The sequence below is a fragment of the Cervus elaphus genome, chromosome 22 (genome assembly GCF_910594005.1).
Source record: "Cervus elaphus chromosome 22, mCerEla1.1, whole genome shotgun sequence".
In the NCBI taxonomy this organism is placed as follows: domain Eukaryota; kingdom Metazoa; phylum Chordata; class Mammalia; order Artiodactyla; family Cervidae; genus Cervus; species Cervus elaphus.
Window position 1 is genome coordinate 29930977 of NC_057836.1, and position 536369 is coordinate 30467345.

At 37.7% G+C, this 536369-nt stretch overlaps 2 protein-coding genes across 5 annotated transcripts; both read left to right on the forward strand.

Moving 5' to 3' along the window:
- The first annotated feature begins 27766 nt into the window (after positions 1–27766).
- On the forward strand, positions 27767–384319 carry PDE3A (phosphodiesterase 3A). Its single transcript, XM_043880675.1, has 16 exons — positions 27767–29617; positions 242383–242433; positions 317158–317415; positions 319963–320117; positions 327230–327354; positions 340551–340770; positions 345222–345307; positions 348480–348634; positions 350563–350700; positions 357620–357731; positions 364147–364260; positions 364397–364596; positions 366261–366464; positions 367151–367306; positions 369663–369915; positions 375964–384319. The coding sequence occupies exons 1-16, from the start codon at positions 28682–28684 to the stop codon at positions 376191–376193; spliced, it is 3393 nt and encodes a 1130-aa protein (XP_043736610.1). The 5' UTR covers positions 27767–28681; the 3' UTR covers positions 376194–384319.
- A 27711-nt stretch (positions 384320–412030) lies between these two features.
- SLCO1C1 (solute carrier organic anion transporter family member 1C1) lies at positions 412031–488058 on the forward strand. 4 transcript variants are annotated; one of them, XM_043882554.1, is made up of 17 exons: positions 412031–412366; positions 412484–412553; positions 414416–414486; positions 421116–421269; positions 422664–422805; positions 436573–436705; positions 444494–444615; positions 449141–449287; positions 451477–451575; positions 455296–455541; positions 457081–457245; positions 468224–468419; positions 472384–472549; positions 475478–475662; positions 477971–478035; positions 484824–484941; positions 486458–488058. In XM_043882554.1, exons 4-17 carry the CDS (start codon positions 421141–421143, stop codon positions 486678–486680), a joined length of 2136 nt encoding a protein of 711 aa, XP_043738489.1. In that variant the 5' UTR covers positions 412031–412366; positions 412484–412553; positions 414416–414486; positions 421116–421140; the 3' UTR covers positions 486681–488058. The 4 variants fall into 4 exon arrangements, with proteins under 4 accessions (XP_043738489.1, XP_043738488.1, XP_043738490.1 ...); XM_043882553.1 differs by having other exon boundaries at positions 412031–412553; XM_043882555.1 differs by lacking the exon at positions 414416–414486.
- Positions 488059–536369: the final 48311 nt, after the last annotated feature.

Below are 536369 nucleotides of genomic sequence, written 5' to 3' on the forward strand. Positions count from 1 at the left end.
AACAGACTGGTGGTTATCATAGATCAGGTGTGGCAGGATAGGCAGAATGGGTCAAAGCAGTCAGAACATCAGAACATATAAATTTCCAGTTATAAGGTAAATAAGTCCTGGGGATATAATGTAGAATATGGTGACTACAGTTGATAATACTTCATTATATATTTGAAAGCTGCTGACAGTAAATTTAAAAGTATTTATCATAAGAAAAAGAGACTATGTGTGGTGATGGATGTTAACTAGACTTATGTGATCATTACACAGTATACACAAACCTTAAATCATTAAGTTGTATACCTGAAGCTTATAAAATGTTGTATGTCAGTTACATCTCAATTAAATAAAAGAAATTTTACAAATTATGGGTCATCAATTAACTTGACTGGTTTAGCTTTCTGTACCCCTAAAATATCTCTCTGGAGGAGGAAATGGCAACCCACTCCAGTATTCTTGCCTGGAGAATGCCATGGACAGAGGAGCCTGGCGGGTTACAGTCCAAGGGGTTGAAAAGAGTCAGAAATGACTGAAGTGACTTAGCACGCAAGATATCTTTAAAAGGTCTATTGCACAATTGATTATACTTACCAAGAATGATAGGCCCAGCATTATAAACCTAATGTTTTACACAAATATTTTTCTCCATCTGTTTTCAAATGTCATATTATAATGACCTATGATGATAAAACATTGAAAGGTTTTTATGTTTGCATGCTAATTACACAAATATTTTGCTCCATCTGTTTTCAAATGTCATATTTTAATGACCTATGATGATAAAACATTGAAAAGTTTTTATGTTTGAATGCTAATCAGTACCCTAGAACACTACTTCAGTTTGCTAAAAATAATCTCTAATTATGCAGATAATATTCTTAGACATTCTCTTTGTACATAAGAGTGATGCTATAACCATGAAAGGACAAAAAAGAAAGTTAAATTTGCCTTACCTTGTTTCTAACTCTAGATTCCTGCCTGGAGAATCCCAGGGACGGGGGAGCCTGGTGGGCTGCCGTCTGTGGGGTCGCACAGAGTCGGACACGACTGAAGCGACTTAGCAGTAGCAGCAGCAGTATATACAGGCTGTAATATACCAGATGTTTTCTGGAAAATATGTTTTTAAAAAAAACAAGTGTCTTAAATTAGAGTCAATGAAAAGGAACTTAATCAGCAAGAGGATCTTAGTTAAAAGCCTTGTGAACTTTAGAAGAAAAGCATAAGGCTTTCCTTGGCTTTCCTTCTTACTGAGAAAAAAATAGTTCTCATAGGAAGCATCTTTTCCTGACTCATTTACATTACTGCATCCGTGAGAAAGAAGCAGGAGGCTGATGCTGAAATCAGCACTAAATCAGTAAAATAAACTTACACTATAGACTTGTGGGAGATTCCCTTCGGTACAGTGAATTAGTCATTTCTAGAATCAGTGAGTAGCAAGTTCACCTTTAACCCTTCTCGCCATGCTGTTTTTTTCAAGACATTAGACCAAGTAAAATCAGGCTGTTGTGTTAAAATCTTAAAGTACTGTTTTTAGACTTTACAAGTAGAATACTTCTTTTTAAGTAAATTGTTTAAATCATGCCTGTTTCACTGCACTTCTCTATAAAACAAACTCTTGAGATAGTCTTACTTTTAAAGGTGACCTAGGACGATGCAGAAAATATTTATAAATAAGTTCAAGGAACAAATAAAGTGCATGAACACATTCTGAAAAATCAACGGCAAATGGCTTGGATGTTTTATTTCTAATATGATCTAAAGTAATCAAATGGACTTGGCATAGGAATATTACACCTTTCCAGGATCATTTTCAAATGCCTTTGAATAGTGGAGTTTTCTCATGGACACATTGAGTTCAACTTTGAATTTCTTGCTTTGAAGCATTCCTGATTTTATTGGTGCTTAAAGCCAAAATTTGGATTTTATTTATTTAAAATGCATTAGAGAATTATTTGCAGAATGTCTGGGTTTATAATAAAGGCATCTTACCAACAGATAGATAAACCCCAAAAACTGCACCCGTATGGATTCACTTAGAAAACTGATAGAATTGCTTAAATGCTGATTTTGAAACTTTTAAAGAGCTTTAGTGATTTTTCACACTAGGACAATCAGGTTTAAAATCTGCTCTGTCAGATTTCAGCAAACATGACCTTAGAAACTTTTAAAAGTATTCACTGCCAAATGAAAGCCCGAAATATATAGGTTGGAATTTTACAGGGCCAAAATAAGCCATTTCAAGGGGAAGAATTTGGTGTTATACACATGTGGCCCACATCATGACAAGCCATTGTGGAGCCAGGTGTTTTAACTAGATTGTTTGTACTTCTCAACTTTTAGAGTCCAGCCTTTGGCCGGTCCAGGCTTCACATAACGATTTAAGCCCTCCTTGGCGCCCAAAGCACAGCTCAAGTTTGGCTTTATCCATGAAGTCTTTCCAACTGATTAAAATTACCTTGATTTCTTCTCACCGACTGGCGATCACCTCCATAATCTTGTATGCTGTGCTGTATTCATTTCAAGATGTGTGCATGTACATGTGCACTCATACACCTGTGTGTTTCTGTGTACATAACAAACCTTGCCTCCCAGGCTGGAGTTTGCACGTCTCCACGCCGGGAGCAAGGCCGGCTGCCTTTGTTTTTCCCACGGTTCTGCCTAGTGCAGAACCTGCTAGTAAGCATGAAATGGTCCCACGGTGAAACTCCAGGCTGCTGCAGCCAAAGGGGTTTTTAACGGGGTACACAGGAAGTATCCTAAAGCCTGTGTTTTTGCCGAGTGGGGGATTCATTTTCAGCTTGGACCTAAGCTGGAATTTATTCTCCCAGCCAAAAGCAGTAGCATATACACCCTGTGCCCGCGAAGGCTGCAGCGCTGGCAGAACACAGAGGTGGCAGAGAGCCCTCAGAGAAGACAGAAAGCTGCCGGGCTGCTCAAAGAGAGACAGAAGCCAGTCCCGGTATAATAAACACTTGCAGTAACCAGTTAGCTGACCGGGAGGAGCGAAACTGCTTTCACCAACAAGTATATAAGGTTTAAGAAGACTCTGCATTAAAATCTGAAAAGCAATCAAAGATAGGAACAAAGAGTTTTCTACTGCAAGCAATAAGGAATTTGATACAAAGAAGTGATTATCTCAGTACAGCAGTTGTTGTTTAGCCACTAAGTCTTGTCCACCTCTGTGACCCCATGGACTGTAGCCTGCCAGGCTCATCTGTCCGTGGGCTTTTCTGACAAGAATACTGGAGGGGGTTGCCATTTTCTTCTCCCGGAGATCTTCTCCACCCAAGGATCAAACTCGTGTCTCCTGTATTACAGGCAACTATTTTTTGTTTGTTTTTTAACCACTGAACCACCTGGGAAGCCCCTAGTATCACAGAGCCAGGTTGTAAAAAGGATGTGAATGGCAAATTGACAACAGATGAAAATTCCTCTCTGCTGGACCTCAATAGAGACACTTTACTAGTTTCACTGAGCTAATAATACAGGATTAGAAAAGAATTTCCAGACTCAATATTATTGCTATTTTGTTACATATACTTATCTTTAAATGTTAGTAAAATCTAAATGTCACCCTTATATTTTTCTTCATAGAACCTTAGGATAAAGAAACCTAGATATCGTTCATGATAGAATCTGAACCCAGTAGCTTGCAAGCATGATTCTGGCCCCAATGTTGGACATACCAGGGTAGCATCCTTTATTGGAGAATTCTATAAGAAAAGTTATTCTTATCAGGATACAATGAGCTAATACAAAACTGGGCAAATGTGGCTGTTCATAATGTACCTGTTAGTTTAACCCCAAATATCGTGAATATAAGGATTTCTTCTTTTGAGTTTATCTTTAAAATAAACCAGGATAAATCTCCCCAGTACTCTGTACACAGTGCAAAGACAAAAGCAAGATAAGATTGGATGCCTGATAACCTTGAATTAAAAGAGAAAAACAGTGGGCTGTTAGTAAGCCTCAGAGGTGACATTTACCTTGGTCAGTTTACCTAGGCTCAGAGTTTGACATCCCAGCCAAAATAAGCTTGTCAGTCACCCAGAGTCTCTGAATGTGAGAGAGGCTGACTTGCATTTTCCAAACTCATAAGAGGCTGAAAAATGCCAACTTTGTTAACATAGTGTGTTATAACTTCAAACTCTGGAGCTTGAGTGACAAAAATCCCAATGTCAAGCTGAGCACGAAAGGACTTTATCAGTTTAAATAACCACAAAATTTTGGAGATTTGAGGTTTGGGCGACTTGATGTTGAAGCTCAAGCAATCTCATAGTTAACCTGGTTCTCTGTCTTCGATTGATCTCCCTCCATGTGTTGGATTCATTTGCAGGCATATCACTATTCTTTTTTTTTTTAATTAGAGGATAATTGTTTTACAATATTGTATTGGTTTCTGCCATACAACAACATAAATCAGCCATAACTGTGTGTATGTGTGTGTATTTATGTATATGTATGGGCTTCCCTTGTAGCTCAGATGGTAAGGAGTCTGCCTGCAGTGGTCTGATTGACCTGGGTTTGATCCCTGGGTCAGGAAGATCCCCTGGAGAAGGAAATGGCAACCCACTCCAGTGTTCTTGCCTGGAGAATTTCATGGACAAGAGGAGCTTTGCGGGTTACAGTCCATGGGGTCGCAAAGAGTTGGACACGGCTGATGACTAACACACACACACACACATACATATATCCCCTCCCCCTTGAGCCTCCTTCCCAGCCCAACCCACCCCATCTAACCCATCTAGGTTGTCACAGTGCGCCAGGCTGGGCTCCCCGGGTTGCCCAGCAGCTTCCCACTAGCTGTCTGTTTTACATACAATAGTGTATGTAAGTCAGTCCTGTTTCCTCAATTTGTCCTACCCTCTCCTTCTCCTACTGTGTCCACAAGTCCCTTCTCTACGTCTACCAGACATGCTCACTATTCTTGATTAAAAACTGAGCAGTGTAGCTCCAGACTTCACATCCCGTGTGGAAGCGGGGAGCGTCTCTCTTCCCCAGCTACCCTGGATCTTGTTATCACGGCCCCCACAGAGCCACGTACCCGTCCATGAACCAGTCACCAGGCCAGGGAATCATCAGCTAACAAGTGCTGATTCATGTTAGCTGGTCCTGAGACAGAAGATGAGCCTAAGGGGACGGATTCATTATTTTTCAAAGGAAATGCTATGTATTATTATTATTAGAAAGTAAGAAAGAGTCTAGGCATAAAAAGGAGATTCCATTATGCAATGAAAAACATAACTGAGCTAAATATTCATTTCAAGGGGTGGGATGGGGTGGGAGGTGGGAGGGAGGTCAAAGAGGGAGGAGGCATAAGTTTATCTATGGCTGATTCATGTTGATGTATGGCCGAAACCAACACGACATTGTAAAGCAATGATCCTCCAATTAAAAATAAATTTAAATAAAAAATTTAAAAAATACTTAAATACTCACTTCAGCCTGACCAGCATAATTTTTCCCCCTGAGCAAGTTAAAAGTGGAGATCAATAGAAATATCAGACTTTTTTTTTTTTTTTTTTTTTTTGGTGGGCAAAGAATTAGAGCAAAGAAAGTTTGCTATATAATTCAAATATTTTCTGGCACAACCTGTTGTATTCAGCTTCACATTGATTGTACATCTATAAAGTGGTCTGGGCATTGGTTGCTGGGGACCTCACTGGAGACCTATGTGTTGTCTCCCACACTTGTCATATAATGAAAATTCCAGCTGGTTAAGCTAACTATATTTTAAATTTGAGGCAGCCAGTTTCTAAGAGAAATTGATTTTAGAACTCTATGTTAGAATATAGAACTCTGATATCTGTCTGTTGGACTTCACTGGACTGTACAAATGAGCCCTTTGCTTCAAAAATGGCCCTCACTTTTTGTTATTTCTCTTCCATTTTCTTGAAAGTAATAGTAGTCCATTTACTTATGCGTGTACCCTTAGGCAAATCATTTGACCTCTGTATATTTCAGGTTTATCAATTGTAAGTGAGACTATGTAAATTCCATCCACCCTTTCCATATTTTCCATGACCATTTTCTCAATAAAGGGGTCATTAAAGTTTCCCTCTTGTTTTACGTATTATATATATTCATGTTGCACTTTTGCTAAGTTACATGCTCTGTCAAAGTCCAAATCTCAGTCTTGGAAAAATAGAAGTTTATTTCTCACTTGTGATATATGTCGGCTGGGACTCTGCTCTACATCATCTTCATTTAAAAACAGGCTGGAAGAGCAGCAGATCTTCCCTGGGTCAGGAAGATCCCCTGCAGGAGAGCAAGGCAATCCACTCCAGTGTTCTTGCCTGGAGGAGCCCATGGACAGAGAAGTGTGGTGGGCTACAGTCCATAGGGTCAGCGAGTCAGATATGACTGAAGAGACTTAGTACACACACATGCAAGAGCAATCCCTGCTCAGTAAATGTCAGCTTAATGATAGAGGGGAGAATACTGATAGAACCCATGGCCTTGTGTAGATCCCTTCAACTTGTGTTCTGTTGGCCAAAGCAAGTCACATGACCAAGGCAAGTATCAGTCTGGTAGAAAGTGAGCTGGTCTCACCGAGGAGGGCAAACACAAGGCAAAGGGCTGGAATATGTAAGCCTCTCACAGGAAAGGGTAGGGAGGACTTCGGAAAAAACAATCCAACCTACCAGAGTACTCACTGCCCAAGTAAATCAAGAACTTATTTTTTCATATTTTATGTTGCCTTATTTCTTAGGTGAAATAATAAGACATTAAAAAAAAATACATTCTAGCATTTCTTAGTCCTACATTTATAGTAAATCCTGTGGACTAGCTAAGAAAATGGGATCACTCTGAGAAAAGAGAATGTCAGCTAGAACCAAATCTCATCAATGCAAGCTAGTGATTAGTTGTGGTTTCGTCCAATTCAGTAGATTTTGGGGTGGTAATAAAGCCCCATGGGGAGAGAAAACAGTAAGTATGAGTTTTGGGTCTGTGATTTACTCTTTTCTCTGACTTCTCCCAATTACCTTTTAAATTCTGAACTTGGGTGACACACATCATTACCCATGAACAAACTGAATATCAGCTATTCACCAAGGAAGGGACTGCTATAAGATTGGAGTAGATTTAGCACAAGTAACCAGGACGGAAAATTGCAGTATTGATGGGATTAAGGTTCCTTTTCCTTTAAAGGGTTCCTGTGGTATCCCAGTCAGTCTAATGCAAGATTTCTCAGAGAGTGTTCCAGGAGCTGGAAGAATCAGTACGACTAGGGAATTTGCTAGAAAAAGGAATTTGGGAACTCACCTTTTGACCTAATGAATCAGAATCTAGGACTAAGACCCAGCCAGGTCTTCCAGTTGATCCTGAAATGCACTAAAGTTTGGAAACCACTGGTTAAAGGCTGTTCTTAAACCTTTAGGACTTCAAGCCTGACAAGGTGGGAGCTGGGTTTCTGAGTGGCTCAGGGCATGTCAGCACCTTTTCCTTCTATCCAACAGAATCTAGTGCCATTTATAATCCCCACCTGAAACAACGTATCTTATACAGCCTAGCATTTGAAACTTTCAAGTGATCGTTGACATGGATTAGTGTGAGAACTATTTCTATATCACCGCATATTTGCTTTAAAAATATGTTTTAACTGTTTGCCTCACTATGCCACTTTGACCAATGTTATGTGATCTCGAAATAAAAAACCTTGTCTTATTTTAGGGTCTGCTTTGCCAAAAATATTTATGGCTTTCCTAGCTCTGCCAGGATAGGAGAGCTGCAAGGGTTTGGTTTATAGCAAACTGACTTGTGTAGGTCAAGAAGGCCTGTGGAAAAATCTGAACTGTGCCTCTTTCCCAAACCAAATTCAGGCCACAGTCCAGGAAGAGAGAAATAAACATTCAGGTGAAGAATTGTTCATTTCTTCTGGAATATTTAAAAGATCTTTCCTAAGAAGGCTTGATTTGGGATCAGAGAAATAAGATGCAAAAGAAAGCTGTAGTGGGAATTGGTGCTGAGGATTGAATCATCATAGAATGCTCCCTTTCCAACCGGTTTGCAATCTTCAGGTTATTTTGAGAGTAATCCCTCTTTTATAATCCACAGTTCTTTAGCACAGATATATAGGGTGGCTCAGATGGTAAAGAAATTGCCTGCAATGTGGGACACCTGGGCTGGATCCCTGGGTTGGGAAGATCCCCTGAAGGAGGGCATGGCAGCACACTCCAGTATTCTTGCCTAGAGAATCCATGGACACAGGAGCCTGGTGGGCTACAGGCCATGGGGTTTTAAAGAGTCAGACACGACTGAGCGACTAAGCACAGCACACAACAAACTGACTGAATCTACCATTGTTGTTCTTTTGCTGAATGTCTCTTAATATAACTGAGGTATTTTTGTTGATTCTTATGGGAAATATTTATCTATTTTAAACCATGTCATTTTTCCAAGTAAAAGGATGACTCCTAGAACTGAAATTTTATGCTAAATTTTAAGCTTTCTTCTTTGAAGTGTTTACAGTGTATGTGTTTAGATGTTTGCCTGTGGTTTTTGTTGAGCTACTGTAACATTTTATACAATTTCTTTCTTTAGAAGGAGGTACTAAGATGGGGGGCAGGATGTAAAGACATGATGATTCATTGATAGTTAACATGACAGTTAAAAATGGGCAAAGGATAACTTCTAAAATTTATATTTATAACCTGATTTTTCCAGGACATATCAGTCTGGGGGCATAGATAGGATGTTATAATTAAAGAATATGGGACAAAATTATGATAAAATTTTATTTTATAGAAACTATCATGTTAGAGTCACAACTCTTGGCACTTCTTCCCATCTTCCTCCTTTATCCCCTGTGCTTGTCATGTGTCTCTTGGTTCACATCTAATGATGAATTTCCCCTTCTGACATCACTCATGTTACAACGTAGTCTCAATTTTACTTCCTTTCCATGGTATTTGTGGTAAAGTAAAGAGAAATACCTTCCCACGATAAGATTAAGCCCTACAGACTTGGTCCTTTTCTTCCCACAGTAGCACATTTTTTTCTTTTCTATTTGATTTATGGATTTAGTCTCTGACAGCCTCCTTTTCCCAAAGAATCTGGTATATGTTTCCTAAAGACTTTTCCAGAAGACAATTTGTGTGATGTGTTATTTTGCTGCTTTCTTTATTCTGTAATTCCCAATGTGTCCCAACCCAAGTTCAAAAACAATTCTATCAAGTATGAACTTCTTTAAAATCTTCCACAGTGCCTGAGAGGTAAAGAGGTCACCATTTTTGCCTAAATGCTTAAAAAAAATTGATAACGCGATGTATTCTGCCATGGCCATTCTCATGAGCAAAATGATGAGTTTCAAAAGTATAATCCTAGCCAACTCTCTAAAATGTAGCTAGAAATGACCAAATCTATAGTAAATGGAAGCCCTTCCTATGTGACTCTGAGAACTTATAGAAATAAAATCTTTTATTTAGAAAATACATTTTCAATAGTTACCTGAATCAGTCTTTCTGGGATCGGAAAAGGTGAATTGGCTTTGAGAGTAAAAGAGTCCTAAGGCCGCACCATGGTGACCTCTTGGTTGATTTTTGGTGTGTATTATGGACTAAATATTTGTGTTCCCCCCAAAAATTCATAAAAGACCCTCATACTGGGAAAGATTGAGGGCAAGAGAGAAGGCGCAACAGAGGATGAGATGGTTGGATGGCATCACTGACTCAGTGGACACGATTTGAGCAAACTCGGGGAGATAGTGATGGAAAGGGAAGACTGGTGTGCAGCAGTCCATGGGGTAACAAAGAATAGACATGACCTAGCAATTGAACAACAACAAAAATTCATAGGTTCAAATCCTAACTCCAAGGTGATAGTATCAAGAGGTGAGACCTAATGATTTATGTCATGAGGGTCGAACGTTCATTAATAGGACCACAGAGAGAGTCTGGAGAGCTTTCTTCGGTCCTTTGTGAGGACACAGCAAAGAGTTGGCCATCTGCAACCAGAGAGTGGCCTCTCACCAGATACTGAATCAACTGGTACCTTGATCTTGGTCTTCCAGCCTCCAGAACTGTAAGAAATAAATGCTGTGTAAGTCATCCAGTCTATGATATTTTTGTAATAGCAGCTCAAAGTGACTAAGATGGTACCCAAAAATGCTGTGCCAGGGAGGAATAAAGCAAATAAAGTGCAGAAAATTAAATAAGAGGGTTAGTTAAAAAAAATTCTTTTTAATTTAAAAAGTTTTAAAAAAATAGAAAATTTTATAAAAGGGACTTCCATAGTGATCCAGTGGTTAAGATTCCATGCTTCTACTTGTAGGGTGCACAGGTTGGATCCCTGGTTGGGGAACTAAGATCCTGCATGCTGCAACCAAAAAAATAAAAAATAAAAAAATAATGAAGGTCACGATCTAAGATATTTTATTGAAGGGAGCACTGCAATGGGAAAGGAGACAAAACACATCATTTGGAGAATGGGCTCAGTAGACATTAAAGAGTCCAATGGGTCAGAGAGAGGTTTAGAAACATACAGAGGACCACAAGGTCACAGCCAGTCTGCAACATTGGTCTTCTTATGAACAAGATGAGAAGTGCACCTTTACAGTAAAAGAAATACCAGATCTGCGTAAGCAGTGTTTTGCTTTCCTTTCCATTATTATATGGAGATTAGGAGCTTCCTTAGACTTTATTTTGGATGATAGGGCTCTATGTCCATTTAATTCAGCTTTGATCAACATGAATGGTCCCTTCACTTTTATTTTAACCTTCTTTCTTTCATCTACTGGATGCTTCTCTCTTGGTTGCATTTGACTACAAACTTCACCCCTAGTCTCCACCTTTCCTGTGCTTGATGGTTGACTCTGGCAAATCTTACTAAATGATTGTCTGTCCTTGGCTAAAACTCCCTTGGTGAAGAAACATCACCAACGCTCAAAGTTGTCGATCTTTTCATTTTCAAATGACTTTCATTGTTAGCAAGTTCTTTCTTCTCTGGCCAAGTCACAAAAGCATGTACAAAATGATTGTGTAAGCAAGCTGCACCTCCTGTAGTAACTGCACTGATCTTCACACTCACCCATTCTACACACAGGACTGCTGGGAAGTGTGGATGCCAAAAATTTACCAATGGATAATATTTCTTTCTCTTTCAATTCAAAACAGAACATTTATTCGTTCCAAATTTCAACTCTCTTTGATGGCTGGTCTCAATAAGATGCTTTTGATGACTGCATTTCTTCAGGTAATTGGAGTGTTTGTATGCTTAGTCACTCAACCATGTCCAACTCTTTGTGACACCATGCAAGGTATATTGTTTGCAAAATGAAGCTGTAGCATTTTCAAGGAACAGGAGTGCTGGTGAGTAGGACACTAAAAATATCTGCTACAGTCCATCCCATGCACTACCCAGACCCACTTATGCCCTGCTTAAAATTAATCTGCTCTGTTACAGATTCTACAAAGGGCCAGACTCACTCTTTCTCTTTATTCACATACACACATAATACATACAATTTCTAAAATAAATCTCCCTCTTCTACCACCCATTTAAAGTGTCCTCACTCTCAGGCAGCATTTCCACTGGCCTAAGTTTCTTGCCTGATGTATCACAGACATGATACAAATCCTCCATGAGGATTCTCAGCCTTAAATTGACTTGGTCTTGTCAGATTATCCCCAGGGATGGAAAGTTCCAAGAGGTTCCTCAATGAATCCCTTGAGTTCCAGTCATATTTCTCTCTGTCCTCTATAGCATCAACCTCTCCTCCCATGATAAGCAGTAGAGTAACACCTTTCATTGCTTGCGGGTCTACTAGCATGAGACATTCAATGTGTCTAGACAGCAACCAAAGTTGTAGGTTAATGAATTCTCAGTTGTGTCCCAGGATGGAGGGCTGTGCCGCAGCCATCCTCCTCTCCCCATTTTCTCCACCTTATGAGTTCATTTTACCATTCTATCAGGCTTGCATCTTCTGGCTTGCATGACATCTGTGAGATAGGGCTTTCTGCAACCAGAATAATTCCCCAGTTAGAGATCAGAAGTAAGTCGCTGGTATGTACCACCATGGAGTATGTGATGGGAGCCGACAGTGTCTGCTGCATTGATACTAAAGGGGTCTGCGATATTGTGACTTATAATAAGGAATATATATTTGGACTTCACCCCAGTTTCTGGCACAGGGTTCCTGAAACTCTTGGAATTTCTTATGTGATGAGAGCTATAAAGGTATCTTTTGTTATGTTATTGGGTTGACTCTTGGGCCCCACCTAAGAATGGGGGCAGGTTGCCAAGAGAATCAACCACATGATTAGAAGACTGAAACTTTCCTTCCTGCTCTTGACCTCCAGGAAAGGGACTGGGTTCGGAGGTTGAATCATTTAATTGATCATGTGTATGTAATGCTGCCTCCAGAAAAACCCAGAAGGAGAGGGTTTGGAGAGCTTCCAAATGGGTGGACACATGGAGATTTGGGGAGAGTGCTGATTCTGTGAGAGGCTGGGAGCTTGGAGACTTTTATCCATGCCTTGCATTTTGCCTCTATCTAGCTGCTCCTTTCATAATGAAGTGGAAATCTAGTAAGTGGCTTGCCTGGTAGCTCAGTGGTAAAGAATCCACTTGCCAACGCAGGAGATACAGGAGACGTGCGTTTGATCCCTGGGTTAGAAAAATCCTCTGGAGAAGGAAATGGCAACCCACTCCAGTTTTTTTTGTTTGTTTGTTTTTTTGTTTGGGAAATCCTGTGGACAGAGGGACCTGATGGGCTGCAATACAGTCCATGGGGTTGCAAAAGAGTCAGACATGACTTAGTGACTAAACAACAAAAAATCTAGTAAGCAAATTGTTTCTCTGAGTTCTAGAGCTACTCAAGTAAATAAACTGAACCTGAGGAGGAGGGGATTGGAACCTCTGATCTATAGCCAGTTGGTCATAAGCACAGTAATACTTTTGCCTGGTTCTGAAGAGGTAGCGGAGTGGACTGTGGGGTGGAGGCTATGGGAGGGAGGGCAATCTTACACGACTGAGCCCTTAACTTTGGAATCTGATATTGTCTCTGTATGGATAGTGTCACAATTGAGTTGAACAATAGACCACCCAGTTGGGGTCCAAGAATTGCTTATTAGCTAGTGTGGGGGAAAACCCACCCACTGGAGGGACAATTGATATGATGCAAAGAACTGCTGTGCTAAACTATGAACTATCCATTATATCACATGATTTTATCTTGATAGCCAGACTGTATTGATTTATCACTCAAAGTATTCCATCTTTTATTTTGTCCTTTATTTTATACTGTCATTTAGACACAAAAAAAATTGTGTAAGGTAAATCTGACGACAGAGAAAAGGAAATAAAGCAAGTCAAATATAACCTGTGTCTTCCTAATTTTTCAGGATCTCTTCAGTGAGGAACGAGAAAGGCAGTTAGTTGTAAGTGTGAGCAGGACTTGAAGTCCTCAGTTACTGAGCATAACGTGTGAGTTTTCCGCAATCAAGTGGTAACAGAGAGTCATCTGTTCAGATCCCACTTAGTCCTACTGCTTGGGTGCAAGAGGAAACTTATTTTAGCCTTCAGCCCAGATATATTGGTTAAATTATTACCATTTTAATTTAGAGGCAGCTGAGAAAATATACGCCAATTACTCCTAGTGACCACTGGATTCAAGATGTCTTTTCATTCATTAATTATTGAGGATTGGGCTTGTGTGAGAGGAGGTAATGGTGACCTCTCTCTCTCTTTCTCATGTAACACCTCCTTCATAGAGGTGTTGTGAGGATTTCTGCCTGTGTGGTAATGAAGTTCAGTAGCCTGCTTTGAATGTCTCCATGGAAAAAGGTGTTATAAAATTTTAAAGCAAAAAGTATACTTCTAATAATAAGGATGTTGATCTTGAAATGCAATATGAAAACCAGGGAATGGAAATTTAAAATTTGTAATGAAATGCTCTAAAGCTGGGATCTCCTCTGACCTTGGGAGTTCGGCAGGGGTGGGCCCAGGGAAGACTTGGATGGGAGATGTTGCAGGATGTGGTGGCGGTGATTCAGTAGGTGGCCTTCGTCCATCCCAAGATGGTCCAGAGCCAGCTCCCGGCCATGAGTTACGGAGCCCTGTGCCGCAGGAGAACCATCTATTGGATGCAATGTAAGACTGAGGTTCTGACCACTTCTGCTCATTAAAAATTCCAGGACATTTTTATAAGTTTAAGGATGGATCCTTGTGTCCTGCAACCTGGTTCCAGTTGGGTAGCTATGTTGGCTTTGTAAATTCTAGAAATAAAATATGCGTGGAAATTTCAGGAGGATGATTAACATTTCTATGGGAAAATATTCAGATGGATTGATTCAGAATTGTATCCAGAACTCTTCTTTCAGGAAGCAGCAAAACAAAATACACCTATTTGAGTGACTTTCTTATTGGGGCATAAATGTATTTATAGATGAGAGATAATTCCCTTTTCTTAATAAGCTCATAGGATTTATATCTGGTGATGAAACAACTTGTATTTTGAGGATTTTTTCCCTGGGTTTTTCTTCAGTCTCCAGAATAACTGATATTTAGAAGAGGAAGTGGAATAAGTTGCATAGGAAATGATAATAATTGTTTAAAGTAATCTGAAAGTCTTTCCTGATCTCATTTAGCTATGTGTCACCCATAATTTCACATTATAATTACAAAAATCATAGCAAGACCATACGATTTATTCCTAATAGTAAGTAGACCAAGATCCTTAGAAAACAAAAAAAGAAAATCAGTAAAAGATTTGGTCAGAGAGAGGAGAGTGATTATCAGAGAAAAGTTACACATTCCTAGGTTTATCTAGAGTCAGCCTTTTCTGGGACGGAAGAAGAACCACATTACTTTTTTCTACAATCACTTACTATTCTTACGGAGCTCAAAATGCCCATTTCTAGATTTTGGTTAAAGGAAATTATTGAGCCTAAGCTCTGTAGGTAATTTGCCATTTCTGTGGAAAGTTACCATAGCTTTGTGGTTCCAGCAGGATTGGGAAAAAAAAAAAAAAAGGCTCTCAGTTTCAAGCAGAGAACAACTCAGATTAATTAACATGATACTTCCCTCTTGGTATGTGAATATGAGATATTGATTACATTGAGAAGCCCAGATGGTGCCTTCTTTTCTGAACTCCATATTAGTGGGAGAAATAATAGACTTTAGAATTTTCCTCTTAGTATTTGAGTTTAAGTTTTAAGAGTAAATAATAATTTGTAGACACTGATTACTCTTTTTCTACAGTTTCTACAGGTGATTATTGTTTAAATGCTGAATTTTGACTCTTTGGCTATATTCTTTCAACATAATTATTGTTTTCAAGGCAAATAGACATGCCAGAGTCATACATAAGATTGCCCTTTGCAGGGTGGGCGGGGGCAGGGTGCAAGAACTTAACAGGCAGTATAACAAATAGCCATAGATTTTATAAGATACAATACAGCTATGAGTTAGAAGAATACTATAAATGTAAGTGAAAGTGAAAGTCTCTCAGTCATGTCCGACTCTTTGCAAACCCATGGACTATACAGTCCATGGAATTCTCCAGGCCAGAATACTGGAGTGGGTAGTCTTTCCCTTCTCCAGGGGATCTTCCCAACCCAGGGATCAAACACAGGTCTCCCACATTGCAGGTGAATTCTTCACCAGCTACTCCACAAGGGAAGCCCAAGAATATCGGAAATGGGTAGCCTATCATTCCTCTAGCAGATTTTTCCGGCTCAGTAAGGAGTGTAGAATAACTAGTCAAGTTCTGGTATTATTCAACTACATTGACTTCAAGATGAAAAATACTAATTGCTGAATCATGGCATCACCAGACCTAGAATCCAGACTGCATTGTGGAGTATCTTAAGTGAGGCATCTGTGCTTATTTCTATATTTATCCAATTAGGATGCTATTATCTGCTCCATCCATTTTGTATATTTCATGACAAACAATGCTAATTATCCTTGGAAGCAAAGAATAAAAATACTAAATACTTGTAAGCATTTCTTTTTAGAACATACTGTTTTATAATTATCAAAATAGTAAATTATTATACTTTCTATTTTTTTAGTTTATAGTTTTATTTTACTTTATATTATATATAACCAGGGCTTCCTGGACGGCTCAGTGGTAAAGAATCCACCTGTAATGCTAGAGACACAGGAGACATGGCTTCCATCCCTGGGTTGGGAAGATCCCCTGGAGAGGGAAATGGCAACCCATTCCAATTTTCTTGCCTGGAAAATACCATAGACAGAGGGGGCTAGTGGGCTACAATCCATAGGGTCGCAAAGAGTAGGACACAACTGAGAATGCACACATTGGATATATTACAATTATTTCAAAATTTAACCAAATATCAAAAGAATTTTAATGCATGAACAGTAAAACAGAGAAAACCAGTAAGATTTTTTTAAATGACATACCTAAGCACACAAAAAATAATAGTGATTCTCCTTTAAGTAGTATCAGAGAAAATGCAACATATATATTTTTCTTATATTCATTTACAGTTGTGAGATATAATTTAGAGAGATTTATGTACCCATTACTCAATTCCCCCAATGGTAACATCTTGAAAGAGTATAAGACAAATTCACAAGCAGGATATTGGCCTTGACACAGTTAAGATATAGAGCAGATTCAGCTCAGGGACCCCTCTAATGCTCTTTTGTAGCCGCATACACTTTCCCACTCAGCCCACTCCCTGACCTCTGCCAACCACTCATCTGTTCTCCATTTTGATAGTTTTTTTCATTTCAAGAATGTTACATAAGAGAGATCATATTATGTAACTTTTGGGGATTGACTTCTTTCACTCAGCATAATTCCCTGGGGATTTATCCACATTTATTTTACCCAGGTGATCCTTATTTTCAACTAATATACACAATGAAAGAATCATTGTACAGAGTGGAAAGCCTGCATCTTGTTGTCATTTATTTATTTTTTTTAATACTGAGAGTTTAAGGGACTAGTATTCAAAATATTAAAGAACACTAATTTGGTATGTCCATTCAATGGAATATTATTTGGCCATAAAAAATAAGTACTGCCACTTGCTACAGAATGGATGAACCTTGAAAACATGCTAAGTGAAAGAAGTCAGACAAAAAAGATGCCATATTATATGATTTCATTTATATGAAACATTCAGAATAGATAGAAATCCATAGAGGTAGAAAGTAAATTAGCAGTTGCTGGGGCTGGGGAAGGAGGGAATAAAGAGTGGCAATAAATGGGAATAGAATTTCTTTGGGGGATTAGATAGCAGTGATGATTGTACAACTTTTTGAATCCACTAAAAACCACGGAACTGTATAGTTTAAATAGGTAAATTTTATGGTGTGTGAATTATATCCCAATTAAAAATCAAAAAGTAGTGGGATATTCCCTCTTTGGAAATTTTCAGTTTGTTCTAATTTTGATTAGGTGAGAGACAGATGGTGACCTCTAAATTCTTAGATTGCATTAGAGGATGAAAAAAAGTTAAAGTGTTAAGTCACTCAGTTGTGTCTGACACTTTATGACCCCATGGACTGTAGCCTGCCAGGCTCCTCTGTCTGTGGAATTCTCTAGGCAAGAATACTGGAATGGGGAGCCATTTCCCTCTTCAGGGGATCTTCCCATCCCAGGGATCGAACCCAGATTTCTTGCATTGCAGACAGATTCTTTACAATCTGAGCCACCAGGGAAGTCCTTATTGGTATTAATTCATAACAAGCCCTGAGATCAAGAATCTGGAGATCTGAGTTCTTTGTCTTTGATGTTTTATTAACTGGAGAAAATCTCAGTTTTTCTGGGTCTCAGTTCCCTCTTGTGTAAAATAGGGATGATATAATATAAGCTTTACTAACAACACATACATTGTGAAGATTGATTAAGATAATAAATATAAAATTACTTTAAAAACTGAAGAGCACAGTATAGATGTCATATTAGCATATTTCCAGAATTGCATAATTTAATCTTTTATGATGGAGTTTTAGATTTACTTTATAATTTTATTCTATTTTTAAATATGCTTTCTCCTTAAGTAGGTTGTAAAGGAAAAGAGAGTGGCTTGATGGATTATTCAGGTAAGATTTTCAATTAGTTAATTATCTCTATTCTTTCTCTTTATCTCTCATTCCATCAATCACCTAATTCTAGACATTTGGCTGATTATAGTTTTCCCTGATGGCTCAGTGGTAGAGAATCTGCCAGTGCAGGAGATGCCAGTTCAATCCCTGGGTCAGGAAGGTCCCTTGGAAAAGGAAATAGCAACCCACTCCAGTAATCCTGCCTGGAGAATGCCATGGATAGAGGAGTCCATGGAGGTGCAAAGAGTCAGGCACGACTTAATGAAGGACTGAGCATTTCAATTTCCCCCCTAAGTGATAAGGAAGCTCAAAACGCTTTGTTAACCTTTTAAAAACACTGGTATATTTCATATAAAAGAGGATTGAGTTTACAGGCCACAGATGTTTCTGAGCTATATGTAATTTTTGTCCTGGTATTTGACTATCACATGAACAAAAATGCGGGGGTTAGTATGTTGTCGTCGTTGTTTAGTCGCTAAGTCATATCCTACTCTTTTGAGACTCCATGGACTGTGTTATGCCAGGTTCCTCCGCCCATGGGATTTCCCAGGCAAGAACACTGGAGTGGGTTGCCATTTCCTTCTTCAGAGGATATAACTTCTGAGGGCAAATTAAAAACTAACTTTAAAATTCAGTGATATTGGAACATCAAAAGAAATAACATATACTTACATTTTCCTTTCTATCAAGCAACCCTCAAATTTTTCTCTATAAATATTCTCTACTGGAAAGCACAGATCATGCTTAAGTCCTCCATTTATAAAATGGTCTACATATCAGTACCAGCTATAGAACTGAGGTATTTGCTCATGAAGTCAGAGCTTAGTCTTGGACAATTTATTAGTCATTTACTTGGCAGGCACTGTATTTTCTTCCTTCTGCCTCTCCCCAAGAAGAAGTTTTTTTTTTTTTTTTTCATACTGTTACACATTCTTTTTACATTTTAAGCAAAATTCATTATTCTTCATAAAATAGTATTATTCTTAGGCTTTTGCCAACATATTGCTTTATTTTGAAATGAGGGTTATTTTTAAATAATTATTACTGAACAGAAAGCAGTTCACATTCACTCCTTTCCTTCTACCAACATTTACTTCCACAGATACAACTGAAAATTACTATTCATGATAATGGGCCTGAGACACCAAAAGATTTTGAATCTGCAAACAAAGGTTCAATTAAATTTGTTTTGCCTATGATGCTAAAGCAGAGAAGTGAAACAATCTATTTTAATAAATCTCTTTAATAATATAAGCAGTCTTAAAGCTCTAAAACTCATATTATCCATAATATTTGCTATCTGTAAAAAGAAAGATATACAATAAATGTATTCACACTCTTTTGCTTAACTCAGGTACTCTGTACACTGTGAGTTCCTTCTTCCTTAATAATCTTGTAATCTACTAAGATTGAGACATGGAGGGTACAAAGAATTCTGTAAATGAAAGCTCAAGTTTCCCCCTTTGAATAGAACATCACCTTTTGATATATATGTAAAAGATAAGACTCAATGAGTGAAAAGTATGCTGATTTCACACACACACAATTTATCATTATTTCTAAAGCTCTAACAGAATATATATTTTCATTTTTATATACTAATTCACTTTCCAAAGTGTGGTAGCACTTGCATGTCTAGAACAAAGAGTTACTGATGTTACTGATCAGTTACTAATGTGAGCACCCAGGGTAACAAATGTGGACCTGATGGATAATGGATACCCATCAGTGAATGGTAGGAAAGATTTGGATTCTAGGCCTAATCATGATTGCATCTATTTATAAATCAAACATAGTGTGTCTCATTGCCAAATTTTACAACTAGATCAAGATCATGGATTTGTGTTGCAGACCAACTGAGGGAATTTATGGGGAAGTGATATGAAAGATATCCTAAAACTTGTGACTCTCGTAGTTGACAAGCTACTGAGATATTTGGATTTACCCTGTGTTTAACAGCCTTCATAAAGAATACAACTGAATTACACATTTTATTAGTGCATGAATTACTAGATGTCTCATAAATTCCCAGCTAATGTGCCAAAGTTTAGAGGTATGCCTGAGATTTTAATCTCTCAGGATCCAGGCCTGAAGTCTTTGTCTGCAAAAAGCTTTGTTCCTTTAATCCAACGTGACAACAAAATGTTATCGTTTTCTGCATGTGCTCCCATGTGAACAAGGTTGGGAATCCCTGTACTGAAAGCACTCTGATTTCCTTAATGATTTGTTTAGAAAAGGTTGAGCCAGCCTTTAACACCCAAAATGTGATGTCAGAAAGGCCAACTCTCCGACATTGGGGAGGCAGAGGACACAGAAGCTGAAGTGAACTGTCCTGGTGGTTTGTGCTGTGGACAGTCTGACTCCCTGAATAAGTGTTGTGGAGGAAACCTGTTCTTACATCTTGCTTTCACTCTTTAGGGATTTTACACCAGTTCACTATTGTACATCCAAAGACGTTACTTAAAACCTTTGGGAATGAAAAAGAGGGGCAACATTCCACAGAGCAGGAGGGAAAATGTTGAGTAATTTACCAAGCAGTTTTTTAAAAAGTAACTTTCTGTGAAAAGCATTGCTTGCATGATTTTGCCTATGAGCCTCATCTGGACGTCTAATGGGGCTTCCCTGATAACCTCAGTTGGTAAAGAATCTGCCTGCAAAAAAAAAAAAAAAAAAGAATCCGCCTGCAATGCAAGAGACCCTGGTTTGATTCCTGGGTAGGGAAGAGCTGCTGAAGAGGAGACAGGCTACCCACTCCAGTATTCTTGGGTTTCCCTTAGTGGTGCAGCTGATAAAGAATCTACCTGCAATGCAGGAAACTTGGGTTCGATCCCTGGGTTGGGAAGATCCCCTGGAGAAGAGAAAGGCTACCCACTCCAGTGTTCTGGCCTGGAGAATTCCATGGATTGTATAGAGTCGGACATGACTGAGCGACTTTAACTTTCTAATTGGAACAACCAAATCTTCAATGTAGATTTTGAAGCATCTGCCCACTTGAGCATTTATATGTAATTGCATCCCCAAAACTCAATTTTCTACATTTTTCCCTAACTGGATGTGGAATAATGTGTTATTAAGGCCTATTTTTCCAAATTGTTTTAATTTTTAAACTTAAATTCAGCCACTCAAGAAGTGTTAACTGGAGTAGTTAGGTTACAATGTGAGCTATGACTCTTTAGGTAGTAATTGATATTCAGAAAACTCCTGGCTCTGGATTTCTCATCTGACTTGCAACCAAAAGCATGTATTTAAATGACTTTTCCCCATGCCTGTCAGAAACCTGCTGTAGATGATGGACATGTCATCTGAGAAGCAGTACAAAGTTTTCAGAACATTGGCTATTACATGTTGCTCATCTAAATGAGTGACTTACTGAGCAATTTTGAAAAAGCAACTTTCTGTTGAAAGCACTTGCTTGCAAGATTTTGCCTATGGGTCCAATCTGGGCAACCAAATCTTCAATGCAGATCTTGAAGCATCTATCCACTTGAGCATTTATATGTAAAAGTATATGGAGATTGTCTTTAACAATAACAATGAACAAGAAAAAAATAAATGAACAAGAACCTTTTGGGTAGCGATAAGTCCTACAAATAAAATGAGACAGGTCAGTGTGAGAGTGACTGAAAAATGTGCATGTGCAAATGGAGTCCCAAGATGTTTTAAGATGGTTGGGGAAAAGCCTTTCTAAGCAGGCAATATTTGCGGTGAGAACTGACGGAGCAGAAGGAGCCAGTTCTGTGAACATCTGTAGATACCAAGGTCCTGATTTGACATGACAAAGAACAGGTAGATAGCTTGAGGAGCAAGAGATGTACTCTCCTTCAGAAGCCACTAGCCACATGAGGCAATTAAAATTAAATACAAAAATTCAGTTCCTCAGTGGACAATTAAATACAAAAAAACCACAGCTCAGTCGAGAAAGAATCTGCCTGAAATGCAGGAGACCTGGGTTCCATCCCTGGGTCAGGAAGATCCCCTGGAGAAGGAAATGGCCACTCACTCCAATATTCTTGCCTGGAAAATCCTATGGACAGAGGAGTCTGGTGGGGTACAGTCCATGGGATTGCAAGAGTCGGACATGACTTAGTGACTAAACCACCACCACAGTGGCACTAACCATGTTTCAAGGGCTCAATGGCTAGCCATGGTTAGTGGTTACCATATTTGAAGTGCAGAGTATTTTTTCTCATAGAAGAAATTATTAATGGACAGTGTTGCAGAGTGACGTAAAGCTGGAATAGGACAAGAGGTCACAGAGAGTGTCTTAGAAAGATCATAAAGGTCCTTGCGGGCTATTGGGGAACTTTGGATTCTGCAAGTTCACTGGAAGCCTTTGGATGCTTTTAAGGAGGGAGTGACATCATTGAATTTAAAAGTGACATCATTGGATCACTCTGGCTATTGTGTAGAAAATGAATGGTAGAAGAGCATCACCAACTTATAGCAGTTGTCCAGACCAGGGATGATGGTGGGTCTTCAGTTGGTTATCAAAGAGGGATGGCGAAAAGTTAATGGATTCAGGTTGTGCTTTAGAAATAGAATCAAGTGCACTTGCTAATAGACAAGAACGAGGGCAAGATAAACAGAGGAAGGAATAGAGGGTAATACCCTCTTTAGAGGTGCGAGAACTAGGTAGGTGGTAATAATTTTTCCTTGGGGTAGGGGAGGATTGAGGAGAAAACAGGCTGGGTGTCTGGGGATTGGTAATAGAAGGATAGGGTAGGGAGGGAGCTGAAAGTTAAGAATTGTGTTTTAGATGGTGGTGGTTTAGTTGCTAAGTTGTGTTTGACTCTTGTGACCCCAGGGAGAGTAGCCTGCCAGGCTCCTCTGGCCATAGCATTTCATATTTTAGTTACCAATTGGATATATGTACACAGAGGTCAAGTGTGTCGTGGAGAATGAGTGAACCCATACTGTGGGGTGTAAACTGTTAAATTTAAAAGAAGTCCCTTAATGATAACTATATCTGGCAAAATGCAAGTGATATGCAGTGGGGTTAATTTCTAAATCTTCTTCACAAAGTACTCATGGAAACACCCCTGACACTGGCTAAGTGGAGAGTTTTAGTGAGTCTTTTGAATATTTCCTTCAATTTTCCATATTCTCTTTCTCTGTGTACCACATTTTCATGATCCTTTGGCTGTATTGTCACCTTCTTGCATGAGAACTCATCACTAAAGGAACATTTCATGCAAAGATGGCCGCAATAAAGGACAGAATTAGTATGGACCTAACAGAAGCAGAAGATATTAAGAAGAGGTGGCAAGAATACACAGAAAAACTATACAAAAAAGATCTTCATGAACCAGATAATCATGATGGTGTGATCACTCACCTAGAGCCAGACATCCTGGAATGTGAAGTCAGGTGGGCCTTAGAAAGCATCACTATGAACAAAGCTAGTGGAGGTGATAGAATTCCAGTTGAGCTATTTCAAGTCCTGAAAGATAATGCTGTGAAAGTGCTGCACTCAATATGCCAGCAAATTTGGAAAACTCAGCAGTGCCCCCAGGACTGGAAACGTCAGTTTTCATTCCAATCCCAAAGAAAGGAAATGCCAAAGAATGCTCAAACTACCGCACAATTGCACTCATCTCACATGTTAATAAAGTAGTGCTCAAAATTCTCCAAGTCAGGCTTCAACAGTACATGAACCATGAACTTCCAGATATTCAAGCTGGATTTAGAAAAGGCAGAGGAAAGAGAGATAAAATTTTCAACATCTGTTGAATCATTGAAAAAGCAAAAGAGTTCCAGAAAAACATCTACTTCTGCTTTATTGACTATGCCAAAGCCTTTGACTGTGTGGATCACAATAAACTGTGGAAAATTCTGAAAGAGATGGGAATACCAGACCACCTGACCTACCTCCTGAGAAACCTGTATGCAGGTCAGGAAACAACAGTTAGAACTGGACATGGAGCAACAGACTGGTTCCAAATAGGGAAAGGAGTACATCAAGGCTGTATATTGTCACCCTGCTTATTTACCTTATATGCAGAGTACATCATGAGAAACGCTAGGCTGGATGAAGTACAAGCTGGAATCAAGATTGCCAGGAGGAATATCAATAACCTCATAAAAGCAGATGACACCACCCTTATGGCAGAAATTGAAGAAGAACTAAAGAGCCTCTTGATGAAAGAGAAAGAGGAGAGTGAAAACGTTAGCTTAAAACTCAACATTCAAAAAACTAACATCATGGCATCCGGTCCCATCACTTCATGGAAAATAGATGGGGAAACAGTGGAAACAGTGGCTGACTTCATTTTGGGGGGCTCCAAAATCACTGCAGATGGTAACTTCAGCCATGAAATTAAAAGATGCTTGCTCCTTGGAAGAAAAGTTATGACCAACCTAGAAAGCATATTGAAAAGCAGAGACATTATTTTGCCAACGAAGGTCCGTCTAGTCAAAGCTATGGTTTTTCCAGTCGTCATGGGTGGATGTGAGAGTTGAACTATAAAGACAACTGAGAGATGAAGAATTGATGCTTTTGGACTGTGGTGTTGGAGAAGACTCTTGAGAGTCCCTTGGACTGCAAGGAGATCCAACCAGTCCATCCTAAAGAAAATCAGTCCTGAATATTCATTGGAAGGACTGATGCTGAAGCTGAAACTCCAATACTTTGGCCACCTGATATGAAGCGTTGACTCACTTGAAAAGACCCTTATGCTGTGAAAGATTGAAGGCGGTAGTAGAAGGGGACGACAGAGGATGAGATGGTTGGATGGCATCACCAACTCAATGGACATGAGTTTGAGTAAACTCTGAGAGTTGGCGATGGACAGGGAGGCCTGGCATGCTGCAGTCCATGGGGTCGCAAAGAGTTGGACAGGACTGAGCAACTGAACTGTCTAGAGAAAATGGGCAACTTTTATTTCTATGTGGTTGCTCAATGTCCACTTTACATGTTGGGTTTGGAGAGGGAGGCCTGGCATGCTGTGGCTCATGGGGTCTCAGAGTCCGACACGACTGAGCAACTGAACTGAACTGAACATGTTACGTTCAGTGCTAGACACTTCTTTCAGGTAGTACAGCTCTGCCACTTTCTGCATCTACCTAAGAAGAAGATTTTATTGTTCTCATTTCCCTGCCTCCAGATTCTGGATGGTAATGCCAGGAGAGGTGGAATCTAGCTTCTTTTCTTTTGATAGAAAAAATGACTTTCTGGTTGTGAGGCTTATTGAGAATTGGGAGAAACCAGGACACTGCCTCTATAATACAATAACATTTCAAGAATGCAATTAACATACAGACCCAGTGTTTCTGTTTTGCTGCCATTAACAGATGCCATTCTTATGTTCTTCTGGTCACAGTGTTGCTTTAATATCCACATTCCATCTCTTAAAACTTCAGTTTTTATGGTGATTTATTTATTTTTTTCCTAAAGAACTGAGACACTTGTGGCAGTAGGGTACAGGGAAAAATGGAAATACTCTAAAATTCTCACTATTCCTTTCTTGTTAATTTTGATATATGCCTGGATCTTGACAGTTTTTCATTTTAATATGCTCTTCTTGATGGCAGTGGATATCATCACAATATTCCAATCAAGGCTTTTCACTCAAATGTTTCAGGTAGGCTCTGGCACATGAATCATATGTCTAAAAAAGAAAACTCAAAAGGCAGGCTAGGGGCTCATTTGTCTTTGGCAAAGAGATCGCTACTCCTGTTTAATTATTAAACAGATGGTGCCCACTGCCATTGACTAGCTGCCCAGCTTGTTTTCCATGTGGTAACACAGTTCTGGACATCTGATGGGGAGAAGCTGTATTGTTACAGTTCCTCATATTCACTTACACCCTGATTTAAGTATTAACATCTGCCCCAAACTAAAGCAGGCTGTTTCCAACAAAGTCAAGCTTAAGTCTTAAGCTATCTTCTCCCCTGTCTCACGAATTTTCTTTTTCAGGTATCTCCTTTGCCTTTTCTTTAGATTGCTTCATCTCTACACATAAAATACATATTAAGTTACTTGGGCTTCCCTGGTGGCTCAGACGTTAAAGAATCTGCCCGCAATGCAAGAGATGCAGTTTCCATTCCTGGGTCAGGAAGATCCCCTGGAGAAGGGAATGGCTACCCACTCCAGTATTCTTGCCTGGAGAATTCCACAGACAGAGGAGCCTGGTGGGATACAGACCATGGGGTCACAAAGAGTCGGACATGACTGAGCAACTAACTTTCACTTTTTTTTCACTTTCATTGAGCCAATTATCCAGATACTCCAGGTTCTAAACACACTTTACCCTGGAATGTTCAGATAATTAAGACAAAATTGGATTATCTTTATTATTATTAGTGAGGGCAAATTACATTTAAGGTTCAGTTCAGTTGCTCAGTCGTGTCCGACTCTTTGCGACCCCATGAATCTCAGCATGCCAGGCCTCCCTGTCCATCACCAACTCCCAGAGTCTACCCAAACCCATGCCCATCGAGTTGGTGATGCCATCCAGCCATCTCATCCTCTGTCGTCCCCTTCTCCTCCTACCTTCAATCCCTCCCAGCATCAGGGTCTTTTCCACTGAGTCAACTCTTCGCATGAGGTGGCCAAAGTACTGGAGTTTTAGTCTCAGCATCAGTCCTTCCAATGAACACCCTAGGACTGATCTCCTTTAGGATGGACTGGCTGGATCTCCTTGCAGTCCAAAGGACTCTCAAGAGTCTTCTCCAACACCACAGTTCAAAAGCACCGATTCTTCTGTGCTCAGCTTTCTTCACAGTCCAACTCTCACATCCATACATGACCACTGGAAAATGCCATATTAAAAATGAACAAGAGTGAACTGGTCTTGTGTTCAATATTTAAAAAAAACCAACTTCCCACACTGATGGACTTTTTAAAAGATACTATTTTTTTTCATAATCTGCCAAAAGAGTTGGCTTAAAATATTTTAGTTTCTCAAATTCAACATTATACCGTGTAGGAAAGTGCAGCCCATAAACATGAATAACTAGGGTCCTGATTTTTTTTTCTCACAAGGTTTTTTCATGGTAGATACTTTCACCATAGGCAGTCTTTTAAGATCTTTCCTAGTGTTAATCTACCTGTTCTTATCACCCTCCCCACGCCCCCACCCCCACCGACTTTGAGATTTTTAAAATATTTCTGATTGGTTGAGCTTCCTAGCTTTGTACATTTCTCTGAGGCTAGGGCCACTTAATGTAATTTAACATCCGTCATCAACAACTGTTGACTAATACTCTCATACACTGTATTTTTTTAAGTAACAACAATAATAATGCTATTCGGGTCTAGGTAACTTGTTGAGGTTTTCCATTGTTTGGACCGACAGGAAAGCCTAGGTCCTCTGTCGAAACAGACCTTCCAGCAGGAGCAGTCAAGGCCTTACAATGCCACCTGACACTGGTTTGCAGTTGGACCTGACTTGAGTCTATAAGCATCTTTGAATCACTCAGACAGTAGATGTGGCTGTCATTTTTCAGGACAGTGGGAAGTCTGCGGACTCCCCTCTCGAGCTAAGTATCCAAGCACCATCCTTTTTTCACTCCAACGTCCTGGGCAGCTCTGTGTGAGGGCCAGCCTGAGACCCTGGAGCCCCGAGAGGCTGCGAGCCCTGCGGTGGACGGGTCTAAGCCACTCCTTCCCCAGGATGCTGGCAGCGCAGCCCGGCTCGGCTCCGGGGACAGAAGCTCGAGCTACGAAGAGCGCCTCCTCCGGGGAGGGGAGGGAGCAGGGCTGGGAACGCTTTCCTAGGGAGTTGCCTTAAAGAAAGCAAGCGGGATTGCAGATCACTCCAGCTGCCTGCTTTTTTATACAGTTTTAATCAGTCGTCTCCACTCTCCTCCCTTCTGCAAAATTGCAAATCACCACCAACCTCGCACCAAAAAGAAGGAAAAAAAATTGTAAATCTCCTTCTCCTTTCTCGCCCTCCTTTCCCTCCCACCCTCCCTCCCTCTCCAGCTCGCTCGCCCTGCCTCCCTTCCCTTGCGGCAGCCGCTCGTCTCTCCGACTGGGTGTCTCTCCGACGGGACTTAGCAACTTCTTGGTTATTTCTCAGCCCCCTTTCCGTTTTCACCACCTTTTGCCATGAACTGGACCGACAGACGCAGGGAAGGCTGTGCTTTCTGCCCCAGGGAATGGCGGTTCGCTTCCTGGGGCCGGGTCGGGGAGGATCGGCCGAGGAGAAAGAAAGAGTGATGGAGAGAGAGCCGCACTAAGGAGAGGAAGGGGCACCTCCGTCGGCTGCGGATCCCTAGCGTGCAGCAGCGCCCGGGATGGCTGCGAGCTTGCTCCGCGTCCCCGGCTCCAGCTGCGACCCCCGCACGCCGGACGCCTCGGGCGATCTTTAAAATCCTGAAGTCGGGAGAGACCCCGGAGGACCGAAGTCGGGGGTGGGGCTGGAGCGGAGAATGCAGCAAAGCTTTTCCAAGAGAGAAAAAGAGGAAGTCTGACCGCTTCTGCCTGTGCTAGCTTTTCACTGGAAGGCGTCTCTTTGCAGCATCGAGCCTTCTCCAGGAGTTATTCGAAAGCTGAAACTTTCAGTGCTCGCGGGCCTGGGAGCAGCAGGGATTCCGAGGGTGGGATTGCGAGAAGAGCGGGCGTGAGCGCGCGCCTGTGTGTGTGGGGGTGTGTGTGTGTGCGTGTGGCGGGGTGGGGGCGCCGGGGGGGCCCTCGGGGACTCCGCGAAGAGGGCGCACCATGGCCGTGCCGGGCGAGGCCGCCCGAGTCGGGGCCACGCCGGGCAACCGCGAGGCGAGGCCGGCCCCAGCGGCGGGCCCCGCATCGCCCCGGGACGTGGGCTGCCGAGGCTGCTGGGGCGCCCGGGTGCTGCGGCCGCTCCGGCGCTCGCGGAAACTTTCCTCGGCGCTGTGCGCGGGCTCCCTGTCCTTTCTGCTGGCTCTGCTGGTGAGGCTGGTCCGCGGGGAGATCGGCTGTGACCTGGAGCGGAGTAAGGAGGCGGCGGCGGCGGCGGAGGAGGAAGCAGCCCAGGCAGCAGAAGGGGGCGTCTTCCCGGGGCCTCGGGGAGGTGCTCCCGGGGGCGGCGCGCCGCTCGGCCCCTGGCTGCAGCCCTCCGCGCTGCTCTTCAGTCTCCTGTGTGCCTTCTTCTGGATGGGCTTGTACCTCCTGCGCGCCGGGGTGCGCCTGCCTCTGGCCGTCGCGCTGCTGGCAGTCTGCTGCGGGGGGGAAGCGCTCGTCCAGATTGGGCTGGGCGTCGGGGAGGATCACTTACTCTCGCTCCCCGCCGCGGGGGTGGTGCTCAGCTGCTTGGCCGCCGCGACATGGCTGGTGCTGAGGCTGAGGCTGGGCGTCCTCATGATCGCCTTGACTAGCGCGGTCAGGACCGTGGCCCTCATTTCCCTAGAGAGGTTCAAGGTTGCCTGGAGACCTTACCTGGCGTACTTGGCCGGCGTGCTGGGGATCCTCCTGGCCAGGTACGTGGAGCAGATCTTGCCGCAGTACTCCGGGGCGGCTCCGAGGGAGCATTTCGGGTCCCAGCTGATCGCTGGGACCAAGGAAGAGATCCCGGTGTTTAAGAGGAGGAGGCGGTCCAGCTCCGTGGTGTCCGCCGAGATGTCCGGCTGCAGCAGCAAGTCCCATCGGAGGACCTCCCTGCCCTGCATCCCCCGGGAACAGGTAAGGACCTGCAGCCCCCCTCTCACTAGCCTCTCGGGAAAACTTGAAAGCTTTCGGGATCCGCCACAAAGTGGAGGGAATTGGAGCGGTGGGAACAGAAGGAAAGACAGCCCAGCAAAGTGCCCTAACTTCAGACTTGGAAACCAGCGAGTTTTTCTCGCCCTCTCGCACAATATTTTATAATCTGAACAACAGGAACACGAATAAGTAATAAAACTAGATGGTCTTTGCAGGGTCTTCCACAGCTGAGCCAACTTTTTAGATGTGCTACACCTGGCGGATGACTTGTCTATATGTTTAAGTGCTCTCATGTTTTCATCTTTTAGCAGAAATGTTCGAATTAAGTTTTTTTAAAAAAGTGGGTGATTTTGAAAACGAGGATTTTGCTAGACTTCTTTCTGTTTCTTTTTATAGAATTTCTTTCTGTTTCTTTTCATAAAATTTCTTTCTTCTAAAGAGACAGGTAAACATTTATGAAAGTCAGTAAAAATATTCTAGAGTTGAAGCAAGGAGTGCTTGAAGGTGAGGCGCTGATATTCTGGTTTTGCAGTAAGTTTTACTTGAAGAGGCTGAGTTTGGTGGTGCCCAGTTTGCTTTTTAAAATGTAATTTGGGGACATACATTATTCCATGCTGATGTGTTTTGTATTATAACCATAAACTTCAATTTGGGGAACAATATGTCTGAACTTCAGAATTTGTGAGAATCGTGGACTGCGCTGTTAGTGTCAACTTGAAAAAAATTTCTCTTGAGTACCTACATACTTAGTGAATATTTAGCAGTTCAAGTGGATTTATACAGGAAATAATAATTCAGGAAAATATTTCTAAATTGCTGGTAATATAAATCTTTCAGAGAGGAGGAGGAGGAATCTAGAATTATGAGTGAGGTTATCTCAGATAATGTTTAGTGAATTTGGGGGACTTATTTCCTTATTATCATTGTTTTGAGATCATGGAATACAGTTGCTATAAAGGGTGTAAAAGAACAAACCCCTCTTTTAAAAGCAGATTGTATCTGAGGAGAACTTCAGTGTTCACCTCTCTGCTTCAAGCTGATTTGACACTTGGGGGTGGAGGTGGTAGAGAGCTGGTTAAGTATAGCAAGTGGAAATTTACACTTTTCTCATTTAAGTTTATGCCTACCTGTGGTACTAGGAGGACAACTTTAGGGAGTGAGAGAATACCCTAAGAAGTAGTAAGCTTTTTTCTCTTTAGGTTATGCTGTGGATAATCATTTGGGTATTTCTAAGAAATAGCAGTCACCATATGGTGTGATGACCAGTTTTTTCTCAAGTGGAGTTAATTACACAGAATGTGGTTGTTTGACATTATTTAGCAGAATGGATGACAACATTGTAGTCTCTGTGTTTATTTTAAAACAAATGTACTTATTTAGCTTTCCGTTTAGATAAAGCAAATATTTCTTGGGTTTAGCTTACTCTAAGGGTAAAGTTAAAAACAGGCCACTGACTGATACTTAGTTTTGGTAGAAATCTGGACATCACCAGAATAAAGTAAGCTCTCTATAAGCCAACTGGAGGGAAACACATTTTAATTTCTTTTTAAAGTCACTTATAGGACATCTTTTAAATGAAAACACTGCTAGTTTAAATGTATTTCAAATACACTTTTCTTTAACTTACAGGGAAATGTGACCTGATCACTGCAAAATTGAAACTTAATTTCTAAGGCAAATCTGTGAGTTAAGCATAACTAACTTGACTCCAAATTCATATCATTTAACCTCTGAAATTCTATTTCTGAAATTTCTTATTAACATTTAAGAGTTAAGGGTGGATTTAAGATGAGAAGGTGTTTAGGGGAATTAACCAGCAGTGTTAATTAACCCATAGATTTTTATTGGTTTTCTCTGGTTTGAATTGACAAATGGATGATTTGAATAGCCTGCAGACTTCTAAGAAAATTACTGAGCATTGAATTTTCACATGTTTTGCAGATGCATGAGGTCGATCATGTATATTCATAATATATTTTGATCAGTTTCTTTGGTAGCCTTTTTTTTTTTAAAGGCTGTGTTTATGAAGACTCTCCTAAAATGAGAGACTCTCTCTTATGGTTGATGGGAAAGCAAGGTGACATTTAGCAGAAATTTATTTACTTGAATTTTTAATGAGGGCATGGGTAAGTGTGTGTGTGTTACTTAAGGCTAGTTTTTATATATGACCCTTTAAAGCTGTTGCTGAGCATAATTGTGGGGGGTGGGTGGGAACTGACAATGCACTAGAATCTTATAAGACAGGGCAATATCTCATACGTTAGCCTAACTGTGTGAAAAGTTCAGGAGCTATATAGTAAATGGCTTATCTGTTTTATCACAAGGAAACAAACTTCTGATTAAGGGTGCAAAGTGTACCACTGTCATCCGCATGCTTTATGAAATCAAGAATCAAAATAATTATAAAACACATATATAATACGGCCCTGAATGCTACCTGATTAGGAGTTCTTTTCTGAAAGAATGTCTACTCTTTAAGACAATCCTCAGGCAACAAGTGAATTTCAAGTAGAGTTGTAAGAACATAAAACACAGAGAAGCTGGCAGAGTCCTCTGGAGAATTTCATTTGGACTTTGCTCATTGTGAGGTTTAAAGGTGAGAGAATTCCAACCTTTTCTTCTCTGTGTGAGTGATAGCGGCCACTAGCTTAGGAGCTATCTCTCGGCAATGACTCAGTTCTGAAAGGTCAAGGAGAATAGATGATAAAATTGTCATAAGGCAAACCAAATGACAGAATTCCCTCCCTCCCTGCCTTCCTTCTCCCCTTCCCCATCATGAAGACAATAGATCAGCTATTACATACAGAACTGAGTTTTGCAGCACTGATCATGAATACAGCTTCAGCCAAAGAAAGGAGATCGATCTAGTCTTCAGTCTCAGAATTAATGGGACACTGGGTGTATTTGTGAGATGTGAATGAAGGAGTAGGCTCTCAGGAAAGAACAGAGTTGGTAACATTTGCCTGGCTTTTAACTCACTTCTACTGACCCAGCAGGTTCAAGATTTTGTAGATCAGTGAGTCAAACTGTGCTTTTTTCGTTAAGAAGGCAGATGATTCCATTAAGGTGTATGTATCTTTCTTAAGTGGATGTTTATATTCCTGAGCAGGTATCATCCTGCCTTCCAAACACTAAGGTCCTTAGAATTTCTTGAATTATTAGAAATTATGCATGATTACTAAATATGTTATTTTTCAACATAAAATTTTAATTCAGCACTTGTATACTGGATATACAAGTGGATATTGTATTTGAAATACTTGGATATTGTATTTGAAAGGGTGTCTCTTTTCTTGATACTCAACACAATTGGCTGGCTCTTTCCCTCTAATTACTGGGACCACCTTACACATTGATTTTTGAAAGAATTCAAATCAATGCAATTTTATTTTAATTACATGTTAAGAAGGATTTAATATCTTTGCCTACGGTTTCACATAAAATGAACACAAGCTGTATGCCTCTCACCATTAATACTTTTGTACCACTTCATGACAAAATTCTTTGTGGTGGATACACTCTCAGTCAGAAATGTACAGCTGTATACTTCATTTTGTGAGATTAAAAATCAAAATATTTTCGCACTCATAGGGCCTTAAGGTTGTTAATTAAATATCTTTAGCAAAAAGATCTTTAGCAGGTTTTATAGGAATATAATAGTTTTTGTAAGAGTCTGGTGGTTATCAAGTAGAATCAAATTTTTCATTACTGATATAAGAAAGATATTTTCAAGCAAAAAAAGCCAAAAACAGAAACAGCAAAGCAAAAAGTAGGATACAGCAGTAGGTATAGTTTTCGATGGTAGGCCTTCTTACAACTTTGGTAAAAAGTACAACTTTCTTGCATTTACCGTGTATTTTTAAAATACAGAAGTATTTCTTCTGAAATATAGAATAAATTGTTGTTTAAACTCCTAAATATATTTCAGGATAACAGAACATATTTCTCAAATTTAATAAATTTCAGAAATAATCATAAGTTTTAAATCCAATTGTAGCTTCTATCACATTTCAGGAGTATAACTTGGCATATGGCAATATAAAGAACAATATTGATTATTTATGACCTGCTGACAGAATTAAAATTAATTAATGCCAACTTCTGAAAACCCTAAAAAGGAAAAACAAGATTTTCTCATCCCTTGGGAAAGGTGAGGGCAGAAAATTTTTTGGTGTGTAGGGACAAAATTGTGATTTTACTTTTTGAATATAGATATTTAAAGCATACTGGAAAAAGTGTTTTAACGGACAGAAATAGTCAGTGAATCTATATAAATTTACAGAGGTTGGAAGGAGGCAAACAGTAATTTCACTCTTTCTGTATTGAGTCTAAAGTGTAAAAAAGTTAAAACTGTAGAACTGAAAGAAATGCTGTGTATGCTGGGCTGTCATGTTAATTAAATAAACAACCAGAACAGTGACTCTGTGTATGAAATACATTTTGAAAAGTCTAGGGGGGAGGGGGCTCAGGCAGGCAAGGCTGAGTGACACTGGCATGAAAAACATTCATTATATCTGTAGTGACATTTGTGTGAATTTGCTGTTCTCTGTTGGGAAATACAGCTCTGAGAAGAATCTCTTCAGGACTCTAGGTGAATAAAAGTCTTCACCAAATTTAAGTTCACTTCCTTTTTCAATAAGTCCTCATTTATTATGTTGAAGTAGGATGTTTGTGAACCTCAAAATTAGAAATCTGCATATATATTATGTTTTAAGATTCTTGATTAATGTGATTTGTGCCAGTAACAGCCCAGTAGTCTATGTACACTTCATTGAAAACTTGGGTTATTTAATCTTAGTAAAAGAGGGAGTTTATTTAGGGTGTAGGGGGCGGAGTTGGATTTTTCAGAAACCCTTTTTTGCATAGGGCAAGTTTCTTGAGCTTTGTGAAATTAGACACACTGCTACATGTTTCTGGTGAATTGTTTTCATTGGCCATGTGTATGCGTGTGCGCTGAGTCGCTTCAGTCATGTCTGACTCTGCGACCTCGTGGACTGTAGCCTGCCAGGCTCCTCTGGACGTGGGATTCTCCCAACAAGAATATTGGAGTGGGTTGCCCTTACCTTCTCCAGGGAGTCTTCCCGTCCCAGGGATTGAACTTGTGTTTCTCAAGTCTCCTACATTGGTAGGCGGGTTCTTTACCACTAGCGCCATCTCATAAGCCTCTCATTGGCCATGTGTCTCCTATTCCATGGAGTCTCTACCTCCCTTTCCTCTTCTGCCTGTGATACTTATCTTTAAAAGAAGCTTCAAGTGTATTAGGTTGAAAACTCAATTCGTGTTTATTTTCTATTAATACATTCCTATTTTCAAGGAAGCTCTATCAAATAATTCAGAATAAACCAGGAGATTCAGAGACACCTCCATGTTCTTGCACTTAGATCTGTGCTCTTAATATTCAAATGAACATTAGTTCCTTTACATAGAAATTGAAATCCGTGTAGGAATTACCTCGCAGTATATACTTTCACTATTGGTAGTATTTTTTTAAAGAAGTTTTTTGTTTTTGTTTTCTGTAAGGCTATCCTAGGGTTATCTCAGCATTGCACTTGAGAATGTACACTCGCACGATTTGTCAACATAAAATACACAGGTTTGATTTCTGGGGGAAAAAATCTTCAAAAGATGTGCAGAAGTCATAGTTCAGAGAAAAATTTGTCAGATACTGATTGCTGAAGATGTTAGTTGGCCGTATGGGTTCTCCTAAAATGTCTACTGTTTTAGAAGAAGATGCTATCCTTAGCTAATGTTATTCATTAAAGTCTTTGGTCAGTGAACCTATACAATGTCAAGTCAACATATTTTGACTGTGCATTAGTAAGCCTTGTGCTAAAAAGCATACACATTCTATACAGGTACAGTGTAGCACCTTGGCTCTTCAGAGCTTAGAGCCTAGTTAGGATAATGAGATACCAACATAAGAAAGGGAGAAATCACAGTAAAGTATGGAAATGACCTCTTAGGTAATCACTGAAACAGTGCATATAATATGTTAGAGCAGATTTTAAATAGAGCCAGAACCGTTCATCTCATCTCAAATTTTACGCAAAAGTTTATCCTTTCATTTCTCTGGGGAAAAATTTTGTTTTCATAGGTTTTTCAGAAGGTCCTCAATGCATAATGGTGAAGCATAATTGTTTTAGGTTTTGAGCAGGTTTAGGTTTTGAAGGCAAGGGAGAATTGTTTCTTTGAAGTGGAAAGTAATTTAGTATACATTAATAGGACTTCTGAAATAAAGATAATACAGGACTGGGGACGCATTACATACACCTCAAGCTAATACAATGGTGGCTTTCCTATCCTGAGGTGTATCCTGAGGCTTAAGAAACTTGTTGCAGCAAGATCTTAAAATGCTTAATTCTGTGCAGGCTGTAGTTAGGAGACTAGAATTAGTCTGATTTCAGAGAAAAGGAAACTGAGGGAGAATCAGCTGAAAGTATGTAGCAACCTGAGGTTAAGTGTTGACTTTTATCCAGTTCTCTGTTGGACTTGAATTTGCTGCTGGGGAACAGTGAAAAAGGAGTTAGGCAGATCATTTTAAACCTACTAATCACTTGTGATTTTACACTGGAATCCAACTCTAAATTCTCATTCAGGATTAGAAGATTGATTAAAACCCATTGAATGTACACATAACACAAAACTCTGGAGCCCTTACAAAGGTGAGTTTTCTGTCATCTACTAGGCAACCTTTAGACTGTATTATTCAAGACTTTGTCCCAGAAATGAATATCAATTGCATTGCAAAGTCCTCTTTGTGGAATCTTTATCTCATCAAAGAAGAGTGAGTGGTGGTGGTTTAAATATTGATTTTTGTTTTCATTTTAGTTTTTAGTTAATTGATTTAAAAATGTTCAGGATTTCAAACTTCAAGGTGAAGAGGAATCTGCACATGGGTAAAGCATTTCTTTGTTAGCAAAAACAGCTGGTGGTTTTTGTTCATCTAAATTATTTTTCATGGTTTCTGTGGGAATCCATTAAAATGTAAGTAAATATGATGTAAGTTTTTAGAGGCAGTCATGAGAAGCATTACCATTCAGAAGATGGAAAGCTGTTTGGGAAAAGTCAGAAACTAAACAACTTCTGCTTATTTGATTTGATTAGAGCTGTCATTTGTTATTGAGGAATCTGAATAATTATTACAGATTTTAAGTATTTCAAGCCCTGCTAAGATGATAATAAAAGTACTTAGGTGTATTCATGTTTTTTCATCCTAAGAATATGGATAATTATAAGGAGCACATGATGTCTGTTGAGTGTGATTATGTGTGTGCATACAAGTGTGCATGCCTGGGTATGTGCAAGACTTTTTCCTCTGCCAGGAAATTGCTTTACTTGCATCAGTTTAATGGAGAAACAGTGTCACCCAGTGGCTTTGATGAAAACAGTCCTGTAAACAGTATAGATAAGCGCTGTCCAATAGAAATATAACAGGAGCAAATTACTGAATTTCATGTTTTCTAGAGTCGGATACGACTGAAGTGACTTAGCAGCAGCAGCAGCAGTAGCCTCATAAAAAAGTAAAAATAAAAAAGTAAAAGCCAACTAAGTGAAATCCATGATAATACTGTTTAATTTAATCCATTATATCATGCTAACATAAAATCAATGTATAAATCAAGATATTTTGCTTTCTGTTTTTTTGTGCTAAAGTCTGATTTTGTGGTGTATGTTTTCCACTTAACAGCCCATCTCAGTCTGGTGTAGCTATCTTTCAAGTACTTGGTAGACACATGTGGCTGATGGCTAATCTTTGGAATGTTTTTAAAGAGATGAAGTACTTGAATACTAATGTTACCTCTTCCATTATAATGGAAAATCCATGTGGATTTTATGATAGCAATTAATATACAACTGTTCACATTTGTATATAATCTTGATAGCTCATTTTTGTATCACTTGCTGCTCTAATAGTTGGCAAGTCAGTCTGATTTTCCTCCTTTGACATTATTGCACATATTTTAAAATATGTTGATTTTAATCAGAGGGAGAGTTTAACAGTCCTTAATGAGGAACCTTTTTGTTAACTTGATGTATAACACAGAATCAGTGTTACCATCTAATTATGAATTTGCCTTTCAAAGTGTGATTCGTTAAGAGGGATGGCTTATGGATACAGTGTGAACATGTGATCAGCCATGGTGATATAGTCTGTTATTAGGTTATCTAAAGTCTCTTTGGAAATGAAAGTGCTTACGTTTATGATGCATGTCGTTATCTTGGTAACTTAGGAAACTTAAGTGACAAACCTACTAGTAGCTTTAATGGATGAAAATTCTAACAGTGTCTGTAAAAGGCTGATGACTCCTTGCTATTGCTTATGTAAACACCACTCTCATAGATATACAAAAGGGAAATGCTTCTATTTTGTGTCTAGAGAGGACTGGAAATTTTGATAATGTGTAATTTCTAAACTAGGAATTGAGATTAGGTGGCTTTTGAAGCTCTGCGTGATTTCAAACTGCATGACCCTATAAAAATGTACAGATGAAAAAGGCAAACTTGAAAAGTTCAACCATCCTGAAACTTCCCTGGAAGTCCAGTGGTTAAGACTCTGAGCCTTCACTGAAGGAGTTAGGTCACTGGTCGGGGATCTAATACCCCACATGGCACCACCAAAGATTGAAAAAAAAAAAAGAGGCCTCTTGCCCCCCTTACACTCCAAAAAAGTCACCTTCTTCACCTTCTTTCCATCTCCTTTCCTCAAAGTCTATGAATTCATTAACTCTAGGCATAGCTCCAGTATTACATTGAGAATTGATGAGAAGACAACTTTTGATATATGGCATTATCCTTTATATACATAGATGTATAGAATTATTTTTAAAATAGGCATTTATTTTGTGTATATTGGTTTATAATCTGTATGTGTTATTTATTGTATGTTTTGCAATTTATGAATTTCTCCCTTTTAAAGTAAGACATTATTTATCTTTGCACTAGAGAATAAAAATGCAGAGGTAGGTAGGTTTTCATGTATCACTTAGGAGATAATCTAAAAAGAACAAAAGGTAACAGAATCATGATTTACAAAGAAGCACATTTATCTAAAACGAAATAATGTGGACTCAATCTCACTCCTGGTGAAGCTGGTTTAATTTAGCCTTCTTTGAAATGACTAGCTAAGCAATGAAAAGCTATAGTAATCGTAACTGTTACTTGAGTTTGTATTTAATATAACTAGTCATTCACCCTGGCTAATTTTGAAATTACTTTAAACTAATGTAGAGGTTGGGCTTGTAAATTTTTTTTTTTTTTTGGCCAGTCTTCTTTTCTTATAATGTCCTGTGTGTGTGTGTGTGTGTGTGTGTGTGTGTGTATGTATAAATATTTTTTCAAGCAATGCATTTTCTTTCTTTTTTTTTTTTTTAACAAAATAGGTTCTTCTCACTCAGAGTGTGTTTAAAAATTTAAGGAATGCTTTTCTATCCCCCACACCCCACTGTACCTTGTCAGAATATTGAAATAATTTTATGCAAGAAGCTTGTGGTTTAAATTTAATAGAATTTTAATAAGATTTTTCCACCTTCTGAAGTTAGGTGAAATAACTGAATATTTATGCTGTGTCTGTGGCAAGTGTTTCCTCCTCTTCAGATATAATCCACTTAAATAAACCTAATGGAAGCTTGAAGTCATAGAAATATTATTTGGCAGGGGAGTGGTTTATTTGGGGGTGACCCCTGTGGAGTCAGCCTCCTTTGGACATCTTTAAACTAGCTTGAGCACAGAGAAAGGAAATGGTTCTTATTTTTAAACTAAGTATTTCAGAGGATGAAGTTAACAGATCTGCTTAGGAAATGCTCTTCAGGAGGCAGTGCTAGTCCTTGTCATACATTTGGGTGTATTTGGGTGTTAGCAAACAGCTGTATTTGGGTGTTAGCAAACACCTGACTCCACAAGTCTCCCAGAGAGGTGGGAGAGACATCCTGAGCTGCCTGGGCTCCCCAAAAATCTGCTTTCTAGGCTCAAGAACTGAAGAAGTCACACTCATGTCACAGCATTTTCATTATAAAAGGAATCAACCCTTCTTCCCTTCCTTGAGTCAGCCATCAATATTTTTTTTTTAGAAAATTCCAGTGCAGTGTCTTCCTCATTGTAGGCACTAGCTAGTGGAATAAAGGAATGGAGAAGAAAGAAATGATTTTACTCTGAAATATTTATCCCGCAATCTCCTGAGACTGAACTAGTGATTAAACCTATTGAAGTAAACTTCTGTAGAAAAAAGTAGCCTATTCACTAGTCTGTGAATTTACATTTTAAAAATATTTGTACTTTTATTACTATAAAAAGTTTATCTGTACAGTTCTCCATAGTGGCTATATTAATTTACATTCCCACCAACAGTGCAAGAGGTTTCCCTTTTCTCCACATCCTCTCCAGTATTTATTGTTTTGTATTATTGTTACTATTATTATTGTAAATTTTTTTGATGATGTACACTCTGACTGGTGTGGTTTCCTCATTGTAGTTTTGATTTACATTTCTCTAATGATGAGTGATGCTGAGCATCTTTTCATGTGTTTATTGGCCATCTGTATGTCCTCTTAGGAAAAATGTCTGTTTAGGTCTTCTGCCCATTTTTTGATGGGGATGTTTGTTTTTCTGATATTAGATTGTATGAGCTGCTTATGTATTTTGGAGGTCTAATTCTTTTTCAGTTGTTTCGTTTGCAATTATTTTCTCCCAATCTGAAGGCTGTCTACATAGATACACTGCCATGTGTAAAATAGATAAGTGGTGAGAAGCTGTTATGTAACACAGGGAGCCCAGCCTGATGCTCTGTGATGGCCTAGAAGGGTGGATTGGAGGAAGGGAGGGAGGCTCTAGAGGGAGGTGATATATGTATAATTATGTCTGGTTTGCATTGTTGTGTGGCAGAAACCAATACAACATTGAAAAGACGTTTCCTCCAATTAAAAATAAATAAAAATTCAAAACATAGCTTAAAAAAATTCTCTGGCGTATGTCAGATAAGGAGCTGAACTTGCCTGTGCCTTTCGTGGTAGGAAACCCCACTCAGCATGAGTCCTAGATATTTATTTTTAGCTCGCTTCCAACTGAAAATAACCAAACCACCCTCAAGACCAATGTGGTATGAACTTCAGAACAGTATCTGAAATTAGGGTATGTTTTTCACAAAAATAAAAGTTCAAGTCTTTTTCATGTACAACTAATGCTTTAATTGAGAAAGAATCCACTTTGACATTTGTTCCCGTGGCTTTCTACAAAGTGTTGGTAGGTGTTCAGCTATACCTTTTTACAGTTAGTCTATATTCTTGTTAGAGGTTCTTACTGAATTCCTGCGTTTCCTGAAGAGCCTCATGTAAAGTAACTATTATCTCCTTTTTATCTTTTAATTGCGCTCAGTTACAAAATATAATTTGAGCCCATTGCTTCCAGGGATGACTTTGTGAAATTAGCTTTTTTCAAATGTCATCCAACTGTAATGTTAGTCCAATTGTGCTAAATAATCTAGAAGTTTGGTAGCATAATTTCAGTGTCCAGAGGAATTTAAAAATCAACAGTTCACATTAAAAATCAACAGTTCACAAGGTCTCATCAGAATTATGTTTTATCCAATCAATTTTATGGCCTATCTAGTTTTTGATAGAACTTGTTAAAACAGAAAGGAAGTTTTAAGTTAACTAAGAATATTTTGTTGCTGTATTTTAACTCTTAATAGAGATATTGTCATCTCCTCTCACTGAAAGCAAACATTTCTTTTCTGAATATGTTAAGCAGATTATCATCATATTATCATGCCTTTAAATGAACTAAGGAGTACAGTTTTAGAAAAAAAAAGTTATTTTCAACTTTCTTTTCCAGAAACAAGTTTCTTTTAGTTTGTAGATGTCAAATGGTTTCATAGATCTTTTAGAAAGGCTACCACTACTGAAAACTTTGAGAGTTTCAGGTATCTTTGAATATATTTAAAATCTGAATGTTGTTTCTCTTTGAAAACATAAATGACAAAGTGAGAATTTAGTTATAGATTAATTCATCTTTTGAAATATACAAGACATATTCTTTTGGTAAAGGAGCCATTTCTAAATTTATCTGACATTTTTGTCAAATGTAAAATAGAATAAGAAATTTAGGAGCAAAACCTTTTACTCTATTTTCATTTTGGTACAGGAAGCTAGCCATTTGAATAGTGTCTGTTTTTACTCTTAATGATTTGTTTGTGCTACAATTGAAATTGTTTTTGCTAGATAAGCAGGGCCTAAATTAAAGCAGCTATTAAGGTCTCATTTTGTCCACTTCTCATTCTTTTTACTTGAATAATAATGGGATTAGCTCTTCACTCCTTCAGAGAATGACAAGAGCTTTTAAATATATTCAGTGGAATTTCTGTAAGCCACTAACTAGTCCTTATTGAAAAGTGTGAGAATTCGATTGGGAATGTTGGATCAGGATATAACTGAATACTGATTAAGTAAATTATCTAAAAACCAAAGTAGTATTCAGAAATGGAAATTGCCCATAATAAATGAGTGAAAAAAATGGAAGCTACTATTTTGCTTGTGCAGAAGGAAGACTAGATTGAAATCAAAAGAAGAATCCCTCTGTTTAAAAAAAAATTATACACACACACACACACATTGATTGAATGTTCTTCTGGGAATGTAATGACGGTACACACACACACACACACACACACACACACACACACACACACATTGATTGAATGTTCTTCTGGGAATGTAATGACGGTGCCCCTAAAACACACACACACACACACACACACACACACACACACACACACACACACATTGATTGAATGTTCTTCTGGGAATGTAATGACGGTGCCCCTAAAACACACACACACACACACACACACACACACACACACACACACACACACACACATTGATTGAATGTTCTTCTGGGAATGTAATGACGGTGCCCCTAAAATCTAGAACTTCTTCTTATGGTTTGGAAAGAGGAGACCCTTGGGGTGTCACTTCCTGCCCAGTCATGCATTGTCGGGATCTGTTCTTAACTTTAGACCTAAAACTGTTTGATCATTTTTCAGAGGTCATAGTGCTATTCATGAACTTTCCAGACATTGATTACTATCAAAGATGTTGATTCTTTCTTTTTAGGTTTTTAGTCCATTTATCACTTTGACTTTTAAATGTAGTGTTATGGCAATCGTGTGTGAACTTTTACTTCTTCTGTGACAAGACTGATGAAAAAGGTCAGCAGATAAATATATCTTATTTAAGATTGACTCTCTATTTCCTACATGGTGATAGTGTAAAGAACCCAGCTGCCAATTCAGGATACTTAAGAGATGCAGGTTTGATCCCTGGATCAGGAAGATCCCCTGGAGGAGGGCATGGCAACCCACTCCAGTTTTCTTGCCTGGAGGATCCCATGGACAGAGGGGCCTAGTGGGCTATAGTCCATAAGGTCTCAAAGAATTGGACACAACTGAGTGACTTAGCACTTACACATGCACTCTTTATTTCACACTGACTCTTTGTTACCTTCTAAGTATTTTGGTATATCTTAATTCTTATCGTCTTTTTCCTTGGTGCTAATCTTATGTAATTATAATGCCATGTTAATCAAAGCTCCAATACTTTGGCCACCTGATGCAAAGAACTGACTCATTAGAAGAGACCCTGATGCTGGGAAAGATTGAAGGCAGGAGGAGAAGGGGATGACTGAGGATGAGATGATTGGATGGCATCACCAACTTGATGGACATGAGTTTGAGCAAGCTCCGGGAGTTGGTGATGGACAGGGAAGCCTGGTGTTCTGCAATCCATGGGGTAACACAGAGTCGGACATGACTAAGCAACTGAACTAAACTGATTAATGAAACTGTTGTTTATGAATTCTGATAGTAAAAAGCTCTGATTAATAGATAAATAGACTTCTTCCTTCAGATGCTTTCAAAAACCTTGTTGGAGATAGCCTGACCTCACCTACTTACCATTATACCTTATCTAGCACTTTCTAAGTCAAGCTGCTATATGTGTCTTCAAATGCTATAGTTCTTGAATTTTAATATGAATAATTATTTGGGAAGCTTATTAAAATGATAATTCCTAGGTCCTAAGGCCAGATACTCTGATTTAATTATGTGTAGAATGGGGTCCAGAAATCTAGAGTTTTAGAGCATTTAGGTTGCCTTAGTGAAGAAACACAGAACTATAAATTCTTATCTACTAAAACTAGACAAATTTGGGACTTTTGCAATCTGATTAAGCAGTTAAAAAGAGCTTGGTTGAGTATCATGAGGAAAACATTTAAACACACACATCTACATATATACACATAGACAGATTATTACAGTTTATTAACCTATGCGTATGTGCATGCTCAGTTGTGTCTGACTCTTTGCAACTCCATGGATTGTAGTCTGCCAGGCTCATCTGTCCATGGAATTTTCCAGGGAAGAATACTGGAGTGGGTTGCCACTTCCTTTTCCATGGATCTTCCCTACCCAGGGATCAAACCCAGGTCTCTTGCATCTCCTGGCAGGTGGATTCTTTTACCACTGCACCACCTGGGAAGCCCCATTAATCTATGACATTCATAAAATTTTCACTTTGATTTCCCCATTGAGGCTGTCTCAGAGATGTTATCTGATACTCTGCAGACCAGTTTCTTCTGTGAGGCAGAAGAAAGAATTTTTTCACCTATCTCATATATGTTGTTAGAAAGCTTAAATAAAAATATATCAGCCTACAAATGTTAAGTAGAAAGAGTATATGCTCTGGACAGAGACAGGCTGAAGCTTTGTAATGTATACAAGGTCCTTCAACTTTCTGAACATGAATAATCCTATCGAACATAGGAAGACTACAGCCGACTTCTTAAAGTGTGAAGATTAAGAAATAACAGATATTGGTTTTTGTCAAAATCCCCCCGTCGCCTTGTTCAATAAGAATGGTGTGTGTGTGCTAGGTCGATTCAGTCATATCAGACTCTTTGTGACCCTGTGGACTATAGCTCACGAGGCATCTCTGTCCATGGGATTCTCCAGACAAGAATACCTGACTGGGTTGCCAATTCCTTCTCTAGAGGATCCTCCCAACCCAGGGATTGAACCGGCATCTCTTGTGTCTCCTGCATTGGCAGAGGTGTTCTTGACCACTAGTACCAACTGGAAAGCCTGAACAGAACAGTATCTACTTATATGCATTAGGGCCATGTCATTGAAGGTTTGCATTTGATTAAAAAAACCAAAACCGAAACAAAAAAGCAACCTTGGAAGTCTAACATAAAAATCAGGTTTTCTGAAGTTAATCAGAATACTAGAGAGTTGCTTAAATTACAGTCAAAGCCACTGACCAATGAAGAGCCTGGAGAGTTAGAATAGTTAATAGTGGAAAAGAAAAACTTGTCAAAGATGGTGACAGGTGCTTCAGGAGTAAACATGTGAGTGAAAAAGGATGAAGGGAGGATATGAGGGAAAATTGATAGAGTCTTTGAACATGTTTGTAAAAATAACTGATGATTCTTTTGAGTCGGTTGTGCAATCATGTGTCATATATTGCCATCAGCAATTTGATTTGAGCTTTTGCCACAATTATAAACCATATTTTGTTTTGAAAAACAAACTAGTTGTCTTTTCTTTTTGTTTTAAGAGTTTTTAGTTTAATTTTTGTGGTATAATTCTAGTCATACCCTTCCTTTTTATTTGCCTATGAGACCATTATTCTCAAATAACAGGGACTTCCTGCTTGTAATCTATGAAAAACAGCTAGTTCAGTACGCATTTAGTAATGACCCTCAGTCGGTGTTTATTTCATCACAGACTATTCCTGTAGCTGCTCCCTCTTTTTACCAGCTTCCCCAGGGACTCAACACTCAGACCACTTTTATTCCAGATTTTCCTACCTGTTGAATGATTTTTCAGTCTTGAATGAGGTGGTGGTTTAGGTTTGACCTCTACAGGAATCGTGTATCATCTCATTCTACCACCATTGGTTTCAATTTAGGAATTCTGCTCTGGGCAATCCAATTTGGTCATAGAAGGTTCTTGTTTTTACTTTTGTGATAGGGAAGAAGATGTCAGAATGGTGATGGGGAGGGCCAGAAGATCAATAGGCCATGACTGGGGTTGGGGGGAGATGGTCATTGCAAGACTGGTGCTCCGAGCAGAAGAGGGAAGCCATTGAACTGCTTTAAGCAGAGGTAGGATATGATCAAACTTACGTTCAGTAGGCTTTCTCAGGCTCTTTGTGCCAAATGGAAATGGGTAGTAGGATGGAAGGTGGGTGCTCAGTTAGAAGAATGTGCTGTGTGTACTGTGCTTAGTTGCTCAGCTGTGTGTGGCTCTTTGCAACCCCATGGACTGTAGCCCGCCAGGCTGCTCTGTCCATGGGAATTCTCCAGGCAAGAATACCAGAGTGGGTTGCCATTTCCTCCTCCAGGGTATCTTCCCAACCCAGGGATCAAACTCAGGTCTCCTGCCTTGCAGGTGATTCTTTACTGTCTGCGCCACCAGGGAAGCCCTATTGCATTAATTCAGGAAGGATTGGGAATCATATCAGGAGGTAGTGTTAGATGGTGGGCTTCCCTGGTGGCTTAGCAGTAAAGAATTCACCTGCTAATGCAGGAGACAAGAGTTTGATCCCTGGGTTGGGAAGATTCCCTGGAGGAGGAAACGGCTACCCGCTCCAGTATTCTTGCCTGGGAAATCCCATGGATGGAGGAGCCTGGTGGGCAACAGTCCATGGGGGTCTCAAAAGAGTTGGATACAACTTAGTGACTAAAAAGCAAATAGTAAGGGAATGAATATATATATATACACACACACACACATACATATATATATATACATAAATCATTTCTTGCTTTTAAAATACTCTGAGTTGACTTTTTTTTCTCTTCTTTTCAATTTTATCTTCTATCTTTGCCTTCCAGAGGACATTCAAATTGTAAGCCTTTCTAGAAAACCATCAGATCTCCTAATGTTGAAATGCTAGTGAAGTATCTTAAACACTTCATAAAGCATTACTGGATTGGCTAAAAACTTTGGGTTTTCCTGTTAACATCTTACACAAAACCCCAAATGAACTTTTTGACCAACCTAGTAGTTTTTTGGGGTTTTATATTATTTGGCTGGATAAAAGTTAGTTTTGAAATTTTATTCTTTATACAAACATTTTTAAAATTTTGAAATAAATGTGAATGAAATAAAATGTTAATATATTTAAGTGTTATTCTTATGTTGTCTCTTTTAAACAGGTATCTTTGTAACACATGCTTTAATATCCTGAGGTTTCATATAGCAAAAAAAAAAAAAAGATGCAAGACTTTCTAATTTTATTAGTCTTTCAATAGTCTGACAAATCCCATTTTTATCTGAAGGCATCTTGCCAGTATTTTCTAGACCTTCCTATGGAGGAAATACTTCTATTTTGTTTTCATATTAACTCAGACCATTTGTCAACCTACAGAGCACTTCAGTGATAGGTGCTGTATAAATATTTAAATTACAATAGGTTGATTGCCTTGTAACTTTTCAGAGTTTGCTAACCCTACACTATGGTTAGTATCTGGTTATGAAATAGTTTCCATACTGCTTGGGAGACACAAAAGATAAGGAAATTTCAAGCCTGTGAAGTGAAGAGCTTTTCATCACATTGAAAAATATTCTGATGAATGCAGAGGGAAATTGGGAAATAAAATGGAGGATGCAGCATGCTATCAACTCCATCAAATGCGTAGCTGAAAAGAAAGTGGTTGAAATGTTTGTTCTCGTTTGGATGAGGGCATCGTGGGTGAGATGGATGAAACTGGAGCCTATGATACAGAGTGAAGTAAGCCAGAAAGATAAAGAACATTACAGCATACTAACACATATATATGGAATTTAGAAAGATGGTAATGATAACCCTATATGCAAAACAGGAAAAGAGACACAGATGTATAGAAGAGATTTTTGGACTCTGTGGGAGTTTGGTATATTTTTCTCTTCAATATTGTCTCAGTTTTTAACCCTGGGTTCTTATTTTATAGTCAGAGAAACAAAACTTTATATAAAGAAACATAGTCATTTGACCTTTTTCCGCAGATATGTTCACAGAATGCTTTGAGGGTCACTTACCCAGTATTGGTCCATGGACTTGCAGTCATGGAAATCGGAACTCCAGGTGCTTTGATGAATTGTAATGTGGTCTCCAGAACTGGGTAAAACATGTTCAGAAGTAAAATCCTGTTGCATTCCCAGTTCTTCACCCAAGTGGCTGGAAAGGCATCAGCTTCTTATAAGATTGGAAGTTTAACTGGTATTTTATCCTGTAATGTGGGTCCCTGAAATTATAGATTGGCATACACACAATTTGTGTAACTTGACCTGATAGTATGGTTTTTTGAAAAAAATATACATATAGGTATGCTGAAATATGCACACATGTATTGAAACATGCTTCAATTTTTACAACATATTTGGGACCTATTTTCATTTTAAAGGTGGCAACAAAACTAATCATGAATGTGATATGTTGAGATCAACACGAAAATGAGTTGGGTACTATAAGGAGGAAAAACTCTTTATAAAACATATATAAGGAGAGTATTGGGCCTACCTTGCTGATTATTAGACCAGCAAATAAAAATCAACTTTATAATAATTGTTTTTTAAAGTAACAAACAAAATTTTTTTCAACTTGAAAGATTTCAGTTTACCAAAGTGCTTATTAATACATAGTATGATTTTTGTAATAGTTTATGCATAACCCATAAATAAAATATAAGCACTTTAATTTTAGAGTAGTTTAAAATTTTATCCATAACTCACTCATATGCAGACATATAATAGGTTGTTTCTGTATTTTGCTTTTTCTGCATCTGAGTTACTCTGTGTGTAATGTTGATTAATATCAGTCTTGCTTGTCAGGATTTGTTGATTATTCTTCGCATTTCCTATCTAAGGCTGCGGAACTTTGTGTATTTCCATTTGCTTTTGCTTGTTTAAATAAATGAATAGGCAAAGAAAGCAGTGTGTAATATTTCACAAATTACTTCCACTTCTAGGATTATTAACTTGTTTTCTCATTTGAAGAACTATACATTTCTGTGGAAATAAGTTGGAGAATAGCAAATTAGTTTCTGTAACGACCTAAAAAAATAGGCAGTGGTGTCTCTTGACCCCCTCCAAAAAATGTTTCCAGAAATAAATGTGACAGAACCAGAGATAAATATGATAGAATCAGTTGAAAAAAGCAAAATAACCTTTACTCATGCATTGCACCTTCTTTTTATTGTTTTGTTAAAGAAAAATTAGCAGATTAGCCCTAACTGCTTCTGTTTGAGATGGTTGAGCTAAGGTGACAGAGACCGGTAGGCGTTTCTCTGCTGAGTGTCTGTGGGCTGGTGGACTCTGGCAGGGCAGAGGCGGGTGGGAGTGTGGAAGAGTGTTGGCACTGAAGTTTGTGTTTGGCTGGAGTCCATATCTCAGCCTTGCCGGTCAGAGATGCACTTTTTCCATAGAACCCGAGGTTATCCATTGCCGAGACACACTAATAATAAAACTGTAACTCATCAATCCGAATGTCAGGTGATTAATTTACACTGGGGAATTTAGCTGTAAGGAAGAGCAGAGAGCCAGTCATTACCAGTGAATGCTTCTTGTTCCTAGTGGGAAAGTCACCTTTAGCATGATTATTCCCTAGACTGGGACTGCAGATCTCTGGTTTATGAGAATTCCCCTTGGAAAACTTACACTGTTTGTGCTTTTTATTCTAGAATGTTTGAAGAATGCCTTAACACTCTGGTGGGTGGGGGTGGGGGGTGGTTGGGGAAGGATTCACAATGAATTACTCTTGCATCTCCTCCCTGAGCTTATAATAAAGATACTACATTAACAAATGGTTCCAGTGGCAAGTGATAGATGCTTTAAAATACAGAAAGTCCCGGGAACTTTGCCCTCCAGAAAGGTCATAGCTAAATTTATTGCTCAAATGCCATCACCCTCTTCACATGGATTTCTGGTAATATTCTATCTTCCTTTCCTTTCTGACTTCTCCTTTTGATTTACGTTTAACCTTTTTTTCACATGTTTATGTTAATCGGAAGCTTACTCTAATGGTGTTTGGTACAATATGAAATATATCTAAATAAGAAGAAAGTAAGAATGGATCTTTAAAAGAATGTTTTGCTATTTTTCTCCTGTGGGCGTGATGTCCAGAGGGAAGGAGGGAGGGATAGGATAAAGCTTGTTTCGGAGCTGAATGCCAGGTGTGGAGCAATGTTATGTTCTGGAAACAACACGTAGAACAGATAGCCCAGCTTTTGTGTGGGGAGGAGAGGTGAGTGTGGTGGGACCTTTTTAAGAGACAAGACAGATAAGGTTGGGGGTGGGGAAGGAAAAACGAATGTCTTCAGAATTAGGCTGGGAAAGATGAGCATTATTTTGTCTGCAGTGAAAGTTACTGAAAGGGTTTTAGCTGGAGACTAATGTGAACACATTAAACATAATTTTAAAAACAATGAATCAATTCAGTTCCTCAGTTGTGTCAGACTCTTTGCAGCCCCATGGAGTGCAGTACACCAGGCTTCCCTGTCCATCACCAACTCCCGCAGTTTGCTCAAACTCATGTCCATCGAGTCGGTGATGCCATCCAACCATCTCATCCTCTGTCGTCCCCTTCTCCTTCTGTCTTCAGTCTTTCCCAGCATCAGGGTCTTTTCTAATGGGTCAGCTCTTCACATCAGGTGGCCAAAGTATTAGAGCTTCAGCAGTGGATCAAATGGGTGCATATTGAACATAGGAGATATTTAAGAGGCTGTTAAAAAAAGTCCTGGTTACAGACATTGTTTTTTACTATTTATTTACTTATATATTTACTTGTATATTTTAATTTTTTAATTTTTGGAAGATTTCTTAGGACAGTGGTGGTAGAAAGGAAAGGTGGTTGAAGAGAAAATGAAGAGCTGTAATTGGCAGGATTCGACAATAACTGGTGGTGGCAGGTGTGAACAGTGGGCATGAAGAGTCTTTAACGTTATAAATCTGAGAAAGTGGGAAGATTGTGATGCTGTTCTTCTTTTTTTAAATTATTATTGCAGTATTGTTGATTTATAATGTGTTTGTTTCAGCTGTATAGCAAAGTGAATTAGTTATATATATATACACACATATATATCCATTCTTTTTCAATTTCTTTTCTCATTTAAGTTATTACATATTACTGAGTGGTGTTCCCTGTGTTCTACACTAGGTCCTTATTAGTTTTTTATTGTATCTGTAGTAATGTGTGTATGTCCATAACAGTCTCCTCATTTATCACTTCCCCCCACGCTGCCGCTTTGGTAACCATAAGTTTGATTTTGAGATCTGTGAGTCTGTTTCTGCTTTGTAAATAAATTCATTTGTATAATTTTTTAATTATATTCCACATAAACATGATATTATATGATATTTATCTTTGTCTGACTTAGTATGATAATCTCTAGATTAACGATGTTTCTGCAAATGGCTTATTTCATTCTTTTCAATGGCTGAGTAGTGTTCCATTGTATATATGTTCCATAGCTTCTTTATTCATTCTTTTGTCGATGGACGTTTAGATGTTTATATTGCACATAGGTCTTGACTATTGTAAACAGTGTTGCAATAAACATATGACAAAACCCACTGAAATTAGCCTCCAACTAATAAAAAAAAAAAAAAACATGGGGGTGCATGTATTCGTTCAGATTTTGGATTTCTTGGGATATATGCCCAGAAGTGGGATCATATGTTAGCTGTTTTTAAGTTTTTCAAGGAACCTCCATACTGTTCTTCATAGAGACAGGGTAGGAAGGTTCCCCTTTCTCCATACAATCCTCAGCTCTTAAGGTTTGTAGACTTTTTGATATTGGCCATTCTGACTGATATGAGGTGACACCTCATTATAGTTTTGGTTTGCATTTCTCTAATAATCAGTGATGCTGAGCATCTTTTCTTGTGCTTTTTATCCATCTGTATGTCTTCTCTGACGAAATGTTTATTTAGATATTCTGCCCATTTTATGACTTTATTTATTTATTTTTTTATATCGAGCTGCAGGAACTGTTTGTGTAGTTTGGAGATTAATCCCTTGTCAGTCCTTTGAGACAAAAAGCATCAGAAGAGCAGTTTTTGTTTTAGGTTCTGAGTGAGGAAGGGATGATGAAGTGTGGCTATGATTTGGACACAGTTATGTGTGTTAATTTTGCATCCTCATGTGGTTTTGTATGCTTGAAGACTCCCGGTTTCATTCACTCACAAAAATGTTAGTATCAGATTTGCTCAACATGTTCTCTTGCTCAGTATGTATGTGCTTCTTAGAAACAGAAGCCTCTTGTGTCCGGGCCACAACTGCAAACATAGAGAGGTTGTAACCTTAGTCATTTTAATCAGCACAAGACTGTCACCCTATTTCCAACTAGACTATAAACAGGGTCTTCAGTCTCTTAGGGCAGACAACTTTGTACTCTTGGTACTGATCTTACCAAGGAAAGAGACCAACTAAAATCAGTACAGACTGAAGCTTCAGAGTAACCCTCTGAGAATCTCTGCCATCGTAGTGTGTCGTAACCCCGATCAAATCTTAATACTACAAGACAAGATTCTTATCCTCAAAACAAGTGAATGCTGGATCTTATAACTAATTAAATATTATTTTATCAATAGAGACAGTCTAGATGGTCTAGAGCAGTTAATCTTGTAAAATTATCTGGTTGAGTTTCACTTTGATGTTTTTCTTGGGTTATTCTAGATGCTTATAATGGTTTGTCTTTATATAATACTTGGTTGGTGTTCAGTTGTTAAGTCACGCCTGACTCTTTGCAGCCCCATGGACCAAAGCACGCCAGACTAATATGTCCTCCACTACCCCATGGAGTTTGTCAAATTCATGTCCTCTGAGTTAGTGGTGCAGTCTAACCATTTCATCCTCTGCCACCCCCTTCTCTGTTTGCCTTCAATCTTTCCCAGCATCAGGGTCTTTTCCATTGAGTTGGCTCTTTGCATCAGGTGGCCAAAATATTGGAGCTTCAGCTTCAACATCAGTCCTTCCAATGAATATTCCGGGTTGATTTCCTTTAGGATTGACTGATTTGATCTCCTTGCTATCCAAGTGACTCTCAAGAGCTTCTCTAGCACCACAATTCAAAAGCATCAATTCTTCAGTGCTCAGCCTTCTTTGTGGTCCAACTTTCACATCCATATATAACTTCTGGAAAAACCATATCTTTGACTATATGGTCCTTTGTTGGCAAAGTGATGCCTTTGCTTTTTTTTTTTTTTTTGCCTTTTTTTTTGCTTTTTTTTTTTTTTTTCCTTTGCTTTTTAACACACTGTCTGGGTTTATCATAGCTTTCCTTCCAAGGACCAAGTGTCTTTAAATTCCATGGCTACAGTCGCTGTCTGCAGTGACTTATATATAGTATATATAAATCTATAAATGGTTTCTCTCTATATATAATATGTAGCATATATAATTTATATATATATGTGTGTGTGTGTATATATATATATATAAATAAAATTATGGGCTTTGTCAGTGGTTCAGTGGTAAAGAATCCACTGGCATGTAGGAGCCGCAGGAGACACAGGTTTGATCCCTGGGTTGGGAAGATCACCTAGAGAAGGGAATGGCCACCCACTCCTGTATCTTGCCTGGAGAACCCCATGGACAGTGGAGCCTGGCAGACTACAATCCATAGGGTCACAAAGAGTCAGACACAGCTGAAGCAACTTAGCACATATGCATATATAATTAATGTATATAATTTAATTATCTAACACACATATAACTACATATTTATATATAATATATATATAATTACATATATATAAATAAGGCTATACACTCTAGGTCAGGTTTCTATACAATGTGATTTATCTTTTTTTTTTTTTTTGATTGGCGGATAATTGCTTTGCAATGTTGTATTTTGCAGTGTGATTTCTATTCTTTGCCCATTTGGTGGAAGTTCCTACCTGATAAAATCTTCATCACTCTCAGTATTCTTCTAAACTTGTCCTTATATACCATAGTGGATTTTTGGAGGAATTCTTTTGTTTATGTATGTGATCCTTTTCTTAAAAAGCATTCCTGCTGTTGCAAGTATGGAGGGACATTGACGGCAGAGCCAAATTTATGGAATCCCTAACAAATGGTCCATTATGCTTTTGCTTAGTCAGTACCCTGATGGGGAGCTAAGTTCCCTTTCATACCATTTCCCCTCTCCTTCCCCCTCTGTTTTCCTGTCCTTTGGAGAACCTGGCACAGTAGTCTGGAGGTTGTGAAAGTGTTAGTCATTCACTTGTGTCCTACCCTCTACAACCCCATGGACTAATACCCTGCCAGGCTCCTGTGTCCATAGAATCCTCCAGGCAAGAATACTGGAGTGGGTAGCCATTCCCTTCTCCAGGGGATCTTCCCCACCCAGGACTGAAACCTGGATCTCCTGCATTGCAGGCAGATTCTTTACCATTAGATGTGGTCTAACTGGGACAAAGCAGAGTGTGACTGTCACCTTTTTTGTACCTAAATGATTTATGCACTTTTTTTTTTTTTGGCAACATATACTTGCCTAAGCACCAATTCTAAACCTTAACCTTATCAAAATGTGGGTGCAGGAGGAGGCAGTGTGATTCTTTAGACCTACCCTATACACCACTCCTCTCAATAAGAAGACCCCTTAACAAATACTAAGACCGCCCTTGCTTTTTTTGGTCAGTAAAGTAATCTGTATATTTAATTTTTGGTCAGCTAAAACTTTGGTGGCCATCACATGAGTTAACACAAAACTCTATCTGTATAGTATCATTTTTTCTTTAAGTCTCTCTCCTTTTTTTTTTTTTTTTTTGATGTGGACCATTTTTAAAGTCTTTATTTAATTTGTTACAATACTGTTTATGTTGTGGGGTTTTGTTTGTTTGTTTGTTTGTTTTAATTTATTTTTATTAGTTGGAAGCTAATTACAATATTGTAGTGGTTTTTGCCATACATTGACATGAATCAGCCATGGATTTACATGTGTTCCCCATTCTGATCCCCCCTCCCACCTCCCTCCCCATCCCATCCCTCTGGGTCTTCCCAGTGCACCAGCCCTGAGCACTTGTCTCATACATCCAACAGCCACGAAGCATGTGGGATCTTGGGTCCCCAGCCACGGATCAGACCTGTACCCCCTGCATTGGAAGGCAAAGTCTTAACCACTGGCCACCAGGGAAGTCCCTGCATTGTATGTTTGATACTTTGGACCCTCTGTTTCTTGCTGGATTTAGATGAAAACAAGAAAAAAGTCAAGATTTTTGCTGTATTAGGAATCTTCTGTTGATTTATGCACAGCTAGAACAGTGGAAAGTGGGAAAAGCAAACGCTGTATATAAAACTTGGCCAGATTTTAGAGAATTAAATAGTTTCATTTATCTAGTGGCTCTTTATTCAAAATAAATCTTTAATGCAATAGAAATCTACAGCAAATTTAATAATGTCTGAAGTTCTCCTTGGTACAAAACCATAGCTAGAATCATTTGGCTGTAAACCGGAGACTAACACAGCATTGTAAATCGACTATATTCCAATATAAAATAAAAAAATTTTAAGTTAGCTTTTCTAGCTAAAAAAAGCTACAAAAAGAACTAGTATGGCAATGTGATGTTTTGTCCATGATTTTGTACAGAATACTTAATAGAAATATAAAAACAATTTGACAAATTTGTAACTACCCTCCTATGTAAGTCTAAGATGTAGCTGGAAAAAGTTGGCTAAAGATAGGTTGCATCAAATTATGGTTACCTTTGGAAATATTATCCACATAAGATGGTACTATCAATGGTGAAATGACTTTTCATCCTAGGCAAGCCCTTTGAGATGGCGGGAACAATGGCCCTTTGTCTTCACAAAGGTGTCACGTGGTAGGCTTTTTCAAACTCTAACCTGCCCTTGATTCTGATATGTTCTCTCTAGGGAGACCTCCCCACATCCTGAATCAATGCTGTAGTGAGCCACAGTTACTGATGTGTGTGTTACATCCATCAGGTATGTTGAAGTGAGAAGAAAAAAAAAAAAGTCTGCAAATCACAGCTCTATAAACTTAATCCAAGAAGGGCATGAACCTCGTTTGTGGACCAAGTGAGCATTTACTTTCCTGTGCAAAGTTCCTGTTAGAAGAGATTTAAATAAATACAGCTTGGAGGAAGGGCCTCTTTCAGGAGTTTCTTTTGACATCAGTGAAATATTCTTGCGGGAGGCAATGTTTGCCTCGATTTTTACAGGTCATTTGGTTTTACTTTTGACTTTAATTACTGGTGTTCTAACCTTGAACGGCAGACTACTTCATAATTTTTTCTTCCCCCATAGAGTTATGCTTCATTATTTATTTTCTATAGTTTATGAGTGCATGCTTATAACTTAGAGGGAAATTATAAAAAATGTGGCAGAGAGTAGCTAGAACACTGAATGTTCTAAAAGGATGTCTCTGCCTTAGAGATGATCTGAATTACTTTTTCATGAGTTGAGATAAATAATAAACCTCTTTTTGCCTGTTTGGCAAAAGTGAAGGTTTACTTTACTTAACATTGGAATGAAATAGATTGCTAAATAGTTGCACCTGAAATATTTTTTATCTAATTTAGTTAAACATTGATTTGTGTAATATATGAGCTATCAGAAAAGCACTGCTATTAAGTAGAACCCTACGTATACCTCCAGAAATGCCAAATTCTATAATGGTAATCTCTGAGAAAGAAAATATTTTAAAATGTGAATAACATATACTGGGACTTGAGTCATTTATTTTGCTTACTCTGGGTTTCCAAAGTTTTAAATAGAGTATTGCATTGATTATCAATGGGGCTAATTTTGCCCCTCAGGGAACATATGGCCAAGTATGTCTGAAGGTATTTTTAGTTGTTGGGACTTTGCAAGTGGGGATGGGGAGTACATGTAGTAGGCAGAAGCCAGGAATATTAAACATCCTACAATACACAAGCTCAGACAAAGAATTATCTAAACTAAAATGTAAATAGTGCCCAAATTGGGGGAAAAAACAAACTTTAGAGTATTGAGCATTTATTTTTATTAATACTCCATATAAGCAAGTAGATGAAATAAGTGGAAATTGAATTATAATTTTTTATTCTATGTGAAAATAGCAAGATCTATTGATCTTGGAGGGATTCAAGTAGAGTACAGTGATTAAGATGCCATCTTTGTTATCATATTTAGATTCTAATATTTACTTCAGCCAGTTACTAGCTGTCTGACCTTAAATATGTATAATTAATCCTAAAATGGTTAATACCTCTGAGACTGAATATATTCATTTATAAAATATGGATGATGAAATCTACATTAAAGACTTGCTCTGGTAAATTTTGTTTGTAACCTGGAAGACTTTACACATCAGTGAATAGTAGCCACTGTTATGTTTAGAATGTAATTTGGGATTAGTAGGATAGTACTGGTATGGTTTTATGAGGAATGAGATAGAGTATCAATAGTGATGATGCTTTTGGAATGAATCATAAGGATTTCCCAATAATTTAATGAAGCTGTATAGTCTTTAAACATGTTAATCTCCGTCTATATATCTCTATGTGTGTCTGAAAAGCTAGAAAGGAATACTTGACCACCTGAAAGATCTATAATAGTGCAGTCTTCAAGACAGGAAATGGACATTTAAAAATGCCAAATTCTTAGCACACGTCACCAGTGGGATTTGTTGAAAAGAAGAAAGGATCTTTTCTCTCTTTTTTAAAATTATATTTTTCTATGTTTATTAATTTTTTTCAAAAAATATATTTTTTATAATTAAGAAAATAAGCATTGCAAACATTACAACAAAATTCTCTGACTTTCCCAATATAAACATTGAAAATATGATAGTTGTTAAAAAATGTTCCTCTTCTAGTTTGTAGAGTTTCCCTTTCTGCTGATTTATCTCCATTAGTTGATTTTCCTCTGTAGTCACCTTTCTAAAAGTGGTGAAGCTGTAGGACCCATTAAAATTTTACTGGCGTGATAAAGCTGGTCATATTGATGCCTTTATCTTCTGTTTTGGCATGTGGTGCTGTCCGTGAAGCCAGTGAAATTTGGTCTGGGTGGTGAGTTAAAAAGAGGACAGGGGAATTTATAACTTGCATCTCCAAAGCCAGAATGTTTTCCTTGCCTGGGTACTCTTTAGCAGTTTATTAAGGACTTGAGTAAAAACACAGGAAGCATATTTATTAAATTTCCAGTTGTCTGAAACTGGAAGGTATGGATCAAAGTTTAGATGATTGGATATAAATTTCACACTGTACTTGATTTAGACAGTGGGCAAAAAAATAAGAATATTAAATTTAACAGGAGAAAGTATAAGTGCCTATAAATTTGACTTTAGAAAAAAATTTAAAATTTTGTAATGAAGGCGTTTAGACCATTATCTAATTCCTGTTTGAAGAAAGAAGAAATACTAAGGGTTGGGTGGATCTCAGTTCAGAGAGTTGTCTGCCTCTTTTGAGCTCTCTTGTAAGATATGTTTTTTTAAGAAAATATATTTATTTTTAATTGGAGGATAATTACAGTGTTGTGTTGGTCTCTGCCATACATCAGCATGAATCAGCCATAGGTATACATATGTCCCCTCCCTCTTGAACCTTCCTTCTGTTCCAGAATTCTACTTCTGTATTTTTAGAATTTTGACCAATTCTGCTTGCTGTAGTTTAAGAGGAATATAGACCAGCTAGTGTTAAAGAACACACCTGCCAATGCAGGAGACATAAAAGATGTGGGTTCACCTTCTGGGTCGGGAAGATCCCCTGGAGGAGGGCATGGCAACCCATTCCTGTATTCTTGCCTGGAGAATCCCATGGACAGAGGAGCCCGGTGGGCTACAGTCCATGGTGTCTCAAAGAGTTGGATACTACTGAAATGACTTAGCATACACACACATAAAATGTTTAGGAAGCCTAGAATTAGTCAGATCCCTGCTCTGCCATATATCAACTGTCTGGCTTTGGGTAAATTATAATGTTTAATTTCTAAAGTTTAGGTGCTGTTAGATAAAAATTAAAAAAAAATAATAAAACTACCCCATAAAGGTATTTTAGGAATTGGCTGAGACAATAATTGCATCTTCATTATTTATTTTAAAGATGGCCTATCAGTTCTAATGAGATGGATGAAACTGGAGCCCATTATACAGAATGAAGTAAGCCAGAAAGATAAAGAACATTACAGCATACTAACACATATATATGGAATTTAGAAAGATGGTAATGATAACCCTATATGCAAAACAGAAAAAGAGACACAGATGTACAGAACAGACTTTTGGACTCTGTGGGAGAAGGCGAGGGTGGGATGTTTCGAGAGAACAGCATTGAAACATGTATATTATCTATGGTGAAACAGATCACCAGGCCAGGTCGGATGCATGAGACAAGTGCTCGGGCCTGGTGCACTGGGAAGACCCAGAGGAATCGGGTAGAGAGGGAGGTGGGAGGGGGGATCGGGATGGGGAATACATGTAAGTCCATGGCTGATTCATGTCAATGTATGACAAAAACCACTACAATATTGTCAAGTAATTAGCCTCCAACTAATAGAAATAAATGAAAAAAAGAATAAAGTAAAATAATATATCAAAAATAAATAAGTAAAGATGGCCTATAAGCTATATTGATTAATTCAAAATTATTAAAATAGGCAAATTCATCAGAAGGACAACAGTTAATTATCTTAAATACCAACAAAACTAATTTTAACAATTGTGAAAAGATGAGGTTGCAAATGAATGATAGTAAAGGAAAGTTGTTCACAAGAGTATTGATTGAATACAGGGAGGTTTAGGACAGGTAGAGGACTTGGTGAATACTGATTAAACTAAAATTGATTCTTTAATTCATTCTTTTGAAGCTTGCTGATATCCATTTGTCTGTGAAAAGGTCCATTTTTTCAAGAGTGCCACCCATCTCTATCTAATTCTAAGAATTTTTTTTTTTTTTTAACCAGAGCAGAAACTCTGACCTTTATTTTTACATGAGTAATTACTAAGGCTAACCCAACTTAAGAGGAAGTAGGAAAATACCTCATACCCTATGGTAAAGAAAGAAAAGGGGAGGCTGGGAGGAGAAACTTAGTATTATCCTGGAGGAGATACAAAAGAGGCCCACAGGCTCCTCTGTCCAGGGAATTTTCTAGGCAAGACTGCTGGAGTAGGTTGTCATTTCCTACTCTAGGGCATTCTCCTGACCCAGGGATCGAACCACATATCCTACATCTCCTGCACTGGTAGACAAATTCTTTACCGCTGTGTGACCTCACCCTGCCAATGCTGTTCTGAAAATCTGTACTGCACGTCAGAATTGTAAGAAGCCTCACGTTTTTTATAAAAAGAGAAAGGGGGTCATTGAAAGAACTGTATTTGCTTTTTACTCTAGGTTTCTCTGCATTCCTTAAAATGATGTAGATTCCTAATAAAAGCCTTTTCTTTTAGTCATTTTTATTCCAGTCTATGTGAGAACAGTGCTTCTTGAATGCATAAATTAAGGGAATGAATGTGGACATGGGGACAAGTTGGTTCAGCATAAATGATTGGACATATCATTCTGGAACCCAAACTTTTCCTTGTTCATTCCTGGAACTCCAATATCTCTAAGAAGTTTCAGTACTAGAGGAAGATTAAAAAAAATGCAGTGGCATAGACATAACACCAATATAACAATTCAGTATTTATAATTGTGCAGTTCAGTGGCATTAAGTATATTCACTTTGTTGAGCAAGGATCTCCAGACTTCTTCCATCTCCCCAAACTGAAACTCTGTACCCATTCAATAACTCTTCCCCCTTTCTCTCTCACCGTTCAGTTCATTTCAATCACTCAGTACCCTTGGCAACTACCGTTCTTCTTTCTGTGTCTATGAATTGTCTACTCAAGCTATGTCATATATGAGTGGAATCATAGAGTATAGGTGAGGCAGGGGGTTTTGGATTGGCTTATATCACTTATCATGTCATCCTCGGTATTCATCTAACATTGTAGCATGTGTCAGAATTTCGTTCTTTTTTAAGGCTGAATGATATTGTATGTGTAGATCACATTTTGTTTATCCATTTCTGGATAACTAGATTACTTCCACTTTGGGGCCATTATGAATAATACTGCTATGAACATGGATGTACAAATGTAAAGATTTTTATGTTACTTTAAAAATGGCAGTCACATAAACCTTTTATGTAAAACTATCAAGCTGGCAAAGGATTCATAGCAAATGTGGGTGACTTAACTGCATTTGTTTAACTGGGACACTTTTCCTAAGCTGATCCTAACCCATCACCTCCTCTTGGAAAGGTGAAAGATTATAGGAAGAAAATAAAATGCACACATGGGAATTTTAGCACATTAATTAGAAACTGTAAACTTGGGGTTAAAATTGAAATTTTATTGCTTGGCTGGTTGTTACATATAGGAGTCAGACATTTTAATAGTTGATTCAGAAAGCTTAAAAATACTATGATTTCAGTTGTTTTCTACTCGAGAAGCAAAGAAACCTATATGTTAACAAAAAAATTATGGGCAGAAATAACACATGCTTCAGGAGAATTCAGTGCTTCTATTTTCTTTGTTTTTTTCCTCAACAAGAAGGAGATAAATTAAAATTAAAATGTTTCATCTGTAAAACCCGTATGCTAGTATTCTGGGTTCATAAGTGTTGTAAAGATGGCTTCACCATATCTGGCAGACCTTTTACAAATATTCTTTGAAGACGACTTTAAACACTCAATGGTGTATCATCTTAATTTTTAGTCTTGTCATTCCAAATAAGGCAAATTAAAAAAAATAATTGAATTAGACAGAGGGAATTGCATGTTCATTTTTCTAGTTTAAAAGCTTTGACAGAATCCTCCACTTGCATTGTCTGCACAGTTCTCCCTGAGTCCCTTCATGTTCATGACTACTTTGAGACATCCATTAGTAGATGATTTAAAAAAATATATATTTATTTTGGTTTTGGCTGTGCTGGGTTGGGTCTTCACTGCTGAGCACCTACTTAATCTAGTGGCAGCAAGAGGGGGTTACTCTCTAGTTGCGGTGCATGGGCTTCCCCCTGCAGTGATGTCTGGTCTTGTTGCAGAGCACAGGCTCTAGAATGCATCTGCTTCAGTAGTTGCTGAGCGGGCTCAGTAGTGGTGGCTCAAGGGCTTAGTTGCTCCATGGCATCTGTGGCATGTGGGATCTTCCCAGACTAAGTATTGAACCGGTGTCCCCTGCATTATGTGGATTCTTAACAACTGGGCCACCAGGGAAGCCCTGGTATATACTTTGAATTCTGATCCTTTCTCTGTCCCAAACACAAATGGAACCAGGAGCAGGGCTGCAGGTATGATTTTACCTTCGGAAGGGCTGTTTTCTGTGTTCTGGCACGTGTCTGCCTGAACTCTCTGATTAAAATAAGGAGTTGGTACCTGGAGCCAGGGCGATACTGGAGAATGTTTCCAGCTATCTGGAGAGGGACAGCCAGGTAGATAATGAACATGGAGGAGGGTAGCTGAGCTCTGGTGTAAAAGTTCATTGACTCTTTAACATTGATAATATCTTAATCCACATTTTTGTTTCTTTTACTGGTTTGCTCTTTTCCCTATTGTTAATTCCCCAATATGCTAAACATTTTGCAGATATCACAACTCATTCTCATTACAGCATTAGAGATAACATATTGTTGTTCCTGTCTGAAGCTTGTGGAGGTTAAGTAACTTACCCAAGATTTTATTGTTTATCAGATGCAGAGCCTGGTCTTGCGTCCAGGTCTGTCTGGCTCAGAAGGCTTCCTGTTTCCATTGCACTAGCCAGCAAAGGCATCACCGGAATTTCCAGGATATAACTTTCTTCAAAGATAATTATTTTGTCCAGCCCTTCCTTTCCTTTAATACTCTGGCTATCCTAGTTTATAGGCACATCATACTTGAATGGACTATTGTGGGAGCTTCTGAACTGATCTTCCCATCCCTTGCTTTCTGAATATTAATTCACCCCTTGCACTATAGCACTGTCTTCCTGATGGTCAAGTCTAATAATGACAGTTGTTTTGTTGAATGCTACTATTAATATAAAATCATGTTAACCCTTTGATAACAAACAGTTTATAATTCTTAGTTGCCTTTCAAATAAAATGAACACCTCTTAACTTAGGTTTTATGATCTCCTCTCATCTGCCGTTTCTACTTTTCAGCCTTTTCAAGCTGCTTGCTTCCTTTGTCACATCAATTTTCTAACTAATTTGAATTGTTTATTTTGTTGTTTAGTCACTAAGTCATGTCTGACTCCTTGTGACCCCATGGAGTGCAGCACGCCAGGCTTCCCTGTCCTTTACTATCTCCTGCGGTGTGCTTAAACTCATGTCCTTTGAGTTGGTGATGCCATCCAACCATCTCATTCTCCGTTGCCCCCTGCTTCTTCTGCCCTCAGTCTTTCTCAACATCAGGGTCTTTTGCAGCGAATTGACTCTTTGCATCAGGTGGCCAAACTATTGGAGCTTCAGCATCAGTCCTTCCAATGAATATTTAGGGTTGATTTCCTTTAAAATTGATTGGGTTGATTTCCTTTAAAATTGATTGGTTTGATTTCCTTGCTGTCCAAGGAACTCTCAAGCATCTTCTCCAACACCACGAATTGCTTGTAATGTGATCTTACACTCCCCTCCCTCCCTTTCTCTCTCCCTCTCTCTTCCTGTAGGTAGGCAGATCTCTATTTTTTCTAAGCAAGCAATGATTTCATGGATGGAGGATCTTTACATTTTTATTTCCATTCCTGTTATCACAAAATACCTGTCTCTCTAACCTGATCTCCAAGGAGTGTAAATAAAATATTGCCCATCTTGTATCTGCTTCAGTGATGTATTTTCTGGTCATCCCAGTTGGAAGTTTTTTTCTCCTTGAATCTCCATAGCACTGTACCTCTTCCTTTCTAATGGCACTTACATTTTCCACCTTGGATTGTAAATATTCTTATAAGTGAGATTGGGGTCCTTGGCGTAGGGGGAGGGTCTGGGTATAATTGAGTCCACTTGTCCTGTGGGTCACATTCTTTATTGTAGATCCATGGAGATGGTCAACAGATGAATCAGCATCATAACTTATGTGGATATAGTGCTTGGAAATTTATGGAAGTGTACATTTTTCTTATTTGACAACAATGGTGGTTATCTGCATGTTATGGATAACATTTGGAAGTTTATAGAGATAGGCTTAGGAAATATCTATGGCACTTTGTGCCAGTTGTAGTCTTGGGGGTGGGGCAAGATGGGACCCCGAGTTAAGCAGTTTGGAGCTAAAAGAACCTCCAGAGCAACTGAATTTAGGGTTTCTGGATGCTGTTTGTGCCTTGGACTCACCTTCAGGAAATTTAAGATGAGTTATTTACTAAGCAAGCTCCACCCCCAGATACTCTCATCTGATGGCCTGAGATGGTACCCAGACATTGGTATTTTTATTTTTTAGTGTGGCAATTTTGAAAAAATTTATCATTCCAAACTTATGGAAGAAATTTATAATGGAGATTTATAAGTTCTACTATAAACACATTAAAATTTTTGGACCCAGTCATTCCAAATTAGGCTGTTTTTTTAAACTGTAATGGACATTCCATTTTTTCTTCATTTCTGCAGTTTTATAAAAATGAAGTAGTTTCTTTTTTATTGAAATATAATTGATTGTCAATATTGTGTTTCAGATGTATGGCAAAAAGTGATTCTGTTGCATGCATATATATTTCAGATTATATTCTATTATCAGTTATTATAAGATATTGAATGCAGTTCCCCATGCTATACAATAAACCCTTGTTGCTTATCTATTTTATGTACCGTGAGTGTGTACAGTAGTTTGTATCTTTTAATCCCATACTCCTAATCTGTTCCACCTTTATCTCCCCTATGGTAACCATAAATTTGTTTTCTATGTCTGCAAGTCTGTTTCTGTTTTGTGTGTAGACTCATTTGTACTACTTTTAGATCTCACATATTAGTGATATCTTATAGTATTTGTCTTTCTCTGAGTTCACTAGGTGTAATATTCTTTAGGTACATCCATGTTGCTGCAAGTGTTGATTCATTCTTCTTTATGACTGAGTAGTACTCCTGTGTGTATGTATTTGTATATTCCACACATTCTTAAATCAGTTGTCTGTGATGGACTTTGGGGTTGTTTTCATGTCTTGTCTGTTGTAAATAGTGCCAATACGAACATTGAGGTGTGTGAATCCTTTTCAATTAGAGATTTTGCTTTTTTATTTTAATTTTTTTAAAATAAAAGTTAGGTATTTTCAGATGCTACTTCGAAAAAATAGATCTATATCCTAGTCTTAAGGGTATAACTCAGAGGCACAGATTTATGTTGATATAATTCTAACTCTGAGCTACAGAGTTAAATGCTCTATCCTGTGATACTCTGGGTTAGCACACATTTTGGAGAAATGCAAGCTTGGATGCCCATATATATTATATCTAAAACTCCAAGAACAAACAAAATATGTTTTATAAATGAGCAATTAGTATTGAAAGAAGGTTATATAGAAATAAATAACGTCTAACGCCTACTCTTTGTACAGTAATGCCTTATTTTTCTCTCTTCTTAAAGAATGCCATCTCATACATTTTTATTGTTGCTGTAAATTGGGAACCAACTTTATTTCTTTCTTTTTCGTAGTGTGTGGGTGGGTACCTAGCGCACACTGACTTTAATTAAAATTTCTCTTGCAAACTCAAGGTCTTCATTATCCACTTGAATTATTTTAAAATGCAGCAGTACAGTAACATCCTCAGAGACCATTAAAATACTTATAAAGATATTTTCTCAGTACTGAATGGCTTAACCTTCCATGCTTCCATATTGTTATATGCGCCTCTTTAAACTTTTATTCCCTCCCTCTGAGGTATTTCTCCTAAGTGCTTAGCGGATATCTGATTCTGCTGCAAGGAAGATTGTAAGTTTGTAGAGAGAGCACTTAACCACTCTTGTTAACTTGATGGCCTTATTTATCCACTGTTGCATTCAGTGAGCTCTAGATGGTGGCCTGAGGGTGACCATATATTTTTCCCTTGTAGAACAGAGTTTAATATTTGTGCCCACAGTTGTATTTGTCATTCAGGAGCCTTGTCTCCATTATAGCTGGATTTACAACTGTGTTTTGAGTGAAAGAGTTTGTTGGTGTTGCTTCCTGAAAGAAATGAAGACACTTAACATCAGAATGCTCAAAATGATAATTCTGTAATCAAGAAGGAAATTAGAAGTATGACAACCTACATTTTGTCTGTTTTTTTAAATAACACCAAAAAATAATAACACTTGTTTTTATCTCAAGGCTATTTCAAATCTGAGCTTTACATAACAGAAAAAGGTGAGGATGATCAACTCTAATAAATTTTTATTTACATTTTTTGGAGAATCAGGAATTTAATTTCAATTATCTATACATGTACCTGTGGGCTGGTGGCTCAGATAGTAGTAAAGAATCTGCCTGAAATGCAGGAGACCTGGGTTCAATCCCTGGGTTGGGAAGATGCCCAAGAGAAGGTATGGCAATCTAATCCAGTATTCTTGCCTGGAGAATTCCATGGACAGAGGAGCCCAGTGGGCTACAGTTGATGGGGTCACAAAGAGTCACACATGACTGAGTGACTAACGTATATTTATATGTATGTAACTATTTATGGGTATCTATTAATATTTCACGAGGGACACTGTATATGTGGTAGGCACTCTAATTTCTTAATTTTTTAACTCTGAAACTTAATAATTTAGTCAAAGTTCAATATTTAGCTTTCTCCTTGAACTCCCTAATGAATCATTTCCTTTGAAAGACTTTTCCTGGAATTTCTCTTTTTGGCAGGTAGGTTTGCATATCTAACATGACATCATTTTCTGGATTCTTGAAAAAAAAAATAAGAGACAGAAAAATGTAGGGTAGCTTTTGAGCATTGATAATTGAGTAACATTTTTGTTTCTTTAATAAGTTCATTTGGTTTATTACTTTGTTTCAGAAGGGAAATATTTCCTGTACTCTTTTGCTGCTGCTGCTGCTGCTAAGTCGCTTCAGTCGTGTCCGACTCTGTGCGACCCCATAGACGGCAGCCCACCAGACTCCGCCATCCCTGGGATTCTCCAGGCAAGAACACTGGAGTGGGTTGCCATTTCCTTCTCCAATGCATGAAAGTGAAAAGTGAAAGTGAAGTCGCTCAGTTGTGTCCGACTCAGCGACCCCATGGACTGCAGCCTACCAGGCTCCTCCGTCCATGGGATTTTCCAGGCAAGAGTACTGGAGTGGGGTGCCATTGCCTTCTCCGCCTGCTCTCTTTTACTGAGTTACATTTTGGCAAAGGTGACTTAACTATAATTCTGAAGCTTCATCCTGCTTAAAACTAATTGAATTCTGGACTTAATAAAATCACATTTACGTAGGAAGCCATATAATTGTAGGTATAGAAAAGGAAGGAGACAACGTGGGTAATTTCCAAGTTAAAAATATAATGCTGTAGGTTCCTTGAGGTAGGAACCAAATCTCTTATTTTTTTTTTCTTTATCCAGAATTGAACCTAGTAAGTTACTATATACAGGATAGACACTCATTACATAATTTTATTGATTTATTGGTTACAAAATAAATGTATTGAAATGTACTCTTTCTCTTACAGAGAAATGGTAATTTGTCTCTACTAGTATTTCTTGGGTGGAAATCGTCAGGCACTAATCAGTAGACACATGCATATTCTTTGACCTGTCAGCTTCAGATCACCATGTTTGTGTGTATCTAAAGTATTTTCCTTAAGAGGCATGATTTATGTTCCTCGAACTGTTGGCTACTTGCCAAACAGCATTGCTCATCCATGTCTGTGTAGCTTATACATATTTGGGGCTTCATGGTGGGTGTTAGGAACTAGCACAAAATCCTTTCTGAAGAATATGTGGTTGTGTATTGATTAGTGCCTGACCACTAATTGCTAAGGTTTTCTGGAACTTTATCTCTTTCCCTAACTTTGTTATTCTGACAAGCTTTTATTCAGAGAATGAATGTACTATCGGGTTTTCTGTGTAAAGCTTTGAATTTGGGATGAGGCAAGAGAAGTACTAGAGAACATGGAAGAGAAGAAATAGGAAGTGTGATCCAGGCTACTTAAACCATGACTTCTTGTTAATCCTTCCCTGCTCAGGCAGGGATTTTCTCTCCATCTTTGTTACATTGTTTTGGATGATTCCATTACATGAAGGTCTACTTCTGGGGACTATTCAGGCCTCCTCAGCCTCTTTGTATGTACCGTTATTAATGTCCACCCCATTTCCTGGGGACCCGCCAGCTTCCTTCCCACCTTTATCCCCTGCCAGTCCTCCAGATGACTTAATTTCTCACCTGTACTTACTGAAAGCCCATTCATCCTTCATGCCCTATTTCTAGACCCACCTCTTTCACAAAACCTTCTGAACCTATGCAGCTCATTCTCATTGTCTTAAACTCCTCTTCCTAGTCCTTACAGTCGAGCATTTCCTTACTCTGCTGTGTGGTCTTATTCTCTGACCTCATCATAGACATCCTGTCTTAAGCATCTTCTCTGCCTTACTGGCATTAGGAGTTATGATGGTACAACTTTGGGGTCAAGGTAGTTGTTGATTAGCTTTATGATTTAGGGGAAATTAATTAGCAACTCAGAGCCTTTTCCTTCAGCATTTGGGAAGAACTCATAACTCATATCTGATAAGGTTATTCCTTAATTTTAAGATAATTTGCTTACTGTATCTACTAGAGTGCTAGGCATCTAGCAGGCACTTAATGTTCCCCCTCCTCTGGCCTTTTTTTTTAAAATTGGTCCATGGTGGCACCAGTGGTAAAGAACCTGTTTGCCAATCCTGGAGATGTAAGAGACATGGGTTCGATCCCTGGGTTGGGAAGATTCCCTGGGTTGGGAAGGTCCCAGGATATGGCAACCCATTCCAGTACTCCTGCCTGGAGAATCCCATGGACAGAGGAGCCTGGTGGGCTGTAGCCCATGGGGTCACAAAGAGTCAGACATGACTGAAGTGATTTAACATGCATGTGTGGGTTTAGAATAGGTATTCTCTGAACACTGTCTTTGGCAACTAAGTAATTAGATTCCAATTAAGATAGTTGAATTATTAGACAGGCAATGGAGACAGGAGATAGTTTGTATTCTTATTCTATAAAGAAAGTAGGTATTCTCAGTCTATAAATGTAGGGTCTCTAAATCTAGCAAGATGAGGTCTATTATTATGTCATGTACCTGGTTACCAAGATTACCAAATAAAGAAAGGGATTGGCAGTGTTACTGGGACAAAGTTATTAGATTGGATACACACAGGAAGATATTCCTGTGCTTCCTAATTCCTTACAACTCAAAGATTCTGTTGCTTGGAATTAAAATTTTAATTGCTTTTGGAGTACTTAAGTTTTGAGTTTTCATTTTTGTAAAATTACAGCTGTTATAAGATTGCTTCCACTTAACTTCCATGTGTCTAGCATTGTGTCTGTCTTCTTAGTACTACATGAAGAAAAACAATTAGTGAACACAAAAATATTTTCATTTTTTGGGGAATTTCATTATGTTTCTGATTCCTCTGGTACTGAAGTGTAGTCAGATGTATTTTCTTCTGGGTAAAACTTTATTGGAAAAATAGCATATATAGAAGTATCTTAGAAATCTATAAAAATAGGGATTAAATTTTAAAAATTAAATGTGTATCTGTCTACCTTTATAAAATACTAATATAGAACTTGTATACCTTAAATGAAAACTGAAATTATAGTTAGAAATTTATATTCATAATGATGACATATTACTCTGTTGTTTACACTGTTGTTTGGCTCTATAGATGTGAGAAAATATTCATTATTAAAGGCATCAGTTTTTTCCTTTGTGGAAAATTGGCTAAAGCTGATTTTAATTTGCAGATAGATTATATTAAAAAGTTTCTTTTCATATGGGTCAGTTTTCTTATTTCAAAGATTTAAATGGAATTACAAGTAATTATTTTAATGTAACATCTGTTTCTTTTTTTCCCTTATTTGGAGTTTTTCTGAAATATATTTTTAGTCTGTATAACTGAGATTTAAAGGAAAATATATAGTCCTGAATGAGTATATAATTTATTGCCATTATTTCTCTTTTCACAGTATTCATTTCATTAAATAATTTCTAATTCTACATTTAGAAAAGTCTCTTCTAAATGCCACAAAAAAGTTAAAATCTATGATAATATGTGTCCATATGTTATTTCTACTGCATAGTTTCTCAAAATGGAACGATGAATTCATTGAGAGTGAGATCTCTGTAAAGCTCTTAAAAAGTGACACTATTCTTATTCCTTCCCCTTTTCTTCCTTCTCTTTTTCCCTTCCCTCTCTCCCTTCTCTCTTGCCTCTTCTCCCTCCTCCTTTCCCCTCCTTTTTTCCTCTTGGAAATGGAACATTTGTTTCTTATGAAATCCTGTGCAAATTCAATGAATGATAGATTAAAACCAACCAACCAGATCCAACCACTGAAGTATGTGGGGGCCAGATTTTTCTCATCATCTCTACCTGAATTCCTCCTACACTATCCTAGATTCTTGGACTGATGCATCTGAAACTGAAGCTTTAAAGTACTATTTACTGGATCATTTGAAGTCTAGATGGTTGTTAAAAGTCAAAGACCCAGCTTGAAGCCACAAACAACATTCTGCCTTGAATAGTTTGTACCTTTGTTGTTGAAGTTTAGTTAATTTACAATGTTGTGTTAATTTCTGCTGGACAGCAAGATGATTCAGTGATATCTATCTATTTATATACACATTTTAAAAAAATATTCTTTTCCGTTATGGTTTATCTCATGATATTGAGTATAGTTCTTGGACTATACAATAGGACATTATTGTTTATCTATTCTATATGTAATAGCTTGCATGTGGTAACCCCAAACTCCCCCATGTTCATTCCTCCCCCATGCCCTTCCTGTTGGCAATCATAAATCTATTCTGTGTGTCTGTGAGTCTGTTTCTATTTGTAGACAGGTTTATTTGTGTCATATTTTAGATTACACACATAAGTGATATCATATAGTATTTGTCTTTCTCTTTCTGTCTTCACTTAGTATGATAATCTCTAGGTCCATCCATGTTGCTGCAAATGGCATTATTTCATTCTGTTTTATGGCTGTGTACATTCCCTTATATATGTATGTGTGTGTGTATAAATATAAACGTGTCACATCTTTATCCATTCATCTGTTGATATGCATTTAGGCTGTTTCCATGTCTTGACTATTGTGAATTGTGCTCCTATGAACATAGGAGTTCATGTGTCTCTAAATTGCTGTTTTGTCCAGATATATACCCAGGAGTGGGAATACTGTATCATACGGTAATTCTAGTTTTAGTTTTTTGAGGACTCCCCATACTGTTTTCCATAGTGGCTGCACCAGTTTACATTCTCATCAACAGTGTAGGAGGGTTCCTTTTTCTCCACACCCTCTCTAGCATTTGTTTTTGTAGAATTTTTAATGATGGCCATTCTGACTGGTGTGAGGTGGCACCTCATTGTGCCACCATTGCTTCGCATTTTTCTAATAATTAGTGATGTTGAGCATCTTTTCATATGTCTGTTGGTCATGTGTATGTCTTTTTTTTTTTTTTTTAAGAAATGTCTATTTGGATCTTCTGCCTTTTTTTTTGATTAGGTGGTTTTTGTTTTTGTTGAGTTTAATGAGATGTTTGTATATTTTGGAAATTGAGCTCTTGTCAGTTGCATTGTTTGCAAATATTTTCTCAAATTTTGTAGGTTGTCTTTTTGTTTTGTTTATGATTTCATTTGCCATGTAAAAGCTTGTAAGTTTCATTAGGTTCCATTTGTTTGTTTTTGGTTTCATTTCTAGTGCCTTGGGAGACTGACCTAAGAAAACATTGGTATACTTTATGTCAGAGAATGTTTTGCCTATAATCTCTTCTAGAAATTTTATGGTGTCATATCTTATATATAAGACTTTAAGTCATTTTGAGTTTATTTTTGTGTATGGTTTGAGGGTGTCTTCTAACTTCCTTTATTTACCTGTAGCTGTTCAACTTTCCCAGCACCACTTGCAAAAGAAACTGTCTTTTTCCCATTGTATTTTCTTGTCTTCTTTTTTTGCAGATTAATTGGCCATAGGTGTGTGGGTTTATTTCTGGGCTTTCTGTTCTGTTCCATTGATCTGTATGTCTGTTTTCATGCCAGTACCACGCTGTTTTGATTATTATAGCTTTGTAGCATTGTCTGAAGTCTGGGAGGGTTTGTCCCACTTTGTTCTTTTTCCTCAGGGTTATTTTCACAGTTCTGAGCCTTTTATGGTTCCACACAAAATTTAGCATTGTTCTAATTCTGTGAAAAATACTTATACTTTAAAAAGTTATGTGTTTCACCAACTGTGGTCACTTTTACAACTCTTCCTAGAAAACATTATTTGTCAGACTTATATATATTTACTATTACTAGTTTTCTTACTTAAAGATGAACCAGATCTCTTTTCCTTAAAAAAAATGCTTACCAGAAATTTTAATGTAAGAGATAAAATATGTCTTCTTTTGAGAAATTATTGATGTTGCAAAATCTTTAATAGGTGGAAAAAGTGTTCATATTTGCTTATAATGAATGCTTTCAAAATGAGGTCACTGAATCCAAAATAGTAAACTTATGAATTATTATAGTTGGAAATAATCAGAGAGGCCAGATAAGTTTCTCACCCAAAACAGTTATTATTCATGTAGTATTTTGTGACACATGTTTATTTGGCTACTGCTTGAATAACTTGAATGAAAGAAAGCACACCACGTTCAAATCAATACAAAGTGATGGGTATAATATGGAGAAAGGGAAAAATGGTAGGTGATAGATATTTAATTTGATAATGGAAATCATTTCAAAATGTACACATATATCAAAATATGATGTTGTATACCTTAAATATATACAATTTTTATTTCTCAGCATAATGCTTCTAAAGCTGGAGAAGAAAAGAAAAAGAGAGAAGGGCTTTGAATCTAAAGGAACATTGGTGCAAATTGTGGACAAGTTAGTGAATTTCTTAGCTTTGGCTTTCCATCCATTAAGTGAAAAATTAAATCCCAGCTCTGTATGTTTGCTAAGTGATAACACAGACTGTGTCTAACATTTAATGAAACATTACTATAGTATGGTTGGGCTTCCCCAGTAGCTCAGCAGTAGAGAATCCACCTACAATGCAGGAGACAACGGTACCCATGGTTCCATCCCTGGGTCGGGAAGATCTCCTGGAGGAAAAAATAGCAATCCACTCCAGTATTCTTGCTGGGAAAATCCCATGGACAGAAGAGCCTGGCAGCCTACAGTCCACTGGGTTTCAAAGAATTGGACACTATTGAGCACACACACACACATACATTGGATGGTTATGTTGAGTCAAAAACTGTTCAGTTGTAACTTTGACCCCCCTTTTCTATAGTATTTATTTACTATTTTGTGATAAAGTTAAATAGTGAAAGACTATTGTCATTGGCCTCTTAGGACTCTGAAGTCTTCTCACCTGACTAAAGGTGTCCATATAACTCAGCTGTCCTGTTAACATCTCTACTCTTCCCTGGGATGTAGTGGGACTTGATGCCTACTGGAGTATAAGGCTGCGCTAACAGTAGCCATCTTCTGGAAGCCATACCTGTTTGGCATGACCCGGTTATCTTGACCGTACTGATCGGGCTCAAGCCAGGCAATGAAGCTCTGATTCAATAATTTGGTCTTGGGGCCACATGTGAGTTAAGTCAGTCTTTTTCAAAATGCAAAAACTCCTTTCCAAAACCTGTTAAGGACCAAGGAGCTCAGAAAAGTCCATTTGCAGAAAGGATGAAACAGACACAGAGAGGGGGCGGGTTCGGGGGGTAAAGAGAGGAATCTGAAGCTCCTTGGGGCTTCCCTGACTCTAGTTCTCCTCCTTCCCTGAGGCTACACTGTGTTTTTACCCACCCCCGTCTATGAATAACCCTGCCCTAAGGGGATTCCATGGTGGCTCAGAGGTTGAAGTGTCTGCCCACAATGCGGGAGACCTGGGTTCGATCCCTGGGTCGGGAAGATCCCCTGGAGAAGGAACTGGCAACCCACTCCAGTATTCTTGCCTGGAGAATTCCATGGACAGAGGAGCCTGGTGGGCTACAGAGCACGGGGTCGCAAAGAGTCGGACACGACTGAGTGACTTCACTTTTACTTTCTTTCAAGCTATATTGAGTTTGTTTCTTTTATTGCAATTACTGTTTTTCATCAAAAGACAATGTTCATTGTAAGACCATCCTAATTCAGAGATAGAAGAATGTTAAAAGGTAGAACATAACAGCGCATTTTAAGAATAGCTCTGAAAATCTAGGGCTCAGAATTAAACCTGATGCTTGACTCCATGCCCCTCCCCCATCCTTGGGCAACATGGTGACACTAAAATAAAAACCAGCATATTTCCTGTTCTATCCGCAGAGGCTTATCTGTTGTCTCCAGCTGTCTGTGAAACATTTTTATTTAGATGTTCCTATCAAACATATTTGACAATTGATTTTCTTTCCTTCTGTCAGGATAGAGCCCCTTACTTTATTTGTTTTTCTCCCTCTTCTAAGCTAGTGATCTAAGAGTCATTCAGAATTCGCTCCCTTCCCTTAATCTGACCCCAAATTTTGGAATTTCCTTGTCTTTTAATTATTTCTTTAAATTGTATAATACACAGAACATAAAATTTTACCACCTTGACCATTTTTAAATGTATAGTTTAATGATATTAAATGTGTTCACATTGTTGGGCAACCATCACCAGTCCAATCTGCAGAACATTTTTTCATTTGAAAAGCTGAAACAGTACCCATTAAGAAATAAACCTTGCTTTCTCCTCCCCTAGCCCCTGTAACCATGATCTGTCATACCTGCTGGGTCTATGAATTTGATTACCCTGGATATCTCATATAAGTGGAATCATACAGTATTTGTATTTGTCTTTTTGTGACTGGCTTATTTCATTTAGCATGATGTCCTCATAGTTCATCCATGTTGCAGCATGTATCAGAAATTTGGCATTGCTTTTGCTGACATTATTATTCTGATTTAACCTGTTTTCTTTCTTTCCTCTTTGACAGTCTTTGAAGACAAAGATAAAAAGTCTTTATCACTTTGCAGTTGAGTTTTGACATGATGCCTTAGTGAATCTCTGGTGATCCTCTGCTTGCTTACAGCCATCATCTGTGATGTCGGAGTCATCTTTACAAACATAGTTTTCATCTGGTTTTGACCATAGGATTACCCTGCATGGAGTTGCATGGATGGTTGCTACACCCCAGAGGTCCTAAATAGCCCCTTCTTGCTAAAAGTCTTACACTTTTCCTCCTGATACTCCTCATCCAGTCCAGCCCCTTCTCCTTAATTTTTGAGTCCTTCCTGATCTGGTCAGATTCTGTGCTTTTAATGATTTCACTACCCTGTGCTTTAATTTATGTACCACCATTATTCACCAAGGACCTTCATTTCCATCAAGGAGTCGTTTAACTTTCTCTGTAGAATTCAGTGTTTATATTTGTCTCTTCTTTTTTGCCTTTAACTCCTATCAGATGGAAATTTCAGTTTACTTTCATGACCTGTCCAAATATCACATATTCTGTATAGCTCCCCTTCTTCATGAAGACTTCACAACCGCTCTAGCCCTGTTTACAATTCTTTTAGTTATAGGCTTGTGCTTACACACATTTACTGTAGATTATGCTGTACTGGTTAGTAGTTTGCTAACTAGATTTCAGTTTTTTGAAGCTTGATGCTTGTTTTTTTCTAGCTTCACATTAGCAACCAGAGTGCAAACATGCATTAAGTGAGCAATAAATATTTGTTGTGTTAGTGGCATTTTCATGTTAACAATGCAGTAACAGAATACATTATAGGCACTCTATAAAAGCTTTCATTTTCTACTTCACTGTTTTTTCTAAACCACCCACACTTAATTTACTTGCAAGTACTTTTAAGTGTGGAAACATCTAAGACAATAATTAGTGTACTTTTTTCTCCCCTGAGAAACCCACAAGGGAATCATTTGATTTAATCTATGTTTAGCCCACATTGTTCCAAAATGAGAAGTGTTTGATACATCTGCAGGTGATTTATCATTAGATACATATCCAAAAAAGGGAAAAAACAAAACCCTACCTGAACTCTGATGTTGGCACTAGGATATTGACTGTAAATGCTATTAGAGCTTAGACCTTCTTTGTAGATAAATGGGGTGTTGTGTAAAGAATCTTGTTTAGTTCTTGTTTGTTTTTTTATTTTGGACTGCTCTGTTGTCCTGAACTCTTCTCTTCTAGTCCTTTTCTGAAGCTTAAACTTAAGAGCATTGTTCAGTAAGGAGGACCCATTTTTTCCCTCCAACTCAGGAGAGTGAGACTTATCCCTTTGGCCTTCATTTCCCTTCTTTTTGTTAATATTAAACAACATCATACTAGCTGTAAAGATCAAATACTGTAATTAGAGTGAGGGAGTACATTTGTAAAGTCTGTAGGCATATAGCTCTTTCTGAGTATGTGGCATCAAGTAGATAAGGCATAATTCAATTCAGTAATAATGCATTGAGTCACCAGTTATGTCTTGTGCTAGGAATAAAAATGATCAAGTAACACCATGTTGCCCTTATGGATTTTATAGTCTGAAGTGAAGTGAAAGTTACTCAGTTGTGTCTGACTCTTTGAGACCTCATGCTCTGTAGCCCACCAGGCTCCTCTGTCCATGGGATTCTCCAGGCAAGAATACTGGAGTGGGCCGCCATTCCCTTCCCCAGGGGATCTTCCCAACCCAGGGATTGAACACAGGTCTCTGGCCTTGCAGGAGGATTCTCTACCATCTGAGCCACCAGGGAAGTAATTACAAGTATGTGAATGTGATTAAAGGTATGTTGAATACTGATTGCTGTGGGAGAGAACAGCAAGGGAATTATATCTTGCGTATGGGATTGGTGGAATCTTTGAGAAAGTGTCCTTTAGTATGTATACAGTAAGTTCCCTACATAGGAAACTTCAAGTTCAAACGTGCCCAACTGGTGTACTCGACTACTGTTCTTTTCAAGGTACTGTACTATGAGATTAAAAATGTTTTCTTTATTTTTTGTGTTTGTTTTTTTTATGTATTATTTGTGTGAAAAGCACTATAAACCTATTACAGGACAGTACTATATAGCTGATTGTGTTAGTTGGGTACCTTGGCTAACTTTGTTGGACTTACAAATTGCCCTTAAGAATGTATTCTTGGAATGGAACTCGTTCCAAGAGTTTCATTGGGGATTACTTTATGTAGGGTATTACTGTATTAAAAATATATTTTTATGAATATAGGGTTCCTTTATTTCATTTCAGCTTTGTTCACATTAAGCACTCGCTGTAAGGTTTTTTATGTCTTATACTTGGGAAATAATCAGAAGATAGTACCAGGTCATCTGGGATGCACGTCTGAATGTATCAGTGAGAGGAAGACCCTGTGACCTTGTAGAGGTATGGGTATGAAAGTCACAAAACAACCCAAGCTGAACCCTTGGGCAGTTTCTTAACTTCTCTTCATCTTGGTTTCCTGATCTGTTCTGATAGAGACATTGATTCCTGCCCTGCCTAACACAGTATGTAAGATAGTCTGCCGTGTGTAAAAATGTCAATGAAACCTGAATATTGAAAATCCAGTTTATTACAGATGAGCATGCATTTCCAGCATTTCTTGTCCAAAGGGAATATATTTCAGAATTTATAGCCCAAGGAATTGGTCTCCTTCCTGATGTGAAGAAACAAGGTATACAAAAAGGCCCAGAAGTATAGTCCAGGAGTATAGGGTAGGGTAGGTGCTGTAAACTCAGGATGCTGCTTCCGTTTGGAATTTGGTTTTGTTTTCACACCTGCCCTAGGCTTCCTCATTTGTAGATGCTTTATTAACAGGAACACAAGAGGAGTCACTGAGACCTAATTTGTTCATTTTGTAGCACAAACTACAGCCTAGATCCAACACCTTCATTATAGTAACTGTATCTTGTGCAAGTAGTGTTCTGGACTGAGACAGCTCCTGGTTTTATGGGGAAATCTGGACTGACAGCAGCAATCCCAAAGCCAGAATAACCACTGCTGCATGGATACCTGGTAACCCACCAAAATTACTGAAGGTGTATACAGTTGACCTTTGAACAACATAGGTTTGAATGGTGTAGCTCCACTTATACTTATATTTTTTTCAATAAATATCTGCATTTTCATTTTACAGAACATTTAAGTGTGGGGGAAAGTTTGTGTTTTATAAGATATCACAATATGTGGGATCAAAAGAGCCAGAGCATGATGCTCTCCAAATTGTTTGAGCTTCCTGCCTTTGATTCATTTATCAATTTCTTTGTTTTTTTGAAGTAGGGATCACTGATATTTGACCGCATGGGGACAATACCCCTAGCCCCCTATGCTGAATAGTCAACTATATGCACATAAAACTAAATTTCTATGATACTGAGTAAGAGTTCAGAAAATTACTGGGATGTGTGCTGTAGATGAGACACTCAAGTTGGACTAGGGAACAGATTTTGGAATCATCTTTCTAAAGATGGCCAGTAAGTCTGTGAAAGTGGACACAGTTTCTTGGAAGTCTGTAGAAAAGAAGTTCTCTGGAAAAGTAGAGATTTAAAACCACATAACCGGAAATGACTTGGACATCTTCCGATATAGTCAAAATAAAGATGAGTCAAGAGGTCCTCTTAACCTTAGTGATATAGTTGCTGTAAGTCATGGCCTAAAAGTCTCAAGTTAGCCTTTTAGTGTAGGTTTTTAAAATCCAGTTCAGCCTCGTGTTGGTGTTTTGTTCGCACTGACTTATACATTGCAAGAGTATAACAATTTCTTCCATATGTTTATACTTAACACCTTTTGTGGCAGAAATTTTAAGATCTTTCACAAGTAATCAAATTTGTTTAAGTATATATAGTGTCCCTGCTTACACACAAAAAAAATAATAATTGAATTATCCCCTAGATTTTGCTTCTAGATTATTCTCCCTGGTTCCCTGGTTGCTCAGTCTGATTCTTCTGTAAGTTTAGAAGTATATCAGGTACTTGCTTTCATAAGCCTTATTGGTTTGGACTGTAGGTGGAGCTTCTCTTTTATTCACCGAATCCAGAGAAATACAGTGCCTGGCAAAAAACAGGTAACATTTGCTGACTGAATAAACCATGCAGATTTCAGAAACTGTACATTTTTAAAGGATAGTGATTCACTTACTAATCATTTTTCTTTGCGATCAATTCAGTTCAGTGGCTCAGTCCTGTCCGACTCTTTGTGACCCCATGGACTGCAGCACACCAGGCCTCCCTGTCCATCACCAACTCCCAGAGTTCACTCAAGCTCATGTCCATTGAGTCGGTATCATCTAACCATCTCATCCTCTGTCATCCCCTTCTCCTCCCACCTTCAATCTTTCCCAGCATCAGGGTCTTTTCAAATGAGTCAGTACTTTGCATCAAGTGACCAAAATATTGGAGTTTCAGCTTCAGCATCAGTCCTTCCAATGAATATTCAGGACTGATTTCCTTTAGGATGGACTGGTTGGATCTCCTTGCAGTCCAAGGGACTCTCAAGAGTCTTCTCCAACACCAAAGTCCAAAAGCATCAATTCTTTGGTGCTCAGCTTTCTTTATAGTCCAACTCTCATATTCACGCATGGCTACTGAAAAAGCCATAGCTTTGACTAGACGGAACTTTGTTGGCAAAGTAAAGCCTCTGCTTTTCAATATGCTGTCTAGGTTGGTCATAACTTTTCTTCCAAGGAGTAAGCATCTTTTAATTTCATGGCTGCAGTCACCATCTGCAGTGATTTTGGAGTCCCAAAAAATGAAGTCTGCCACTGTTTCCACCTATTTGCCATGATGTAATGGGACCAGATGCCATGATCTTAGTTTTTTGAATGTTGAGTTTAAGCCAACTTTTTCACTCTCCTCTTTCACTTTCATCAAGAGGCTCTTTGGTTCTTTGCTTTCTGCCATAAGGGTGGTATCATCTGCATATCTGAGGTTACTGGTATTTCTCCCAGCAATCTTGATTCCAGCTTGTGCTTCATCCAGCCCAGGATTTCTCATGATATACTCTGCGTATAAGTTAAATAAGCAGGGTGATAATATATAGCCTTGATGTACTCCTTTCCCTATTTGGAACCAGTCTGTTGTTCCACGTCCAGTTCTAACTGTTGCATCCTGATTTGTATACAGATTTTCTCAAGAGGCAGATCAAGTGTTCTGGTAGTCCCATCTCTTTCAGAATTTTCCACAGTTTGTTGTGATCCATACAGTCAAAGGCTTTGGCACAGTCAATAAAGCAGAAGTAAATGTTTTTCTGGAACTATCTTGCTTTTCAATGATCCAACGGATGTTAGCAATTTGATCTCTTTTTCCTCTGCCTTTTCTAAATCCAGCTTGAACATCTGGAAGTTCATGGTTCATGTACTGTTGAAGCTCGGCTTGGAGAATTTTGAGCACTACTTTACTAATGTGTGAGATGAGTGCAATTGTGTGGTAGTTTGAACATTCTTTGGCATTTCCTTTCTTTGGGATTGGAATGAAAACTGACCTTTTCCAGTCCCGTGGCCACTGCTGAGTTTTCCAAGTTTGCTGGCATATTGAGTGAAGCCCTTTCACAGCATCATCTTTTAGGATTTGAAATAGATCAACTGGAATTCCATCACCTCCACTAGCTTTGTTTGTAATGATGCTTCCTAAGGCCCACTTGACTCCTCATTCCATGATGTCTGGCTCTAGGTGAATGGTCACAGCATCATGATTATCTGGGTCGTGAAGATCTTTTTTTATAGTTCTTCTGTGTATTCTTGCCACCTCTTCTTAATATCTTCTGCTTCTGTTAGGTCCATACCATTTCTATCCTTTATTGTGCCCATCTTTGCATGGAATGTTCCCTTGGTATCTCTAATTTTCTTGAAGAGATCTCTAGTCTTTCCCATTCTATTGTTTTCCTCTGTTTCTTTGCATTAGTCACAGAGGAAGGCTTGTCTTATCTCTCCTTGCTATTCTTTGGAACTCTGAAATCAAATGGATATATCTTTCCTTTTCTCCTTTGCCTTTTGCTTCTCTTCTCTTCACAGCTCTTTGTAGGCCTCCTTAGACAACCATTTTGCCTTTTGCATTTCTTTTTCTTGGGGATGGTCTTGATCCCAAGAATAGATAATTGGAGGCTGTAGAAACACAATTAAGCTACCCTTCTTTGTTTCCAGTAAGTATCTTTTCTCATGGTTTGAACTCAGGGCAGCAATTGTTCTTTTTAAGAGCAAAATGCTGGCTTAAAAAAGAATGTGTCTCATAAGCAAATATAAACCATGTATAAAAGTATGTCAAATGTAATGAACTTCTGACTATAAAAAAACCCATTACTTTTGAATCCTGAAGATCAAACCTTACAAGATTACTGATAAGGGTAATAGCATATTTTTTTAACCCTCCAAAATATCTTTTTTTTTTTTTAAAGTTCTTTTTAAACCACAGAACGTAAAGATAGTTATGTTCTATTTATTTCTAATTTCTCTCTTGCTATTTTCCCCTTTTTTTGTATCATGCCCACAGCAGTTGTTTCCCTAACCCTTACCCCAACCCACAGACTTTCTCACGCTCCTTTTTCGGCTCTCGTTTGGCTTTGATCCTTATTTTGACATTTGGAACACGTGTTTGAATTGTAGTTATGGCCAAGTTACAATCCATCAGGTTTCCCATAGGGGTGATTATGCTTATTTTACCCCCAAACAAGGTGATCTTTTTATGATGAAGTATTGACTTCACTCTAAATAAGCCTTCATCCTCCTCACTTAATTCCTCGTTCCTCAGAAACATGTTGACAAATGGATGACTCTGAGGTTCTGTAAAATGATTGTGAGTGAAGCTCATGAGGTGAGAAGAGAGATGGGGACACAAAGAGGTAGCAAGTGTTTCATTGTTAGATGGAGTAGGGTTTAGTCCAGACCCAGATACATGCTTGCTTGTGGATGTAATATTTATTATCTGTGGGTTTTAACCTCCTCTTGTATAAACAGAAGTGGTAATTACCTGCCTTGGAAACGCTGATCCAAAAGGGCTCATTTCAGCAGATTTCAAAGCAGTACACAATGGGCCCGATCAGTATTTCATTTAGAATATAGATGAATTCATTTGTATCCTTTCTTAGGATTCTGCATATAAATGATATCATATGATATTTGTCTTTCTGACTTATTCTGATAATCTCTGTTTCTATCCATGTTGCTACAAATGGCAATCTTTAATTTGTTTAATGGCTGAGTAATATTTTATCATATATATGTACCACATTTTCTTTATCCATACCTCTGTTGATGGACATTTAGGTAGCTTCCATGCCCTGGCTATTTAAATAGTGCTGCAATCTACAAAGCAGAAATAGAGTTACAGATATAGAAAACTGATATACAGTTATGGTGACCAGGTGTTAAGTGTGGCAAGGGATAAATTAGGTGATTGGGATTGACATATATATTCTACTATATGTAAAATAGATAAATAAGATAAAAAAGATAACTAATATAACTTAGAAACTGCTGTATACACAGGGAACTCTACTCAGTCATGGACTTTATGAGAAAAGAATCTAAAAAGGGTGCGTATCTGTATCTTTATAACTGATTTACTTTACTATAAACTTGAAACTAAAACAGCACTGTGCATCAAGTATAGTCCAATAAGAGAAAAAGAAATATAAAACCACAGTTGCTGATCTAACGTGTGCATCCATGGCTCAGTCTGATATCCAAAGCACAGTCTGAGTTTTAGTTGCATAAACATTTCCCAAGTTGACCTTCGAATGTATGTGAAATTGTGGGTGGACAGAGAAAAAATGAGGAACTTAAAACAGATTGATGGTCTTATTGTGAACATCAGCTCCTTTGAATTTCAGGATATGATAATAAGTGATCTAAATTATTTTTATATATATACACACATGTATATATATTTTTCATTTATAACATATGTTATGTATTTACAAACCCTGTCATTAGGTTCATATTCCTATGGAGAATATTGATAACTAATTTGAGTTCCTTTCTTAGAAGTTATATCTATTATCCTTATTTCCAAGAGGTACTTAATACATTTTTAAGTATTCAGAGAAGAATCAGTAATGGTTCAATCAATGCATAAAATAATAAATGAATTGAAGATAAACTCAGAAACTTAATAATCAATGCATGCAAGCCACATTTGTATTGAGTATGTATGTGTGTGTGTGTGTATGTGTGTGTGTGTGTGTGTGTATGGATGGCTGAATGGTCATGAAGCCCAGGATTAAACATTTGAAAAGCAAAGCAGTCACTATGTACCAGGAATAGCAGACTAAATACCATTTTCTAAAGTTCCAGGTTTTCCTCCAAATTTAGGGGGACACATGCACATGCTGTTTAAAACAAATTAATTCTCTGTTGGTGTGTGTTTCAGTTGCATCTGAAACTGAAGATTCATTCTAACATGTTCATTTCTTTTTGGTCCTAAAGATCAGGTCTAACAAGGGTTGCTGATAAAGTTAATAGCATATTTTTTTAACCCTTCAAAATATCTCCTGTACAATGGAGGTGATAATGATGTCAACCCTAGAGGGGCTGGGAGAGTTAAATGTTTTGTTTTGAGAACATTTAGCCTCATTTAACCATTTATATTATATGTGTAAATTGCTGAGCACAAAGCTTGGCACATAATAGGCACCCACTAAAGGTTAACTGTTCTTATAGTTGCTTTGAGGACTGTACATCAAGTGGCTGTTACATCTGCTGTCAGTGCCCAGCTATGGTTTTGCTGAGCCCTGTGCATTTTTTTTTAAACTTTTTATTTTATATTGGAGAATTGGCTGATTCCTGGTGGCTCAGTTCGTGAAGAATCCGCCTACAATGTAGGAGACCTGGGTTTGATCCCTGGGTCGTGAAGATCCCGTGGTGAAAGAAAGGACAATCCACTCCAGTATTCTTGCATAGAAAATTCCATGAACAGAGGAGCCTGGCAGCCTCCAGTCCATGGGATCACAAAGAGTCAGACATGACTTAGTGACTGAACCACCATAGCTGATTTACAGTGTTGTGATTGTTTCGGGTACAGCAGATGGACTCAGCCATACATATGCTGCTGCTGCTACTAAGTCGCTTCAGTCATGTGCGACTCTGTGCGACCCCATAGACGGCAGCCCACCAGGCTCCCCTGTCCACGGAATTCTCTAGGCAAGGATACTGGAGTGGGTTGCCATTTCCTTCTCCTCAGCCATACATATGCTTGTATCCTAAGCTCCCCTCCCATCCAGGCTGCCACAGTGAGCGGAATTCCATGTGTTGTAGAGTATGTCCTTGCTAGTTATCCATTCTAAATATAGAGGTGTGCACGTGTCGGTCTCAAACTCCCTATCTCTTCCCCCCCATTCTTCCCCCCATACAAAGGATGTCATATGATATTTCTCCTTGTCTCTCTGAGGTACTTCACTCAGCATGATAATTTCTAGGTCCATCCATGTTATTGCAAATAGCATTACTTCATTCTCTTTAATGTCCTGTAAACCAGTCTTGATGGTACTCTTGTGAACCAAACTCACCACCAGCAGCACCTTGGCATTCCTCTTCATCTTTTCTGGTGGTCCATTCTCCTGATTCATTTTGTTTATGTTTTATTATTATTCAACACAGTTACATTTTAAAAAGATTCATTAGCTTAAATCCTTTCTGAAATAGAGAACAAAAGAGAAAATATTATCGTTAATATTTTATCAATTCCTCCCATTTCTTTTTTCAGGGTTCTCATAGCTATATAATTAGGATTACACTGTTTTTATTGATTGGTTTTCTATATTTTTAAATTAATGGTATTTTCTTTTCTACAACATTAAAAGTATGACTACTTTATCACTTTTATAATTGTATCACTTTGCGTCATTCATATCACTTGTATACTTTTTAATAGTCAGTGAGTGTGTCATATTTTATTTAAGCATTTCTGTCTTGTTGGGCTGATTGATTATCTCTAGATGTTGTCCGTGTAAGTAATATTGAAGTAAATATTTGTGTAAATCCTAGTTTGATTTTCTGATCATTTCTTCCAGATACAGTTTTATGTATGGGATTCTGAATTAAACTAAGTAATATGCATTTTAAAGTAAGAGTTTATAGTATAACAGTTAAAATTGGAAGAATTTTTCTTTTAAAAATCCTGAGCAGTGGTATTTAAAATACTCTGTGACATCTCCTTTGGGCTTACTATTGAGAGGAAAGAGTTATCCACTGAAGGTAACTTTTTTCACTGCTTTTCTATTAATAGCAAGTAAAACTTTTTTATTTAGTTACAAGGATGCACTTTCAAAATGTTAGATTTAACAAAAGTTTAAGTCATATGTTCCGTTTCATTTTTATGATGAAATATGAAAAGTTTTTTTTATTTTGAATACTCATGATTATATCCTATCATATTTAATTAGTAATTTCTTTGAAATTAAATTTCAACCCTCTGGTTAATTTTAATATTAATGAAGAAAGATAGTGGCATGAAAGTAGTTTTAGGAACTTAATTAAAAATCAGGTGAAGAATATTCTGCCTACTTTACAACTGTCACCAACATTTCTCCTTGAAAAAAAGTATGAAAAAATATTTAGATATTGTCGCAGCTATAGAGAAAATAGCACTCTTTCCTCATTCTACCATTCCCAAGGGCTTGGGTGTCAGATGGAGCCAAGGCTTCAGAGAAGTGAGGAAATACTTGGTGATAGAGACAGAATATTTTAGAATCTTCTTGGCAACATACCAAAGAGTATGAGAAGAAGAAAGTAGAGGAACCAGGAGTTGGCAGTAAACCTCAGTGCATAAATCCTTCATGTCTCCATCCTGCAAACTCAGTCAAGTCTCATAAATTCATGCATGATTGCTTGCAAGTTTTACGTTATTTTTAACATGCGAGCATGATCTGAGCTTCATGCTGAAGTTGACATGATGTGGGGTAGAAGCAACTCTGGAAAAAACTAGCATCTAAGAAGATGGAAAATGACTGATAATTACAAGGAGCTGGAATTTTGGCCAAGAGTTAAGGTCAAGTCAGGAGCCCTCACTGACTGGGATTTGGGAGCATCCAAGACAATTTTTCTTGTATCCCAGTGGCCAGCAAGACCCCAGATGAAGGCTCCTTTACAGGAGACTCCACAAGCACCGCCAAGTTCATAGCACAAGTTCCACTTTTCACTGTTGTATGGAGCAGCGTGCCTGAGAATTCACTGCCCTGGTACTAAATCAAGTCCCCATGGTGGATGCACTTCAGGTTTATCTTTAGAAACATAAACTTCTGGATATTTCTGAGTTAAGGTTTAGTCATTCCACATTGCTATCAGATTCCAGATAAGTTATCAGGCAGTAAAAGCATGAATGTCTCATCCTTCATTCATATGTCCTCAATCTAACAAGCATTTGGACTCTAATAGGAATAGGGGAAGGGCATATATATGAGTGTATCATCCCAAATAGTAGAATCTAGGGACAAAAATAAATACTCTTTTGATCATGGGAGATGTTTAAGCAAGTGGAAATTGGATTTGGTTGGGATGAAATAGGGGATTTTGCAATGAAAAAACCATAATAGAAATGGTATGTTCAATAGAAAAGTTACATTAGATAAACTTATGGCTCCACTGGTTGAGATTAAATTACCCACCTTAGAATATTATAGCATTGATTTTAGGTATATATATTTGTATACTTGTCTGTTTTTTCCCCCCCAAATTGACCTTTCTGCCATTTATTTTTGCCTTTGTGTAAATATAATTTTCATATTTGGCTGCTCAGGAAACATTTCCTACTAGTAGTAGCTCTAATGTTGATGATCAAATTAATGTTTTTATACATGTCCCTATCAGATGTAAATCTGTGTTCACACTAGGTTAACAGCTCAAGACTGTGAGAATATTCTATTGACTATGAGATTTGTTGCTTTAATTGCAACCAAATTAATCTATAGAATTTAACAATTATACTGCCATCTGTCTTAAGGGTTTATAACTCAGGTAGAGAATAAGCAAGTAGCATAAAACACTTGTACCTGTGTGTGCTGCTCAGAGTTTTATTGGTAATAAAAAAAAAAAGACATGCTGACTTTTGTGCTTGGGAACAGAATCTGTTTCTAACCTTTGCTATTAACAGGAAGTGGGAAAGGTGAAATGAGGCTTGGTTTTGTGGCTAGGCAGGAAGGAGCACTCTGTGTTCCTAAGCGTGGCATCCAAGTTTCATGTCTGTCTAGCTTCTTGCTCGTTGGAATAGCTGGCCTTTGAAGTCCTAAAAACACAGATTGGTAATGAGCAACATAAAATCAAGAAGTGGGTAAATATTTGGGAAATCCAAGCTCTGAGAATAGCCAGTCTAGGATAATTTGGCTCAGACTGTGTCATAGCTGTGTTTTCCTATCCCAGCTAAATTATAAAGTTTTACTAATAAAATAGCATTGTGTGCATGCTCAGTCATGTCTAACTCTTTGTGATCCCATGGACTGTAGCCCGCCAGGCTCCTCTGTCCATGGGATTTTCCCAGCAAAAATACTGAAGTGAGTTGCCATTCCCTTCCCCAGGGCATTTTCCCAACCCAGGGATCGAACCTGTGTCTCCTGCTTGGCAGGCAGATTCTTTACCACTGAACCACCTGGCAAGCCCAATTATAATAGCATGCGTTTCTCAAATAATGATCATTGAAATGTGTCTACTTCACTTGTGTTTTTAGAGCTATTGCTGCATTTGCTCTTGAATTTTAGGGCAGCAGTAATTTGCTGGCCAGTATATTAATATGACAACTCAGCCCTCAAGTGCCTGTTTTTTGATAACTAGACATAGTATTAGAAGAGAGAATTCTAGTGTAAGTTTTAGGTTATATACTTAATTAATACTTTTGCATAAAAATGAATATTTTCTCCTACTGCATATTCATTGAAAAAGCACCTGATGCTGGGAAAATTAAAGGTGGCAGGAGAAGGAGCTGACAGAGGATGAGATGGTTGAATGGCAATTACCGACTCAGTGGACGTGAGTTTGAATGAACTCTGGGAGATGGTAAAGGACAGGGAAGCCTGGCATGCTGCAGTCCATGGGGTCACAAAGAGTCGAACACATTTAGCAACTGAACAACAACACAATAACAATATAGCTTCCATTATAATATGTACAATGTCTTGTTTTAGAAAATATTTTTGTCAGGAGAAGACCCACTTAATAAAGACTTATTTTCACCAAGGTCATCTTCTAAAATTATATTATACGTAGAGAAGGATGTGACAGTAGCTCCAGCTAGACTTATTTTAATATTTAGGAAATATCCCATTTACCAATACTGTTATCACCTCCTCCCTCTAAGAAAATAAAAGCAGGCCAGTTTTGCTAAGTTGTCCCAAAGGAAAGACTTATATGAATATTTTTATATATTTAGAAATATATGAATTTTAAAAGGCAGTCTTAGTTACTAGCATGTTTAACTCCTGTCTTGGAGATAATTCTTAAAACTGTAAAGGTGATTCAGTTTAAATTACTATAGACTTCTGAAATCTGATTTAATAGTCTAGTGTTTACCTTTTAAAAATTTCCTGACTTTTACAGTTATGACTGTCAAGATATAACACATGTTTTCTAGAGATCATAATTTTTCAATCCTGATAGTTTTTTCTAATTTGTTATGATAATTATATAACAATAATAGTTTGAAGAACTTGATGGTGGGAAAGACTGAAGGCAGCAAGAGAAGGGGGCAGCAGAGGATGAGACAGTTAGATAGCATCAGTGACTCAATGTACATGAATTTGAGCAAACTCTTGAGAGAGAGTGAAGGACAGGGAGCCTGGCATGCCGCAGTCCATGGGGTTGCAAAGAGTAGGACGTGACTGAGTGACTGAACAGCAACAAAAACAATTGTTTAAAATTTCCATTGCATGATAGTTAGACTTGGAATGCTAGAAATCATGGGAATATGTAGCCAATGAAAGGAGGGTTGATTTTCGTTAGGCACTGTTTCACACAGTACCAAATTAAAATGTCACTGTCTATATTCAGGTTTATAAGAAAACGTGGCCTTTCATTTATCAAAATGTATTTATGCATATTTATCAGATTTTTAGTGAAGAATACATATGTATGAAATATACTCATATTTTAAATGGAGCCCTGGGACTTTCCTGGTGGTCCACTAACTAGGGCTCCACGCTTCCACTGCAACGGGCACAGTTTCCATCCCTGGTTAGGGAACTAAGAGCCCACATGCCACTCGGTATGGCAAAAAATAAATAATAAATAAGTAGAGCCCTATAAAATTTTGTATTATCATAGATGTGAAAGTTACAAAAATTAGTGGTGATCAAACATTACATCTCTATCAGGAATTCCACCCCTCCCCCATCAATATCCCTCCTTTCCTCTCCCCATAGACCCAATGTACACACTCATAGACTCAAATCCTCCTCCATTGACTTCTTTTTTTTTTCATTTTTTTTCCATTTATTTTTATTAGTTGGAGGCTAATTACTTTACAGTATCGTAGTGGTTTTTGCCATACATTGACATGAATCAGCCATGGATTTACATTGACTTCTTTCTTGAGATGTGAATCCTGAAATGTTTCCTAGCACACAGACTGCTGAGATGAAAGTGTTCTTTTTAAGTGCACACTTTTCATAATGCCTTGAACTTGTTTTTCTGTGGTGGAGGGAAACAGCCTCATGCACCTGGACAAACAAAGGTGTTCCTTCCAAAACAGGCTTTCAGAATCATTAATTCTGGTTTAGAAATAATTATAAAGGTTAAGTGGACGCTCATGCGTAAGGCTGTAATGCAGGTGAGTGGCTGGTCTGTGTTTTGCTTCTCCCTTGCTTTCATCTTCCCTATGACACCTCCGTGACTGTGTCTCCTCTTAAGTCTGATGCCGTTTGTAGCGAGTGGGCCAAAGACAGCTTTCCAGCTTCTGTAACCTCCTGGACACAGGCTGGGTCCACAGACTGAGATGATAGGCACTTCTGCCCGATCACGTGCCAAGGTAAGACTAGTGCTGGTAAACGTGGAGGCAGCAGGTGGGTGTTTGTATTCCTTTGGGTGCTAAAGCTGTAGAAAGAGCAGATAGAACATATAATAACCTAGTAAGAAATAACTAGGGTGTGAGTGGAGGCATTGTGTTCATTGCAAGGATGAAGAAGTGGCACTTTCTTTCACTGAAGGGGAATCTGATGAGAGAGGAAACAAACTAGAAAATGGATTTTTTATCTTTTAGCATGATGGTAAATACAGAATTCAGAGACCATAGGTATGACCAAAGTAATGCTTTACCAGGATGAATCATTTTTTTGCTTGAAATTTTAAATAGTGTTAGAGTAACCATGTTATTTCTTGCTGTATTATAGAGTGACTATAAAATAAGTGGCCCATTCTTAATTGTTATGAAGGGCAAGGGTGGAGATGAAAAAGGAAAGGGTAGTGATCAATGGCAACATGAGTGAAACAAAGCATTTTGTCACTTTTGTATTTGAGGGGGGATTAACTTCTATAACTAGACCTTTTGCTTTTTCTCTTTTTTTTTCTCCCTTCTTTCCCCTTTTATTTTTCTGATCACAAGTTTCTATGTCCTTAGGAAAATAGTTTGATAGGTACAAATAGATGTGGAGAAATGTATATTAACTGCTGACTTTCTAAGCTAAGAATTTGAACATATACTTAGGAGTTTTTTTTTTAAGAAATCCATTTGTTGCAAACTATTAACTTAAACTCAGGGATGAATTAACAGTGATGTTCTCCTACCTGTGGCAAAATAAACATTTTAGAGGAGTGATGTGGAATAATGTTTACAGCTGCCTTATGGATGATTTACATTGAAACTGCTGTGTGTAGACTACTAATCAGAAGATCATAGAAAAAATAAGCAAGTTTTCATCATTCACACTGTAGAGTCAACCAAACAGCCAGCAACAAACTTTGATAAATTTTAATGATGATTATAATTTAAAGAAACCAGAATATCTACAATAGAACAGCCATATCAAGACAATGGATCACGAGGCGGTGACAGTAGAATTCCATCCCGAATTCTGTCCTTGGCCGCATTCAAGTTCTGTTCTGTCTCCTTAAGCAGGGTAGCAACCACACTCCAAAGCCAAATGATGACTAGTTTGCTTAGGAAATTCTAGTGAAGAGATATCAAGTTTTACTGATATATAGCCCTTAGTCTTAAGCAAAAACAAGAGTCTGTGTAAGGGCTCCTGGGTTATTCATTTGAAAGTACTATCAAAAGAATGTGTTTTAGATTACGGTGCAGTAGCAGGAAGATATATGAGTTCCCCCCAAAATACCAATTTAGAGTACTTAGAGAGGCAAGCTCCTAGATTGGTTTAGGTGACCCCTGTTTGGTGGTAATGCATGTTTTTAGGGTAGTTTTGTCTTTAAACCCCAAGCAAGTTGGTGACACACATGATGATGGTGGAATTATTTCCAGTAGAAGATGGGTGCTAAAGAAATTGAGTGATTTTTATCTTTCCATCATGAGGTGTCTCTGATAGTCCTTGCTAAAAATTGCGTGCTTCAATTTTTACCTTGCTTCTCTTCCATATTTAGGAGAATACTTCATTTTTTTAAATCAGAGGGTACGTGCTTCACATGTTGTGTTGGTTTCTGCCTTAAGTAAGTCAGTGAAGTCACTCAGTCGTGTCCGACCCTTTGCGGCCCCATGGACTGTGGCCTACCAGGCTCCTCCATCCGTGGGATTTTCCAGGCAAGAGTCCTGGAGTGGATTGCCATCTCCTTCTCCATTACAACAATGCAAACCAGTCATAATTATACTATTCCGTGTTGCTTATTGTAGTTCTATCTATGTGTCTGTGTATGTGTCTATCATCCTACATACAGAAATATCATGATATATTATTTTGTTTGCCTCCCAAGTGTATGACACAGTACCTTTTGTTCTAAACATTTATTTAGGGTCAAGAGAGCCAACGTAATATAATGATGTATGTGCCCCAATCTGTTTCTAGACTACCTTGTTTTGAATCTTGCCTCTGCTTCTTTCTTGCTGGCTATGTGATTTGTGGCAAATTACTTAAATTGTCTGCCCTTCAGTTTCTTCATTTGTTAAATGTGTATAATAACAGTATGAACTTGGGAGAGTTATTGTCCAGATAAGATGAGTTAATATTTTTAAGGCTCTGAGAACGGTGACTTCTGTTGAGTTGCTCAGTGGTGTCTGACTTTTTGACCTCCGTGAACTGCAGCACCCCAGGTTTCCCTGTCCTGCCCTATCTCCTGGAACTTGCTCAAACTCCTTTCCATTGAGTTGATGGTACCATCCAACCACCTCATCCTTGGTCATCCCCTTCTTCTTCTGCCCTCAATCTTTCCCAGCATCAGGGTCTTTTCCAATGAGTTGGATCTTGGCATCAGGTGACCGTTGATAAAACTTAAGCAGTGAGAATGGCCACGGGAAGAGGCTTTATAACAAAACATAATGGATTGTCCAGATATTTATCCTTCTCTCAGGCAGCTACACATATGAATTCTCTGCCTGTTACTGAGATAAGTGGTTGCTGGCCCAAAGTAAGAATTGAATATGAAAACTTTCAGTTTGTGAAAAATATCTAGAGATTTTACTTGACTAAAATTTTAATATGAGCCAACTATATGATACAGCTGCATAAAAGGGGAAAAAAAAAAGATAAAGGAAAAAAAGTACCCCTTAAAACTTCCTTAGGCAGTATAAATAGAAGTGTCCACATGATGGGAAGTCATATCTTTGATGTACTTAACACTGACTGGATCACAGTTGGAAGAATGTTTTCTGTCCAAGACACCATAATTTTAGGAAAGATACTGACAAGCTAGAGAGCCAGAAGTCTGGAAATCATGTTGAAAACGGAGGAAGTGGGACTGTGTAGCCTAGAGAAGACTAAAGGAAAGGAAAACACCTGTCTCCAATTATTTACAAGGTTGCCATAAAAAAAAAAAAAAGACAGATTTGTATATTGCTCTAGAAAGCAAAAGTAGAATCAATATAATGAAAGTCGCATGCATGTTTTAACTCTACCTTAAGGGGGAAAACTTTTTTAACAGCTGGAGAGTCCAATAATGGGAGTACAATTGACCCTTGAACAGCACAGGTTTGAACTGCGTGTGTCCAATTATATGCAAATTTTTCATAGTAAATATTACAGTATCACTTGATCTGCAGTTTCTTGAATCTACGGAGGGCTGGCTCTAAGTTGCACACAGACTTTCAGCTGCGTGGAGGGTTGGTGCCCCTAACCGATGTGTTCAAGGGTCTAGGATAGTTTGTGCCCCTTAATAATGGGTACTGTTGCTGGGTCTTGCAGGAGTGCTGAATGAAAAATTACTGTATGTTGTCACAGAGTAGATTCCATTACCAATAATAACTAAAATCAAATTGATGCATTCATATGCTCACAGGGCTTGGGTAGCAATGATTCCTGGAAAATTCGTTTAAGATTTTTAAGGCTGTAAGATGATTGCATGAATGGAGTAAAAAAAAAAAAAAAAAAATCTATGTAATTGGTTAATTTTTATTCAGGCTGGTTTTGAAATCTTATTTAACACTGATCAAGGAACACTGGTGATACGGTGTTTTCCCAAATTTCATAAGTTCTTTTAACTTAGGTTTAGTAAGTTATTCAGAATTGTTTATATGGATGCCAACAAAAGTAATTGATAAAGACTGGTTGAGTATTATATGGTTTGAGGATGTGATCAGAGGAAAATAGTTCTTTCTTATCAAAGAAAACCTATAGAGAAAATCTATAGAATTCCCTGATCTCCAGGTAGGTGCAAATATTAAGAAGAGTGGAAATGTTGGATACCTTTGAATTTCATGTATGAACACTATTTGAGGTTCATACCGGTACAGTGTAAGGGTTCTCTTTAAAGATTGAGTGAAATTAATATATTACTGGAAAATATAAGATAGTTATGATGTATCCTTGGGAACTGACTTTATATTTTATAGGTGTATTTCTCTTGTGATATTTCATTCTTATGTCTTCAAATATATGCTTTTCTTCTGGTTAGGTATGTCCTAGACATTAGCCTTTTTTTAAACTCATTTTGCCAAAATGTTTGCCTTTGTTGTATTTTTACTGCCAAGTTTCAGACATTACATAGTTCAGTTTCAGTGATTTTTATTATAATTTCTTTGGGAAAAGTAATAGACTTAATAATCTTGCATTTTTCTCATAGAGGTCAAGTATTTTAAAATTTAGTCGAATAAACTTAACCATGTAATGTGTATATTTCCGCAGAGGGTAGAATAAATAAAAAGTAAAGAAGGATTGTCTTTTTTTTTTTTTTTATCAGAAAAGATTCTCTAAATAGAAAAGTAACAGGGCATGTTCATATATTTTTATTTTGCAGTGTTAGATAACATGAGTTTTTTAAAAATAATCTAGAATATTCTGTAATCCTCACAAACTATTCAGAGAAAGAATTTCTTCATCTCCTTTGAAACAGAAATGGATATATCTGAGGAATTATTTCCACATCCTATCTGTGGTTTCTGTCTCATCTAATATTGATACTTTTATCCTAAATTCTGAATTACTATACTAAGGACCCAGTGATGGACTATGTCCTCCCATAGAATTTTGGCTTCTTGTTGTAATCTGTTAAATTGTGAAGAAACATCACCAATCAAACCATCTTCTTTGAATGTTTCAATTTTGATACATATTTTGTTTTTTTTAATGTGGACGAGAATAGAATTGATACATAGATTAATTGCAATTCATACATTTTGGAGGGTATTTTTTTTTTTTGATGTTCCAAAGCTGATGCTGGGAAAGACAGAAGAAAAAGGAAGAGAGGGAAGCAGATGAGATGGTTAGACAGCATCACTGACTCAATGAACGTGAATTTGAGCAAACTCCAGGAGATAGTGCACAACTAGTGAGGTTATTGTGCATTTAAGAGTTAAGATTGCAAATTGAAACCTCTCTTCCTCTGCTTCAAAATGTGTTAAATGAGTGCCATCTAAGGGGTTTAATTACTGAAATGTTTTCTTTAAAAATTATAATCTCATCTATAAGATTGTGACTGGGATTTGTAGAATTTCTTGACACTAAATAACATTGATTCTAGAAACCTTTTCTTTCTTATCCTCTGATTATAATTCTGCCATTTAAAAATCTCCATTAGGACCTTTGAGGAAAATGACTTTAGTTGATAGTAATGAATAAGCATTTCATTAAGTAATGGTTTTTGAGTATAGTTAAGTTGTATTTCTTAATATTGCCTTTGGTGAATATAGGTCAGAAAAATAGCATATAGGGGTCTGACTTCTAATTTCTTTATTTTTCCTTTAAATGATTTTTTTGGGCTATTTTATCTTATTTTCAATCATTGTTTCAAGTTATTCTTTGGCAGAGTGCTGCAACTTAGCCTTTTTAAAAAAAATGATTAAAATTTGAGAGAATAGCAGTGTGGGCCATCTGGGATGAAGAACATTCTGAATGTAAGACAATTGTACTGGTCACATCTGTGTTTGAAAAGCTATCTTCTAAGCTAGAGTCATTTTTAGCCAAATAACCCTGTGGAAAGGGGACTGTCCTGAGTATTGTAATAGGCTCACCTAAAATGAGTAAACCCTTTACTGAGTACCTACTACATGCAGGACATGTTGGAAGAGAAGGATTATAAATGAGGAAGTTGGTATATTTGGCCAGTAGAGTGTGAGAAGCCTGTGTGTAAGTTCTTTGTATGTTGGTCGGTTTCCCCAGTGAAGCCATCCAGTCCTGGACATTTGTTTGCAGGGAGTTTTTTTAATTTACAGATTCTATTTCACTTGTAGTGATCAGTCTGTTCAAATGATTGTTTCTCCTTGATTCAGTTTTGGCAGGTTATATGTTTCTAAAAACTTGTCCATTTCTTCTTTGTTGTTTTTTAGTCACTAAGTTGTGTCTGACTCTTTGCAACCCCGTGACCTGCAGCATACCAGGCTCCCTTATCGTTTACTATCTCCTCAGATTCATGTTCATTGAGTCCATGATGCCATCTAACCGTCTCATCCTCTGCTACCCTCTTCTGCTTTTTCTTCAGTCTTTCCCAGCATCAGGGTCTTTTCCAGTGAGTGGCATCAGGTGACATCAGGCTCTTCACATCACGTGTCCAAAGTATTGGGGCTTCAGCATCAGTCTTTCCAATGAATATTTAGCATTGATTTCCTTTAGAATTGACTGGTTTCCCATTTTGGTGGTATATAACTGTTCATAATATTTTCTTATGATACTCTGTATTTCTATAGCACAGGGTATTTCTCTTATGTTACTAGTTTTGTGTGTCATTGCGGATGTTTCTGTTTTTGATTTTTGTCTCTATCACTTCAATTTCTCATTTTGTTTCAAACACTGAAGCATCAAATCTGTGTTTCCTATATCCTAGACATAGATTCTCTTATGTTATTCCCTCATCTGTTCAGCAGCCAAATGCCAACACTGTTTCATCTTGGCTTATGGTTATAGGCTTGAACTCCAAAATGTCCCCAAATGTTTTAAAAATTTATTTGTGTACATTTTAAAAATAACCTTCCTTTGAGGTCTCAGTTTTATGTGAACTGTAGTTCAACATTTTTTTTCCATGACTTGTAGCATATGGTATTTAAGTGTTTGCTAGGGTCGCTTTGCTTAGGTAAACATATTTGTACAAAAGCAGTTCAAAAGAGCATTACACGTAAAAGAGAAACACTCTAAGGTGACTTGACTTCCTCAACATGGGTTTGAATATTTATGGCTTAGCACACTGTTTCATTATCTTTCAAAGTTCATTATAGTATCTGACCTTTGGGAAGGAATAAGTATTTACAATTTTTGCAGCCAAAAATCACCTTTATGACATTTCATCCTGAAGTATTTGCCCCTAACAGAAGAGAATCAAATCAGTTGACATTACTGCCAACCGGTTTTGACGCTGCCCCTGAAGAAAAAAAATCTATTGCATGTGCTTTGAAAACAAAATCAAACATAAATCTAGGATTGGAATTTTCTGACCTAATAGGCTGTGAATTGCTTTCCATAAATTGTGCCCGTGGTGTAATTTTCCGTTTTTTTCCTCTTTTTTTTAGTAACCATTGAATTCTAACATCGTTTACCTCTCCATATTATCACAAAGAAATGGCCTCTAGCATTTTTCAGTTCCGTTAGCCCTGCAACAACAAATCATACTGATATTGAAATGCATATTTGCTATTCTAGTTGTGGCTTCTGGGAGGACCTTTGTGTGAAGTGTTAGGCTTACTGTCTGAATCATAAACACAGCTGCAAACATCTCGAGGATGATTATGGATGTCATTTGTACATCAGAGACACAGAATAATTTGGAGACTTGCTGCAAAACTTACAGATAATCAATGGGCAGGTCATGATGGTGGCCCAGATTTTCTAATGCAGCAGTCTAGTGCTTTCCCCAGGAAATAAGGTGATTGTAGGGCTTCCCTAGTACTTCAGATGATGAGGTATCCACCTGCAACGCAGGAGACCCGGGTTCAATCCCTGGGTCGGGAAGATCCATTGGAGAAGGAAATGGCAACCCACTCCAGTATTCTTGCCTGGAGAAACCCATGTACAGAAGAGCTTGGTGGGCTACAGTCCATGGGGTCACAAAGAGTTGGACATGACTGAGTGACTGATACACAGTATAAGGTGATTGTACCCAGGTGGAGTAATCAAACAGGTGGGCAAACTCTTGTCAGCCATAAAAAAATTCTGTACAGCAAAATTTTAAATCTTGGAGAATGACATATCATTGTTAGTAGTATCTGTGACTCCAGTTTAGTGACTAAAATGATCAAGAGAGATGTGCATTTGTACTTATGTCTTGAACAGCAAAATAGAAGTTGGGCTAGAGTGGATTTTCATGTGGCCTTGGATTGAGATGAACTGAATGTTGGCTCTGCAAGTTGCTAAAATCTTGGCCTTGCCTCAAATCATTTAAACTTCCAAAGCCCTGATTTCTTCATCTATAAAATGCAACATGGTTATAATGTCTGTGTATCAATGTTTTGGAAAGAATTAGAGGTGCTGCATGTAAAGTGTCTAGTGCTGGGCTTGATGCAGGGTCAATATTTTTTTTTAAGTGAAGCTTCCCTGGTGGTCCAGTGGTTAAGAGTCCGCCTAGCAATGCAGGGGTCACCAGTTGGATGCCTGGTCTGGGAAGATCCCACTTGCCTTGGGGAAACTAAGCCCATGTGCCACAGCTACTAAAGCCTGCACTCTGGAGCCCATGCTCTGCAACAAGAAAGTCCAACACATTGCAAAGCTGCACACAGCAACTGGAGAACAGCCCCATTTGCCACAACTAGAGAAAGCCTGTTACAGCCAAAAATAAATACATACCCTTAAAAAAAAGTGATGTCAGCAATAACTTCTCCTAAAAGGGGAAAGGAAGTAATGATTTATGTCATTAAATATGTTAAGTCATTTGTTCAAATTTTGCTAAAATCATGAAATAATTTTAGCATATGCATATATGACCATGAGAACTCTATAGATAACTTATTAGCCCTCCAGCCATTTATCTTGAAGTGGGACCACTTTCACCCTCAAGACAATCAAATAGAAAACTAAAGAATACTAAAGCATTTGGATAGGTGACAGTGTGAATCATTTTGAAAATTCTTACAATTCTTTAGCTCTTATCAAAAATTGTTTTTTTTTCCCCTAAAGAAAAAGTTCATGGAATGTTTAGGATGATGTCATTTTGCTTTGACTATAAGTTAGCTGTGTTCAATAAAAAGCAGAATCTGATTGCTTTGAAAGAATGTGTGAGCATTTATTTAATCTTTAAGGTCTGATTTCAAGGCTTGGAAAGCAGAACATGATTAAATAGTTTCAAATATGGGAAACTTAAGAAAAAAGCTACTAGTTTAAGACATTTGTTTTCTCGATGTTTAAGCATTTCACACAGGACGAACTGCTTACAGATATAGGCGAACATTAAGCATAATTCTTGTGTATGAAGATTTTGATTATTGATGCTACCCATTTCCACATCACTCTGAATTTCTTCTCTGCACACTTGGTGCATAATCTTTACTGGCCAAAGCTGTCAGGAAACTGTCAGTGAACATCCAGTTGTTCTAAATCCTGGTAAATGAGTTATAGCGCTGCTTTCAGAAGAACTGATTCCCCAGTAATCTCCCTAAGTCTAAGCTCTACCACAGATGAACACAGATGGACTTGGCATGCAAGGGTATGGTGATCTACATGTATTTTGAAGCCAAGAATCTAGAGGTTTGAGGTATTCAATACCCTACAGTACTGTTCTTAGGTTGCTTGCTTGCATTTTCTGTCAGCAGCTCATCTGAGAACTTAAGTCCTGTAACTAAGATTCCTTGTAGCTCCCTCTAATGGACCTGGCTGATGTTACAGCCTTGGAAATTTCCATGTCTGACTTGGAGATAAACAGTAACAGGGCCTGTTAATTGAGAGTGTGGGTAATTGCCAAGCTACTCTTCATATTTGCTGTTATTCCTTCTTTATGAAAAGAGCATATTATCTGAAAAGGAATAAAAAACACATATGTATTTTCATTTAAGGGGTTATAAAAATACAGGGTAAAATTTTGGGCCCCTTATTGTCCTGATGCTGGAGAAAAATGGGCTGAAGTTAAACATTACACTGATTTAATTTAGTTACTCCCTTACCTTTGGAAAAGTTTGTGAAAAACTTCTTTAAAAGATACAAGTAGAAGAAGGTGATCTTGTTGAAAATTTAGGAGATGGTATTCATACCAGTGATGAGGGAATAAAGAGAACACAATTGAGAGCTTTTACTATCAATACTAACATTTAAATGTTCTACTGAAACGATCCTTTTAGGGTTTGTGTTTTTGCCACCTCTCCTATTGCAACTGAGTTCATGCCCACATATACTGAGACCCCTACAAAGATGCCTCTATTCAAGAACTCCTTGACTGTATCGAATGAATGTTTATCTTGTTTTCGTCTGTGTCACGGAGGTACCTTTTCTGGGAGGAAGTGCTCATGGTTCTTGGTGTAGCAAATTCACAAACTAGATTTTTTAGGCAGATATTTTTTGAGTCAAGTCAGTTTTTGTTAAAATCACTTGATATAATCTTCTAGTTTTTTTTTTTTTTTTTTTAACATTTTGGCTGCACTGCACGGCATGTAGAATCCTAGTTCCCCGACCAGGGATTGAACCTGCACCCCCTGCCCTGGAAGCACGGAGTCTTAACCACTGGACTGCCATGGAGGTCCCAATCCCCTGGTTCTTGGTACACACCATACACTGGATGAACTTCTGCCTTTTACAAGATTTTCTTTTGTCTGAAAGAAAATTGTCAATTTTGTTTTGGAGACAAATTACCTCAATTTTTCATCCTTTGTTTTGGGGTCCAGATGTATTACTTTACTGTTGTAGTCGAATTGCCAAGCTGTGTCTGACTCTTTGTGACCCCATGGACTGTAGCCTGCCAGGCTGCTCAGTCCATGGGATTCTTCAGGCAAGAAGACTGGAGTGGGTTGCCATGCTTTCCTCCCATGGATCTTCCCGACCCAGGGATCAAACCTGCGTCTCTTGCATCTCCTGCTTTAGGAGGCAGATTCCTTACCTCTAAGCCCCCAGGGAAGCCGTGTTATTTTACTACAAGAGAACAGAGGCAAAGCAGTACACTGCCAAACCCTGGAGGTTAACAAAGTTGTGATGGGCTACTGGTAGAAACTTAACGTTGTGTCCTGAAATAATGATATTTTGAAAAATAGGTCCCCGGTGTGTATATATAAGCATTGGTGGCAACTGAGTCCCTGGGTGCCTACGTTCCCTCTTTACACACACACACACACACACACACACACACACACACACACGTATATATATATATTTGTGTGTGTGTGCGTGTTAGTGGCTCAGTTGTGTCTGACTCTTTGTGACCCCATGGACCATAGCTACCAGGTTCCTTCGTGTGTGTGTGTGTATAAAAGCACAGTTATTGAAAGAATTGTGTTGTAGGAAAAGTCATCTTTATGGCCTTTTTCTATTCCTCTGCTGGCAGGGATCATTTAGTAGGAGAACTACCTTTGAACCATGTTCTCGTCCAGGACTGAAACAGATTTACTCCTTGACAGCAAGCAAGTCATGCTTTCTGTGCTGTTCTTGTTGCCACAGTGCTTAGATATTCTGGATTCATTGGAAGGTTTTTTTTTTTTTTTTTTGCATCTCTATTCTATCCTTCAAGTTCTCAGTAATACTGTCTCCCCCAGATTCTCTCATTTGTAGAAGGAAACTTCTATTCATCTACAACAACTTTACAAGCAACTTGACAACTCTACTGTGAAATTTTTTTATTCATTTGCTTACCATTCTGTAATTCTGTCTAAAACAGGTAATTTGATTTTATGTTTGAAGATCGAAGATACAGAATGAAATGAGCCCACAGGAAGATTCATTCTGTAGCTAGCTAGACTGGCTCTTCACACAGGATATGAGGTACTAGGCTCAGAAGCAAAATCAATGACCCCCTTCCCCACTGACCCCACCAAAGTCTTATTTGATTTCTGAAAATAGTTTTTCCATAAAAGTTTATAAGATGATATTTTTGTGGTGGTTGACTGAAATCTTGTTCTGGCATCTTGGTTCCTTTGGGGTTAAAAAAAGTCCTTAGCATTGGAGAGAATGAGGATGGTGTATGTAATGGTGGAGATGAAAGATTTATCTAGCTTCATGACCACAATTTATTTAATCTTTCTGAGACTATTTCTTTTTTGTTTAAGATGGGAACATGGGTTATTGTGAGGATTAATTTAGATCAGATAAGCTCAGTGTTAGGACGTTGGGCCTGTCAGATAGTGACTGGTCAGGGAAAAACAAAGCAAAACAGTGCCACTATTTGGATATACAAGTAGTTATGATAGATCTAAATTTTCCATATTAGATTATGTTTCAGGTCTTTGAAATTCACTTGAAGAGCATAAAGTAAACTAAGAGAGATCAAAGATAATCTATGTGCCTTATCTTTTCAGTTGTATATACACTTTTTGAAATAAAATGTTTCCATTTTATGCATTAGTTTAATAACATATTATGAAACTGCTATAAGGTTCATAAGTTGCTGTTTGCTGAAAATTAAACCAAAATTTTAAGACAAAAATTTTGTGACCTGGTGATCTGACTTTAAGTATTCATCTGTAAGCACTTTTAAAATACAGCCACTTATGAGCACAGTATCTTTTTTCTTGGCAGATTTTTGCAAAAAGCAGTGACAGTATGCCAGTGTTACTGAAACATTTGAACCTAGAAAAGATGTTTTTTCTTTACAGATGAACGAGCTAAGGCCTAAGATAGTTAAATGATTTGTCCAAAGTCACACAGAGGTGGATCTAGCCAGTTTACCAAGTCACCAAATATAGGTACTCTTTTCTATACCGTAATTTGAAGAATTTTCTCTCCAATCAACTGTTGAATCTCATTATGTTTTGAGGTTTATGTAATTTGCTGGAAAATTTCTTAAAGAAAAAAAAAAAGGGAATAGCTTCAATTATTTTTCTCTTCTTTCCCTTTTCCATATTATAAAAGTTCAGATGGCGAATTCCTTGGTTTATTTAACCTACTTTCTAAACCACATTTTTTAAAAAAAATATCCACATTATATTCCAAAAGCAATATTCAGTTTGGTGCAATGTCATTTGCTAGTTAAAATTGTTTTTGAAATTTAGGCAAACAGTTGTTAAATAATTAAAATGTATCATTTAGAATGCAGCTTCCCTGGTGGCTCACAGGATAAAGAATCTGCCTGTCATGTAGGAGACCTGGTTTTGATCCCTGGGTTAGGAAGATCCCTTGGAGAAGGGAATGAAGACCCACTCCAGGGTTACCTCCTGGAGAATGCCATGGACAGAGGAGCCTGGTGGGCTCCAATCTGTGGAGTTGCAGAGAGTCGGACACAACTAGCACTTCTCTTAGTATGCTTTTAGTGTGTTTTAATATCTTTTACTGTGCGTTTGTGTACGGGAAGTAGAAAACCCCCAAACGATAGATGTGATAGTAACAAAAGCATATTGTCTCACAATGGAAGTCTAGAAGGTGTCAGGATTGACTTTATCAATGAGTTCCGGTTCCATTTTCCATGGGATTTTTTGACTTTACCCTCCTCAAGTGGGTATAACAGAGCTACGTATTCGTGGGTCTTGTTTAAGCACACTGAAGTTGAGATATGAATGAGGTAGAATCTTCCCAGCAGCCCCCAGAAGTCATCCTATCTTTTTTGAACCAGGCGCTCAATGAGATGACTCCCTAACCAACCTGACCTTGGTGTGCGACACAGGAGACCTGCAATACTTGAGTTATGTGAGAAAGTTGTAGATGCCTCCACAAATCTGTAATCTATTAAGGAGGAGGAAAGAGATGGTGGTCATGATCAACAGACAAGAAACTTTGCCCTTAGAAAGGCTGGAGATTTTGTGTTCCTAGTATTAAAAGAGACACATGTGCAACTCTGAGGATCCATTATGAAGTAGATTAAAAAAATAGACTGAAATAGGGTGTGTGAGTGGTGTATAATTTTAGAAATTGTATTGGTTGTGGTGATATATGTTGTTACCTTCTGAGTCTGCTTGGTGAGTCTCTATATGCAGGATGACTTAAAAAAATAATATGAAACTTTAGACAAACAACACTACTTTCTAAGGACAGCTGTTTTTTAAAATAATTAATTAATTAATTAATTCTTTTGGCTGCACTGGGTCCTCATTGCTGCCTGCAGACTTTCTCTAGTTGCAATGAGCAGGGGCTGCTCTTCAGTTGTGGTGTGCATGCGTCTCATTGCAGGGGTTTCTCTTTTTGCAGAGCCTGGGCTCTAGGGGCCCAGGCTTCAGTAGTTGTGGTTCACAGGTTCCAGAACACAGGCTCAGCAGTTGGGGAGCACTGGCTTAGTTGCTCCGTGGCGTGTGGAATCTTCCCAAAGCAGTTTCATGCCGTGTGTCCCCTGCATTGATAGGTGGATTCTTAGCCACTGGACCACTAGAGAAGTCCATGGATAGCTGTTTGTTTATTTCCAATGTATTTAGCCTGGAACTTGGTTTTTAATATATCTAAAAGCCAATTAAGTAAAATTTTAATAAATATTGTACCATATTTCAGAGTCAGAATTCTAAGAATAGAGTAAAAATGTTTAAAAATTACACAAAATATAATGTTAGTAAGGTTGCAGAAAGTATGGGCTTCTGGAAAGATAGATTCAGGTGAGTGGCTACTGAAAAGAAAGATTTCTGTATCTACCTAGATAACATTTATGTTTTCTCTGTCACAAATTTGCCTTCAAATTCTTTGTTCATAGACTGTTTCCTATTTAATGACTTAACAGATAATGGGAGTTTTTCCTAGACCGGTTGTATGCATAGATGAAATTCCTCACACTCACAATGGTAGGGTTGTCTTCCTCCTCTCTGACCAATACTGAATAAGAATTACTTATAGAAAAGCTGAGTGATCAGCTATTTTTTTTCCAGTCTGAGCTCCATTTTCTGTTAACTTGAATTTGATTTGTTCTTCCTTAAACTCAGTATGTCTGATGGAGGAGGTTCACAGTTCCTCCATTGTTAAAAGAATGTAGACCATTGGTATTCTTGTATCAACAAAGTACCTAATATTGTTTGATATGTTAACTCATCAAATATTGAATATTGAGTGACCTTTTCCTTTTTTTGGCGTTTTCTGTCTCCTGTTCTAGCCTTTACTATCTTTCCCTCATTCTTGCTCATGACTAGGATATGGGCCCCAAATCATCCATGGACCAGAAGGGGAGACATGCATTTGTCATGTAGGTTTATAATGTGTTTCAGTCAAAACTCCCTAGAGGTTTGAATTTGTGTGGTCCTATCAAAATTCTTGAAGAAACTTCTATTCTCATCTTTATGTGAAGGAAGGGCCAGAGAGGCTGTTTAGAATTGTTTTTTAAAGGATATTTGCTAGTTTTTAGCAACTCCTAGACCTGGTGAGGATCATGAGCAGACAGGGGCAATGGGTACAGTTGTGAGCAAAACGAGATAAAATTCCTGTCCTCAGAATATGAAAACAGTGAAAGTGTTAGTCGCTCAATTATGTCTGACTCTTTGCAACCCCGTAGACTGTAGCCTGCCACCAGGCTTGTCTGTCCATGGAATTCTCCAGGCAAGAATTCTACAGTGGGTTGCCATTTCCTTCTCCAGGGGATCTTCCTAACCCAGAGATAGAACCCAGGTCTCTTGCCTTGCAGGCAAATTCTATACTGTGTGAGCCACCAGATAGAGTATAGCCCAGTGGCAAACAAAGGTAAAGCAAATACATGTGAAATGTGATGTTTAAGAAAGAGACAGGGAAGTCTGGTATGCTGCAGTTCATGGGGTCACAGAGTCAGACGTAACCGAGCAACTGAACAACAGCAAGAAAGGGAGACTCATCATGCTCTGAAGAGCCTGTGATAGGCTTCTTTCATAAAATACTGATTAATCCAAGATGTAAGGGAAATTCAGAAATTAAATTCCTATGATAACATAAAAGTAGGCTTGAAATAAATCTAAGTCATTTGCCTTCTCTTGCTTGGTTAGATACAGTATTTTGTGGTATGGGATATATTGCATTGAGATTATATCTTTAAGATACTAAAGAGTACTTTTTCATAAGTTGGTGAAGAGCTGAGTGTCTCTAGTTGTTCAAAGGATTAAAATATTTAAAATCAACTTTTGGTTCATATTAATATGAAAGAAATGAGTAGTACTTTGAAACCGGTTTTAACATTTAACACATTGTGTATAGTTATAGTAAGACTTTAGTTCTTCATTTGACGTAAAGAATGTTTGTGGAGCATCTTCTGTGTATCAGGCGCTGTTCTGGGTGCTGGGATTCAGCAGCCAGCAAAGCAGAAACAACCCAGGCTCTTGCAAGACAGCAATAGAGATGTAGACACAGAGAACAGACTTATGGACAAGAGTATGGAGCGGAAGGAAGGAGAGGGTGAGATGAATGGAGAGAGTAGCATGGAAGCATATCCACTAGCATATGTAAAATAGATTGCCAATGGAAATTGACTGTATGACTCGGGAAACTCAAACTGGGGCTCTGTAACCTGAGAAAGGGTGGGAGGTGGGAGGAGGTTCAAGAGGGAGGGGACATATGTACACCTATAGCTGATTCATGTCAATGCAAGGTAGAAATCAAACCAATATTGTAAGGCAGTTATCCTTCAATTAAAAATAAATAAATTTTTTTAAAAACTTAAAAAAAAAGGAATAACCCAGGTTCTTGAACTTAAACTGCAGAGAGAGGCAGGCGGTACTGCTCCTTTCTCGCTGTCAAAGCAAATCCTAGTTGCGTTCCTTATTACTGGGGAATCACTGTGAGATTCTTAATTGTGGAACATTTTCACTCATTACTAACACTGATGATCTGTGACTAGCATTTATATTCAGCTTGATCAAAGATAGCATTCTGATGTTGAATCAATGGAGGAGACCCTGGTTTGATTCCTGGGTCAGGAAGATCCCCTGGAGAAGGGATAAACTACCCACTTCAGTATTCTTGGGCTTCCCTTATGTCTCAGCTGGTAAAGAATCTGCCTGCAATGCAGGAGACCTGAGTTTGATCCCTGGGTTGGGAAGATCCCATGGAGAAGGAAAAGGCTACCCACTCCAGTATTCTGGCCTGGAGAATTCCATGGACTGTATAATGGGGTCACAAAGAGTCAGAGATCTTGAGAATACTAATTCTTCTATCCAGCTCTATCGTCCAGCAGAATACAGGCAGCTTTTCCAGATTGAAAAAAAAAAGTCATTGAGACTGCAGCTTGTTATAAAATAGTGAGTCCCCAAATTGTCCCATAGAACATGGATTGAACTTTGTTAGTTCTACAACTAGGGGAACAATAGTGTAATAAACATCAAAGAAAACTTGGCTTGGACATAGCAGGGATGGGCAATGTGAAAGGCACTGTTAGGTTGGAAAAGTTCTAGACTTGGACAGGTTTTAAGTCATGTCTGACTCTTTGTGACCCCATGGACTGCAACACACCAGGCTTCCCTGTCCTTCACCATCTCTGGGAGTTTATTCAGACTCATGTCCATTGAATCAGTAATGCCATCCAACCATCTCATCCTCTGTTGCCCCTTCTCTTCCTTCCCTCAATCTTTTCAGCATCAGAGTCTTTTCCAGTGAGTCAGCTCTTTGAATCAGGTGGCCAGAGTACTGGAGCTTCAGCTTCAGCATCAATCCTTCTAATGAATATTCAGGGTTGATTTCCTTTAGGATTGACTGGTTTGATCTCCTGGGGAAGAGACACAAAATCTGAGTATGATCACTGGATCTGACTCCTGCTAGTTATGAGATGTCATGAGTAAATTGCTTAACTTGACCAGTCTATTTTTTCCCTTTCAGCAATAGTAATTACAGGTATCTTCTCTGCTCAGCTCATTAAGTTCAATAATGGAAACTGAAATTTGTTTTCTCTCAGTGTATGTGCTTGCATACTTTTGTGTGTGTACATAAGTGTGTGTGTTTCTGGTATTGGGCAATATTGAGATTTTTGGTGTGGAGGAAATTTTTGTGGTGTCAATCAGATCATCAAATTCAACAGCATAGGTCAAGATGGGATAGATCCTGGCTCCTCAAAGGTGGGTTCATGGGTCTAACAGCATCACCATTAGCTGGGGGCTGCTAGAAATACAGACTCCTAGGCCCCACCTTCGATGGTCATTGAATCAAAGTCTGCATTTTAAACAAATCCCCAGGTGATTTTATGCAAATTTTCTCAAGTGCCCAGGTAGACAGATTTCTTTCTAAGTTGATTCTGATCATTCAGAAGACTCTTCAGGATGTTGCAGGGACACTGACTGTCAACAGCTGCTGGATGCTTTAGCACCACCTGGGAAAGTGGGGGGCACAGGAGGGTTATTACAGGAAAAAAAAATGATATGTTGCTTTCTGTTCCCAAGGAACCGTCTTTGGGGTGAAAGGTTCATATTCCATTGTCAGTCCCCTGAGCCTACCAGTGTTCAAAAATGTTTTTTTCCCAAGACTTTTATGGTGCTTAAGTTAGACTTTTCATATTGGAATAACAGACCCAAAATGACTGGCAGTTATAGTGTCCGGGATTAAGGAGGGAAATATTTAGTCAGAGGAACTGGGAATTTATCAGGAGAGCAATGATTTCATCTCTAGGATTTGGTTTCTAGTCACCTTTGCTCTTGGAAGATGGTGAGTCAGTGCTACTTTACTCTGCCTGGTCTCAGTTCCACGAGGCACACATTCTCAGAGACTCAGGGCGGGCATTTTGGAAAAAAAAAAACCTGATTATAAAAGAAAGAATGAAGTTGATTGAGACCATGAGTGGTTTAAATTCTTGATAAAGATCACATGCGTATTTGAAAATAGGAACTAGTTTTTCAGAGTCTGTTTGTAATACCCAGACTTTTTCTATATAATTGCAAGTTAATCTTCACTTCCAATGTTAGCAAGGTTTAAGATTAAATAAAACCGAATAAGCTCCTCCCTTAGAACAGCACACTTCTTTGCAGGATAGATGAAATACTTTTTTTTAATCTTTCCTCTTCTCTGATTTCAGTGTTAACAACTTTGCTCTTTTCTTTCCCTTTTCCTTTCTTTTCTGCCTGGGGTCCTAAGTGAAATTTATGACCTTTTTTTGAGTTATATGCTGTACAGTTCCTTTGTGTATTGACTCTAGGTCTGGACTTGGCAAACAAAAATTGAGAGTGTTGGTTGAGGCAAGGCAAATCAGCTTTAATTCTGGAGATGGATAGATGGCCAATGACATGATTTCAGGCCTTATTTATCCAATTTTGCTACTGATGAGTGAAATTTTGTCATGGCCAACATTTGGGAACCAGTGCTGTACCTCATTCAGCCTTAACTCATTTATTCAACAAATACTGATTGTGTCCTTACTGTATGCTAGTCATATTACAGGCGGTAGGCTTAATGTAGAAACTGGATATTTATACTCAGTCACACAGCTTGCATTTTATCATGATGGATACCCTTTTGAAAGAGCCCATAACTCAAAAGCCTGAAATGAACTAAATTGAGGGTTAGCACTATGTTGCTTATATTAAGCTTCTTTTTTTTCAATTTTACCTAATCCTCCTTTATATAAAGAAAAAGGATTATTTTCCCAATAAGACTACCCATCAAACAGGTAATTATTTTATTGTAGTTGTCTTCCATGCAAAACTATTGCTCCCATTAAAGACTTTTCTTACATTTTCATATAACTGATTCCATGTAGTAAAGAAGGATTTCTGTTATGGGATGTAGAGAAAATTGCTAGAAAGAATTAATTTCATTTTCTCCAGAATTCACCAAGTTACTCCTATTTCTCTTTAAAGGAAACTCCTAACTCTCCCCACGTGTTCAGCCTCCTAAAATTTCAATTTATCTTTAGCACATCCTGCTTTTGAGTGCTTACTATAAGATTTAACCATATAGTAATTCTCCCTTAAAGAAGTCTGCAGTATATAATGTTAAGGCGGAGTTGTCATGGCTCTTATGCTATGTCTGAGGCCAAATTCATTTGTCAGCATTCCAAGCTTATGTGAAGACACAGAAATAATTATTTTCAGATGTTGACATTGCACTTAGTGTATTAGTAGTGTAAGAAAATATGTTTCCAAAGTCATTCATCTCAAACGCAATGCAAAAATTCAGGACAGATAAACGTGTGCTTTCAGACAGGTACTATGATACAGAAATGGAAGAGTGATTTAGCTTTCTGTCATATCTTCATAACATAGGATATGAGCTGTGCTGTATTCTGAGTTAGCATGTCTCCTGTCAGTGCGGCTACAGTCCAGACAAGATGCGCTTTGCTTCCAGGTGGGTTACTGCTTTTAATCCCTGAGTCAGACCCCTGATTCTTGGCTTCTCTTGTCACTTAAAATGTTTTGCCTTTAGGTCAACTTCAAAAGTTAAAAAATAGAAATCTTCCCTGAGTTTCAAAATGTAATTTTGCTATAATCATTTCCATAAAATGATGATTGGACATTAAAAGCCTTATCCACCTCAGGTAGTTTTGGAAGGAAAGGGTGAAAAGCCATAAGATTTAATTGTTGGAGAGTTTGGGGCCAAATTGGAAAGATGCTCTTAAGTTTTTGCCATAACATTCATATATAACATCCAGGATGAATTTTACGTACTTGTCAACTTCTAGTCAATAGAAAGCAGAGAAACATAAATGAAGTTTTATTATACCCATAGTACTGAGACCCTACCTACATTAATAAAAAAAAGCAACTTCTTTTCATCACCTCTTAATAAGCATTAAAGTTTTACAGTAACATTTGAAGAAAATCAAAGAAAAACTCCATTAGATGTATAAAGTGTTACACATAAAAATAGTCAGATCAGAGTATTGTGGGTTACTTATCTTGCAAAGCAAAATATTTTGATATTACAGTGTTATAAATGCTCTGGGAAAAAGGAGGGTCTGCTGAGTTTTTACTTTCAAATGCCTATTACTGCCTTTACCTTGTAGTTTTTAAAAAAATTTTTAATTTTATATTGGAGTGTTAATTGATTAACAATGTTGTGTCAGTCTCAAGTATAGAGCAAAATGATTCAAAGTTATAGATATATTATTTTTCAAGTTCTTAGATTATTACAGAATATTGAACAGAGTTCCCTGTGCTATATGTAGTAAGACCTTGTTGGCTATCTATTTTAAATACAGCAGTGTGTATTGCAGTACATAATTCAAAGTGTTTGCAAAGTACAAGAAGTTTATTTTATCATTTATCTGTTTCAAATTATAACTTTAAAAAGAAAATGGGACTCTTTCCTGCCCCCACCCCTCGACCCTAGAGACAGATTTTCCATGCAGGATGGTTTTAAGCATCAGGATGTTGCATAAGTCGGCCTGGAAAAAATCGGGACAAACAGCTAGCACTATCTAATAGAACTTTGCTTTGTGACAACTTTTTTTTTTTTTGCTTAATGAATTATATGAAAGGTATAACTTTCCTAGTTATTTGGATATACTTTGAAAATCAATCTTTTGCTTGATTATTGGACACTCTGAAAAAAGAAAAAAGTCATAGGATAGTGTAGGATCAAAAGAAATCTAATTAAGCTTCGATTCATGAGTATAGAGTCACCTACACAAGGGACATTTGAAATAGTTGACATGTGTGGTGAGATATGAAAAGTTAAAGTGATGTATTGTGTCTATGATACTGCCCAGTTTTTATGTTTTCCAAGGAGTGTTTAGGATTTCATTTTTAAGCTTTGCTTTCCAAAAGACTTAAATTCCAAATTCATTTGTAATGGAAAAGAAATTGGTGAGATGGCTCTATAATCCCACAGGTTACTTGGCAGGCTCTAAAAAAGTTCACGGGATGGAGATTAAAGGTCAAAATCTATTTTAGAAAATTTGCAACAGGGTGGTAAGCAGGAACTGTTCCCTAAGTCCCTTTGGATTTTATTTGATCACTTAACCCAAGAGACCTGGACCAGGCTGTGTGTTTTTCAGGATACAGTGATCAAATTATTGGACTGGTTGCTTTTCAAGTGCAAATCTATTTCCCAATAAATCCCATCACTTACACAACACCTCTTGAATGCTTGTTTATCACAGCAGACACAAAAGGTATCAAGGAACACTGGGCTTATTTGTTGGTTCAATCTGGGGGAAAAACAAACTGTTTTTCCGTGGCTAGTTGTTTACAAGGTTCCCTCTCTGCTTGATGACATCTTGAGGACTGTGAGAGTGAAGAATGCTATTTGTCCAGTTGTGAAAGGTTATATTTATTCTTTTTCTGTTCCTGGAATATAGGAACCAGGGGTTTTCCATCAGAGATTGTGAATTTTCCTTTAGGATTTATCAACAACATTCCATGGGATTTTAAAATAATCAGCCTATCTAACATTTGATTTATAGATAAAAGAAAGGAGAAAATTACCAGTTTTGTGAAATAGTTATTTCTGAACTTTGTGAATGAAAATATTATATATCATACTAAAAAACTTAATCAGGTTATGCTAGAATTTGGTATAAAACCTTAAATTATTCCACAGTGAAGTTCAATACATTCAAGGCATCACAACTAAGTACCTTTGGAAATATACAGGGATAGAAAAGAAGTAATACTGGCTAAAGAAAAATCTAATATAGCTAAGAAAAGTAAGCTTTATATTATGAATCTTTTATCCAGCAGATAGGTTGTAATTAAGTGCCGTGAAGAAATTAGAAATCATGTTATAGTTCAGAATTGGAAATGATTATTTCTTAGTAGGTGGGGAGCATTCATTCAGGAAATCCTTTGTTGAGTAGATGGTATTTGAGTTGGATCCTGAAGGGTGAGTGGAATTTGATCAGGTAGAGACTGGGGAAAGACACATTCACAGGCAACATCATCAGGATGGGGAACACATGTACACCCGTGGTGGATTCATGTCAACGTATGGCAAAAACCACTACAATACTGTAAAGTAATTAGCCTCCAATTAAAATAAGTAAATTTATATTAAAGAAAAAACAAAGGCAACATCATTAGCAGAGGAAGAATGAAAAAAATACGGTATTAGGCAGTAATGGCTTACGTATGTTATGGTCATAAAATGCACTAGATTACTAGTACTAGCTAACCCTTACTAAGAACCAAGTACTTGACTAAAAAAGCATTTACATGTATTACTATTTTATTTAAATCTTCCTGAGAAGTCCAAGAAGTAGAGTTTTATGGGTAAAGAAACCAGGACATCATACAACTGGTATTTGGCAGAAGTTGAACTTGAAGCTAAAGACTGAGGCCTTGACTACTAGCTCTGTCCCCTGATGTTGGAGGACATCTGGTACTACAGGGAATGATTCTGTAAGCTATGGTCACTCATGGGATATTTTTAAGCATGTTGAGTAATGTTTTCTTCCCAATTATTCTTTTTGCCTCATCTGACCTTCCTGTCTCCACCCATTCCTCTCTTCAAACCCTGCCTTCAAACTATGGAGAGAAACCTTTGAAAATTATAGACCTGATCATCTGGTGCCTTTTCTTGCAAGCTTACAGGGTTTCTAGGCCTACAGCATTTGTTTCCTGATCCTTCCCATAGTGTACAAGCCCCTGCCGTTTCTATAGCTTCATTTGGAACTATTTTCCATTCTCCGAAATCTCCTTGTCTTCTAATTCCTTTATATTTCCTAGGATAGTGCCTCCATCTGGATGCATTTCTCACCTCTGGATTCCCCTACCCCCTTCCTCTGTTTGCATTGATTATTAAATATTGAACCACTTATTAGCTCTCTTGTTCATATTGTTGTTGCTCCAGTCACTAAGTCATTCATATAACGTTTGAGAATTTCCCAACATGCAATTCTACATCAAAATGGAATATAACTGTTGACACTCCATATCCATATTAAAATTGCTTTTACAATGATTTAATATAGGTTGTTTTTTATATTTTTTTAACTTCCAGTGTACACCATATCATCACAACCAGGTATGTGTAGCAGTCAGGATAGGCTAAGTTAGGTGGCAGTAACAACAATCACCAAAATGGTAATGGCTTACAACAAAAGAGACTTTCTTATTCTTATGTGGCTTGGCAGGAAGATTGTGCTTTTCACCGTTACTTCTGAAGGAAGCGCCCCCTGACATGTGCTTTCCCAATGACAGGGCAAGAGAACAGGGTTGGTAAATCACCTACTGGCTGTTAGACTTCAGCCTGGAAGTGATTCATGCCCAGGCTGAATACATTTTCCTGACCTCACGTGGCCTAACTGAACATCAAGGAGACAGGGAAGCATGATCCTCTCATATGGTGGAAAAGTTGGAGGGCAAATGGTAATATTTAGTCAACAGCACTGCAATGTGTTAACAATTAGAAATTGTAGGCCAGTTCTTTTGAAGTTTATGTCCATTAGCAGTTTGAAAACATGTAGTCAAACCTAGCACTTTGGAAGTTAAAACTAAAAAATCCTAAGACGTGTGATTATGTGCCTTTTGAAACCTTTATTTCAGTTGGAAGCATTGAATTTGACATATATGCTTACATGTAACTCAATAAATGTAAGTTCTTACCAGCTGTGGTACAAAAATACATGCTAAAACCATCTTGTCCACAGATAACATCAAAGAAAGAGGCAGTGTCATAACAAATAGGTTGAATTATCTTGAGACATGTTGTGCTTGAAGGATCCTTTTTTCTGGAAGGCCATGATCATCATTCAGAATTCATCAGTCAAAGGCAGCAGAATTTGAGTCAAAATTCCATATTGAAGTACTCCTGTAAAGATTTGTTGAATTTACGAAAACATAACATTTTTCATGTTTATTCTCCTTTGGTTTATTTTCAATTGTCAGCACTGATGGACAGCCAGTAATTGTCAACATTAATTGCTATTTATTTCCTTTTGCAAGAAGAAGTTATATAGAAATTGAAGTGAAGGACATTTAATGAGAGAAATCTTACTCTATCCTATATGTGGATATTCTTAAAGTATGTTATTGAAGTCTTCATCCCTGCCTTGAGTGTCTTTATAGGTATGTGAAAGGATATGGGTGAAAAGAAAAATTAAGTATATGTTTGTACCAGAATTACTTGTGAATATTAGCTTCTTAGGAAATACCTCATTATTTTCTGGAATGAATACTGACTGTCAGTGTAATCAAGGATACAAATATAGAATGAGGAAATCCAAAAGCAGTGTCTGTGTGATCCACAAGATTTGGCTAGTAATTGCTTTTTCCTGTGTTTTGTTTCTCTAGCACAACAAGAATATCTCCTTCCATTTCTTGTGTGTGAGTTAAATATGTCTGAGTAGAACCCTTAGCTTTCTTTTTCTCACAGTAATTGTGCTGTAATCAAGAGATACATCAGCATAAATTAAGGATTAATGTGGAAATCATAAAATACACTGTTCCATGAAAACAAACTTTCTTTTTTTAAATGAGAAATAGGCATGAATTTTGGGTCTGCTTTTTTCACTTAGAGAATTTTCTTATGGAACATCTTTCTTTTGCCTCAGAAAATTTGCCAAATTGTTCAGAACCGCCCCTAAGGTTTGTATTTCCATACCCTCCCAAAAATCCAACTGATTCTGGAGGTACCATGCTTCTCTTCATTTAAAGGCAGGATCTTTGTGGCAGTCTGAGGGAAGAAAGATATGGAGGGAGAACCTTGCCATATTAGTGTATGTGGTAGAAAGTTAAAGGACACGAAATGTTTAAAATTACTGAGTGCATGAAAATTAAGTTCTTGTTCTTGGTGGTGGGGTGCATGTAGGGGAGATTTTGAAGATGATACATCCCATAATTCATTTCCTCTCTATTGTATAATTGACCAGTGAGTATTTGTCAAGTACCTATTTATTTAAAGTATCCATGGCTGAGTTTTCATTTCTGCCTGGCTTTCCCTTCTCTCCAAGCAGCTCCCATTCTCTTCATCAGGAATATCAGTTTCTTTCCTTTTTTATTAAAGGTTTTTTTGGTGTGCACCATTTTTGAAAAGTCTTTATTGAATTTGTTACAGCACTGTTTCTGTTTGGTTTTTTGGCTGTGAGGCATGTGGGCTATTAGGTCCCTGACCGGGAATTGAACCTGAACCCTGTGCATTAGAAGGCGAAGTCCTAACCACTGGACTGCCAGGAAGTCCCTTAGTTTCCCGTCTGCATTAGAATTGTCTCCTCTCTAATAGACCTCATACCTCTCCCTTTACCTTCCTGACACCGAATACATGTGAACAATAAGGAGCAATACCTCTTAAACTTGCAAGCTCATGCAAACAGCAAAACAAATGCAAAAAAAGAAAGCAAGTTGGTTGCATTGGTTTTTATCAGCCAGTTTACATTCTGAGGAGTCCAGTCAATCAGGGAAGTTTATTATCCTATCTAAATTCATTGACTATCCATCAGTCACTATGTTTCCAATATGTAGCAGTGGTGTAAGAATACCAACTGGGCAACAAATGATTGACATTTATCAGTTCCAAAATTGCCTCCTGCATATTGAAATGATGAAATATGAATTCTCTTTGATCTGAACAATTACAGCCTCACTTCCTTTGTAGGTCAGGCTATGAAAGAAGTGATTGCGATGAAATGACAGTGTGTGCCTCGTGGATTAAAACCAAACGTGATTTCAGCAGATGAAAGGGAAGGGTGAAGCTGGCCTTAAATTGTCTGCCTCAGAGATGGTGAGAAGACTTGGATCATTAGAGAAACAGGAGGTGTTTTATTATGAACTGTTTTATAATGAACCTTAGGTATATTCATGGGGAAGGAAATGGCAACCCACTCCAGTCTTCTTGCCTGGAGAATCCCATGGACAGAGGAGCCTGGCAGGCTGCAGTCCATGGGGTCGCAAGAGTCGGACACGACTTAGCAACTCAACCACCACCAGGTATATTCAAAATAAATCAGTTCATGGTCTATGAAGGAATCCAGGTTCCATGTTTGAGTCCACACTGAACAATAAATTTCACACTCAGAAGTACCTAATCTCCAGCCTTAGAAAACAGCGCATACCTTCGCCAGTTGTCAGCAAACCCATCACCACAGCTGGTAAAATAACACTGAAAGCAAATTCAGCTGGTAGCAATTGCAAGAGTAAATGGGTGACAAAAGAGCAAAATGAGTAAATTTTACAACATTGGCTTCCCTTTGGGTCCTACACGGTACTACTTCTTCTAGAAACAACCTCTAGAGGTAAAGCCTGGCATTAAATTTTCCAGTCATGCAGGAGTAAGTGCTAACAGCTGTGCCTGGGTGCTTTTCCCCTACTTTGTCCTATAAATACTTCACCATTTCAGAGGAACTGATGACATACCTTGGGGGGGAAAAAAAAATATCTACCAGATTGTGCAAATCCGTGTAAATCTTCTCATTTTCCCACCGCTTTCAGAGTTAAGTCACACAAGTATCTGTAAGACTTTTCCAAACACTTTGTTAAGCCTGAAAAACATTCCCTGTAAACTGACAGCGCTTCCAAATGGCTGCCCATTATGGCCAAATGTGAGCATGTATGCACCTATGGAGTGAAGCCAGGTTTTAAAATGTGGGTGGCAGTGTCTTTCCCTAAGATTCAGGAGGCTTTCCACAGTAGTGGGAAACAGCAGGGAGCAACTTGACATTCTCTGGAAGCAAACAGCATTTTGGAAAACGCCAAGGAAGATGCGCATACGGCCTCATCTTTAATTTCTCACTGACAGCATCCGTGCCTTCCTTGCTGGGTTGTTTATTGTCTCTTCCAGATGATCTTTGCCTACTCCGTCCATGGAGTAGAGTCATTGGCCTGTACTCATTTTTTCCTTCCTGGAGGTATAAATAGACTGATGACGCCCAATGCTCTCGGCAGTCCGTGCATCATTCATACCATCCATCTCCTTTCTAGGTCACAAAGCTTTTTTTTTTTTTTTTTTAAAAAAAAAAAAAGCAGCAGCAGTAGCAGCATGTGAGAAGATGAGCATATGACCTCTTCCTCTCACTCAAAGCAGTGCCTTTGATATCATCCAGACAGCCGTGTGTGGAGACATGCCATTCGAGTGGCTCCAGAATATCAGAGGGAAAAACAGCCATTCTTACCAAATAGCTTAAAAATAGCATGTCCCGCTCCACCCTGTCTTCTCAACCTGCCTGAAGTGAAGCCCTTCCCATCCAAAGTGTATAAAGGGGTTTGTACTTGGTGAAAATTTGAAGAACCTGCTCCTCCCCCCAGGACAATCCAGTAATGCTTTCTCCTTTTGTCTGGTCACATAAATGCACATCATGAAGAAATGTCATATCCCTTAATCCTTCTCCTCTCCAGTAACATAAAAATGGTCATCCTTCCAGAGAGCCTTTATTATGGAGTGCCTTGCAAGTGGGGAACAGCATATTGACTGTTTTGAGATGGGGTGTGTGAGGAATATTATTGTGTTCTCCTTCAACTTCTTTGCTTGACTTACAAACTGTTATCTTGAATCTGATCCTTCCCTTGAGGGATAATTGCTAGAAATCACCTCACTTTGGGGTAAGGCTGGGAAAGAGGTTTGCAAGGAGCTGGGGCAGTACCCCCGAGTCTGTGTCCCAAACCCCAACTATTTATCCCTTAATTCTCCATCTGTCAAAACTTTTTAGTGACCTTTAATTCTTTCTTTATTGTTGTTGTTCAGTTGCTAAGTCACGTCTGACTCTTTGCGACCCCATGGACTGCAGCACACCAGGCATCCCTGTCCTTCATCATCTCCCAGAGTTTGCTCAGACTCTTGCCCATTGAGTCAGTGATGCCATCCAACCATTTCATCCTCTGTCGCCCCCTTCTCCTCCTGCCTTCAGTCTTTCCCAGCATCAGGGTCTTTTCCAATGAGTCAGCTCTTCACATCAGGTGGCCAAAGTGTTGGAGCTTCAGCTTCAGCATCAGTCCTTCCCATGAATAGTTGTGTTGATCTCCTTTAGGATGGACTGGTTGGATCTCCTTGCAGTCCAAGGGACTCTCAAGTGTCTTCCAGCACCACAGTTCGAAAGCATCAATTCTTCACACTCAGCCTTCTTTATGGAGTGCCTACTATGTGCCAGACTATTGTAAGCATTTCAGATATCAGTGAGCAAGTACATAAATCTTCTGTTCACTTTCACTTTCATTCTAGTAGATCACGTCTCAGGTGGAATCAGTCCTATGAGGTAAGAGTCACAGGCGACGGTGCAATCGCAGAGCAAAGCCAAGAGTGGTGCGGCAAGTGGTTGTAGACAAAGCAGTGGGATGTCATGGAGGCCCTTTGAGGTCATGTTGAGAAATTTATTCTGGTCCAGAGGTGACATCTCAGAGGAGGGCCATGATCTGACCTGCTCTTCAGAAGAGTAACATGAAACTTAGACTGTAGCTGGACAAGGGCAAGCGTGTGCTTGTAGTTTGAAAACATCCAGTGTATTTCTGTTTCACGGGGGTGGGGATACACACACACACACACACACACACACACACACTTATTGCTGAGTCAGGTTGCACAGCAGAAACTAACAGAAAATTGTAAAGCAGTTATCCTCCAAATAAACACATACATATGAAGATGTGTTTCTATTTCAATGGGAATTTCATGTCAAAAGTTTGAGGCAATCAGGTCTTGCTAGGGTGTAAGAAATACAACAAAACAGCAGGGTGGTGGCAAAGAAAGATTGTTTACTTGGGTACATGAGTATCTGCCTTGGACTTTGAGAACATGTTTAAGGCAGGATACAGTTTTTAACTCAGGTGGGGAATTCAGTAACCTGCAAAGAGATGTGTGTGTCATTTTACAAAACTTGCTGTTTCAATCTAGAATGTAAATATAACTTTTTATCCCTTCAAATATGTCATTAAAAAATTCTCATATTTGGAAGTATGCCTTGATCTCTTGAAAAAAGGCCATAGAGGGCAGAAATAATTGTAAAATACCAGGTATTTCAGAATATGGTTCAAACTCCCAGTTTAAGAAACTTGCAGACTGCAGTGTACTCACAGCTTTCCTAGGTACTCCTCAGGGGTCTCTCATTCACCAATGGCTTTTAATTTTTTTTTTTTCAAGAAGAAAAGACCTTTCTGAATGTCGTAGATCCCAAAGCAAAAGGGAATTAATTTCTCTCTCTTCAGTTTCACCACATTACATGGATCTGATGTTTAGAAGATTTTTCTCACATACAAAACTATAGTGTAGGGGAAATATATGTGTGTATATATGCATCACTGAATCACTTTGGTGTACACCTAAAACTAATACAACATTGTAAATCAGCTATACTTCAATGAAAAAAGAAAAAAAAAATAACAAAATAACTCCGAGAATGCTGGAGTTCATTTGGGAATATTCATATTTTATATTTACTTAAAGTATCTGTGCCTGTCCTGGAGAAGGAAATGGCAATCCCCTCCAGTATCCTTGCCTGGGAAATCCCAGGGACAGAGAAGCCTGGCAGGCTACATTTCATAGGGTCTCAAAGAGTTGGACCTGACTGAACAACTGAACAACAACAATGTGTGCTTATAATACATAGCAGGTGGATATAACACAGAGACTAACTCTGTTTCATTACTTCTTCTTGTGGGCTACACCCAAACACTTATTCAATTTGTTGTTGTTACCTTGTTCCAACCTGACCCACAGGGTGTTTTACCTTCTTTGTGAATCTGCCTTGTCCCTCCCTGTGTGTGAGCAGTATTCTCTCTTGTCACCTGTTAACAATACTCCTTCAAGGCTCAGCTGAGATAATTACTTCCTCTTGGAGTGTTTCCACATTCCCGAACTCAAGTTGAATGTTATTGCTACTGAATCATGGGCATCCTCTGTGCTTATCAGATGAGTTCTCATACGGACTGGAATGGCTCCCATGGACTCAGTTGTGCAAAGGCAAGAATGGTCCCTGTCTTGTCCATGATTCTTGCTCCTGATGCCTGGTTTCATGTATGGAACACGGCAAACCATAAATATCTGGGTATAATTGAGTCAAAATAACCTAAAAAAAAATTGGAGTCAGTTGTTTTAATATAGATGTTCCCCCCCACGCCACCCCTTACCTGGTCATCATGTTAGTGGTATTAATATCAAAGTCACCTTTGACATTTGCCTGTCATCCGTTCATTAAGTTATTCACCAAGTTTTGACAGTTTTCTTATGCAGTCTTTCTCTGAATCCTCTTCTCATGTCCTAATTAAGGTCCTTGTTTTCTTGGTCTGTGGGTAAAATAAGTTGGGAAAATGCTGGTTAAGGGGTTAGTGGTTTGATTATCATGGAACTTGACAAAACCTTTAATGAAGAAGCATTGTACATTTCTATGGGAAGAACATGGAGTAGAGCATTTCCTACATTTATTTGATCGCAGAATCATCTTTAGTCTCAGAGCATCTGATGTGGTTAATGATCAGCAGAACTTACCTGGGGAAATGCTGGAAGAGTCTGAAAAGGAGCAAACTACCCATCAAGGGCTCAGAGTCTTTTGGCTTTAACTTAATGACTGTCATTAGCCATAGACAGCACACACGTGGAAAGGAAGTATGCCTGACCCCTGCCACTGATGACCTCTGACTCCTACCATTGATGACCTCTGACCTTACATTCCCTCAGCAGCTTGTACCAGTTTACCTTGTTTAGGTAATGGGCTCTGAATATGGAATCATGCGCCTTATTCACCAGTGAAGGAAGAAAGCATGTGTACTTAGTCGTATCCGACTCTGTGACCCCATGGACTGTAGTCCGCCAGGCTCCTCTGTCCATGGGATTTCTCTGGCAAGAATACTGGAGTGGGTTGTCATTTTCTTCTCCAAGGGATCTTCCCTGACCCAGGGATCAAACCCGCATCTCCTCATCTCTTGCATCGGCAGGCAGATTATTTACCACTTGAGCCATCTGGGAAGCTGATTCTCCAGCTAAAGACCCTGCTTTTTCTTCTCATGGCACTGTGGACTGCCTGCTTTCCTTGGTGCTGTCTTGGTAAGATTTTAGAGTTTCCAGCCTCCATCTTCAGGTACTTTTAGAAAAAATACTATGGTGCTCTTAACCGTCGCCCGTCCACATCATTGGTTTGAATCAGCAGATGCAAGGGGTTAAAACCCAGCCTGAAGAAAGTTGGGTGAAAGGCTTATGGGCTTTTGTTTTCCAGATTAGTAACTATAGATAGATCTCTGTCTATCTCTGTCTGTCTATCCATCCATCCGTTCCTTTACTTATAGTCAAGGTATAGTGTTAGTTGCTCAGTTGTGTCCGACTTTTTGTGACTCCATGGACTATAGCCCACCAGCCTCCTCTGTCCATGGGATTCTCCAGGCAAGAATACTGGAGTGAGTTGCCATTTCCTCCTCCAGTGGATCTTCCTGACCTAGGGATTGAACCCAGGTCTCCTGCATTGCAGACAGATTCCTTACTGTCTGAGCCATCAGGAAAGACCATAGTAAAGGTATACAGGCAGCAAAAACTATGGAAAGAGAGAATCAATATTGGGCAGTGTATCTAAGAACTAAGTAAATTAGAAAATTCAACGTTTTGATTAAAGAAGCCAGAGAGGAAAGACTGTAAAATGTTAGATATTATTTGCTCTTGCTGAGAATTTAAATAGGGGTCATATTCAGGAAACCCTGTTGTGATACACTGTACTCATCCAGTGTACTCATCCAGTGGCTCAGGGTACCTATTTTGGCTTCATCCTTCTTAGCTCTTTTACTGTAACATCCCACATCTGATCTATCTGCAAATCCTATTCCACCCAACTTCAAAGCTAGCTAGACTCTCACCACTTTTACCTACATAGTTACCACCCTGGTCTCAGTCACCATCATCTGTTACCTGCGTTAGTGCAATAGACTTCTACAAGATTTCTGCTTCCACCCTCACTTCCTTATAGTTGATTTGTCACAGGGCACTAGAACTAATCCTTTGAAAGGTGAGTCAGATATGTCATTTCTCTGCAATCTTGTGATTGCCTCATCTCTCATTCAGAATAAAATGTCAGGTTCTTCGTGCAGCCAATGAGCTCAGCTGTGACCTGCCTATCTGCTGTGTCCTTGACCTTCTCTCCTTTGCTCATTTCTCCTCTTGTCATGTCAGCCCTTTGCCCTTGTTGGATCTTGCTGAGCCTGTCCTTAACTCAGGGTTTTTGCACTTAACTGTTTTCTCTACCTGGGCTGCACTTCCTTTCAGTATCCCTGAGGTTTATTCTTACATCAATATTTTCTTAAGGTCTCCCCTCTGGTTTTCCTCATCAGTGGAGTCTGCCCCAGGTGACCTTATGGTAAGCAGTTATTACACACTGATTCTCATTATTCTGTCTTTACCTGTCTGTGTTTTCTGAATTGTCCATATTACGACTTGTCATGTTATTTCCTTATTGCCCACCTGTTCCAGTCTCAATAAGAGGAAGACTTGGTTTATCTTCGTCATGCCTAAGAACAGTGCTTAGCAGGGTTCCCAGCACATAGCAGGCTGGTGGCAGACTCTTGCCAAATAAATGAAGATGAAAGAATGCATGGGTAAGACTTCTTGTGAGTTCTGGCACTCAACATTTACTAAGAAATGGTAAGCTGCTTCTAAAATACACTCCAGTCATCTCTGTATGTTTATGGTAAAATCAGTAAGCTTATTAATTATAAACATGTAGGTAAACATCTTACAACTTGTTGCTCTCTTCTTTCTCTGTCCTGTGGCATAAGGTGTAGGCAAATGTTTTAAAATGCTGAAAATGTTGGAAGAAAAAAATAAAAAGTAAAATAATCTTTTTAGATATTACCTCTTGAATCTGCCTGACCACATTTTAGAAACTATTACTGTGGGATATATCTAAAGCTTTCCTCAGTCAAAATATCATAGATCCCTATAAAGATTTCAATCAATGTGACATTTTCAGTGATAAAGAAATTGACACTTGACCACAACAGATGATTTTTTTTTTCCTGTGATGAAAATACTTGGAGGAAAATATGAAACAAATATGAGTTAAGTAAAAATTTAACTGCCCATTTAAATAGTGTGTCCAGGACACCTTGGCAAACTTTGTAGGTGGTTGTCTTCTCCAACAGGCAGAGAGGGAATCCACATTTTTGAACAGAGAGAAATGAAGACGTTTACTGTGTTCTGCTCCATATAAATTTGCTAAGTGACAAGTAAGTCATGTGACTAAAATATGGAAGCAGGTAGAATTTTAAATATTGAATTTGGTAGTGTTTGTTCTAAATTTAGTACTCTGTTCTCTGGGAGTTTTTTTGCTTATGTAATATATGGCAGCATCCAAGAAGAGATATGATACAAGCAAATTTGGGGAGTTCAACAAATAATGAATAGTTACATTACAGCAAATATGAATAGTTCACATTTGAACCATGATGTCCACACTTTAAAGTTAATTTCTTAGGAAATTATATTTACAGATTTTTTGAAAAGATGCATTTTTCTGCAGTGTAGAGTGAAACAAACCCCGCATAACCTCAGTTGAGATCTATAAATCTAATAAGCCAATTTATAAGTCACAGGCCAGAGTTGGAACGATGAAAAATCTGACAAGTTTAGGACCATACTGTTGATATATTGGTAACAAAGACTCCTTACCAAAAATTTAACTGAAAATTCTACTAGACATATGCATGTCCACGGCTAGAGTTGGTAAGCATTGCATGGTAGTTGAACAATTAATGTGGTTATTTTAGTTTATTAATATGCAATTTTAATGATCCTTTATAGTTCCTTCTTTACAGAGTCACACTTAGTCACAGGCATGGATTTGCCCACTAGAATCAAGCAGAGGATTTATGCTCTTGGCTGAGTTCTCCAACTGAGGACCATTCTGGAAATGTTCTCGCTCCCTGACTGAGCATGGAAATGCTTTTGTCAATTAACCTTAGTTTTAGCTTTGTCCTCCTTTGGCCTGAGTTATGTTGTATGCTAAAACCACCTTCCCAGGGAGGCCTGGCGTGCTGTGATTCATGGGGTCGCAAAGAGTCGGACACGACTGAGCAACTGAACTGAACTGAACTGAATCAATCACTTCATCCCCAGAGATGCATCCACTTTCAGCAAAAAACAAATCAACAATAACAACAAATAAGTGAGAAATTCACATAGAGATAAAAGCCTCCAGTAAATTCTGATAAAGTGCTTGAGTGGAAAAAGAATCCCCCTCCTAATATGGAGAGTACTAAAAGGAATAAATTCTATTTGCTAGTTCAGAGGATGGAAAATTTTAATTTCTCTCTTTTCTTTTGTTTTTAATCATAATAATTCTATATTTACACCTTATATATATATATATATATATATATATATAGGCATCCTAGATTACTTTAGGACTTCCAATAGTATTACACTTAGAGTATTTCATTTATGAATTAAAATTAATCATACATGAGTTAAGGGTATGTTTGTATATACTTGAGTTTGTGCATGCACGTAAGTTCATACATTAACACACCTGTTGAATATATTTACACACCTTAATTTTCATGTATGTTTTCTCTATTTAGGAGATTTATCATTATTATTTTATATACACATGCTTTATTATATATATATATATATATATATATAATAATATTGTTTTTTGAAAATGTCTAAGTGGTAGGTCCAGAATGGAATACTGATTTTATAAACTCTGAACTGAATGGTAAAAAAGGGTGCCATGTCTCTATTCTATAGTATTCTAAGGGTTAATCTACTTTTGGCAGATTAAATGTTAGGACATTTTATCATCTGAGCTCTTATATCTGTTAAAAAATAACTTACAGTGTCATTAAATTTGTCATAGTTGGTTTATGGCAATATTGTAAAACTAAAAAAAAAAGAACTTCTAAACTGTGCCCTTACTAAATGAGTAAACATGTCAGATAAATTAGCATTTAGAAGATTGAGTCTCATTTCCCTAAAACTGCTGTATCCTGACCCCATCTTCTCCACAAGTTTTCACAGTGTTCTTCGTTTATACATTTGGGTATTATGATTATCTGGTGATTCCGTTAGAGATTAACTTTACTAACTTACAGATGTGATCTTTGACATCTTTGTCTTCAAAAATATTTCCAAATATTTTTTCCTTCTGGATTTCAGGAACTTGGATATTTTAATCTGTCAGTGAATTTTTGTCTTCCTGTATTTGCTCATCTTCACATGGATGGATTTAGTATTTATTGACCAGTTAGCTGGGCTACTGCAGAAGTCCAAAGTGCGGTGCCTGCTGATACTGTAGCTTTGTTTCAAGGTTGTTGATAAAAGGTCACCTTCTATGGGTGGCCTTTTGTGTAGAGATCTCACCTGGTATTTCCATTTCTTTTCAATTTTGTATTGAATTTGTTGCCACCGTTTTCATTTTTTTTTTCAAAAGTAGTCCTTTGACTTATGCTGAATGTCATCAATTGGTATAAACATTAACTTCCAAAAGCATGTTTGGGGATAAATTATGTGATGCTGGGAACATCTTTTTGCATAGACTTGAGTGAACTGGGTTATAGTTTAGAAATGGCATCTGGTCCGTGTCTTACTCCTACTTTTCTACTAATGTGCCCTGAGAAACAAAGAGAAAGATGTACGCAGAAAACTGTAATTAACAGCTTATTATCTGATCTGAGAGGAGTTCTTACCAGGTATAAGGAAGATAGAACTGTGCTGAAACTCAAGGTACTTCCCCCCAGTTTTGCTATAATTGAAAGTAAATAAGAAACAGTCTGTCTTTACTATGATTGAGAAACACAGAGCTCTTCTTTTCTTTTTAAAATTTATGTATTATTTATTTAATTTTCATTTTGTATTGTGTAGTTGATTTATAATATTGTATTAGTTTCAGGTGTACAACAAACTGATTCAATTATACATATATATATATATGATTTCTCAGATTCTTTTCCCATGTAGGTTATTACAGGGTATTGAGCAGAATTTCTTGTGCTAGATAGTATGTCGTTGTTGGACATACTATATATATATATATAATATTTCTATTTTATATATAGTAGTATATATCAATATATGTTAATCCCAACCTCCCAATTTATCCCTTTTCCCATCTTGCTCCTTTGGTAACCATAAGCTTGTTTTCTAAGTCTGTGAGTTTGTTTATGTTTTGTGAATGAGTTCATTTGTATCATTTCTTTTTAGATTCTGCATACAAGGGATGTCATACAATATTGCTGTTGCTCTGACTTCACTTAGTATGATAATCTCTAGGTCCGTCCATGCTGCTGTAAACGGCATTCTTTTTTTTTTTTTTTTTCTTACCATAGCTATTTTATTTATTTTTTTTAATTAATTTATTTATTTTTTCAGTGGGTTTTGTCATACATTGACATGAATCAGCAATAGATTTACACGTATTCCCCATCCCGATCCCCCCTCCCCCCTCCCTCTCCACCCGATTCCTCTGTTCTTTCTTATGACGAGTAGTATTCCCCTGTACGCATGTACCGCATCTTTATCCATTCATCTGTTCCTGGACATTTAGGTTGTGCCCATGCCTAGGCTACTGTGAACAATGCTGCTATGAATATTGGAGTGCATGTATCTTTTAAAATTAGAGTTTTTCTGGATATATATCTAGGAGTGGGATTGCATGATATATGGTCATTGTTCAGAAACATAGAACTCTTGTAGTAAAAAAACAAAAACACAAGTGAGGATGGTCATCTTTTATGGGCTTTCAGCCTTTTGAAGCCATCGAGATGTCTCCCACTGTGATATATAGTCAGTGCGCGTGGTGTTGACAGTGGTTCACAGAGTGGCTGAAAAATGCTGATCATAAAACCCCAAGAAGGAAAAAAGGGTGGGTTTTAAAAAATGAGTAACATATGTAAATAAAAGTACATAGTTATAAGGGGAAGGAAATATATCAAATGTTAGCAGTGCTTCCTTGTCAGAAGGAGGAATTAAGAATGACTTTTTCCCCTATTCAACGTTTCTTGTACTTATCAAAAATTTTTATAGTAAGTATTTTCATTTGTAATTTTATGACTTTGAGTATGCATCGAGTTGCTATTTAAACAGAAGAAAGAGATGGAAAAAGGATGAGGGCACCCTATTTTTTGCATATGTAATTGCATGTAAAATTCTGAACACTCTTGTGAGGCGGACTCGCAACAACTTTATGCAGTAAGAAGTGGTCAGACAAGGACAGTAGTGTAGTCTGACCCCAAATACCATGCCCCTCCCATGACACCTTGTTGCAAACAAAATCTAATAGAAAGTATCAAAGGCAGACAATATACTAAAAGATACTTAGAGTAAAAATGTTGAAGATATTTTTAAAGTTGTTAGCATAATTTCCTTTCAATTTTGGATGTCCTGTAATGTTTTCTGTTTGACTGAAGTATAGTTGATTTACAGTGTTGTGGCTAACACTTTGACTTCACTTTCAATGTTCAATTGTATGTATACCACATCTTCTTCGTCTATTCATCTGTTGATAGATATGAAATTGTTTCCGTATCTCGGCTATTGTGAATAGTGCTGGTATCAACGTAGCGGTGCATGCATCTTTTTTAATTATAGTTTTGCATGACTGTATGCCCAGGAGTGGGATTGCTAGATCACATGGTACCTCTATTTTTAGTTTTTTGAGGAACCTCCATACTGTTTTCCACAGTGGCTGTACCAGTCTACATTCCCACCAACAGTGTGGGGAGAACTCACTTTAAGCTGGGAGAGATTGAAAGGAATCGGTTACATTGATAACAAAAGCCCTAGAGGTGCCAAAGTGAGCAAAAGGTTGCTTCCACCAAAACTGGAAACTGTTACCTCTCAGGGCTGTGTGTGTGTGTGTGTGCGCGCATACATACACATGCACACACACTCAGTCACTCAGTCATGTCTAACTCTTTGTGACCTCAGACTGTAGCCCACCAGGCCTCTCTCTCCATGCGATTCTCTAGACAAGAATACTGGAGTAGGTTGCCATGCCCTCCTCCAGGAGATCTTCCCGACTCAGGGGTGGAACCCGAGTCTCCTGCACCTTTGATATTGCAGGTGGATTCTGTACTGCTGAGCCACTGGAGCTAGAGGCCAGGAAAGTGCATTTGAGACTGAGTCTCTGGAGGGAGGGCTGCTGCTTTTGCTGCCGTTATTGGAGCAACACTGGTGCCTCTGAGTCGACTGCTAACACCTCTGCCACTAGAAGGCTGGATGCCGCAGCCGCCTGGAGTGGCTCTAAGGAGTGCGCTGCCACTGTTCCTTGCTTAAAAATAGAGAGGAAAAAAAGAGAACTTTTCCTTCTTTCCACCTTCAAATACCTAATCAGTGCCTTCGTTTGGCAGAATCCTTTTTTAAGGCAGAATGTTGCTAGGAAATGAATGGTTGGAGAAATAGGATGCTAGCAAGAAAGAGAAATGTAGTTCTCTGAAACAATGAATGCATAGTTTATAAGAAGAATGTGATACAGGAAATTTTAATTCCTGGTAAATGAGAGCAATCTTTCAGCTTTTGGAGGAACATGAGAAAAGTTGTTCCTATTAGAGTAGAATTCACATCACTAATCTATTAGAACAAATACAATGCTATTTTCATAGTTTGATATGAAAAGTAATTATCGTAGTCTTTTCGTTATTATTAGCAACACCTCTTGAGAACACTGGCAATTTGAAAGGATGACTTCGGCCCAAGTAGTTGTATTGTTCATCTTCATCTGTTTAAGTGGGGTCATGGGGTTGATCTCAGAGGTGTTCTTCAGTTCCCACTCTTTCTTTTGGCTCACTGCTCCCATTCATGTCCAGCAGTACCCTTTCTGAAACATTCAGGTCACAGACAAATGCCAGTGTATTATTAGTGTAACCATCATCATTACTGATAAGCTAAAACTTTTTATCTCATTCGTTCATGTCTAGTATAATATACTACAGTATTTCTTGAAATGTAGAGTCCACATCAGTAGTTGTCTGAAAGTTTGTTTTAGATACAACTAGAAATGCTTGTAGATACTATGTGCTCAGCAAGTTATTTATTTTCAATTCTGTTCAAAATTTTGATTAATGAAGAGGGGAAGAATGGATACACGTGTATGTGTGGCAAGTCCCATTACTGTTCACCAGAAACTATCAAAACATTGTTAATTGTCTATATACCAATATAAAATAAAAAGTTATTATTTTTTTTTTAAAGAAAGGGAGTAGATCTGTTTGGTGCTAGTAGGCCTTCAATAGCCCCTCAGTACTTACTCATCTCCAGTTGTAACAGAGAACTACCTGGGAGAGTTTTTCAGGGAATAACATCTTGCTGGAATGTAACTGTCTGGCATTACTTCTCATTGAATTTAATGGTAACTTTCTACTTACATAAAATGTTATTGATTTGTTATTGAGTTTACATTTAAGTGGGGCTTTTCTAGGGGTTCAGATGGTAAAGAATCTGCCTGCAATGCCGGAGACCCAGGTTTGATCCCTGGATCAGGAAGATCCCCTGGAGAAGGGAAAGGCAACCCACTCCAGTATTCTGGCCTGGGGAAAGACAGAGGAGCCTGGAGGGCCACAGGCCATGGCATCGCAGAGTCGGACACAACTGAGTGACTAGCACACACACTCACACATTCCATTTAAGAAGCAATGCAAAGTTTTAAAAGACAAGTTCAACTGAAGGAAATTTGAACTTACGTGTACTAAATTATGGGTGGGTTGGTCCATAATACATAATCAAATCACAAAGGTGATTGCTATGTGAATTTTGGAATTGGTGACACATAGTATGTTTGCTTCCATCTTTTCTTTCTTTATAGTTACTTTTATATAAAGATATAAAGCATAGAAGGATAGATTTATCTTGAAAAGGTAGATTAAAATAATCATTTTTACCTACTTTCTTCCCTAACTGCTGCTGCTAAGTCGCTTCAGTCGTGTCCGACCCTGTGCGACCCCATAGACGGCAGCCCACCAGGCTCCCCCGTCCCCGGGATTCTCCAGGCAGGAACACTGGAGTGGGTTGCCATTTCCTTCTCCAATGCATGAAAGTGAAAAGTGAAAGTGAAGTCACTCAGTTGTGTCCAACTCTTAGCGACCCTAGGGACTGCAACCTACCAGGCTCCTCTGTCCGTGGGATTTTCCAGGCAAGAGTACTGGAGTGGGATGCCATTGCCTTCTCCATCTTCCCTAACTAATCTATGTTAAACTTTGAGTTTAACCCAGTAATTAAAAGGGATAATAATGATGATTGTTGATTGCTGATTATTTTTTAAACCAAAGTTCCTATTCAAGTAACCTTGTAGCAAATTTAAATGAATTTTGACAAGTTGGTTCACCAAGTGAACAAAATGCAGATGTGTGTCAAAATGTCAATTTACATGTTAGTAATACCCTGTCTTACTGCAAAAATTGTTTTTATGTATCTCTAGGGTTCAATCCCTGGGTCAGGAAGATACCCTGGAGAAGGAAAAGGCAACCCACTCCAGTATTCTTGCCTGGAAAGTCCCATGGACTGAGGATCCTAGGCTACAGTCCATGTGGTCACAAAGAGTCAGACATGACTGAGTGACTTCATTCACTCACTCATAGTGTAAAATACCAAAATATAGATAGTATCAGAAAGCTTTTATTTTTATTATTTATTACTTTATTTTTAAACTTTTTTTTTTTTTGATGTGGACCATTTTTAAAGTCTTTATTGAATTTGTTATAACATTGCTTCTGTTTTACGTTTTGGTTTTTTGGCCACAGGAATGGAGGATCTTTGCTTCCCAACCAGGGATCAAATCCACACACCCTTCATTGGTTGGCAAGGTCTTAAACATTGTATCACCAGAGAAGTCATGGAAGATTTTTAAAATAGTAATTAGAGTAGAATTAAAAGGAATATGAAAATCAGGGAAAGAGATGAAGTACTTCTTTTGCCTCCTCACTGCTGTGTTTCTCTGCTCGGGTGCTATGTATTTCATATAGGATATAGTCTATGTTACCACTGAAAAAAGAGTTATTACCAGCCCTGGATCTCACCTGTAACTTGTAGACTTGTAATTTTAGGTAGAAAATATATTAAAGGTATTATTTGACAAATACTTAACCCCAAAATTTCCAAGTCAATTTTGAACATTGGAAAGATTGAAAACTAAAGCTACTTTGTGGTAGTTCATGAAGATAATTGAGTTAGGATTAGATCTCTCATCAGAAGTGTGTCCTTCTCAAAGTTGCTCTATACAACATTCTGATTCGTTTGACTCATTATTAATTTTAGTTTTGGTTAAAGCAATTTTTAATATATTTTAAAATGATTTGAAAAAAATATTTTCAATATTCAGCATTTCCTTTCATTCTCAACTTACAGTATTTAAAAATTTATGTCAAGCTTTCTTACAATTCAGTATTCATTTAGTTAAAACTACTCTGGTAAAATATCAACATATTGTAGGAGAGTAAAACCTATATTCATGTTATACCCAGGATAAATTGTCTCAGCTATAGTGTGTTACCTATGTCCATCTAAGAATAGGAATGAGAACAGTTGCTATTGCCATCAATCAGAACTTTTGAGAAATAAATATGAAAGAAGTTTACAGGTAATGTAAACTCCAGGCATCAAAATTGTTACAGTATGCAGTAACATAATTCTACAGTATGCAGAATAATAAACTAGGAATCAGAAGATTTTTAGCTTATTAATGGCAGAGCTGGAGATGAATAATATGATGTCTCTCAATCTCCATTTTTGCATCTGCAAAAAGAAAAAAGAAATTTCTTTTTCAACCTCTGTGTTATTTGCAGTGTTAAGTATGCTGGCAAGTAATATATATGTGTTTTATTTTTAAATATTTATTTATTTGGCTGCACTGGGTCTTAGTTGCTGCATGTAGGATCTAGTTCCTTGAGGAAGGGTTGAACTCAGGCACCCTGCAGTTGAACTCAGGGACCCTGCATTGGGAGCATGGAATTTTAGCCACTAGACCACCAGGGAAGTCACTTATATGTGTTTGTAAAACGCCACATAAATACGTTAAACTTTTATCTGTTGCTCAAACAAATCTTGGCGCAAAGCTCTATGCCTTATATCAAAGAATACTGTAACTTATTCCCGGGTGAGGAATCAACTATACCTATGGTAAATGTGTCAAATGGTAGCAGTTCATATATATCAATGAGCTACAAATATGTAGAATTAAGAAATGGGAAACATCAAATATTCTCAAAGATTATCGGCTTTACTCTTAATTTTTACATTTGTTTCAGTGTTTGCTCAGAATATTTGGAAATATTATAATTTCTAATTACAAAAGCAGTGTTTATTCATTGAGGAAAATGCAGAAAGGCCTCAGGAAGGGGACAGAACATCACAGTTAGATCCACTACCCTGGACCTAGACACTGTTAATATGCTAGCACAATTCCTTCTATTGTGTGAGCACACCTATGTGTATTGTTTGTGTGTGAGCATGTGTGTGTAATTGTTGGTTTAGTCTCTTTTACAGGTAAGAACCTTACTAAATAAGGAGTTTATACACTTTTAGCTGGGTTTTTCACTTAATTTTCTTTTCCAAAAAGCAGATCATTTTCAATTTGTTTCTGCCCAGTTAGTGATGATATTTACTGGTGCTTTTATGCTCATTGGTAATTTGATGTAATCCTCTTGGTTCTGCACTTGCCACTAGATGGCTCTGTTCTTGGATTGACTGTTTCCTATAAGTGTGTGTGTGTGTGTGTGTGTGTGTGTGTGTGTGTGTGTGTGTGTGTGTGTGTGTGTGTGTGTGTGTGTGTGTGTGTGTGTGTGTGTGTGTGTTCAGTCGTTCAGTGGTGTCCGATGCTTCGCGACTCCGTGGTGTCCGATGCTTCGCGACTCCGTGGACTGTAGCCCACCAGGCTCCTCTGTCCATGGAATTTTCCAGGGGTGGGTTGTCTTTTCCTACTTTAAGGCATCTCCCCCAAAATGTGCCCTATTGTAATTATATTGAAATGATGAGAAATTTGATTGGTCTTATCAGCATTATATTAAACATCAGTTCAGTTCAGTTGCTCAGTCGTATCCAACTCTTTGCAACCCCATGGACTGCAGCACGCCAGGCTTCCCTGTCCATCACCAACTCCTGGAGTTCATGTACTTAGGAAGCAACATAGTCACTTAAAAGATCCACTGACAATAGGTAAACTGATACCTGAAATATTTTTCAGGGTTCGCTTTTTCAGTCTGTAAGTGTAATATTGAGTATATTGTCATTTTGCCCATTAGTCAGCTAAATCTCACCATAATTGTCTTTTCTGTACTTGATTATAGTGACAGTGTAATTCTCTAGGCCTATGAGATATACTCTATATCTGTAAGATTTTATTCTGTATGTTGATAATCTTACCATGGGTTAAATTGTGATTACTTTCAAAACATGGTTTGTTTGTTTGTTTGTTTTTGTATACACCCTAAGCTCATACCAGGATAGTATGTGATACAAGTTTTCTCTCTTCCTCAAGACTGTACTGTAGGACTATAAATAGCTGATCTGCTATTAAGTGAAGTGAGAGAGGGCACAGGCATGAGTATTTCACGTATGAGTAAAAGGTTTATCCAAAACTCTCCAGATGTACCTGGCTCATTAACATCACACCTTGAAGTAAATCAAATATTTTCAGAGAAGTTCTCTAACCACCTTAGGAACCTATTAAGTTTCATACTCCATTTATACCATCAATCAAATCTCAGTATTATTAAGAAAAAGTTAATAACATATGAGAGTATAAAAGAACCTTAAAAGAAATTAGAAACTTAACCATGCATTACTATTTACTTCTTTTTTTTTTAATTTTTTTAATTGAAGGATAATTGATTTACATAATTTTGTGGTTTTCTGTCATGCATCAATAAGAATCAGCTATAGATACACCCATGTCTCCTCCCTACCAGACCTCCCTCTGATCTCCCTTTGTTTTTAGGTTCATGATGCCCTGTTTACATTTTTTTAGAAATTTGAAATGACGTATAGCTTATAAAAATTCTGGGTGTTCTTCTTAGTTCATCCCACCTTGTATAGAGATAGAAGTCAATAAAATTGCAGACTGCTCTCCACAGTTTATTCTTTTCATTAATATTTCATTTTTTTCTTTTCTACAGTGTATTTCAAGCACAGAGTAACCTTTATGTTAGTCATATTAAATTGTAACATTACACATGCCTAAAACGGATATGATTTCCTTTCCACTAACCGCCCCCCAGTTAAGTCCTTACATGTTCTAGAATGTTAAATATATTTAATACTTTTATTTATTTGAAAAATGGCAGCATGTCCTGAATAAAATAGTCAATAAAGTTGGAAGTCCTAGAGGTAGATAAAATAGCAGAGTAAATGGGACAAGTGGTTCCTACTTCTTAGAACTTGAGAGACTATTGAAAGGGATGTTCCAGAAGAAAACATGATAAATAATGCAAATATGTGCCAAAAAATTACTCATCAAAGTGATTTTGAGATTTTTAGATCATTAAAAAAAAAAAACATATTTCAATGGAATTTCTTTGGAGGCCTTTGCTGTGTGTGAAGAGCCAATGAAGTAAGTCAGCAGGTTAAAACCTGACCCTCTGGCCCATTTATTTTTCTCTCTCCTGACTCTTGAAAAGCATGTTCCCTAGAGATCCATCCAAACAGTCACTGGGAGTCCTGAGGCCCCACCCTCTGTCCAGTACACTTAACTGTGTTTTGCAACAGGGAAATTGCTCCCAGTTCAACTTTGGACAGCCAAACTCTTGGAAGTCAAGCAGAGCAACGGGATGCTTCTGTGAAGTCCAAACACTTTGCACTGACAGTTATAATCTGTGAATGAAACTCTTTTGGTTAAATGAACAAATAAATAGGGTTTTAATTCTTTTTTAATTTTATAAAGCAGTTCAACCAAAACAAAACCTCTAGAATTAAGAATTTTTGTTGAGTGGGAAGCAGTAATTCTCAGGTGTTCCAATAAGATGAGGAGGTACCATTTGGTGCACCATTGATACTCTAGACAAATCCAATTTGAATACAGAAATAAGTCTATTAACAATTAGCTAAGTGTGGCTCTGTATGAGAGTGATGAAGTTTGAATTTGAGGATAAAATGTATCTTCTTTCTCCTTCTTAATAGTTACCACCTGGTCTAGTTACTAAAAGGACCTGTCTTTCTCCATCTCTTTTTAATTTGAATGTGGAAGAGAACTTCAGTGTGTGCTTCTCATCCTGTGGTTATGAGGATAAAAACAAATAGTCATTTGAACTCCAGAGTTGAGTTCAAAATTTGCTGAAATGAGCACACATTTCATTCTCTTTTTTTGGAGATTTGTTTTTCTCATTGTTGAGTGGGCTGCTTTTGTTAACTATGCCTTCCAAAGTTTTTTCTTGGTTGTTGAACTACTTGACCTGAGTGTTATTTTAATAAGTACACTCAACTTTTATCTAATTGGGAGTAAAAGACAACAGCTGGCAAACATAAATTCTAAGTTGTTGGTTGTTTTTCTGAAAATTCTGGTTTGATAAATAGTGGATAGACTTGGTTAAAATGATAGATTATGTGAAGTCTCTGGAAGAGATGCTTTAAGGGAGCAAATAAAAGAGGTCAGTGGTCATTCTCTTCTTCTTTTGTTTGGGTATCTAGGAATCTTGAATTCTGAAATGAATTTTAAAGACAGTTTAGCCCAACCCCTTTTTATTTTTTGAAGTATAGTTGATGTACAATATTACATAGTCTACCCATTTTTTACCCTAAAGCTTTGTATAATAATTTCCTATGTTTTCCCTTACTCTATAGTCATATATATTTCCACATTCAGTTTTTTCAAAAAATGAGTTATTAATTTGATTATATAAAATAGAATGTTTAAAAATCTCTTTTTTAGATTCACTTTTTCTGTGTGTGATTTTCTCTTAAGAGCATTGAAGATGTATATCTTCTGACATCTTTTACCAGATTTTAGACTTTCCTTATGTGTAGTTAGGACATTCACTTTAATCTGAATATTTGGGCTAATTAAACAGTGGAATGTTTATCAATAGATAAGCACATTTCTTGAAACACTCATTTAACGTCATGAGTGTTAACATGAACGTTAACATCTGCCTTTTGTAGCCAGCCAGCTTTGTGATTTTTGTCCTTTGAACTCAAGCAAAGTAATCTGCATTATTTAGGTTTCAAAATAGCAACTTTGTTCTACTAGTCTCTATTCATAAATTCATTATGATATTTATTTTTTCACTTGCAATTGATTTCTGAGTACTCCCTTTTATACTCTGAGCTGTCTCAGAATATTGCTGTCTTGCATTTTAATTACATTTTACATATTATATATATATATATATGTATATATTTTGTTTGTTTCTTCTTGTCATTAGCCTTTTGTCTGGACAGGTGGGATGCATGAGACAAGTGCTCGGGCCTGGTGCCCTGGGAAGACCCAGAGGAATTGGGTGGAGAGGGAGGTGGGAGCGGGGATCAGGATGGGGAATACGTGTAAATCTATGGCTGATTCATATCAATGTATGACAAAACCCACTGAAAAAAAATAAATAAATAAAGGAAAAAAAATAAATAAAAAGGTAGGTGATCAAGTTCAGTACTAGCCTGTTGTCTGGGGAGAGTTACTTCATTTCTCTGGATCGTATTTTGTCATCTGTAAAATTGCCTTATTGTGGATCTATAAGATTAACCATAAAGATTAATTGAAATGATAAAGATAAATTACCTGGCATTGGCATTAGAATCCTAGTAAGTTCCCGCTAATCGTAGTTAGGTAAAGATGCAAGAGGTAAGTCAGCTGACATTGACATTGAGCAAAGCTCTGCCTAACGTGACAGGTTATACTGATAATCTTGCCCTCTACTTCCTCTATCACCATTACGCAGCTTCTAGTATGCAAGGTTTAAGAGCATTATTTCACTGTTGCTGTTATGAATTTTAACCTAGATACTGTTGAGAGAAATTAGAAAAATCAATGTTTAAAAAGCATTTGTTCACTGCATGTTAATGGTGGATTGCCAAGCAGTGTAATTGAATTTTGTAGGATTTCTATGCACAAAGGATGGAAGGATCACGAATACCCTCTCAAAGTTCCAGACATCTTTTCTGGCTGGAGTTATTATGTTAAATGACCCTAGAGGAGAGGTTACCAAATAGCTTCTTTTGTGCACTGTGAGGCTGCCAGCTTTGTCACTAAGCGTATCATTAACATGGTCTAGTGATCTGAGTTCTCACTTCCACATGAACTGGGAAGTGAGTCCAGATTCTTGGTGCTTGAGGGGTATACGTCTCAGAACCCAATAATGGGATGCTTAAAAACCAATAATCATAAAGTCTGAGAAAGCAGAGATCACACCACACCATTCTCATGATTATTTTTCATTTGTATCTTTGGCAAATTTTGAGACATATGTTCACGTTTAACCTTGAAAGACTTTGAAGTCGTTTTTTAAGCCTGGGAGTGACTGAAGTGTTCAGATCTTCCTAGTAGCTAGGAAATCAGTAACCTAATAGTATCCTTCTTGTTACACGGGTGTGATGTCCGAGATCCATTTTTGCCTGCCCTCTGAACTTCATTCCTTACTTTTAATATGTTGTAACATCTTGTCAGTTTTGTGTCTGTCAACTCCTTTCTATTCTTGCAGCTTTAGCTCATCTTAGTCACCTCCCACCTAGCTGTTAGTCGTGGGCTTCTGTTTCTAGCCTCTTGACTCCCCACCTTTGTTCAGCCTTTGACACTGTCTCCATGGTCACGTTCCTGAAATACATATCTGCAGGTTACTTATTCAGCATCGAAACTGATTGACTCTTTCTGAACTTGATAAATGAATTCAAACACTATGTTGTTGATAATAAGTAATTAGGTATTTAGGAACTGTTGGAGTTTAAAAACACCTAAAATTCCCTTCCAATAAACACTTCTTATATATTTTTAAGAAGACATTACATACTGAATAATGTCTTGAGAAGCATAGTAATTTTAGGCACAGCATATATTTCTGATGACATCTCAAAGAAAATACGAAGTGGGAGAAACTAGGAAGTTGTAAGTTATTTAAGAAGTCAAAACAGAGGAAATTATTTAAAACCACTCAGCAGTATTGTGATTGTAAATAATGCCCCAAATTTGAAGTTAAAGGTCATTTTGAAGAATGAAGGCAGACAGGATAGATATTCCCATGGCAGAAGTGTTCTTTTACGGGCTTTAAGGGAGCTCTAACTGACATTCTTTGCCAAAAACTGCCTTTGCAAAGTTGTGTCCTCTTCTTTTCTAAATTTGCTTTAATCTCCACCTCTTCTTGGAAATCATATCTTAAATTTCATCTCATTCTCTTGGCAATGAGTTTTTATATGGCCTTAAAAGTACAAGGCAACAAGAGCAAATGTTTAAAAATGGGACCACATTAAACCACACAGATTCCGAACAGCAAAGTAAGCCATCAGGAAAATAAAAGGGCATCCTATGAAATGGGAGAAAATAATTGCAAATTTGCAAATAATGTATCTGATAAGGGGTTGTATCCAAACTTTGTAAAGAACCCATTCAACTCAATAGCAAAGCAAATAGCACAGTTAAAAATATGCAGGGCGAATGAACAAACATTTTTTTTTCCAAAGAAGACATTCAAAAGATGCTCCTTGTCACTCATCATGAGGGAAATGTGAATTAAAACTTTGATGAGCTGTTAACTCACAGAAGTCAGAATTGCTGTCATCAAAAAGGAAAAGAGATAACAAATGTTAGCAAGGATGTAGAGAAAGGGGAACCCTCATGCGCTGCTGATGGGAATGTAAATTGTTATGACCACTATGGAAAATAATACACAGGTTTTTCAAGAAATTAAACACAGAACTACCATATGATCTGGCAGTCTCATTTATGGGTATATATCCTGAGGAGATGAGGTCAAGATCTTGAAGAGATATCTGCACCACTATGTTTTTTTGCAGTGTTATTCACAGTATCCAAGATATGTAAACAACCTAAGTGTCTATGAATGTATAAAGAAGATGTGGTATATATACAGTTTTCAGTCATGAGAAAGAAGGGAATTCTCCCATTAGCAACAACATGGATGGACCTTGAAGCATTATGCTAAGTAAAATAAGTCAGAGAAAGAAAAATACTCTATGATCGTACTTACATGTGGAATCTAAACAAGTCAAACTCATTGAGAGTAGAATGATGGCTGTTGCCAAGTAGTAGTGGTGAAAGTGCGAGATGCTGGTCAAAGGGGACAAAGTTTTAAGATAGGTTCCACTTAGATGAACTTATTCAACTCAAAGATGAATAGGTTCTGGAGAGTTAATGTACTGCATGAGGATTCTAGTTAATTACACTGAGTTATATACTTGAAATTTGCCAAGTCTATAGATCTTAAATGTTCTCACTGCAAAAAAGAAACAGTAATTTGCTGAGGTGATGGAGGTGTTAACAAATACTACAATGGTAGACATTTCACAATATATCAGTGTATCAAATTAACATACGCATTAAGCTTACAAAATGTTATGTGTTAATTGTCTCCAATAAAGCTGGAAAAAAAAATCTCTTTCCTGGTTTGTTCAATCCTGGTGTCTTTGCAACATTTTTCTGACTTTCATAACAGCAATCATTTAGTATCATCCTTTATTTTAGGTTGGGCTTCCCTAGTAGCTCAGACAGTAAAGCATCCGACTGCAATGAAGGATACCCGGGTTCCATCCCTGGGTCAGGAAGATCCCCTGGAGAAGGAAATGGAAACCCACTCCAGTATCCTTGCCTGGAAGATCCCATGGACAGAAGAGCCTGGCAGGCTGTACAGTCCATGGGGTCACAAAGAGTCAGACATGACTGAGCGACTGACACATGACTGACGCATTATTTTAGGTAGTATTTAAATAGGTTGTGTATGTGTGTGTATACACATACCAAAGGCTTGTCTAATGGAAGAAATAAATTTGTTGATGGAGTTGATGGCATAAAATATATAGTATATATATTATTTATATAATTTATATTAAGTATAGATATATATATATTAAGTAGGTAGTGTGTAGTGAAAGAAGTAATGGCTTGTCTAGTGAAAGAAATAAATTTGTTGGTGAACTTCATGGCATAAAATAGGAGTTTTTAGAGTAGGCATGAAAAATAGGTTTCATCTTGAGCACTGTTTCTATTTGAGTTGAAATGCTATGTTAAGAAGGGCTCTGAGGCTCAGTGGGAAAGAGGGAGAAACTAAAATGATGTCTCAGTTGGCTGGCATTTAGGAAGAGAATGGTGTCCCAGGGCCTTTTCTGCTTTCAAGTATGATTGTTGTTATTAGGAGATGAATCTAGAACCATCTGATTACAAAGCTCAGATTATCAGATAGGTAATCTGTATTGCCTATCTTAACAACATATAAAAGGGCAGGAAACCATGTCGCAGTTTCAGTTCAGTTCAGGTCAGTTGCTCAGTCGTGTCTGACTATTTGTGACCCCATGGACTGTAGCACACCAGGCTTCCATGTCCATCACCAACTCCTGCAGTTTACTCAAACTCATACCCATTGAGTTGGTGATGCCATCCAACCATCTCATCCTCTGTTATCCCCTTCTCCTCCCACCTTCAATCTTTCCCAGCATTAGGGTCTTTTCGCATGTCAGCTCTTTGCATCAGGTGGACAAAGTATTGGAGTTTCAGCTTCAACATCAGTCCTTCCAATGAATATTCAGGACTGATCTCCTTTAGGATGGACTGGTTGGATCTCCTTGCAGTCCAGGGGACTCTCAGAAGTCTTCTCCAACACTACAGTTCAGAAGCATCAATTCTTCTGTGCTCAGCTTTCTTTATAGGCCAACTCTCACATCCATACATGACTACTGGAAAAACCATAGCCTTGACTAGATGGACCTTTGTTGGCAAAGTAATGTCTCTGCTTTTTAATATGCTGTCTAGGTTGGTCATAACTTTTCTTCCCAAGGAGCAAGCATCTTTTAATTTCATGGCTGCAGTCACCATCTGCAGTGATTTTGGAGCCCAGAAAAATAAAGCCTGTCACTGTTTCCACTGTTTCTTCCTCTATTTGCCATGAAGTGATGGGACTGTATGCCAGGATCTTTGTTTTCTGAATGTTGAGTTTTAAGCCAACTTTTTGACTCTCCTCTTTCATGTTCATCAAGAGGCTCTTTAGTTCTTCACTTTCTGCCATAAGGGTGGTGTCATCTGCATATCTGAGATTATTGATATTTCTCCCTGCAATCTTGACTCCAGCTTGTGCTTCATCCAGCCCAGCATTTCTCATGATGTTTGCAGTTTACAAGATTTTTTTTTCACTTAAAAGCCTTTTAGACAGGAGTGGGGGACAATTTAGGGATGTGAGTGTGGAAATGGTAGAAAAGTTCTTTCTCCTTAAATCACGTGACAGTCTCTGATATTTTAATCTTCAAGTTCAGCCTAGACTGGGTATCACAGTAATTCTTAAAATGTAGGATGCAGTGCTAAAGACTGAATTGTGTTCCCCCCTCCTCAATTTGTATGTTGAAGCATCACCCCCAATTTGATGGTATTTGGAGATGGGGGCTTTGAGGGGTAACTAGACTTACATGAGGGTAGAGTCCTCGGGTTGGGATTAGTGTCCTCATAAGAACATACACTGGAGATCTGTCCCCCCACCAGCCATGTGTGGTCAAGTGAGAAGGTGGTTGTCTACAACCCAAGGAAAGAGCTTTCATCAGAGACTGAACATGCTGGCACCTTGATATTGGATTTCTAGTCTCCAGAACTGTGAGGCAATGAATTTCTGTTGTTTCAGCCATCAGTCAATGGTTATTATGGCAACTCTGAGTTGATTCATGCATACAGATTCCAGGCTTCATCCTGGAGATTGATTCAACAGATCTGCAGAGCAGTATAGCATTTGAACTCTTCAGAATCTCCATAGAATTTTGCATCATGCATTTTGGGTAGAGAAAAATCTAATTTTTAATTTGCCTGCAAGTGGTTTTCAACCATTCAGCCTGAAGATAAAATCTCCTTTGGAGCTCTTAAAATATGACCAATGCAAGCTTCCTTCGTGAATCTGTTAGCTCCAAAATAGGACCAGGCATTGGGGCTTTTTATTATTATTATTATTTTAATTGGAGGCTAATTACTTTACAATATTATAGAGGTGTTTGCCATACATTGACATGAATCAGCCATGGGTGTACATGTGTTCCCCATCCTGAACCTGTCTCCCACCTCCCTCCCCATCCCATCCCTCAGGGTCATCCCAGTGCACCAGCCCTGAGCACCCTGTCTCATGTATCAAACCTAGACTGTGATCTGTTTCACATATGGTAATATACATGTTTCAATGCTATTCTCTCAAATCATCCCACCTGCATTGGGGCTTTTAAAGAGCTTCCCAGGTGAGTCAAACATGCAGCAATACAAAGCCACTGGGATAAATTAACCAATTTCCTTTGTATTTCAGCTCTACAAATCCCAGTTTCTATAGGTCACATCCAATCATACTCTGTTCTCTCTTTGTTGTTGTTCTTTAGTCTCTAAGTCATGTCTGACTCTTTGTGACCCCATAGACTCTAGCACGCCAGGTTTCCCTGTCCTTCACTAACTCCTAGAATTTGCTAGACTCACGTCCACTGAGTCAGCAATGCTGTCTAACCATCTCTTCCTCTGCTGCCCTCTTCCCCTTTTGTCTTCAATCTCTTCAGCATCAGGGTCTTTCCCAATGAGTCAGCTCTTTGCATCAGGTGGCCAAAGTGTTGGAGCTTCAGCATCAGTCCTTCCAATGAATATTTGGGGTTGATTTCCTTTAGGATTGACTTGTTTGATCTCTTTGCAGTCCAAGGAACTCTCAAGGATCTTCTCCAGCACAATTCGAATGCATCAGTTCTTTGGCATTTAACCTTTTTTATGACCCAACTCTCACATCTGGACATGACAACTGGAATGACTTATTTAAAGCTGCACAGTTCGAAGAAGTAGTACAGTTTAGATTTTATACTGAAATAATATTTAACATGAGATATGTCTTTCTCTTATGGCTGTTTTTCTGGGCTTCTCATTCAAAAAGTAGTTAATTGGTATGTTTTATGTGTCTTCCAACTATTCTATTTGGCACCCAGGAAGTAAGGGGAAAGATAATGTTTAGAATATATATATATATATATCTTATATATATATATATATATATTTTACCAGCTTGACACTGACATGGTGAGTGAGAAAGGACATAGACCACTAGCAGCTTTATGTTCCTGCTGGTGAATATTAGCCCCACACTAAGAGAGACAAATACATCTTTATCTACCCCCCTTTTCCCCCAGAAAAGTGTTAAAATTTATTAATATCTTAAAAGAAAAAAATCAGTTAACAACTACTGGATCTAGAATAGTTCCATATTTACGAGTTTTACTGCATGAGGCAAGTTTTAATCAACATTTCAAATAATCAAAGTAGTATAATTTCTTGTAAGAATTATCAGTATTTCCCTTTCCAGGCAGACTGTTGAAAACATTAGGTGACTGCCTCAATTAGAAACAGATAAAGAAACACCTTGAAAACAGAACCCCCTAAAAGGAGTGACTTATTTAAACATGAACTTTCGCAAAATCATTCTTGTGTTTGAGACAAATTTACTTAAAAGAACTGGCATAAATAAGTAAAGAAATAGAAAAGCAACACATGACTATGTCTTCATTTTAATTACATAGTCTCAAGCTAGTTAAAAAAAGACCCTTGTGGAGCCTTACCTTTTAATGTATGTCAGCATAATGTAGGCAGTTCTTGAGTAAAACTCCAGAGATTCTGAGATTCTGATTGAGGAGCTCAGAATTGGGGTTTAAGAGTTTTTGTGTGTTTTTTTTTTTTTTAAAAAAAAAAAAAAAACATATTTCCTGGAAGAGTGGATGAGAAAAGACAACTTGAAAGGAATTCCTTTGTAGTTGCATAAAGCTATTCAAAGTGTCTTTAAGAAAATCTCTAGTCAATGTCATATATTTCTCATCTGTTTCTTTCAGGGTCTTTAGTGTAAAATCTTTGCCTGATAGTTGGCATCTTTGATGTCAGTTTTATGGAAGGTTATCTTCTGTACATTCCAGCAACTCCTCCCATTCATTCCGACTACAAACTCTAATCAGTAGGAAATCTGGATACCACTTTTTTCTTTTTCCTAAAGGTACAGCTATTCAGTTGCATACAAAATCCTCCTCTCTTCAGTTAAATCTCTTTGAATCTAGTCATCCCGCAGGGCTTTTATTCATCGAAATGACCACGTTATCACAGCTGCAACTCATCTTAAGAACTATGTCTCAGAAAAACAGTAAGTAGCTAGTGACTCTCTGTACCCTGAACAAAAATAAAAGAATGGTTTAAAGCCTAAATCTTATCAGGGCTTCCTCTGAAATCGTTAAGATGTTGGAATGTTAGCTTTTAATTTTTGGGGGGGAACTTTTAAAAATTGGCTTGGATTGAAGGGCAAAATATTTGGGCACATAAGCCATTTACTATCCAAAGATACTATCAGTTCAGTTCAGTCACTTAGTCGTATAGAGGGTATATTTTCATATTTACATTTTTAAATGAATTAAATGATTCTTTGCTAACATGGTAAATCTTTTAAATGTGTAGCATATTATAGGTGATACTCAGTGCAGGGTTGTATGGGATCTTACATATAGTGCAGTTGTAAGACCTATAGATTTTCAATAGTCAATAATGAGTAATTCAAATAGGGAGATAGGTCTTAGAAATGATATCTAATTGGCTTTTATAACAGTGCTGGTGAGTTGTATCCTTGTTCATAGATAAAAACTTATAATTGTGAATATCATGCACCTGAAGCAGTATATGTGTTCAATTTGAAGACTGGTACTCATTCCATTGTTTGGCTTAAGAAATACATTACCAGTGGTTTTATAGCTCCCTGGGGTTTCTACCTTGATCCCTTCCTCCTCTCTCCTTTGCACAGTTAATCCATATCCTAAGCTTTGTAAAAACAGTTATCTTATTTTTCTTTGTAGTATGAATTCCTTAAAAATATTTCATTCCACTTTTGAATATTATAATGTGGAATCATACTGTGTATATGTTTCTATGACTTTCTTTTTCCCCCCAGTGTTGTTGCTGAGATTTAACTACATTGATACCATTATAATTCATGCATTTTCATGCTGCATATTAATTCGCTGTGTGAAGGTATTGAGCACAGCATAGTTATCCACTGTGGTACTGGTGAACATTTAGATTGCTCCCAATGTGCTTCGAGTATTACTCTCTAATAGTGTGAATAAAATTGTATGACTTCTACAACAAATGATCACAAACCCAGTGGCTTCTGGTGTGCATGAACAAGTATTTCTTTTGGGTGTACATGCTGGAGTGAATTGCTGGATCATGCTGTATGTGCTTGTTCAGCTTTCCATGATGGAACCAAACCACCCTCCAAAGCGGATGTAAGCGTGTACATTGTACATTCTCCCTGGCAGATTGTATGGATTCTTGTTCTGCAAACCAACAAACTTGGTGGATGTAAAATGAAGTTTACTCTGGTATTAATTGTCCTGTTCATGATTTTCACTGAGTTTGAACCTCTTTTCATTTATTTAGAGGCCTCTTTGTTTTTTCTCCTTTATATTTAGTGGTTTGTCTTATTTCATGAGTTTTTTATTTTAATGTATTTCAGATGCAGAGCATCTGTTGATGATACATGTTGAGAGCACTTTTTTCTTAGTATCTCCTTGAATTTTCATTCTCTTTAAGTTGAAAGCGTTAGTGGCTATGTCATGTCCTACTCTTCGTGACCCCATGGAGTGTAGCCTGCCAGGCTCCTCTGCCCGTGGAATTCTCCAGGCACGAACCCTGAGTGGGTTGCCATTCCCTTTTCCAGGGTATCTTCCCAGTCTGGAAATCAAACCTGAGTTTCCCGCATTTCAGGTTTCTCCCCCATTGCAAGCAGATTACTGTCTGAGGGGGATGCCCAAAGCTGATTTGGGTGACAGATATTATTTTTGTCTTTTAATGTATTTGTGCTAGTTTCTTATGACTTCTACAACAAATGATCACAAACCCAGTGGCTTAAAACAACAGACACATTTATTCTCTTTAAACTTAAAACTGTGGAGGTCAGAAGCATGAAATCAGTTTCACTGGTGCAAAATCAAGGTTTCAGCAGGCCTCACTCCCTCCAGAGACTTTAGGGGAAAGTCGCTTTCTTTTCCTTTTCCTGCTTCTCGAGTTGTGTTTCTTGGCCCTTGGCCTCTTCCTCCACATGCAAAACCAACAACTTAGCCTCTTGTTTCTGTCCTCACAGGGCCTCCTGCTTCTGTTCTTAGATTTCCCTCCACTTCCCTCTTACAAGGAACCTTGTGATGACATTTAGGGCCACCCAGATAATCCAAGACAATCTTGCCATCTCAAGATCCTTAATTTAATCACATCTGCCAAGTCCCTTTTGTCATAAAACAGTTCACAGGTTCTAGGGATTACGGTATACTATCTTTGGGGCCCTTTTTTAGTTGACTATAGTAGATAAATTTATGTTTTGCTTTTTTTTTTTTAACTTTGGACTAGATGGGAGTGTGCTATGTTGTTGAATCTTCACAGGTTAGATTAGCTGAATGATTTGTTAATTATCTCTTTAGATCACTGTTGATCAGAAATGAGTGACAAAACAGTTCTGCCCTTAACGAGGGAAAGTTCTTTCTCTATCATCTACTTTTTATGCTAAATGTAGGGACATACATACATACATATATATGTATATATATGTAAAAAATATATATGTAAAAATGTGTGTGTGTATATATATATAAATGTATCTTTTTTATAAATGTATCTTTTCCAATTTCTGGACTCCTGCATAGAAATTTGTAAAGTGTCCAAATCCTGGGGCTGAGTATCCCCAGTGAGTTCACACTTACTTTTCCATGTAAGTTCTGTTCTGTGACAAAATCTAAGTAAGGAATGAGGGAAGTGATGCAAAGGCATTTTGCAGTCTCTTTGCCTGATGATTCATTAACTTTAAGTTTATAGTAACAAAAAAAGGCTTTTGGTTTTGTGTGTGAAAATAAGTTAGGATGTCAATGGGCTAACACACAGACTACACAGGCTCTACTGCCAATAAAGGAAGAAACTGAAAAGCAGATGCTCTTTGAACCATTGGAGGGGAATGCAGGAGATTGATGCTTGATAAGCATGGAAGTGGAAATAGGAGTGGAGTGAATCGGAGTCAAGAAACCATAAGCACAAGAATTGCTTAAATATTTCAGTTTGCATTTTAATTCATGGTAGAAGTTATTGAGTTTTAAAAATCAGGTGGTTTTCTTTTTTAAAAATTTACTTGTTTATTTTTCGCTGCGCTGTGTCTCCATTGCTGCATGGGCTTTCTCTGGTTGTGGCCAGCGGGGGCTCCTCTCTAGCTGTGGTGCATAGCTTCTCATTGCAGTAGCTTCTCTTGTGGAGCGTGGTCTCTAGTTGCTCTGCAGCATGTGGGATCTTCCTGGACCAGGGATCAAACTCGTGTACCCTGCATTGGCAGGCAGATTCTTAACCACTGGACCACCAAGGAAGTCCCATCTGGTGGTTTTCTTAATTTAAATCTCTTTGCTCTAATCATTTGCATTTTATACGACTTACTCTTTCTTTTGAGACAGAAAAGTAAGATTTTGTTCTTCTGGCTTCTGTTCTTACTTTGAAGATTGTGGGAAGACTTAGAAAAGTACCAGCAAAGCACTGCTATAATTGACAAACAAAACACTGATGTCACGCCCTTCTAATAGATCTCTAGTGTTCTTATATTGGGGAAAAAAATCTGTATCTTGGTAATAGCTATGCAAAGTGGTAAAGGGGAGACAAGTATGTTATGTAGTTCGTGCTACATAATATTTGATTTTTATATTTGAGTTTTGTGGGATGAATTGTATGAATGTCATCATAATAAGTGAAGATTATTAACTTCTGTGATTAGAATATAAAAACAATTCAAGGATGCAAGGATTGCTCAAGCACAAATAAGTGGGGCTACATCAAACTAAAAAAGTCTGCACAGCAAAAGAAACCATCAGAAAAATGAAAAGACAATCTATTGAATGGGAGAAAATATTGGCAAGTTATATGATAAAGGGTTAATATCAAAATTATATAAGGAACTCAAACAACTAAATATAAAAAAAGAAACTGATTAAAAGATAGGCAGAAAATCTGACTAGACATTTTTCCAAAGAAACATACTGATGGTCACCAGGTGCATGAAGAGATTATAAACATCATTAGTCATCAGGGAAATGAAAATCAAAACCACAGTGAGCTATCACCTCACCCCTGTTAGAATGGCCACTGTCAAAAAAGACAAGAAATAATAAGAGTTGGTAAGGATGTGTAGAAAAGGAAAGAACTCTGTGCACTATTAATGGGAATATAAATTGGAGCAGGCACAGTGGAAAACAGGAGGTAGCTGTGTCAAAAAATTAAAAATACAACTACCTTGTAATTCACTTACAGTTCCACTTATGGGCATATATCAAAAGGAAATGAAATCCCTTTCTTGGAAAGTTATCAGCATCCCTGTAAATGCTGTAAATCATTTCAGCATCATTTATAACAGTCAAGAAATGGAAATAACCTAAGTGTCCATTGACAGATGAATGAATAAAGATGTGTACACACACACACACACACACACACACACACACAGTAGAATATTACTCAGCCATAAAGAAGAAGCACAGGTGGCTTAGTGGTAAAGAATCTGCCTGCCAATGCAGGAGATGCAAGTTTAGTCCCTGGATCTGGAAGATCCACTGAAGAAGGAAATGGCAACCCACTCCAGTATTCTTGCCTGGGAGAGCCCGTGGACACAGGAGCCTAGTGGGCTACAGTCCATGGGGTCGCAAAAGAGTCGGACATGACTTAGCAACTAAACATAAAAGAAGAATATCTTGCCCTTTATCATAGCCTGGGTGGAGCTTGAGGGTATTATGCCAAGTAAAAGAAGTCGGACAGAGAAGACAAATACAGTATGATCTCTCATATGTGAAATCTTAAAAAAAAAAAAAAACATAGCTACAGAGAACATATTGGTGGTTATCAGAGGCAGGGGATGGGGCATGGGAGAAGTAAAGATTTTAAAAAATGCTTTCTGGTTTTGATCCATCTGTGTATGTGTGTTTCTACTTGGTTAGCAAGAAAGTTCATTTGGGTTTTATTAGCATGCATCTTCCCAGCCCAAAACTGTAAAACTGTAAGATTCAGCCATGTTTATTCTCCCTCAATACTGTATGATGCTAAGTTCACTGTTGGAAAACTCTTAGGAAGATCTTCAAAAACTGACATGAATATGTAAAAGAATGAATCCAGGATTTATATAGATATATTGGGTTGGCCAGAAAGTTCATAATCTTATGGAAGAACCCAAATGAACTTTTTGCCTAACCCTATATATCTAAATAAATCCTAGATTCATTCTTTTACATATTCATGTTAGTTTTTGAAGATCTTCCTAAGAGGTTTCCAGCAGTGAACTACACATCATACAGTACTGAAGAAGAATGAACGTGGCTGAATCTTAGCAGTTTTTGGCTAGGGAGGATGCATGCTAATAAAAATTGAAAATTAAAAAAAAAAAAAAGGAAAATGCAGCCATAGGTGGCTAAGGATATAGGAGTTAGGGAAAACACAAAAGTATTCTCTGAAAATCAACTGACTATATGAAATCTACAATAAAAATATATATATTATTACTTATCAAATATGTCCTATACATTCTTATATCATTGTTACAGTACACATATATACACACATACCCCTTCTGTCTGGAGAGTCCACTGTTAAAACATTTACAACCATATCACTGCTTATACTAACACATAAAATATAACAAAGCAATACATGAGCTGAAAGTATGTGCTAAATAAAACTGCCATACATATGTCGTCAGAAGTGAGATTTGTGACAAGAACAAGAATTTGACAAAAAATTATCAAAGCCTACCTAGTTTCTGTGAATAGCCTAAATTTGTTCTAAACTTCCTAGTAGTGAATGTGAAAAGCAAGACCCCAATGGATTACTATTTCATAATTGTTTATTAGATGAAAGAATGTCAGTTACTTAGTAGAAACTATTTTTGATCCTTCCTATATCCAAGTAGGGAACTTAGATAAAAAATTTTACAATTTTAAGAAGCATTCAGAATAACTTGACTACAAGTATAATGAGTAATTCCAGTTATTCCTGCCCTAAAGATGGGACCTTAAAGACATGTTTCATATCACTAGTCTGTTTCAATCTTTGCCTATTCTGTTTCATCTTGTGGCATCATATATCTTATGAACCTAATGCAGGAGAATAAAGTTGATGTGGAAGAGGAATTCATTTCGAATTATCCAGAAAGGATGGATGATGAGTCTCTTGAACATATGCTTGATCCCCTGGGATTTAAAGCAATGCGTTGGGGTTTGGAAGAAACATTCTTCTCCAAAAAGCAAAAAGATATGTCAACAAGATTATACCCTTGGCAAATTCCATCAAATTGCTTTGACTCTGTGGGCTGAAAATGTCAATATTTATTATTGACATTGACATTATAGTTTATTATAATAAATTAATAATTTATATTTATTTACATTTATATATATTTAATTTATATTAATAATAAATAAATAATTATATTATTGGCATTGACATTATAATTATTAAATTATACATTGAAATTTCTTAATAATATAATGGCTGAATGTCCTATAATCCTTTCTACCAACAGCAATGAAGTGGCAGTTGAACATTCCTTGGTGTAACAGAGTCACTGTTGGTTATGAATTAAAACAAAAAACCAAAACCAACAGAACATGGAGAAACTGTCTTGTCTTCTAGTAATATTGTCCTGGAATTTTAGTGTAGGTAAATTCCATCCATATGCTCACCTCTGACTTACAGAGACATGTTACTGAATTTTCAAGAATTTCAAAGTCCATTGGATATCTTTTTTGAGCAAAAAAAAGGACAATGCATTTGATTAGGGATTGCCTGTGAAATTTAGAGCTGCCACAAGAAAAGCATGAGTTAAATATTTCACCACGAATATCTCTTTTCCACATGTTTAAAAATACCACAGCAAGAAACAAATACTATGTGCCCCCAGATTTATACTCCTGATTATCATGATAATTATCATGCAGTTTGCAAGTAAGGGATTCCAGCCTTCCAATTTTTTATCAGAAATAACATACCCATTGTTGAACAAATGCTTTATTTTTACCAAGTCATAAAGGACAGCATTTCTGATAGACAAACCATTAAGGCCACAAGTCAGATGGAATAATTCAATATCTAGCTAGATAAACAGGAGGTAAAAAAAAGGAACCTCGAGTTTCTGCTAGAAACTTCTCTTTTAAACAAAGAACAAGTGATGGTGTCCACCCGCTCATCTGAGCTTGGTGGGAGGGAAGTAGGGCAGAGGACAGTGGAGACATGATTTTGAGAGTAAGAGACACATGGCCTGGTTCCGAAAAGTTAATATGAAAAAAAGCAAAGACTCGCTTTTCTAGAACACATGCTCTCCAGTACCATCCAGTATTTGCATGTTCTTTAACAATGTCAGCTTAAGATAGAGGAGACCTCCTGACCAGCTGACCAGATGTTTTACATCATACAAAAATAATTGATTTCATGCATATGATTCATACATTAGCCAGAAAGGTTTCCTGTTTTATGTAAAATTCTAAATAGATTAGTAACAACCTCCAAGCATTACTTTTTTTGATATATTTTTTTAAATTGGAGGGTAATTACTTTACAGTATTGTGATAGTTTTTGCCATACATCAGCATAAATTGGCCAGAGGTATACATGTGTCCCCTCCCTCTTGATTCCGCCTGTCACCTCCCTCCTCACCCCATCCCTCTAGGTTGTCACAGAGCACCAGTTTTGGGTTCCCTGCATCATACATAGACAATCCAAGTATTATTGTTGACTTGAAAGAAGGCAGTAAATTCTCCCCACCATTCCTTTACGTGGAATGAAACCTTAGAACTTCTCAAAATTCAAAGGTTTCAGTGAGGTGTGATAGGTAATTAATTTTCCCCCCAACTTTGTATATGGAGAACATCAAACATACTACAAAGCTGAAAGAACTTTATGTTGAACACCATGTACATATCAGCTAGATTCTACCATTAACATTTTATTGTTTAGTCACTAAGTCATATCCGACTCTTGTGACCCCATGGACTGTAACCCACCAGGCTCCTCTGTCCATGGGATTTCCCAGGAAAGAATACTGGAGTGGGTTGCCATTTCCTTCTCCAGGGGATCTTCCTGACCCAGGGGCTGAACCCATGTATCCTGCCTTAGCAGGCAGATTCTTTACCTCTGAGCCACCAGTTCAGTTCAGTTCAGTTCAGTTGCTCAGACTCTTTGTGACCCCATGAACTGCATCACACCAGGCCTCTCTGTCCATCACCAACTCCCAGAGTCCATCCAAACCCATGTCCATTGAGTTGGTGATGCCATCCAACCATCTTATCCTCTGTTTTCCCCTTCTCCTCCTGCCCTCAATCTTTCCCAGCATCAGGGTCTTTTCAAATGAGTCAGCTCTTCTCATCAGGTGGCCAAAGTATTGGAGTTTCAGCTTCACCATCAGTCCTACAAATGGACACCCAGAACTTATCTCCTTTAGGATGGACTAGTTGGATCTCCTTGCAGTCCAAGGGACTCTCAAGAGTCTTCTCCAACACCAAAGTCCAAAAGCATCAATTCTTCAGCAGTCAGCTTTTTTTATAGTACAACTCTCACATCCATACATGATCACTGGAAAAATCATAGCTTGGACTAGATGGACCTTTGTTGACAAAGTAATGTCTCTGCTTTTTAATATGCTATCTAGGTTGGTCATAACTTTTCTTCCAAGGAGTAAGTGTCTTTTAATTTCATGGCTGCAGTCACCATCTGCAGTGATCTTGGAGCCCAGAAAAATAAAGTCAGCCGCTGTGTCCACTGTTTCCCCATCTCTTTGCTATGAAGCAATGGGACTGGATGCCATGATCTTAGTTTTCTGAATGTTGAGTTTAAGCCAACTTTTTCACTCTCTTCTTTCACTTTCATCAAGAGGCTGTTTAGTTCTTCTTCACTTTCTGCCATAAGGGTGATCAGTTTTCATTCCAATCCCAAATAAAGGCAATGCCAAAGAATGCTCAAACTACCACACAATTGCATTCATCTCACACGCTAGTAAAGTGATGCTTAAAATTCTCCAAGCCAGGCTTCAGCAATATGTGAACTGTGAACTTCCAGATGTTCAAGCTGGTTTTAGAAAAGGCAGAGGAACCAGAGATCAAATTGCCAACATCCGATGGATCATCAGAAAAGCAATAGAGTTCCAGAAAAACATCTATTTCTGCTTTATTGCCTATGCCAAAGCCTTTGACTGTGTGGATCACAAACTGTGGAAAATTCTGAAAGAGATGGGAATACCAGACCACCTGACCTGCCTCTTGAGAAACCTGTATGCAGGTCAGGAAGCAACAGTTAGAACTGGACATGGAACAACAGACTGGTTCCAAGTAGGAAAAGGAGCACATCAAGGCTGTATATTGTCACCCTGCTTATTTAACTTATATGCAGAGTACATCATGAGAAACGCTGGGCTGGATGAAGCACAAGCTGGAATCAAGGTTGCCAGGAGAAATATCAATAACCTCAGATATGCAGATGACACCACCCTTATGGCAGAAAGTGGACATTTTAAATGCTTGCTTATGCACATACCATAATATCTCTCCAGTCCTTTATCTGTGCACTAATGTCTCTACATTTTTTGATGAATTTCAAAGTAAGTTGTAGATATGGACACAGTTTTCTGAAGTAATAATGCATATTACTAATAGAATTCAGTACTATGTGTTTCCAGCTAGTTATCTTTTAAGCTTGCTAGTTGAGAGATTGTTGGCTGAATTAAGTTCTTGTGGGGAGAAAAAGGTGCCAAAAATACAAGTGGTTGAGATTTGACTAAAACAGAACAGTTTTATTCAATTAATAATTGCTTTCAGTTATTCTTACCATGCTAAGCACTGCATATTTACTATTTGATTTGACCCTTACAACAGCCTCATAAATTTGTTTTATTACTTTCACATTCTTTGTGAGAAAATGGAGGTTTACAGAGGTTAATCACTCATCCATGGTATACAGCAAGGCTGGAATTTACATCCACATGTGTTGGACTTTGACTTGCATTTCTTTTTTCTAAACCAGCATCTTGATAATAGAAAACAAATTGAGGTATTCCCCTGTTTATTTAAAAATATACCTAAAATATATATCATGCTTTCAAAATTACCTGAGGAGAACATCTATTTTTTTCCGGTTGTGGATATGACACTTAGACAAGGTTTTCTACACATTCCTCCTTCATTTTGCAGTGTGTGTGTGTGTGTGTGTGTGTGTGTGTGTGTGTGTGTGTGTGTGCGTGCTAAGTTGCTTTAGTCGTATACATCTCTGTGCGACTCTATGGACTGTAGCCCAACAGACTCCTCTGTCCATGGTGATTCTCCATCATGAATACTGGAGCAGGTTGCCACTTCCTCCTCCAGGGGATCTTTCTGACCCAGGGATAGAACCCGCATCTATTACGCCTCCTGCATTGGTAGGTGGGTTCTTTACCACTAGCGCCACCTGGGAAGCATCGGTGAAAATAATACCGCTCTCAGTTTGCGCAACCTCTTTTTTTCTGTTCTCTATATACTGATACCAAAGTATTTGATATTAAATAAAAGCTAATTTCTTGTTTTATTGGAATATAGTTGATTTCTGGTATACAGCAGAGTGATTTGAATGTATACACACACACACACACACACATATTCCTTCCCTATTCTTTTCCATTATGGTTTATTACAGGATATTAAATATAGTTCATGTGCTGTACTGGTTGCTGGACCTTGTTGTTTAGAAACCTAGTTCCTATTATTAGTATTGAAACCTGACAGTTGTCTCTTAAAGGGATTATTTCTAGTATAAAATTTACTGTTCAGAATATCTTAATTTTTCTCTCAATTATTAATATCTTATTTTTTCTCTCAATTATTAATATCTTAATTTTTCTCTCAATTATTAATATCTTAATTTTTCTCTCAATTATGTGTGCGTGCACACACACAGTAGTTATATCTGCTTTTAAAAGCTGTTTAAACCTGTGGTTAGCATTGATGAGTTAAATTATTATTATAAACATTACCATCTCTTTTTAGCTATAAATGTTCCTAAGAGAAATACTGCTTATATTAACCTGGGAAAAGTACTTTTTCTTTAGATCATTAAATTTTGTTACCAATATTTCCTTTAATTGATTCTGAGATTCAAGAGGAGGAGAAACAATGTAATTTCCACTGAGGGAATTCATTTCAGATGTAAGCTTTCTTTCATTGAATTCTAGCAAAGAGACTTCTAACAGAGCTTCAAGTCTTTTTTTTTTTTTTAACCTGGGCAGGAGACTAACCCTTAACATATGAACATATAATTATGATTATTGAGCTAATGTCCTTGAATATGTTATGAATTAACTTGCCACATAGAGTTATGTCAGTTAAATCCTACCTGAAGAGATGCCATATACAGTTGAATAATTGAAGAACAGCATTTTTGAAATATTTTGCAAAGAATAAATGAGCATGTGTTTTTTGTTGTGTGTTTAGAGAATATACATTCCTTCATTCTCAGGTCTGTGCTATGTTACAACTTATGCCCATGATTTACATTCCCACGCAGAATTATACATAATTCTGTAAGTAACTCAGTAAGTTATGGAGTCCTAAAGGAAAGAGTTGCATGTTTTGAAGTAATTAAGATATTCTTGATTTAAAGAAGCGCTCAAGTGTAAGGGGAAGAAACTTAGAAAGATTTCCTTTTCTCTGTCTTTGAGAAGAAGACCCTTAAACAACAACAGAATCAGTTTTGAAAAACCTCTCAGTCCTCCCCACCTACCCCCGCCCTTCCTTTATAACAACCAAAACTGGAACTTGAAAAGGCTTTTCATGATTCATCTCTCCAACAGCTTGCCTTTCTCCTTTGTCACCAAAGTAAGCAGTTCTTTCCAGATCTAATCTTCCGCCAGAAGCCACAAAGTTGGCTTCTTGAAATCTCGGAAGTGCTCGATTCTCAAATAATTAATTGAAAACAAATAAATAAAATGTGTAAGGCTTTAAGATTCTGTCGATGAGTCATGTTCTTCCAAAATAGTCTGTCAATAGTTTCAGTGTTCCTAATGATAATTGTGAGAGAGGAATAATTAACTTCAGGAATTATGCTTCATGTAAATTTTTATTTTAAAGTGCTCTTAGGAATAGGGATGGTTTATTACTTTTGACAGCTTGATCCGTATGAATAAACAGGGGAGCCATGTTTAGAGGCAGCCTGCTAAATTGGAAGGAGCAATGATTCCGAAGAGGATACTGAGAAAATAAATATAGTGATAGTTATAATGAGACCTAAATACCCTAGGTAGCTATTTTCATTTTATACACCTCCATCAGACCAAGCTTCTGGAAACACTTATATTGCATCACAAATATTGGATTCAGAGCCCATAATTCTACTCACTACAATTACTGCCTCCAGTGAGCCCCTGATTACTTATTTTTTCTTTCTTCCGTTTCTTTCTTTTTCTCTCTCCCCTTCCTTCCTGCTGTCCTTCCTTCTTTTCTTTCTCTCTGTATATTTCTTTCTCTCTGCCCCCCTTTCTTTCTTTCTTTCCTTTTTTTATATTTTTAGTACACATCATAGTTCTTGACACTCAATAGTTCAGTTCAGCTCAGTTATGTCTAACTATTTGTGACCCCATAGACCACAGCACGCCAGGCCTCCCTGTCTATCACCAACTCCCAGAGTTTACTCAATCTCATGCCCATTGAGTCGATGATGCCATCGAACCATCTTACCCTCTGTTGTCCCCTTTTCTCCTCCCACCTTCAATCTTTCCCAGCATCAGGGTCTTTTCCAATGAGTCAGTTCTTCACATCAGGTGGTCAAAGTATTGGAATTTCAGCTTCAGCATCAGTCCTTCCAATGAACACCCAGGACTGATCTCCTTTAGGAAGGACTGGTTGGATCTCCTTGCAGTCCAAGGGACTCTCAAGAGTCTTCTCTAACCCCACAATTCAAAAGCATCAATTCTTCGGCACTCAGCTTTCTTTATAGTCCAACTCTCACATCCATACATGACCACTGGAAAAATCATAGCCTTGACTAGATGGACCTTTGTTGGCAAAGTAATGTCTCTGCTTTTTAATATGCTGTCTAGTGTCTTATTGACACTCAATACGAGCTCAATAAATATTGGATGTAGTTCTCAATATTAAAAATTGCCTACAAATGTACTATATAAACGTTGATTGTAACTGTAAAAATTTTCAGGAAAGAATACATCTAAATATACTACCTATTTTGAAGTATAATTTAAGTGACATTTCTTCTCTTGGTTATCAGAGCAAATTTTAATGGAATAATGATATGTTATGAAATCCTTATAAGCACCAGGAAAGTATCAATATTTAGAGGGGCTGTGTTTTAGTATTATTAATGCAAATGTAAAAAGTTCCTCTTTTTAGAACTAGCAAATCATTTCCATGTCCAAATTTTGGTGTGTGAATTTTTGCCTAGGCTTTTGGTTAGTTGAAAATCAGCCTTTTGAGTTTTCTCATGCATTTTCCTCACTATCTTCATAAAAGAGCTAGAACTAATTACACTCCTTTGAAAATGTTTGCTTGTGAATTTTCAACATTTACTAAAACTCCTAGTATCTCATGGCCAGGTTTTTTTACCTATACTCTTGCTTGGAAAAATGACAATTAGCTGAGTTTGACCTCTGATTTTTCAGGTGATATGGCAGTACTTCTTCAGAGAAATAGTGGAACCCTGGTTTCTGTTCCTGCTAAGTATTTTTCATTCTTAAAAAGTTTTAAGTCTTAAGGTAGCTGACATAGTTAACACAAGTTGTGAAACATTGAAAATGGCACTTTTGCTTTATTAGAAGTATATCCAATACTATGTGCTATAAAAGGTTCATTGCAGTGATTCCTAATGGATGCTCTGTTTTTATGGGCATGATATGATTGTATTGCCACCATCCTCCTCCTTGATCCATGCCAAAGTTCATATATATATATTTCTACTTAAATTCCTTTCCATTTGTTCTCCTGGGATATACCATGACACACCTCATATCTCTGGTTGATGGTCAGAATTTAAAAATCACCCCGGGTTAGGAGTCAAAAGGAAGGAAAAGGAATCTCATCACATAAAAAAATTTTGGTTGCTCATGATATCATCCAAATCTTGGTCCTTTGAACTTATGACCAAACATGAGCACATATAGAAAATGCTTTCCTGAGGCCAGAATGGCAAAAACTGTGGGTGGAAAGTGATCCAGATTATACAGAGGACTCTTGGATCAGAGACTTCTGCAGCTGGGATTGCTTAGAAGATTCTCGCCATTACTTGATATCTTTTTTCTCTGTAATAGTTGGACTTTGTATAATAAAACCTTCAAATGATTTTTAGTTTACTAGTGTTAGTGCAGCAAAGAGGCTGGAAATTATACAAGAGTGCAAAATCAAAAAGGCGGGCTCTAAACCTGAAGTCCCTGGATGATTAAAGGGCTTGGTTTGTCAAGATTTCATCATCATGTTCTGAGTCCTTTTCATCAATGTTGACAAGAGCAAATATCTGAAGAAATTTTTTCTTTTAGCAACAGGGCTGGCAATAAAGATGAGTTCATTTGTCCATGAAGTTCTTGCTCTTGCTTTCTGGCCTCATTTTAATAGCTGTTAGGCCAAATACCCCACTATCTTTGAAGAGAACATGCATTTTGGGTCTTCTTGGAGATGTGTTGGTGGCCAAGCAATAAGATGAATTTGGCAATTAGTGTCGCTGCTGTAAAATGACAGAGTTAATTGTAGAAAAATACAGGGTAGAAAGCCAAGTCAAAGCAATTGAACATCTCCTTGCTTGAATGGTATTTGTTAGCTATGTAACAGAAGCCCTATGACTTCAAGTCTTTTAAAGTTATTTACTGAACTTCTTTATCAGTCACATAATAGAGCATCCAGGATCGAAAAGTATTCCACTTACGGATGAACTGCTATTTATATTAGGCCTGGTGTGATTTAATATGGTCAATTATGTCTGCTAAAAGTTCTCAAAGAACTAAGAGTATTTGTAAAGTTAACAGAATTTATTATTAAAGAAATGACTTGATTAATTGCAAGTCTATTAGGAATTAATTTCTGTAACTTGGTCTATTGACCATTTCTGTCTCATGGAAAATTTTCCTCCAAATATTTGTTTTATATTGCGTAACTTCTCTCTCTCTTTTTTTAAGCATTGATTTGCCCAGAAGCTATTCCACTTAGCTTTAAAACCATAGGAGAATAGTAAAGAGAGGACTATTCGTGAATAACATTTTCCACCATATTCTTACAAAGATAAGTTCTAGGGGGAGAAACTAACTAAAGGAAACTATTGAAAGAAAACTAGCACCGACAGTGAAAACAAAACACCATTCAAGCTATGAAATGAAACCATAGGGGAAATTTTCTTCACTGACCTCTCCCTAATCAACTTATATACCTAGTCAGTGCTTTCCAGTCTGTTGAAAATAAAAACTGATGCTCATCAGCTGTTCCCAAACCTCCACTTGCTGCTCCAGCAACTGTGTTTGTTCCCACCTATACTTACTACTGTAATCACATAATTTAATTAAAAGTATATTAACTATTGAAATATAAACAAAACATAGTTGCTATTTTTATTAAAAACATTAAACACGTTCTTTGAAAAACGACGAAGGCCAAGTGGATATAGCTTGTATGTTGAATGAGATGTTGTCATCGTCCTTGTGGTGCTCAGTCAAGTCTGATTCTTTGTGATGCCACGGACTCTTCTGTCCATAGGATTCTCCAGGCAAGAATTCTGGAATGGGTTGCCACTTTCCACTCCAGGGGAACTTCCCAACCCAGGGATTGAATGCACCATTTCTTGTGTCTCCTGCATTGGCAGGTGGATTCTTTACTACTGAGCCACCAGGGAATTCCAAATTAGGTGTAGGTGATATAATTGTGAAATACTTGGAGAACTGTAAAGATCAAATAACCTTGTTGCATTACAGATGTTTAGATTATCTTCTTTTTAAAGATGACTTGGGATATCAAATAGGAGACCTATACCTTATAGTCCTGTCCTTTATAAAAGACTGGTGAATAAGTGTATGAATAAAGAATATTTCAAGTTAAAACCAAATATATATTATATGTATATTGAATTTGGTTAAATGATTTCCTGCTCTACATAACTCAACTGCATTGACTGATTTTTTGTTGTTGTTAACCAACTACCAGCCCTGGTCACTTGCATAACAAGACATTTGCTGTATTAAATCTATGGGATCCCCATGGACTGTATAGCCCACCAGCACCCTCTGTCCATGGGTTTCTCTGGGCAAGAATACTGGAGTGGGTTGCCATGCCCTCCTCCAGTGGATCTTCCCGACTCAGGGACTGAACCTGAGTCTAATGTTTTGCAAGCGGATTATTTACCATCTGAGCCACCAGGGAAACCTGTAGTAAATCTAAGCCTGACCAAATCTAACTGTGAGATGAGTCTTTTCCAGTTATATATAAAGTGGCAGAATGAAGCAGCTTGCCAAAAAATAAATACATATAGTGTATCTTTATTTGTATCTTTTTAAAACATTAAGATGAATCCCTTTTACTGCTCACAGTATCTCTTCTCAAATTCCCCAAACTCTCCCCCCATTCTTGGCTTAAACAAATGACTCAGAAACTCCAGAGAAGTGACCTGGTAAATATATATTTTTAACAAGCTCCCCAAATGACTTTTTTTGTTCCTGAAAAGTATGGAAAGCACTACATTATTTCTTCTTGTTGCTCTGAGTGTTATGACTACCTAATTGATCATTTAACTGGAAAACAAAAAATATTTTGTTATTTTAATGACTAAATTTATACATTGCACATGTGTTCTTTTTTCCTGTGTGTTAATTGCTTAGTTATGTCTGATTCTTTGTGATCCCATGGACTGTAGCCCACCAGGCTCCTCTGTCCATGCAGTTCTCCAGGCAAGAATACTGGAGTGGGTAGCCATTCCCTTCTCCAGGGGCTTTTCCCGAGTGAGTGATCAAACCCATGTCTCTGGCATTGCAGTCACTTCTTTACTGTTGAGCTACCAGGGAAGCTCTAAAAAATCCTGATATAGAAGAATATTTCTAACCCATACAGAAGCACAAATATTTTTGTTTCAAGATGACAGGACAACCATGGCATAGAGAAATTCCCTCTTCTTGTAGGTCTATATTTTCTGAAATGAGCAGATCATGCTTTACTTTGGAGAATGTGGGAAAGAAAAAAGCAAGTAGAAGTTAAGGATGAGAAAACTGAGTTTTAGATTTTAGTTTTAGAAGCAGATTCTGTCACTCAGAGTTGAAACATGCAAAATATTAGAGCCCAATTACACATACTCAAGCTGGCCTGGATATTACACACATTAAAATAAAATAATTGTTTCTTAGAGGACAAAATGGGAGCTAAGTGAGTATTTCAGAGATAAGCACTTCTCAACTTTCCTTGTAAAAGAAGAAGCTGATGTTTACATAGAAGAATCTATGTAAAAGCCATATGGAGCTGTATCTAATAAATATCCATTTAATCAAATGTCACTTTTTTTTAATGTTTTGTCATTTGATGCAGAGAACGTAGTTTTATTTCTTCAACAGCTGCTCTTTTTAAATGGGTGCAGCTGTCCTACAGTTTAATTGGCAACAATTGCTTAATTTTTAGTCGGTTGCTTCTAGTCTTCCAAAAGCGATGTTTCTGTGGAAGGGAAAGGCTTCATTTCTTTTTCCTAGAAAGTGCAAAGTATGATATGAAGTAGAAATTAGGCAAACAAAAGTTTTTGCTTGATTTTTTTATAAGCATAAGTGATTTGTCCTGTCTTTCTGGCCAAACCATCCTTTTCATATCACATTGATGAAAAGATCTGATGCCCAGACATTAGTCTGTTATCTCAAATCTCCCAAACACTGTAAGCAAGAGAGGATTCTGACAAATGACCTGAAAATGAGAAAAAATTATACCCATTAATTTTTAAATAGCATTCGCTTTGAGTGTTAACCAGCATCATGTATTTATGGTTTAAATTAAAACTTGGACTTTTCAATACATAGGAATACTTTTATCTTAATGTGTTCAATTAAATTAAAATGTAAAAATATGCATTGTCCTCTTCCATCTCCCTGTATTTTATTCCGTTTCTCCTGTATCATTTAAAAATCTACTTTCTGGCTTAGTTGCTGTGGATAACTCATGCTTTTCCATGCTTTAAAATTCAATCTCCTTTGAAAAACAAAAAAGGAAAGAAAAACTGGAGGAATGATAAACATCTAAGATTTGGGGGACTCAGTTTTTGGGGACTTCCCTAGCCCAGTGGTTAGGACTTCTTCCAATGCAGAGGGTGCAGGTTCAATCCCTGGCTGGGGAGCTAAGATCCATACATACCTCAGTTTTGGGGTACTTCCCTAGCCCAGTGGTTAAGACTTCTTCCAATTCAGAGGATGCTAGTGCAATCCCTATTTGGGGAGCTAAGATCATACATACCTCCTGGCACCAAAATACAAAAATATAAAACAGAAGCAATAATGTAACAAATTCAGTAAAGACTTAAAAAAACAAAACAACAAAAAAAAGAACTTACAAATTTTTTCTTGGTTTCAACATCTTTTATTTCTCATAGCTTTTCATTCTGTAAATAGAACTGTGAATACATAGGTGTAGAAATAATCTTTATTTCTTAAACCTTGATCTAAAAAGTATGTAACACTCTTAATCTTTCATGTAAGTCTTGTCTAGAGAGCTCTGAATGTTTAGATTTGCTGAATAAAACCTCCTAGACTGTTTCTTTACATTTCACATACCCACTTGACTCATTGTTTAGCTATGAGGTGTTCTTTATTAAAGTTATGCTTTTTATATGAAGTATTTTCAAAGATCTTGTGTGTGTGTGTGTTAGAGTCTTGTTAAATGTTACCTAGGTATTTCTTAATTTCTTTGTATAGTTGGTGATGCAGACATAATTCTGTAACAGATGTGAATTTATATTTCCCCACTCCCTTTTAGTTACTGAGTTATTACCCAGATTTAAACCTAGCAAGGAGCTAGTTATTGTGATTACCTTGAAACTTCTCGTTTCTCAAAGGTATTTTATGCTTAATAGTTATACTGTGCTGTAGTGACATAGTATCTAACTCAGTAGCAAATTCTCTTATTTTTATTAATATATAATATCTTCCTTAACATTTTAATTTTTGTTTATTAAACAGTTATAGTAAACTAAAGTAGATACAGATGTGTGTGTGTGTGTTCAGTCACATATGACTCTTTGTGACCCCATGGACTGTAGCCCATGAGGCTCCTTTGTCCATGGAATTTCCCAGGCAAGAGTACTGGAGCCATTTCCTTCTGCAGGGAATCTTTCTGACCTAGGGATCGAACACATGTCTCTGTGTCTCCTGCATTGGCTCTATGTCTATGCTCCTGTCTATGGCTCTATATGTTTCCCCCAAATCAATGACACTTTTATTTATAGTTTCCAGTCTTTGGGGGTAAGGGGAAATGTGACTTTTTGTTTACCTCTGATCTTTGCAAGAAAGGGGTTTCTCAGTAGAACTCAGCATGCTTGTTCTTTCTCATTTTAATGTTGATATCTGTTAATGGATAATGAGCTCCATCAAATTTAATAAACATTTCAGAAAACTTTTGATTTACTTTTGTTTTAACTTTCTGCCTTGTCTTTAACCATTCTTTATTTCATTGTTTGTTTTCTTATGATACCTAAGCTAAAACATAAATTTTGAAATGTTCTTAATATTTAAAAGTGTGGCAGTAAATGTGAAACAATTAGCATTAATGAACATCATTAATGATAGTAATTGATGGTACCAAGTTACAATCAGTCAGTTGTTAAGTTGTGTTTTAAAAAGTACTGTTTATTCAAAGATATTTGCTCTCTTTTCCGTGTGTGTGTGTGTGTGTTGGTGGAGGTTGATTTGGGAAGAAAGGACTGAATCTTCAGAAAATCTCTTGCTCAGTCATTATTAGTGTGGTTAAGCAATAACAAGTGAAAGTGTTAGTCACTCAGTAGTGTCTGACTCTCTGTGACCCCATGGACTCCATCAAGCCCATCAAGCCCATCAAACTCCTCTGTCCATGGAATTCTCCAGACAGGAATACTGGAATGGGTTGCCATTCCCTTCTCCAGGGGATCTTCTCGACGTAGGGACCAAACCCAGGACTCCTGCGTTGTATACAGATTCTTTACCGTCTGAACTATTAGCAGAGCCCTTCAAGCAATAGCAAAAAGTCATCGTATTCTGTTGAGATCATACTTTATCTTTGGTGGCTCAGATGGTAAAGAATCAGCCCACGATGCGGGAGACACAGGTTCAATTCCTGGGTCGGAAAGATGGCCCGGAGAAGGGAATGTCAACCACTCCAGTATTCTTGCCTGGGAAATTCCATGGACAGAGGAGCCTGGCGGGCTATGGACAGGCTGGCAGGAAGGCCTGGCATGCTGCAGTCCATGGGGTCGCCAAGAGTTGGACACCACTTGGTGACTGAACAAACAAATTGAGATCATAAGAAGCATGTGAAATTAGACAAATGTCAATTCTTGTATTCGTTTCCTGGGACTCTGTAACAAAGTACCACAGATTGAATGGCTTACGCAGCAGAAAGCTATCGTCTCTCAGTTCTGCAGGATAGAATATATTTTAATTTATTTATTTTTAATTGAAAGATGATTGCTTTACAATATTGTGTTGGTCTCTGCCATACATTAACATGAGTCAGCCATGGGTATATATATGTCCCTCCCTCTTGAACCTCCCACCTTTCTAGGTTGTCACAGAGCACCTGATCTGAGCTCCCTGCATCATACAACAAATTTCCACTGGCTATCTGTTTTACAAATGGTAATGTATATGTTTCCATGCTGCTCTCTCAATTCATCCCACCCTCTCCTTCCCCCACTAGTGTCTGCAGGATTGGTCCCTTGGAAGAATTTTGAAGGCAGAGACTGTTCTATGTCTGCCTGCTAGGTTTTTGAGGTTTCAGGCATTCCTTGACTTGTAGGCAGTGGTCTGCTTATGTTTTCACATCATGTTCACTTTTTGTGTGTCTGTTCCTGAGTCCAAATTTTTTCTGCCTATAAGGATGCAGTCATATTGGATTATGCATGCATGTGTGTTCAGTTGCTCAGTTGTGTCCAGCTCTTTGTGACCCCATGGATTGCAGCCTGCCAAGCTCCTCTGTCCATCGAATTTTCCAGGCAAGAATACTGAAGTGGGTAGCCATTTCCTCCTCCAGGGGATCTTCCCAACCCAAAGATCGAACCCATGTATCCTGGGTCTCCTTCTTTGGCAGGTGTGTTCTTTACCACTGAGTCACCTAGGGCCCACCCTAATGATCTCATCTGCAAAGACCCTATTTCCAAATAAGATCGTATTCACAGTGCTGGAATTAGGACTTCAGTATCTTTTCGGGGGACAGGATGGGCCCAATTTAACCCATAATAGTTCTTGAATCATAACTTTGCTCCTTTGTGATAAATCTTTAATTTTTTGAATGCATTCTATTTCTGTTATGAGTGCTCAGAGTGAGATGAAAAGTCCACTTGAGTGTAGTGACTTATTTAGTGAGAAAACATATTGAAGTTTCATGATGATTAAAAAATGAAGTTTCCTATTTTGTCATGCATGTGCTGATATTGATATTTTATGAAAACTACTGAACTAGAAGAATTTGCTTTTCTGCCTTTGCTATGAAATCTGTGTCTTAAGAATCTATGATATTTATTTTCCTTTGTATGCTTTTTTTTTTTTTTTAATTTTACCATTAAGAGTTATTGCTCATTACTATCCTAATTTCGGGGCTTCCCAGGTGGCTTAGTGGTAAAGAATCTGCCTGCAATGCAGGAGATCCAGGTTCAATCCCTGGCTGGGGAAGATCCCCTGGAGGAGGAAATGGCAACCCACTCCAGTGTTCTTGCCTGGAAAATCCCATGGACAGAGGAGCTTGGCAGGCTACAGTGTATAGTATCACAAAGGGTCAGACATGACTGAAGTGACTTAGCAAGCATGCATCCTAATTTCAGTACATTTGTCTCTTTTGTAATATGGCAGGCTATGGAGTGCAAAGATTTATTTTTTTCTGTGTTAGCAAAAAATAAATAATCTAATAAATTTTGATGACACCCTGAAACAACTGAGGCAGTTGTGGCCGGAACAACTAGATGAAGGACTTCACCCCACTAATACCTAGATACTCCTGGTTGTGGTTCTTATTGGTATTTCATCATTTTTCTAAATAAAATCCAAGGTATAGTTGTTGTTTTTTTTTAAATATCACAACTCTAAATTCTAATTTTACTCAGTTTCTGTCAGGCCTTTAAAATACATTTTCCCTAATATTTATACTGATATAGTGATATATATTTACTAGGATTAGCAATTCTAGGCTCCTGGTACATATGTATCTCCTGTTTTTAAAAGTGAAAATATGATCGTATAGTGTTTTAGGAACTGACTGCTTTTGAGGGGTCACCTAATCACAGATATTAAAAACATATGTTTGTTTGAGATCAAGCTCTATGTGTAGAAACTCTCAGAGGATTATTTTAGGTTTTAGGATGTTTAAGTTTTTTTTATAATCTCTTTTCTGATTGTTGAAGTAATCCATGCTTATTAAACAAATTTTGGAAAATGCAGAAAAGTATATTGGGGAAAGGACTTGCAATTCAACCATAATGTAGTTACTCTTAAATATTATTGGTGATGTACAGGTCTGTGAACGTGAGTACACATGCCTATGTATAGATCTAAAGGATTTTTTTAAATTAAAAATGTAAGTCATGACTCACACAGGTATAAAATGATTACCTGCCAAATATTTCACTTATCTGATTAAGGAGGGAACAGATAAGATATGGCAGCTGATTCATAGGAGAAGTCAAAGTGTCCCACATTCATTGTCAGATAGAGTATGATGGAATCAATTTTTTCAAAATGGAAAACTGATCACTGTCTATAGCGCAAGAATCAGCTGCAGTCCAATGGACAGAGCATGCATTTCTCTTCAGATCAGTGTTCGGACAGTAACTTGCATGACTATCAGTTTTCTGTTACTTAGGATTTATAAAATGGCTTCAAGACAATGGAATCCAGAGGTATCCGGATGTGTGAGCTGAGCTGGTCAGGAACCCAGTCATTTATTTTGTTTTGCTTGTTTTTTTTCCCCCCATTTCATAGTGTTTCACAATTTTTCCATGCAGCTTGTGTATTTATTTTCATCAATTGGAATTATTGTCTTTGCATTTTTCAATTTTTTCAACTGATGTAATTGACAATCAAGCATGTGTATTTTTCTTCCTATTGACATCACGATTGTCCACATAGTTACCAGTGAGCATTATGAAATGCATAAACAAACACAAAAACAAGGAAACAAAAGTAAATCAAAACCAGTCTTCCCCTTCTGTCCCTTTCTTTACTCTGGGAGAGGACACTATATCCCTTCTTCACTGTCTTGTGTCACAGGCACCCTTACTTTCTGTTGCACACTTTGCCTCCACTGCCCAAACACACAGCCACCCTGATTAGTCCAATCCTGACTCTGAAGTTTGCAGTTTTGCTTGCTTCGGTTGATGAGACTAGCCACACCATCTGAGCAATGCATGCAACAGTGTTCATAGTCTGTGAACAAGAATTCTTAGCATTCACCTTTATAGCTTCTATTTCACTGCAGTTATAGAGCTTTGCCAAAGTAGCCTAATCTTCAAAAAGTTTTCAAAATTCATCTCTGTTTTTATTCCCATGAGACAATTCTCTTTTTAGAGGAACTGGTTATTTAATGCCAGAAGTATCATTCTCAGTATTTAATCATGTTATTTTGTCTGAAGTATCCAGGGTCAAACTGATATTTTATATTTTAGTAGCCACTTTTAGCTAATAATTCTTCAGGAACTAATCAATTCTTTGGGAATTTCTGATGAATACAGTATTTCAAATTCATTTACACATTCTGAATTTAAACATGAATTTAAACATTTAAACTATCTAAAAGTGAACTCATTTTTAGGGGAGAGAGCTCATTTAGGGGAGGGAGAGGGATGGACTGGTAGTTTGGGGTTAGTAGATGCAACCTGGGGCTTCCAAGGTGATGCTAATATTGAAGAATCTGTCTGCCAATGCAGGAGACACAGAAAACAAGGGATTGATCCTGAATTGGGAAAGAGTCCCTGGAGGAGGAAATGGCAACTCACTCCAGTATTCTTGCCTGGAGAATTTCATGGACTGAGAAGCCTGGTGGGCTATAGTCCATAGGGTTTCAAAGAGTCGGATACAACGGGGCACACCATACAAACGCAAGCTATTACATTTAGAATAGATAAATAGCTAGGTCCTACTGTATATAGCACTGTGAACTGTATCCAATCTCCTGGGATAAATGGAAAAGAATATATAAAATGAGTTTATATATATGTATAACTGAGTTACTTTGTTACACGCAGAAATTAGCACTGCATTGTAAATCAACTATGCTTTAATAAAAAATGAACTTAATGCCTGTTTCCTTTTAAGTGTATGTTTTTATTAGCAATTATTTTCTTGGTCATTTTTTCCTTCATTAATGCCTTTTGCACTTTATTTTCTTTTTAGTGTATAGGCAAGAGAAGAGAAAAACAGATTCTTTTTTGTCTTTTCTAGCAGTTAATACTAAATTATTAACGGGAATCCCCTACTTAGCTTTTCATTTGGCTGTGATCTATATAGTCAGAGTAACATAGCCACTGAGCTTAGCCGTCAGCTCCTGAAAATATGAGCAGACCTTGAGGCGGACATGAAAAAGATGGCTGTACCTGTGCCGGGACCTTATTACCATTTTTTTCTTCCTGACAGCAGGTCTTATCTTTATTAGTTATTTTTGGGTACATATATAGAAATGCATAAAAGTTAAAGGGGCAGTGTGGACAAAGAATGTTGCCTGCCATCAGCCACTGTAGCATCCAGGACAGTGTACCCTAAGGGGGATTCAGGATGGAAAAAAATAGGATACTGACCCTAGACAGTTAAGATATATATCAAAGGAATAATTTCAGTAAACCCATACTCTTGAATTTTCCTACACATTGAAAAGCACTAAAATCATTAACTTGAGATGTCTGTTGTGATAAGCAGTAGCTTTCTGATTTTTTTTTTTTAAACAGCAAAAACTCCTATAAATGCTGGCTGCTTCCTTACCTCTTTTGAATAGTTCTTCAGAGCAATCTGAGATGCTGTTTCTCACTTATTGCCATTTCTGATTGAAAAAAAAAATGTATTGAGTATAATTAAATGACGATAGCCATGAAAATAAGACAAATGAACCATTTGCTTTAACTAACATATATTGCATATAATTGTAAGAATGTAAAGTTAATGTGTAGCTCTCTACCAGTCTCTATAGAGGAGGGGAAATAATTCGTGTCTAGGTTTATTAATGTTTAACCGAACTGTTTTATATACAATTGTATCTGATCTCAAGATACAGCATTTATGTAAGATTTATAGTTTAATTCCAAGTTCTGCCTCACCTATAGCCAACATAGCTTTTGTTCTAGTGAGAAAAAGTCTGAGAGTAATGTTCACTGATTTAGATTTTGATGACAGATGGGTCTTAGGGCAGAATAACGTCCACAGCTTGGAGACATTGATTGTTAACATTTACGCTCTAATAATGAATGACCTGGATTTTTTCCACATGTTTGAGGTCTTGACGTCATGGAGGCTAAAGGATTAGGGGCTGTGGCATATTTCCCGCTGGCAGTCATTCATTACTAAATCCCTGGTAGGAGAGCTGGATTTGAATGACATCTGGAGGTTTCCTGTACCTGGATGTGGGGGGCTTCTGGGTTTACATTTTTTCTGTTAAGCTAAATTTGCCTTTTAGGAAGTATCACAAGTGCAACTGATGGATTTCACATTTCACGTTAAGAAGGGCTGAAAGATGGGAAGAACTGAAGGAGAAATATTAGTCTTTTATGATGTCTTTAATTGCATAGAATTAGTTAATTTGATGTTAGGTACTCATATCAAGCACTGATTGCTTGAGCGCCATAGATTTCAGGAAGATATATTTGTTATTATGATTTAAACATGAAGATTGAATTTTTTAATGTATCAAAAAAATTATAGCAGTTATCTTTGAACGTTCAGAAGGGAAGTATTCCGAAGTATCTAGTGATGGGGCAAGACTGTTAGTAATTGAATCCCATTTTCTTCCTAAAGCCCTTTGTTCTGTGGGAAGCTCTCCATGAGCGTTGAAGAAGTGATGTGGGAATGTTGCATTTGCAGCATGTAAGAGGGACATAGAAGACTTCTCTGCATTGTGACTAAGCGGAGAGGTGCATATGTACATTGAGCTTGAAATGTGACTTTAAACTCCAGCTCCCTATAAAATATTGCTTATATAGCCTGATCATACAGGTATGATGAAATCTGAAGCATGTTTACTCTATTAAACATTAATAATGCCCCAAAGGAAGCTATAAGATTCCATCATTATTAAATTCTGGAGTATTAAAAGTGTAATATTAAATGTTTCTCTGTTTTGGTTCTCATCTCATCAGAAAAGCCAGTTCTCAGCATCTCTTTGGCTATTACCAAATATGAGAAATAATAATGTTCTATTTTCCTATTCAAGGATTTTTTTTTGCAACTCAAGAGTAACAGTGCATAGCATATTGTCTAGATCTCTGTGCTAGAGAATGATTTTCCATAATATTATAGAAAAGCCTGTAGTCAAAGTTAAAATTTTAACTTTGAAGTGGGTATCCATCCTTGAAGGGTTACTCTACAGGTATACCAGATTTCTTTAAGTAATAGTCAGTAGTAATAAGTGGTATCAAATCCCTTTGTCTTCTCATTAATGGTCATTATATAACACTCTATTGCATATTTATTGGAAAAAATATAAAGTAAAATTTAAATGTTGTAGAACTATAAAATAGAGAAGTTTATGCTCCCCTGTAATCCTACTTCCCAGATAAAACTCCTAGCAATATTTTAGTGCACAGCCTTTTAATACTACAAAAGACACACATACTGCCTTACTGAGGAGGCAGAATTGCGTGATGGATAGAGGTGAAGCACAGATTCTGGAATAAAACTGCCTGGATTTGAATCCTGTCTGACCCCCTGGAAAAGAAATGGTAACCCAGTCTGATATTCTTGCCTGGGAAATCCTGTGGGCAGAGGAGTCTGGTGGGCTACCGTCCGTGGGGTTGCAAATAATCAGACACAACTGAGTGACTCACACTCATTCCTACTCCATGAGTCAGGGTTCTAGCAGGAAAGGCCCAACCAAAGTGACTGAAGACTGAGGAAGCGACTAGTTATAGAGATGTGAAGGGAAGCAAGGGATGGTGAGGCAACCTGGTTAGTGAAAGGGGAATGCCCTACCGCACCCCCTACTCTGGGCTCGAAAGCACAGGGAGAGAGGAGGCTGTTGTAATTCAGTGTTGTAATTCAGCTGTAGGAAATGGTTACAGAGCAGAAACTGTGGTCTCAAGCAGACGCTGTTGGATCACTACACGGCAGTGAGCAGAAAGGAAGGCACTGGAGGCGGGTGTGAAGCTCCTACTTCTACCACCTTTCTCCACCTCACCTTTGAGGGTCATTCTCATCAGCTAAATCCATAGACTCAGGAGTCCAAGCAAAGCCATGGGTAGAAATCAGCTTCTTTTTTTTCACGTAGCCATGGGTAGAAATAAGCTTCTTTTTTTCTTCTTTTAAATCTTTGTTGAATTTGTTACAATACTGCTTCTGTTTTCTGTGTTTTGATTTTTTTGCCTGCAAGGCATGTGGGATCTCAGCTGCCTGGCCAGGGATCCAACCTACACCCCCCTTCACTGGAAGGTGAAGCCTTAACCACTGGACTGCCAGTGACGTCCCTGAAAGCAGAGAAGGAAGATGAGTTGGGAATGAGGAGCAGATGCAGTATTACAGACAAAAATACTTACTAGCTGCGTGACTTGAGAAGCAATACTGGCAGGTTATTCTGCTTCAGTTTCCTTATCAGTTCAATGGGGAAAATAATAGAACCAATAATTCAGGGTTATTGTGAGAGATAAATGAGTTATTATGAATGAAATGTATAGATGGGTACTCCCTGGGTAGACATGGGTTAAGCAAGTATTATTAATTGCACCATCATTACTTTATGAATTCATTTTACATGGACTATTCAGAAAAATTGATTTTTTTTTGCTTTAGCAGTATATCTTGATCATCTCTCTCTGTATGCATATATAAATATACATACATGAAAACAATACATATACATTATACATACATATACATAAATGATCATACATAAAATACAACTACTTCTCTGTCTGTACACGTATGCACTCACTTTCACTCACACCCTCCTGAACTCTGCTTATTATTGGCTTCAGAGTATTCCGCGGTATGACTGTACCATTCGTTGTTTAGATGCACAGTCTGATTCTTTGCAACCCCATGGGCTGCAGCACGCCAGGCTTCCCTGTCCTTCATCTTCTCCCGAAGTTTGCTCAAACTCGTGTCCATTGAGTCGGTACCATCCAACCATCTCATCCTCTGTCGCCCTCTTCTTCTGACTATACCATGATATGTATAAATTTGCTGTTTTGATGGAGATTTGGACAATTTTGTTATTTCACTGTTATGCACACTACCGTAGGAGCATTTCACCTTTTAACTGCTAATTTTAGATTCAAAAGAAGCAAGTGTGTTTTGTGCAATTGAACCATCTACATAAAATCATCTTCAGGCCACTCTGATGAGAAGGAATGTGAATGAGTGACATGGGTACAGCTGTTCCGGAAGTGGCTGAAGCCTTTCATTTTCCTAGGTCCTCACCCCATTCAACTCTATAGAGAAAGAAAAGCCTTATAGCTTTTCATGACCTTTAACTTTTCTGAAGAATGGCTTTTTAAATATTATTTTCTTGATAGTATAATACACTGTAGTACACTCAGGCCTCATATATTTTATCAAAATGTTGATAATCGTGTATACAAATTCAAAGGCAAATTTTTAATTTTGTTGATTTCACTGGATTTAGGTCAAAGAAACACAATTGTGGGTGGCAGGCTCAAATATAATGCTGTGTATATACATTTTTAATGCAATAATACGTCTTATGACCATGATATACACACACACTATATATATGTATATATACACGCACACACATACTACATATATATATATATATATTTAGAGAGAGAAAGAGAGTTTTGACCTAGAATTTTTTTATCCTTACATTACAAATAAACGTTCCCTTTACAATGGAGTACATTTTCTAAAATTTAGTTAACCAAGTATGAAGAAAAAGTAACATTTATTTACTTTTCTGCTTCTAAGTGGATAGCAATACATATCATTCTGCACTGCAGTACTTAAGAATATTTTGCCCTGTAGTGGAAAATTTAGAATGAAAAAAAATTTTTCCACTCAGTGTTTATTAAGGATGAACTGAAGATAATTAGAACAAATGAGATTTTAAACAGCTCTGCATAAAATGTGTGTTTTATTGGCTCTGGTGGCAAGCTGTCCTCAATACAGTCCCACTCAGTTTCATCATGAAAGTGATTTAGGATGCATGAGATTGTTGTAAATAAATTGTACAGTATGTGTTTATTCAGATACATCTTTTGTCTAAAATATTCAATTTGAGAAAAATGGACAGAGGAAAAGAGAATGTTTTATGAATTTCCATGCTGTATCTTTTGCCCTAACTCTGCCTGATAGAAATATGTTTGCATGCTCAGTTGCTCAGTCATGTCTGATTCTTTGTGACCCCATGGACTATAGCCTGACAGGCTCCTCTGCTCACGGGATTCTCCAGGCAAGAATATTGGAGTGGGTTGCCATGCCCTCCTCCATGGGATCTTCATGACCCGGGGATTGAACCGGCATCTCTGGCATCTCCTATATTAGCAGGTGTATTTTTTTTTTTTACCAACTGTGCCACCTACTTCACACATGAGATTCTGCTGTCTTCTCCCTGCCTTCCTGCCTGTTTTGCAGCTCTTCTGTGGTCTTTGACACATACTCTGATAATCTATGTCTCTGGATTCAGATTTGAACCTTTACTTTCCTTTTTAATTTTTTTTTTAATTTTGGTAAAAGTCACGTAATATAAAGCATACTATTCTAACTGTTTTTAACTGTGCATTTCAGTGGCACTAGGTACATTCACACTGTGCAGCTCTCACTATCATCCGTCTCCTTGAAAGAAGATGGTACGATCTGTTTGTAGGACATATATTAAGTTAACCTTAAAAATGCATTCCCATATACACTGGGTGCAGACAAATACTGTTTGATTTCACTTACATGAGGTACTTAGAATAGTCAAATTCATAGAGTCAGAAAGTACACTGGTAGATGCTTGGACCAGGGGATGCGGTGGTAGGGAGTGGGGATAAACAGTCAGGCTTGAACCTTTATCCCTAGAATCTAGCATAATATCCATCCAAATTTGAAATGCTTTCAGATTTTAGATTACTTCCCTTTGTAACCACAAGCTCAGCGATTAGAGTTAGGGTAATACAAAGAAGTTAAAGAAAAAATCATTATAATCTTATGACTCTGAGATAAAGTTTTATGTACCTTCAATCATTTGTTGTATTTTACATAGAGGTGCAACAGTAGAGAATGTTTAATTTTGAATATCCTTTTAAATTTAAGCTCTTTTTTCAGGTATTAAGTATTCAAAAACATCTTTGATGGTTGTATGCCAGTTTACTCCACGGCTATGATATAACTTACTCTCTTAGACATTTTGTGTTGTTACCTAATTTTCCCTATTACAAATAATAGTGAGATTTTTAAAAAAAATCTTAAGTTGTAGATCTTTTTATAAAAATGTTCCTAGAAGTGGAATTATTAAGCCAAATGGTATGAACATTTTAAAACTTTCCATACATATTGCCAGATTGCTTTTCAAGAAGGTTGTACCAATTTACACTCCCACGAGAAGTGTAGGAGAGTGCCTGCTAAGTTTTTAATTGGATTTCTTTGCTGAGAAACCAAATGGACAACATTTATCTGATCATTAAAACAAAAATGAGAGCATAACTCTTCAGGCATTTCACTGTCAAGATGAAAATTTTGGTCTGTTGGGTTTCTATTATGCATTGAAGGAATTCTGCATGTTAAATTATATTGCTTTTATTCTCATTAGATCGTCAGACTACAAGAATGGCTTGAATTTGATTAATATTTTGCTCCTGTTTGTCACTCTTGAAGTCTATAAAAATCAACAGAGGTTAAAAAATACTGTGCTAGGGTTCTGACCCCTTTCCTTTGGATTGGAGTCAGTGGTGAGAAGTGGGAACTGATTAAAATTACAGAAAACAGCTGTGCTGGACTTGCTCATGGTACCTGCCTTGTCTGTGGGGAAGGAAGCAGGAACTGACTATCCGACACTGGGTACTTGATATTCTTAACTGGTGAATGGATGCATAATGGAAGAATAAATGAAGTGATGAAGTGATAAACACACAAACCTGCTGATATTCACAGTCATCTGTTCACAGTTGTGGTATAGAGGGGCAACCCTCTTTACCATGGATGAGGGTGTGTTTGGCTTATCAGAATGATACTTGTTAAAATGTCCTGGCCTTCCAGGTCACTATAATGGAGCCAACCCTTTCCCCTTGTGTGAGCATGTGGGCATGTGTGTATGTGTGCACACGGGCATGCCCACACACACAGCTAATCCTCAGAAATCTGACATGGCGGCTGTGATTCCTAATGTCCTTAGGTCGCGTGGTGCCCTCCGGATTACCTCTGTCGTCTCATGGGCCAAGTCCTTTTAGAGCCATACAGATAATTTACTTTGATTCTTTCTTTTCAGTCAGGTGTCTGTATTCAGTTGTTGGAATTCATCCAAAATTGTGTACCTGACTTGAGGATTTAAGAAGTATACTTTGTTTCAAAAAACACAATTTTTGATTTGCTTTGCTGTATTGGACCAAAGAAGTATTGCTTCTGAACTTAAACTGTCTCTCATTGAGTTGGGCTATATATTCAAGGAAAGCATTCTTCAACCACAGCTGCCAGACTTTGCATATAGGATACATGTATGTGTGTGCATGTATATGTATGAATGTGACATATATATATATATGAATGTGACACACACACATATATATGTATGTATGTGACATATATATACATGAATGTGACACAGGAGGTCGGAAGGGTTCCAGAAGATAATCATTTATCTTACTGTCTATATCCTTAATACCATCCTTGCCACATATAAGGGAATCAGCCCAGGAAATGTAAGAGAAGTTCCATGAAGAAGAATTATCCTTGAATTTTGTTCTGCATTTTATCTAAAAGTTTCAATGTTATCACAGTTGTTTATTTTATGTGTTGAGACACATCTGTTCTATCATGGAAACTGTAGTGTCAGATGCTTCTTCTCAGGAGGCCAAGCAGGCTGCTGTGGTGGAAGCTGCCAGCGATAGTTCCCTAAAGAAAATACTTATTTAGGAAACATCTTCATAAGATTAAAAACATACCTTAATGTGATTTTAGTATAATTGATAAAGTACTTTATACCTGCCAATTCTAGAAACATAGCTTGTCTTGATTTAAATCTATATATCTATATGTATGTCTATATATGTATGATTATTTGAAATGTAGTAAATTCTTTATAGTCTCTTAAATGAATGTATTTTAAGAGGCTTCTATACTTCAGTGTTCCTCGTTGACAAGTTAAAATCTTGGGCAAGTATTTCTGCTATCATGTTATATATGAAACCTAGGTTTTGCAAACTGTGCCTTAAAAACTAAACAAATAACAAAGCAAAAACCAAAAAAACGAACAATAAATGAAAAAAAATATGACCGTGAGTAAAAGAGGTGGAACAGACCACTCAGAACTTGGGCAACTTTGTAACCAGAAAGCTAACAGAAGAATAGTAAATCTAAACAAACCCCTAGTGGCATTAGAACCACAAGTTAGTACAGATAAAGAAAGAAATGGTACATTAAGTATAAAACTTTACCTTAATTAAAAAAAAAAAGGTGAGGGTAGATTGTTGGACAGAAATGAAAATTTGTGCCTTCTTCGAAGTGGAGGCAAGGGCAAAATACATCAAGATCAGGGAAACACACATTGCTAAATTCCAAGAGAGACCCATGAATCAAAGTGAACAAAGAATGGGGTGGGAGTAAATGGGTGAGAATGTGTCTTGTTCTACTCATTGTGCTGGTAAACATTGTGTTCTGCCTCTGTAAATTGGTGGCTAAACTTTAACCAGCTGGGGAAAAAAGCTTCACATAAGTCATATATCTTTTGCTACCCCACTATTTACCAATTCGTTGAATATGAGCCAATGAACTATACAGAACCATGTGATGTAGCAGAAAAGACTTCCTAGGGTTGTATGCTAAACTAAAAGAAACTGAACACAAGAAATATAACTTATGTCCTATAGTTTTCCCATTAATCCGTAGTAAGCATTTTCCACAATCTCCATTACACAGAGTGATAACTTTGCCTGTTCTATTAAACCAAAATTTACCCTAACATCAAATAATAAAAAATCCCAAGTCTCCTAGGTTGGTGGGCACCACGGAGTTTGTGAATTAAAATATGAGGTATTCCTGATAGAAGGATATACTCTGGGACTATTTTCTATATCTAAATTTATTTCAAAATCAAGTTATAAGGCTTTTACTTGATTTCATCAAGTTTTATTTTTCTTTATCTGTTGGACTTTGAACCAATAGGACTGAACTTTGTTTATTTGTATACCTGATATAGAATATCATGATGAAAAACAATGTCTCTCTTCCTTTCTCCCTCTCTTCCTTTTAAATACAGATATGTAAAAGCAACAGCAGTAAAAAGCAAGAATTTAAAGTAAATGGTTGCCCCCTTGCATTGACACATGCAAAAGATGGATCAAAAGTCACACTTCTGTTAGATATCTGGGTAGAAAATTGGCACACAGTTGTGTTTTTCACTTCTGGCCCTTCAGAAAGTAGTGATTAAAATCCAGCTGGTGGAGCTGGACATGGGTTCCAAATCTATGCTCTGATACCAGGAAACCTTGGACATTGTCCTTTGTCTAACTGTTCCACAGACCATATTTGTTGATAGGTTGCAGAATCCACTTCTGTAGAGTTTCTGGTAAGATTATAATAATAAAAGGTATATCAAATGCTTGGCACTATGCTTGATGTGCAGTAGCTTCTCACTGGCTGCCATGCACTTGTTTAAGATCATTCTTAGTCATCTTTGTTACTGTACTGTTCAAGGAACCCTTACAAAACTGTTGCAGGTAAGCAATAAAAGTAAAGGCTTTCATAGGCAATTACAGATTGACTATGGAATACTCCTGAAATTGTTCCTATGTCTATTTCAGAATTTATAATTTTGAAAAATGAGATTAACTGATTTTTGAATATATAAGACAGGTATAAGAGTCAATGGTAGTATTTGTATAGCTAGACTAATGCAAAGATGTAGTTTCATGCAAATGACTTTTGTTAAACTTGTTCAGTTTAATAGAATCAAGTGGTCTCTATCTTTTCTCTCTCCCTGTTTTCCTATCTTTATGTGTGTTCTTTTTCTTTAGTTATTTTATTGAGAGATGATTTATATGCAGTAAGGTACACAGATCCTTAGGGTACTTTTCAATGAGTGTGACAAATGTATGCAACCTGCATATATTCTTTCTGTTCATATCACTGTTTCCTTTACCATCATTATTAACACATAACATTTACAGAGTAATAACCAGTGTCAAGTATCTATGGAACATTTTACCCGTGTATTCATCAGTCCTCCCAACAATCCTACCTGTTTCAAACTACTGTTCTTCCCATTTTACAGATGAGAACTGAGTTTAGCATGAAGTCACTAAGGTCACTTGCTTTGCCTAAGTCACAGAGCCTTAGAACCTAAGCTGTGCCCCTGACCAGCATCTCTCTGCCACTTCTGTAGAAGCCAGACAACAATTTCTTTTCACTCTAATGAAACTGACATGAATTCGTTTTTTTAAAAAATAATTTTATTTTATTTTTTTGTTTTTGGCTTTGCTGGGTCTTTGTTGCCACGCTGGCTTTTCTCCATTTGCAGCAAAGGGCGCTTACTCTCTTAGTCGCCACGCACGGGCTTCTCATTGTGGTGACTTCTCTTGTTGCAGAGCATGGGCTCCAGGGTGGGTGGGCTCGGTAGTTACGGCTGCCGAGTTCTAAAGCGCAGCCTCAGTAGTTGCGGTGCATGGGCTTAGTTGCTCTGTGTCGTGGGATCTTCCCAGACCAGAGATCGAGCTACTGTCCCTTACATTGCAAGGCAGATTCTTTACCACTGAGCCACCTCGGAAGCCCTGACACAAATTCTTTTAGTCAGACAATTCTCAGTCATTCTGTTTTGTGAGTATCTTTTAATCAAAATGAAATCCAGTACATAGAGAGACATTGAAGTGTTTTCCTATAAGTGAAGGGACCTGTTGAAAACAGAAACTATGTGTTCGTATATATGTTATCTAGTGGAATGCAGCATGAACACAATAATCTAATTAAAATTTAGTCCAATTTATTTCACTTGGAATGTGTATCATCTGTTATTTTTGACTGAAGGCAAATGGCCATTGACTAGTGACAATGTATTTTGATACTCACATAATAAGGAGCAATCTTCAATATATTGTTTAAAAGAAGAAAATGTATTTTGAAATTTAAAATATTTGCCCATATTGTTAAAAAAAAAAAATGGCCCACTATCTAAAGTTGATCTAAAATTGGTCCCCTCACCAGTTTTCACTCAGACTTTGAATATTTTTCTGTTTGATATGATCTAAAATTCTTTTTACCTTTCTTCTTTCAGAATTATTTTCTATATTTGTTTTTTGGACTGTTCTTCAGCCAGTTTGCTAAGCAGAAGTATATAACAAAATGTTTGTTCAAATGGATTTCCTCAAAGTCTTTAAAAATACACGTATTGTATCTTACTTGGAGGGTGTCTCTAACTTTTAAAAGTAAGATAGAATAATTAAGTGAGAAATGAGAAAATATTCATTGAGTCAAACATAATATTTTCTTTATCCATTGAAAGATGTCTGTAGTAATACAATCTATGTAAACTCAGTGCCAAGCCAGTGGTTTATTGTTTGGAAAGTGCTAAGTGAATTTCTGTGAAATTACCTTAATGAAGGAATATGTGATTTAGTATTTTAAGCAGGTATGAACAATACCACTCCTCTAATTATGTATAAAATTATCTCCTCAACATTTTTATATCAACTTTGGGGTTTTTAAATGGAATAAACTTTTGTATTTAGTTCAGTCAGTGGAAGTGGTTGGAAGTTATTCATAGAATTAAGAAATTAAATTTTACTATTCTCATTTTCCTAGAAAATTATACCAAAGGAGTATTTACAAAAATGAAACTATTTTGCAGTGATCTTAAATATTCTAAATGATTATTCCAGACTGTTTTTCAATATCTATGTTAGTTCGATGCAATGGTAATAAAACTGAAACGGTTGTTAGATTTTTGAGAACATAATGTAATGGAAATGATGGCATTATTGCTTTTGACGTAACAGATTTAGCGCATTAAGTTGTCATTATTCCAGTCTTATGCTAAGTAATTTGCGTAACTTTAAGCAGCTCATCCTCTTAGAGGATTAGAGCCTCCATGGTGACTTCAGCAACCTCTGTATTTGTTAAACTTTGCAATTTGTATGGAATGAAATTTTAAAAATTAGGGAATACAAATCATTGCTCATCTGTTTGTAAATGAAACTTTACAAAATAATATTAATCTAACATTATCCTCACCTATATATTATGAGTGTATAATACATATATATGTATAAACACATGGACTTCCCAGTGGTTCAGATGGTAGAGTATCTGCCTGCAGTGCAGGAAACCTGGGTTCCACCCCTGGGTTGGAAAGATCCCCAGGAGGAGGGCATGGCAACCCACTCCAGTATTCTTGTCTGGATAATCCATGAACAGAGGAGCCTGGCGAGCTACAGTCCATAGGGTCCTAAAGATTTGGACATGACTGAAGCGACTTAGCGTGCACGCACGTATGTGTGTATATATGCATATATGTGTGTGCATATATATATAGCTTGTGGGCACATACACATATATGTATGTGTGTATACATATAGTATGTGTATATGCATGTGTGTATATGTGTATATATATGCACGCATGCTCAGTTTTTTAAGTCATGTCTGACTCTTTGCGACCCTATGGACTGTACCCCACTAGGCTCCCCTGTCCATGGAATTCTTCAGGCCAGAATACTGGAGTGGGTTGCCATGACCTCCTCCAGGGGATCTTCCCAACCCAGGGATCAAACCCACATCTCCTGTACCTCCTGCATTGCAGGTGGATTCTTTACCACTGAGCTACCAGAGAAGCCCATGTATATATATACATAGATATATATATCTATATATCTATCTCATGTATTTTTGTAGGAATTATTATTTGGGGTTTAGCACTTGGTACTAACATGATTTGCTCCATCCCCCATGTGTTTTCAGTCTATAAATGGAAATGTCTAGGAAACAGTAAGGATCAGCTAAATTCTAATAATCACTTATATGTTTTTTTTAACAATCATTTTAACATTTTTAGTTAAGATTGAGAGTCCAGCAATCATACAGAACATATATCTAGTTGACAGGATGGCCTAGCTAGTTAAGTTTTGAAGGGGCCATTAGAAGGGGTCCTCCTGCCTGTAATAGAAAGCCCGTACCATGGATGGGGCTGTGGCTTAATTTCTCATTTTATTCTGGTATCAATTCAAAGATCGCTTATGAACAGCACCTTCTCTGAAGCAGCATGCCCAAAAGTGTTTGGCTATTTTCTGTCTTCCTTATCTGAGTCAGATCAGTCAGGGCCTTTTTCTGCTGTGTTCACTGTAATGTTTTCCATACCTAGAAGAGGTCTGACCAACAGAAGGCCATTAGAATGTGTCTGTGGAATGAATGAATGAATGAATTACACAACTATAAAAGAAATTTTGACATCATCTTCTCTAATCTTTCTAACTTCTATAAAGAAACTAAGCCTGAGATTGATTGGTTAGTTGATTTCCTCTATATTCTTTATTCTTCTTTAGGGATTGAGGAAACACCAGAATCCCAACTCATTACTTCATTCTGTGACATTCCCTTCTGCCTATAAGAGGCAGTGTAAGAAAGGGTAAAAAACTGATGTTTAAGAGAAGGCATGGGTAATGCTCTAGACATAGATAAGTTATATAGATGCATTTGGATCATTCTCTATCTTAAGGTGTCATCTAGTTTGAATTTGTATTTTTGAGCCTTGAGGCATATGGAATAATTGATATTATTAAGAAACTAAGTTTTTCAGATGCATGTTTTTGAAGTGTCATAATTTTTACATCAATACATTTCCATGTGTGGTAGCTTATTTTGGATACTAATTTTACAATAGACATATTTTTTTACAGTTCTACAGAATTTATAGACCATTGTGAGGTTCATTATCTTTAAATTGCAGTTTTTCAAATGTAATGGAGTCTGTAATAATTTATAGTTACCATTAGAAAAGATAAAATGGTTCCTTAGCTTGAAAATTTTGAGTTAAGAGGAAAATGCTAAGACAGCTGATTGTCTTCACAAGGCTCTTTGATTGATTCACAGTTGAAATTTAGGGATTGTTCATATCAGAATCTTAGGAGAAAGTCTTTAACTTCCACATTATTAGCTAAGGAAAAGAAGTGCTAGTCGGATGTGAGAAAGTATTAATAGACGCCAAACTTTATAGCCCAACTGAACTATAGTTTCCTCATTGGCTTATATACTTGGCTTAAGGTGATTTCTAAAATCTGCTCTTTTTCTTAGTTACTCTGTTGCCATACACATGCATATAAACATCTGTGTACCCACAGTAATGTGTGCATATACAAGCCAGTTCATACACATGACAAAAACTATTCACCTCCGACTGTATAGAGCACATCTCAGACTTTTAATCCCAGGTTCCTCAGCCTGGCACATCTTAGACTTTCAGTAAATGCTTCACGAATGAATTTTAAAATATCTCTTCACTTATAAAGAAAACATACCCTTTAAGCTAATTGTATACATTTTCTATTACTGCAAATTGCTACAAACTTGATAGCATTCAGTTCAGTTCAGTTCAGTCACTCAGTCATGTGCGACTCTTTGCAACGCCATGAATCACAGGACACCAGGCCTCCCTGTCCATCACCAGCTCCCAGAGTTTACTCAGACTCACGTCCATAGAGTCGGTGATGCCTTCTAACCATCTCATCCTCTGTCGTCCCCTTCTCCTCCTGCCTCCAATCCCTCCCAGCATCAGGGTCTTTTCCAATGAGTCAACTCTTTGCATGAGGTGGCCAAAGTATTGGAGTTTCAGCTTCAGCATCAGTCCTTCCAATGAATATTCAGGACTGATTTCCTTTAGGATGGACTGGTTGGATCTCCTTGCAGTCCAAGGGACTCTCAAGAATCTTCTCCAACACCACAGTTCAGAAGCATCAATTCTTTGGCGCTCAGCTTTCTTTATAGTCCAACTCTCACATCCATACATGACCACTGGAAAAACCATAGCCTTGACTAGACAGACCTTTGTTGGCAAAGTAATGTCTCTGCTTTTTAATATGCTATCTAGGTTGGTCATAACTTTCCTTCCAAGGAGTAAGCGTCTTTTACTTTCATGGCTGCAATCACCATCTTCAGTGATTTTGGAGCCCAGAAAAATAAAGTCTGACACTGTTTCCACTGTTTCCCCATCTATTTGCCATGAAGTGATGGGACAAGATGCCATGATCTTAGTTTTCTGAATGTTGAGCTTTAAGCCAACTTTTTCACTCTCTTCTTTCACTTTCATCAAGAGGCTTTTTAGTTCCTCTTCACTTTCTGCCATAAGGGTGGTGTCATCTGCATGTCTGAGGTTATTTATATTTCTCCCAGCAATCTTGATTCCAGGTTATACTTCTTCCAGCCCAGCGTTTCTCATGATGTACTCTGCATATAAGTTAAATAAGCAGGGTGACAATATACACCCTTGAGGTACTCCTTTTCCTATTTGGAACCAGTCTGTTGTTCCATGTCCGGTTCTAACTGTTGCTTCCTGACCTGCATATAGGTTTCTCAAGAGACATAATTATTATTTTACAGTTCAGTAGTTCAAAATCTGATCCTGATCACACTGGGCTAAAATCCTGGTGTTGCCCAGAACTGCATATTTTTCTCTGGGTTCTGGGTAGAATCCATGCCCTCTCTCTTCTAGTTTCTAAAATCTGACCAGTTTCCTTGGCTTATGACCCTCTTTCTCCACTTTCAAAGCTAACAAAGATAAATCAAGTCCTCCTTACATCACATCACTCTGACCTCTTCCATCCTATATCTCCTACTAGTAACTGATCCTTCTGCTTCCCTTTTTTTTAAGGACCCTGGTAATGACATTGGGTCTTCCATATAATCTTTCTTTCTCAAGTTCCTTCATCACATCTTCAAAGTTGCTTTTCTAAAAGGTAACACCTTCACTGTGAAGTATATATTTTATATACTTAAAAATACAAGGGAAGTAACGTACTAACCTTTAAAGCCAAGTGATTTGAAAGATAGAATTTTACAATTAAAAATATGATATCAAATGAATAAACCATTCTTTTTATAGTCTGTTTTGAAAAAATAGATTACTTAATGTTTAATATATATGTACACAATTTGGGCTCATGGTGGCATATTAAAATAGAGTGACTTGTGAGAAACTGATAACTTTTCAAGAAGACAATTTACTTATTTAAGAAGCAAAACTGTAAAATGTCTTAAACATTTTGATTCAAATTCTGAAATACTTTGTGTATTTTTATTCTTTCTTTACAAAGGATTATTAAGCTTAATTTTAAACTTAATTCACATTATTAAGGGCATTTGTTATGATACTGGTGGTGGTTTACTTGCTAAGTCATACCCGACTCTGTGCAACCCCATGGACTTTTTAGCCTGCCAGGCTCCTCTGTCCATGGGATGTTCCAGACAATACTGGAGCGGGTTGCCAGAGGTCCACTGGAGAAGGGATTGGATACCCACCCCAGTGTTATTGGGCTTCCCTTGTGGCTCAGTTAGTAAAGAATCCACCTGTAATGTGGGAGACCTGGGTTCAATCCCTGGGTTGGGAAGGTCCCCTGGAGAAGGGAAAGGCTACCCACTCCAGTATTCTGGCCTGGAGAATTCCATGGACTGTATAGTCCATGGGGCCACAAAGAGTCGGACATGACTGAATGACTTTTGGGGCTTCCCTGGTAGCTCAGTTGGTAAAGAATCTGTCTGCACTTCAGGAGATCCAGGTTCTGTTCCTGGTGGAGAAGACCCCCTGGAGAAGGAAATGGCAACCCACTCTAGTATTCTTGTCTGGAAAACCCCATGGACAGGGGAGCCTGGCCAGCTACAGTCCATGGGGTTGCAAAGAGTCGGACATGACTTAGCCACTAAACCAACACACTGTGATACTAGAGTGTGTTTGTTCACAGTTCTGCATCTCCTTTTTGGATTCCTTTTTTCCTTTATTAAAGCTGGAATGTAAGATACATTTCTGTCCATATTGGGCCTTTAAGAGGTTATATAGCTAATGGAAATGCATATATATGAATTCAAGTTCTGCCTCTTCCAAAATTAATTGCCGTAAGGAAAGTTGGTTAGTCTCATAGAGTTTACTTAGACTTTTTCAATTTAATTTACTAGCCTGTAAAATGGCCTAGTCTAAAGACCAGGGGAGTTACAAGAATTCAGTGACATAAGGAATGTGAAAGTTTATGGTATAGGGCCTGGTCTATGTTAAGTGGCCAATGAATGCTTTGCTTTTCTTGTTCTGTTAACTAGAAATTAAGTTTCAGGCTTACAGCTTCTAAATTTATAATTCCAGCTTGGATGCCTCTGTTGAATTCCAGACTTATACATCCAACAGCAATAAATGACCTCTTGACTTAGATATCTAAACAAATCTCAAATTCCATGTGTCCCAAATAAAACTCCTAATAGTCTCCTTTAAATCTGCTCCATCTTCAGCCTTCCTAATCCCAGCCTTCCAGGGCTTCCCAGGTGGCACTAGTGGTAAAGAACCCGCCTACCAATGCAGGAGACATAAGACACCTAGGTTCAGTCCCTGGGTCGGGAAGATTCCCAGGAGGAGTGCATGGCAACCCACTCCAGTATTCTTGCCTGGGGAATTTCATGGACAGAGGAGCCTGGAGGGCCATAGTCTATTGGGTCACAAAGACTCAGTCATGACTGAAGCAATTTGCATGCACACATGCATGCCAGTCTTCCAGGTGCTCTGTCAGAGTTCCCGGGGACGTGGGGAGTAGCTCTTTGACTCATCTTATTCTCTTACACATCAGTCCCAATCTGCTACCAAGTCCAGTTGCTGAAGAATCCAGAATCTGACTACTTCTCACCATCTTTTCTGCTGCAACGATTGTGTATCCAATATCATTCCTAGTCCCTACCACTACAGAAGCATCTCAGCACTGCTGTCTGCTTCTTTACTTATTGTGGATTCATGGTAGAGTATCAATCGGTCAGTCAATGTTGCTCCTCTGTGTGAAGCCCTTCAACAATGACCCCTCGTGTCAGAGTAAAAGTTTTAGATCTTACAACCACACTCAGGGTCCTAGGCAGTTGGTTTTCTTATCTTTGTCATTACATCATCTCTTATTGCCAGGCTTTCCCTGGTGGCTCAGACTGTAAAGCATCTCCCTGCAATGCAGGAGACTCAGGTTCAATCCCTAGGTTGGGAAGATCCCCTGGAGAAGGAAATGGCAATCCACTCCAGTACTCTTGCCTGGAAAATTCCATGGATGGAGGAGCCTGGTAGGCTATAGGCCATGTGGTCGCAAAGAGTCAGACATGACTGAGCGACTTCACTTTCACTTTCTTTTCACTTTCATCTATTACCTTTCTCCCCACTTACTCTGCTTGAGCTATACTTGTTCTTACTATTTATGCATCTCCACTGAGGGTATTTGCATGGACTCTTCTGTCAGCCTGCAACACTTGGTTTTTATTTTGTATTGCAGTATAGCCATTTAACAACGTTGTGATAGTTTCACGTGGATAGCACAGGGACTCAAGGGATACATACACATGTATCCACTCTTTCCCAAACTCCCCTCTCATCCAATGTCACATTACACTGAGCAGAGATCCCTGGGCTATACAGTGGGACCTTGTTTTCTGAGATATCCTCAAAGCTCATTTCCTCCATGCCTGTGTCTTCAAATCATGAATCCCGTGTTGCCTTTCCAACATACATTTTAGCTCATCCAGTTCCTCCATTTCAAATTGAAGCCTCCACCACTTGTACTGCCAATCCTCTTTATCCTATTCTCTCTTTCTCCAAGAGCACTTATCATCTTCACTTATATGGTAGAATTTATTTATTACATTCATTCTTTATTCTCTGTCCCTTTGACTGGAAAGCATGATTGTGGAGCTGCTTTTTTAAAATTTTGTTCACTGATATTTCTCAAGCTTTTAGAATGGTGTCTGACACATAATAGATGCTCAATAAATACAGGTGGAAGGGTAAACAATAATTAGTTCAGAAAAATGCACTCAGAATTGTTTACATTTTATCCAATACTATTTATTTAAAAAAGAACCCATTTAGACATAAAAGCAGTGAGAGTATTCTGTTTGTATTTTGGAAAACACTTGGAAAGCCGCATAGATTAAGTAGTTAAGATAATGGTACTGCTTTTGAAATTGCACTGCCTTGATTGATTGGTGTTACTGCCACATAAAAAACTCATTGGGATCATCGGCTTTCTGATTCTTGTATCAACCTCAGTTCAGTTCACTCGCTCAGTCATGTTCGCCTCTTTGTGACCTCGTGGACTGTAGTATGCCAGGCCTCCCTGTCCATCACCAACTCCCAGAGTTTACTCAAACTCATGTCCATTGAGTCGGTGATGCCATACAACCATCTCATCCTCTGTCGTTCCCTTCTCCTCCCACCTTCAATCTTTCCCAGCATCAGGGTCTTTTCAAATGAGTCAGCTCTTCGCATCAGGTGGCCAAAGTATTGGAGTTTTGGCTTCAGCATCAGTCCTTCCAATGAATATTCAGGACTGATTTCCTTTAGGATGGACTGGTTGGATCTCCTTGCAGTCCAAGGGACTCTTAAGAGTCTTCTCCAACACCACAGTTCAAAAGCATCAATTCTTCAGACCTTAGCTTTCTTTATAGTCCAACTCTCATATCCATACATGACTACTGGAAAAACCATAACTTTGACTTATATGGATCTTTGTTGGCAAAGTAATGTCTCTGCTTTTTAATATGTTATCTAGATTGGTCATAACTTTCCTTCCAAGGAGCAAGTGTCTTTTAATTTCATGGCTGTAGTCACCATCTGCAGTGATTTTGGAGCCCCCCAAAAGTCTCTCACTGTTTCCATTGTTTCCCTGTCTATTTGCCATGAACTGATGAGACCATTTGCCATGATCTTAGTTTTCTGAATGTTGAGTTTGAAGCCAACTTTTTCACTCTCCTCTCTCACTTTCATCAAGAGGCTCTTTAGTTCTTCACTTTCTGCCATAAGGGTGGTGTCATCTGCATATCTATTGATATTTCTCCTGCAATCTTGATTCCAGCTTGTGCTTCATGCAGCCCAGCATTTCTCATGATATACTCTGTGCATATAAGTTAAATAAGCAGAGTGACAATATACAGCCTTGATGTGCTCCTTTCCCAATTTGGAACCAGTCTGTCATTCCATGTCCAGTTCTAACTGTTGCTTCCTGACCTGCATACAGATTTCTCAAGAGGCAGATCAGGTGGTCTGGTATTCCCATCTCCTGAAGAATTTTCCAGAATTTATTGTGGTCCACACAGTCAAAGACTTCGGCATATTCATTAAAGCAGGAGTAGATTTTTTTCTGGAACTCTCTTGCTTTTTTTGATCAAATTTGATCTCCAAAATCTGTATCAACCTGAATAACTTCAAATACTTAGCCAGGTAGTTGACAACCACCTCTCCCCTCAAAAAAATCTTAATTTTAAAAATATTTTTGCCCTGTACTTGTTTTTCCTAAGCATCCCCAATTCATAAATGTAGACATTCAGTTGAAGCCATCTTTTCAAGATAAGGAAATATAGCTCCAACTGAAAACATAAAGTTCCATCATAATTTATCTACATATGTCTTTTGCCTATATACCCAGCATTTTTTATTCATTTCATGTTAGTACATATGTATTCTGTCACCAAATCTTGAATTGCCCTTCTTAGGTTGGATTTGTGACATCGTGCGTCATCAAGAGCTGTTCTCAAAAACACAGATTCAATTACGTCTAACAAACAGGCCAAATATCTAATCTGCCACCATTAAAGCTGTATTAACCTGCTTTTATCCAGTGGGGGCTTGAATAACAGAGTAAGGCCACATCTGTGTCCACAGCTGCTTCCTTTTAGGCAAGAACCATAGCATAATATTCAGGACAAGGGCCTTTGAAAGAGTCTGTATGTAAAGCATAATTTTAGGTATCAGGCAAAGCCTGTGGTTAGTGTTCTGGGTCTCGAGTTAACCATCTGTTTCCCCACTCACAGAGAGTCCACTTTGTCTCTTTTGGGTTCCTGCTGCATTCCCTTCTGTTTCAGTCATTAAAAACCAATTTTCCAGAGGTTTTCATTTATGTCTTAGTGCGAAGGATTTATCCCGGAAGTATTTGCTTTTATAGCTTAATTTTCAACTAAATGAATAGGTTTCCTGCACCCCCCCCCCGTTAAAAAGTTGGATATGAGTAAGTTGGTAAGAGAACTATTATGAAGGGAATTGTGATAATTTCAGGAGGTATTTCAGCCTAGTCCATTGTTTTATAGTGTCTGATCCTGAACTTACAGTTTTATATCTTCTGGTTATTTTGTTACTAGGTGGCACTTAATGATTTTCTTGATTGTAAAATGTCTTGACTATTTTTGGTGAAGCTTCAAAAACCTAGAAATGAATGAACTGATCAAATTTATATATAATGATGGCTTTTCTAGCAGCCGCTAGTATAATGCTGCTCTTAAGTCACAGTTTAACTAGAGTTGGAAGCTATATTTGAATTACTTACAAATTTGATAGGTAAAGAAAGAATAGTTCATTTATTTAATTCATATTTATTTTATGACTTTTATAGCTGAACACTTTATGTTTAACAGCCATTGTTGTTTCTTTCTTGTGAAATATGTTCTTATTAACATTTTAAATATTAATAATACTTACTTATTCTATGTGATTATAGAGTAGTGCTTGCCTTATACATTTGTTTAATGTATTTTTGAAATGTAAATGTTTTACCATTTTATATTTAGACATTATCCTTCTATTTTAAAAATTCTTAAAGAGCCTTTCTTCATTTAGACAACAACGAATTAATTATCATTTTCTTCTACATTTTTGGGTTTGATTTGAAGTAGTTTTAGAACATTTTTGGAATTCAGTTATGTGAATGGTAATTTCCATGCAAATAAGCTAATTGTGGGTTTTTTCTAAGTTGTGATACAGAATTTTCAGCAAATTTAGTTGAATAATGTATATGCCTTTTCTGTTGGTTTATTAAGATATTAGATCAATTAAATGATGTTCAATTAATATAAATTACAAAGAACACATTGGAATTAGAAGACTAGGTAGAAATTATACTGTTTGAGTGATAGAAGCCAGATAATAGTGGAGAGAGAAGTAGAGTGGAGGTGAGGACATGGAGAAATATAATTTAGATTATATTTTTTTCAAGGTACTGGATAATGAGAAATACAAAAAGAAAAATAGCTAAGGAAGATTTGGAGATAAAAATCTATATTTATGAATAGAAGGCAGAGACTTGAGCATGTTTGCCAAAGGGAAAGTTGAGATGGAAGGATTTATAGCATAGGATTGTTCAGGCAAAGCACTGGTAGAATTAGACCTGAAGAAGCAGGAAGAGGGAATCTAACCCCTAGATGGATCTGTTAACAGTGGCTGAAAACAGGCACTGTTTCCATTGTGTTAGGAAGTAAGCAACAGAGATGGATATGGTGCATGTGTTTTGGTAGGAAGGAGGGTCTGAAATTGAGGCAGTTTCCATAATATGACTTTTATATGTTCCATAAAGTAAGAAGGAAAGCATGCTCACAGTATGAAGAGGAGGGTGATAGATGCTATTTATGTCTGGATTTTTTCATGCATTTATTCAGTAAATACTTATTAAGTGTTGCCATATGTAAAGCCCTGGGCTAGGACCAAGAAATCCTTTAATGAGTTTAATTATGGAATACAGTATCTGGGAGATTAGAGCATATTTTAAGCTAAACAAAATGACTGTCCAGAAATTTCTGAGTCCATTAGGCCCACATCTACCATTATCAGTGCTTAGTAAATGAGGATATTGCTTTGTAAATTTCAATTCCATCACATTAGGTAGTGATCTGCTGTCCTACGAGTGAGTAATGGAAAATTCAGAAGTGCCAGATTCCAAATAAATTGTTTAGGAGAGAAAAAATATAATTTATCATTATTTAGGAAACATCTATCATGATATAAAAATATCCATTCAGTAATATAGCATTATTTATAGTAAGGGTCACCAGATTCTTATTTGTTGTTAGTTTTTTAAGTTTTTTTGAAATAAATATGGTGGTTTTTTTCCCAGAATTAATTATATAGGGTCATTTCAATCTTACCAAAGGATATTTTTGAAGGTCTGTTCATCTGCTACTTATTAATTTCTCTTTTAACATGTATGCCTTTGAGCAGTGATTTTTAATCTTCCATGTTTTACATTTTACAATATATTGAAAAATCTGGGCCTTGCTATCATAAAATCAAACCATGTTTATAGTCATCTGGTGAAAACATATTTATATTTAGAACGTAAATGTATGCAATTTTAGCAATAAAGTATGTTAACATACTATGTTAGAAATATCTGAGGGAGCTAAGACCAGATAAAATAGGGGATCTGGTGAAATGTTTAATGTCTACCAACCAACATGAATAAAACTCACAGTTTACTATGTGATGGAAAGGACAGGCAAAAGAAAGTATAAGACATGTAAAGGACTGAGAAAAAATAACCTGAGTAATATTTATGACAATCTCTTTTATATCGCTTACACTATCTCTGTGTCACTCTGATGGTGATGTTTTGGGGAAAGATTTTAGAATAACATCTCTTGTTCCATTTATCAATTTACTAGTTGTTTAGAGGACGTTACTTGGTAATGACAACAGAAGAGCCTTTACACTAAGAATATTGGCATTGTTAAGTGATAAGTACTTATATAATTTTTCTTTCTGATTTTATTTGTAAAATGTCAAGGCAGGAATCTAAAAGAGATGTAAACTTATATAGTGTTTGCGCTATTGAAATGTATTTTGTGTTCTTAAATATTTAGTTGAGATGAACTCAAATATGTGTAACAGGTTTTAAAAATTTGTAGTAGGTTTTGAATTTTGTCCTTAAGGAGTTCATTGTTCCATAAGTCACTGGAAACCTATTCAGGTTAATTACAATGGATTTTTTTAGTACAATAATAAAAGTAAGTCTGAATAGTTGCATGGATAGTTGTTTGAATAGTTGCATCCTTGAAATAGGCAAGGGCCTAGAAAACTGTTTAAGGAAGTATAAGTAATAATGCTTTGAACTGTATTTTTAAAAAGATAGCCAGAAAGATGGAAGTTAGGGAATGAGGAAAGGTTGCAAAAACTATTCAAGGCAGAAAGAACCAGGAATATTTGACCCTACCCTGTTGTTTGTTGCTGGAACATCCTTTTTGAAGGCTCATGTGATTGGAAGTGAGGCTGCAGAGGAAACAAGGCCAGATGGTGGAGGGTCATCATTTCATGTTCAGGATCCTTTATCCCGTCAGGGAGAGCCAACCCACGTAGCCAGAGTCAAAGCTATATTTCTGATCTAAGAAATCTTTCCTTCTCAATGATCCATGTGGACCACAAAATTGAGATGGAGAGACTGGCTGTGGAGAAATCTTTTGGAACATAATTGACATAAACCGTGCGACTGGTGATGGGTCCTTGACTACTGGAATGGGAATGGGAGTAGGGTTCTAACTCCCGATAAGGTGAATGACAGTGGAACTGCATAAAGGATTTAGCTTGTTATTTAGACACTGGATGGCTAGAAGGGAAGTACAATAAATAATGTAGAGAAGAGACAGGTTTGACAGAAGTGACTAGAGGGTTTGATGAGATGAATTCATTTGAATTTTAGCTTGCAGTTATGAGGGACATTTGGGTAGAGAATCCCAACAGAAAGTATGAAGTTCAGAGTAAAGGCTTTTTAGCTTTAGAAAATAAGTATAAACATGGAGGACAACATCAACCTTATCAATAGAGTTCTAGATTCTATTTTTAACCTATCATTATGTGATTTGTTCTAATAAATTATCGGGTACTGATATTAAGTTAACAAGTGAAGAGCTAACAGGGTTCTTACTGTTTGCTAAAAACAAACAAATAAAACAGTAACAAAAAAACTGAATCACAAAAAGTAGTTGAAGAGTTAGTGTTTGTAGTTTAGTTTTTATCAACTTGAAATTAAGAAGGAAAATCTGAAATAATACTTGACTTTTTTTTCTAGTAATCTCATACCTAAAAGAGATAATCAAATATTCATGATAGAATGAATTTTATTATTTATTCCCATTGAAACATAACTGTGGACTCTAGAGACCATTTTTCCTATGTTAAAGTATAATTTTCACAATAATAAAATCATGAAACATAAAATGAACATAAGTCAAAGATTATATTTAACTCATTAATTAATGAGGCAATCAGGAAGGTATTAAACTCATTTCAAATGAGGATTTAACTTTCAGGGATTTATGTATTCAACCAGACAAAATTAATTTGCATTGTTATGAACAGGATCCTTTACGTTGCTATGGACAGAAAGCTTTCACATTGCTATCAGTTTCCTCTGACTTGGACTTCCCTGGTGACTCAGACATTAAAGAATCCTCCTGCAATGCAGGAGACCCAGGTTCTATCCCTGGGTTGGGAAGATCCTCTGGAGAAGGGAAAGGCTATCCACTCCAGTATTCTGGCCTGGAGAATCCCATGGACAAAAGAGCATGGCGGGCCACAGTCCATGGGGTCACAAAGAGTCTGAAACAACTGAGTGACTGACACATCCTCTAGCTTCAGATCTATCCCTAGAGTTGCCAAATAGTCTGGTCTGAAGCAGTCAGAAATGCATACACAGATTTTTATATTTATAAAGATAGTGATATCCCCTAGTCTTGCTCAATGTGAGGTCCCTTAGTGAGCTATTGGTGAAATTAATTTGTTTCCTGTTTAGTAGGGTAGCACTTAAAATAAGTGGAAATGTAAAAGTAAACTGGGATTCACCTAACTGTAGTTTTCAGAGTGCTAGTGAAGTAATCAGGTAATGTACATGGCCAGTTCTGCTTCCAATGTAGTGATAAAGAATCCACCTGCCAATGCAGGAGACACAGGAAGACGCAAGTTCAATCCCTGGTCGGGAAGATCCCCTGGAGGAGGAAATGGCAACCCACTCCAGTATTCTTGCCTGGAGAATCCCATGGACAGAAGAGCCTTGTGGGCTGCAGTCTGTGGAGTCACAAGGAGTCAGACACAACCAAACAACTGAACATACATACTAAAAATTAACATAGTTATTAGCCAGAGAGAACACAGAATTTGCTTGGTGTCTCAGAGGCATTTAGTCAGTGGCAAGGTTGTGAGTTTGTCTACATCAACAATGTGAGTTCTTTCTTCTGTTTCATACATCACAATGCAGGACTAGGAATAGCAAATAGTTTTGAAAATTGTTTGAGCCCTTTCAGAGCACCAGGTGCCATTTATTGTCCCTGTTTATCATTGATACATTCATCCATCCATACAACAAGTTCTCTCTAATAACTAAAGTGATCCAGGAATAAAACAGAACTAATAAAATAAGATTTAGCCCTGGTTCCTGGCCAGTAGATACAAAGGTGGGGTTGGAGGCTAGAGGTTACAGTAGCTCTTTTAACTGTGGGGAAAGGAGGGTAAACTTGCCCTTGGAATGTGTCTGTATTGCTTGGTTACACAAATGTGTGACTATAAGAACTTACATGTGCGGTGCTTTTCTTAATTGTATAATAGGTACCATGGTGACATAAATAAACTTCTTTACTGATTTTCTGCTCTTTTTCTTATAGCTCCTCACTGCAGAAAACTATTGATTATGCCCTGATTCTATTGGATATCCTTGGGAAAAAAAAATATATATAGTACTTGTTTACATATATGGTCATTGGGCTGTGATCCCACAGGTCTGCGGTTGCAAACCTTTGCAACTACTTTAAGTATCAGATTCCTCATTCTTCAGGCTCAGTAAGTTGGAGACATATAGTGCAGAGTCCTTTTCCATGGCAATGGCTGTCACACTGGAATGTGTACACAAGTCTCCTGCCAACTTGTCAAATGCAGAGTGCTAGGCCCCAACCTTTGTGTTATGACTTAATAAACCTGGGATCCTAGGTAGTAGTGCACAGGTGTCTATACTTAGTTACACCCTCCTGATCAGAGGACCCCTAACATGATTGGTCCAAGACCACACTTTAAGAAACACCAGCTCTGGTTTTCTGAAGATAAATGAGAGGTCTCTATCCTTGGCATGGGCGATTCCTTTACATTATTTGAATAGCTAAACGTTGAGTTGGCCGAAAGAGTCATTGGAGTAAATGGAAAACCCAAATGAACTTTTTGGCGGACCCAATATTTACATCTCCCTAAGAATTGAGAGATACAGTAAATTTGCTTCACAAGGGTAAATTTTAGGCAAAATCTTCCAGTGTTTCAGTTCTCAGAAAGGAAACTCGTTTATTCATCAGAAGACTGCTTACAAAGAGAGATCTGTCTTGAGAATATTCAGATGTATTACAGGCACAGAAATTTTTAATGGGTGAAGATTAAGAATAAGTTGATCTTTACAGGACACTTTTTGAAAGTTCTTTAATCCTTGAAATGATAATGACTGAATTTTTAGAATTCAAACTTAAAACTTCCATGGATATTTAACACTGACAAAATGGGGATCTATTTGGGAGAAGATTTTGAAATATTCAATATAACCACCTTCAGCCTTTTCCTTAATCCTATGAAAATATTCCCTGGTGGCTCAGACAGTGAAGAATCTGTCTGTAATGCAGGAGACCCAGGTTCAGTCCCTAGGTTGGGAAGATCCCCTGGAGAAGGTAATGGCAACCCACTTCAGTATTCTTTTTTTTTTTTCATTTATTTTTATTAGTTGGAGGCTAATTACTTCACAACATTGCAGTGGGTTTTGTCATACATTGACATGAATCAGCCATGGAGTTACATGTATTCCCCATCCCGATCCCCCCTCCAACCTCCCTCTCCACCCGATTCCTCTGGGTCTTCCCAGTGCACCAGGCCCGAGCACTTGTCTCATGCATGCCACCTGGGCTGGTGATCTGTTTCACTACAGATAATATACATGCTGTTCTCTCGAAACATCCCACCCTCGCCTTCTCCCACATAGTCCAAAAGTCTGTTCTGTACATCTGTGTCTCTTTTTCTGTTTTGCATATAGGGTTATCATTACCATCTTTCTCAATTCCATATATATGTGTTAGTATGCTGTAATGTTCACTTCAGTATTCTTGTCTGGAGACTCCCTTGGACAGAGGAGCTTGACGGGCTATAGTTCATGGGGTTGCAAAGAGTCAGACACAACTGAGCGACCAACATGAAAATATTAGCTTTAAAAAAAAAAAGGAAATGCAACAGAGATCATGTGAAGAGGACTCTTTTTAAAATTCAACAAACTGATACCATAAAAGAAAAAGTCTAATAGTGTATTGGAGTGTTTCTATGTTTGTAAATAAAGATTACCAGATGTTTCAGACCTGAATTTTTTTTCATATTTTTCCTTTTCCATGTAAAAGATAATAGTTATCAGTTGCTTTAAAACCAATTAATAATGGATTAAGAGAACAGAGGGGCATAATCAGATTTTTCAGAAACAGATTTCCATTTTAATTCTCTAGGTGCGATACAGTTTTGTTGAACTTTTCTCTGATAATAAAAGTGTTCTATAACTATGTTCAGTCTGGAAAACACCAGTTGTATGTAGTTATTGAAGACATGAAATGTGGCTAATGCAAATGAGAAGTTAACTTTGAAACTTTATTTTGTTTATTTTAATATAATTACCATATTTGGCAAATATCTATTGTATTGGACTGTATTGCTCTAGAAGAAAATGGGATATGCACTTTTCATAACTGTAGGAGTGCTCACTGACTTCTTCATGAGCACAGAAAGCTTTATGAATATTTAGCATTGGAATTTATAAAAGTAGCTTCTTAGGAAGCAGTTCTTTGACTTTCTCATACTTGGTTTGTCTGTTATTTAGTCACTAAGTCAATGCCTGACTATTTTGCGACCCCATGGACTGTAGCCCACCAGACTTCTCTGTCCTTGGGATTTTCCAGGCAAGAATACTGGGAGTGGGTTGCCAAGTCCTACTCCAGGGGTTATTCCTGGCCGGGGATCGAGCCTGCATCTCCTGCACTGGCAGGTGGATTCTTTACCATCTGAGCCACCAGGGAAGCCTGAGAGATAGTTATTTCTCTCCCTGCTTTTATTTTGAAAGTCCCTTTCTTAAAGCAAGTAGATATTAGACAGTGAATCAGGAGGTTTTTGTTACACAACACTTGGAGTAACCAAATTCTGAGGGCTGCCCCTGGAATTTTGAGCACAGTATCCCTAGCCACCCTGTGAGCTGTGTCACTGTCTGAAGAAAGGTCTTATTGTCTCTGATATCTACAGTGCCTAGCATGCATTTGGTTCCTGATAAATCTTTATGTAAGCTAATCAGGAACATATGTTTCAATCTTAAGTATGTCCAACAATGATAAGACAGTGATATACTATATAAAACTCATCTTCTACTATGTACTAATAGAACCCATTGTGTGAATTTGCCCTTTGATCGCTACAGCTATTGATCTGTTCTGCATGTACCGAGAACTTACTTTGTAGCTACAGTCCATGGGGTCACAAAGAGTCAGACACAACTGAGTGACTAGCACTACTCTGTAGCAAGTGTGAACTTTAAGTATTTGGAACATAAATATTATGTGGACATATGTGTCTTTTAAAATCTACTATTAATGAAGATGAGAATAAAATAAATGTGCTGCATTGTCGAAAAGAAATAGTACAGTAATTGAGGTGTATGTACAGTGTGGCTTTGGAGAGCAGAGGAAGTGACTTTTTTCTGGCTGAGGGCTAGATGGAGAGGGTACATGCAGAGAAGGCTGCACCGGGGAAATGACGTTTGAGGCAGACTGAAAGATGAGCAGAAGCAGGCCTGGTGGTGAGTCAGGAAGATAAGTCCTGATGTGCTCCAGGCTTTGTCAAGAACTGTAGAGACATCATCTCACTTCAGTTCTCCCAGTGTACCATGAGGTAGGTGTCCTTAAGCTCATTTGAGTGGCAGCAGAGCTAAGACTCAGAAGTTAAGAATCCCGCTCAAGATAATTTCATTATTCAGTGAGGGAGCCAAGCTTTGAACCTAAGTTTGTTTAGCACCAGATCCCATGCATTGCACCAGAAGTCATTACTACCAGCAATGAACAGCACAGCCCAGATGTTTAGAGAAGTCACTAGAGTAGTGAGCTGTCACTGAAGCACAGAATATAAGAAGTGACTAAAGAGGTAGAGACAGGAAATCTGAAAATCCCTCAATGTCCTGACAAATACATTGGAATATTTTTTTTTCCCTGTAAGTTATGTGGAGGCTTTTGAAAGCATTAGTTTTGACTAGGCAATGACATCATTTTGTTATTGTATAGTCCTTAAGTCATGTCCAGCTCTTGAGACCCTATGGACTCTAGCCCATCAGTGTCCTCTGTCCATGCGATTTCCCAGGCATGGATACTGAAGTGGCTCCCATTTCCTGTGGTTCTTGTTCAGTCACTCAGTCATGTCTGACTCTTTGCGACCCCATGGATCACAGCACTCCAGGCTTCCCTGTCCTTCACCATCACCCAGAGTTTGCTCAAACTCATGTTCATTGAGTCGGTGATGCCATCCTACCATCTCATCCTCTGTCGTCCCCTTCTCCTCCTGCCTTCAGTCTTTCCTAGCATCAGGGCCTTTTCCAGTGAGTCAGCTCTTCTCATCAGGTGGCCAAAGTATTGCACCTTCAACTTCAGTCCTTCCAATGAATTTTCAGAGTTGATTTCCTTTAGGATTGACTGGTTTGATCTTCTTGCAGTCCAAGGGACTCTCAAGAGTTCTCCTGCACTACAGGTCGAAGGCATTAATTTTTTGGTGCTCAGCATTTTTTATCGTCCAGCTCTCACATCTGTACATGTCATTTCCTACTCCAGGGAAACTTCCCAGCCCTGCATTGGCAAAAAGGTTCTTTACCACTAGTGCTACCAGGGAAGCTCAATGACATCCTGTGTATGTGGTGTGTCCAACTCTTTGCAACACTATATACCATAGCCCACCAGGCTACCCTGTCCATAGAATTCTCCAGTCAAGAATACTGGAATGGGTTACCTACCATGCCCTCCTCCAAGGAGTCTTCCTGACCCAGGGATTGAACTCACATCTCTTACATCTCCTACACTGGCAAGCAGGTTCTTTACCACTAGCACTGCCTGGCAAGCCCCAAAGACATCATGGTTTGTCCCAAAATTCAGGAGCTATAGTCAACATTAGATCTCTAGAACCAATTAGTTCAATTGGTTTTTATTGTTTCCTGAATGGACAGTTGCTGGGAAGTAGTTGAATTCTACTCTGGTGTGTGCTGGCTATCAGCCTACATAGAAGTCAAAGTTCATCATAAACAGTCAGCCAAGAGACACACCTGCATATCTAGGAAATGATTTTGATTGCTTTTCAAGTATGCCAATAGGATGGAAAGATTTTTATATATTGTCTTTCTGATTGTTGGTTTGTTTTAATGTATGTTTGTGAAAACCTAAGGTAACAGGACAACAGTTGCTGCGTCATTTTTTCAAGGTTTGACCATCTCTCTGCTGCTTCCTGGGTTTCCCTGGTGTCTCAGTGGTGAAGAATTTGCCTGCCATTGCAGGAGATGTGGGTTTGATCCCTGGGTCAGGAAGATTCTCTGGAGAAGGAAATGGCAACCCATTCCAATATTCTTGCCTAGAGGAGCTGGTGGACTGCAGTCCATGGGGCTGCAAGAGAGTCAGATAGAACTCTGACTGCACAACAGCAACTGCTGCTTCCTGGCTTCATGTGCTCAGGAGCACCTACTTCCACCTCCCAGCCCTGTGGCAAAATGAACAATGTCTTCAGAATCAGGCAAGCAGAAACCAGAGCCGAGTGTTGTTCTGATAAGTCCTAGCATGTGTTTTGTCGGGTGAGGAGTTCTCTGCTTTGTTCTTGGCAACCATGAAACTCATGCCATATTGAGACTGAGGGAGAGGAGCCAGGAAGGGGATCTTGACTCATGATGCATCTCTTTCCCCATCTCTCTGATGGAACATTCTTCATGTCCTCCCATGGCTGGGACTCAAGCAAGGTCCCTGCTTCTTGTGCACATGAGAACATACTTTGTCCCAAGCATAGAGGTATGTTTTTCCTTCCTTTTTCGTTTGGTGTATTTGGTTTATTTCTTCTCCCTTTGCTTCAAATCCATTCCTCGACCCACTCCTGGCTGTCACTCTGGGACCCTCCACTATTGAATGTGTATCACTGTCTTTCTTATCAGTGTGTTTCATAATGTTTGGTAATGCCTGGATTTCCAATTTGATGAACAGATTATTTTGAAAAGATATACATGTGTATTTATACGACATTTTGTTTTAGGAAGGTTTTGATAATAAATTATTTAGGATCAGTTGTCCATGGAAGTGTCTGTTACCTTGAAACAGGTTTATTCTAGAATTAGTCATTCATTTATTCAAAAAGTGCTATTGAGCATCATCCATACGTATATACATACTAGATCAGATGCTGTCCCACGTGCTGGGAATAAGTGTTGATCCCTTCTATAAAATGTCATGGCCCCATTCAGAATTTTGGTTTGTGATTCCAATTGATAAACGCAACTTTCACAATTCTTACTGAAGGTTGGAAGGACCCAGACCTTGAAAGTATAATATCTTATTTTCACTGTTTTTTGTTTTGCTTTGTCTTACTTTATCTTAATAAGCTATATAAAGTTTGTAAATTAAATAGAAGGCATTTCTTAAAACAGACAAACAAACAAACAAAAACACTAAAACATAATGGCCCTGCTTTCAAGGAGCTCACATTCTGCAAGGCAGTGTTTTTCAAAATGTGATCCATGGACCAGTAGTATCAGCATTACCTGGGAATGGTTAGGAATGGAGATTCTCAGACACCACCTAGAACTACTGAATCTGAAACTCTTTGCAGGAGGGTGGGGTCCAATTATCTGCCTTTTCATAAACCTCCCTGGTGATTGTGAGAGTTTGAGAAATACAGCAAAATACAGATAAGAAAGATGATTAAGTACATAAGAAAGTGTTGAGTTCTTTGGAGGGAAGAAAGCTGGGAAAGAGGACAGAATATAAATGGGTGCAGTCTTACCTGGTGTGGTCAGGGGAAAAGCTTCTTTGAGGGGCTGTGTAAGCACTGGAAGGAGGGGAGAAAGCAAACTGTGAGAATATCTGAGTGCAGGCTTTGCAGTAATCTAGGTAGAGGATTTGGTGAGTTGTGTGGTTGAAATTGTGATGTGTTGAATGTAGAGATTCCAGAATTTACTGTTGAATTCATTGGAGATGAGTGTGAGTTTGCAGGATGACACGAAGGTGGTTGGCCTAAGCAACTGATGATTCACTGGCAGTGCCTCATGGTAAAATGGGAGACAAGGCAATGGGGAGGGGCAGGGAAGAGCAGATTTGGGGGAGGAATAACACATTTGATTTCAGAGATGTTGAGTTTCAGTGACACATTGGTGATCCTTGAAGCTGTATATGAGCCTTCTATTCCGGGAGCTGGACATACTAACTGGAAAAATCAACATCATAGGAATGGTATTTAAAGAAATCAGCTACCATGAGATCTGCAAGAGAACGAATGTACACGGAGGAGGAAAGTGGTCTGAAGACCAAGTCCTGGGTTGCAGCTAACACTGGGGGAAAGCGTTAGTAAAGGATAGTGAAGATTTAATGAGTGGAAAGTAAATTTTGTACGAACTTATTATTTATCCATTCTATATATGAAAGCTTACCTCTGGTAACCCCAACCTCCCATCCCTCCCCCAAGCTCATGTCTCTTGGCAACCACCAGTCTGTTCTCTGTGTCCCTGATTCTGTTTCTGTTTCATTGATAGTTTCATTGGTGTCATATTTCAGATTCCACATATAAGTGTTATCATATGGCATCTTGCCTTTCTGTTTCTGACCTACTTCACTTAGTGTGGTGATCTCTAGGTACATCCATGTTGCTGCCAGTGGAATTATTTTGCTCTTTCTTATGGCTGAAGAGTATTCTTTGTATGTGTGTTTTTATATATGTACCACATCTTTTTTATCCATTCAGCTGTCGATGGACATTTAGGTCATTTCCATGTTTTGGCTCTTGTGAACAGTGCTGCTATGAACATGGGGGTATATGTTATCTTTTTGAATTAGAATTTTGTCCAGATGCATGCCCAGGAGTGGAATTGCTGGGCCCAGTTTAATTTTATGTTTCAGTGTTGCCAACCAGATAAAGTTTGAAGGACTAAAAAGTGGTTTTTAGAGTAATAATTTTATTATTCTTGTTTCAACTCATTCAGAGTGGAAATATCCTGATTTCTCTGGGGTCTTTTTGATATCTATTTCACTTTGTCACTGAGAACTTCCAACATACCTTCCTAAGATTTTTCTATTGAAGCACCATGGAACTTTAAAAAAAAAAAAGGATTTTCGGTGTCAGGGTCACTATTTCAAAATATAACACCGTCACTAGCCTATAAGATTTAGTCTTAACAGGATGTTGCTCTTCAATTAAGTAATATTAGTGCTTACTGGTTATATTTGAATACAGTGAAAGGTGATATTAAAACTTGACAGACTTTGCAAAATATAACTTTGGTCCTTTTTGGAGGGGTTGGGGCCTCTGCTAAGTTCACTAAAGGGTACTTCTCAGACTCAGAGAGAGTAAATGATTGGAAGAGAGACAAGAGGAGACTTGGCAACTGTAAAAGAAGAAAATGAGTTACTAAAAATTGCTATGTTATCAGTATCAGGAGCCTAAGAACAATTTCCCACTTGGAGATTTTTGCTTTTGGTCTGAGTAGTTATAAATAATAAAAATAAAATTCCCAAGTAAAAGAAAACAGCCTTCTACTCTAACAGTTGATTTCAAAATTCAGGAGGCTGTGAATGCTAATATAAAATTCACATTACTGGTATGATGTTAGTAACTGGTATGATGTTAGTAACTCTTGATGCCACTTTTCCTTGTCCTCAGATTTCATGCAGAGATTGTTGTCCAAGGTCTTTGTGTGAAATGAGCATCACACTTGATACTTGATTCACATCTTCACTGCCATGACACATTGCTTAGGCAACTTGTGGAAATTTCTTACCTTCTATTTAGTTGATGCTATTTTTCCCCAGTAAGATTACTTTTCTCCCTAAGATAATTATTATTCTCAAGTTGACTTTTAGCCAGCAACACTGTAGGCACCTGTCTGTGTTGGCTTTCAGATTCTGTATTTTAATGAGCCAGTAGTATTCCGTTTTTATTAAGACTGCATTGTGTTTGATTTCAAAAAATTCATTTCTTTTTGATTAAATTTTAAAACTGTATCCAGTATCTAAAAGTTCACTCAAAATGTGCTTTCCTATCAAACTTGCTAAGGAAAAAGTATTACCTTTAAATCGAGTCAACATAAGAAAGTAATATGAGTGCGTGTCATGTCTTTCTAAACCTCAGAGCATCTGGCAAAGAGATCTCTGTTTTATGAATGATCCCACACATCTACTTAATGAGTTCACAGCAAGGCACTTGGTACTTGAGGCAGTGAACTCTCAGAAAAAGCTATCATCCATTTACTTTCTGAAAACATTAAGTGCCAGTCTCAAACTGATTTTTTTTCACTTGTTGCATCTCATTTCATGTCAACATGAGTTTATTAGATAATGTAGCATTTTTAATTAATGATGTATCCAGGTCCCCCAGTGAAGTAAATTATGAACCTAATAAGATCTTCATGTTTTAAGGCCATTAAGAAACATCTTTTTCTTTGTATTTTTTAACATGATGAATGCAACAGCAGGAGCATAATTAAATAGCCACACAACATCTGAAACAGCTAATGCATCCCCCCTTTCTAAATTAGATAGTCAGGAGGGAGATCGTTAAACATTTCTAATCTTATATTTGATGATAATGTTTATCCAACCTAATAGTTGCCCCCTTTTTCTCTCTTTTTTCTTCCCTAATAATGAAAACATTGCTTCTGGCATTAAATGAGGGCAAGATAAATAGAAAGGCTGTGAGCTTGATGCGCTATTTCCTTTCTATTTTCTGGGTCCTCCCTCCTCCCAACCTACATTTCTTGGAACCTTTCCCCTCTGTTTGTTAGAGAGCTCCGACTCTGACGTAAAGAACTCACAGCGAGTGACCCCCGTGGCAAACCTGTAAAACATTATACAACATGAATAAGAACTTTCTTATTAGATCTGCAGCTGGCTGGGTGCAGACATATGGCAGCGAGGATGTTTTGGAAGAAAGGCATTGCTTGACAAAGAAGCCAGTCTTTTGAATAAAGGTTTACACTGGCACTCCTTGATGTTTATAATACCTGATGCCAGGGGCAAGACTGCCCCCCTTCATTACATTGTTATTTTACTGTTTCAACTCCATCCTTTCATATGTTGAGGTGGCTAAAATGTCAAAGCAGATATTTTATGTGTGTCTGTGTAACTTTAAAAGCAAAAAAAAAAAAAGAAGAAGAAAGAGAAAGAACCAACCTTGGAAAACTTTCTCAGGCTCTGTCTGCGCAGCTGGAAGCACTCTATTCTCCAAGGCCCAGGCTCTGATGGAAAGTAGGGGAATTTGTGAGAAAGGACCAACAAGTCCTTCTGAGCAGGGTGAAACCCAACCATCAAAGGGTCTGTAGGCTTTGGAATGCCCTGACAACTGCAATAGTTTCCTTTGGTTACTGTTGTTATTCTTTTCATTGGGAGTAGTAACTCTCAGTTGCTGAAAATTGAGGTTGGGAATGGTTGGCAACCCAGGAGGTTGTCACACTGATTTTCATTGAATTTGCTCTGTCTCTGTCTTTTCATTAGCTGTCCTGCTTTCATTGCATCCCCTCTCTCAACCACCAGCTACTAGCAGGAAGAACATGCTCATGTTTTGTGATCTGTGCATGCACACACACACACACACAAACACACACACACACACACACACACACTGGTGTTGAATAATATATTGTGAGATTTTCTCATAGTGGCAGTTGTACAGTTGCCCCAGAAGGCATGATGACAGTTTGAATTACATGCACTGGAAGAGATAAGTTCTAGCTAGTGGCTTACCAAGGTAAATGAATGAAGCTGCTGCTTCTTCCAGGGTGGACTATCTCCTTTGCAACCTTGATGCTATTGATCATGTTCAAAATCTTCGCTGGGGTTATTATCTTCCTAGTCCTTATTGTATCTGTAATAACTTAGTAATAAAGTATTGCTAAGTAAGGTGCTAAGCAACATGCAACATGCAACATGCTAAGTAAGCAACATGCAAGCCAAGTTGCTTTAGTCCTGTCTGATTCTTTGCAACCCTATGGATTGTAGCCTGCCAGGCTCTTCTATCCATGGGATTCTCTAGGCAAGAATACTGAAGTTGTTGCCATGCCTTCCCCCATGGGGTCTTCCCCACCCAGGGATGGAACCTGAGTCTCCTCCATTGCAGGTGGATTCTTTACTGCTAAGCCACTGGGGAAGCCCAAGCTCACTTTACATACCTGATAGTATTTGTGTTAACATCCCCATTTAACACCCGGGAAAACTGAGGCAGGCAGAGGCCCATGATCTTTCCAGAACACACATCATAGCAGAGGTAGGCTGAGCTAGGATATAACATCTGGTGAACAGGTGTTGCTGACGCTTCTGACTTACCAAATTATGTATATTCTGAGAAGGGTATATTAATAGGAGAACCATAGTATATGCAGAGAATGAACTCAACTTTTGAAAAGGTGAAGAACATTAGGAAAGATGTTCATAATAGTAATATGAAAAGTGTTCTGAATTATGAGAATTATTTTTTCCTGACTTTTCTGTTTTCATTTTAAAATTTCTTGGGCAAGACAGAGACGCTTATCTTGTTTTGATCATTTCATCTGTGTTATAAAAATGCAAGTCTAAAAACTGTTGTAGAATTGTAAAAGTCAGTTAAATGGAGATCATCTAATTCAGGTATCCTCAATCTCTAAATTAAGTCTACTGGGGGAATTATATGGTCAACCAGTGAACATAACTGATTCCTCTCAGGTTTTTCTAGAAGCTGCAGAAGGAAGCACAGCTCTTATCAGGATGTTTCGGTCAGCACATGCTGTCAATACTACTCATAGTATCTCTTTTATTTTGAAGAAATAAAAAAATTGCTTCATCCATAAATGGTTGAGAACTCCATTAGTAACCTATCATTCCCACACTTTATATTTGAAAAAACTAAGGTTCATATATTATGAGTTGAATTGTGTCTCCCAACAGAGTGTGGTGACATCCCAACCCCCAGCACCTCTGAATGTGGCCTCATTTGGAAATTGGGTCTTTACAGGAGTCATCATCATCAAATCAGCATGAGATCATTAGGGGAGACCTAAACCAATATGGAGAACGGAATGGCTACCCACTCCAGTATTCTTGCCTGGAGAATCCAATGGACAGAGGAGCCTAGTGGCTACAGTTCATGGGGTCACCAAGAGTCAGACATGACTGAGCAACTCACACTTTCACTTCAAACCAATATGAAGGTTTCCTTGGTAGCTCAGTGGTAAATAAACCGCCTGCCAGGAAGGAGACATGGGTTTGATCCTTGGGTTGGGAAGGTCACCTGGAGAAGGAAATGGCAACCCACTCCAGTATTCTTGCCTGGAGCCTGGCGAGCTACACTCCAGGGGTCACAAAAGATTTGGACACACTTAGTGACTAAGCTACAACAAAGAATCCAGGATGACAGGTGTCCTTATAAAAAATAGGAATTTGGACACAGAGACAGACACGCAAAGAGGGAAGACAGTCATGTGAAAACACAGGGCTGAAATGATGCACCTACAAGCCAAGGAATGTAAGAGATTGCTAGTAAACTGCCACAACTAGGAAGAGGCGAGGAAGGATTCTTTCAATATAGATTTCAGAGAGTGTTGCCCCTCTGACACCTTGACTTCACACTTCCAGCCTTCAGAACTCTGAGATAACACATTTCTGTTGTCCTAAGCCACTCAAGTTGTGACATCTTGTTTACAGTGACCCTAGGAAAGCAATACATTCTATGTATTACTGGGTATGGTCTTAGAGGATATCAGTTAGTGAGGTAGTCCATCAGGAGCCCATTCTCTCTGTATCCCAGGTTGAGTGTCTAGTGCCTGCCTTTAGAAATAATCCATTTCATTTATTTTCCTGTATAATTAAATGTAGCATATTTAACAAATTGTTGGGAGGGACCATCATTTTATTATTGCCCACTTTTAGTTACTTTTGTGCATAAATGATTTTATTTATAACAGCTTCCTGAAATCTAATAATTTCAGTCTCAGCCTACATCTATGAAAATTGAAAAATTAAACTTGAGGTACAAGGTTTTCAGCCCTTCCTTTCACTTCTCACAATGATCAGTGAAATCTAGAGAATGCTCTTATTATCACATCTTTTCCTTTGGGTGAACACTGAAGCCATAGTTTCTAAAATATATCAAAGTCCATAGTAGTTAAGAAATTAGAGAGTCAGCGAAACTTGACTTACTATATCTCATGGGCATACCCTTCTCCAAAAAGTGCATGTAAGACTCAGAGTATACATTTTGTGAGATTATGAATCTAATGTGAGTGCCAAGTAGTAGATTCGAATATAATTTTTCAGAGATTGAATGAGTCTACCAATCAATATGAATGACTCTAAAAGTACATTCTATTAAGAATCAGTATTATGGAAAAATCCCATTTAACCCCCCCCCTTCTTTTCAGGTTAAAATTAATTAGTAAATTAAAAAGAGAAATGTCCATGCCTCACTGAGTTTAACAAATTAAAAAACAGAACACGAATCAATCAAGTTCTCCCCCAGGCCTTTTCATCTTGTGTATATTAATTAAAATAAGGCTCTGTCCATTTCGTAGAAAGTGACCATGTTTTTAAACACCTCCATTCTGTCTAGGTTCTGACTGGGTTTAATTAAAAACTTACAGTATCAGAATGGAGATCTGGAGAAAGAAGAGATTTATTGTTGTCTCATTCAGATTTCAGCCAAGAAAAGCACTCTCCCTTGTGATAATCCAGAGGTCTGATCCTTGGAAATGTCACTCATACTAGGCCACTTGAAGTCCCCAAAGGCTAGCAGAGTTTTTCCTTATCAGGATATATTTCTGACGCCCATACACAATTCTCCTCTTAGCTTCATCCTATTAGACCTATTTCTGTTTATTCTAACATTCCAAACAGAAGTGCTCCGATATTTGTTCTACTAATCTCAGCAAAAGGGCTTCCCTGATGGCTCAGTGGTAAAGATTCTGCCTGCAATGCAGGAGATGTATGTTCGATCCCTGGGTCAGGAAGATACACTGGAGGAGGAAATGGCAACCCACTCCAGTATTCTTACATGAGAAATTCCATAGACAGAGGAGCCTGCAGGCTGCAGTCCACGGGGTCGCAGAGAGTCAGACACCACTGAGCGACTAAACAACAACAAAGAAAACAATTTCAGCAAAATCACTATCCCTCATGTTGAAAAACATCATCTACGTGAACATATTTCTCATTTATTTGTTCCTTCAGGATGATTTAAACATGTTATAAACAATTATCTCTGTATTCCATTAATATAGGGCAAAATAATGTTTATTTGATGTGAAGAGGAGTAATCTTAAAGATCACCTCATATTTCTGATGCTTGACCACGTATCAAATTTACAAAACATGTAATCAATTGTTTTAGGAATTGCTTCACAATTTTTTTTTTCAAACCATTGGATTTGGCTACCATTGTGAATTTCAGATTTCTCCATTCCTAGCATTTCTCATAGCCACTGCCCTGGTTAATTCTGAATCATGCCTCTCCTGAACTCTTCAGTTACCTCTTAACAATTCTCTCTGCTCTATTCCCTTGGCCCCTTTAATCCAGCTCCTACACTTACTCATGAGGGATTTATTTTATTTTATTTTTCATTTATTTTTATTAGTTGGAGGCTAATCACTTTACAATACCACAGTGGGTCTTGTCATACATTGACATGAATTAGCCATGGATTTACTGCTTCACAATTTTAAGTAGATTTTTTTTTTGTTTGACTCAGAGTCATTACATTGGATAAGAAAGCACTTTTGTGTTTATTCTCTCATTTGCTCTGTCATAGAATCCCTTTGAGATGATGAAGTAGTGCCCCCCATTTACTTCTGAATTGAAGCTAAGGGAAATTGAATGGATTTCCGAAAGTCACTCATATCGTAAAGCTTAATTGTTGTTTAGTCACTCAGTCATGTCAAACTCTTTGAAACCCCATGAACTGTAGCCCACCAGGCTCCCCTATCCATGGACGTTTCCAGGTAAGAATACTGGAGTGGGTTGCTATTTCCTCTTCCACAGGATTGTCCCAACCCAGGTACCAAACCCATCTTCCTCAAGTCTCCTGCATTGTATTCAGATTCTTTACCTCTAAGCCACCAGGGAAGCCCTATCGTAAATCTTTAAGGATAATGTGCAATTAGTCCTGTTGGAAAAAATCCACTGTAACAATTTATTTGAACCTTAAATTGTATAGCTTTATTAGGGAATTATTGACAGTTATGATATTAGGCCATTATTAAATAAAAAATGTCACAATTTTGACAGGAATAGGAATTTCTAAAACACCTGAGAAGTTAATTGAATACTCAGAGAGACTATTATTAGAGGATTTCTTTTATATCGAAAATGTTGAATAATCATTAAATTGTTTATTCTCTGTCTTAGACTTCTAATTTTTTAGTTTTTGAAACTATGGAATAAGAGCTTGTTTAAAAAATTTCTTACTTTTGAACTCTGTGGGAGAAGGTGAGGGTGGGATGTTTCAAAAGAACAGCATGTATACTATCTATGGTGAAACAGATCACCAGCCCAGGTGGGATGCATGAGACAAGTGCTCCGGCCTGGTGCACTGGGAAGACCCAGAGGAATCGGGTGGAGAGGGAGATGGGAGGGGGGATCGGGATGGGGAATAAGTGTAAATCTATGGCTGATTCATATCAATGAAAAAAAAAAAAAAAAATTCTTATGTCCCATGCCTGATAGATTTGTATTCTGTGATTGCTAAATGGATAAATTTATACCTTAAAGTTCTAGGCTCTGCTCTCAGAGATACAAGTAGCAAACAACAAAATATGAAGCAAATCCACTGGATACCTTAACTAGCTTTGTTTTTGACTAGTTTTTGTTTATTTGCTAATATACTCTCTGAATAACAACATAGTTATATATCTAGAGTCAGCCAAAGGTTTATGAAGTACTATAAATGAAAGTAATAATAGATGCTTTGGACAAGAAGGCAAATTCTGGCAAAATCTGTGATAAGGACTATGCAGATAAGGATGCCAGGCTTTAGTCACATTCTCACTTAACACTGAGTAGTTAGTTGGTGTGCTGTATAGATATTTGACATTTTTTTACTTTTATTTTGGAAAGTATTTTAAATAGCCATAATGACCCACTTTCAATAAGAGCTAGCTGTGCTGTTTTGTGTATAAAATGAGTTAGACAAAGTTTCTGATCTCTTGAGTTTACAAATTTAAATTGACAGCACTGATGTGGTTAGAAATGACAGGCAAATAACTAATGTTCCATGTGAATATGAGCAGTACTGACATGTGAGACAAACAGTGGGGTTGAACAGGCACATTGAGGTCAGGTTTCTGTGTGTCAGTTTCTTCTTTATAGAAACTCCCTGAAATCAACCTGTAAAACTGAATTAAGTGTCCCATGCTGTATTGAAGAAACTTCCAAACATGATACAATTAGGGTATTCACTTGATAGTAGAGCTCAGACTGCACCACTGTATTATTATTACCCTTTTGTCTATGTTGTATTATTAATTGATATTTCAGCATTTAAGTAATGATATAATTTATTAGTTCTGGAACACATCCTAGGTGCCAAGCACAGTGTTAGGCTCAGTGGGTAGCATACAGACTTGCCATCAAGGAGTTTGCATTTTTTAAGATAGATGTTTTGAACACAGTATAGAAAATACATAGACTGCAAGTAATATATTCCCTTTTCTATCGCTGTCTTTATTTGCATTTTTTTTTAAAATTAGGGTATGGTTGCTTTACAGTGTTGTATGGTTTCTGTTGCACAACAAAGTGAATCCGCTATATGTTTACATACATCACCTCTTGAACCCTCCATTCTACCCATCAAGGTTGCCACAGAGCACCAAGGTGAGCTAGCTATCTATGCTATTTTACATGTGGTAGTGTATACAAAAAAAAAAAAGTGTGTTGGTTGCACTGTTCTGTTTAACTCCTAGTGACCTCATGGACTGTAGCCCACTAGGCTCCTCCACCCATGGAATTCTCCAGGCAAGAATACTGGATTGGGTAGTCATTCCCTTCTCCAGGGGATCTTCCTAACCCAGGAATAGAGCCCATGTCTCCTGCATTGCAGGCTGATTATTTCCCATCTGAGCCACCAGGGAAGTGTATAAATGTTAACCAAATTCCACTTCAGAAATCTCTATCCCTCTACCCCATCTCCTCCATTTCTGTGGCTCAGTTCCTCCTTATCTCTTGCCTAGATTATAGACTTATTTCTTAACTGGTCTTCATGTAGGTTCCTGCCTTCACCTGACCCCAAATCTGTATACACTTTCTTAGATGAGCTCTGTCTCAAGAACAAATCTGAGCCAAGCAGTGACAGTCTTAAACCCGTGGTATAAATATTCCAAGTTCTTAGCCTGCCATGTTCGGCCCTTCAAAATTTGGTGCCCACCCGACTACATGCACCTCTTTTTTGTGTGTGCTTAGTCACTTCAGTTGTCTTTGCGACCCCATGGACTACATATAGCCTGCCAGGTTACTCTGTCCATGGGATTCTCCACGCAAGAATGCTGGAGTGGGTGGCCATGCCCTCCTCCAGGGCATCTTCCGAACCCAAGGATTGAACCCAGGCCTCCCGCATTGCAGGCGGATTCTTTACCACCAGGGAAGCCCCAGATCTTTTGTAGTGCATCCTACATACAGGCCATCGGTGGACTAGTCCCATTTTCCAGAACATGTAATCCATGCACTTTCACATTCTGTTCACTTGGGATGATCCTTCAAACACCTTGATCGCCCACCATTTCTTTCTTTTTGTCAAAATCCTCTTAAACCTTCAAATCACATATGAAATGGTTTAATACAGTATTTCTTTGAGGAACAGATAGTTTAAGGGTTATAATATTACATTTAATTCTTTATTTACATGTTTCTTTCCCTCCAGTGAATGACAGTTCCTTTGAAGTAGACAATCATCTAGTTTTTTGTTTCTCTTATATAACCCAGCATCTGATAGTAAGTACTTAATAATTGTGGAATTAGTAAATAGTACATTGGTAATATAGGTCTCTTCATCGAAGCATGTGTATCCTTGACTTCAAAAAGTCTTGATCCCTTGTTTGAGCCACTCAATTGATAGGGAGAGTATGATCTACCTCTAATGGGTAATGCATATCATGAGATTAACTTTTTTATTGTCTCATCCATATTCACATTCATAATTAAAGTGCAGTGTTCTCAGTGGAAAGAGCCCTTACACTAACTTATGTAATCAAAAACGTGAAATTCTGAGTGCTTGTCAACCATGCTAGATCTTGGGTATAATTTATGGCTCAAGGATCCTTTAAAAGTGTTCAAGCTGCAGTTTAGATTTAAATTAACTATTTAAAGGGATAAAAGAGCAAGACTGTCGAATCTCTCTTTGTTCTCTATTTCCTTTCTTTTGGTTTCTAATTTATTAGGCTTTGATTTTCTTTGGTTAATTGAAGCTGTTGAAACAGGTGCAACCTCAGGTGAAAATAGATGATGTGACATTTTATGGTCTTCTTCATTGAATGTGAAAGAGTCAGATGCTTGTATCCTATTTCAAATGCATGTTGAATTGAGTAGAGTTCCTGTGGGGGATAAGGCTGAAATGGGAATGGACTTTAAGTTGAAAATATTATTTTAATTCTTTGTTTAGTAGGGGTCTTCTAAGTCAGGAGTCCCCAGCCCCCAGGCCATGGATTGGTACTGCTCTGTGGCCATTAGGAACCAGGCCACACAGTAGGAGGTGAGCAGCAGGCGAGTGAGCAAAGCTTCATCTGTGTTTATAGCCACTCCCCATTGCTCACATTACTGCCCAAGCTCCTCCTCCTATAAGGTCAGTGGAGCATTAGAGTCTCATAAGAACACAAACCCTACTGTGAACTGAGGTGTGAGGGATCTACTTCGAGGGGACCTCATGAGAATCATCCTAAAACCACTCCCCTACTCTGGTCCATGGAAAACTTATCTTCATGAAACCAATATGTGGTACCAAAATAATTGTGGACCCCTCTTCTAAGTGATCTTGCCATTTATCTCCTTCCCACAAATTATTCCATCATACAAATAATTTGCAACTATGTTTATAGACTTGTCTTTTCCTAAAGCACAGGAGTGATCATAAAATTGCTACTTTAAATGTGTTCGATGCCTTCTTTTGCCTTTAAAATGTACTCTGAACCCTTTAACTTCATGTACAAACATCTGTATGTCTTGACCCTAACCTGTCTAGAATCCTTGGTAATTTCCTGTTTGTATCAAAAACCCATCACAGGCATTGCATCCTGTCTTTAGCTCTCATCTTAGCACCTTAGCTCAGTTCTCACTATTGCGTTTGCCTCTCAAGGAAGAATTTATTGCTTCCATATTTGTGATTCCATTAGCAACTTATTCCTTTATGATATGTGGGGAGTATAACATAGAGGATTAGAGCTAGTGCTTGACTGGTAGACCTTGCTTTATGCATTCTTCCTGTGGGACCTTTGACAGATTCCACATAGTAAGGCACTCTCTCTGTATGTCACAGTTCCATCATTTAAACAAGATGGGAAATTATATGACTCCAGGGGGATTATTTCAAGGACTTTACAAAATAATGCATCGGTTCAGTTCAGTCGCACAGTCATGTCTGACTCTTTGCGACCCATGGACTGCAGCACGCCAGGCTTCCCTGTTCATTACCAACTCCTGGAGCCTACTCAAACTCATGTCCATCGAGTCGGTGATGCCATCAAACAATCTCATCCTCTGTAAGCCCCTTCTCCTGCCTTCAATCTTTCCCACCATCAAGGACTTTTCCAACGAGTCAGTTCTTCATATCAGGTAGCCAAAGTATTGGAGTTTCAGCTTTAGCATCAGTCCCTCCAATGAATATTCAGGACTGATTTCCCGTAGCATGGACTGGTTGGATCTCCTTGTGGTCCAAGGAACTCTCAAGAGTCTTCTCCAACACCGCAGTTCAAAAGCACCAATTCTTTGGCACTTAGCTTTCTTTATAGTCCAACTCTCACATCCATACATGACTACTGGAAAAACCATAGCTTTGACTAGATGGACCTTTGTTGGTAAAGTAAAGCCTCTACTTTTTAATATGCTGTCTAGTTTGTTCATAGCTTTTCTTTCAAGGAGCAAATGTCTTTTAATTTCATGGCTGCAATCACCATCTGCAGTAATTTTGGTGCCCCTCAAAATAAAGTCTGTCACTGTTTCCATTGTTTTCAGATCTATTTGCCATGAAGTGATGGGACCAGATGCCATGATTTTAGTTTTTTGAATGTTGAGTTTTAAGCCAACTTTTCCACTCTCCTCTTTCATGTTCATCAAGAGGCTCTTTAGTTCTTCACTTTCTGCCATAAAGGTGGTGTCATCTGCATATTTCTTCCTGCAATCTTGATTCCAGCTGTGCTTCCTCCAGCCCAGCATTTCCCATGATGTACTCTACATATATATTAAATAAGCAGGGTGACAGTATACAGCCTTGACATACTCCTTTTCCTATTTGGAACTAGTCTGTTCCATGTTAAGTTCTAACTGTTGCTTCCTGACCTGCATACAGATTTCTCAAGAGGTAGGTCAGATGGTCTGATATTCCCATCTCTTGAAGAATTTTCCACAGTGCTGTTATCCACACAGTCAAAGTCTTTTGGGTAGTCAATAAAACAGAAGTAGATGCTTTTCTAGAACTCTCCAGCTTTTCTGATGATCCAACAGATACTGGCAATTTGATTTCTAGTTCCTCTGCCTTTTCTAAATTCAGCTTGAACATCTGGAAGTTCATGCCTCACGTACTGTTGAAACCTGGCCTGGGGAATTTTGAGCATTACTTTACTAGCATGTGAGATGAGTGCTATTGTGTGGTAGATTGAGCATTTTTTGGCATTGCCTTTCTTTGGGATTGGAATGAAAACTGACCTTTTCCAGTCCTGTGGTCACTGCTGAGTTTTCCAAATTTGCTGCCATATTGAGTGCATCACTTTAAGAGCATCATCTTTTAGGATCTGTAATAGCTCAACTGGACTTCCATCACCTCCACTAGCTTTGTCTGTAGTGATGCTTCCTAAGGCCCACTTGACTTCACATTCCAGGATGTCTGGCTCTAGGTGAGTGATCACACCATTGTGATTAACTGGATCATGAAGATCTTTTTTGTATAGTTCTTCTGTGTACTCTTGCCACCTCTTCTTAATATCTTCTGCTTCTGTTAGGTCCATACCATTTCTGTCCTTTATTGAGCCCATCTTTGCATGAAATGTTCCCTTGATATGTCTAATTTTCTTGAAGAGATCTCCAGTCTTTCCCGTTCTATTGTTTTCCTCTATTTCTTTGCATTGATTGCTGAGGAAGGCTTTCTTATCTCTCCTTGCTATGCTTTGGAACTCTGCATTCACATGGGTATATCTTTCCTTTTCTCCTTTTAGCGTCTCTTCTTTTCTCAGCTATTTTTAAGGCCTCCTCAGACAACCATTTTGCCTTTTGCATTTCTTTTTCTTGGGGCTGATCTTGATCACTGTCTCCTGTACAATGTCATGAACCTCGGTCCATAGTTCTTCAGGCACTCTGTCTATCAGATCTCATCCCTTGAATCTATTTCTCACTTCCACTCTATAATCGTAAGGGATTTGACTTAGGTCATACCTGAATGGTGTAGTGGTTTTCCCTACTTTCTTAGATTTAAGTCTGAATTTGGTGATAAGGAGTTCATGAGCTGAGCCACAGTCAGCTCCCAGTCTTCTTTTTGCCGACTGTATAGAGCTTCTCCATCTTTGATTGCAAAGAATATAATCAGTCTGATTTTGGTATTGACCATCTGGTGATGTCCATGTGTAGAGTCTTCTCTTGTGTTGTTGGAAGAGGGTGTTTGCTATGACCAGTGCATTCTCTTGGCAAAACTCTGTTAGCCTTTGACCTGCTTAGAAAATACTTATTGCGTTCCTGGCAACACAGTAAAGAGTCAGCCAGTAGTAGGAGAAACAAATATGTGCTTATATTTTATCTTACTTTGCTTATGTATCTTTCTCCTCTGCTAAAATATGATGATCAGAATTCCTTCTCTGTCTTCATTGTACACAAAACATCTAACAGCTCTTGACATGTAATGTTGGCTTATATGTTTATTGACATTAATATGTATAGAATATCACATGTTTGGCCAAATATTAAATATCTGAAGAATTATTATTACAAGAAGATTATTAAGATAAGTTTTAAATACCCTTGCTAATGGTGTCATGCATGCGAATTGGCTTCAGCTGTGTCCTACTCTTTTCGACCCCATGGGTTGTAGTCCACCAGGCTCCTCTGTCCATGGGATGCTCCACACTAGAATACTGGTGTGGGGTGCCATGCCGCACTCCAGGGGATCTTCCCAACCCAGGGATTGAGCCAGTGTCTCTTATGCCTCCTGCATTGGTAGGTGGGTTCTTTATCACTAGCACCAGCTGGGAAGCTCCATTAATGCTGTCACTGATACTCAAATATTTTGACAGGCATTTTGCTCACAGAAAAAATGAAAATAACTGCATAAATCACAGTTTAAAAAAGCAAATCCCCAAATGTAAGATATTGTATCCCTTTAGTGGAGAATTACCCCTGGAGTCAATTTAGAAACAAAAACAATGTTGGTACCTATAAAATCTCCCCTTGGTTCAGATTCTGTAGGTAGAACCAGTCTAAGTGGAAAGTTTCCTAAGTAATTCCAGAGTGGCTAGTAGTAGGAACAGCAATCACCAGGCATATGCTTATCACTTGCTGCTAGGAATAAGTCATGCTTGAACTTATTGTTTAATACAGTTGAAATAACTTACACATAAAGAAGTAATTTTAATTTTCTGTTCTGCAGTATTTTCAATAATACACCTCAAATTTAAATAGAGATGAATCCAATACATATAATTTTTCCTTAAGTAGTTCCTTAATGTGGAATGTGTGTGTACATAGAGGTGTGTTTGCTTATTTTTTAAAAAGAAAGAAACAGTTTTATAGAGATATCATTCAGATGCCATAAAGTTATCCAGTTGAAGTATAAAACTCATTGGTTTTTCATAGTTCACAGAGTTGTGCAATCCTTACCACCATCAAACTCCAGAACATTTTGAGGATCTCCAAAAGAAACCCTTTCTACCTCCACAATCACCTCCCTCTCCTGTCTGCTTCCCTACCACATCCAACCTAAGTCAACCACTAGTCTATTTTGTCTATCAGTTTTCCTATCCTGGACTTTTCTTATGGGACTATTTGTGGCCCTTTGTGATTAATCTCTTACAGTTAGAATAATGCGGTGAAGATTCTTCCATGTTGCAGCTTATATTAACACTTTATTCCTTTTTATTGCCAAATTGAATTGCATGGGTTGAGTAGATCACATTTTGGTTCTCCATTTATTAATGAATGGGCATTTGAGTTTGCATTTTTCAGCTATTAGGAATAATGTTTGTGTGGACACTCATGTTCAAATTTTTGTGTTGACATAGGTTTTCATTTTCTCAGATATATACCTTGGAGTGAAAAGACGAGATGGGCTGCACCACTTTACCATGAGGGCTCCCTTATTTCTCCACATCCTCACAAGTAGTGATTTTCTGTGTGTATGTGTGTTTTACGTACCATTATAGCTATCCTAGGAGGTGTAAAGTGGTATTTCATTGTGGTTTTGATTTGCTTTTCCCCAATAGCTCACATTGTTGACTAATTTTCATGTATACCTGTTGGGTATTCATTTATCTTCTTTGAAGAAATGTCTGTTCAGACTTTTGCCCACTTTTTTAGTGGGTTAAATTCTTTTTGTTATATCAGGATTCTGTATCCTTTGCACAATTATTCTACATACAAGCCCTCTATCAGATTTGTGATTTGTAAATATTTTCTGCCACTCTCTGGATTGTCTTTTTACTTTCTTGATGTGATTGTTGTGTGTGTTTATTTTAAAAACAAAAATCAGACAAATTACTCTAGATGCTAGATTTTGTGGTTAATCTTCATTGTCATGACTTATCTACAAGTATATATATATATTCATATTTTTTTTGTTCTTCTCTGAAATTCTAAGTTTTTGAATTGAAGCATTTTGAAAAAAAATATTCTTCATTTCGTTATTTCCCAAACTCTGCTCTGTGGTACGTAGGTGCTCCATGAGAAATGCGTTCAGTTTCTGAGATAAAGTATATTTGAGAAATTGAGACTATTGAGAAATTCATCTGCTTTATTGCTGACACTGAGGTCATATTATTAAAGACATGAAATTCTGTCTTAAAAATAGCAATATTTCTAAAGTCCTTTAAGGTGATTTTTCCCCAAGCAACTATTAACAACTAATGATTGTTTTCCATAAACAACTCAACTAGGTTCAGAAACATTGGTGTTGGTGTTTTTCTGTTTTTGTTTTTTTCAGAATCACTGTTTTAATCTGTCTTCCAGACTGGTTGTACTTGATTCTCATCATTCTGGGTATTTGTCCTTAAAGAAAAAATAGTGATTGTAATTTTTTATTCAAGAACTAGATATATGGCAACAAAGGGAACTGATATATCAATAAATTATTTCTGCCATCTTTGTTGAATTCAAATTCACAAGGTTGAATTTCATATAAGTATCAAATACATAATAAGAATCAAACTAATGATTCCTCTGTATACCAATCATATAGTTAGAATGTTATAATTTTGCTTTGGAATGAATCCAGATTCATTTAATGTGTAGATCTTTCCAAGGCCTTTCCTATTCTTTGTCTGGCTTTATTGCTCCTATCGCATAAGTGTATGTGCACACGTGTCTGTGTGTGTGTGTGTGTGTGTGTGCATTTGTATATGTCTCCTCAAATTGATTTCAGTGATGACATTTTCATGGCTTCAAGATGTTGGGTCAGAAGCAATTATATTTTCTTCCTGGTCATTTTGGGTCAGATGATTATTGCTTCATCTCCAGAATCCTAAAATGCTTCCAGGCAGAAAGAGTAGAAAGGGAGAAGGCAAAAGAGATATACTAGCCAAACCTTTCCCCTTTTAAAGTATTTTCTTGGACATTTCTCATGATGACTTCTGTTTATATCTGATTGGCCAACACTGTGTCCCAAGGCTTCCTGATCTTGGGGAGGGGAGGTCGGGGAATGTTTTTAAGCAAGGCACATTGTCATCTCTGCAGAAATTGTGCAGAGAAAAATAGTTTCCCATACATACACATCATTCTTTTCTGTGAAGAAGAAAAATTTATATGTATGGGAAACTAGCAGTCTTTGGCCACATGAGGCAAGGGATGAAAGAAAAATCTTAAGTTAGAAAGGAAAGGGACAAATCGTCTTCACTACTTGTGTTCTCTTGTTTGCATCCTGAGTGCACGGCAACTCAGAATGTCTCCATTTACATCAATAGGTACCCCAGAATCTTAAAACTAAAACAGAGGGCATTTTATTCACTATAATTTAACAAACATATTTCACAAGATTTTTTTTAATAGTGAGAAGACTGTAGAGAGAATGCAATTGAAGACAGAGATATTTTCCCAGCTATAGAATTTTTTAATCAACTCATCATTTAAATCCCTAACTAGTTAACTTCCCTTATACATTTACTTCTGGGTAAACTAATCAGTCATTTTTTAAACAAATATTTATTCAGTCCCTTAACTGATGCCAGGCACAGTGCATTTAGCAAATAAGACCAAAAGATTTTTGCTGTCTTCAAACTCACTTTCTAGAATTGGAGACAGACAGTAAGCAAACAGTGAAATAAAGACAAGATAATTTCAGACTGCCATAAGTATAGGAATCAGAGGGTCATGCTGAAGAGTAATGGGGTAAGATGAAGGTAAGGCTGGCCTCTTATTTATTCCCTAACTCCAGTGAGTGAGTGAGTGAGTGAAGTCGCTCAGTCGTGTCCGATTCTTTGCAACTCCGTGGACTGTAGCCTACCAGGCTCCTCCGTCCATGGGACCTAGTATCAAACCTGGCTGAGAGTAGCTGCTCAGTATATACTTGTTGATATTGAATGGATGGAGGCATGGATGGAAAGATGGCTTATTGGTTAGTCTTGGAAAATATCTCTGAAGCAGTGCTGTTTGAAATTATACCTGAAGGATGAGAATGAGCTAACAGTGCTAAGAAATGAAAAAATTCATTCCAGGAACAATAAACAGTATTCAAGCCTTGTAGATTACAGCAGTGAGTTCAAATTTAGTTCTAAGCAAAATGAGAAGCCATTGAATTGTTTTACATTGATGATCTCATCTTCATAAAGTTAAGAGTTGGTAATTTATTATTGTCTCCATTTTACTGTGTGAGAACTGGACCTGGAAATGATAAAATAACTTACCCAGATTCATGGAGCTAGTAAGAGTGATTTTGGGATTTGATTTCAAGAAATTTGACTCCAGAGTCTACCCTTAACCACAATGTACTATTATAAAGACTCAATAAATACACTGTAATATGTACAGTAACTTGAATAACAGGACATGTATTGTTAAATCAGCAAAAAGGAGAGAGACTGAAAATAAAATCTCTGCCAACTTAATGGATTCCATTTTTAAGTGTTTTAAAAACATTTCTTAGACTGACTTACGAATTGAAGACATAGCCTAATCTCTCAGAGCCTCCTCTGATTGACTTTATTTTTCAGTCAGAATTGTGTTCTTGTAATATTTTAGAAATTATATTATTCTAAGGGGTCTAGTTTGTAGTTCTAATGAGCTCTTTGAGTATATAGAACTTGCAAAAATAAATTTTTCTCGAAGTTTAGAATAACAGCGTGAAAGAGGAAAAACATTACAAGCTCAGGTTAGAAGGTTCACTTTGGCTACACATCTAAAGCTATGACTGTACCTTGCGTAATTTGTCGATTCTGAAAAATTGAATTTGCCATCTTCTAAGAATACTATCTTGAGCATTTTGTACATATCCTGGAGCCAGAAACCATATTGCAGTAGTCATTCCTTCATGACCACTTCCAAAAAAGAAGAAATGTAACCTAACAGGAAAATCGCCAAGTGACATTGCTTTTCATCAGTGACAATGCTTTTCAATTTTCACATGTACTTCCTCATCATTTTTAAATCCCATAATTCTAAGTTTTAAATTCCTCAACAGAAGATGAGAAATTAAAGTGTTTTACTGTGGTGATTTCATTAAAAATTTCGGCTGTGACCCAGCAATGATGTACAAATATTTTATTTGTCAAAATTCATCCCTTTCTCTATTTCCAGCTCATAGTTTATATTGAAACAAACCTTGGTGAAATATTTAATAGTTCTGATCATGGCTGGAAGCAAATGAAATGTTTACTAGAAAATATTTTAAACTTCCTTTAAGATGCCTCTTTCCCACAAAAGGAAAAAAAAATAAAACACAGGGGAATTTTCAATTTAGATAAATTAAAAAAAAATACAAGAATCCCATGCACTGTATGTTATTCATTCAAATTGACAAAGTCAGTGGTAAATTGATACATTTATCAAGTTTCCTCTTCTGCAGCCCAGAATATTGTTGTTTTTGTTTCCTGGGTGTTTTTTTTTTTTTTTTTTTTTTGCCACGTGGCATGGCTCACAGGATCTGAGTTCCCCAACCAGATTTCAAACTCAGGCTCCTGGCAATGAGAGCCCTGAGTCCTAGCCACTAGACTGCCATAGAATTCCCCAGAAGAGTGTTTTTCAAAAATAGCCATTTTTAGGTAGCTGTTTATCTATTTCCTCATGTTTTGTTTGTTTGTTTGTTTTTATTTTTCTCTCCAGATTCACTTTTAAGTTCTTATTTTCTGTGTTTTGCCTTTAATACAGGCTCTAGTACATAGTAGTTACTTTAAAAAAGAAAACAGTAGAAACAAAGAATGAATGAGTCCATTCTAGTATTTGAGGTGAGAATAAAGTAGAGAAGAAAATAGTAATCCCTTTTGATCTTGTAATTCTACCCACATTGGTTCATAAAGTAAGATTTTATATCATATTCTGATCTTTTTCCTCCCCGTTCCCTTTTTCTTGCCACACAATCTTTTATATTCTAGTTTCCTTCCCTTCATCCCTAGGGACACATGTTATGTGTCCTAAAAGAGAATATATTTCCAAGGAAACCTCTGTCTGCAAAAGAACATTGATTGTGGTATAAACAAACCTATGTAATTAATTTCAACACACCTGATGAGTCTTGGAGTCACGAAGAATTGAGAAGCTGTATCACATTCAGGGATGTGGATATACTCTTCCTTAAAACTGAGTTGAGAGACTATCTTCAGGCTTTATTGTAAATTATTTCCAGCAGCATTTAAAGAACTAAGGACAAGATGCACATGTTTTATTAAAACTTACATATTACAGATGTGGAACTAAAGTCATTTTGGCAATATCAAGTTAAGAGGAAAAGGAAGAAACCCAAGGGACGTATAATGGGGTTGGCATATATTGCCCACATAATCTCTCCTTTTTGCCACAATCCCTCTAAGTGAGGCTATTTGAGAAAGACTAGTAGCATGGAAAATGTTTGGAATTTTGTCATTTTGCTGAAGTTTTCTTGTCACTGATGAAAAACATAGCTAAAGCATTGAATAAAATAAGACTTAAAGTTTTTAACAACAGAAAAAACACTTTTGGAAAAAAGTAATTTTCACATTGAGGAAATTGTATGAAAATGAAGTCAGTACTTTATGTCATTTATCAGACTTAAAATGAGTTTAATTTTTTAAGTCGTGAATTATTGAGATTTTTAAAAGTCAGACTATTGATTTTTAAGACCATTTCTAAGGAAGATGGTTAAGTGGAAATTTTGCCCTAATTTAATTAGTTTTGATGTTTTATGTAACACCTTAAAAACTAAGTAGTGACCTATCTATATTATTATATGTCCACAAAAGTATGTGATTTGGGGATCAAAGTAATTTTCCCATTTTTAGCACATGTTATTAATTTTAATGTTACAATTTAAGAAATTACATGTTGTTTACACCACAAACAATATGAGAATGCTTGATTAAGAAAAAAAAACACCTTAAAGCCATCCAAATGTGAGACCTTTTGAGTTGATGTTTTTGCCACAACTAAGGTATATTATCTAGGTTACATTATATTCCCTAGGATTTCCATTTTTCCTTCTAAGGAAAGATCAAGTTTGTATAAATAGATTAATCTCATTAAGTTGCCCTCATGTCATGAGGTTTGACTGAGTTTTAATAATTTTCTGGGGAAGATAGTCTTGAATGAAGCATTATAGAAATGGAATCTGAATATATAGGGTAACAGAAATATTAGCAAGATCCATTCTAAAGACCACAGGTGAAGAGCTAGAAATAATGAGTGAAATTGCTTTTGGTATGATTTCTGATCAATTACCCAAATTGGCAGAGGTAGTACCAGTTGGTAGTTGAACAAGCTCTAAAATGCAGATTTATGGTTACATTCAGTGCTGCTCAGCGATCTGGGTTTCATCTGAAGTAGATAGAGTTAATAAATTAAAGTCTTAATGCCTTGTTTAATATTTCATAAGAAAACTACATTCTGTTTTGCTGCTCAGTACTTGAAAGCGCTTTATTGTGTTTATTTTAGAACTATTTACATGGATTTTACGTTTTTGTTTAATTTTATTTGCTTATTGTTTTTAGGCCTATCACTTGCATTGGAAATTTGTTTTCCAATTAATAAATGACCCACTTGAAAGTACTATGCTGTGCTTAGTCGCTCAGTTGTGTCCAACTCTTCTGACCCCATGGACTGTAGTCCGCCAGGTTCTTCTGTCCATGGGATTCTCAAAGTGACCATATGTATGACTTCCCAGGAGGCTCAGTGGTAAAGAATCCGCTTGCCAAACAGGATATGAGATTTAGATCTCTAGATCAGGAGGAAGATTCCCTGGAGAAATAAATGGCAACCCACTCCAGTATTCTTGCTTGGGAAATCCCATGGAGAGAGGAGCCTAGCGGGCTATACTCCATGGGGTTGCAAAAGAGTGGGACATGACTTAGCGACTAAACATTCACCAGCGCCACATGTATATCCTTTGAACTATACTTTTCTTAAAGAATTAGAATGTAATAACATCTCAGTAAAATTATGTAATGACTAAAAATTATAAATTAATATGTAACATTAAACATTATGTACTTACTACATACTAGATACTATACTAAGCCTTTTTTTGGCAGTCATTTTTTCAAGCTTTCTTTAAATTTTTAACTAGAGAATAATTGCTTCATAATGTTATGTTGGTTTCTGCTGTACAACAATGCAAATCAGCCAAAAGTATACAGACATCTCCTCTCTCCTGAGCCTCCCTCCCACTCACCCCATCTCACCCCTCTATGTCATCACGGAGCACCAATCTGAGCTCCCTGTGCTATAGAGCTATTTCCCACTAGCTGTCTGTTTTACACATAGCACTGTATATATGGCAATTTTTGTCACAGCAGAGCCAGATGCCATAGGTCACACTAGTGGTAAAGAACCTGCCTGCCAATGCAGAAGACATAAGAGACTCAGGTTCGATTCCTGGGTTGGGAAGATCCCTTGGAGAAGGGCATGTCAACCCACTCCAGTTGGTTGAAGAATTTCTTGCCTGAAGAATCCCATGCACAGAGGAGCCTAGCAGGCTACAGTCCATAGGGTCACACAGAGTCAGATATGACTGAAGCGACTTCGCACGCACACACTGCATATCTAAACAGTAGAGATACGGAAACTGAGGGACAGTAACATTAAGTAAACTAAGACCATGTATCCAGTAAAATTGACTGTAGCATCAGATATGGAATTTGAACCAGTAAATCAAGTCTCTAGAACCCACATGCCTGACCACTGTACTAGAGTTTATTAATGACTCTAAGGTACTTCAAAATCCTGTGGTGCCATGCGGTATGCAGTAGCCACATTTATTATGTGGACGTAGAACACAGGGCTAGATATTGTGGGTACCCAATAAATACTTGTTGAAAGGGTGTATGAATGAAAGAGTGAATAGGTGAATTCAGGAATGAATAATATGTACTAATAAAGAATTTGGCATAACAAACTCTGGCGTATAATTTAGTATACATTTTAAGATAATTCCGTAGCCAATGTTGAAATATATGATTGATTTTTAACATTTACCTAGACTTTTCCAAGAAATTAAAGTTTTCTTTTATTCCACAGTTTTCAAAGATGTTAAAACTCAGTTCAGTCTCTCAATCATGTCTAACTCTTTGCAACCTCATGGACTGCAACACACCAGGCTTCCCTATCCATCACCAACTCCTGGAGCTTGTTCAAACTCATGTCCATCGCATTGGTGATGCCATTCAACCATCGCTTCCTCTGACTTCCCCTTCTCCTCCTTCAATCTTTCCCAGCATCAAGGTCTTTTCCAGTGAGTCAGTTATTTGCATCAGGTGGCCAAAGTATTGGAGTTTCAGCTTGAGCATCAGTCCTTCCAGTGAATATATATTCAGAACTGATTTCCTTTAGGATTGACTGGTTTGATCTCCTTGCAGTCCAAAGGACTCTCAAGAGTCTTCTCCAACACCACAATTCAAAAGCATCAATTCTTCAGCACTCAGCTTTCTTTATAGTCCAACTCTCACATCCATACATGACTACTGGAAAAACCATAGCCTTGACTTGATGGACCCTTGTTGGCAAAGTAATGTCTCTGCTTTTTAATATGCAGTCTAGGTTGGTCATAATTTTCCTTCCAAGGAGTAAGCATCTTTTAATTTCATGGCTGCAATCACCGTCTGCAGTGATTTTGGAAACTCCACCAAATAAAGTCTGTCACTGTTTCCATGGTTTCCCCATCTATTTGCCATGAAGTGATGGGCCCAGATGCCATGATCTTAGTTTTTTGAATGTTGATCTTTAACCCAACTTTTTCACTCTACTCTTTCACTTTCGTCAATAGGCTCTTTAATTCTTCTCCGCTTTCTGCCATAAGGATGGTGTCAACTGCGTACCTGAGGTTATTGATCTATCTCCCAGCAATCTTGAATAATGGATTGTGGAGAATTAAATCTACTGCATTAACTACCACTATGAGTCCCATGAAGACAAATCAAATCCTATGAGATTTCTTTTTCTTTACCAGTGTATTAGTTGTGACTCCCAGGTGTCTCAGTGGTGAAGAATCTTCCTTCAATGCAGGAGACAGGTTTGATCCCTGAATTGGGAAGATCTCCTGGAATAGGAAATGGCAACCCATTCCAGTATTCTTGCCTGGAAAATTCTATTGACAGAGGATCCTGGTGAGCTGCAGTCCATGGGTCACAAAGAATCAGTCATGACTGAGCATGCATGAAGATACACATATACATACTTAGTTACATACACATACTTACATACACATACTTAGTTGACCAAGTTGACCGAGACCTGACACTTGGTTTGAACGCAATAATTATTCATTGTTAAACATTTTACAGAAGAAAAGTGTATGATTCATAGTCAGCAGACCTAAATTTTGATCCATATTTAGCCACTAGCCTAGTGGTTGTGTTTTAATTTTACCTCTGTTGACTCATAGCTATAAAGGAGGAGTCATACACATCCATTTTTTCATAATGAAATAAAATAATGTATTAGAAAAGCATTTAGAAAACTGGAAGCAATTTTTAAAAGTTTCTCAGAATGTGTTCCATGGAAAGCTGTTAATTTATTTTGAAAAAAGTGTTCTGTGATCAAGTATGTTTAAAACAGTTGAATTGAGTTTCTTTTTTTAACACTTCACCAAACTTTAATAATGTTAATATGTATTTGGATTATCCAAGTACTTATTATATTATGCAAAATTTCACAAGTTTATTTTACAGTGTTGCCATTTCTTTCTAAAATATCTCATAAGGAAACACTGTGTGTGTGTTAGTCACTCAGTCATGTCCAACTCTTTGCTACACCATGGACTGTAGCTTGCCAGGGTCCTCTGTCCATGGGGATTCTCCATGGGGATTTTCTTCTCTAGAGAAGAATGGTTGCCATGCCCCCTTCCAGAGTATCTTTTCCAACCCAGGTCTCCCACATTGCATGCAGATTCTTTACCGTCTGAGCCACCAGGGAAGCTGATGAATACTGAGAGGGTAGCCTATCCCTTCTCCAGCGGATCTTCCTGACTCAGAATGGAACCAGGGTCTCCTGCATTACAGGTGGGTTCTTTACCAGCTGAGCTACCAGAGAAGCCCTACTGGTTAAGCCCAAAACTAATGAGATTGCATTATTAGTAGTTTAGTACCCCAAATTAGCAAAAAATTCCATGTAATCAAGATAGTCAGGATATATTAAGTAAAAATAAAGGAAGCTTTGCAGCATCGATAGCTACATATAGGTTTAGAGTAGTGATTGTAATTTGGATAACAGGGACAGAAATAGAATTATGGAAACATTCCCAAAGTGTGGGAACATCATCATCATCCTTATCAGAAACAGATACAGGACTTACAGTCAGTAGAGAGGCTGGGATTTTAGACTCTAGAATATGTCTTTCTATTTGAAGTTTTCTCATTCCCCTATGTTTATGAAATTTATACTGGCTGCTGAGTTGGAAAGCTGAGTTAGGTTCAGGGATTTATTCTCTGCCAAGTGAATGGAATTTAGGTAGTTATCACCAACTGGGAAAGGAAAACATATCCCCTGATTTCAGTCACGTGTAATGCTTTACTGTTTTCAGCCTCAGTTCTTTCTAAGGAGGGTAAAGGCTAAAGAATCCTGTTTTTCTGCTAAATTGTCTGAAGAGTCAAGATGGGGAGAATAGGAGAAAGCTAAATTATTTGGGGAATAATAAAAAAGGAGATTTAGATCTTGGGAAAGATCCCTGAAGAATGAAGGTTAAGACCTTTAAGCCTGAAAAAAAGATTCATTTCTGCTCCCCACCCCCAACCCAATGAGTAAAAGGCAAGACATAGTAACAGCCACCAAAAAAATAAATAAATAAAAAGTTCTGTGACACCTGCTGAGATACCTGATGGATACTTTAGTGATGTAACCATGTCCTGTCCCCACCTTAGACCTTCAGCAGTGTCCCCATCACTTGATGATTCCTTATAGAGTGGACTGGATTGGCTGTTGATGGATGTGATAAAGTGGTAGTGGGTGAAGCTGGCCTGTGGTTGAGAACAGAATTTGCTGATTGTATCTTGTTTACCCAATGGAGGCTGGTGGAGTCTCCCAGGAGGCCCATGGAAGTCTGGATTTGACTTGGGCCTTAGGCCAAAGCTGTTAAGAAAGTCCCTGAGGCTCCCACACATTGTCACCAAACCCTCCAGGGCCCTTCGCTGGGGTTTAGGGTCTCAAAAAACCTCATGCAAATGATATTGAAAAAGATTTACCCTCCTTTATGATTAAATTTACAGATTTCCAGTTCCCTTACAATACAGCACAGCATAGCCTTGACCTTCTTACTCCACTGGTAACAAGTGGCCAAGTAAAGAAACATCGAGGACTAGATAGGAATTGCGCTGCTCCAAGTATCCATCACCAACCCTCCCATGCCTGGGGATTGCCATCCAGTGGGCCCTGCACTCAGGGGAATGAGTAGTCCAGGCCCATCCTCCCACATGGAATCCTAGAGAGTAAAAACATAACAACTAAGGAGCTTATAAAACAAGTATGTCAAGGGAAGAATTCAAAGGGGACATGCCAAGGGTAAAGAAGAGCTTTAATTTGCTTATGAAATTGAAAGTCCTGGGCTTCTCATAGTAATTGCAGTTAAAAAGCAACCCCTGCTCTTATGCATTTTATGACTCTTGAAAAACAAAACCCATGTGTAAAGGGACAACACAATTATACTATGTACTATGACTAATACACGGGTGCCTTTGTGGCCTATGGTATATGCTTTATAAATCCTGTTGTAGTGAATAAAATTGAGTTAGAGATGGGGGAAGGGAGAATCTCTGGTCCTTGAGTATTTCTCTAGACAGTGTACTTTGTTATTTTTAATTAGTGGAGCTAATGATGAACATTTTTGGACAATTTCATACCAGAGGAAGGCAGTAAGTTCCAAATAGAGACCTAAGATTTCGAAGATGCTCTGCGGTGAGCTCCATGGGAAGGAAATACAAGGAGAGGTGATATTTGGATACATAGGGCTGATTCACTTTGCTGAACAGTAGAAAGTAACACAGCATGTGAAAGCAACTAGACTTCTAGACAATGTTTTTAAAAAATCCAATGAAATTTGAGCTGCAGGATGCTCTGCTGCTCCTCAGCTCTACCACTTCCGCTCCCATCTCACAGTCTCGCACCTTCTGTGTCTTCTCTCTTGCTTGCCCCGCCCCCAGATACCTGTCTGTCAACTCTCCCACTTTATATAGATCTCTGATAAATGTTACTTTTTCAGATAGGACTTCCCTGATCTTTGTTGTTGTGGTTGAGTTGCTCAGTCATGTCTGACTCTTTGCGAACCCATGGACTGCAGCACACCAGGCTTCCCCCGTCCTTCACCATCTCCTGGAGCTTGTTCAAACTCATGTCCATTGAGTCAGTGATGCCATCCAACCGTCTCATCCTCTGTCGTCCCCTTCTCCTCCTGCCTTCAATCTTTCCCAGCATCAGGGTTTCTTCTCTTTTTTTGCAGGGGTTGTGGGGGGTGGGGTGGGAGGTGGTTAGTGGGTTTCTTCTAATGAGTCAGCTCTTCACATCAGGTAGCCAAAATATTGGCACTTCAGCTTCAGCATCAGTCCTTCCGATGAATATTCAGGACTGATTTTCTTTAGGATTGACTGGTTTGATCTCCTTGCAGTCCAAAGGACTCACAAGAGTCATCTTCAGCACCACAGTTCAAAAGCATCAATTCTTCGGTGCTCAGCCTTCTTTAGGAGAAGGCAATGGCAACCCACTCCAGTACTCTTGTCTGGAAAATCCCATGGATGCCTCAAGGAACCTATTAGGCTGCAGTCCATGGGGTCTCTAGGAGTCGGACACGACTAAGTGACTTCACTTTCACTTTTCATTTTCATGCATTGGAGAAGGAAATGGCAACCCACTCCAGTATTCTTGCCTGGAGAGTCCCAGGGACGGGCGAGCCTGGTGGGCTGCCGTCTATGGGGTCGCACAGAGTCGGACAGGACTGAAGAGACTTAGCAGCAGCAGCAGCAGCAGGCTTCCTTATGGTCCAACTCTCACATTCCTACCACCAAAAAAACCACAGCTTTGACTGTATGGACCTTTGTTGGCAAAGTAATGTCTCTGCTTTTTAATATGCCATCCAGGTTTGTCACAGCTTTTCTTCCAAGGAGCAAGCGTCTTTTAATTTCATGGCAAGCATCTTAAATGTCACTTTTTCAGAAAGGACTTCCCTGGTCTACTTACATAAAATTATCTCCATTGTCAGCCCCGACCCACAGTTTCCCACCCATTCTCTATCCATTATGTTACTGTAGGCATCTTTATAGCTTTATCATCTCCTGGTTTATGTTTATTTATGTTCTATCTCTTTTCATTAAAACTGTAAGAGCCAAGAGAATACAGATGCATATTGGTCTGTTCACTGATGATAGATTATGCCTAGAATAATTTCTTGCATATAATAGGCATGTAAGAAATATTTGTTTAGTGAATAGTGTTAAATAAAAAGAGAGTTTTATGTTATACTTCCCTGTATGTACTATAGACTATGAATAAATATATAATAATAAATATATATTATACTATATACATAATCTTATATAAATCAGTGTATATATATTATTTTTATGTTTTCAAAAATAGTGATTTTCTTTTTTTAAATTCATTTATTTTTTATTGACACATAGTTGATTTAAAATGTATTAGATTCAGGTGTACAGAAAAGTGATTCTGATATATATATATGTATAAATAGTGCTGCAGTGAACATTGGGATGCGTGTATCTTTTTGAATTATGGTTTTCTCTGGATATATGCCCAGGAGTGGGGTTATTGGATCATACGGTGTGTGCTCAGTCATGTCCAACTCTTTGCGACCCCATGAACTGCAGCCCACCAAGGTCCCCTGCCCATAGGCTTTTACAAGCAGGAACACTGGAGTAGGGGATATGGTAGTTCTATTTTAGTTCTTTAAGGTCCCTCCATACTGTTCTCCATTGTGGCTGTACCAATTTACATTCCCACCCACAGTGATGAGAAAGGTTCCATTTTCTCCACACCCTCTTTGGCATTTGTTATTTGTAGACTTTTTGATGAGGGCCATTCTGACCTGTGTAACGTGATACCTCATTTTCATTTTAATTTGCATTTTGCTAATACTTACTGATGTTGAGCATCTTTTTTTGTGCTTTTTGTCCATCTGTATGTCTTCTTTGCAGAAATGTATGTTTAGGTCTTCTGCCCATTTTTTGAATTATAGGAGCTCTTTGTATATTTTAGATATTAATCCCTTGTTGGTTGCATCATTTGCAAATATTTTCTCCCATTCTGTGGGTTTTCAACAAATGAAGTAGAAGAATGGTTTACTTGAGAGGAATATGAGGATAATAGTGTGACTGTTACCCTCTATCATTATATTTTTTCATATTTGAAACCTCTTGCCTCTTTAAGACATGCAAAATATATATATATATATATATAATTTTGCATTCAGTTGTGGTTTCCTACAGCTTTCATCCCTTTAGTAATAGCTCTGGTGATGCTTTTTCACCCAAGAAGTCCTTAAAAGGACATTCATGATTATAGTAACACACACAAAACAATAGGAGAACATAGCACAGGGAAAAATATAAATGAGAAAGGAAAATATTTTGCCTACAGAAACACACATTCAGCTATCTGCCTTTCTCATGATATTATTAAAAATATCTTTGCTTGGTTGAAACCATTTTGTTTCCATGCTAACTTCTCATTTGCTTCCCCTGTGAACTTTTTAAATTCCATGTTTGGCAGCAGTTTTGTTTTCCTTGGAACTAAGTACTGTATAACATTCTGTTAGCTAAAGGCAGTGATGTAGAAATTGATTATTAAAAATAAAAGAGGAATTTATTCCATAAGGATGAAAATTACTTAGTGTCAAGGAAGTTAGGATTTTCAAAATGCTTTTTGTAACAAATTATGTTTCTTTGCAAGGAAGTATATTTTTTTTCCTGGGAATAAATTTAAGATCTTTTTACCCATCCTGATTAATGGGAACTGAGAATGAAGGAAAGGTATACAGTTTTAAAGAGAATTCCTTCTGTTTGCCATGTGTAGTCATAAACTTGGTGACCTGTATGTCCTCAAACTTCCTGGTAAGATGTTTATTAAAATATTATTACCCAGAGGAGTAATCACTGTTAAATAGCCAAGGGGGTATTTTTAATAGAAGGTGAGAGATAGACATTTTTTTCTTCCTGAATTAAGAAGCCCTGTACTCTTTATCAAACAGAATATATTTGAATTTCCTATTTATTATTCATGTTTTAGTCTTACTTTCTCTCTCTCTCTCTCCTATATTTCTAGAACCTTTGTATAACAGATTATAAAATCAGAAGAATTCCTCCTCCAAAAAGAGTATCATACCATATTAATAAACTTTCTCTTTTCCCAGAGTGGCCTAGGGGGCCACTGCTATTCACTCACCTTGAACATTTAGTCCGTATGAATTCAATTGCAAAAAGAAAAAAAAATGATTCCACAAAGTCTACTTCTGTCCATAACCCATTTCTGTCTTTCATCTAATCCCATGATAATATCAAATGACTACATTGGACATCTGCAACTTAACACTGATTCTACCTATTGATTCAAAGGATGTTTTGACTTTCTCCCTGGTGTGATATCAACATCAATTTGCACGGAATTCTGCAATTCATTGACTTAGGATGCAAGGTCTCTTCTTCAGTATTTATTATAACTGACTAATTTTTTTTTTCATTTGTCCTGATCATTAGTAAAGAGAGTGGGGCTAGGGAGGGATCACTGTACTTTCAAAACTTTTAGTTTATGGTTCTGCTTTAATGGGAATACTGATGAGCAGTCAAATGCTTCATTCTAATTTAAATAATCTGTAGTATTAAATAAGTCAGGCAGTTTATCATACTATGAATAGCTTTTTTAAAAATGATGCTGAAAGAATGGTGTACATTTTAGTCTTGGATCCATGATCTGAGGACAATACTGTAAAATAAGTAATGTAAATAGTGTAAACATTTCAGAGGCTATCATCTACTACTATGAAGCTGATCCTCACTCACCCCTCACCTGTGCTGAATATGCAATGATCTTGGGAAGGAATAGAGTCCTGACACCCTAACCAGTACCCCCCACCCCGCCAACCTCTTTCTCAGCATTTAATAAAAAAATGCGAGAAAATACTAGAGTAAACCTCATACACTTAATACTGAGATAATGTTAAATTTTGGCTCAAATTACTTTAATGAAAAATAAGTTTTTAATGATAAAGCCCTTGTATGATTTCCTCAAGTCCAAAGGGACAAAAATGTTTTGTTACTTTCCTTTCCCTCTCTTTTTGAATAGAGGACATTCCAGCATCTCATTCACTGTTTCAGAGTTTATTATTTTTTAAATATTTTGCATAGCATGTAGATTACTGTAACTTTTAATTAACTTTAAAAAAGTAGTAGCAGTATCGTTTTGAAATACTACCACATGCTTGGTCAACTCAGATTCTTAAAAATATTATAATAATTGTATCGATTGGAATTCCCTGGTGGCTCAGATGGTAAAGAATCTGCCTGCTATGCCGGAGACCCAGGTTTAATCCCTGGGTTGGAAAGGTCTCCTGGAGAAGGGAATGACAACCCACTCCAATATTCTTGCCTGGAGAATTCAATGGACAAAGGAGCCTGGTGGGCTACAGTCCATGGGGTCACAAAGAGTCAGACACAACTGAGCAACTAACACAAACACACACACACAATGATATTAATACATAATATAAGTATATAATGATACAATGAAATAGAATTCCTTTGGCCTAAATCTTTCTCATTAGTCTATTGTATACTGCAAGGAAATAACTCTGTCTGATACATAACACATTTAGTATATTTACTATTTTATAGTTTATTTAAAAAAGAGAGAGAAACTATTAAAAGTTTATAAGTTTTAGTTTATAAATTATCAAATTCTCTTCTGTAATAAGTGAAGACCCAACTGAGTCACATTTGGAATGTTTTTATTGTTTGACTAAAAGTCATCCTTAAGAGAGTTATTGGCAGAGGGCAGTGAATTCTAAGTTTTTCTTATTTTAGTTCTGATCTTGGAGAAATGTTATGTTCTTGACTTAGCACTTGTCATCATTAAATATTCTCCCTTAAATTAGTATAAGTGGATTACAAAGTATGTTTGTTATTTATTTACCTCTTTTTATTTTTATACTCATGTGTAGTAGAATTTACCAAATTACCCTGCTAGTTTAAATTCACTAGCGAGAAGATAATGGTCATAACAACATTTTATAAACTATTTTCTTGAGAAGACCTAGACAAAATAGTAAGAGAGGAGAAAGTAAGCCTTCTGCTTAGAAATCATTTTTCTCTTATCAGTCTAGTACCCAAGTTTATCATCTCTTTATAATTGCCAAAGAAAGCATCTCATCTCCCTATTATAAATCAAAGATACTCCCAGAATTTCAGTAAGATGACTGAAATGTGTCAATGGTTTTGATAGTTCTAGTGAATAATTGATTAAATATTCTTACTTTATATGTTTCTGAATCAGACTTTTTCATTGGTTGATTAATATTTAATCTTATAATTAACTTTAAACTAACATTAATGAATATTTACTGGCAGATGTATGCTAATAAATCTACAAATTGAAAAATTAAAGCATTAAGGACAGATCACCTATGCAAGCATTCAATTTTACATGATGACTGTCTTTGGCTAATTCACCCAGGATTGTGTGCTAGCCAAACTATACTTAAATGATTACAGTAATTCCAAGGCTTATAATAATTGACTTTCTTATTAAAAATGAGTAATTTAAAATTACTTAATTGTATTTTTCACTTATTATACCATGAGCATTTCTCATGTAATTTTTAAAGCTTCTAAAAGTCAAATTTTAATTGCTATGTTCTTTTCTTTTATATACTATAATTTTGTGAATAGTTCCCCTTATGTTGGACAACACAGTGATTAGCACAGTGTAACTACTGGATTTTGAAAATTTTATCTACTGATCAAAGGTATGGATATTTAATAGTATATCAGTTCAGTTCAGTCACTCAGTCGTGTCCGACACTTTGCGTCCCCATGAATCGCAGCACACCAGGCCTCCCTGTCCATCACCAACTCCCAGAGATTACTCAAACTCATGTCCATTGAGTCGGTGATGCCATCAAGCCATCTCATCCTCTGTCGTCCCCTTCTCCTCCTGCCCTCAACCCCTCCCAGCATCAGGGTCTTTTCCAGTGAGTCAACTCTTCGCATGAGGTAGCCAAAGTATTGGAGTTTCAGCTTCAGCATCAGTCCTTCCAGTGAACACCCAGGACTCATCTCCTTTAGGATGGACTGGTTGGATCTCCTTGCAGTCCAAGGGACTGTCAAGAGTCTTCTCCAACACCACAGTTCAAAAGCATCAATTTTTCAGTGCTCAGCTTCCCTCACAGTTCAACTCTCACATCCATACATGACCACTGGAAAAACCATAGCCTTGACTAGACCGACATTTGTTGGCAAAGTAATGTCTCTGCGTTTTAATATGCTGTCTAGGTTGGTCATAACTTTCCTTCCAAGGAGTAAGTGTCTTTTAGTTTCATGGCTGCAATCACGATCTGCAGTGATTTTGGAGCCCAAAAAATAAAGTCTGACACTGTTTCCACTGTTTCCCCACCTGTTTCCCATGAAGTGATGGGACCGGATGCCATGATCTTAGTTTTCTGAATGTTGAGCTTTAAGCCAACTTTTTCACTCTCCTCTTTCACTTTCATCAAGAGTCTTTTTAGTTCCTCTTCACTTTCTGCCATAAAGGTGGTGTCATCTGCATATTTGAGGTTATTGATATTTCTCCCGGCAATCTTGATTCCAGCTTGTGCTTCTTCCAGCCTAGCATTTCTCATGATATACTCTGCATTAAGTTAAATAAGCAGGGTGACAATATACAGCCTTGACATACTCCTTTTCCTATTTGGAACCAGTCTGTTCCATGTCCAGTTCTAACTGTTGCTTCCTGACCTGCATACAGGTTTCTCAAGAGGCAGGTCAGGTGGTCTAGTATTCCCATCTCTTTCAGAATTTTCCACAGTTTATTGTGATCCACACAGTCAAAGGCTTTGGCATAGTCAATAAAGCAGAAATAGATGTTTTTCTGGAACTTTTGCTTTTTCAATGATCCAGTGGATGTTGGCAATTTGATCTCTGGTTCCTCTGCCTTTTCTAAAACCAGCTTGAACATATGGAAATTCATGGTTCACATATTGCTGAAGCCTGGCTTGGAGAATTTTGAGCATTACTTTACTAGCATGTGAGGTGAGTGCAATTGTGCAGTAGTTTGAGTGTCCTTTGGGATTGCCTTTCTTTGAGATTGGACTGGAAAACTGACCTTTTCCAGTCCTGTGGCCACTGCTGAGTTTTCCAAATTTGCTGGCACATTGAGTGCAGCACTTTCACAGCATCATCTTTCAGGATTTGAAATAGCTCAACTGGAATTCCATCACCTCCACTAGCATTGTTCGTAGTGGTGCTTTCTAAGTCCCACTTGACTTCACATTCCAGGATGTCTGGCTCTAGGTGAGTGATCACACCATCGTGATTATCTGGGTCATGAAGATCTTTTTTTGTATAGTTCTTCTGTGTATTCTTGCCACCTCTTCTGAATATCTTCTGCTTCTGTTAGGTCCATACCATTTCTGTCCTTTATTGAACCCATCTTTGCATGAAATGTTCCCTTGGTATCTCTAATTTTCTTGAAGAGATCCAGTCTTTCCCATTTTGTTGCTTTCCTCTATTTCTTTGCATTGATCGCTGAGGAAGGCTTTCTTATCTCTCCTTGCTATTCTTTGGAACTCTGCATTCAAATGGAAATACCTTTCCTTTTCTCCTTTGCTTTTCACTTCTCTTCTTTTCACAGCTATTTGTAAGGCCTCCTCAGACAGCAGTTTTGCCTGTTTGCATTTCTTTTCCTTGGGGATGGTCTTGATTCCTGTCTCCTGTACAATATCACGAACCTCGGTCCATAGTTCATCAGGCACTCTGTCTATCAGATCTAGTCCCTTAAATCTATTTCTCACTTCCACTGTATAGTCATAAGGGATTTGATTTAGGTCATACTTGAATGGTCTAGTGGTTTTCCCTACTTTCTTCAATTTAAGTCTGAATTTGGCATTAAAGAGTTCATGAGTATATAGTATGTATTAAAATTAACATATATGTTGTGTGTCTATATAAGTGTGTTGTATATTTATGCATGTATATCTCAGTATATATGTTTTCTATATAATAACAATATATGTGTACACTTATCTCCCTAAATCCTCACCTAATATTCAACATAAGCAATTTTCAAATAAAGTAGGCAACAGTAGTTTTTTGTTATTGTTTATATTGAGTTTCTTTCACTTCTAATAAAATTAGTTATTTCCCGTAAATCTCTTGACTTGATATTTATTGTGTGAATTGTCCTTATCCTTTCTTCCAGTTATCTACTAGGGTTGTGTTTCTTTAAAATGTGTAGAGTTCTTAGTGGACTGAAGATGTTATTCTTTACCTACCATTTACTGCCGACATTTTACCAGTGTGACATTTGTGAAAGCTGATCAGGTATCCTGATCAGTTGATCTGACTTTTTTTAAAATTTGGAAAATCTTTTTTTATTACAAGATAGTTTAAGTATTTGTTTTCCTTTTGTTCTGATACTTACAGTTTAATCTTTTTAAAATGACTTTTTATCTACCTAGAGTTTATGTATCTTATAAGGTTCGGCTCCATAATTTTTTCTTTTTTCCATTGATCGAATAATTCATCAAAAACTCATTAATTTTTGTGTTTTCTTTTTCACATTTTGTTACTACATATACTTGAATTTATTTCAGAACTGTCCACTACATTTCATTCATTTATATTTCGAGTCATGAATCATTATCCTATAATTTGAATTAAATTTTATTATTTTAATATACTTTAATAACCACTAGGGCATATTTACCCCTTCTGATACTTTGATTCTTGGTTTATTCTCTAAGATAACATTTAGGCTCTTTTTTTTTTTTCAATATCTTTAAAAAATGCAGACAACTTTTGATTGAAATTGAGTTAAACCTATAAATTTATTTGGGTAGAAATGAACACAATTTATTGAATTAACTTCTCAAACAGGAGCATTTTATGTTCATCAGTGAAGCTTTACCGTTTTCTATGTATGATCATCAAACATTTCTTGATAATGTTCAAGAGCATATTACTTTTTGTTGCTATTATGAACAGTTTCTCTGTCTTTTGTTGTATCTACTGAGGAGTCAGTGCTATTGAATAGAAAAACTAATATATATAAACATGCTTTACAATATGTCTTGTTAGCATAACAGCTTCTTATTGGTAAGGAGTTTTTTCATTGGTACATATGACTAGTGAGTGACTAGACAGAGAAATGGAATTTTATTCCTCTTGGTTGATATCTTGCATTTTCTTAATATTCTTCATGGTAAATGTTATTTTTGGCAAATAAATATCATGATCTGAAGCAAAGTAGCCCAGTGCTGTTACAACCCTGGAAATAACTCTATAATATCTTATAGTCTGTGTTTTTATAAAAATCTATATTTGTAACTTTGGGGGCATATTTCAGATTAAATAATTTTTGCTCCTTAGAACTCTCATATTTTTGTGATTTATCAAAACAATTTAAAATTATTGAAATATTTTGGCCTTCTGGTTCTTATCATTTTTGACAGTAGGCTAGGCTACACTAGTAGATTTCTGCAGGATATTTTGTTAATAAGCTAGAAGCTTATGCCTTGTAAATAAAGCTTAACATGGTATAACATCTCTCTAGAATGTTCCTGACAAAGACTAGGAAAGCTGTACATTAGCAGACTTGTTTAGTCACACAGTGATATTAAAATATCTTCAAAACAATGAGTAATTGAAATATTAGCTATCAAGTCAGAAGTTGATTTTATTTTTCAATCTGTTTGTAGGACACAAGTTAACCTTAAAAATGCATTCTAATATACAGTAGGTACAGACAAATACATTTTGATTCCACTATACAAGGTACTTAGAATTGATGGGGAATACGTGTAAATCTATGGCTGATTCATATCAATGTATGACAAAACCCACTGAAATGTTGTGAAGTAATTAGCCTCCAACTAATAAAAAAAAAAAAAAAGACCTAGACAAAAAACAAAAACAAAAACAAACAAACAAACAAAACATAGAATCAGAAAGTGCATTGTTAGATGCAAGGGGTAGGGGCAAGGTTGGGGAGGACTTAGTGTTTAATGGGGACAGTGTCAGTTGAGGAAAGGGAAAGATTAGGGAGATGGCTGACGGTAAGAGTTGCACAACAATGTGAATGAACTTGGTGCCATAGAAATATACAGTTTAAATACGGTTAAAAAAGCATGCTATGTGACTTTTACCACAATAAAAAATAATTTTTAAAAAGAGCTGTATGACTTTAGATATGTTAATTTATATTTGTGAGGGCTATTTGATACCTTACTGTTAAAACATAGGTTTGAAAAAGCCTATTATTCTTTAAAAGAGAGAGTAGAAATTGTTGCCATGTAAATAGGTGTCATTTAATTTACTGTCAAGAATTTTCTGGCAAGATTTTAATTTACTGGCAAGAATACACAGAAGAACTATACAAAAAAGATCTTCATGACCCAAATAATCATGATGGTGTTATCACTCACCTAGAGCCAGACATCCTGGAATACGAAGTCAACTGGGTCTTAGGAAGCATCACTACTAACAAAGCTAGTGGAGGTGATAGAATTCCAGTTGAGCTATTTCAAATCCTAAAAGATGATGCTTTGAAAGTGTTGCACTCAGTATGTCAGCAAATTTGGAAAACTCAGCAGTGGCCACAGGACTGGAAAAGGTCAGTTTTCATTCCAGTCCCAAAGAAAGGCAATGCCAAAGAATGCTCAAACTACCACGCAATTGCACTCATCTCACACTCTAGCAAAGTAATGCTCAAAATTCTCCAAGCCAGGCTTCAACTGTACATGAATATCTAGATGTTCAAGCTGGTTTTAGAAAAGGCAGAGGAACCAGAGATCAAATTGCCAGCATCCATTGGATCATCAAAAAAGCAAGAGAGTGCCAGAAAAACATCTACTTCTGCTTTATTAACTATGCCAAAGCCTTTGACTGTGTGAATCACAACAAACTGTAGAAAATTGTCCAAGAGATGGGAATACCAGACCACCTGACCTACCTTTTGAGAAATCTGTATGCAAGTCAGGAAGCAACAGTTAGAACTGGACATGGAACAACAGACTACTTCCAAATTAGGAAAGGAGTACGTCAAGGCTGTATATTGTCATCCTTTTTATTTAACATATATGAAGAGTACATCATGAGAAATGCTGGGCTGGATGAAGCACAAGCTGGAATCAAGATTGCTGGGAGAAATGGCTATAACCTCAGATATGCAAATGACACCACCCTTATGGCAGAAAGCAAAGAAGAACTAAAGAGCTTCTTGATGAAAGTGAAAGAGGAGAGTGAAAAAGTTGGCTTAAAACTCAGTATTCAGAAAACTAAGATCATGGCATCCGGTCCCATCACTTCATTTCAAATAGATGGGGAAACAGTGGAAACAGTGAGAGACTTTATTTTTGGGGGCTCCAAAATCACTGCAGATGGTGACTGCAGCTGTGAAATTAAAAGACTCTTGCTCTTGGAAGAAAAATTATAACCAACCTGGACAGCATATTAAAAAGCAGAGACATTACTTTGCCAACAAGGGTCCATCTAGTGAAAGTTATGGTTTTTCCAGTAGTCATGTATGGATGTGAGGGTTGGACTGTAAAGAAAGCTGAGTGCCAAAGAATTGATGCCTTTGAACTGTTATGTTGGAGAAGACTCTTGAGAGTCCCTTGGAGCACAAAGAGATCAAGCCAGTGCATCTTAAAGGAGATCAATCCTGAATATTCATTGGAAGAACTGACACTGAAGCTGAAACTCCAATATTTTGGTCACCTGATGTGAAGAACTGACTCATTTAAAAGACCCTGATGCTGGGAAAGATTGAAGGCAGAAGGAGAAGGGGATGACAGAGGATGAGATGGTTGAATGGCATCACTAACTCGATGGATGTGAGTTTGAGTAAGCTCTGGGAGTTGGTGATGAATAGGGAAACCTGTTGCAATCCATGGGGTCACAAAGAGTCAGACACGACTGTGTGACTGAACTGAACTGAATTGAATTTACTGTCATTACTATATTGTCTTGACCTCTGGGGCTTCCCAGCGGGCACTAGTGGTAAAGAACCCTCCTACCAGTGTAGGAGTCATAAGAGAAGCAGGTTTGATCCCTGGGTTGGGAAGATTCCCTGGAGGAGTACATGGCAACCCACTCGAGTACTCTTGTCTGGAGAATCCCTCGGACAGAGGAGTCTGGCAGGCTAAAGCTATTTAATACGTTACTATTATAACATAGGTTTCAAAAGTCTATTATTCTATAAAAGAAAGACTATAAATTGTTGACATATAAAATAGGTATCATTTAATTTGCTGTCATTATTATTTTGTCTTGCAGCTCATGGGGCATTCAGAATGGGACCACAAACGAGGGCCACGAGGATCACAGGTAAGTTTCTTTTCCTTTTTTGCATTTTGTTGCTTAACACTTGGAGCCATGGCTTTTCTAAAACTCAAGAAATAAGGACAGAGAAGAAGAGGCACAGCAGTCATGCCATTTGTTTTTATTTAAGTTAGCTGTAATTAAAGTCTGGTTTCAGATCCCAAGGGCAGATATCAGTATATTCCTCTGAAGAGCTCTTTAGTATCCCAGATTGGTTGTGTTCATGTTCCTCTGAATAGAGATTTTCTATTCATCTCATCTCTGCAGAACTTATTTTGATCAGCAACCTACTCTCTTGATTTTATTCACTTCCTTTGATAATTTTCCTATGTATTTCTTCTTGTCTCTATCTTCCTGGTTTTGGTTAAATATTTTGAAATATAATCACAGTAAGCCCTGAACTAATTAGAGATTTTGTCTCTAAATGAACTGTCTTCATCTTAGGGAAATAGAAAGATGAAAGGACCTATTATTTAGAAAAAGAAACAAATTATAAACCTTTCTATATTACCAGACTGTTCTCATTGTCTTACTTTATGTCTTAGGCAAGGAGAAATCTTCCATGACGCATTTATGCTTTTTAATGACCTAATTAGACAATGTGGGTTTGTTTTGCTTTCAAAATTACTTTGCCTGACAGAATAAAGCCTGAGTTTTACACTGAGAAAATTGTCTCTCCTCCTAGGGTACTTTGTGAAGAAATAGAAAAATCACTTTTCTCTTAGTTGCCTGCACTTACCTGACTATAAACATGCCAAATAAAAAATGACACTAAAAATATGGTTAAGAGAAAGAGAATTGGATGTGCATTATTGCATATGAAAAATCATTTTGAAATATGAAATTCTCCCCAGGGTTTTACCAAGTTGACATGACCTGTGCTGTCATTAAGTTTTCATAGATAACAGCTTAATTTAGGTCACTGAGAAAGTACAACCAAGTCAGTCAGTTGTTTTTAGTGGCAAGTTTAATAGCTGTGTTTTCATTTCTGTCTGATATCAATTTGATGAGTAGATAATATAAATCAGTCCAACTAAATCAGCATTACCCAGAAGAATTTAGGTCTCACTTTCCCTTACTCTTACTTCTCCCTTTCTATTTTCTCCAACAACGCGCCCTCTGTACACATTTAATATGTTAAATCAGAATTTGCTGCCAGATTGGTAATGAATACATGGTAAATTATGTGTAATTCTAGACCTATCAAAGGTAAAGATGAGCAACAGCAGGAAACCCCAGGTTTCTGGGATAAGGGGGCTTCCCAGGTAGCATAGTGGTAGAGAATCCATCTGCCAATGCAAGAGACACGAGAGATGTGGGTTTGATCACCTGGCTCAGGAAAATCCCCTGGAGGACAAAATGGCAACCCATTCCAGTATTCTTGCCTGAAATAGTCCATGGACAGAGGAGCCTGGTGGGCTACAGTCCATGGGGTCACAAAGAGTCGGACATGATTTAGCAACTAAACAGCAATAGAGTATACCTTTATCTCACCTTGATTCTCAACTCAGATAAAAATTGTCAATGTCAAAAGCAAAAACAGTATGTATACATATAACTGATTCAGATTGTTGTACAGAAAAAGTTACACAGCATTGGAAAGCAATTATACTCCAATTAAAAAGCAAATAAGTGTTTTGAAAAGCAAGAACACGCACCCAAAAATTTAAAAGATACCAATTACAACAGAATAGTTTATTTGGAAATTCTAGGTAAATTAAGCACAGAGTAAAACCTCTAATTCTAATTCCCCACCAGAGGGGGCAAAAAAGACACTGTATTTATGTTTTAGATCATTGAACTCTTCTTATCTTGCTATTACTTCCTTGAACAATATGTCTAAAGCCTTTTGGCCATTTGAAAGGAATTGCTGACTGCATTTGAATACAGACCTCTAAGTATTTTACTAATACCACAAGGCCTCACTCAAATACCATCTCTTTAGGAAAAGAAAAGATTTAGTTTAATTGAAGACAGGTTTTTGACCACTTACTATGTGGACGGCACTGTGGTAGGTCTCAGTCTGAGACTCAGTCACTGAGTCTCAGTGACAAGCTTATTGTGTTCTGAGAGCTTACAAGGTATAGTTTGAAATAGAGCAATACTTGACTGGATAATTTGCCTATAAGGCAGAGTGGTAGATGTAAAATTAATTATATAAACAAAGTATGATAAAAGTTTAGGTGGGGCAGATTGTTGATTTATGCCTAGTAGAAACGGGAAAATTTGGTGGTGTCTGAGGTGAGCCTTCAAGGTTGTGTTATAAGATTTTAGAAGTGTACAGAGGGAAAGGAAAAAGCCTGAGGAAAAAGTCTGAACTGGCAAAGTGTGGGGTTGCTTGGATATGTGTGAACTTTCTTTATAACTGCTTTATAAAACCTGACTGGCTAGGGACTGTTGCAGGAACTCCTGTGAAGGAATGATCCAGAGAATGTCATTTTTTTTTTTTATTAGATGAGGAAGAAGTAAGGAGGGTCAGGAGCTTGAAATCCTGTACTTCACAGATGAGTGCCAGTAACCCAGACCTGTTCACAGGGAAAATAGTGAGATTAGTGTTCGCAATGTTGAGTGAGAAGTGAAGATGGCAATCCCAAAAGGGAATTTCAGACGGATACTTGAGATGCTGTTCTGGGCTCTGTAGTCAGATGAAAGGGCTTCTCTGGTGGCTCAGCAGTAATGCATCTGCCTGCAGTGCAGAAGACCATCTACAAGGTAGGCGACATGGGTTCGATCCCTGGGTCAGGAAGATCCCTGGGAGAAGGAAATGGCAACCCACTCCAGTATTCTTGCCTGGGAAATTCCATGGACAGAGGAGCTTGGAGACCTCCAGTCCATGGGGTCATAAGAGTTGGATATGACTTAGTGACTGATCCACCACCACAGCCATATGAGAGCAGATGTCAACTAAAGAGTACCAGGCATACATGTGATAATAGAGTTACAATAGGCAATAGATTCCAGAAGAAGAACATGAAAAGAGAAAAACAGAAGAAAGGCTGATTCTTGAGGGAGGCTCAGTGTACAGGCTGAGAGGAGCCTGGGGAGGGAGTTAAAACATACACACGGGCTCAGTGGCGACCAGAGGAAGGAGAACTAATGCAGAATTGAAAGTAGTGAGCATGCTGATAAGTTACACCCCAAAGAGGGCTGAGACCACAAACACAGGTTCAAGAAAACAAAAAAAAAAACATGGGAAATTCTATTGAGTGTAGTGATGAGCAGGGCATTAGTGGGCTCTGAGAATGCACTTGCAGTCAAGAAGTGGTGGAAAGCAGAATACAGAAATTAAGAAGAGAATTAGTGTGAGATGGGGCTTCCCTGGTGGTTCAGTTGGTAAAGAATCTGCCTGCAATGCAAGAGATCTAGGTTGGATCCCTGGGTCAGGAAGATCCCCTGAAGAAGGGAATGGTTGCTCACTCCAATATTCTTTCCAGGAGAATTCTATGGACAGAGGACCCTAGCAGACTACAGTCCATGGGGTCACAGAGTCGCACACGACTAAATGACTAACACATTCACTTAACTTTCACTTTTTGGTGTGAGATAGTGGAAAGGTCTCTTGGAGGAGTTTTGTTTTAAAAGAAAAGTAGAATTAAGAAAGAGGTGAAAAATGACAAGGTCCCAGTGTATGGCAGTGAATTATATTCAATATCCTTTGATTAACCATAATGGTAAAGAATATAAAAAAGAATGGTGATGGTTTAGTTGCTAAGTCATGTCAGACTCTTGAGACCCCATGGACCATTCAATATCCTGTGATTAACCATAATGGTAAAGAATATAAAACAGAATACATGTATGTATAACTGAATCACTTTGCTGTAGAGCAGAGATTAATACAACATTGTAAATCAGCTATACTTCAGTAAAAAAATAAATAGCAATAGAAGTGAGGAGAATTTTTTTTATGCCAAGGTGAGATATATGTCTTAATAACTGTTAATGGCAAAGAGAATCAGTGTAGAGGAGAAAACACTGGAAGTTCTCAATGTGACCTATTTAAGGACTGAGAAAATAGTATAGTTCAGGGCAGGGAATGCACTTTCTCTCAAAGTGGTCCTTTCACACCCATTTATATGTTTTTCTTACCCTCCACTAGTCCCTACCCTGAACTATACCATTTACTCTAATTCAGAAAAACTGACAATGTTCTTAAATGAATTATTAGGTAGATCCAACAATAAACACTAATAAAGAAGCTTTGGAAAGAAAGAAGAGAAATTTATACCAGAACAGGAGACAATAAATGGGGACAGGTAGTACAAAAATGAAATGTTGTTTAGTCACTAAGTCATGTCCAACTCTTGCAACCTCATAGACTGTAGCCCACCAGGTTCCTCTGTTCATGGAGTTTCCCAGGTAAGAAGACTGGAGTGGGTTGCCAATTCCCGCTCTAAGGAACCTTCCGATCCAGGGATCAAACTCACATCTCCTGCACTGCAGGCAGATAATTTTACCCCTGGGGCTTCCCTGGTGGCTAAGCTAATAAAGAAACTGCCTGCAGTGTGGAAGACCTGGGTTCAATCCCTGGTTTGGGACGATCCCCTGGAGAAGGGATTGGCTACCCACTCCAGTACTCTTGCCTGGAGAATTCCATGGACAGAGAGGCCTAGTAAGCTACAGTCCATGGGGTCACAAAGATTCAGATGTGACTGAGCGATTTTCACTTTCTTTTACCAATGAGCCGCTGGGGAAACACTGTGAACCTGATGACTTCAGTTTTCTTGGTAGAGAAAGAGTATATATACTTGGGGATATTACAGTGGAAAACTTTGAATGGCAGAAAATATATGGAGTACACTTGTTTTAGGTTTCCAAAAATGGGGACTGACTTGATGTGTGAGCGTCAATAAATACCTGGTAGATAGCAGCGGACTGTCACACGTGTGAGGGGCAGCCTGCAAGACATATATTGGTGTTTTTTACATGAAAACTGTTTTTAACCTTCAAGGAGTCAAAGACAAACTAAACAATTTTGTCCTTCAGGAAGGAAGCATATCGTTTTATCTAAAGTCAGTATTAGCTAGGAGGAAAAAAAAAATGATCAGCTCGTATTGAGAACCTTCATCATGACCAGGATAAAGTTAAACTTCTGACTTTCCTCCTGTGTGCTTTCTAGACAGAAGTTTTTTCTCAAATTTGATGTCATCTTCCAAAATTGTATTATCACAAATAATAAAGTGTACCTTTCATATAAAATGCTTATAGAACAATGAATATCTTCAAGTTAAATTCAGCTCTTAATTGTATATGACTCTTCAAACTCAGCAATAATTTAGTTAACATTTATTTATTTACTCTATTCTCAATAATTCTGTGACATAATTTGTCAGCTCACTCACACATTCAGGTTTCTTCTTCCTTTTTTTTTTTTTTTTCTTTTAGTATAAGCTCTCAAATACTAGATCATCCAAATTAGGGAAGATGCTAAATGATATATAAACTTCAGCAGCAGGCAGAGCTCTTTTTCTGGCAGCATTCCCAGTAATACCAAATGAAGTCAGAGGATGAAATTCTCAGAAGGCAATTACGTGTTTTTCTTGTTTTGTTTTCTCTTTGCTATAAATTCTTGAAGAAAAGCTTTTCAGTGGAAAGTTAAGAGAGATAATAGAAAGTTGTTCTCCTTTGAAAAGCTTACAAGAGGTAAGAGGGCATTGAGGGAACCAACAGTTTCCTTGTTACTTAGCTAAGAGTCTTTGGGGGAAGAGATCACTTTGATTTGTGAATTATACTAGGAATTTTAATGTACTGGGAATGTACTAGGAACATTTTAATGTACTAGGAACCAGTGGGCCTGTATTTATCAATAGTTAGAGACTAGCAGGTTCTAGACTAAATCTAATGCATTTAGTGCATTTTTGATACCTTAAACTGTCAGTAGAGATGAACAGATTCTGTAGTCAGTGTGTGTGTGTAGTATATATATACTAATAATATATATACTAGCAACCAAACTTTATCAATTACACCTAAGACCACTTTTTGAAGACACAACTTATATGTGATACATTTAGTCTTCAAATAATTGAGGTATATTTTTAGATAAGAAATTCTGACTTATCTTTCTAAGTGATTGAATTATAGTATGTACAACACAAGAAAATAGCTGAATTTTCTGGTGGGGAAAAAGGTAATAGGTAGCAATAGACTTTTAGTATGCTTAAAAATGAAATGGAAATATAATACACTACAATTTATGGGATGTATTAGGTTGGCCAAACAGTTTATTCAGGTTTTCTGTAACATCTTACAGTAAAACCCAAATGAATTTTTTTTGGCCAATCCAATAGCAAAAGCAGTTCTAAGAAAGCAGTTCCTGGAGATAAATGCCTACCTCTATGAATAATTTTATGCCAGCAAACTGAGCAACTTGGAAGCAATGGATGACTTCTTAGGGGCATACAAAACAACGTACAAAGACTGAACCATGAAGAAACAGAAAATCTGAACAGACCAATAATTTAAAACCTTCCAACAAAGAAAAACCAAGGCCAGAAGATTTTCACTGGTGAATTCTACTAAACATCAGCACCAATTTCTGCCAATCCTTTTGAAAGTCTTCCAAAGAATGGAAGAGGTGGGAATACTTCTGAATTCACTTTATGATGCCAGCATTATTTTGATACCAAAACCAGAAAAGGACATGAGAAGTGTAAGTCATTACCCTCATGAACATAAGTGCAACAGTCCTCAACAAAATATTAGTAAACTGAATTCAACAATACATGAAAACGATCATACACCATGATCAAGTGGAATTTATTCCAGGGAAGCAAGGATAGTTCCACATCTGCAGATCAGTCAGAGTGACATACCACATTAACAGAAGAGAGAATAAGATTCTTATGATCATCTCAATAAATGCAGAAAAGTAATTGACAAAATTCAACATCCGCTTATGATATAAAAAATAAAACCTCTCAACAGTGTGGTTATAGGGGTAACATGCCTCAATATCCTAAAGGCCAGATGTGACAAACTCAGAGCTGACATCTCACTATATCAGCCTTTCCTCTAAGAACAGGAACATGACAAGGATCCCCACTCTCTCCTCTTTTATTCAACATAGTATGGAAGGTCCTAGCCAGAGCAATTAAGCAAGAAAATAAATAAAAGGCATACAAATTGGAAAGGAAGAAGTAAAATTGTTACTATATACAGATGACATGATATCAGATCTGGAAAACCCTAAGTGAAAGTGAAAGGTCGCTCAGTCATGTTCGACTCTTTGCTACCCCATGGACTGTAGCCTACCAGGCTACTCCGTCCGTGGGATTTTCCAGGCAAGAATATTGGAATGGGTTGCCATTTCCTTCTCCAGGAGATCTTCTCAACCCACGGATTGAACCCTGGTCTCCCGCATTGTAGGCTTTACCACTTTACCGTCTGAGCCACCAGGGAAGTCAGAAAACCCTGAAGACCTCATCAAAAAGCTGTTAGGACTAATAAACAAATGCACTGAAGTTTCAAAATATAAAATGAATACCAAAAATTCTGTTGTTTCTTTACAATAATAACAAAGTATCAGAAATAGAAATAAAGAAAGCAGTTCCACTGACAATGCATCAAAAATAACAAAATACCAAAGAATAAATTTAACCAAGGAGGTGAAAGAACTATGTATAGATAATTACAAGACATTAATGAAAGCAATTGAAGAAGACACAAAGAAATGGAAAGTATTCTGTGCTCATAAATTAGAAGAATTAGTATTGTTAAAATATCCAAATCAACCTACATATTCAGTGTAATCCCTATCGAATTTCCAGTGGTACTTTTCAGAGAATATAATAGACATTCCTAAAATTTGTATGTAACTAAAATATTTCAAATAACCAAGCAATCTTGAGGAAGAAGAATAAAGCTTAGTATATCACACTCCCTTATTTCAAACTATATTACAAAGATGTAGTAATCAAAGGACTTCTCTGGTGGCTCAGAGGTAACGAATCTGCCTGCAATGCGGGAGCCATAGAGACACAGATTCGATCATGTGTCGGGATGATTCCCTGGAGGAGGGCGTGGCAACCCACTCCAGTATTCCTGCCTGGAGAATCCTATGGACAGAGGAGCCTAGCAGACTAAAGTTCATGGGGTCTCAGAGAGTTGGACACAACTGAAGTGACTTAGTAGGCATAGTAATCAAATCACTATGGTGTTACATTAAAACACACACACAGATCAATGGAACAGAGTAGAGAGCCCAGAAATAAACCCTCACATATATTTATGACAAAGGAGCCAAGAATATACAAAGGGGATAGGACAGTCTCCTTAATAAATGGTGTTGAGAAAATTGAAGAACCACACACAAACAAATAAACCTGGACCACTCTCTTACACAACATACAAACATTAATTCAAAATGGATTAAAGACTTGAAGGTAAGACCAGAAAACTCTAGAAGATAAGTGGCATCCTCCTTGATTTAGATTGTGGTAATGATTTTTTTAAAGCCCAAAGCAAAAGCAATAAAAGCAGAAATAAACAAGCAGTACTGTATCAAGCTAAAAATCTTCCTCACAGCAAAAGAAATCATAAGCAAAATGAAAAGGCAGCCTACTGAATGGGGAAAATATTTACAAATCATGTATCTAACAAATGGCTAATACCCAAAATATATAAAGAGCTTATACAACACAATAGCAAGACAAAAACAATTTGATTTTAAAATGAGTAGAATATTTGGATCATCATTTTTACCAAAGAAGGTATACAGATGCCCAACAGGTATGTGAAAAGATGCTCAGCATCACTAATCATCAGGGAAATGTAAATCAAAACCACACTGAAAAAAAAAAACAAAAAAACACCACACTGAATTATCACCTGTTAGAATTACGTATCAAAAAAAGACAACAAGCAAATGCTGGCAAGATGTAGAGTAAAGAAGACCCGAAGACCTTTGTGCACTGTTGATGGAAATGTAAATGAGTGTAACCACTATGGAAGACAATGGTTTTTCCACAAATTAAAAATATAACCACCAAATTCCACTTCTAAGTGTTTATTCAAAGAAAATAAAAACATTTATTGAAAAAGATATATGCACCCCCATGTTCACTGCAGCATTATTTTCCATAGCCAGGAAGTGCTTTTAGTGGATGAATGGATAAAGATGTAGTATATGTACACAATGGAACATTACTCAGTCATATAAAAGAATGAAATCTTGTCATTTGTGGCAACATGAATGGACCTTGAAGGCACTAAACTAAGTGAAATAAGTCAAACATAACAAATACTATAGGAACTCTCTTATATGAGGAATTTAAAAAAACCTCATAGATACAAGGGACAGACTGATGACTGCAAGGAATGGGAAGTGTGAGAAGTGAGTAAAGTCTTTTTTCTAAATATTTTTTAGTTTCAATAAATTGATATCAATTTTTTAAAAATTAAAAATTATCTGTATCTTCTTTGGTAGCATGACTTTAAGTATCTATCACATACTAGAAGCTCCAAACTATAAAGCTTCTAGAATAAGAAACTTCTAGGAGTATTTTAAGTCTCAAGGATGAATTTTGATTGGAAGTTATTATCATTCAGTATCTTGTCTACTTGGGTATTCAGGAGAATGGATCTGTTAATAATAGCTACTAAAGATGATGAACCTAATATTTGCCTCTTAGTAAATCTAATTTAGTAATAGACCATTTCTTTCTCAGTTAAATCATTTTTGTTAATAGGAGAGTGTAAAGAGTAATTTAAATGCCTTCTAGGCATACCTGGAATAATGTTATATAAATTTATTACTATTAATTCCATATAACACATTTTAGAAAGACTGCCTTCCAGATTTCCCTATAATTTATTCCAGGGGATTAGTATGAGCAGACTGGGAGTTCATTATTACATCACCCAAATGCTTGATGTGTTACCAAGGATAATTCATGCCCTCAATGAAGCTGGCTGCCCATGTTAGTTTTTTGTTTTTTTAATTCCAAACATAGTGTTTTTTTATTTGCATCTCCTTCTCCTTTTTTTTCACTTTTCCATTTATTAATCTAATAACTATTGCCACTGGTTTAGAAATTGTTCCAATAATAATTTTATTTTTTGGCTACCCTCCAAGAAAAGTTTTTGCTTTTATTGTTGTGAAATTCATTTGAATTTTGTTTATATAGACAGAGTCACATGCCAAATATTTGTCTGGGCCCTATGCACGTTAAGACTGGCCTTGTCGTTGTACCCATGAGTGGCAGGGGAGGACCTGCTTGTTTAGTATTTGTTGAACGACGCTTGTATCTTGAAGACTGAACATCATGTGCATGTCACATGCATTGCCTTATGCTTGTTTTTGTTAAATCAGAACTTTCTGATATATGAGATAAAGGTGAGTTTTTCATACTTGTTCATTAAACCCTCCTCTAGATATTTTAAGTTTTACACCAATATATTATATTAACGCATACATATGAGATTTAGAAAGATGGTAATGACGACCATGTATGCAAGACGGCGAAAGAGACCCAGATGTAAAGAACAGACTTTTGGACTATGTGGGAGAAGGCAAGGGTGGGACGATTTGAGAGAATAGCACAGAAGCATGTATATTATCATATGTGAAATAGATGACCAGTCCAAGTTCGATGAACAAAGGAGGATACTCAAAGCTGGTGCCCTGGGACAACCCAGATGGATGGGGTGGGGAGGGAGGTTGGGGGGGTTCAGGATGGGGAGACACATGCACCCGTGGCTGATTCATGTCAATGTATGGCAAAACCACCACAATATTATAATCAGCCTCCAATTAACATAAATTAATTAATTTAAAAAATTTTACCCAAGAATAATATTTACACTGTTGGATAGTGTAAACTGTTGGATAGTTTTACCTCAACCCTCATTCTGTGACATTGCTTTTATCTAGTAATTTAGTGTTATGTCTTTAAGTTGCATTGAGAAACTTGGTAAGACAGTCTTAGAAAATCTGTCCTGCTTGGGATATTTTTGGAAATGTCCACAATATCCTCGGTGTCAAAAAGGATGTGGAGCCATTTTTGTTTAGAGAAGGGAAAGTGGTGTTTCTCTTTACCAACCAAATCCAGCAGTGGCAAACCCCCTGCCCTTCAACTGATACAAGGAAAAATGCTTCCAGGCATCATCAGGTGTTCTTGGGAGGCAAAATTGCTTCTGATTGAGAACTGTTGAGATTATGGCATAATCTCTTTGCCATGTATATGGAAGAGAATGTTAGTAAATAGATATTTACTGATTAGTTTCAACATGTCTTACAGAAAGATGCTTCTTTCTATACATATATATATAGGAAGATGCTTCTTAATTATATATGCTTTCAAGCTTTCTGGCTTCTTTTTCTTTAATTGTAGTTGATTTACAGTGTTGTGTTAATTACTGCTATATGGCAAAGTGATTCAGTTATACATATATATATATATATATACATATATATATATACACACACACATACACATACATTCCTTGTTATGTTCTCTTCCATTATTATTTATCAAAGGATATTAAATATAGTTCTCTGTGCTACAGTAGCATTTTGTTGCTTATCCATTCTGTATATAAAAGCTTACATCTACTAACCCTAAACTTCCCAGGTTCCATATTTAAGTCTACTAAACATTAATTTTAAAGATCATAGTCATTTCATAGTGAGGTATTACCCATAGTAGAATCATGTCCTAGAAAATTAAGAGGAAAAATGTTTTCTTTCCACTTAAGCATTCAAGTGTCAGTGGAGCAGCCTGGGAGGGCATGACTCTGTCTAGGCAGTGGGTTGTGCAGAGCGTGTGTTTTTGCTGAACAGATGGATGACCTTGAATAGGTCACTCTTTATTAAAGCCCTGATCTCTCTCAATGAACCTCAATGAACAGGAATCAAACAAGTCAAAAGAAATAAAAGGGAAAATTGCCACTGGCATTTATGCTTTTTCCTCCCATGTTTGTAGATCAGTGGACATGTTGTTTAATACTTATCGAATGACCCTCTTATCTTGAGGACTGTGAACATCATTCACATGTCACTTGCCCTGCCTTATGCTTGTTTTTGCCAAATCAGAAACTTCTGGTACATTATATGAAACAAAACAAATGAAGTAAGCAACTGTAGATGAGAGCTATTTATCTGCCGGAGCTGTAAACAGCTTAATCAACAAACAAATTTACTGAATTATGAAAGCAAAGTTTGAAAGAAATAAAATAGTACCTAACACTGTAAGCCACAGTGTTTTCAGTTGTTGTTAGCGTATTTTTTAGATATCTTGGTGTAAACATTTAGAAAATTCATTAATTAATGCATGCAGTTTTGCATGTGAGCTCATACAAACTAAATACAGACATTTTAGAAACTAATCTTGGAGCTCTCAAGTTTTGCCTTCCATTTGCTGTACTACTGGAAGAAAGATATGAAGATTTGAAAACTGTCCATTTTATCTTTGAATTGTAGTACCTCACAAAGGGAAATCATTTTATTTCATGATGGGGAATTTTATGCAATCTCTGACATAGACTAAGATCTTGTTCTTTGTTGATTATGAAAACATACTATAAAAGGAAAGTTTAAGGAGTAGATTTTTAAATTTTATTCTACTTTTTATATAAAATCAATGAAAAAAAGACTGAATATCATGAGATATTTCATAGGAGACAGAAACCTAAGACTGGTATATATTGCCTAGAGCAAACCATCAGGTAGAACAGGAGGTAAAGTTGAGTGAGGTGAGGAAGGTCAAATGACAGTTGGAAGGTCAGTTAACTAGAAAGGGTGAATTAAGGCAACAGAAATAGGAAATAGCTGTGGGAAATAGTTGACCTTTTAAGGTGAATATGCACATCTAGTATTTTAGTATACAAACAAAAAAAGCACAAAGTGAAGATTTTACAGTATCTTTTTGGTGCAATTTATAGAAACTTGAAGAGAATAAATGTCTTCACTTAATTTCTTAGTAGTAGCACATATCCAAGTTATTTGTAAAAATGTGTATTTCTATACATAACAGTCTTAGTCATGGCATAGGAATTTTTCCTTGCTTTCATTCTAAGAACAAACTAAATAGTTATTCAATAACATTCCTCATCTGAATTTATGTCTATAATGTCATCAAAAATACTTGTATTTTTTACAGAATTTTATACTGGGGAATGCAGGTTACATGACTTTCTTCCTTAGCCTGAAATGATTGTTGCATTTTGTATAGAATGCACCCATTAGACAAAATAAAGTAAATCCAAGGAACTGGTGTTACTACTTACAAAGCAAAGTCTTGGAATAACATTAGACATGTTCGTGAACTGAAATTATCTCAAAAGTCACAAACATGAAGCTTTTTGTCATGTTTGATTTTCCAGATCATTGTGGGTATTTTTGTTTGTTTTTTGTTTTGTTTTGCTTTTGCTTTTGTGGTACTGCCTTGTGCAATGACCAATTCCTGGAAAACTCTGAGTGCTGCAAGTTCAAGTTTATTCTTATTGGAAATCTGCAGGTTATCAGATCTGAATCAAAATAGTTTGCTGAATTCTGTGGCCTGATGGTTAAATACTTCTGGTGACAATTCACACTTGGATTTCTACAACTGTTTCCATTTTAGAGTTTTATAATGATGTTCTTCTCTTTTCAAGTCATTTTAACTGTAAGAATACAGAAAGTTGTTTATACTGTGTCCGTGATACATACTTAAAAGAGCAGTTAGAAAAAAATAGGGGAAGTCAAAAATAAAGAGAAGGCAATTGTGGCTGAGACCAACATATGGAGTAGAAATTTCTAAAGTAAACCAATGTGATCAGTCAGAAAGATAAAGAAGTGCAAACAGATGTAAAAGCTCTTGTTCCCAAAGGATTTTACGCCCAGAGAAATGGAAAGAAGTTGTATATCAAATATGATACAAAGAGACCCAAGGGAACCAGGATTAGTAAATAGAGAAAAGCCCATTTCATAAAGCAAGATAAGAACGTGACTTTGCAACCATGTTGAGAAGGTTAGAAACATACATAAAAGTCCTTTGATTTTGAACATCATGATTTGGGAGTTTTGACAGTTCTCTGGTTCTTAAAAAATGTGACAGTATGATGCATGATTATTGCGTTTTTAGGCCTTTCTATGACTTTTTATAAAAATATTCCAATGTACCAAGTCTGCTTATGAAATCTAATCCTAGGACAGTTTTGTTTTCTTCTTGATAAGTGCTTTATGGATATTATTAGCTACTTTAAAACAATAACTATTTTTATCTAGAGTGAATTTCTGCCAAATACTAAAAAGGAAAAATAGGAATATAAGTAATACCTCTGACTTCCCAGTGTTTAAAGGAAGTTCCTTTTACCATTTTATGTTGATCATGAAAATTTTGATTGGTAGGTGCAGTATAGGAAACGAACAATTTTCCAAGAATGAACAGTGTATTGTTTAATTATGTGCATAACTAAAACATGTGAGATGCTGTGTTACATTAAATATCAAAGTGAGTTGCCATTTCCTTCTACAAAATATCAAATAGTTGAAGCATTTCTTTTTGTATTATAAAATATATCAAGCATGCAGCAAAGTGCAGTGAACAATGTATAAAAACCATATTCCCATGCATTTAAATCTATAATGTTATCTAAAGAAGATATTATTATTTCTTTTTTCAAGCCTGCTTTGAATTAGTAACAGTCTGCATTGTAATAATAAGAAATGAAAAAAAAAGCACAAATACTTTTTAAGGAAATTTCAGTTTGGTATGATTATTTATCATGTGAAGTTAAAATAATGCATTTTCCTCCCCTGTCTTTTTCCATAAACAAAAGCCACAGTGCCAAAACCAAAACATAAGAAATAGTAAAATTATATATTTTTCTTCTTTTCGAACAGAAATAGCAATGCCAAGTTCAGTTTGTTCCATTGGAGTTAAGCCAAAAAAATGGCAAAAAAAATAGTGAAAAGCCTGGTCAGATCATGTGTCATAAGTTTCTATTAAAGGCCTTATATAAATTTCAGATCTCTGTGCTCCCTGAGACATGATCACTGTTGCATTTAAAAAGTCCATGTTATGAGAAAAAAGGGAGAAGGGGGAGATGAGGGAGGAAACACCCTGACTTTGAACACTATATGTGTATACACACACACACAGACACGATTATAAATTTTTAATTGATAGCTGATTTCTTAGAAATATTATTATACCTTTTCATAATTTATGTACTTTTTTCATTACTAGATTTATATTTAGACAAATTTATTTCACAGTACTTGTGTGGGAATTTACAGAATATGGAAAGAATTAACAGTATGAGAAAGCATTAAAGACTGGGAAGAAATATGGCAAGATTAGTTTTCAAGAAGACAAGTAAGATGCATTTTATTTTTCTGAGTATATTGATAAAAATGTAATCAAGTATTATCTACTTTAATATCATTTTCTGGTATATGACCACTGTATTGGACTTCCTGGTGGCTTAGACTGTAAAGAATCCGCCTGCAATGTGGGAGACCTAGATTTGATCCCTGGGTTGGGAAAATCCCCTGGAGAAGGGAATGGCTACCCACTCCAGTATTCTTGCCTAGAGAATTCCATGGGGCCAGAGAGTCGGACATGACTGAGCAACTAACACTACTTTTTTTTTTACTACTCTATTTAAATAAATATGTATCTAAATATATGTTAACATTAATAAATACCTAAGTATAGTCATAAGCATTCCCTGTATTAAAAATAAAATAATTATATATTTGGAGATATTAAGAATACAAGAAATTTTATTAATATTAAATATTCTATTCCAGATAGATTCACTTTCTTGACCAGACTTAAGTTTCTTAAAATCATTACTTTATTGGGTCACCAGTTGAACTTCTTAAAATTAACCTCCTGTACAAAAACTATAAAATTGGAAACTGAGGTTATTATCTGTTGACATAATATATTCTAAAGGTGTTACTTTCAATACATTTCTATTAATATTTAATGGTTATTTTAGCAGCTTAAAAGGTGAAGATATTCTATACACTTTTATTTTTAAAGTTTATTTAATCCTTTATATGGAGTTAGGGTAACAGATTGGACTGACTTTTTGTGTGTTACACCCAAATGAACTTTTTGGTCAATTTAGTGTATTCATCTTTTCTACTTTTGATCACAGTAGAATCAAAAATTAAAATAAGTATTGTAAAACATCCTAAAGCAACACTCGATTTTCAGATTTTTTCAATGATTTATATAGACCAAAGAATACATTTACATTTTGGCATTAAAAAATGGGGTATGTAGCTAATGTGTGAGTAACCTGATGAGGGTGTAGAATGTATTCTCATTAAGCTCCAGAACATTCTACCCATAAATTTTAATAAAATTCCAGTATGCAAAGTGCCTGCATATTTGCTTATAAACAAATGAAGCAAAAGGCTTAAAGATTTGGGGTGACTTCAAGCCCAATACCGTAAGGCTTTTCTAAGAGCAAGTGCAACCTTGGGCTTCATTACTGATGGTAGTTTTGGCAGACGGAGCAAAAGGATTAATTCAATAAAATCTGTACTGGTCAGATGACACCTGCAGTGTTGTATTCAGTTCTGAATGTCAGATTTCAATAGGGGTGTTGAAAACTGAGGCACTCACATGGAAGGAAGATCAGAATATCTGGAAACAATGTGGGAGAAAAGATGGGTTTTCTCAAATCAGCAAAAGTGTTGGATCTAGAAGGAATTGTGAGTTTTTTTTTTTCTCTTTAACCCTGGAATATTAATAGATACATGTATATGTATGACAGAGTCCCTTCACTGTTTACTTAACCTGAAACTATCACAACATTATTAATAGGCTACACCCCAATACAAAATTAAAAGTTAAAAATAGAATAAAAAATAAAAATTTAAAAGATACTGTTTGGACAAATAGAGCACAAGTGAGGTAAGATTTTTATTGAATACAAGAAATTTTTCAGGCAATTCAAATTAATTTAGAAATAAGGTAATGATTTTCCTGAATATAAGTTTGCTTCAGAGATTGTTACCTAGAGAATAGTTTCTATTACAGTAGATGGACTAACTTCATATGGTGTTTTCATTTGCCTCAGGAGTGATGAATAGTCCAAGATACTAAAATCTCAGTCTTGTAAATCAGTGTGCCTCAGAAAATAATCCTATAATTATGCTCTTCATTTGATTGAAATTTCCAAATCTAGGCACACCCTAAGTTTTAAGCTCAGATCTGGACTGTATAGAATAGAGTAGAATGGTCACTTCCACTTGGGGGAGCAATTTTAAAGCATTTTATCCCATGGGTTAGCAATATGCATTCAGTATAACGTAGGGAGTTTATGAGAGATTATGTTAGACAAATTTTAGAAGGAAGTCTTCCTTTTAGGAAATTTCCCATGTGATATGAAGAGTGCCCATATTTTTATACTGTTGACTTAAAGGAGTTACAATGAATGGTGAGAGGATTTCAATGCCTAAAATAACCTTTTTTGTTTCATGCCTGCCTGAAATTTGAGAATTAGAGCTAATTTTTTTGGTTGTTCCTTGCCTGTTCATCTATAGATTATGGAAGCTTACTTCTTTTTTATTGATATTGGTCATGTGTATGAATGAAGCATAGTGAGAGGAATATTTGAGATTATGTAAGGGCAAAGAAATGATGATCCTTGAGTTGGAAGACAGGGAAACGACACTGAGGATTGATACTGGTTTCTCTTCTGGCATGAGGACAATAATTTACAGAACTTCAAGGAGAGCTACTTATAGTGCAGTCTACATGAGCAGCGCCCCCTCGGGGTGTGCAATATATGACATGCACAGCTGCCCACTTGACTCTGGTTAGCCCTTTAAATCTACTTCTGCACTCATCAGAGATTGATGATACTAAAACCTGAACTTGATTGTGTCACTTGATTAAGAAAGAGGCTGCAAGGCCTGTTATTTTCTGACTTTTAGCTCTCTCCTAACATCTTCCTTCTCTTTCCAAAACAGATCACTTTTCCTGTACTTTGGATGGCATCATGTTATTCCACTCTTCTGTGCTTTTACAAGCATGTTTTCTCTGCCTGTAATTTAAATACCTTTTTTTTTTCTCTTTTATAGTGTTAAATCCTTCTTCAACACAGTTGAGATATTGAGCACCAACTCTTATTTAAGCATTATCTGTGCTCCCATAATACATTTTCATCCATCATGCATTTATCATAGAAAGCTATGCAGAATTTCCTGCCAGACTAAAACTTCTCATATTCAGGAACTATGTCTTGTTTGAGTCCTCTGCAGTGATTGCCACTCAGAAGTTGTTCAAGAAATGTTGAGTCAGTGAATGAATGCATGAGGTGTGCAGTGTAAAATCGAAGCACACAGAACTTTCATTTAACCTAGTTCACAGTTTGGCTGTGATGTGGCCTTGCTTTAATTTGTGGATAACTGGAGCCCCAGTGAGTATTCAGGAAAGCATATTTTGAAGAAATGCTAATTGTTGTAACAGATGCTGCACTTTAAAAAATATATCTTATTACTGATTATACATGGTGACAATATTTACCAAATTGTAGAGCTGCTACTGTTAACAAGATCTGAATAACTTTTTGTTCTATAAGGATTTTCAACAGAAGTTATATTAAAGAAGGAGAACAGAAATGCTTTTAAAAACAAGAAACCCAGAAAGTAATAAAATCAAGTCTGTGATAAACTTCTTTAACTTCTTAAGTATTTTCTCAGGTTAATATTAATTTTCATTTTGAACAAAAAAATGATCTGGGAGGAAAAAATTTTACAGCCAAAGTTCTAGAATGATTTCTGAGGCATTTTAAAACTATCACAGAATGTTAAACAGGATATTTTATTAGCTTAAAACATTTCACTAAACTCCCAAATAAAAACCCAATCTTTTCACCCAAACATAAATGATTCAAGTGTTGTGAAACTTTATAATCTTTTTATCTGGTACTAAATCTACATTTGTCTAAGATTAATAATGCCCTTCCTTCTGCATTTTTCCCTATTTTCCTTCTTTATTGATTGCATACTTGGAGTTCTTAAGGTTCTTTGTTAAAATTTATGGAAGAATATAAAAATATATAATACCCTATCACCCTAGCACAGAGTAATAAATATCTTTTGAAAGAATAACTACATGAGCAGACAAATCATTTAAATATAAGATGCATAAATAATTTTAGTGTTTCAGACAAAACTATTTACCACCATGACTGCTAAATTCTCATTCTGTAGTTCAAGTGTGTATTTTGTTTTTTACTTAGAAGTTATCCTGCTAAGATGCATGAAATACAGAATCCAGAAATGTCAGTATTTTAATATCTCCCCTTCACCTCTCCCATGTTATGATTGTTACTAATAATTGTTACCACTCAAAATGGTGATCCTGCCTCTTTTTCCATACTTGGGTTTCAGTTCATCTTAGGCTAACGTGCTGAGCTATAAATTCCTTATGCCTTTTTTTTTTTTTCATTAATTTTGTTGGTGATTTTTTTTCCCTATGTGATAAGTAATTTCTCATTGCTTCCTGTTACAAAAGAGAAAAGATTTGAAATAAAATATTTAAAATATATCTTGAGTTAACCACAGGCAAAAAAGCCTTAATAATCATTGAATGTGTTTTTTGGCCACATCTTGTGCTAGATACTTTATTCACAAAATTTATTTTAATCTACAAAACAGTTCTGAAAGGTCAATCATTATTAAGCCCAGTTTTGGAGCTTCTCCTCTGTGTGGCTATAGCATTGCTATTGAAGGTGTTCTGTGGAAAGAGGACAAATGAATTTTGCCCCTCAGGAAGTCTGTAAGAGTTCTGGTAACATTATACGTTTATTGGGTTGACCAAAATGTTCATTAGGGTTTTTCCATACTAACCTGAACAAACTTTTTGGCCAACCCAATATAAATCAAGAGATAGACAAAACAGTTTATATGACTTGCCAAAAGTCAGAACTAGAAAGAAGTTAGGTTATATTTCATCTCACATCTGTCTGACTCTAGAGGGCTGCTTTTGAGTCTATTGTGCTATTTTGACTCCCACCAAGAAATATTTAAGATCTGATTTGTCATGAGTCCATCAGAACACTACCAGATAAAGTAAGAAGTGAGTTCTTTTCATACCAGTACAAGTTACCATCATTTAAAATAGGTAAGTTCATTTTTATTTAAGGAATTAAGAAACCTTAGTTTTCATTAGAACCATAAGCCCATTATTGTCGTGGAGGTTATAAATTGAGAGCCTCAGAAATATTTAAATAAAAGCAAGGTCAACCTTTGAGTGGTGGGTTTTCCAAACAGTCTTATAATGTGCAGGAAAATAAACATCTCAGAATTGCTTTTCTGACAAAAAAAAATGGTGATTCAGCCAACAGAAATATACCACTGCATTTTCTGCTGCCAAGCCTGCCTTCCATAAATTAGATTTATTATGTACAGTGCACGAAGAAGTAATACTCCAAACCTGAACAACTTTCTAACCTTTCCACTTCACCATGTAACCAGCAGGATTGTTAAGGAGGTTAGTTTATTTATGATGGGATAGAAATTACTTCTGAATATGAACTCTGGAAGACCTCTAAAAGGGCCACAACCTCTCATTTAACCAACAGCAGCTCACAGAGGTGAAATTTACTATACCTCATCTTCTTAAAGCTGCACATCTGTCAAAGCAAAAGGTTATAATAAATTTGCTTGGAATTTCACAGAACTACAACCTTTGCAGTGTAGTCCTGCAGAATTCCACCCTAACTGGAATGATGGACAGGTTGGTGTGGTGGTTAAGAGAGTGATCTTTGCCATCATAAAGATCCCAAGGCCACCATTAAACACATGTCACCATAATATGATAGTTAACCACTAGCAGTCATTATATTCTCATCTGGAAAATGAGATAATATGTACTTTGTAGGGTTGTTCTGTGGATATAATATGTAGTAAAGGCATTGAATCCAAAATATTGTATGGAATAAATAAGTTTAATTAAATGGTAGCTTGAAATGCCATATCATCATTTGCCATCATCACCACCCACTGGAGAAGGGAATGGCAAACCTCTTCAGTATTCTTGCCTTGAGAACCCCATGAACAGTATGAAAAGGCAAAAAGATAGGACACTGAAAGATGAACTCCCCAGGTCGGTAGGTGCCCAATATACTACTGGAGATCAGTGGAAAAATAACTCCAGAAAGAATGAAGGGATGGAACCAAAGCAAAAACAACACCCAGTTGTGGATGGGACTGGTGATAGAAGCAAGGTTCGATGCTGTAAAGAACAATATTGCATAGGAACCTGGAATGTTAGGTCCATGAATCAAGGCAAATTGGAAGTGGTCAAACAGGAGATGGCAAGAGTGAACATCGACATTCTAGGAATCAGCAGACTAAGATGGACTGGAATGGGTGAATTTAACTCAGATGACCATTATATCTACTACTGTGGGTGAGAATCCCTTAGAAGAAATGGAGTAGCCATCATAGTCAACAAAAGAGTCCAAAATGCAGCATTTGGATGCAATCTCAAAAATGACAGAATGATTTCTGTTCGTTTCCAAAGCAAACCATTCAATATCACGGTAATCCAAGCCTATGCCCCAACCAGTAATGCTGAAGAAGCTGAAGCTGAACGGTTCTATGAAGACCTACAAGACCTTCTAGAACTAAAACCCAAAAAAGATGTCCTTTTCATTATAGGGGACTAGATGCAAAAGTAGGAAGTCAAGAAACACCTGGAGTAACAGGCAAATTTGGCCTTGGAGTACAGAATGAAGCTGGGCAAAGGCTAATTGTTCTGCCAAGAGAACGCACTGGTCATAGCAAACACCCTCTTCCAACAACACAAGACACATGGACGTCACCAGATGGTCAACACCGAAATCAGATTGATTATATTTTGAGGCCAAAGATGGAGAAGCTCCATGCAGTCAGCAAAAACAAGACCGGGAGTTGACTGTGGCTCAGATCATGAACTCCTTATTGCCAAATTCAGACTGAAATTGAAGAAAGTGGGGGAAACCACTAGACCAGGTATGACCTAGATCAAATCCCTTATGACTATACAGTGGAAGTGAGAAATAGATTTAAGGGACTAGATCTGATAGACTGCCTGATGAACCATGGATGGAGGTTCATGACATTGTACAGGAGAGAGGGATCAAGACTATCCCCAAGAAAAAGAAATGCAAAAGAGCAAAATGGCTGTCTGAGGAGGACTTACAAATAGCTGTGAAAAGAAGAGAAGCAAAAAGCAAAGGAGAAAAGGAAAGATATTCCCATTTGAATGCAGAGTTCCAAAGAATAGCACGGAGAGATAAGAAAGCCTTCCTTAGCGATCAATGCAAAGAAATAGAGGAAAACAATAGAATGGGAAAGATTAGAGATCACTTCAAGAAAATTAGAGATACTGAGGGAACATTTCATGCAAAGATGGGCTCAATAAAGGACAGAAATGGTATGGACCTAACAGAAGCAGAAGATATTCAGAAGAGGTGGCAAGAATACATAGAAGAACTGTACAAAAAAGATGTTCATGACCCAGATAATCACGATGGTGTGATCACTCACACTCACCTAGAGCCAGACATCCTGGAATGTGAAGTCAAGTGGGCCTTAGAAAGCATCACTATGAACAAAGCTATTGGAGGTGATGGAATTCCAGTTGAGTTTTTCAAATCCTGAAATGATGCTGTGAAAGTGTTTCACTCAATATGTCAGCAAATTTGGAAAACTCAGCTGTGGCCACAGGACTGGAAAAGGTCAGTCTTCATTCCAGTCCCTAAGAAAGGCAATCCCAAAGAATGCTCAAACTACCACACAATTGCACTCATCTCACACGCTAGTAAAGTAATGCCCAAAATTCTCCAAGCCAGACTTCAGCAATATGTGAACCATGAACTTCCAGATGTTCAAGCTGATTTTAGAAAAGGCAGAGGAACCAGAGATCAAAGTGCCAACATCTGCTGGATCATCGAAAAAGCAAGAGAGTTCCAGAAAAATATCTATTTCTGCTTTATTGACTATGCCAAAGCCTTTGACTGTGTGGATCACAATAAACTGTGGAAAATTCTGAAAGAGAAGGGAATACTAGACCACTTGACCTGCCTCTTGAGAAACCTGTATGCAGGTCAGGAAGCAACAGTTAGAACTGGACATGGAACAACAGACTGGTCCCAAATAGGAAAAGGAGCACATCAAGGCTGTATATTGTCACCCTGCTTATTTAAATTATATACAGAGTACATCATGAGAAATGCTGGACTGGAAGAAGCACAAGCTGGAATCAAGATTGCCGGGAGAAATATCAGTAACCTCAGATATGCAGATGACACCACCCTTTTGTCTATGTTGTATTATTAATTGATATTTCAGCATTTAAGCAATGATATAATTTATTAGTTCTGGAACATATCCTAGGTGCCAAGCACAGTGTTAGGCTCAGTGGATAGCATACATACTTGCCATCAAGGAGTTTGCATTTTTAAGATAGATGTTTTGACCACAGTATAGAAAATACATAGAATGCGAGTAATATATTCCCTTTTCTATCGCTGTCTTTATTTGCATTTTTTTTTTAAATTAGGGTATGGTTGCTTTACAGTGTTGTGTGGTTTCTGTTGCACAACAAAGTGAATCCGCTGTATGTTTACATACATCACCTCTTGAACCCTCCATTCTACCCATCAAGGTTGCCACAGAGCACCAAGGTGAGCTAGCTATCTATGCTATTTTACATGTGGTAGTGTATACGAAAAAAAAAAAAAAAAAAACTAACTGTGTTAGTTGCACAGTTGTGTTTAACTCTTAGTGACCTCATGGACTGCAGCCCACCAGGTTCCTCCACCCATGGAATTCTCCAGGCAAGAATACTGGATTGGGTAGCCATTCCCTTCCAGGGGATCTTCCTAACCCAGGAATTGAGCCTGTGTCTCCTGCATTGATGCCACCCTTATGGCAGAAAGTGAAGAAAAACTAAAGAGCCTCTTGATGAAAGTGAAAGAGGAGAGTGAAAAAGTTGGCTTGAAGCTCAACATTCAGAAAACTAAGATCATGACATCTGTTCCCATCACTTCATGGCAATTAGATGGGGAAACAGAGTCAGATTTTATTTTTGGGGGCTCCAAAATCACTGCAGATGGTGATTGCAGCCATGAAATTAAAAGATGCTTACTCCTTGGAAGGAAATTTATGACAAATCTAGACAGCATATTAAAAAGCAGAGACATTACTTTGTCAGCAAAGGTCCATCTAGTCAAGGCTATGGTTTTTCCAGTGGTCATGTATGGATGTGAGAGTTGGACTATATAGAAAGCTGAGCGCCAAAGAATTGATGTTTTTGAACTGTGGTGTTGGAGGAGACTCTTGAGAGTCCCTTGGACTGCAAGAATATCCAACCAGTCCATCCTAAAGCAGATCAGTCCTTGATGTTCATTGGAAGGACTGATGCTGAAGCTGAAACTCCAATATTTTGGCCACCTGATGTGAAGAGCTGACTCATTGGAAAAGACCCTGATGCTGGGAAAGATTGGGGGCAGGAGGAGAAGGGGACGACAGAGGATGAGATGGTTGGATGGCATCACCGACTCAGTGGACATGGGTTTGGGTGGACTCCAGGAGTTGGTGATGGACAGGGAGGCCTGCTGTGCTGCGGTTCACAGGGTCGCAAAGAGTCAGACATGACTGAGCGACTGAACTGAACTGAACTGAACCACCTCCACTCCACCACCATCACCTCCACCACTTCTACATGCAGCTCTTTAATCACTCAACATGACACGAATGACCCGGTCCTCTTCTCTCACCTCATCTCCTAGATTCTAGGCTCTAGAACATCCACTACTCATTTTCCCTTAGGAAACAGCTTACACAATCACCTATGTCAAAATATTCTGAATACATTGCTTGGTAGCATGTTCTTTGTCCTTCTTTTCCTAAGAGAGAAAGACATCTCTCAATCATCTTTTGACACAGAGAGATGATGGTACCTTATGAACTATTCCACTGAAAAGATCATTAGCTTAAGTTTACCATTTCACAGATTTCTTTGATATACAAGAAATGGCATCATAACCCAGCTCCAAAATGGAAATTATGCATGCATGCTTAGTCACTCCGTCATGTCTGACTGTCTTGTGATCTCATAGACTATAGCCTGCCAGACTCCTCGGTCCATAGGATTTCTCAGACAAGAATACTAGAGTGGATAGCCATTCCCTTCTCCAGGGGATCTTCCTGACCCAGAGATCAAACCTGGGTCTCCTGCATTGGCAGGCAGGTTCTTTACCACTGAGCCAGCAGAGAAGCTATCTTCCTTCTAAGCTTCTGTAAATGTCATTTAGCATATTATTTATTGAGTCACCTCTGATTGCATAGGTAAGATAATTATTAGTCTCATTTGGAATGCCTACTTCTTAAATAATTTATGAAGATGAATATGATATCATCTATAAAATAGTTCTCAGATATTTTTAATGAGAATGCTAAATTTGTATGTCCTATATTTTGCAAAAGAAGTCAAAACTAAGTTGTCTTTGCTAAAATTGAATTTTAACTTTATAAATTGACATCCTTTTTACTTAGCATCCAACAAAAGTGAACTTACATTAAATAAAATTCAGCCTCCTTAATAGTTATCTAACCATTTCATTAGAGCTCAAATATTAAAAATTAAGCTATAAAGTTAATTAGGATTAAACTGTAAAGAAAACCTCCTGGTTAAAATCAAGAGAGGAAAATAAAGATCTGATTAAGTGCACAATTACAAAAAAAAGAAAAACTTTAACCAAAAAAAGGCAGCTTAACAAGTTACCCAATACTGTTTACTGGTAATCATGTGGCCTCACATATGTGTTTGAGAATTCTTTGTATATACTTTATATATATAATTTCTTACATAATTTAGCATATAACACATATTAACCTCTGAGATTGTTTGGAGTGATTTATGGACTTCCATCCTTGTGAAGAGTTCTTTTTCTACTTTATTCTGTGTAACATCATGTTACAAGATTCTGTAAAAATTAGTAGTTTATACAATTTTCACAGAGAAGCTATTCCTTTCTTTCACCCTCCTATCTTTTTCAAGCCCAAAGTACTGGATTTGACCTGACAAATGAGCTCTAATTACAAATTTTATCAGACAATTTCATTTAGTTTCTGTATAAGATTGATTGTATAGAAGGTTAACTTAATGTACAGCTCAATTCAAATGTACAAAAATGGTAGAAATTAAGTCAACACTTGCATATATTCACAAATCTAAGAATTCACACCTACAAACTACTGCCACATCTTAATTTGAGCATTTTAGTATACTAATATATTCAACAAATATTACAGAGAGGATTGCTTAAACTTCAGCATTGCCAGTCTTTAAGTTTTTAAAATCTGGAGTTTGGAGGAAAATACAGTGTCTGTCACTCTGAAGCAAGGAACTTTAGAATAAAATGAGTCTATATAGTAATTGAATTGTGAGCACTATTTCATGTATTATAAGTTTTACATTGTCTACCAAATGTTAGATTAACAGGAAATAGCAAAATTGACTAAAATTAAAATGTGAACATCCTGAAATAAAGACGTATACAAACTAATTAAAACCAGAGGGATGAGATGCTTGGCAGAAACCTTAAGATATCTGGAAAACAGGAAATAAGGATTGCCGTGGTCTTACATAATGTGAAAGGACTAAATCCTCTAGTAGCAATAAACAGAAAAGAGGAACTGACTCTTTGAGTATTAAGTCATTTACCAGTGGAAATGAGATTAGACAGACAGTCTTCATTTTAAGTAGGCTCAATTTATGGAAATTCACAAAAATACTATTTGTCTAGCAGAAAACAGTTTTCTTGTCTTTTACATAAGGACAACAATAATGAAAATATTATATATTCTTTCTTAGCCATGTGTTATTGTAAGAAGAGATGGACTTTCTCATATTTCAAATGGAGTTCATCCAGTTGTTAGAATACAAAATTCAGGAACCCAGAAGGAGTAACACAGAGTTATACAAAGGAATAAAGAAAGGATAAGTTGGTAAATACAAAGTGAATGGATGCTTTCTAGTTTCTACTTTTAGGTCTTTGAATTTCAGAGCCACACATGAGTTCACAATTAGTTATTTTTAATTTTTGTTAGGCTTATCTTTACATTACCATTATAGCACACATTCACACGGTATTCCTGTGAATTTTCACTCAGAATATAGTCTTCAAGTATCTATTTTATGTTTAGTACTATAAATGTAAGATTAAGCATGATGCTTGCACAGTTGAAAATAAAAGCAGATACTTATCATCATTCATCATTTCATGAAGTCATTCATTGTGTCTCTTCTGCATGGTAGACACTGTGCAAGGCATTAGAAATAGGGACACAAAAATGAAACTGTTCTGTTCTTAGTCTAATGGATAAAACATATACAATGAAGTGTTGGTTGGGACTCTGCTGGCAGCATGCTTTGAGAATGGCAGAAGCTCATAATAAAGATGTAACTATACCAGGCACCCCTGGTAGAAAGGAGGTTACATTTGAGTTGATTTGAAAGTTCATTAGGGGTCAAACTAGGGAAGGGGTGTGGAGGACTTTGCAGGCACATGTAAAGTTTAGCAAAATCGTTATTCAGCAGAACAGAGCAAAGACTTCCAGGTAGGAAGTAGCTTGAGACTGAGGGAGTTCACATCTTACAGGCCCTTGTATTTTCTGCTGATACTTCTCTGAAGTTTTTGAAGGATCTTGGATTGGGGACTAATATAATTAGATCCAGATTTCAGAAAATTATTCTAATACCAACATAGGTAAAAGGTTAAATGATCAGCACTTTTAAAAATCACTTTTTCATCCATGTTACTACAAATGACATTATATCATTCTTTTTATGACCTAATAATATTCCATTGTGTATATGTACTACCTCCTCTTTTTATTTATTCCTCTGTCAGTAGATGTTTAAGTCGCTCCCATGTTTTGGCTATTGTAAAGAGTGCTGCAGTGAACATTGGGATGCATGCATGTTTTTGGATTATGACTTTCTCTGGATATATGCCCAGGAGTGGGACTGCTGGATCATATGGTAGTTCTACATTTAGTTTTGTCATATTAGGTGAAGTAAGTGAGACAGAAAATGACAGATATCAAATGATATCACTTATAAGGAACCTAAGAAAATGACACAATTTAACTTATTTACAAAACAGTAATAGACGCACAGGGCTTCCCTCATAGCTCAGTCAGTAAAGATACAGGAGACCTGGGTTCAGTCCCTGGGTTGGGAAGATCCCCTGGAGAAGGAAATGGCAACCCAGTCCAGTATTCTTTCCTGAATAATCTCATGGACAGAGGAGCCTGACAGACTATAGTCCATGGGGTCACAAAAGTCAGATTTAGTGACTTGACAACTTAGTGACTAAACCACCAATAGACTCACAGAACTAGAAAACAAATTTATAATTAACAACAGATAAAGGGATAAATTAGGATTTGGGAGTTTCAAGTGTATATAATACTATATATATATATAATACTATATATATATATAATATATATATAATAATATATAATACTATATATATATATATATATAAGTGTATATAATACTAATAACTATCCCACTGTATACCACAGGGAACTGTACTGAATATTCTGTAATGACTTCAATGGGAAAATAACCTAAAAAAGAGTTGATGTAAATATATGTATACCTGATTCAAATTGCTGTACACATTATAAGCTAATACAACATTATAAATCAGTTATACTCTAGTAACACTTCTTAGAAATGAAAGTAAAATAAAAAAATTTTTTTAAGTATTTAAGAAGTCACTCTTATAGCACTCAGGTAATGGATGAGTTGAAAGTAGGAGACTTGAGGCAGGACACAATTTTGGACACTTTGACAGTAATACAAATAAAATATAGGCTAGACCAAGTGTAGAAATTCAGAGGAAGGCATGTCATGTCCTCAGTGAGGCTTTTCACAGCCTCTAAATTAGAAACTTTTATGCCCCTTTCCATAACTCACCATTATGTACTACCACCACCTTCTTTTTTATTTATAATATTTACCATAATTTGAAATAATTTTTGATTTACCCATTTATCTCACTTTTACCATCTGAGCCATCAAGAAAGTCCAAGAATACTGGAGTGGATAGCCTATCCCTTCTCCAGGGGATCTTCCTGACCCAGGAATCGAACCAGGGTCTCCTGCATTGCAGGCAGATTCCTTACCAGCTGAGCTACCAGGGAAGACCCATTTATCTCACCACTAGACTATAATCTAGTATAATTCAGATACTAGTATAATCTAGTATAACCCAGATAATTACAATGGTGTGATTACTCACCTAGAGCCAGACATCCTGAATGCGAAGTCAAGTGGGCCTTAGGAAGCATCACTACGAACAAAGCTAGTGGAGGTGATGGAATTCCACTTGAGCTATTTCAAATCCTAAAAGATGATGCTGTGAAAGGGCTTCACTCAATATGCCAGCAAATTTGGAAAACTCAGCAGTGGCCACAGGACTGGAAAAGGTCAGTTTTCATTCCAATCCCAAAGAAAGGCAATGCCAAAGAATGCTCAAACTACCGCACAATTGCATTCATCTCACACATTAGTAAAGTAGTGCTCAAAATTCTCCAAGTCAAGCTTCAGCAATACGTGAACTGTGAACTTCCAGATGTTCAAGCTGGATTTAGAAAAGGCAGAGGAACCAGAGGTCATATTGGAAACATTCGTTGGATCATCAAAAAAGCAAGAGAGTTCCAGAAAAGCATCTACTTCTGCTTTACTGACTATGCCAAAGCCTTTGACTGTGTGGATCAAAACAAACTGTGGAAAATTCTGAAAGAGATGGGAATACCAGACCACCTGACCTGCCTCCTGAGAAACCTGTATGCAGGTCAGGAAGTAACAGTTAGAACTGGACATGGAACAACAAACTGGTTCCAAATAGGGAAAGGAGTACATCAAGGCTGTATATTGTCACCCTGCTTATTTAACTTATATGCAGAATACATTATGAGAAATGCTGGACTGGATGAAGCACAAGCTGGAATCAAGATTGCCGGGAGAAATATCAATAACCTAAGATATGCAGATGACACCACCCTTATGGCAGAAAACTAAGAAAAACTAAAGAGCCTCTTGATGAAAGTGAAAGAGGAGAGTGAAAAAGTTGGCTTAAAATTCAACATTCAGAAAACTAAGATCGTGGCATCTGGTCCCATCACTTCATGTGAAATAGATGGGGAAACAATGGAAACAGTGACAGACTTTATTTGTGGGGGGGGGCTCCAAAATCACTGCAGATGGTGACTGCAGCCATGAAATTAAAAGTTGTTTGCTCCTTGGAAGAAAAGCTATGCCCTACCTAGACAGCATATTAAAGAGCAGAGGCATCACTTTGCCGACAAAGGTCCATCTAGTCAAAGCTTGATTTTTCCAGTAGTCACCTATGAATGTGAGAGTTGGACTATAAAGAAAGCTGAGCACCAAAGAATTGATGCTTTTGAACTATGGTGTTGGAGGAGACTCTTGAGAGCCCCTTGGACCAAGGAGATCCAACCAGTCCATCCTAAAGGAAATCAGTCCTATATATATATTCATTACAAAGACTGATCTTGAAGCTGAAACTCCAATAGTTTGGTCACCTGGTGCAAAGAACTGACTCATTGGAAAAGACCCTGATACTGGGAAAGATTGAAGGCGGGAGGAGAAGGGGACAGAAGATGAGATGGTTGGATGGCATCCCTGACTCAATGGACATGAGTTTGAGTAAACCCTGGGAGTTGGTGATGGACAGGGAGGCCTGGTGTGCTGCAGTTCATGGGGTCACAAAGAGTCCAACCCAACTGAGCAACTGAACTGAACTGACTATAATCTAGTCATGAGTGGGCTGAACCCATATATGCTCTGTTCACAGTTGTGTTCTTGTGCTAAATCGCTTCAGTTGTCTATGACTTTGCGACACCATGGACTGTAGCCCAGCACTCTCCTCTGTCAATGGGATTTCCCAGGCAAAAATAGTAGAGTGGGTTGCCATGCCTTCCTCCAGGGGATCTTCATAACCTAGGGATCGAATCCTCATCTCTTACATCTCCTGCAATGGCAGGTGTGTTCTTTGCTACTTGTACCACCTGGAAATGGGCCGAATTCATATATGTCTTCTTCACAGTTATGTTCTCAGTGCCTAGAAAAATATGTGACACCTAGTAAGTTAGCTCCTTGATAAGTATTGATACGTTTAAAGAACAGGCAAAGGATATCCTATTTTTTTCATTGAGGCAACTGGGTGTATGATGTCATTCAATCAATCACTGAGATACGAAGTCTAGGAAGAAGAGCAGATTTCAGTGAGGATTGGAGATGTGAATTCAATTTATCACTATCTGAGAGGCTATTGCACATATGATTGTGAAATTCTTAAGAAAGGGCCAGATTAGAGATACAGATTTGAAAATTTATGAACTCAAGCAGATGAGTTTGCCCAAATAAAGTGAGAGATGACACCATGCAATAAGGCATAGCTGCAGTAAATACATTAACATTACATCAGAGTTGTTTTAGAGGAGGGAGGTATTAAAGGAAGATTTCCTACATGAAGTCCCTCCGCCTCTCACCAGGTCATTGAACTCTATTTTTGGATCAGTGCATAGCCACGTTCAAGTGTGTTTTTGTATACCTTCCGTAAGACTGGGAATCAGGACTTGCACTTGGATACTAATTGTCTTAGCTCTTAACATCATGATTTGGGACCAGTTAAATAACTTGTTTTCCCCTTGATTATTTTATTGAAGTATAGTTAATTTACAGTGGTGTGTTTCAGGTGTACAACAAAGTGATTCAGATATTTATATATATAGTCTTTTTTAGATTCTTTTCCACTGTGGGTTATTATAAGACACTGAATATGGTTCCCTGTGCTATATGGTAGATCCTTGTTGTTTATCTGTTTTATCTATAGTAATGTGTATCTGTTAATCCCAAACTCCTCATTTATCCCTCCCCTCTTTTCCCTTCAGGTATCATAAATTACTTTCTATAACTGTGAGTCTTATTTCTCTCTTGTAAATAAGTTCATTTGTATCACATCTTTGTACATGATATCATTTGATATTTGTATTTCTCTGATTGCTTCATTTAAATGATCATCTCCAATGGATGAATTAAACAACTTCTTTATGTTCCAGCTTCATTACTTTAAAAAAAATAATGAATTTGGCTGGACTATCTCTAATGTCCCTTCTTACTTTGAAGTTTTGTGGCTATATTGTATGCTATGAAAGTGGAATTTGACTTTCCACTTCCACTATTAAAAAAGAGAAGGTGGAAATAGGCAATCTTTTTATTTACCAGAAACAGGTCGGGGTGGGGGGGGTGGTCTTTGGTTCTTTTTATAACTAAGAAACAGCTAATGAAAAATATAAAGATAACCAAAGCAGTTAATTTCAAAGGTGGGACAAAAGTATCAATTTGATATCAGAAACAAGTTAGTAACAAATATAGATTTAGAATATTTCTCAGAACAGGAGAGGAGCAGTTCTATGAGAATTGTATCCATTTCATTGCTCATTTCAGGGAGAAACTGGAGAGCTGACAGTTCACAGAATGAGAGGAATCCTTGCAGATTCCTTGTGCACTAGATTTCACTTCCTCTGGGAGTTTCACACTCCTCCAGAGGAGCATGATGCAGTTATTCATCTAATTATATTCCCCAAGGAAGGCTCTGTAAATAAGCCATCTTCCTTACGATTTTTAAGTCGTGGACAGGATCAATCACGACAGACAATCTGGTACTGAAATAATAAGCAGACCTCAGCTCCCAAAATCATGAGGCTTATTTCTTTCTCTGTCATGCAGCACCCACCATGCTCAGACTCGGATCTCTGTTTAGATTTGTCCTCAGTTTAGAATAGAGATGGTGGAACAGCTATGGTATAAGGCGTTGTCCGTCATAGAAGCAGAAGGAAAGGGGGTCTCACTTTGGCACTTAAGAGCCATACCCTGAGAGTAGCACACATCAGTTCTTAACGCCTCAGAAGTTATTAAGGCTTCCCAGATGGCACAGTGGTAAAGAACCCACCTGCCAATGCAGGGGACGTGGGTTCAATCCCTGGTTTGGGAAGATCCCTTGGAGGAGGAAATGGCAACCCACTCCAGGATTCTTGCCTGGAAAATTCCGTGGGCAGAGGAGCCTGGTGGGCTACAGTCTGTGGAGGGGTAGCAAAGAGTCAGACACAACTGAGCATGCACGCATGCATCATTTATTGGCCATATGTGATGGCCTGGCCGCATGTAACCACGGAGGAACCAGGAAATCATAATCCTTCCATGTATCTAGAAATGAAAGAGGGGTTAGAAACAGTTAACATACACCACTTTGGCTTACCTTCTAGCACTGGGTAAGGAAAATTATTCTCTTCAGGTCAAGAAAAACGCACTGTGTCCTTCTCAAGGAAGACAACCAGAAAGTTCTGACTAGTTAGATTATGTGTGGTGCATAATAGTTTCTTCGGTAGGAAATGTATTAATTTTCTAGCTGCCATGACAAAGTACGACAAACTGTGTGTCTTAAACAACAGATAATCCTTTTCTCACAGTTATGGACATAATTCCAAGATCAAGGTATCCCCAAGGTTGATTCCTCCCGAGGACTGTGAGAGAAGATTGATCCCATGCCTCTCACCTGGCTTCTGGTGGTTTCTTGGCAATCTTTGGCATAGTCATGCATGTGTAAGCATCACTCATCTCTGCCTTTATCTTTACTTGGCATTTACCGTGTGCGCTTGTGTCTGTCCCCAAACTCCCCTGTTCTAAGAGCAGCAGTCATTTTGGATTAGGACCACCCAAAAGACCTCATCTCCAAATAATGTCACATTCTGGGGTACTGGGGTGAGCACTTCAACATATGAGTTTTGTTGTTGCAGTCGTGTGCAACTCTTTGCCACCCCACTGACTTCAGCACACCAGGCTTCCCTGCCTATCACTATCTCCAGGAGTTTACCCGAACTCATGTCCATTGAGTCGGTGATGCCATCTGACTCTCTCATTCTCTGTCCACCCCTTCTCCTCCTGCTTTCCATCTTTCCCAGCATCAGAGTCTTTTCCAATGAGTCAGTTCTTCACATCAGGTGGCCAAAGTATTGGAGTTTCAGCTTCAGTGTCAGTCCTTCCAATGAATATTCGGAGTTGATTTTCTTTGGGATTGACTGGTTTGATCTCCTTGCTGTGCATGGGACTCTCAAAAGTCTTTTCCAGCATCACAGTTTGAAAGCATCAATTCTTCACTCAGTCTTTTCCCGATCCAATTCTTATAGCCGTACATGACTACTGGAAAAACCATAGCTTTGACTACGTGGGCCTTTGTAGGCAAAGTGATGTCGCTGCTTTTTAACCCACTGTCTAGGTTTGACACTGTGTTTTTCTTGGAGTGGGGGAGCGGACACAACTGAACCATGACAGGCAGTGTTTTGCAGTCATTTCTGTATCAGATTTGCATGTGTTTCCTATGAATTCAGAGATCTGTGAATGTAAAAGACAGGTTATCAGCCTTCCCATGCTCCCCCAACTAGTCCACAGTCACACGTGGAAAGTGGACACGATTGGCACAATAACATTTGGAGAGGGAAGAACATTTGGAAAGGGAAGAAAGGAAGTCACACAGCATTCTTCATCTGAAACTATTCCCAGTCTCATTGGGAAGCCATTTTAGGTTCCATATTCTGGGATGAGTTCTATCTTTTATTAGACCTTGGTTCTGCTTTCTGGGAGAAGACCCTTGTCTACTGCTCTCTGGGCCCACCAGCTCCAACCTCAGAAGTTCTCCTAATCTGATTTTCCCCTGGGACCCCCTGTAAAGTGGATATCAGGAAACATGCCCTCTTTTCTGTTGTTGTTTTCTGTTTTCTGTTTGTTTTTTTTTTTTTTTACTTGAGTTTAGTCGCTTTACAGTATTGTTGTTGCTATTCTTGTTTGTCACTAAGCCGTGTCCAACTCTTTGCGACCCCATGGACTGCAGCACCCCAGGCCTCCCTGTCCTCCACCATCTCCCAGAGTTTGCTCAAGTTCATGTCCATTGAGTCAGTGATGCCATCCAGTCATCTCATCCTCTGTCATCCTCTTTCTTTTCCTGCCCTCAATCTTTCCCAGTATCAAGGTCTTTTCCAATGAGTTGACTCTTCGCGTCAAGTGGCCAAAGTATTGGAGGTTCAGCTTCAGCATCAGTCCTTCCGATGAGTGTTCAGGGCTGCTTTACTTTAGGGAATCACTGTTTTACAGTGTTGTTAGTTTCTGCTCTGCAGCACAGTAGACCAGACTTATGTGTGCATATATCCTCTCTCTTTTGAATTTCCTTCCCATGTAGGTCACCACAGAGCACCAAGTAGAAGTCCCTATGCTACACAGTGAGTGCTCATTACCTATCTCTTTTATTCATAGGAGTGTACACTATCTACGGTAGCACAGAGAACCTAATCATTGCTCTGTGGTGACTTACATGGGAAGGAAATCCAAACAGAGGGGTTATATGCATATATTTCAAGCCTGCCCTCTTCAAGGGCCCAGTACCTTTATTTGATCACTTGCTACCTGTCGAGCATTATAATTGAAAGGTTATATTAAGAATTGAAAGGTGGTCCTTATAGCAGGAGGACCCTCTCAAACACATAACTCCTTTAGAAATAGATTCTATTTGACTTCATATACCCATCACTACACGTACAGGGTTGTTTTTGGTTGTTTTTTTTTTTTCCTGAATATATGACTTAGATTTGCTCTCTCTCTCTTTCTCTCTCTCTGTCCTTCTCGCTCCCAACTTAGATGCTGACAATGTGAGCCTCTCAGATTTTGTTAGGAGACCCTAGCAGATTTTTCATGAGAAAAGCATCTTTCTTCTCTTTTCTCTGAGTTATTTAATCCCACTGAAAGGATGGATTGAGTGCTTCCACCTTAGTTTTATTTTGCTCTCAGACAGCTTCATCCATTCAGGAGTTTGAACAATGGTGGGATGACCTTATGCTTGACTGTGTATGCATGCATGTGTGATCAGCTGTATCCAACTCTTTGCGACCCCATGGACTGTAGCTGGCCAGGCTCCTCTGTCCATAGGATTTTCTCAGCAGGAATACTGGAGACGGTTGCCATTTCCTTCTCCAGGGGATCTTCCCGACCCAGGGATCAAAACTGTGTCTTGTTTTTCTTGCTTTGGCAAGTGGGTTCTTTACCATTGAGCCACTTGGGAAGCCCCATATTCTTGGTTAATTCTTACCAAAGCTGGATCATAACAGGTAATTTTAGTTCAGTGTCCTCAGTTTGTCCTTCTGCCATCTGAGAGTGGGAAGCTGTTGCCTCTTCTCTGTTCTTCCTCTTTCTATTCTTTTTTCTTCTCCCTTGCAAATGATACCAGTTTTTTCTGGGGTCACCTGTACCTCTCCCTTGTCAAATACAGCTCACAGCTCATCAGCATCCCATTTTCCTCTCTCTCTCTCTCTGCTAGAGCTACAAATTCACTAGGTCTAACATCTATCTTCTGAGATACTAGGAGCAACAATGTTACCATGTGTTCCTTTTCAGCATCACATGGACCATTGCTCCAGCCTCTAACAGCAAGCTCCTCCACATGTGGCGTCAGGTCACTGACCCATCGCTTCATATACTAGTGACTTTTTATAGCAGCATCCCATTTCTATGTCCTCCTTTGTGAATGGCTTTTATTATGTAGTCAGGAGTGTATATGCAGTGGTTCTACACTGCACTTTAGGTAATGCTTTATTAAAAACCAAAATCAGGGTTTTAGACTCAATCTATAGTGCAGAGAAATTAGCTGAAGAGCTAAGTATTGGGTTGGCCAGAAAATTTGATCAGGTTTTTCCTTATGATGTTATGGAAGAACAAGAACAAACTTTTTGGATGACCCAATAGAAAATGGACTGGGCAAAATCATCTTTGACAGGAAGAAGAAGACCTTCTTAAAAGGTTGCTTTAGAGTTGATTCATTCGTGAAGGAAATTGTAAGAACTTTAAGAAACATCTCATTATTTGGGATGAAGAAACTGTGCATATTAGAACAAAATTTAATAATATAAAAATATGACCAATTAAAGTGGCACAGTTAGCACTGAAGAAGTATCTGTTCAATCAAATGAAAATCACTGCACCCATCATAACTATTGTTTAATAAGTCACCTCTTGGTTTCCATGGCAGTTGTAATGAGCCCATCACTTGGAGATGAGGAGTGTTGGGGAGGTAGATATGAGGAACTCCTTTTTTCAAAACTTAAAATTTGGATTAGAAAAAAATAAGAAACAAATAAAAGTTAAGAAAACAGATCATTTTGATGGTTGACTCTAGTGAGTGGAAGTCAGAGGAGAAAAATATCAGTCTAGGCTGGTCTTCAGGGCTAATTTTATAGAAGCTGGTGGCTTTGAAGTATGAATTAATGATGGGGGTGGAAGAGAAGAAAGGGTCATTTCAAAATTCAACTCCATCACCACCCTGACAATATTAAAAATATACTAAGGTCCAAAAGTATTTAGTCATTTTAACTCTATGATTATAGCAATCAAGGAACTACTGTGCATTTTGACAGGCAAGGGCTTTCTGATTCTTTTCTGTTTCTATTTCTATCAATCAAATAACTGCAAATTCTGTTTTGCTATTTATTTTTTGTGACACCAAGAGCACCAGTGCATGCTAAGTCAGAGGAGTAAATACACAGTCTGGTATTAAAGTAATGTTCCTCCACCCCTCTCCACACACTCACACGTGGCTTCCCTGACACATGCAAATTTGAAAGCATTACTTTAATGTGACAGCTAATGGTATAAATTAACCTCCTGAATCTGCTTCGGTCATTTTCAAAACTACGGTAGCATATAAAAGATGGTGGTGAATTATGAATAATAAATGGAAAGAAGAATGGCATGCCCTTCTGCAGCTTTCAGAAGCAAATGGAGGGTTCCACTATCAAGAAAATTATAGCCTCTAGGTTTGTTTATTACAGAGATTGTCAAACAACCTTCCTTACAATGAACTCATTTGAGCTTGGCAAAAAATAGCAGAAGACAGTTCTTTCTAAATTTCCTTTTAAAATTACGAAAGGCACTCAGAATATTGAACTTCATCACCAGCAAGATAAAGGCAAATTAGAAATAGTTTATCACCATGACAAACATATTAAATTGAACTCCGAATTGCGGGTAAAAATTTCCTTCTGAATGGAATGCTTATGACCCAGTATTTTCAGACTCTTACTGTTTTGAGGTAATATTCTAGTTTTTGTTTTGTTGTGCTGAAGGGTCATCAAGCAACAAATGACTCTTTAATATGATGGAATTATAAGGAACTAAGGACAACATACTTCATAGCCTGGAGCCAAGTATATCTCCTAGCACCGCACCTATTGCCTTTTCCCTCATATAGAATTTGTTGCTAAACCAGTTAAATACACATTCTATAGACATTGCAAATAGAACAACACTGTAGAGCTTGTAGTATTTTTTCTTCCTTTGGAATTAGGCATGTATATACATTTGTCCATGTATGTTTTTAAAATGAAATCTATAGAGAAATTGGAGAAACACCAGAATTTTAAAATTGAGCTCAGTTTCATTGACTAATAGGATAAAGAAGAGAAGCTCCTTTCAAAGATTTAACTCTACATTCTGCAAATATGTATTTGGATTATTTAGTTTGGGGAATTTAAATTTTTTTTTATCATCTTGGCAAATCTCTATTCTCTGAGTCAGAGATATGTGAAGACACAATTTTACAGAAAGGTTTTCCCCTTCAAATTAAGATGTAATGGAAATAACCTCCTGTGATCTTTTGTTTAAAAATGGATATAAAACAAAATTATTATTATAGAAAGAATTATAGTAATTTTGTAAAGAATACCTTCTGGGATATTATTATCAATCATTAACTTATGTTTTTAAATATTCCAGAATAATGTAGTAATAATATTATGGTAATACAAATATGTACTCTTACATAGTAAATTATTTAACTGAGAATGATTTGTCACCATTGTTCCATAGTACAAACTAGAATTTGAAACGAGTCATTGCAAATGTGCATATTGACTTTTATGGCAATATTTGGGGGGACTACAGCTTTTTTCATTTTTCTGCTTGCTCCTCTGTCTGTAAGTGGAAATATGTGTTCTACTATAATCCTTGACTGAAGTTGAAAACAAGTACCCTGAGTGAAATTCATGGTGAAACATGGAGGTGAAAGAATAAAAGGAAGTACATTTAAAAATAATATTCTCCCACAATATGAATACAGTGATAGAAACAAAGATAATTTTAGTAATCACTAAAACTAAACCATTCTTGAGAAACTACTCCCTAAGAAACTCTTGAACTCTCCAGAACAGTTTCAAAATTTCCTTGGTCCTTCCCTTTTTCCCTCTCTCCTCACAGGCCCCAAACTGGCTTTTACTTGTAATATATCCAGATTCTAAGCCCTGCCAGAAGACTGGAATTACCCTTTCACCTCACCCCCCCAAAAAAACTCAGGCTCTGAAATAATCCCCTTACTCCTGCCTTGCTTCATTCAGGGTGTAAATTCTTGAATATAGAAGCTATATGTATACACACACATATATATATAATTAATATCCCACATTGTCTATGGTTTCATTAAATAGTTGTGAATTAGGTCATGAAGTCTAAGTGTATAATTTTTCCAGTGATTTAAAGACTATCCTCTAGAATAAAGGAGTTGCATTATTTGTCCTACTTTAATTTCTGTGGGTGATTTCATTATGAATGAGAGCATTGATAAACTTTCTAAGTTGGGTTTCAGTAAGGAGACAGGACAGAGGTTATAATGGTTCGTTCACAGAGTGTGGAAGGTGAACTCAGAGACCCCTGGTATCATGTCCCCATGATAAGTAAGTAAGCCCCATTAGTTACTACATGTATGACCTTGGACAGTTATTTAAATTATGAGCTCATCTGTAAAATAAGTAGAATGTTAGTACCTTTCTTTGCCAGATTGATGTGAGGACTAAAATGAATAATGTATAGAAAGTACTTAGACTAGCCCCTGACCTAAGATAGCTCCTCAATAAGTGCTCATTTTCATTCAGTTTCCTGTCATTATTTCTGTTTGCCATTTTAAGTTGATGAATGGAAATCATTTCAAGAAGCTTCGAATGTTCCTATAGAAAACAGATTTCATTTTTATGATCTACAAAGAGTAGAAAAAGCAAAAATAGTGTAAGATATGTATTCTAGTTTAATATAGAAATGGTGTGAGATATGCATTAATTAATTCTAATATAATATAGAACTGGAGAGTAGCTTCATATCTGCGAACAGCTGTGAGGTACAAGAGAGATTTGACTGATAAAGACTGAAGAACTTACTGGGGAAGGCTGATCTCAGCTCAGAAAAGGTGTCAGCCTCATTTATATGAACAACTGTGAAGTATAAGAGAGATTTGACTTATAAGGACAGAAGAAGAACTTACTGCTGAAGGTCGGTCTCAGGTTCAGAAAAGTCCTCTGAGGACCACAGGCTTCCAGTACAAAGGACTACTTTGAAGTCCCTGATGCTCTCAGCAGAAGAGAATCCAAAGGAAGACTGGTTACTCTTATCTAGTAGGGCCACACAGCTGGACAGTCTTACAAAAGCATCACCCTCTATTTTGCAGTTCCAGAAATCCATTTCTGGGAGGTAGCTTAGAAACCAAACTGAAGAAACTCTGAAATACTCACAAGAAGCCATGAGTGGGATAAAATGTTATCAACGCAAAATTGCATGATAGTTTTGTCAAGAAATTTTAGGTTTTTGGTTAGTTGCCCAGGAAATTTCACCAAGTAATACATGACATGGCACAGAATCCCAAATTGTTCCTCGAAGGGAGTGGAGCATAACGTTATTATAATGTGAATGTGATGGTCTTCGGTTTCTTATATCTCTGGAGTATTTCCATCTACATAAGTAAGGTTTAGCAGCATTATTCCTCCAAATCAGAACCCACTTCTGCACCTTAAAAAACTTTATATATATTGATTCTTCCTTATTAGCAACTGGTCTTCCTATCTTGATATATTGTTAGAGGGCCAGACTCTGGGTTAAAAATTTTTTTTTCTTTAGCTATCAGACCACTGTATAAATTCTGTTGTCCTTTCTTACATTATAGTCCTAGGAATAATCCCCCAGAGCTTTAATATGAATATGAGATGTTTTACATTGACTCGAATTAGTTCTTAGGCAAGACCTGTTCTGGCATTCAAATTTTGAGTATCTTCTTTTTCTGGTGATCTTCATCTTTTGTATCCTTGCTTTTCTTCCTCTAAAAACATGTTAACTGCATTCTGGACAGTTTTAGAGTCTATTCTCTCTATTTTTCTGTTACCTTATGAGAAAAAATTGTATTCACCAAAAAGAAGTTATGATTAGGTAAGGCACTAACAGCGAGTCTTTGCTTCTATGTTTTATTTAATACTTTCAAGAAAGTATGTCAGACCTTTCTGCCCATTATTAAAAGCTTGAAAGTACAAGTCTCCTAATGGTTCCTTGATCTCATTCTTTCTCCATTTGCTAAAATGACATTTTCTTTTGCCTGATTATTCCAGGGCCTTCTGGATTTCTTATTTTCCACCCTTAAACTGATACACACAGCTCATAAAAAACAGGAGTTACCAAGTGACAGGTGTTTTTGAAAAACTTGTTTAGTTTATATGTTCAGCGAAGACGTTGCCTCTAAATCAGTAGCTACTAATGACCTTTTGTTCCAGGAGCTGTTAGAAGTCCAGATGAAGTCTTGGAACTGAAATGTAGTTTAGGCTTAGCCTCAAGTTGGTATTTTCCAAATGTACCTTGTTGGTTTCTATCTTATGCCCTGATGGATTTCTTCTTAGACCGTTGAAGATTCACCTCAGCTTCCACAATAGGTTATTCATCTCCTTTACTCATTCTCCCTCCTGTTTTAAGTAAAACAACCTAGGATATTAAATATCTTATAAAGCCACAATGTCCCATACCTCTCTTCAATTCTCCCACCATCATTTGCCAACTGAGGGGCCTTTCAAAATTCATGAATTTCTATGAATCTGATTCCTCATATATGGATGGTAATAACAATTCTCCATGTCTCATGTTTTTGTTGACAGTTAAATGGAACTATGTGTGAAAATGATTAGCATGCTGTTAGGCACATAATCAATATTCAGTAAGTCCTAGCTTTCCCTTCCGCTGTAATAAGTTATCTTTTTTTTTTTTTTCCTTTCTGCTTTCTTTAATAATGGAATTTCACTTTTGACTTGGGATGATATCTTTCCTTTCTATTTCTGGGCTTATCTGACCTTTTCTTCTTTCTATTATTCCTTCCATCATGTATTTGTTGAACACGTAATACCAGGCTAGGTGCTGAAGACACAAGGGTAAAGAATTCTCTCTATCCCTTGATGGAGTTCACAGTTTTATGGGAAATGGACATGCACCATTGCATGGAGAAGTTAAAATGAGGATTTGTGCACCAGGCATTTGCAAAGCAGAGCAGACATGGGTCAGCAAAGGCCTCCTGGAGGAGAGGAATTGCAAAATCTTCAAGGATGAGTAAGAGGCAAACCATAGTCTGTTGAGAGGGAAGAACCACAAAGATTTCATAAATTAAGAAGAATTGTGGGAGTTGAGGTGAAATGGTGGCGAGAGAAGAAGTCAGTTATACAAGACCTTGGTTTGGGGGCTACGTTCCTCTTTAGAGTTAGCACGAGCAAATTTTCAAATTGTACAACCCTCCCATTACTTTTTCCCTCCTAACCCCAAAGCCCATGTGTCCATTACTAACTTTGTGCTTTCTGCTGTATCATATCCCTCAAGTCAGCTAGAGCAAGATAGAGTTTAATGGATAAGTGGGAGCTATTGAAAGAAAATGTAGGATAGAAGCAATATAGTCACATCTGTACTTGATAATCACTCACTTTGTGATTATATATTTTCATGATAAATTATAACTTTTCAATATTAGAATGCTTAAGTTTTTTTAAGTGAAAAAGCAAAACTTTTAGGAAAGACAAAGAATTTGGTCTATAGCAATGGATCTAAGCAATATCAAGATTGGTTCATCTTACTTCATAGCCTTATCCTTAATTTACTATGTAAAATTGTTTATTTATTCATTCATTCATTCATTTATTTATTTTTGGCTATGGTTTTTTCCCATTTATTTTTATTAGTTGGGGGGAAAAATTGTTTTTTTCAAAAATCTTTTTCATCTGATAACAGTCTAACTAGGCAATAGGTACCAGTGATGTGGATAAAATTATAGGATCTCATTCAAAAAATATTTGTTTACTTTGAGAAGTAAATCATTTGGAGCCTGAAAGGGGCTGATTAATTGACTTAGCTAATGAAGCCATTTCCTCTTTACTGTTAATAGTGACTGCTCATTTCTATGAACAGACTAGGTATTGTGAGTATTGAACTTCTCCCCTGTAAAAAAAGAAAAAGAAGTCATAGTAGGCAATAGTAACTTAAAATTTCTATGTCCTTATATTCGGTGTGCAAGTACTAGGGTGAGATTTGCTTTTTAATTAGGAATTCTGGATAGGATTCATGTTTAATGGTGTTCCTTCAATAATTCTTTGTTTCTTTTACAGGGGGTACAAACATTCCATTGACCTATTTTCTTTATGTTCAACAATTTAGAAAAGTCTATTTTCCATGGAGCACATCTAAGGCAAAATAGTTTGATCATATGATTTGAACACTGAAAAAAAATCTGTCCATATAAGCTTCTAGTGAACTGTTGAAAGATGTATGTATGACGTGTGAGTTCTCAAGCCAGTGTCTGCACCCCACGGCTGCAGACTTGTTCTTGGTATAACACTGGCTGTTTATTTATAATGATCAAAGAGGATCTGTGTTGAATCAGAAGTCAGATTAATAGTTTTCTCTAACACCTCTAGTCTTGGAAGAAAGGTCCTTCAAGTTCAAAAACATGAACAGAAAAGGCTCTACAATTTCTTTTTAATGTAATGATCTATACATGCTCTAACTCACATTTGGAAAGCAGGGGGCCAGATTCCAGTTCTGCTGTGATGCCGAAGCCGTTTCTGAAAAGAGTCGACCAAAACTAGAGTAAATCTGTTTAAAAGGCTACTCTGCTCCTGTCCGTCTCCATAACTCAAAGTTGGAGCTTTTTGCCAGGGAGGAGGGGAGTGCAAAGATGGGGGTGGAAGGCAGTAATGAAGAAGGCAGTGGGGGCAGTTGTTTTTCTGAGCCTGCTGACGTCAACGAAATTGCCAGATGGCATTTGAATGTTTTGCAAAAAGACAGGAGCCTTTTATTACAGCTGTCACATGGGGTTTCATTCATTTGCATTCCCAGAAGTGGGCTGAAGCTTTTCCTAACTGTAGGAGTAGTGAGGGCTCTGTCCCTTCAGAGACCCAGAGGGCCTTTTGTAGGATGTTGTTACCTTAAGTGGCTCTGATAAGGGACACATGCTCTGAGAATGGCATGTTTCACTGTCAGCTTCAGAGGGCTGTGAGCTACTCAGCTTCAATTAGGACTATAATGTGATCATTCAAAAACATCTTCTCTGCGGAAGGTCTTTCGTGGATTCTGACAGCCTGGGAGAGACACTCAGTAGCACCTGAAGGGCAGCAACCAGCCCTAGAACAAAAGCAGAGCTTCTGTGAAATATACCTAACATAGGCTGAAAAATACCTAACATATTGGGTTGGCCAAATAATTCATTTGGATTTTTCCATAGCATATTACAGGAACACTCAAATGATTTTTTTTGGCCAACTCAGTACAACAGCCCTGAGCATACAGACACACAGCTCTGTCCTCATCATCTTACTCCAAGATGTCATCCCCACACCATTGGGAAGGACAGAAGGAAAAAATGAACTTGTAGAAAATCCATGGGTTCATATGTAGAAGAAAGAAACTAAGGCAGTTTTAAATGCTGGGATCTGCTCTCAGAAACTGACCCAGGGCCACTCCCTAGGGCCAGTCTGACCTATCCTCTTCACCATCAGCCCTTTCCACTGCCAGAAATTTTCATGTTTTACTTTGTTTTAATACCTGGTGTCTCTCAAACTTTTCAGTCTCTGGGTTAGCAAGTATATGTTTTCATAATGAACCTCTTTCTGTAACAGTTAATTGGATGGATTGATCTCTATAGTTGACTTGAGAATGAATAAGAGGATGAAGTACTTAGACCAGAGGAAGTTTTTATAACTATTTTAAACTATGAGTGTCACTCATATTAATCATGGTATATGATGTGATGTTTTAAAATTGTTCTGAGATGGATTACCCAAGTCACTTTCTTCCTAACTGTTTCCTGAAGTCAAGATATGATATTTCAAAAGCAGAAGTTTTGACGGTGGTAGGTCTGTGTTGGTCTGAAATGAAAAGCATCTAGTATACCAAGGAAATTGAGAACTGGGGGCTAGAAAGGCTTAAAAGTTAGCTATCTGTACTACCTAGTCTCAATCTTACACCCACACTGGCAGTGATAACAGGGTACTTACAATGACACTGTAAGCTGAGTTTAGTGAAATATCTTTTGCCGTCTCGTTCGTGGCAACAGGAAACATGGATGCCAGGACCACTGACTCAAGTGATGGAAGAACCTAGAGCACTGTTCCTTATGCCCTCTTATGCTGCAAATGAAACCAATGCAGCCACTCTCGCCTCTCTTACCCTGCTCCAGACTCATGTCCATAGAGTAGTTTCCAAATGTAAACAGTACAAATGGAGTTACTGGGGAGTGTGTTCATCTCATGTTAATTTCATGCTTCAGGTTCTGCTTCAGGGTTGAGGGAGATTTGGAAGGTGATGGTGAAGATTAAGCAGCCTCTCTCGGCTTCCTCTGATCCCCCTTCCGTTCAACTTCAGGGGGTGGGGACATGTGGAGGAGCATTATCAATATCTTGTGTGTATCCGTGAGCACATCTGGGTCTGAGAGATGACATTAGGTCAGAAGCAAGGAATACAAAGCCAAAGTCAAAGAATAACTCCTAGAAAAAAAAAGAAGGTGTCAAGAAATACAATCCACATGGGAAGGTTGTTAGAAATTAAAAATGGAAGGGCTATAATTACCAGTCACCAGCTTTGACTCTAGGCAGCATCAAGGTGTTTTTCAGATAGACCTGAAATTAGAAATATATTCATAAAACACACATTTCGTATGGGGTGTATTTGGGCCTGAATCTCAAGGTTATACAAGTCATGTTAGATCTGTTAAGCATCATGTTCATGTTTCCCCAGTAATCAACCTTAGGAAAGCTATAGTGTTAATAGCAGTGTCCTACTTTGCATGTCCTAGCTCCCTGTTCACTCTGAAAGTACAGAGCACTTGTCCCAGGCATAAGTGCTGCCATCGTTGATAATACAGCGGCTGTTACTCATCATCCCTCATCTAACATGTTAAGGTTTGCCCAAACATTGCCAGAATTAAAACAATATGTTCCTGAGTGTAACTCTAGGTGACAGTCATTTTTCCATATTATCCTCGTTCCCCCAGTGAAAGTTGCTCGGTTGTGTCCGACTCTTTGCGACACCCTGAACTCGTCCATGGAATTCTCCAGGCCAGAACACCGGAGTGGGTATCCTTTCCCTTCTCCAGGAGACCTTCCCAACCCAGGGATCGACCCAGGTCTCCCACATTGCAGGTGGATTCTTTACCAGCTGAGCCACAAGGAAAGCCCAAGAATACTGGAGTGGGTAGTCTATCCCTTCCCCAGCAGATCTTCCTGACCCAGCAATCGAACTGGGGTCTCCTGCATTGCAGGCAGATTCTTTACCAACTGAGCTATGAGGGAAGCCCTTGTCCCCTCAAGGGCTTCCTAAAACAGCAATCTCATGATTCATTTATGTCTCAGCTATCAACAAATAATACTAGATTCATGTATATCTCTTAATCATGAAATTGTTTGGATAGTTCAGTTATATATATATATATCATACTTTGAGCAGCACTACAGCTCAAAGACAGTAAAAGAAGCATATAGTGCTTTTACTCAACTTGTAGTGTCAGGACAAAGAGTTGAAAAATTCATTGTCAAGCTACCTTAGAATCAAACCACCATCCAATTTTACTTCGATGACACCAACTGCATTTTTCAATGAGACGTAGTTAGTGTGTAACTTTTTAGCACCTGGTGTCTCAGTACTTATGCTGAGATTCTAAACACAATTACATTTCACAAGGGAGAAACTACAGGAGCACCTCCATCCTAACACAGACATAAGCTTCCCACACTTCCAGCAAATGGCCAAGACATGTGCCTTGTTTATGATCAGAGGGAGCCAGGAAGTCACGTTGTTCTGGACTGAGTCTCATGAGTGTAGCTGAGGGTCTGGTAAGGGTGTTATTTTTTCCCTCTGATTTAAAAACTCTATACTAACATCACCCAGAGAGTCAGGTTTCAAAGAACTCAAGCATTTTAACATAAGAGAGAGGCTGATGAATAAAGCACAATGTGAGTGTACTCATTTTTCCTGAGAAAAATCACTGCCAAACAGATGATAACACTCATGTTCGTTGTCCAGTATTTTGTTTTCAGAGTCAGAGAGTCTTCCTGAGCAGACATATCAGTGAATAAAGAAATGTGTTTATTCAGTAAACATATTTTTGCACCTAGTAGGTACCATATGTCGTGATAAGCACTAGAGATAAAGTTAAGTAAAATACAAAGTCTAGTAGTGAAGAAAGATATGGAAACAAATCATTTCAACTTTAATGCAGTGATTATGGAGTTGGCCATCTTCCATAAGATTTAACAGAAAAATTCCAAATGAACTTTTTGGCCAACTCAATATAATTAGGGTGTTATAGGAGTGCAGATGATGAGTACCTACCCCAGCTAGGGGCAGAGTGGGGAATCAGAAAAAGTGTTTTTGGGAGAATTAAACAGTAATGGGGTTGTCAGTTCAGTTCAGTCGCTCAGTCCTGTCCGACTCTTTGCAACCTCATGAACCGCAGCAAGCCAGGCCTCCACGTCTGTCACCAACTCCTAGAGTCTACCTAAACCCATGTCCATTGAGTCAGTGATGTCATCCAACCATCTCATCCTCTGTCGTCCCCTTCTCCTCCTGCCTTCAATCTTTCCCAGCATCAGGGTCTTTTCCAGTGAGTCAGCTCTTCACATCAGGTGGCCAAAATATTGGCATTTCAGCTTCAACATCAGTTCTTCCAACGAACACCCAGGATTGATCGGCTTTAAGATGGACTGGTTGGATCTCCTTGCAGTCCAAGGGACTCTCAAGAGTCTTCTCCAACACCACAGTTCAAAAGCATCAATTCTTCGGCACCCAGCTTTCTTTATAGTCCAACCCTCACATCCATCTATGGGGTTGTAGGAGTAAACTAGATCAAGGTAGTGGTGAGGGATGGAAAGCAGGGAAAATAGCAGAAGCAACTACATTTGCCAAGATGTGTATGATTTAAAAATAACATGTGAAAAACATAAGAACTAAGTATTTTGGAGTGGTCATTGTGAAAAAAAGAGTGGGAAGCTTTAAAGAAGGCAAACATTGCAGGGCTCTGATTAATGAAATGAAAGAAGTGAGGAAGGAGATAAGGATTTCTAGTGGGAATGATTTGGTAGATGTTGGAGGCACTGACTGAGATTCTAGAGTCCGATAAGCAGGTTGGGAGAGTCACATAAGGTGGTATTTGGATGCTAATCCCTGTGACCCACAATGCATGTCTTCCGGGAGTCCATTAGAAAAGGAGACGCTGTACATCTGTGTCTCTTTTTCTGTTTTGCATATAGGGTTATCATTACCATCTTTCTAAATTCCATATATATGCGTTAGTATACTGTATTGGTCTTTATCTTTCTGGCTTACTTCACTCTGTATGATGGGCTCCAGTTTCATCCATCTCATTAGAACTGATTCAAATGAATTCTTTTTAATGGCTGAGTAATATTCCATGGTGTATATGTACCACAGCTTCCTTATCCATTTGTCTGCTGATGGGCATCTAGGTTGCTTCCATGTCCTGGCTATTATAAACAGTGCTGCAATAAACATGTATATTATCTAGGGTTAAACAGATCACCAGCCCAGGCTGGATGCATGAGACAAGTACTTGGGCCTGGTGCACTGGGAAGACCCAGAGGAATCGGGTGGAGAGGGAGGTGGGAGGGGGGATCAGGATGGGGAATACACGTAAATCCATGTCTGATTCATGTGAATGTAAGACAAAAACCACTACAATATTGTAAAGTAATTAGCCTCCAACTAATAAAAATAAATGAAAAAAAAAAGATGCTGGACAGAGGCTTGGGGCAGGAGGTGATATGGCTCTCATGAAATTGTGTGAACACATTTAGAGAGAGTCTGGAGAATTATAAGAGAGATGGACTAAGAGGTGAAACCTGGCATTAAAATATTGAGAGGGATGAGGAGTGAGGGGAAAATTCCAGAAGAGGCAGAAGAAGAATGTTGAGAGATATAGGAAAAGAGCTGGAAAGGCATGCTAGCACAGGAGCTGAAGGAAGAGAGATTTTCAGAAAATGAGAATCACCGGTTTTGTAAACTTCTATGAAGTCCAGCATTGTAGAGACTGAAAAGTATCTTTTGAATTTGGCAGTTCAAACCTGCTGTAAATAGCAAGAGTAATTACAGTCTGTCACAGAAGCCTGGCTTAGTTGATTGACATATGAACAAAAGGTGAGAAAATAAAGATACTGAATACTAATTGTTCTTTCAAAATATTTGGGAGAAAGATTGGGTGGGAGTTGACTAGGGTGTGGATATTGGGGAAAGAATATGGGATTAAAGAATAGAGTATGTCCTCACAAAGAAGAGACTGGAGTGTGTCTAAGTGATGGGACCTGGCTAGATTTATAGGCTGATAGAAGACACTGGTGTCAGAAGATTGCTGGGTAGTGGCATTTCAGGGTAAAGAGACATGAATGATCTTAATAATTATGGTCATCTTGCCCTTAGCTTAATATGTCCTTCTTAGTGTCAGGGCTTTATCTGCCAGCTTCTTTTGAAAACTTACTCCGGCCTGTTGTGAGCAGTTGAGTTGCAATTGCATTGAAATGAACTTATGTTTTCCAGCTGCTCCTTTCTAATATTCCTTATCATTACTAATATTTACAAGGTATTTAGTCTAATAAATGATTCACAACAAATATAACTCTCAGTATAACATCTTCAATTCATGCATAACATCTCAGCACAAATATATTTTTGTCTCCCAAAAAGAAACACAATTATTACAGTCTTATCTGGGTTAAATGTGGAAAGGGGATGAATCTTATCTACTTAAAGATTTTATTTAAAAGGCTTAAAAAAAAACTTATCAAAACCATAGGAAGAAAGAATATTGTCTTCAAAGAACATCTGGTATGCTTATGTCCTAAATATAGTGGAAAGCTGAAAAGATAGTATTTATTTTAAGAAAGCAGAGGGATTGACTATAGACCTCCAGAATTACCGTTCCTTAAAGGTATAAATGATCAGAGTGGACTAAATAAAAGGAACTTAATCATGGTATGAAATCATATACTGTCTATAGTATCAAACTACTATTTTAGCAGTGAGTCAGAATCTGTTCACTCTTATTTTTTTCTTCTATTTCCTAGTATTCTCTCATGATGTAAATGTGCCCTTACTACAAAGCAAGCTGTTTTCTGTCAAGCATGAACCTATGCTTCAGTACTAATCATGAAAAGGAGCCCTGAAAATAAGCACTGGGCCACGTAGTCAAGGACTAATGGAAATCAGAGAGAACATCAGAAGGAAATTAGTCCAGGGTGCCTGTCCTTTCTTCAACACTCCCTTTTTGTCATTGCTCGTGGGAATCTATGTTGCCTGTCAGTCGGGTGTGTTTATTGCAGGCAGGCAGTTGCCTCAAGTAACAGGCCACTCGGTAGGAGGTGGTAAGGACTTGAAGGGGGTCTTGTCTGACTCCAAGTGCCAGGTGTCCACACAATCTTCAGAATGATTTGAATGATCCAGATTCTCCAGACTTTTGAGAACCATTTGTAAGAACAGAATGTTGTGTTAGAAGGCAGAACTCACTCATTCAAGAATTCTGGGGTTTTTGTTTTTTTTTTTTTCCAGCTTTTATAGTCTCCTGAATACTAAGATTCTATTTTTTTAAAATGAATTTAAAAAATCATTCTTGCCCTCAAATTCAGTCTGACAAGGAATTTGGTCACAAACTGCAGTAGCAGATGATGATGATAGATGTTGGGACAAGTATACAGAGGCTTTAAGGCACAAGTGATTAACATGAGATCAGTTTGAGAATGAAGGTAATATGTTTGCATGTTTTGATCTTGATCATGAATATCAATATACCAGAGAAATGAAGTGCTGGACAGAAATAATGCTATGAACACAGACATGGGTTTCTGAGCACATTGGAGAAAATTCAGAATTATTAGGGAGGAAAGATACTAGTCGCCCAGCAGTGCAGTGGTAAAAGAACTTGCCAGCCAATACAGGAGATGAGAGTTTTATCCCTGGGTTGGGAAGATCCCCTGGAGGATGACATGGCAACCCATTCCAGTATTCTTGCCTGGGAAATTCTCTGTATTGGGAAAAATAAGTCAATGGTAGGGGAAAAAACTGCAGCCATCAGTGTATGGAATAAGAAGAAACAGATTAGGGCAAAGATGAAGGGATTCTATAGGAAGAAGTTAACAGAGACTCTTTAATAGAAATTGCCAGATGTAGTGATCAGTTTGATGCTGGAAGTGAGAAAGAAAAAAGTTAGTTGAAAAGAAACTCAAGGCAGTCAGTTCTGGTGGGTGTTTGTGTTGATAATCAAGACAAGAAATAAAGAAGTGAAGGAAGAGTTTTGGAAGAAGGAGAGGACGTCTTCTCTTTGGAAAAACTGAATCTGAAATAACTAGGAGATAGGAACACAGGCCTGAGATCCAGAGAAATGGTTGGCGTTGGAGCTCCAGATTGATGGATATTCACTGTAATGCGGTGGAGAGCTGGAAAGGAATGGCTTAGATTAGGATAAGGAAAAACAATATAAAGAAACAAACGTTAAAGAGGGGAGAAAGAAAGTGAGAGTGTTAGTCACTCAGTCATGTTCAGTTCTTTGGGATCCCATGTAACCCACCAGGCGCCTCTGTCCATAGAATTCTCCAGGCAGGAATACTGGAGTGGTTTGCCATTTCCTTCTCCAGGGGATCTTCCCGACCCAGAGATCAGACCCAGGTTTCTTGCATGGCAGACAGATTCTTTACTGTCTGAGCCACCAGCATAGCTCCAAGGAGGAAAAAAGAGCCAGCAAAGCAGAGAGTCCCTTCTCAGAGGGCCTGCAGAAAGCCAGGCCAGGGCACAGCCAAGGCAGAAGGAGAAGACTGTGGCTCCAGACGAAAGAGGACAAAGCCAGGAATGTTTTCATGAGATTTTGTAATTAATATATTCTCTGCATTGGATAGACACTTTTATTTTTCCAGGAAGAGACAGAAATCAGACTGCCATGAGTGGAAGACTCAATACTTTTAAAAAGGGTGTTAAGAGAGATCTCTCTTTCCAATAGTTTAATAGATTTGAATTAAAAAAAGAAAAAGAATCACACCTTAGATGGGGTCAAAGAACAATTTCATTAGCAAAGGAAATGCTAACCATTTCTTATGTTGAAAAGAGGGAAAGGAGTAGCAAACAGAGATCAAATGAGAAAATCACAAATTAAAAGAAAAAATAGGCTGCCCATGGTAGCAGGATGAAATTAGAAGTGCACAGAGGTAGAGAACTGATATTTAAAAAAAAAAATAGTATTTCACTGAAACAATAGGCAGAAAATTAAGAATTATGAAATGCTACCCCTATTTAGAAATTTATGTAAAGGTAAATTAAAATTCCCAGTAAACAAGTTGATAAATGTTTTATTTTCTGCAGGAGAGAACTAGAGTGAAACAGTTCATTTAATTTAATGAAGCACCTTTTGGCTGAGTCTGGTTAAAGTTGCTGTGGGAATAGAAAATAAATATAAAAGGGTTCTTTTCTTATCTTCAAAAACCTCAGAGAGCCACACATGTGTGACAGAGTATGTTTGCACAGGAGGATTTTATGAATGGTGTTTTGATGAGTCACATAAGGTCCATGGCATATGGCAGTTTGCAGTTAAGGCACAAATGTGGATAGTGTACTGCGTTCTGGTGTTAGATGTGGGGCCCTGGGCTAGAGTGAAACTGTCCATTGCTTCACAGCTCTCAGTCCTTACCAGGCTCTGTTGAATCCAGGATAATCAGATTTTTTTATTATCTCATAACATTCTGAACATAGTAACATTCTAAGTAAAACCAGTTTCTTAAACCAAAATGATTACCTCTGACTTGTAAGACAGGTACATTGTAAGATTTTATTTTCATCACTACCTACTTATCTACTAGTCAATATACATGTGGTAAAATTTTATGCTGTGTTAATTATTTCCAACCATAAGCAAAAGGACACTTTATTCAGACTAGCTATAGTAATTAAAAAAAAAAAATGTTATTGTCTGTCGTGGATTCCCAAGTGACTCACTGGTAAAGAATCCGCCTGCCAATGCAGAAGCCAGGGTTCAATCCCTGAGTTAGGAAGGTCTCCTAGAGTAGGAAATAGCAGCCCACTCCAGTATTCTTGCCTGGAGAATCCCATGGACAGAGGAGCCTGGTGGGCTACAGTCCATGGCATCACGGGGAGTCAGACATGACTGAGCACAGTCACACATACATTGTCTGTTGTAATAGGAAGGCCAGAGGAGGAAAGTCTTCAGGATTAGTGAATTCAAGGCTCAGTAATGTTGTATGATGGACCTAGGGTTTTTAATTCTCTCCACTTTGCTACTGTTACACTATTTTCTCCATCATAAAGCTGGTTACACTTACCATCCAAAGATGATTGCTGGTAGCAACATCACTGGAAAAGGAAATGGCAACCCACTCCAGTATTCTTGCCTGGAGAATCCCATGGACAGAAGGAGCCTGGTGGACTGCTGTCCATGGGGTCGCACAGAGTCGGACACAACTGAAGCATCTTGGCATGCATGCATGCATTGGAGAAGGAAATGACAACCCACTCCAGTATTCTTGCCTGGACAATCTCGGGGACAGGGGAGCCTGTGGGCTGCCATCTATGGGGTTGCACAGAGTCGGACACGACTAAAGTGACTTAGCAGCAGCAGCAACAATATCGCTTCCTTCTTGGTAGGGGATTTCCTTTCCCAGAAGCAATAAACAAAGTTTCTCTCCTGTCTCATTGACTCACACTGACTAAGGGCTGCCCACCCTGGACCAAGTTTTTGCCCTTATGGCTAGAATCACCGTGATTGGTATAGAGAGTTGTCACAACATTCATTGCATGTGGTTTGAAGAGAGCTCAGAATTGAGGCATTTCTCAATGTCTCTGGACATATCCTCCTTAACATTAAAATGCTACAACAGTCCCTAGGGTCACAGTCACAGTCAAGTCTGTCAGTTGATCCAGCAGCCACAGAATCTGCTTGATGGCCATCTGAGATCCTCTTAAAATCTTCTCTAGAGTGTGGCTGATGATACACTATATAATAAGTTGAACTGTGTCGGCTAAAAGTCTTTGCTAGAAATATTAAAACCAGAAGAAAGACAGTTCAAAGCTATTTTAGTTAGACTTCAGTCTGTATTAATTTCTGTTTTTAGTTTGTCGTCTGAATCAGCATGTGACAACATTCATTGCTTCTGTGTTGTGTTCGCCTTAATAACACTTTGCATATTCTCTTCTATGGGATATTCTAATTGGGAAGCTCTTGTACCATACTTTTATTCTAATCTCCTTGTTTTAAGATGAAATAAAACTAAAATGGACTGAAATTTTAGCTAAAGAGAAAGAATTTCACTAGCAGTCTCTTCCTGGGTCCTTGATCCCCAGAAAAAAAAGCTAGCCCACATTTTTAACCAGAAGTTTTATTAGTCTTACAAGATTATGTTCTTAAAGATCGCTCCCAAAGTTATTCTATCTTCTTTGCATAGATCTTTGTCTTAAAGGATCTGTGCTGAATTGTGACAAATTGTTCATCATTTGTACATCTTAAGTATGCTATTATTGCTATACTCAGGGCATATGGGAGCATTGACTGAACTAGCAATTATGTCCACAAGGAAGAAAACAAATCTATGACCTAAGTGCTGAGTGACTCATCTTATGACCAAATGACTTATTTTCTTGCCCGATTTCCTCCTTTCCTCAGAAGCACATTGTTGCTAAACAGGAGGAGGAACGGGTATCATTTTGAAATGTTTCTCATAGAAAATTTTATAATTCTGTTCGTCTGCCTATTAAATATCTTGGTGAGCTACTGGGGTCTGCTGATCCAAAGATAATCATGTTTATTTTCTGAATTCTCGTAACATTCTGAATACAATCAGATTGTAACTGAAACCAGTTTCTTAAACTGAAATGATTAACCCAGACTTTCAGACAGATGCGTTATAAAATTTTCATTACCACCTAAAAGGAAAATGAAGACAGAGATTTTTCTAGTAGCCACAGAAGTCTCCACCAAAGCCCACTAGTTTCTCCTTCTAGAAGCAAATATTATAAGAGATCTGGCTTGAGAGGGAGAAATAGGGAGAAGGAACAAATGGCATTTTTCCTGATGGAGAAATATTAATATTGCGGATCTTCCCTAAAACTTAGTTCTGGAAACAGTTTAATTTGATTTTCAGAAAAGATGTGAAGAAAGGGAGTATACCAGGAATTCTGAAAAGTTTACTGATGATGTTAATAAGTTCCCCTTGATAAAGGGGATGTAAGTTGATAATTAATTGAAGGAAGAATTTGCAAAACTAACAGTGGGTCATCAAAAGTAGGTGACCATATGTAGGAACAGTTACCCAAGATACTTAGCATTGTGATCAGTCATAGAGACCCAGACTTCCTACATTGGAATTCCACTTCTGCCACTTACTATCCGTGTAACTTTGGGCAAGTTTACTTAACCAGAATGCACTCGTTTCAAAATTTGAAAGTCATTCCCTTTATAATGTAATTTCTAGAGTTGTGAGTTGCCTTCAGGAAAATCAAGAAGTGATATTACCAGATTTTAGTAGTTTACACAAGTGTTTTCTGTATACAAAGTCGTTCATAGATAAGTTCACCCCATCCCTTAAAACTAGGTGTCAGGAAGCAGACCCTCAAGTCCTCTAAGAGACAAGGGGACTTCAAGTTCTCTACATCTTACTGGTGTATGGGAAGCTGGGGAGGCCTGAAACCCACATTTCCAAGATGAGACTTGGGTATTGGAGCTATGAGAGTTTCAAGGGCTGAAGATTTTGAGGGAAATGCTAGGAAAAAAGGTTTTCATATCTGAGTGATGACTGGCTTCCCAGGTGGCACCATTGGTAAAGCACACCCCTGCCAATGCAGGAGACCTAAGAGACTCAGGTTCGATCCCTGGGTCGGGAAGATCCCCCTGGAAAAGGAAATGGCAATCCACTCCAGTATTCTTGCCCAGAGAATCCCATGGACAGAGGAGCCTGGTGGGCTACAGTCCATAGGGTCGCAAAGAGTCAAACATAACTGAAGCCTCTTAGCTTGCAGGCACAGTCATCTTGTTAAGTGCTTTATCCATTCATGTTATCTTTATAACCAGCCCTTCTTCCCTTTCACACTTGTCTTCTCTGGAGAACTGCTTTTTATTATTATTTTTTAAAATCCTGCTTGGGGGAGAGATACGGGTGAGAATGGTGATACAGTTCAGAGCAGCCATTTTCAATTTGTATGGAAGAGAACCACGTGACCAGAAGTTTTAAGACCATTTTAATTTTGAGAAACAATTTCTTTCATTCTCCTAATAACCAGAGTCAGTGGTAATATATCCACATGGTTCCTCCAGTTTCCTGTTTATCCTCTGATCCCTTTCATTTCCTTGAACATCTTCCACTAGACTGCAAGTTGCTTGAGAGCAGCAGTCCAAACCCATTCATCTCTGGAGCCTGAAGGTATGGACAGTCCCAGGTACCCAGTAGATGTTCAGTTAAAATATGTTGAATAAGTGAGGCAGAAATGACTATCTCAGTGCCTCCATATTCCTCTTTTTGAATCACGCCATTGAAAAAATATTTTGTCTCTTAAAATATTGCTGCATGATTGAAAAAGGGTGCATTCACAATGAAAAATTTAAAAATGCAATCACATTTATTATTAAGTGGTTTTATAAATTTTTGTGAGCTAACCTAGGATTAAGCGATACCATGTATAGTAGTATTTCTCTAGAAAAATGCATTCTAAGTTCTCAAAAAAATTGACTTAAAAGTGTGTTGACATTTGATCTATTTATAAGTCTGGAAGCCTTATTACTTAATTGATGGTTTCTTTTATTAATTATAGAAACTGAAATGTATTGAGTTTTAAAATACATTTATAAAGGATGTTATGTTGCATTAAAATAACTTGAGGCTCTTAAGAGTATCCACTCATCATCTTGGAAGTTTAACATTGTAGAGGGCTACTACCGTGGTATATCCAAAAAAAAACATTTTTTTTTTTAGACAATTGGTCAGACCCAGTATGGACTTACGGGCTTCCCAGGTGGCTCAGTGGTAAAGAATCTGCCTGCAGGAGACACGGGGTTTGACCCCTGGGTCAGAAAGATCCCCCAGAGAAGGAAATGACAACCCACTCTATTATAGTTGCCTGGGAAATCCCATGGACAGAGGAGCCTGTCAGGCTATTGTCCATGGAGTCGCAAAGAGTCAGACACGGCTTATTGACTAATCGACAACAAGTATGGACTTATACATTCACAGGTGAACTACCCACATTTTATTTTGTGAAGGCAGAAACTCCTGAAGAAATATCTGGAAGCAGGACCAGAGAGAATGTTGCGGACAGAATAAAGAAGACTACTACAGGGACAAATACATTGCAGTTTTTCATGTCCCAATATCCAGTCAGTTTACAAGTACAACTGATTCTTCTTAATGTTACTCTTACTCTTCCCTTCCTAGTCATTCACGATGCAGATATCCTGGTTTCAAATATTGATTACTGTGACAACCTTGGTCTAATCTATCTCCATCTATGCTGTACCTTCACCTTCCTCAAGCCCTGTGTCCTCTTAGATTACATCATTTTCCTTCTCAGACATCACTCATCACTCAATTGGCAACTGATAGAATTAGAAAACTTGTCTTTCATACATGGGCCTCTAAAATCTGGCCTCATATTTCCTTTTCAGCCTTATTTTCTACTAATGAAAAGCAGAAAGCCTTCCTGAGAGATTAGTCTACTCATGGAATTGTGTATCCATCTTTCTCATGCAAACTCTTACCCCCATTCTGAATCATGCTTTTCTGCTCTTGCCTACTCTGCACTTGTTCTTCCACCTCACCAGGATCTCCAGTCCAATTGTCCAGTCTTCTTTCTTTCCCACCTGGCAGACCTTTCCTGTTTTCAGTTCATTGCCTTTTCATGTAAATCTTCATGCTTTGCAACACTGGAAAGTATGTAGAAAACATATTGGAATTCAAGTCTCCAAACTGAGCTAGACCTTCAGGATCGCTAGAGAATCTAGCCAGCTCTTCTCATTCCTCTTTCAAACATTCCTCATTCTCTTTTGCATCTCTAACCTCAACATTGCCTGATTTACTTTCTCAACCAGGGATTCAGGGCTAATTTACAGAGTAAATAAAGCCAAAGAATAAGGGCTCTAAAGTCTCACCTGCGAATCTACTAACATTCTTCTTTCTCACTGTCACCATGAGAAAGATGCCTGGTTGTAAAAGGTTAATCCCCTCAACCTTTGCTTTCTTCTTTTATCCCTTGATCTATTTATCACCTGCATTGTCTACTGTTTTAAACCCCTCACACTAGTGGGGACCCCCCCCCTCAACATTTTTGTCTGCTCACTTGCTCACCAGCTCTTTGGAGCCCATTTTCCCTCTAGATGTGGACAGATCTCTATCTTCCATTGTACAACTAGTTTTCACAAAAGAGATGTCTATGTTGTTCCCATTTTCGTATCTTCCTTTCCTTGCTCAGGTGATTGCAGCGTGACTCACACCATCAGCACTTCACTGAGACTCTTCTCTTTAATGTCAGGGGTGACATTCCAGACACTAAAATAGTGGATCTTTTTCCAGAATGTCTTAATCTCTCAAATTCACTGCTCTCTGCTAACCATTCCACTCTATTGACCAAAGCATCCCCTTGGCCCATTTGACTTTACACTCTTGGTTTTCTGTTATCCCTTCTCATTTTTCTTTGGAAGTTTCTCTCCCCCTTTAAAAGTTGCTATTAATTATGGCTCTGCCCTCTGTCCACTTCTATCTTCTCCTTAGATATTCCCATGGCAGCATTAGGGAAATGGCCATGTCCATGTTGTTGATACCCAAATGCATGTTTTTATTTCAGGGGTCCCTCCTGATGTGCAACTGGAATCATCCTGTAAATATCACATATTTCCTAATAATTGAGTATCTGAGCACCCACACCAAAGCTTCTGCCTTCTCCAATAACTTAGGGAAAGATTCTTAGCTGCCCATCTCATGATCATGCTCAGTCGTATCTGACTCTTTGAGACCCCATTCACTGTAGCCCGCCAGGCTCCTCTATCCATGGGATTTTTTTCCAGGCAAGAATACTGGAGTGGGTTGTCATTTCCTCCTCTAGGAGAACTTCCCAACCCAGGGATGAAATCTGAGTCTCCCACGTCTCCTGCACTGCCGGCAGATTCATTATCTCTGAGCCATCAGGGAAGATCCAGCTGCCCAAGCCTAAAGCCCGAAAGTCAGCCTGACTCCTTCCTTCACACACACCAGTAAATCACCATCCTGCAGGGTTTCCCATGGCCTTTAGTAGCTCATGAAAGCCCTTGAATTTGGCTCATCTTCCTGACTTGATATGTTCCCTCAAAATTCTCCAGACATACCCTTCCTTCTTTAAAAAAAAAAAAAAAAAAAGTAGGTATAGTCAACACAAGACAGTATTCTAGTTTCAGATCTATAGCATAATTAGTCAATATTTGTGTGTGTTATTAAACAAGTACCATAGTCAAGCAGTTAACATCTGTCACCATGTGTAGTAACACATTTTTTTCCTTGTGATGGAAGGAAAAAGATCTACTGTCTTGCGTGCTAAGTTGCTTCATTTGTGTCTTACTGTTTACAACACTTTGGACTGTAGCCAGCCAGGCTCCTCTGTCCATGGGATTCTCCAAGCAAGGATACAGGAGTGGGTTGCCATTTCCTCCTCCAGGGGATCTTCCCCACCCAGGGATTGAACCTGCTTCTCTTACATCTCCTGCATTGGCAGGCAGGTTCTTAACAACTAGGGCCACCCAAATATACAATTCAGTATTATTAGCTATAGTCGGCAAGCTATTCACAGATTCACCCTTTTCAACCTGAACTGAACTTTGTCCCCCTACAGGCCATTCTTTCTCTACCTCCATTCATTTTAAGATTTTTCTCTTTTCCAGAAAATATTCATCCTTATATCTCAATCCTATGCTTAATTACTCCTTTCGTATGTGTAACAGATTATAGAAAGATGTAAAGTTGCTTTCTTTTATCAGTACTTACTTCTCTTTGGCAGTTTTACTATTTTCTATAAGTAGTTGTTCTAGAATCATTTTGTTGAATATAATTTTTTTCATTTATTTTTATTAGTTGGAGGCTAATTACTTTACAATATTGTAATGGTTTTTGTCATACATTGACATGAATTAGCCATTATATATACATGATATATATACATTATATATACGTGATACGTACATTATACATTATACATATATACATATATACATTATATATACATGAATTAGACAAGTATTCCCCATCCCGACCCCCCCTCCCACCTCTCTGTTCACCCAGTTCCTCTGGGTCTTCCCAGTGCACCAGGCCCGAGCACTTGTTGAATATAATTTTTATTCATGATTTCAGTATTAGTCTAATAACTCTCAATTTTTATCTGATATTGTGCTAAAAAGTTGCATGTTTTAGGATGGTTTCTAGAAACTTCAGTTACTTGTTTTAAGAAAGTATCTTAGACAATGTAATTTGTTTTTTTACATTTCTTTAAAGTAGAGAACCAGAGAGAGGAAATTTACTTATTTTTAGATGTTTAGAGAATGCTGCTTATGACTTCACTCATTTCTAGTATCACTGAATGCCTGGAAAGTACCAGATACTAAAGGAGACTCTGGGGTTAAATTAGTGAGCAAAAATTATCATTTCCATTGTCCTCCTCAAACTTCCAGCCTAAAATCCAAAAAATAGGGAATATATGTATACATATAAGCTGATTCACTTTGTTGAGCAGCAGAAACTAGCACAACAGTGTAAAACAATTATACTCCAGTTTTTAAAAAAAGAGGAAGACAAGCTTTCATCAAGTGATCACAACCAAAAGCTGAATGGAAAACTGTCACAAATGCAGTAAGAGAAGTTCTCTGAATATATGTGAGAACTGGTCAGAAATGGCAGGTTTTTCAAAAGTTACAGCTCCAGAGGTTTTTCAGAGGTTTGTTTTTGGTTTTGGTACTTCCAGTGGATGAAGTACAGGATGCCCCCAAAGGCATTCACATGGCAACCAATGTGGATGCTACTGCAGCGTGCTTTGAAAATCTCCTGAATCAATCACGTTTGTATGTGCTTATGTGTGTGTCTGTTGCTCAGTTGTTTGTGTCTGACTCTTTGTGATCCCATGGACTATAACCTGCCAGGCTCCTCTGTCCATGGGATTTCCCAAGCAAGAATACTGGAGTGGATAGCCATTTCTCCAGAGGATCTTCTCAACCCAGGGATCGAATCCAAGACTCCCTCATTGCAGGCAGATTCTTTACCATCTGAGCCACAGTGGTAGAAACAATTCAGTAGCATCGAGTAAGTGCCCATTGCACCAAGGTGGGCAAGAATCTGAAGACAACACAATGGGAATAAAGCAACTTCTAATGCATGCCTGTGACTCTTTGCAACCCATGCAGGCACATGAAACCGTGTGCTATGATGTGTGTCTTGATGATTGTGTTTTATGACTATTTTAACTGCAGTAGAAAACTACACATGAAAAAAATATTTACATCAAATTGTGTATGAAAATGGCCTATGTTTACCATGGGTAGCTTATAAAAATGGAGAAAGATGACAGAGATGAAATGTTTGTAATTGAGACAAATTCTTAAGGATATGAATCTAGTTCCACATTAACAATGATCCTGAGAGGTATAACACAATTTAGGATATTTTATTTACTTTCTACCAATACTGTTATGTAAGGATTTTGTGTTTTGTTTTTGTTTTTTTTTTCTTTTTTTTCTGTGAAAAAAGAAATGAAACTCTTTCCGTTACTTAGGAAGCAGCACCCATTCAAAAAGATGTTCAGACAACCGGAGTTCTTCTTAAAAGGCAGAAGACTGCCATCTGTTGTTCACTGAAATTGCTTCTAGGCTGAGCAAACAGAAACCTTCACGTTAAAGTTTAATAGCAATTCTTAAAACTCAACGAACAAAAGACCATCAACATTTATACTTATGTCAGAGTTCATACTTATGTCAGAGAAAGATTTTTTCTATAATATTTACAAGCTTATAATCAATCGGAGAATCCAATTTCTTTCCCTAACAGAAATAATCATGGTTTTTATTTACATAGCAACTTATACTTAACCAAGCCTTCCCAGTTCATCTGCATGAGCAGTCATGGGAATGGTCCATTACCTGAATTCCTCCTAGCTTTGACAGCCACCTCATCTTTCATAATTAGAAGAAACAGAGAGAACCAGCCTGCAAATCAATGGCAGCTAAGGTTGTCTTCTTAGAGATAACAGGTTCTTACTCGAGTAAGCGATGTAACTATGTTTTATTTCCTAAATAATAAAACAGCATTCTGTGATCATTGTTATTTTTGAGGATATTGGGTGAATTTGCTGGTGTCTTGGAGATCTTAGAAAACATAAATGGAAGGACTGTTTTAACAGCTTTGGGCTTATTTGCAGATAGATTGTAGGGAAATATGTAAGAACATAAGGCCATGCACATGTACATCCTATTTGGTAACATGGAATGTTCTCTGAACATCAAAGGAGAAGGAAGTTAAGAATTCTGGCAACTGCTAGAGTTTTCTGCGTCTCACATCTCAAATGAGCCTGACCAAGCAAGATGTTTTTAGAAAGCAGTTTGATGAAGGACCCTATATGTTTTCCTCCTACTGTACATATATATTATCTTAAGGAGAAAATCCAAAGGTCAACTCGTATTCCCTGCCAGAAAATTAAAATAAGCAAACATCTGCTTCCTTAGGATGACATTTAGCCAAGGTTCAGCCTACAATGAGTTACTGCAAACTGTTCACATGATTTCATTTTTAAAAAATTTCCCAACCAACTTCAAGTCTAAAATTATAAATGGGTCCTATGAAAGTATAAACACATATGCAATTTTGCTGGCTCTGAGGTCAGAACCAGTAATACACCAAAGATCATTTATCGAACCCAGCTCATCTCATAAGTGAATTTAGGACACTAAAGAATAAGAGACTGCTTCCTGGTTATCAGAGAGAAAGATTTGAAGGGTGAGGGGTGGCAAACTGCTATAGAGAAATAGAATGAGACAGCTCCCCAAAGCCCAACAGGCATCTTTTTCCCAGCATTAGGACCAAGGCTGGGTAAGAAAAGTCCCAGTGACTCCTTTATTTGTCATGCCTTATACTGTTTATTCCTCCCTTATCCCGACTCCCTTTTCACCCTGAGAATGTTCTTCCCATGCTGTGTTTGCCTCCCAGGGTGCCTCCCAAGATGACTAAATAGAAAGGAGAAAGGAAAAAAAAAACTTCCAACAATGGAGCTGAGATGCCTGCTTTCAGAATTCCTTTCTCATAGTGCGTTATAAATCATACCAGGGCAGTCAACCATACTAAATGAAACCAGGACTTCTGTACAATCACTTTCTAAGAGCCTAAAATTCAGCTCCAAAATACTCGGAGTCTATGGGAGTAGGGAGTACAATCTTTATGACTACATTTACCTAGAATAAAAAGGGAAACTATTTAAGATTTTGCTTTTGTTGTTTGAGTTTCTTTACATTGGTAAAGAAATGATATCTGTATGTTGCCTCCATTTATAAAGAAACTACAGACTCAGTATATGTAGAAGACAAACACACTTACAATATGCACCCTTTTGCACACAGTCTTTTTCAAGGCAAAAATAATTATGATACAGTGCTATATAACATTTTTCAAACATGTCCTGGGGGCCAGGCAATCTCAGTTCAGTTCAGTCACTCAGTCGTGTCTGACTCTTTGCGACCCTATGGACCGCAGCAAGCCAGGCCTCCCTCTCCATCACCAACCCCCAGAGTTTACTCAAACTCATGTCCATTGAGTCAGTGATGCCATCCAACCATCTCATCCTCTGTCGTCCCTTTCTCCTCCCACCTTCAATCTTTCCCAGCATCAGAGTCTTTTCCAGTGAGTCAGTTCTTCGTGTCAGGTGGCAAAAGTATTAAAGTTTCAGCTTCAGCATCAGTCCTTTCAATGAATATTCAGGACTGATTTCCTTTAGGATTGACTAGTTTATCTCCTTGCAGTCCAAGGGACTCTCAAGACTCTTCTCCAACACCACAGTTCAAAAGCATCAATTATTCGGCGCTCAGCTTTCTTTATGATCCAACTCTCACATCCATACTTGACTACTGGAAAAACCATAGCTTTGACTAGATGGCCTTTGTAGGCAGAGTAATATCTCTGCTTTTAATATGCTGTCTAGGTTGGTCATAGCTTTTCTTTCAAGGCGCAAGTGTCTTTTAATTTCATGGCTGCAGTCACCATCTGCATTGATTTTGGAGCCCAAGAAAATAAAGTCTGTCACTGTTTCTGTTGTTTCCCCATCTATTTGCTATGAAGTGATGGGACTGGATGCCATGATCTTCATTTTGTGAATGTTGAGTTTTAAGCCAGCTTTCACTCTCCTCTTTCACTTTCATCGTGAGGCTGTTTAGTTCCTCTTTGCTTTCTGCCATAAGGGTGATGTCATCTGCATATCTGAGGTTATTGATATTTCTCCTGGCAATCTTGATTCCAGCTTGTGCTTCACCCAGCCCAGCATTTCGCATGATATACTCTGCATACAAGTTAAATAAACACGGTGACAATATACAGACTTGATATACTCCTTTCCCAATTTGAAACCAGTCTGTTGTTCCAGGTCGGGTTCTAACTGTTGCTTCTTGACCTGCGTACAGATTTCTCAGGAGGCAGGTAAGGTGGTCTGGTGCTCCCATCTCTTGAAATTTTCCAGTCTGTTGTGATCCACACAGTCAAAGGCTTTGGAGTACTCATTAAAGCAAAAGTACATGGTTTTCTAGCACTCTCTTGCTTTTTCAATGATCTAATGGATGTTGGCAATTTCATCTCTGGTTCCTCTGCCTTTTTTAAATCCAGCTTGAACATCTGTAAGTTCTCAGTTCACGTACTGTTAAAGCCTGGCTTGAAGAATTTTAAGCATTACTTTGCTAGAGTGTGAGATGAGTGCAATTGTGAGGTGGTTTGAGCATTCTTTGGCATTGCCTTTCTTTGGAATTGGAATGAAAACTGACCTTTTCCAGTCCTATGGCCACTGTTGGGTTTTTCAAATTTGCTGGCATATTGAGTGAAGCCCTTTCACAGCATCATCTTTTAGGAACTGAAATAGCTCAGCTGGAATTCCATCACCTCCACTAGCTTTGTTCGTAGTGATGCTTCCTAAGGCCCACTTGACTTCACATTCCAGGATGTCTGGCTCTAGGTAAGTGATCACACCATCGTGGTTATCTGGGTCATGAAGATCTTTTTTTGTATAGTTCTTCTGTATATTCTTGCCACCTCTTCTTAATATCTTCAGCTTCTGTTAGGTCCATACCATTTCTGTCCTTTATTGTGCCCATGTTTGCATGAAATGTTCCCTTGGTATCTCTAATTTTCTTGAAGAGATCTCTAGTCTTTCCCATTCTGTTGTTTCCTCTATTTCCTTGCATTGATCACTGAGGAAGGCTTTCTTATCTCTCCTTGCTATTCTTTGGAACTCTGCATTCACATGAGTATATCTTTCCTTTTCTCCTTTGTCTTTAGCTTCTCTTCTTTTCTCAGCTATTTGTAAGGCCTCCTCGGACAACCATTTTCTCTTTTTGCACTTCTTGGGGATGGTCTTGATCACTACCTCCTGTACAATGTCACGAACCCCCATCCATACTTCTTCAGGCACTCTGTCTATCCGATCTAATACCTTGAATCTATTCATCCCTCTACTGAGTTCTTTATGTGCCTGATCACAATGAATCATCAATAACACTATAGAGTGGATATTATTTTTACCCTGTTTGTAGAAATGAGAATATAAGAACTAAGGAGATGAGTGACTTGCCCCAAATCGCACCAGATCTGAAATTTAAACACAAGCTATCTGATTCTGATTCTAGATCCTGCGTTCTTAAAGGCACCGTGTGTGTGTGTGTGTGTGTGTGTGTGTGTGTGTGCACGCGCGCTCAGTCGTGTCCAACTCTTTGCGACCCTATGGACTGACTGTAGCCCACTGGGCTCCTCTGTCCATGGGATTGTCCAGGCAAGAATATTGAAGTGTGTTTCCGTTTCCTCTCCACAAAGGCCCCATGTACTAACCAGATAAAATAAAAATTTGATATTGATAAATGAATAAAACTTCCTTTTATATCTCACTGTTTTATCTTTGTTCCAATTTCTTACCTATAACACCTTCCAAATTATACATGATAAAAATATACATTCGTAACTTTTTGTATATCATGTGCTAATTCATAAATCAAACTTCACTTTCTTTCCCTTGTTCCAGGAATAATGATGAATAACTTTGACCTGACCATTATATTTGTTTCATTTCAAGTGAAAGAAGCTGTTGGGTTCGAAATAGTATAGAGCCCTCTTAATTAGTAATTGGTCTGTTAATTTTAAAAGTTTTTAAAGCAGAGAATCATAAACATATTTTCTGTACCTCTAGTAATATATATTTAACTCTACATATGACTATGGGGATTTCACACATTTTTTATGAAAAGCCAAGAGTGTTTCTCTTTGTGTATGTTTTTACTATATTGATTACAGTCCCATTTTATCTTACATGCAGCACACCCATACGACTACCAGGTTCAGGTTTTTTATTTTTATTTTTTTTAACAGTAGGACTGACTTAGGCACTTAGATGCATTCTGAGTTGCGAATTTTTCAGGCACATTATCATTTTCTTCTTGAATCTTTGTGGTTGTTTCACCCCTACTTGACAGAAATTGATGTCAGGGCTTTATCTTTATGAATCTGTTTATGCAGTCTTTAAAATTATTCAATTTAATTTTTAAATAAACTATTCCATTATTCATTCAAATATCACTGGTTTATAGATGTTTTATTAGCATGTATAAGTTGCAGTGACAGTTACAACTGGTCTGAACAGATTTAGGACCAAAACAAAACTGACCCTTGGCAAAGTGCAACTCAGCTATTGGGAGTGGAAGTTCCAGAGTATAGTCTATTCCGCATAATTTGTTCCTGTTTAGTCAGTAAGTCATATCTGACACTTTTGCAACCCCATGGACTGTAGCCTACCAAGCTCCTCTGTTTGTGGGATTTCCCAAGCAAGAATGGTGGAGGGAGTTGCCATTTCCTTCTCCAGGGGATCTTCCCAACCCAGGGATCGAACCCGAGTCTCCTGCATTGGCAGGCGAATTCTTCACCACTGAGCCACCTGAGAAGCCCATTCCCCATATATTCACTGTACTTTAGACATTTCACTATACGAAGGAAACAGCATCAGTGACTCAATTATAAGTTAGAAGTAAAGCTTGAATAGGATTAGCAATCAGTGAAATAAATTTTCAAAGTCTACATAATACTTAAAAAAAATTTATGTCTGTATAGAACATTCACTATCCTGTGATAAACCATCATGGAAAAAATATGAAAAAGAATACAAACATACACAAACACACACACACACACACAAATATATATATATCAGAATCACTTTGCCATACAGCAGAAACTAATGCAGTGTTGTAAATCAACCATACTTCAATAAAATAAATTTTAAAAATAAATAAAAATAATATAAAACCCTTAATGGGCCAAGAAATAAGAAAGTTAGTTATTTAAATAATAATTTATAATTATTTCCTTCTTTCTTCTCTGATATGTATGTATATGTTTGTTATATAAAGAAATGCTTTCAACTTATACAATTAGAGGGGCTTCTTTGGTGTCTCAGACAGTAAAGAATCTGGGAGGGATCTTAGAAAGATCCAGGCTAGTTCTCTGATTTTTCAGGGGGAGACCCTGATTGTTCCAATGGATACAGTATCTCCTAGAAGAAAAGCCATGGTTGGTTTTGGAAACCATCACAAAATGTAAACTATTGAATAAAAAGAAAAACTGGTGCAATTTGAGGAATACAGCAACTTGACTTGGTTGTCTAGATAATTACCTCTATTCTATTGCTTTCACATTTGTAAGCTATCTTTGAGTTTCATGTAGAATTATGAAGAGTGGCTTTTGTGCTACTTCCAGTTATTTTCCTCCAGTTAGAATAAATTAATGCCCAAAGCAAGTGACACATCAAATGATTCACTGAGTCAGAAGACTGGAGAATTATTACATCTTCTGCCTTTGAGCAGGGATGTATTTAGCCTATTGCATTGTTATCAATTTAAATTTGCTTCAAAATATATAGGGAGAAGAGCTATAGCTTGACTATACTAATGCCATCCCCAAAAAAATTTTGTCAAGAATTGGATGCAATGTCTTTACCCTCTACATCAAATAATCTCTTTCATCATTTTGAATCACTAATTGATGTTGACATCAGTTTTCTCAAACCCATTCTGATTTTACCATTGGGCACCTTGACTTTCTTGAAGTGAAATAATGCTTGTTTACTTTGTTTATATTTACCTTGTTCCTATAGTTATCTTTTAAGATTTTTGAATGATTTTTTCCTTGAAGAATTCTCCATTTCTGTGACTTTTCACAGGTGCCTTTTATAATTTCGCTTTAACTGTGTTTATTACTTAGTCATTGATAAGCATTTACTACTGGTTAAAATTAAACTAATTTTTGAATAATGTAATTATAATAAAATTTAACATTCTTTAATAAAAAGAAATTCTCCATTACTGAATAACATGTTGATAGAAACCCAAACACAGGACCTCAGCAAATAATGTTATATTAATTAAATATACATAATTTTGTTTTACATTGTGTTAGTCATTTGACTAAATAGATTTATTTGCCAATTTTTTTTATAATTTGCAGCTTACGGTAGTTTAGAAATTTAGATACCCTACCTAGAGTATAAGCTTTTTTCTGACCCCTACACATGTTCAAATCTTTCCCCTTTATCATACCAGTAGTGTAATTTCAAAGTTTTACCACAGAAGTAGTGACCATAAAAACAAATTTTCTATAATTGAATTGGTTGATACATGCCTAGCCTAGGAGTTACATTTAATGTTATTTCTAAGTGTATTTGTTGTTGTTTCCTTAACTTATCTCTAACTCCAGCTTTTCTGGGCCTTTGGTTTATGATGAGTAAAGTAACTTGGAAGCAAACTAGATTGTTACCATAGCAACCAACATTGGGTAGACTTTCTGGAGATGGTGAAATAGACTGGAAGGAGATGAAGGGGTAAAGGAAGATGTTGAAAGAACCAGGTGCTTTGAAAAGTGGTGGATTTACCAAAAGAACCGGTTATTTTTGGTTTGATTTATAAAACTGCACTTTACTCCACTGTTTATCAGACTGAAAATCCAGATTTTCTATTTAAAGGTAGCAATCCAAATTTGGTTGTCATTTAAATAGGGCCCAGAAAATTATACTTGCATTTTCTTAAGTGTTAAATATAAATGTTTCCATTATAAGGATAGCATGCAAAGTAAAATGTTTTTTTATTGCTTGGTCACTCTTTTTACGAAAAGATTCGTTTGATCATGTGCACCATAAAAAGACTCAACTGTGGTTTTATGCTCAGTAGGGTTATTTATTGCACTCAAAGATGATTTCAGGCTGTTAGCTTAAGACTTTCCTTTAAAGTAGCTTTAATATAAACTTAACCTTTAGTGTTTATTATCACGATCTAAGATTTCACCAGTTAAATGAAAATTTTACTGAGCATTATTTGGTATACTTAAAAATTGAATTATTTTATTTTGAAAATTGAATAGGTGTGGAAATAGCCGCTGTATGAGTCACCGCGTCATATTTCATATTTTGTGTTTTTGTCTGAAAAAAACACTACCAATCAGGCAAAGCCCCGCTCCCCTGAAATTTCTTTAAAATGACTCCCTGAATGTGCATGGCTCTGTATAGCTTGCCTTCTGTTTATTGAAATAGCAGCCCATGTATCTTTCTGTGTTTCAGCAATCCATGTGTGGTTAGTCTTGGCGAGTTTGTGACAAACGAATGTGATGGTTAGGTTTAGATTTCATGCCTCATTGAAGCCTCTTGTTATGAGCCAAAAACTGATGATAACTTCTTATGTGTGATAAACTTTTAACTGTTACATAATTTTAAAATCATAAAACTAAAAGAAAAGTCCTGAGTTTATAACAGTAGGGAGACTTTTTCAATAGTAAAAGTGTCTGGTTTCTTAGCCAATTCCACTCTGGATAATTTGCTTTTTATTAGCCTGAATATTGCTTTTGTTTTCACTTGAAGACCTTTGCTTTCACGAAAGCAACAGTATTGTAGCATTGAATTACATAATGTACTTGTTTTCTGAATTCTTATGTAATACTGACATTTGCTTGTAAGGATGAGTTTTCAGTTCTGTTTTTATTTTAAAGTTACTTTTCAATTTTTCAGTCATTTGCTTTTTTCTGAGTATATATAAGAAATCATCCATTACTTTTTAAAAAGTGTTTTAATAAGACATAAAATTAGAGAATTATAAAATAGACTTGTTTTCTCACCAATAATTTATTTTAAAATGTATTCATAATTTTCAGTGAATATATTCTGATTTTTCTTCAGATTTGTAAGTTTTATGCATTGAGACCATTTTGAGGAAATGTGTTAAATTATTAGCCATTAGAATATAAACTGTTAACTTTATTGTCAAAACATCTTAAAATTTTATGTCCTGAATACAAAGTTTGATTTAAACTTTCAATTTTCTAGGGTAACAGTACAGTGATTAAGTAGTAGATTAAGTTTATTAGAACAACATGGAAAGAAATGTATATTACTGTTTAAGAAGGTCATACCGGATGAGTTTTTCAGAAGCATAATAAATAGAGATGCATTTGAGAATACATTTCTGAAAGGGAATGTTAAACCAATTCCATGGCATTTCTCACAAATGTTTTTTAAGTTAACAATGTAAGTAAATATGTGAAATAAACATAATCATATATCCTAAAACTATTAATGTTACACTAAAATTTTCATGTCAGTTCATGGAAGATATTTAAACCTACAGAGAGAGAAAAACATGGCACAATGATTAAATAAAGTATTAAATAATTACAGATATATTTAGTAACGTACAATGAAAACGTTCGGTATTTATTTCGTCCTGCTAGCTCAGCTCTTGGGCTGTGGAAATAGCGTATGTGTTTGCAGCCTGACGTTTTCATGCTCCAGCTATCTGATTCTGAGTTATTTTTGAGTCAGTTATTTGGCAAGTAATTTTTGACTAATAAAAATAAAACAATAATAGTACTTACCTTGTAGACTCTTGCTGAATAAACATCAGCTGTCACCATTATTATCCACCAGTATTACTATCGCTACTCTTATTATTCTAGTATGAAAAGACATAGTTTCTATACGATAGCTTTACAGAATAATTTATCCTTGCTATTGCTGTAAGACTAGTTCCTTTCATAGATGCTGGGTATTTTCATAATTATCATATTTTTCTGATTACAAAAAAAATGCATGTTCACTTTTTCTGTGACATACATTTTTCCCCACAGAACAATGTTTTATAAATATTTTTCCAAATAAACATTTACAGATCTACCCAAATATTTTTTTAAGTACATATTTTATGTTTATATTGCAGCATTTTTTAACAATATCTCTGTTGATATGCATTTATGGCCACACTCTTTGATTGTTATCAGAACATTGCAGTGCCCTTTGTGATCTTTCTTTATATTTTTGTGTAAATGTAGTTTTTCTTTAGATGTCTATGTTGTCTTGCTAGATTATAGAATATGTACATTTAAACTACAAATTGATAGGTTCAGCAAAAACTTCTTGCCAAAAATATTGTATTGTTTTTACTTACTGCTCATTTCCTCAACCCATTACTGATACTTGGTGCTAGTAATCTTTTACTGTTTTGTATTTAATTAAGTAAACATTGCTTTTATTGCATTAATTTTTATCTTAAACATTCATGAGGCAAGTAGCATTTTTTGTATTTGATGGTTAAATTCTATTTTAATTGTATATTCATTCCCTTTCTCCCAGTTTATCTTTTATTGATTTATATATATAGTCCCGTTATACACCTTGTGGGATCTTAGTTCCTTACCAGGGACTGAACCTAGGTCCTCAGTAGTGAAACTAACAGGGAATTCTCTATTGACTTTTATTTTTTTAGAGGGCTTTTATTCACATATGTTTTATCTTCTCTGGGTAGCAGATATTCTTTCATGGACTGTTTTATACCTTTGCTTTTAGCATATTTTCTTATGAGAAGTTTATGTGTTTTGTCAGATCTGTTAGACATTTTCTTGACAGTTTATGCCATTTATATTATTTTTAGCAGTCTTCCTAATTCCAAGATTATAACATAGTCCCCCATGTTTCCTTTTAATAATCTGATAATTTTATACATTTAAATTTTTCATATCTCTGGAGTTCATTTTTAAGTGAATGATTAGAGTTTATTTTCTCCCAACTATGTAGTCTAACTTCTAATAACCTCTTACTGAAAAACTCCAGAATTATTACTATTATTATTTATATCATTATCATTATTGGACACTTATAACCAGCACAATAGTAAGTGCCTTGTATATAATCTACCTTTTAAGTCCTCTTTTAATTTAATTTTTTATTTTTGGCTTCATTGAGTCTTAGTTGCAGCACCTGGAATCTTCATTGCAGCACGTAGAATGTTTCTTTGTGGTTTGTGGGCTTCTCTCTAGTAGTAGCACTGTCTCAGTAGTTGCGATACCTAGATTCAGTTCCTCAGCGGCATGTGGGATCCTAGTTACCCAACCAGGGATCAAACCCACATCCTCTGCATTAGACTCTCAGTCACTGAACCACCAGGGAAATCCCTGCCCTTTAATTCTTATCATTAAAATAACCTTCTGAGGTTGGTTCTCTACTATATCCATTTTACAGATGGAGAAGCCACAGTGCAGAGAGCTCACGAATGTGCCAGAGGTCATATGATAGGAAGTGGTAGGGTCAGGAGCCAGAATTTGGAGCAAACAGCCTAGTTCCAAAACCTACACATCCGTCACTGTTACTCAATTTAAAGTTAGGTGGCTTCCTCGTGGGCTTCGCTGGTGGCTCAGCTGGTAAAGAATCTGCCCGCAATGCAGGATGCCTGGGTTCAGTCCCTGTGTTGGGAAGACCCCCTGGAGGATGGAACAGTGACCCCCACCAGTATTCCGGCCTCCTTGTGCCGCATGCACCATTCCAGTGTTAACAGTCGTCTGTGCGCCATCCTTCAGCTTCATCTACTGTCTTCACCTTGACCGTGCCTATGCCCTCCCTTGCTCCCCGTCTTCCTGTCTACATTGCTGCCTGACCAGCAGGTTGTAAGAACATCCCTGTCCTCTGTGTTTTATGTCCTTCATTCCTTTAGCAAGGATAGAGTAATAACTCTGAGTCTGAGGGGCAGTTTGGCAGAATATGACCGATGTGCCACAGAATTCCAGAACAGAAATTTCTGTTCTTCCTGACAACAACAAGAGGGACAGTTTGTGAATCTGAACAGCACAATGAGGTGCTTTTTGTGTTTCTAATATTAATTGAATAATTACCACACACCAGGCTCAAATATCATATGAGAATATTACTAAAATTAAAATTTTATGCTATATTGATGTTGCTTTTCAGAATGAAACTTTTTATGACTGAGTAGTATTCCATTATATATATATATATATATATATATATAATACACATAAGTATATTATGCATAATATGTACATAAATAAATATATGTGTGTGTCTGAGCTTCCCTGGTGGCTCAGAGTAAAGAATCTTCCTGCAATGTGGGAGACCAGGTTTCAACCTCTGGGTCATAGGGAAGATCCCCTGGAGAAGGGAATGGCTACCCACCCTAGTATTCTTGCCTTGAGAATTCCATGGACAGAGAAGCCTGGCTTATATTTATATATGCACATGTGTGTGTGTGTGTCTACATAAAATTCGTAAGATTATATGAAAAATGCAAACTGTTTGGCCAACCATATATATTATATATATGTCTGTGTATATATATATATATATATGTGAGTATATGTATATATATATCTTATCACATCTTTTCAATTCATCTATTGATGGACACTTACTATATGAAGTACATTAAAATGTTGAGATCTTCATAAGGAGTGATTGATATGAATACTTTTTTTTTGTTTCCTGAAGCTTTTTATTTAAAAAAAAAATAATGTTTATCTTTTTGTCTCCAAAGCCTGCAGGGTCTAGCAGTAAAAAAATGTGCTATGAACACAAAAATAGCAAAAAGATATGGCAAATTTGGGCAAAATTTGAAATAGAAATGTGATCCGAATGTTACTTTACTATCAGCCTAGCGACGCTTTGGTCCACTTTTTCAAAAAAGCCCAGTTTCTCTTCCTGTGCCTCCAGCCTCAGGCCTTTCTCAGCCAACCTCCTGTGTTTGATGTCTCAGTCTTCAGGAACCAGCATCACTGTGGACATTGCCGTGATGGGAGAGGCTCACGGCCTCATCACTGACCTCCTGGCAGACCCGTCTCTGCCCCCCAACGTGTGCACGTCATTGAGGGCAGTGAGCAACCTCCTCAGCACGCAACTCACCATCCAGGCCATTCACAAGCCCAGGGTGAACCCCATCGTGTCCTTCAGTGAAAACTACACCTGCTCTGATTCTGAAGAAAGCTCTGAAAAAGACAAGCTGGCTATTCCCAAGGTAGGTGTTAATGACATGCTCCTGAAAGGGTGAAACTGTTTCTCCTAGACCTTTTCCTTATCACTCCACGCCCACCCAGGGGTTCATATCAGTGAGCCCCTCCCCACCAAGAAGTCTTACCTGATGGTAAAGAATCTGCCTGCAGTGTGGGAGACCTGGGTTCAATCCCTGGGTCAGAAAGTTCCCCTGGAGAAGGGAATGGCAACCCACTCCAGTATTCTTGCCTGGAAAATTCCATGGACAGAGGAGCCTGGTGGGCTAAGTACATGGGGTTGCAAAGAGCTAGATATAACTCAGTGACTAATGCTTTCACTTTCTTTCCCCTAAGAAGTGTTTGTCAATCATGGTGACCAAAGTAATAAAAAAGTAAACATGAAAACTTCCATCCTTATACGTGATAGCTTTCTATAAACAAAAAGATTTACATTAACTTTTTTTATTCATGTGTTCAGATTTTTTCTTCTCTATATATCAGGACTTAGTCTGTGGGATAAAAATAATAGCAGTGGGAAAGAAAAGCAGGCAAAACCCCCTGCTCCCACTTATGTGGATTCTGTTGAAAATTCACTGCCTTCTAAAATGTGAGATTCCTTTCCTCTTTGATTTTTTAGTATGGTAGCCTTCACGGTACCCTCAGGTCTTTCCCAAACCCAACAAGTTTTTAACTTAGAAGAACTTATTTGATTTTCGATTATTTAAAGTAGAAGTTGGCCTTAGTGATTCATGTATTTTCTTCTTTTTACATGTAAGATATGAGAGTTTTACAAAAGTGAGCTGTAGGGAGTAGGGTTCTACCTCCAGTTTAGACTTCAGTGTTAGTTGAAAACAAGTCATGTTAAGGACCAAAAAAAAAAAAAAAAGGAAAAGAAGCCGAATTTCAGTGGTCTCAGGTATATCCAACACAGTTCTTTATTTGGTAAATAAGCAGCTGTGCCCTGGAGCTCATGGTCAGTCAGTAACATCTGTGTTCTTGCTATTGTGGGTCTCTGGACTCAGGACTATCCTTCAGATAACTTTGTCAATTAGGTGTTTTTAAGTTTCCTTGGAACATCTACTTCTCTGAGAAAGATAGGGCTAAGCATGATATGAAAGTAAATGGATGTAGAGAGAGAAACTGATTCCCTTGTGTCTCAAAATAGGCACAGAGTCAGTGACAGATTTACAGACAAGAATCCTGATATTTACATCGCTTGACATTTTCTCTTCCTGTTGAATTCCCTCCTAAGGTATATATCTTTAAGAGATTTTGGAAACTATTTAATATCAGAGTTCTCCTTGAATCCCAAAGTGCCATATACTTAATTCTCAAAGCTTTTACTGTCTTCAGGAAGAGCAGACTCTTTGTTAAACTCTGCTTGCACAATTGTTCTTCTCAGAGTCACCAGTCGCAAATAAAATGATGAGCTCCTACCTCATCACTATTGCTGTATTTGTATTAGATTACCTTCCCTTTCATTTTTAACGTTAAGACTCTTTGGAGGGTCATTGTTCATGCTGGTGAACTCAAAATCATGCCTGAGTGCTGAGAGTGTCACGAATCCCACTTAGGCTAAGGTAGAAGAAGAAATGACAAAGAGGGGAATCGCAGATCGACTAGCAGAGTCTTCTGTTAAGAGGCGTTCATCCTCACAGTGCACCAGACGTGGAGGGGAACCCCCAGTTCCAGGGACTCAGGTTCCTGGAGGACTTCTACCCTCCCTCCCAAAGACCTGGTTATGGACTAAACTTGAGCTGGTCAAGGAGGAGGCCTAGTCAGCAGACTGCTTTTCCTTTGGGACCAGGGAAAAGAGTGGAGGGCAGGCTGGGGAGACTTGGGCGCATTCTCCTCCCTGGGAGGGACTGGGGAGAAGGATGGTTTGCCTGGTGAAGCACCCCCACTTCCTCTTTGCTCTCCTTCACTTTCTTGGGGCACCTTTCCCCATCTCTTCACACCCACTCCTGGTCTGTCCCAGGCGCCTCTTCTGTATCAGGTTTATTGGTTGTATGTAGAAATTATACTTTCCTTTCAAAAAAAAAGATGTTTGTCCTGATGACATCACCCAAATGCCTGTCTGTCTTAAGTCATATTAACCACGAGAAGTGGTACATCTTGTGAGTTACACTCTTACCCTTAGATCCCGTCGTTTCTAAATCAAGGATTAAATCAATTAAATCAGTAAACACTTTGGTATAACAACAGTTGTGCTAGTTAATAGAAATACAGCTCATAATAAGTTATATATTAATATTTATAAGTATGTAAGCCCTATTGGATGAATATGACAATAAAATTAGCCCCAAAAGTAAATGACTCTCATTTCCCATAATCCCATTTTTATATAATCATTGAAATGAAGGTCCCAAAATGTTATTTTTATAATATTCATTGATTTTGGCCAGAGTTCCTTATTGAATTTCTGAGTGCCCAAATTTTAGAGGTATGATATTCAACCAATATAGTTTAATATATTCATTGCTAATTAAAAACTCATTTTCTTTCATTATATTACATAGAAGTTAGTGATAGGAAATATGCTTGGTAATAAAATCAATGTTCCTTCTTCCCAGCGCCTGAGGAGGAGCTTGCCCCCCGGTTTGCTGAGACGAGTTTCATCAACTTGGACCACCACCACTTCTGCCACAGGTCTGCCCACTTTGGAGCCTGCCCCTGTCCGGAGGGACCGAAGTGCCAGCATCAAGCTGCATGAAGCACCTTCATCCAGGTTAGGTGATGTTCCTATTGGGTTCATGTTTCTGGGAGAAGTTCCTTATCAAAAATTAATTATAAATTACAGGGGATTATAAAACAGAAATAGACTCATAGAGTTAGAAAATGAACTTATGGTTTCCATGGGGGAGGGAAGGATGGAAGGAAGGGACAGTTAGGGAGTTTCAGAGGACAGGTACACACTGCCGTGCTTAAGATGGATCACTCACAGGGTCCTACTGCATGCACAAGAAACTCTGCTCAGTGTTATGTGGCAGCCTGGATGGGAAGGGAGCGTGGGGAAGAGTGGATACGAGTATATGCATGGCTGAGTTCCTTTGCTGTGCACCTAAACTATTACAACATTGTTAACTGGCTATACCGCAGTACAAAATGAAAAGTTAAAAAAAAAAAAAAAAAATATATATATATATATATATAAAGTAAAATATAGTAGCATCCAAAGTGATTGTTTACTTAATTATGAAAAATGATCATTAATAAAGATTTATAATATATGGCAAAAAAAAATTACAGGGGAAGGGAGGCCCTACAGATTATATAGTGGTTTGAGGCCAGCTTTGAAAATGAAAAAAGTGTTTGGTTTAAATCCAGAGCAGTATAAGGATTGATATCAGATAATTATGCTTAAATGGTATTGTATGGCCTTAAGTACAAATGGGGACAGTGACTTGAAGTGATGTCTGCTACTGCAAATTTGGATGGTAGAGTTGAACCCAGAATAAAGACAGACTAGATTTTACCTGGACTGAGGTCTGTGTTGGATTCTTACATCAAAGGTATCCAACCTAACATTTGCAAATGATTGTTAGATTTCCCCCAGTTCACCAGACCACCTCTCCTGGCATTATTTGAAGGGCAGAAAATCAGATCAACGGTAGATCATTCTAAGAGCAACTAAATATGTTCAAACAGTTTTTAACTTAAACTTTATTTAGACAGTGAACAGGTTGGTGGTTGTTAGACGCAGAGGTCAAGGGTAGCCAAAATGAGTGAAAGGGATCAAAACTTGTTGTTATAAAATAAGTAAGTTGTGAGAATATACAGCACGCTGACTATAGTTAATGATACTGTATTGTATATTTGAAAGTTTCTAAGAGAATAGATGTTAAAAGTCTTCACCAGAAGAAAAAAAAAATGTACAAATATGTGTGTTGAGACCCCATGGACTGTCCATGGCATTCTGTAGGCCAGAATACTTGAGCAGGTAGCCATTCCCTTCTCCAGGGGATCTTCCCAACCCAGGTCTCCCGCATTGCAGGTGGATTCTTTACCATCTAAGCCACCAGATGGATATTAACTAGACTTATTGCGCTTCCCAGATAGCTCAGCTGGTAAAGAATCTGCCTGCAATGCAGAGACCCCAATTCAATTCCTGAGTTGGGAAGTTCCCCTGGAGAAGGGATAGGCTATCCACTCCAATATTCTTGGGCTTCCCTGGTGGCTCAGATGGTGAAGAATCCACCTGCAATGCAGGAGACCTGGGTTTGATCCCTGGGTTGGGAAGATCCCTGGAGGAGGAAATGGTAACCCACTCCAGCATTCTGGCCCGGAGAATCCCCATGAACAGAGGAGCCTGGTGAGTTACAGTCCATGGGGTCACAGAGTCAGATGCAACTGAGCAACTGAGCATACAGCGCATTGTGGTGATCCTTTCACAGTATATACAAATATCAAATCATTATGTTAGGTGCCTAAAACAAATATCATGTTATATTTTGATTGCTCCTCAATACAAATAAATAGAATACAATTTACTTAGAATATTAATTCTAATTTTACAACGTGGTTGAAAAATCAGAATTACCAAAGCTAAGGAAAAGATAATACTAAGATCTAGAAAGAGTTTTGAAGAAAACATCATCATGAGAGAAATTCTTTCAGAGAAAGCTACTGAATCTGTCCTTTTCTATTTGGCATAGAAATAGCATACTTTATGTGAATAATAATTATGAGAACATTTACCATATACGATTTCAGGTTTTTGAAACATTTACATCAGTTTTATTAATGATCTAATGACTGAAAAATTACCACATCTTTATTGAACTATGTGATGACAATATTATAAGTGATTTTCTTTTGACTTTGGCTTTGAATATAAAGCCCCATTCTGAAATTGGCAGAGAAATGGAAACCTTTCAAATCCTAAGAATTTTTAATGACTGCTAACTTTTCTTGCTTTCTTACTTAAAAACAGAATTGGTTTCTTTCATGTTAAATATTACTGATGGTTTAATAAACCTATAGAATCAGAAGCAAGCATGAATGATTCTTTCTTTACATGAATTGACATAATTCCACTCTGTCTTATCACCTGGATGTTTGCGAAACTTCAAAACATCACCATAGGAGGATGTTAATCTGTTTCGTGAACATTTCCTGAAGTTCAAAATTATAAGTCACTAATTGTATTTTCCCATGAAAATATTGACTGTTGTTGACTTTTACACCAACAAATACTGATAAGCGGTAGGAAATTATAGTTATGTAATTGTTGCTTAAAAACATGAATTTTATGTTTTTGGTATATATCTTTAGAGAGGTTGTCTATTTTACCAGGGCACCTTGTCAAGATTCCTGTCATAGTATAGTTCATGCTCCTTTATTTACTATCCATAGAATGATTCTATCAAAAATTCATTCAAGCTTTCTTAAATGTCTCCTTTCTTTTTGTTATTATTTGTTACTTCTCATCAAATTTCATTTCTCCTACTCCTCTCTTCTCTTAGTTAAATGAGATTAGAGGCTGAAATTGAAATCAACATGAGGAAGAGGCTTTCAAAAACGTTTATGAGCTTAACTCCTAAGGATTTTGTCATTCTGTTTTATGAAATAAATGCTCCTTCTCAACTATTTTCAAAATAGAAAAGGAATGGCATACAATCCCACTCGTTCCCTTTGTCCTAGAAGTACTCATAGATGTCCTGCCTAGGTATGCTTTTTCCACTAACTTACTCTTCCTTAATTTCACTATCCTATTAAAAATCCTGATATAACGTCTGAGAGTAATACAACTTTTTCACCATTATAAAAACATATTAATAAGATTCATTCTGAAGAGAATTTAGCCCTTTAAGGGAAAACCATATGTCCGTAAGCAGCAATGGTACCACCATTAAACACAGCTAGTTTCGGTTGACTCATCCTTTGTTGTGGGTGAAAATAGTGAAAAGATGGCCTCAGAACATCTCCAGCCCTACTAATAAACCAAAGTTAAAACCTTCTTCAGTTAGAAGACCTGTTGCTAAAACTGACTGATTTCAAAACTGACTTGAGTTTTAATCTTTGAAGCTTCTTCCCTGTCAGTCCTTTTATTTCTTCCTTTCCATGTCTGTCTTTTTATTGAGGCTCTTTGAGGACTGCAGTGATCAAAAGAAGAACAAGAGTAGGAAGTGAAAAGTAGAAACAGTCCTCAACTTATGTTCCTTTAGGTACATAGCTGGGTGATTTACTCCTGGGTGGTTTTAAATCCAGCTGAGTCAAAAGACACTGGACTGAGAGTCTGAAGGATCTTGACCCCACCACTCAGAGATGTGTAGCCAGAGCCTTGGTACCCACCAGAAGGAATTCTTCAGGAAAGCGGGAATGATGAGACAAGTGGAATAAAATTAAGTGGAAGAATACCAATAGGTGCTTTATTTTTTAAAAAAGTAAGCTTGAGAGAAACTTTAAGTCTGAAATGAATCATAACCTAAGCCTTCCACATTGGCCATGGAAATGACAGCAGGCGGTAAACTTGGTAAAAGAAACTGTTAGGACCTGGTAAGACTTTTAGGACCTAGGATGAAGTTTTTATGAGTAAAACTAAGGTGATAAAATCCACTTTTGTAGAGGAGGGTTGAGGTCTTCCACAGCAAACACATAGATAGTTTTTGCATGCTGTGTTAGTGTGGGAAGGCCAAGTAGATGTTCCCCTAAGCCATTTTTCTCACTGGAATTCAAATCATTACATATTAATAAGATCTAAATAGGAATCACAAAGGCAAAGATCAATAGACAGCTGAAAACTATTGAAGACTCACACAAAGGAATACATTTGAAAGTACCTGTAAATTATAAAGTGTGTATATATGTGTATATATGAACATACATACACATATACACACATATATATTGATTTATCATTTTTATTGACAATATCTCATAAGGAATTAATATTTATTGTATTAAGAAAGGATATATGGCTAGGATTTTATTTATCTTGAAGTTCATTAACTTCCCACACATTAAAGATGCTCCATTATTGCACTTTATGAAATTTCTCAAAGTCAGCCTATCTTAAATGTTTTTGTTAAAGAAATATAAAATAGAAGCAGACAGTTTTGAGCTAGTTTTAATAATATAGAGGGCTTCCCTGGTGGCTCAGATGGTAAAGAAATCTGCCTGCAATGCAGGAGAACCAGGTTCAGTCCCTGGATCAGGAAGATCTCCTGGAGAAGGGAATGGCTACCCACTCCAATATTCTTGCCTAGAGAATTCCATGGACAAAGGAGCCTGGCAGGCTATAATCTATGGGGTCACAGAAACTCAGACGCGACTGAGTGACTAACACACTTTTAATAATATAACTCTTTAAAGTATTAAAAAATAAATTCAGTTAATGTTAAGGTCTTTTTGGAAGCCTACATAGAAAAGTCACAATCTGTTTATTATATACAGTGTGCTGAGAAGACAGGTAGGCCACATAAACATTACATACAATGTCTTCACAGTAAGTCTCATACATCAATCAATCCCACAAAAGTAATTGACAGGGAATAGTGGTATCAGGAAATAGTTGATATAGTTATCTATCTCAGATTCAAAGTTTTCTTTGATATTATTGTTTCAGAAATCCAGACATTTGTGAATTGCCTAGAATGAGATTTCCAAGAAGGATATGAAACAAATATTATCTTGTAGGCTATCCTTAATTGTATTTGATAATTGCTGGAACTCATTCCACTTTTCAAATGCTTTTTAAAGTAAAGAGAAAAGATGAAATTTTAAAATACCTGGGTCAACAGTTGAAGAAAAATCTCTCTGAAAAGGATACAAGAGATGAAATGAGGTAATTAGTAGCAGAATGTCACATAAGACTGAACACAGGTAACAGACCTTTCCCATCAGTAAATTTACTAATAATCAAAGGACAGAGGCAGTAGCCAAGCAAACGCTCAGCATCTTCCCCTTTGAGAGGTCTCAAACTGGTAGTGCAGCACACCCTAAAAGTCCTGTCATTTCACCTTAGCACGTGTTCTGGTTTGGACTTAATATGCAGAATTGTAAGCAATACACACATCATGATGCTTGCACAAAGGATGCCATTTTGGTTATAGTTCAGTTCAGTAGCTTAATTGTGTCTGACTCTTTGTGACCCCATGGACTGCAACACAGCAGGCTTCCCTGTCCATGACCAACTCCCAGAACTTGCTCAAACTCATGTCCATTGAGTCAGTGATGCCATCTAACCATTTCATCCTCTGTCGTCCCCTTCTCCTTCTGCCTTCAATCTTTCGCAGCATCAGGGTCTTCTCCAGTGAGTCAGTTCCTTGCACCAGGTGGCCAAAGTATTGGAGCTTCAGCTTCATCATCAGTCCTTCCAATGAATATTCAGGACTGATTTCATTTAGGGTGGACTGGTTGGATCTCCTTGCAGTCCAAGGGACTCTCAAGAGTCTTCTCCAACACCACAGTTCAAAAGCATCAATTCTACAGTGCTCAGCTTTCTTTATGGTCCAACTCTCACATCCATACATGACTACTGGAAAAACCATAACTTTGACTATTTTGCTTATAGAACACCTCCAAATTATACCTCATTAACTATATAGCTTACATGACAATCTCTACTCATTAACGACTCTGTAATTCCATCCATTTCATCTTTATTTACAATAAGCCACCCAGAGAGACCAGGTACATCCTGCTTACACTGCCAATCTAAGATTGGCCAAGGATCAAATTGTCCAATTACACTCACGCAAGTTACAGATTTTATGCATTACCAAGTTTACTAATGCTTGAAAACACACCGATGATAGCAAAACACAAACCAAAACATAAAGCAGATACTTTTCCTCCCATCCAAGTCCTAACCAGGCCCTGCCCTGCTTAGCTTCTGAGATCAGACAAGATCCGACGTGTTTTAGGGTGTTATGGCTGTAGACTACACACTTTTTTCCTTTGGAGCAAACCAAGACAGTCTATATGGCTTCCCGATTATTTTTTTTTCTCTCAAATTACAATAGATTCTGTTTCAGATTCAGAATGTAAGGTTTTGAGCAGTGCCTACAGATAAATTTTGGTTTGAAACCGCTCTAAAATTTATATCCATTAGTTACATGGATTTTTTGAAGTATTCTCTATCCCAACCTTCCAGATTGATTTCTGATTTATTTAAATTTATTTAAATTTATTCCAGGTTTATTTACAATAATACCTAGACAGAGCAAGGATATCCTGCTAAAAGCATTCCCTTGAGTGAAGACTCACTGTGATTACCTTTCTCCTAGTAAATAGCATCCGTGCTACCTTTAGTAGCAGGTCTATTAGTATCATTAGTATCTACAAGGGAATTTGTCTCATCATTCCATTCTTTACAGGGTATCACCAGTAAAAGAAATGGTTGGTTAAAGACCTGTTATTAACCTTTTCCTTCAAGATACTGCAAGAATACTGTCTTTGAATGATAAGTACTTGAATTTCTTAATTTAGTTACACCAAAAATAATAAATTAAGAAAGCATCATGTCATTCATACCTAATGTAAGTTCACCTGCATCTTAAAGTTAGTTTGCCATGTTTTTAGAAGATCTTTGAGGAACATGATTATGGAAATAGAATAAGAAGGTGTTGGATACTGAGTAATTGAACGAACAGTAAAGCTCTCTTTTTGTCTTGGTTAACCCGGTATCCTTGAAGAGTGTGTCCTATGACCCTGTAACTCAGACTGAATTCAGATAACCTAGTTTGTCACTTGGAAGTCAAGTGGTTCTGTCACTGAACCTGGACCATGACTCAGATTGGAATGTCTACTATGAAAATAATGGTTGGGTTCTGGTAAGGTCTGCCCCAGTAATCAAAGGATAGTTTCTTCATTTTTCTTTATACCTTGTCTTTGCAGTGCTATTAATCCAGATTCTTGGAAAAACCCAGTGATGATGACTCTCACCAAAAGCAGATCCTTCACTTCATCCTACGCTGTTTCTGCCTCTAACCATGTAAAGGCTAAAAAGCAAAATCGACCAGGTAAAGAACCTACTGAGGAAAGAGCTGACACTCACTGAGTGTGCCATCATGGAATGAACTAAGCTTTAAGTGTTGCAACACTCAGATGTGTTTGGTTTGACTCTTCTAAAAACAAAAACCCTCACTAACCAATTAGTTACTGAAATTTCCACTTTATAGGATGATGCAGATTCTTTTAAGATAGCTGCACTAAATATCCCATCTTGAACTTAAGGGATGAATATTAAATCAGTGTAACTATTGAGTAGGCAAGCTTTATCTTATTAATATAAAAGCTAATGAAGTACTTATGAAATTTCAATTTTATTTTTAGTGTCTGTTAAAAAAATATTTTCCAGAAGTATGATATTTATAAGTTCTAGGAAATGCTTCATTTACTATATACACTATAATTTTTCAAAGAAATTCTTGCTCCATGTCACTTACCTGCACACACCCCCAGTATAAAAATACAAAAAGAAGAGGTATGTAAATTCAGAGAAAATACAATTCAGGACCTTTGACAGCCCTTTGAAAAACCTCAAATATCAGCAACCAAAAAAACCCAGGAGTAACATGGGTGGGAGGTTTTCCTTCTCTTTTAAACCAGGTACAGAATGAAACTTACTGTGATTTCTCGTCTAGGATCTGCATGGGGTTTTTCAGGTTGGTGTCAATGTACCCTCTGTGCTTCTAAGTATCAGTTTTTTCTTTCCTTCAAGCGTCACTTAATAAATATGTATGGAGTGTTCACTATCCAGAGTTACTATCTGACACTGAAATAGTTTGAGGAATACGGCAGTGATGAAGCCAGACCCTATTTCTCCTTTCACAGAATTCTCACTTACATTCAAGTGGAGCGTATAAACAGATACACAATATAAGCTATTGGTGTATATGTAGTGTGCTAAAGGCTATGATAAGAAAGTGAGGGAAAACTTTCAAAGAATTAAAGAGATATAAGATCCAACATGTGGATGGAAAGCTTCAACAACTTAAGATTCTAAATGACGACTGGCAAAGCCATCAAGCAGAAAGGGAGAGCTGTGAATGCAGAGAGGGAGATGAAAGCAGGTCTGTAGACAGAGGCCAGATGGAACCCAGGAGCTTTGGCAAGGAGTTTAGGTATCAGTGAAGTTTCAGGTAGGAATGTATCTATAGAATAATTTCAGGGAAGATGACCTTATTTAATCAGAATCTGTGATAACTCAAAACTGAAATAGTTTGTCAGATTCTGTCTCCAAATTGGCCTCATCCTTAAATCCCTATTGAGAGTCTGGGGTATTTCCTCTGACCTTTCTTTCCTGGAGGCTTCCTTGTTGGTTCAGTGGTAGAGAATATGCCTGCCAATGCAGGAGACACAGGTTCTATCCTTGGGTTGGGAAGATCCTCTGGAGAAGGAAGTGGCAGCCCACTCCAGTATTCTTGCTTGAGAAATCCCATGGGTAGAGGAGCCTAGTGGGCTATCATCCATGGGGTCGCAGAAGAGTCAGACGTGACTTACTGACTAAACAGTAACAGCAACTCCTTCTTGGAATGTTCTCATTCCACGTTTTCATCTCTTAGCATTGTAGAAAGCCTTGCTGAGATTTTTCAGTAGCTCCCTGCTTAGCTTCTTAATCTCCTGCCTTTATCACAGCTCAGGAATTCACCAAATGGCTCAAGGGGAAAGCTGCCCTCTTCCCACTGGGCTGTTAGACATTCAAGTCCTGGCTGCCATGGCAGCCCCAAACTCCAGGATTTGTGTCATCAGCCTTATGACGTTACTAAAAGCCCTGTTGGCTTGCCTTCCTAATAGCTGCATCAGTCTGCCTGGATTCTTAGCCTTTTGTTCCCTGCCAGTGGTCAATAAATAATGCTCTGGATGGAAGAACATTTTGCAGGATTTCGGCTCACCCTTCTGAGGGTCTCTTCTATTTGGAAACCTATCTCTCCAAGTTGGTTGCCTTGCCGTGATAACTTTTTTATTTTTAATTCAGCTTTTCTATTTGTTCTCAAAGAACAAATAGATGGATTTACTACAAATTATTGCATTATAGCCAGAAGCAGAAGTCCTGAAATGGTAGTGTTTCTATGAGGGTTAGAGAACCAGTACTCACATTCCACTAATATTTTAAGAGGCGACCTTGGAATATAAGCTTAATTTTAAACAGCACAACTTAAGGAAGGACTTCTGTTGTTTCTTCCATCTAGAAGAGAAAATTTAGTACTTTCTTTCCCCTGTGATCACCTAGTTTATACTGGTAACTGTTGAAACTATTCTTCCTGGGTAGCTCAGCTATTAAACAATCTGCCTGCAATGCAGGAGACCTGGGTTCAATCCCTGAGTTGGGAAGATCCCCTGAAGAAGGGCATGGCAACCCACTCCAGTATTCTTGCCTGGAGGATTCCATGGACAGAGGACCTTGGCAGGCTACAGTCCATGGGACCGCTAAGTGTTGAACATGACTGAGCGACAAATACTTTTCTTAAATCTCTACAGGTGAGCATACGAAGACACTTCCTCCACAAAATACCATTTTATTGGCATTGAATTGCTGAAAGAAATCACAAAAGGCAATCTGGTTTTCCAGAAATTAATCTGGTCCTCTCTGCTCTTTAGAAATATTTATTATTCTTTTATATCTTACAAATCATTCATGACCTGAGGATTAGAATTTATCTTTCATGAGGGTCAGAAACAGGACAGTGTGGGAAAATACTTAAATAGAGATTGCACTGAGGGTAAATTCAGATGAACTCATAAATGCAGAAAAGCAAGGTGGAAGAACTGAATCTGAGCGTTCCACATTAAACCTGAGACTTTTAAAGGGGCACTTAGGTGTATTATAAAGCAGACACTATTTGGCCGACAAAGGTTCATATTTCAAAGCTATGGTTTTTCCAGTAGTTGTGTTTGAATGTGGAAGTTGGACCATAAAGAAGGCTGAGCACCGAAGAATTCTTGCTTTCATCTGTGGTGTTGGAGAAGACTGTTGAGAGTCCCTTGGACAGCAAGGAGATCAATCCAGTCGATCCTAAAGGAAATAAACCCTGAATGTTTATTGGAAGGACTGATGTCGAAGCTGAAACTCCAATACTTTGTCCACCTGATGCAAAGAGCTGACTCATTGGAAAAGACCCTGATGCTGGGAAGGATTGAAGGCAGAAGGAGAAGGGGATGACAGAGGATGAGATGACTGGATGGCATCACCAACTCAGTCAACATGAGTTTGAGCAAGTTCCAAGAGTTGGTGAAGGACAGGGAAGCCTGGCGTGCTGCAGTCTTTGGGGTCACAAAGAGTTAGACAGGATTGAGTGAGTGAACAACAACAAGTGACCCTAGTTCAGAAGGACCCCTTCAGTTCAGTTCAGGCGCTCAGTCACGTCCGACTCTTCACGACCCCATGGACTGCAGCACGCCAGGCCTCCCTGTTTATCGCCAACTCCCAGAGTTTACTCAAACTCGTGTCCATTGAGTCAGTGATGCCATCCAGCCATCTCATCCTCTGTCGTCCCCTCCTCCTCCCACCTTCAATCTTTCCCAGCATCAGGGTCTTTTCAAATAAGTCAGTACTTTGCATCAGGTGGCCAAAGTATTGGATTTTCAACTTCAGTATCAGTCCTTCCAATGAATATTCAGGACTGATTACCTTTAGGATGGACTGGTTGGATCTCCTTGCAGTCCAAGGGACTCTCAAGACTCTTCTCCAACACCACAGTTCAAAAGCATCAATTCTTCAGCACTCAGCTTTCTTTATAGTCCAACTCTCACATCCATATATGACTACTGGAAAAACCATAGCCTTGACTAGATGGACCTTTATTGGCAAAGTAATGTCTCTGCTTTTTAACATGCTATCTAGGTTGGTCATAACTTTTCTTCCAAGGAGCAAAAGTCTTAATTTCATGGCTGCAGTCACCATCTGCAGCGATTTTGAAGCCCAAGAAAATAAAGTCTGTCACTATTTCCATTGTTTCCCCATCTATTTCACATGAAGTGATGGGACCAGATGCCATGATCTTAGTTTTCTGAATGTTGAGTTTTAAGCCAACTTTTTCACTCTCCTCTTTCACTTTCATCAAGAGGTTCTTGAGTTCTTCTTTGCTTCTGCCATAAGGGTGGTGTCATCTGCATATCTGAGGTTATTGATATTTCTCCCGGCAATCTTGATTCCTGCTTGTGCTTCATCCATCCCAGCATTTCTCATGATATACTCTTCATATAAGTTAAATAAGCAGGGTGACAATATACAGCCTTGACATACTCCTTTCTCTATTTGGAACCAGTCTGTTGTTCCATGTCCAGTTCTAGCTGTTGCTTCCTGACCTGCATACAGATTTCTTAAGAGGCAGGTCAGGAAGGACCCCTTGGCTCCCTACAAAATATGTATAGGTAATTTTAGGAGGAAAGAATCAGCAGTTAACAGCCACGCAGCTTCAACATATAAAGTTCAAACCAGTTGGAACTTACAAACCAGATCTCTATAAATGTACAAGGAAACAACACAAGTTAGAAAAAACAGGAAAACAACTGTACAGATCTCTAGAAGTGTTGAGTGGGATGTACCTAGTGGTCCAGTGGCTAAGATTCCATGCTCGCAATGCAGGGGGCCCAGGTTTGATCCTTGGTCAGAGAACTAGATCCCACATGCTGCAACTGAGACTCTGTGTAGCCAAATGAATTTTTTTTTAAATATTAAGTTATTTAAGTGACAAAAAAATACTCAGGTGTTTGAAGGAAAACACGAGAGAATAAAAGCTAGAAATGAGGGATTGCAGGGAAACTAAATGACTTTTGGAAATATAATCAGGGAAATATGATAAGTTAAATGGCATAAAAGACTATTAACATTTTGGAGAATTAGTAAACTGGAAGGCAGAGAATGTGAAGAAAGTATCCGGAATGAAGCTCAGATGAGAAGTTGGAAAACATAATAGATTCTGAGAGCCATAGGAGGAGTAATTAGAAAGTCTAATATACATAATCATAGTTTTAGTAGAGGATAGGAAACATAAACTATTTGAAAAGGAAAGGACAAAGAAAAAAACAATTTAAACATAGACACAGAATAGTGAAACCACAGAATGCCAGAGATGAAAAAAATCTTGAAGTTAGCCAGAGAAAAGTCCCTTCAGTCAGTCTGAGAGCAAAGCTGTTGTATATAAATGGAGTCAGAAGACAGAAAAAATGTTTTCTTTAAATTTTTGAGGGAATATGATAGTCAACCTAAAATTGTGCACTGGGCAAATCTGTTTCGAAAGAGTAGAAATAAATTAAAGACATATTCAGGCAAGTCACAACTTTACCAACCTACCAGATCTTAACTAAAGAAGTGTATGATGGATGTATTCTAGAAAGAAAAAGAAGAGCAGAGGAAAATTTGTCAGGTATAATAGAAATGATGAACAGATAAATTAGGAAACCATGAGACCATTCAAACAAACATCATGTGCATAAATAATAGTATTGAGTTGGCCAAAATGTTCGTTTGGGTTTTTCCGTAAGATGTTACAAAAACACCCGAACTTTTTGGCCAACCCAATGTTTTCAGATTGTAGGTATTTTTTTAAAAGATTTTTAAGGAAAAGAATTAAAATATGGGACAATAATAACAAGTAACTCAAGGGATGAAGGATGAATTGAAGTGTTCTGCACTCTTGTATTGCTCAGGAAACAGACTCAGATGAGGAAACTGAGGCAGAAATATTGAGTAACTTGCCCAAGGACACACAGTTAATCCAGAATTCTTTCTTTTGTTCTACAGACTTATTAGAAAAAAATTGAGGATGACAAATTGAGATAACTTAAAATTAGGATTTTTTTTTTTGGTCTTGCCCCTAGCTGAGGATAAGATAATGACAGGATTTGGTTTTCTGTTTCTCGGTTTCTTCATTGGGTCACGAAATTAAAATTCTTAAGATAACCAACATGATAAAATCAAGAAGATAGAAATTAATGGTTAGTGTATTCCCTGGAAATAACAGAACAGATGATGATACAGACTTGAGGGACAACCTCAGATTCTGTGTCCTGCTCCTGACTTCATATGCCTGTGCTTAAGAAGGGCAACATGTGAAAGGAAAGAGGCTCCACAGAAGATACCACAAAGGTAGAGATGAGAGTTGGGCTTCCCAGGTGGCCCAGTGTTAAACAATCTGCCTGCCAATGCAGGAGATGCAAGAGATGTGGGTTCAGTCTCTGGGTTGGGAAGATCCCCTGGAGAAAGGAATGGCAACCCACTCCAATATTCTTGCCTGGAAGATAACAAAGACAGAGGAGCCTGGTGGACTACAGTCCATGGGGTCGCAAAGAGGCGGATACTACTGAGTCTCTTTCTCTCTCTCTCTCTCTCACACACACACAAACACACACACACACACACACGAGAGTCACAGTAACAGCAAGACCCTCCCACATTCTTGCCTTAAAGCACATAAAACATCTCTGTCATTGATTGCTTTGGGAAGGATTTCACATTGTTCCATCTTTAGACTGTTCTCACAGCAGAGCTAAATGTTTGCAAAGTAGCCTGTATCCTGTGTATGCTGAATTCAGTTTAAATCCCTGAAAGTCTGCCAAAAGGAGGAAAACTATCCATCGAGAATCAAGAGAGCTGAAACTCAAGTACAGTTCTACCTGATCAGATGGGCCCTTCTGTTTGGGAACTCATCTCCCTGCATGGATGGCAGGCTGGGGTTGATTTGCCAAATAGATGTGATTTAAGTGAACGTGATGCCCTGCTACACCCACCTCCCCAACCTCCCACCCCTGCCCCAGGTTTCAAGAAAATGTGGAAGGAGGCAGAGAGAAGCCCCTTTATGTGGCCAAGAGAGTAAGGAAATGGACTTAAATAAAGTGTGAGGAGGCAAGTAAGAAGCAGTAGGCAAAATAGATAGGGGGATGCAAGTGTAAACTTAGTGTACAGAAACACTGGAAGATAAATGACCTGTTTTGAGATGGGGCTAATGAAATCTGTTCTTTGTGCAAATCAAGTAAACAGTGTGTCCTCTGGCTCCATCCATCAGTATTCATTTAAACAGTTGAAACACAACCAATTAGTATGCAGTTACTAATATAAAATAAATGGATGAAATCACATATGAGTCTTTTGATTAAAGCCTGAAAACAGGAGATATAAATATAATTTATATTTCTATGTTGCTTTTCTGAGTCACTGAATATGTAAAAATGCCTGTCATTCTCCTTTTGAAATCTCTCTGATTCATGCTTACCACAGCTGCAGTGCGTCGTTCCCTTTCCAGATTCTTATAAATTTTATCATTCTGATAATCCTATTGCAATGACTACAGATATCGCTACACCTGAAAGTTAGACTGAGTTTTGCCTATAGAAAATTTGAAATGAGAGAGAACTTGAATTATGGCATTGTGATTTTGGGTTTTTTTTCCTTTTTCTTTTTTTTTCCTTTTTGCATCTGTGTAACTTTACTTTTTGTTTTGGAAAAATATTGGAGCTGTTTTCCTGTGGGTGTGGAGAAGAGGCATGTATTTATCAGACAGGCTGGTCCCTTTTTTGTTCAATGAAAATTAAACAGAATTTTAAAGCACAAACAGATGGATTCATTTAAATCATTTCCCTCCAGTATTGTTTATCATCTTCTTTTGATTGCCCAAAGTTCCTTGTGTCTTGACACACATTTTCTCATGTTCTCAGGAGCAAAGAACTAAAGACTCAATTACTCAAAGGAGTTGGTACTTTAGAACTTTTTAAAGTTATGTTTTTAATATTTAAATTTTTAATTTTAAGTATTTTAGAGTAGAGTGGTCTGAATCATCCAAAGAATTGTATTTCATGAGCTGGGTCTTTTTCCTGGAGTCTCTTAAAATTATTAAAAAAAAAAAGAAGATAAATATGTTTGAAAGCATGCATATTTATCTCAGTCCCTTCATGTGTATGTGTGTGTGTGTATTTGTGTAACATAAGATTGGGTGAGACTTCAGAGGTTATCAATTCTATCCCTCTAACTTTAGACATGGTTATACTTTAAATAATCTTATAAAGTAATTTGTTTCTGATGATATACAATAATATCCTTTTTCTGTGAAATAATTTTATTTGCAGTCTCTCCTTTTAAGAAAGGAGTAGTCTTTTAAGAAAGAGTAGTCTTCCCTCATAGCTCAGTTGGTAAAGAATCCACCTGCAGTTCAGGAGATCCCAGTTGGATTCCTGGGTTGGGAAGATCCCCTGGAGAAGGGATAGGCTACCCACTCCAGTATCCTTGGGCTTCCCTTGTGGCTCAGCTGGTAAAGAATCTGCCTGCAGTGTGGGAGACCTGGGTTGGGAAGATCCCCTAGAGAAGGGAAAGGCTACCCACTCCAGTATCCTGGCCTGGAGAATTCCATGGATCACAAAAAGTCAGATATGAATGAGCAACTTTCACTTTCACTTCTTTTGTTTGGTTATTATCTACACTTGTCATCTCTCCTATTTGAAGACTAATATATGTAAATGTATGGCCATTTTCTACAGCATTCCTAACCATTTCTGCTTTTAAAATTTTAAGTAAACCATGATAAGGCACACTATGAGAAATAGTTTGGTTTGAGGAAAAAGAAATTGATATGTTTATGCCTTTATCTTCTCACCTGCAGAATAAAAATATTCTTGCTTTTCATGGAGTTGCCAAGACCCCTGCTTGTTCAGATAGTTCAAAATATGTAACCTCACAGCCCTGCAGAAGCAAAGTGTTCTTCCTCTGTTGCAAGGTTCATTTTAAATTTCATCCCAGGCAGTAAGTCTGGAGTCTTTAGTTCTGCTTATTTGTTTTACATTTTGTTAATCCCTGAGTTCCAAGAACCCTAATCGTTGAGTGGATTTTTAAATTTGTATTTTTAAGGGCGAATTGCGTGTCTCTGGGAGAATCAGCTGGCAGCTATTAAAAATCAACAATGAAGAAAATCACTCCTCTCGTTAATTGCCTTCAGAAAATATATTGTGTGAAGACAGAAATGGATCATGTTCCCACAGGCTTTCAACTGCTTTTAAAAAGTGCTAGGAAACTATCCCCAAACTCACAATTAGTTATCAGAATAATTAAGAAATTGCCTAAAGCGGAATTTCAGCAATCCCAGCCAGGCGCCTGTCAGGAGTTTCTTTGGTGTGCCTGTGAGTGCCCTGTCGTTCATTCATGGACTGTATGGATCGTTTGTGACCCTATGGATTGTAGGCAACAGACTCCTCTGTCCATACGACTTTTCAGGCAGGAATACTGTAGTGGGTTGCCATGCCCTCCTCTAGGGAATCTTCCTGACCCAGGGATCAAATTCACATCTCTTACGTCTCTGGCATTGGCAGGCAGGTTCTTTACCACTTAGCGCCACCAAATTGGGACTTTGCTGGTGATCCAGTAGTTAAGACACTGTACTTCCACTGCAGGGGCCACGGTTTCAATCCCTGGTGGGGAAACTAAGATCTTTCATGCCTTGCAATGCAGCTAAACAAAACAAACAAAAAACAACCACCACAAAAAAGATAATTCCTTAAAAAAAAAAAGATGCAGCAATTAAAACTTTGCCATGACGTGGCCAGCCCCACACAACCTCGCCCTACCATCTCTCTGACCATGTTCCCTGCCCCTCCTTCCTCGTTGCTAACCTGCAGTCACACTGACCTCCTAACTGACCCTCTGACAACCCCTGAGTAGGTCCCTCTTTCTGGAACATGCTTTCCCCAATACTTATCTAAATGTCTTCCTTATTTTATCAAGTTTCTGTTCAAATGTTACCCTTAGTGCATTCTGTCCTTCTTGATCCTCTACCCTCTGCATTATTTGTTTTCTCGGTACGAAATATATTTATTTGTGTGTATGTATATATTTATTTTTAATTAGAGGATAATTACTTTACTATATTGTGATGGTTTTTGCCATACATCAACATGAATCATCCATAGGTATATAAATGTCCCCTCCCTCTTGATCCCCTCTCCCACCTCCATCCCCATTCCACCCCTCTAGGTTGTCACAGAGCACTGACTTTGGGTTCCCTTCATCATTCATCGAACTCCCACTGGCTATTTGTTTTACATATAGTAATGTTTATGTTTCAGTGCTATTCTCTCATCATCCCACCTCCTCCTTCCCCCACTATATCCAATGTGTCTGTGTCTTCTTTGCTGCTATGCAAGTAGGGTGATCAGTACTATCTTTTTAGATTCCATATATATGCATTAATATGCAATATTTGTCTTTCTCTTTCTGACTTACTTCACTCTATATAATAGTTTCTTTGTATCAGTTAAAATTCCCTGACTTTCTTTTCTTCCCCACCCTGCTTTCTTCTTCTTCCTCCTTCTCTTCTTTCTCTAGTTTCTGTCTCCCCTGAAAGCTCCAAGAGCAGGGAATTTTCTTTCATTCACTACTGCATCCTTTACTCCCTGGAATGGGTCACACAATCAATATTTATTAAATGAATAAATCATTGGGATACTTACTCTGTGCAAATACCTTGATAACCTTTAAACCACATCAAACTAGTATCCAGCTCCTTAATGGTTAAGCTGCTTTTCTAAGATTATCTGGAGACTCAGTCAGCCTTAATTTAATAAACAGTATAAATTAAACCAACATTTTCTAACCTTTCTTAAATGAGAGCTTATATATATGTATAATGATATGTGCAAATATGATGTTATATAGCTGTGGTGAAATGAAAAGAATTGAGAGGTTTGTGAAAATTGTATTTATTTTATAATAATGATAAGAAAATCAAATTATATTAGTGATCATAGTAAAATTTAATTTATCCTGGAGCACTCAAATTGATAAAAAATGTACAACCATTAGTACTTCCAGAACACTTGTAACTTATTTGCTACACACAATAGGTTGGTTGGGAAACAGGGAGTTAAAAATCTAGTGCACTTAGTTGTCTTTTGGTTCAGGAAATTACATAATGAGATAGTTTGTCAGTGGTGGCTCAGACAGTGAAAAATTTGCCTGCAGTGCAGGAGACCTAGGTTCGATCCCTGGGTTAAGAAGATCCCTTGGAAAAGGGAATGGCTACCTACTCCAATATTCTTGAATAGAGAATCCAGTGGACAGAGGAGCCTGGTGGGCTACAGTCCATGGGGTCGCAAAGAGTCAAACACGACTAACACTTTGATTTTTCTTTGGTAAAATAAATCTTTTCAATAGAGATAGAAATCAAAATGAAAACCATAAGGTATGTGATTGTAAAGAGCAAAACAGATGCAACCTAGTAGGTAATAAATTTTCCTTCCTCATTGGGTAGTTTCTGATAGAATAATGTGCTAATAAAGCACAATCTACCAAGAATGCTAGGCCCACTCCATATTCTATTTCCTCTCACTGTAACCCTGGGGAAGTTATTTAATCTCCCTGGGTCAAAGTGGTTTCATTTGTTCAACATAGGCCGGCATTGAGCCGTTGATCAGGAATCCATGGAAATATTGAGTAAAGGACTTGGAGGGGTAACTGGCCTCCACATTTAATCAAAGGAAGAGTATAATTTCTTATCTTTTAAAGTAGACAAAACAAGAAATAGCAGTGCTAACAAGAAACTTAAACATTATAAAAGCCCGTCAACAAGCCTAATATTCCTTTCAGTGGACCAGAAAACCTATGGGTGTGACAAATAAAACTTTTGAGAGAACTGGACATTGGAAGCAAACTAGGCCAACTGCCAGGTCACCACACATCTTATTCAGTGATGTGAATATCGCTGGCTGTACATCTCCCCAGAGTGATGAGCAATAGAAAAATGACTTTTAAGGATTTCATTTTATTTGCTTTACAGTAGACTGTTTAGCCATGTAGTCATGAGAAATAGTAAGCAGGAGGCTGTTCAGAAGTTTTCTCTCTCTCTCTCCTTCAGTTTTAGGGCAGACTGCTCTCTCTGTATTTGGAGAGAGTAACTTCAAAAGACATCATCCCGGTCCTCAGACGTCAGCGCTTGGAAATCGATGCCAGTGCTCTTTAAAATTTTCACAACCGAGAGTAAACACAGTTTGGCACAGATGTCCACACTTATCATTTGAGCTTGAGGCCATCGTTTCATCTGAAAAGGATCATGTTACATTTTTCAATGTTTTCTTCAGAAACGATGCTGATCAAAACAGTTTCTGACACACGAAAGTTAGTTTCACTGAAAATGTGGATGGTTAAGAAAGCCCCTCAAAAATGGATCTTCTTCATTGACATATTTTAAGCAACCAGTGGTGGCTCAGTGATAAAGAATCTGCTTGTGACGCAGGAGACACAAGTTTGATCCCTGGGTCAGGAAGATTGCCTGGAGGTGGCAACTCACTCCAGTATTCTTGCCTGGAAAATCCCATGGACAGAGGAGCCTGGCAGGCTACAGTCCACGGGGTCACAAGCATCAGACATGACTTAGCAACTAAACCATCACCATCACTAAGCAACCAATGCCTGCCAAAAAACTCTGCTCCACACACAGTGATGTTGAGAACTGCGGCAGATCCTGTTGCTACTAAAAACCTCATAACCAAAGAGAAGGCAAACATATGAGAAATTTTTAACTATTATCATCAGGTCAGAATGCCAAGAAGAAACAAAAATGAGAGGAGAAAATAATACCTTTCTGCAGAAAGACAAATATCATACGATAGCGCTTATAGGTGGAATCTACAAAAAAAAAGGGGGGGGGTTACAAATGAACATGTTTACAAAACAAGTAGAGTTACAGATGTAGAAAACTTTATGGTCACCAGAGTATAAGTGATGGGGGCGGGGATAAATTGGGAGATTGGAATCGAAATATACACACTGCTATATATAAAATAGGTAACTAATAGTAACCTGCTATATAGCACAGGGAACTCTACTTAATACTCTGCAATGGCCTATATGGGAAAAGAATCTAAAAAAAGTGGATATATATATATAGATAACTAATTCACATTGATGTACTAACACAGCATTGTAAATCAACTATACTCCAATAAAAATTAGAAAATAATATCTTTCTGTCCTGAAGTTACTCCAGGACACCAGGGCTTTAACTGAACTTGCCAGCATTGCCACTGAATTTTCATGATGATTCATTTCTCATATTTCATGCTGCGGTGATGCCCCCGCTGAGTAGCCTGTCTGCAGAGAAGGCTGGCCTTGTGGTCTGAGGACTCACATGGTCCTTCCTGAGTCAAAATGAATCCAAAGGGAAGGCTAAGAGCTGCAAGTTTGACTTTCAAAGACATTTACTTAAGACTTAACAATTCTCTCTTTCTTTATTAGGTTCCCTAGTGAAAATTTCACCTCTTTCCTCACCCTGTTCTTCACCTCTCCACGGGACCCCCGCCAGCAGCCCAGTCAGCAAAATTTCTGCAGTGCAGTTTCCAGAATCTTCCGACGCAACTGCCAAATCAGGCCTAAGTTCTCACCGGGCCTTAACTTACACACAGAGTGCCCCTGATCTTTCTCCTCAGATCCTGAATCCGCCTGTCATATGCAGCAGGTAAGGAATTTATGTTGTTCACTGGAGTCTAGGTAATAATAAAACTAACACTGGTTTTCCTCTTAGGAACTCTCACCACAGGCCACATAGCTTTGTGTAAGTTGCCTAAGTAGTTGACAAGAAAGTACAAGATAGTGTGGTCTGTGCTGAATAGGCTGGAATAGAAACTTAATTTTTCAATGCTTCTCCATTAATAAGAATTTTAGAGACCTTATGTTCCATGCATGTCTTTGGTGCTGATATAAAATAATTAGTTGTATATTTTATCTGCTTACTGTTAAAATATCTAATGCATAAAACATCTAATTAAAAACTCCTATCGAGATATTCAGTATAATTTGGTATTTTGTTGGGATTTTTTTTTTTTTTTACAGAATGCACGAATTTATGGTACTTATCCAATTACCACCAGCATATAAATTATTTTGTAAAGCTATTTCTTACACACAGGATGTAAAATGCAAAAAAAAAAAAAAGGAATTTGTATTCAAAACAAACAGAAGAAACACTGGCTCCTATAAGCTAAAAATATAAGACAGATTTTTTTTCTTAAGCATTCTAGATACAAATATTAACTATATGGGCTGAGAACTTTTAATTTCAATATAATTCAACAAGGTCCACAGTAAAGCTCTATAAATATATCCCCTATAATAACCATATGCAAAACCATTTTATCACAAATACTACCAAACCCTCTGAAAAACGTAAACTACAAACACATTTTTAAAGAAATTCTGTTTGATATTTTTTTACTTGTTCTCCAAGGAGAATTTTATACCAATTTTAAAGGTACTGTTTTTTTAAGCTTGCATTTCCCATTGTGACACTTAAAAAATGTGCAGATAACATGTGGCACATTATGACTGTTCTCAAATGGATCTCTGAATACAATGAAGCAATTGCTTGTGCTGCCTTGTCATGTTTAAACAGAGAGACAAAGTGTCGTCTCTTACAGGGGATAAGAAAAAAGGATCTAACATGGCAAGATTAATTATTTTGTCTGTATTGTCACTAAAAAAGGAATACCTCCTCTACCAATTAACATATTATTGTTCTTCAGCAATAGCTTCATCTTGAATAACTACTTTAAAGCATTGCAATTTTTTTAAGTAGAAAAGAGTTAAGTGTTTTAAAATTAAGCATAATTACGAGAGTGCCTTGAATAAAATGTTATTTTCCCCCCTAAGATGAATGATGATAACTGTTTGAATAGATTAGTTACATGTTGGTCTTCTTATATTAAATACTGGGTCACAGACCCAGATTTGACCAGTGAATTCAAATTTAAGCCTCGCAAATTTCATTTTCGTACCCTTTGTTCATAAATTCTGTGTTAAATAATTATTTTTATAAAAATTATAAATTATAATAATTTATAAATTATAAATTATAATAATTTATAAATTATAAATTATAATAATTTATAAATTATAAATTATAAAGATTATAATCTTTATTTTTGCTTCTTTTCTCTTTACAAATACTTTCAAAGGGAAGATAATTTGTGTTCGGTTAGGACCAGAGTGAAAAGTTATTCCACCATCCAAAACTTACTCTGCTGCTCTCTGCATAACACCATTTTCAATACAATCATTCCCTTGGGATGTTAATCCCATCTTTTTCTGTGGTAAAACAGGCCTATCGTATTTTCCTTTTAGCAATTTACAACACGCATCACTTTATTGGAAGCTCTGAGAAGTCCTGCAAAAAGAAAACGCCTTGAGTTTTGTTTTGTCTGGCATCTCCTGACTTTATTTGACCACAGAACCCATTTCTTTAGGTTAACACCCAATAATTGCCCATGGAACTAGTGTCTGGGGGAACACCCTGAAGAAACACTTTTTTGTGGTGTGCGTCCTGGGCCCAGATGAAACCCAAGGGAGTCCCCAGACTCAATGACATCTGCTTGCAGCATTTCTAGGGAGACACTCCCACTGTGAGCCTCAGACTTGTGAGAAATCAGTTGCCTATAGAAAGAACTGAGGGGTCCAGAAAAGACGTATTATACCACTCCCGTAGCTTTGCTCACCACAATCTTTTTTTTTTTTTGTATTCTTAGCAGAAAGAATGTAATGGGATTTTTATAAAAGAGGTTTTGGAGAAAAACAAGGGAATTTCACTGCCTACTTGTTCAGTAATGTTTATAAATCCAGTAGTGTGTGTTTTATTTGCTGGGGCTTTATAAATCTATAATTCAAACCATGTTTTATTATTGCCTTCAAGGCAGCCACCCATGTAGGCACAGAGAGCTCCAGAAACACACGACTAATTATTGTGGTTTTCCCTGCTGAACTTGAAGGGCTTGGCGTTGAATCCGGGTCTCTTGGCTGCTGTGATGTCTATGCAACAAGCTGTTTTTCTGGCAGGAGAGGTAGTCTATTTGAACTCCTAATTTAAACGTTCCTTTCAAGTATTATCTTGCAAAGAAAAATCTTCAGACTAGTAAACTACTTTTACCAAGTTTCATCCCAGAACATAAGCCCATCATTTACATCTATGGGCTTTTTCCTTCGGTTCTGTCCTTTTCTTTTGAGTCCCTAAATCAGACTGGCGGGATTTCATAATTAGAAATATTTTGTATGTGATGCTTTCCACTGACATTCAAGGCTTGAAAAATAAATTTGCTTTGGATGAAAACACTCTAACTGGGAAATGCTTATCTCTACTACACATATAAACACAATTCAAGGGGAAAAAGTGATGAGATATTTAATATATTCAATTATAAACTATGATTCTTCTCTTTTCCAGTTAGAGTGAGTAATTTGTGGCTAAATAGCAAATAAACAAAAGTTCTCTGAGACCCTTTGTATGAATAATATTAGGCAGAATGAAAGAACCCAGAAACAAAATACAGAATTAAAACCTAATCAAGTCTCTAAACAAGATAAGTGAGAGAAGAAATTTGCCAGACTATTTGTGGGATTACTTTGTAATTTATTAAACAGTCAAAACTGTTGAGAAAGCAAAAGTAGCCTGCCTCCTCCAACTTCCTCTGTTAAAGAATCCTGCCCACCTCTCAAGGACCTTCCTTTTTCTCCATTGTTGATATTCGACTCTTTGCAATCCCATGGATTGTAGCCCTCCAGGCTCCTCATCCATGGGATTCTCCAGGCAAGAATACTGGTGTGGGTAGCCATTTCCTTCTCCAGGACATCCTCTCGACCCAGAGATTGAACCCACATCTCCTGCATTGGCAAACGGATTCTTTACCACTGAGCCCCCAGGGAAGCCCTTTTTCTCCGTTACCCACAGTATACTCCCTTGATCTGTTTTTCTCAACTTGCATCCTGTGTGGTCAGGTGTACGTCCACTGTTTGTCAAAATGTATGTATCCTTTATTCATTTCCATAGGGCCTTAACAGGTGAACTGATCCATCTGAAAACAAATAATTAAATTTTATGGCAAAAAATAAAAATAATCTACCATTTTTTTATTTTCATGTTTGCAGTCATTTTTTAAAGGGCTTTTTGAACAGAACCCACAGAAATAAATCTAGTCATGAAGCTTTTTAGCAGACACAAAGTGATTCCACTGGGAAAGATATTTTTAACCAAATACACATGGGCACTTCCAAAATCACTGCTGTAAGTATGTAGCTGACTATCCCAGGATTCTCTAAATAACGTGAGAGAAAGTTACCAACAGTTTCATTTCACCTCAAATATGATCTTGATTGTGGAAGAGCATGAGAGTTGAACAGAGTATCTGATCCTTTGTATTGATTATGCTTTCCTTCAGTTCAGTTCAGTTCAGTTCAGTTCAGTTGGTCAGTCGTGTCCAACTCTTTGCAACCCCATGAACTGCAGCACGCCAGGCCTCCCTGTCCATCACCAACTCCTGGAGTCCACCCAAACCCATGTCTATCGACTTGGTGATGCCATACAACTATCTCATCCTCTGTCGTCCCCTTCTCCTCCTGCCCTCAATCTTTCCCAGCATCAGGGTCTTTTCAAATGAGTCAGCTCTCCGCATCAGGTGGCCAAAGTATTGGAGTTTCAGCTTCAACATCAGTCCCTCCAATGAACACCCAGGACTGATTTCCCTTAGGATGGACTGGTTGAATCCTCTTGCAGTCCAAGGGACTCTCAAGAGTCTTCTCCAACACCACGGTTCAAAAGCATCAATTCTCCGGCGCTCAGCTTTCTTTATAGCCCAACTCTCACATCCATACATGACTACTGGAAAAACCATAGCCTTGACTACACGGACCTTTGTTGGCAAAGTAATGTCTCTGCTTTTTAACATGCTTTCCTTACCACTGCCCAAAACAGTATCCCACATATCAATGTCCTTGCATAAGACAAAATGATTTTTTTCCATCAAAGGAATAAGTAGACTGCCAGAATATTTGACTGTTATTTATCTTAATGTATACATACATGGTGTGTGCCTACAATTTTCTGAAAAGAAAGGACCTACTTACAGCTGTTCCATTATTTCTCAGCTGTGGCAGACCATATTCCCAAGGGACTTCTGCCGATGGGCCCCTGGAAAGAAGTGGGGCGGCCATTCGGACACCAAGCAGAACAGGTAATTCTTCTATGGATTCTGTTCCTCAAAATGGAAATTGCTCTGCTAGATTTTTTATCTTTTTTCTGATCAGAAAAAGGTAACATATGTTTCTGAGTTTTTTAGATTGCAAGTTTAAAAAGACAATGAAGGAAATCAAAATCATCCATAGTCCTACTACCTAGAGTTAATCATGGGTTACGTTTTGATGCAAAGCTATCAAAAATGTTTATTGTGTCTATACACAAATGAATATATTTTTAAATGAGACACCATTTTCTGTAATGTATAGAATGCTATAGAAATGCTATTTTATCTTGGACATGGGAGGGTCATCTATCTTAGGGTACGTTCTGGGGATCTCCATCGCAGAGCCTGAGAATTGACCCTGCTTAGACTACTGTGAGTTTGGGAGGTAAAAACCATAGTTTTTCTTGAGGCAGTATTACAGAGCTCAGAAAAATAGGCATTGCAGCCTGATTTATATCCTGATTCTGCTTCTGACTTGTCTGTAATCTCTGTGTCTTAGTTCCTTCATCAGTAGAATAGAGATAATAAAGGTCCTACTGGAACAGGATTATAGATAGTTAAATTACTAAAGCACATAAGCATTTATTACAGTATCTGGGTCACTGTAAGGAGTAAGTGTTTGCTGCCATAATTATTGTAATAATTATTATTTTACTTTTACTGGTGTAACCCTAGGGACTTGCTTTTGTTATTGCTGCAAGTTCACAAGATAGGAAACCAGGTGGCGCTACTGGTAAAGAATCTACCTGCCAATACAGGAGACCCAAGAGACCAGGGTTCGACCCCCAGGTCAGGAAGATCCCCTGGGAGTAGCAAATGGCAACCCACCCCAGTATCCTTGCCTGGAAAATTCCGTGGACAGAGGAGCCTGGCAGGCTATAGTCCGTGCGATTGCAAAGAGTCAGACACAACTGAGCACGTGTGCACATACACACACACACGAACGTTAGACTTTATGATGATAGAGTGATCTAAGAATGGGTCTTAATTATCTGCTCCAACATCTTTTAATACGCAACAAATACTGATTATTTGCCTGCGAGAATGATGTGCTATGGCAGTGGACAAAGGTCCGGGGACGTAGGCAAGAAGAAATTAAAAGGAGGATTCTCTGTGTGGCCATTATATGATATGGTACACTGAAGACTCAACATATTCTCTTTTCTATATCCCTGATCTTCCCTGACTCTACTGAGGCTGATAGAATAAGGAGTGTTTCCTTATCACCTTTGGTCTCCTGTAGAGCTATATGGCCTTTGAGTGTGCTTCTTCATTTTTCTGCAGATTCTGGGATTGAAACTTATCAATTACATTTTCTATAATTACTGTGTCTGATTCTAACATAGAAGCAGTTGCATGAGAAAGATAAAATAAAGACAGGTCCTTGGAAATGTGCCACAGGATACTCCTGATCAGAATAGGCTACATAATAAAAGCCATTGTTCACCAGCAATATGAGGACATGTGACAAGCCTAGACTATTCAAGCAGCTTTGGAAAAAAAGAACAAAATTTCCTTCAAGACTTAAACCACCATAATGAAGAAAGTATGGTGCTGGTGTAAAGATTATCAAATAGAATCATATGGAATTGAGTAGAAAGTGCCACATTAGACCCACACCTATTCAGTTGTTGAACTTTCAACAAAGATCCACTTTTCCAAGCCAAAAGGGCTGGAAAAAAATGAATCTCACCCCTTACTTCACACCATATGAAACTTTTATCCTGAGATGGCGCACAGACCCAATGGTAAAAGCTAAAACAGTGAAACTTCTGAAAGAAAACACAGGAAGATATCTTTGTGACTTAGGAAAAGGTGAAGATTTCATAGGTCATGGAAAGCAATAACCATTTTAAACAAAGCTGGATTTCATCAGAAGTAGAATATAGGAACTCAGATTTCATAAGTTTGCTTCTGGTGGTAGGATTTACCAGCTGTGGGCTCTTGGGCAATTTAAGCCTTTCTGTGCCTCAGTTTCCTGTCTGTAAAGTGAGCATAATAGTAATGCAGTAATGCAATAATACCTGCCTCATAGGATTGTTGACAGGATTCAGCATGTTTGTACAAACAAAGTGCTTTCTGTGGTATCTGCCACGTAGCAAGCACCCCATAAATTTCAGACAGGTGTTTTATTCAGCTACAAGAAGCTTCTTGAGGTCTTTACCCCAGAAGCGTGTTCTTCAGACTCTTGACATTACCTGATGCATTTTCTGATTAACACAGTTTGGTACTGACTGCAATGAAAGACAGTGGAGATGGGGAAGGAAGGAGGTACAGATCTCCAGGGACCAAGATTGGATACAAGGACCTGCCATGCTCTTTGGCACATGCTGTGGCTTCTGTATTCTACAGGTTGCTTTGTTCTTGGATATCACCTCAAATTGTCTTGCCCATGTGACATTTCTAGAGTTAGGGTTCTAGTCAGCTGCTTGGTAATTTAGTGTGTTGGTGCATGCATAAAAGAAAAAGAAATATAAAGTCATAGGAGTTTATATGACACCTGTGAACTTATCTACAAAACAGAAGTAGATGCACAGACATAGAAGATAAACTTATGGTTACCAAAGAGGAAAGTGTGTGAGGGAGAGAGAAAGTGGGATTTGGGGATTAGCAGCCCTGGTAACTCAGATGGTAAAGAATCTGCCTGCAGTGCAGGAGACCTGAGTTAGATTCCTGGATCAGGAAGATCCCCTGGAGAAGGAAACAGCCATTCACCCCAGTATTCTTGCCTGGAGAATTCCATGGACAAAGGAGCCTGGCAGGCTACAATCCATGGGATCACAAAGAGGTATCAACTACTGACCTGAGCATTATTATTGAGGGCTTATTAAATGTCATATAAATCACAGATCATAATTCCATCTATTTTATTGGGTTAAAATGAATGTGTTTGCTGAGACTCTGGGAAGTAGCAAGGATAGGGAAGTCTGGGGTGCTGCAGTCCATGGGGTCACAAATAGTTGGACATGACTTAGCAACTGAACAACAACAAAAATGTGTGCTCTCGCCCACCCTATGATCCTATGTTCTTGGTGTGTAAGCTCGGGAAAATGGTATTTTCCTAACTATGATATCTGTACTATGTGTTTTAGGACTATTTGCTTAAATGGGACCCCTTTTTTCATTGCAAGTTTCATAATAAGCTATTGCCTTTTAATTGCAGATGACATCACTCAAGTTACCTCTGATTATGAAACCAATAACAACAGTGATAGTAGTGATATTGTACAGAATGAAGATGAGACTGAGGGCCCCAGAGAGGCTCTGAGGAAGACGTCGGCTTGCAGCACCTATGCTCCGGAGACCATGATGTTCCTGGTAGGCACCCATCACTTATCTCACTCATTTACTTGAAAATTGGCTTCTGTGACAGGATTGACTTAGAAATATATCCCTGAATCATGTCTTACTTGGGTTACATGTATCTTGTAGCCCTTCCTATATGTATCTGTATTATTTTTCTCTATCTCAGTCTTATTGGTCTCGAGATTCTATTGTGGCTTCCCAGGTGGCGCTAGTTGTAAAGAACCTACTTCCCAGTGCAGGAGACATTAAGAGATGTGGGTTTGATCCTTGGGTAGGAAAGATGCCCTGGAGGAGGAAATGGCAATCCACTCCAATATTCTTGCCTAGAGAATCCTGTGGACAGAGGAGCCTGGCAGGCTACAGCCCATAGCGTCAGTTCTATTATTTAATGATTAAAAATTTAAGTGTTCATCTCCACATCTGATTACAATATTTCTTAACCCAATCTAAAAATGTAAATATGCCTAGGAAAATTAACTGTTTCAATCAGGAAGATAATATTTTATAAATGTCAATCAATCAAAATGAAATCTATCTATTATCTTAGGACCTCTGTTGGCTTTTTCTAGCACCTCCTTGATTTAGGGAGTGAGCCACTGTTTATTTTCATTGTTATATTAAACCAGGTTGACATTGACATTTGCTCCCCATTAAAATATTTTTTAGTGATGACTTATTCCGTGTATTTAAAGAGCTCCACTTAATGAGGACAGAAGCATACATTTGAGTCCGGTTCATCTGGGGGAGGCAATAAATAGCAGAAAACAGTTGACCATAATGTGATTTTCCATTGTTGCTTTTATCATTTCTCTTTTACCTAATTTACCATTTATACTTTTATTTTTTAATTGGAGGATAATTGCTTTACAATGTTGTATTGGTTTTTACCATGCAACAATGCAAATCATAGCTATACATATGCGTGCTAAATCGCTTCAGTCATGTTCAAAACTTTGTTACCCTATGAACAGTAGCTTGCCAGGCTCTATCTGTCCATGGGATTCTCCAGGTAAAAATACTGGAGTGGGTTGACATTTCCTTGTCCAGGGGATCTTCCCAACCCAGGAATTGAATCTGCATCTCTTATATCTCCTGCATTGGCAGGCATGTTCTTTACCACTAGCGTTACCTGGCTCTTCCCTAACTATATATATATAGTTATATATATATTATATATAAATGTGATATATATATATGTATACATATATATATCCCCTCCTACTATTTATAGTTTAAAATTGTCAGATAAAATAACTTAGGTGTTTCTTTATCCTCATTATTTTTTTTTCCTAGTAAATAAACTCTTAAGAATGTCATTTGGTACCCATTATACATTTTTGTCTGTACATATATTTGGTGCTTATTTTTTGGAAACCATGCATCACATGAATTAAACGAAAATACCTGAAAATTGTAGTAATTGTAACTCTATAGGATGAATGCTGATTTTGAAGTAATAATATAAATTGGACCAATTAGAATACCGGTGATTTACTCCCTCTCCCTACTCAGGGCTTTTTTTTTTTTTTAGAGTTCAATATAAGCCAGGAATCCTCATCTCAGGAGAATTTACATAAATATATAGAAATAAATTTGCATACAATTTCAGAGTGTTCGGAAGTCCTTGAATCTTTATTTAAGAATTCCACAGAAGACTAAAAAGCAGTTATGTTAATGTATGAAAGAAGCATCCAATTTTTCTGTAGCATAGATGAACCGGCAATAGGCAGGCACATAAATGCAAAACTCATGGTCTGAATCATTAAGGCCTTTTCTCATTACTTTGGGGTCTATATTTTGTTTCTTTTGACTTTTTTTTTTAAGATCACTCATTCACCCCAAAGTCATTTATTTCAGTTGAACTCCACTGTTGAACTTACCAAAGAAGGAACAGTGTAGAAAAACTGCACATTGTTAAAATATTTTTATCTTCATTATAGGACAAACCAATTCTTGCTCCTGAACCTCTTGTCATGGATAACTTGGACTCAATTATGGAGCAACTGAATACTTGGAATTTTCCAATTTTTGATTTGGTGGAAAAAATAGGAAGAAAATGTGGCCGTATTCTTAGTCAGGTAAGAAATGCATTCATGCATATGACTTTAAATGTAGAGAAAATATTCCTTAGTTGTTTAAAGCTCTGTACATGGTTAACACCACTGATGAGCATTAGGTGGAGAATACCCAGCATTCTGTAGAATCCTTGGTGGTGGGATAGCAAAAGAAATCGGAACTTTAAGTCAGTAGAATATTGTATTCTGCAATTAAAATATTATATATATTCTAAGACAAAATGGAGGGAGCAGGGATACAAAAGTGAAGTGAAGAAATGATCTAAATTCATAAAATTCAACTAATGAAAGCTGAACCAAGCCCTCAAAAGAAGAAAGCTGCCAATTTATAAACACTAACTTATTGTCTAATTATTTCCAATGACTTTTTTTTTTTTAAAACTTTTGAGTAGTACAGTGTGTAGGCCTTATCTGGTGGCTCAGATGATGAAAAATCCAGCTGCAGTGTAGGTGACCCAGGTTCGATCCCTGGGTTAAGAAATCCCCTGAAGAAGGGAACAGCTTCCCACTCTAGTATTCTTGCCTGGAGAATTCTGTGAACAGAGAAGCCTGGTGGGCTACAGTCCATGAGGTCCCCAAGAGTCAGACACAACTGAGTGACTAACACTTTTACTTTCTTTCACTTTAGTCCTTATCAAAAATAAAATATTAAAAGTATGGTTCCCTCAATCTGTGAGAAGCATAAAATATAGCTCTGTTTATTTAAATGTGAAAAACATCTTTCAGTATCACAAGAAATATAGAATAAAACTATTGCTACATAAAAAGTCTTTTTCTTTTTTTCCTTAAGTTTGACCAGTTTCAAGATTTCCCAAATAATGTTTCATTTCACAGAGAGAAAGAGAAAACATACAGAAATTAAGAATTTGAAAATGTCTGTTCTCAATAAATAAAACAATAAGGATTTGCTTCATTATCTAAGGTGAGGTGAAGTCGCTCAGTCGTGTCCAACTCTTTGTGACCCCACGGACTGTAGCCTACTAGGCTCTTCCGTCCATGGGATTTTCCAGGCAAGAGTACTGGAGTGGGTTGCCATTTCCTTCTCCATTATCTGTCTCCATTAGAGGGCTTCATTATCTAGCCCCTACTAAAATGCACACTCAATCAGTTGGGATCATGGGCAGGAGGAGAAGGGGGGCAACCGAGGATGAGGTGGTCAGATAGCATTACTGACTCAATGGACATGAGTCTGAGCAAACTCTGGGAGATAGTGAAGGACAGAGAAGGCTGGTGTGCTGTAGTCCATGGGGTCTCAAAGTGTTGGATGTGACTGAACAACAGGCTCAGTCGTGTCCGACTCTTTGTGACCCCATGGACTATACAGTCCATGAATTCTCCATGCCAGAATACTGGAGTGGGTAGCCTTTCCCGTGTCCAGGGAATCTTCCCAACCCAGGAATCAAACCAGGGTCTCCCACATTGCAGGCAGACTCTTTATCAGTTAAACCACAAGGGAAGCCCAAGGATACTGGAGTGGGTAGCCTTTCCCTTCTCCAGCAGATCTTCCCGACCAGGGATCAAACCAGGGTCTCCTGCATTGCAGGCAGATTCTTTACCAACTGAGCTATCTTGAAATGATAGTTATGAGCTTATTTAAAAATGTTTTAGGTGAGTTCTTAGAGAATGGAGAAATATCACAGTGGAGATACTAAAGACTAAAAGATTTGTTAATATCAGACTTAGGTGAGAATTCAGGACTCACTAACCCTTGCCTGCAAAATGCTAGAAGAGAAATCATTTGCTGGACTGATCCCTACTCTGTGCGGTGGACACGGGCTTTTTTCAGAACTCTGAGCAAGTATCTGATTGTAGAACTTAAAGATAAAATAAAATAAAATAAAAACAGTGACACCAAAATTAAAAAAAAAAAGTGAGGATTACTGATCCATGAAAGTTTAAAGGAAGGAATAGAGATAACTTTTCCTCTACTGTTCCTCAAACACAAATGCTAGGCTAGTCTTCAAGACAAAAAATGTGTCCCTGCCTTCAAGGAACTTCTGCTCCAATGGGAAAATTAGATATGTATCCAAATAATGACACTTCAACTTGCTGCACACAGAGGTATGTTCAAATGATGGATGGCTTGTGAAGTTCAAAATAAGTACAGAGTCTCCATAACACATGGTCATAGCCTCTATTGGACTCTGTTCTGACCATGAACACATTGAGAACCAGAGTGGTAGCCCTTGAACTGAGATACTATCCATTTTTTTTTTTCTTAAAAATATTTTATTAAGGTAACATTGGTTTAGGATATTATACAAGTTTCATGTGTACACTGTATTTGTTCTTCTGTAGACCCTACTGGGTGCCACCACTGAAAATGTTCCCATCACCATACAGTTGACCCCCTTCACCTATTTTGCCCTCCCTCATCTCTGCTCTGTTCCCTATGTTTACATGTTTCTTTTTGTGTGGTTTGTTCACTAATCTTGTTTGTTATATTCCACATATAAGTGAAATCATATGGTGTTTGTCTTTCTCTGTCTGGCTTATTTCATTTGGCAGACTATCCTCAAGATATATGCGTGTTTTTGCAAATTACTTAGTGCCATTCTTCTCTTCCTTTCTCCTCGATCCGGAGCACCATCTTTAGCATCTTTTTCTGCTGGCTGAGCTTGAAGGCAGGTCTAAAAGGGCCCCAGTTTTATTCAATCCGCCTCTGCTTCATGCCTCAAGACTTCTCCAGGGAGGTGTTGTGTCCCATCCCTGAAACTCATTGCACACCAGAACTCTGAAGGTGTGATTTTACCTGGAAAAATGCCTGAAGTGATGCCACGAGAAGAGGTATCAGCAGGCCAGGAATTCTGTTTTCTCTTCTATTGAAGATTGTGATCCCTGGTATGGGAAGAAAAGCCTCAAATTCTTTTGTGTTTGGTATATATGTCACAGATGTCCCAAAACTTTACAATTTTGTCTTCAGAGTAATATGGATGCAGGTATTTTTTTTTTTTAAATCTCTAGTTGACAGAAGGAGAAACTGAGACTTAAAAAAGAAACGATACTGCCCATCCAAAGTCATATGGTAAACATTGGGCCCAGGATTTGATGTATCTATATATAGGAAGTCCAGGCTTTTTACCTTTATTTCAAATTATTTTCAGCACCCCCAATGCATTTGTTTATTATATTTTCAAACTCAGAATGGAAAGTCTGAGCAACAGAAAGTTGTCATTATAGCAGTTGGTTTTCCAGCACAAGTGACTGTACTAAATAGCATTGCAGGAACCTAACCCCCTTGAAATTCAGTGAGTGGTGGGGATGGGGGCTAGGGGAGGGACAGAAGAGAGGAACTTGACAGGTTTTGCCACAAAACATTTTCTAACTTGTGAATATAAACAGACAATGGAAAGATTAGATATAAATAGCAATTAGATTTTTGTATCTTTTTTCCACTTATCTCTCAAATATAAATACATAACTACATGATTTACAATGTCACTATTTTTCTAAAAAACCAAATATTGAACTTTGAGAAAAGCCAACTTTATTTGCCTTGCTAAGTAGAACTTTATGATATTTCTTCTCTGATTTGAGTTTATAAGCACAAAAACCATGAAATTTTCAGGGTGTAAAAGGCTTTTTTTTTTTTTTTTTGCACTTTATAAGGCTTTAGGACAGCTGAAATGAATTAACTTGAACATTCCAAGAAATCACCTTCTGGCTGAGACTACACAGAAAAAGTTTCACTTCAAAAGACTTTTAAAGAGACATATGTGCAATGGAAATGACTTCTCAGCCTTAATGTACTGCCTGCCTTTTTGATGATTATCATGTTTATTTTAACAAATTTAAAAGGACATCATTCAGATTTGGGAAGAGTATTTACTTTTTTTGGTTACGAATATTTACCCAGTTAACAGTGACTTTTCTTTATTTATGAGTTTGGATCATTGCCTGTTGATTTCTAACAGCTTCTTGGTGAAAATTTTCCTATTTGAAAATCATACCCTAAAAATATCTTGTCTGAATTTTTCAATTCATCTTTCAAATATTTAAAGAAAATAATAGGAAACTTTAGTCATTTACAGTCCTAACAATATTGCTTTTCAAATAATAGTGATAGGATATGAAACAGTTAAGAGCACACAATCTGAAGCCATAATGCTGGACTTGAATTCTGGTCTGATAATGTGTCAGCTGTGTGATGTTTTACAAGTCATTCAACTTCTCTGTGCCTTAGCGTCCTCTGCTTTCAAGTGTAATAAGTAACACTGTCTATCTCATTAGATGCTACATAGATTAATTAATGTAAGTAATTAATATATGTAAAGTACTTGGAGGAGGCATCAAACTTATTAAATTCCATATATATCTATACAAAATAGTGAGTATACATGTGTGTCAATAGCTGCTGCTACTATAAATAAATTTTTTTGCAGTAACATGTATAGTTAAATCCACTGGGTATTTATAAACAAGAACTCAAATATAACTTAAAGCAATAATAAGGAGAAAATAACTGGAAGAACTACAAAATATGACAGAAACCACAAACTTAACTTTCTATTGCATTTTTAAAGAGAGGAGGTGGAGATGTTATGTAACAGAAAAAGGGGCAAAATTAAGTACACTGGCCTGTATAGTTTTTTCAAAGTGAAAAAAGCACGTGTAAATAATATACATACTCTATTCCCAGTGGGCAGCCACAGTGCTCCTTTGAAAACATAAGTCAAATAAAGACACCTTCCCTGCTTCAACGCTTCAAACATTCCCTGCCTCACTCGGTATAAAAGTCCTAACACTGGTCAACCTGGCTGTGAAAGAGGATTGCACCCCAGTCAATACCCCTCTATAGTCATTAACTTAAATTTTACTCCTGTCCTCATTCATTCTGTTTCGACCATGATGGTCTTCTTGCTGTTTTGTGAGGATAGCAGACATACCTCAGGGCCTTTGCACCATCTTTCTCTTCTACTTAGAAAACTTTCCTCAGATATTCCTATACCACACTCTGCGTCTCCTTCAATTATTTGCTGAAACTCACCTGAATATGCCTCTTCTGACCACCGTATTTAAAATAGCAATTGCCACGTCCTCCTGGACTCAAAGCTCTATTCCTGCTTCCCTTTTTCTTTTATCATATAACATCCCTTTCAGTCATAGTGTGGTGGTGGTTTGGTTGCTATGTTCTGTCCGGCTCTTGTGACCCCATGGAATATAGCCCACCAGGCTCCTCTGTCCATGGGATTTTGCAGGCAAGAATACTGGAATGGGGTGCCATTTCCTTCACCAGGGGCTCTTCCAGACCCAGGGATCGAACCCACGTCTCCTGTGCTGCAGGTGGTCTCCTGCATTGCAGAGTGAGCCACTCGGGAAGCTCAGTCAGAGAGTGTACCTTATTAATTATGTCTATAGTTTGCTGCCCTCACCAGCTGGACCATCAATTCTTTTAAGGAAAGCTTCCTTGTTTTTTCATATGTGTGTGTGTGTGTGTGTGTATACATATGTGTATATACATATATGTATGTATGTATGTATGTATGTGTATACATACATGTGTATATATACATATATGTATGCATATATATGCATTATATATAGAAATTGTCTTAAACAGAAGGAGACACTCAGTAGACATATGCTGAATGAATAAATCCCTTTTTTTAGTTATATATAAATGTGTATGTGTGTGTTAGTCAGTCAGTCACATCCAACTCTTTGTGACCCCATGGACTATAGCTCACCAGGCTCCTCTGTCACTGGAATTTTCCAGACAAGAATACTGGAGTGTGTTGCTATTCCCTTATTCAGGGGATCTTCCCTGACCCAGGATTCGAACTGGGGTCTCCTGCATTGCAGACAGATTCTTTACTGTCTGAATCACCAGGGAAGTCCCATAAATGTGTGTGTATGCATGTACACAAATATAAACATATGATATTGATGAAAATTAAATATCCAAATAAAAGAATATTAGTGAACTTGAGTAGATATAAGGTTCATAATGAAAATAGAAATTTAACTATGAAGTTATCAAACATTTAGAAGTAGTTTGAGAATTTTAAGCAAGAATACAAATAACTGAAAGGATAAATAATTCTTTCTCAAAGTCTCCTGAATTATAACCAGTACTGTGCCTTTGTGACATAAAGTGAGACCACTTTTTTAAAAATTTGTATTGAAATATCATTGACTTACACACTGTACTTTAACGATAAAAGTGCGGTCACTATAAATGGTGCTGCTCTCCACCCTGCCATGTGAGTAACCATTTCTCTCCCAATTACTCTCTTCTGTGCCTTTATCATTTTTTTTTCATTCTCCACAATTTGCTTATCAAAGATACCAGTCACATCCAAAGATATTTAGTTGATTTGAGTCTCTAGAGCTATGAAAGTAATTAGAAGGAGAATAGATATTCAAAGGAGAGAGATGGCAAATGAGGAAAAATAGTTCAAACATTTTTATTTATACTGGATTAGAACAAATTTTTTTTCTCTATATATTTCAGTCAAGACAACCTTTTCTTTCTTGTAATTCTATTCCCTTATTCTTCATTAAGGCACAGTTCTTTATCCTCTAGAAAGCTTTTTTAAATTTATAAAATTAGTCCAGATGAAAGCTTCCTCTCATTCTTTACTTAGCACATATATTATACAATTAGCAAGTTACTCAGTATCATTCTCTTATTATTGATATCACACACAATTTAGTACCTTGTTATATTTCTTTAGTATATACTGGATTTTTTTCATTGGCTGTTTCTTGGGTTTATGTCTCTACCTTTAAAAATAGATTATATAGAGGGCTAGGACATAGAGGTCTTCAATATCTATTTGATCTGTTGTTTCCAGTAAGGATTTCTATAGGCAATACATTAATATGGTTGATAGAATGTATACTTTTTTCCCCATTTTTCTCTTTATGTCTAATACACATCAAAGGATGTTTTGTAAGACCTTGACTTTTACTTTTACAGGTATCATACAGACTTTTTGAAGACATGGGCCTCTTTGAAGCTTTTAAAATTCCAGTTAGGGAATTCATGAATTATTTTCATGCTTTGGAGACTGGCTACAGGGAAATTCCTTGTAAGTAGAAGAATTAATACTTTTGAAATCCATTAAATTTGCTATGGGTAATGGGACATTGAATTAAGAGCTAGCACAGAATTACACATTGTAAGCATCCTATATGGTCACCTGGTGTAGTGATTAGGAGATAGTAGTTTATGTTAGCATCCTGGTCCCTTTACAAATCAGCTATAGGACACCCTGGTCTTAATTAACCTCTAAATGCCTCATTTCTTAATCTGTAAAATGGATATAATAATAACTACTTCATAGGATTGTTGCAAGGATAAAGTAATGTAATAATTGTTAAAAGGTAATAATAGTACCTTGCACATAAGTAGCTCCAATTTAAGTGTGTACTAAATAAATACATGTTAATTTATTGCTCATTTTACAACATACTCCTCTTACTGGGTAGAATTCTCAACCTTTGCTCTAGCATCTGCCAAGTTAACTCACAATTAAAGTTTTTCAGTACAAGATAAGCCTAGCTGGGAATAGAGGGACAGGAAGATGATGGTCTAATGAATAAAATAGAAAAAGAAAAGGCAACTGGAAGTGGTTGTGGAGAAATTATTAGGAACTTTTTTAAAAATCAAGATAAAATGTGAAGACCAAAGGATAAGACACAACCAAGGGTTCAAGCTTATGAACTTTGAATATTGTGAGAATAAATCTGTCCTTTGTAATCATGAGGAACTGGAACACAGAAGAGATAGTAAATTTTCAATATGTGGCATTTCTATATCATCAGAACATGTAAGTAGCATTGTCCTACGTGCTACAAAATATATGAAACTGGAGAAATGGCTGTAAATCTAATCAGAAGTGTACAGAAATCACATGAAACTTTAGAAATAAATACATAGAAAGAAAAAATAGTTAAATATAATATGTTGACTAGAGCTTGTATTACTTAAATCACATTTTAACTTTTAAGTTTCTAAATTTGCTTTTACCTACTTTGAACTTTAGAACCCCAGAACTCATGTCTATTTCTAGCAGCAGACAGCTTAAGTAAAAGCTGAATGGAGATTAGAACAAGTGTGTTCAGAAGGGGTGGGGTAGTGCATTAACCAAGTGATCCATTATTAAGATGCTGGTTTTGAAAATGCCATCACATGCTACGTTAGGATAAAAATGCACAGTTGATGTTGTGTGATAGAAAAGAGGAATGAGTTATTGAATTTACAAGTTGTATGGTAGAAAAGGAGAATCAAGGTTAAATCTACAAATGATATTTGTGGGAGAATATGGGACTAAATGCAGACAAAATAGGACAGTCAGGTAGAGAGGGGAATTTAAGCGCTCTGGGCGCCGTGGGAAAGTCTGGCAGATGGGGCCATGGAAGTGGAGAGAGAGATATGAAAAAAGGGTAGTTTGAAAGGATCTTAAGATAAGCCTTGCTTTTTTTAATACCATTTTCCCAGGGCTACCCTGGTTGAATGCCAGGGATTGACCTAAGTGTTAGTGATTTCTTGAAGCTTAAGGAATTACATAAATAAGCTTTTACAAAAAGGAAGCCACTGAAAACACTAGTCATCAGACTAAATTTACAAGTAATATTAATTGATGAATTAAATTTAAGTTTATAAATAACACTAATATTAAATTTCCATATAATATAATCAGCTATTGCCAGGTTCCACTGAGTTCAAGTCTCTATCTTTCAACTTTTCTCTAGATAGTATTCCATTAACTCATAAAGTTGACCAGTATTTATTTAAGTGTAAAAAGTTTGCAGATTCTAAATTATTATTACCTATTTATATACTGCAAATAACCAGATATTTTTCCTGAAATACCAGGTTCTTCATTCCATGTGAAAAGAATTTGTTATATCTTTGCTTGTTCTGTTAGACATGAAAGGGAATTTATTTACATCTTCTCACAGAAAAGTTTTAACTTAATTCATGATCACTTTTAAATCGTAATACCGTGCATGTTATAAGGCTATAAATTTAGACCAAGATGGATATTTATTAAAAGCTGTATTTATCATTATTTAAAATTAACATGTGCAAAAATTTAACATTTATTCCTAGAGAACTATGTTTCTAATCTCTGTATAAACCCTTAACTAAACAAAAAAAGCCTAAAGGTAACCCAAATAGGGCTAGATTAGCCTTAATATGACAATGAGCTAAACTGTTAGAAACTAAAATTTTACTACAGTTTTAATTACACTTTTTAACAATTGCCAAGAGAAGAGGGAAAGTATGAAAGCTTGTAAATTTATGCCCAGAACCTTTGCTAAAGGACCCACCTGCCAGAACAGAAGACATTAAGTGACTGCGGGTTAGATCCCTGGGCTGGGAAGGTCCCCTGGCGGGCTACCGTCCATGGGGTGGCCCAGAGTCAGGCGTGACTGAGCACAGACAGCACCACCTTTGTTTAGTTCAGTTTGATTAAGCTGTATGTGATGTGCCCACCGATTTTAAAGGTAGACACTGAGGTGCCATGGAACAAGCTAGAAGGGCAGAACTGTTACACCATTAGCTCCTTTCCAAAGGTGGGGAAAAGAGTGTTTCAAGTCTAATTTCTATTCTTTAGTACTTTGCTTCATTCATTGGTGAATAGGAGCATAGAGAATTTTAAATAGAAAATCTGTAAATTGAGTTCTAAAAAACCTATAAATTTTATATGCAACCTCAGCCTTCCATAGCAGCTTATTTCAACCCTGTGCTTGAGGAAAAGGGGAAAAAGAGAAAACAAGTCTATTTAGACAGAAGAGGGGTTAGGCAGGTTCTGGGAAAGGGGAAGGCGGGTGATGTTACTAGGATGTGCACGTGTGTTTATGTGTTGTCCAAGAGGCGGGGGTGGGGGGGCTGGGTGTTTGCCAGGTGGGTGAGAGAATTATTAAGAGATTTGTCCAAAATGCAGAGATGAAGGAAGAGGATGAGAATAATAATGATAAAATAAGGATCACTCTGATTTTATTCCTCAGCTCTGTCAGTTGCCTATCAAGGCCAAAAAAAGAAGAGCAATCTTTGAGCATATTTGTCTGTCTTATAGAAACTTCTCAATCCCCTGTGTTGACTCAGGTGTCTTTGCACCTGAGTTGGTCCCCAGAGAATTAATGGCAAGAGCAGCAGTGCCACCAGCATTTGGCACAATATTTTCTCATAGTAGGTTTGAGCATGTGTTTAATAAATATCTTAATGACTTCTTAAAGGCAGATAATTTTTCCATCCTGCTTAAGTGATAGTGACAATGTAATCCTTTTAGAGTTACACCTGCATAACTGTATCTATATAAATATATGTTATATATATTAAAGGAGTTAGGTTTGTTTAGCTATTGTTTTCTTTAGCACTTGTGAACCTATACTCAAAAGCAAAAGGAGGGTTCCCCCCCCATATACTCTTATACCTACTTTTTAAATCAAGATGATGTTAATCTCTAAAAAGCAAAACATACATAGAAAAAAATTTTTAACTTTTATTTTATGTTGGAGTAGAATCAATTAACAATGTGTCAATTTCAGGTGTACAGCGAAGTGATTCAGTTATACATATACATGTATCTACTTAAAATGATTATAAACTAAGTTAGGTGTTAGTTGCTCAGTCATGTCTGACTCTTGAGACCCCATAGACTGAAGCCCACCAGGCTCTTCTGTCCACTGAATTCTCTAAGCCAAAATACTGGAGTGAGTTGTCATTTTCTTTTCCAGGGGATCTTCCTGACCCAGGGGTCAAACCTGGGTCTTCTGCATTGCAGGCAGATTCTTTACCATCTGAGACATCACGGAAGCTCCAAAATGGTTATACTTACCTCAGAAAAATGTGTTTGACAAGCTTTCTTTTCTTTACATTTTCAGCACTAAATTATTTAGATCGTTTGTTCATTGAAATTTTGGGCTTCCCAGGTGGCACTAGTGGTAAAGAACCTGCCTGCCAATGCAGAAGACCTAAGAGACGTGGGTTCCATCCCTGGTCAGGAAGATCCCCTGGAGGAGGGCAACCCACTCCAGTATTCTTGCCTGGAATATTCCATGGAAAAAGGAGCCTGGTGGACTACAGTCCATAGGGTCACAAAGAATTGGACACAACTGAGTGACTAAGCACACACACACACACACACACACACACACAAATAACCTATAAAGCCTTCTGGACTTGGACCTTGGGATGCAGGACAGGCCAGGAAGCAGTGTAACTCAAGAGCTACAAGTTCACCTGACTTGGTATTGTCTATTTTTCACCCGAAAGAGACACAGTCAATACCCTGATACCGCTTCCACCCACCTTGTAATGCTGGGTGCAAGCACAGGTTTCTCTGACTGTAGTAGTAATGGTAGTTACATCACACAGTCATTTTCCCAGCTTGTCACAAGGGAAGAGTAAAGAACTTAACCCAGAAACTCTCTTCCAGCATAGCCCCGGAAACCCTCTGACCAGGTTGCATGTTCTTCTGGTGGGTCCTCACTGCCTTCTCCCTCCTCCATGGCTTAGCTTAGCTTTTATTTTAGCTCTTCAATTCTATTTTTACAAGCCCAGCATTGACTTTTGAAAGGAAACTGGTAATCTGCACTAACTCATCATTGTATTGTAAAAGCAATCATGTATTTTCAGTTCAGTTCCATAAAGTCACTCAGTCGTATATGACTCTGTGACCCCATGGACTACAAGCAGGCCAGGCCTCCCTGTCCATCACCAACTCCCGGAACTTGCTCAAACTCATGTCCGTGAAGTCGGTGATTCCATCCAACCATTTCATCATGTATTTTAGGTGAATGATATTTACATCAATCACAAGCTTACTATACAGCGGTCACTTTAAAATAGGTCCCCTTCTGTAATTCTCAAAGTTGTAGTATGAAATAGGCACTATTATTGTCTCCATGGTTTTAAGATAAGGAAATGAGACAATGTTTTAAATGACTCAGTAACACAGGTAATAAATGTCAGAGCAGAGATAGGTATGTCCTAGACCCTGAGACTTCTAGAATGATCAACTTTGTACACTGGCACAGATATAGATTTTAAATGTAATTGTCTTAAATCATTTGGGATAGTCCATACATGGAGATAGAGACCCCAGTTTGAATAGAAGTGTTCTCTGGAGACTAGGTGATAGTCAGTGTTCACCTTTGGCAATGATACAGTGAACAAGGTTTGCTCTTTACTGCTCCAGAACCTAGGAGGTCTGCTTCTCAAAACTCTTCTGAAAACATCCTCTCAAGACCTCCCTGAACCCTTCACTGAGTTTCTGGAGTTTTTACCCAAGATTTACCAATGTGTCTTCACTTAAAGTTGCCAGAAACGTAGGAAAAGACACACCATCTTCCTACATGCTCCTGTGTGCCGCCAACACCATAGGTGTCCTAATTTCTGTTTTCTTCCCTGATCAGAGAACAGGTGTTACTCTCAAATTTTCACTATGATTCTGCTTGTTCTCTTCTGTTTTGCTTCTCCTCATATGTTGAGTGCTATTCACAGATGTCATCTATTACCTTATAGAAGGAAATCATATCATGGTTGGTCATTAGGAATAAAATGTATGAAGTTAGCATACTTAGAATAAAGCATACCAAACCAGTGAAGTATTCTGAAGGGCCAGATAAGAGAAAAACTTGGAAAAAATGGACTGAGAAAGAAGGTGAGCCAGGAACACAGTGGGCCTTTGGTCATGGTTCCATAGAGGCTAGACCACACGTGTAGAAATAGAGCCCCATTCCTATGATAAGGGCATTTTAACTGGGGGATTTGGTTGCCCTGTAGATTTATACATTTGGGGATGGCTCAACCCCTTATGTTATTGTTCAAAGAGGTTTTAATTTTTTCTTTTTCTGTATTTCCTGTAACTTTATTCCCAAACCAGAATTTCTAGATCAGAGAACATTATCGATTTTGGTTTTGATTTGCTTTGTGGATTTTATCTATTAATACATGTAAAAAACATTACTCATTTGCTTACATTTTTAAGTGTGATACAGAAAAATAACACTATTTTCAATTCACAGGTTATATTTGAGTGCTGTTTATCAAAGATGAAACACTGGGTGGTATGGACCATTGGTCTGACCTAGGTTAAGTGTCTCATGGGTCTTTTGTTCTAGTCCTCTGCATACTTTTACACAGGAACATGGGCGTAAGGACAAGAGTAAGCATTGCAGTGGATTCGCACAGTGAGTTTATATATGTTGGGTTATTTAGTGAAATTTATGTTAGGTGGATGCTGGACACAGATTTGTTCATTTCAGACATCTGCATGTGTGATGAAAATTGTAAGATTTTTTTTTTTCTTGTTACTATGAATATTACAGAGAAATGGAAGAGGAATCACAGACTATTTGTTCTAGAATGTTTGGCTCTTTCACCCAGGTTATTTAAATGTGAGGACTAAACCGTTTGTCCAGTAGGTGGCACTCTTAGTCCTTGGACCCCAGAGTTCACAGATGAATGCCTGTCCTTTGCATTGGTTACAGACCACAACAGAATCCATGCCACGGATGTCTTACATGCTGTTTGGTATCTCACGACACAACCTATTCCAGGCCTCTCAACTGTGATTAATGATCACGGATCAGCAAGCGATTCAGGTACGTATTAAGTTCTCTGTGCTCCACTGTAAACTATGGGAACGGAAGAGTGGCTTTGTAAATAAGGAAGTGAGCATAACTGATATCAGTTTACTACTTTCTTCAAAGCTATATTATTTTCATCGTCTCTTCCCAGATTCTGACAGTGGATTTACACATGGCCATATGGGATATGTATTCTCAAAAATGTATAATGTGCCTGATGATAAATACGGATGTTTGTCTGGAAATATCCCTGCCTTGGAGTTGATGGCCTTGTATGTGGCTGCAGCCATGCATGACTATGATCACCCAGGAAGGACTAATGCTTTCCTGGTTGCAACGAGCGCCCCTCAGGTAAACCTTTTGATTTTGCCCGGGGAAGTAATTCAATTTTGAGGTTTCTCTGAAGAACATTAATTTTATTAATTTGACTTATAGCAGGCCAAGCGAATTGACCAAGCGAATATGAACGAAACTATATTTCGACCTGAGATAAAATTCTTAGAGACCATGCTCATTTTGAAAAGATATGATGGCTTGTTCTAAGTTATTAATGATAGGTCTACATTTATCACCTATGGAGATCCTTTCTCAGTTTTCTTTTGAGGAAGAAAAACTGCTTGAATTCATATTAATGAATTTCCTCAACAAAGAATATCTGACTTATACAAAAGTTTTCTTTCTGAAAAGATTGGAGAACCAAATCTTTCTCGGTTCTTTAAGAATTAGAGGCTTCTTTGGATATAAATCCAGTTCCTTTGAGATACGTTATAACAAATATCATTTTTATGGCATCTTTATTGATTAGGAAGAATTAAAGATTGATTTATTTTATTCGAGGTAAATTTTTTACCTGACAAAAACAGTAACTTCAAAAACAGTAACTTTAAAGAAGTTCCTCTGGGCATGTGCTTAAATTTGAGTCAAATATCAATCACTAAGTATTTAGGAATCTCCATCTATATAATTAAACTTTGGTTTAATCAGATGGATGGACCTGTTTTACTAAAGATCCCATGATCTTATTTTTCTTTCTAGAGGCTCTAGAGACTAATCTGATCCATTACTCTTTTTTGTCATGTTTGCTTTTTGTCTTTTACTCTCTTCTCATCTATTTTTATCTGTTTCCACACTCTCTCTTATAGACTAGCCTAGAGTATTCCTTTAGTTAATTAAAATTAATTTCCTTTAATTTTCCTTTCATCTGTATACAGTACAAATATCCTGATTTTTTTTGACTACTTACATTTCTTTCACTGTTTCCTCCATACACTATATATTTTCCCTAAATATAAGCATATCCTTTGGCCAGCACATTTTACCATTGTTTTCCTATGTGTCCATGAATTTTCATTTACCTCAATAATAATTTTCATGTGCTTGGTCTTTCCTTTTTGTCATTATACCTTTTTTTCCTTCCATCATCAATCTGCCACACTAGACTTCAGGCATTTTTTTAGGCAACTTTCTTTTCCTTCACAGCTTCCCTCAGCATTATTCAAACAAGTAGATATTTACTATATACTTTCAATTACTAGACAGAGGGTAATATTTCCTATGACTGATTGTGAAGTAAGAATATTTTGAATTATGAGCTTCTCAGGGATATCATCCCTCTTTATTAGTTACATGTGTTTAATTAAAAGAAAGTCATTCTTATTTTAGATGTGGGCAATAACTGAGTTACCTCTTAGGGATATTAATATATTTGCATATTTTTATGGTTAAATTCCTGTGTTTTGAAAAAAGAGTAATCTGAAATAAGCTAAGTCTCCGCCCTTCACTTACAAGAATTTGAAATAAAATTTCGAGGAAATGAACTTTATCTTACCAAAAAAAGAAAAAATAACCAAGAAAAGTAAACAATGTACAGTAATAAGTAATTCTTAATAACTAGCTGTCACAACGTTGCATTTCTATGTTCTATGATAAAAGATGATTCCAAATGTTTTGCACATTCTCATTTATTTTTGTTTCTAATTTAAAAAGCTGAACTCCTGACTCTCATCTTTGCCTAGGCGGTGCTCTACAATGATCGCTCAGTCCTGGAGAATCATCACGCGGCTGCCGCATGGAACCTTTTCATGTCCCGGCCAGATTATAACTTCTTAGTTAACCTTGACCACGTGGAATTTAAGCATTTCCGTTTCCTTGTCATTGAAGCAATTCTGGCCACTGACCTGAAGAAGCACTTCGACTTTGTTGCCAAATTTAATGCCAAGGTAACTAGATTTGTACCAGTTCTCATTTTCTGGCCACATTAAAAGATGCCATGGAATAAGAGTGTTAAACAAAACTCGTTGCTGCCACCTCATAGATGTCGAATGTGAAAATGAAATGCAATGCAGTGTTAAACCAGAGGCAGTTATTTAGGCATTGGGCCCAACCTGGAAACCTAATATATTGAGGTCCTGTCGGTATATATTATACCTTGTACTGCAGAAGAATAATAGAATTCTAACTATCATTGTGATTTTATTTTTTTTTTTGCTCTCATCCCCGCGGAATACTAATTACCTGGTAGTAGTAAAGGTCAAAAACCTGAAGCAGAATTTAATACATCAAACATATAATAAATGCTCAAATAGTAACTCAAGAAATTTTCTTATCATTTGTAGCTACAGTATTTTAATAGTAATTTATAACACATGCTAGTATTAAATAGCATCTATTTTCAATTCCATAATGATCCATCATTTGTTATTATTTTTTTAGGTGAGCTATTTCACTACTAGTTTATACAAGCCAAATAACGTTATTTGAAACAGCTGAGATGTTTCTCATTACCTGGTATTCCTATCTGCACATGGTAGACAGACCAGAATACATATTTACAAGGTGATCAGAATTCTGTGATTTATTTTCCCGTTCAACTTGTGCATTCATTTAAGCTTTGTCCTTCAAACAGGTGAATGATGAAGTTGGAATAGATTGGACCAATGAAAATGATCGTCTACTGGTTTGTCAAATGTGTATAAAGTTGGCTGATATCAATGGGCCAGCTAAGAGTAAAGAGCTCCATCTTCAGTGGACAGAGGGTATTGTCAATGAATTTTATGAACAGGTAACTAATTTAACTATTTTTCTTAATCCATATTGAGGCTGCTTATAGATTCCCTAAAGCAGCAATCCCCAACCTATTGGGCACCAGAGACTGGTTTCATGGAAGACCATTTTTCCACAGATAGGGTAGGGGGGTTGATTTCAGGATGATTCAAGAACATTACATTTATCATGCACTTTATTTATATTATTTCATGTGCTCCACCTCAGATCATCAAGCATTTGATCCTGGAGGTTGGGGACCCCTGCTCTAAAGTTTCCAAAGGCTGTAAAAGTGTGATTAGTCATTTTATATTCATGATACCATGAGAAAAGGCACTGGCCAAATTTAATCTGAGGTTTAAAAAAATGACAAAAATTGAACTAAACCCTGGTGGCTCAGAGGTTAAAGCATCTGCCTGCAATGCAGGAGACCTGGGTTCGATCCCTGGGTCAGCAAGATCCCCTGGAGAAGGAAATGGCAACCCACTCCAGTATTCTTGTCTGGAGAATCCCATGGACAGAGGAGCCTTGTGGGCTATAGTCCACGGGGTCACACAGAGTCAGACACAACTGAGCGACTTAACTAACTATAAACATAAAACTCTTAAGGTAAAGTTATTAAGTATTTTGATGGGAAAAGGCATTAAGATAATGGAATGACCTCAGAAAATATTAGGAATCCCATTGAAATACTCATCAGTTTTATCATAATAGAAGCTAGGTTTAAATTTATATGGATGAATATATATCAAATTAAGTTCATTTACTTTTCTAACAGTTTATAACATCAGTACATGAAAAAGCTAATAAAAATAGCATTTTATTTGACACATTACCAACGGAACATGAAGGGATCTTCCCCACATGACCTTACCCCAACCATACTTGAAACCTTGTGTTTGGTGCTGTAAACGTCTCTCATAAGAGGAATCTCGAGGTAGTAGAGATGGGTAAATGACAGGCATCAATAGTGACCTAAAGGCCAGGAAAGAAGTACATATATGTACCCTAAGGAAAAACAGAGGTAATAACTCTCTTTAGATACTTAAAAGACTGACATACAAATTTAGGATTAGGTTTATCATAATGTTGTACAGCTTAAAGAACATAAGTTATATAAGATACTACAGGATTTGATTTAAAAAAACTTCCCTAAAAACAGACATGACTATAGCCAGTCTATTGAAGTTATAAGGAGATAGATTTTAGGTCAATGTCAAAAAGAAATTTGTATTCCCAAAGTCATCCAGAAATAAGATGAGGCCCCTTAGTAAGTAATAAATCACCTTTCACCAAACATATTTAAAGAAAGAATTTTTTTGAGTATTATAGACAGGACTCAAAAAAAAAGGTTTATACTTTCTAGAAAAGATTGTGTTTTCTTGGAACTAATTGATAGTCCTGAAATATTGACTATATATAAAATGTAAAGAAAAGAAACTTGTAATAATTCCATTACATACATAGGCATAACCAGTGATGATATTTTGGTATAATTCCTTCATTAATGTTGCTAGGTAATTTTGGGCTTTCAATCTGATTTTTTTTCTGAAAGATGAACTAGTTCAAAATAAAAACACTTACACAGTAGTACTTATACAGTAGTACTATTAAACATAGAAAAATAATATCAGAAACTATAATCACAGAAGACATAATTCAACCCAAAATTGGGATAAACTATTAACTCTTTAATTGAGGAATAAGTTATTTTAAACTTTCTAGCATACAAGACAAAAAAAAGGCAAACAGGATAGATTATCTGGTAGATATTTATGTCCAGCATTGCCTTTTAAGATGCATTTACATTCTAACTTACACTCTAATATAAGGAACAATGACTAGTGTGATGACAGAGATCATCTACTGAGACATAAACCATTTCTGGTAGTTCCCCTGATCGAAAACCAAACCCTCAAGATTACCAAAGAGTAAGGAGCAACAGAGCAGTCCTATAGGAAACTTAATGGGCTTCCCTGGTGGCTCAGAGGTTAAAGCGTCTGCCTGCAATGCAGGAGACCCAGGTTTGATCCCTGGGTCAGGAGGATCCCCTCAGGAAGATCCCCTGGAGAAGGAAATGGCAACCCTCTCCAGTATTCTTGCCTGAAGAATCCCATGGACGGAGGAGCCTGGTTAGGCTACAGTCCACAGGGTCGCAAAGAGTTGGACATGACTGAGTGACTTCACTCACTCAGGAATCCTAGTAATTTGGGTAAAATCTTTTAGCAGTCAAGGACAGAGAGAGTTCACACATCAATGCCCAGGTTCTTGCATATTTGCACATTTTTAGATGCCGGGTGAATGGTGACTTAATTTGTGTTTATCCTTTCCTTGTGCCTTTCTAGTTAACCGTGTTGCTACATTCCTATTTCTAGGGTGATGAAGAGGCCAGCCTTGGGTTACCAATAAGCCCCTTCATGGACCGTTCTGCTCCTCAGCTGGCCAACCTTCAGGAATCCTTCATCTCGCACATCGTGGGTCCTCTGTGCAACTCCTACGATTCAGCAGGACTAATGCCAGGGAAATGGGTGGAAGACAGTGATGAGTCAGGAGACACGGATGACCCAGAAGAGGAGGAGGAGGAAGCACCAAATGAAGAGGAAACCTGTGAAAATAAAGAATCTCCAAGTAAGTCAGAGAATCTTTCTCGAATGTGTTTCTCCTAGGATTGTTTTCTTACTTAAGTTCTGGTAAAGTTGATGCTTCTCACGAGTTACCTAGTCGAGTCCTCACATCGTCTACTGCATGGATTATGGATACTCCCCCTTCCCAAATATTATCATATTAATGGAAATTACAGATTATTATAATATCTATTATATTATATATATTATATATATATATTATATATAATCTATTATAACATCATGTTCATACAAAAGTATGTTCTCTGTCATGAATTAAAAAAATAATAAGTAGTCAAAGTCTATTTTTCAGAGTATCTTAATGAGTTAGCAGTGAAAGGAATCTCAGTTACCATCTAGACCAACATAGGCTTTTACTGGTTCGGTTGGGAAGAGATGCTGAAGTGGTAAGAGGTAGTAATCAGTCACTCATCAAATGTTTATTAAGCACCTACTCTGTGCCAGGCATTTTTCCAGGTACCTAATATAGAACCACAGACAAATCAGACCAAAAAAAAAAAATCAGTCCTTGCCCTTTTTGACTTGCGTTTCCAATGGGGTCAGCAGACACTAGGGAAGACTAGTCAGTAAATCTATAATATGTTAGATGCTGATAAATGCTAGAGTTAAAGAGAATATGAAATATTGCACAGAAAGATTAAAATCATAGACATAGACAAGATAGCCATGGAAGGTCTAAATAAGAAAGGTATTTTAAAAAAACCAAAACTTTGAAAGAAGCAAGGGAGTGATGCATGGAAATAGTTGTGGACAACTCATTTCAAGGAGAGAGGAAAGCCAGCCATGGAAGGTTCTGCTCTGGGCATTGGCTGGGTGTTCAGGAATCACCAGGAGGGCTGGGAGGCTGAAGCAGAGGAAGTGGGTGGGGAGCAGCAGGGGGGGCAGTGGGGACCCAGGTGATAGAGGGTTAGAAGGTAGGGCTCTACAGAATGGAGTTTAGCTTTTTCTCTGAATAAGGTGGGAAGCCATCAGAGGTTTTGAACAGAAGACTTAGTTGATTCAACTTAACGTTTTAACTTGATTGCTTCAACTATGGCATGGAAAATCTTCTGGAGTTTGGGGTGAGCAAGGGTGTAAGCAGGGCAGTGTGTTAAGAGGCTCTTGAAATCATCCAAGTGAGAGATGACTGAGGCATTGGGCCAGGGCAGTGAGAGTAGAGATAATGAGAAGTAGTCACATCTGGTCATTGGTTTCGCAGTGTATCGAACAGCCATTCCGATCTCTTCATCTCTTGAAATATTCTCTGCTGTTACTCCTGCCGTAGGGACAAGGATAATTAGGAAAACCAATGACCTTTATAGTGACATTGCACAAATACTGTTCCTGTTTTCATGGAAATATAGTATGCAGTTTCTACCTACCCTCATCAAACACGATCGTACTATTGGTAGTTTTCGAAGCCCTTCCCAAAAATATTACCAGTGAAAGACACCATGATCATTTGTTCCTGTTTTTTAGCAGTCAGGAAAATGCATGACATAGTTTATTTTGGCCATCTAGTAAAGAGATAGTCTAATGTGGATATTAACCTATTTCACCCTCATGTAAGTGCCCTGTTGTAAGCTCACATAAGCAGAGAAAAAGAACTCATTATTAACCATAGGCTGGGTAAAGAGGAGCAAATTTGGTTTTTGGTCAGATTTTTGCTTAAGTTCTTACCCATATATTAATGTTGATACAAAATGAGAGGAAAACCAGACGTTGTTTTTCTTCAGTATTCTATTCTCAAGGTAATTTTATTTTATTCCTCTGATGCTTATAAAAAGATTTCTATTAAAAATTCTGTGCTGACCTTGGCATTCAGAGTTAGGAGCCAAGATGGGATTCATGGATTATTTATTCATTTTCTCACTTAATAAACATGCATGATTTTCTTTATCACTCAGAGAGCCAAGTAATTTGCTGTCTGACTAAGGACTGGGCAGTTTTTCCACTGACTGTTATTGGAAAGTGTGGTCAGCTTAGCCTCTGGAAAAGCTTTGTTCCCATGGACCCTACCTGATTGCTATTTGAACTCAAATACATTGAAACAACACACACATAATCTATGCATCAAGAATTAAAGAACCTAGGTTAGGAAATTCAACAGGCTCAACCGGTCAATATTGGCTTTAGTGGCTTTGTCTCTATTCTGTAGAGTTGGGTGGCCATATTAACTCCCAGATTCTAACGTCTTACTCTCCTGACATTCCCTTTTTTAATCGTGCTCACTAAAACGGGAATGAGAATTCTGTGGATTCTGTTTACTAATGGCTTCTGAATGTCAACTGGACACCTTACATTAAAATTTAAGACATCATCAACAATGATTTGATAACCATAGCTTTTGAAAAATTACCTTTGAAGTTTCCCATTATTAGCCAAGAAAATGATAAATATTGAGCAGCATTAGTGTTTAGTAAAATTTGGCCACATGGAATTCTAGAAATGGAATTGGTGACCACCCAGTTCAGCTGCCTCATTTTACAAAACTCTACACTGAGGCTCAGGAGTTTAACAGACATCCCAAGGTGTATATAGTTTCTGCAGAACCAGAAATGAAACTCAGATTTCCTCAGTTTTAACTCTTTTATTACTGACTCTAGGTAATTTTAATTTCAGGATTCATAATGACTGAGATGGTTAACTTGATTTATCCTAAAATTTAGATTTCAGAAAAAATGTAAATTAAATATGCATTGATAATTTCAGCAATCTGCATAACTTGTAGATCTCAGGAAATACAGAATAAAATGTTTCAATATGGTATCCTAGGGAAAGACGGCTTTTTCCCCCCACATCATAATTAAATCTGAAAGATTCCTACAGTGAACTAAGAGGTTTCTAATGAAGTACTAAGCTGCATTTAGAATTTGAGCAATGAAAGGACCTTTGTTCTCATTTCAAAAGGTTCCAGTGCTGAACAATTTGGCTCCCAATATAGGCATGTTTTAGACCACCTGCGGACTCTAATCTACGCAAATTTGTTTGGTACAAACTCCCTTCTACGTCACCTTATTCAGTTTAATTCCAGAGAGGTTTACTGCTAACATTGAGCAGCCTTAATAAGAGAACAGCTGCTCTCATGGGGGCTGCCCTGAAAGGAAAAAGAGAAAAAATGAGCTTTTGTTAGCTTCTTCCCTGAGAATTCACTGCCATGAATGTGTATAACTTTCAGATGCAATAATCACCTTGAGCAGTAGAGTATGTCCTATGTCTGATTCAAGTCCATCCTTCAGCCAATGATTCACCTGTAAATATCTTGACTCAAAGGATTAGATTAAAAAGTATGTTAACATGTAAAGATTCTCAACAGTAACTGATTTGAACTTAACTGCAATAAAAACGATGTAGAAATAGACAAGTAGATAACTTTGGTAGAAGAGTAATCTTCAAGGTTTACTCTTAAATCTTAAATAGATGCATATATTTTATTGGTTTCTATAGAAAGAGTTGAGATTGTTTTAAATTTTAGTTTATTTATTTCCCTTGTTAAGAATCTTATAATTGAAGAAAGTGATATTATACTCCATGCCATCTGCCTGTCACTTACCTGGAATGCTTACTCACCCAGTATATTTCGTTCTCATAATTTACGCATCCTTTGGGAAAAGTCTTATCTATTCCCTCACAGGCTGAGTATCTGATGTTGCCATACTTTGATGTGTCAGAGAGAAATTGTGCTGTTATATTCTTAAAAATAACAAGGAAGACTTTCTTCAGGACTCTTGTAATAGGAAAGAGACATTAGACTCAGCTGATTGAAACAGAGGCGGGAGAGTTTTTACACACTGGGATGAGGTGGTGATAAAAGTACTGGAGGACCTTAGAGGGGAGTTGGTCCGTGTGATTTGGCCACTTGTGTCCGTTAATTGATTCTTACTGAAGTTAGGCTCCTTCCCTCCCATGGAGATGTGAGGGAAGGGACCCTGTCTTTCTGAATAATTGCATTTCAAAGGATTAGCTTTCAGGTTCTTGAGAAAAAAGTTTCTTGGGTTGTCAAACTAGTGAGGCTGGGAGATTTATCTACACTACGTAGGAGCAGAGCAAGAAATTGCAATTACAAGTTTTATAAAGTAGATGCTTCAAGAGAAAAAGAGATCTGGGTCCTAGAGTCTGGAAGAAACCTGTCTAAAGTTTAATGAACATGAGGGAAACATAAGGCTCTCTTGATCTCTATAGGTCTATCATAAAACATAGCATGTGTATTTCAGTTTCAGTCTTCTAGGCCCTCTCTCCTATAGATGGTAAGCGCCTTTAAGGCAAACTCCGAGACTCATTGGTGTTTGTTTCTATAGCATCCAGAAAACTGCCTATCAGTTCCTGTGTGTTGTGATCAGTTGCTAAGTCGTGTTGCACTCTTTATGACCCCCATGGACGGTAGCCCACCAGGCTCCTCTGTCCATGGGGTTTCCCAGGCAAGAATACTGGAGTGGGTTGCCACTTCCTTCTCCAGGGGATCTTCCTCACTCAGAGATCAAACTCACATCTCCTGCGTCTCCTGCATTGCAGGTGGATTCTTTACCACTGAGCCACCAGGGAAGCCCTGCTTGTCAGTTAGTAGGTGGTAAATATAAGCTTATTTGTATCATGAATAATATAATACAGAAAATATTTTTTTAATTCTTGCTTCTGGCTACCTGTATCCATTCCCCCTGTCACTCATTCAACTAATTTCCTTATGTGTCTCTGTGGTTCAAAAGCAACTTAATGTCCTTTTTCTGAACTGTTTTTAAAATTGATCTTAACATTTTATAAAGTACAAGAAAAAAATGTATAATAAAATTGTTGAAGGAATCATCAGCATTTCCACAAAAATTTTGGTTGATTGCATATCTCATAGCCATCGGCTTTGCCTGTTGTTACTATTTGTTTCTTTTTCCTTCCAGATTATACATGGTAAATCATTACTATTTCATTAAGTACCCTCAAGTTGCTTGCAGATCATCCTGGTAACTTGTATTGTTAACTCTTTAATATAGCCTTAAATCAGAATTTCCTGTGAACCACTTTTTCTTACCTTTATTATCACTTTATTATGTCAACACTTTACCATTTACTTGGTGCTGTGGAACAGAAACTAGGAAGAACATAATTCACTTAGTAAAACTTCTGTCCATGGAGAAGTTTACAGTCCAATGTGAGAATCTTTGCCTAGCTTCCAAATTCTCAGCCTGTGTCTAAAATGATCACTCAAAAGAAGGCACATTATAATCTGGTTGCTTAGACAAGAACAGCTGCCTGCGGTCTCTGCTTGGAGATTTGCCAGTCCCTGCATGTTAAACATATTCCTCAAATCTGCTTCTTGCCTATTGCCCCCTTTCACCCTTCATCCTGTCACTCACCTGTTCACATCAGAAAGCTCAGTGTTGTCTATGATTCCTCCCTTTTTTCCTTACAGTTGCCAAGTCCTATTGATTATACCTCACAAATGTATCTCACATTTACCGATGCATCTTCATTTCCATTATCCCCATCCTAGTCCAAGCCACCATCATCATGAAACATCCTTCCAGCTAAGTCATCTCCCTCTCTTCCTGCCATGTTTCAAAGACTTTGTACAACTCAGTATAATTGTCCCTATGTGCTTACTCTCTATCTTCCCATTGGACTCAAAGCTCGCTGCTTGAAGAGTTCGAAATTAATTTTTTTAGTCCACAGGAAGCATAACAGTACTATCAAAAGTGTCTTTAAAAAAAACTTTTATGAGGTGAATTGGTTGACAAAGCAAAGAACGATGTGACAAGAAATTATCCCAATAATCTAGGTGGAAATCTTGAGAGCCTGAATGGGGTGGGAGTAATAATTCCAAGATACAAACAGAACCTTGTATTGGATATTACCAGATGTTAAATACTGTTCACAGTACATCTCAATGATACATTAATGCTTCTTGCCACCTTCCTCTTATTTCCCCACTCTCAAAAATGATTATTATGATACACATGTCAAGTGTATACATATCATTTGGTACTTAACTCCTATGAATAAGATGGAAAAACTGCCATGTACTTAACACACAAATAAGTAGTCTAATTTGGTGCTTTCTCAGGAAAGAAAATTTTCAAAAGGAGGAAAGTCTACTGTCAAATAACTCAGCACCTCCTGCAGAACCACAAGATGTGGAAGAAGGTCATTGAGGAGGAGCAGCGGTTGGCGGGCATAGAGGACCAGTCCCCCCAGCAGCATCCCTCAGAACAGATCCAGGCCATCAGGGAAGAAGATGAAGAAAAGGGGAAGCAGAAAGGAGAGGAGACCCCAGCCCCAAAGCCAAACCAGTGACAATGGATAGAATGAGCTATGTTTCCAAACAGAGTTACTTGTCACACAGACTCTTTTCAAGCCAGCACAACACTTAGACACACACTGTAGAAATACAAGAAGATGGGCAAATGGCGACGGCATTTTGGGATTCTTCGCGTTTTATGTGTTTATTTTTACAGTGAGGTACAGGATTTAAGAAACTCTTGCTCAGAGAAGCTTTCACATTGTAACACCAGCTTCCAAGGATTTTTTTTTTTAAAGGAAGAAGTATATACGTGTGTGTGTATATAAGCTCTCACTTAGATCCATGTAAAACATATTCACAGACACACATGCAAACACACAGACACTCTGAAAGCTGGGATTCCTGGCCCCACAATTTAATAACGTTCATATTAAGATATATAGTGGTCACTGTGATATAATAAATCATAAAGGAAAAAAAAATGAAGGAAAGCAAATCACAAAGGAGATGGTGCGGCTTAGCCCAGAAGCAGGACAGCAAATGAAGTTATGACTAAGGAGCGTTTGCTCTTAGTCCTGAGGGATGAAAGTTCCAGAGCATTGGTTGAATTCTGGTACATCCTGCCAACATTGTAGGCGTGTGTGTGAGATAGAAGTGATGCTCAGGTGTATGTACGTTTGTGTGCACCTAAAGAGGGAATTGGCTTTGGTCGTTCACAGCATGGCTGCAGCAGACAATTCAGCACACATGAACAAACAGGATGAAGTGTGCTCTGGAGTGTCTCCGCCTCTATTTGGCTTCAGCTGAAGCCCCTTTGCAGACGGAGGGAATTAGCAGGATGAGGGACAGGGCCACAGGTCTGGTTCTCCTGCTGTCACCAGCCTTAAGCCCGGAAGACTGAGGCAATTTCCAGTCTAGTCGCCGAATGAATGTATAGGAGCTGTTTGTGAGTCTGTCTGTCATTCACCTAAGATCAATTCACCATGGAAGGGGATGGCATTCTTTACACAGAAACACCTCAGAAGGAGCTGGAGTTGGGTCTTTTCATCAGGTGAGAATTCTAAAAGGTAGTCAGAGAAGACCTGGGAAATGACTCTTCACTGGGCTCTCCCATGTCTTAATTTGCTGCAAAATGTGTGGTAGAAAAAGAAAGGAATGCAAACAGAAACCCACTCTGGGATAGATGGTGAGAGATGAAGGGGAAATTTTCCAACCTAGGGTTTGGTATTTATTGACATAGTGAAAGCCTGATTCTTGGAGGCTGTTGAAGGTTGGCTTTTAGTTGGCTAAAGTTGCACGGACAACCCTGTTGTATTCCATGAGGGGTGTGATGGGGTGGCTTATGTCTGCAACCTGGCCCATTGTCATGTTTCTTTTGGCAGGGAGGACTCAAGAGGGATTTGGGGGGGATTGGGCCAATCATTGAAAGTCTTTTTTTGTTTGTTTTTGGTTTATCTACACTTGTTTATGCTGTGAGCCAAACCTCTATTTAAAAAGTTGATACTCACTTTCAATATTTTATTTCATATTATTATATATTTGTCATTAATAGTTACCTTGATGTAAATATAAAGATTTGTTTGTGTTTCTGTAGATAGTTAACTTTTTTTTAAAGGGAAAAGGGAAACAATTTTATAAAGTTCTATTTTAATCACCATTTTTATACATTGTAGCTATCTCCAAGCCCAGTAAGAGTGATGGTTCATTTGCATGAGGTCTATGAACACCCACTCATCTACCTGTTCTAATTTAAATAATCATCTGATACAGTTATTTTATGCCAATTAAATGAGGATGCTGCAAACAACGTTTTTTCACTAGTAAGTAACTTCGGGTAACTCTTGGATCCGTGTCTCCCTAGCAAAAGACCGTCTTAATCCTGAATGTTTATAATCAGTGTCCCTTTCTTCCCAAGACTTTTTGCTTATAACTTTTCCTTCAGTACAGTACAATAGTCAAGCCTGTTCATCATCTAAACAACCTTAGCTTCAAGTAAATCTAGCTTGTAATTTCTACTTTTTATTTCTTCTAAAATCATAGAAAAGAGTGTTTACATTGAAATGCCTTTGTTTCTTATGAATGGATACTCTTCCCTTCTAAAACAATGATTATACAATAATCCATGGCATTCTTAAAGTAAGGCAAAGATAGTACAATCAAAAATAAAGTTTCAAGGCAACTTTCCCAATAAGTAGGAAAATATGAAAATGATCAAATGGATGTAGATTCTACCTAAATGAGGTGTTTTTGTTTTTTTCTTTTTCTGGTTAATACCAGGTCTTCATTGTTTAGGACTTACTTTTTTTTTTTTCCCCCTTGTATTGCCTGTCTGTCCCTATGTTTGCAAAACTTACTGTGAGTCAAATACATTTGCCAAGCAAATTTAACTATTTTTCTTTCGTTGCAAATAACAGAAGGATTTAGAAAAGCACTTATATTCACATACCTCTTGTGTCTAATTATTTAACAAAGCTAATCTTTTCCCCTGCTCCAAATGCCATAAATATAAAAGTGAAGGGAAAGAAATAGGTGCTGAGGAGGTTGACTGGCAGCAAAATACTTCTGAATCCATAACCGTGTATTGGTGGTTTCATCAAAGCTCCAATGTAGGTAACCCCAAGTAGGAGCCAACCTGGCTGCCAGAGGAGAAGTCTAAGCATGTGGCCTGATTTTCCTTTTGTTTGAAGTACGTGAAATAATGATAGCCAAAGCAGTGAGAACCTCTTCATTCCAGAAATGTGCTCATCAGTCCAGGCAGATTAACCATTTGTTCTTCCAAGATAAATTGTCCATGTGTTAAAGCTAAAAGTCAGTTCAAAAAAAGGAATGGAGATTCATCAAGTGTGTGACTTTCAGACACCCCCCACCTATATCCCAAAGGATGCCGAGGGCCGTGAAAAGATACTTTCTGCTAGTGATGGTCTCCCTGTCCTTGGTGACAGCAATATTACAGTGTTCCCTTCCAGCTCCAAAGCTTACTTCCTGTGGTGCCAGTGTATTTGTTGCGATTTACTACATTTTTATATGAGCCTAATTATAGGTGCCATTAGATAAACTCAGGTCTTACAAAGGAAGGAATGTCTAGCCCTTTTACAGAGAAGGAGAACTGTATGGACAGCCATGAAGTTAATGGTAGGAAAAGTAGGAATTGGTGACCTTGATGCTTGTGGTTGCTCTCTGTTCAGTAAAAGACCAGGTATACAAAATGTGTCACCAATATCATTTCCTGCATGCTGATAGAATGTCTTTCTGGTTATCAGTCTAAGCCAACCCTGAGGATATATTGTTTCCTTGGTGAAAACACCGTGTTAGCATATTTTAAAACTATAATTTGTTTTGGTAATTTACATAAGACCTGGTTTTGCTCTTAGTCGAAAATGAAGACAGTAGCTCTGTATAGGGATTTATCTATGTTGGTCTTCATCTGAGAAGTGAAGGAATTTCCTCATATTATGTTTAAGAAAATATCTACTTTCTAAACACAAAAATCCCCATTATGTCTATTCTGTTTTGATGGAATTCCAGAACAAATCCTAACCATTGCAGTCCCAGTAAAACTAAAGATAAGGCATTGTATGTCAAGCAGGCTTCATTGCACGTCTGTATTGCCATTTCCTCACGCCCTTGCCTCTCTAAGATTTGCAGTGTCCCTGTCACCTTCCCAGAGAACTTTCATTGAAGGTAAAAGCTGTGCAAAAGGCATGAGACTCAGGCCTATTCTTTGTTTAAATGATGAAAAAATATAAATTATTTTCTAAGTAATAAAGATATGAAAATTATCATTGTAAATAAAGTCTAAAGTTTGAAACAACTGCTTTACAAACGTGAACTATTTGTGTTATGGACAACTAGCAAATGATGAGTCAAAAAAAACAATTTCTTTTCTGCTTTAGGAGGTATCTTGGATGCTTTCATGTTAGTTTAGGGATCTCCACTGTCCTTGTCATTTACAAAATTTCTAAAATAATAGTGAAAGCCACAATAAGGGTCTTATAATCCTACTCTTCCATTCTAAGTCTGATTCCTGCTTAATACTTTTCCTTTTTTCAAACTGGCAGACGACTCCAGTAAAACAGAGTCTGTACACTTTCATAGTCTAGAGTTAATATAATTCTCCATGTAATAATCAGCTAGTGAATGTGGGGGAAAAAAATCAATAAAATTTCAAATGCTAATAGCTCACTTCCTGATATCTGAGTACTACAATGTCTATATACTCTCAGACCAAACTGAATTCCTTTCATCTGCCTTCTGTCCTAATATGCAGCAGAATACTGCATAACCATTGTTCTAGGTCATTCATTTCTCTCATGATTTCTCTATGAAATAAAAGCATGACCTTGCTGATACTGTCTGTCCACCCAAATGGAACTCTAGGCGACCAGGGTCTTTCCTGGTGATCCAGTGGTTAAGACCCCATGCTTCCAATGCCGGGGGGCCTGGTGTGGGTTCATTCCCTGGTCGGCAAAGAAAGATCCCACGTGCTACCCTGCATGACCACACGCTCCCTACCCCCTGCCAAAATAGAACAATTGGCCATTTTAGGTGACAGACATTCTGGAATTAAACTATGCTTAGCATTTCTAATCAGAGGGAACTATACCAGTTTTAGGTCTTATATTCATTTGTTCCTCCAGAAAATACTCAAATTCTTATTGTGAATTTGGGGATAAAGTAATTAACTATAAGCACTGAGTCAAACTATAAGCAGTGCATTAGATAATGAATTTAAATTGAGGTTTGCATAAGTATTTGTGGTTTCTCACTAGTGAGCCATGGCTTGAGAAGAACAAGGATGTGTTTTTCAATCTATATTATGCACCAGAGATGTTAGCTAATTTGTGCGGCCATGTAACATATTTCATTTGTTAAAATGATGCTGCTTTTACCTCATCTGAACTGATCTTTATGTTCACACTATCAAATCATTCTAACAGCAGGTTAACAATGGTGACAAAAAATAATTGAACGTTTTGTTGTTAAATATGTCTGAATATAGAAAACTGAAGATTAAGGCATTATTTAGTTGGTGAAACTCAATATCATGATCCAAAAAATACTGATCTGGTATAAGTTGTTTTTATATTCCATACGGTAAGACTATACGAAATTTTGACATGTGCTTAAGGCTCTTATGAATCCAAAATCCCCATCTAAAGGCAGCTAGTTATTTTCCCTGTCATACTTATAAGGTTGATTATATAGATAGGCATTAGTATCATGGATTTCTACATCCCTGAGGAGTTATGGAGCAAAGAAGAAAAGGCAGGCCTTATTATTGATAAGAATACTGAATATGTCCACGTTCAGACAAATTTTCTCAATTGTTTCACATTAAGAAGTGATTCTTTAATCATGCACATAATTCAAACAAAAAATGTTTCAAAGAGAATAATATTAAATCATCATACATACCATCAAGAATATTAAATTTCAGTATTTGAAACAAAGCTTTTAACACTTCTAATCAATTAAAATGAAACCCACAAAATGATATTTCATAGTGTAGAGATGCTAAATGTTTTGATATAATCAGAACTACTATTATGTAACAGAAAACTAGAAAAAAATATTTAATTCTTTTTCTAATACCCTGTATGCCTCAGGGAGGAAAATATTTTATGAAGAGTCTAATAAATACATGAAATAGATAAAAATAAATTTAGTTCCCATAATTTAATTAGATTTAGGGTATAGAGTCTGAATTATCCCAAGAAAGAGAAATGCATTATCTAGCAATTTGTCGTGGTTTAGGTTGTTTTAAGATAAATGTTAGTCACTCAGGCGTGCCCAACTCTGCAACCCCATGGACTGCAGCCCACCAGGCTCCTCTGTACATGGGATTTTCCAGGCAAGGATACTGGAGTGGATTGCCATTTCCTTCTCCAGGGGACCTTCCTGACCCAGGGATCAAACCAGGGTCTTCTGCGCTGCAGGCAGATTATTTACCAACTGAGCTAGGAGGGAAGTCCTTGTTTTAAGATAAATGATTTACCAATGTAGATTGTATTTCACTAAATTCTAACACAGTTAAGAACCCAAATACTTATCTTCATTACTGAGAAAAATTAAATCTTACTAATCTTTCACAGAGCAAGCACTGACCAATCAATAAACCACACACACTACATTCATCTGCCAAGACTGATCAAATAATAGGTTAAAATTTGAAATTCACAAATATAAAAATAATTTAAAAAGTATTTTTAAAGCATAAATGCTTTAAAATTTTGGTGTCAGTAGAAATACCTATTTCAGATGAAACACACAAACTCTTTGACCAAAAAAAGTCAAATTATAGGGGAAAAGTATAACTTATTTCCAATTTTACTTGTCTAACTCAAAATCTGTACAGGAAAAATCCATCAGAAATTCTCTTCTCCCATGATAAGGAGAAAGAGTACTTTCACCTCGTTTTAATGCACCACACCTAGTTTCATCTTGCAGCCCAATGGTACTGAAAACCAAAAAAGAAAAAAAAAAAAGCAGTGGATTGGGAGTGAACACTGCATAAAACTTGAAGGCTCATCCCAGGACCCCTCTCCATCTTTTTTGTGGCAAACCAATTTAGTTCTTAGTTACTCTAGAGCAAAGGGACTTAATGGATCCATATTTCAACCCTGACTTCTTTCACAGTCAGCACTTACACACACATTTTGCAATGTGAACTAGCCCTTAGCTGCTTGAATACTTTTTGAAGGGAGGGATTTTTTTTTTTATTCTAGTAATTTTTCTTGCTATATAATAACAGAATATTCATATAGTTTAATGTGAAATTAAAAGTAATTATCTAAAGATGTTTTCTTTGTGTATATCAGTTGTTAGTTGATAGAATTTTCCATCACTTTTCTTTTGAGAATTGATCATATTTATGACTCAAAAATGCATATTATACCAGATATTTCATTTTAGCTATGTATAAGCATAATCCAGTACTACAGTATTTCTATCTTTAAATAACAACCCTGACATACCTATTTATCACCTGTCAGTGGAGTTTCAATGGCTTGACGTTAAGTATATATTTGTTAATTAGTTTAAAAAAATCACTATTTTAATACTCTGTAAAATATGTGCATGGGATATTTTGCTATATTTGCTTAACTGGTGCAGTTTTTGCCATTTATGAATGTCAGTTCATTTCCTAATACATTCTCACAGAAGAATGCATACCATTTCTATTTCAACAAGAATAGTGTGTTAGTTGACAAGCACTGGAAATAAATTATCTCTAATTCCAATTACCCCCTTATATTTCTTCCTACAGATTTTTTTGTCATACAAATCACAAAATGAAATTGGTGCTCTTTCAGGTATTCTGAAATTCACAATGCAAAATAATGAAAACAGGACTCTCCCTGGCTTTTTATAATAATATTAAGATATGCAACTGAAAGAACTTTAATTCAGAGTACTTTGGGTTTTGACTGGTTTGGTTAAATTGATTTGGGTTTTGGTGTTAAAATATGTTGTGATTCTTGGTGGGGCAGTTGCTCTGATCAGTCATTACCTCTTCCTGACAAAAACTTTCATTGGAAAGTTCAAATTAGCATGTCCCAAGTATTTGTCTCCATATTATTTTTAAACCAGAGAGTATTGGATTAATTTAATTTAGTATTCCTAAAAAGCAATATTTTCAAATAACTACCAAAGTAACACTGTAAGGGATGTCATTTGTACATGATGATTTTTAACAATGTAATGCTCATCAATCTTGACCAAACCTGAATATGTTTGTTAATAACTTTCCAAATTTATCAACTTTTAAAAACAAGAGAATGAGGCATTGAACTTAAGTGATCATTTTGCAGTTGAAATAAATCTTGTCTTCTCACCTGTATCTTGCACTTAATATATGTAGCAATACTTTGTATTGTCCTATAACAAGTATTTGTTAAGTGACTTAGTTAATGACTGATAAATGTTTTGTAAAAAGTAGAATCTGTACAGAAAAAAAAATTAGATAAATTGTATTTATTTTTATTATTTTTTAGCTTAGACACTATAATGATGCTCCTTTTTGGCCAGAATTACTGGAAGTGCCTCTTGGTTTTATATATATATATATAAATGTTATAGTAAATATATACTCAAAATTATTAGAATTGTGTCACAGATGATTGATGTGGATGTTACAATGTGAAGACAATGTATAATATAAATATTCTGTGGTATCATGTATGATGTAGTCATTTCTATAACCAAAGCCCTCCATTCAGTTTCAAAGGCATCCTTTCTTCTCATATTCAAATGCAGCAGCCTGTACCCAGCCTCCACTGTAATGATGCATTTAACCTTCCTACAACTTCCAAGGACTCCTGGAGACTTCCACTCCCATTGTCACATACCTCTTCCTAACAGCGATGAATTCTTGGCTGCATTAATCTTCGTCTAACTTTCTTCAGCTAAACTTATAGCCACCCAAGATATCTACCCTCTAATCCCTGAGAAACTGTAAACGTTAAATTACTGTGTCCTTTCTCTAACTGAATAGTTAGCACCAAAACCAAGATAACCAGATTTCTGATAGTTAGCTTCCAAGTCCTATAAAATACACAGTGCTGCTATTTATACCATGAATGCCACAACTTACCCTAGACTGTCTATGAATGTCCAGTATATGGGAGTATTTGTTGTACAGATTCAGAATTGGTTTTGTTCTGTGTAGATGAAAAGTTTACAAAACTTTGAATGATTTGAAAACACTCAAATAGAGTTCTCTGGAACAAACAAAAGCAAAATGCAATTTCTATTCAAAGTTCCCAAGGAATCAATTCTTCAGTCTATACAGATCAACTTCCCCATTACCTATGAAACAAAATTCAAATGTCTAAGCCTGTTATATTCAAAGCTCCCTTCACTCTGGCCTCAAACCTTTCCCCCATTTAAAGGAACAAGCTATTTATTATTTATATTTCTATATCTTAGGCAAATCAACTTAGCAGAGTATTTTCACACTCTGTATAGATACATTATCTTTCTCCCTTTATGTCTACGCTCACATACACAACACACACACACAAATTCTTCCAACTACACACAACACAACAGGACTAGATTATGTTTTTTTGAGTTCTGCACTCTATCCCTCTCCCAATTCTCTTATGGTGTTACTCTGGTCCTCACAGAAAGGAGATAATAAGTAGGTAGTCCAATCTTAACTTTCATCTTCTTCTTGCATTAGGTGCTACCAAACTGGCCTTAGATAAGGAAAAGTTAATTTATGTGATGGGGTAAGGATGATAGGTAAATCATAATGAAGCCTGAGATCCAGGCCAGAGGAGAGGGTTGGCCAAGGTCACAGCCTAAAATAGCCTCAGAGAGCAGCTCAGTATGTGGGCATACTAATCCACACCTGGTCCATCTCTACAGATCACTCCTGCTGCCACTGAGACACATGAGGTGGAGCTTGGGAAATGGGGACCACATCCTGACCAATGAAAAAGTAAAATTAGTTCTTACATAATTAGAAAAACTTCTGCCCATTTGACTGGTTTTAAGCAACAGTCTTGCTGCTTTTAAATCCTGGAACCACTCCATGTCCAGGTCATTCTTTCTTACACCATTACTGGCTTAAGAAAGGAGACCCAGTGTTTTCCTGGTGGTTCAGCGGTAAAGAATTCTGCCAGTTCTCTCCCTGTCTCTCGCAGGAGACACAGGTTCAATCCCTGATCCAGGAATATCTCACATGCAGCAGAGCCTGTGTACCCTAGAGCCCATGCTCCACAACCAGAGAAGCCACCACAGTGAGAAGCCTGCACATCGCAGCTACAGAATAGCCCCCACTCGTGCCAACTAGAGAAAAACCCTTGCAGCAACAAAAACCCAGCACAGACAAAAAAAAATAATAATAATAAATAGCTCTTAAAAAAATAAAGACCCAGGTCCACCTCTGCTGTAATCTGACAGATGTGAAGAGTTGTTGAGTGGCCTGTGCTGTTTTATGGGATCATCTGGGCTACTAGGACCAGACAGAGCTGGATGGGAGAGGGGAATGTTGCTTCACACTTTGTAGTTCCAGTCAGGAGATGGAATAGCTCCTTCTCCATTGTCAAAGTGACTGGCTCTTCCCCACCGGATGCCAAAGGTGAATTCATAGAAGGCCTGGACTCTATCCTTCAGGGACTTCAAAGTAGATAAAGATGATATATTCGTTTTCTATTTCTGCCATAAGAAATTACCACAAAGTTCGTAATTTAAAACCAGGCAAACTTATTAGCTTGCAGCTCTGTCAGAAGTCCGGATGGGCTTGGCTGGACTCTACTTTGGGTCTCTCACAAGACTGAAATCAAGTGTTTGCCAGCCTGGCCTCTTTTCTGAAGTGTCTAGAATCATTCAGCTTGTTGGCAGAATACAGTTCCTTCCAATTACAGGGCTGAGGTTCCGTTTCTTTGCTGACATTCCTCTGGGAACTTATCTTCGCTTCTAAGTTCCTCTGAGCATTGCCCCTCTCACCCAGCTCCCATTCTACCGTCAGACTAGCAGTGGCATATGATTCCACCTTATATTCTGCAACTTTCTAATTTCTGCTGCTGCTGTTGCATTCTTTCTTACTCCAGCTCCTGAAAGTTTTCTGCTTTTAAGGATCCATGTGATTACCTTAGATCCAAATCATCCAAGCTCGTCTCCCTATATTAAGATCTTTAACATGAATTACATCTGAAAACCCTTTTGCCATGTGGAAATGAGTGTCAGTGGCTCAGTCGGGTCTGACTCTTTGTGACCCCATGAACTATAGCACCACCAGGCACCTCTGCCCATGGAATTCTCCAGATAAGGATACTGGAGTAGGTTATGCAACCATACCCTTCAGGGGATCTTCCCAACCCAGAGATTGAACCTGGGTCTCCCGCATTGCAGGCAGTAGTCTGCATTGCAGGCAGATTCTTTACCATTGAACATATTTACAGTTCCTTAGGGACTAGAGGGTAGGTATCTTTGGTGGCTATAATTTTATCTTCCACAAATCATGAAAAGAATGAGGAACACAGTTAAGATAATGAAGGCATATGGAACACACAGCTGTTCCAAATCACAGAAGCTCATGTCCGTAATGAAACTGGTAAAAAACCAGCAGTGATAATGGTGAAAGAGGGACAGGCCCAGTCTTGGGAACTTTGGAACAGTCTATTGAAAATAAGCTGTTGGGGGGACTCCAATCAAGGTGGTGGGATACAAGGACACAGAGTTCACCACCTCTCACAAATACATCAAAAAATACACCTACACTTGGGACAGTTCTCACAGAATACCTACTGAACACAGGCAGAAGATCTCAGAAGCCTAGAAGTACAAGAATGATCTCCAAATAACTGGGTAGGAGGAAATAAAAAAAAATCTGGGAAGGGACCTGCCCCACTGGGAAAGAACTACAAAAGAGGAAATATTCTTACACCCTGGGAAGACCCCTTCACCATGTGGAGATACACTGGGAAAGAAAGGGAGCTTCAGAAGCTTAGAGGAGAACACAGCAATGGCTTGCAGCAGACAAAACAGAGGAAGACCTACACAGATGGTCCCACCCTGCACCCCCAAACCTGAGACATGCATCTACTGGTACAGGCAGGGGCCGGGTGCTGAAACTCAAGCTGTAAAAGACAGATCCGGGACAGGACTGGGGTTAGCTGTGCAGAGACAGCCTAAAAGGGTTAGAGAGTGGTAGTGCTACAACCCAGAGTGTACACAGAAGAAGCCGGGGCCTGCCACAGAAGCGAAGCGCCATTGTTGAGGTGCACGCGAAGGAAGCAGTGGAGCCCACCATAGCAGTCTCACTCCAGGTATGCTCACAGTGGGTGTGGTGCAACCACTGAAACCCCACTGTTAGTGCACATACCAGCAAAGAAAGGATGGGCCTACCATGGCAACCTCTTTCTCCAAGCACTCTCATCTGGCTTAGCGCTACCTCTATGAGCTCTGGGAATGTGCAAGTGCCCAGTGGGTTACCCAGACATAGGCAGGGCTGAAATCAGAGCTGATCCCCAGGGGCCATGCAAATTAAGAAGCAGGGCAGAAATCTGAGGCTTCTCCCTATGCCAGGGTAATCCACAGATTTACCACTGCTGGCTTTGGAAACTCAGCATCTTCAGGACATCCTTGTGAACAGTGGGTGCTCCCTTGACTGAGACAGCTCAGACCTTAGAAGCTATAGGTTTCATGGGTGCATGCACATGGAGGCAGGGCTGGGCCAGGGTCTGGGCTGTCTCCATAACTCCCGAGGAGGGTCCAGATGTGGGACTACTGAAAACAGTCCTAGTAATCTGACCTCAGTGGATCTGAGCCTACAGATGTACATTATGGCTTTGTAAAATGCCTTAGGGACACCAGGGCCAATTGCCAGCATTCCCATGGTTGAGGTGGGGCTGGCCGTGTCCAAAACAGTATACTTTGTGAGCCCATGCAATGGGTGATGGGCAACAACATCTAAAAGCTCACGTCCTGGTAGACAGCTTCAGTGGAGGGATATTCAGTAGCTCCATTCCCAGTGGGAGCACTCCAATATTCCACCCACCTCACACTGCAGCTCAAAAACAGATCTGGAGACTTCTACTCTAATAGCTAAGGAGGAGACCCTTCCCCTGAAAGGGCTGTTACAATCACACAGCAAAGAAGAGGCTTCACTCAACATCCAGTGAAGGCTTTTGGTCACCACAACACAAGTCACACCCCTTATGATGGGGATAACAGCCAGCACAAACTGAGGAAAGAGGTGGAAGGCATCCACGCTAAAAACAGACCTCACACCAAAACTATTAACCCCATATGGGCTACATAGGGATGCTCCCATATAAAGACAGTCCTCTAAGAACAGGAATTTTTTTTCTTCTAAACACATATAGTAAGCATGAAGCACAAGAACCACTCCATATTACAAGATCAAGCAAATGCCTGAAAGAAGGAATAAAACAGTCCACTTAAGTCTAATCCCCCTTGACAGAAGGCTATTCTGATAGCTCAGTTGGTAGCAAATCCACCTGCAATGCAGGAGACCCAGGTTCGATTCCTGGGTCGGGAAGATCCACTGGAGAAGGGATAGGCTACCCACTCCAGTATTCTTGGGCTTCCCCTATGGCTCAGTAGTAAAGAATCTCCTGCAATGTGTGAGACCTAGGTTCAATCCCTGGGTAGGGAAGATCCCCTGGAGAAGGGACCAGCTACCCACTACAGTATTCTGGCTTATAGTCCATGGGTTTGCAAAGAGTTGGACATGACTGAGAGACTTTCACTTAAGGCACTTTTTTAAAAGGAGATAATGAAAATACTGAAAGACTTAAGAAAGAATATTAATAAAATGCAGATTACTCTAAAAAGGAACTAGAAACCATAGAGTGGCCAAGAAAAATTAGAAAATCTATTTGCTGAAACAAAAGCTGAGTTAAAGGTATTGGACAACAGATTGAATAATATAGAAAAAGAAATAAGCAATCTAGAAGATAGAGTAATGGAAATCACCCAACGAGAAGAGCAGACAGGTACTTCCCTGTGGTCCAGTGGCTAAGACTCTGAACTCCCAATGCATGGAACCAGGTTTGATCCCTGGTTAGGGAAATAGATCCTGCAGGCCACAACTAAAGATCCCATGTACTGCAACTAAGAACAGCAGACAGAAAGCCAAATGCAAACAATGAAAGCAATATAAGAAACCTATGGAATAATATAAAGCATGCCAGTCTAACAGGAATTCCAGAAGGAAAGAAAAAGGGGATCAAAAATGTATTTGAAGAAGTTATTGCTGAAAACTTCCCAAACCTAAAGAAGGAAACATATCCAGGCATCAGAAGAAAGAGGATCTCAAACAAAGTGAACCCAAACAGACTTTCACCAGGATATTTTTTTCAATTTTTAAAAAATATTTATTTATTTATTTTTTGGCTGCACCATGCAGCATATGGGATCTTATTTCTCTGACCAGGGATTGAACTCCCAACCCCTTCACTGGAAGCACAGTCTCCACTACTGCACTGAAGTCCCCCGAGTCATACTATAAGTAAAATGGCAAAAGTTAAAGACAAAGGCAACATTCAAAGGCAGCAAAAACAAAAAGGAGTTAATTAAAAGTGAACCCCCATAAAGCTATCAGCTGACTCCTATGTAGAAATGTCACAGGTTAGAAGAGAGTAGCAAGATACATTCAAAGTCTTGAAAGGGAAAATTTTTTAACCAAGACTACTGTAGCCAGCAAAACTATTATTTAGAATAGAAGAGAGAAAGTATTTCTCAGACAAGCAAAAACTAAAGGAATACAGGAATACTAAACTTATCCTAAAAGAAATATTGAAAGGACATCTCTAAGTAGAAAAGAACCAAGAATCTATAGAAAAGAGTAAGCCACAATCAGAAAGTAATTCATCTAAATAAACCAGTATAGATTAAAAAAAAAAATTTTGAAAGTGATGATAACCATAATGAAGAGCAAAATCATAAACATGAAGATGTAAAAGAAGGCATAAAATTATATCATATATGTGGGGAAGGAGAGTAAAAAATGTAGATTTTGTTTATAGAATGTGTTTTAATTTTTATGACTATCAGTCTAAACAAAGTAGACATAGAAAGGAGTCATACTTGTAAAAAGGAATAACTGCAGAAAACATATAATAGATTCACGAAAACCAAAAATAAGAGAACATAAGCATAATACAAAGGAAAAAGACAAAAAGAAACATGAACGAAAGAAAAACATAAAATCAACTGGAAAACAAGGTTTAAAATGACAATAAATATATATCTATCAATGGTCCCTTTCTTAGATCACAGCCTTGTGGCAATGGGGCTTGCGTAGCTAAATGAAGCTATGAGCCATGCCATGCAGGGCCAGCCAGGACAGACGGGTCATAGTGGAGAGTTCTGATAAAATGTGGTTCACTGGAAGGGGGAATGGCAAATCACTCCAGTATTCTTGACGTGAGAACCCCATGAACAGTATGAAAGGGCCAAAAGATTTGACAATGAAAGATGAGACCCCCAGGGTAGAAGATATCCTATATACTGCTGGGGAAGAATATAGGGCAATTAATAATAGCTCCAGAAAGAATGAAGAGGCTGGGCCAAAGTAGAAATGATGCTCAGTTGTGGATGGATCTGGTAGTGAAAGTTTGAGGCTGTAAAGAACAATATTGCATAGGAACCTGGAATGTTAGGTCTATGAACCAACGTAAATTATAGGTGGTCAAGCAGGAAATGGCAAGAGTGAACATTGACATCTTAGGAATCAGTACTAAAATGGGTGAGAATAAGAAAATTTAATTCAGGTGACCATTATATCTGCTACTGTGGGCAAGAACCACTTAGAGAAATGGAGTAGCCCTTGTAGTTAACATAAGGGTCCAAAATGCAGTACATGGGTGCAATCTCAAAAACGACAGAACGATCTGTTTATTTCCAAGGCAAACCATTCTACATCACAGTAATCCAAGTCTATGCCCAACACTGACGCTGAAGAAAATGAAGTTGAACAGTTCTACAGAGACCTACAAGACCTTCTAGAACACCATAAAGGATGTCTTTTTCATCATAGGGGATTGGAATGCAAAAGTAGGAAGTCAAGAGATACCCACAGTAACAGAAAAGTTTGATCTTGGAGTACAAAAAGAAACAGGGCAAAGGCTAACAGCTTTGTCAAGAGAACACACTGGTCATAGCAAGCATCTTCCAACAACACAAGAGATGACTCTACACATGAACATCATGAAATGGTTAAGTACCAAAATCAGGTTGATTATGTTCTTTGTAGCCAAAGATGCAGAAGCACTATATAGTCAACAAAAACAAGACCTGGAGCTGACAGTAGTTCAGATCATGAGCTCCTTATTGCAAAACAATAGAATGAGAAGGACTAGAGATCTCTTCAAGAAAACTGGAGATATCAAGGGAACATTTCATGCAAACATGGGCATGGTAAAGGACAAAAACAGTAGTGACCTAAAGAAGCAGGAGAAATTAAGAGAGGTGTCAAGAATACACAGAAGAACTGTACAAAAAAAGGTCTTAATGACCCAGACAACCACAATGATGTGGTCACTCACCTAGAGCCAGACATCCTGGAGTGTGAAGTCAAGTGGGCCTTAGAAAGTATTATTACAAACAAAGACAGTGGAGGTGATTGAATTCCAGGTGAGCTATTTCAAATCCTAAAAGATGATGCTGTTAAAGTGCTGCACTCAATACACCTGCAAATTTGGAAAACTCATCAGTGGCCACAGGAGTCAAAAAGGAGTTTTTACTCCAATCTCAAGGAAGGGCAGTGGCAAAGAATGTTCAAGCTACTGAACAATTGTACCCATTTTGCATGTTAGTCTAAGGTCATGCTCAAAATCCTTCAAGCTAGGCATCTGCAGTACATGAACTGAGAACTTTCAGATGTACAAGCTGGCTTTAGAATAGGCACAGGAACCAGAGATCAAATTGCCAACATTCACTGGATCATAGAGAAAGCAAATAAACATCTACTACTGCGTCATTGACTACACTGAAGCCTTTAACTGTGTAGATCACAGCAAACTGTGGAAAATTCTTCAAGAGACAAGAATATAAGACCACCTTACCTGTCTCCTGAGAAATCTGTATTCAGGTCAAGAAGCAACAATTAGAACCTTACATGGAACAAGTAACTGGTTCAAAATTGGGAAAGGACTATGCCAAGGCTGTATATTAGCTATACCCCATTTTTTAAAACTTATATGCAGAGTACATCATGTAAAATGCCAAGCTGGGTTAATCGCAAGGTAGAATCAAGCTTGCCAGGAAAAGTGTCAACAACCTCAGATATGCAGATGATACCACTCTAATGGCAGAAAATAAAGAGGGACTAAAGATCCTCTTGATGTGGGTAAAAGAGGAGAGTGAAAAGGCCGGCATAAAACTTAACATCCAAAAAACCAAGATCATGGCATCCAGTCTCATCACTTCATGGCAAATAGAAGGGGGACAAATGGAAGCAGTGACTAATTTTCTTTTCTTGGGCTCCAAGATCACTGCAGATGGTAACAGCAGCTATGAAAGCAAATGATGCTTGCTCCTTGGAAGGAAAGCTATGACAAACCTAGAAAGTATATTAAAAAGCAAAGAGATCACTTTGCTGACAAAGGACCATATAGTCAAAGCTATGTTTTTTTCCAGTAGTCATGTATGGATGTGAGAGATGGATCATAAGGATGGCTGAGTGCCATAGAACTAATGCCTTTGAATTGTAGTGCTGGAGAAGAATTGTGAGGGTCTCTTGGACTGCACAGAAATCAAGCCAGTCAATGCTAAAGGAAATCAACTCTGAATAGTCACTGGAAGGACTGATGCTGAAGCTCTAATCCTTTGGCCAACTGATGTGGAGAGCTGACTCATTGGAAAAGACCCTTATGCTGGGAAAAACTGACGGTAAAAAGGAGAAGAGGGTGGCAGAGGTTGAGATGGTTTGATAGCATCACCAATTCAAAGGGTATGAATTTGAGCAAACTCCTGGAGTTAGTGAAGGACAGGGAAGCCTGGGGTGTTGCAGTCCATGGGTTGCAAAGAATCAGACACTATTTAGTGACTGAACACCAACAATAACCATTGATTACCTTAAATGTCAATGGATTAAATGCTTGACTCAAAAGACACTGAGTAGAAGACTGGATAAAAAAACAAGAGTTTTCAACATGCTGTATAGTGTATTGACCCACTTTAGGGCAAAGGACACACATGGATTGAAAGGGAACGTGTAGAAAAAGATATTTCATGCAAATGGAAATAACAAAAAAGGGGGCTTGCAATACTCGTATCAGACAAAGTAGACTTTAAAACAAAACTGCTGAAGAAAGATGCAGAAGGACACTACATAATGATAAAAGGATCAATACAAGAAGAGAACATTACACTCATCAACCTATATGTACCCAATATAAGAGCACCCAAATACACAAAACAACAGGTATAAGGAAAAATTGACAGGAATACAATAATAATAGTAAGAAGCTTTAATACCCTACTCATATCAATGGACAGATCTGCTAGAAAGAAAATCAAAAAGGTAACAGATATCCTAAATGATACAATAAAACAGGTAGACTTAATTGATATTTTCAGGACATTACATCCAAAAAAACCATAATACACATTCTTTTCAAGTGCACATGGAACATTTTCTAGAACTGAACATACAGTGTGGCACAAAAAGAGTCCAGCAAATATAAGAGTATAGAAATTATTTCAAGCATCTTTTCTGACTACAACAGCATGAAATTAGAAGTCAACTACAGAAAAATAAATTAGAAAAACAAGATCACATAGAGAATAAACAATATGCTACTAAAAAACTAGTGGACCAACAATGAATTCAAAGAGGAAAGCAAAAGATGCCTGAGACAAATGATATAAAAATGCAACCATACAAAATCTATGGGATGCAGCGAAAGCAGTAGTTAGAAAGAAACCTATTTGTAGGGACACAGGCCTTACTCAAAAAACAAAAATCTCAAAACAAGAAAAACCTAACCCACTGCCTAGAAGAATTAATAAAAAAAAAAGAACAAACAAAATAAAAAGTCAGTAGAAAAAAAAAAAAGAAAAAAAAAGTCAGTAGAAGGAAAAACTAGTAAAGATCAGATAGGAAATAGAGACTTTTTAAAAAATAGGGGGAAAAAAATCTATAAAACCAAGAGCTGGCTCTTTGAAAAGGGTAAACAAAATTGACAAACCACTGAGAAGGTTAACCAAGAAGAAAAGAGAGAAGACCCAAATAAACAAAATAAGAAATGAAAAAGGAGAAATAATAATGGATATCACAGAGATACAAAAAACTGGAAGAGAATACCATGAATAATTATATGCTAAAAAATTCAAGAACTTAGAAAAAATGGAGAGGTTTCGAGAAACATGTGCTGTGCTGTGCTTAGTCACTCAGTTGTGTCCAACTCTTTGCAACCCCATGGACTATAGTCCACCAAGCTCCTCGGCTCATGGGTATTCAAAAGGTAGGAATACTGCAGTGGGTTGCCATGCCCTCCTCTAGGGGATCTTCCCAACCCAGGGATCGAACCAGGTCTCCCACATTGCAGGCAGATTCTTTACCATCTCAGCCACCAGGGAAGTCCAAGAATACTGGAGTCGGTAGCCTATCCCTTCTCCAGGAGAACCTCCTGTCCCAGGAATCAACCCGGGGTCTCTTGCATTGCTGGTGATTCTTTACCAGCTGAGCTACCGGGGAAGCCCCTTCCAAAAACATACAGACCAGCAAAACTGAATTAAGAAGAAAAAGACAATTTGAACAGACTGATTACTAGAAATAAATTGGAATCTGGACTTAAAAAACTCCCCACAAACTAAAGTCCAGGACTTTTGGCTTCATAGGTGAATTCCACCAAACATACAGAGAAGAAGCTATACTAATCCTTCTCAAGCTCTTCCAAAAGATTGAAGAGGAATGAGCACTCCAGAGACATTCTATGAAGCCACCATCACTGTGATACCAAAACCAGACAAACATAACACACACAAAAAATAGAAAATTACAGATCAATCAACATCTTTGATGAATACAGGTGCAAATATTCTCAACAAATATTTTCAAACCAAATCCAACAACACATGAAAAAGAGCATATATGATGACAAAGTTGGATTCATCCCAGGGTCACAAGAATAATTCAACATATGGAAATAAATCAATGTGATACACCACATCAAATAAAGACAAAAAACACAGGACCATCTCAATAGATGCAGAAAATCATTTGATAAAATTTAACCTCCCATCATGATAAAAACTCTTTCCAAAATGGGTAGAAAGGAAACATATCTCAATAAGAGCTCTTTATGACAAACCCACAACCAATATAATACTCAACAATGAAAGGATGAAAGTCTTCCTGCTAAAATCAGGAACAAGACAAGGATGTCTACTCTCACCACTTCTATTTAACTTAATATTGGTATTCCTAGTCACAGCAATCATATGAGAAAAAGAAATAAAAGTATCTAAATTGGAAGGGAAGAGGCAAAATTGGCATTATATGCAGATGACATGATACCATATATAGAAAACCCTAAAGACTCTACACAAAAACTACTAGAACTGATAAATGAATTCAGCAAAGTAGCAGGATACAAGATTAACAGAGAAATTGGTTGCATTTATTTACACTAAAAAAGAAATATCAGAAAGGGAGTATAAAAAAAATTTCTCTTAAGATCACATAAGACAAAATAACTTAGGAATAAACTTGACCAAGGAGATGAAAGACTTACAAATTGAGAACTGTAAAACACTTATAAAGGAAACTGATGATGATTCAAAGAACTGGAAAGATATCCTATGCTTTTGGATTGAAGAATTTTTGTTGTTATTGTTTTACTATCATTAAAATGGCCGTTCTACCCAAAGAAATCTACAGATTTAATGTAATCCACATGAAAGCTTTCACAGTACTAGTACAAATAATCTGTAAATTTATATGGAACCATAAAAGACCCAGAATTGCCAAAGCAATTTTAAGAAAAAAGAATAAGGCAGGAAGTGCAACCCTGCCAAACTTCAGACAACACTACAGAGTTAAAGTAATTAAAACAGTGAGGTAATGACACAAAAACAGACTTATGGATCAGTGAAGCAGAATAGACAGTCCAGAAATAAACTTACACATGTATGGTCAACTAGTTTTCAACCAAAGGGGTAAGAATATAAAATGGAGAAAAGATAGGCTCTCCAGGAAGTGGTGGTGAGAACATTGGACAGCTGCTTGTACATCAATGAAGTTAGAACACATCCTCATACCATACATGCAAGAAATTTCAAAATGGTTAAATATAAGGCATAAAACTTCCATAAAACTCATGGAAGATAAGAACATAGGCAAAACACTTTTTGACATAAACCATACCAATGTTTTCTTATGTCAGTTTCACAGGCAACAGAAGTAAAATTAAAAAAAAAAAATGGTACTGAATTAAATGCAAAAGTTTTTGCACAGCAAAAGAAATCATAAACAAAATGAAAAGACAACCCACAGAATGGGTGAAAATATTTACAAATAATGCGACTGACAAGGGATTGGTTTCCAAAATTTACAAGCAGCTCATGCGGCTCATGTGAGAGCTGGACCATAAAAAAAGGCAGAGCACCGAAGAACTGATGAACTGTGGTGTTGGGAAAAACTCTTGGGAGTCCCTTGGACTACAAGGAGATCAAAGCAGTCAATCCTAAAGGAAATCAGTCCTGAATATTCATTGGAAGGACTGATACTGAAGCTGAAACTCCAACACTTTGGCAACCTGATGTGAATAACTGACTCTTTGGAAAAGACCCTGATGTTGGGAAAGATTGAAGGCAGGAGGAGAAAGGGGTAACAGTGGATGAGACGGTTGGAGGACATCGCCGACTCAATGGACATGATTGAGCAAGCTCTGGGAGATGGTGAGAAAGAGGGAAGCCTGGTGTGCTGCAGTCTATGGGGTCACAAATAGTCAGACATGAGTGAGTGACTAAAGTGAACTGAACATGTGGCTCAGTTAAAAAGAAAACAATCAAAATATGCACAAAATACCTAAACAGACATTTATTTAAAGAAGATGTACACATAGTTTACAGGCCTATGAAAAAATGCTCAACATCAATAATTATTAGAACAATGCAAATCAAAACTACAATGAGGTACCTTCTCACATCTGTCAAAATGGCCATCATTAAAAAGTCTACAAATAAATGCTGGAGAGGATATGGGAAAAAGGGAACCCTCCTACACTGTTGGTGGGAATAAAAGTTGGTGCAGCCACTATGAAAAACAATATGGACGTTCTTCAGAAAATTAAAAGTAGAACTATCATATGATCCAGCAATCCTTCTCCTGGACATATACTCAGACAAAACTCTAATTCAAAAAGATACCTGCATCCATATGTTCATAGCAACACTACTTATAAAAGTCAAGACATAGAAAAAACCTAAATGTCCATTGACAGTTGAATGAAAAAAGAAGATGTGGTACATATATACAGTGGAATACTACTCAGTCATAAAAAAAGAATGAAATAATGCCATTTGCAGCAAAATGGTTGGACCTAGAGAATATCATGCTAAGTGAAGAAAGCTAGAGAGAGAAAGACAAATATATGCTATCCCTTATATGTGGAATATTTTTTAAATGACACAAATGAACTTATTTATAAAACAGAAACAGACTCACAGACATAGAGAAGAAACTCATAGTTGCAAAGGGAATGGGGGCTGGAGGAGGAATGGATTAAGAGTCTGGAATAAGCAGATGTGACCTTTATATATAGAACAGAAAACAAGAAGGTCCTACTATATAGCACAAGGAATCATATTCAATATTTTGTGATAAACCATAATGGAAAAGAATATATAAACATAAAAATGAATCACTTTGCTGTAAAGAAGAAATTAACACAACATTGTAAATCTACTATACTTAAAAAAAATAAATTGAAAGAATAATAAAGAAAATAAGCTGTTGAGATGTGGTATGATATAATGCAGTTTATACTCTTGACCAGCTACTGTTATATGTTGTTGTCTATCCAATAACCAGAATATATACGTATTGGAATTAAAGAAAAAAGGAATAGGAATTGTTTCTCTCATTATTATAGCTAATAATTAAATTATTTTTTTCTATCTATGCTTTAAAATGTTGGTTGTTCTTGTTGAAATAAAATGGTTTCTGAGTGAGGGATACTCTGAGCAGAGGACAAGATGTGTCCATTTTCTAGAATTAATGCTATCATCTACTCATTTTATTCTCTCACTCTCTCTCTCAACAAGAGAGGAAGTGATTGACCCCAATTTATCAAGTTGAAATATGATTTCTGCTACAGTGTAGTAGCAAGATTGTGCTTCAAGCACAGAGGATTCTCTATTGAGCATTTTAGTACTTTCATGTCAAACAGCAAATGTAGTATAAAACCAGAGAATCCCAATAAAGGCAGGTCCAATGAAGAACCTTGGACCTCAAGACTGAAATTTTGGGTCACATCATCAGTAAAAGAAAAACAATACCTCAACTAGCTGATTGATTGTATAATACACAACATGTATTCCTCATTATGGTATCAGATGGAGTAGTTTCACTACCCCTCAAAATACTCTGTGCCCTGTCTATTCATCTTCCCCCCAACTCTAACCATTAGCAACTCTAACTGATCTTTTAACTATTGTCATATATTTTACTTTTTCAGAATGTTGTATAGTGGGAATCATATAGCCTTTTCAACTTGGTTTCTTTCACTTAGAAATAGAATTTAAAATTCCTCCATGTTTTTTTTTTTTTTTTTCCCCAGTGGGCTTCCCCAGTGGGCACTAGTGGTAAAGAACCCATCTGCTAATGCAGGAGACTTAAGAGACCTGGATTGGATCCCTGAGTCAGGAAGATCCCCTGGAGAAGGGCATGGCAAACCTCTCTGGTATTCTTGCCTGGAGAACCTGATGGACAGAGGAGCCTCCAGGCTATGGGCTATAGGGTTGTGAAGAGTCGGACACAATTGAAGTGACTTAGCATGCATGCATGTCTTTTTAATACTGAATAATATTCCACTGTCTGGATGGACTACAGTTTATCCATTTTCCTACTGAAGAATATGATTGCTCCCAACTTTTGGCAATTATGAACAATGTGAAAGTGAAGTTACTCAGTAATATCCAACCCTTTTTTACCACATGGACTGTAAACTTCCAGGCTCCTCTGTCAATGGAATTCTCCAGGCCAGAATACTGGAGTGGGTAGCTGTTCCCTTCTCCAAGGGATCTTCCAAACCCAGGGAATCAAACCTGGGTCTCCCACATTGCAGTCCACCAAGGAAGCCCAAGAATATTGGAGTGGGTAGCCTATCCCTTCTCCAGCAGATCTTCCCATCCCAGGAATCGAACCAGGGTCTCCTGCATTGCAGGTGAATTCTTTACCAGTTAAAGCTACTATAAATATATGTGTGGTCTTCCCTGGTAGCTCAGTGGTAAAGAATCTGTCTGCTAATGCAGGAAATGGAGGTTCAGTCCCTGGGTGGGGAAGATCTGGAGAAGGAAGTGGCAACCCACTCTAGTATTTTTGCATGGAAATCCCATCGACAGAGGAGCCTCGCAGGCTACAGTCCATGGGGTTGCAAAAGTGCCAGACACAACTTAGCAACTAAACAACAACAAATATCTATGTTCAGGTTTTGAGTGAACAAAATTTTTGTCAATTCCTTTGGGTAAATACCAAGAGGTATGATTGCTGGCTCGTATGGGACAGGTAAATTCAGTTTCATAAGACATCACCAAACTCTCCTCCAAAGTGGCTGTACCATTTTGCATTCCTACCAGCAATGAATATAAGTACCTCTTCCTCCACATCCTTTTCAGCGTTTGGTGTTTTCAGCATTCTGGATTTGAGTCACTCTAATAAATGTATAATGCTAAGAGAAATATAATCAAAATGATGAAGCAGAGGAATTACTCCAGTTAAAAAACCAAGAGAATTCTCCTGAAGGCACAAACAATGAAACAGACCCCTGCAGTGTAATAGATGCCAAGTTCTAAAAGGACACAATGAAAATATTGAAGGAATTAAGACAGGCTGTCAACAGAGATGCAGATTACTATAAAAAGGAAGAGGAAAGAAAAACTTAAAAATTCATTTGCTGATACAAAAGATGAACTAAGGGCAATGAATGTCAGAATGGATAATGCAGAAGAAAAAAGAAGTGATCTGGAAGATAGAATAATGGAAATTACCCAATCATAACAGCAGACAGAAAACCAAATGAGAAGATGAAAGCAATTAAAGAGATCTATGTTGACATACAGATGGCTAACAAACACATGAAAAGATGCTCAACATCACTCATTATTAGAGAAATGCAAATCAAAACCACAATGAGGTACCATTACACGCCAGTCAGGATGGCTGCTATCCAAAAGTCTACAAGCAATAAATGCTGGAGAGGGTGTGGAGAAAAGGGAACCCTCTTACACTGTTGGTGGGAATGCAAGCTAGTACAGCCGCTATGGAAAACAGTGTGGAGATTTCTTAAAAAACTGGAAATAGAACTGCCATATGACCCAGCAATCCCACTTCTGGGCATACACACTGAGGAAACCAGATCTGAAAGAGACACGTGCACCCCAATGTTCATCGCAGCACTGTTTATAATAGCCAGGACATGGAAGCAACCTAGATGCCCATCAGCAGATGAATGGATAAGGAAGCTGTGGTACATATACACCATGGAATATTACTCAGCCATTAAAAAGAATTCATTTGAACCAGTCCTAATGAGATGGATGAAACTGGAGCCCCTTATACAGAGTGAAGTAAGCCAGAAAGATAAAGAACATTACAGCATACTAATGCATATATATGGAATTTAGAAAGGTGGTAACGATAACCCTATATGCAAAACAGAAAAAGAGACACAGAAATACAGAACAGACTATTGAACTCTGTGGGAGAATGTGAGGGTGGGATATTTCAAAAGAACAGCATGTATATTATCTATGGTGAAACAGATCCCCAGCCCAGGTGGGATGCATGAGACAAGTGCTCGGGCCTGGTGCACTGGGAAGACACAGAGGAATCGGGTGGAGAGGGAGGTGGGAGGGGGAATCGGGATGGGGAATAAGTGTAAATCTATGGCTGATTCATATCAATGTATGACAAAACCCACTGAAATGTTGTGAAGTAATTAGCCTCCAACTAATAAAAAATTTAAAAAAAATAAAATAAAATAAAATATACAGGAAACTCAAAAAAAAAAAAAAAGAGATCTATAGAACAATATGCTTCCCTGGTGGCTCAGATGGTAAAGCATCTGCCTGCAATGTGGGAGACCTGGGTTCGATCCCTGGGTCAGGAAGATCTTCTGGAGAAGGAAATGACAACCCACTCCAGTACTCTTGCCTGAAAATTCCATGGGCGGAGGAACCTGGTAGACTAAAGTCCATGGGGTCACAAACAGTCAGATACGACCGAGTGACTTCACTTTCACTATGGAACAATATAAAGTGTGCCAATCAAAGCATAATAGGGATTCCAGAAGGACAAGAAAGAGAAAAGGGGATTAAAAATGTACTTGAAGAAACTTTTGCTGCAAACTTCTCAAACCCAAAAAAAGAAATAGATATCCAGGTACAGGAAGCACAAAGAATCCCAACAAGATGAACTCAAACAGATCTACACCAAGACAGATAATAATAAAAATGGCAAAAGTTAAATAGAGAATTCTAAAGGCAATTAGATAAAAACAAAGAATTAATTACAAAGGAATACTCATAAAACAAGTCAAGAAAAAGAAGATCCACCAGTCCAGAGGTTCCAGGAGGTCGACATGCCTTGACCTGCCCAGGGACCCAATTCTTGGGAGGCCGACATGCCTCGACCAGTCCGGGGATTCGATCTCCAGGAGGCTGTCACCCCTCAGCCTGCCTGGGGATCTGCACCCTGACCCGGAGACGCCTAACTCTCAGGTTGCAACAATACTGGGTAGGATAAGTTTCAGAAAGACTCACCCCTAAGGAAGTCCACCATGGAAATAGAAGGAAGCCTATTAGTTGTGGGACTGTGCACAGTCTCAGCAATAACTCAATGAGACCCCATTGACTTTCTGGAACATCTAAAAGAGGCCCTTCAAAAGTTTACCAATCGGATTTAGACTCTTACGAGGGACAGGTGATTTTAAAGGACAAATTCCTGTCTCAGTGTGCATCAGACATCAGGATAAAGTTACAACAGCTACAGCAGCAGGACCCTGCTGCCTCTTTAGATGAGATGGTCCAGACAGCCACCAATACATTTTTATAATAGAAAACAGGAGAGGGAGGCCAAGGCCCAGGAAAGGGAGAAAAGGAAAGAGACAAGGCATGCCCAGATGCTGGCCACCCTCCAGGGAAGACCCATGGCAAATCCCAAGTGCTTGAAGGACAAGGCACAAGGAAAATGCCTAATCTGTAAGCAGGCGGGACATTGGGTCAACGAGTGTCCAAACGATGGCAAATCTCCTAAAACAGCATGATACAAGTGCCATCAATTTGGACATTGGGTGGCACTCTGCCCTGGGGACCCAAGAGGCTCAAGGTCAAGCCCCAAGCCTTCCCTCACAATGGTTCAACAGGACTGAAGCAGCCTGCCCCAGCCAGCCCGCCTGTCACAGATAACCATCATATGAGGCTGGAGCCAAGGGTGCAACTGGATGTGACAGGTAGGTCCAAGAATTTCTTGGTTGACAAAAGGGCTACCTACTCTGTCCTGACCTTCTACTCTGAACCTTCTCCTCCTGAACCTGTACGATTTGGGGTGCTATAGGTAAAACAATTACAAAAAGATTCACTAGAGGACTTCTTTGTTGCTGGAAGGGACAAGTATTTTCCCAGCAGTTTCTGGTGGTCCCTGAGTGTCCTACTCCCTTATTGGAAAGAGATCTTTTCCTGCCTTTAAAATCTTGCATCTATTGCAGTCCTGATAGAAGATGCTTTAAAACTCTCTCTTGGGGACAAACTAACTATTTTTACCAGCCAACAAGTGAAACAACTCCTGAATGGGAGAGGCCATTTATGGATGTTGGATCAATGGAAACAGTGAGAGGCTGTTTTCTTGGGCTCCAAAGTAACTGCAGATGGTGACTGCAGCCATGAGATTAAAAGACACTTACTCCTTGGAAGAAAAGCTATGACCAACCTAGACAGCATACTGAAAAGCAGAGACATTACTTTGCTGACAAAGATTTGTCTAGTCAAAGCTATGGTTTTTCCAGTAGTCACATATGGATGTGAGAGTTGGACCATAAAGAAAGCTAAGTGCTGAAGAATTGATACTTTTGAGCTGTGGTGTTGGAGAAGACTCTTGAGAGTCCCTTGGACTGCAAGGAGATCAAGCCAGTCAATCCTAAAGGAAATCAGTCCTGAATATTCATTGGAAGGACTGATGCGGAAGCTGAAGCTCCAATACTTTGGCCACCTGATGTGAAGAACCGACTCATTGGAGAAGACCCTGATGATGGGAAAGGTGGGAGGAGAAGTGGACAACAGAGGATGAGATGGTTGGATGGCATCATCAACTCAATGGACATGAGTTTGAGCAAGCTTTGAGAGTTGGCGATGGACAGGGAAGTCTGGCATGCTGCAGTCCATGGGGTCACAAAGAGTCGGACACAACTGAGCGACTGAACTGACTCATAAGACTCTCAGTTGATTTCTCTACAGAAATGTGGCAGGCAAGAAGAGAGTGGCAAAATACATTCAAAGTCCTGAAAGGGAGAAGTGTTAAACCTAGTATATTCTATCCATCACAATTATCATTTATAATAGGAGGAAAACTAAAGGATTTCTAAGATAAGCAAAAACTAAAAGAGCACAGAAATACTAGACCTACCCTAAAAGAAATACTGAAAGGTCTTTTCTATTTAGAGAAATAGAAAGTGAGCAAGAAGATATAGGAAGGAGGAAATCACAATTGGAAAGCAAATGACTTAAATTAGCCAGTATACAAATCAAAAAGAAAATAATAAAACCTATTTGTGAAAGCAGATGATAAACACAAGGAACAGTAAATGGATAAACAAGAAGATGTAAAATAGGAGAGCAAAACCATAAAATGTGGGGAAGAACAGTAGACAATGTAATTTATTTGTTTGTTTGTTTTAGAATGTATTTGAGCAGTCTAAATCACGTATATATAGGAAGGGGTTAACACATTGAAAAACAGTACAATCACAAATCAGAAAAGGACAATAGATTCACAAAAGCCAGAAAGAGAACATAAGCATAGAAGGAAATCAGCAAACCAAAAAAAAAAAAAAAAGAGAGAGAGAGAGACAGACAGAGAGAAAGGAACAAAGAAAAAATGCATAATCAACTAAAAAACAAGCTTTAAAATGGCAATAAATACATATCTATCAATGATTACCTTAAATATCAATGGGCCAAATGCTCCAATCAAAAGTTGCACAGTGCCAAACTGGATTAAAAAAAAGCAAGAGCCTACAATATTCTGTCTACAAGAGACATACCTTAGGGTAAAGGACACACATAGATTGAAAGTTAGGGGATGGGAAAAGATATTTAATATTTAATGGGAATGGAAATGACAAGAAAGTGGGAGTTGTAATACTCATACCAGACAAAAAAGACTTTAAAACAAAGGCCATAAAGAAAGATAAAGAAGGATACTATATACTGGGAAAAGATAAATATGAGAAGAATATTTTATAATCTTCAACATATACACACCTAATATAGGAACACACAAATACATAAAACAAATGCTAACAGATGTAAAAGGAGAAATTTATGGGAATACAATAATAGTAGCAGAATTTAACATGCCACCTCCATCAATGGACATACCTTCTAGACGAAAATCAACAAGACAATAGAGATCCTAAATGATACAATAGAACAGTTAAACTTAATGGATATTTTGGGGATATTATATGCAAAAACAAAAGCAGAAACAACAACAGCAAAAAACAAACAAAAAAAAACACAAAAGACCACATTCTTTTCAAGTGCACATGGAACATTCTCTAGGATTGACCACATACTAGAGCATAAAACTAAACAAATTTAAGAATACAAAAATTATTTCAAGCATCTCTCTGACCACAATGGCATAAAACTAGAAGTCAACCACAAGGAAAGAAATGAGAAAAACACAATTACATGAAGACTAAACAACATGCTACTATAAATAACCAGTGGATCAACAAAGAAACCAATGAGGAAATTAAAACATACCTTGAGAGGAAAACACACAAAAAAACAAAATCATACAAAATCTATGGGATGCAGCAAAAGCAGTTCTTAGAGGGAAGTTCATAGCAATACAGTTCAGTTCAGTTCAGTTCAGTCACTCAGTCGTGACCAACTCTTTGTGACCCCATGAACCCCAGCATGCCAGGCCTCCCTGTCCATCACCAACTCCTGGAGCCTACCCAAACCCATGTCCATCGAGTCAGTGATGCCATCCAGCCATCTCACCCTCTGTTGTCCCCTTCTCCTCCTGCTACCAATCCTTCCCAGAATTAGGGTCTTTTCCACTGAGTAAACTCTTCACATGAGGTGGCCAAAGAATTGGAGTTTCAGCTTATAGGCCTTCCTTAACTAGCAAGAAAAATCTCAAATAAGCAACCTAACCGACTACCTAAAATTGAAAAAAGAGGAATAAACAATACCTTAAGTCAGCAGAAGGAAGGAAATAATAAATAAAGGTCAGGAAGGAAATAAAATTGAGATTAAAAGACATTAGAAAAAAATCAATTAAACTAATAGCTGGAAAAAAAAAAAAAAAGAGTAAACTAATAGCTGGTACTTTGAAAGGGAAAACAAAATGATAAACCTCTGACCAGGCTCACAGAGAAAAGAGGACCCAAATAAACAAAATAAGAAACCACAACTGATATTGCAGAAATAGAAATATATATATATAGAGAGAGAATTTTATGAACAATTATATGACAACAAATTAGACAACCTAGAAGAAATAGACAAGTTTCCAAAAACATACAGTTCACCAAAATTGAATCAAGAAGAAACAAGTAATTTGAACAAATTGATCATTATAAGTGAAATAAAACCTGTACTAAAAATAAAAATCTCCCTACAAATAAAAGTCCAAGACCAGATGGCTTCACAGGCAAATTCTACAAAGCATATAAAAAAGAACCTACAGTGACCCTTCTCAAATTCTTCCAGAAGACTGATGAGGAGGAAATACTCCAAAAGACATTCTATGGAGCCACCATCACCCTAATATCAAAACCAGACAAAGACAGCACCAAAAAAGAAAATTACAAGCCAATATCTTTGATGAATGTAGGTGTAAAAATTCAACAAAATATTAGCAAGCTGAACCTACAACACATAAAAAATATTTTAAATCACAACCAAGCTGGATTCATACCAGTGTCACAAAAATGGTTCAACATATTAAAATCAAGATAATATACCATATTAAAAAAGAAATGTCAAAATCCACATGATCATCTCAATAGATGCAGAAAAGCATTTGACAAAATTCTACACCCACTCACAATAAAAACTCTTATGAAAGTGAGTATAAAGGAAACATATCTACAAATAAAGCCATTAATGACAACCTACAGCCATAATCCTCAGTGAAGAAGAGCTGAAAGCCTTCCTACTAAAATCTGGAACAAGACAAAAACCCCACTCTCGCCACTTCTATTCAACATAGATGTATTCTAGCCACAGCTAAGTCCTAGCCATCAGACAAGAAAAGGAAATGAAAGGTATCCAAATTGGAAGGGGAGAGGTAAAATTGTCATTATATGTAGGTGACATAATACTATATAGAGAGAAACCTAAGGAATCCACACAAAAATTACTAGATCTAATAAATGAATTTAGCATAGTAGCAGGATACAATATTAACACATACAGAAATCACTTGCATTTTTTTAACACTCACAATGAAATATCAGAAAAAGAATGTAAAAAAATGTGCTTTTAAAACCACACCCCCCAAATAGGAAAACAACCTAGGAATAAATCTGACCAAGGAGGTGAAAGGATTGTGTACTGAGAGCAATAAAACATTAAAAAAGGAAATTAAAGAGAATTCAAAGAAATGGAAAGATATCCCGTGTTCCTCGATTGAAAGAATTAATATTGTTAAAATGGCAATACTATCCAAAGAAATCTACAGATATAATGCAACCTCTATTAAATTACCCATAACATTTTTCACAGAACTAGTAATACAAATAATCCAAATATTTATATGAAACATAAAAGATTCAGAATTGCCAAACCATTCAAAAAACTAAGATCACGAGATCCGGTCCCATCACTTCATGGCATATAGATGGGGAAACAATGTAAACAGTGACAGGCTTTATTTTCTGGGGCTCCAAAATCACTGCAGATGGCAACTAAAGCCATGGAATTAAAAGACACTTGCTCTTGGAAAAAAAGCTATGACAAACCTATACAGTGTATTAAAAAGCAGAGACATTGTTTTGCTGATAAGGTCCATCTAGTCAAAGCTATGGTTTTTCCAGTAGTCATGTATGGATGTGAGAGTTGGACCAGAAAGAAAGCTGAGCACCTAAGAATTGATACTTTTGAACTGTGGTGATGGAGAAAAGATTCTTGAGAGTCCCTTGGACTGCAAGGAGATCCAACCAGTTGATCCTAAAGCAAGTCAGTCCTGAATATTCATTGGAAGGACTGATGCTGAAGCTGAAACTCCAAAAATCTGACCACCTGATGTGAGGAACTAACTCATTGGAAAAGACCCTGACACTGGGAAAGATTGAAGGCAGGAGGAGAAGGGGACGACAGAGAATGAGATGTTTGGATGGCATCAGTGACTTGATGGACATGAGTTTGAGCAAGCTCTCGGAGTTGGTGATGGACAGGGAAGCCTGGCGTGCTGCAGTCCAGTGAGCCGCAAAGAGTCAGACACAACTGAGCGACTAAACAACAACAAAAGCCACAGCAATCAAGAAGGAAAAGATATAAAAGAATTGAAATTGGAGAAGAACAAGTAAAACAGTCACTCTTTGCAGGTGACATGGTACTCTACATAGAAAATCCAAAAGATTCCAGAAGTCTTCAGAACTGCTAGAGCTCATCAATGAATTTTGTAAATTTGGAGGATACAAAATGAATACTCAGAAATCTTTTGTATTTCTATGTGTATGTGTGTTAATCACTCAGTTGTGGCCGACTCTTTGAGACCCCGTGGACTGTAGCCCACCAGGCTCCTCTGACCATGGGATTCTCCAGGCAAGAATATTGGAGTGGGTTGCCATTCCCTTCTCCAGGGGATTTTCCTGACCCAGGGATCAAACCTGGGTCTCCTGCATTGTAGGCAGATTCTTTACCACTGAGCATACTAACAGTAAAAGATCAGAAAGAGAAATTAAAGAAACAATCCCATTTACCATCAAATTGAAAAGAATAAAATACCTAGGAATAATCCAACCTTAAGAAGAAAAAGATCCGTATTCTGAAAACTATAAGACACTGATAGGAAAAATGGAAGATGAAAAACAAATGCTGGAGATGGTGTGGAGAAAAGGGAACCTTCCTACCCTGTTGATGGGAAAGTAAATTTGTGCAGTTATTTTGGAATACAGTATGGCATTTCCTAAAAAATACTAAAAATAAAGTTACCCACATAATCCAGAAATCCCACTCCTGGGCATATATCCAGAAAAATCTCTAATTCAAAGAGATATGTGCAGCCCTAAGTTCATAGCAGATCTAGTCACAATAGCCAAAACATGAAAACAACTTAAATGTCCATTAACAGATGACTGGATAGAGAAGATGTGGACATATACACTGAAATATTACTCAGCCATAAAATAGAACAAGATAATGTCATTTGCAGCAACATGGATGGGCTTAGAGATTATCATACTAAGTGAAATAAGACAAAGTCAAATATTATATGATATTAATATCACTGTATAATCTAAAAAGATAGTACAAGTGAACTTATTGACAAAACAGGAAGTCTCACAGACATAGAAAGCCAGCTTATGGCTACCAAAGGAGAAAGGTTGGGGGGAAGAGGAGGCATTAAATGGAAGTATGGGATTAACAGATATATACTACCATATATAAAGCAGATAAACAGCAAGGATTTACTGTATAGCACAGGGAAGTATATTTAATATCTTGCAATAAATTCTAATTGAAAAGAATAAAAAAAAAGAATATAGGTACATATATATGTATATCTACTTATATTAGGCTTCCCAGGTGGTGCTAGTGGTAAAGAACACTCCTGCCAATACAGGAGACATTAGAGACATAGGTTCACTCCCTGAGTTGGGAAGATCCCCTGGAGAAGGGCATGGCAACCCACTCCAGTATTCTTGCCTGGAGAATCCCATGGACAGAGAGTGCTGGTGGGCTACAGTTCATAGGGTTGCACAGAGTTGGACATGACTGAAATGACTTACACACATATGTATATATGTAACCAAATCACTTTGCTGTATACCCGAAACACAATACTATAAATCAACTGTCCTTTAATATAAATAAACAAATAAATGAAATGATTGTTTGAAACTCAGGTAAGGAAGGAAATGAGACTATAAGTAACATGGATTGAATTGTGTTTCCATCAAAAGATATACTGAAATCCTAGTCCCCTGTATCAGTGGATGTGCCCTTATTTGGAAATGAAGTCTTTGCGGATATAATCAAGTTAAGATGAGGTCCCGAGAGTAGACCCTACTCCAATGTGACCTGTGTCCTTTAAAGAACAGAAGACAGACAAGGGACACAAGGAGGTGATGTTGACAATGGAGGCAGAGATTAAAGTGATGCACCTGTAAGCCAAAGAATGCCAATGGCTGCCAGTAACTGCTAGAAGGTAGAAGAGAGAAGGAAATATTTCAGAGGGAGCATGGCTCTGCCCACACGTTTGTTTTGGACTTGTCGCCTCTAGTACTGAGATAATGAAGTCTTGCTCTTTTAAGTACCCAGTCTGTGGTTCTTTGTTGCACAATCCCAGGAAACTCATTCATTCATGGTTAACTCATTTATGGTTGACCTCACAACACAGGGACTGAGTTGAGTGTCTGTGACTGAGACTGGCCTTGCAAAACCTAAAACATTTATTATTTGACACTCTACAGGAAGTTTGCTGAACCCTGGTCTACGCTATGGAAGTAGAATATAATCCCATGCAAGGCTGTATGTGAGAAACTCTGAATATCATGTAAAATAAGTATGATGTACATTCAAAATAGGAACATTTTGTGTGAAGTATGAACTGAACAGTTCAGAAATCATATTAGAGAGTGAAATTGAGCAAGTTGAAAATAGACCAAGTTGCATTCTTGAGGGAGAATTGTGAAAATGTAGCCCTTTTTGGCTGGTAAACAGTGTCTCCCCTTCAATGAACCAATGGCCACCTGTCGGACGCATTGAAAAGTCTATGACTTGTTAGATGTTTGCTCACTGTTTCTGATGGCAAGTGCTGGCTGATTGCTAAAACAGAGTATTTGGTCTTACAGAGTACAGATACACCATTTCTTCATTAAAATATTTATTTATCTTCCTTGTATCTTTCTTTTTTCTTTTATAGTAAAATGCCTTATAATAACATCTGACTATTAATTAATGATCCTGACCATTATGTGAACTGAAATTACATAATGATGATAACTTTGTCATTCAGTACTCTGTTATTTGAAATGTATATTTGAATACACAGGAGTTTAATCCTTAAAAACGCCCTCTGAATCTTTTTTTTTTTTAATTCTACTCACTAAGGAAGAAATTGAGACTCAGTAAAGTGACCAGGGTCTTCCTAAGAAGTGCAGTGGTAAAGAATCTGCCTGCAGTGTAGGAGATGCAAGAGACACGGGTCCAGTCCCTGGGTTGGGAAAGATCCCCTGGAGAAGGAAATAGTAACCCCACTTCAGTATTCTTGCCTGGAAAATTCCATGGACAAAGGAGCCTGGTGGGTGACCAGACCAGGGTCACAGCCATTTAAGAAAATGGCAGATCTTGGATAATTCTGGTAACAAATTCATTTATTGTTTAAAGCACATGCAAGCTAATACTGCTCAAAATCCTCTAAAGTGGTTCTCTTGAAAAAAGAATTTATTAGAATTGTAAAATTTCTCAGTGCAAAGAGTTCTTTGGAATTTATATAGAATGTACTCCTGAATGCCAAAAATTCATTGTTTTTCTTTTTCTCCCTTACTTTTAAGATTTATAAAAATTGTGGGTGTTAAGCAACTGATCATGTCTTTTTGAGAATTAACTCTTTCTGGAAAGAACTCTGCAGAGACTTAATCCTGGCTTGATACGTGGTCCCTGAAGATTCTAGAAAGAATCCCAATGGGGAAAGAGACCATACAGAGGTTGAGACCATGGACCTTTTTAAAAAAATAAAAAAATTCCAGTGATGTCCTCAAGGAGCGGCTGGCTTAAAAACTTCTTGGAAGGAGAAGGAGAGATCTTTGTTACAAACTTCCGTCCTTCCTCCTGCTTCTGTTCCCTTACCCTCTGCCCCCTGCAGAGTTCTGTTTTCTGGGAATCAGCAAGTAAGATCACAAGTAGTCTTTTCTTTTTTCACTCTCTCCCATAAAGAAAGCTTTATCACGTGCGGCCTTAAACTTGCAGCAAATTGCAAAGAAATGGCTCAAAGGCTTCAGCTCTTTCTGTGCCCTGGGAGCTGAGATGCATGTCAGTGGCTTTGCCAGCGTGGCCTGTTCCCTGCAGACTGCCAGAGAAAAGAGGCCAAGAGGAAAGAGAAAAGAGAAGAAACTGGCCAGGGGTGAGACCATGCCCTGTATCTTTACTTTGCCCTGATCTGCTCTGTGTCCAGCGAGGCTCTCCCCACCTGACAAAATTGCTCTAAGCTGCTGTAGGGTCCACCTGCTTCTTCTTTCAGGTTCTTGAGTGTGGTCCAGCCTCTTGCTGGGCACACGGAGGGGAAATGGCCATCTGATCTCCACCTCCAGGTAAGATCTGGTTCTCTGCTTTCGTATTTCATGATGATCATATCAGAGTCTCACAGGAGAGAGGTCAATAAACCTTGTGTTCTGCACTGCACATGTCTTATAACATTCTCAAAGAAACTTGTGGGGGCCCTTGTAAGGCTGGTGGAAATGGGAATGGATACTGGTTAAAGAAGATAAACCCAGAAACTCAGACCTGGGTTCCAATTGTGACTCTGATGCATGTTTTATGGGTTATTTTGGACAAGTCCCTTAACTGCTCTGAGTCATATAATTTTTCTATAAAGTGAGAATTAAAGTGTTAACCTTGTTTTAAGGATTAGCACCAAGTATATAAATCACCTGGAACATAAACAGTACTTATTAAATCTGCATCTGACACAGTTACTTGTGGTGAGGGGATCGACTTTCTAAACAATGCATATTCCTTAGAAAGTACCTAAAGGTTATTTTCCCTCCTGAAGGAAGGTATCCTGGTGTCCACCAGACAAGCTAGGGCAAGGATTTTCCTCGTGGGAGATGACTAAGACAAGACAGTAATGGGAGTGGCTGCCTTTCTGGCTCTCTCTGTGGGGTCGGTGGAGGCTGACCACTGGATGGAATCTGTTAACAGGATCAGGGCACGGCGGTCAGGCTATTTGCAGGATCCAGCTACAACCTTCCTAGCGCACCTGCACTTTTTCAAGATGGGAGTACTGATTACCTTCCAAACCTCTGTGAACAGAGAATTCCACTTTTGGAACTGAAATGAAGAAAAACTATTTAGCGTTTTTTTTGGCCTCCAGAGTAAGTTATACTCCAACTCAGAGTGTTGAAGGGAAACGTTGCAGAAATCTGTTCAAGTTTGTGCGAGAAAAACTAAGGATTTGCCAACTGCAAGTCCTGTTAAATAACTACTTTCAGTCTACTTCTGCAGTTGCTAATGGAGAGAGAGACGGCAAGGGCAAGCGCACTGACAAGCCCAGAGGATTTCTCCATTCATGTCACTGAGCATCGCCTTTCCTCTTCTTTTCACAGACAGATGAAAAGCTCAGTGCTCAATAATGTAGCCTCTTTGAAACATACTATACTTGAGAGGATATGCAAATTAACCATCAAGATGACAATGTCTTTTCAGTAAAACTATGCAGTGTCAATATTTTGATCTAGATGTTATTTTGTCTTAATACAACATCAGTTAGGAGTTCTCTTGTTCTGTGTTCCCTTTGGATTCTAGTGAGAGTGATTTTTGTGTCAATATCTCTAAAGAGAAGACAGTGTGTTTTGATGTCCCAAGTTTTTAATATTATTTTCAGCATTTTTCCCTCTTTAGCATTAGCATTCTAGATATGACCCTTTGAGGCTTTTAAAGGTATGTTTAGCATAACTAATAGTGTATTTTATTATTAAATAATTTATTATTTCTGACTTTACTATTATGACTGATCAGAAATATACATGAACTTCTAAAACAGTAGTCCAGTGTGTATTACAGTGTTTAGTTAGTGGAAGAGAATTGCATTTTACATGGTAAATTTGATATTATTTATTTTGTAGTTTAAAATCTTTCTGGTGTATATTTCTTGCTGGGTGATATGTCTATATCTTTAATATTTAAAATATTTTTTCATATAGGATATATTCATTATAGAAAAATTACAAAATATGGACATACAAAACATTTTAAGAAATCATCTGCAACGCCACCAGCAAAAAATAAAGTGTTAACCTATTTTTTTTAATTTATTTATTTTCAATTTGAGGATAATTGCTTTACAATGTTGTTTAGTTTTTGCCATACATCAGTATGAATCAGTCATAGGTATACATATGTCCTCTTCCTCTTGACCCTCCTTCCCACCTCTCACTCCATCCCACCCTTCTAGGTTGTCACAGAGCCAGGCTGAACTTCCTGTACTATACAGCAAGTTTCCATTAGCTATCTATTTTACATACGGTAATGTATTTATATATATTTCAAAACTACTCTTTCAATTTGTCCTACCCTCTCCTTTCCCCACTGTGTCCGTAAATCTGTTCTCTATGTCTGAATCTCTATCCCTGCCCTGCAAATATGTTTAGCAGTACCATTTTTCTAAAATCCATATATGTGTGTTAATATATGATATTTGTTTTTCTTTTTCTGACTTATTTCACTCTATATAACAGGCTCTAGGTTCATCCACCTCACTAGAACTGACTCAAATTCATTGCTTTTTATGGCTGAGTAATTTTCCATTGCATATATGTACAGCAATTTCTTTATCTGTTCATCCGTTGATGGACATCTAGGTTGCTTCCATGCCCTGGCTATTGTAAATAGTGCTGCAATGAATATTGGGGTACATGTGTCTTTTTCAATTATGGTTTTCTCAGGGTATATGCCAAGCAGTGGAATTTCTGGGTCATATGCTAATTTTATTCCTAGTTTTTTAAGGAATCTCCATACTGTTTTCCATAGTGGCTGTATCCAATTACATTCCCACCAACAGTGCAAGAGTGTTCCCTCTTCTCCACATCCTCTCCAGCATTTGTTTGCAGATTTTTAATGATAGCCATTCTGACCAGTGTGAGGTGATACCTCACTGTAGTTTTGATTTGAATTTCCCTAATAATAAGCAATGTTGAACATTTTTCATGTGTTTATTAGCCGTCTATATGTCTTATTTGGAGAAATGTCTGTTTAGGTCTTCTGCCCATTTTTTGATTGGGTTGTTTTTTGATATTGAGCTGCATGAGCTGCTTATATATTTTGAATATTAATTCTTTCTCAGTTTCTTTATTTGCAATTATTTTCTCCCATTCTGAGGGCTGTCTTCATTTTGTTTATGGTTTCCTTTGTTGTACAAAGCTTTTAAGTTTAATTAGGTCTCATGTATTTATTTTTGTTTTTATTTCCATTTTTCAAGGAGATGAGTTGTAGAGAATCTTGCTGTAATTTATGTCAAAGAGTGTTCTGCTTATGTTTTCCTCTAAGAGTTTTATAGCTTCTGGTCTTATATTTAGATCTTTAATCTATTTTGAGTTTATCTTTATGTAAGTTGTTATAAGTGTTCTAATTTCACTCTTTTATGTATAGCTGACCAGTTTTCTTAGGACCATTTATTGAAGAGACTGTCTTTTCTCCATTGTATATTCTTGCCTCCTTTAACAAAGATAAGGTGCCCATGGATTTAACTCCTGGCTTTCTATCTTGTTCCATTGATCTGTACCCTTGCTAAGTCACTTCAGTCATATCTGACTCTTTGTAACCCTATGGACCTAACCTGCCAGTTCCTCTGTCAACAGAATTCTCTAGGCAAGAATACTGGAGTGGGTTGCCATTTCCTTCTCCAATGCATGCATGCATACTAAGTCGATTCAGTCGTGTCCAACTCTGTGCGACCCTATGGACAGCAGCCCACCAGTCTCCTCTGTCCACAGGATTCTCTAGGCAAAAATACTGGAGTGGGTTGCCATTTCCTTCTCCATCTCTTCTTCTAGAACCCTGTAATTCAAATGTTGGTCTGTTTAATATTGCCCCAGAGGCTCTTGAGACTATCCTCAATTCTTTTCATTCTTTTTTTTTCTATATTCCGCTCTTCAGCAGTTATCTCCAATATTCTATCTTCCAGCTCCAATACTTTGAATACTTTGAATACTCTAGCTCCAATACTTTGAAGCTTCAATATTTTGCCCATCTGTAGCAAAGACCTGACTCATTGGAAAAGACCCTGATGCAGGGAAAGATTGAGGGCAAGAGAAGTGGGTGACAGAGGAAGAGATGGTTGGTTGGCATGACTGACTCAATGGACATGAGTTTGAGCACACTCAGGGAGATAGTGAAGGACAGGGAAGCCTGGCATTCTGCAGTTCATGGGGTTGTAAAAAGTCAGACATGACTTATCAATTGAACAGCAGCAAATTTTCCAGCTCACTTATCCATTCTTCTGCCTTAATTATTCTACTATTGATTCCTTTTAGAGTATTTTTAATTTCAGTAATTGTGTTGTTTGTCACTGTTTGTCCACTCTTTTATTTCTTCTATGTCCTTGTTAAATGTGTTAAATAATTTTCTCCATTCTACTTTTGAGAGTTTGCATCATCTTCATTCTCATTACTCTGAATTCTTTCTCAGCTAGTTTGCCTCTTTCCCCTTCATTTATTTGGTTTTGTGGGCTTTTACCTTGTTCCTTCATTTGCACTCAGTGTTTCTTTTTCATTTTATCTGTCTTACTCTGCTGTAGGTCTCTGGGCTTCCCTGGTGGCTTAGAGGTTAAAGCATCTGCCTGAAATGCAGGAGACCTGGGTTCGATCCTTGGGTTGGGAAGATTCCCTGGAGAAGGAAATGGCAACCCACTCTAGTATTCTTGGCTGGAGAATAACATGGACGGAGGAGCCTGGTGGAGTACAGTCCACGGGGTGGCAAAGAGTCGGACACAACTGAGGGCCTTCACTTTCACTTTTCACTGTCACTTACCCTAAGCTATAGGGTCTTAGTTCCTCTTGTTTTTGGCCTCTGCCTTCAGTGAGTGAGGCTGTTCTAATGGTTTCTGTAGGCTTCATTTTGGGCTTCACGAACACTTGTGCCTGTGTTCGATGGGAAGAGGGTTTTCTTTCCCTCTGATGGGCAGCACTATGTGAGGTGGTGTATTTTGGGGTGTCTGCGGGAAGCCTGTCTGCTGACTATTGGGTTTGTATTCTTGCCTTCCTTGTTGTTTGGGTGAGGCATCCTACGCGGAGTGCCGCCAGGTCTTGGATACAGGTGGAGGTCTTCGAGAGAGTTCTCACTAATTAATACTCCCTGAAGTCTGGAGTTCTCTGGCAGTCCAGTGTTTCAGACGCAGCGCTCCCGTGCCACAGGCTCAGGCCTAATCTCTGGTCAGGAAACCAACCAGAGGCTACAGCGGTGGCTCCATCCTTGCGTGTGACTCAGCAGTAGCACCCTGCACGCATTGGCTGCCCAGCTTTCCTCCAAAGGCATTCCCTGCCACTATCTCCCTCCCATTCCCTCAGGCCATCTCCCCACAGTCAACAGCAGTCCTCACGCTGCGATTGCTCTCCAGTCCCTGTGTTCCAGCGCCCAACTGCTGCGTGTTCCAGAGGACTTGTAGCCTTGACCAGGGTATGTAGGGCTGCGGCATAGATCGTCTATGTGATTCTCACTCCATTCAGACTGTCACAGGTCGGCTCCTCTATTCTCCAACAGCCTTCCCCTTGGTTCCAATCTATTGCCTCGAAGTGGGGATCTCACCCCTGCTTTCAGCTCCCCCACACCCTGGGTGCAGGTCCAGTTCGCTCACTCTTCTCTTCTTTTTCCCTTCCTTCCTTCATATGACTGAGATTTGCATGGATCTATATATTCCTTTCTGGTGGTCAAGGACTCCTGCCTGTTCTCAGATGGTGCTGTGCAAATCTGCATCTGAAGGTGTATTTCTGATGTATTCACGAAAAGAGGTGTACTCTCTGTCTACCTACTCCCCTGCCATCTTTTCTCTCCCTAACATGTTCTTTATAAACTTTCTGTAGCTTTGTTTCTATGTATACACACCAGTGAATGTATGTGTTTCTATTATAAAATAGTTTTTTATACATATATATATATATTGTTTTTAAGCATTGTATTCTTAAAATCAACTCTGTAATAAAAGTTATATATTTCTATATTCACTTCTTTACACTAATTTCTAATGATTTCAATGATTTCCTATGTAAGTATACCAAAATTTGTGGACATTTAGGTAATTTTTTATAAGTAATATGTCTCTACAGGGGTTTAATTAAAGCTATCTTTGTAGTAAAGATACCTATTTAACTCAGTGCTTCCCAAATGTTCTTTCACTATTCTGGCAAAATATCATTCTGAAAAGCTAGTTTTAATGATTCAGTGGTTGTAAGAAGTTGGCTGTCGGTATCAAATGGTAAAAAACAATATCTATGTACTCAATTTCTTAAAAATTTTAAAATCATGAATGCCTGTTGAACTTTATCACCTGATATGCTGCATCTTCTGAAGTTTTATTATTTTTTATTTTGAATTTTTCAGCTTTATTGAAATATGACTGACAATAAAAATTGCATATATGTGAGGTATACAATGTGATGTCTTGATATATTATACATGTAACCTTTTGAATTTTTAATATGATGATTTAGGTGAAAAGTTCCTAATATTAATCAGTTGTTATATATATATATATTAATGTTAATTTTGGAATTTTAATTAGTTGTATTTTCTAGTATTTTATTTAGGATTTTAGCATTTCTACGTTGATTCATTTTTGCTGCTATCTTAATGAGATTTTGTTATCCAGATAATTCTGGCTTGGTCAAATGAATGGAGACTATTATCATCTGTTTCCATTATCTACTAATTTTCCTTACAGGATATTCCTTGATAAAGCACCCCTGTTACATCATCTAGTCTTACTATTTTTATTTAGGGGATAGGTTTAGAGTATTTTTGTTACTGTCTTCCTTAGCTGTGTTTTTCTCCTGGTTTGTATCAATATAGCAACTTATATTTGCTAGAAAGTTATCCATTTTGGAAAGACCTTAAAGTGATTTCTAAATATTTTCCATAATTTTCATTTTGTATTCTCCTAAACATCTGTGTTCAGATCTCACTAATATTGTGTTCTTGTGTCTTTGTCTTTGGCTCCTGTTTAGAATTCTCTGCTCTTTATTTTCTGGTTTTAAAATTTTTTGTTTTCCTCACTTTCTTTTATCCTTTTTTAAAAAGTTAAATTTATGCATGTTTATGAAATTGAATAATCTAAAAGTGTAATAGCAAGTTTAAAATGAAAACAAGTCCTTGACCAACCCTTCTCAACCCATTTCTCATTCTCTGGTGAAAACCCCTCCACTTTTAAATCTTTTAGGTCTTTCTTCTGTTATTTAACTCCATATCTGAAAACACAATTTGTTCACTGCTATTTCCTGATTTTTCCATTTGAGATACTATCTAGGAAGTCAAACTATGAAAGATGAGACTGAGTAAACACAGAATAAGCATTACATAAAGTCAAGGTAATACACACATGCATGTGCGTGATCAGTAGCTCAGTTGTGTCCCCATGGACTGCAGTGCACCATGGACTATAGCTCACCTGGCTCAGAGACCCCATGGACTGTAGCCCACCAGGCTTCTTTGTCTATGGGATTCTCCAGGCAAGAATACTAGAGTGGGTTGCATTCCCTCTTCCAGGAGCTCTTCCCAAGCCAGGGATTGAACCCACATCTCCTGCACTGGCAGGCAGATTCTTTACCACTAAGTCAGCTGGAGATACTATCTATGAATTCAAACTATGAAAGATGAGGTTGAATAGACATAGAACAGTCATTACATAAAGGCAAGGTAATATGCACATAGAATCATTTTAAATTTCTACCACAGAATGTTGTTTTATCCCTAATGTCATTCTTTTAGTGTGATGAGAATATAGAAAATCTCTATTAATGTATAAATACATCATCTAATAAACATTAGGGTGATCCAGAAGTTATTTTATTTCTAAATCCCTTCACTAAGATTACTTTAGCAAGCAGGCAGTGAGCTATATGGAATCCTAAAGAAGTCGGGCTTCCCTGGTGGCTCAGACGGTAAAGCGTCTGCCCGCAGCGCGGGAGACCAGGGTTCGATCCCTGGGTTGGGAAGATCCCCTGGAGAAGGAAACAGCAACCCACTCCAGTATCCTTGCCTGGAGAATCCCATGGACGGAGGAGCCTGATAGGCTATAGTCCACGGTGTTGCAGAGTCGGACACAACTAAGCGACAACTAAGCGACTTGACTCATTCATTCAAAGTCGGGGCATAGGATATGTAAATGTTGATGAGAATCAGAAGAAAAGAAGTTTAGCGTATACAAACCTATGAAAAGCTTGGTAAGGGCAAAGGAGGGTGGGAAATTAGACCCAAGAAAGGAGGCATCTTACTCACTTTAAGGCACAGCAAAGACTACTTGAGCCTGAATGAAAACTAAGCCTGAGGCATAAATCATGCTGCTTCCCTATTTGTCAAACTAAAATGTCACACAGAGTGGTCCCCTTCTCCCCCAACCCATATTTTAAGACTTACTTTGTATGCTACAGCCCTATAGGAGTCATGGTGTATTATAGGCATCTACCAGGGGCATCAATCTTTTCTATTCATTCCACAAAGATAATAGATTTAAAGGTTTTGAAGACTTAATTCCAATGAATCAATATTCAAATAGCTGAATTCCTCTTCCTCACTTCCTGCTTGCCTCTAGTTTTAGTTGGCAAGACCACAAAGTCAGCAAAATTCTCCCTCTTTATTTATTCCAAAGGCAACATTTAAATTTATTCTTTGCTATAATGAGGCTTACTGGAGGGATTGAGAAAGAATGCTGGCTACAGACTCCCAATAGCAGGATTGCTTAATCAGTTATCCTGGTCAATTTTAATTGAAAAACTTCGCCAACTTACTGTGGTAAAATAAGGGAGCTTCACATAATGCTATGTCTACAGAATTGTGATCTACTGTGAAATAAAAACATAGTGTTAAACTGCATGGAACTTAAAACTGGATGTGTATTAAATTTTTTTTTTTTTTTTTTTTTTTACTTTAAAAATCAACTTTGACAGATCAGAATCAAGGAACTTTTTCAAAATGGACACTTCATCCAAAGAAAATATCCGGTTATTCAGCAAAAATTCCATGCAACCTGTTGGGAGGCTTTCTTTTAAAACAGAATATCCCTCCTCAGAGGAAAAACAACCCTGCTGTGGTCAACTAAAGGTAACAAGCAATTAAGTGATTAACAACCCTAAGTGCTTAACTGAAGAGTGTCAGAGAATTTGATGAGAGTCCATGCTCTTGGCTCTTGATCCAGATATTTTCTACACATTATAACTACAAGTGAGAAATTTTTTCCATTTTAAAAAGTAATCTTAACTTATGGTTGCCAGGGGGAAGGATGGGAGGAGGGATAGTCAGGGAGTTTGAGATGAACACGTACGCATTGCTGTACTTAAAATGGATAATCAACAAGGGCCTACTCTATAGCACAGGGAACTCTGCTCAATGTTATATGGCAGCCTGGTTGGGAAGGAAGTCTGGGAGAGAATACGTCCATGGCTGAGTCCCTTTGCTCGCTACCTGAAACTATCACAGCATTGTTAATAGCTCTGCCCCAATACAAAATACAAAGTTTAAAAGGAAAAAAATAAAAATGAAAAGTGATCTTAGATGCAACTGATGAAAATCACATTTTGCCAGACAGTGAAAGCAATCTTTGTTTGATCATGCATGTTAAATTTCTAAATATTACTTTTCTGGCTCACTTGAATGTCCCTCCTAAACAGAAAGAAGCGAGGTAAAAGAAACTATTATTTATTAAATATCTACAATGGGTCAGTTACTATGCTATGTACAGTTGCAACATTTAATCTAGAAAACATCCATTTTATTCCTGTTCTATAAACAAAAATTTTGACTTTCCTACCCACATAGTAAGGGACAGAATTCCCTTTTAAATGGAACCCAATGTGACTCCAAGTTCTGAACCTTCTTCACATCAAACATATTCAATGCTTTTCCCATATAATCTACCTATGGATAGTCCGTCACAGACCCAGGTCTACCAAAACACACAAGTCAGATATCAAACAAATATTGTGTTCGTTGAATAAGAATCTGAGTGTTGATTTAATTTTAATATGACCTTAATCATTAGGAATAGTAGTTCCACTTCTCAGTCTATTACATTCCCTGCTGGAACATCCACCATCCCTGTGAAATACAGTCATGAGCAATAGACTTGGGATAAGATGTTAAGTGTCTGGTTTATGGTTTTTATTTTCTTACCTTTCAATGGCTCCTTCCTCCTTCTGCTTCCCCAAGCAATGGATCTTCTTTTCAAAGCCAAGACTCCTTTAAATGTCCTTTGGGGAGGGGAGGAGAAAGGGAAAAAAGAAATTCAATATACATTATAAATGAAAATCTATTACTTCTAAGAAAATTTGAATTTTTAGAACTTCACATGAGCTTGAGGTGGGAAGAAGACTGTTACTGTGCTTGAATGAAATCTTCGATGTTAACAACTTTGTTCCATGGTTCTTGGTTTGCTTACCAAATTTCCCGTTTTAGGTCAGGCTGGATTTAGACTAAGTGTGACCTGTCATATTTTCCAGGTATTCTTGGGTGCCTTGTCTTTCGTTTACTTTGCCAAAGCACTGGCAGAAGGCTATCTGAAGAGCACCATCACTCAGATAGAGAGAAGGTTTGATATCCCTTCTTCACTGGTGGGCATTATTGATGGTAGTTTTGAAATTGGTATGTATTACAGATACCTGACTTTACTTTTAAGTACAAAGTTTCTAGGCATGACTGAAGGACATCCTCACTGCATGTTGTTATCTGCTCCATGTGTAAAATCAGACTCTATGTGTGAAATCTTACTTGGACATAATTTGCCATGGCCTTGTGCTACAGTCTATGCATATGTGGTCAGTCATATCCGACTCTTTTGTGACTCTAGCGACTATAGCCCACCAGGCTCCTCTGTCCATTGAATTTCCCAGGCAAGAATACTGGAGTGGGTTGCTATTTCATTCTTCAGGGAATCTTCCCAATCCAGGGATTGAACCCAGGTCTCCTGCATTGCAGGTGGATTCTTTACCACAGAGCCACCTGGGAAGCCCTGTGCTATAGTAGAGACAATTTGTTCTCTCCAAGTAAACAATTAACGTCCTGTCCCAGATTTTCTCTATCATATGACTTACACAAATTTCCAATCAGAGTGAGGTTTTTCAAGGAGAGAGTCTGAAATGCTGCTGGTATGTTGAATTAGAAGTATGTGGGAAACATCTTTACAAAAGTTATATTCTGGAAGCCCTGTGATTCAAAATTTGGAAGAATTCAAAGGAGGTCTTTGAATTAATACAATAAAAATGTAATAATTTAAGAAAAAGTTAAGCTGTAAAAGGAGTATTTCTGCCCAGTGGCCTAGAAACAAGATAAAGGAATTCTATTAATAACAACACTAGAGCAAAGCAGGAAACAAAAATTCTACTCTCTGGGGTCTTTGGTTAGCCACCAACTCTATACTTCCTCTTAGGACTTGAGAAGACCAAGAGATTTTAGTCACTGTTTTGGAAGTATTTTAAGGAGTGTAATTCCACTTAGTCATCTTCCTAAACTGATAAACTAAGAGTCTTCAATCTTTGGTTGAAATAAATTAGAAGCCACTGTGGTCTTTACTGCCTGTTGAAATTCAAGTAACGTGCTATAATAATGGCTCCAGGTTCAGCTTCACTTGAAACTTTAGAAGAGTGAAGAAATATTTTTTCAACTCTTCAACAATTATTTTTTTCATTCTGTTGGGTCACAGGCTAGCACACCCTGTACTTGGCCCAGCCTTTTTTAAATTTTTTTAAATTTATTTATTTTTAATTGAAGAATACTTGCTTTGCAGTCTTGTGCTGGTTTCTACCATACATCAGTGTGAATCAGCCACAGGTATATATACGTCCTCTCCCTCTGGAACCTCCCTCCCACCTCTCTCCCTATCTGACCTCTCTAGGTTGTGACAGAGTCCTGGTTTGAATTCCCTGAATCATACAGCAAATTCCTATTGGCTACCTATTTTACATATGGTAATATATGTTTTCTTGTTACTTTCTCCATACATCCCACCCTCTCCTTCCTCCCCCCACCCCACCACCCCCACCCTATTCCTAAGTCTCTAATTGAAGACATAGAGCCTGGATGACAGAGACATCAATGGTTTAGCTGAGAAGCCTTATCTGTCCAAAGCAATGCCCTGGAGCAACACCCCACCCTGTGTGAGAAGGAGGCAGGCAGGAGGACCCGGGGGTAGTCTTTGCTCCAGGGGAGGAGGGGGAGCTTACCATTCACAGGGGGGATTTGTTTCAGGTTGGCTCTTTTGTTTCCCAGGACCAGTAGGAGACGCCGCGCTCATTGCCCCTTTGATGAGCTATTCTGTGGCTATGTTCTGATCTGAAGTTAGAACAATCAGTAGCTGGAGGGGCAAGTATATAGGAAGGTCAGTCATGAGAGTAGGGTGTAACTGAAGCAAGCCATGGTTGGACAGAGATGTACAGAGAGCAGGAGAACAGTGATCTTGGGTGGCCTGATCATACAAATTCATACTGTGTATTTCAATCTTAGCCTAAATAACTTGAGAAGGAAATGGCCACCCAAAATCCCATGGACAGAGAAGACTGATAGGCTACCGTCCATGGGGTTGCAAAGAGTTGGACGTGACTTGGTGATTGAGCATGCACCCTATGTAACACAAGAATGGAGAGTATTAGATAACCTTTGACCTTCAGGCTTTTGCTTCCCAAATCCATCTTTCATCACCTTATCAGAAAAAATGTCTTGGATCAGTGCTAGTCAAACATTAATATTCACATGAATGACTGGACAATTTTGTCAAAATGCATAGACTGATTCTGCAGGAAGGGAAGTAAGGTCCCGCATATCTAACAAGCTTCAATACAATGTTAATGCTGTTCATCAATGGGCTGCAATCTGTGTAATAAATTTATAAAACATCTGATTGTATCACTCCCTTGTGTAAACTCCTTAGACCAGTGGTTCCCAACCTTTCTGGCACCAGGGACCAGTTTCATGGACGACAATTTTTCCATGAATAGCATGGTGGGGAGGGGTGGTTTTGAGATGATTACATTGCAATAAGTGCATTACATTTATTGTTCACTTTATACCTATTATTATTATATTGTGATATATAATGAAATTATTATATACCTCACCATAATGCAGAATCAGTGGGAGCCCTGAGCTTGTTTTCCTGAGCTCAGGCAGTAAGGGGAGCTTCCTGTAAATATAGATGAAGCTTCACTCACTTGTCCAATGTTCCACCTCCTGCTATGTCCCACCCCCGTTCCTAATAGGCCACAGACTAGCACTGGTCCATGGCCCTGGGGTTTATTCGGACCCCTGCCTTAGATAGGTCTAGTTAGTAGATGTATTCTTTGATGCCTGCCCTACCTACAACTCCAAATAGAATGAAAAACCATGGAGAGAACTTCACTGGTGATCCAGTGGTTAAGATGCAGGGGACACGGGTTTGATCCTTGCTCAAGGAAGATTTCACATGCCTTGGGGCAACTGAGCCTGCAAGCCACAACTGATAAAGCCTGCATGCCCTAGAGTTCATGCCCCACAATAAGAGAAGCTACCACAATGAGAAGCCTGTGCCCTGCAACTCGAGACTAGCTCCTGCTTGCTGCAGCTAGAGAAAGCCGGCACACAGTAATGACTGCCAAAAAGAAATGATTTTTGCTTACAAAAAAGGCCACGGAGAGTCAAGGTAAAGGTAACACTGCATCAAAAGAAGAAACAAGTACAAATAGGAAACTGATGCAGATCAAAGGAATAAATTAGATTTACAGAAAGAAGAAGAAATACACAGATAGAAAATTATACATGAAATATTTCTTTGATTATTGCTTACTCTAGGTTATAGTATAAAAACATTTTAGAGCTGAAGAAACTTAGAATCTGGTCCAAACTTACTCTTAGATTCCCAGACCCCAGTGCAAAACTGGAGAGGATCTATAATTAATATAGGGTACTAATGTTACACGCTGGGCTGGAAGAATCACAAGCTAGAATCAAGATTGCCGGGAGAAATATCAATAACCTCAGATATGCAGATGACACCACCCTTATGGCAGAAAGTGAAGAAGAACTAAAGAGCCTCTTGATGAAAGTGAAAGAGGAGAGTGAAAAAGTTGGCTTAAAGCTCAACATTCATGAGACTAAGATCATGGCATCTGGTCCCATCACTTCATGGCAAATAGATGGGGAAATAGTGGAAACAGTGGCTGACTTTCTTTTTCTGGGCTCCAAAATCACTGCAGATGGTGATTGCAGCCATGAAATTAAAAGACGCTTGCTCCTTGGAAGGAAAGTTATGACCAACCTAGATAGCATATTAAAAAGCAGAGACATTACTTTGCCAACAAAGGTCCATCTAGTCAAGGCTATGGTTTTTCCAGTGGTCATGTCTGGATGTGAGAGTTGGACTATAAAGAAGGCTGAGCACCGAAGAATTGATGCTTTTGAACTGTGGTGTTGAAGAAGACTCTTGAGAGTCCCTTGGACTGCAAGGAAATCCAACCAGTCCATCCTAAAGGAGATCAGTCCTGGGTGTTCATTGGAGGGACTGATGCTGAAGCTGAAACTCCAATACTTTGCCCACCTGATGTGAAGAACTGACTCATTGGAAAAGACCCTGATGCTGGGAAAGATTGAGGGCAGGAAGAGAAGGGGACGACAGAGGATGAGATGGTTGGATGGCATCACCGACTCGATGGACATGGGTTTGGGTAAACTACAGGAGTTGGTGATGGACAGGGAGGCCTGGCGTGCTGCAGTTCATGGGGTCGCAAAGAGTCGGACACCACTGAGCGACTGAACTGAACTGAATGTTACACAGGAAGTGAAAAAGGACCCTGAGTCTAAATTCATATTAACCCTTCCAGAGCATTCTAAGGATAGAAATTGTTTACTGGATTAGATGCAATAAAAGTCCTCTTACTTCCATTGCAAAACTTTATCCCAAACATCACAGGATTGCTCTAGTTAATTGCAAGCCCTAGTTTTCCAGAAAAGTGGGTTTCCTGACCATAATTTTAATTTACTCCTTTGTCTCTCTCCACATTCCTTCCTTCCAGTGTTCTGGACCCATTCCCACCCTCTGTCTCTAGCTTTAAATTCTTCAATTATTTTTTGGAGAACAATTTCATTTATCCTCTAATATCAGTTGTCATTCTCATCCACACACTGGACATTCAGTTTCTTCCCAAGTAAACTGTTTTTTCCCAAAGGACTCTTTCTCAAACAATGGCCAGGAAAGTAATTTTTTTTCTATATCAAGACCTACTAATATTTCTAGATATTAACTCTTTGTTACAAATATTTTCCCAGGTGTTTTATTCTAAATATGTAAAAGCTTTTGCTTTTTAAGGCAGTTTTGGGTTCTCAACAAGAGTGAGCAGATAGAGATTTCTCATATACCCTCTACCTGCACACATTCATAGCCTCTCCCATTATCCACATCCCCACCCAGAGTAGGACATTCATTATAGTTGATGACATACAATGACACCTCACTATCACTCAGAGTCCAGAGTTTACATTAAGGTTCACTGTTGGTGTTATGTAGTCTATGGGATTGAAAAAAATGTATAATGACATGTATCCACTATTATAGTATCATACAGAGCACTTTCAATGCCCTAAAAATCCTCTGTGCTCTGCCTATCCATCCATCCCTACCCACTATCCCTGGGTAGCTACTGATCTTTTAACTGTTTTAACTCCAAAGTTTTGCCTATGTCAGAATGCTATATATTTGGAACCATACAGTATGTAACTTTTTCAGATTGGCTTCTTTCACATGACAATAAGCATTTAAGGTTCTTACCTGTCTTTTCATACTGGGTAAATAATTTTTTTAGCACTGAATCATAATCCATTTTCCAGATGTACTTTAGTTAATCTATTCATCTACTAAAGGACTTCTTGATTGCTTCCAAGTTTTGGCAATTATGTATAGAGCTACTATAAACATGTGCAGATTTTTGTGTGGACATAAGTCTTCAACTCTTTGGGGGAAATACATTGGAGCATACTTGCTGGGTCTTATGGGAAGAATATGTTTAGTTTTGTAAGACACTGCCAAATTGTCTTCCAAAGTGGCTATACCATTTGGAATGAGAGCTCAACAACAAATGAGAGTTCTTGTTACTCCACACCCTCAGCACCATTTAATGCTCTAGATTTGGGCCATTCTAATAATGAGAAGAAAATGGCAAGCCACTCCAGTACTCTTGCCTGGAAAATCCCATGGACGGAGGAGCCTGGGGGGCTACAGTCCATGGGATTGCAAAGAGTCGGACACAACTGAGCAACTTCACTTTCACTTTCAATAGATATGTAGTGGTGTTTCATTTTTTTTTTAATTTGTAGTTTCCTGATGACAAACAAACTTGAATATCTCTTTTCTGTGTTTATTTGCCATCGGCGAATCTTTGGAGTTCTGTCAAGGTATTTAGCCCACATTTTAAACAGGTTGTTTGTGTTCTTATTGTTAGATTTTAAGCGTTCTTTGTGTATTTTGGATAATAGTCCTTTATCTGATATGGCTTTTTCAAATATTTTCTTTTGGTATGTGGCTTGTCTTTTAAGTCTCTTAGCATTATCTTTCAGAGAGCAGAAATTTTTAATTTTAATAAAGTCTAGCTTATCATTTTTTTTCTTTCATGGATTGTGGTTTTGGTGTTATTTCTAAAAAGTTATCTCCAAACCCAGGGTCTTCCCTGGTGGCTCAGATGATAAAGAATCTGCCTACCAATGCAGGAGACCCAGGTTCAATCCCTGGGTCAGGAACATCCCCTAGAGGAGAGAATGGCAACCCATTCCAGTATTCTTGCACGGGAAATCCCATGGACACAGGAGCCTTATGAGCTACAGTCCATGGGGTCGCAAAGAATGGGACACAAGTGAGTGGCTAACACTTAAACCCAGGGTCATCAAGGTTTTCTATGTTATTTTCTAGAAGTTTTATAGTTTTACATTTTACATTTAGATCTGTGATCCATTTTGAGTTTATTTTTTGAAAACTAAAGTTTGTGTCTAGATTCAGGAGTTTTGCTGGTTTTTTTGCATGTGGATGTCAAGTTCTTCCAGAACCATTGATTGAGAAGACTGTCTTTGCTTTATTGTATTGCCTTTGCTCTCTTCTCAAAGACCAGTTAACTATAATTCATGTAGGTCTTTTCTGGGCTGTCTATTATGTTCTATGTATCTGTTTTTCATTCTTTCACCAATGTCACACTGTCTTCATTACTATGGCTTTCTAGCATGTTTTGAAATTGGGTGGTGTCTGTCTTCCAACATTTTTTTCTTCAATATGTTGTTGCCTGTTCTAGGTATTTTACTTCTGGCTGCCTAGGTATTTTACTTCTCCATGTAAACTTTAGAATCAGTTTCTCACTATCCACAAGTAACTTGCTGTGGTTTTTATTGAGATTGCATTGAATACATAGATCAAATAGGAAAGAACTGATGCCTTGACAATACTGAGTCTTCCTATCTGTGGATGTGGGATATGATCTCTCTCCATGTATTGAGTTAGTTGATTTCTTTAGTCAGAGTTTTATAGTTCTCTTCATGTAGGTCTTGTATGTATTTTGTTAAATTTATACTTATTTTAGGAGGTACTAATGTAAATGATATGTTTTTAAACTTCAATTGTTCACTGCTGGCATACTAGAAAATGATTGACTTTTGTGTATTAACTTTGTTATCTTACAACCCTTCTATAGTCACATATTAGTTACAGGAGTTCATTTGTTAATTCTTTCAGACTTTCTATAAAGATGATCATGTCCTGTGGGAAGAAAGACAGTTTTATTTCTTCCTTTCAAATCTGTATACCTTTACTTCCTTTTCTTGTTCTTTTGCATTTAGATGGACTCCCTGTACAATATTGAAAACAATTTTAAGAGGACACATGCTTGCCTTGTGCCTGGTCTTAGTGGAAAAGCTTTGGATTTCTTACCATTAATTATGATATTAGCTATGCTTTTTGGTAGTTTTTTAAAAAATCAACTTGAGGACATTCCTCTGTCTTTCAAGTTCTTGTACTTTTTTTTTTTTTTTTTTTATCATGATTGGTTGTAGAATTTTGCCAAATGTTTTTTCTACACATATTGATATGAGCATGTGATTTTTCTTCTTTAACCTGTTGATGTGATGGATTACATTAATTGATTTTCTATTGCTGAAACAGCCCTGAATACCTGGAATAAGTCCTGCTTGGTCTTAATGTATAATTATTTCTATATATTGTTGGATTTGATTTGCTATTATGTGGTTGACAATTTTTGCCCCTATGTTCAGGAGACGTTTTAGTTTGTTTTTTCTTGTAATGCCTTTTCTGGTGTTGGTATTAGGGCAGTGTTACCCTCAAATAATTAGGAGGTATTCCCTCTCTGTCTTCTGAAAGAGATTGTAGAGAATTAGTATAATTTCTTCATTAATAGTTTGGAAAAGTTCACAGTGAATCTATCTGGATGTGGTATTTTCTGTATTGGTAGAATATTAACTATTGGTTCAATTTCTTTAATAGATATAGGTGTATTCAGATTATCTGTTTCTTTCTATGTGAGTTTTGGTAGATTGTATCTTTCCATTTAAATTCTTCCTTCTTATCCTTTGCATCACTGTTATTAATCATTTTATTTCACTTATATATAAGAAAACATGCATACATAAGAATACATCACTGAACACATTTTTTATATTATTATTTTGAACTATTATCTGCTGGACTTATTACAAATAAAAAAAATAAAAGTTTTAAATTTATCATTTATCTCTTCAGTTACTAAGTCATGTCCGACTCTTGCAATCCCATGGACTGTAGCCTGTCAGGCTCCTCTGTCCATGGGATTCTCCAATGCCGGAGTGGGTTGCCATTTTCTTCTCCAGGGGATCTTCCTGACCCAGGAATCAAACCCCGGACCCCTGCATTGCAGGCAGACTCTTTACCAACTGAGCTATGAGGGAAGCCCATCTTTACTTATGTCTTCTCTGAAGCTCATCCTTTCTTTATCTGAGATCTGAGTTTCTGAACTTTATTATTCTTTTTTATCTAAAGAACTTCTTTTAACATTTCATCAAGGCAGGTCTACTGGAACCATTTGTCAATATTTGTCTGATATAGTATTTTTTCTTTGCTTCTGAAGGATAACTGCAGGGTACAGAACTTTAGGTTGGTGGATTTTTTTTTTCTCAACACTTTAAAATTCTTTCTATACTCCTTTCTTGTTTGCATGGTTTTGGAGGAGAAGTAAGATATCATTATTTTCCTCCTCTATAGGTAAGGTTGGATTTTTCTAAGAAATTATCTCATATTTGATTTTCTGTAGTTTGAAAATGACATATCTGGTTTATATTTTTTGGCATTTATCCTGCTCATTGTTCTCATAGCTTTCTAGATCTGTGGTTTGGTGTCTGACATTAATTTGGTAGAAATTCTTAGTCATTATTTTTTAAAATATTTTTTCTATTCCTTTGTCTCTTTCTTCTCTTTTTAGAATTCCCATTACCTGTATGTTACAACTTATATAGTTTCACATCCTTGGATATTCTGGAATTTTTTTTTTCAGTCTTTTGCCCTTCACTTTTCACTTTTGGTGTTTTCTATTGATGTATCTTCAAGTCAGAGATTATTTCCTTAACTGTGTCCAGCAAGCCAATCAAAGGCATTCTTTACCCCTGTTACTGTGTTTCTGTTCTCTAGATTTTTTTTGTTTTGGATCTTTCTCAGAATTTACATCTCTTTGATTTACACTGCCCATTTGTTCTTGCATGCTGTTTACTTTTTCCATTAAAGATCTTGGCATCTTAATTATAGTTGTCTTACATTTCTAGTCTACCAACTCTGAAATCTCTGCCATGTCTGGTTCTGATGGTTGCTCTGTCTCTTCCAAAAGTTTTTCTTTTTATTTTCAGTATGTCCTTTTTTTTTTCCCTTCATAGCCAGAAAAGATGTACTGGGTGAAAGGAACTGCTATAAATAGGCCTTTAGTAATGTGATGGTGATATGTGAGGGAGAGAAAGCATTCTATGGTCCTGTGGGTCTTAGGCTCTTAATGAGTCTATGCTTCTGGACTGTGAACTTCAGGTGTGCTTTCCAGTCCCCCGACCCCTCATTGGTGGGACAGGATAACTAGAATGGCTAGAGTTGGGTATTACCCTTCCCCCAGGTCAGCTGGGCTCTGATAATGCCCCAGCAGGATAGACTTTGGTTCCTAATTCCCCCTAAAAGCAGGCTTTCTTAAGATAAACAGAGTGCCCTGGCATATTTCAAAATGGTTCCCTTTCCCCTCCCCATGCTGGAAGCACAAAAAATTTATTCTCTGATATCACTGTGAAAACCTAATTGAGCTCTTGAAGTAAAGCTCACAAAAGTGTGGGGGCCCTCAATCCCTCAATCCCTCTGGAATTTTCATCCCTCAGAATTGTCCATGCTGAGCCTCTTGTCAGGTACAGTTCAGGTTTTTCTTACCATAGAACTTGTTCCCAAGGAGATTTATTGTTGTGGATTTCTTTTCCAGCTGGCCACAATTCTTTGCATTTGCCTATTGGTCTCTCCAATTGGAAGGGCAGCAATTTACCCTATGACCCCACCTGTCTGACAGATCTAAGACGATTTGTTGATTTTTCAGCTTTTTACTTAGTTGTTAGGATGAAGAGGTGGAGAAGGAAATGGCAACCCACTCCAGTGTGCTTGCCTGGAGAATCCCAGGGACAGAGGAGCCTGGTGGGCTGCTGTCTGTGGGGTCACACAGAGTCGGACACGACTGATGTGACTTAGCAGCAGCAGCAGGATGAAGATTCTTCTGGCTTCTTATATGCTGAATCAAAAGAGGCATTCTTAAAATAGAATTAAAAAAAAATACAAAGCCAGGTAGCATCCTCTTTATATTATCATAACAAATTGTCTGATCAGCACTAATTCAATATATACTTAACCCAGGTATTTGAAATACCCTCTTTATCACATAAAAACTTATCTCTTAAGTGTAAATCTCTTCCATAAGTCCATTGATCCCTAACTCAATACAAGACTATCTTCTTGATTATAGTTTTATAACTAGCTCTGCAATTAGGTAGGAAAATTTCCAACTTTTCTATCAGATTTTTTCTTGGTTGTATTTGGAATCGTTTTCTGAAATATCCCATTTTGGTTTGGTTGAAATTGCATAGAATTTATATATAAAATCAGATAACTGACATTTTATGTTAGTGAGTCTTTCCAACCAAGAACATGGCATATATCTTCATTTAGTTAGGTCTTTTTATAGCTTTCAATATTATATTTACAAACTATAAATATACTAGTTATTTTTTGTTATACTTGTTCCTACATTTTTTGTTACATTTCTTATTTAGTTATTCCGTAGGGTACTGAAAGAGTATTAACGTCTAATGTTACAAGTATATAGCAATCTTGTTGAATTTGTTCATTTTAATTGATTGTCTATAGATGCTGTAGAGTTTCCTGAACAATTGTATTGTCTGAAACAGAAGGTAATTTTATATCACTCTTTCCCATTATTAGATATATTATTTCTTGTTCTTGTGTTATTGCACTGGCCTCAGTTCTATGTTGAATAGAAGCAGTGACAGTGGGCATCCTTGTCTTACATCTTACCTTAATGAAAATACTTTCAAAATTTCACCATTAAACAATCTATGAGCTGTGCAGTTTTGATAGATACACTTTAAAATCTAATTTGCCCACATTTTTCTCATCATAAATGGTTAATTATATTAAGTGCTTTTATATGTCTGATGCCCTGGAATAAAGAAATGGCAACCCACTCCAGTATTTTTGCCCAGAGAATCCCATGGATGCAGGAGTGCAGAGGGGGTCGCAAAGAGTTGGACATGACTGAAGTGACTGAGCACAATCTAACCATGGGATTTTTCTCCTTCCATCATTTTATATACAGCTTTAATTAACAGATTTGTTTCTTGTTTGGTGGTACCCTTCCACTCCTGGGCTTCCTTTGTGACTCAGACAGTAAAGCATCTGCCTGCAATGCGGGAGACCTGGGTTAGATCCCTGGGTCGGGAAGATCCCCTGGAGAAGGAAATGGCAACCCACTCCAGTACTCTTGCCTGGAAAATTCCATGGATGGAGGAACCTGGTAGGTGACAGTCCATGGGATCGCAAAGAGTCGGACACGACTGAGCAACTTCACTCAATTCCACTCCTAGAATAAACTGCATTTGGTCTCTTTCACTATTTTCATCTAGTTTGGATTACAAGGTTGTATTAGTCTTATAGGCATGAGTTAGGTAGCTTTCTTTTCTATTATTTGAAGTACTGTGTTTGGGAAAAGAGAGGAAGAGAGAAAGCAGGAAAATCTAGCACTCGAAAATTTGATAAAAACACATTTGTAAACCTCTCTGGACCTGTTGTTTTTTCAGAAGTTAGTAATGGTAGATGTGAAAGAATTTCGATATCCAATTTGATTTTTTAAAGATTATATATCACCATTTATTTTCTAAGTCTATCTTGTGAGAACTCAGAAAGCTTACTAAATAAAGGAAGCAAAACCTACAGATATTACAGAAGTTCAAATGATATTTTGTAGTGTCTGGCATACCCACTTATATAACACAGAAACAGCCTGTAAACATGAGTGCTCTTTTGTGACATATTTGTGATATGTGACTTTGGGAAGGAGGTAATGGTGGTGATGGGGGGCACATTACCTAAAAACTAAAAGTTAGGTTTTGATTTAGTTTTGTTTATTTGCTGTGACACATTAGCAAAATTACAGACATAATTATCAATATAGATATTACAACGTTTCTTCTACTAAATACTTAAATATTAAATAAGAGATCTCATACCGAATTAAGCTTTTTTTATACGAAACCTAGAAAGAGCTCAATTCTTTCTGGTGAAGAATTGTAGCCAGGAGCAAGCTACTTTTTTCACTACTATCCTCAAAATGATAAAAATTGCTGCTGTTTTTGCACTTAAGCTGGCAATGTGAATAGACAGTAGTAAATAAGATGATTGCTTACAGATATGAGGAAACTCACTCTTTTTGGAAAATTGAAAACATCGACAACCTCAAACCTAGGCCACCCAACAAACTTCACAATCAATTGCTGGAGAAATGCTAAGGTTTACTTTATCTAGCACCACAATCTTTAAAAAAATAAATACTCCAAATATAAATAGCTAAAGCATTAAAGTCCCTTGAAATCTAAGATCCTAAGCAATGTTTATCAAAGCATGTTCCAGGAATTATACCCATCAACACATTTGAATGAATATTAAAAATGCAGATTTCTTGGCCTGCATCCCCTCCCCCATCCATGAAATCAGAAACTGTTGAGAGCTGCCAAGATTCTGCATTTTTAATGTTTCTGTTAGTATTTACCTTGCCACTCCTTTCCAGTAATTTTTCTACACAACAAGGCATGAGAAAATCTTGCCTAAAGCATGTTTAATCAGTTATCACCATCATCGACTACTTCACTGGAGATATTTTAGAAAGCCTTAAGTCCTACCTTCAAAAAATTTTGTTCTTTATTTTTTAAAAAGGGATGGTTATATCTTACAGAGACTTTCATAAAATTTGTATTCTGAGCATACATTGATATAATTATATAAATATAATTGATGTATTTATGAAGCTATGTGGAATAATTTTTCATTTCTATTTTGAACCTTTTATTTTTGTAAAAAGTATGTAAGCAAGCAGGCTTCCCAGGTTGTGTAGTGGTAAAGAATCTGCCTGCCAAAGCAGGAGATGGAAGAGATGCTGGCTTAATCCCTGGGTCAGGAAGATCTCCTGGAAAAGGAAATGGCAACCCACTTCAGGATTCTTGCCTGAAAAATTCGATGAACAGAGGGGCCTGGTGGGCTACAGTCCATGGAGTCTGAAAGAGCTGGACACAACTGAGCATTTCATAATTTGAATTCATTTAAAGTGAAACTGTTCTGTTTATTTTTTTCTTCGGGGAATATCAGCTAAAGCAAGACTATATGAGGCATGTTTCAAGAGCAATGGGAAACAAATAGAGGTTTTAATAGAAAATGTTAACAAATGAAGAAAGAGTCATAAAGTTTACTTCAAAATCACCAAGGAAAATTTAAGAGTGCAACTATAGGGAGCCTTCTACAATTTGATTTATTGATAAAACACTTTAAAAAGGGCAAATAATTAAGGTGGATGAAAACAAGGTAGAACGGTTAGTTATTAAAGTATTTTGATAAAGGGATGAGATGATTGAAGTAATGAATCTCAGGATTGTTTCAACAGTCATTTCAGATTAAAGCAAAAAAAAAGACAAATGGTGGGAAAGATGGTGGGAGATGGTTTAGTCAAAACAAACATTGCCCAACTTGCCATAGACATTCATTCATTCAGTTATAGTCATTTAGTTATGATGATGACTTTCTAAGTTCTCTAATTTATGAACATTTTATTCTTTTCCCCAAAGGGAATCTCTTAGTTATAGCATTTGTTAGCTACTTTGGAGCCAAGCTTCACAGGCCAAAAATAATTGGAGCTGGGTGCCTGATCATGGGAGTTGGAACATTGCTCATTGCAATGCCTCAGTTCTTCATGGAACAGTAAGTCTAAAGCAAACATCTTTTTCTTGTGTTAACCAACAACTGTATTGTCTCTCTTTTAATGAATACAATTAATTATTTGAGAAAATAATTCCTGGTCATTACAATAACCATGATAGTTTGTATCATGATAACCATGAAAATTTACATCTTATTTTATTACATGCACTTTGGGCAAAATTTCAAAATGCTTATAATTTTACTTATGATTTAATAAACTGTAAAAAAATGTTTTTCAATATACCACTATGTATGGATGTCAACATTATTTAAGGGAAATTTTCACAAATATGCCATCATTCAAATGATTTAATACAGCTGTGGAGGCAAAGTTCTAAGTAAAGAAAAAGTAATAAGCATCAAATGAGTGTCGAATGGGTAATAAATGAATGCTACAGACAATATGCTGGATCGTGGGAAAATTGACTGGTAGATCCTTGACTGAGGGATACATTACCAACTGAAATAACTATTCAATATTCAAATATTATCTCACAGAGCTTTCTCAACAGAAGTGCAGTGTTTGTATTCTGTAAACTTGAAGCTTCCTGTTAATACTTTTGTTAGTAATTTTATCAGTACTTGCATACAACTTCAGTGGTTCTAAAGATTTCATCATATCATTTCATTTTCATGACAACCCATGAGGCAGGAGAGCACAGTGTATCCTTTTTTTCTTAGTTTAGAGCTAAGGACCATACCTAGAGAGTCTGGTGACCTTCCAAGTCTAGGTGTCTTATAATTACCGAACTGGATCCTTAAAACAAGCATTCTGATATCTTCTTCATACATATACATATTGCCTCTCTTCTCTGCCCATTGCCTACTGAGCCAAGTGACAAGCAAGAGGTTTTAAAGCAAGAGAATATTTTAGGAAATTATGTATCAGATAAATCTTTGATGACTGCCCACTCCAGACCACCATACCATGACATTTTAAAGCTGGAGAGATTTACAAATGATCTCCGTGTGCAAAGTTGCTTCAGTTGTGTCTGAGTCTGTAACTCTATTGACTTGCTTGCCAGGGTCCTCTGCCCATGAGATTCTCCAGGCAAGAATACTGGAGTGGGTTGTCATGCCCTCCTCCAGGAGATCTTCCCGATCCAGGGATTGAACCTGTGTTTCTCACATCTCCTGCCTTGGCAGGCAGGTTCTTTACCACTAGTATCACCTGAGAAGCCCACAAATGATCTATCTAGTCCAAACTTTTTCTTGGTTTCCCAAGTCACTTATATAAATATAGCCTGATTTTGACATCCACATCCGATCTATAAAGACAGCTCACAGAATCCTTTGTGTAGAATCTTTCCTACCTATTTGGATGGTTTCTGTGACCCCTTTGTCTTTGTATGGCTTCAAGATTTCTGTCTACTCTTTAGACACCTATCTGACCTCCTTTCCATGGGGCAGAAGTGTCCTTAGGTCACTGAGATTCTACAAAGGTATTATATGCAGCCAGTGGGTAAGGAGGAGGCAAAGGAGAGGGCTGAGGAAATAGTCTGCAATCCCTCTAAGCTCTGCTTGATCCATTTCTGTGTTATCTATTCTAGTCATTGAACCTCCATGCAGCAATTTGCTCAGAGGGGGGAAAAAAAAGAGTTCCACTAAAAATATTAAAAAATTTGAAAGCAGTTACAGAAACTAGATAAATCCTTGACCTAACTCATTCTGAAGGGCATCAGTAGCTCAGAAGAAACGTGACCTTGGGCATATTACCTAGCCTGCCTAGACCTCAGTTTATGCATCTTAAAATACATATTATAGGTAATAAAACAATAGTTAGCTTGTAATATTGTTGAAGATATTCAGTGAGATGACACAGGTAAAATGCATGCCAAGTTTCCTAACATAGCTAACAGCTGTGTCGTTCTTGTTGTGTATTATTATCAATCCTCCTTAGATAATTAAGCCACCTGGTTTTAACCAGAGATGGCAATGATTTATCTTAAAGCTGTTGCATTCAGATTAAGAATAGTGTCGCTTCAGTTCAGTTCAGTCGCTCAGTCGTGTCCAACTCTTTGCGACCCCATGAACTGCAGCACGCCAGCCCTCCCTGTCCATCACCAACTCCCGGAGTCCACCCAAACCCATGTCAACTGTGTCGGTGATGCCATCCAACCATCTCATCCTGTGTTGTCCCCTTCTCCTCCTGCCCTCAATCTTCCCCAGCATCAGAATCTTTTCAAATGAGCCAGCTCTTTGCATCAGGTGGCCAAAGTAGTGAAATTTCAGCTTCAACATCAGTCCCTCCAATGAACACCTGGGACTGATCTCCTTTAGGATGGACAGTGGATCTCCATGCAGTCCAAGGGACTCTCAAGAGTCTTCTCCAACACCACAGTTCAAAAGCATCAATTCTTCGGCACTCAGCTTTCTTTATAGTCCAACTCTCACATCCATACATGACCACTGGAAAAACCATAGCCTTGACTAGACAGACCTTGTTGGCAAAGTAATGTGTCTGCTTTTTAATATGCTGTCTAGGTTGGCCATAACTTTCCTTCCAAGGAGCAAGTGTCTTTTAATTTCATGGCTGCAGTCACCTTTGCAGTGATTTTGGAGCCCAGAAAAGTCAACCACTGTTTCCACTGTTTCCCCATCTATTTGCCATGAAGTGATGGGACCACATGCCATGATCATTGTCTCATGAATGTTGAGCTTTAAGCCAACTTTTTCACTCTCCTCTTTCACTTTCATCAAGAGGCTCTTTAGTTCTTCTTCACTTTCTGCCATAAGGGTGGTGTCATCTGCATATCTGAGGTTATTGATATTTTCCCTGGCAATCTTGATTCCAGCTTGTGCTTCCCCCAGCCCAGTGTTTCTCATGATTTACTCTGCATATAAGTTAAATAAGCAGGGTGACAATATACAGCCTTGATGTACTCCTTTTCCTATTTGGAAACAGTCTGTTGTTCTGTGTTCAGTTCTAACTGTTGCTTCCTGACCTGCATACAGGTTTCTCAAGAAGCAGGTCAGGTGGTCTGGTATTCCCATCTCTTTCAGAATTTTCCACAGTTTGTGGTGATCCACACAGTCAAAGGCTTTGGCATAGTCAATAAGGCAGAAATAGATGTTTTTCTGGAACTCTCTTTCTTTTTCCATGATCCAGCGGATGTTGGCAATTTGATCTCTGGTTCCTGCACCTTTTCTAAAACCAGCTTGAACATCTGTAAGTTCATGGTTCACTTATTGCTGAAGCCTGGCTTGGAGAATTTTGAGCATTACTTTACTAGTGTGTGAGATGAGTGCAATTGTGCAGTAGTTTGAGCATTCTTTGGCATTGCCTTTCTTTGGGATTGAAATGAAAACTGACCTTTTCCAGTCCTGTGGCCACTGCTGAGTGTTGCTTCAAGTTGATGATAAATATACTGATACAAGAAAATCAGAAGGAGAAGTATATCTAAGAAGCCAATCAGGCTCGTGCTTAAAAATTAAAGACAGATTATTATCAACCACCTTTATATGTTGAAAGATACACTTGTTCATTTATTATTTAGCGGGTGCCAATTGCCTGGTGGGTTTTTCTGTTGGCTCAGATGGTACCATGCCAGACAATGGAGAAAAATCAAACAGAAAGAAAACCAAAACACCCCCCCTCCCTAAACACACACACACACAATTCTTTCCCTTATGAACTTACTCTCTACTGAGGATTATTATAATAAATTCTTTTCAACCTTTCACAGCATTAGTCACTAATTGGACACTTGTTCAAAATGTTAGTTTTTGTTCTTTCAATGATGACTATACTCTGCTTACCAGAAATTCCCTTGATGTCAAGAAAACCTAACATTAATTATAGATATGAATTATTAAGGGCCTACTCCCAACAGACTGTGTTCAGTTTTATGTGTGTTTGCTCATCTGACTCATGAATATGATAAATATATATTGATCACTGTTCTAGGTAACAGGAATAGAGTAGTGACAAAAATCTCTGCTGTCATGGATCTTATTAGAAAGAGACAGCAAGTAAACAAACAGATAAATAATGACATATGCTGGAAATGTTAAGTGCCATAGAGAAGAATAACCCAGGGAAGACACAGAAGAGTATGTGAGGGGTTGCAGTTTAAGGCAGCGTTCTCGGGGGATGATTTACCAAGATGATGACTTTTGGGAAAAGCTGAAAGAGATAAGGGGAGTGCCACATAGACATCTGGGGAAGAAGATTCCAGGCTAAATGAACAGTGAATGTTTCTATAGCAGGAGGATGGAGTCAGGCATGATGTCAGCTGCAAGGACGAGCAAGAGGAAAGTGTGGGGGTGGGGTATAGAAGGAGACTTCAAGTTGATTCTCAAACCATGATGGACAATTAAATTGCCTGAAGCTCTTGGTAAAGTGTAGATTCTGAGTCAGTAGCTCTGGGTGGGTGTTGATATTCAGCTGGTGCAACACCTCTACAGACCCCACAACACAGGTAGTAAGGTCACCAATTATTGCAAGGACCATACCTTCTGAGAATGGGGTGAGAAGCCAGGCAAGAGATTTGAGCAGAATGACACAATCTGACATTTTTTTTAAGGGATCTAGTACCTACTGCTCAGGAAAATAACTCTGGTGGGGCCGACGTGAAAGCAAAGAGACTATTTAGGAGGCCACTCTGCAACTTCATGCATCAGAATCAAGAATGTGTCAGTGGTGGGTGGAAGCTAGGACAGAACTAAAATCCCAGACTTAAAAACTTTTAAACCTGTATGCAGGTCAGGAAGCAACAGTTTGAACTGGACACGGAACAACACACTGGTTCCAAATAGGAAAAGGAGTACGTCAAGGCTGTATATTGTCACCCTCCTTATTTAACTTTTATGCAGAGTAAATCATGAGAAACACTGGGCTGGGGGAAGCACAAGCTGGAATCAAGATTGCCGGGAGAAATATCAATAACCTCAGATATGCAGATGACACCACCCTTATGGCAGAAAGTGAAGAAGAACTAAAGAGCCTCTTGATGAAAGTGAAAGAGGAGAGTGAAAAAGTTGACTTAAAGCTCAACATTCATGAGATATGATCATGGCATGTGGTCCCATCACTTCATGGCAAATAGATGGGGAAAAGTGGAAACAGTGGCTGACTTTATTTTTCTGGGCTCCAAAATCACTGCAGATGGTGACTGCAGCCATGAAATTAAAAGACTCTTGCTCCTTGGAAGGGAAGTTATGACCAACCTAGACAGCATGTTTAAAAGGAGAGACATCACTTTGCCAACAAAGGCCCATATAGTCAAAGCTATGGTTTTTCAATAGCCATGTATGGATGTGAGAGCTGGCCTATAAAGAGGGCTGAGTGCAGAAGAATTGATGTTTTTGAACTGTGGTGTTGGAGAAGACTCTTGAGAGTCCCTTGGACTGCAAGGAGATCCAACCAGTCCATCCTAAAGGAGATCAGTCCTGAGTGTTCATTGGAAGGACTGATGTTAAAACTGAAACACCAGTATTTTGGCCACCTGATGTGAAGAGCTGACTCATTTGAAAAGACCCTGATGTTGGGAAAGATTTAAGGCCGGAGGAGAAGGGGACGACAGAGGATGAGATGGTTGGATGGCATCACTGACTCAATGGACATGGGTTTGGGTAAACTACGGGAGTTGGTGATGGACAGGGAGGCCTGGCGTGCTGAGGTTCATGGGGTTGCAAAGAGTCGGACATGACTGAGCAAGGGAATTGAACTGAATACCACTGGCCCCCTGTTCAACCACTTCTTTGTTTCCTTATACAATAGAGCCTAAATAAGCACAGACCACATCTATAGCCCCCATCTTATAACTAAGAAAGCTGAAATTTGAAAAAGTTGTCATAGTATTTAGTGACAAAAGTGACATTTCATAAAATTCTATTAATTCAAGATCTAAATAATTTTATATGCAGCAGCTGCCTTCTGATAAAAAGAAAGCTCAAATAACTAAAAACTTAAAAAAAAATACTACCTAATTGCTATTGATAGTCATTTTAAGAGCATTTAGGTTTTATATTGGGTTAGTCAAAAAGTCCATTGGGTTTTTCCATAACCATCTCATGGAGAAACTCACATGAACTTTTGGCCAACTCAATAATAATCCCTGGTATCTCTGGAATTATATTAAAAAAAGAAAATTATATTTACCATGAATTTAATGCTAAATGTTCTCCTGTGTAGCTAATAATTTTTAAAATTTATTCTCATTAAATAGTTCTTTTTTAAATTTTTCTGAGGTTTATTATAAAAATATTCAGACATATAAAAAATAACTTAAAAGAATTGCACAGGAACATCCAAACACCCAACACCTGAGATGTTACTTGTCTTTGTAACTTAGGAAACCTATTTTGGTCAAGGATTCATTTGATAAAAGTGCCAAAACTCTGAACCTCTTCCCTTAAATACATATATTCAAAAATATTTTTATTTTTCCAATGGGGTTCGTAGACCCATTGAGGTGTAGGTTATGCGACACTGATATTCACTGTATGCTTAGTTACTCAGTCATATCCGACTTTTTGTGACCCCATGGACTGTAGGCCTCCAGGCTCCTCTGTCCACGGGATTCTCCAGGCAAGAATACTGGAGTGGATTGCCATGCCCCCATCTAGCAGATTTTCCCACCCCAGGGTTTGAACCAAGGTCTCCTGCATTGCAGGTGAATTCTTTACCATCTGATCCACAAGGGAAGCCATGATATGAGATAAGCCATTTATTAACCTGAATATGTTAACAAGTCAATACATCTTGACCTTACTGTGTTAAACAGCTTTAAACTATTACTATTTTAAGCATTATGATGATGATTAGCCATTAGTCACATAATGCCTGAACAAAATGAGAATCAAAGTGATGCGATTCCTTTCATCAGTTACCTCTGCCCTGAATGGTGCTTGTGGAGCAGAAAAATCGACTTCTGAAGGGTAATTTGAGAAGCAGTATGGTGCTATGACAAACCTAGATAGCATATGAAAAAGCAGAGACATCACTTTGCCAACAAAGGCCCGTATAGTCAAAGCTATGGTTTTTCAGTAGTCATGTATGGATGTGAGAGTTGGACTACAAAGAGGGCTGAGCACAGAAGAATTGATGCTTTTGAACTGTGGTGTTGGAGAAGACTCTTGAGAGTCCCTTGGACTGCAAGGAGATCCAACGAAAAGCATAGCATACTACAGTCCATTGGCTTGTAAAAGGTGGACACAACTTAGCAACTGAACAAAAACAACAGTGGTGCTGGGGAGCTGTAGATGGAATGATCACAATCCTACCATCTGGCATTGGCTCCTCAATCTAGCTGCCATAGTAACCTTATAAACAGAGAACATTAGAAATAACTTATAGCCAGATTAATAAAATGAAGACTAGGATACTGTCTGGATAAAGAGTTCAAAAAGCCCAAGTATCATTCTCAGTTCTCTAGAATCAACATTCCAGGTGTTCTACTAAATTTACAACTACAAGTACAGTATGTCAATAACCATAATTGTTAATTATTGCTTTCAGAGATAAGCATGATTTTATAGAATGTTCAATATTTTTTCACCAACAGAGTAGGTGATTTATAGTTATTATTTTATATTAAAATGAGCCTCTCTAAATCATTCTTTTATTATCTTTCATGACACTGGGCAGTTGGTTCAGATATAGTGTAATATATGTGAAGCAGATATTCTAGCACTGTCTTCAGAAAACTGTACTGTTAAATGCTGGTTTGATTTAGTGATATAGATTCAGGGAAAGCTGTAGATTCAAACAGGTGTCCTAGTGAGTCAAGTAGTATACTTATAATATTTTTCACAAGATGCTAAGAAAATGTTCTTTTTATACAGGTACAAATATGAAAGGTATTCTGTTTCCAATTCCACTCTCAGCATCTCTCCATGTCTCCTGGATTCAAACAATTCATTACCAATTCCAGTTGTGGAAAAATCACAATCCAAAATAAACAATGGTAAGATAATTATTTTTGACTTGAGTAAACAAGTACTTTTAGTCTTTATAGGTGATTTAGCATGCACTATATGATTTTTGCTGTCAAAAACTTTACTACTTAAATTGAGATATTATAGTACCATTAAAAAAAATCATAGAATATAAAGCTGAAGCTCCAATGTCTTGGCCCCCTGATGTGAAGAGTCAACTCATTGGAAAAGACCCTGATGCTAGGAAAGATTGAGTGCAGGAGAAGGGGGCCAACAGAGGATGAAATGGTTGGATGGCACCATCAACTCAATGAACATGAGTTTGAGCAAACCCTGGGAGATAGTGAAGGCCAGGGAAATCTGGTGTGCTGCAGTTCATGGCATCGCAAAGAATCAGACACAACTTAGTGACTGAACAGCAAAAACAAAAGCAGTATATGATGAGATCTTAAGAAAATACTCAGAAAATCAAATATTATGGAAAGATGGTGCATTAATTGCTAGTGACTGGGAAAGTTTACAGCAGTTCTAAATAATGTGTACTGTGAAACAGGGTAAAACAAGTTTAATGTACAAATCTGATATAAAGTATTTATTTTTTTCCCCAAACACAGTTTAATTTTTGTGTTCAGCCCCTTTTCATCAAAATGGCAAAAACATGATGTCAGTCAATTTGTCCCTAATCTCTACCCACGTCCCCAGGGGTAGCTTACATTCTAAGGAGCTTACATAATGGTAAAGGGAGAAATTGTGGGAGGGGAGGTCTTGCTGTTATCAGCCCTCTGTCAGCCTAAATATTTAAAATCCTTCTGGCCACAGTGTCTGTTCATATACATCATTTTGGGGTCATCTTATGTCCATATTCGTGTCCTTTTTAGCATAGCAGCTCTTTGATGCAAAAGTGACCATCATGGAAACATGGAAATAATTCTACTTTCTACACAAGATAGGATTTGGTGAATTTTGTGAACATATCCAAAGTTCCATGTGGCTGACCTACACTGCACAGCAAGGCTATGTGTAGGCCATGCTTGGGAGCATGGGAACCATCTCTTCTGTGTTACTCTAGGCATTGGAAGCCCTGGGAAGGGGCAGGGGCAAGGATGCTTAGCGACACTGCATTTCATCCTTGGGATCTTGTTATCTCCCTGGCTCTACCTGGCCATGGTGGCACAGGTTTCCTCACTCATGGAGCCCATGAATCTACTCACAGGTCTTTGCCACGTCTCTGGGATGCTGCACTGGTGGACACTCAAATCCTCTCTCCCCACGACCTTTAGCATCAGTAGGCTCAACCCTTCCTCTCCACTACCCTCATCTCTCTCCTTCTCCTAGGCTGTGGAATCCACTTCTATAGAGGCAGTGTGGACGCCCTTCTTTTATATATTTGCTATCCATCTAAATCTTTTATCTACACCATAAAATTTTCTCACTCCCCTGATGTCCTCATTGATGCTTTCCTTTGAGATGTCCTTTTTCTGGCCAATGAACCAGAGAGGTCTGACTCTGAATGAAAGCAAGGATAGGAGAATTAAAAGAAATACTGATATATGAGGAGAAAAATGCGGCTGGTCATATACATGTAAAAGGTTTATCCTATCCTGCTGTATGAAAAGAAGGTATTCTATAAGAAAAGCAAAGCATGAAAGAAGGCAAGAGATACATTCAGGAGAATGTATGTAAATCAGTGAATGAGACCAGAGGGATTGTTCATGTAAGAATATAACAGATATTTGGACCTTAAAAAAGGCTGAGTGCCAAATAATTGATGCTTTTGAACTCTGGTGCCGGAGAAGACTCTTGAGAGTCCATTGGACAGCAAGGAGATCAAACCAATCAACTCTAAAAGATATCAATCCTGAATGTTCACCGGAAGAACTGATGCTGAAGCTGAAGCTCCGATACTTTGGCCATCTGATGAGAAAAGACGACTCATTGGAAAAGATCTGATGCTGGGAAAGATTGAGGGCAAGAGAAGAAGGGGGCAAAAGAGGATAAGATGGCATCACCGACTCAATGGACATGAGTTTGAGCAAACTCTGGGAAATAATGAAGGACAGGGAAGCCTGGTATACTGAAGTCCACAGGATTGCAGAGTCAGACATGACTTAGCCACTGAACAACAAAAGTTTAATTCAGTTTAATTCAGATCCACACAAAGAAGCAAGGAGACAGACTAAAGGATTTAGACTTTGGTCTGTACATAATGTACAGTCATTGAAGATATTTGGGTTTGGTTTTGACAATCAAGGGAGAGACATGCTATAAATGACAATGAGTGTGTGTTTGTGACTCTGTGACTTCATGGACTGTAGTCTGCCAGGATCCTCTGTCCTTGGAATTTTCCAGGCAAGAATACTGGAGTGGGCTGCCATTTGCTTCTCCAGGGGATCTTCCTGAAAAGCAATCAAACCTGCATCTCTTGTGTCACCTGCATTGGCAAGCAGTTTCTCTGTCATTGTACCACCCAGGAAGCCCATAAATGACAATACAACTAATATTTAAACCTTTCATATTAAAAAGAGAAATGTAGGGTTTAGGGGTGGGGGTGAAGTTTTTTAATGTAAAGATACAAAATTATTAGGCAGGTACAGAATATATGACTCATAAATCAATGCTTTTCTTTCCTTTAAATGAAATCCTGTTCCCTTAAAGTCATAGATATATACAAACCTTAGATACAGTGGACACAAGTATATCCTAAAGGGGTTAGCAGGGTAAATAGAGGACTCATCTCAAAAATGCTTTGCACACAAACCCCATTTCCTCCAAATATTTTAGAGCAGAGCTGTCTACCAGAACTTCTGTAGTGATGGGAATGTTCTATATCTATGGTATCCGCTGGTGCCTCAGACGGTAAAGAATCTGCCTGCAATGCAGGAAACCCAGGTTCGATCCCTGGGTCAGCAAGATCCCCTGGAGGAGGGCATGGCTACCCACTCTAGTATTGTTGCCTGGAGAATCACATGGACAGAGGAGCCTGACAGGCTACAGCCCATCGGGTTGCAAAGAGTTGGACACAACTGAGTGACTAAGACATACACATACACATAGTAGCTATTAGCCCCATGTGACTATTGAGTACTTAAAGTATAACCAGTGAGACTGAGGAATTGAATTTTTAATTTCATGTAATTTTAATTAATCAATTCCAGTGGCCACATGTGACTTGTGGCCACTGTATTGGAAAGCCCAGAGCTAAAGTGTCTACACTTATCTACAAGACTCCTCTATCAACAATAATAGAATCCCCCAAAGGCAGGGCTGAAATTGACACTGGAATCAATGTTGAAAAAGAAGTCCCATTATATTTGGGAGAGTGAAATAAAAATCCAGAGAAGTTAAGTGCAATATCCCTGGTCACTTGGCTACATTTCTAGGAAAGGCAAAATCAGAACTAAATGTCACATGATTACACAATAATCTTTTATGTCACAAAGTCTGATTCATCCACACAAAAGCATTCACCCCAATTTTTAATAACCCACACTTTACTTTCAAAAATTACTTTCAAAGTTACTATAAGAGAAAATATCTCCGACCTCATAAGATTCTTAGGATAATTCAATTTGAAAAAGTCTGCAAACCACTTAGCTCGGTGCTTGCCAGAAAGTGGTGATTGTTGGAGGTAGTTAATATTGACACTTTTGTTAAAGTCACCTAACTATTTAATTATGATATGGGGAGTAATTATTCTACTTCACATGATCATATTAAGACATGACTTTTATGAAAGTATTTTAAACATTTTAGCTTTGAATTTCCCTCTAAAAATAATATCAGAAGCTTATCTTTTTTTGGAATTGTTATACCACTAAAGCATGAGAGTGTCAGTCCCTCAGTCATATCCAACTCTTTGCGACCCCATGGACTGCAACCTTCTGGACTCCACTGTGCATGGAATTCTCCAAGCAAGGATACTGGAGTGGAGAGCCATTCCCTACACCAGGGCATCTTCCAGACTCTGGGATTGAACCTGGGTCTCCTGCATTGCAGGCAGATCCTTTACTGTCTGAGCCACCAAGTATGGTTTTTAAGTTTTATATGAATTTCTTTCTGAAATGTGAGCCCTTAACATGTCTGTTCACTATCAAAGAATTTAGTTGTAGGCAATGATGCTAAAATTTGAAGTATCGCCCATATAAAATTTGAAATTCAGATAAACCTTCATCACCAATAAAATTGCAGGTGATTTCTGTTGCAAAATAGAAAGTTTAAAGATTAAGGCAAGAAAAGCCTTTGTTCAAATTTTTCTATTTTTGTCCCAGACTGGACATTGTATGTTACTGAAGTACAGGAATTCAAATAATCCAGTAGAAATATGAAATAAAAAGAAAGAAAATAAGAAATAAGGAGAACAATAGATTTCCTTGGTCAGTTTCTGGGGGATTTACACTACCTAAAATATGTTGCTCAAACTCCTATCAGTCGATTTATTGCTGATTTCACTTCTGCATTCTCATGCATCTTTAGGACAACTTGTAGACATGTAGAATAAATGTTTAACTTCAATAGTGATTGAATTTCAATCCTCTTATTTGTTTTCCTTTTAAGAATGTCAAATTGATGCCAGCTCCTCCATGTGGGTTTACGTCTTCCTGGGAAACCTTCTTCGTGGATTTGGAGAAACTCCCATTCAGCCTCTAGGCATTGCCTACCTTGATGATTTTGCTAGCCAGGACAATGCGGCTTTCTACATTGGTAATTCCCGCCTCATTCATCTTTCTGGGGTGCAGGATACCTGGTTTTCTCGACTCTATTCTCAACTAAATAGAGTGTGGAAGGTTTTATATTTCATATCTAACTCCTCTATTCAGTTCACACTTTTCTGAAGTTCACACTGAGGGTTTGCATAGTGAAGAAACTTCAGTTAAAAGGACCTATTGCATTAGGGAAAGAAAATCGAATTAAAAGAAATTATCTGTGAGCTCAATTGCTGTGGTGTATGACCTGTATCTTTATGGATACAGAAGAAGGACAAGAGCCAGGCCTGAGCCACTCTTTTCTAGAACAGGTCCCAGTGCATAGAATAGTGGCTAAAATCTCAAAAACAAAAATATGTGTGTTCGGTCATTCAGTCATGTCCAACTCTTTTCCACCCCATGGACTATACCCCGCCAGACTCCTCTGTTTTGGGCTTTTTCAGACAAGAATACTGGAGTGGGTTTGCAATTTCCTCCTCCAGGATTTCTTCCTGACCCAAAACAAAAATTTGGCAATTCCAAAGCCAGGTGAATCAAAGCAGCGTTTATTGAGTGCCTCTTATGTTCTGGAAGCTAAATTTGTTCTGTTTCACACATTAGTCTTGGTTTCTGGGGGTTTTGATCTTCTGAGGGTTTCACCTTCAGAGACAGAAGGACAAGATTTAAATTCATTAAGGCAGTGGGGGTCGGGGGGTGGCGCTGTGCCTGAATGGAGGAGCTTGGTGGGCCCCAGTCCATGGGGTCGCCAAGAGTTGGACATGATGAACGATTTCACTCACTTAACTATAGGTAGGTATAGTTCTGTCCTGGCTAGTTACATGGAATTCCAGAGGGTTCTGATGACAGCCAAGAATGCTGTATGTAGTTAAAAATGGGGCACCTGTTCTAATGGGAAGCTGCAGCACAGATCAGGATGTAGAACAGAAGCTCCAACACATGTGTTAGGACATTACTCTGGGGACCGGAAGAAAGATTGTCGCCAGGAGATGCACATAGGTGTCAACGTGTCCCTGTTCTGTCCAGTAGCTCAGAGGCTGCTCTCTCCCCTTCGTCCTCTTCTCTATTCTGTAAAAGATCCAGTATGAATTTCCCAGGTGGCTCAGTGTTAAGGAATTTGCTTGCCAACGCAGGAGCCACAGGAGATGTGGGTTCATTCCCAGGTTTAGGAAGATTCTCTGGAGGAGGAAATGGCAACCCACTCCAGTATTTTTGCATGCGAAATCCTATGGACAGAGAAGCCTGGTGGGCTACAGTCCACAGGGTCATAAAAGAGTTGGATATGACTTAGTAACTAAACAACAATAATAACAAAACTGAGGTCTAGAAAGTTTAAGAAGAGTGCCAAAGACCACAAGACTGAGGACTCAGCCCTTAGCCCAGATGTGGTTCTTTTTCCACTGCACAGTGTGACACTGTGGGGACCCGCTGCTCAGCTGGACTGTTCGATATGTCCTGTCCTCCACCTACAGCCCATGGGGTCACAGAGAGTCAGACACTACTGAGCATACATGCATACACGCAATTGCTATTTACTCCTCCAGTTAATCTCCCAGGGATATGCGCAATACAGTCTGTGATGAAATAAAAGGCAGATGGGTAATATTTTGCAAGGATAGCAGACTTTCTGGTTACTAGAAATGATGTCATTGAGGAAATCTGCTCCAGCTACCTGGAGCTCCCCAGGTGGGTCAGGAGCATTGCAGAGTGCACCTCTTCCCTCTCTCAAGTCAAGCTCCTTTGCATGAGCTGCATAGTTACTGTGTTCACAGGTGATCCCCTGGAAGCTCTAACACAAGCTCTTTCCCATCAAGATGGAAGAAATCAATTTTAATGTTGAAGACCATAAAAGGTTTTTGAAAGACTGTCAGAACAGTATAATTCTGATTTTTATCACTAGGGGGAATCCAATCCTAGGGAGTAAAATTTGTTCCATTTGCCAAAATTAGCTGTCTTAGTGTTATTATCTTACTAAAAGGTAATTAATGCCTTAAAGATGCTCATTCTTCTTCCAACACTGAGAAGAAGTTATTTCCGGATTCAGTGAGGTTGAAAAGTTGACAAATTAAGTACACTTAAGGGAAGAGTTGATGAAGTATTTTCAGTGACTAACTGGATCTCATGCATGTTTCCTGTTTAAAATTTTATTAATGTACAAAAGCAAAGAAATGGTACTTTTGTATTTTGTAGGATGTGTGCAGACAGTTGCAATTATAGGACCAATCTTTGGCTTCCTGTTAGGCTCGTTATGTGCCAAACTGTATGTTGACATTGGCTTTGTAAATCTAGGTAAGGAAGTTTATTTCTATTTATTCATCTATTTTAGTTACTGTAATTTTTAATGGGAGTAGTGTCAAAAATATCAAATTGTCTTTTTACAAAATGATAGGATGGTAGTCTTTCATAAAATGAAAATACTCCTTGGAAATTTACTACTTATACAATTATCACACACATTAATAAATGGAACATGAAAAATAGGTGGTGATTACAACCAGATGAACCATAGTTTGTTAATCAGTTGTATCATTTCCCACTTCTGGTTTCCTGGTTTAAAGACATTCAAGCTTAGTTAAGACTAACAACTGTAGCTTCTTACAGGCTTCAGGTGAATCAACATTTACTACAGTCACATCAATTAATAACATATTTCTGGACTTTCCAAAAAGGCCAACAATTGAAAGTCTCTGGCAACTAAAATTCCTTTCTTTAATGTACAAATCTTTTTTAGCTGAAAAAACTTTATAGTGAGACTAACTTTCCTTCTGGAGGAATGCTTGTGGAGGGAATAAATGAGGACTTCATCTCTCCATAGCTGTTAATTTGTTTCTTTCCTTATAAGATGTAGGCCCTAGACATACATAGAAATTATCTGTTTTCCTGAAGAATTCCTAGAAAGCAGTCAAAAACAAGAAAACAAATTTTAGTTTTAAAAATTTTGGAATCACCTTGTCACTAGTGTGTGCTACAAATGATTGTTATGTGTTACAATAGAATGAAAAACACTTGAGCTAGCTATTCTTTTTTAATCAAATAACTGGAATATGCATTCCAGAAATTTTGTTTATTCATTTATTACTCCTCACATTTATTTCATGTCTACTCTAACTCAAGTGATGTTCTACCAAAGTGAACAAAACAGTTGATTCCTTGACTTCATGATGTTTAAAATCTGGTCATGGCTGATATAGATAAGAAAGTGTTGGCATGATGAGAGGTACCAAGGAAAATTGTGAAAAGGAAGCAATGAACATGCAGTGATAACTAAATCAAACATTTCACTGAGTATAATGTAGTGCTGATCAAGCCTAATTGTCAAAGGATTCTCATAGAGTGTAATAGAGTTAGAGTACAATAGTATGTTTCATATGTTCTTATATATATATTTTTAAAAAAACTTTATTTGCTTAAAATACATTTGTCAATGCTTACATTTCAGTCAAATAAGAAACAGTATCAAAAATTTTATAATGAATAAATATTGATGTTTAATTATTAAAGCATATACAAATCTTGTTTCAGAACTAGAATATCTCTGAAATATTACTAATCATCATTTAATAAATAACATTCTGAGTGGCTCAGACTAGATTTGGGCCTAAGCATATAGGGTCTTTTTCTTTCAGTAAAATTCTAGACATTCAATGTGTAAATCAGAGGAAAATGGCACTCATGTTGGAGAGGTAGCAGAAGGCTTTAAACCCTCCTAAGTCTTTCTCGCGTGTTGCGTTCCTCCTGTCATAGGTCCTGGGGTCCCTCTGCAGAAGCCCAGAGCAGAGTAAGAACCCCTTCAGGACTGTGGATTCTATATTTTTAATCTAAGGAACAAAAGAGAAATAATTGTGCTCTGAAGACATCTTCTTTCCTTTAAAAATCAAGATCATGATAATGTTCAGTTCAGTTCAGTTGCTCAGTCATGTCCAACTCTTTGCGACCCCATGAACCGCAGCACGCCAGGCCTCCCCGTCCATCACCAACTCCCAGAGTTCACCCAAACCCATGTCCATTTGGTTGGTGATGCTATCCAACTAGCTCATCCTCTGTCATCCCCTTCTTCTCCTGCCTTCAATCTTTCCCAGCACCAGCATCTTTTCCAATGAGTCAACTCTTCGCATGTGGTGGCCAAAGTATTGGAGTTTCAGCTTCAGAATCAGTCCTTCCAGTGAATATTCAGGACTGATTTCCTTTAGGATGGACTGGTTTGAACTCCTTGCAGTCCAAAGGACTCTGAAGAGTCTTCTCTAGCACCGCAGTTCAAAAGCACCAATTCTTCAGCGCTCAGCTTTCTTCACAGTCCAACTCTCACATCCATACATGACTACTGGAAAAACCACAGCCTTGACTAGACAGACCTTTGTTGACAAAGTAATGTCTCTGCTTTTCAATATGCTCTCTAGGTTGGTCATAACTTTCCTTCCAAGGAGTAAGCATCTTTTAATTTCATGGCTGCAATCACCATCTGCAGTGATTTTGGGGCCCATAAAAATAAAGTCAGCCATTGTTTCCACTGTCTCCCCATCTATTTCCCATGAAGTGATGGGACCGGATGCCATGATCTTAGTTTTCTGAATGTTGAGCTTTAAGCCAACTTTTTCACTCTCCTCTTTCACTTTCATCAAAGAGGCTCTTTAGTTCCTCTTCACTTTCTGCCATAAGGGTGGTGTTATCTGCATATCTGAGGTTATTGATATTTCTCCCAGCAATCTTGATTCCAGCTTGTGCTTCCTCCAGCCCAGCTTTTCTCATGATGTATTCTGCATATAAGTTAAATAAACAGAGTGACAATATACAGCCTTGACATACTCCATTTCCTATTTGGAACCAGTCTGTTCCATGTCCAGTTCTAACTGTTGCTTCCTGACCTGCATACAGGTTTCTCAAGAGGCAGGTCAGGTGGTCTGGTATTCCCATCTCTTTCAGAATTTTCCAGTTTATTGTGATCCACACAATCAAAGGCTTTGGCATAGTCAATAAAGCAGAAATAGATGTTTTTCTGTAACTCTCTTGCTTTTTCAATGATCCAGCGGATGTTGGCAATTTGATATCTGGTTCCTCTGCCTTTTCTAAAACCAGCTTGAACATCTGTAAGTTCATGGTTCACGTATTGCTAAAGCCTGGCTTGGAGAATTTTGAACATTACTTCACTAGCGTGTGAGATGAGTGCAACAGTGTGGTAGTTTGAGCATTCTTTGGCATTGCCTTTCTTTGAGATTGGAATGAAAACTTACCTTTTCCAGTCCTGTGGCTACTGCTGAGTTTTCCAAATTTGCTGGCGTATTGAGTGCAGCACTTTCACAGCATCATGTTTTAGGATTTGAAATAGCTCAACTGGAATTCCATCAGCTCCATTAGCTTTGTTCATAGTGATGCTTCCTAAGGCCCGCTTGACTTCGCATTCCAGGATGTCTGGCTCTAAGTGAGTGATCACACCATCATGATTATCTGGGTCATGGAGATCTTTTTTGTACAGTTCTTCTGTGTATTCTTGCCCCCTCTTCTTAATATCTTCTGCTTCTGTTAGGTCCCTACCATTTCTGTCCTTTATTGAGCCCATCTTTGCATGAAATATTCCCTTGGTATCTCTCATTTTCTTGAAGAGATCTCTAGTCTTTCCCATTCTATTGTTTCCCTCTATTTCTTTGCATTGATCACTGAGGAAGGCTTGTCTTATCTCTCCTTGCTATTCTTTGGAACTCTGCATTCAAATGGGAATATCTTTCCTTTTCTCCTTTGCTTTTCACATCTATTTGTAAGGCCTCCTCAGACAGCCATTTTGCTTTTTTGCATTTCTTTTTCTTGGGGATGGTCTTGATTCCTGTCTCCTGTACAATGTCATGAATCTCCATCCATAGTTCATCAGGCATATGTTCAGATTAGAAAAAAAGTTGCCATGTATGAATTATTATGTATTTTTATGATGTGATAGAGCTAATGCTAGGATTTTAAGAGGCTTATTTAATGCACTAGCTTTGCTGTATATGTTCTCTAGCCACCCTATGTCTTTTTCAGATGATATAACCATCACCCCAAAGGACCCGCAGTGGGTGGGTGCCTGGTGGCTTGGCTACCTCATAGCAGGAAGCATCACTCTTCTGGCAGCTGTGCCTTTCTGGTGTTTACCAAGGACTCTACCAAGACCCAGGAGCAGAGAGGACTCCAGTTCCTCCTCTGAGAAATCTAAGTTTATTATGGATGATCACACGGATTACCAAACACCTCCTGGAGAAAAAGCAAAAATCATGGAAATGGCAAGAGGTAAGCCCGATTCTCTTTGGTTCTGAAGCACTTTCCATATTCCTGTTGAAATTTTCATGGTAATCTATAAACAATACTTCTTTCTCCACTTCATGTGTTCAGAAAAAAAAATTGAGAAACTATACATGAAGCCAGGCTTCCCATGTGGCACAGTGGTAAAGAATTTGTCTGCCAATGAAGGGGATGCAGGAGACTTCAGAGTTTGATCCCTGGATCAGTAAGCTCCCCTAGAGGCAGAAATGGCAACTCACTCCAGTATTCTTGCCTGGGAAATTCCATGGACAGAGGAACCTGTTGGGCTACAGTTCATAAGGTTGCAAAGAGTTGGATGCAACTGAGCACAGGAAGAAGAAATGAAGATTATTAAAAAATCTTTGCTGCCATCTCCGCCCTTACACTTCCTCCATGTAGACCTTGCAAACAGCCCTCCTGTCCCATCACTTCATGGCAAATAGATGGGGAAACAGTGGAAACAATGGCTGACTTTATTTTTCTGGGCTCCAAAATCACTGCAGATGGTGATTGCAGCCATGAAATTAAAAGACGCTTACTCCTTGGAAGGAAAGTTATGACCAACCTAGCTAGCATATTGAAAAGCAGAGACATTACTTTGTCAACAAAGGTCCGTCTAGTCAAGGCTGTGGTTTTTCCAGTAGTCATGTATGGATGTGAGAGTTGGACTATAAAGAAAGCTGAGCACTGAAGAATTGATGCTTTTGAACTGCGGTGCTAGAGAAGACTTAAGAGTCCTTTGGACTGCAAGGAGTTCAAACCAGTCCATCCTAAAGGAAATCAGTCCTGAATATTCACTGGAAGGACTGCGTGGTCAGAAAAAACCTTCAGGACTTGTGGCAATTGACAGATAACATCCACCCACTTGAGAATGCACACCACTGCATGTGTCCCACCAATGATCAAAGGAGTGAGTGTGGTGTGGGGCCAAAGGTCAGACAAGTGCTAGTGAATTCCCTTCCTGTGGGAATGGGTGGCCATGAGAAAGATTGGTCCCCTTCAACTGGCCCAGCAGTATTGACATTTACAGAAAATCTTCAAATTTCTATTTGGCTTGCATAAAAGGAAGAAGAGAGAATGCCAAAGCTCCTTCTATTAAGAATTAACTGGAGAAAAGTTTTACATTCTCTTCTCTGCTTCCAGGACCCAAGTTCAAAAGGAGAGAGACCAGAAAACTCAAGTTTCTGATGTCCAGCCTATGACTTTCAGTTTGATGGGGAGGGAGTTTCCTTATACCTCATATCTCTTACCACATCAGAGGAATCTATTCTCATATGACTGATTCTAATTTATAATCTATATCTTATGCTTGTGGAAGTGAGCACCTATGTCTGGATCTGAACCTGGCCAGATCTCAACTCTGTCTTGTGTCACTGGCTTAACATTCAGTGTGTGGGTGTACCACTCTATAAACACTCCTGGGAACCACGACAACAGGACTCAACCATTCAGCTCTGAGGCTATGGCTGCATCTTCTGCCAAGTGTGACCCTGTCTTTAATTACTCCATGCTATTTTTGTCTTATAGATTTTCTGCCATCACTGAAGAGTCTTTTTGGAAATCCGGTGTACTTCTTATATTTGTGTGCAAGCACCGTTCAGTTCAACTCTTTATTTGGCATGGTAACTTACAAACCGAAGTACATTGAGCAACAGTATGGGCAGTCAGCCTCTAAGGCCAACTTTGTTATCGGTACGCTTCTCTGTCCTTCCTGCTTTCCAATAGGTATTATCAACTCTGTGTCTTATTGATCCTTAGTAATTTTAAAAAGTTGTTCTGATATTTAGACTGAAAGCAACTTATGACATTTTAGAAAGTGAGTGGAAAAATCTAGCAGAGTAAGATATTTAGAAAGTCTGTGGTACAACTTTGTGTCAAGAATTATTTAGAACAGTGTGTGATTGACCATGAGCATACCATGTAGACTAAACATGCATTTTGTTAGGGGATTGTTAACACTGGCTGTCTGTCTTTCAAGTGTAGCTGAAACCTCATAACAGTGCCTCTTCTACCTGAAGAGCTTCTAGGATTACAAAAGGTGAGTATTCAAACAGGTTAGAAGGTATGCATTGCAAAACAAAGTTTATATTTGCTCAGGATTGAAAGACTTCTCTGACTCCTGACATTTGAGGTTGTTTAAAAGGCCTGTATTTCTAGCACAGCAGAGCAACCATTTAAGAGGAAGGTATTCAAAGGCAAAGAAAAATATGAAAAGATGAATGAAGAACCAGAATCTTCAAATACATAACCACGGTCCTGCAAGCAACTGTACCCTTTAAAACCGGGACTGTTTGCTTAGTCGCTCAGTTGTGTCTGATGCTTTGAGACCCATGGACTGTAGCCCACCAGACACCTCTGTCCATGGGGATTCTCCAGGCAAGAATTCTGGAATGGGTTGCCATGCCCTCCTCCAGGGGATCTTCCCAACCCAGGGATCGAAACCTAGCTCTCCCACATTTCAAGTGGATTCTTTACCAGCTGAGCCAACAGGGAAGCCCAAGAATACTGGAGTGGGTAGCCTATCCCCTCTCCAGGAGATCTTCCAGACCCAGGAATCAAACTGCGGTCTTCTGCGTTGCAGCTGGATTTTTTACCAGCTGAGCTACCAGGGAAGCCCCAAAGTCCGTGAAGATGTCATTTAATGCTATTGTTTCATATTCTGTCCCTTTGGACATGTTCTTTTATGACAGGAGATTCCAGTGGTTTAGAATCATTCCTTCATAAACATTTTAAATATTGCTCTATTCATCTATCTCTGAAAGAAACCTGGGGAATGGGGAGTGGGGAAACAGCTAAGCATATAATATTTTAAGACATGTAATTTTCCTGTAAAATCCTAGACAATGGACACTTAGCATATGCAATTTTAATTGACTCTTTGGTCTGCTCTTCCCCTAAATTTTAACTGCTAAGGCTATATCATTGAGAGGCTTCCCAGGTGGCACTAGTGGTAAAGAACCCATCTGCCATTGCAAGAGACATAAGAGACACAGGTTCGATCCCTGGGTCAGGAAGATACCCTCTAGAAGGAAAAGGCCACCCACTCCAGTATTCTTGCCTGGAGGATCCCAAGGACAGCCTGGCAGGGTATAATCCACAGGGTTGCAAAGAGTCAAACATGACTAAGCAACTTAGCACATACCACTGAAGTTTTACATTCAACATTAATTGTCTCAAACTGATTTTATTATTTAATGGTTGATCTGAAGAAACATTTTTTAGCATTTTTCAAACCTATATTCCACCCATGCCAATCAATGTATGGAATGAAAGTTTGAAACATTTAAAACTTTTAATTTTTTGTTGTTTATTGAGACATAACTTGCAAGCAGCAGTTAAGTCTACAGATCTCAAATGTAAGCTCAGCAAGACAAATATTTACACAAAAATATGTGTGTAGTAATCATTATCCAGAACCTGTAGCTCACTTTAGTGTCCCAGTCGCCTCCCTCAAACCTTCTTCTATCCAACATTCTTCTCCAAATTAATAACTACTCTGAAGTCCACCATCACAGACGAGCCTTGCCTGTTTCTGAGCTTTATATAAATAGTATAATGAGCTATGTACTCCTTTGTGTCTAGGTTTTTCCCAATGGAAGTGAAATCTACAAGACTCATTCATGTTATTGCATGCAGTGGTGGTTTGTTCTCATTGCTGTGCAATATCCTATTATATGAATACACCACAGTTTATTCATTTTCATGCTGGTGGATATTTGGGTCATTTACTGCTTTGGCATTGCATGCTTGCTCAGTCATGTCCAACTCTTTGTGACCCCATGGACTGTAGCCCACTAGGTTCCTCCATCCATGGGATTTTGCAAGCAAGAATACTGGAGTGAGTTGCCATGCCCTCCTCCAGGGGATCTTCCTGACCCAGGTATGAACCTGCATCTCCTGCATTGGCAGAAGGATTCTTTACCACTAAGCCACCTGGAAAGCCTGTTTACTGCTTTGGGCTATTCTAAATAACACTGCACAAACATTCCACATGTATTTTGGTAGGCAGATTCAGTCCTTTGTCTTGGCTCTAAGTTGGAGTAGAATTGCTGGATCCTACGGTATGTGTATGTTTTGATCTGGTAGATATTGCCAAAGTATTTCGTTAAAATGTTGTGCAAATGTTTCCTCTCATTAGAAATGTAAGAAGACTCCAGTTCTTCCATATCCTTCTTTTATTTGGTATTGTCAGTCTTTTTCATTGTAACCATTCTTATGGGGTCTGATGGTATCTTACTGTGGCTTAATCTATTGACTAGCAATACTGAGCATGTTTTCCCAAGCTTATTGGTCATTTCAACATTATCTTTTGTTAACTCTGTTTGAGTGGCTTGCCCATTTTTATTGGATTGCTAGTCATTATTGATTTGTAGGAGTACTGTAGATTTTTCCTGATACAAATTTTTTGTATTTTGCAAATACTTTCTCACAGACTTCAACCTTCCTTTTCGCTCTTCTTAATTTTAATTCAGTCCATTTTTAATCTTTTGCTTCTTCATTAGTGCTAGTTTGAGCCTGTTTTAGAAATATTTATCAAACCCCAAGGTTATGAAAAATAAAATTGCTCCTAGTAGATTGTTTTAACTTTCATGTTTATGTTATAATCCACTTCAAGTTATTATTTTTTGTATTATGTGAAGGAAGTCAAGGTTCACTTATCAAAATGAAGAGACTATCTTTTCCCCATGAATTGTAGTGAAGGAACACACCTTTAATACATGTTTACTTCTCATTATTCAATATGTGCATGATACTTAGAGATCTAATATGTGCATAATACATAACACATTTGATTTTGCTCTCACTACGATGATGAATACGTTTTTTTTTACCATTTTCAAATTGAAAAGTTTATTTCATAAAGGAAAATTAAGGGCATTTGGGGGAAGTTACTTAGAATAGAAATGAAACTATATGTAATCTCATTCCTTTATTAAGTAGATAATAAATGAAATATGCTCTACCTATAAAATTGTTTTAAGGGTAATTAGCACAGATGATGAATGTAAGATTCTGAGAGATTTAATGACCTGCCCAATTTCATGCTTATATAGCATACATACATAATTATATAGCCAGGAATGAAACTATTTTATGTGAGTTTCTGAGTTGTATTTCCTCAGTGGGCATAATTATTTTTGGAAAACTGACAGGAAGAATCTGATTAATAATTATCTTTTTATCTATGGCTAGCTGATTTCTTTTAATCTATAACCCTATGCTGTATATTAAAATGGACTCTGAGATCCAAACAAACTCATCATCAGATTTTTTTGAGCCATTTAGCAAAGGTTGCCTGGCACCCTAATTCCTCATGTTTCTGACATATCTATAGATAATTCAGGTACTTTTGTGAGAGGTAAATGAAAATGCTTAGTAATTCCACATCCTTATAACTAGGATGAGCTTTCCTGGTAGCTCAGACGGTACAGAATCCGCCTGCAATGCCAGAAGACCTGGGTTCAATTCCTGGGTTGGGGAGATCCCCTGGAGAAGGGAATCATTACCCACTCCAGTATGATAGCCTGGAGAATTCCATGGAATGAGGAGCCTGGTGGTCTGCAGCCCATGGAGTCACAAAGAGTTGGACACAATTGAGCAACTTTCATAGGGCATACCTGGTAGCTCAGCTGGTAAAGAATCCACCAGCAATGCAATTCCTAGGTTGGGAAGATCCACTGGAGAAGGAATAGGCTACCCACTCCAGTATTGTTAGGCTTCCCTGGTGGCTCAGAAGGGAAAGAATCTGCCTGCAAGGGGTTGGGAAGATCCTGCGGAGAAGGGAATGGCTACTGACTCCAGTATTCTTGCCTGGAAAATCCCATAGACAGAGGAACTTGGTGAGCTACAGTCCATGGGATCTCAAAGAGTCAGACAAAACCGAGTGACTAACATAAGCATGAAATAACTAGGATACTTTCCTGAGTGGTATGATTTTACATTAGTAAGTATAGGATACAGCAGAGTAAGGGAAGTGGGTAAATTATCTGACATCCCTAACACTTATTTTAATCAGAATGGTGAAAAGAAATGCATCACTGGGTTAAAATAAAGATGGGAAAAGACATGTAAAATGGATTGGAAATGCACGTAATTCTCATTCAACAAATACTTTCTCCCTTTCATTTCTTTCCCACCCCTGGCTCTTTTCTCCATCTTTTTCCTTTGGGTTGTGGGAGAATGACCCTTTCTGTGATAAAATATGAGAAAGGCCCAAAGAAGACACATTTCCATTCTACTCTCAGAGAAAATATTTGATATGACATGGATGAAAGAATAAACAGGGATTTCTCTAAAGTGTTCAAGGGCTGACTAATCCAATGACTATTTTACTGTATGTGTTTTTATATGTTGGTCACATTCTTTCTAAAGTCTAGAAATAGCATTTTCTTATATTAATGACTTTTTTATTACAAAAATGAAAGAAAGATAAAGATGTTTCAAATTCAGGGACTAGATAGTATATTGCAAAATGATTCTGCTTTTTTATAAACGGTATGAGCTTTAAAAAAATTTCCATTGCAACTTCTACTGAAAGAAATTTGACTAGCAGGTGAATCTTTCATTTAAGCCTTTTTTAATCACTGTGAAGGTACATGGACATGATCTCTTCTTCCCCTTCTTATAACTCAGACTGAAATTATTTATTTTTGCTTAATTTCTTGAAATTTTTTGATTAAATAAAATAGTAACTAGTAGACAAGATATAACAATACTGACTGTAATTGACAAAAATGATTATCATTCTCAATTTTTGGAGATGTTAAACAAATAAGGAAAAATTAAAATCCTTTGAGAAAAAATAATTATAATAGAAAGCTTTATTTTGTGGCTAAGCTAGAATAGCAAATTCAGAATAGTAATAAGATGTCTTCTAGAATTAAGTAAAGTTACATTAAAAACTTGTGAGGTGATGGAAAACTATCTTAATTTGTGAGGGGGAAAAACTGTTATTATCCCCAAGAAGGATGGCTAAGTTTACTTGTCTGCACTGAACAGGTATATGAAAGTGTACATTTTTACTGACATTTTTCTCTCTTTGTAACATTCAAATCTTAATATTTTGTCTTCTAATATTAGAGTAATATTGTGAAGGTCCATGATGTAACCAGAACTTTCACTTCACTGGGGAAAAAAAATCTCTAAAAATATCCTAAAGTACTAAAGAGCCTCTTGATGAGGGTGAAGGAAGAGAGTAAAAAAGATAGGTTAAAACTAAATATTAAAAAAAACCTAAGAACATGGTATCCAGTACCATCATTTTATAGCAAATAGAAAGGGAAAACATTGAAGCAGTGACAGATTTCCTCTTATTGGGCTCTAAAATCACTGCAGATTATGACTTCAGCCATGAAATTAGAAGATGATCACTTCTTGGCAAGAAAGCTATGTATGACAAACCTATACAGTATGTTAAAATGCAAAGGCATCACTTTGCCAACAAAGGTCTGTTCAGTCAAGACTATGGTCTTTCCAGTAGTCACATACGAATGTGAGAGCTGGACAATAAAGAAGGAAGACCGCCAAAGAATTAATGCTTTTGAACTGTGGTGCTGGAGAAGACTCTTGAGAGTCTCTTGGAGAGCAAGGAGATCAAACCAGCCAATCTTAAAGGAAATCAACCCTGAATACTCTTTGGAAGGACCGATGCTGTACCTCCAATGCTTTAGCCACCTGATGTGAACAACTGACTCATTAGGAAAGACCCTGATGCTGAGAAAGATTGAAGACAGAAGGAAAGAGGGTGACAGAGAACAAAATGGCTGAATGGCATCACCAATTCATTGGACATGAACTTGGGCAAACTCTGGGAGATGGTGAGGACAGAGAAGCCTGGCATGCTGCAGTCCGTGGGGTCACAAAGAGTTGAACACGACTTGGTGACTGAACAACGACAAGCTCAGCTTGCCTGATATTTGGATAAATATAAATGTTAAATTCAAGAGAAAATATATAAAATAAATTGAAATAAATTACAGATGCCAGCATAAATTATGGCTAATATTTCCATCTGAAATATTCAGATGGTAAACATTTTAAGAGCAGCACAGTTTACAACGTGAGTGGAAAAAGTGTGCAATGAAGAAATCAGACTGAAATTTCTACCTCATTGAATGGCTCAGAAATACCTAAGATGAAAGAAAAAAAGCTTTGGGAGGTGAGAAGCACATTTCATCTGCTTTTCAGGAACTTTGCCACCAAACTGGCCCTGCATGGATGACGTGGCCCTGCACAGATCCTAGGGAACTTGAAAGGGAGAACCAAATTGACAATATATTTGAAAAGTCCTACTAATCTTTTTTTGAATCATGTTATAATTTAGTCATCCTGAAATTGAGAAAGATATTCTGGAGAAATGGCTTTTATGCACATTTTAATAGAAATCCACCTATGTAAGAAACACAGGATTCTATCATGAGCATAGTTCTTCTCTTGAAGGTTTGATTGGAGGGTGAGAGATATGAACAAACAAACAGGCAATTTTGATAAGTACCAAGGCTGCCTCTAGGACCCCACACAAGGGCTTCAAAGGGGGTTCTGATGACCAAGTCATGCACCCTGGTATCAGATGCATCCTCTGGAGGCATGATATGGCTGGTAGAGGATGTGATAGGTACTCTAATTAGGGGAAGCCCAGAGCACTTTGGTGGAGGAGGAAATGGCAACCCACTCCAGTATTCTTACCTGGGAAATCCCAGGAACAGAGGAGCCTGGTGGATTGCAGTCAATGGGGTCACAAAGACACAACTGATCATGCACGCATGCAGGGTACTCTGGATGAACAAGCATACCCTTGGAGTCAGAAAGAATTATCTGGGAGATGATGCTATCTGAATTAAGAGCAAAAGGACAGGGAGGTGTTAAAAGATGAATGCATGAGAACAGGGATGGAGGTTGGGGAGGACGAGAGATAGCAATTATCTTGCTATCTCTGTGGCAGAGATAGCAAATATTCTTGAGCAGAGAGACCTATAAGCAAGAGAACACATTAAATCCTCTGCAAGTTTCAAGAGAACACAAGCCTCTGAAAAAGAGGTGGGTCTAGAGAGGATATTCCTGATTATTAACAATCTGTTCTGAGGGAGAAATATCCCTAGAATTCCTTTAGTCTCAGGCTATTCTAAGCCAGATGGAGTGCTGGGAAGTCAGTGAAATTTAGCACAACATGTTGCTCAGGCCAAAGAGTGTATTTTGTGCCATTGCTTCTGATGTCCCAGGCAGGATGGGTACTTTACAAAATAAATTTTTCTTTTTTATTAAAGTATAGTTGATTTTTAATACTGTGTTAGTTTCAGAGATTCTACAGCACAGAGATTCAGTTATACATTATATGTATATAGTCTTCAGATTCTCTTTCCCTATAGGTTATTATAAAATATTGAATATAGTTCCCTATGCTAAAAACTAGGTCCTTGATTATCTATTTTACATATAGGAGTACGTATATGTTAATCCCAACCTCCTAATTTATCCCTCCCCCCACTTTCCTTTTCCCTTTGGTAACCATAAATTTATTTCTATGTCTGTGAGCTTGTTTTGGAAATAAATTCATTTGTATATTTCTTTTAAATTCCACATACAAGTGATACTGTATGATATTTAGCTTTATCTGTCTGGCTTACTTCATTTAGTGTGATAGTCTCTAGGTCCATCCATGTTGCTGCAAATGGTGTTACTTTGTTCTTTTTTATGGTTGAGCAATAGTATTTCATGTTTTTTTTCTGTGTGTGTGTACGTATGTATGTGTGTGTATATATATTTTATATCCCATCTTTATACATTTATCCATTGATAAGACAATTAGTTTGCTTCCATTTCTTGGCCATTGTAAATGGTGCTGCAATGTATACTGGGGAGCAACGTATCTTTTAAAATTATGGTTTTCTCTGGATATATGCCCAGGAGTAGAGTTTCAGGATCATATGGTAGCTCTATTTTTAGATTTTAAGAAACCTACATATTGTTCTCCATATGCCAGTTTACATTCTCACCAACAGGGTAGGTGAGTTCCCTTTTTTCTACACCCCCTCCAGCATGTGTTATTTGATGATGGTCATTCTGACCAGTGTGAGGTGATACCTCCTAGTAGTTTCGATTTTCATTTCTCTAGTAATTAGTGATGTGGAGCATATTTTCATGTGCTTTTTGGTCATCTGTATGCCTTCTTTAGAGAAATGTCTATTTAGACCTTCTGCCCATTTTTTGATTAGGTTTTTTTTTTTTTAATATTAAGCTGTATGAGCTGTGTGTCATAAAAAGTAAAGTGAAAGTAGCTCAGTCATGTCTGCCTCTTTGTGATCCATGGAATTCTCCAGGCCAGAATACTGGAGTGGGTAGCCTTTCCATTCTCCAGGTGATCTTCCCAACCCAGGAATCAAACCCAGGTCCCCTACATTGCAGGCAGAGTCTTTACCAGCTGAGCTACAAGTGAAGCCCACTTGTCATAAGAAAGAACGAAGTTTTGCCATTTGCAGCAACATAGACAGACTTGAAGGATATCATGCTAAAAAGTGAAGCCAGACAGAAAGACAAATATTGTATGATACCACTTATCTGTGGAATCTAAAAAATATAACAAACTAGTGAATAAAATAAAAAAGAATCAGAGTCACAGATACAGAGAACCAACCAGTGGTTACCAGTGGGGAGAGGGAAGGGGGTAGGAGCAATATAGAGATAAGGGATGTTTTAAAAGGGGGGTTATTATGGGGTTATCTGAAATCACATTGTGTGAACCTTTCAAAAATTGTAAAGCACTATGGAATTTAAATACTCTTTAATTCAAATAAACTTTCAAGTTAAAATCATCAACATCATCAACAGCAGGTGCCTCTTAGCTGATGTTCAGCTCTTCAGGAGCCCAATGCACAATCTCTGCCATTTGCACACCCACAAACCTCAGCTCAGCTGAAGAAGCAAAAATGAATATCTCTTTTTTCAATTTCTCTAATTTCATGATCATGCCGCCTTCTAGGTGGGTTAATTTCTAATACGATCACTTTAATGCTAACAATGCATAGTCACGAAGAGATGAAACAAAATATCCTTTTAAAAATAATCTATCAATACATGATGAAAACATTTTTTAAAATAATGTAATAGCTAACCAAGTATCACTATATATTTGATGTTTTAGATCCTATGAAACTTAGTTAAGTGACTAGATATATAAATCAGAAAAGAAAGAAAGGAAAGGAAGAAAGGAAGCTACTTTGCATCTATTATCACTGTATGTCAGTATTTTTAATTTTTTAACACAAATTTCAGTGTGAGTCAGAAAAGGATACTTGTAATTATTGTGTACCTCAGCAGATGCTGGCCAAGGTTTATACAAACTTCAGCCCTTTATTACATGAAAGAAATGTGTTATCTCAAAATCTCAAGATATATCAGTAATTGATGAGTAGACAATATGAGAGAGAGATTCTAATCACAGAGAGGTTGAGCACTGGATGCCTGATTACCTTTCCCTACAGTTCTTTACCAATCACAATCCAACCAAAGAGCCTCTTTCTCCATCTTTCCTAACACAGAGGTGTTCCACTTCCCCCAACCCCAACATTTTCATCTTTGTCTCATAGATGGAAATGTTCATAATAACCCAATTGAATGATGTTTTGTGCCAGATATTAAGCTAATAACTTTTCACGCCATTTAATCACTTTAAGGACACTTATTAGTTCTATATTATATGTGAGGAGACAGTTTTAGAGAAGCTCAGAGAATTACTTGCAGTTGCATAGCTATTTACATTGTGGAACTGAGATTCAAAGCCATGGAGCTGGGTCTTCGGGATCCAAACTCTTAATCACTTTGTTGAACTTCTTCCTAGTATTGCTTTTTAAGTCACACTTCTTTGACTGCTAGTGAGATTGAACATCTATTTATGAAGAATTATATCTCCCAAATCCTCTTGAAGGAGAGTCAGTTTAACATAGTTATTGAAAGCATTTAACTTGATAACAGCCTTCCTGGATTCATATCTGGCTTTTCCACTTACTAACCACCACCATCAACAAATTTCTCTCTGAAATAAAGATAACATATGCCTATCTTCTAAGGTTGTGGTGAAGAGTAGATGTGATAGATAATATATCAAATGCTTAACTAAGTGACTGGTACACTGTAAGCAAATTTAAAAAAATATGAAAGGTGCCTAATAATATGTTGTTATTGTTCATGCTGTAAGAAAGCATATCAAACTAAGAGGCTGGGCAATAAAAGCAAATATTGTTGGGGTCAGAAAATAGAACCAGGACTGTTTTTGTGATTGTTTGTTTATTCCTTACAGTCTATGTGCCTATTCTTCTTTCATTCACAGCCTTAAAAAGCATTATAATCATCTAATTGCCACCAGATTGCACCCGTTATTCCTGGGATTAGACCACAAACACCAGATTCATTGACTGATTCGGTGTTTATTGATTTCAAACCCTATGCTAGACATTGTGATAGGCAGAACCCTGGGTCTGTCAGCTGTGTTATCATTAATCTAAAACCTAGATGTTAGTGGCTGAATAGTTCTATAAACTTAAATGGATCAAGTAGTCTAATAATAAGTTAAAAACTATATTACACAGTTTCACACAAACCCTTAGAAAGTTTGGGTGAATGTACTCAGATTTCTTTTAGAGGTTCACAAAAATGACACATTTTTCTTTTTCCTCAGGGCTCATCAACATACCTGCAGTGGCCCTCGGAATATTCTCTGGGGGAATAGTTATGAAAAAATTCAGAATCAGTATTCGTGGTGCTGCAAAACTTTACTTGGGATCATCGGTCCTTGGGTACCTGCTATTCCTTTCCCTGTTTGCACTGGGCTGTGAAAACTCTGATGTGGCAGGATTAACTATCTCCTACCAAGGGTATGTTTACTCATTAAGTAATCAGAGGAGATCTGTTTGTTTAACCAAATTAATTATGGTGTTTCAAGATAAGATAATTAAATTATTAAGAACATACCTATGAAAAGGAATTATTGTTTTATTGTGGAAGAATAGACAATGCTTATGACGTGAAGCTGTTGTTGTCACCAAAATCTGTCATTTTCTTTGAATCTGAAAGTGGAAGCAAATATTAAAAAATAGCAAATCCATATCTTTCTTTAGGGAAGCAACCTGATAGTAGAAAATACAGACCTTGAATTTTGCTTCTCCATTCTTAGTGAAGTGATACTGTACGAGTTATTTAATCTAGCCTCAATGTTAGTATTTTAAAACCAGAAATAATAACTGCCTTTTAAGGTTTTGTAAGGCAAGATAATACACATGAAAGGGATTAGCACTTACCCAGCACAAAATAGAAGTGCCATTCTTGGAAACAATTGTAGTTTATTTTCTTTGAAAACTAGATACCTAGAAAACTGGAATGGTTTCTATGCTACACTTTACAGTCTCTGTCATTCAAGTCAAGGGAAATTGAAGGAGAAAATGGCTATCCCTCAACCCGGTGACGAACATGCAGCTCTTTGCAGTTGATCACAGGAGGATTTACTGATGCTTTTAGATTTATGCCATCCTGTGTGGGGGTAGTGATTAGATTTCTTAGTTTCCAGAGTAGTCTAAAGGCTGGATCTTGAAGAAATTACTTCATCCTTCCCCTTCAAGAGTCCTCGCTATCACTCTGTCTCTGCACCTGAGTTCCCAGAGACAATTCTCCTCATCCTCCTACCTATCTATATATCATTTGTTTAAAAAAAAAAAAAAAAAAAGTATTGAGCTGCTACAGGTTGCCAGGCCAGCCTCCCTGATTTTATCTGCCTGGCTGCCTAAAACTCTATCTGTTGGCTCAAAGGTCAACCATCCTGACAACATGTTGTTTCCTGATGATTCAGTTTCTTCTTGCTCACTGCTTGCTCCCCAGCCTCTTTGCACATTTATCTGTCTGGTGTTCGTGTTCCAACACCTTCATTAACCTAGTTGCTCCTGTTGTTACATACATGCTCAGTCATGTCTGACTCTTTGCAACCTCATGGACTGCAGCCCACCAGCCTCCTCAGTCCTTGGGACTTTCCTGGCAAGAATACTGAAATGGGTTGCCATTTCCTCCTCCAGGGGATCTTCCCAACTCAGGGATTGAACCCACATGTCTTGCATTGCAAGCAGATTCTATATCACTGAGCCACAAAGGAAGCCCACATCAATTATGCCTTTTGTCCTCTAACATGTTCAGGAAAATTAGTGAGTGCAAAGTTCATATAACATTGCTTCTGGGAGTTGTCACAGCAACAGTTAGACTTAATAGAGTGTATCGTTGCCTTGATAACATTGAACAATATAGATCAAGAATGTTAGTTATAAACAGGAATTGGAAGAAGATTCTGGAGAGAGTAGAAGTCTTGTGCCATGATTTCCTATTCCTAAGATCCTCGGTGGGTGGACAGTGGTCAAGTACTTTATATTTTGCAATTTAGAAAACACCTTACCTTTTTATCATCTCACTTCTATCTTAAGGTGCCTTTATGAAGTTTTGTTACCGTCATTTAAAGAACTGAGATTAGAAAGGTCAGTTAACTTCCTTCCAGTATGTTTTTTCCTACTGCATTGTGCTATCTCTAAGCCAAAAGCAAATACAGAAGTAGACAACAGAAAAATTTTGAGATTTACATTAAAAGTATACTCAGATGATAATAAAAGATTCAATATTCTTAAACAAACAAAAAATTTCATTGAATACTAGGTCCCTGAAAGCCGTTCACCTTGAAAGACTATAACTACAATGTAATAATGTTATCATTGTTTAAAACGCCTCTTTTTTGAAATTGCTTTCCATATTTTTAAGAATATTCTCAACAATGGCAAAGATTTAACCTCTAAGAGTAGCTTTGTTATTGGAAGCAACCAAAGAAAAGGCAACATCAATGGGTAAATCTAAATCTTTAGAAAAATCTCATAAATATAAACTTTCTGGCATATTTGATAAAACTAATAATAATTAAAAATTTAAATAATGACTCTACTGTCAACATATCCTTCAGGAAACATATATGCAATTAACTTCTGCTTCAAGATTGTCCTAAGTGATAAATTTAATGTTACCTTCAGCAATATAAAAGAATTAACTGTATAAAATAACCATGCTCTCCAGGGTTTGTCCAGAGTTTCTTTGTCCCACAAGGTTGGTTTGATTCCGGACATTCATTCAGGATCAGTATAGAGAAGCTTTAGATATGGCATTGCAAAAGTTTCTCTTCTGCAATGATGAGAATTAAGTCTGATGCCCAAGACAAGAACTTAGAATCCAGAGGCCTGGAAGGGTTCTGACTCTGGGTTTGTCACTGACAAATGTTGTGAATTTGAGCAAGTTATCTGCCTACTTTGGCCCTGAATTTCCTGATTTTCCCAATGACAAGTTAACCTAGACCATCCCCAGTGTTCTCTTGGCTCTAATCTTCTATAATCTTGGCTCTACAGTATCCACAGTGGCCTGATTCTAAGCTTTCAAAGACACACATTTGTACTTTCAGATACAGCAAAACAGTCTCAGTTAAAACTTCATGCCTTAGAGAAGAGAATAAGATAAAATATTCCTGGTTGACTTCGTAGGAGGCCTAGTTAAATAGCCTCTCATTCTGCTAAAAGGTATCTCAGACGTCTTTTTTCTTTACATTTGGGGTAACCAAATCCATAGTAGTTCTACAAGATGGAATATTGTATGAGAGTTTGTTATTATATTGATACATAGAGTAATGTCATAAATTGCTCTTGAAGTTTATTCTGTTTTTCTACTTTGATAGCTTTTTTCAAATGCATAATAATATAAAAAAATACTGTAGCATTCTAGAGTCAGTTCATTTCAGTTCAATTGCTCAGTCATGTCCAACTCTTTGTAACCCCATGAATCGCAGCACTCCAGGCCTCCCTGTCCATCACTAACTCCCGGAGTTTACTCAAACTCATGTCCATCGAGTCGGTGATGCCATCCAGCCATCTCATCTTCTGTCGTCCCCTTCTCGTCCTGCCCCCAATCCCTCCTAGCATCAGGGTCTTTCCCAATGAGTCAACTCTTCGCATGAGGTGGCCAAAGTATTGGAGTTTTAGCTTCAGCATCAGTCCATCCAATGAATACCCAGGACTGATCTCCTTCAGGATGGACTGGTTGGATCTCCTTGCAGTCCAAGGGACTCTCAAGAGTCTTCTCCAACATCACAGTTCAAAAGCATCAATTCTTCAGCGCTCAGCTTTCTTCACAGTCCAACTCTTACATTCATACATGACCACTGGAAAAACCATAGCCTTGACTAGATGGACTATTACTTTGTTGAAAAAGTAGTGTCTCTGCTTTTTAATATGTTATCTAGGTTGGTCATAACTTTCCTTCCAAGGAGTAAGTGTCTTTTAATTTCATGGCTGCAATCACCATCTGCAGTGATTTTGGAGCCCCAAAATATAGTCTTGTCACTGTTTCCACTGTTTCCCCATCTATTTCCCATGAAGTGATGGGACCAGATGCCATGATCTTAGTTTTCTGAATGTTGAGCTTTAAGCCAACTTTTTCACTCTCTTCTTTCACTTTCATCAAGAGGCTTTTTAGTTCCTCTTCACTTTCTGCCATAAAGGTGGTGTCATCTGCTGTAGAGGTTAGTAAAACCCATCAGCCAAGACCAGGATATCATGTAAAGTGGTAAACCTCTAATTATCAAAAGGAAGCTGTCTAAGAGTGAATTCACATTTAATGATGAGAAGCTGGTATTTCTGATGACAACTGTGTTCTCCCCAGGCAAACTTTGTTGGCATTTCCATTTACATACCCAAGAACATTGATTTTTGAAAGTATTAAGGTATTGCCTACTAAGAGGTAACATTTTATATCATTACATTTTTTTTCCAGAACCAAACCTGTCTCTTATCATGAACGAGCTCTCTTTTCAGATTGCAACTCAAGATGCAAATGTTCAGAGACAAAATGGGAACCCATATGTGGTGAGAATGGAATCACGTATGCATCGGCTTGTCTTGCTGGTTGTCAAACCTCCACCGGGAGTGGAAAGGCGACTGTAAGAAACCTTCTCTAAAGTGTGTGCCCCTGGGCATGCAACAGTGCTTAACTATACAACCCTATGGGGTCTCAGGGACCAACCCAGGAGCAGACCACATCGATAGAATCCATGGCGTTTACTCTGCCTTTGTTGTTTTGTGTGGTGACAGGAAATAAAAGCATCACTAGCAGAACTACAGTTGTTGGAAGAATTGGGGTCAGAATGAGAATACTGAAACAGGCTGGGGGAATTTTGTAATTATGTAGTCTAGTTCTCTTATTTTACTAGTAAGGAATACTAGCCTCAAATGAGAAAGTCTCAGTCATAAGATCATTTAATAACATCTGCCTTGGGCTCCATCTCTCCTGATCCCAAAGCCAGTGGTCCTTGCAGGTTTTGGAGGACAGGACAAATAGAAGCCAGTATAAGGCAGTTCAGCCCAAAAGTTCTAGACCCAGGGGTCAGAGATCCAGAGGAGGTTGATGGTTCTGAGACAGCTCTGCCTGAGATATCAAGCCAATTTATGTAATGATGAAAAGAGTAGATGGCTGGAATCAAGGATTCCTATAGGATGTAAGAGGAAGACCGGGTTGGAAATATAGGTAGGAAACCAGTTGTGAAGAGTATCATGTACATCAATTAAGAGTACTATGTACTTCATTAACAGATTCATTCTTCTAATCACACCTTTATAGCCCTGTCCCTAACAGACTCTTCCTTATACTCATTGTGTATAAGGCACAGGGGTCAGATGGCTTTCTGTTTGTGACTGATGAAATCTACCTGTATTTGACAGCCCCAGAGAGCTGAAAATTAAACCACGCACATATTTACGTATTCTTATCCGCTAGATTAAGAATGCTTGGGCAACCACTTCTATAGACAGTCTCATGCTTGTTGATTTTCCATTTACTGTTATTTTGACATTTTATTCAGAGAAGAATGGATTGGTCTCTAGCAACACTGATATTAAGACCACCCACCCATCTGAAATCTGAGCTTTAATATTCCCTTCTTTTTCTTCCTTCTTGTCTTTCCTCCACCCAACCCCCAACTTTGGCCACTATACTCTTTGGCCTAAATCACTTGAAGGATTTTCTTTTCTTTTACTTTGGATTTGCTTTTTTTTTTTAATTGAAGTATAATTTATTTACAGTGTTGTGTTAATTACTGCTATACAACAAAGTGATTCAGTTATATATACATTCTTAAAAGTTTTTCATATGATTTATCATAGGATATGAATATAGTTCTCTGCGCTATACAGTAGGACCTTGTTGTTTACCCACTCTATATATAAAAACTTACATCTGCTAACCCCATCCCCTACTCTATGCCTTCCCCAACACCCTCCTCCCTTGGAAACTGCCAATCTGTTCTCAATGTCCATGTTTCTGCTTCATAGGTAGTTTCATTTATGTCATATTTCAGATCCCACATGTAAGTGGTAACATATAGTACTTTTCTTTGTTTCTGACTTACTTCACTTAATGTGATAATCTCTAGTTGCACTGAAAGGTCTTTCTTAACCGGAGCTTCCATTTATTGAAAATGTTGCATGCCAGGCACTAAGGGAAGTACTTTAAAAAAATATTTAGACATCATGATACTCGAGTGATTGGGTATTATTTTACTTAGTTTGCTCATGTGAGAATTAAAGCATTAAGATACAAGGGATCTGCCTAAACTTATGTATCTGGTGAGAGGCAAAGTCAAGATTCAAAAGCTTTTTACCTGACACTCAAAAAAAAATCAAAAATCCTATATTGCTACTCCTCTTCTAAAAGGAAATGCCACTTTTATTTCATTTTTTACCTAAAAATTCACAAAATCTTTTGTAATAAAAATGACAACTCATTACATGTACATATTCACACATGAAACTTATAGAAATACACTGACAAGAGATTATGAAAGTTGCCCCTTTATCCAAGATTTAGTTGGGTTTTACTTATCAGGGTTTTTCTTTCCTTCTCATAATCACTATATGTTCTTTCATATCTTCAAACTGTGCCCATTTATTTAACAAATGTTTACTAAGCACTTCAATTGAGGGCCTATTTTTAAGCCTACATGTACAATGATAACAAAGCAAAGAGTTTCTGCCAGAGGTTACATTCTAGTGGGGACATGTAGTTTAGAATTAAATGATTATATAATATCCTGATAAAATGTAATAAACGCTGTGAGGAAAACAAGTTAGAATAGTGTGGAGAGATGAAGGTACTGTTTTGAATGGGTGGTTTTGAAAGCTCTCTCTAATGAACTATCTGAGCAGAGACCTGAAGTGTGTTTGCCAACCATGGGACTCCCTAGAAGAATTGCCCAGCAGAGAAAACAGGAAGACCATGAGGCCTGACTGGGCTCACCAAGTTTGAGGGTTGGCAAGGGTCCCATGGGAGCTCATGAGTAGAGGGAGAAGGGGAAGATCACGGAGCAATGAGATCAGATTGGGATTCAGGAGATGCATCGTGGATAGCGGGGAAGCCGCTCTAAGGACTTGGGATTTTATTCAAGTACAATGAGACGCCACTGGGAAGTTGAGAATAGCGATGCAATCTGACTGCCTCCTTTAAAGGCTCAATTGGGTTATTGCAGAAAAGAGACCAGAGCCAGGTAAGAGTAGAAACAGGTCAAGCACAAATAGACCATGGTGGCTTAGATTTAGATGTGGTAGGGAAGAAGGTAAGGTAGCACTGGATTTGGTGAGATTTGCTTAGAAATGGTTCTGTAGGATCAATAGTGTGTAGACCATCTGCTCTTTGGGTACTAAAATGTTTTCTCCCTCAACTTCACTTTGCTTGATACAGTCTAACACAGAAAAATAAAAATTTCCCCATGTTTGTGTTATAAATGTATACTATAAAATCATTGAAAATAAATATTTGTCTTTAATGCTATATATTATTTACCTCAATAATTGGATTTTTCCCTGCTGTGTTACAGATATTTAATAACTGTACCTGTGTGGGACTTGCAGCCTCAAAATTAGGAAAGTCCTCAGGCATGGTGGGCAGATGTCAAAAAGATAATGGATGCGCCAAAATGTTCCTGTATTTCCTCGTGATTGCAGTCATCACATCCTATACTTTGTCTGTAGGCGGGATACCTGGATACATCTTGCTTCTGAGGTGAACCTTGAATCTCCTTGCCCCAATTTTAACAGAAGACACACTGTGACCATCTCCAGCAGTGACTTCCAACTCTGTTCTGTGGAGTCATTGTGATTCCTTACAGCACTCGCAAGAAACTTGTTCCACTTTTATGCTTTTCTCTCTTTAGGTTTTTATACAAAAATGTGGTTGGATAGAAATTTTTCTATTGTAATATAATTTATGCTTGAACATTTTTTACTGGCTCTCCTCTCACAAGTCGATGCAATACACACATAAATGCAAATGTTAAAATACTAGTTTTCTAATGAGTATTCTCAGTGGTAAAAGTTTCCTCTTCATTGAGTTAGTATTGCAATTATTACTGTTATACAACTGATCAAAATCACCTAAAGATACTACAAATTTTGATGAAATTGTTAAACATGAAAAGTCACCATGTATTGTAAGTCAATCTTTTAATAGATGGATTAGGTGACTGAAATTAATTCACACATCAAAGGATTATTTTTTCTAAATGAAGCTGATCAAAATAGTATATATATTTTTAATTTCCCACAGCTTATATTGACTTCCCTGGTGGCTCAGACGGTAAAGCATCTGTCTACAATGTGGGAGACCTGGGTTCAATCCCTGGGTCAGGAAGATTCCCTGGAGAAGGAAATGGCAACCCACTCCAGTACTCTTGCCTAGAAAATCCCATGGACGGAGGAGCCTGGTGCAGGCTATTGTCCATGGGGTTGCAAAGAGTCAGACACAACTGAGTGACTTCACTTTCACTTTCATATTATAGAAATTGATTAGGAATATTTATAGAAAATAGGACCAAACATCCACAAATCTGCTTTCATAAAAGGGTTTTTTAAAAATTATTTACTAGCTATTAAATTTTGAGGCTGTGGCACAAGGCATGCAGGACCTTAGTTCCCCAAACATGCATCCCCTTCCCTAGATCACATAAAAGGATTTAATGGGAACATGAGATATTGATGTTTTCAAATGGAAGCATAGGTGTAGTGGGAAAGCATTACACCAGAATTCTCAGACTGGGATCATGCTCTGCAGGTACCTATTTCTTGAACATTTTCTTACGTAGTGCCAAGTAGGCACCTGGGCCTCGTGAATAAACAGGTGAACAAAGGACAAGTTTTCCTCACCATCAGCCCATAAATGAACCACACTTTATTTTGATGCCAGAAAGAACCATGTTTGCTTAAAGGAGAAAAGTTGTAATTGTCCATCATTTTAAAGCAGAGATTAAATATTATGCATATGAAGAGTTTACTACCATGGTTAACACTCAGTAGTTGTTATATATCCTCATGGTTATTGCTATTAAAATCCATCAGTTCAAGCTATGCATGCATACTCTGTCGCCATGTTGTGTCCAACTTGGACACCTTATGGACTCTGGCCTAACAGGCTCGTCTGCCCATGGGAGTTCCAAGGCAAGAATACTAGAACAGGTTGCCATTTACTTCTCCAGGGGATCTTCCCAAGCCTGGGATCGAACCAGTATCTCCTGCATTGACAGGCAGATTCTTTACCACTGAGTGACCTGGGAAGTCCCAGTTCAAGTTATACAGTCATTTTATTAAAGATGCTCTTGTTATTTTGGATAATCTTGTACTTGGCTGGTAAATTCAGATCCACAGTACTTACCAAAAGCACTCAGCATGTCACAGTGATTTTAATTCAACTTAATTCAATAGGGTGCCATGGTTTTAGAGCAAAACCCACAAAAACTTGCTATAGGTCATTAATCCTTTATTGTGCCTCATATTCTTACAAATTGTTAGAATTATTCCCTGTCTTTGCTACTTTACTGATAAAATTTGATTTTACTTTACCTTACACCGTTTGAGTATGTCATGTAAGAGTGATTAATCTTTTAGAAATATTAACTAAAAACCCAATACATTGCATATAATGGAACATGGCTTCTACATAATTTGCTTTCCCTATGCTAGAATATGTGGTTTCTCCATAAATGCTACTTGAATTCTGAGATTCTACATACAGTAGCCAAAAAAAATAATAACTAAATTTGAAAAAAAAATTATACAAAAAAGATTTGTGAATGTTTGGCCCTATTTTCTGTAGATCTTTCCTAACCAATTTCTATTATATAAGCTTTGGGAAATTAAAAATATATACAATATTTTGATTACTTTAATTTTAGAGAAACTTAATAGTCATCCTTTGACATGTGAATTAATTTCAAAGTAACCTAATCCACCTCACTAAAGACTGATTTATAATAAACTGACTTCACTACATGCTTTAATGCACTATTTTTTTGTGATATTGCTTTTATTGTTTTTAGGTGCATTAAACCACAACTTAAGTCTTTTGCCTTGGGTATCTACACCTTAGCAGTAAGAGTTCTTGGTAAGTATAATCTATGCTTAAATTATGGTAGCCATTATAAGTATATTTTAATAGTCTTCTAAATATTTTTACAGAATTATGACACATAACTAAATGCTGTAGGTAGTAGATTCAAGTTCTTTTAATTTTCTTCCCTCCTTTATGTCTTTCTTCCCTCCCTCTTTTCCTTGAATACTCTTCCTTTTTTCCAGAAATATTTATTGAGAATCAATGATGTACCCATAATAAAGTGATCTTATGAGAGTAATAACATTTTTTTATAACAATCTTGCCTCTTCTAGTACTGATCTAGTTTCCAAAAACCCATTGCTATTATAAAAGAGCCCTCTGAGAGGAAAGCACAAAATGAATCAGTAAGAAAGTCTGAAGTCTAATTTCTTAAATGATTAAATGGAAGAAATTCTGTTGCTAGGATATATCACTGGTAGAAAGATCATTCAAACAGTCAAAGCAGGATGGCTTAAGTTAAACATTTCTTAAATGTAATTGGAATGATTTTTTATGACTATCAGAATTTTCAATATTCATTAGTTAAAATCTATAGAAAACAGAGTGAATAAGTCAGATTAGGTCTTGTCCTTCAAGAGTTTATATTCCAAAGAAGAAAGGGAATTCACTGTACACATTCCTCTAGGCTTCCCTGGTGGCTCAGACGGTAAAGAATCTGCCTGCAATGAGGGAAACCTGAGTTCGATCCCTGGGTTGGGAAGATCCCTGGAGGAGGGCATGGCAGCCCACTCCAGTATTCCTGCCTGGAGAATCCCCATGGACAGAAGAACCTGGTGGGTTACATTCCATGGGGTCTCAAAGAGTTGGAGACGACTGAGCGACTAAGCACAGCACAGCAATTTGACAGAGAGGAGCTACTTGGGAAAAAACTAAAAATTCAGAGTTTTAAATAAATGGGTTTATGTAACTTGGAATATAAGAGGATATCTGATATATAAAGGGATATATGCAAAGATACAATATAATCCTGGGAAAACAACAAAAATGGAGGTCTATGTCATCATAGTTGGCTCAAATTCTACAATATTAAAACTGAGATTATCTAGAAAAAAGGTTATTGAGTCTGAAGTACATCCCAGGCTGTAATTAGTCTACCTACCTCCTTTTGGGAGCATAGATGTAACCACAGTGTGAAACATATCTTAAGTAAAACAAATAATTCATAACGTTGACCCCATAAAAATGAAAATACATTTAATCTTATATGATATCATTTATTGCTGTTATTTAGTTGTTATATCATATCTGACTCCTTAGTGACCCCATGGACTGTAGTCCACCAGGCTCCTCTGCCCATGGGCTTCTCCAGCAAGAATACTGGAGTGGGTTGCCCTGCCCTCCTCCAGGGGATCTTCCCCACTCAGGGACTGAACCCATGTCTCCTGTGTTCCTGCATTGGCAGGCAGATTCTGTACCACCGACCCACCTGGGAAGCCCCATGTATCATTTATATATAGAACCTAAAAAATACAGCAAACTAGCTAATATAACCCCCCAAAAAGCAGACTCACAGATATAGAGAACTAATGGTTGCCAGTGGTGGGGGGGCAGTATTGGGGTGAGGGAGTGAGGTACAAACTACTCAATATAGGATAGGCTCAAGGATCTATTGTAAAACATGGGAAATATAGCCAATACTTTGTAAATACTGTAAATGAAAAGTAATCTTCAAAAAATAAAAATATAATTAAAAATGAAAAAATATCATAAAGCAAATGAAAAACTACATATAGTGTTTTTTTTTTTCAATCTATATAACAGATGAGTGGCTAACATCCTATTATATGGAATGCCTAGGTACTGAAAACAAAAAGATTAAAGCTCTAAGAGAAAAGTGGCGGCGGCAGTTTAGTCGCTAAGTCGTGTCCGACTCTTGTGACCCCATGGACTGTAGCCTGCAGGCTCCTCTGCCCATGGGATTCTGCAGGCAGGAATACTGGAGTGGGTTGCCATTTCCTTCTCCAGGGGATCTTCCCAATCCAGGAATCGAACCTGGGTCTCCTGTATTGCAGGCAGATTCTTTACTGACTGAGCTGTGAGGGAAGCCCAAAAGTGGGTAAAAGATATAAACAACCATTTCATGGAAAAATAAATGGATATGTCTTAATATATAAAAAGATGGTCAAGGCCCCTCATAAGAAGAAGAGTACAAACTAAAGCTATGCTAAGATACTGATTCTTACTTAACAGATGGGAAAATTGCCAAATGTTGTTTGTTATGTATTATAATACAAATAGAAAATTGATACACTCATACATTGCTATTGTGAAAATTATACTATTGCTGGAGAAGAACATTTGGCAATAACAAAAAAATTACATTTAGATTTATCTTTTGACCTAGCAATCCTACCTCTAGCAATTGATGCCAAAAAATGAGCTCGCAAAAGTTTGAACTGTAATCTTATGGAGGGTCCAATCATTGTGGCATTATTTATAATAGTAAAAGGCTACAAGCAGTCTAAATGTACATCAATATGAGACTGGTTAAATAAACTATAGTAAACCCACATAAGGGAATACTTTACAGCTGTATGGACAAACGGGGGAAAATCTCTAATGTTACCACGTTTATTAGTCAGTACAGGCTGTCATAACAATACACCATGGACTGAGGGGCCTAAACAATAGGAAGTTACTGCCTCATAGTTCTGAAGGCTGCCAAGTCCAAGATCAATGTGCCAACAGACTGGTGTCTGGTGAGACCTCTCTTCCTGATGTGTAGATGGGCACCTTCTCACCGTGCATTCATACAACCTTTTCTCTGTGCACAGAGAGCAGTCTTTGGTGTCTCTTCCTCTTTGTAAGGACAGTATATACACTACTATGCATAAAATGGGCTTCCTAGATGGTGCTAGTGGTAAAGAACCTGCCTGCCAATGCAGGAGACATAAGAGATGCAGGTTCAATTCTGGGTTGGAAAGACCCCCTGGAGGAGGGCATGACAACCCACTCCAGTGTTCTTGCCTGGAGAACCCATGGGCAAGGGAGCCTGGCAGGCTACAGGCCATAGGGTCGCAAAAAGTCAGACATGACTGAAGGACTTAGTACGCACGAATGTAGAAAATAGATAACTGATGAGAACCTCCGGGCTTCCCTGATAGTTCAGTTGGTAAAGAATCTGCCTGCAATGCAGGAGACCTCGGTTCAGTTCCTGGGTTTGGAAGATCCGCTGCAGAAGGGATAAGCTACCTACTCCAGTATTCTTGGGCTTCCCTTGTGGCTCAGCTGGTAAAGAATCCTCCTGCAATGTGGGAGACCTGAGTTTGATCCCTGGGTTGGGAAGGTCCCCTGGAGAAGGGAACAGCTGCCCACTTCAACATTCTGGCCTGGAGAATTCCATGGACTGTAGTCCATGGGGTCATAAAGAGTAGGACATGACTGAATGACTTTCACTTTCAATGAGAACTGACTGTATAGCCCAGATATACTGTATAGCAGATATATATACAGATATACTGCATATTCTGTATAACACAGAACTTACTGTATGGCACTCTACTCAGCGCTCTGTGGTGACCTAAATGGGAAAAAAATCCAAAAAAAGGGGGATGTATGTACACAAACAGCTGACTCATTTTGCTACACAGCAGAAATTAACACAACTTTGTAAAGAAACTATATAATAATTTTTTTTTAATGGCAGCCTCCCTATCAGATTAGGGCTTCACTCTTATGACCTCATTTAACCTTGATTATCTCCTTAATTATTTTGCTTCCACATGCAATCATATAGGGAGGTAGGGCTCCAACTTATAAATTGTGGAGGGACACAGTTCATATCAAATGATCTCCAGGATATGCAACTAAGTTTAAGAAAGCAAAATGTAGAAAATTGTATACAGTATGATGCATTTGGTGTAAGTATCAAAAGGTGAAAATATTATACACATGCACAGGTATTGATATTTGCTCTTGTTAACAAGAAACAATGGAAGCATAAACCAAAAATGAATAATAATTTTTTTTAAGTTGCCTGTTAGGGAAGAAAGAAAAAAAACAGGGGGAGAGAACAGGATGGAAATGAGACTTTGTAAATATAACTGTTGTATAATTTTTAGTTTGAAACAATACAAAAATTTTATATAGTTTTAAATAATTAAAAGAACCAAAGAAATTCTTAAAACAAATAAAAACTAACTGTATATTACAGCGGTAACACACCATACAGAAAAAACATTAAACTACACGAAAAACAGAATTACTATGAATTCCCCATTGCTTCAGTACATTTTATAGTATTGTTTTTAATAGTAACTTTAGCATTGTTATGTTAAAACTATTATATATTTTAAGATAAAGCAGATCTCATCTCATCAGATGTTATGTTAATATCATTAGGAATCAATATTTTCAGCATAATAGAAAAGTGATAAAAGCATAAAATATTGTAAGTAAAATTCATTAATTTAAACTTAAAATGTCAATATGAACTCATATTTTAAAATAATGTGTATTTTACAACTCTGTCTCCTAAAAAATCTAGAATCTATTTAACCCAGAGAAATGAGCACCCATAGCAATGAATCCGTGATATCTAAATATCATTCCTCAATAAGGAACCATAGGACCTTGGAAAACTGACCAAGGTCTAGATTAGAAAATACATAACATGATTGTGGGACAACTTTTGGTGCGAGAAAGTGAGAAAGCTCTCAAAGGGATATATCAAAAGGACACAGGAACAATCTGAGGACTTTGGTCCAAGTTGAGATAATTTGAAAATAATAAATAAAAATACTATTCTATTAATATATAACAGTCATTATAATAGCTGCAGTGTCTCAAAATATATTAAATATAAAAAAAGATATAAATTTGTAATGATACCTAAGTAATTTTGAAGAATACTAGGACACTAACTCATTATTCTTAAAACAGGAAAGAACTGAACATTTACCCTGCCTTCCTCCTACTAATTGTATTTCAAAGTAACCAAGTAAATAATGATGAAGAGAAGTTCTTTTATAGAGAAATCCTAAATTATTTACGCAAGAAATAATGTAATTTTGAAAAATCTGTTTTGCAACCTTATCAATATTTGCTAAAAGCTATAAGTGAAAATGAATGAAAAACTCAATAATGGAGGGCATAGCGTGACCCTCAGTTTCATTTTAACATTACTGAGAGTGGCAAGTAGGCAGAAAGTGTCTCCTGTCTGAACACAAATCACCTATGTCTTGTTCCTGCCTGAGTCAGTGCAGGCCCTACCAAATTATTGGGAAAATGAAGGATAGGAGAACAAAGCAAATGATGTCGTGAAACAATCAGTCAAATCCAGACTATGGCACATTCTACAGGACAAATGTGTTGTTGCAAAAATCATTATTATAAGAAAAAAAAGAGTTGGGAAAGAAGCTGATATAAAGAGCCATTAAATTTAATGTGTCTCCTTGGTTTGAATTCTGGTTAGAATGAACCAGTTCTAAAGCAATGCTTTGAAGACATTTAGAAAAGTTTGAATATGAGTTCAACAGGATTAAAAAATTGTTTTAATATGTGTTATGTGTTAAATGGCATAGTGATATTTTTTAATTTGTGGGTTTTTTATTTTATGTTTATTGTATTTTAAATATATATATATATATAAATTTTTGGCCAAGCTACACAGCATATGGGCTCTTAGTTCCCCGACCACAGATCAAACCCACAAGCCCTGCATTGTAAGTGCAGAGTCTTAACCACGGGAACACCAGGGAAGTCACCATAGTGATATGTTTTAAAAATCCTGTCAGAGATGTGCTCTGAAATACATGTAAGGAGAATTATTTAATATCTGAGATATCTCTTTAAATGTTACTTTTAAAAAGTTTCTGGATGGACAATAGATTGAGGGACTGAAGAAATATGACACAGAAATAACAAAATTTGAATAATTGTTAAAGTTAGTGATGGTACATAAAGTTGCACTATATCATCCTAATTTTGTGAAGGTCTGAAATTTTGCCATTATGAAAATTTTAAAACATACATAAGATGGTAAGTATTTGAGTACTGAGGAATGTCTTCACGTTATTAGGAGCAATGTAAAGTTATTAATAGTTATCACCTAAATGTTTTTAGGTGACAATCTGTTCAGTTGGAGAATGTATATAAAAAGAATTTTTATTTATGATGTCAAGTAATCCAAATTAACCATTCAACTTTATCAATATAAGCTTTACCATATAGCTTTTAATGATCTTGTTTATGGGACTCTTTGCAAAATAAAAGTTTATGCCGTTAGTTCTTTTTTGAATCTGGAATTCTTCTCATCTTGGTACAAAGAGGGAGTTGTTGCTTAGTTGCTGAGTCAGGTCTGACTCTTTTGCGACCCCTACCAGGCTCCTCTGTCCATGGGATTTCTCAGACAAGAATACTAGAGTTGGTTGCTATTTCCCTTCTCCATGGGATCTTCCCAACCCAGGGATCAAACCTGTGTATCCTGCATTGGCAGACAGATTCTTTACCACTGAGCCTCCAGGGAAGCCTTTACAAAGAGTTGGGAAACTTTTGCAAATAACTTCCTTTGTAAATGTACATTTTCCTTACAAAAGGGAAACTTATGCTCTGTCTTCAGAGCTTCTTCTATGACTTTTATTTCTCAAAATTATCAGCTCAAAATAACCTTTATGCCAGAAGCATGCTTGGGGGTGGCATATTCTGGTCTCCTGGAGAGGCGCTGCTATTTCCAAAGAAGTGAATTTTGGACAGAATGTAGTTTCTGAGAGTCATTCTTTGTAGGCTAACCAAAAAGATATGCATATATTTTTAGTGGCAATTATTTGTTTTTCTCACAGCAGGAATCCCATCTCCCATATATTTTGGAGTTTTGATTGATACTTCATGCCTCAAGTGGGGATTTAAAAGATGTGGCAGTAAAGGATCCTGTAGATTGTATGATTCAAGTGCTTTCAGGTACCTATTATCAAACTCTTTCCTACATCTCATTGCTACCACATGCAGGTTTGCAAGAGGCAACGGGCACAAATAATCCTCACATAGTTTCATCACTTGTAAAGAAAAAGAGAATCTAATCCAGAAGTTTGTTCTGTTTTATAGAATAATTCTATTATTATCTGACCATTTGGCTAGATCTTTCGTTTCCCCCATTCTTAATCTTGACTCCCATCATTTAAAAAAGATAAGACAGAAGATTTCAGAATAGAGTAGGATTTTCAAAGTTTATGCACACAACTGAGTTAATTCCCTGAAACTCAGAAGCATTTAGATTTAGGTCACATTTGGGGTTTAATTCTATTTTTTTTTTTCTTTTTCCAAACTGAGCCAAACTGTCCCATTTACGTCAGCTATAATCCCCCTGGGCAAGATTTGGATTTGGCTCTAAATCTGTCCGGTCTTTATTGCCAAACTGATGTTCAATTATTCCAGTACTTGAAATGCATAAAAGTAAAAGATTTTCTCTATGTGTGTACGGGGTTAAGGGCATGGATTTTTCACTATGGTATCATTCAGAGCAATTCAGCAAACATTTAGTCCCCTTATTGCTTAAAGCAATGCTTCAATGGCTTAAAAACAAGAAGGACTTTTTTTTCAATTTACAAGCTGAGTATTCTCTAGAAAAATAAACTTAGTGCTAAACCTTGTAAGTTGGATGTGAATTGAGCTGACCATCTCAAATAAATTTGCTTGACTTAATAGGCTTTGAGGACATGTGAGAAATTTATGTTGGTCTTTGAAAGGGACCTGATCTATGAGGAAAATTGGCACTTTATTCACATTTACTCAGGCTGTATTTTACTGTAAAGACAATGTAACTCAGAGACTATGAGTATATGTACAAGGTGACCAGCATGAATCATTCAACCTGTGCTTTCAGGCCTTCATGTCTTATGATCTAATAGAACTAAAGGCTTGTCGTGGAAGACACTGATGTAAACCTCTGGTTTGCTTAGGTCACTCTAATGTACTGAGATCTCCAATTCCTCCTTAATGTTACTTCCTGTAGTTTTCTGTAAGAGTGAATTTGGGCAAGTTTCAAGGGGAGGATAAACATATAATTTATCATTCAAATCTGGATATTTTTGACAAGGAAAGGGGGCAGATTACCCTGGGACAACACTAGCTTATGCTAGCTTATGCTGGCACTGTTCTAAGCAAACAGGTCTATAGTCACCTGGTCTAAGGAAATAAGTTACAGAAAGGATGGAAAGGATTATATAATTAGCAGTAACTGAAAATGATGGCACTACTAAAAATTTGCTTTATATTAGCTTACTGCCTTCAATAGTCTGTCAAATGTTCACAGAAAGGCCTTTTATAGCCACTGAATCTGCATTCTTAAAGAAAACCATCCTCATGGTTTTATTGATATTGATTGATTTCATTGGTATTGATATTTTTGGATGTTATTACATTTTATTTAAAATTGCACAGCTACAATAATTAAGACTGAGTTTCTGTCTTCTTCTAGACACATATATCTGGGACTAACCATGATGCTTGGCATAATGTCCATTTTCCTGAGTACTGCAGTGCTTTTCACTTTAAAGAAAAATTATGTTTCAAAACACAGAAGCTTCAGGACCAAGAGAGAAAGAACAATGGTGTCAACAAGAATCAGGAAGGAGAATTGTACTACAAGTGATCATTTGCTACATCCCAACTATTGGCCAGGCAAGGAAACACAGCTTTAGAAAAATGGTCACTTGAAGCCATGTTTTCTGATTTCTGGAAATTCTGCAAACCAATATTAGTCAGAAGGGTTTTAAATGTGTGAATTCTTTCTCCTTTCAAAAAGCTGTCTACTTTGTTTTTGATACTGTACCTGATAACAAATATAATTAATCATGTTATAGAAGATGTAGATGGTAAAGTTAATTATACATATTTTAAATTTATAAACAAATTCCTTATATCATTTACTCATTCTGCTGAATTTTGCCTGTGCCCATTGATAAATTAGCTGTACTTCTAGTAGAACAATTGTCAATATAACTTAATGGCTGTATGTAATTTCCAAACTGACATACTTGCCTAGGATAAGAGAATACTTAAGGAAAAAAAATTAAACAACTTGTGTGTGTGTTCAGTCACTCAGTTGTGTCTGACTCTCTGCAACCCCACAGACTGTAGCCTGCTAGGCTCCTCTAGTCCATGGAATTTTCCAGGCAAGAACACTAGAGTAGGTTACTACCATTTCCTACTCCAGGGGGTCTTCCAGACCCAGGGACTGAACCTGTGTCTCTATTGTCTCCTGCACTGGCAGACAGATTCTTTACTACTAGCATCACCCACCTAGGAAACATCATCCTTCAAATATCAACTTAATGATGATGTTTGGATAGAGTAAGAACATGTAGATGAAGATTTCATTTTAAGCTCCTTTCTTTTGAAATATAGTAACTGATATAGATTACTATATCAATCTATATAGTATCTATATGCTCTATCATTGCAAATGATTTTGGAGGATTCGAATTTTGAAATACTAACTCTTCTGCTGTTCATTATTTCTACTTTTTCTGTGAAATTTTTTTAAGTGACTGTAGTTGTGAAGTAATAAAATGTATATGCTTTCCTGTCCTTTTATGAATTCAATGAAGTAAAAAATATTGTTAATACTGCCCACATTTTAAATATATAAGTAGCTCCAGACTTATGACTGCGACATGGTACTGATATATATTTGAAAGTGAATTTCTGAAAATCTACAATGAACTTATATATTATGATAGGAACACACAGTGATGGCTTGAGTGGTGGTGGGTATGGTCCCTTTTGGTGGCCTTCCTGGCATCTGTCTCAAGGTTTCTGGATGGGGTGGTACCACTGGTACACCCTGCCATATAGTTCTCTGTCTGCAACTGAAAAAGTCAAGCCAGGCATTTCCTCTTGACTGACTTCCTGGTCTTGCTCTCACTAAAACTAGCAGATTCAGCAGTCCGCCATCGTCAATCTTCAGCTCTTCCATGTGTCATGTCTTTCTTCCTCTATCACAACTGCACCCTAGGAGGGACCTGACCTTCCCGAGAAAAACAGACCTAGGTAGATCCACCCCTCCCTACCAGTAAAGTCTTGCTCATTATTAGAGAAATGCAAATCAAAACCACAATGAGGTACCATTACACGCCAGTCAGGATGGCTGCTATCCAAAAGTCTACAAGCAATAAATGCTGGAGAGGGTGTGGAGAAAAGGGAACCCTCTTACACTGTTGGTGGGAATGCAAGCTAGTACAGCCGCTATGGAAAACAGTGTGGAGATTTCTTAAAAAACTGGAAATAGAACTGCCATATGACCCAGCAATCCCACTTCTGGGCATACACACTGAGGAAACCAGATCTGAAAGAGACACGTGCACCCCAATGTTCATCGCAGCACTGTTTATAATAGCCAGGACATGGAAGCAACCTAGATGCCCATCAGCAGATGAATGGATAAGGAAGCTGTGGTACATATACACCATGGAATATTACTCAGCCATTAAAAAGAATTCATTTGAACCAGTCCTAATGAGATGGATGAAGCTGGAGCCCATTATACAGAGTGAAGTAAGCCAGAAAGATAAAGAACATTACAGCATACTAACACATATATATGGAATTTAGAAAGGTGATAACGATAACCCTATATGCAAAACAGAAAAAGAGACACAGAAATACAGAACAGACTTTTGAACTCTGTGGGAGAATGTGAGGGTGGGATGTTTCAAAAGAACAGCATGTATACTATCTATGGTGAAACAGATCCCCAGCCCAGGTGGGATGCATGAGACAAGTGCTCCGGCCTGGTGCACTGGGAAGACCCAGAGGAATTGGGTGGAGAGGGAGGTGGGAGGGGGGATCGGGATTGGGAATACATGTAAATCCATGGCTGATTCATATCAATGTATGACAAAACCCACTGGAAAAAAAAAAAAATAATAATAATAATAAAAAAAAAATTATGACACAATTCTTAGCAGCCTTCAGAAAACACCAACAGGACACTCCCAACAGCACGTCTTTTTGAGGTATTTCTTAGGAGACCAAGTTAAACAAAAAGGTCCAGCTGAAAAATGCAGTCACCTTACTCACATAGTTCAAGGATCATATAGTACAGACAAAAGGGTTTATAGTCTCTAAATTTCCCCCCTTATACACCAGTCCTGAGAATACGATGAGTGGACAATGAATGGAAAAAACCAGAGATGAGAAGTGTGAGGATGGAGAACAGAAAAAACTTCTTTAAATATATATTAATTTTCCCCTTTCATTTAAATTGGTGGTACAAGATTATTTCCTATTTTGCTATTTTTTAAAATGAACATAGACTTGTTTTGTTTCTAGAAGGCCTACTTTAAACCTGCTGCTGCTGCACTAATTTGTGAGCAAAAATCCCTTTTGTTATCTCAGTATCAGTCTTACCCATAACAAATATTTACTGAATGGGTGAGTAGGTACACTTGTCAAGAGTTTTCTTTGTAGAGATGTAATTAAAATTCAAGTTCCTCATCCTGTCTCCCACATCCTCTTTACTTTTCAAAGCCTTTGTAGCAATATCCTGAAAAATAACTTCTTTGCAAGTAAATTTCTAAACAGGATCCTATCCAATGTACTTCTGAATGACTTGAAAACTAAAAATTAGCATAAAGGATATTTATAATGACTTTTTCATAAAAACACCGTCAATGAAAAGCATATTTTTATGCATACCCATTAATTGAACAGTGGAATTATACATACTAAATTCAGCTGTTTGGTATAGGAGGGTATCATTTAGGGTCAAAGTGAATTTAGCAAAAGGAACCTTGATGTTTTAGATGAGTAAATTCATCTGACAGAAGTAAAGAGAATTTGTTATGGCTCAGAAAATAAATGATTAATTTTTTTTGACAAACCAAACCCCATTTCAGAGGTCAAAAAAATTCCCTCAGCCCCAGGGCCAAATATTAGAGGTAAGGCCTTGACAGACATGAGGGATCCCACAATTGCATCACTTTATTCATTTACTGTACATTCATGATCCCTGGAGGTCACCAGCACCTCAAAAGAACATCTGATTCACTCTAACCTTCAGACAGGTAATGCTCTAGCAGTATAATTTTATAAATGGAGTGACTTAAATTGGATTAAATAACTTGTTCAAGGTGGAGGCAGTCACACTAATGCTGGCTTCTTCCATTATATTATGATACCTCTAAAGCAGGTAATAAAGGCAAACAATATAAAACACCTAAAAACAGCTGGAAGAATATTGTGACCATGCACATTTAAGAAATCTTCACTTACTATAAATTTGTAGACTCAGACATAAAAGGAGATTGAAAGCATAAATTGACTGTAACATGTCAGGCTATAATTGTTATAACAATTTTAAGTATAACAATTAATATTAATTAATTAAGCACTCTCTTTACCTGTGCTAAATGCTTTAGACACATTATCGCAATTTCAAAGGACAAAATAACTTATGTGTTAGGTGTGAATACTGATATGAAGTTTCACAGGAAGCTTAGAGAGTTTTAGTGACTCTTCCAAGGGCAAGGTGTTCTCATAGATGGTAAAGCCAAGATTAAATCTGAGGTTGATCAAATTTAAACAGCTATGTTATGCCCGTATTAATCTAGATCTGAAAGGCTGTTGCTGAACCACGTAAAGATGCTGGGATTCTTGGCCTCCGGAGAAGAATTCAATCCAGGCCCAGAGATGAGACATGATCGCTCAGAGCTTTTGTGCAATAGGGTTTTATTAAAGTATAAAAGGAATAGAGAAACCTTCTGACATAGACATCAGATGGAGGCAGAAAGAGTACCCCCCTTGCTAGTGATGGCAATGGAGTTATATACCTTTAAATTAGTTATTACAATGAATCAAAAGAATGTCTGGAAGTTGTAAAGATCTTACTAGACCCACTCCCATAATTTACATTTTAAAATAACAGGATTAGCCAGAAGGTTTTCGGGAAGGAGAAACTGTCCTCAAGCAGGATACATTGTTGTTGTATAATCCCTATTACAGAGTTTAAACTGAGTTGTGTTATTTACTAAGACTAAGGAATGTGGACCAAAAAAAGTTTGTCCTTTCCTCCTCCTTGAGAATTCCAGACCCCTATCTCCATTCGAGAGCCCCAGACCCCTTTCTCCTCCCTGGGGACCCTGGCTTATCAATCTGCCTAGGAATTGACTCTCTCAGATCCTAAATTGTTATCTTCCGCTAACTTTGCTGAAAGTCAATTTTGCACATGAATGTTAGAGAAGTTTTAGCATACTAAATCATGCACATCATTTAAAAAAATCAAATGGCACAAAATGATTTAAAATGAGAAGTAAACAGTCCTCCACACCACCTTCACTTCTGTTCCTCAATGGAACTACTTCTAACCAGTTTGGTTTGTTGGTTTTTCTGATGGTCACTTCCATTATCTTTAAATAGTATGCACACACCCCTTTCTTAAGGGCAATGTTTGCTGACTGATTATGTCAGTGTTCTATTAGATCAGAACTGACTTCACTTACTCATCCCTCAGTGATCTCTACATAGTGAGGTCACTATTCTAGTTTCCTCAAATATCACATTGATACCTTCATTTCTTATTCAATAAACACTGAGTACTATAATTTTCCCCACTCTACAAAATGAAGACCTTAGAGATCCCCTCCCTTCCCTTTATGTCTGCAAACTCTAGTATATCTTCTTGTTTCTGTTAGCTGTTAACTTCTTGTTTCTGTTAACTTTCACATTGTTAAAATGATGACAATTTCAGTCAACTCTGCAACTGTTACATCTAGGAAAGGCTTGAAGTTTACTATCACAATCAATGTCAATGCCATCTACTGTTGAAGTCATGAAATCTACTGTTAGAAAAAAAATTAAAAAGAAGGAAAAACATATTTAATGAGGACCTACTATGAACCAGCCTAATGGTAGCATATTTAAATATTAATAAGTGTGATGTTTAAAAGTGTTTTATGTTGGAATAATTTTGGAATATTTAATGTTAGCTCTCATATGTTCGCAATGTGATGCTGTAGATTGCCAATCTCCTAAAGGGAGTGTGCATTTCAAATTTATTTGGCATTAAATCCACTGCTTTATTAACAAGTCTTGGACCTGGCTAATCTTCCATACAATATATTTGGAAAACACAAGTTTATCCTCCTCTTTATTAAAAATTTTGCTATCTTTGTCAGCTTCTGGAATCAGGATCATGCAGTTTTATAATATTAACTAGAAAACTATCTTGGTTTTAAATGTCTGGAAAAGATTTTGTAGCACAGTAATTATCCGCTGCTCTTACATTTTAGGCTTTTTTTAAAGAAATAATACCTTGAAAAGTTGTGTATTGGTTTTTGTAGCTTTGCCTAAAAAAATTTTTTTTTGCTGATTTCAACTTTCAACATTTGCAATTTTTCTAGAAAAATCTTTCAGGTTTTTAAAAGACATTTTTAATATTATAAGCTTAGGGAAATTAAAACAATTATGCTTTTTCCCATTCTTAATTTTGTGTATTTGGGTTTGTCTTTTTTGCATATTGTGCTTGCCAGGAACTAGTTTCACTGGACTTTTCAGAGAAAGAGCATTTAGATTCTGTTCCCCTGATTAATTTTTTTTCTTCTACTTTGTTTATGCATGCTTAAACAAACAAACAAAAAAACACAACTATTCACCTAAAAAAATTACTTACCTAAATACTTGATAGTAGGCATATAACTGTATGCTGTAGCTTAGAAAGTGTAACATTCCTTAATCTTCAGTTTTGTTCATAATACAAAGTTTTTCCATAATGCAGTACCCATAATATTTTCCTTACTATTTACAAATGCATTCTTGATTTTCTATTCGATTCAAAATTCCTATTTTCTCTAAAAGTAGAATGATTTAAAGTTTCCCTGTGTTTGAATATTTCAGTTTAAGCTTTTAGTTTTTAGATTAACTACATTTATAATTAGGGCATGTAGCCTACTCAATTTACCATTTTGGAAATTTGAGGATTTAAGGCAGTCATCAATTTTTGAAAATGTTCAGATTTTGAAAATAAAGTATGTTCATTGATTATAGAGGATAATACTACATATATATTTACCAAACCAAACAATTATACTAGTCACATCTTTTGATACTTATTTTCTTTCCTGTTTTCTCTTCAAGGCTTTAGAGTTACAATATGTCAAAAATCTCCCAATTATGATTGAATGAATCTTTGTGAATTACTTCTACTTTTAAAAAGGTTTTATTTGTAGAATTGAACATTGTGTTTCACAACTATTATAATATATATATTTGATTATTAAAATTTTGTTGTCATAGTTATACTTTGACTTTTATTTTTAAATAATTATCTTCATTAATTAATATTGCCATTTCTGCTTTATTATGTTTACTTGATATATCTTTGTTCCTTCCTTTATTTTTAAAAGTTTCCTGTATTCTGTTTAACATTAGACACTTGTTAACAGTACAGAATTGAATTTTATTTTCACTTTAAAATTTTGTCTATCAATAAGTCATTTAATTATCACATATGTTTGGTTTTATTTTTGCTATGTTATTCATTAAATTTTCCCTCAGGCTTTCCTTACATTCTTTCACATGCTATATGTATTATATTTTTGCTTTTATTTTCTCAACAATATAGAAGTTACAGCCACTTATTTAGCAATCTGGAAAATATTCTGCAATTGGTTAACTCAAAATTATAAAAAATATACATTGACATCATTCTCCTCTTTTAAAAATACCAAGGATCAGACAATAAATGTTGTCTATTGACTTTCTTCATGTAAGATTGAATATTCAAAATGTTAAGTTTAAAAGACTTAAATGTAAGGCCTGAAACCATAAAGCTCCTAGAAGAAAAACAGGGATCAGCTCCTTGACATTAGTCATGGCATGGTTTTTTAGATTTGCACCAAAAGCAAGCACAACAATAGCAAAAATAAACATGTGGGACTACATAAAACTAACAAGCTACTGCACAGAAAAGGAGACCCTCAACAAAATGAAAATGCAACCTATGGAATGGAAGAAAATATCTACAAATCATGTAAGCAGTAAATATCCAAAATAAACAACTCACAGCGCTCAATGGTAAAAGACAAACACACTGATTTTAAAATGAGCACAGCATCTGAATAAGCATGTTCCAAAGAAGATATACAAATGGCTAACAGATACTGAAAAGGTGCTCAATATCACTAATCATCAGGGAAATGTAAATCAAAACCACAAGATACCACTTCACACCTGTTAGAATGGCTACCATCAAGAAGAACAGACATGAGTGTTGGCAAAGATGTGGAAAAAAGAGAACATTTGTACACTGTTGGTAGGAATTGTTAATACACTTGTGCAACCACTGTTGAAAACAGTATGGAGATTCCTCAAAAAATTAAAAATAGAATTACCATATAATCCCACAATTTCACTTCTAGGAATATATCTAAAGGAAATAAAAACAGAATCTCAAAGAAATATCCACCCTTCTATGTTCATTGCATCATTATTCACAATAGACAAGATCTTGTATGAAAACTACATGTTTGTCAACAGATGAATGGATATATGTCAATTATTGCTCAATAAAGCTAAAACTTTAAAAATTTTAACTAAAAGGTTTTTACTTCCAACCTCCACTCCTACCCACAAGTCCAAGACTTTTTTTTACTAATATAATCAAGGATTTACAACTTTAAAGTTATTAATAAATTATTTTTGCTTTCTAAATCTTTTTGCTATATAAACAAATCTACAAGTAAACTTTTGTGCATGTATCTTTTCCTTATCTTTATTTAAAATAGATTCCCAGGGATAAAATATTTCAAACATATGAATCAACGGCATTCCAAAAGACAAAGATAGTAGAGCCTGACACAAACAGCACTTAAAAGATTAGCTCTCCTCAAGCTTCACTAATTAATCAACTTTATAAGTTAAAATGGCATCTCAATATTTTGATTTTCATGTCTTTGCTTGTGATTTAAAACTTTTATATGTGTATTGGTCATATTTCCTTTTTCTTCTTCTATAGATTGTGTTCACAGGCTTGCTTATATGTTATGTTTATGGTTGTAGATTTAATGATACTAATCATTATTGTGTCCCATGTATAATAACCTTTTTTTTTTTTTGAGTATTAACCCTTATGTTTATCTTTTCTTTTTTTTTCCATTTATTTTTATTCGTTGGAGGCTAATTACTTTACAATATTGTAATGGTCTTTGCCATACATTGACATGAATCAGCCATGGATTTACATGTGTTCCCCATCCCGATCCCCCCTCCCGCCTCCCTCTCCATCCCATCCCTCTGGGTCTTCCCAGTGCACCAGCCCTGAGCACTTGTCTCATGCATCCAACCTGGGCTGGTGATCTGTGTCACCCTTGATAGTATACTTGTTTCAGTGCTGTTCTCTCTGAACATCCACCCTTGCCTTCTCCCACAGAGTCTAAAAGTCTGGTTCTGTACATCTGTGTCTCTTTTTCTGTTTTGCATATAGGGTTATCTGTTACCATCTTTTTAAATTCCATATATATGCATTAGTATACTGTATTGGTCTTTATCTTTCTAGCTTACTTCACTCTGTATAATGGGCTCCAGTTTCATCCATCTCATTAGAACTGATTCAATAATAACCATTTTTTAAAAAATATGGGGGCTGTATTAGTTTCCAAAAGCTGCCACAACAAAATACCATTCTGGATAAAGCTCAAACAACAAAAAATGTGTTTTCTCACAGTCTAGAGGCTAGAAGTCTAAGGTCAATGTTTGGCAAGTTTTGCTGTTTTTTTGTGTGTGTGGGTTCTAGTCTTGGCTTGCAGATGGCTGCTTTTTCACTGTGCTCACAATCTTTTCTCTGTGCATATGAGTTCTCAGTGTTTCTTTTTCTGTCCTAATTTCTTTTTATAAGAACCAGAAAAACTGGACTCAGGCAGGCCCATTCTAATGGCCTCATTTTTAACTTAGGCTTGCATGCTCGGTCTTGTTTGACTCTTTGTGATCCCTTGGACTATAGCCCTCCAGGCTCCTCTGTCCATGAGATTTCCCAGGCAAGAATACTGGAATGGGTATTCTGACTCCAGGGAATCTTCCCAACCCAGGGATTGAACCTGCGTCTCTTGCATCTCCTGCATTGGCAGGTGGATTCTTTATCACTAATTTAATCACATCTTTAAGGACTCTTTCACCAAATACACTCATATTCTGAGGTACTACATGCTAGGGCTTTAACACACAAATTTGGGGAGAAAGACATTCAACACATAACAGGCTAAAATTTAATTTTGTTTAATGTGATTTTTTAAATTTATACATTTAAAAAAATTTTTGTATAATCAAATATCTCCTTTCTCTATAGATTCTATATTTGCATATGTGCTTAAAAGAATTTTCTTACCTTAAGATGATGATCACCTACATCTACCTGTTTTATAATTTAATTTCTAAAGCTAAGATATTTAAAATATCTCAGTTTATTTTGATGTAGTATTTTGAGATAAGGAATCCCATTATTTTGACAAATGGTTAGACACAATCCAATACTGTTAATTTAATAATCCTCTACCTTATTCTCCACCTTTAAAACTTCTTAAATTATGGGTGTTTGGGGACTTTCTAGTTTCATTAATATACCTATTTCTGTCTAGGGTCACGCTATATAAAAATTATACTGTAAAATGTAAAAGTACATTTGTTTCTAACAATTGATATCTTCCTTCATATGATTCATTTTCAAAAGTTCTTAGACTTCCCTCGTGGTCCAGTGGTTAAGAATCCATCTGCCAATGCAGGACATGGGTTACATCCCTGGTCCTGAAAGATTCCATGAGTCATGGAGCAACTCAGCTCCTGGTTGCAACTCCTGAGCCACAAGCCACAACTACTGATGCCAGTGAGCCCTAAAGCCCAGGCTCCACAACAAGAGACGCCACCTCAATGAGAGGCTAAGCACCACAGCTAGAGAGCAGCCCCTACTCACCATGAGAAAGCCCGAGCAGCAACGAAGACCCAGCACAGCCATAATAAATAAATATTGAAAAAAATCTTAAATATGCTCACTCTTTTTTTTCCCCTGAGTAAATTCAGGATCATTATCAAGTTCCAAAAATACCCAATTGAAACTATTAATCTAAAACAGAAAAAAAAGAAAAAAAACTACCTGCTTCCTCTCTGTACTATATATGACATGTAAAGTAAAAGAAAATCTCTACTTTTCTCAAGCAGGGTGTCTCCCCACACCCACTACCAACCATTTCACCAACCCCAGCTGGGTGTCCTAAAATGAAAGTAAAAGTTGTTCATTCGTGTCCAACGCTTTGCAACCCCATGGACTATACAGTCCAGTATTCTCCAGGCCAGAATACTGGAATGGGTAGCTGTTCCCTTCTCCACGGGATTCCCAACCCAGGGATCGAACCCAGGTCTTCCACATTGCAGGTGGATTCTTTACCAGCTGATCTACCAGGGAAGCCCTTACGTGTCCTAAGCTTTAACTCAATTCTATCTATTTAGAGTAATTGTCAGATGCCACAGATTAAGCGCTCATCCCACAGGACTGGGCATCCCCTTCAGAGGCCAATCACAAGTACAGGTTATCACCTGGGGGGAGGGGGTTATTGCCAGTTATAGGAGGAAATGAGCTCAGGTTGGCTTATCTGTTCCCAGGGAAACGCCCCCTCACTGCCCTTTAATAAGAACAATCGGTGGCTGGGGTCTGCGGCAAGTATGTAAGGAGGCCAGGTAAGTGAGTAGGGTGTAGGTGAAGCAGGCTGTCATTGGTCCGGCAGGGGATGTATAGAGAGCAAGAGAACTGCCGCGGTGAGTGGCCTGATCACACACACGATAAAAGAGGGTAATCCCCAGACAGCTCTCAGAACTCAGGGAGACTTACTAGACTACTGATTTACTATGCCAAGGTCCAAGTCAGGAATAGGCAGATGGAAGAAATGCACGGGGCAAGGTGTGCAGGAGAGTAGGAAGTTTTCACATCCTCTCCAGGTGCATCACCCTCCTAACTCTTGCACTTGTTTACCAACCTGGAAGTTGTCTGAAACCACACATCCCATTATGGTGTTTTTTTTTTTTTAATAGAGGTTTCATTAAGTAAGCAATATTAAGTCATTGACCATTAGTGATCAGCTCAATCTCCAGACTCTCTCCCATCCCTGGAGGTGGTAAGGAAGGGAGCTGAAAGTTGCAGTGGTTCAAGTAGTTGGTTCCCCTGGCAACCAGTTCCACCTCCTTTGGGACTTTCCTAAAATTACTGCTTATACATAAGCTCAGGTGGTTGAAAGGGGCTTGTTAGGAAGACCAAAGATGCTCTTTTCAACTTTGTCACTTAGAAAATTCCAGTGGTTTTAGCAGCTCTGTTCTTATTATAAATCATAGTTTCACAACATCATGTAATCTACTGGAACCAACCTTCAGTTGGTTGGTTCAGTTATGTCTGCTACTTTGCTAAATTGCTTCAGTTATGTCTGATTATTTGCAACCCATGGACTGTAGCCCACCAGGCTCCTCTGTTCATGGGATTCTCCAGGAAAGAATACTGGAGTGGGTTGCCATTTCCTCCTCCAGGGGATTTTCCTGACCTGTGTCTCTTCTGTCTCCTGCATTGGCAGGTGGATTCTTTACCACTGAGCCACTTGGGAATTAGCTCTCCTCAAACTTCACTAATTTATCAATTTTATAAATTAAAAATGGCATCTTAAAGTTTTGAATTTCATGTCTTTGCTAGTGTGTTAAAATTTTATATGTGTATTGGTCATATCTCTCATTTTATAGATTGTGTTCACAGCCTTGCTTATATATTCATTGTGGTAGTTATCTTATTGATCATGTTAACCATTACTGTGTCCCAATATAATAATTATTTTTTCTAATTTTGGAGCTGTATTAGTTTGCTAGAGATGCCACAACAAAATACCACCCTGTGTAAAGTTCAAACAACAGAAATGTATTTTCTCACAGTCTGGAGGCTAGAAGTCCAAGGTCAACGTTTGGCAAGTTTTTTTCTCTCTTGAGGGCTCTCATCTTGGCTTGCAGATGGCTGCCTTCTCACTGGGCTTACATGCTCGTTTACTCTGTACGTATGTATCCTTGGGGTCTCTTTTTCTGTCCTGATCTCTTGTTTTAAGAACGAGAGAGATTGGGTTAGGGCCATTTTAACAGTCATCTTAGCTTAACTACCTATTTAAAGCCCTATCGCCAAATGCACTCATATTCTGAGGTTCTGGATGTTAGGGCTTTAAAATGCGACTTTGGGGTGAACATAATTCAACTTGTAACAGGGACTAAATTTTAAGTTTTTTCTAACTGATTCTTAAAGTTGAAAATTTTTTGAAAATTTATATAATCAAATACCTCCTTTCTCTATAGATTCTACATTTTCACATGTGCTTAAAATAATTTGTTTACCTTAAGATGATACAATTACCTATATTTATCTGCATTTATAATTTAATTTCTAAAGATATTTAAAATATCTCTTTTGATGTAATATTTTAAGACCAATAACCTCATTGTTTTGACAAATTGTAGATACTTTTCCCAATACTATTAATTTAATAAGCCTTATTTCAGACAGGTACACATTGCTATGTTTAAAATGGATAACCAACAAGGACCTACAGTATAGCACAGGGAACTCTGCTCAATGTTATGGCAGCCTGAATGGGAGTGGAGCTTAGGGGAGAATGGATACATGTATAAGTATGGTTGAGTCCCTTTGCCATTCACCTGAAATTATCACAGCACTGTTAGCTGAATATATCCCTATACAAAAAAATTTTTTTTTAAATCCTGATTCTGTATCTTTAAAACTTATTAAATAATGGGTGTCTGGGAACTTTCTAATCTCATTTAATATGTCTATTTCTATATAAGAATGTATAATTATATTTAATATTTATATAATTATAATTTATATATTATAATATAATATATAATTTATAATTATATGCAATTATAATGTATATGAAAAATATGAAAATATATGAAAAATATGAAATATATAAAATATGTGAAATATATGAAATATATGAAAATATATGAAACATATGAAATGTAGGGAAAATATGAAAATATATGAAATATATGAAAATATGAAGTATATGAAGTATATGGAAATATATGAAAAATATGAAATATATAAAATATGAAATATATGAAATACATGGAAATAGATGAAATGTATGAAATATATGAAAAATATGAAATTTATGAAATATATGAAAAATATGAAATTTATGAAATATATGGAAATATATGAAATGTATGAAAAAATATGAAAATATATGAAATGTATGAAATATATGAAAATATATGAAATATATATGAAAAATATGAAATTTATGAAATATATGGAAATATATGAAATGTATGAAAAATATAAAAATATATGAAAAATATGAAAATATATGGAAATATATGAAATGTATGAAATATATGAAATATATGAAAAACATAAAAATACATGAAAAATATGAAAATATATGAAATGTATGAAATATATGGAAATATATGAAATATACGAAAAACATAAAAATACATGAAAAATATGAAAATATATGAAATGTATCAAATATGTGGAAATAAATGAAATATATGAAAATATATGAAATATATGAAATGTAGGAAATGTAGGAAAAATATGAAAATATATGAAATATATGAAAAATATGAAATATATGAAGTATATGGAAATATATGAAATATATGAAAAATATGAAATATATGAAGTATACAGAAATATATGAAAAATATGAAATATATTAAAATATATGAAATACTTGAAAATATATGAAAAATATGGAAATATATGAAATGTATGAAATATATGAAAATATATGAAAAATATGAAAATATATGAAACATGAAATATATGAAATATATGATATATATGGAAATATATGAAATATATGAAAATATATGAAACACATGAAATATATGAAAATATATGAAACATATGAAATATATGAAAATATATGAAACATATGAAATATATGAAAATATATGAAACATATGAAATATATGAAATATATGATATATATGGAAATATATGAAATATATGAAAATATATGAAACATATGAAATATATGAAAATATATGAAATATATGATATATATGAAATATATGATATATATGGTAATATATGAAATATATGAAAATATGTGAAACATGAAATATATGAAACATATGAAATATATGAAAATATATGAAAAATATGAAATATATGAAAATATATGAAATGTAGGAAATATATGAAATATATGAAATATATGAAATGTAGGAAAAATATGAAAATATATGAAATATATGAAATATATGAAAATATATGAAAAATAGGAAATATATGAAATATATGGAAATATATGAAAAATATTAAATATATGAAATATATGGAAATATATGAAATATATGAAAATGTATGAAATATATGAAAATATGAGAATATATGAAATGTATGAAATATATGAAAATATGAGAATATATGAAATATATGAAAAATATGAAATATACAGAAAAATATGAAATATATGAAAAATATGAAATATATGAAATATATGGAAATATATGAAATATATGAAAATGTATGAAATATATGAAAATATATGAAATATATGAAAAATATGAAAATATATGAAAAATATGAAATATATGGAAATATATAACACATGAAATATACAAAACATATGAAATATATGAAAATATATGAAATATATGGAAATATATGAAACATATGAAAATATATGAAACATGAAATTTATGAAAATATATGAAATATATGAAACATATGAAATATATGAAATATATGGAAAATATATGAAAATATGAAAAATATGAAATATATGAAGTATATGGAAATTATGAAATATATGAAAATATGTGAAAATATGTAAATATGATAATATATGAAAATATGAAATACATGAAAATATGAAATGTATGAAAATATGAAATATATGAAATATATGAAATATATGAAAATATATGAAATATATGAAAAATATGAAAATATATGAAATATATGAAAATATATGAAATATATGAAAATATATGAAGTATATAAAAAATATGAAATATATGAAAATATATAAAGTATATGAAATATATCATTCATAATTATATAATTATATAATATATAATTCTATATAAGAATTATATCTATAAAATGTAAAAATACATTTTAATTTCTAAAAATTCACGTCTTCCTTCATAAGATTCATTTTCAAAATTTCTTGGACTTCGCTGGTGATCCAGTGGTTAATAATCCACCTGCCGAAGCAGGGGACATGGGTTCAATCACTGGCCCAGGAAGATTCCACATGAATGTTGGGAACTAAGCCCCTGTACTACAACTACTGAGCCAGTACCCTAGGGTCTTTGAGCCACAACAAGAGAACCTACCACAATCACAAGCCTGTACACTGCAACTGGAGAGTAGCCCCCACTCCCCACAACAAAGGAAGCCTAGGCACAACAACAAAGACCAGAGCAGCCAAAAAATAAATATTGAAAAAAATTTTCTTAAATATGCTCACTTTATTTTTCCTGAATAACTTCAGGATTAACATGTCAAGTTCCAAAAGTATCCAACTGAGACTATTAATTTAAAAGGGAAAAAAAAAACCCTATCTGCTTGCTATCTGTATCATATGTAACATTTAAAGAAAAAGAAATCCCCATTTTCCTCAAGCAGAGTTTATTCTTCCCCCACACCAAACGTTTTGCCAACCCCAGCTGGGTGTCCTACAATTTAACTCAATTCTATTTAGAGTAATTGTCAGATGCCACAGATTAAGTACTCATCCCACAGGACTGGCAGTCCCTTCAGAGGCCAATCACAAGTGCAGATTATCACCTGGGCTTCTGACCATCTGGCTATAAATTAAAGGTGATCACAAAGGTGACCACAACGACCTCTTCAAGTTCAATACAGGCAAAGCTCAGAAATTCTGCAGGTTCCATTCCAGACCACTGCAATGAAGTGAATAGAATCAATCAAGTGTGCAATAGCATTATATATATATTTTTTTCCTTTCGCCAGACCGCTGCCATTTCACGTGTACAATCTTAGTTCCCCAGGCATTTGGCAAGGATTGAACCTACGCCCTCCACAATAAGAGGTCACAGTCCTAAGCCACTGGACCACCAGGAATTCCCAGCATTATGTCTCATAAAACCATGTACTTAGCTTAATTCAATAATACTTTATATTGCTAAAAAAACAGTGCTAACCATCATCTCAGCCTTCAGCAAATCATACATGGTAGTAACATGATAGATCACTGGTCACAGTTCACCATAACAAACAATGAAAACATTTGAAATATTCTGAGAATTATCAAAATGTAACACAAATACATAAAACGAGCAAATACTAATGGAAAAACAGAGCCAACAGCCTTGCTTGATACAGGGTGGCCACAGACCATCAATTAAAACTAAAAACTAGATTATTTGTGAAGCGCAAGTTCAACTGCACCCCCCAGTCCTAGGAGACCTGTACTTGACCAACTTTAAGACCAAAGAAAGGCCGGGAGTCAGCAACAGAGACAATAGTGATTTAAATGTGGGGGTCCCCAAACCCCAGTGCCTGTCCATGGCCTCTTAGAAACCAGGCCACACAGCAGGAAAGAAGCTGCAGGACAAACTAGAACCACCGCCGCCACCCCACTGCCCCCGGCCTTGTCCGTGGAATAATTATCTTCCAAAAAACCGGTCCCTGGTGCCTAAGAGGTTAGGGACTGCTGGTCTGACAGATAAGGGGATCTTTTCTCTCTGAAGCAAGGTCCTGGAGTGATACCACACCATGCAAGGCAGATGATGAGCAGGATATGGTGGCAGTCTTGCTTCCAGGGGGCAGAGGGGAGGGGAAGATCGCCATTTTTAGGGGGAATTGACCTCAGATTGGCTTATCCGTTCCCAGGGAAACTAGTAGAGAGACAACACCCCCTCACCACCCTTCAATAAGAGCAATTGGTGGCTGGGGTCTGGGGCAAGTATGTAAGAAGGTCAGGTAAATGAGTAGGGTGTAGGTGAAGCAGGCTCTCACTGGTTGGGCAGGGGATGTACAGACAGCAAGAGGACAGCCGCGGTGAGTGGCCTGACCACACACACAATAAAACAAGGTATGCCCTAGACAGCTCTCGGAACTCAGGAAGACTTACTAGATTACTGATTTATTATGACAAATTACAACACAGGAATAGGCAGATGGAAGAAATGCATGGGGCAAGGTATGTAGAAGAGTAGGAAGCTTTCACATCCTCTCCAGGTACATCACCCTGACAATTCTTGCAAGTGTTTACCAAACGTGAAGTTTGCTGAAACCACACATCCTTTTATGGTTTTGTTTGTTTGTTCTTTAATGAAATGGAGGTTTCATTAAGTAAGCAATATTAAGTCATTGACCTTTAGTGATTAGCTCAACTTCCAGCCTCTCTCTTATCCCTGAAGGTGGTGGGAAAGGGGGCTGAAAGTTGCAATGGTTCAGGTAGTTGGTTTCCCTGGCAACCAGCTCCCACCTCCTTAGAGACTTTCCTAAAATTACTGCTTATACATAAACTCAGGTGGTTGAAAGGGGCTTCTCAATATAAATCACAGTTTCACAATATCATGTAATCTCCTAGTACCAATGTTAGTAACTACTTTTTATAATCTTGAGTCTTTCCATCAGGAACATGGTTTATGTTTCACAATAATATTTTATACTTCAAACAAATATGTGTGTGTGTTTAGTCACTCAGTCATGTCCAACTCTTTGTGACCCCATGGACTGTAGCCTGCCAAGTTCCTCTGTCCACAGAATTTCCCATGCAAGAATACTGGAGTGGGTTGCCATTTCCTCCCTCAGGGGATCTTCCCGACCCAGAGATAAGGAACCTGTCTCCTGGGTCTCCTGGGTTGGCAGGGAGATTCTTTACCACTGAGCCACCTGGGAATTAGCTTTCCTTAAACTTTTCTAATTTATTAATTTTGTAAATAAAAATAGCATCCCATTGTTTTTATTTTCATGTCTTTGCTAGTGAATTAAAACTTTTATGTGTATTGGTCATATCTCTTAGCTTATAGATTGTGTTCATAGCTTTGCTTATATGTTTACTGTGGTTGTTATCTTATTAATATATTAACCATTACTGTGTCCCACTTATAACAATTATTTTCTAATTTAGGAGCTGTATTAGTCTGCTAGAGTTACCACAACAAAATACCACCCTGAGTAAAACTCAAACAATACAAATATATTTTCTCACAGTCTAGAGGCTACAAGTCGAAAGTCAAGGTATGGCAGGTTTTGTTTCTTTTGAGGACTTTCATCTTGGCTTGCAGATGGCTGACTTCTCAACGTGCTCACATGGTATTTTCTCTGTACAGATGTATCCTAGATGTCTCTCTTTATGTCATAATTTCCTCTGGTTATGAGAACCAGAGAGATTGGATTCAGGCCCATTGAGTGGCCTCATTTTATGTTAATTACATATTTAAAAATCTATCACAAAATACACTCATGTTCTGAGGTACTGGGTGTTAGGGCTTTAAAATATGAATTTGGGAGGAACACAATTCAACTTGTAATAGGGGCTAAATTTTAAAAATTTTAATGTGACTTTTAAATTTAAAGTTTTCTTAATTTAAAATTGTTTTTAATTTGTGTAATCAATTACGTCCTTTCTCTGTAGTCTATATTTACATATATGCTTAAAGAATTTTCTTACCTTAAGATGATATGATTACTTACAGTTATCTGTATGTTATAATTTAATGCCTAAAGATCTTTAAAATATCTCAATTTTTTATGTGTTTTGAGATAAAAACCACCATTATTTTGACAAATGGTTGACACTTGTCCCAATATTGTTATTTAATAATCCTTATTTTGGACATGTACACACTGCTATATTTAGAATGAATAACCAACAAGGATAGCACATGGAACGCTGATCAATGTTATGTGGCAGCCTGGATGAGAGAGGAGTTTGGGGGAGAACGGATACATGTATATATATGGTTGAGTCCATTTGATGTTCACCTGAAACTATCATAACACTATTAAATGACTAGACCCCAGTACAAAAAGTTTTTTTTTTTTAATTCTTATTCTGCACCTTTAAAACTTATTAAATTATGGGTGTTTAGGGACTTTCTAGTCTCATTAATATGCCTATTACTGCCTCAGTTCAGTTCAGTTGCTCAGTCGAGTCCAACTCTTTGAGACCTCATGAACCGCAGCACGCCAGGCCTCCCTGTCCATCACCAACTCCTGGAGTCCACCCAAACCCATTTCCATTGAGTTAGTAATGCCATCCAACCATCTCATCCTCTGTCGTCCCCTTTTCCTCCTGCCCTCAATCTTTCCCAGCATCAGGGTCTTTTCCAATGATTCAGCTCTTTGCATCAGGTGGCCAAAGTATTGGAGTTTCAGCTTCAACATCAGTCCTTCCAATGAAAATCCAGGACTTATCTCCTTTGGGATGGACTGGTTGGATCTCCTTGCAGTCCAGGGGACTCGCAAGAATCTTCTCCAACACCACAGTTCAAAAGCATCAATTTTGCTGTGCTCAGCTTTCTTTATAGTTCAACTCTCACATCCATACAGGACCACTGGAAAAACCATAGCCTTGACTAGATGGAACTTTGTTGACAAAGTAATGTCACTGCTTTTTATTTTTTTTTTATTTTTTTTTTAATTTTTTTATTAGTTGGAGGCTAATTACTTCACATGTTTTTTTTTAATTTTTTTATTTTTTTTTATGTCTCTGCTTTTTAATATGCTGTCTAGGTTGGTCATAACTTTCCTTCCAAGGAGTAAGTGTCTTTTAATTTCATGGCTGCAATCAGCATCTGCAGTGGTTTTGGAGCCCAGAAAAATAAAGTCAGCCACTGTGTCCACTGTTTCCCCATCTATTTGCCATGAAGTGATGGGACCAGATGCCATGATCTTAGTTTTCTGAATGTTGAGTTTTAAGCCAACTTTTTCACTCTCCTCTTTCACTTTCATCAAGAGGCTCTTTAGTTCTTCTTCACTTTCTGCCATAAGGGTGGTGTCGTCTGCATACCTGAGGTTATTGATACTTCTCCAGGCAATTTTGATTCCAGCTAGGGTCACTCTAAGAATTATATCTGTAAAATGTAAAAATGCACTTTAATTTCTGACAATGAATGTCTTTCTTCATACAATTCATTTTCAAAATTTCCTAGACTTCCTTGGCCCAGTGGGGAAGTATCCACCTTCCAGTGCAAGTGACCCGAGTTCCATCCCTGGTCCAGGAAGATTCCACATGCTGTTGGGTATCTGAGACCCTGTGCCGCAACTACTGAGCCACAGCCCTAGGGCCACAGTAAGAGAAGCTGTCACAGTGACAAGTCTGTGCATCTGCAGATAGAGCCCCCACTCCCCACTGCCCCCAGCAACAAAGACACAGGGCAGCCATACAGAAGCAAACACTGAACAACTTTTCTTTAATACACTCACTTTCTTTTTCCTGAATAATTTTAGGATTATTTTGTCAGGTTCAAAAGTATCCAATTGAGAGTATTAATCTAAAAGAGAAAAAAAAAAACCTGCTTCCTCTCTGTACTATATACTACAAAGTAAAAGAAAATCCCCATTCTTCTCAAGCAGGATTCCCCCGCCCCAACCCCCCTGCACTAACCAGTTTGCCAACCCCAGCTGGGTGTCCTACAATTTAATTCAATTCTATCTATTTAGAGTAATTGTTAGATCCCACAAATTAAGAGCTCGTCAGAGAAGACTGGTCCTCCCTTCAGAGGCCAATCACAAGTGCAGGTTATCAGCTGGGCTTCTGACCATCTGGCTATAAGGTGACAAAAACCACATCTTCAGGTTCAATACAGACAAACTGCAGAGATACTCAGGTTCAGTCCCAGACCACCGCAATATAGTGGATATAGTCAAGAAAGTGTACAATAGCACTATGTCTATTTTTTTGTTTGTTTTTCTTTGTCCGCATCGCAGAGCTTCTATGAGGCTTATGATATCTTATTTCCCCAGGCCCTCAGCAATGAGAGTTCAGAGTCCTAACCACCAGACCAGCAGGGAATTCCCAGCATTATGTTCAATAAAACAATGTATATCCCTTAATTTAAGATACTTAATATTGTTTAAATATGCAAACCAACATCTCAGCCTTCAGCAAGTCATACATAGTAGCCGCATGATAGATCATTGATCATAGTTCACCATAATAATGAAAACATTTTAAATATTTTGAGAATTACCAAACTGTGACACAGAGATGTGAAGTGAGCAAATGCTATTAGAAAAACAGCGGCAACAGACTTGCTTGACACAAGGTGGCCACAAACCATCAATTCTTAAAAAAAAGAAAATGTAATTATCTGTGAAGCACAAGTTGGGCTGTACTCCACAGTTCTAGGAGAACTGGAGTCAGGAGTCAGGAGCCAGCGATAGAGATCCCAGGGTTTAACTCAGGGGTCCCCAGACACCAGTACCAGTCCATGGCCTCTTAGAAACTCTGGTCGCATAGCAGAAAGTGAGCTGTAGGAAAAGTCGAAACCACCATCATCACCCTGCCACCTCTACCCTTATCGGTGGAAAATTGTCTTCCACGAAACCAATCCTTGGTGCCTAAGAAGCTGGGGACTAACTTCTTAGTCCCCAACTAACGGGGAGCTTACCTTTCTGAAGCAAGGTCCTGGAGCAACACCCCATGCGTGAGGCAGACAGTGAGCAGGGCATGGCGACAGTCTGGCTTCCATGGCGGGGGAGGGGGAGAATGCCATTGATAGGGGGAATTGATCTCAGGTTGGCTTATCAGTTCCCAGGGAAACTATCACAGGGGCATGTCCTTCACTGTCCTTCAATAAGAGCGGTCAATAGCTGGGGTCTGGGGCAAGTATTTCAGAAGTTCAGGTAAGTATGTAGGGTGTAGGTGAAGCAACCACTCACTGGTTGGGCAGGGGATGTACTGAGAGCAAGCAAAGAGCCATGGTGAGTGGTCTAATCATGCACACAATAAAACATTGTATGCAGGTGGCTCAGTGGGAAAGAATCTGCCTGCACTGCCAGAGACCAGTTTCAATTCCTGGGTCAGGAAGATCAATTTCAATTCCTGGAGAAGAAAATTGCAAGCCACTCTTGACTGGAGAATCCCATGGACAGAGGAGCCTGGCGGGCTACAGCTAAAGGCATTGCAAAGAGTTAGACACGACTGAGCAGCTGAGTACACACACACAGCACATGTGACCTAGACTGCTCACAGAATCCATGCAGACTTACTAGATTACGAATTTATTATGATACAATACAACTCATGCTCAGGTGGTAAAGAATCTGCCTGCAATGCAGGAGACCTGGGTTTGAGCCTTGCTTCGGAAAGTTCCCCTGGAGAAGGAAATGGCAACTCACGCCAGTATTCTTGCCTGGAAAATTCCATGGACAGAGGAGTCTGGCTGGTTACAGTCCATGAGGTTGAAAAGAGTCAGACATGACTGAGTAATTAACACACACAACTCAGGAACAGCAATGCATGGAGCAAGGTATATGAGAAGGAGTAAGAAGCTTTCAAGTCCTTCCCACGTACATCATCCTCCCAACTCTTCCAACTGTTTAACAACCTGAAAGTTCTCTGAAACCCTGTTTTCTTTTGTTGTTGTTGTTTGTTTTTTATGGAGATTTCACTAAATAAGCAAGATTGATGAAGTCCTTGGCCACCAGAGAACTCAACCTCCAAACTCTTTCCCATCCCTGGAGGAGCTGCGGGGTGGCAGTGGGGGGTGGGCGGTGGGCATGAAAATTGGTGTAGTTCAAATATCTGGTTCCCTTGGCAACCAGCCCCACCTCCTTAGAAACTTTCCTAAATTATCTCATTAACTTAAACTCAAATGATTGAAAGTGATGTGTTAGGGAAAACAAAAGATACTCCTTTTAAACTTTTCATTTTTCTAAATTATGAATTTCCAATGGTTATAGGTGCTCTGCCCTTATTATAAAACAATATTACATAATCTCCTAGCACCAAACTTATGAACTGATATTTTTAAAATGTTGAGTCTTCCCATCAGGAACATGGTATGGGGAACATGAGGTTTCCCTGTCCTTCACTATCTCCTGGAGGTTGCTCAAATTCATGTCCACTGAGTCAGTGATGCCATCCAACCTTCTTGTCCTCTTCAGCCTCTTCTCCTCCTGCCTTCAGCCTTTCCCAGAATCAGGGTCTTTTCTAATGAATCGGCTCTTTGCATCAGGTGACCAAAGTATTTGAGCTTCAGCTTCAGCAGCAGTCTTTCCAATGAATATTCAGATTATCTTTTCAGAATAAAAGATTCAGTTCAGTTCAGTCAAACAGTCATGTCCGACTCTTTGCGACCCCATGGACCACAGAAAGCCAGGCCTCCCTGTTCATCACCAACTCCCAGAGTCCACCCAAACCCATGTCCATCAAGTCGGTGATGCTCTCCAACCGTCTCATCCTCAGTTGTCCCCTTCTCCTCCCGCCATCAATCTTTCCCAGCATCAGTCTTTTCAGATGAATCAGTTCCTCATATCAGGTGGCCAAAGTATTGGAGTTTCAGCTTCAGCATCAATCCTTCCAATGAATATTCAGGACTGATTTCCTTTAGGATGGACTGGTTGGATCTCCTGGCAGTCTAAAGGACTCTCAAGAGTCTTCTCCAGCACCACTTTTCAAAAGCATCAATTCTTCGGCACTCAGCTTTCTTGATAGTTCAACTCTCACATCCATACATGACCACTGGAAAAACCATAGCCTTGATTAGATGGACCTTTGTTGGCAAAGTAATGTCTCTGCTTTTTAATATGCTGTCTAGGTTGGTCATAGCTTTTTTTCCTAGGAGCTAGTGTCTTTTAATTTCATGGCTGCAGTCACCATCTGCAGTGATTTTGGAGCCCCAAAACGTAAAGTCTGTCACTATTTCCACTGTTTCCCCATCTTTTTCCCATGAAGTGATGGGACCAGATGCCATGATCCTAGTTTTCTGAATGTTGAGTTTTAAGCCGACTCTTTCACTCTCCTTTTACTTTCATCAAGAGGCTCTTTAGTTCCTCTTCACTTCCTGTCATAAGAGTGGTGCCATCTGCATACCTGAGGTTATTGATATTTCTCCCAGCATTCTTGATTCCAGCTTGTGCTTCCTGCAGCCCAGCATTTCTCATGATGTACTCTGCATATAAGTTAAATAAGCAGGGTGACAATATACAGCCTTGACATACTCCTTTCCCGATTTGGAACCAGTCTGCTGTTCCATGTCCAGTTCTTGCTGTTTCTTCTTGACCTGCATACAGATTTCTCAAGAGGTAGATCAGGTGGTCTGGTATTCCCATCTCTTTCAGAATTTTCCACAGTTTGCTGTGATCCACACAGTCAAAGGCTTTGGCATAGTCAATAAAGCAGAAGTAGATGTTTTTCTGGAACTCATGTTTTTTTGATGATCCAGCAAATGTTGATATATTGATTTCTGGTTCCTCTACCTTTTCTGCATTTAGTTTGAACATCTGGAATTTCACAGTTCATGTATTTTTGAAGACTGGCTTGGAGAATTTTGAGCATTACTTTGATAGCATGTGAGATGAGTGCAATTGTGTGGTAGTTTGAACATTCTTTGGCATTGTCTTTCTTTAGGATTGGAATGAAAACTGATCTTTTCCAGTCCTATGGCCACCACGAAGTTTTCCAAATTTGCTGGCATATTGAGTGCAGCACCCTCACAGCATCATCTTTTAGGATTTGAAATAGCTCAACTGGAATTCCATCACCTTCACTAGGTTTGTTTGAAATGATGCTTCCTAAGGCCCACTTGATTTCTCACTCCAGGATGTCTTTCTCTAGGTGAATGATCACACTATTGTGATTTTCTGTGTTTTGAATATCTTTTTTGTATAGTTCTTCTGTGTATTCATTCCACCTCTTCTTAATATCTTCTGCTTCTGTTAGGTCCATGCAATTTCTGTCCCTTATTGTGCCCATCTTTGCATGAAATGTTCCCTTGGTATCTCTAATTTTCTTGAAGAGATCTCTAGTCTTTTCCCCTCTATTGTTTTCCTCTATTTCTTTGCACTGATTACTGAGGAAGACTTTCTTTTCTCTCCTTGCTGTTCTTTGGAACTCTGCATTCAAATGGGTATTTCTTCCCTTTTCTCCTTTGCCTTTTGCTTTTCTTCTTTTCACAACTATTTGTAAGGCCTCCACAGACAACCATTTGGCCTTTTGCATTTCTTTTTCTTGGGGATGGTCTTGATTCCTGTCTCTTGTACAATGTCACAAACCTCTGTCCATAGTTCTTCAGGCACTCTATCTATCACATCTAATCCCTTGAATCTATTTCTCACTTCCACTGTATAGTTGTAAGGGATTTGATTTAGATCATACCTGATTGGCCTAGTGGTTTTCCCTACTTTCTTCAGTTTAAGTCTGAATTTGGCAATAAGGAGTTCATGATCTGAGCCACAGTCAGCTCCCAGTCTTGTTTTTGTTGACTATATAGAGCTTCTCCATCTTTGACTGCAAAGAATATAATCGATCTGATTTCTGTATTGACCATCTGGTGATGTCCATGTGTAGAGTCTTCTCTTGTGTTGTTTGAAGAGGGTGTTTGCTATGACCAGTGCATTCTCTTGGCAAAACTCTGTTAGCCTTTGCCCTGCTTCATTCTGTACTCCAAAGCCAAAGTTGCCTGTTACTCCAGGTGTTTCTTGACTTTCTGCTTTTGCATTCCAGTCCCCAAAATCAAAAGGACATCTTTTTTGGGTGTTAGTTCTAGAAGGTCTTGTAGGTCTTCATAGAACCATTCAGCTTCAGCTTCTTCAGCATTACTGGTTGGGGCATAGACTTGGATTACTATGATAATGAATGGTTTGTGTTGGAAACTAACAGAGATCATTGTCATTTTTGAGATTGTATCCAAGTACTGCATTTCGGACTCTTTTGTTGACTATGATGTCTACTCTATTTCTTCTAAGGGATTCTTGCCCACAGTAGTAGATATAATTGTCATCTGAGTTAAATTCACCAATTCCAGTCCATTTTAGTTCACTGATTCCTGAAATATCGACATTCACTCTTGCCATCTCCTGTTTGACCACTCCCAATTTGCCTTGATTCATGGACCTAACATTCCAGGTTCCTATGCAATATTGCTCGGACTTTATTTCCATCACCAGTCCCATCCACAGCTGAGTTGTTTTTGCTTTGGCTCTGTCTCTTCATTCTTTCTGGAGTTATTTTTTCCACTGATCTCCAGTAGCATATTGGGCACCTACCGACCTGGGGAGTGCATCTTTCAGTGTCCTATCTTTTTGCCTTTTCATACTGTTCATGGGGTTCTCAAGGCAAGAACACTGAAGTGGTCTGCCATTCCCTTCTCCAATGGACCATGTTTTGTCAGAACTCTCCACCATGACCTGTCTGTCTTGGGTGGCCCTACATGGCATGGCTCATAGTTTCATTGAATTAGACAAGGCTGTGGTCCATGTGATCAGATTGTTAGCTTTCTGTGATTGTGGTTTTCAGTCAGTCTGCCCTCTGATGGAGAAGGATAAGAGATTTATGGAAGCTTTCTGATGGGAGAAACTGACTGAGGTGGAAATTGGGTCTTGTTCTGCTGGGCGGGGCCATGCTCAGTAAATCTTTAATCCAATTTTCTGTTGATGGCTGGGGCTGTGCTCCCTCCCTGTTATTTACCTGGGGCCAAACTATGGTGGAGGTGATGAAGATAATGGCGACCACCTTCACAAGGTCCAATGAAAGCATTGCTACACTCAGTGCCCTCAACTCCGCAGCAGGCCCCCGCTGACCTACGCCTCTGCCAGAGACTCCTGGACACTCACAGGTAAGTCTGGGTCAGTCTCTTGTGGGGTCACTGCTCTTTCTCCTTGGTCCCGGTGAGCACAAGATTCTGTTTGTGCCCTCCAAGTGTCAGTTTCCCAGTCCAGTGTAAGTTCTGGTGGCTCTGTGGTGAGGCTAATGGCGACCTCCTCCTAGGGGGCTTATGCCATACCCAAGTCTGCTGCTCCCAGAGCCCCTGCCCCTGCGGCAGGCCACTGCTGACCCGCACCTCCACAGGAGACGCTCAAACACAGTTCTGTCTCAGTCTCTGTGGGGCTCTGGGTCCTGGATGAGCACAAGGTTTGTTTGAGCCCTCTGGGCATCTCTGGCGGGTATGGGGTTTGATTCTAAACCCGATTTTGTCCCTCCTACTGTCTTGCTGGGGCTTCTGCTTTGCCCTTGGATGTGGGTTATCTCATCACAGTCGCTCCAGCACCACGCGCCTGCCACTCCAGATTACTTAAGATCTTTTATTATATTTTATATGTACCAGATTTAGCAAAGCTACTAGGAGCTTCATGTTAATTTTGTAACTGGTATTCTTTACCAAAGTCCATTACTAGTTTAGTTTGCTCAATTGATTCTCTTGGTATATCTTGGGAGGTGATCAAAGAATCTAGGAAAGAGTGTTATTTTGACTCCTTTTCAAAGCTGATACTTCTTGTGATTTTTTTTCTTGTCTGATGGGAAACCCAGTGATATTTATATATGTCATACATCTAAAATTTAAATTTGCTTATGATTTAAATCTCCTATTCAAAATCAGCCAGTAGCTTTCCAGCATTTTTGGTAAACATCAATCATCCTGGTAACACATGACCTTTCAGGATCTGATCCCTGATGACCTCCTCACTCCATTTCCCACAAAACCCCTGAATCAAATTCTTCACTAGATGCCCTGGCCCATTGTACCAAATAAAGTTTCCTAAATGTGCTGTTCAGACCTACTACTTTTTTTGCCTAAAAAACCCTTTCTCTTTTTTCACCTTTTCACCCACCTCAGGGCTCCTCAAACTTCATTATGTCTGTGAATCACCTGGAGATTTTGTTTGAATTGCAGATGATTCAGTGGTTCTGGGGTGAGGCCTAAGATTCTACAATTCTAACCAGCCCCACAGACCAGCAGCATCACGTCCTTAGCAAGGACCTGGCTAATTCCTCCTCCGTGACAGTTTAGTTCAGTCCCCTCTAATCAGCTTTCCCTGGACCTCAGCCTCACAGACTGCCAAAGTACCTGATAGTGGCCCAGTACGGACTAGTGGTAGAAACTCTCTGTCTTGTACATTACCAGATGCATGCTACAAACTAAATGTTGAATAAATGAATGAACTGGTGATATAGGAAAAATAAACTTCCTTTAGGAACTGAGAAAAGACTTAATAAAATCACACCTTACATAAGTCTTCATAAAATTTCCATATTTTTATTGAATTCACTGCAGGAAGAATTTGGCAAGAATGAATTAAGACTGGACTAGAATAGGGCTTCTCGGGTGGCTCAGGAGTAAAGAATCTGCCTGCAGTGCAGTAGATGCAGGAGATGTAGGTTTGATCCCTGTGTCAGAAAGATCCCCTGGAGGAGGAAATGGCAACCCACTCCAGCATTCTTGCCTGGAAAATCCCATGGGAAGAAAAGCCTTGTGGGCCACAGTCCACGGGGTGGAAAAGATCGGACACAACTAAGCGACTAGCACACACCCTGCAAAGAACCCCATAACAGCAGTGCCGCTGCTGCTGCTAAGTCGCATCAGTCGTGTCCGACTCTGTGCGACCCCGTAGACGGCAGCCCACCAGGCTCCCCCGTCCCTGGGATTCTCCAGGCGAGAACACTGGAGTGGGTTGCCATTTCCTTCTCCAATGCAAGTGAAAAGTGAAAGTGTTGCTCAGTCGTGTCCAACTCTTAGCGACCCCATGGACTGCAGCCTACCAGGCTCCTCCGTCCATGGGATTTTCCAGGCGAGAGTACTGCAGTGGGGTGCCATTGCCTTCTCCCATAATAGCAGTAGGGCCTGCTAATAAACACAGAGCACCTACAACCATGGCAAACCGAATATCAGCTTGCAGCATTGGAGATCATCTTGGAAATTGTTCAGTGAACAGACAGGAAAGTCAGAGTCCCCAACTGAAAGGTCTCATAGTCCAAACACATCCAGTTACTCACTGGCTGTGCTGAGCTTGCTGACTGGATGTCTGACATCCTGTAATCTCTCACCCAGACCTGCTATTAATCAATCTGAGTTGAAAATCAAAGACTTTGAAATTTGAGATTAGACAAGGCTGGAATTAAAAACTGAGAAACTCAGATAACTTTGTATATAAAGCACTCACACCAAATATTGTGTGTGTGTGTGTGTGTGTGTGTTAATCACTCAGTCGTGTCCAACTCTTTGTGACTCCGTAGTCTGTAACCCCCTAGCCTCCTCTGTCCATGGGATTCTCCAGACAAGAATACAGAGTGGGTTGCCATGCCCTTCTCCAGGGGAACTTCCCAATTCAGGGATCGAACCTGGGTCTCTGGCAAATTCTTAACTGTCTGAACCACCTGGGAAACCCAATATAGCATATAATTGTTGATTAGATATATTTAATGTTTTCATGACTTTCCATCAGCTAACATATCTGCCTTTCAAATATCATTTCCTCTCGTTCTACCCACACTCACTCTGTTTCATTCAGTCGCCCTCTCTGTTGTGCCAAAAACCAAGCAGCCACTAAGTCATGGGTCTTTGTACTTCCTGCAACATTCCTGAGTTCTCTGCCTGCAACATTTTGCCCTGTAAGACTTTAAAATATATATAGGTTGCACTGTGTCTCTGTGGCTTGCCCACAGGGTTTCTCTAGTTATAATGAGCAAGGGCTACTCTCTAGTTGCGGTGCATGGATTTCTCATTGTAGTGGCTTCTCTTGCTGCAAAACATGGGATCAGTAGTTGTGTTGCATGGGCTTTGTTGTCCTGAAGCCCTTTAAATCTTCCTGGACCAGGGATTTACCCCATGTCCCCTGCATTGGCAGGTGGATTCTTTTTTTTTTTTTTTTTTTTTATGTCTCTCTGCTTTTTTTTTTTTTTTTTTTTTAATTTTTTTTTTTTATTTTTATTTTTTTTTAATTTTTTTATTAGTTGGAGGCTAATTGCTTCACAACATTTCAGTGGGTTTTGTCATACATTGATATGAATCAGCCATAGATTTACACTTATTCCCCATCCCGATCCCCCCTCCCATCTCCCTCTCCACCCGATTCCTCTGGGTCTTCCCAGTGCACCAGGCTGGAGCACTTGTCTCGTGCATCCCAGGCAGGTGGATTCTTAACCACTCCAGGGAAGTGCCCCCTAGGACTCGATCCCTGACTCGTTTCTTCCAGTATATTAGCTTTCTGAAGGCCTTTCCTGACCACCTTCGCTAAAATAGCATGTGCTGGCCCTCTGTGGGCTTCCCTGATAGCTCAGATGGTAAAGAATCTGCCTGCAATGCAGGAGACCCTAGTTCAATTCCTGGATCCAGAAGATCATCTGGAGAAGGGATAAGCTAAACACTCCAGTATTCTTGGGGCCCTCTGTACACTCTTAACCTTACTTATTTCTCCTTATAGTAGTTATCACTCTTTAATATAGATCCTCTTGCTCATTTATTTATTGTCTTCAAGCTCCATAAAGTGTCAAGGAATAGTTGTTATTCTCCACTATAAAGAACATAGAACAGAGCACCCAATGACTGAATGAATAAAACATCCCAAAAAGCAAAACTAAACAAATGGGATCTAATGAAACTTAAAAGCTTTTGCACTACAAAAGAAACTATAAGTAAGGTGAAAAGACAGCCGTCAGATTGGGAGAAAATAATAGCAAATGAAGAAACAGACAAAGGATTAATCTCAAAAATATACAAGCAACTCCTGCAGCTCAATTCCAGAAAAATAAATGACCCAATCAAAAAGTGGGCCAAAGAACTAAACAGACATTTCTCCAAAGAAGACATACAGATGGCTAACAAACACATGAAAAGGTGCTCAACATCACTCATTATTAGAGAAATGCAAATCAAAACCACAATGAGGTACCATTACACACCAGTCAGGATGGCTGCTATCCAAAAGTCTACAAGCAATAAATGCTGGAGAGGCTGTGGAGAAAAGGGAACCCTCTTACACTGTTGGTGGGAATGCAAACTAGTACAGCCACTATGGAAAACAGTGTGGAGATTCCTTAAAAAACTGGAAATAGAACTGCCATATGACCCAGCAATACCACTTCTGGGCATACACACTGAGGAAACCAGATCTGAAAGAGACACGTGCACCCCAATGTTCATCGCAGCACTGTTTATAATAGCCAGGACATGGAAGCAACCTAGATGCCCATCAGCAGATGAATGGATAAGGAAGCTGTGGTACATATACACCATGGAATTTTACTCAGCCGTCAAAAGGAATTCATTTGAACCAGTCCTAATGAGATGGATGAAACTGGAGCCCCTTATACAGAGTGAAGTAAGCCAGAAAGATAAAGAACATTACAGCATACTAACACATATATATGGAATTTAGAAAGGTGATAACGATAACCCTATATGCAAAACAGAAAAAGAGACACAGAAATACAGAACAGACTTTTGAACTCTGTGGGAGAAGGTGAGGGTGGGATGTTTCAAAAGAACAGCATGTATACTATCTATGGTGAAACAGATCACCAGCCCAGGTGGGATGCATGAGACAAGTGCTCCGGCCTGGTGCACTGGGAAGACCCAGAGGAATCGGGTGGAGAGGGAGGTGGGAGGGGGGATCGGGATGGGGAATAAGTGTAAATCTATGGCTGATTCATATCAATGTATGACAAAACCCACTGAAATGTTGTGAAGTAATTAGCCTCCAACTAATAAAAAAATTAAAAAAAAAAAAAAAACATCCCAGGTTTGAAATAAATAGGAAGGACAACAGAGAAAAATCTAGAGATGTAGAAGACATCTTCTCCATTAAAAAATAATGAATTTGCCCATGAAAAGTTTGTAAATAGATGTCACATACTGGAAGCTAACAAACTTTTTACCCAAAGTTTTTCAGGAGTTACTCTTTACAGAAAGGCTTTATTAAGGTATTACTTACAATTAGCTAGACTTTACAACTGAGGTTACTTAGGTGCATCTACACATAAGACCCTTTAATAAACGCATTTTCTAACATTCAGTCTCCAACATCAGTACAACCAAATCTTAGGTTATACAGTGCTTTAGGCCAGGTCTGGCTTGGATTAAGCCCATATTTTAAAAATCCAGGCATTGATTTATTTCATGCCTAAGGCCAATGTGATTGGAACATACTCCATGCTTCATAAGTAAAATCCAAAGTAGTGAAAGATTCCAATTCCAAGACAGAAAAGTATTCAGGAGGTGAACAAATGCATCTGTTTTTGCCTTATTAAGAAACACATAATTTTAAAAAGGCTGCCAGAGCCCTAGCCATTTTGAAAGTATACAGTTTACTGTCAGTCTGAAATAGCATTTTTGCCATTCTAAATCTGGGTCGAGGTCATCTGGGAGCTGGCCCAGTGCCATATCTGTACTTTTGTTTAGTCACTCAGTTGTGTCCAACTCTTCGAGACCCGATGGACTGTAGCCCACCAGGCTCCTCTGTCCATGGAATTTTCCAGGCACGAATACTGGAGTGGGTTGCAATTTCCTCCTCCAGGAGATCTTCCTGATGCAGGTATCGAAACCACCTCTCTTGCATCTCCTGCATTGGCATGCAGATTTTTTACCACTGTGCCACCTGGGAAGCATTTTTAGTTCCTTAAACAGCAAACCAACATTTCCTGCCTTGAAGGTGAAATCTTAACCACTGGACCATCAGGGAAGCCCCCTCCTTCATTTCCATTTCTTCTGAGTTTATGTTTTTTAGACTCATGCTTGTACCCTCCCCTAAGTGATTTCTTTTGTATTCAAAACTTTTTTTCTGCTGTGTCTCCTAAAAGTGACATTTCTAATCTAGAGCTGTCTGTTGGACACATTTCTAGTTAATCACAGATATCTCAAACTTAATTTGCCTGTGAGGAAATTACCCTGATATTACCAGTGTATGTGTGGTTTTTGCAAGTTTGGGAAGACCTGTATGGAAAAGACTTATGTGCTTCTTATTATATGGGATCATGGAAGAATAAGATAGGTTTTAGTGTTATTAACCTTAGAAAGAGGGAGTCTGTAGAAAAATTAACTAAGAAAGTGGAATATAAGCCAGTGAGAGAGAAGATTCAGGCTCCACTCTGATTCTAGTCATCAAATAATTTATATTATAGGTTTTTGTTCATCATGGGTTTTGATATGAAGCCCGACATAGAGAGTAAGACTAATAGCTAGAAAGGGATAAAATTTACAAAGGCAGAGATTAACAAACTTTTTCCCAAAAGGGGACAGACTATTCATTCACGGTAAGCTATATGATCTCTGTTACAACCACTTAACTCTGCCCTTAGCTCTGCCATTGTAGCATGAATTGAAGCTGAAACTCCAATACTTTGGCCACCTGATGCAAAGAGCTGACTCATTTGAAAAGACCCTGATGCTGGGAAAGATTGAGGGCAGGAGGAGAAGGGGACAACAGAGGATGAGATGGTTGGGTGGCATCACCGACTCAATGGGCATGAGTTTGAGTAAACTCCAGGAGTTGGTGATGGACAGGGAGGCCTAGCGTGCTTGAGTTCACAAAGCATCGGACACAACTGAGCGACTGAACTGAACTGAACTGTAACATGAATGCAACTGAAGACAATGCATAAATGAGTGAGCATGCCTATGTTTCAATGACGCACTTTTTTCTGAGAAAACCATCAAGGGGTTATTTTTGGTCCTCCGTGTGTAATTTCCCCACCATTGATTTAGAGGACAGAAACTAATGATTGTATGTAGAATGGATAACCAACAGGGACCTACTGTATAACACAGGGAACTCTACTCCATGTTATGTGGCCCCTGGATGGGAGTTTAGGGGAGAATGGACGCATGTATGTGAATGGCTGGGCCCCTTCGCTGTCCACCTGAAATGATCTCAATATTGTTAATTGGCTATACGCCAGTGTAAAACAAAATTTTTTAAAAAAGAAAATAATTGTCGATAAGCTATTACCATAAAACCAACCCCAGCTCCTGCTTTTCTTAATCCCCTAACATTTAGCTTGAACATTTTACTGACTCTTGAACTTATTCCAAGAAATTTAAGGATTCGATAGTTTGACCATAGGTGAAGTGGCATATTACTTAGGGAGCAGCACGCCCTAAGGTCATTCATTTTATCTACAATCAGTCTGGGAGCTTCTTGAGGACGTGAACATATTTGTTTGTGTAGATGCCCACCTCTCAGCATGTTAATGCCACTCAATAAACTTGTGTCAATTGAATGAGTTGACACAAGTGTGACACATTATAGCACTAGTGTGTTGTACTCAGTCTCCAGCGTTCAGCAAGCTTCCATAATCCTAAGACTGATGAAAGAGTTCCTAAAATATATAGATGACACAAACAGAGATTAGCTCAAGCCTACATTTCTCAAAATATGGAAATAAAGTTGACTTTCCCCAGACTTTGAATCACTAATATATTTGTGAAGTGAAGTCGCTCAGTCGCGTCCGACTCTTTGCGACCCCATGGACTGTAGCCTACCAGGCTCCTCTGTCCATGGAATTTTCCAGGCAAGAATACTAGAGTGGGTTGCCATTTCCTTCTCCAGGGGACTCTTCCCAACCCAGGGATCGAACCCAGGTCTCCAGCATTGTAGGCAGATGCTTTTACCATCTGAGCCACCAGGGAAGTCTAATATATTTGTAATGATGTTCTAAATTTTAGTTCTGTGTTGAAGGACTCTATTTCTTTACCCCAAGACTGGCCTGGCTGGGACTCCAATCTCAGAGTCCCATTGCTTATCCCAGTGCCTAACTCTTTCCTCCTAGGATAGATAATGTCGACTAGATGGCTTTAACTTCATATTCTATTGGTTTTATGCAACTTGGAGGCCCACAGAGAAGAAGCAATGAGGGATTAAAAAGGCAGTTACCACCTGTATTATTTCCCATTATTACAATACAAAGTATCACAAACTTAGTGCCTTAACACACTCAAACATTTTCCCCTACAGCTCTGGAGCCACAAGTCTGCAATCAGTTTCACTGCGCTGATGTCAAAGTGTCAGTTGGGCTGGTTTCTTCTGGAATTTCTGAGAAGATAAAGTCTGTTTCCTGCCTTTTCAAGGTGTAGTGGCCTCTTGGATTCCTTGACACACGGCCTCTTCCTCCATGTTCAAATTTCCTCTACCTGCCTCTTATTTTTTCCTTAATTTTATTTATTGACTGATTTGTTTTTGGCTGATGGGGTCTTCATTGCTGTGAAAGGGCTTTCTCTACTTGTGGCAAGCAGGGGCTACTCTTTAGTTGTGATGCATGTGGCTTCTCTTATTACAGACCATGGACATAGGACCTGGGGGCTTCAGTAGTTGTGGTGCACAGGCTTACTTACCCCATTGCATGGGGAATCTTCCCGGACTAGGGCTCGAACCCCTGTGCCCTGCATTGGCGGGTGGATTCTTAACCACCCAAGCACCAGGGAAGCCCTATCTGCCCCTTAACGGACACTTTTGACTACATTTAGGACCCATCTGAATTATCCAGGATGCCTTCCTCATGTTAGGATCCTTAATTACACTAATAAAACATCTTTTGTCATGTAAGTTAATACTCATAGGAGCGAGAGATTAGGGTATAGACATCTTTCAGGACTATTCTTCAGCCTCACACATCATCATTCTCCAATGGCCTTCAATGTTCTTTCATGCATTACATACATTTTACAATGGATACTTCTCGGATATCAAATCCTAAGAACAGACACCATACAAACTTCTCTGTAGTCATTCACCACTTTACTAACAAATATTTCATGCATATCCACTAGGTATTTGGAACTTGTTAGCCTTTGAAGCCGACATTGTAGATATATCCTTGCCCTCATGGAGCACAGGTCACATTAGCCCCATTACTAAATCATGTTTGCCCTCCCACTTACTTCCTTTTCTGTGGATTTGCCCTCTTGAGTCCAATCCTCCCTTCCTAAGCCTAAACCAAGTAGCACTGTCTTTTTAGGAAAATGAGGTAAGAACAGAATTTATTTAGGATGTCCCATGATCAATATTTTAGCATTTAAAACCTACTCAGATGATGTGTGGGGCTTCCCAGGTGGCTCAGTGATAAAGAATTCGCCTGCCAGTGCAGGACCTCTGGGTCAGGAAGATCCCTTGGAGATGGAAATGGCAACCCACTCCAGTGTTATTGCCTGGGAAATCCCATAAACAGAAAATCTGTGGGGTTGCTAAATAGTCGGACATGATTGAGCAGCTAAACAACAACAACAGATGAGATTTTACTCTTTTGTTATGTTTGCTTTACCTAACCTGAGCTTGCATGGAAAAATATTATAATACTCTAGGCATGGGTTAAATTCATGAAGGCTCCTAATCCCCTTTGAATAAGGATTACTGACTGCATAAATATTACCCAAGAAAGGGCAGATTCTTGGAGAAGGAAAGCTGCTTTTACTGCAAAGTGGTAAACAACGGCTCAGACATACGAATTGTTTATAGGATCACTTTTTACAGACAGGAGTCTGCTTCCACCTACTGGCGGGAGAATTTCACAATCATCAGTACTGCACAGGTAATTTCCGTTTGGATCTTTGTATTTGCTTCTGACTTGTAACTGTGTCAGCTCCTATCTACCTAGAGCTTCTTACTCCAAAACCTATCAGCTGTTTTTAGTACTAGCTTCTGGAGTGATTGATTAAATAATTCAGTGTGTTGTGTTATGAATATTGTTAGACGGCTACAGACATCCAAGAGGACGTTGGAAGCCACAAGGAAGTCCATGGAACACGACATACTTAGAGAGGCCTGAGGAAAATGGACAAGATGATTCAAGAAAGTCAGGTCATAACTGGAATTTCAGGGGACTCTTGATTAGCAGGAGTTGAGAATAGGAGAATCCTGTCGTTGCAGAAACAATGTTGGGAATTGTGACTGGTCCTTTTTATAATATATCGCAGGAGAGTAAACAAACTGAGAATTATCTAGGAATGTTAGAACTTCCAGAAAAAAAAGATGTTTATTTTATGACTAGGATTCCTATTACAGTGAACCAAATGCTATACCAGTGGAGTTCAAGAGGACACTTTGCCATTTGAGGATGAAAAAATATTTTTCTGAGTTTAAGCCAAAGTAAACTAAAAAGAGACAAAGGAAGTAATATCTGTGTCATATAAAATATGTTAAAGGACTTGATCATAATATCCTATGGAACTAACATAAATATGGTCCATGATAAAAAATGCAAAATGAAAAAACAGTGAGTTTCCATTTTGCAGCTATACTATAAGACTGAAAGCATATATGACTGAAATGAGAGGTGCAATATATATGGAGGGTCCACTATTGATAGAATCTATCTGGAAAGCAATTTGAAAAGTGAGTTTTTAAAAGCTTACACTCTCTGAATCAGCAATTTTGATGCTAAAATTGTACCCTATAGAAATAATCATAGACATATTCAAATACTTACATTAAAGATGTTCATTATAATATTGTTTATAAATAGAAAAAGGCTATCATAATAGCTGTCATGTATTGAATGATTACAATATCTGATCATGTGCTTGATCCTTAATCTTGAGAGATAGCAGGATATGAAAAGGAGAGAAAAGAGGAGAGAGAGGGAAATCATACATGCAAATAGAAGTAATAGAGTATTGCCTATCTTCTCTGTTTCTTAATAACCTTATGATTTGGCATTTCAATCCTTGCAAAGAATTAAGTTAAAGGTAATGTTTTAAGTGAGATTTTGTGACATTCTCAGGAAAAGGTCATTCTTCCTCTGCTCCAAAAGAGTACAGATTGATACCCTGAAATTATGCTATCCAGTAAAGTAACTACTAGATATATATGGTGACTTAAATCTAAATTAAATAAAATTAAAAATTCAGTTTCTTGTTCTCACTAGTCATCTTTGGAGTGCTAAATAGCCATGTGTAGCTAATGCTGCTGCATTTGAGAATCCACTTATGAACATTTTCATCATCACATAAGGAAATTTGTTCAGCACTGCCTTGAAGGCACAACACAGCCTTGAGTAGAATTTCTTTTTTTTTTAAAACATTTAAAATTTTAATAAATACTGACAGTTTGCTTTCCAAAAGGGCCGTACATGATTTGCACTTCAGCTGGAATGTGGGCAAATACCTGCTTTCCCACATCTTCATCAATATTGGTTGTATTTGATCTTTTAGATTTTTACCAATATGATAGGTGAAAATGATATCTCTGTTGTTTTGAGTAGAATTTCTATGCCTTTTTGATCAGTGAGAAAATGCACACCTCTATTCCACTTCAGTAAACCCATCCTGTAACCATTTTCTAGTATCTGTCATCATCTGGAAATGCTCTAAAATAATATATTTAGATTTCCACATTTTACCTTCATCTCATTCCCTCAAATTCCCTCAGGTACCTTTTCTCCTAATTCATTGGACCTCCAATTTGTTGGATCCCCTATTTTCTCCCTATCCATCAGTACCAATAAAAAAGTAATGAAGTAGATAGGTATTCTGGTAGATGCTCTCTGTTATCTTAAGAAAATTCTAGTCATAGTTTGCTAAGTATTTTTTTATCATAAATGAATGAAGAATTTCATTGAATTCTTTCTCTGCATCTTTTGAAATAATAGATGTTTAAGAGATTTTTTTTTTCTCGTTAGCCTGCTGATGCAGTGAATTACCTTGATTGACTTTGAGTGTTAAGCCATTTATTAATGATTTAACTCAGAAAAAATAGAAAGAGGAAACTTTTTTTAACCAACATCTACAAAAACCTACATACTTAATTGTGAATCATACTTAATTGTGGAAAAACTCTATCCCCTAATGTTGAGAATAAAGCAAGGATGCTTGCTCTCACCACTTTTACTTTGTGATAGATTAGCCTAGAGAGGGGATTGAAGTCCTGGTCAGTACACTAAGGAAGAGGAGGAAAGGGATCCAAATTGGAAAGGAAAAAAGAAGTACAATTGTCTTTATTTGCACAGACCATGGTAACCTATATTTAAAATCCTAGGAAATGCACTTTTTAAAAAATCCACTAGAACTAAAAAATGAGTTGTGTAGGGTTGCAGGATACAAGTCCAATATACAGAAATCAATTTTATTTCTATATACTGGTACTGAAGAGTCAGAAATTGAAATTAAAATAAAACAATAACAGTATAAAATATGAAATGCTTAACAAATTTGACAAAACATGTGACAGACCAATACACTGAAAACTAACAATCTGAGCTGAAGTTAAATAAGATTTAAACAAAGGAAAGATGTACCATGTTCATGAATTGTATGACTCAATATTGCTAAGATACCATTTATACCAAAACTGATCTGTAGTGTGACTGCAATCCCAAAATTCCAGCAGAGATTTATTTTCAGAAGTTGACAAGCAGATTAAAAAATTTATATGGAAATGCCAAGGACCTAGAATAGCCACAACATTGTTGAAGAAGAACAAAGTGGGAAGACTTAAACTATTTCATTTCAGGACTTATTATGAAGCTATAGTAAATAAGATACTATGTTATTGCTGTGTAGATAGACATATTAATTAGTGGAATAGAATAAAGAGTATGGATCGAGACCAAAACATTTATATTTAACTGATATTTTACAAATATTCTAACAGGGAAAAAATAATCTTTTTAACAAACAATGCTAAATATATTAGATAATAATAGACTAATTAATCTTGACCATTGCCTCACACCTTATACTAAAATTAATGCAAAATGGAATGCAGACAAAAATGTAATACTAAAAATATAAAATCTCTAGAACAGAATGAGACAATTTCATTGGCCTTGATTTTGGTAAAGAGTTCTCATGTAGAACACAAAAGCACAAACTGAAGAGAAAAAATAAATTGGATTCTATCAAATTTTAAATTTTTGTTCTTGAAAATCTTTGCAAACAATTATCCAAGAAAGGCCTTCTTTGAAAACATGTAAAGAACTCTTACAATTCAATAATAAGAGAACAAACACTCTAGTCAAAACTGGGTGAAAGATTTGAGCAGACATTTAACAAGACAAAAGTAAAAGAAAAAGTGAAAATATATTTAGGGATATGGACAGGAAATAAATACATGATAAGATGTTCAGCATCATTTAATATTAGGGAATTGTAAATTAAAACCACTATTAGATACCACTACACATCTACTAAAAGGACTAAAATTAAAAAAAATTGTTCATACCAACATGAGTGAGGATGTGGAGGAACTGTAACTCTTATACACCGCTGATGGGAATGTAAAATGATACAACTGTGTTAGAAAGCATTTTAACAATTTCTTAAAAACTTAAGCACAAATCTCCCATATGAGCCAGGGATTCCATAGCTAGGTAATTTTTAGGAGAAATGAAAGCATATGTACACAAAAATACAAGTAAATGAATATTCATAAGACTTTAATTTGTACTAGCCAAAAACTGAAAACTCAAATTTTTATAACCAGGTGAGTAGACAAATTATAACATATCCATATATTAGAATACTAATTAGCATTGAAAGGAATAAGACTATTGATATACATAACATGGTTGAATTTCACAATAATTATGCTGAATGAAAGAAGTCAGACAAAAAGCAGTACATACAACTTGATTACATTAGTATAAAGCTCTATAAAATATAAATTAATCTGTAGAGCTGGAAGAGCATCAGTGGCTTGGTCTAGGTTGGGGAATACTAGAGGAGGTAGAAGAAAATTTCTGGGAGTGACTTAATGTTCATTATTTCGGTCTCATCATTGAAAACATATGTCAAAATATTAAATTATATTTGCATAAGTATAGTGTACTATGTGGGCTTCCCGGATGGTACAATCATAAAGAAGCCACCTGCCAATACAGGAGACAAAACAGACTCAGGTTCAATTCTGGGTTGGAAGATCCCCTGGGGGAAGGAATGGCAACCCATTCCAGTATTTTTGCCTGGAAATTTTCATGGACAGAGGAGCCTGGTGGACTACAGTCCACGGGATCACAAAGAGTCGACACGACTGAGTGACTGAGCAAACAGTATACTGTGTATCCAATATTCTTCAAAAAAGCTGTTTATTTTTCTCTAAAACATTATCCATGCTTGCATAACCTTTGGAAAGCCTTCTCATTTCTCCAAGAGAATATATACCCTAGACTGAAGACCTCTAAAGACTAAAATTCATAATATGATGAATTATAAGAGAAAAATAAATTAGTGAGGAGCTATACTGAGGTCAGAGGAGATAATATTTAAAATAATTTTCAGAGAACACTTCACTGAGAAAGTATCATTCAGATGGGTATTGAAATATGATGATGATGATGAAAGATGATGAGGCAAATATCTGGAGAAGAATATTCTAGACAAAAGCGACAGCAAGTACGAAGATCCTGGCTGTAGGATCTCTATCTTATACAGCCTTGAAGCTAGTTTTGGATTTTATGCTGAGTAAGGTAGGAAGCCATTGGAGGATTTCAGGAGAGCAGTGTCAAAAGAGGACCTGTTTTGACATGAGGGTTCGGGCTGCTCTATTAAAGTTTACACTGGGAAGTGAGGTTGGGAAAGAGTGGGGAGGAGGGTGAGTGTAAAGAAGGTAAATTTTAATACAAGTTAAAGGGTCTTGCAGTAATTCAGGACCAAAGTGATAACTGCTGGTGGTAAAAAAAAAAAAAAAACCAGTCAGATTCAGGATATATTTTTATATTAGAGCCTGATATGGTGTCAGAGAGGAGTCAAAAATGATTCCAGTATGTGTGTGTATGCACCTAGAAAGATGAGTGCATGCTCACTCAGTCAGTGATGCTATGAACTGTAGCCCACCAGCCTCCTCTGCCCATGGGATTCTCCAGAGAAGCATACTGGAGTGGGTTTCCATTTCCTTCTTCAGAGGAATCTTCCTGACCCAGGGACTGAACTTGTGTCTCCTGCATTGGCAGGTAGATTCTTTACCACTGAGCCACCTGGAATTGGGAATAGTACAGGCGATGAGGTTTGGGAATGGAAAATGATGAGAACAACTTGGAAAGTGCTAAGTGTGAGATGTCTATGACAGCTAAAAGGGGATGGTGAGCAGGCAATGGAAAAATCTACAGCTCAGAAGTGAAGTCTTGATCAGAGATAAAAATTTGGTAATTAGCAACACATAGATAGCATTAAAGACATGAGAAAAATGAGAGCATTAAAATAGAACAGTCAAATCCTGAGGCACTTCAATTGTTTTTTTAAAGATTTTTTGATGTGGACAGTTTTTAAGGTCTTTATTGAATTTGGTACAATACTGATTTTTTTATGTTTTGGTTTTTTTGGCCCCAAGGCATGTGGAATCTTAGATCTCTGACCAGGAATTGAACCTGCTCCCCCCTGCATTGGAAAGCAAAGTCTTAACCACTTGATTACCAGGGAGGCCCCCTGAAATACTTTAAGAAGCCAAAGTATATAAAGGAGTCAGTAAATGATGTGGAATTGGAGTAGCTAGTAAGTTTTGACGGAGAAGGCAATGGCACCCCACTCCAGTACTCTTGCCTGGAAAATCCCATAGATGGAGGAGCCTGGTAGGCTGCAGTCCATGGGGTCACTAAGAGTCGGACACGACTAAGCAACTTCACTTTCACTTTTCACTTTCATGCATTGGAGAAGGAAATGGCAACCCACTCCAGTGTTCTTGCCTGGAGAATCCCAGGGACGGGGGAGCCTTGGTGGGCTGCCGTCTATGGGGTCGCACAGAGTCAGACACGACTGAAGTGACTTAGCAGCAGCAGCAGCAGTAAGTTAAGAGGAAAATCACCAAAGATAGTATCCTGAAAAGTATTTTCAGGAGAAGGAAATAATCAACTCTGGAAAAATTGCTGCTAATAGGTCTAGTCAGCTGAAGACCATTACATGTAGCATTTAGGTAATTAATAAATAGGCAAGAATAATTGAGTGAAGAGTTGGGTGTAAAAACTTGATGGAAGTGTACTCAAGGGAGAATGTGAGGGAAGGAATAGAAGACAGTAATTATAGATAGCTTTTTGAGAAGATTTTTTTTTTTAATGTAAAAATGGCACAAAAATAAAGTGATACCTGGAAGGGGAATGGGATCAAAAGAGGGATTTTTGAAGATGAAAAAGTGATGGCATGTATATATGCTGAAGGCAACAATTCTTTAGAAAGGAAAAATTGGTATCCTTGAAAACACCAGAGGAAGCCCAAGTGGACAAGTGGAGGTTGGTCTTAGCTAGAGCATAGACAGTTCATCAAGACAGAATATGTGGTACTGATGCTACAGGTTAATAGATGCATTGAAAGGAGATTTGGGAAATTTTGTTCTTCATTCAATCAATTCAGTCACTCAGTTATGTCCGACTCTTTGCAACCTCATGGACTGCAGCACACCAGGCTTCCCTGTCCATCACCAACTCCCAAGTTGTTCTTCATTTTTGTTAGTGAAATCATCATCATTTGAAGGTGGAGATAGGAAAGGATGTGTTAGTGTTTTGAGGAGAAAGAGACGAAAGTGCAAAATAGTTACTGAGAAGGCAAAATGTGGATTGGGAAAATGCAGCATGATACCTAAGCCCAAAAAAGACCCCCACCTTGAACTTCATGATCATAAATTTAAAGCCAACATGGTTGAGAATTTTCCTTTAGTCATGTTCAGCAACACGGATGGACAGAGTCATCTGAGAGTTGTAGTTAATCCAGGTTGTAGTTTTGTCAAGCAATTAAAATAATACCAAGGTCATAAATAACTTGAAGATATGTGGATGAAAGTGATAACCGTGACCATTAAATTTAACCCAGATATGGAGGGAAATGGCAACATGAAATAAAGCACAGTGAAATCTCTCGTAGATTCCATCAATAGTCAGATAGATCCTGGTCATTAGAAAGCACTGTTGCATCCAGAGTGCTACAGTTTGTGAGCTGGCAACATAGATAGTGGAGATCCAATCCTTGTAGCTGGCAGTGGGGAGAAGTTGCAGTTTTGATGTGACAAAGTCTAGGATATGTCCATTGGAGTGGATAGAAGAAAGACCATTAGAGAAGAGAAAGTTGAAAAACTAAGAAGTGGAAGGATTAGAAGGATTCTCTTCATGACCACTGACATTACCAATAATTATGACAGCAGGGATACTTTGAGAGATTGGCTTGGAACCAACAGCTGAAACTCATGGAAGAAGTAGGAGCGACTCAAGGACTGGTAGATGATTCCACCATGAAGAAGTGATGGTCTTTAAATATGAGATTCATAACGATGGGTTCAGAAAGGAGAAGGTCTAAAAACAGAAAGGAGGGCCTTCCCTCGAAGTCCAGTGGTTAAGACTTCACCTTCAAATACAGGGGGTGCAGGTTCAATCCCTTATTGGGAAGCTAAGATCCCACATGCCTCACAGCCCTACCAAAAAATGAAAACATAAAACAAAGGCAATATTGTAATAAATTCAATAAAGAATTTTAAAATAGTGCACATCCAAAAAAATCCTTAAAAAAAAAAAAAGGAGAAGTGGCAAATTGGAAACCAGTGCTTCCGATGTGGTGTAAAATGGAGAACAATGCATCCAGCATTGATCACAGCAGCCAGAGAGGCAGTGTCTTCAGGGAAAGGCCAAGTTTAAGTGAGAGCAAGAATGTGAGGCAAAATGTGTCAGGAAAGAGGCTGAAGGTAAAGGGAATTATACTTGCGATTACTCATGAGTTCCAAAAAAATCTCATAGGGAAGGATCTCAATTCAGAACTGAGAGAGAGATAGGAGATGAGGGACAAATACAGGTGTGTGCAGAGTCATGTGGGAATTAGAATGGCGCTGACAAGCATGATCAGAGAATCCCTTGCTGCTTGTGGTGGTGATCAACATAAGAGAGATGATGGCCACAGTAAGATCAATCATGATGATGCCAGAGCTTTGGTGGGTAGAAAGATGTGAGTTCTTTCCAGGAGTCTGCAACCTCCTAGTGCTTCCCACTTTTTTCTAAAATAATTTTTCCACTATTTTCCCTTTTTTTTTTTTTTTGGTCATGCTGAAAACCTTTCGGGATTTGGGGCAGCATGTGTGATCCTAGTTCCCTGACAAGGAATCAAACCTATGCCCCCTGCATCGGGAGAGCAGAGCCTTAGCCACTGGACTGCCAAGGAAGTCCCCACCTCTTTTTTAAAATTTACTTTTATTGGGGTATAGTTGATTTATAATGTTGTGTTACAGAACGGTCTCTTGACCATTACCAAGAGAAGTTTGGAGTAGGCAACTGCAGGTTGGCTTTGAGCCTGAAGGCTCCCCACTCAATAATGCCTGTGGACACATCTGAGCACTCTGGAAATAAAAAGCTTCTGGAAAAAAAAAAAAAAACCTGCTGGGGGTGTGTCTTAGAGATTTGATTTTTATTCATTTCATATGAAGTAATTGCTTTAAATATTCAAAATACACTAATGTCATACAATGAATCTTATTAAGTATTGAATCAATAATTTGTCAAGTACTGTGCAAAGCACTTTATGTATCTTATTTAATCCTTAATCCAAGTATCATCTTCCTACTTTATAGATGTGGATATTAATGCTCAGAAAAGTTTAGATAACCTACTTGAGTTCATACTGCTAGCAAGTGGCAGAGACACATTGGCATCAAAGTCTATCAGATTTTCAAAGACTATAACATATCATCAGAACTGGGGTGATTATGTCTGCAGTAAATATCAATAAGGTTATTTTTAGGAAATTTTGCAATTCTATTGACCTATGGAGGTTAGCATAGTATTGATCTTGAAAGAACTGTTGCAATGTCTTTCCTCTGACCACTTTTATTCTGCCACAAGTCACACAAGGAGAACTGTCTAAGTGCTTTAATAGTCATGCAAGAAAAAGAGCAAACGTTCTTTGATCTCTGAAAACATTCCAGAATTTCACCAGAAATTAGATTAGATTAGAAAGGGTCTAGTTAACTTTTGCTGTTTTACTGTCATTCTTTCTACGGTTGTCTCAAAACAAGGTGGTGCAACTAGAATAGAATAGAAATTTAGAGAGAAAATTATTAGCATAGGAACACCTAAACTGTATCCCGGCTCTGAATGAAAGGGAAGCACACAAAATCAATTCAAAACATCCTCCAGCTCTGCTACAGTGGTTTTCAAAATTGGGTGTCACACAAAAGGTCACTCGAGTGCTTATTAAGAAATCATAATCTTTGGTCAACTGAATCAGAATCTCCTGGTGTGGGACCCCAGCTGCTATAGGTGCTGACTCTGCTGAGGAATATTTGGGAGGCTGAACCCTAATCTTCCCAGCCCCAGATCTTCTTTTCTCAGTTACCTTTAACTGAGAAATTAGAGATTTCCTAACCTTTCCCCTCTGCACTTTCTTGTTCTTTCTGTGGTTCCATCAGTTCCAAGAATAAGCCAGGATAGAACTAATCGATCAAATAACTGAGATACAGGGCTTAAATAAATATTGTTGCAGTTGTATCAAGGATTGTCCTGCAGAAGAGATAAGGGATAACAATATTTTCATCTACACATCTTCACATTACAATATAAGTATGTGCATATATACATTCACATGTGTATGTGCATATCTATGTACATACATATACATTCACATTGCTATCTCTATATAATAGCTATATATATGTACATGCATATATCTCTATACATATATGATATTAAGTATGCTGCATAATGAATAACATACATGTATAAAACATATATAATATACATTATTTATTCATGTGAGAGAAGAAAGGTTTGAATCTTACTTATGAGAAATCAGAGTCCCATTACACACCAGTCAGAATGACTGCTATCCAAAAGTCTACAAGCAATAAATGCTGGAGAGGGTGTGGAGAAAAGGGAACCTTCTTACACTGTTGGTGGGAATGCAAACTAGTACAGCCACTATGGAGAACAGTGTGGAGACTCCTTAAAATACTGGAAATAAAACTGCCATATGACCCAGCAATCCCACTGCTGGGCATACACACCGAGGAAACCAGAACTGAAAGAGACACGTGCACCCCAATGTTCATCGCAGCACTGTTTATAATAGCCAGGACATGGAAGCAACCTAGATGCCCATCAGCAGACCAATTGTTAAGAAAGCTATGGTACATATACATAATGGAATATTACTCAGCCATTAAAAAGAATACATTTGAATCAGTTCTAATGAGATGGATGAAACTGGAGCCCATTATACAGAGTGAAGTAAGCCAGAAAGATAAAGACCAATACAGTATACTAACACATATTTATGGAATTTAGAAAGATGGTAACGATAACCCTATATGCAAGACAGAAAAAGAGACACAGATGTACAGAACAGACTTTGGGACTCTGTGGGAAAAGGCGAGGGAGGGATGATCTGAGAGAACAGTATCAAAACATGTATATTATCAAGTGTGAAACAGATCACCAGCCCAGGTTGGATGCATGAGACAAGTGCTCAGGGCTGGTGCACTGGGAAGACCCAGAGGGATGGGATGGAGAGGGAGGTGGGAGGGGGGATCCGGATGGGGAACACGTGTAAATCCATGGCTGATTCATGTCAATGTACGGCAAAAACCACTACAATACTGTGAAGTAATTAGCCTCCAACTAATAAAAATAAATGGAAAACAAAAAAAAGAAATAAATAAGAGTATTTCTGTCCTATAAACAAATAAGGGTTTCACAGCCATCCATGATTCTGGGACTCCAAATGTGAATTTCTGAGCCCTGAGGGAGCCCAGGAAGAACAATACCTGCTATCAAGCAGCCATTAGTCACTCCCTAAGGTGAGCAATGAGGAGCTGGGGGAGGGGTGGAAAACGCCAGATACTGGCCCCAGATAGCTGAGATGCATATGAAAGGAATGATTTCAATGAGCCCAAACTCTTCTACCTTCCCATATACAGAAAAGCGCTAAATTCCTTGAGATATCTGTTTTTCTTTATTAACAATAATCTTTTGATGTTCAGACTACCTGCCCTTTCTTGCAAACCTATCTATAACCTGATTCCTCCTCCTGCCTCCTCAGAGCAGTTCTCTCAGGGTAACCTGAGGTGCTGTCTCCTGGGCTTGTTGTTGTTCAGAAGCTAAGTCATGCCTGACTCTCTGGGACACCGTGAACTGTAGCACTCCAGGCTTCTCTGACCTTCACTGTCTCCCAGAGTTTGCTCAAACTCATGTCCATTGAGTCGGTGAAGCCATGCAACCATCTCATCCTCTGTCGCCCTTTCTCCTCTTGCCCTCAGTCTTTCCCAGCATCAGGGTCCTTTCAAATGAGTCTGCTATCTGTATCAGGTGGCCAAATATTGGAGCTTCAGCTTCAGCATCAGTCCTTCCAATGAATATTCAGGGTTGACTGGTTTGATGTCTTTGCTGTCCAAGGAACTCTCGAGAGTCTTCTCCAGCACCACAGTTTGGAAGCATCAATTCTTCAGCACTCAACCTTCTTTATGGTCCAGCTCTCACATTCGTACATGACTACTGGAAAAATAATAGCTTTGACTATATGGACTTCTGTTGGCAAAGCGATGTTTCTGCTTTTTTAACATGCTATCTAGGTTTGTCATCGCTTTTCTTCGAAGGAGCAAGTGTCTTTTAATTTCATGGCTACAGTCACCGTCTCATGTTTGAAGTCCTAAAAATTCCCACCAAATAAACATAACACTCAACTTTTAGGTTGTGACAATTTTTTAAGTTGACACTTACATCAGTACGTGTGAAGGAGACCTGGGTTTGATCCCTGGATCAGGAAGATCCCCTGGAAAAGGGGATGGCTACCCACTCCAGTATTCTTGCCTAAGAAATTCCATGGACAGAGGATCCTGGCAGGCTACAGTACATGAGGTCTCAAAGAGTTGGACACAGCTGAGTGACTAACACTTTCACTTTTACTTAACTTCTGTTCACCTCCGGAACAGAGTCCAGTGACTGGGTTAAAGAGGTATAATAAGGATTCAAAAATGTTTGAGTGAGTTAATGAAAGAATGAGAGGATGAAACTGCATACCTCCTCAAGAAAACTTTCAACAGGATCAAGCTCTCCCCTTCTCTAAAAACCAAGTTAATAGAAATCGTGTGATCTATCTTTCTGCAGACATTGATATAAGAAATCTATCATGCAAAGTAGTCTTGACTTCCATCGTCTTTAAAAAATTTTGTCATTTAGAAAATCTATCTTATAATAAATTGGCACTTTTACTATTCCACATGGGACATCTGGTATCCAGACACATCATGGTAGAATTGCACCCAAGTATCAAACAAAAGGGGGATTCCTGGTGGCCCAGTTGGTAAAGAATCCGCCTGCAATAAAGGAAACCTGAGTTTGATTCATGGGTCAGGAATATATGCTGGAGAAGGGAATGGCAACCCACTCCAATAGTCTTGCCTGGAGAATTCCATGGACAAAGGAGCCTGGCAGACTACAGTCCATGAGGTTGCAGATAGTCAGACATGACTGAGCAACATTCACAACAAATAGAATCAAGCAAAAACAGTGTATTTGATCCTTTGACTATTCAAG

Bases quoted from the DNA above. Each gene is read 5' to 3' on its own strand.
- SLCO1C1 (XM_043882553.1), top strand. From the start codon at position 421,141: ATGGACACTTCATCCAAAGAAAATATCCGGTTATTCAGCAAAAATTCC. The intron at 421,270-422,663 runs GTAACAAGCAAT...CATATTTTCCAG, and splicing joins CCTGCTGTGGTCAACTAAAG to GTATTCTTGGGTGCCTTGTC. The intron at 436,706-444,493 runs GTAAGTCTAAAG...CTTTTTATACAG, and splicing joins CCTCAGTTCTTCATGGAACA to GTACAAATATGAAAGGTATT.
- PDE3A (XM_043880675.1), top strand. From the start codon at position 28,682: ATGGCCGTGCCGGGCGAGGCCGCCCGAGTCGGGGCCACGCCGGGCAAC. The intron at 327,355-340,550 runs GTAAAGAACCTA...TTTCTTTATTAG, and splicing joins TAAAAAGCAAAATCGACCAG to GTTCCCTAGTGAAAATTTCA. The intron at 345,308-348,479 runs GTAATTCTTCTA...TTTTAATTGCAG, and splicing joins TCGGACACCAAGCAGAACAG to ATGACATCACTCAAGTTACC.